This window comes from Myotis myotis, unplaced genomic scaffold (assembly GCF_014108235.1).
Source record: "Myotis myotis isolate mMyoMyo1 unplaced genomic scaffold, mMyoMyo1.p scaffold_m19_p_8, whole genome shotgun sequence".
NCBI classification, from domain to species: Eukaryota; Metazoa; Chordata; class Mammalia; order Chiroptera; family Vespertilionidae; genus Myotis; species Myotis myotis.
The window spans coordinates 93,635,750-94,212,465 of record NW_023416390.1 but is presented as its reverse complement, the minus strand read 5'-3'; the positions used below and the strand labels follow the sequence as shown (position 1 = coordinate 94,212,465).

The 576,716-nt window shown below is 46.0% G+C and overlaps 4 protein-coding genes, 1 non-coding gene and 4 pseudogenes across 21 annotated transcripts; 5 read left to right on the top strand and 4 right to left on the bottom strand.

The window, feature by feature from the left end:
* The first annotated feature begins 153,055 nt into the window (after nt 1-153,055).
* Nucleotides 153,056-184,873, top strand: HS6ST1 (heparan sulfate 6-O-sulfotransferase 1). Its single transcript, XM_036318745.1, has 2 exons — nt 153,056-153,816; nt 182,139-184,873. The coding sequence occupies exons 1-2, from the start codon at nt 153,299-153,301 to the stop codon at nt 182,842-182,844; spliced, it is 1,224 nt and encodes a 407-aa protein (XP_036174638.1). The 5' UTR covers nt 153,056-153,298; the 3' UTR covers nt 182,845-184,873.
* Nucleotides 184,874-189,079: 4,206 nt separating this feature from the next.
* Nucleotides 189,080-200,257, top strand: LOC118661134 (annotated as a pseudogene).
* A 2,541-nt stretch (nt 200,258-202,798) lies between these two features.
* On the bottom strand, nt 202,799-393,133 carry UGGT1 (UDP-glucose glycoprotein glucosyltransferase 1). Of its 11 annotated transcripts, none has more exons than XM_036318734.1 (42): nt 392,953-393,063; nt 389,801-389,897; nt 387,987-388,122; nt 376,394-376,476; nt 373,784-373,914; nt 360,436-360,548; nt 358,034-358,208; nt 356,844-356,940; nt 355,558-355,636; nt 345,603-345,703; nt 342,761-342,860; nt 341,097-341,157; nt 337,854-337,945; nt 336,433-336,583; nt 333,859-333,978; nt 330,093-330,178; nt 327,995-328,130; nt 323,531-323,662; nt 299,526-299,690; nt 295,576-295,696; nt 292,664-292,762; nt 291,924-291,947; nt 291,334-291,428; nt 284,298-284,504; nt 283,463-283,594; nt 282,606-282,736; nt 271,145-271,240; nt 265,924-266,026; nt 265,122-265,201; nt 261,773-261,962; nt 256,626-256,784; nt 255,401-255,486; nt 251,935-252,019; nt 250,145-250,233; nt 249,532-249,636; nt 247,633-247,717; nt 246,217-246,399; nt 245,494-245,654; nt 243,722-243,836; nt 208,560-208,676; nt 208,126-208,279; nt 202,799-206,810 (listed from the first exon to the last, which is right to left on the bottom strand). In XM_036318734.1, exons 3-42 carry the CDS (start codon nt 388,106-388,108, stop codon nt 206,785-206,787), a joined length of 4,587 nt encoding a protein of 1,528 aa, XP_036174627.1. In that variant the 5' UTR covers nt 388,109-388,122; nt 389,801-389,897; nt 392,953-393,063; the 3' UTR covers nt 202,799-206,784. The 11 variants fall into 11 exon arrangements, with proteins under 11 accessions (XP_036174627.1, XP_036174628.1, XP_036174633.1 ...); XM_036318735.1 differs by having other exon boundaries at nt 389,827-389,897; XM_036318740.1 differs by lacking the exon at nt 389,801-389,897 and having other exon boundaries at nt 392,953-393,133.
* On the bottom strand, nt 230,401-234,116 carry LOC118661132 (annotated as a pseudogene).
* On the bottom strand, nt 363,226-365,403 carry LOC118661137 (annotated as a pseudogene).
* Nucleotides 368,045-370,477, bottom strand: LOC118661136 (annotated as a pseudogene).
* LOC118662398 lies at nt 381,160-381,266 on the top strand. Its single transcript, XR_004969753.1, has one exon. It is a non-coding gene; the product is annotated as a U6 spliceosomal RNA (small nuclear RNA).
* Nucleotides 393,134-459,005: 65,872 nt separating the features above from the next.
* On the top strand, nt 459,006-459,332 carry LOC118661044 (glutaredoxin-1-like). The gene has a single exon (XM_036318560.1). The coding sequence runs from the start codon at nt 459,006-459,008 to the stop codon at nt 459,303-459,305; it is 300 nt and encodes a 99-aa protein (XP_036174453.1). The 3' UTR covers nt 459,306-459,332.
* Nucleotides 459,333-466,121: 6,789 nt separating this feature from the next.
* SAP130 (Sin3A associated protein 130) lies at nt 466,122-561,693 on the top strand. Of its 7 annotated transcripts, none has more exons than XM_036319359.1 (21): nt 466,122-466,288; nt 467,794-467,911; nt 476,418-476,653; nt 478,313-478,471; nt 480,294-480,405; nt 481,446-481,570; nt 483,525-483,649; nt 494,250-494,397; nt 494,560-494,650; nt 494,825-494,929; nt 499,609-499,750; nt 509,641-509,762; nt 516,584-516,886; nt 517,588-517,765; nt 518,588-518,692; nt 537,813-538,168; nt 542,393-542,641; nt 543,181-543,306; nt 558,177-558,280; nt 559,688-559,801; nt 560,027-560,185. In XM_036319359.1, exons 2-21 carry the CDS (start codon nt 467,800-467,802, stop codon nt 560,183-560,185), a joined length of 3,171 nt encoding a protein of 1,056 aa, XP_036175252.1. In that variant the 5' UTR covers nt 466,122-466,288; nt 467,794-467,799. The 7 variants fall into 7 exon arrangements, with proteins under 7 accessions (XP_036175252.1, XP_036175247.1, XP_036175251.1 ...); XM_036319354.1 differs by having other exon boundaries at nt 466,151-466,288; nt 467,745-467,911; XM_036319356.1 differs by lacking the exon at nt 466,122-466,288 and adding an exon at nt 466,898-467,076.
* Nucleotides 561,694-576,716: the final 15,023 nt, after the last annotated feature.

The window sequence follows — 576,716 nt, the reverse complement described above, 5'->3', positions numbered from 1 at the left end:
CAGGTTCTTGGCATTCATCACTTTGAATATTTCTTGCCACTCCCTTCTGGCCTGCATGGTTTCTGTTGAGAAATCAGCTGACAGTCGTATGGGTACTCCCATGTAGGTAACTGACTGTCTTTCTCTTGCTGCTTTTAAGATTCTCTCTTTATCTTTTGCTCTTGGCATTTTAATTCTGATGTGTCTTGGTGTGGTCCTCTTTGGATTCCTTTTGTTTGGGGTTCTCTGCGCTTCTTGGACTTGTAAGTCCATTTCTTTCACCAGGTAGGGGAAGTTTTCTGTCATTATTTCTTCAAAAAGGTTTTCAATATCTTGCCCTCTCTCTCCTTCTGGTACCCCTATAATTCTGATGTTGGTACGCTTGAAGTTGTCCCAGAGGTTCCTTACACTATCTTCATATTTTTGGAATCTCTTTTCTTTTTTCTTTTTCGGTTGGGTATTTTTTGTTTCTTTGTATTTCAAATCTTTGACTTGATTCTTGGGATCCTCTTGTCTGCTGCTGGATCTCTGTAAATTATTCTTTATTTCAGTCAGTGTATGCTTAATTTCTAGTTGGTCCTTTTTCATGTCCTCCATGGTCTCACTATACTTATTGAGGGATTCATTAAATTTATCGGCGGTTTCCATAAAATTCTTGAAAAACCTTATAAACGTGGCCTTGAACTCTATATCCAATCGTTTGCTTTCCTCCATTTCTGCCATTTGTGACCTGTTTCTTTGTCTCCACATTTTGGCAGCTTCCCTGTGTTGATAGAGTGGCCCTGCGCGCCAGGTGTCCTGTAGGGCCCAGTAGCTCAGCCTCCCCAGTTACCTGGGGTGGACACTCTTGGTGCACTCTTGGTGCCTTGGTTGTTGTAGGATCACTGGGAGGAATTGACCTCCAGGCCAATTGGCTGTGAGAATCAGCTGTGTCTAAAGTGGGAGAACTTCTGTGCTGAAGACACCCTTCTGGGGCAAGACTTGCTTCAGTGGGGCTTTGGTGCTCACTGAGTCTGCTCCCTGAGTGTGTCCCTTATGGATCTGAGGAGTTGCAATCTGGATGGTCCCCCTCTGACCACTGGGTACAGTGGCTCCTGGAATTAAGGAGGTGCTAATTCAGCCTCTGCCTGAGGCCACACAGCAGGAGCCACGAAGAGGCTCAGCTGTGAAGCAATGCAAGCGGCTGCGGGGCCTTGGGCCTTCTCTTGGAAGTTCCGGGTCTGCCTGGCTCGGCTGCAGTTAGGTACATTCACATGCAAAAGCCTCTGCCGCAGCCTGGGTGGGGCGGGGTCTCAGGGAATCCAAGGGCGGATCAAGGAGCTATGGCTGATTCTCCGCCCGGAGTCGCGGGTCTCAGTGACCCGCTAATTGCTGCAAGCACCTCTGAGGGAAAGCCGCCTTCAAGTTCGCCCGCTGCCGGACAGACCAGCTTCTCCCCGTATGAGTCCTGGGTCCCCAGAGACTTCCCGGAACCGGAGTTCAGAGCAGTCGGGAGCTTGTGATTCAAAAAGACAGCCGCGTCCTCAGGTGCCACCCCCTTTCCTCGCGCGCGAGCCGCCGTACCTCTGCACTTGTACCTCTGCAGCTCCTCTGGCTCTCAGCATGCTTTTCTTTCCTTCTAGTTGTAGAATTTACACTCAGCCAGCCTTCCTGTTGTTCTGGATGATGTTTGCTCTGTCCTTTGCGGTAATTTTCAATTGTTGTGAGAGGCGGCCATTTCCCGGTGTTTACCTATGCCGCCATCTTAGTTTCTCCTCTTCTTTTTACTTTTATTCATCTTTATTTTCACTGCTCTGTGTCAAAGCGCCATTTCTATTAGAAGGAGTTTACTGGAAAATTTTTCTGCCTGTTCCCTAATGAGTGAAATATTTTTGTAAGTGTTTCGTGGGCACTGGAAAGAACACGGGTTCTCAGTCTGCAGGACACAGTTTGATTGATCAGCCTCGTCATCCCACTGATTATATCACTAAATCTTCCTATCGTTATTGATGCACCCAGCCCTATACTTTTTCACCATGATTGTGTTTCTTTCACATTTCCTTCTGTTCATGGATACAGTTGGAGGTTGCTGATGTCCACCTAGAGGCTGAAGTTACTCTGGAATTCTGTTGTTTACAAAGAAATACAACTGGAAAAGTTCACTAAGCAAAGGAGAGGCAGCACCTCCAGGACAGTGGCAGGAGCCCCCCTAGACTGAACTGCCCCCAAGGAGAGTGACACCAGGGGGGACCTGCTGCTCACAGCATATCCTTAGCCGCTGTGCTCTGGCTCAGGCACGGCCAGCGCTGGGAGACTTCCTGCCCCGTGCTTCGGGCAGCCAGTCTCCAGGAAGGGCTGGGAGGTCTGCAGCAGTGTGACCCCATGTTAAGGGAACTGAATTATGCTACCAGCCCCTATTTAAAGCCATACCATCTCCACCAATTCTGCCCCTTCATAGTCTTAGCCTCTTTGTCTCTTACAAGCAGAACTAAGGAAGTAAAACAGGAAGCTTCCAGGGGCACTTCCAAGGGCCTTTGATAATTCTTCTATTCACATGGACAAGGCCCCAGAGGTCACTCGGGCTGCAGGGAGCGATGGGAACCAGGTGTGTGTTTACTCCCACGCCTCCCGCCTCCTTGCCCCAGTTTTTATTGATCTTTGGAACTTTAGAGTGTTTCTTTTTGTCTTTATTACAGCTAATATCTTTTAAGGACATATTGAAACAGTAATACATACATCAGAAATAAATTAGAAAAGCACAATTAGAGCACATTTGAATGCCTACTAATTGGCAAGCATGAACAGTCTGGCAGTATCAAGTGTCAGCAAGCAGTGGCCCACAGCTCAGCTGCTGCCAATTGGGGGGGGGGGGGGGGAGCGTGAACCGGTGCAGCCACTTTGTACAGCAGTTTGGCCTTATTTAATAAAATTGAAAATATGCTCATCTTCTAACCTAGAGATTTCAAGTCCAGATCGATAGGCCACACAAGTGTGGGCATATGTGCTCCAGTGTATACATATACTGCAAAAATATCCATGTTAGTCACATACTAAACACGATCCGCAGGACCACCTGAAGTAGATTGGGTAAATGAACTGAGGTATGTTCCTAAAATAGTATGCTATACAGCAAAATAAATAAACTGGCACATGCAACAACACCAGTAACTCACAAACATAAAGTGGAAGCAGTAAGGACACAAACAGAACTGTACACAATCTCCACTCAAATCCCCACCACCCCACCTGCAGCCCCCATGCCCCACCCTTTCCGCTTGCATCTCAGACTCACTAGGCACAGTCAGATTCCTGACCCTTCCCTCAAAGCCAGCCCGCATCACTGTGGTTAATGCAATTGCATCTTCCCAGGGCTCAGGCCAAATACCTTGAAGTCGGCCCTGCCTCCTTCCTCCTCTCATGCTTAAAGCTAACACCTCCTGGCTTTACTTCAAATTCTATTCAGAATTTGGCCACCAACTTGCCTGGCGGACACTGGTGGGAGCCACCGTCACCGCTCCCTGCATCACTGCCATGTGCCTTTGGATCTCCGCCTCCCCAGCCCCACGAACATGGTCGGGCTCTCGTGCTGCTGTGCTGCTCCCCCCACCTGCTCCTGCCCCTCTGGCTTCCCTCCTAGGCCTGGGGCAAGCCAGCGCGGTCCTGTCGGGGCCCCTGCCCCTCTGTTTCCACACCTGCCTGTCACATACTTCAGGTCTGTGTTCATATGTCAGCCTAGTGTTGAGGCCTGCTTGGACCACCTGGGCTCAATATAAAATAGCTCCCCTCCTATCGCTTGGCATTCCCAACCCTGGGCCCCACTTTAGCTCTCTCATAACACTCACAGCTTTCTGACCGTGTCTGTAACTCACTGATTTGTTTATTGCCTAAAGTGCTACCTTTATAAGGACAGATGTCTTTCTGCTGTGCGCTTGCTGGGTCCCCAGTGCCCAGAGCCACACCTGTCATGTAGTGCGCATGTGCTTTAGCACAGGTTCCCCAGAAACCAGAGCTGCGGTCAAATCCATGGGCCAGTTCCCCAAGGAGCAAGAGTGAGGAGACAGGGACATGTCCCAGGAAGGAGGGAACGCAAAGCTTGCAACCCAGAGCCCCATGGAGCACAGAGCACAGAGCAGCCGGGGTAGGAGGTGGGGGGGAAGACCCGGGGGGGGGGGGGGGCGTGGGCAGGAGCAGGAGGTTGTCTGACTGCTCCTCTCACCAGTCAACCTGCCCTCACTCCCCTGCCTCTCCAAGCAGCCCCTGCGAGTCCACTGGGTCAGGTGTGGGCACAGAGTGGGATTCGAAGGCTCAGCCCAGATGGTGTGAGGGGCAGGTCCTCACAGAGGCTCTATGCCTCACGTGGTGGCTGTATACCCACAGAGTCCAAGAGCCACCACGAGGACCACTGCAGCCAGGAAGCAAGGCCAACGGCACGGCCAGGCAGATCCAGCCAACGTGGGCATAAACCTGGGCAGATGTAGTGCTAAATATATTTGCTGGTTTTGAATCCACATTTCAAGCCCAATTTGAAATACAACTTTAGCATGTAATAAATTGTTTAAGTTACTTATTTTAAATTATTATTTTGCATTATTTATTTTGTTTAATTTTTAGAGACATTTTATTCTGTTTTGTGCATTTATTTATAACAGTTAAGATAACTTATTATATGCTTTAATGATTTAATAAAGCCAGGCTTGATTGCTTCCTGCTAGCACATTCGTAGCATGGCTTCCCTGTTCTATCTGTACATTCCTCCTTGAACGACGGGCAGTCTGATATTGCACCAAAAACCAGCTGAGTGCTTCTCCTTGTGTCACGGGACGGGGACCGGCCGGCGCAGGTCTGCTTCAGGCCACCGGCAGTGGGTGGGTCCTTGACGTCCTGCAGGAAAGATGTCACAGCAGCATCCCTGGTGACTTTGAGCTCATGTTTATGAAAGCCGGGGACAGTGGAGTGAAGGAAGGGCTTAGGGTGGCAGAAGCAGCAGGAGAGAGCCCAGGCCGGCTGCTTAGCTCCCTAGAAACGCCCCGGGAAGCAGCACCAGGGCGGCTGCTGTCAGCTCACGGGGAGTCAGAGCAAAAGGGCCTTGGGAAGCAGCCGCCTGCTGCCCCAGCTGCCAGGCTCATTGGGGACCCTCACGTTTAAGAAGAAGGAACAAGTTCGTGCCCAAGAAGGGGCATGGTGTGCTCTGGAATGAACCCACCTTGTTTTGGGGTTTTATCTCTCCTGTAGGTGTGAGTCTTAGAGGAGGGTTTCAGCAGAATCGTCATCAGCTTTCAGGTGCGTTACTAAGATGCTGATGCATCAAAATGAGCGAAGTGGAGCCTGGGATTATTCTTTGGTGTGCTTTACTGTTTTACTTTTATCGGGGGTCTGTCTGGGGTTTGTTATTTGTTCCCCTGACTGCATCTGTCCTTGGGTCTGGCTGGCACTAATGGCGTTCACTGGGACTCTGTCCTCTCTCTCCCAGGCCAGGCGTTAAGCTGTGTTCTCTGTCAGGGAGGAGGGTATAAACCAATTGCCCTCAAGTCTCCTTGGTGAGGGGAGAGGCCTTGTGCTTCACTAGCTGCTGCAAGCTGTCCAAACTGGCCTTGTTTAATTATCTTGTCTCAGTTTCCCCATTCCACTTGCCTAGGAATTTTCCTAGCTTCTTCCTATCCTGCCTCACTTGGATCCTCTCACTTTGCATGCTGATCTCTGTACAGCCTTCCTCTTAAATTTCACGTGGCAGCTATATGACCTGGCTGCCTGGGAAGAGGGAGCAGGGCTGGGACAGGAAAAGCCAGAACGGGCTTCCTCTCTCTCTGCCCTTCCTCGGCCTTGATCCTAGCAGCTAGCAGCTGGGCAGGTGTGCACTGGGACCATCACTGCCCCTGGGGCCACTCCAGGGGCCTCTACACCTGGCCTCAGGGCTTCCCACCGCCACAGGGGCCAGGGGTCGGGGTGTTCAGTAGTGCGACTGTGGGTTTGCAGGAGCACAACAAGCTACACTTAACTCTTAGGGGCAGCAGGTAAATAATGCCTCAGGCAAGGTAGAAGGTAGTGAGTAACTCAGAGCATGGTGAGTACCTTTGTTTGTAGCACAACTGAATTACCTATAAGGTCATACGGCTTAGTTGTGTTTACCCACTTACAAAGCCGCCAAAGTGTAACCACGGGCTCTGGGTCAGGGAGCCCACGCCACAGCTGCCCAGCTCAGAAGGGGAGCGGCTGCTGCGAGGGAGGAGTGGCAGCGGGGCTTTCCGAAGCAGCCAGGAGCGGCCGCAGGAGCTGTGTTTGCCCGGCCAGTCTCAGCTGCAGTGAGGCGAGGGGCCGGCTGGTGGGCTGGGTGCGCTCGGAGGCCTGCGGTGGGGGCGGGGCCTGCGGGGCGGGGCCTGCGGTGGGGGCGGGGCCTGCGGGGCGGGAGCAGCGGCCACGTGCTGTCTGGGGAGGGAAGGCGCGGCCTCTCCCTGGTGCAGGACGCTGTGCTCCGGGCGCAGTTGGCCGTCCTCAGTTCCTGAGCGACGTGGACGAGCAGGGTCGGTGTGTCTGCGTGTGTCAGGGAGATGCTGGCCTGCGGGCCGGGCTGCGAGCCTTTCGGGACCAGCCCTAGCGGCAGAGGCCGGGCAGGCAGCGCCCCCGGAGCCCGGGGCAGGCAGGGGGTCGCGGGGCACGGGGGGGCGGGGGGGGGACTTGCCACTGTCGGGTGGGAGGTCGGGGCCCTGAGGAGGTGAGGAGCCGCAGGGGTCGTGACCCGCAGAGGACGAGGAGCACAGCGAGGAAGGGGCAGCGGGCGAGGGCCAGGGCCAGGACCAGGGCGGGCCCAGTGGGAGGCGCAGTGGTGCCGCCACCCCAGCGCGGCTGCCAGCCACGCACAGACACAGCCCCGAGGCGGAGGGCGGGATGGGTGGCATGAGGCGCTGACCAGCGATGGGAACCCGTGGGAAATGGGGGACAGGATCCGGGCCCAGTGTGCCCCCTCCAAAGCTCCCTGCCACACGTGCCAACCAGAGCTTCTGAGACCAAAACTCAGGTTTCCAGGTGGGGAGACATGGAGGCTGGGACGGGAGAAGGTCCCAGCGCAGGGCAGGAGGACGGGAGTGGATGCAGCCGCTGGCTTGCTTTCCCGACTTACACGCACACACTGTGGCTGGAAGAGAGGCGCGCTCCTCCAGGCGCGATGCCTGCATGACCGAGCTCCTGCCAAACATCTCATCGGGTGCAGCCAAGACCCGGGCCTCTGTGGCCAGCTGACCAGCCAGGCTTGTCGGAGCCTGGGCACATCTGCTCCTGGAGAAGCTCCTCCCTTCCCACTCCCTCCCTGGCCCCAACACACGGGACACGTCCACTGTGGACACACCTGCCGGCAGTGTCTCCAGCCGCTGGGGCCTGACAGCTCTGTCTGCACAGAGCTCAGCTCTCAACCTGAAGAAATGACACTGGCCCCAAATCATCTGCTCACCTGCATCACTCCCTACTGTGCTGTCTTCCTTCCTTCTTTTATTTTTAAAATAAGTTGGCTTTGCTCTGTGGGAAGCCACCCATTGTCTTCACTAGCAGAATAGTGCAAACAAGGATCCCGGAATGCTGGTGAACCTTGAGCCCTGGCAAGGGCCAGAGCTATGCACCGATTGTCTAGTCCTGACAATGGGGGCTCAAGCAATTTCCTGACCAAATAAGAGTAAATCCTTATTTGTAAATAAGAGTCTCAGAGTAAATCCTTCTAATATTTACTGACCTTTAAGATAGTCTGTCTGTTACTGCAATTACCTGCCTGACTAAGGGCTTTATGTGTAACCAAAGTTGAATAAAAGGCTGGCGAGGCCTGGGCACGAGTGGAAGTCCTTCTCCTCGTGTTGGGCTTCCCGCCTGGCCCCAATATTTCCAAATTATTATGTTTTGTCTGGTCTCTGTCATTTGCGCACGGCCCCTTCTCCAATCACATTGCTCCAAAAAGAAGTTGCTGCAAAGCCCCATGTATAGCACAAACGAATGCTAAGCTAAAAAGGAACTGCTGTGCTTTGCGGAGTATGAAAGGCAAGAGGCCCCACCCAGTGTGGGCAGCACATCACCTCTGCACAAACAGTTGCTCACTCAGCTCCTGCCATGTGCCTGGCGTCTGCCAGGGCCTGGGGTGCCTGGGAAGGGTGGGCCCAGACCCAGCCTTTCACTGACCTGGCAGGTGAGGGCAGCTGCCTGAGGCTGGTGCTGTGCAGGGAGGGTGAGGCAGGAGCAAGGTCGGCAGGTCTGCAGTGAGAGCCATAGGGCACACACAGACACAGCGGACACGGGGGGTGACCACACCGGCCCACCAGCTCCGGGAGGAGAGAGTGTTCCTGGGTGAAACCAGCTCCCACGACGCGGCACAGAAATGAGGGTGCCGGAGCCCAGAACCAGGCAGAAGGGGCCCTGGGGAGGGGGCAGGGCAGGTTGGGGCTTGGGGCAGGAGTGTGCACTCCGTCCTGGGCGGTGGTCTGCAGGCCCCACTCTGCCCTTCTGTACACTTCCCCTGCCCCGTGACTCCGCTTCCAGTTTGTCTTTACAGAACCAGACCCAGTCTTGCAAACAGGGACAGGAAGGGCATTTATTCCACCCATTCTGTACTCCTGAGCCTGCCAACTTCCAGCACAGCACCCACCTTGAGGTGGGAGGAGGCTGCATGCTTGCATGGCCTCTCTTGGGCAGCCAACCAGCCTGGACCTCTGCAGCCGGATGCCACCCGCAGAGGCTGGCTGGCACCTGAGCTCCACCCCCACCTACCCTCCTACTAATAGGATGTGGGCCCCACGAAGGAATTTATCTGCTGAGGTGAAGTCTCCATGGTCCACAGAGGGCCCACAGTTTATGAATAATAAGGGTCTAGCTTCTCACACCTGGGAAGAACCTCAGACTGAACCCTCTGCTCTGTTTACACCTTCTGAGTCAAACACTTCAGGGAAACCCTGGTTTCATCTTTCTACCAATGGATTGAGACCTGTCCCATCCAATCAGACCTGCACAATTTGGTGCCTCGTTTACATAAAACAGACCTAACTGGGAACCTTGGCAGGAACTTTCACTATAAGAGGGGGTCTCCCCTTTGTCTTGGTGGAACACAATTCAGGTTGCTACCTCAATCTGTACTCCAGGCTACAGATACTCTTGTTCAAATAAGTGCTTTTTATTATTTATTACAGTTGGAAAATTGCTTTATAAGGACAGCCCTACTTCCCTCTCCTTCTTTCTAAGCACCTTCTAGGGCAGTGATGGCGAACCTTTTGAGCTCGGCATGTCAAAATTTTGAAAAACCCTAACTTAACTCTGGTGCCGTGTCACACATAGAAATATTCATAATTTTTTTTTATATTTGCAACCATAGTAAAAAAAAAAGATTTATATTTTTGATATTTATTTTATAATTTAAATGCCATTTAACAAAGAAAAATAAACCAAAAAATATGTATAAAATGAACAAAAACAGAAAAACAATGTACATTTAGGAAAAAAGAATAATAAAAACAATGATAATCAAATGGTACAAAAACTAGAAATTAGTGACTTTTTTGGTGCTGAAGTTTGTCTGCTAATTCTTCAATTGCAGGTTCATACTTGGTGCACTTCAAGGCCAAGCAAGCGCCACTAACTTCATCTGTTAGCCGGTTTCTTTTGTTCGTTTTAGTATTTAATGCTGAGAACAAAGTCTCACAAAAATATGTTGATGAAAAATTGTTAGCAAAGCTATCGCTAGATTTTTTATGTTGCTAAAAGTGTCCGGTACTCTGTTCCAAGCACTCAAAATTTCTTGTTCGTAGCTGCACTCTTCTTCATTATTCAAATGACTTCGTTCCAGATTTTCAAGTTTTGACCTTAAGTCGACAAACACATGAGTCCAAATGCTACCTTGAAAATCTGCAAGTTGCATCTCTAAGTTGTCCATTTGCATCCATTGGAAATCCTTTAATTCCAAAGTACTGTAAACAACTACATCCGGATACTTAATTATTTTAATGGTCTGTTCTAGGCTTCTAAATTGGTCGAATCTTTTGCTGAGCTGTTCAAATAACGAGTTTACTATATTCTGGTACATAAGTATGGACTCCATTACACTCATTGTAGTGGCCTTCTCATAATACTTTTTTATCCGAGGAAAATATACGTTTTAGTTTCAATATCTCGCTTGAAAATTTTAAGTTTACTTTCAAAAGATTTGATGTATCCAAACATAATGTCAATACTTTTGCCAAAACCTTGTAATTTTAAGTTCGGTTCATTCATATGAACAGAGAGATCTGTAAAAAACATCAAATTGCTGACCCTCTTATGATCATTGATCTGAGGAAAGTTTGTCAGACCCTTCTTCTCAATAAATACCGTAATTTCTTCAAAGCACTCCACAAATCGCTCAAGTACTTTACCCTCCACTCCTGTCTCCTAACGAACGTGGTGATCAAGTGCGTCCGTTTGTCGAATGCACCCGAACGCACGGGAAGCTTACCCAGGCACATGTTGACAATAACGAGGCCGTTTCCAGAATTGGGCATTTTGTCACTCGAGTAAAAATAAAATGTCATGAGTAAAGATTAATCTCTTTATAGTGCAATTCTTAACCTTTTTATATTAATGTCAATATTGGAACAATGTATCTTGGATGTTTTCACTGTGTATCTTTGCTACGCAACCCCGATGTACATGTTTTCATCCGGTTTCAGAATTGCATTATTGATCATGAGTAACGTGAGTATTAATATTACTTGAGTGATGCCCAACTCTGGCCGTTGCGAGAGACAGATATTTGAATTATGCAATTTTTTGTCTCTGTCGATGCGTGTCACCCAAAATGATTTCGCGTGTCACCTCTGACATGCGAGTCATAGGTTCGCCATCACTGGCCTAGGGACTTAGACTCCAAGCTGCACTAGCTCCACCCTCTGTTGATCTCTGCTGCGGCTGTGCGTCTGGGCCCAGGTCAGCAGGCTCAGAGCAGCCTCACCGCACCCTGTACCTCAGCCTCCATGAGGCCTACAGGCCTGAGCACAGCTGCACCCCCGGCCCTGTAGGCCCCAGTGCAGCCTGCAGACCACCTGTCCTGGAGCTTCCTGTGGAATCTGCCAGCGAGAGGCCCTTGCAGACCAGGCTGGTGACCTTGGCTCTCTCTCTGCCAGACCACAGTGAGCAGGGCTGTGGCCTCCATCTGTAGGCAAGGCCCTGGGAGCAGCGTTTCCTGCAGCCAGGGCTGCCTCCAGGGTCTGGCTGCCCCACATCAGCTCAGGGCATCCCCTGCACTTGCTGCCTCTCCAGACCACTGTCTTCTCCGGTCACCCAGGCTGATGCCATTCCTGGCTGGGACCCCTGGAGAGTACATGCTTCGCATTCCAGGATGCCTCAGGGAGAGAGACGCACAAGCCGCCCTAAGCCACGTGTTGGGGTTCCCAGGACCACCCTCAGGCTTGATGATCCGCTAGGAGGATTCACAGGACTCAAGCAAGGCTGACTCCCCATAGGGACAGTGACTACAGTGAAAGGACACAGAGAAAGCCCTGCAGGGGACAGGCACCTGGAAGGGGCCGGGAGAAACCAGGGACACCTTCCAGGTGCCCCTCCCAGTGGAATGCACAAGGACACAATTTCCCCTCAACGACGTGGAAACAAACATCCCCAACCAGGAAGCTGACTGGGGCTGGGGTCGGGTTTATGGGATGAGGCATGTAAGCCTGTGGCACCTGTGTGTCTGGCTTTGGCTACTCTGACTCCAGCCCTCCCAGAGGAAGCACAGGCGTTTCCCGTAAGTCGTGCTACCTGTAAACTTACATGATCAAACGGTGCAGTGCAGCCAGGCCTCAGGCTACAAAACCACTCTGCCCCGCAGAATCCTATCTAATAATAGACAAAGATTGAAGTTAACCGTACCTCCACTACGCTTCCCATTGGCTAATCAGCGAGATATGCAAATTAACCACCAACAAAGATGGCGGCCGGAAGCCACGCAGCTGAAGCGAGCAGAAGGCTTGCTTGCTCCAGTGATGGAGGAAGCCAAGCTTCCTCCCTGCTGCAGCCAGGCTCTGAGCTCCACTCTAAGCAACAAAGTTGCAATTATAGAAGCTAAACAAACCCCAGATACTTGCTTTCAGCAGGCCGTGGCCTTGGAGCTGGAGCGGCAACAAAGTTTCAATTATAGAAGGTAAATAAATCCCAGAATAAAAAAAGAAAAAAAGGAGAGGCTGGGAGCTTCAGTCGCCGGCGGGCTTGGCCAGCCTGGAAACCCTCAGCCCCTCACCCAGGCTGGCCAGGCACCCCAGTGGGGACCCCCACCCTGAAGGGGGTGTGACCAGCTGCAAACAGCCATCAGCCCCTCATCCAGGCTGGCCAGGCACCCAAGCGGGACCCCCACCCTGATCTGGGATACCCTTCAGGGCAAACCAGCCGGCCCCCACCGGTGCACCCGGCCTCTATCCTATGTAGTAAAAGGGTAATATGCAAACTGACCTTAACAACAGAACGACTGGGAATGACTGGTCACTATGACACACACTGACCACCAGGGGGCAGACACTCAATACAGGAGCTGCCCCCTGGTGGTCAGTGCGTTCCCACAGGGGGAGCTCTGCTCAGCCACAAGCCAGGCTGACGGCTGCCAGTACAGCGGTGGTGGTGGGAGCCTCTCCTGCCTCCTCAGCAGCACTAAGGATGTCCGACTGCAGCTTAGGCCTGCTCCCCGCTGGCAAGTGGACATCCCCCGAGGGCTGCCAGAGGGATGTCTGACTGCCAGCTTAGGCCCAATCTCCTGGGGAGCAGGCCTAAGCCAGAAGGTGAACATCCCCCGAGGGGTCCCAGACTGCAAGATGGCACAAGCCGGGCTGAGGGACCTCCCCCCGCCCCACGAGTGCACAAATTTTTGTGCACTGGGCCTCTAGCAGTCTAAGATTTCCGAGGACAGGCCTTCTATGTGGAATGTGCAGGGCTTGGGCAATGCGGGCTGCTGGTTAACCCTTTCCTGCCTGGCCACAGAGAAGAGTAAGGACATAGTTCTTCCAGAGCTCCAGGCAGGGCTGACAGCCTCCAGAACAGCAAGGAAGCTCCCTCTTCCCAGCCTGGCCTCTCATTCTTGCTTCCACCTGCCTATTTTTTTGTCTTGCCTTCTCTCTCTCTCTCTCTCTCTCTCTCTCTCTCTCTCTCTCCCTCTCTCTCTCTCTGTCTCATTCCCCTTCCTTCCCATCACTCTCCTCTTCTATAAGCAAATGGCCCAAAGCAGCTTCCCCAAGCCACATGCCCTACATATTCTCTTGGTTCAGGTGCAATCACAGTTGTCTGGGTTCAATTCCAAATGAGTGAGGGAGATGACCTGATTTGCCCAACTTGGGTCAGGTGCTCACACCAAAAGAGGTGGTGTGGGCTGAGGAGACTCCCCAAACTGCATCTACACCACAGGCACAGTGTTCAACACCCATAATGACAGGTAAGACACATTGGCTAACAGAGCTGGTGAGGAGAAACTGCGCACATGGGATAAGGATCTGGGGAGGCCATACTGTCCATTTACACCAAGTGCCATCAACACAGTATCCTGAAAATGACCTCCTTTTTCAGAAAAACCTAAAACAGTCTAAAACAATCTCAGTCTAAAATGATCTGGCCTCATTGCCAGATGAGGGACATTTTGGCCTGATGCTGCACTTATTCACCTACCAGTGGTCGGCAAACTGCGGCTCGGCAAACCACGGCTCACGAGCCACATGCGGCTCTTTGGCCCCTTGAGTGTGGCTCTTCCACAAAATACCGGCTCTTCCACAAAATACTGACTTCTGCGCATGGGCCACAAAGTTTCAATCGCACTGTACATGCACGCCTGCACGTGGTATTTTGTGGAAGAGCCACACTCAAGGGGCCAAAGAGCCGCATGTGGCTCGCGAGCCGCGGTTTGATGACCACAGTCCTAGGTGGATATAGCTGGTCTCCGGAAAGGGCCAGGAGCCGAGATGCACCTGAATGGAGGGAACAGGGTTGCAGTCTTCTGCTCCCACATTGTTAGGGCCCCTGTGATGGACTTGGAGGCCCTGAGTTCCACAGAAGAACAAGGACACCAGTGATGTAGGAAATGGCCTCTGAGACCCATCTCCAGCACGGTCGGCTTCTGATGGAAACAGCTGCTGAATCTCCCCAGAGCAAACAGAATGTAGGGAAGAGGGAACAGGATGTAAGAACAAAGAACAGTGGACATGGGCCAGCATCATGGTGGAAACCCCCGAGGTATCTGCCTCAACTAGATAGGGGGAAGTGGAGGCAACTAGAAAAGGCTTCAGCTCAATTTTTTAAATGGCCCAATGGGAGACAGCAAGACCTAGGTGATGTATGAGGAAATGGGTGACCCCATAGTACTCAGCCAATGAGGAACTGGAGGAGGGACGGAATAAAGAGGCTGTGTTCACTGCCCAAGGTGTGCCTGTACAACTGGACAGAAACCTGCTCTCAAGAACATATTAAAAGTCTCATTTTCTCCATATTTCTGTCTCCATTATTTTAATTCAGACAGGTGAGCATTTCTCACTATTTGGAGGCTCGTCCAGGATCTTTGTGCATGTGGAGAAGGGGGTCTGGTTGAAGGAGAGACGTGTCCTACCCGATTTTGGATGGCCTCTTTGTCTGAGTCCCATCTCTTCGTGGACACCATAGAACAGGCCTGAGACTATTTTTCTTCAAAAGATGGCAAAAATGTCATGGGCAGGGTGGGAGGTGTGAGGGGGAGGGGGGCACTCAGGGGGAACAGGGACACAATGCTGCAATCTGGCAAACCTCATGCATGGGCCAAGGTGGGAAATTGGGCATAAGTACTACCTTGGTGATTGGGTATTCTCAGAGGTTGAGTGTATATGACTGGGATGTGTCCTAGACATGAAGAGAGTGTGGAGTTCTGATTTGCAGTTCCGTTCTCCCAAGAGGAAAATGGCCAGAGGGACACAGCGGATCCTGGGAAGTGCAAGAAATCTCTAGGAGGGGGATTGAGCACATAGGACACATAGAATAGCCATAAGGAACGGTCTGGGGATGGGAAACACAAGCTCTAGGCCTAGAAAAGACGTTCACCTGGAGCCGCGACCTGCACTGCGAGGTTTAGGACCTGAAGGAAGGGCTGACGAACAAATGAAAATGCTAGACAAAAATATGAATTATTGCCCTAGCTGGTTTGGCTCGGTGGATAGGCAGGGGTGGGCAAACTTTTTGACTCGAGGGCCACAATGGGTTCTTAAACTGGACCGGAGGGCTGGAACAAAAGCATGGATGGAGTGTTTGTGTGAACTAATATAAATTATAAATTCAAAGTAAACATCATTACATAAAAGGGTACGGTCTTTTTTTTCAATAGTTTTATTCATTTCAAATGGGCTGGATCTGGCCCGCGGGCCGTAGTTTGCCCACGGCTAGGATAGAGTGTCGGCCTTCGGACTGAAGGGCCCCAGGTTCGATTCTGGTCAAGAGCACATGCCTGGGTTGCAGGCTCAATCCCTAGTAAGGGTTTTGTAGGAGGCAGCCAATCAATGATTCTCTCTCATCATTGATGTTTCTATCTCTCCCTCCCTCTCCCTTTCTCTCTGAAATCAATAAAAATATACTTTTAAAAAAATATGAACTATTAAGGGGTGGGGGCCAGGTGGAGCCTCTTTCTTGAAGAGACACACTGAGTCCTGGCCTAGTCCACTGTTGTTCAGTTTTAGACACACATCTTGCCCTCAGTAAAACATGGCAGGAACGTAGCAGACAGACAGTCTCAAAGGTCAGTAAAGATCAGTAAGGTCCAGTAAACATTTACCTGGAGGCTATCAGATCAGGAAATTGCTTCGAGTCACCATGATCTCAATATGAGCTTAAGTCCTGCTAATGCTCAAGGCCCATTGGCCTCCTGCGTTCATGATAGTGTTGGCATGCAGTGGCTTCCTGCACCCTGGATAGTCCATTGGGGAGAATGCTGAGGTTCTGAGAGGGTAGGGGGGAGGGGGGATTGGCGGGGGAGGGGAAGGACAGTCACTGAACTGGGACAGGAGACATTGCTCTGCTTTTGTGGGGTTTTTTATGCAGGGCATTTTGTGATGTCTGTGGCTGGACAAAGAGCATGGTGTGAAGCTTTTACCTGTGGGTGGTGGGTGCCTTATAAATATTGTATGTAAGAGTGTTTCTGTTGATGTTTTGTGTCTCTGTTGTTTGATTTAATTTGTTTAAAGATGGGGCACATCCCGCTTTGAGGGGCCTAGATATTTGTGGCAGGCTGAACACATAGCAGAGATTGCAGGAACGTCCCAGCAGCTGCTGAGAATTCTTAATCTTGGGCACTCTTCCTGCTCTCTCTCTCTCTCAGGGTGCCAGATATTAGGAATCTTAGCTAGTGAGAGTTGTCTATGTGTCTGTAATGTAACTTTGGTTACTGATTGATCTTCACTGGTTTATGAGCATCGGGAATCCTCTGGGTCTGCTCTGTGTGGGCTTTTTGTGCCACTCAGAGCCAAAGGCCATTTTGCTGTGCTGAGTTAGTGTGAGATAAGATTCTCAGGCTAGAGGATGTGGCGCACGTGGAGAGGGCTGACGGCTGAGGACGTGGCTGTCTTTTTCAATCCGGAGGGAGTCTCAAGCTCCCAACTGCTCTGAACTCCAGTTCCGGGTGAGTCTCTGGGGACCCAGACGCATACGGGAAGAAACTGGACTGTCTGGCATTGGGCAGAACTCAAGGGCGGCTTTCTCTCAGAGGTGCTTGCAGTGATTACCAGGACACTGTGACGCAGGGCCTCTTAGGGTAGGACTGGGGAGCAGCCATAGCTGTTTGCTCTGCCCTATTGATCCCCTGAGACCCCGCCCCACCCAAGCTGTGCACAGAGGCTTTTGCTTATGAAAGGCCTGGCCCTTTGCAACCTGAAAATTACCTAACAAACTGCAGCTGAAACAGAGAGACCCAGAACTTCCAAAAGAAGATCCAAAGCCCCACAGCAGCTTGCATTGCTTCACAGCTGGGCCTCATCTGGCACCTCCAAACCCCAAACAAAGAAGAGGAATCTGCAGATCTCTCTGTAGTTCCTGCTGGGTAGCCTAGGAAGAGGCCAAATTAGCACCTCCTTAGAGATCCAAGAGCCAGTGTACCCAGTGGTCAGAGTAGGACCATCCAGATTACAACTCCTCAGATCCATAAGGGACACACTTAGGGAGCAGACTCAGTGAGCACCAAAGCCCCATTGAAGCAAGTCTTGCCCCAGAAGAGTGTCTTCAGCTCAGACGTTCTCCCACTACAGACACAGCTGATTCTCACAGCCAATTCGCCTAGAGGTCAATTCCTCCCAGTGATACCTACAACAATCAAGGCTTAACTACAACAAGACTGTGCACAAAGCCCACAAAGGGGTGCACCAAGAGTGTCCACCTCAGGTAATTGGGGAGGCTGAGCCACTGGGCCCTATAGGACACCTAGTACAGAAAACCACTCTATCAACACAGGGAAGCATAAAAAATGCAGAGACAAAGGAACAGGTCACAAATGACAGAAATGGAGGAAAGCAAACTACTGGATATAGAGTTCAAAACCACAGTTACAAGGTTTTTCAAGAATTTTCTAGAAACCGCCGATAAATTTAGTGAGACCCTCAAGAAATCTAGTGAGACCCTCGAGGTTATGAAAAAGGACCAACTAGAAATTAAGCATACACTGACTGAAATAAAGGATATTAGGCAGAGTTCCAACAGCAGACTAGAGGATCACAAGAATCAAGTCAAAGATTTGAAATACGAAGAAGCAAAAATCACCCAACTGGAAAAGCAAAAAGAAAAAAGAATCCAAAAATATGAAGATAGTGTAAGGAGCCTCTGGGACAACTTCAAGCATACCAACATCCGAGTTATGCGGGTGGCAGAAGAAGAGAGAGAGCAAGATATTGAAAACCTATTTGAAGATATAATGACAGAAAACTTCCCCTACCTGGTGAAAGAAATGGACTTACAAGTCCAGGAAGCACAGAGAACCCCAAACAAAAGGAATCCAAAGAGGACCACACCAAGACACACCAGAATTAAAATGCCAAGAGCAAAAGACAAAGAAAGAATCTTAAAAGCAGCAAGAGAAAGACAGTCAGTTACCTACAAGGGAGTACCCATACGACTGTCAGCAGATTTCTCAACAGAAACTATGCAGGCCAGAAGGGAGTGGCAAGAAATATTCAGTGATGAATAGCAAGAACCTACAACCAAGATTAGTTTATCCAACAAAGCTATCATTCAGAATTGAAGGTCAGATAAAGAGCTTCACAGATAAGGAAAAGCTAAAGGAATTCATCACCACCAAACCAGTATCATATGAAATGCTGAAAGGTATCCTTTAAGAAGAGGAAGAAGAAGAAAAAGGTAAAGATACAAATTATGAACAACAAATACACATCTATCAACAAGTGAATCTAAGAATCAAGTGAATAAATAATCTGATGAACAGAATAAACTGGTGAATATAATAGAATCAGGGGCATAGAAAGGGAGTGGACTGACTATTCTCAGGGGGGAAAGGGGTGTGGGGGGTGCGGGAAGAGACTGGACAAAAATTGTACACCTATGGATGAGGACAGTGGGTGGCGGGGGTAAGGGCAGAGGGTGGGGTGGGAACCGGGTAGAGGGTAGCTATGGGGGAAAAAAGAGGAACAAATGTAATAATAATCTGAACGATAAAGATTTAATTTAAAAAAAGATTCTAAGGCTAATGTCCCTGTCCATCCTTTTTAGAGTGTTCATATATTTACTGTAGGGGTGTTTCTTTCTTTCTTTCTTTCTTTCTTTCTTTCTTTCTTTCTTTCTTTCTTCTTTCTTTCTTTCTTTCTTTTTTAAAGATCTCTTCTTATATGCAGGATTTCATGTTGTTACAGTCTACTCAGAAAGAAAAATGTGGGAAATAAAACCTTTTGCTTAGTGGATAGAGCATGGGCCCTAGGACTGAAGGGTCCTGGGTTCAATTCAGGTCAAGGGCATGTACCTCAGTTGCAGACTCAATCTCAGCCCTGGTCAGCCCTGTGTGGGAACTTCAAAGCCACCACCAGGCGAACGCCGTGCTGCATGTGCCCGGGCCTAGCCAGTGGGAATGAGGGGAGGCCATTCCTGAAGGCCAGCTTCCCAGGCTCCTGCCTTGGACACAGCAATGCCACAGGTGGGAGTGGTGCTCGCTGCTGGGAAGCCATGACACAGCGAGTCCTCTTTCCACATTTGAGTCCAATCCCTTTCCCCACGATTGCCACAGCCAGGATCCATGCACAGCCTGGGAGGGAGGAGGGAAAGGATGCAGGAGAGCTGACTCCCAGGGGTCTTGAATGACAACCTCAGGCCCTAATCATCAGAAGCCCAAGCAACCTGGGAATAATGCCCAGTAACTGGCTGAGGGGTGGTGCTAACAACTACGAGGTCCACAGGCGCCCCTCTCATCAACGCACTCCCTCTGGCTTCTTCTGAGAGAGCCTGGAAGGCCTGGGGTTGGGGTGGGGGCAGCTGCCCAGAGCAGAGCCCTCACTGCACACAGACCAGAGGCAGTGCGGGAGAAAGGTTTGGGGAGCCACCCTCATCTATATGCTAATTAGCCCAACAAGAATGAGAGGGTTGACTGAACTTTCTCCGCCCTCCTGCGTTATCTGCCCTGACACCTGGGCACCAAGAGGAAATCCAGCCTCAGATCAAATTAGCTGCCTCCCAGGGGCTGGGCCTCCCTCCCCGAGGCTTGGCCCCCTCCCAGGGTTGGGCCTCCATGGGCTGCAGGAACCGGTTCCCTAGCCAACCAGGCTTATTCACAGGCAGCAGGGACTTTGAAACAATCAGGAATCAAACCCAGGAGCAACCAACCCCTGACCCTGCAGCTCTCAACTTCCTCTATGCAAAGGGGTGTTTTATCTCTGTGTCCAGGCCACGTGCTCCCTGTCGGAGTGGGATGTCCGGTTAGTGGGTGGTAACTGTCAAGGCTGAGGCTGGTGGGGGTGAGCGTCACACTGTCAGGTTTCATGTTCTGCCTGCTGTGCCAGCCCTGGTCAGTGACCTGAATTCTCTGAGCTTGGGTTTTTATTTATTAAAGGGGACTCGGCTCCACCTGGCAGCGCGAGACCAAAGCCTGTGGGCAGCATAAATGCCTGTGTAGCAGGCATCAAGGCAGAATGGGTGTCATTCCATTTCCTTCCTTCCATGTATCCCCTTGCACCCAGCCTTGAGATCCTGTCACTCCACCCTCCACAGTGGAGCTCAAACCTCCACCGTAGCACAGTGTAAGCTCAGCGTGGCCTGGCAGGCTGGGGCGTGTCAGCAGCTACGCACTGAATGCAGGAGCTGCCAGGGCGCAGAGGTCAGTCAGTAGATGACACAAGGGCCCATCGAGTGTCCTTGAGAGACCCCAGTCCCCTCCCCCTCCCTGCCGGGCCAAGGCCAGCCTCGAAGCTGACCGTTGTGGCTGCTCACTCACTGGCGCGAGAGGCAGCCAGTAAGTGGCAGCAATGAGCGTGGACAAGGCTACCTGAACGCCTCACACCCCAGCTGAGCTCAGCGGCGTCCACCTCCCTCCCTGCTTAGCGTGCAGCTGTAAGGAGCCGAGGATCCTGACTCAGGGCAAATGGTGGACAGATTTCTCACATGGCTTCCAAGAGTCCTACACCCAGGTGTACCCACCCGTGACTATGGTGAGTGTTATTTCCTGATCAGGCTTTGTTTCGCAGCTCAGCTGACCTGGAGATTGGGCGACTGCCCAGGTGGCCTGACTCAATCGCACAAGCCCTTTAAAAGCAGAGCTTTCTCCAGCTGCCAGCGGAGGAAGAAGTCGGAGATCCCAAGCGTGAGAAACATGTAATGCCCCTTTGCCGGCTTGACCATGGACGGACAGTGTGGCTCCTAGAGCAGCCCCATGACACCAGCAAGGAGGGGCTTCACCACAGGAACCCAGTTCTACCAACAAAAGTAAAGGCCCTAAAGAGACCTTCTCAAAGGAAGAAATTCAAATGGTCAACAGGTATGTGAACAGGTGTGCAGCCTCACTGATCACAGACTGGCAAATCCACACCTCAGACCTGTTAGAACAGTCGTTCCCGATTAGGAAGCTCCGTGCAGGCGAGGCTGGGGAAGGGCCTGTGCACGTGGGAGGGAGGTACATCAGCACAGACATTATGGAGAAACGTTATGGAGAACATGACTCACCCCATGCCCAGAGCTCCCTCTTCTCAGGAAAAAAATTAAGATCAGATTCCAAAGAGATATTTACACTCCCTGTTTATAGTAGCATAATCCACAGCAGCCAACGCGTGGAAGCAACCCAACATCCTTCCACACATAAATGGATAAAGAAAAGGTGATATATATACACAAAGGAATATTATTCAGCCTTAAACAAAAAAAAGGAAATGCTCCCTGGCCAGTTAGAGTGTCATCCCAATACACCAAGGTTTTAAAAGGTTTTGGGTTCAATCCCCCATCAGGGCACATACAAGAATCAACCAATGAATGTGCAAATAGGTGGAACAACAAATCTCTCTCCCTCCCTCTCTCTCAAATAAATTTTAGAGAGGATGTCCTGCCCTTTGCTACGACATGGATGAAGCTGGAGAACATTATGTTAAGCAAAATAAGTGAGATGTGCAAAGGCAAATACTGCATGATCCCACTCATATGTGCAATCTAAAAGTCACACTTACAGGAGCCGAGAGTGGGATGGGGTTGCCAGGGGCTGGGGTGGGTGAGATGGGAGACGGGGCCCATGGACACAGTTGCAGTGATGCGGGATGAGGGAGTTCTGGGATCGTTGCACAGCATGGCGACTAGTTAACTACTGTGCTGCACACCTGGAAGCTGCTGAGAGAATAGATGTCAGATTAAACTTAAATGCGCGCGCACACACACACACACACACACACACACACCGCACACTAGTGTGTGAGGTGATGGGTGTGTTAACTTGAGTTTGGTGACCATTTCCACAGTGTATACGAGTCATCACGTGTACATCTCAAATATGTACAATTGTTATATGTGGGGGTTTAAAAAAAATATTGAGCAAGAAAGGAAATTTTTGCCCTAACCAATCTGGCTCAGTGGATAGAGCATCAGCCTGCGGACTCAAGGGTCCCGGGTTTGATTCTGGTCAAGGGCGTGTACCTTGGTTGTGGGCACATCCCCAGTAGGGGGTGTGCAGGAGGCAGCTAATCAATGTTTCTCTCATCGATGTTTTTAACTCTCTATCCTTCTCCCTTCCTCTCTGTAAAAAATCAATAAAATATATTTAAAAAAAAAAAAAAGAAAGAAAGAAAGAAAGGAAATTTTTCTCCAGAGCCTCTGGCAGAAAACTCAGCCTGGCCAAAGCTTTAATTTCATTTTTGTGATTGAGAACTTGTGAGCTAATAAGTCTATAAAGTTTGTGGCCATCGGTTGTGGGGAAGATGTGCAACAACGCTCAGGGCACCCGTTCCAGCGGTTCTCAACCTTCCTAATGCTGTGGCCCTTTCATACAGTTCCTCATGTGGTGGTGACCCCCAACCATAAAATTATTTTCGTTGCTACTTCATAACTGCCATTTTGCTACTGTTATGAATCGCAATGTAAATATCTGATATGCAGGATGTATTTCATTGTTCGCGACCCACAGGTTGAGAACCGCTGCAACGAAGCCACATTTGTTCGAGGGGTCGGCAAAGCTCTGCCCTGAGTTGAATTAGACACGGGAGAGGCGCGCTCTTCCATAATGTATGCAGATCTTCCCAATGGAAGGAAGTCATGCCTCAGGAGCTGTGACAGGCCCGCCAAGGCTGCTGGAGAAGTTCCTACAGAGACAAGGTGGCCCCTGCCTACCAGGGGCTGGCGGGGAGGAGAGGGGCAGGCTTGCCTTCTTCACAACCTCTTTGCACTTTCTCTGCATCTTCTCCTGTACACGCCTCGAATGTCCTACTGCAGAAGCGCCTGTTAAGCCTCACGTCTTCCTCCTTGTCTGGCCTCTGTGGCCATCGATGCCCAGGAGGCTCTTCAGTCACCACCCAGTGCTTCTGCCCTGGCACCCACTGCCCAAGACCGACCACTCCAACAGTGCACAAGCCACAGCCCACGTTGGCAGGAACTTGCCAACCGTCTCGCCCAACACCAGCCTAGGGCCAGGCACTGCGAGGCACTGATAAACACCACATGCACTGGAAATGCCTAGAGAGCCAGCAAACCATGCGATAATCAGGGAGTGACCTCTGAGTGTCCCATAACTTTGTGCTTACCAGGTTGTGTGGGGTAGTGCACCAGGCCCCGCACCTACTCCAGGCTTGTGGTGAACGTGGGAGATGGTCACACCTGTCACCCACTCTCCCCACAATGCTCCACTTCAATCACATCAAAGAGCCTTTCAAGGGCCCCTCAGAGTGTGTCAGAGTGCTGTGCCGGCATCCTGAATAGCTGCCCACAGAAAACCAGCTGTGCATCTTAAGCGCCAGGGGCCCTCAGAGTGCATCAGAGCTCTATGCCAGCAAACTCACTGCCACAGTCACGCATTTCCAACGAGCAGGCACCCAGAGCCCATCTATCTACAGGGTGCTCCTGGGAGCTGCTGCGAGCCCTGGCTTGGTGTGATCTTGGACAAACAGGACACACTCCCCCCTGCAGTAGAAATTCTGAATTCAATCACCCTGGATACCTGCCCACAGAGGCCTCAATTACGTGGCTTCAGTGCCAGGGCCCTTCAGAGTGCTTCAGTACGCCACGCTGGAAAACGCACTGCTGGTGCCCCTGTGAGCCGCCACTGGGAGCGTGTGCCTATCCACCACAGGTGCAGCAGCAAACACTGAATCTGGCCCTAACTGGTTTATCTCAGTGGATAGAGCATCGGCCTGCAGACTGAAAGGTCCCAGGTTCGATTCCAATCAAGGGCATGTACGTTGGTTGCAGGCACATCCCCAGTGGGAGGTGTGCAGGAGGCAGCTGATCGTTGTTTCTCTCTCATCGATGTTTATAACTCTCTATCCCTCTCCCTTCCTCTCTGTAAAAAAAATCAATAAAATATATTTTTTAAAAACCTGAATCTGCCCAGCCCACAGCTGCAGAACTCTGGACACTACAGTTGCATGCTTTTCCAGTGCCACTGTGAGTCCCCACTGGGCATGCACAACTTCAACCAAGGTTGTAAGTAGCAAAAATTGGTACACTCCCCTCCACGGCTGCTGCGGACTTCTAGACACCACAGTTGCGCATTTCCAGCTCACAGGCCTACATTAAGAGAACCCAAATAGCTCAAGTAGGGAGTTACGCTAGGTTACCAAGCCCAGGAGACCTGAGAGATCACACCAGTAGCACCATCCCCAAAAGAACCTGGGTAGCAAAGCAATCGGATCTACAATTAAAACATTATAGCAAAACATGGGAAGGAAAAAAAGCAATCCCAAAAGGAAAGAAAAAGACTCACTAGAAAGGGAGTTAAATGAAACTGAGGCTAGCAACATATCAGAGAAAGAATTCAGAGTAATGGTTATAAGGATGCTCAAACGGCTGGATAACAAGTACACACAACTAAATGAGAATTATAAGGAGTTGAATGAGAATGACACCAATGTGAAAAGAACCAAGCAGATGGGGGAGAACCAAGATGGCGGCATAGGTAAACACCTGAAATTGCTGCCTCACACAACCACTTCAAAAATACAACTAAAAGACAAAACAGACATCATCCAAACCACAGGAAGGCTGGCTGAGTGGAAATTCTACAACTAGAAGGAAGGAGAAAAGCACACTGAGACTCAGAGGAGGTGCGGAAGTAAAGTGCAGAGGTACGGAGGTGCATGTGGAAAGGGCTGGCAACTGAGGACGCGGTTGTCTTTTTCAATCGGGAGGGAGAAACAAGCTCCCAAATGCTCTGAACTCCAGTTCGGGTGAGTCTCTGGGAACCCAGACTCATACAGATGAAACTGGACTGTCTGACATCGGGTAGAACTCGAGGGTGGCTTTCCCTCAGAGGTGCTTGCAATGATTACTGTGGGACACTGAGACGCAGGGCCACTTAGGGCAGGGTTGAGGATCAGCCATAGCTGTTTGCTCCACCTTGTTGATTCCCTGAGACCCTGCCCCACCCAAGCTGTGCACAGAGGCTTTTGCTTATGAAAGGCCTGGCCCTTTGCAATCTAAAATTACCTAACAAACTGCAACTGAGTCAGAGGGACCCAGAACTTCCAAAAGAAAGCCCAAGGCCCTACAGCAGCTTGCATTGCTTCACAGTTGGGCCTCATCTGGGTACCTCCAAACCCCAAACAAAGAAGAGGAATCTGCAGATCTCTCCGTAGTTCCTGCTGGGTAGCCTCAGGAAGAGTCTAAATTAGCACCTCCTTAGAGATCCAAGAGCCAGTGTACTCAGTGGTCAGAGTAGGACCATCCAGATTACAACTCCTCAGATCCATAAGGGACACACTTAGGGAGCAGACTCAGTGAGCACCAAAGCCCCACTGAAGCAAGTCTTGCCCCAGAAGGGTGTCTCCAGCAGAGCATTTCTCCCACTGTAGACACAGCTGATTCTCACAGCCAACTGGCATAGAGGTCAATTCCTCCCAGTGATACCTACAACAATCAAGGCTTAACTACAACAAGACTGTGCACAAAGCCCACAAAGGGGTGCACCAAGAGTGTCCACCTCAGGTAATTGGGGAGGCTGAGCCACTGGGCCCTATAGGACACCTAGCACAGAAAGCCACTCTATCAACACAAGGAAGCAAAAAATGTGGAGACAAAGAAACAGGACACAAATGACAGAAATGGAGGAAAGCAAACTACTGGATATAGAGTTCAAAACCACAGTTATAAGGTTTTTCAAGAACTTTCTAGAAACCGCCGATAAATTTAGTGAGACCCTCAAGGATATGAAAAAGAACCAAATAAAAATTAAGCATACACTGACTGAAATAAAGAATATTATACAGAGATCCAACAGGAGACTAGAGGATCATAAGAACCAAGTCAAAGATTTTAAATACAAAGAAGCAAAAAACACCCAACTGGAAAAGCAAAAAGCAAAAAGAATCCAAAAATATGAAGATGGTGTAAGGAGCCTCTGGGACAACTTCAAGCATACCAACATCCGAATTATGGGGTGCCAGAAGGAGAGAGAAAAAGATATTGAAAACCTATTTGAAGATATAATGACAGAAAACTTCCCCTACCTGGTGAAAGAAATAGACTTACAAGTCCAGGAAGTGCAGAGAACCCCAAACAAAAGGAATCCAAAGAGGACCACACCAAGACACATCATAATTAAAATGCCAAGAGCAAAGGACAAAGAGAGAATCTTAAAAGCAGCAAGAGAAAAACAATCAGTTACCTACAAGGGAGTACCCATATAACTGTCAGCTGATTTCTCAATAGAAACTATGCAGGCCAGAAGGAAGTGGCAAGAAATATTCAAAGTGATGAATAGCAAGAACCTACAACCAAGATTACTTTACCCAGCAAAGCTATCATTCAGAATTGAAGGTCAGATAAAAAGCTTCACAGATAAGGAAAAGCTAAAAGAGTTCATCACCACCAAACCAGTATTATATGAAATGCTAAAGGTATCCTTTAAGAAGAGGAAGAAGAAGAAAAAGGTAAAGATAAAAATTATGAACAACAAATACATATCTATCAACAAGTGAATCTAAAAATCAAGAGAATAAATAATCTGATGAACAGAATAAACTGGTGAATAGAATAGAATCAGGGGCATAGAAAGGGAGTGGACTGACAATTCTCAGGGGAAATGGGTGTGGAGGGGTGCGAGAAGAGACTGTACAAAAACCGTACACCTATGGATGAGGACAGTGAGGGGGATAAGGGCAGAGGGAGGGGTTGGAACTGGGTGAAGGGGAGCTATAGGAGGAAAAAGAGGAACAACTGTAATGATCTGAACAATAAAGATTTAATTTCAAAAAGAAAGAACCAAGAGAAGATAAAGAATGACATAGTTGCAATAAAGAACACAATGGAAGGCTTAAACAGTAGACTACAAGAGGCTGAGGACTGCATCAGCGAGTTAGAAGACAACGTAGGAAAATACACACAAACACAGCAGCAACTGGAAAGAAGATTTAAAAAGCAAGAGGTGAGCCTAAGGGAGCTTTGGGACAACACAAAACAAAACATATAATAGGAGTATAATAGGAGTACCAGAAGGAGAGGAAGAGAAGCAAGGAATAGCAAACCTGTTTGAAGGAATAATGACAGAAAACTTCCCTGATATTGTCAAGAAAAAAACTATGCAAGTCCAAGAAGCACATAGAGTCCCAAACAAGATGAACCCTAAAAGACCAACACCATGACACATCATAATTAAATTGGCAAACACCAATGACAAAGTAAGAATCTTAAAGGCTGCCAGCGAGAGACAGAAAGTTACTTACAAGGGAGCTCCTGTTAGATTATCAACTGATTTTTCAACAGAAACACATCAGGCCAGAAGAGAATGGAGTGAAATATACAAAGTGATGCAAAGCAAGGGACTGAATCCAAGAATACTAAACCCAGCAAGGCTATCATTCAAAACTGAAGGTGTAATCAGGAGCTTCACAGACAAAACAGGGCTAAGAGAGTTTATTACTACCAAGCCAGCAATGCAAGAAATGCTAAAGGGAATGCTATAAAAAGAAGAAACAGAAAGGCTAGAAGAAACACAAACATTAAGAATAAAAATTGCCAAAACCGGTTTGGCTCAGTGGATGGAGCGTCGGCCTGCGGACTGAAGGGTCCCGGGTTCGATTCCAGTCGGGGGCATGTGCCTTGGTTGCAGGCATATCCCCGGTGGGGGATGTGCAGGAGGCAGCTGATCGATGTTTCTCTCCCATCGATGTTTCTGGCTCTCTATCTCTCTCCCTTCCTCTCTTTGAAAATCAATAAAATATAAAAAAAAGAATAAAAATGACAACAAACAAGGTCTTATAAATAATAACATTAAACGTAAATGGATTAAATGCACCGATCAAAAGACATAGGGTAGCTGAATGAATAAGAAAACATGACCCATATATTTGCTCTCTGCAAGAAGCCCACCTCAGAATAAAGGATTCACACAGACTGAGAGTGAAGGGATGGAAAAAAATTTTTCAGGAAAATAGAAATGAGAAAAAAACTGGGGTTGCAATACTTATATCTGACAAAATAGACCTCAAAGTAAAGGCCATAACAAGAGATAAGGAAGGCCACTACATAATACTAAAAGGAGCAATTCAACAAGAAGATATAACTCTGGTAAACATATATGCACCTAATACAGGAGCACCCAAATACATAAAACAACTTCTGGAAGATATCAAGGGAGAGATCCATAGCAATACAGTCATAGTAGGGGACTTTAATACCCCACTGACACCACTGGATAAATCTTCTAAACAAAAAATCAGCAAAGAAATAGCAATCCTAAATGACTCACTAGATCAGATGGACTTAATTGACATCTTCAGAATATTTCACCCCAAAGCTACAGAATACACATTTTTCTCCAGTGCACATAGGACATTTTCAAAGGCAGACCACATATTAGGACACAGGCAAAGTCTCTTTAAATTCAAGAGGATAGAAATCATAACAAGCATCTTCTCAGATCACAATGGCATAAAACTAGAAATCAACTACAATAAAAACAATGAAAAAAATCAAACACTTGGAGGCCAAATAGCATGGTATTAAACAATGACTGGGTTACCAAAGAGATCAAAGAAGAAATAAAAAGCATCCTGGAAACAAATGACAATGAAAACACAGCAATCCAAAAATCTATGGGACACAATGAAAGCAGTCCTGAGATGGAAGTTCATAGCTCTACAGGCCTACCTCAAAAAAAAACACAAGAAAAACTGGTAATAAATTATATAACCTTGCAACTGAAAGAGTTAGAAAGAGAGCAACAAGAAAAGCCCACAGTATCCAGAAGGAAGGAGATAATAAAGATAAGAGCAGAAATAAATGACATAGAGACAAAAAAAAAAACAATACAAAAGATGAATGAAACCAAGAGCTGGTTCTTTGAAAGGATAAACAAGATTGATGAACCTCTCACCAGGCTCACCAAGAAACAAAGAGAGAGGACCCAAATAAACAAAATCAGAAATGAAAGAGGTGAAGTAACAACTGACCCTACAGATATACAAAGGGTTGTAAAGAAAAAAAAATACTACTAACAACTCTACTCCAAAAAACTGGACAACCTCAATGAAATGGACACATTCCTAGAAAAATAAAAGCTTCCAAAACTCAATCAGGAAGAATCAAAAAACCTGAATAGGCCGATAACTACTGATGAAATTGAAACAAGTAATCAAAACACTTCCAGCAAACAAAAGACCTGGACCACATGGCTTCACAGGGGAGTTTTACCAAACATTCAAAGAAGAACTAAAACCAATCCTTCTCAGACTATTCCAAAAAATTCAAGAGGTAGGCACACTTCCAAGCTCTTTCTATGAAGCCAGCATTACCCTAATCCCAAAACCAGATAAAGACACCACAAAGAAAGAGAATTACAGGCCAATATCCCTGATGAACATAGATGCTAAAATCCTCAACAAAATTCTAACAAATCGGATCCAGCATTACATTAGAAAAATTGGGGAGAAACCAAGATGGCGGCATAGGTTAACGCCGGAGATTGCTGCCTCAAACAACCACTTCAAAAAACAACTAAACGACGGAACGGACATCATCCAGACCACAGGAAGGCTGGCTGAGTGGAAATTCTACAACTAGGAGGAAAGATAATATCATACCCAGACTCAGAGGAGGCGCAGTGCTGAAGTGAAATACTCAGGTGCGGAGTGCACGCGGAGCGGGCTGGCGGAGGAGGGCGCGGTTGTTGTTTTCAATCGGGAGGGAGTTTCAGACTCTGAGCTCCAGATCCGGGAGAGTCTCTAGGGACCCAGACTCAAATGGGAGAAGCGGGACTGTCTGGCTTCGGTCGGAACTTGAAGGCAGCTTTCTCTCCGAGGTTTGCAGCGGTTGCTGGGACTCTGTGAGGCAGAGCCCCTAGGGACGGAACTGAGAGCAGCCATAACTGCTCGCTCCGGCCCACCCTGTAGATCCCAGGGGACCCGCCCCGCCCAAGCCCTGCCCAGAGCCATTTGCCGGATAGCCCCAGGCAAATGCTAGATTAGCACCGCCCTAGAGATCCAGAACAGAAGCTCTCCCACTGAAGACACAGCGGACTCTCATAGCCAGTTAGCCTGGAGGTCAAATCACCCCTGGTACTGCCGACAACAATCAAGGCTTAACTACAACAAGACTGTGCACAAAGACCACAAGGGGGTGCACCAAGAAAGCATAAAAAATGCGGAGACAAAGAAACAGGACAAAACTGTCAATGGAGGATATTGAGTTCAGAACCACACTTTTAAACAGAAGAACTGTCTAGAAGCCGCCGATAAATGTAGTGAGATCCTCAAGAAATCTAATGAGACCCTCGATGTTATGATAAAGAACCAACTAGAAATTAAGCATACACGGACTGAAATAACGAATACTACACAGACTCCCAACAGCAGACCAGAGGAGCGCAAGAATCAAGGCAAAGATTTGAAATGCGAAGAAGCAAAAAACACCCAACCAGAAAAGCAAAATGAAAAAAGAATCCGAAAATATGAAGATAGTGTAAGGAGCCTCTGGGTCAGCTTCAAGCGTACCAACATCCAAATAATAGGGGTGCCAGAAGATGAGAGAGAGCAAGATATTGAAAACCTATTTGAAGAAATAATGACAGAAAACTTCCCCCACCTGGTGAAAGAAATAGACTTACAGGTCCAGGAAGCGCAGAGAACCCCAAACAAAAGGAATCCAAAGAGGACCACACCAAGACACATCATAATTAAAATGCCAAGAGCAAAGGACAAAGAGAGAATCTTAAAAGCAGCAAGAGAAAGAAACTCAGTTACCTACAAGGGAGTACCCATACGACTGTCAGCTGATTTCTCAACAGAAACTTTGCAGGCCAGAAGGGAATGGCAAGAAATATTCAAAGTGATGAATACCAAGAACCTACAACTAAGATTACTTTATGCAGCAAAGCTATCATTCAGAATTGAAGGTCAGATAAAGAGCTTCACAGATAAGGAAAAGCTAAAGGAGTTCATCACCACCAAACCAGTATTATATGAAATGCTGAAAGGTATCCTTTAAGAAGAGGAAGAAGAAGAAAAAGGTAAAGATACAAATTATGAACAACAAACATGCATCTATCAACAAGTGAATCTAAGAATCAAGTGAATAAATAATCTGGTGATCATAATAGAATCAGGGACATGGAAAGGGAATGGACTGACTATTCTTGGGGGGGAAAGGGGTGTGGGAGATGCGGGAAGAGACTGGACAAGGATCGTGCACCTATGGATGAGGACAGTGGGTGGGGAGTGAGGGCGGAGGGTGTGGCGGGAACTGGGAGGAGGGGAGTTATGGGGGGAAAATAGAGGAACAAATGTAATAATCTGAACAATAAAGATTTAATTTAAAAAAAAGAAAAAGAAAAACTATACACCATGACCAAGTGGGATTTATTCCTGGGATGCAAGGCTGGTTCAATATCTGCAAATCAATAACCGTGATACATCACATAAACAAATTGAGAGACAAAAGTCACATAATCATATCGATTGATGCAGAAAAGGCATTTGACAAAGTCCAGCATCCTTTTCTGATAAAAACTCTCAGCAAAGTGGGAACAGAAGGATCATACCTCAACATAATAAAAGCCTTATATGACAAACCTACAGTCAACATCATACTCAATGGGCAAAAACTAAAACCATTTCCCTTAAGAACAGGAACAAGATAGGGATGCCTACTTTCACCACTCCTGTTCAACATAGTATTAGAAGTACTAGCCATAGTGATCAGATAATAAGAAGAAATAAAAGGCATCCAAATGGAAAAAGAAGTAAAATTGTCATTATTTGCAGATGACATGATACTGTACATAGAAAACCCTAAAGACTCTATCAAAAAATTATTAGACTTAATAAACGAATTTGGCAATTTAGCAGGATACAAAATTAGTGCCAAGAAATCTATGGCATTTTTATACACCAATAGTGAACTTACAGAAAGAGAAATTACAAAAAGAATCCCATTTACCATTGCACACAAAAAATTAAGGTACCTAGGGATAAACTTAACTAAGGAGGTAAAAGACCTGTACTCAGAAAACTACAACACGTTGAAAAAAGAGATAGAGGAAGACATAAACAGATGGAAGAACATACCGTGTTCATGGATGGGTAGAATCAACATCATTAAAATGTCCATACTACCCAAAGCAATCTATAAATTCAACGCACCCCCCATTAAAATACCAACAGCATACTTCACAGACCTAGAACAAACTCTCCAAAAATTCATCTGGAATAAAAAAAAAGACCCCGAATAGCAGCTGTGATCCTGAGAAAGAACAAAGTAGGTGGGATCTCAATGCCAGATATCAAGCTGTATTACAAAGCCACTGTTCTCAAAACTGCCTGGTACTGGCACAAGAACAGACATATAGATCAATGGAATAGAATAGAGAACCCAGAAATTAACCCAAGCCATTATGCTCAATTAATATTCGACAAAGGAGGCAAGAGCATACAATGGAGTCAAGACAGTCTCTTCAATAAATGGTGCTGGGAAACTTGGTCAGACACATGCAAAATTATGAAACTAGACCACCAACTTACACCATACACAAAAATAAACTCAAAATGGATAAAGGACTTAAATGTAAACCATAAAAATATTAGAGGAATTCACAGGCAGCAAGATCTCAGATATATGCTGAAGCAATATCTTCACCAACACAGCTGCTAGGGGCAATGGAAACTAAAGAGAAAATAAACAAATGGGACTACATCAAAATAAAAAGCTTCTGCACAGCAAAAGAAACCATCAACAAAACAACAAGAAAGCCCACTGCATGGGAGAACATATGCCAATGTTATCACCAATGAGGGTTTAATCTCCAACATTTACAGGGAACTCATGCAACTTAACAAAAGGAAGACAAACTACCCAATCAAAAAATGGGCAACAAATCTAAATAGATACTTTTCAAAAGAAGACATAAAGAAGGCCAAGAAACATATGAAAACATGCTCAAAGTCACTAATCATCTGAAAGATGCAAATCAAAAGAACAATGAGATACCACCTCACACCTGTCAGAATGGCTATCATCAACAAATCAACAAATGACAAGTGCTGGCGAGGATTCGGAAAAAAAGGAACAGTCACTCGTGCACTGCTGGTGGGAATGCAGACTGGTGCAGTCACTGTGGAGAACAGTATGAAGACATACTGTTCAAAAAACTAAAAATGGAACTTCCATTTGACCCAGTGACCCCACGTCTAGGAATATATCCCAAGAAACCAGAAACACCAATCAGAAAGGATATATGCACCCCTATGTTCATAGCAGCACAATTTACAATAGCTAAGATTTGGAATCAGCCTAAGTGCCCATCAGCAGATGAATGAATTAAAATACTTTGGCACATCTATGCAATGGAATACTATGCCGCAGTAAAAAGGAAGGCACTCCTACCATTTGCAACAGCCTGGATGGAGCTGGAGAGCATTATGCTAAGTGAAATAAGCCAGTCAGAGAAAGATAAATATCACATGATCTCACTCATTTATGGACTATAATGAACAACATAAACCGATGAACAAAAACAGATTCAGAGACAGAGAAGCATCGATCAGATGCTCAAACCTCAGAGGGAAGGTAGGGGAGGGTGGGGGTCAGGGGGAGAGATCAACCAAAGGACTTGTATGTATGCATATAAGCATAAGTGATGGACAAAAATAACAGAGGATGAGTGTGAGGGCAAGACTGGGGGGATGAGGGAACAATGGGGGATAAAGACACATTTGTAATACTTTATCAATAAAAAGTTAAAAATAAATAGATAAATAAATAAAAATAAAGACTAAAAAAATAAAATTGTACCCTTACTGAAACAAAAAAATAAAATAAAAAATAAATGGGTCACTTGTTATTAAAGGGTCAGTGTGACCTCATGTATGATCCAGTAATAGAATGAAAAAGGAGAGGAAATTATCAATGAAATGATACTAAAAATTTCCTAAAATTGTAAAAATATGCTACGTGTCTGGTTTTCTGGTCGTCCAATCAAAGCGTAATATGCTAAGGTCGCTCAACTGCTCACTAACACGTGCACTGACCACCAGGGGGCAGACGCTCTGACTGGTAGGTGAGCTTGCTGCTGGGGTCCAGCTGATCAGGACTGAGGGAGATGGGCTGGACATGCCCTGGAGCCCTCCCGCGGTCCCTCCCCGGCTGGCCAGCCTCCCGTGTCCCTCCCCGGCCCCAATCATGCACCGGTGGGGTCCTTCGGCCTGGTCTGCACCCTCTCCCAATCCAGGACCCCTCAGGGGATGTCGGAGAGCCGGTTGCAGCCTGATCCCGCAGGTCAGGCCGAGGGACCCCACTGGTGCACGAATTCATGCACCGGGCCTCTAGTTCTATTCATAAAGCCTGGTGAATAGAACTTTCTCACAATTAGGATCCTGGATGTAAATAAGGTTCTTCCTTAGGTGGAGGCGAGTTCCATGCAACTTCTAGCAGTCATGGTTAAGAAGCATTTATTTTTCTTTAGTAGGTTCCCAGATTTCTCCTTAATGCTTCCTTTGTGTGACACCATGCAGGGCAGTGATGGAGCTGGTATGCTAGTATTTCTATGTGATTCAGAGCCTCATTCAAAGAACGGAGAGTCTATCCTCTGGCTTCCAGGGGTCCCGAGGCTGCTGCCATGGTAGGAGAGGTCACATCCAGGCTGCCAGACTTCGAGGGGTGCCCTGTTTCTGAGGGAACAGCTCCCTGATGGGCAGTTCTATAATTTTCTGAAAATCACTTCAAGAGGACCTGCCAAGGAGTTACTTCTTTAGCCCTGCAGCAATTGTGTGAACACCTATTGTAATTAATATTTCCTACATATTAATATTTACAGGCCACACATGTATATATTTCTAAAACTTAACAGTAAATACAACAAACAATCCAATTAGAAAATGGGCATCACACCGTTTGGAAACATTTCACAGAACAGGAAATGCAGAGTCAGCCTGGGAAGGATGCCAGGGTCACTAACCTCTGGGCAGTGCAACTCGCTGGGCAGTGTGACCCCCTGGGGCAGTGCGACCCCCTGGGGCAGTGCGACCCCCTGGGCAGTGTGACCCCCTGGGCAGTGTGACCCCCTGGGCAGTGCGACCCCTGGGCAGTGTGACTCCCTGTGCAGTGCTATGCCCTGGGCAGTGTGACCCTTTGGGGCAGTGTGACCCCCTGTGCAGTGCGAGGCCCTGTGCAGTGCGACCCCCTGTGCAGTGCTACGCCCTGGGCAGTGTGACCCCCTGGGCAGTGCGACCCCCTGTGCAGTGTGACCCCCTGTGCAGTGTGGCCCCCTGGGGCAGTGTGACCCCCTGGGCAGTGCGACCCTCTGGGCAGTGTGACTCCCTGTGCAGTGCTACGCCCTGGGCAGTGCGACCCTCTGGGCAGTGTGACCCCCTGTGCAGTGCTACGCCCTGGGCAGTGTGACCCCCTGGGCAGTGCGACCCCCTGAGCAGTGCTACGCCCTGGGGAGTGTGGCCCCCTGTGCAGTGCTAAGCCCTGGGCAGTGTGACACCCAGTGCAGTGCGAGCCCGTGGGCAGTGCTACGCCCTGGGCAGTGTGACCCCTGGGCAGTGCGACCCCCTGGGCAGTGCGACCCCCTGTGCAGTGCGACGCCCAGTGCAGTGCGACCCCGTGAGCAGTGCTACGCCCTGGGCAGTGCGACCCCCTGGGCAGTGCGACCCCCTGTGCAGTGCGACCCCCTGTGCAGTGCTACGCCCTTGGCAGTGCGACCCCCTGTGCAGTGCGACCCCCTGTGCAGTGCTACGCCCTGGGCAGTGTGACCCCCTGGGCAGTGCGACCCCCTGTGCAGTGCTATGCTTGGGCAGTGTGACCCTCTGGGGCAGTGTGACCCCCTGGGGCAGTGTGACCCCCTGGGCAGTGCGACCCCCTGTGCAGTGCTACGCCCTGTGCAGTGCGACCCTCTGGGCAGTGTGACCCCCGGGGCAGTGCGACCGCCTGGGCAGTGCGACCCTCTGGGCAGTGTGACCCCCTGGGCAGTGCGACCCCCTGTGCAGTGCTACGCCCTGGGCAGTGTGACCCCCTGGGCAGTGCGACCCCCTGTGCAGTGCTACGCCCTGGGCAGTGCGACCCTCTGGGCAGTGTGACCCCCTGTGCAGTGCTACGCCCTGTGCAGTGAGACCCCCTGGGCAGTGCGACCCCCTGTGCAGTGCTACGCCCTGGGCAGTGTGGCCCCCTGTGCAGTGCTAAGCCCTGGGCAGTGTGACGCCCAGTGCTGTGCGACCCCGTGGGCAGTGCTACGCCCTGGGCAGTGTGACCCCCTGGGCAGTGTGACCCCCTGTGCAGTGCGACGCCCTGTGCAGTGCGACCCCGTGGGCAGTGCTACGCCCTGGGCAGTGCGACCCCCTGGGCAGTGCGACCCCCTGTGCAGTGCGACCCCTGGGCAGTGCGACCCCCTGTGCAGTGCTACGCCCTGGGCAGTGCGACCCCCTGTGCAGTGCTACGCCCTGGGCAGTGCGACCCTCTGGGCAGTGTGACTCCCTGTGCAGTGCTACGCCCTGGGCAGTGCGACCCTCTGGGCAGTGTGACCCCCTGTGCAGTGCGAGGCCCTGTGCAGTGCGACCCCCTGTGCAGTGCTACCCCCTGTGCAGTACTACGCCCTGGGCAGTGTGACCCCCTGGGCAGTGCGACCCCCTGTGCAGTGTGACCCCCTGTGCTGTGTGACCCCCTGTGCAGTGCTATGCCCTGGGCAGTGCGACCCTCTGGGCAGTGTGACTCCCTGTGCAGTGCTACGCCCTGGGCAGTGCGACCCCCTGGGCAGTGTGACCCCCTGTGCAGTGCTACGCCCTGGGCAGTGTGACTCCCTGTGCAGTGCTACGCCCTGGGCAGTGTGATCCCCTGGGCAGTGTTACCCCCTGGGCAGTGTGACCCTCTGGGCAGTGTGACTCCCTGGGATGTGCTATGCCCTGGGCAGTGCAACCCCCTGGGCAGTGTCCCAGTTGCGGTGCCCGCTTCCTGGAAGCAGGGGGTGGAGAGGAAGAGCCTCCATGGCATCACACTGGGCGGGAGGGGCGGCAGCCGGCAGGCTGCTTGGGTTGTGCACCTTGCGCACTTACTGGGTGGTGAGGACTTGGCAGCCTCCTGTCCTGGCCAGCACACCTTAGAGCAGCAGTTCTCAACCTGTGGGTCCCGACCTCTTTGGCGGTTGAACGACCCTTTCACAGGGGTCGCCTAAGACCATCCTGCATATCAGATAGTTACATGACAATTCATAACAGTAGCAACATTACAGTTATGAAGTAGCAACGAAAATAATTTTATGGTTGGGTCACAACATGAGGAACTGTATTTAAAGGGCCAGGAGGTTGAGAACCACTGCCTTAGAGCATCCCTCTTCTTTCCTTATGACGGTTTGTTAAGCAAATGGATAACCCGGCCAGGAAAGGGCCGATGCGTGTCAAGTGCCCAACATTCAGTCATAGGAATGCCTGGCAGAAGCGGCATTGCCAGGGAGAAATGGGCCCAACTCACCCAGATGTGCAAGCCTCTGGGGTCAGCAGCCTGGCCCGCAGGGCACAGGGAGGGTGGAGTGGGGAGTGGCTGGGGTGAGAGGGCCAACCTGGTGGGAGAAGCAGGAGCACGTGTAGAGGGACATCTCCGTTCAGATCCTGCAGACCCTCCCAAGACAGCGATAACAGACCCCATAGTGCCGCCGCCCAGCCTTCAGCTGCACCAGACAGCCTGGGGCGTGGGGCCTCCCGGGTGACACCCCCTGGAGCTGCACGTCTGTTCTTCCATTCAGTGGCATCTGTCAGGCACGGAGGCGCCCTCTCTGTCTGGAACTTTAACCCACGGTTTTAGAGCTGAGGGTGCAGAGGCCAGAGCTGGAGGACAGGCTGGGCCTCCCCTCCCCCCCAGGCCTGCTCAGGGTCCTGGCCTGGAGGCAAAGCGAGGAGGTGGACAGCTGGGGCCCCAGGGTCCCACTGACGACAGCACCTGTGGCCCTACAGGAACACTTGACAACTCCCATCCTGAGAAAGCCCCAACTTTAGAACATTCAAAAGATGAAAATATGCACTTTCCGAACCAAGATGGCAGCATAGGTTAACGCCGGAGTTTGCTGCTTTGAACAACTACTTCAAAAGTGAAACCAAAAAACGGAAGGGACAGCACCCAGAACCACAGGAACGCCGGCTGAGTGGAAGTCCTACAACTAGGAGGAAAGAGAAACGCATACGGACACTCAGAGGAGGCGCAGTGCTGAAGTCAAATTCTGAGGTGCGGAGTGCGCGCAGCGGGCTGGCGGCGGAGGGCGCGGTTGGCGTTTTCAATCGGGAGGGAGTCGCAGACTCTGAGCTCCAGATCCGGGCGAGTCTTTAGGGACCCAGACTCAAACGGGAGAAGCGGGACTGTCTGGCTTCGGTCAGAGCGAGTGCAGCTTTCTCTCTGAGCTTTGCAGCGGGTGCTGGGACTCAGAGAGGCAGAGCCCCTGGGGACAGGACTGAGAGCCGCCATAACTGCTCTCTCCGGCCCACCCTGTTGATCCTGTGCGACCCGCCCCGCCCAAGCCCTGCACACAGGCATTTGCCGGATAGCCTCAGGCAAAGGCTAGATTAGCACCTCCCTAGAGGACAGAAGTTCTCTCACTGCTGACACAGCTGATTCTCATAGCCACTTGGCCTGGAGGTCAAACCCTCCCTGGAATTAGCTACAACAATCAAGATTTAACTATAAGACTTCGAACAAAGACCACTAGGGGGTGCACCAAGGAAGCATAACAAAATGCGGAGACAAAGAAACAGGACAAAATTGTCAATGGAAGATATAGAGTTCAGAACCACACTTTTAAGGTCTCTCAAGAACTGTTTAGAAGCCGCCGATAAACTTAATGAGATCTACAAGAAAACTAATGAGACCCTCGATCTTATATTGGGGAACCAACTAGAAATTAAGCATACACGGACTGAAATAACGAATATTATACAGACTCCCGACAGCAGACCAGAGGAGCGCAAGAATCAAGTCAATGATTTGAAATGCGAGGAAGCAAAGAACACCCAACCGGAAAAGCAAAATGAAAAAAGAATCCAAAAATGCGAGGATAGTGTAAGGAGCCTCTGGGACAGCTTCAAGCGTACCAACATCAGAATTATAGGGGTGCCAGAAGATGAGAGAGAGCAAGATATTGAAAACCTATTTGAAGAAATAATGACAGAAAACTTCCCCCACCTGGTGAAAGAAATGGACTTACAGGTCCAAGAAGCGCGGAGAACCCCAAACAAAAGGAATCCAAAGAGGACCACACCAAGACACATCATAATTAAAATGCCAAGAGCAAAAGATAAAGAGAGAATCTTAAAAACAGCAAGAGAAAGAAACCCAGTTACCTACAAGGGAATACCCATACGACTGTCAGCTGATTTCTCAACAGAAACTTTGCAGGCCAGAAGGGAGTGGCAAGAAATATTCAAAGTGATGAATGCCAAGAACCTACAACCAAGATTACTTTATCCAGCAAAGCTATCATTCAGAATTGAAGGTCAGATAAAGAGCTTCACAGATAAGGAAAAGCTAAAGGAGTTCATCACCACCAAACCAGGATTATATGAAATGCTGAAAGGTATCCTTTAAGAAGAGGAAGAGGAAGAAAAAGGTAAAGATACAAATTATGAACAACAAATATGCATCTATCAACAAGTGAATCTAAGAATCAAGTGAATAAATAATCTGATGAACAGAATGAACTGTTGATTATAATAGAATCAGGGACATAGAAAGGGAATGGACTGACTATTCCTGGGGGGGAAAGGGGTGTGGGAGATTCGGGAAGAGACTGGACAAAAATTGTGCACCTATAGATGAGGACAGTGGGTGGGGAGTGAGGGCGGAGGGTGGGGCGGGAACTGGGAGGAGGGGAGTTATGGGGGGGAAAAAAGAGGAACAAATGTAATAATCTGAACAATAAAGATTTAATTAAAAAAAAAAACAAAAACAAAACAAAAACAAAACAAAAAAAAGAAAATATGCACTTTCCAAACAAAACATTTAAGGAAATAATCACTAGCAGTGTAGAAAGACTTTTTGGAACAAAGTTTCTCCTCTAATGCACTTAAATGTTGAGCCAGTGTCCTAAATTCTTATTTTTTTACATAATATATTTTTATTGATTTCAGAGAGGAAGGGAGAGGGAGAGAGAGATAGAAACACCCATGATGAGAGAGAATCATTGGTCGGCTGCCTCCTGCATGCCCCTCACTGGGGATTGAGCCCGCACTTGGGCATGTGCCCTCACGGGGAATCTAATCGTGATCTCCTGGTTCATAGGTCGATGCTCAACCACTGAGCCACACCAGCCAGGCCTAAATTCTTATTTTCATGCAAACTTCTCCAAAGGTGTGAATCAAGGTTATAGGCCCCACACCAATGTCTGTCCCCCACCTCCACCCCCCAGCTCCCGTATGGGCGACTCCTGTGGGGACTGGAGGCTGTACTGGCGTTGCCTGCAGGTCAGGTGCCATGGGCAGAGCATCTTCTGGAGCCGGTACCCACACTGGGCTCCCGGCAGAGGGAGCAAGTGATCACTCACTCTCTCCAGTAATTGAAATACAGCCCAGTGAACCTTGGGTACATCTACAATGGACATTAAGCAGCTTAAACATCTTTCTGACATAGAAGAACAATCTCTCAGGGCGAGGACCGCTGGCACCAGAGAAAAGCCCAACACAACCAAAGACCGTTTGTCATCTCACTCTCATTGAAAGTGTTACCGTTCCAAAAGCTTCTCAAATTAAATCAGATTCCTTTATAGTATGTTAATTTTGTTGATACTATAAACAGCACCTCCCCCTCCAAATAAAGAACTCTTACCCAGAAATTGACCCAAGCCATTAAATTCAATTAATATTTGAAAAAGGAGGCAAGAGCATACAATGGAGACAAGGCAGCCTCTTCAATAAATGGTGCTGGGAAACTTGGTCAGACACATGAAAAAAAATAAAACTAGACCAACTTACACCATACACAAAAATAAACTCAAAATGGATAAAAGACTAAACATGAGATGGGAAGCCATAAAAATCTTAGAAGAATCCATAGGCAGCAAAATAGCAGACATATGTCATAGCAATGATACAGCTCCTAGGGCAATGGAAACTGCAGAGAAAATAAACAAATGGGACTACATCAAAATAAAAAGCTTCTGCACAGCAAAAGAAACCATCCACAAAACAACAAGAAAGCCCCCTGCATGGGAGAACATATTTGCCAATGTTATCACCAATGAGGGTTTAATCTCCAACATTTACAGGGAACTCATACAACTTAATAAAAGGAAGATAATCCAATCAAAAAATTGGCAAAGAACCTAAATAGACACTTTTCAAAAGAGGACATAAAGAAGGCCAAGAGACATGAAAACATGCTCAAAGTCACTAATCATCCGAGAGATGCAAATCAAAACGACAATGAGGTACCATCTCACACCTGTCAGAATTGTTATCAACAAATCAACAAATGACGAGTGCTGGCGAGGATGTGGAGAAAAAGGAACCCTTGTGCACTGCTGGTGGGAATGCAGACTGGTGCAGCCACTGTGGAAGACAGTATGGAGTTTCCTCAAAAAACTAAAAATGGAACTGCCTTATGACCCAGTAATCGCACTTCTAGGAATATATCCCAAGAAAATAGAAACACCAATCAGAAAGGATATATGCACCCCTATGTTCATAGCAGCACAATTCACCATAGCTAAGATTTGGAAACAGCCTAAGTGCCCATGAGCAGATGAATGGATTAAGAAACTGTGGTACATCTACACGATGGAATACTATGCTGCTGTAAAAAAGAAGGAACTCTTACCATTTGCAACAGCATGGATGGATCTGGAGAGCATTATACTAAGTGAAATAAGCCAGTCAGAGAAAGATAAATATCATATGATTTCACTCATTTGTGGAATATAATGAACAAGGGAAGCTAGTGAACAAAAATAGACCCAGAGACAGAGAAGCATCAAAGCATCAAACAGACCGTCAAACCTACAAGGGAAGGCAGGGGGGTGGGGGAGGGTAAGAGAGCAACCGAAGGACTTGTATGCATGCACAAGGGCATAACCCATGGACACAGGCAGCAGGGCATGTGCTGGGGGGTGAGTGGCTGGGGGGAATGAGACATATGTAATACTTTAAACAATAAAGAACTTTTTAAAAAAAGAACTCTTTCATGTGTGCTATCTTTTTTTTCTTTTTTTTTTTTAAATATTTTATTGATTTTTTTACAGAGTGGAAGGGAGAGGGATAGAGAGTTAGAAACATCGATGAGAGAGAAACATCGATCAGCTGCCTCCTGCACACTCCCCACTGGGGATGTGCCCGCAACCAAGGTACATGCCCTTGACCGGAATCGAACCCGGGACCCTTGAGTCCGAAGGCCGAGGCTCTATCCACTGAGCCAAACTGGTTAGGGCTCATGTGTGCTATCTTATTTGACTCCACAACAACCCTGCAAGGCAAGTACTAGGAAGCCTCCCAGACAGGAGAGCACCAAGGCTCTGCAAGGTGAAGGGGCAGGTCCAAGGTCGCACCGCTCAGCACAGCCCAGGACTAGCCGCCGCCTCCGTTGGGCACTGTCCTGTGTCACAGGCCTGTCACGCACGGTCCTTACCAGGCTGCCCTCGGCACAGCTGGTTGCTTTCTGAGGGGGCAACTGCCTGGCCAACATTTCACTTCAGTTATAACAGGTAATGGAGGCCTAACTGCCACAGAGAGAACAAAAATAAAAACTAAACTAAATTAGCATTGGGTTCCAGGCTCCCGAATTCTTCTGGATTCAATAGGGCAAAGGAGAGACTCATGTCCAATAATAGGATGGCCTGCCTTTTCACTGAAGTGGATTTCTGATTAATTAGCAAGTCTCTATGGCTTTTTTTTTTTTTAATATATTTTATTGATTTTTTACAGAGAGGAAGGGAGAGAGATAGAGAGTTAGAAACATCGATGAGAGAGAAACATCGATCAGCTGCCTCCTGCACATCTCCTACTGGGGATATGCCTGCAACCCAGGTACATGCCCTTGACCGGAATCGAACCCGGGACCTTTCAGTCTGCAGGCCGACGCTCTATCCACTGAGCCAAACCGGTTTCGGCAAGTCTCTATGGCTTTATGGCCGCCCTAACACCAACAATGGAATAATGTTATGAAAGGCACATCAGCAAACCTAGAAAGGGGATAGACCAAATTTTGAGGTTCCTTCCAAATCTATGAACCAAAAAAAAAAAAAAAAGAGAGAGAGAGAGAGAGAGAGAGAGAGAGCAAGAACCAGAGAAAGTCACACCTTTGAAGTAGAGAGAGACGCATGGTCTTGTAACAGGGAATAAAACTTTACTGGTACACTGCTCTGACTCACCATGAAGCGGAATTAGAATAAAATGAACTAACAAGCTGATAAAAGGAACTCACACACTGACAGTTTCTTATCAGCATCTTGCAGGCCTCAGCAGCTCCAGTTCCTGCTTTTATAAGAAACGGCCTTGACCATCACTTCGCTGACACGGATCACCCAACTGCAGGAGCTTGGCTAGCCCTGACCACTGCCAGTGTGCTGACCTTAGCATCCACATCAGGTCCAGCAAGGGCACGGCCTGCCCTCCACTGACCCTCCTGTGACCTCTTTGTCCTGCTTTCCCTCTCCCTCCCTATAACCCTGCCTGCACCGAGATGCTAAGAGGGGCTGTGGACAAGAGTCCCCCATCTTCTCGATATGCCGGCACTCAAAACCTCTTTCCTTTTCACCAGCAACTGTCTCACGAGTTTGGTTTTCATGACACAGGCAGCCAAACCTTTGTTCTAGTTACAGTCTGCCCAAAATGTCCCCTGTCTTGTTGCTCCTGTTAAGATGTGAAAAGAGAATGAACTTGGGAATTACTTCAGAGGCAAAGGGAGGAGAAAGCTGAAAGCCTGATACTCTCAAAGTTGGGGGTTCATCCACATATTTGCAGAAGCCAGCAAAACAGGTATGCAACTTTGACCTCCAAAACAGTAGGTACTTAACACACATGGACATAATGAAACTGGATTGCATTCGAAATATGGACATGAAGCTGTGCCCCGAGGAAGCGGGAAGAGGATGGAGCAAGTGAACACGCCGGTGAGGACAGACGGCCACCTAGTGAGGGGCTCCAATCAAACCCAGAAAGGGCTGCCAATCCCGAGGAGAACACGGGAAGCCCTCCCTGGCCCAGGGCAATGGCACACGCTTGCTGTTCCTCCCGGTCTCTGAGTATCTGACACATAAGCCTGAAACTCATGTATTTCATATTTTAAAAATTAGTGTACACTCATTCTCCATAAACCACCAAGATAAGAAACTAACATAAAGAAATTAACAAATTATAGGCCAGTGGTACTTGGGACACCTGGAAAAGCAAAAGATAAATTTTGCAGGACATGACCTCCACGAAGTTCCTAAGAGATTCTCGTAGACAGAGCTACTCTAAAGGTAAGTTCACAATGAAAATCCTTTTAAAGGAGAACCAAGATGGTGGCGTAAGATACAGACTTGTGCGTGATGCCTCCCACAACAACATCGAGACTACCAACTATAAAACAAACAGCCATCATTCAGAACCATGGGAAAGCTGGCCCAGTGGAAGCTCTACAACTGGAAGGAAAGAAAGAAGAGCATTGAAACTGAGTAGGTTGTGCAGAGGCTCCAAGAACGGAGGTACGGAGTCGCGCACCAGGTGGATTGCAACTGGATGCATGTTTTTTTTCAATCAGAAGGGAATGCAGACTCTCGAGTCCACTGAGCTTGTTTGAGGCAGAATTCTGAGGCCCCAGACCCCTACGGGGAGAGGCAGGACGGCCTTGCAATGGGCCGGAGAGCGAGAGTGGCTGTCTCGCTGAGCTGCTCGCCGGCACTAGGGGACGCAAGACGCGGAGTCGTGGAGAGGCGAGGAGCCACAGAGAAGCCATTGCCCCTTGCTCTACCCTGGTGATTCCCGGGGACCCCGCCCTACTCAATTTACATCCCCACCCAAGCTGTGCTAGTGGCACAAAGAGAACCACCGGCGCTTTTGCAACCCAGCCCAGCAGAATGCAGATTTCAACTCCTCGCATACATAAGGGAGACACTCAAGAAGCAGAATCAGGTTCGGAGGAAGCCAGAACCGGACCCGGCTGGGCCAGCGACGTGGAACCGCTATACCAGCAAACGCACAGGCAGGTCCACCAGATCCAGTCTCACATGGGATGCTGGGAGACGGCAGACAGGCAGTCTGTGCACTTGGTAGAAAATGAAATCCAAGCAAGCATACCAGATATTCAGCCACCAGGAACACCTGGAGATTTTGTCCAGCAAGGAGCTGCCCAACAAATGACAGAATGCCAAACTTCATGTTGCTGAGACGGCTCCTATGAGTCCGAGGCGGTCCCTGTAGGGCCAAAGCAGCCCCCGTGGGGCTGGGATGGCCCCCGAGAGGCTGGGATGGCCCCCGTAAGGCTGAGACGGCCCCGGTGAGGCTGGGATGGCCCCGGTGAGGCTGAAACAGCCCCTGTGAGGCTGAAACGGCCCTGGTGAAGTTGAGACGGCCTCTGTGAGGTTGAGACGGCCCCTGTGGGGTTGGGATGGCCCCTGTGTGGCTGGGACAGCCTCTGTGAGGCTGAGATGGCCCTTGTGAGACTGAGACAGCCCCTGGGAAGCTGAGACAAATACCACATGAACTCACTCATTTATGGATAATAAGGACCATTATAGACCGATGAACAAAAATGAATACAGAGGCAGAGCAGCATTGAGCAGAATGTCAAACTACAGTGGGAACCCTGGGAGGGTGGGGGGATGGGTAGGAGATCAACCGAAGGACTTATATGCATGTATATGAGAATAACTAATGGACACAAGACACTGGGGGGTGGGGGAAGCCAGGGGAATGTCGGGGGGTGGGGGGAGACATGTGTAATACTCTTTGTAATACTTTAAGAAATAAAAAAATAAAAAATAAAAACCTTTCAATAGAAAAAAAGAAAAAGAAAACCCTTTTAAAGAAGGAAATTATTCCAAAGAAGGAATATGTTTCACTATTTAGATTCACTCACTCAGTGTGGCCTTCTATTCTCACCTACTTGTTCACTTTAGCATAAGTGAGAGTCAGCAAACATCATAGATTAGAGTATTAACCCAAGAGGTACAGATGATAGAATAAGCAGGTTGTGACTGCAAAATAAATTTAAAAGTATTAAAGAAGGAACAATTCAAACAAAAAAAAGAAAAACACTATTTTTAAAATAATGGATCAATAGGAAAAAAGATTAGAAATAGAATATCTAGCCCTAACCTGTTTGGCTCAGTGGATAGAGCGTTGGCCTGCGGACTGAAGGGTCCCAGGTTCGATTCCAGTCAAGGGCATATACCTTGGTTGAGGGCACATCCTCAGTAGGGGGCATGCAGGCGGCAGCTGATCAATGTTTCTAACTCTCTATCCCTCTCCCTTCCGCTCTGTAAAAAACCAATAAAATATATTTAAAAAAAAGAGAAAGAAATAGAATATCTACAAATAAGAAGCAAAAACACTAAAATTGAAAACTTAATGAATGGCTTAAACAATAGATTTAAAACAGTTGATAGGCGAATTTACTTATTTTTTTGTCTTATTTTTGTCTTTTCAGAGAGAGTGGAAGGGAGGGGGAGAGAAAGATCCATTGGTTGCCTCCCACACATGCCCCAACCAGGGCCGGGGATTGAGCCTGCAACCAAGGTCCCTGGCCTTGCCTGGAGTTGAGCCAAGGACGCTTCAGTCCGCAGGCTGGTGCTCTATCCACTGAGCAAAACCGGCCAGGGTGACAGGAGAATTTATTGACTAGGAGTTAGTTCTGAAGAAATTAAGCCAGAAGAAGCAAAGAGAAATAAAGAGAAACTATAATAGAGAAGAAACGTGATATGAAGGAGAAAATTCAATAACTTATAGGAACTACAGAGACAGAACATAGAGAAAATTGGAAGATTTAATGAGTGAAAACTTCTAAAATTATATTAATCCATCTATTTGTCCGTCAGTGTCCCAAGCAGGATAAATAAAAATAAATTTCTGTAGGTTCATAAAGTAGAATTGCAGAATCAAAAGACAAAATAAGATACTAAAAGAAACCAGGGAGGTAAGACAGATTACAAAGTCAGACAAGCAGCTGACTCCACACCCCACGCCGGAAACAACAGGGACCAGAGGATAACTGGATGTTTTCAAAGTGTCAAGAGAAATAGCTATCAACTTACAATCGATTGAAAGAGTTTATTACTCACACTCTCATTGAAAAAACACTAAAGATGTAACTTTAAGAAGAAAATTGAAACCCAAAGAAGCAATGGTAAAAAAGAAGTAAAGAAGCTCTCAAACCTATTCAAGCATTATCTAAATAATACATTGATTATATCAATCTGTAGAGTAAAATTGACTTGGAAGTATTAAAAATGTGAAACTAAAATACCATGTAAACCCTGCCAGGGTGGCACAGTGGTTGAGTGTTGACCTATGAACCAGGAGGTCACAGTTGGAGTCCTGGTCAGGGCACATGCCTGGGTTGCAGGCTGGACGATCTCCAGTGTGGGGTGTGCAGGAGGTAGCCTGTCAATGATTCTCTCTCATCACCGATGTTTCTCTCTCTCCTCCCTTCCACTCTCTGAAATCAATTTTTTTTAATTTTTAAAAGCAAAAAATAATTAAAATAAAATACCATGTAAGATGAAGGGCTATCGGGTGTCAGTATTGCCCAGGAGCCATAGGAGAGGCAGCCGCCCAGCTCCGCAGCCTTCCGGGCAGCGCGTGCTGCCTGCACACAGGGAGGCGCGCGCTCATGAATCCCGACCCTGCTGTCGGTTCTAGTGTGGGTTTCAGCTGCTAAAAAGTAATACATGTGCCTGGGAAAGGTGAGGGGCAGCTAGCTGGTAGATCAAAAAGCCAGCACCGGTTTATTCTAATTATAGGCATCATAACTCATAGATAATAACCATAGCATTAAAATATATTGCAAGAAACCCTTAATGGTGGGCTACATACATTATGTTATTTCATTTTACACTAAACCTGCAGGTGGATATATTGTGACTCAGACGAGAGAGAACCTGACCAGGTCCCGGTGCGAGTTGACAAGGGGCTGCTCTTTCCCGCAGGCCATCTGCCTCCATCCCTGCAGAGGCTCGCTCTCTCTGCAAACCTAGCTTGCAAAGCGGCATGATCGTCCGAAGGATCCCTCTGGTGGACCCTTTTTGCTAATAGCTGACCTGGTGGGTGCCAGAGTGGGAGCCTCGCAGGCCTCCTTTCCAAGGCCGACCAGGTCGGATAAAGAAAGAGGCAGAGACTGACGCAGAGCCCTCGCCCCGGGCGCCCCCCTCTTCCAGGCCGCCGGGAAGAGGGGGGCGGGACGGGGGTGGGAGAAGCCATCTCCCCGGGAACCGACTGGAAAGCCGCCTGGTCAGCCTCACCTGCTGTTCAGTTTAAAGTGTGGGGCCTCTGAGATCGCTTAGGTCCTTGGAAAGGGGCGTCCCTGTGAGCTCCTCACCGACACAAATGCGGCCGCCCGAGCGCAGAGTCATCTCAGCGCCACCAACAACCGGGGGCACAGCCAGGCGCAGAATGTCTGCGTGAGGCAGGTGGGCGGGCCTTTCCCACGAGAGGGAGCCTTCCGGTGAGCGCACAGCCCCTGCCGAGGCCAGGCCTGGCGAGAGCTGCCAGGGAGAGCAGGAGCCCAGGTGGGCGCCCTGGCTGCTGGCCGGCGGGGGGAGGGGCCATCCACAGGCTTCCCCAGAGGCCCTTCTTACTTTTCTTTTATTTTCATAGTCTAGGAAAGAAAATATTTTTCTTTTTAATTTATGCTCAAATCATTAAAAACATCTTTTGTAAGAATTTCGATTTAACACCCACAAAGCACTTTTTTTAACCTGTTGTAATTTAGTACTCTTTTCTGAAGAAAGGGGAAAATGCATTTTCGCCAAGAATACACTCCTCACTTTAATTTCAGTTTGGCTTTAACCCCAGGTTCATAAACTCCAGGGGCAAGGATGGGCCAGGGCATAAGCTGTGCCCTCTAGAAATTATAGAAAAGATGTTTTTAAAAGAGGTTAGCTAATGACACAGCTACGATAGAAACCACACAGGTCTCCGAATAATATCCCAAGATTGCATGCAGCATGGTTACCACATGCACACACACACACACACACACCCCAAACAGAACTGAGCATGGAGCCTGGGGAGGCCTCTTCACGCTTGGTCTATCATTTAGGAACACAAGTCAGAATGTGTTTCCACCAGGAAGGCAGCCTGAATGGCATGGCACAGGCAAGCCTTCTGTGAAATGCCACAGCGGTGCCCAGCTGAGCCGGAAGGTCCCAGGCCTGAGGCCTGCTCTGGGGCCGCGGTGTGCAGGCTGCCCTGGCCCCAGCCCCTGCTTCCCATGTGCCTGGGGTTCAGGTGCGTGGATAATGGGCGGCTCCAGAGAGATGGCCTCTGCCACGGGCTTGGGCCTCCTGTGACCTAGACTCTATGGACACGAATGAACGTCACTACAAACTGCCATTCAGCCCAGGAGCCGCCCCAAGACAAACATGTGCAGCCTCAAAGATGCGGAAAATGGCATGGAACCACATGTAGACACGTGGGAATAGAGCACGGACAGCTTGGCAGGGGGGACACTAGCTGGAAGCAAGAATGAGCAGCCGGGCCTGTGCCCAGGGAGCACCCCAGGAGCGCCTCCACCATGCAAAGTGGAAACTGGGCAGCACACAGCTCTCGGCACCCTGACACTGAGCAACTTTTCTGGGTCAGGAAGAATCTGAGCCAGTCATCAGGGGCCCAAGTACACAGGGCCCCCGGGGGTGGGGGAGGATCAGGGCAACACGCTTACCCACAGCCCTTCCCCAGCCCTGTCTCACCTGACAGCTGCACCTGCCTGCACACGGTGTTCGCTCCCCACCCCACCCCCATTGTCCATCCAAGCCCTCCATCTGGCCTCCACTGTCCCAGCCACCCCCCCCCCCCTTGTGTCCTTGGGGCTCCAGACACTGGGCCTTCCCAGATCTTCCCCCACAACGAGCTGCCTGCTCTGCCGCTGGCCATCAGGACTCACAGAGGCCTCCTGGGTCATGAGGTGCCCTGCTACACTGCCCGGGGCCTGTCCTTTCTCCCATAGTCCTCCTGGCCACCCAGCACCTCCATGCTGCCTGGCCTACAACACATGCTCAATAAACACCCACAAGGGAACAGGCAAGCTGCTTCCCAGAACCCAGTATGTTCCTGGCTGACAGCACACACTTCCCACAGGAACACTTCCCACTGGGAATGCTGCCTGCAGGGGGTGGGGGGTCCCCTCCCTCAGCTCTCCAAGGGAAGGGCATGCACCAAAGCTGTAGGAAGGCGTCCTCAGTGGGGGGCTGTGAGCGGGTGGAGTGGGTGACAGACAGGGGGAGGGTCCAGGAGGAGGGAACAGGAGGGGAAGAGCCCCAGGACAGCCCGGCCAGGATGGCTCCCACTGGGGCCCAAGGGGGCTGGGCGCAAGGTTGCGGTCTTAGGCAAACCTTAGTGATAAAACCAGTGGTTTATTGATGCTAATTGTTGAATACTTGGGAATTTTAAACCACTGGTAGCTTGAAGTCAGTCATGGTTGGATTCGGAAATTCTAAGAGCTACAAGTGCAGGAACAGCAGCCGTCTCACTGCCGCTCCCCAGGCCTTTGCTCCTCCAGGAAGTTAACAGGAGAAAACAGGCATTATCAACATTTCGTCCCAATGAAAATACGAACTTTGGAAATGTAGGCATGTGGTAGGTCAGAAATGAATCATAAAACCCAAATTCCGACCGATGAGTCCTCCCTCAAGGAGTCCAGAGGCGAAGCTTCCTTCCAAAGCCAGCGGCTTTATTTTTATTTTATTTTTTTAATATATTTTTATTGATTTCAGAGAGGAAGGGAGTGGGAGAGAGAGAACCATCAATGATGAGAGAGAATCATTGATTGGCTGTCCTGCACGCCCCACACTGGGGATTGAGCCCACAACCTGGGCATGTGCCCTTGACTAGAATCGAACCAGAGACACTTCAGTCTGTAGACCGACACTCTATCCACTTAGCCACACCAGCCAGGGCAAAGCTGGCGGCTTTAGACAGTCAGTAACTTCTCTGGATGTTCACATTTGGGACCGGTTGTGCTTTTCAAAGATGGCTGCAACACCTTGTCCAATCCTATATGCTCGTCCTGCCCTGGGACCTTGACATTCCTCGCATCAGACTATGGTGGGCCCCAGTGCCCGCCCATGCGCCCCGGGGACCTTCGGATTGCCTTGAGCGGCCCCAGCGCACCCAGCAGGAGAGACTCCTGGCTTCATGCTGAGGTGCCAGCACTGGCACTGCCTGCGCTCCTAGCTCCTTCCTGTGGAACCAGCCACCGTGCCAGGAGGAAGAACAAGCCCCCATGGAAAGGGCACATGACAAGGAGCAGGGCCACCAAACCTCAACCAAGCCGAGCTCCCAGCCAAGAGCCAGCCAATGGGGCAGGGGCCGGTGGGCGGGGGAGCTGAAAGTAGGCCTAAGTGGAACCACTCAGATGAAGCCACACTGAGCAGCGATGAACCAGCCCCACCTGAGCCTTGCCCAAATGCAGATTCCTGAGCAAAATCTGTGGTAGCTTTGTTTCAGCCACTAAGTTTGACATAGTTTACTCAGCAGCAACACAGAACTAGAATAATATTCCTCATCAGAAAACGGGGGAGAAATTCTAACATCCTCTCCGTAGGGTTTGCGACATCCGGTGAGAGCAGGGGATAAGTGCCGGCCAGCTCCTGGCCAGCGCATAGCAAGCATGGGTCACCCTCTCAGCCTCCCTCCACTCTCCACCCACTGTGTTTCAGGCCTGACCAAGGCAGATTTTGTCTTGGGACAAGATTTAGACTGTCCTGCTCTATCTGGTTAACAATAAACCCTTGCCTTTCAGAGACAGACACATCCCGATGGCCATGCAGGTCTACAGACCAACTGCCTCATAATATGGAAGTCCCTGCCCAGGCACCCAACACAGAACCACACAGGGTCCATGAGCCTGTATTGGCCACAGGGTTTCCCCCACCCCCGGTCTGTGTTTCTTTTTTTTTTTTTTAATTAAATCTTTATTGTTCAGATTATTACAGTTGTTCCTCTTTTTTCCCCCCATAACTCCCCTCCTCCCAGTTCCCGCCCCACCCTCCGCCCTCACTCCCCACCCACTGTCCTCATCCATAGGTGTACGATTTTTGTCCAGTCTCTTCCCGCATCTCCCACACCCCTTTCCCCCCCAGGAATAGTCAGTCCATTCCCTTTCTATGTCCCTGATTCTATTATAATCACCAGTTCATTCTGTTCATCAGATTATTTATTCACCTGATTCTTAGATTCACTTGTTGATAGATGCATATTTGTTGTTCATAATTTGTATCTTCACCTTTTTCTTCTTCTTCCTCTTCTTAAAGGATACCTTTCAGCATTTCATATAATACTGCTTTGGTGGTGATGAACTCCTTTAGCTTTTCTTTATCTGTGAAGCTCTTTATCTGACCTTCAATTCTGAATGATAGCTTTGCTGAATAAAGTAATCTTGGTTGTAGGTTCTTGGTATTCATCACTTTGAATATTTCTTGCCACTCCCTTCTGGCTTGCAAAGTTTCTGTTGAGAAATCAGCTGACAGTCGTATGGGTACTCCCTTGTAGGTAACTGACTGTTTTTCTCTTGCTGCTTTTAAGATTCTCTCTTTGTCCTTTGCTCTTGGCATTTTACTTATGATGTGTCTTGGTGTGGCCCTCTTTGGATTCCTTTGTTTTGGGGTTCTCTGCGCTTCCTGGACCTGTAAGTCTATTTCTTTCACCAGGTGGGGGAAATTTTCTGTCATTATTTCTTCAAATAGGTTTTCAATATCTTGCTCTCTCTCTTCTTTTGGCACCCCCATAATTCAGATGGCTCCCTACACTATCTTCGTATTTTTGGATTCTTTTTTCATTTTGCTTTTCCGGTTGGGTGTTTTTTTCTTCTTCATATTTCAAATCTTTGCCTTGATTCTTACGCTCCTCTGATCTGCTGTTGGGAGTCTGTATAATATTCTTTATTTCAGTCAGTGTATGCTTACTTTCTAGTTGGTTCTTTATCACAACATCGAGGGTCTCATTAGATTTCTTAAGGATCTCACTATATTTATTGGCGGTCTCACCAGTCTTTTCGAGGGCCTTACTAAGTTTATCGGCGGCTTCTAGACAGTTCTTGAGAGACCTTAAAAGTGTGGTTTTGAACTCTATATCCTCCATTTCTGTCAATTGTGCCCTGTTTCTTTGTCTCCGCATTTTTTATGCTTTCTTGGTGCACCCCCTTGTGGTCTTTGTGCGCAGTCTTGTTGTAGTTAAGCCTTGATTGTTGTAGGTAATACTGGGGGGGATTTGACCTTCAGGCCAACTGGCTGTGAGAATCAGCTGTGTCTGCAGTGGGAGAACTTCTGTCCTCTAGGGAGGTGCTAATCTAGCCTTTGCCTAAGGCTATCCCACAAATGCCTTTGTGCAAGGCTTGGGTAGGGCGGGTCCCAGGGGATCAACAGGGCGGGTGGAGCGAGCAGTTATGGCTGCTCTCAGTCCTGTCCCCAGAGGCTCTGCCTCTCAGAGTCCCAGCAACCGCTGCAAACCTCGGAGAGAAAGCTGCCCTCGAGTTCCAAGCGATACCAGACAGTCCCGCTTCTCCCGTTTGAGTCTGGGTCCCCAGAGGCTCGCCCAGAACTGGAGCTCAGAGCCTGAGACTCCCTCCGGATTGAAACAGACAACCACGCCCTCAGCCGCCAGCCCACTCCACACGCACCTCCTCACCTTTGTATTTTCTGCACTGCGCCTCCTCTGAGTCCCGGTATGCTTTTCTCTTTCCTTCTAGTTGTAGAATTTCCCCTCAGCCAGCCTTCCTGTGGTTCTGGGTGATGTCTGTTCCATCTTTTAGTTGTATTTTTGAAGTGGTTGTGCGAGGCAGCAATCTCCGGTGTTTACCTACGCCGCCATCTTGGTTTCTCCTCCCCGCTCTGTGATTCTGACATGCCCTCTCCCAATCTACCCTCCACCAAAAACCACGTGGTCTCAGCCAAACCGAAATTCCACTGCACTCTGTAGTATAACTTGATATCCAGTATTGTGATTTCTCCAACTTTGTTCTTTCTCAAGATTGCTACAGCTATCTGAGGTCTTTTTTGGTTCCATATAAAATTTTGGAGTATTTTTTCTAGATCTGTAAAATATACTGTTGGAATTTTAATAGAGATTGCATGAATCTGTAGACTGCTTTGGGTAGTATGGACATTTTAATGATTTTAGTTCTACCAATCCATGAACACAATATACTCATCCACTTGTTTATATCTTCTATCTCTTTTTTCAATGTCCTGTAGTTTTTGGAGTACAGGTCTTTTACCTCCTTGTTTAAGTTTATTCCTAAGTATCTTAAGTTTGTTTGTTTTTTTGCTATGGTAAATGGGATTGGTTTTTTAGTTTCTCTTTCTGAGAAATCATCATTGGTGTATAGAAATGCCATTGATTTCTGGGTGTTATTTTTGCATCCTGCTACATTGCCAAATTCATTTATTAAATCTAGTAGTTTTGTAATGGAGTCTTTAGGGTTTTCTATGTACAATATCATGTCATCTGCAAATAATGAGAGTTTTACTTCCTCCTTTCTAATTTGGATGCCCTTTATTTCTTCTTATCTGATTGCTGTGGCTACATCTTCCAGTACTATGTTAACGAGAAGTGCTGAAAGTGGACATCCCTGTTTTTTTCTTCATCTTAAAGGAAACACTTTTAGTTTTTTCACATTGAGTAAGATGTTAGCTGTGGTTTGTTTCTTTATTCCCACTTTGCTGAGAATTTTTATCACGAATGGGCTCTGGATTTGTCAAATGCTTTTTCTGCCTCTATTGATATGCTCATATGATTTTTTATTCTTCTTTTTGTTTAAGTGATATATTATATTAAATGATTTGCAGATATTGTATTAACCTTGCATTCCAGGAATAAATTTCATTTGATCATAGTGTATGATCTTTTTAATGCATTGTTAGATTCAATTTGCTAATCTATTATTGAGAACTAGAGGCCCGATGCATGAAATTCGTGCACAGAGAGGGGGGCGTTCCCTCAGCCCATCCCTCAGCCTCTCCAATTTGGGACCCCTTGGGAAATGTCCGACTGCCGGAAGTCAGACATCCCTCTCGCAACCCGGGACCACTGGCTCCTAACCACTTGCCTGCCTGCCTGATCACCCCTAACTGCCTCTACATGCCTGCCTGCCTGATCGCTCCTAAGCACCTCTGCCTGGTAGCCTGATTGCCCCCTAACTGCTCTCTCCTGCCAGCCTGATTGCCCCCTAACTGCTCTCCCTGGCCGGCCTGATCACCACAAACTGCTCTCCACTGCTGGCCTGATCGCCCTTAACCATCTCTGCCTGGGCCCCCGCCACTATGGCTTTGTCTGGAAGTACATCTGGATGATGTCTGGTCTAATTAACATATTTCCCTTTTACTTGTATAGATTTTTGCATCTATGTCCATCAGGGTTATGAGCCAGATGTAGTATCTTCATCTGGTTTTGGAATCAGGAAAATGTTGGCCTTGTAAAATGAACTTAGGAGTCTTCCCCACATCTTGAATTTTTTGGAATAGTTTGAGAATATAGATGATAATTCTTTGAATGTTTGGTATATAATTCAACTGTGAAGCATTTGGTCCAGGGTTTTGTTTGTTGGGAGGTTTTTTATTACTGTTTCGATTTTGTTGGTTATAATCAGTCTGCTTAGACTTTCTCTTTCTTCTTTATTGTATAAGTATTACATACGTCCTTTTTCCCCCCATTGACCCCTTCTAGCCCACCCCTGCCACCATCCTAGGTTTTCACCACTCTTGTCTGTGTCCATGGGTTATGCATGTATGCACAGAAGTTCTTTGTTTGATCTGTTCCCACCCACCCCTGCTTCCCTCTGAGATTCGAAAATCTATACCTTGTCTCTGGATCTATTTTGTTCATAAGTTTATTTTGTTCATTAGGTTCCACATATAAGAGAGGTCATGTGATACTTGTCTTTCTCTGACTAGCTGTTTCAGGTTTCTTAGGATATATTCCTTTGTGGGATCACTGGGTCAAATGGGAGTTCCATTTTTAATTTTTTGAGGAAATTTCATACTGTTTTCCACAATGGCTGCACCAGTCTGCATTCCCACCAGCAGTGCATGAGGGCTCCCTTTTCTCCACATCCTTGCCAGCATTTGTTGTTTGTTGATTTGTTGATGATAGCCATTCTGACAGGTGTGAGGTGATACCTCATTGTCGTTTTAATTTGCATCTCGGATGATCAGTGACTTTGAGCATCTTTTCATATGTCTCTTGGCCATCTGTAAGTCCACTTTGGAGAAGTGTCTATGTAGGTCCTTTGCCCATTTTTTAATTGAATTGTTAGTCTTCCTTTTGTTAATTGTATGAGTTCCTTATATATTTTGGGTATTAACCTTTTATCAAATGTATCATTGCCAAATATGTTCTCCCATGCAGTGGGCTCCATTTTCATTTTGTTGATGGTTTATTTTGCTGTGCAGAAGCTTTTTATATTGATGTAGTCCCATTTGTTCATTTTATCCTCAGTTTCCTTTACCTAGGAGCTGTATCCATAAAGCTACTGCTAGGACATACATCTGAGATTTTGCTGCCTATGGTTTCTTCTAGGATTTTTATGGTTTCACAACTTACATTTAAATCTCTTATCCATTTTGAGTTTATTTTTGTGTATGGTGTAAGTTGGTGGTCTGTTTCGTTGTTGATTTTTTTGTATGGACGGTCGACCCAGTGAAGTCAGTGGGATGTGAAAGTCCACTACTATGACTGTACTGTTGTTGGTCTCTCCCTTAAAGTCCTCTAGAAGTTTTTTTTTTTTATATATTTATGTGTTCTTATATTGGGTGCATATATGTTTATCGGGGTTATACCATCTTGTGGGATTGATCTCTTTAGTAATATGTAGTGGCCTTTGTTGTCTCTCATGATGGCCTTCATTTTGAAGTCTATTTTGTTGGATATGAGTATTGCTATCCCGGATTTTTTTCATTTCCATTTGCATGAAATGTGTTTTTCCATCCCTTCACTCTCATCCTGTTCTGAGATGGGTCCTTGTAGACTGCATATATTTGGGTCATGTTTTGTATCCATTTGGCTACCCTATGTCTTTTGATTAGAGCATTTATTTCATTTACATGTAAGGTTATTATTGATAGGTACATATTTATTGCCATTTTAACTCTATGCTTGTGTTTGTCTTTTTCTTCCTATCTCCTCTTCTAATTATAGTAGACCTTTTAGCATTTCTTGCAGTGCTGGTTTGGTGGTAATAAAGTCCGTTATACTTTTTTGTCTAGGAATCTCTTTGTTTCACCATCTATTTTGGGGTAGCCTTGCTGGATATAGTAATCTTGGTTTCAGATTCTTGCTTTTCATTATCTTGAGCACTTCATGCCATTCCCTTCTGGCCTGTAGAGTTTCTGATGAGAAATCAAATGGCAGCCTTATGGGAGCTCCTTTGAAGGTAACAAATTGCCCTTCTGTTGCTGTCTTTAAGATTATCCCTTTGTGTTTGATTTTGGGCATTTTAATTATGATGTGTCTGGGCATGGGCCTGTTTGGGTTCTTCTTGCTTGCAACTCTCTGTGCCTCCTGAACTTGTGTGACTTTTTCCTTCACCAGGTTAGGGAAGTTTTCTGCCATGATTTCTTTAAATAGGTTGTGTATCCCTTGCTCACTTTCTTCCCCTTCTGGTGCTCCTGTGATACGAATATTGTTATGTTTCATGTTGTCTCACAGCTTCCTTAAGCTGTCTTCCTGTTTTTTTAAATTTTTTCTTTCTTTTGGTCTTCTAATTTACTGATCTTATCATCAGCTTCCCCTAATCTGCTGTGTATTCCTTCCAAGGTATTTTCTATTAGTGTTACATCATTCTTCATTTCTGACTGGTGTTTTTTCATAGTTACTATATCTTTTCTCATGCTATTGATCTTCTTGTAACAATTATTCTGAACTCTATATCTGATAAATTTCTTATCTCCATTTCATTAGCTCTTCATCTAGAGAACTTTCTTGCTCTTTCATTTGGGTTTTATATTTTTGTCTTCCCATTTTGGCTGCCTGTTTGTGTTTGTGTCTATGTATCAGGTAGGTGTGCTACAACTCCAAGTCTCTTGTGTGGGACAATGTGAGACGCTGTTTGTGACTGGTCCTGAGTACCCTGTTTGGAGCTATGAGCAATCCACAGCTTGTGGCTCCCTCTGGGTGCCTTTAGAAATGATCCAGATGTGCAGCAGAGTCTACTTTTCTGAGCCTTGGGCCCAGAAGGAGATCAGGCAAAGACTCAAAGCCTCCAGAGATCTGCCTCTACCTGCAGTCTGATTTTAATTCATTCTTGATTAGCCTCAGCAAGGCATAGACTCCACAAGGTGTGGCCACAGTTTTCCTACAGGGTGGAGCAATTGATTCCCCTCCTCAGGCAAAAACTTCCTAGATGGTAAATGTGTGCCTGTGAAAGATGTCCTCTGCAGTATGAGAGAATGACTCAGCACAGGAAACCAGGATGGTTACCTCCCGAGCTCTAACCCCAGAGCCACAAATGCTGGATTCTCCTCACACAGTTCTAGTCTACACTTCCCTCACTCTGCTGGAGCCCAAAGTGAGTGGCTGTACATGAAATTTTGTGTGTTGGCCTTTTAAGAGGGTGCCTATATTTCCAGCCATCTCTATCCGGCAAATAGTAACCCTGCTGCTTTTCACAGCCAAATGTTATATGGGCAACTTTCTCAGTTCTGGTGCTCTCTGCTGGGGGGATCAGCTTGGGGATTAGACACAGAGGTCTCAGTGGAAACTCCCACAGCTGAGATATCCCTCTGGAATTTCAGCTGCTGTCTGTGGGAACCGGGCCACCCCTTCCACGCCGCCACATTTCCTACCAGTCTCTATGGGATCTCCACTTTCCATCTTCAGGGTTCTCTCCAGCTAGTCCTCAGTTGATTATTTGGGATGGTTTTTCTGTATTTTAGTTGTATTTCCAGTTTGGTCTTGGAAGAGTGTCAGTTTAGTTTCCACATACTCCACTGCCATTTTCTAACCCTTCTTCTTGATTAATTCTTGGGAGATTGTATGTTTTAGAAAATGATCTATTTATTCCAGATTATATAATTTATTTGCATAGTGTTGTTCATAATATTTTTAATAATCCTTTGTATTTCTGTGGTGTCTGTTGTTACTTCCCATCTTTCATTTCTATTTTATTTATTTTGGTCCTCTCTCTCACTCTTTCCCTCCCTCTGTGTGTGTGTGTTTTCTTTTCGAATGAGTCTAGTTAAATGTTTGTCAATATTGTTTACCTTTTCAAAAGCCAGCCCTTGGTTTCATTTATCTTTCGTATTGAGATTTTAGACTATATTTTGTTTTATTTCCATTCTGATCTTGACAATTCCCTTCCTTTTACTCACTTTTGGGCTTTACTTCTTGTTTTTTTCTAGTTCCTTTAGTTGTAAGGTTGGATTGTTTATTTGAGATTTTTTTTTCTTGCTTCTTTTTTTAAATCATTTTTTACTTTTCAATTACAGTCGACATACAATATTATATTAGTTTCAGGTGTACACCCTGGTGATTAGTCATTACATAACTTTCTAAGTGATCATCCTTATATATCCAATACTCATCTGACACCATACATAGTTATTAAAATATTATTACTAGAAGGAAAGAAAATGGTGGTCAAATAGGCAGACATGTTTTGCATCTCCTTCCAGGGCCAGACTGGAAAATCAACTAACTCAGAGAACATCCACCTGGCATTAACAAATTAGACACAGCTGAGGAGGCAATTTTCACTAAGGAAGGGCAGAGGATGCCTTGAGGCTGGTAAGAGCAGGGATCTGGGCTGGGGAGGGATGCCTAGCCTCCGGGCCCAGAGGTGAAGTGGAGGCTGCATTGCAATAAAGCCGCAACCCTTGGCAACAGGCGTACTACCCAACTGTGAAATACCGCAGGGCTGCTGACGCCTGGGAAGTCTAGACCTGGAAGCAAAGCTGCAGGAGGGGTGCACCCCAAAATATGGCCTGAAAAGTAGCCTGAGCGGCATGATGCCAGGGGGAGAGAAACCCACAGTTTCGCGGTTGTTTTGGTTTTGATTTGTCTTTGTTTTTATTTGCTAAATAAAGGACTTTTCAGTTGCAAAAATTCACCTGAGGCTCTGGTGCAGGGAGAGGCAGAGATTTTTGGAACCTGAGGACAGGCTGGGGAAGGAGGCAGGACAGCAAGGTGGCCAGACATAACCCTCCAAACCCAAACAGCCATTTCTCCCCAGATGAGCTAGCCCCCCCCCCCCCCCCCCCCCCCCCCCCGCTGGGCTCAAGGCAGGTAATACAGCCTGTCACACCCTGCCTGAATTCTGAGCTATACAAAGGAAACAAAGTCTCTGAATAGCCCCAAAGAGCCTTCAGTGATTGGGTTGGAAGAGGGGGGCGGATCTGCCCCACTATTCTAGGAACCAGACTGATAAAAATTCCAGTTTGCCAGCCAACCCCACTGGTCTCTATACAAGGATCTCTGACCAACTAAGACCAGAGTAATATTTTGGGCCACTCAAGGAAGAGTTGCTCTGGATCAGGGAAAATAGATCGATCTGATCCCAGGATAGCAAAACAGCACCAGCCCCACCTAAAGACCTGACAGAAACAGACACTTGAGTGATTAAGATTGACAGCTGGCAGACAGGCAAAGAAGGCAGATTGATTATGTCTGCTTGCAGCCAAGGCCTGTGGAGACAGACACAAGCAGAGGAGCAGTGGGCTCCGTGGAGCTACAATATAGTGCTGAACATCAAACTCAGTGCCTGACAGTGGTCACAGAATTGGCAGACAGAACAGAAGAGTGGGGTCCTAAAGCAGTCCACATGGGGCATTAAAATGCAGCTGAAGCAAATGACACTTCACTTTTTTATTAAATTTTTCAGTATTATATTCATTTTATTTATTGTTATTTTATTTTTTCCACCTTTTTCTTCCTCGTTTCTCCCTTTTCCATCTTGTTTTTCTTCTCCTTTCCCTACTTTCCCTTTTTACTTTTCTTTCTTTTTTTTTTTTTTTTTTTTAATATATTTTATTGATTTTTTACAGAGAGGAAGGGAGAGAGATAGAGAGTCAGAAACATCGATGAGAGAGAAACATCGATCAGCCACCTCCTGCACATCCCCCACCGGGGATGTGCCTGCAACCCAGGTACATGCCCTTGACCGGAATCGAACCCGGGACCCTTCAGTCCGCAGGCCGACGCTCTATCCACTGAGCCAAACCGGTTTCGGCTACTTTTCTTTCTTTATACCCCTTGTTACAAAGCGATCTGCTTTGTCAGCGTTACTGATGTTATTACTATTGTCGTCTCTGTTGCCTTACTCATGGATCTAATGTCACCGTCCCTGCTTCGACTCCAGGGAAACCCTGCTCTTCTCAGTCTTTACTACGCCGTTTTTTCCTCTCCTCTCTTGCTCTTTTCTTCTCCTAATTTTTAAAATTAGTTTCACTTCCTAAATTCAGGACTGTCTGCTCTCTCCTCTATTCTCCTTCTCAAAATAAACAAATAAACACACTAACAATTTTTTTTTTTATTCCTATCCACTCATTCTCTTTCTCCCTCCTCTGTACTATCCATGGTCCTTCCCCTATTTATTCAATTCCTTAACCTAATTTTCTGTATTTAAGCTCTTCCTCTACAGATTCTGTCCCCACCTGACCCCCATTCTTCTGGGTCTTTTTTGTTTGGGCTTTTTGTTTGTTTCATTGTGTTGTCTCCTCATATTCTTTCTTTTTTCCTTCTCTTTCTTTTCTCACTGTAAGTTTTGCTCTCTTTTCTCCGTTGGGAGCTGCCCTTTGTCTTCACTAGCAGAGAGGTGTGGAAAAGGAGCACAGAACTCTGGTGAACCTTGAGCCCTGGCAAAGGTCAGGGCTATGCACCAACTATTAAGTCGAGACAATGGTAGCTGAAGCAATTTCCTGACCAGATAGTCATGTAAATCCTTACTGATAAGATGGTCTGTCTGTTACTGGAATTGCCTGCCTAAGGGCTATAGGTGTATCACAAACTGAATAAAAGGATGGCAAGGCCTGAGCACAAGTGGAGTCCTTCCTCTTGCTTTGGGCTCCTGCCTGGCCCCCCAATTTCCAAATTATTATTTCTTGTCTCATCTCTGTCATTTGCGCGTGGCCCTTCTCCAGAGCCCAAACCCTGAACCACGTGGGACATGGGACATCACATCTGGCGCCTCGACGGGGGACCCCTGGAGGAGAAGATTTCACCTAGGCAGGGGTGGGCAAACTTTTTGACTCAAGGGCCACAATGGGTTCTTAAACTGGACCGGAGGGCCGGAACAAAAGCACGGATGGAGTGTTTGTGTGAACTAATATAAATTCAAAGTAAACATCATTACATAAAAGGGTACGGTCTTTTCTTTTTTTAGTTTTATTCATTTCAAACGGCCGGATCCGGCCTGCGGGCCGTAGTTTGCCCACGGCTGACCTAGAGCAAAGAATGCAGTTTCACCAGCAAGGTGGGGAAGATTTCACTGGATAGGTGGGGAAGGATTCACCATACAGGTGGGGAAATTCACCGTGTGTAAAGCCCACGGCCAGCTGCAGAAGTTGTGATCTGTAAGTAGGATGGGAACATCTTTTTTAGCCAGGCTAATGGGACAGAATTCAGTTAAAAAACTTTATTGTTGCCGAAACCGGTTTGGCTCAGTGGATAGAGCGTCGGCTTGCGGACTGAGGGGTCCCAGGTTCGATTCCGGTCAAGGGCATGTACCTGGGTAGCGGGCACATCCCCAGTAGGAGATGTCCAGGAGGCAGCTGATCGATGTTTCTCTCTCATCGGTGTTTCTAACTCTCTATCTCTCTCCCTTCCTCTCTGTAAAAAATCAATAAAATATGTTTTATAAAAAAAAAACAAAAAACTTTATTGTAGACTTTTGGTTTGCATGCTTAAGAATAAAGGAATCAAAGTGTCAGTTCTCTTACAGTTTTTGCATGTTATTATAGAACATAACCTTTGGTTTCCTGAAGAAGGTACATTAGATATTGAATGTTGGCAAAGAGAGGGTCAAACTTTGAAAAAAGCTCAGCAGCAAGGGAAAAACTTGCTTCCAAACTGTTTCTCCTTGTGGCACATGATATTGCATTTGCTAGAGCCTTTTAAAGAGGCCAAGGAGGGTAAACCTCCTCCCCTTGCACCCTCCGCTCCTAAAGAGGAGCAAAAGGAAAAATGGGAGGAATGGCCTTCATGGCCCCCTCCACCTCCATGTCCTAATCCTGAAACATTTAATTCGCAAAATACGAAAATGTTAATCACCTATGCAGAGAGCCATCAGAGAAGCATTGAAGGACATGTCGGTGGAAGAAAGACTTGCTTTTCCTATTATACAGGTAGCTGACCCACAGCTCCTGAATCAGATAATAAGACACCATGAAAAATTTGGCTTTAAAATGATAAAGGCCTTACGAGAAAGCGTACTTCAGAACGGCTAATGGCTCCTTTTACAGGAGAAATTAGCAATAACATTTCTGGAGCATTCTTAGCTCCTTATGATCGGTATCTCTGGCTCGTGCAACTCTGGATGGAGGAGATCCTTTACTGTGGAAGGGAGGACTTTTGGAGAACTGTCAGGAGCGAGCCCACGCAAACCGCAGACGGAATGACCAAATAACCTGTGAAATGTTAGCGGAGCCGGGACGGTATAATGACGAGCAAACTCAGCTAAATGATGTGCAACAGGCATATGAGCACAGTAGGCTTGGGGACGAACAGGACATTTTAAAAAGGATGTAGGCAGCCAAGAAGGACACCAGGTGGCGCCCCAGGGAAAGGCGCGAGCATCCCGCCTCCAGATCCAGTCAATGCAGATTGAACCCTTTTCTGTCCTAGACATTAAAAAAGAAGCTATTGGGCACTTTTCTATTAATTACTCTCTTATCTGTCTTTGTTGTTTACTGCTAGTTTATTAAGCATAACTTTAATTTAATTAAATGAAAAGAAATGATAGATGGCCAGGCCATTGCTGAGTTTCCCCAGAACAAACAGAATGTGGGAATGGGGAGAGGAAGAATATGAGTGGTACACGTGGCTGATAACACAGGTTCTAAGAAAATTCCTTCGACAGAAAGAAGTAACTAAAAAAGGCCCCAGCCCATTGACTAGTCTTTTGGTCGTTCTATAAGATGGATGCCCACTCCCGAGAATGCTATTTTAAAAAGTCTCATCTTACCAAACCGGTGTGGCTCAGTGGATAGAGCGTCAGCCTGCCCACTGAAGGGTCCCAGGTTCCATTCTGGTCAAGGGCATGTACCTTGGTTGCAGGCACATCCCCAGTAGGAGGTGTGCAATAGGCAGCTGGTCGATGTTTCTCGCTCATTGATGTTTCTAACTCTCTATCCCTCTCCCTTCCTCTCTGTAAAAAATCAATAAAATACATATATTTTTAAAAAGCCATGTTTTTCCCCGGTTTGTAATTTAAAAGTTTTACAAAATATAGGAATGTGTTTGGGATATCTGTGCTTGTGAAGAGAGAAAGCTAGCGTAAAACAAATGCACGCACCACCCGATTTCAGATTTTAGATAGTTTTGAGCTAAACTTAATCTCTTTACGATGCTACAGAATAAAACCCAAAGACTGCTTTTTTTCAAAAGAAAGATAGCGGAGATGACCCAAAGATTTCCATATTAAAGGGTAATTTTTGTATAATAATGTACTGCATTCCAAGGTTGCCTCCCAAATCTTGGGGGCACTCCTGTTTTTATAAAATAAAATAAAGTAATAATTTAGCATTGACGCCACTGAATGTCAGTAAATTGTCTCTGTTACAAAATTTACCAAAGAAAATACCTTCGATAATTATAATTGGATTTAAAATCTCAAAATTGTTAAAACATAAATAAATAATATTTAGGTGGGGAGAAACTAGCTTCGCTCTTTGACATTTAAATGGACCAGGTTAGACCAAACTTGTTTCGCCAGCCGAAAACAGCATTTCCCATGGCTGCAATCTCTTAAAGAAAAAATGTGATCATTTTAAAATTCCCACCTGCAAGCAACCTGGCAAGAAACAATGTAGCTAATTTGCATTTGAATGGCTACAGGCCTGCTTCCAATCACTGGCAACTTAAAACTTTGGAAGTTTGCTGAATTAAAAAATAAAGTTAAATGTCTAGGTATTTTGAAATGACAAAATACTAAAATGTTATTCTAAATTTGCCTCATGAAAAATCTAGAGGATAGAATTGAATTTGTTAATTATGTCTTGTATTTTTTTAAATATAAAGTTACTATTAATTTGAATATTTAACTTGCCACCATAAAATTTAAGACTTCTAAAAATTTAAAATTCAACTTAAATTGGGAGAAATCATATAGTTGTGGTAAAATTTCAGCCTACTCTAGTTAAAAAAAAGAGGATTAATTCTGTGATCTGAACCAAATTTTTAATACAAAAACCAGTTTAAATTTAATTGATATCTTTTAAGATAATTATAAAACATATATAATCTTTAAATCATATATATATATATATATATATATATATATATATATATATATATATATATATTATGGTCTTTCCAAGTGAAATTTCAAGACTTTGACCAAGAGGTAACTTTGGAGCATTTCACGTGCCCTGAAATGTTTTCAAAGGTTTGTTCTTTCTTCTTAAAGGAAATATTTTAAATTTAACTGATCTAATATACTTGAAATCACATGGAAAGCTTTATCAAATAAAAATTATTAACTATATTTTATTTATATACATATATTTTAAATGTTATAAAAGTTTGGGGCCCTTAGAAGGGCAAAATAAAGTAGCAAAATATTTCTTAAATAAAGCCTGTTATGCCCAGATTTCAGGATCCCCAAGAGACCACACCAGGGAGCCAGCCGTGTCCGATGCAAAAGCATAAGAATCTTTATTCAAGCCAAAACCGGTTTGGCTCAGTGGATAGAGCGTCGGCCTGTGGACTGAAGGGTCCCAGGTTCGATTCCGGTCAAGGGCATGTACCTGGGTTGCGGGCACATCCCCAGTGGGAGATGTGCAGGAGGCAGCTGATCGATGTTTCTCTCTCATCGATGTTTCTAACTCTCTCTCTCCCTTCCTCTCTGTAAAAAATCAATAAAATATATTTAAAAAAAAAAAAAAGAATTTTTATTCAAGCCTGGGCTTGAGCTCCCCCAACACTCGCCGACACAGCGGCAAGCGGCAGAGGGAGCGAGCTTTGTGGGCAGAGGGGTTTTATAGGGGGTTGGAGTAAGGGGAGGAGAGAGGACTGTGGGCCCTGCTGATTGGCAGGGCGCAAGTCGGAGTCTTGTTACACAGGACGTGGTCGTATCTCTGGCGAGCACTTCCCTTGATTGTCATTGGTTAGTTTAAAGAAATCCTAGGCGTGGCCAGCAGAGGCTTGGGCTTCCGGGAAGAAGCTCCTTGCTGAGCACATGGCTGCCCAAAAATGGAGGATTGGGGCGAGATGGAGGGCGTAGCCCTCGCCCTTTCAAAGCCAAATTTTTCAACAACAATGGAATTTTAAGACGAAATTTTAAAAACAAAAACCCTAGAGGCCTGTAATTTTAAATAGGCTGGAGGTGGGGCAACATTTGTGACTCCTGAATCAAAACGTATTAAGTTTACTAAATTTGCTTACTTTACTTTTTCTATAAAGTTATCTACTTTAATTATTTAATAAATTAGCTTTTTAAAATATAATCAAGGTCTCATACTCAAACTGGTGGGCGGGGTATGAAGTAACCTGCAGCCCAGAAATACCTGAGTGACTAACCAGGTACCTTGTATGGACTATACATTGGACCACCAATCCACACCTGCCAAATACCCTAAGCCCTTGTTCTATATGGACAATGCAGTAAGCCACCAATCAGTATGCGCCGAGTACACTAAGCCCCCCACCCCTTCCCATTCCGCCCCTCAAAAGGCGTGCCCACCCCTGTACGTGCTGCTGTCCTCCCCTTGTGAGGCAGCCCGGCAGGTCCTTCTCCTCTAATAAAGCCTGTAGTCCTGGTTTTCGGCCTCTGTCTGATTTTTCATAAGTTAAGTTATATGAGAAGCCAATATTTTTATAAGCAATTGGATCCTAGTAAAGTCTTCTAAGAAAATTACTGAAACCTCCCATAATCCTTCTGCATATGCAAATAAGCCAAAGGGGATACTCTTTAAAAGTAAAATTCTAAGCTTAATAAAAAGGAGAAATTTTAAAATTTTGAAATCTCTTCCACTAATATTTACAAGGTAAACTAAAGATTATTGTTAAAGTACTAAACCTGACCACAATTAAAGTCACCATAATTGAAAAATCACTTGAAATATATGGCTTTGCAGCAGTATGTGTAAAAGTCATATAAAACAACAATGTTTGTTTGTTACATTGGTTGCATTGGTGTAAAAAAGACAAAGGTTTGTCAGAGAAACTCCCTAAGGGTGGCCTAGAAGTTACCTGGAAAGAAATAAAGAGAGGTTTCCTTTAAATACCTGAAAAACTATAGTTAGAAATCAATGTATTAGGCCTCAAAAAGAAAAGTAATTTGTGTTTTTGTATCCCTAAACAAAGCTTATGTAAAACTACTCAAAGACTAATAGCAGAAATTTAATTAGTGTCATTTATTGTCCACAGCCAAAGATAAGTAAAATTAAAAAATAAGCCTTATTTCAGACTAATTTAAATTCGCCAATTTAAATAAATAAATATTCATGAAATTTAGTTGTACTAGGCAGGAAACTATTCTTAAGCATTAATTTTTTATTGATGGTTCATCTCATAGTAAACTTGCTTAACATGCAATGAATCCAAACCAGTCATATTTCTGTGCATAAAATTAAAAATTAAAAGCTATCAATTCTGCATTGCAGGATTTCCAAAAGCCTCTTAATACTATTTAAATCCAAAAAAAAGAAGGGGGATAGTGGGATAATCCCCTGTGAATAAATTACATCAAGAAAATTTTTTACTTTGAAAATCATGAAAACATACATGGTGTCAAAATAAGCCAAACGAAAATAGTTTGGGCACAATGAAAAGAAAAAAATCCCAAGTCTAGTTTATAGAAAAGATTCCTTTATTAACCTTTGGTCGATAATATGCTTGTATGTTTCCAGAAAACTCTGCCAAGCCTGTGTGGTTCCCCACAAAAAATATTAAACTTCGACATGGATCGGAGGGAGGAGCCAGCCAGGTTAATGAGGACCCTACACCTGAAGCCACACCTTGTAGCTACAGACAATCGACTACCTCAGCCGCAGATAACAGCAGCCCCAAGCAACCCTCTGAAGATAAGAAGTGGGAGGAGGACAAGGCAGATGAGGCAGATGGTGAACAGCCCAGAGATCACCGGGGGCATGGTGAAGAAGTCAGTCCAGAAAGCTGAGCGAATTTGTGAGGAGACCAGAAACCCAAGAAGGCCTGAGGAGGTCTTTCTTGCCATGCTAGCAGTAATCAGCCGTGTGTCTGCAGATGCAGAATGAAGAATCTTAAAAGGACTTGAGCCCTTTAGGTGACATTCACTTTTCAAGAATTATTAAGGAAAAGAAAAGGGGGAGATGTTGGAAGCTGCCCATTGTCTTCACTAGCAGAGAGGTGTGGAAAAGGAGCACAGAACTCTGGTGAACCTTGAGCCCTGGCAAAGGTCAGGGCTATGCACCAACTGTTTAGTTGAGATAATGGTAGCTGAAGCCATTTCCCAATGAGATAGTCATGTAAATCCTTACTGATAAGATTGTCTGTTACTGGAATTGCCTGCCTAAGGGCTGTAGGTGTATCACAAACTGAATAAAAGGATGGCAAGGCCTGAGCACAAGTGGAGTCCTTCCTCTTGCTTTGGGCTCCTGCCTGGCCCCCCAATTTCCAAATTATTATTTCTTGTCTCATCTCTGTCATTTGCACATGGCCCTTCTCCAAAGCCTGAACCCTGAACAACGCAGGATGTGGGACATCACATTCTCTCTCCTAATTCTCTTTTCTCTGGTGGTCACTTCTAGGCGTCTTGTGTACATTCGTATTCTGTTCCTTTTGTGTTGTATGTTGTATTGTATTTTGTGCTGTTCAGTCAGCACCTCCACAACGGTTGGCATGACATGGTAGAGAACAAGCCACATAACCAGATACCCTGAGAGAAGACTCCATCCACAAATGGGACAGTAACACTCAAGACCCAACTACATCAAGATAACCCAAACAGGGGGCATCCCTAGAATACCCAGCATAGAAGACCTGAGAGACTGAACCACTGGTCCCCACAAAACAACTATGACATAAGAAAAATTTCAAAAATCTGGGTGGCACCCTAACCAGTTTGGCTCAGTGGATAGAGCGTCAGCCTGTGGACTCAAGGGTCCCAGGTTCGATTCCAGTCAAGGGCATGTACCTTGGTTGTGGGCACATCCCCAGTAAGGGGTGTGCAGGAGGCAGCTGATAAATGTTTCTCTCTCATCAATGTTTCTAACTCTTTATCCCTCTCTGTTGGGGGCCAGATGTAAGCTGGCAAGGTCCTTGCACCTGAAGGGGCTGGCAAGGCTGGGACCCTTACCCACACAGTTTTCCCAGACTTGTTTGGATGGCGATTATCAGTAGAATGGGAGTAACATTTGTAGAATGAGAACAGCCTTTCATAGCTTGCCCAGAAGTCTGTAACTATTTACTGAGATATGCTGTACTGAGAACTTGTCCTTCTGCTATGTCTCTCCCTTAGAGATTAAGAGGAACAAAGAATACATTCCTCTTGACAGACCTCCTATTCAGTGTGTTGTGTATAAATAGGATTGTATAGCTAATAAACTCACTTCAGTTCATCAAGAGAACTGGGGTCCTCCCGACCCCGCTTTCCTGTCTTTCTTTCTTTTCTCAATTCCCACCTCCCTGCCTCAGCCCGGCTCAACCCTGTCAGGCTGGCCCTGACAGATCTGGCGCCCGAGCTAAGGGACTGAGGAACTGGGAAAAAGACGGTGAGGAACTCCGCCGGGCTTGGAGAGATGACGTGAGGATCTCCTCCGGATAAAGAGTGCACTCGTTAAGGTAACGGAGGAGCAATTTTTTGACAATCGGGAGTAAAGCATGGGGCAATTAGAATCTAGAGAAAATGCCCTTTATGAGCAAATGTTAAAGTTTATGTTCAATAGTAGAGGAACTAAGGTTAATGACAAGCAAGTAGACAATTTTTAAAAATTCATTCAGGAGGTCTGCATTTCCTTATCGAATTTAATACGGGATTATTTAGATCCCAGGCATGACCATAATCAACGGTCTCTTAAGCCAGAAAAAAAGGAGAAGCAGCATGATAGCACAAAACAGGAGTCTAAAAAAGACAGTGTATTAAAAAGAAATAATGTAACTTTTAAAGACAACTTAACGCCTCAAAATGAGGATTTTGAGGAAGTCGCTGCTCTATGTCATGATGATAATACAGGTGTTGTTCAGGCAGAAGAGGAGGAAGAATGTTTTTCTGCTGGAACTGAAGAGGGCAGTGATATAGAGGATGTGTTGGAATCCTTTTTAGAAACATTAAAGCTTCTTGGCAAGAAAAAGGGAAGCCGCGGGGCCGTTCCCGCCGCTCTCCGCTGCCTTGTGCGGCACCAGTTCCAAGGAAAAGTCAAACACACAAGTGTTACTTGTGGAGGAACAGGACACATAGCAAAACAGTGTCCTTCTAATAAAGGGGTTAATAAAGGAAATGGCAGAGGTCCCAAACAACCTGGACTATGCCCTAAATGTAAAAAAGGAAAACATTGGGCAAATGAGTGTAAATCTAAGACAGATATCCAGGGAAATTCTTTGCCTCAACACCAGTCGGGAAACTACCAAAAGGGACCAGCCCAGCCACGGCAAATGACAGGGGCATTGTCTATTTACCCTCCTGTCCCTGTGCCGTCTCAAGGCCAGCAGGCTGCACAGCACCCAGCCCGCCCCAGAGAGCAAAATAGATACAAGAGCTATTCCGAGCAGCCCCCGGGAGTGCCGGGCTGGACCTTGGATCCATAGAAATAAGACATTCTGTCTGCCCTGGGTGCTGCCCTGCCTACTGAAATAAACAAAATATCATTAGATTTAAAACCTCCCACATAGAAAAGAAATGATGATTTCCTTGCATTTCTGATATAGCTACAGCAAATGCCACCGGATCTGAAATTTAAAAATACGTCTGGGATTTCTGTACACGTGTAAAGAGAAAACTGGCTTGGAACTAAGGCGCGCAACATCTGATTTTGGACATTTAGATAGAGTTTCAAGCTGAAATCTCTTTACAAATATACAAAATAAAACCCAAGACTGATTATTTCCTAATAAAAATAGCAAAATTTAACCCAAAGGAAAAAAAAAAAAAAGATGCTGGCTAGATTCTAGCAGCAGGATTGGCATTTCCATAATAAAGAACAGTTTTTAAATACTAATAAAGAATATTAAAAGGTTAATTTCAAGGCCAAAAAGGAAAGTCAGTAAAATTATCTCTGTTAAAAGAATTTACTAAAGAATATGCCTTAAAATAATAAATTGGATTTAAATCTCAAGAATTATTAAAATATATTAATTATAAAAATCTAAGTAGCCCAGGTAAAAGACGGCTACGCCCTTTAATTAAGGCTGGCTTCCCAAAGCAATTTCTAATAGAGGAAGGGCTCTATTAGAAACAGAGCAGGTAGGCCAAAAATTTCCTGCCAGTGACAACTTTTAAAGAGAGGCTTGCTTCCCAGTTTCCCATCCTTGGTAGAAAGAATGTAACTAATTTGCATTTTAATGGTTACCTGTTTTCAGTGAATGGCACCCCAAGGCTTAGGAGTTTACTAAATTAAATTAGATATTCTGAAATAACAAAATGCTAAAATATTAATCTAAATGTCCCTCACGAAAAATCTAGAGGACAGAATTAAATCTATTGATTATGTCATGTATTTTTGAAGTTTATTCTTAAAAATGTTACTGATTAAGAAATACTAAATATTTAACTTGCCAGCTAAGAGTTTAAAGTTCTGGTTACATAAATTGGGAGAAATCATATAATTATAATAAAATTTCAACATTTACCTAATTAAAAAAGAGAATAAATTCTATCATCCCAACCAAAATTTTTAAATACAAAGATCAGTTTTAATTTAATTGATATCTCTTAATAATTATAAAAGGTATATAATCTTTAAATTATATATACACATATATATTTAATAGTTTTTTTTTTAAATATATTTTATTGATTTTCTACAGAGAGGAAAGGAGAGAGACAGAGTCAGAAACATCGATGAGAGAGAAACATCGATCAGCCGCCTCCCGCACATCTCCCACTGGGGATATGCCCGCAACCCAGGCACATGCCCCCGACCGGAATCGAACCCGGGACCCTTCAGTCCGCAGGCCGACGCTCTATCCACTGAGCCAAACCGGTTTCGGCATATTTAATAGTTTTTTAAGTTAGATTTCAAAACTATAATCAAGGAATGACTTTAGGACATTTCATGGGCCCTGAAATGTTTTCAAAAGTTTATTCTCTTTTCTTGAAGGATTTTTTAATAAAGCTAATTTAATATTCTTGAAATCACATAGAAAGATTTATCAGATAAATATTAATAAATATATATTTTAAGTTTTTGCCTCTAAGAAAGGGCAAAACAAGTTATCTTATTTAATATTTCTTAAAATACAGCAGTAGAATTTTAAGATATAATTTAAAATAACAAAAGCTCATTAATAATTTTTAATATTTTACAACAGCATATTAACATTTATTCCAAACAAGCTTACAAACTAATTGTTTGGCAGGAATTTAATAAGAACATAAAAGGATTTTATCCCTTCCACTGTGTGGAAGGCCCCCTGGGAAGGCACTTAAGCATTCTATATTGACCTCTCTTGACCCTTTTTACCAAAAGGGGTCTCTCTTCCAATTGCCCACAGCTGTTACCTAAGCTCTCTGTTCATACTGAGGTTGAAGCCTCATGGTGGCTAGTACCATGGATCTGTCTCTTGCCCAATGGCATAAGCTGGGCCCACTCTAGAGAAGAAATCTGGGTTCCCCATGATCAATGCCGGGGCCCCGCCAGCAGGTGAGGGGATCCAAAGGCAGTTACTGGGCATGGAGGCCACAGGGGCATACGCTATCAAGGAGACTGAACTAAACCTCACATCACCCTGCTTGGCCCCGGAGGATGGCTGGTTAGTCAACGACGGGTAAGACTCCTCTGGGAGGGGCAACCTAAGACAGGCACAGTCGCAGGGGGCCTCAGGGGAGAACTTGGGGGTCAACAGAGGTGGGGCAGAGATCCTCACCCCCCCAGCTATGCAGGGGCTTGAACACTCGCCCCTTCTGAGGGAGGTCTCCTGCCCCCATGGCTGCTGCACTTCCCATGCCCAGCTCAGATCGGGACCCAGATAACAGAAAGAGACTTAGGCCAGCCGAAATTGATACCCAGATAACAGAGACTTAGCTAACAGCAGCTACCCTATATATAAATCTAGCTTAACACCAGGAATGCTCAGGGCCTTCTCAAGGATGCAAAATAATCCTTTCCATTTATATTTACAGTGTAAACTAAGATTGTTATTAGATTATTAAATTTAACAGTAAAATAGTAGTCAAGTTTTCAGATTAATTAAATTTTACTAATTAATATAAGTAATTATTCATAAAGTATTAGCCAAAATTTTCATTTCATGGACAAATTGCTTAACATACTATAAACCTAAAGCAGTCATATTTTTATACAAAAATTAAAATTTAAAGTTATCTAGACTGCATTACATAATTTCCAAAAACCTCCTAATATTAAAAAATAAAAAAGGAGGGATAGTGGAATAATAACCTGTTAAGTAAATGATAACCTGTTAAGTAAATGCCTTAATTGCTTTAATATTTTTACTTGAAAATTAATTTTTTCATTTATAATGCTAATAGCAAGACACTCATGAAAAACATACATGGTGTCAAAATAAGCCAAAGGAAAATCGTTTGGACAAAAATTAAAAGAATCCCAAGTCTAAATTATAGATATAATTCTTTTATTAACCTTTGGTCGAGAATACATTTGTATATTTTCAGAAAACAACTCCAAGATCATGTGGAGTCCTGCAACAGAGAGGAATTATCAGGACTGCTCCAGCCACAGAATAGCAGTGGCCTCATGAGACAACGAGAAGAGAAGCAGTCCAGAAATAAAGATGGTGAAGACGCCTTATCAGGCTAGCAGTCAGCAGCTGGGCATCACTGCAGGTTGTCCAGGACCAAACCAGAGAGGGTCGAACCTACATTGCCACCATTTGTCCACCATCGAGAACTGAAATATTACTGCTGACATGTACACATAAAAAACTGTCAGACACTGAATCATAAACATCGCCTAAAAAACAAAGAAGGGGGATCTGTTGGGGGCCAGATGTAAGCTGGCAAGGTCCTTGCACCTGAAGGGGCTGGCAAGGCTGGGACCCTTACTCACACAGTTTTCCCAGACTTGTTTGGATGGCGATTATCAGTAGAATGGGAGTAACATTTGTAGAATGAGAACAGCCTTTCATAGCTTGCCCAGAAGTCTGTAACTATTTACTGAGATATGCTGTACTGAGAACTTGTCCTTCTGCTATGTCTCTCCCTTAGAGATTAAGAGGAACAAAGAATACATTCCTCTTGACAGACCTCCTATTCAGTGTGTTGTATATAAATAGGATTGTATAGCTAATAAATTCGCTTCAGTTCATCAAGAGAACTGGGGTCCCCCCGACCCCGCTTTCCTGTCTTTCTTTCTTTTCTCAATTCCCACCTCCCTGCCTCAGCCCGGCTCAACCCTGTCAGGCTGGCCCTGACACCTCTCCCTTCCTCTCTGTAAAAAATCAGTAAAATATATTTTTTACAAAATCTGGGTGGCATAGCATTTGATCTAATACATAGGAACAATCACAAAGAAACAGCTAAGATGGAGAGACAGAGAAAGAACTCCCATATGAAAGAAAAGGAGGAGCCGAGACTGGTTTGGCTCAGTGGATAGAGCGTCGGCCTGCGGACTGAGGGGTCCCGGGTTCGATTCCGGTCAAGGGCATGTACCTGGGTTGCGGGCATATCCCCAGTGGGGGATGTGCAGGAGGCAGCTGGTCAATGTTTCTCTCTCATCGATGTTTCTGGCTCTCTATCTCTCTCCCTTCCTCTCTAAAAAATCAATAAAATATATTTAAAAAAATAAATAAATAAATAAAAAAGAAAGAAAAGGAGGAATTACCAGAAAAGAAAATAAATGCAATGGAGGCAAGCACTATGTCAGAGAAAGAATTCAACATAATGGTTATAGAGATGCTGAAAAGCTGGGTGAGAAATTCATGAAAATGTGTAAGAATCCAGAGGAAATGAAGAATGACATAGCTGCAATAAAGAACACAATGGATGGTTTCAACAGTAGACTAAGAGGACCAAATCAGTGACTTAGAAGGCAAGGAAAGAAAAAAACAAACAAACACCTAAACGGAGCAGCAACTGGAAAAAAAAAAAAAAACTGAGCAAGGAATAGAAAACCTGTTTGAAGAAATAATTACAGAAAACTTCCCTGACTTTGGGAAGAAAAAAGTCACACAAGTCCAAGAAGCACACCGAGTCCCAAACAAGATGAACCCAAAAAGACCGACACCAAGACACATCATCATTAAACTGGCAAACAACAATGACAAAGTAAGAATCTTAAAGGTTGCCAGAAAGAGACAGAAAGTTACCATCAAGGGATCTCCCATTGGACTATCAACTGATTTCTTAACATAAACACATCAGGTCAGAAGGGAATTGAATGAAGTATACAAAGGACTGAAGTATACAAAGCAAAGGACTGAATCCAAGAATACTCTTTTCTTTTTGTCTTTAAAAATTATTTTTAATTAAATTAAATCTTTATTGTTCAGATTATTACAGTTGTTCCTCTTTTTCCCCCCCATAGCTCCCCTCCATCTGGTTCCCCTCCCACCCTCTGCCCTCACCCCACCCCCACTGTCCTCCTTCATAGGTGCATGATTTTTGTTCAGTCTCTTCCCCCATCCCCTACACCCCTTTCCCCCCCAAGAATAGTCAGTCCACTCCCTTTCAACGCCCCTGATTCTATTATAATCACCAGTTTATTCTGTTCATCAGATTATTTATTCACTTGATTTTTAGATTCGCTTGTTGATAGATGTGTATTTGTTGTTCATAATTTGTATCTTTACCTTTTTCTTCTTCTTCCTCTTCTTAAAGGATACCTTTCAGCATTTCATATAATACTGGTTTAGTGGTGATAAACCCCTTTAGCTTTTCCTTATCTGTGAAGCTCTTTATCTGACCTTCAATTCTGAATGATAGCTTTGCTGCATAAAGTAATCTTGGTTGTAGGTTCTTGGTATTCATCACTTTGAATATTTCTTGCCACTCCCTTCTGGCTTGCAAAGTTTCTGTTGAGAAATCAGCTGACAGTCATATGGGTATTCCCTTGTAGGTAACTGAGTTTCTTTCTCTTGCGGCTTTTAAGATTCTCTCTTTGTCTTTTGCTCTTGGCATTTTAATTATGATGTGTCTTGGTGTGGTCCTCTTGGGATTCTCTGTGCTTCCTGGACTTGTAAGTCTATTTCTTTCACCAGGTAGGGGAAGTTTTCTGTCATTATTTCTTCAAATAGGTTTTCAATATCTTGCTCTCTCTCTTCTTTTGGCACCCCCATAATTCAGATGGCTCCCTACACTATCTTCGTATTTTTGGATTCTTTTTTCATTTTGCTTTTCCAGTTGGGTGTTTTTTTCTTCTTCATATTTCAAATCTTTGACTTGATTCTTGCGCTCCTCTGGTCTGCTGTTGGGAGTCTGTATAATATTCTTTATTTTAGTAAGTGTATGCTTAATTTCTAGTTGGTCCTTTATCACTACATCGAGGGTCTCACTAGATTTCTTGAGGGTCTCATTAAGTTTATTGGCGGTTTCTAGAAAATTCTTGAAAAACCTTAAAAGTGTGGTTTTGAACTCTATATCCAGTAGTTCTCTTTCCTCCATTTCTGTCATTTGTGTCCTGTTTCTTTGTCTTGGCATTTTTTATGCTTTGCTGTGTCGATAGAGTGGCTTTCTGTGCCATGTGTACTATATGGCCTCCCCAATTACCTGAGGTAAACACTCTTGGTGCACCCCCTTGTGGGCTTTGTGCACAGTCTTGTTGTAGTTAAGCCTTGATTGTTGTAGGTAACACTGGGAGAGATTGACCTCCAGGCCAATTGGCTGTGAGAATCAGCTGTTTCTGAAGTGAGAGAACTGGCTCCTGGATCTCTAAGGAGGTGCTAATCTAGCCTCTGCCTGAGGCTACTCAGCAGAAGCCAGCTGTGAAGCAATGCAAGTTGCCTTGGGGCCTTGGGCCATCTGCAAAAGCCTCAGTGGGCTTGGGTGGGGCGGGGTCCCAGGAGATCAACAGGGCAGAGCGAGCAGTTATGGCTGCTCTCAGTCTGCCCTCAGAGGCCCCAGCAATCAATCGCTGCGAGCACCTCTGAGAGAAAGCTGCCCTCAAGTTCCAACTGATGCCAGACAGTTCCGTTTCTCCCATAGGAGTCTGGGTCCCCAGAGACTCACCCGGAACTGGAGTTCAGAGCTTGAGACTCCCTCCTGATTGAAAAAAACAACCGTGTCCTCAGCCACCAGCCCTCTCTGTATGCACCTCCGCACCTTTGTATTTTCCTTCCGCACTGCACCTCCTCTGAGTCTCGGTATGCTTTTCTCTTTCCTTCTAGTTGTAGAATTTCCACTCAGCCAGCCTTCCTGTGGTTCTGGATGATGTCCGTTCCATCTTTTAGTTGTATTTTTGAATTTGTTATGGGAGGCAGCAATTTCCAGTGTTTACCTTTGCCGCCATCTTGGTTTCTCCTGAATCCAAGAATACTCTTGAATAATAGCCTTATCATTCAAAATTGAAGGTGAAATCAGGAGATTCTCAGACAAAAAAAAAGACTAAGGGAGTTTATTACCACCAAGCTAGCACTACAAGAAATGCTAAAGGGACTCCTGTAAAAAGAAGAAATAGAAAGGGAACAAGGAACACAGGCATAAAGAAAACAAATGGCAATGAACAAGTACCTATCTACTTATATAAAAACCATGGGTGGTGTTCGTCACATACAGCAACTGAGCGGAAGGAAGTCAGTCCTACAGGAGTTGTCTTTGCAATGGCTGCGCCCTCCCCCAAGCTGTTTCCCAGAGCTGCTTCCTGTAAGGGCGGAGTTTGAGGCAGGAACCTGCCCTGGGAGTGTGGAGGTAGATCTTTCTAAAGTGTACCACATCACCAAGGGGTGAACCTGAGTGGGGGCGATGAAAGGCTTAGAAAAGACAGACAAGAGAATGAAAGCCGGGTCTCAGTGGGACGCTGCTTCTCTGAGAGACAGCGACCATGCCCACAGCCATGCCTTTATTTTATAGCAGATGCTACGAGGCAAAGTAAGGGCATGACCAAAATGTTTACAAACACTCTCCTGGCTTTCAATCCTACTCAACTACATGCACCTGAACTCTATCAAGCCCACATCACTCAGGCATGTGGGGCCACATGTTTGGACCATAGGTTTAAGCTTACAGCTATAGCTATTTGCTATAATTGTGCTGGGAGGGCCCTGCCCTCCAAGCTGGGACTTGCACCTGGCAATGAGAGGAATGTGCCCTCTCATCAGACCAAGGCTTAAAACTGTCCAAAACACTGTAGCAACTCCCCACAATAAAGTTGTAATTCTGTTTCTTTGTTACTGATGTTGTGGCCCCACCCCATAACAAAGAAACAAAGGAAAATTTCCCCATCGAATTTCTGAATAGTATTACTCCTTCGGGAATGCCATGTCATAAATTAAAATTGAAAGTGGGTGCAATCATCATGCTATTGAGATTTCTTTGTAATTGAGATTTCTTTGTAATGGTACCAGATTTATTATCAAAAGATTACGACCTAACATTATCAAAGCTGAAGTATTAACAGGATCTGCAGAGGGAGAGGTTGTTCTGATTCCAATAATTAATTTGTCCCCATCTGACACTGGCCTCCCATTTAACTTGATTCGATGACAGTTTCCCATGATGTGATGACTATTAATAAATCACAAGGACAAACTCTAGACAGAGTAGGCATGTTCCTACCTGAACCTATTTTTGCACATGGTCAGTTATATGTTGCTTTCTCTCGAGTTTGAAGAGCATGTGATGTTACAGTTAAAGTTCTAAGTACTTCATCAGAAGGGAAATTAGTCAAGCACTCTGAAAGTGTTATCACTCTTAATGTGGTGTACAGGGAGATATTAGAATAAGTTTAATCACTTTATCAGTCATTGTTTGCATCACTGTTGTTTTTATATCATGTTTTTGTTGTTTTCATATCATGTTTTTGTCGTTTTTATATCATGCCTCTGTTGTTGTTATATCCTTTTGTTACTGTTTATTTATTAATAAATTTATATATGATTTTCATATACATTTTACTAATTTCCTTTCCTCTCTCACACTTCTATTATAGAGAAAGGGCAAATAGTAATATTAAAATATCTCTGCTAATTAATTCCCTTTTTAAAAAAATATATGTTATTGATTTTTTACACAGAGGAAGGGAGGGGGATAGAGAGTTAGAAACATCGATGAGAGAGAAACATCAATCAGCTGCCTCCTGCACACCCCCCACTGGGGATGTGCCCCCAACCAAGGTGCATTCCCTTGACAAGAATCAAACCTGGGACCCTTGAGTCTGCAGGCCGATGCTCTTTCCACTGAGCCAAACCAGTTAGGGCAATTAATTCCCTTTTAATATGCACGAATTTCATGCACCGGGCTACTAGTCAATAATAACCTTAAATGTAAATGGAGTAAATGCTCCAATCAAAAGACATATGGTAGCTGAATGGGTAAGAAAATATGACCCATATATATGCTATCTACAAGAGACCCACCTCAGAACAAGGGACTCACACAGACTAATAATGAAGGAATGGGAAAAAAGTTTTTAGGCAAATGGAAATGAAAAAAAAGCTGAGGTAGCAATACTTATAGCTGACGAAACTGACCTCAAAGTGAAGGCCATAACAAGAGATAGGAAGGCCACTTCATAATACTAAAGGGATTGATACAGGAAGAGGATATAACCTCGGTAAACATATATGCACCCAATACAGGAGCACCCAAATACATTAAAAAAATACTTCGGGAAAACATCAAGGGAGAGATTAACAGCAATATAATCATAGTAGGGGACTTTAATACCCCATTGACACCACTGGATAAATCCTCTAAACAAAAAATCAGCAAAGAAACAGTAATCCTAAACAACTCACTAGATCACATGGAATTAATTGACATATTCAGATCAACTTACCCCAAAACGAAGGAATATACATTCTTCTCAAGTGCACATAGGACATTTTCAAAGATAAACCACATATTAGGACACAGGCTAAGTCTCTACAAATTCAAGAAGATTGGAATCATATCACTTATGTTCTCAGGTCAAAATGGCATAAAATTAGAAATAAACTACAATAAAAATAATAAAAAGCAATCAAACACATGGGGGCTAAATAGCATGCTATTGAACAATGAATGGGTTACCACAGAGATCAAAGGAGAAATAAAACATCCTGGAAATAATTGAAAATGAAAACACAGTGATCCAAAATCTATGGGACACAATGAAAGCAATCTGAGATGGATGTTCATAACACTACAGGCCTACCTCAAAAAACAAGAAAAAAATGGTAATAAGTTATATAACCTTACAACGTAAAGAACTAGGAAGAGAGCAACAAGAAAAGCCCAGAGTATATAGAAGAAAGGAAAAAATAAAGGTCAGAGCAGAAAGAAATGACATAGAGACCCAAAAAAGAAAAAAATACAAAGGATCAATAGAACCAAAACTTGGTTCTTTGAAAGGACAAACAAAATTGATGTACCTGTAGCCAGGCTCACCAAGAAACAAAAAGAGAGGACCCAAATAAACAAAATCAGAAATGAACAAGGTGAAGTAACAACCAACCCCACAGAAATACAAAGGATTGTAAAAAATACTGCAGACAACTGTATTCCAATAAATTGAACAACCTAGAGTAAATAGACATATCCCTAGAAAAATACAATCTTCCAAAACTCAATCAGTAAGAATAAAAATATCTGAATAGCCAGGGGTGGGCAAACTTTTTGACTCGAGGGCCACAATGGGTTCTTAAACTGGACCGGAGGGCCGGAACAAAAGCATGGATGGAGTGTTTGTGTGAACTAATATAAATTCAAAGTAAACATCATTACATAAAAGGGTACGGTCTCTTTTTTTTTAGTTTTATTCATTTCAAACAGGCTGGATCCAGCCCGCGGGCCGTAGTTTGCCCACGGCTGGAATAGACTGATAACTACCGATGAAATTGAAGCAGTAATCAAAAAACTTGGGAAACAAAAGCCCTGGTCCAGATGGCTTCCCAGGGGAGTTGTACCAAACATTCAAAGGAGAACTAACACCTATCCTCCTCAGACTATTCCAAAAAATTCAAGAGGAAGGACACTTCCAAGCTCTTTTTATGAAGCCAGCATCACCCTAATCCCAAAACCAGATAAAGACACTACAAAGAAAGAAAGAGAATTACAGGCCAATATCCCTGATGAACATAGATGTTAAAATCCTCAACAAAATACTAGCAAATCAGATTCAGCGTTACATTAGAAGGTTCCTACCATGACCAAGTGGTATTTATTCTGGGGATGCAAGGGTGGTACAATATCTGCAAATCAATAAACGTGATACATCACCTAAACAAATTGAAAGACAAAAACCACATGATCATATCAATTGATGCGGAAAAAGCTCTTCACAAAATCCAACAACATTTTTTAATAAAAACTCTCAGCAAATGGGAATGAAGGGATCATAACTTAACATAATAAAAGCCTTATATGACAACCCTACAGCCAACATCATACTCAATGGGCAAAAACTAAAACCATTTCCCCTAAGAACAGGAAGAAGACAGGGATGTTCCCTTTCACAACTCTTATTTAATGTAGTACTGGAAGTCCTAGCCTTAGTGAACATACAAGAAGAAGAAAAAAAAGGTATTCAAATTGGAAAAGAAGAGGTAAAACTGTCATTATTCTCAGATGATATATTTTACATAGAAAACCCCAAAGACGCCATCAAAAAACTATTAGATTTTAATAAATGAATTAGGCAATGTAGCAGGATACAAAATAAACACCCAGAAATCTATGGCATTTTTATACACCAATAATAAACTCACAGAAAGGGAAACTTTAAAAAATCCCACTTACCATTGCAACAAAAAAATTAAGATATGTAGGAATAAATTTAAGGAGGTAAAAGACCTGTATGTGGAAAACTACAGGACATTGAAAAAAGAGATAGAGGAAGACATAAACAAATGGAAGAATATACCATGTTCATGGATTGGTAGAATCAACATCAATAAAATGTCCATACTACCCAAAGCAATCTACAGATTCAATGCAATCCCTATTGATATACCAATGGCATAGCCCTAGTTGGTTTGGCTCAGTGGATAGAGTGTCAGCCTGCAGACTGGAGGGTCTTGGGTTTGATTCTGGTCAAGGGCACATGCCGGGTTGCAGGCTCGATCCCCAGTAGGGGGTGTGCAGGAGACAGCCAGTCAATTATTCCCTCTCATCATTGATGTTTCTCTCTCTCTCTCCCTCTCCCATTCTCTCTGAAATAAATAAAAATATTTTTAATATCAACAGCATATTTCACAGACCTAGAACAAACTTTCTAAAAATTTATATAGAAAAAGAAAAGACCCCGAATAGATGCAGAAATCCTGAGAAAGAAGAACAAAGTTGGAGGGATCACAATGCCAGATATCAAGCTATATTTCCAAGCCACGGTTCTCAAAACTGCCTGGTACTGGCACAAGAACAGACATATAGACCAATGGAACAGAACAGAGAGCCCAGAAATCGACCCAAACCATTATGCTCAATTAATATTCGACAAGGGAGGCAACAGCATGCAATGGAAACAAGACAGTCTCTTCAATAAATGGTGCTGGGAAAAGTGGACAAATACATGCAAAAAAACTGAAAATAGATCACAAACTTACACCATCCACAAAAATAAATTCAAAATGCATAAAAGACTTAAACATAAGATGGGACACCATAAAAATCTTGCAAGAATCTATAGGCAGCAAAATATCAGACATATGTCATAGCAGTATCTTTACCAATATATCTCCTAGAGCAATGGAAATTACCATTAGGAGAAAATAAATAAATGGAACCACAACAAAATATAAAGTTTCTGCACAGCAAAAGAAATCTTAAACAAAACAACAAGAAAGCCCACTGCATGGAAGAACATATTTGCCAAATTTACATCTGATAAGGTTTAATCTCCAGAATTTATAGGGAACTCATACAACTTAACAAAAGGAAGATAAACAATCCAATCAAAAAATGGGCAAAGGACCTAAATAGACACTTCTCAAAAGAGGACATACAAAGGCCAAGAGCCATATGAAAACATGCTCAAAGTCACTAATCATCCGAGAGATGCAAATCAAAATGACAATGCGGTACCATCTCACACCTGTCAGACTGGCCATCATCAACAAATCAACAAACGACAAGTGCTGGCAAGGATGTGAAGAAAATGTAACAATCGTGCACTGCTGGTGGGAATGCAGACTGGTGTAGCCACTGTGGAAAACAAGTATGGAGTTTCCTCAAAAAAATTAAAAATGGAACTCCCATTTGACCCAGTGATCCCACTTCTAGGAATATATCTAAGAAACCGGAAACACCAATCAGAAAGAATATATGCACCCTAAGTGCCCTTCCACAGGTGAGTGGATTAAAAAACTGTGGTACATCTACACAATGGAATACTACGCTGCTATAAAAACAAAGGAACTCCTACCATTTGCAACAGCATGGATGGACCTGGGGAGCATTATGCTAAGTGAAATAGTCAGTCAGAAAAAGATAAATATCACATGATCTCACTCATTTGTGGAATATAATGAACAAGGCAAACTGATGAATAAAAACAGATTCAGAGACAGAGAAGCATCTATCAGACCATCAAACCTCAGAGGGAAGGTAGGGGAGGGTGGGGATATGGGAGAGAGATCAACCAAAGGACTTGTATGCATGCATATAAGCCTGACCAATGAGCACAGACACCAGCAGGGTGAGGGCATGAGTGGGGGTGGGGGGAGCAAGGGGGGATAAAGACACATATGTAATACCTTAATCAATAAAGAAAATTTAAAAAATTTTATTTAAAAAAACTGTGGTACCTCTACACAATGGAATACTACGCTGCTGTAAAAAAGAAGGAATTCTTACCATTTGCAACAGCATGGATGGACCTGGAGAGCATTATGCTAAGCGAAATAAGCCAGTCAGAGAAAGATAAATATCACATGATCTCACTCATTTGTGGAATATAATGAACAAGGCAAATTGGTGAACAAAAATAGAGCCAGAGACATAGAAGCATCACACAAACTGTCAAACCTCAGAGGGAAGACAGGGGAGGGTGGGGGGAGGTAAGAGAACAACCAAAGGACTTTTATGCATGCATATAAGCATAACCAATGAACACAGACAGTAGGGGGTTGAGGGCATGTGCTGGGGGTGGAGAGAGGTCAATAGGGGGAAAGAGAGACTAATGTAAAACTTTCAAGAATAAAGAATATATATATATTAGAGGCCCGGTGCACAAAAATTTGTGCACTCGGGGAGGTTCCTCAGCCCGGCCTGTGCCCTCTCGCAGTCTGGGACCCCTCAGGGGATGTCCACCTGCTGGCTTAGGCCCACTCCTTGGGGGATTGGGCCTAAGCTGGCAGTCAGACATCCCTCTGGCAGCCCGGGAGCCCTCAGGGGATGTCTACCTACCAGCGGGGAGCAGGCCTAAGCTGCAGTCGGACATCCTTAGTGCTGCTGAGGAGATGGGAGAGGCTCCCACCACCACCACTATACTGGCAGAAGTCATCCTGGCTTGTGGCTGAGTAGAGCTCCCCCTGTGGGAGCGCCCTGATCACCAGGAGGCAGCTCCTGCATTGAGTGTCTGCCCCCTGGTGGTCAGTGTGCCTCATAGTGACCAGTCATTCCTAGTTGTTCTGCTGTTAGGGTCAATTTGCATATTACCCTTTTATTATATAGGATTTATACATTTTATATATATATATATATATATTTATTTATTTATTGTTGAAAGTTTTACATAAGTCTCTCTTTCCTCCCATATATATATTGTCTGTGTCCATTGGTCATGCTTATATGCAAGGATTATATAGGATATATGTATTATATATCCTATATAATAAAAGCCTAATATGCTAAGTATCCAGTCATCCAGTTGGCCATTCAACCAATCAAAGCATAATATGCTAATGATATACTAAGGTCGTTCAACTGCTTGCTATGACCTGCACTGACCATCAGGGGGCAGATGCTCCGACTGGTAGGTTAGCTTGCTGCTGGGGTCTGGCCGATCAGAACTGAGCAAGATGGGCCAGACACATCCTGGAGCCCTCCCGTGGTCCCTCCCCAGCTGGCCAACTTTCCATATCCCTCCCCCAGCCCTGATTGTGCACCGGTGGCGTCCCTCAGCCTAGCCTGTGCCCTCTCGCAATCTGGGACCCCTCTGGGGATGTCAGAGAGCCAGTTTTGGCCCTACAGCAGAATGACTGGTTGTTACATGCACTGACCACCAGGGGGCAGACACTCAATGCAGGAATGGCCCCTTGGTGGTCAGTGCACTCCCATAGGGGGAGCACCCCTCAACCAGAAGCTGGACTCATGACTGGCAAGCGCAGCGGTGGTGGCGGGAGCCTCTCCTGCCTCTCCTGCAGCACTAAGGATGTCCAACTGATGGCTTAGGCCCACTCCCAGCTCGAGAGTGGGCCTAAGCCATCAGTTGGACATCCCCTGAGGGCTCCCAGACTGCAGGATGGTACAGACCGGGCTGAGGGCCTGTGCATAAATTTCATGCACTGGGCCTCTAATATATATATATATATATAATTATTATTATTATTATTATTATTTTTAATATATATTCTCTGTGCTGCACTTACATTCCCGTACTATTCTGTAACAACAAGTCTGTGTTTCTTTTTGTTTTGTTATTGTTGTTGTTGTTGTTGTTAATTCTCACTCGAGGATATTTTTCCATTGATTTTTAGGGAGAGTGGAGGAGAAAGGGAAAGACAGAAAGAAACATTGATGTGAGAGAAACACATCGATTGGTTGCCTCCTGCACAAGCCCAGACTGGGGAGAAGACTGCAACCAAGGTACGTGCCCTTGACCAGAATCAAACCTGGGACCCTTTGGTCTGCAGGCCAATGCTCTATCCACTGAGCCAAACTGGCCAGGGCAAGTCTGTGTTTCTTAATCCCTTCATCTTTTTCACCCATCCCTTTGACCACCCTCCCGTCTGGCAAACATCACAATGCTCTCTGAATCTATGAGTCTGTTTCTGTTCTGCTTGCTCATTTTTGTTTTTTAGATTCTATTGTTGATACATGTATATTTATTGCCATTTTAGTGTTCATATTTTTCCTTTTTTTTTTCTTCTTCTTAAAAGGACCCTTTATTTATTTATTTTTTATTATTATTAGTTAAGGTATTACAAATGTGTCCTCATCCCCCCCATTAACCCCCAACCTCCCCCCCACACACAAACTCATGCTCCCATTCCCCTGTTGTCCATGTCCATTGGTTTGGCTTATATACATGTATACAAGTCCTTCAGTTGATCTCTTCCCCTTACCCCCGTCCTCCCCTACATTCCTTCTGGGGATTAATAGCCTGATCACTGTTTCTCAGTCTTTGCGTCTGTCCCTTTTCATCAGTCTATGTTGTTCTCTATAATCCACAAATGAGTGAGATCATGTGGTATTTATCTTTCTCTGACTGGCTTATTTCACTTAGCATAATACTCTCCAGTTCCATCCATGCTGTTGCAAAAGGCAAGAGTTCCCTTTTTTTTACCGCAGCATAGTATTCCATTGTGTAGATGTACCACAGTTTTCTAATCCACTCATCTGCTGATGGGCACTGAGGCTGTTTCCAAATCTTAGCTATGGTGAATTGTGCTGCTATGAACATAGGGGTGCATATATCCTTTCTGACTGGCGTTTCTGGTTTCTTGGGATATATTCCTAGTAGTGGGATCACTGGGTCAAATGGGAGTTCCATTTTTAGTCTTCTGAGGTAGCTCCATACTGTTCTCCACAGTGGCTGCACCAGTCAGCATTCCCACCAGCAGTGCAGAAGGGTTCCTTTTTCTCCATATCCTCTCCAACACTTGTTGTTTGTTGATTTGTTGATGATAGCCATTCTGACAGGTATGAGATGATAACGCATTGTCGTTTTGATTTGCATCTCTCGTATAATTAGTGACTTTGAGCAGGTTTTCATATGTCTTTCGGCCTTCTGTATGTCCTCTTTCGAAAAGTGTCTATCTAGGTCCATTGCCCATTTTTTTATTGGATTGTTTATCTTCCTTTTGTTAAGTTTCATGAGATCCCTGTCAATGTTGGAAATTAAACCCTTATCGGTGGTATCATTGGAAAATATGTTCTCCCATGTAGTGGGTCTTCTTGTTGTTTTGTTGATGGTTTCCTTTGCTGTGCAAAAGCTTTTTATTTTGATGTAGTCCCATTTGTTTATTTTCTCTTTAGTTTCCATTGCCCTAGGAGCATTATCAGAGAAGAAATTTCTTCGGCATATGTTTGCGATTTCGCTGCCTGTGGATTCCTCTAGTATTTTTATGGTTTCCCGTCTTACGTTTAAGTCTTTTATCCATTTTGAGTTTATTTTTGTGTATGGTGTGAGTTGGTGATCTAGTTTCATCCTTTTGCATGTATCTGTCCAATTTTCCCAACACCATTTATTGAAAAGACTGTTTTGACTCCATTGTATGCTCTTGCCTCCTTTGTCGAATATTAATTGGGCATAGTGGTTTGGGTCGATTTCTGGGGTCTCTATTCTATTCCATTGATCTATATGTCTGTTCTTGTGCCAGTACCAAGCTGTTTTAAGAACAGTGGTTTTGTAATACAGTTTGATATCTGGTATTGAGATCCCACCTACTTTGTTCTTTCTCAGGATTGCTGCAGCTATTCGGGGTCTTTTTTTATTCCAGATGAATTTTTGGAACATTCGTTCTAGATTTGTGAAATATGCCGTTGGTAATTTAATGGGGATTGCATTGAATCTATAAATTGCTTTGGGTAGTATGGACATTTTGATGATGTTGATTCTACCAATCCATGAACGGTATATTCTTCCATCTGTTTATGTCTTCCTCTATCTCTTTTTTCAGTGTCCTGTAGTTTTCAGCATATAAGTCTTTTACCTCCTTAGTTAAGTTTATTCCTAGGTATTTTAATTTTTTTGGTGCAATGGTAAATGGGATTGCTTCTGTAGTTTCACTTTCTGTAAGTTCACTATTGGTGTAAAGAAATGCAATGGATTTCTTAGCATTAATTTTGTATCCTGCTACATTGCCGAATTCATTTATTAAGTCTAATAATTTTTTGATGGAGTCTTTAGGGTTCTGTATGTACAGTATCATGTCATCTGAAAATAAGGACAGTTTTACTTCTTCTTTTCCAATCTGGATGCTTTTTATTTCTTCTTAGTGTCTGATCCCAACGGCTAGTACTTCCAGTACTATGTTGAACAGGAGTGGTGAGAGGGGGCATCCCTATCTTGTTCCTGTTTTTAGGGGGAATGGTTTTAGTTTTTGCCCATTGATTATGATGTTGGCTGTGGGTTTGTCATATATGGCTTTTATTATGTTGAGGTATGATCCCTCAATTCCTATCTTGCTGAGAGTTTTTATCAAGAAAGGGTGTTGGATTTTGTCAAATGCTTTTTCCGCATCAATTGATATGACTATGTGGTTTTTTTCTCTCAATTTGTTTATGTGATGTATCATGTTTATTGATTTGCGGATATTGTACCATCCTTGCATCCCTGGGATAAATCCTACTTGGTCATGGTGTATGATCTTTTTGATGTACTGCTGGATCCGATTTGCTAGGATTTTGTTGAGGATTTTGGCATCTATGTTCATGAGGGATATTGGCCTATAATTCTCTTTCATTGTATTATCTTTATCTGGTTTTGGGATTAGGGTGATGTTGGCTTCATAGAATGAGCTGGGAAGTGTTCCTTCCTCTTGGATCTTTTGACATAGTCTGAGGAGGATAGGTTTTAGGTCTTCCTTGAATGTTTGGTAAAACTCCCCTGTGAAGCCATCTGGCCCCGGGCTTTTGTTTGCTGGAAGCTTTTTGATGACTGCTTCGATTTCCTCCATAGTTATTGGCCTATTGAGATTTTTAGATTCTTCCTGGTTAAGTTCTGGAAGGTTGTATTTTTCTAGGAATATGTCCATTTCCTCCAGGTTGTCTAGTGTGTTGGAGTAGAGTTATTCATAGTATTTTCTAACAATCCTTTGTATTTCTATGGGGTCTGTTGTTATTTCTCCTCTTTCATTTCTGATTTTGTTTATTTGGGTCCTCTCTCTTTGTTTCTTGGTGAGCCTGGCTAGAGGTTCATCAATCTTGTTTATCCTTTCAAAGAACCAGCTCTTGGTTTTGTTGATCTTTTGTATTGTTTTTTTGGTCTCTATGTCATTTATCTCCGCTCTGATCTTTGTTATTTCCTTCCTTCTGCTTACAGTGGGCTTTTTTTGTTGCTCTCTTTCTAACTCTTCGAGTTGTAGAGTTAGGTCATTTATTCTCATTGTTTCTTGTTTCTTGCAGTAAGCTTGTAGAGCTATGAACTTCCCTCTTAAGACTGCTTTTGCTGTGTCCCATAGGTTTTGGATTATTGTGTTTTCATTGTCATTTGTTGCCATAATGTTTTTTATTTCTTCTTTGATCTCTCTGGTAACCCAGTCATTGTTTAATAGCATGCTATTTAGTCTCCATGTGTTTGATTTTTTTGGATTGTTTTTGTTGTAGTTGATTTCCAGTTTTATGCCTTTGTGGTCTGAGAAGATGCTTGATATGATTTCAATTTTCTTGAATTTGAAGAGACTTTGTCTGTGACCCAATATATGGTCTATCTTTGAAGATGACAAATGTGCACCTGAGGAGAATGTATATTCTGTGGCTTTAGGGTGAAATGTTCTGAAGATGTCAATTAATTCCATCTGATCTAGTGAGTCATTTAGGATTGATGTTTCTTTGCTGAGTTTCTGTTTAGAGGATTTGTCCAGTGGAGATAATGGGGTGTTAAGGTCCCCTACTATGATTGTATTGCTGTCAATCTCTCCCTTGATCTCCTCCAGAAGATTTCTTACGTATTTGGGTGCTCCTATATTGGGTGCATATATATTTACCAGAGTTATTTCTTCTTGTTGGACTGCTCCCTTTAGTATTATGAAGTGACCTTCTTGATCTCTTTTTATGTCCTTCACTTTGAGATCTAATTTGTCAGATATAAGTATTGCTACCCCGGCTTTTTTTTTCACTTCCATTGGCCTGAAAAACCTTTTTCCATCCCTTCACCATCAGTCTGTGTGCGTCTTTTTTTCTGAGGTGGGTTTCCTGTAGACAGCAGATATATGGGTCATGTTTTCTTATCCTCTCATTTACCCTATGCCTTTTGACTGGGGAATTTAATCCATTTACATTTAAAGTTATTATTGATAGAAACTTGTTAGTCGTCATTTTTGTTCTTTACCGCTGCGTTCCTTCTTTGTTTCCTGTTTTTTCTATTTACAGCAGACCCTTTAGCATTTCTTGCATTGCTGGTTTGGTTGTAATAAACTCCCGTAGACCGTTTTTGTCTGTGAAGCTCCCGATTTGACCCTCAATTTAGATTGATAGCCTCGCTGGGTACAGTATTCTTGGATTCAGACCCTTCCTTTGCATGACTTTGTATATTTCATTCCATTCCCTTCTTGCCTGATGTGTTTCTGTTGAGAAATCGGTCGCTAGTCTGATGGGGGATCCTTTGTAGGTAACTTTCTGTCTCTCTCTGGCTGCTTTTAAGATTCTTGCTTTGTCGTTGGTGTTTGCCAATTTAATTATTATGTGCCTTGGTGTAGGTCTTTTCGGGTTCATTTTGTTTGGACTCTGTGAGCTTCTTGGGTTTGTGTGAGTTTTTTCCTCCCTATATCAGGGAAATTTTCTGTTACTATTTTTTCAAACAGGTTTTCTATTCCTTGCTCAGTTTCCTCTCCTTCTGGCACCCCTATTATTCGGATGTTGTTTCATTTAGCATTGTCCCAGAGTTCTCTTAGGCTCTCCTCCTGCTTTTTAATTTTTTTTTCTAGGAGCTGTTCTGTTTGGGTATTTTTTTCTACCTTGTCTTCTAGCTCGCTGATGTGGTCCTCTGCTTCTTTTAGTCTACTGTTGATGCTTTCTATTGAGTTCTTTATGGCAGTGATGTCATTTTTCATTTCTTCTTGGTTTCTCTTCATTTCCTCTTGGTTCTTCTTCATTTCCTCTTGGTTCCTACACATATTGTTGAATTGGTCTTCCATTTTTTTCATCCACCTTATGACCATTACTCTGAATTCTTTCTCTGACAGTTGCTTGCCTCCATTGCCTCCATTTCGTTTACTTCCTTTTCTGATGATGCCTGTTTTTCTTTCATATTTGGGTTGTTTCTTTGTTTCACCATGATTTCTCTTCTCAAGGTGTTTGGTTATGTAGTTCTCTCTCTGCTGCGCTTTCCATGAGAAGAAGCAGTGCTCGTCTGAGTTCACGCAGTCACGCTGCTTGCGATCCCTTGTTTCCAGGTTAGTAGCTGGTCTCTGGATGCCGGCAACAACCACCCAAGATGGCGCAGTCTCCGCTGCTTAGCTGGTGCACCATGAGAGGTTTCAGCCGCAGTCTCCAACCGTCCTTTTTTTCCTGGGGGTTCTCGGTCTTTCCTAGCTGCAGACAGTCTCTCAGCTGAAAATCCTCTGCCTATTCGGGCTGTATGTTACCCGTTTCAGCTGCTCACCCTTATCTGCTCCAGGACAAGGCATAGGACACGTCCGTTTATACCACCGCCATTTTCCCTCCCTAAAAGGACCCTATAACATTTAATGTAATACTGGTTTGGTGGTGATGAACTCCTTTAGTTTTTATTTTCTGGGAAGCTCTTTACATGTCCTTCAATTCTAAATAACAGCTTTGCTGGGTAGAGTATTCTCAGTTGTAGGTCCTTGCTTTCCATCACTTTGAATATTTCTTGCCTATTCCTTCTGGCTCACAAAGTTTCTGTTCAGAAATCAGCTTACAGTCTTATGGTAGTTCCCTTATAGGTAACTAACTGCTTTTTGGGGTTAGGCCTATATTGCTATGCATTTTCCTTTTAGGACTATTTTTACTGTATCCCAAGATTTTGGGTTGTTTTGTTTGATTTTAATTTTTCTCAAGGTATCTTTGGATTACTTCTTTGGTCTCATTTTTAACCCATTCATTGTTTAGTAACATGTTATTTTGCCTCCATGTGTTTGCATGTTTTTCAGGAGGTTTTTTTTTTCTCCTTGTAATTGATTTCTATTTTCATATCATTGTGGCCAGAGAAAACACTTAATATAATCCCAATCTTCTTAAATTTATTTAGCCTAATATATGAGCTACCATGGAAATTTTTTCATGTATATTCTGCTGCATTGAGATGAAATGTTCTAAAAATATTAATTAAATCCATTTGGTCCAATGCATCCTTTAAGGTGGCCGTTTCTTTATTGATTTTTTGTCTGGATGATCATTCATTGGTGTCAATGAGAGCTAAAGTCCCCACTATGACTGTATTACTGTTGATCTATCCCTTTATGCCCATCAAGATTTGCTTTATATATTTACGTGCTCCTATGCTGGGTGTATAAATGTTTACAAGGTTATATCCTCTTTGTTGATTTGATACCTTTATCATCATATCATGTCCTTCTTTGTTTCTTATTATAGCCTTTGTTTAAAGTCTATTTTGTGTGATGTACTAGTAAGTATTGGTACCTGTTGGGGACATAGTTCCTCCTTTATCCTGTTTGCTGCACCATTATTGGAGTACTTACTCCTCGAACCCTAGGTCCTTTATCCTGCCTGACTATGGCAACTGTTGGGTCTGAGACCCTCTGTCAGGGACTGGACCCCCTTAGACACCAGGTATTCAACAGAGAAGCCATGAGAAGTTGTGGGTATATGAGAGAGTCTTTATTGTAGCCCAAGTATCCATTGCTATGACAGAAGCTACTAACTAGACAAAGCAGTTCTTCAAAGTAAAGTCCATGCAGTAGCAGTACACCAGCTAGGTAACAATACATCTTTCCTACAAAGTAGCAGTAGCCTCCAACATAGGAGCTATACAAAAGCCTCACTCAGCAGCCATTGTTAGAACCCCAGCCTCCCCAAGTGGCTGTACACCAGCTAATCAGTAACAAACTTTATACTACTTAGACAAAAGAGGCTTCTTTCCAAATAGTGACCTCAGTGTTTGGGCTAAAGACAGGGATGCCTGCACAGTGTATGGCTTGCTGTGTCCTTGCTTTTGCATCTGCGTATAGTAAATTAGCCTTGATTAGGAACCCCGATTAGGATTCCCATGCTCAGAGTGGCCTTGAACATCTGGCATACTCTGACAGGGTTCTCACACTACCCCAGTTATTTTTTTTTCATTTCCTTTTGCATAAAATATCTGTTATCTTTTTACTATCTCTTTTTTTTTCTATCTGAAGTGGGTCTCTTAGAGAAAGCATATATATGGGCCTGTTTTCTTATTCATTCAGCAACCCTGTGTCTTTTCATTGAAGCATTTAATCCATTTACATTTAAAGCAATTATTGGTAGGTACATATTTATTGCCATTTTATTATACATATTTATGTTTCTTTTTTTTTCTTTCTTCTTTTTAAAGTTCCTTTAGCATTTCTTGTAATATTGATTTGGTGATGATGAACTTCTTTTATTTTTTCTTTCTTGGAAGCTCTATATTTCTTCTTTAATTTTAAGTGATAGCCTTGCTGGGTAGAGTAGTCTTAGTTGTAGACCTTTGTTTTTCATCACTTTGAATATTTTGTGCCAATCTCTTCTGGCTTGAAATGTTTCTATTGAGAAATATGCTGACAGTTTTATAGGAGCTCTCTTGTAGGTAACTAATTTTTGTTGTTGCTACTTTTAAGGTTCTCTCTTTCTCTTTAACCTTTGCCATTTTAATTGTGAAGTGTCTTGGTGTAGGCTTCTTTGGGTTCATCTTATTTGGAACTCTGTGCTTCCTGAACTTCTGTATCTTTTTCCTTCACTGGGTAGGGGAAGTTTTCAGTCATCAGTTTTTCAAACAGGCTCTTTCTCTCTTCTGCTTCTGGTACCCCTATGATGTGGATGTTGTTACTTTTGAGTTGTCCCAAAGGTCACTTAAACTATCTTCATTTTTTAAAATTCTTTTTGCTGTTCTGATTGGGTATTTTCTGTTACCTTCTCTTCCAAATTGCTGATCTAATCTAATCTGCTGTGGATTCTTTCTAGTGTATTTTTCATTTTATATATTATAGTCTTCATTTATTACTGGTTCTTCTTTATGGTTTCTATGTCCTTTCTTATGCTTGCTATCTTTTTGTTGAAGTTCTCACTAAGTTCATTTGTTCTTCTCCTAAGTTTCTTGAGCATTTCTATAACCATTGTTTTGAACTCTGCACCTTGTAGATGGCTTGCCTCCATTTACTTTTTGTTCTTTTTCTGGACCTTATCCTTTTCTTTCCCCTTGGAACATATTTCATTGTCTTCACATTTTGTCTGTCTCTCTTAAGCAGAATTTTTTAAACAATAAGAAAAATTATCATTTGAGAGAATTGTATAATACATTGTTCAGTAAAGCAAGTCAAAAAAATTTTTAATTAAATAAAAAGGCATGACCAAAGAGAAGGTTTACCCACATCATCCTTCCTGGACCATCTCTGGGAGAGCACTCCCAGCACCACAATCTCCTGCACCTAACCTCTACATGTGGCCAGAACTCACAGATCACACCTGTGCTAATGTGTTTTTCCTCACCTGTTTGTTCAACTCAAACCACTAGGGCTCTATCTGTACATTCAAGAGACCTTTGGTTGATAGAAAAAATATCATTAGATTCTGGGGCTAAAGGGTACATATAAGTATGGCTAACAATATTAACATCTAAACAAACTAAGCACTTTCTGGGCACACTTTTAGGTCATCTTGTGAGCACTTTACATGTATTAACTCGTGTTATTCTACCAATCCCCAAATCCCTGATGGAGTAAACTGAGGCACAAAAAAGTTAAACCATGCATCTAAGAGCATACACCTAGTGAGAGGCTGGGTTCAGCTCCAAATCCTGGCCCAGCCCAGGACCTGTACTGTGCAGGTGGCCAGTCAGTGGTCAGCATTGTAATAACAAATGAGTTAATATGTTGACAGACTTATAGGAGCTCCCTTGTGGTAACTAACTTCTTTTGTTTTGCTGCTTTTAAAGTTCTCTTTATCTTTAACCTTTGCCATTTAATTTGCATAAGTTAATAAAATATGAGGTGGACGTGCTCCCAGGGCTCCAGAATCTCACCATGAAATGAGTGACCTGGTTGACAATGAGCTCTGTTTCTATCTCATCCTTACCTTTGAGTAACTGTGCAGCCCTGGGCAGGTTACTCAACCTATCTGAACTTCAGTTCCCTCATCCATGAAATGAGGAGAATAACAGCTACCTGGTCCAATTGTTATGGGAACTAAAGCAAACAAGGTTATGCATGAAATGTGTCAGCATAGGACTGGCACACAGCAGATGTTTGATGATACAGGGTAGGTTAGTGTGATCCTTACTGATTTCCTACAGAAGCTATTCTCTGTGTCTAAGAGGTTTCCACTCCCACCCAGAGGGGCCCATGTGCTCAGAGCTTCGGGGAACCTCAGGCTTAGCCATTAGGCAGCTCAACCTCAATAGGACAGGGCAGCAACAATATAAGAACTCTGAGTACCAGGCAGAGAGAGAGAAATGGGGGGCCTGCCAAAGACCCAGCAAATCCCTGTAGGAAGGGGCGGGGGGCACTCCCACACCTGTCCCTGTGGTTTAATTCTCCTCACAAATCTGTGCATGCCCATCCTACGTGACAGAGGAGGAGCTGAGCTACCGCGGGCACGGAGCCAGAGCTGGAAGGTCTGTCCAACAGGGACTCCCAGGACCGGTGGTATTGGTACGGAGTCCAGGACACCAGGGCTCATGGTCCGTTCCTTCCCTTCTCCTGGCTCATGGGCTCTGTGGAGCTGGAATCCTGACGCCTGTGCAGACACTGCCCCCCCCCTCCCCCCCAGGCCCAGGCCCTGGACACTGGGAAAGATCAACAGGCCACCTGCAGAAGCGTTCTGGGTGGGCCCTGGGGGAGAGCATCCCCAATCTCAGGAGTCAGTCCAGGCCTGTGACATCATCCCCTGCTCCAAGCCTGGAAGTCTGACGTCCACCCTGTTCCGTTGATCCTGGCCCCATCCCAGGCTCACTCCCCGGGCTTGTGCAAGGATTCCTCCCTGCTGCAGACAGCACCGTCCCATGGAGCGCACCTCAGGCTCGGCAGGGACACACTCCAGGGCCACGGTTGGCTTCATGTGCCAGGGCCCAGGGGATCTCATCCCCTGCCAGGGTGCTTCAGGGTGCCCGGCCCACAGGTGGGTGCTTGGGTCCTCACACATATTTGGGACAACACCCACATGAGGCGCCTTGTGAGCTGGAGGAGAAGGGAGAAGGCAGCAGGGGCTACTGGCTTCTCCCTCCAGAGCCCACAGAAGAGATACACTGCATTGTGCCTGGGGAGGGGTGCAAGCACAGAATGAGAGGTGAGGCTGCATTTTCAAGCGACACCCCCACCCAAGGAAGAGGTTTCCTCTTGCATACTCATCCTGATATGTCAGCAGCCAGCTGGGGTCCAGACTCTGAAGATGTCAGAACCCTGTGAGGTCAGAAAGGACCCCTGCCTCAGACTATTCTAGAGAGAAGGCAGGAGCAGGGCCAGGCTGGGCAGCCAGCCATTATTTCTCCACCGACAGGCAGGGTCCCTGCATCTGTGATGCCATCCAGGCTGGAGATGTCAGTTGTCATGGCATTGGGGCCACAGATGCCCTCCGGGGCTGCTGCCTCATGGAGGACCCATGTGGCTCTCCTCTGTGACAGGGCGGGTGGAGGGACATCCAGGGGTAGGATTTTCTGATGATCATTTGTATTGTGGGGCTCATGGCCCACAGCACAGCCTGTGCCAACAGCAATGGGGGTGGGGGTGGGGGAGGAGGGGGGAGGAACTGCACACGTGCAAAGCAGCCCGAAGGGGCTTCCATGCTGTGAGGGTGCAAAAGGGGCTGGGACGCTGAGGGCAGGTCCCGGCAGCCACAGTGAAGGTGTGGAGGGCAAGCCGCAACCGGTGCTGTGGGGGCACGTCGAGGGATCCTGCCTGAAGTCAGGACTAGACTTTCAGGCACTAACGCAACCGAACTCCAGCTCTGGGGGTGGCTCAGTGCACTGTGTCCCATCACTGGGGGAATGTTATGCTGCCTTTAAAATATGACTTAATAAATTTTTAATGACACAGACCAAATGCTCCCTTCTCACGCTGCAATCCCTGTCCCCCAACAACGGCTGCTAGCTGTTCCATGACAAGACTCGAGCAGCACCGAGGAGCCGGAGGAGCTGGGTGAACCTCCCGTCTCCAGCCAGGCCCTGCCTTCCACTGGAAGGGGGGCCCCAGCAGCCCGAGCAGCCCAGGGAGACCTTGTGAAGGAAGAAGATTCCTGGCTCCATGCAGCCCTCGTGGCAGCTGCTGGAGTCAGACACTGACCCTGACGCACTGCGGGCTCCCGCCCTGTAGGCCCTCCACAGCCTGAAGGCAGGCTTGGAACCAGCCAGGAGCAAGGCCTCGTCAGCCACCAGCCCTTCCAGCCTGCGGGAAGGGTTTTCTGCTTATTCCAACCACATGGCAAATTAAGTTCTATTTAGCCTCTTGTAAAAGTATTTTCCTCTCTTAGTTTAATAAAAGCTGGAGCCATGCCCTTGTTCAGACGGGATGGGTCCCAGCCCCGTGTAGGGAGAGCAAGCAGCCTGCGCCCACCGCCCGAGCCACGCAGGACGCAGACTGCTCTCCCGATGGCCTCTCACAGCTGCGGAGGAGCTGAGGCCAAGGTGTCCTTGGGCTCGTTCTTCTCCTCCTCCCCCTTCTGGGAATGTGTTGGGTGGAGAAAGGAGCACAGAGACGGAAGGAAAGAATGCCCTGTCCGCGGACACCCAAGCGTAAGGCCCCACACAACACACAGCACAGCGCCCACCACAGCCGCGTCTCCACTGGCCAGGCTGCTTTTCCCAGCGCGTGGATGGACCCTCCACACCCCAGGGGGACAAGCCTTGGCTTCTCTCCCCTTGGCCCGGGCCCACCATTCCTGCACAAGAGACAGTGTCCTGTCACATCTCACTTGGTCTTCAGCAACAACAACCTCGATGGGCCCCTCCTCCCTCGGGAAGCTGCCCTCCTGGGCCCTGGGGAACAGATCTCCTCAGAGCGCCCAGCCAGCGGCTGGGACGATGGGCTCAGAGCTGCTGGCCGTGCTGAACCGCCCCAGCCCTCGAGAGCACCTCACCCAACCTGCACCCCTGGTAGGGCTGGCCTGCACCGGCAACAGCCTGTTAGGGCTCAGCCCCTGGCCTCCATCGGGGACAGCTCCCTGACTGAGGGCCAGCCTCGCCCCAGGCCACTCACAGGATGGCTAAGGCCTCACTTTCAGCCATGTTGCCAGCCAGTACCTTCCTCTGCCAGGCTCTGCCTCCAATTCCCCTGCAGATGTGTTTCCTGAAATCATGCAATAACCATCCATCACCCAACCCTCCGGTTCAGAATCTGTTCCTGGAGAACCCAACCTAAGACAGATGTTGGCAGAGCCAGCCCAGGAGACAGACTCCAGGGTGCTGGGAGCTGGTTCTCTCATCCCCGTAGTGCAGCCAGCACCGCAGGACATGGGAGCAGAGGCCTGCTCCTGCCCTGGCCTGAGTGATGAGCATGCGTGGTGAGCACACGTGGTGAGTACGTGCGGTGAGCATGCAGTGGTGAGCACGTGTGGTGAACACACATGGGGAGCATGCAGTGGTGGATGCACATGGTGAGTATCCAGTGGTGAACACGCATGGTGAGCACATGTGGTAAGCACACTTGCTGAACATACAGTGGTGAGCACACACAGACCCTGAGGGACAGATGAATGATGACTCCGACACACGTTTCTGTGAATGAGAGGCCAAGGGCCCACCTGGCTGTAGGAACCAAGCAGCCCCATTTGCCTGCCTCCTTAGGCTTTTATTGTAGCAACAGCTTGAACTAAAATTAACCTCTAGACACAATCAGCAGGGTGAGCATCCTTGAGAAAGCACATGCTTCTAAAGACTAACCACAGAGATTCCAGCAAAACACCTGGGGGCTCCAACTTGTTTGGAAAAGTCAATGCAGGGGCTGCTGCCTTCGGCAAGGTCCCCATAAGAGGCCTCTGACCTTTCAGAGAATCCTCCTTACAGACTTTCCAACCAAGTCCTGTGCTTCCCCATAAGCATGCAGTGGTGAACATGTGTGGTGAGCACACAGTGGTGAGCATGCGGTGGTGAGCATGCGGTGGTGAACACGTGTGGTGAGCATGTGTGGTGAGCATGCAGTGGTGAACTTGTGTGGTGAGCATGCAGTGGTGAACATGTGTGTTGAGCATGAAGTGGTGAACATGTGTGGTGAGCATGCAGTGGTAAACACGTGTGGTGAGCATGCAGTGGTGAACACGTGTGGTGAGCATGCCGTGAACACGTATGGTGAGCATGTGTGGTGAGCATGTGTGGTGAGCATGCAGTGGTGAACATGTGTGGTGAGCATGCAGTGGTGAACACGTGTGGTGAGCATGCTGTGAACATGTGTGGTGAGCATGCGTGGTGAGCATGCAGTGGTGAACACGTGTGGTGAGCATGCGTGGTGAGCATGTGTGGTGAGCATGCAGTGGTGAGCATGTGTGGTGAGCATGTGTGGTGAGCATGCAGTGGTGAACATGTGTGGTGAGCATGCAGTGGTGAACACGTGTGGTGAGCATGCAGTGGTGAAATGTGTGGTGAGCATGCAGTGGTGAACATGTGTGGTGAGCATGCAGTGGTGAACACATGTGGTGAGCATGCAGTGGTGAACAAGTGTGGTGAGCATGCGGTGGTGAACATGTGTGATGAGCATGTGGTGGTGAACACATGTGGTGAGCATGCGGTGGTGAACATGTGTGGTGAGCATGCAGTGGTGAACACGTGTGGTGAGCATGCAGTGGTGAGCATGCGTGGTGAGCAGGGACAGGCGTTCTGGAGCAAAGGACAGGTTGACAGCATCCCTAATGCCAAGGGGTTGAGAGAAGAGGTGAGGATGAGGACTAGAGAGTAGGTGGCACTTGCTAAGGCCACTGATTCATTAGAGAAAGAAAATGACAGGCTTGGGTGATTAATTACCAACTCAAGGCAAAATGTGAGGCTACAGGTGTCTCACCGCTGCTTTGAAGGGAACTCCAATCTCCTGCAATGAAGAAGAGAGAGCGGAGCTCATGCTCAGGACTGGCTAGGAGTGTGGGGCTTCGAGGCCCTGGCAAAGCACAGGACCTGAGCCTCAGGGTGGGGACACTGGTGGAACACCTCTCCGGTCCCTGGACCTGCTGAGGAGCCGACAGAGTAGCCTACTCCCCTCCAACAGGTGGTGGCCCTCATGGCGCAGGCCCTGAAGCAGCTCAAACAAGATGGGAGTCATACAAGGTAAAGCCTTGCCCCTGAGCCCATGCCCTCCTGGCCACCAACCCAAGCACTAGAATCCCACACAGCTCAGCGGGGAAGGCACTGGGCCTGTGAAAGGAAGAAAAAGATGGCGTCCCCAGTGAGTGGCAGGAGCAGGGAGTAGGTACTGTGCTGCAACACAGGACAGAGAGTCTGGAGAAGAGAAGAAGCACTAATACAGGGGTGTCCTGTGAGGTGGGGCTGACACTCTGCAGGAGCCAGGAGAGCAGGGCTCGCACACGTGGCCACACTCAGTGCAGCGAGTGCCAGAGTCGCTGCAGCAGAGCACAGAGCACGGGGGATGGCCTGTTAGAGTGAGCAGACTGTGTAGAAGGAACACACCAAGTACGCTTGCAGCGCTCACTCCGGACAGCCCTCCGTCATCACTCGGCATCTCCTCACCACGCCAGGCATCTCAGAGGCACCATGTTCCAAACTCTTCCTTCCCCACCCAGGCCATGTGCACCTAGCCACTACCCACTGTTTACCTCACCCCAGTCCACCTGCCTCTGAGCCAGGGTCCTCTGGCCAGGACAACCACCAAGCCTTTCTGCTTTCACACAGGCTCCTCCACCCCAACAGGCACACACCACAGCCAGAGCACCACTCTCAAGCACAGGTCAGATCTCATCTTTCCCTGGGCCCCAGGCACATGAATGAGAGGCAAAGGCAGGGTGTGCCTGGCACAATCCCTGCCTGGCTCCCTAGCCAGGAAGTGTGAGTGTTCAATACAGACTCTGTAGACTGCCCTTGACTTCCACATTCTGTTATCAGAGAAATGTGTGCATGGTCTCTCTCCATTGCTAGAGGGAGTGGGGTTCTTAGGGTATCTCTGGAATAAGTATTTCCAGAGGCCCCCATGGGCGCATGAGATGTGATAGAAAACTTTATTGTGTGGAATTACATCCTTGGGTTTCCTAAGTCCCACTTCTCTTAATTCAGTCCTGGAAGATATGCAGGCGGGGATTCAGCAAAACTGAAAGCAAAGCCAGTGTCCAGAGTTCCCATCCCATGGTGGAGCCGGGTCCAGTCCAGCATCAGGCTAGTTGCGTCCACCAGTCCACTGTGTGTAGGTCCACCTCACTGGGGGCCACACGGCCAAATGCAGGAGCATGAGAGCCACTGAGAAGCCAGGAGCATAAGAGGCAAGAGAAGGAACTTCTTTGTTTAGGATATTAAGTCTCTCATATCTTCCCACTCTTGCAACGTCCACGCCTACTCTGTCCAATGGCCTGTCCCAGGTGTGACTGACAGGAAAGTACTTTCCCTGCGTCACCTGGACTCTATTGGCGATGGCGTCTATTCTTCCCCTGTCTAGTCCTTTCCCCCAGCAATCTTTGGGGAACAGACCAGTGGCCTTCTTTTTGCTCCTTTTCTGTTAATTAATAACCAGGCTAGTTACAATGGTATCATCTGGACAGCCACCTCCCTTCTGCTTTCCTCCTCTCCTTCTCAAGAACCACAGCTTCCAAAGCCAACCTCTCTGTCTCTGAGAGAAGCTATGAAGGTGTGGGCAGTGGTAGTCTCATCCCCTGCATTATGAAAGCCACATAAGACTCTGGTCAGGTAGCTCAGTTGGTTAGAGCATCGTCCTGATATGCCAAGGTTGCAGGTTTAATTACAAGTCAGGACACATCAACCAATGGATGCATCAATAAGTGGAACAACAAAATCTCTCTCTCTCTCTCTCTCTCTCTCTCTCTCTCTCTCTCTCTCTCTCACACACACACACACACACACACACACACACACTCTGCCCCTCCCATTCCTTTCTCTCTCTCAAATCGATAAAAAATAAAATAAAAAGACAAATAGGGAAGGCAACACTCAACTCTCAAGAGGAGAACCAAGATGGTATGTAGATAAATGCCATCTCCCACAGCCACATCAAAATTACAACTAAAATACAGAACAACCATCATTCAGAACTGCCTGAAATCTGGCTGAATGAAAGTCCTACAACCAGGCAATGGGATCCAAGATGGCAGCCGACAGGAGGGCAGTGAGCAAGATACTGTGAGTGAGTGAGAGCGCGAAGGAGAGTGCATGGACATGTAGCTCAAGTGTATAATTGTGCGTGAGGGACAGTTATATTCCACAGGACTGGTGGGGGCTGGCGGACCAGGCTCCCCTGGCTGGGCAGCCTCTACTACTGCTGAAATCTCTCCTGGAGCAGCCGGCTCTACCGCAGAGACCGCGCCATCTTGAAGGAGAGAGTGGCTGTGACTGGGAGCCCAGCCTCACCTCCACCTGGGGAGACCTCGGATACCTCCCGGGACCCTACAGCCAAACACCCAGGGACCGGCTGCCTCAGCTGCGAACCCACGATCACCGAGACCCCAGCCTCCCTGGCCGCAGGCTCCTAAAAAGTTTGTCCAGGGGGAGATAAAGTGGGTCCTGCACCTTCTCACAGAGCAGACAGAAGAAAAAGCTGAATCGAATAACATCCACCTGGAATTGGCGAATTAAACACAGCTGGTGAGACAATCTATGAACGGAAAGGACAGAGGTCACCTGGCGAGAGGTGGGCTCGGGGATCTGGGCTGGAGGGAGAAACTCGCAGCCAGGACTAGAGTCTCAGAGGGAGACTGCGCTGCACCAAATCCGCGGCCCTTGGGGTCAGAGTAGCCCTCAAATGTGGAAGAGAGTCCACAGGGCAGAGGGGGACTCTAGATCTAAGCCCACAGCCATGGGAGGCTGCGCCCAGAAAGGCCGCCTGAAGTTCTACACCAGCCGCGCAGTGCCAGGAGAAAGACACGAGGCAGCATGGTTACTCTGTCTTTATAACTTCCTTGCTTTTACTCGCTAAACCCAATGCATAGGATCTTTCAATTAAAAACACTCACCAAGACTGCAGGGGAAGGTGGTTTTTGTGGAAACTGGGGAGCAGAATAGGAAGAGATGATCAGGAAGCCAGCTCTGGGACAGTCCGTCACTCCAACCTTGAACGGCCATTTTCCTCCTGAAGACTAGGCCCCTTCTAGCAGCACAGCCACACCCAGCCTTGAGCTCGGCAGGGAAACAAAGATTCTAAATACCCCCAGGGAGCCCTTGGGGACTGGGTTGAGGGGCCATTTGGTCCTGGAAACTAATACAGAAACACCACCACTCCGTCTATTTCAGAAATAGACTCTTGTGTAAATAGGACTGAAAGCAGGCGGAAAAACAAAGCTGGCAGATTGGTCCCACCTGGTTGACACCAAGGCTGTGGAGACAGACAGAGGAGTAGTGGGATCGCTGGGGATTTCAACACAGTGCTGACTACCTGACAGGAAACTGAGACATGGCAGACAAAACAGTAGAGAGGGGTCTTAAACCAGCCCCCATGGGTCATTGAAGCTCCGCTAAAGTGAACGAACTTCACTACTTCACTTTTTTATTGTTTATCTTTTACTTAAGAAACTAAAATTTTTTTCTCACTTTATTTTATTTTATTTTTTTACTTTTTAAAGTTTTTTTGTATTAGTGTTCTACATTCTATTTTTGTTTTTATTTTTTATCATTATTTTACTCTATCTCAATTTTTCCTTTATGCCTACCTTTTCTTCCTCATTTTTCCCTTTTTCATCCTGTTTCTCTTCCCCTGTTCCTGATTTAGTTTTCCTCTCCTTTTGGACTCCTTGTTAACAATTGATCTTCTTTATCTGCTCTATTGACACATTACTATTAAAGTAGTTTCTGTTGGCTTACTCGTATATCTAATTTCCTCTCCAATGCTCCAAGTCCATGCACATTTCTCTTTTCTCTTTCTTCACTAGCCAATTTTTTCCCTTTTTTTCTTTATTTCTTTCTTGGTTTTGTTGTTTGTTTGCTTGTTTGTTTGTTAGTTTGTTTTTTTCTGTTTTTGTTTTTGTTTCTTTTTATTTTATGCTTTTGTTTTTCCTCTCCTCGCTTGTTCTCTTCTACTAATAGCTTAATTAGTATTAATCACCAGCTCAGGCCTATCTGCTTCCTATTCTCGTTTTCTAAAAAATAGACAAATACATAGATAGATAGATTAAGGGAAAAATTGTGCATATATATATTATTATTATATATATACTTTTTAATATATATATTTTTTCAATTATTATTTTCTACTTTTTTTTCTTTTTAAGTATTTTGTTTTTTACTTTTCTCCTTATACACTCATTCTCTTTCTACCTCCTCTATACTGAATCATGGCCATTCCCCCATTCATTCAATTCCTTTACCGTACCTTCTGGAAATAAGCTCTGCCTCTTCAGATTTAGCTCCCCTCCTTTTCTGGGTGTTCATTGTTTGCATATTTTGGATTAGTTCTTGGTTTTTTGGAGTTTTCTCCCCATATACATATATTTTTCCCCCTTCATTTTTCTTCTCTTTCTTTCCTCTCTTACCGTTTTTCCTTTTATCCATACCATTTTTGCACTCTTTTCTCTCCCCTAAGTCTCTTTTCTCTGGTGGTCACTTTTATTAGGGGTTATTGGTATTATGAATACATTTGTGTTTGCTACCCTCTGTGTTGTGTCTTGTCGAGTCCTATTTTGTGCCTTTAAGTCAATGCAGTAGAGAGTGAGCTACATAACCAGACACCGTGAGAGGAGCAAAAATGGAGAGACAAAGTAACAGTCACCATATGAAAGAAAAAGAGGAATTGCCAGAAAAGGAAGTAAATGAAATGAAGGCAAGCAATTTGTCAGAGAAAGAATTCAGAGCAATGGTCATAAGGACGCTGAAAAGGATGGAAGACAAATTCAATAACACGTGTAAGAACCAAGAGGAAATGAAGAAGAGCCAAGAAGACCTGAAGAATGACATCACTGCAATAAAGGACACAATAGAATGCATCAACAGTAGACTAGAAGAAGTGGAGGAATGCATCAGTGAGCTAGAAGAGAAGGTAGGAAAAAATACCCAAGAAGAGGAGCAACTGGGGGAAAAAAAACAACCTTAAAAAATAGGAGGAGAGCCTAAGGGAGCTTTGGGACAACATGAAACGTAACAACATCCACATAATACAAGTGCCAGAGGGAGAGGAAACTGAGCAAGGAATAGAAATCCTATTTAAAGAAATAATGACAGAAAACTTCCCTGACTTTGGGAAGAAAAAACTCGCACAAGTCCAAGAAGCACACGGAGTCCCAAACAAGATGAACCCAAAAAGACTGACACCAAGACACATCATCATTAAATTGGCAAACATCAACGACAAAGTAAGACTCTTAAAGGCTGCCAGAGAGAGACAGAAAGTTACCTACAAGGGATCTCCCATCAGACTATCAAGTGATTTTTCAACAGAAACACATCAGGCCAGAAGGGAATGGAATGAAATATACAAAGTCATGCAAAACAAGGGACTGAATACAAGATTACTATACCAAGCAAGGCTAACATTTAAAATTGAAGGTGAAATCAGGAGCTTCACAGACAAAAAAAGGACTAAGGTAGTTTATTACCACCAAACCAGCAATGCAAGAAATGCTAAAGGAACTGCTATAAAAAGACAAAATAGGCAGGGAAGAAGGAACACAGGCATAAAAAATAAAAATGGCAATGAACAAGTACCTATCAATAATAACTTTAAATGTAAATTGATTAAATACCCCAATCAAAAGACATAGGGTAGCTGAATGGATAAGAAAACATGACCCATATATCTGCTGTCTACAGGAGACCCACCTCAGAACAAAGGACTCACACAGACTGATAGTGAAGGGATGGGAAAAATTTTTTCAGGCAAATGGAAATGAAGAAAAAGCTGGGGTAGCAATACTTATATCTGACAAATTAGACCTCAAAGTGAAGGCCATAACAAGAGATAAGGCGGGCAACTTCATATTACTAAAGGGATCGATACAGCAAGAGGATATAACCTTGGTAAACATATATGTACCAAATACAGGAGCACCCAAATACATTAAAAAACTTCTGGAAGATATCAAGGGAGAGATTGACAGCAATACAGTCATAGTGGGGGACTTTAATACCCCACTAACACCACTGGATAAATCCTCTAAACAAAAAAATCAGAAATCAGAATCAGAAAAAATCAATTCCAAATGACTCACTAGATCAACAGAATTAATCAACATCTTCAGAACATTTCACCCCAAAGCCACAGAATATACATTCTTCTCAAGTGCACACAGGTCATTTTCAAAAATAGACCACATATAGGGACATAGGCCAAGTCTCTTCAAATTCAAGAAGATAATAATCATATCAAGCATTTTCTCAGATCACAATGGCATAAAATTAGAAATCAACTACAATAAAAAAAATCAAACATTTGGAGGCTAAATAGCATGCTATTAAATAATGACTGGGTCACCAAAGAGATCAAAGAAGAAATAAAAATCATCCTGGAAACAAATGACAATGAAAACACAACAATCCAAAATCTATGGGGCACAGCGAAAGCAGTCCTGAGAGGGAAGTTCATAACTCTACAGACCTACCTCAAAAAACAAGAAAAAATGGTAATAAATTACCTAACCCTACAACTCAAAGAGTTAAAAAGGGAGCAACAAGAAAACCCCAGCATAAGCAGAAGGAAGGAGATAATAAAGATCAGAGCAGAAATAAATGACATAGAGACCAAAAAAGTAATACAAAAGATCAGCAAAATCAAGAGCTGGATCTTTGAAAGGATAAACAAGATTGATGAACCTCTAGCCAGGCTCACCAAGAAGCAAAGAGAGAGGACCCAAATTTGAAAAATCAGAAATGAAAGAGGTGAAGTAACAACTGACCCCACAGACATACAAAGTATTATGAAGAAAAAAAAATACTTTGAACTATTCCAACAAACAGGACAACCTACAGGAACTGGACATATTCTTAGAAATATACAAGCTCCAAAAACTCAATCAGGAAAAATCAAAAAACCTGAATAGGCCGATAACTACTGAAGAAATTGAAGTAGCAATCAAAAATCTTCCAGCAAACAAAAGCCCTGGTATAGACAGCTTTACAGGGGAGTTCTACCAAGCATTCAAAGAAGAGCTAAAGCCTATCCTCTTCAGACTATTCCAAAAAATTCAAGAGGAAGAAACACTTCCAAGGTCTTTCTATGAAGCCAGCATTACCCTAATTCCAAAACCAGATAAAGACACCACAAAAAAAAGAGAACTATAGGCCAATATCCTTGATGAACATAGATGCTAAAATCCTCAACAAAATTCTAGCAAATCGGATCCAGCAATACATTAGGAAGATCGTACACCATGACCAAGTGGGATTTATTCCGGAGATGCAAGGATGGTACAATATCCGCAAATCCATAAATGTGATACATCACATAAACAAATTGAGACAAAAATCACATAATCTTATTAATCGATGCAGAACAAGCATTTGACAAAATCCAACACCCTTTCTTGATAAAGACTCTCAGCAAAGTGGGAATAGAGGGGTAATACCTCAACATAATAAAAGCCATTTATGACAAGCCTACATCCAACATCAGACTCTATGGGCAAAACCTAAATCCATTTCCCCTAAGAACAAGAACAAGACAGGGATGCCCACTTTCACCACTCCTGTTTGATATAGTAATGGAAGTACTAGCCATAGCAATCAGACAAGAAGAAGAAAAAAAGGCATCCAAATTGGAAAAGAAGTAAAACTGCCCTTATTCTCAGATGACATGATACTGTACATAGAAACCAAAAAAAACTACTAAACTTAATAAATGAATTTGACAATGTAGCAGGATACAAAATTAACACCCAGAAATCTATGGCCTTTTTATACACCAATAATGAATTCACAGAAAGAGAAACTAAAAAAACAATCCCATTTACCATTGCACCAAAAAAAATTAAGATATCTAGGGAAAAAAGTAACTAAGGAGGTAAAAGATCTGTACTCAGAAAACTACAGGACATTGAAAAAAGAGATAGAGGAAGACATAAACAAATGGAAGAACATACATGATCATGGATTAGTAGAATCAACATCATTAAAATGTCCATACTACCACAGCATTCTACAGATTCAATGCAATCCCCATTAATATACCAACAGCATATTTCAAAGACCTAGAACAAACTTTCCAAAAATTCATCTGGAATAAAAAAGACTCCAAATAGCCACAGCAATTCTGAGGAAGAAGAACAAAGTTGGAGGGATCACAATACCAGATATCAAGCTATATTACCAAGCTACGGTTCTCAAAATTGCCTGGTACTGGCACAAGAACAGGCATATAGACCAGTGGAACAGACCAGAAAACCCAGAAATTGACACAAGCCATTATGCTCAATGACAAAGGAGGCAAGAGCATACAATGGAGTCAAGACAGTCTCTTCAATAAATGGTGCTGGGAAATTTGGTCAGATACATGCAAAAAAAAATGAAACTAGATCACCAACTTACACCATACACAAAAACAATCTCAAAATGGCTAAAGGACTTAAATATAGGACGGGAAACGATAAAAATCTTAGAAAAATATCAGACATGTGTCGTAGCAATATCTTTACTGATATAGCTCCTAGGGTAATGGAAATTAAGGAGAAAATAAACAAATAGGACTACATCAAAATAAAAAGCTTCTGCACAGCTCTGGCCAGTTTGGCTCAGTGGATAGAGTGTCAACCTGAGGACTGAAGGGTCCTGGGTTCGATTCCGGCCAGGGGTATATGCCCGTGTTGTGGGCTTGATCCCCAGTGTGGGGCATGCAGGAGGCAGTTGATCAATGGTTCTCTCTCATAAATGATGTTTCTGTCTCTCTCTTTCTCTCCCTTTCTCTCTGAAATCAACAAAGATGTATTTTTTAAAAAATAAAATAAAATAATAAAATAATAATAAAAAAAATAAAGCTTCTGCACAGCAAAGAAACCATTAACAAAACAACAAGAAAGCCCACTGCATGGGAGAACATATTTGCCAATGCTATTTCAAATAAGGTTTTAATCTCAAAAATTTACAGAGAACTCATACAACTTAACAAAAGGAAGATAAACAATCCAATCAAAAAATAGGCAAAGGACCTAAACAGACACTGTTCAAAAGAGGACATACAGAAGGCCAAGAGATATATGAAAACATGCTCAAAGTCACTAATCCATCCGAGAGATGCAAATCAAAATGGCAATGCGGTACCATCTCATACCTGTCAGAGTGGCTATCATCAACAAATCAACAAACGACAAATGCTGGCGAGGATGTGTAGAAAAGGAACCTCCTGCACTTCTGGTGGGAATGCAGACTGGTGCAGCCACTGTAGAAAACAGCATAGAGTTTTCTCAAAAATTAAAAATGGAACTCCCATTTGACCCAGTAATCCCACTTCTAGGACTATATCCCAAGAAAACAGAAACTCCAATCAGAAAGGATACAAGCACCCCTATGTTCATAGCAGCACAATTTATAATAGCTAAGATTTGGAATCAGCCTAAGTGCCCATCAGTAGATGAGTGGATTAAAAAACTGTGGTACATCTACACAATGGAATACTACGCCACTATAAAGGAACTTTTACTATTTGCAACAGCATGGATGGAACTGGAGATCATCATGGTAAGTGAAATAAGCCAGTCAGAGAAAGATAAATATCACATGATCGCACTCATATGTGGGATATAATGATCAACATAAACTGATGAACAAAAATAGATCTAGAAACAAATGGCAGGGGCGGGGGAGGGCAGAGAGTTAGAGATCAACCAAAGGACTTGTATGCATGCATATTAGCATAACCAATGGACACAGACACTGGGGCGGTGGGGGCTTGCCCTTGGGGGTAGGAGTTTTGGGGGGGGGGTTAATCAGGGAAAAAGAAGATATATGTAAAGCTTTAAACAATAAAAAAAAGGCAAAAAAAAGAGAGAGAGAGAGAAAGTCCTACAACTAGAGAAGCAAAGAAGAAAGCACATAGAGACTGGTAGGAGGAGCAGAGGCACAGACCAGGCTGGTCTAACACCCACATGTGCCATTTTTTTAATCAGAAGGGAGATCATCCCTGCTGAGGCTGCCCGTGAGGAACAAGGGGTCCCAGCCCTACACCAGACCTCCAGCCCAGGGTTCCAGAGCTGGGAGGAGAAGTCCCCATAACTTCGGGCTATAAAAATCAGCGGGGAATGTGGCTGAGTGGCACAGAGGCTGCTGGGGCCCCAGGTGTTTCTTTTAAAGGGACAGCACATGAAATTACTTGAACTTGATCCCTCTTAGCTCCAATGCTGGGCAGCTTTGGGGAACCTAGACACATATGGGGAGGAACTGGATTGTCTGGCATTAGGGCAGGAACTCAGGGGCAGCTTTCTCCCGAGAGGGGTGCTCACAAGGATCATTGTTCCTGTGCTGGGACCTCCCCTGTCACAGGGCTGACTGGCAGCCATATCTGAGTTTCTATCAGCCTGACTCACATTGTTCGCTCCACCCTGGTGATTCCCTGAAACGCCACCCCATTCAACTTGCCTCTCTACCCAATCTGTTTGCAGCTGCTTTTTCATATGAATGGTCTGTTGGTCTGTCCTGGCTCAGGATCCAGACTTTGCTAAAATATCTCAAACAACCTGAAGCTGGTGTCAGCATGCTCCAAACTTATCAATAAAAGGCCCAAACCTGGCACTAGCACCAGCCTGCCTTGCTTCATAGATGGGCCTCATCTGGTCACTTTCAAGCCCATTATAAGTAGCAGCCACCTGCAGATCCCTCTGTAGCTCCTGACAGGTGGCCCCACGCAGTGGCTGACTTTGTACCTCCCAGGAGGCACCAGAGCCATTGTACCCAGTGAACAACTTCAGACCACAGCAGATTACAACTCTACACATCCACAAGTGACACACTCAAGGGGCAGACTCAGTGAGCACCAAAGCCCCACTGAAGCAAGTCCTGCTCCATAGGGTGTCTCCTGAACAGCAGCTCTCCTCTGTAGTCCCAGCTGGTCCTCACAGCCAACTGGCCTGGAGATCAATTCTTCCCAGGCAAATCAACATCAATCAAGGCTCAAGTACAAGACTGTGCACACAGCCCACACAGGGGCGCACCTAGAGTGCCCAGCCCAAGTGACTGGGGAAGCTGAGCCACTGGGCCTACAGGACACTTACTACACAAAGCTACCAATTCCAGGAGACATGGCAGCTCTACTAACACATAGAAACAAACATAGAGAAGCAGCCAAAATGCAGAGACAAAGAAACATGTCACAATGAAATAAATGGAAGCAAGAACTACTGGATACAGAGTTCAAAACAATGGTTATAAGTATGCTCAAGTATCTTAATGAGACTTTCAAAGATCTTAGTGAAAATATTAAAGACATGAAAAAGGGCCAGTCAGAAATTAAGCATAAACTACCTGAAATAAAGAATAATTTACAGATTAGAAGATTCCAAGAATCAAATCAAAATTTGGAATATGAAGAAGCAAAAAACACTCAATCAGAAGAGCAAAAGGAAAAAGGAATCCAAAAATATGAAGATAGTGTAAGGAGCCTCTGGGACAACTTCAAGCATACTAACATTCGCATCATGGGGGTGCCAGAAGGAGAAGAGAGAGAGCAAGATATTGAAAACCTATTTGAAGAAACAATGACAGAAAACTTCCCCTACCTGGTGAAAGAAATAGACTTATAAGTCCAGGAAGCACAGAGAGTCCCAAACAAGAGGAACCCAAAGAGAACCACACCAAGACACATCATAATTAAAATGCCAAGAGCAAAAGACAAAGAGAGAATCTTAAAAGCAGCAAGAGAAAGAAAGTCAGTTACCTACAAGGGAGTACCCATATGACTTTCAGCTGATTTCTGAACAGAAAATTTGCAGGCCAGAAGAGAGTGCCAAGAAATACTCAAAGTGATGAATACCAAGAACCTACAACCAAGATTACTTTATCCAGCAAAGCTATCATTCAGAATTGAAGGTCAGGTAAAGAGCTTCACAGACAAGAAAAAGCTAAAGGAGTTCATCACCACCAAACCAGTATTACATGAAATGTTGAAGGGTATTCTTTAAGAAGAGGAAGAGGAACAACAACAACAAAAATATGAACAATAAAATGGCAATAAATACATATCTATCAACAATTGAATCTAAAAATAAAAATAAATGAACAAAATAAATTGGTGAATAAAATAGAACCAGGGGCATGGAAGCATGGAACAGACTGATGAATCTCAGAGGGAAGGGGGTGGGGGGCGGGAAGAGATTAACCAAAGATCTTACTTATGGCCACAGACAATAAGGTGGTGAAGGTCTGGGGCAGGGTGGGAACTGGGTAGAGAAGGGGCAATGGTGGTGGTGGGGGGGGGGGAGGGACATCTGTAATACTCTCAACAATAAAGATTTAAAGGAGGAGGTGGAGGGGGAGGTGGAGGGGGAGGGGGAGGGGGAGGAGGAGGAGGTGGAAGAGGAGGAGGAGGAGGAGAAACACTTTAGTCCAAGAAAAGACTTTCTAGTGGTGTGGTTTCTGCCAAAAAGGCAGGGCCATGAGCAGCCAGGTGCTGTTGGCAAATAATTGCTTCCATATTTCTTCAATGGGCACCAAACCAATGTTCGTTAAAAATAAAATAAAACAGAAACAACCCCACCTTACGCTCCCTCAGACTCGAAGCCCATCTCTAGTAGCAGGTTATTTAAGTATCTCCCCGGCTACCTTCTGTGTTCCCATCCCTAAACTGTGAGTTCCCGAGGGCAGGGGTATGACCAGTTATTCTCGGAATCTTTCACCTGCACCTGGGCACGGGGCAATGCCCAGGGCTAGGAGGGCCAGAGGCCTGGGGCGGGCCTCTGCGGCTAGTTCAGCCCCGGGCAGAGGCGGGGACCGCAGGGTGGACGCAGCCCACGCCTCTCCCGGCGCCGGAGGCTGGAGCGCTCCTGGGGCGGGCTGCCAGCCTCACCCCCGGGCCCCACAGGGGCAGGTGCGGTCCCGCTCCCACGGTGAGCAAGGAATGCCTCCCACCTGAGACTGCAACTTGAAAATATATTTAGCAACTGACTAGAACCTAGTCCGAGCGCACCCACCCTCCCAGTTTCATTTGTTAACTTCAGTTAATGCTATTTCAGTCGCCGTTTCACTTAACTCTAAAACCCTGGCCCTGCGGCAGGGGTGGGCAAACTTTTTGACTCGAGGGCCACAATGGGTTCTTAAACTGGACTCAGAAGAAGGAGCTGCGGCCGTGTTCCCGACGTTGCCATGTTAACACTGCTGCTGGTGAAGGAGCGGAGGGGAGAGCAAGAGAACCCTCCGCTCTTTCGGCTCCGCGGGCGGATAGAACAGCCGGACAGGCCGGATCCGGCCCGCAGTTTGCCCACGGCTGCGCCTGCAGCGTAGTCAGACCTCTCAGTGCTCCTCCAGGACTCCGCCTCCAGCGCCCTCAGGGCGCCTGCTTGGGCCTCCCCGGTGCGCCCTGCCGTGCGCGGGGCGGGGGGAGCGGGGGTGGGGGGCGTGGGGGGGGGGGTGTGGGGGGGTGGGGGGGCGTGGGGGGCGTGGGGGGGGTAAGGTCTGAATGAAGATGAGAACCCACACGCAGGGGGCGGTGGGGTCAGCGCGGCGGGAAGTGAACGCTCGCCCCCTGCTTACTCCCCGGCCCTCTGGGACCCCAGGCCGTCACTCGGAGCCCTTCCCGCCGCCCCCTCCACGTGTGAGCCGGGGGCTTGGACACCTCCCCGTGCCCCCGCCAGGGTCAGCATTTCCTCCCGCCCCCGCCTCCCCGTCACCGCACCCAGCACCCAGCACGCAGGCAGCACGGCCCCGGAGCCCAGGGCGCCTGGCCCGGTGTGAGGAGCGCAGGCGGGGGAGGGAGGCCGCGGAGTCAGGAGCCCGAGGCCAGTGTTCCCAGCCCCTTCCCCGCTCCGCCCGTCGGGGGCCCCACTCTGCCCACTCGGTCCCCCGCGGCTGCGGAGACCCCAGCCTGCTCTTCCCCGACACAGGTGTCTCGCAGGCCCGCTCCACCCGCGTGCCCAGCGCGGCCACAGCGCACGGTGCCGGCACTTCTCACTGGTGGCCATCCGCCGGACCGTCCTGGCCGGTGGCAAAGCCGGACGCCGCTCACAGCGGGAAGCAGGCGAGAGGAGCCGGCGCGGGGCGGGCGGTGTGGGCCCGGGGCCAGGACAGTCCGCGCTGTGCCGCGAGGTCTGCCATGGGGGGAGGGGGGGACGAGGGGCGTCCCGCAGCGCGCAGGGTGCCGCGAGGGCCAGCTGCCCAGCCCCCAGGAGCCCCAGAGACGCCACAGGGCCTCCCTGCTGAGGCCGTCCAGGCTGGAGACAGGGCGCCCACAGGCTGGGCTCCCGGGGCAGAGCAGCCAGAGGTCCTCGGTGGCAGCCTGCGAGCCGGCGCCCAACTCCCGGGCGACCTGGTGCCGCGGTGCCCGTCCCGGAGCCCACACAGGTCAAGAGCCCATTCTTCGGGCAAGACGTCCCCAAAGGGTCCAACAGTCAGAATCAGAGCTGGAAGTGGGCAATGAAGGCTCTCAGGACACAAGCCTCACGGACACCTGAAGCTCTTTGCCCATTTTTCAGCAAGGGCACACTGAGGCCGGCGCTCTGGCCCTTCCAAGGCCATGCGGGTGGTGAGTAGTGGATGTCCGTTTCAAGTCCACAGCTGACAGCTTCACACCCACGTTCTTCCCCCCTGCTCTCCGCCCAGACATCAGGGGCTGGGCAGGTGGAGGTGCTCAGGTTCATTTCATGGTCATGCCCTCCATTCTCCCGCAGGCCCAACTGTATGACTTTAAGAGACGATGAAGCAAAGGCTCAGAGCCAATAGGAAGCGGAGCCTTCCTCTCCTTGCTCACCGACTCGGCTGGAGCCTCTCGTGCAGGGTGGGAGCTCCGGAATCCTCCTGCCAGGCTGTGAGCTGTCTGTGGCCTGGCCCCGTGGGCTTGGGGCACTTTCTATGACCCGCACCCTCAGCCCTTCTCAGCCATCCCCAAGGATGGCCACAGCCACCCCCAGGAAGGAGCTCATGCTCAGGAAAGTGGGTGCTGCCAAGATGCAGACTGCCACCATCAGACAAGGTTCCTGCCCCAGGAGCTGTGATCTGCAGAGAGGCTGTGACTCTGACAGCAGGTCGCCTGAGCCCTTCCCCTGTCCGACTGAAAGCACCTTAGAGAGGGAGGGAAGAGGGGGGAAGGGGCCTTAGAAGCAGCAGCGCCCACCCGCCCATCAGGACAGGTGAGGTCTAGGTCACAGAAGTTCCGGACTGAGACAGGGAGGAGGGAGCAGAGAGGACAGTGAGCTTGAACTAAAGCAGCCACCAGGGATGCAACAGTGCGGCCATCCTCAAGCGGGTGGCAGCAGGGCTGGCTGCTGGGACCAGAGCCCGGCAGGCACCGCCTGCACAGGAAGGCAGAGGTGAGAGTGACCCAGGAGGAGGCCGGAGGAGCCTAAGTGGGCAGGCCACGAGCAAGCCTGACCATGGAAGGTGGGTGCCACTCAGCCACTCCAAGGACGGCTTCCTCGGCCGTCCGACGGGGCTGATAATTCCTGTCTGCCGGAGTATTGGTGGGAGGAAGCAAGACCCCGTGTTCACACATGAGACACAGATGATACTGCACCTGCTGGGTACTGAGGCCTTCTCTGATGGCTGCTTGTATAAAGGTGGCACAATAGTCATTCCCATTTCCCAGATGAGATAACTGAGGCTTGGAGAGAGGAGTAACTCGTGTAAACCCACAGGACATGAAAGCAGGTTTCCCCAGGCTCCAGCCACTAAAGCACAAAGCCTATTTACTCAAGTCTTGCCCTGCAGAGATAAGTGGGATCATTTTCAATCTTCAAATTTCCATTCCTTGACATTCTGGGAAATTATTACAAAACTAGAGGCCTGGTGAACAAAAATTTGTGCACTCGGGGGGTCCCTCAGCCTGGCCTGCGCCCTCTCACAGACTGGGACCCCTTGGGGGATGTCCACCTGACGAGTTAGACGCACTCCCTGGGGGATCAGGCCTAAACTGGCAGTCAGACATCCCTCTGGCAGCCCAGGAGCCCTCAGGGGATTTATGACTTCGGCTTAGGGAGCAGGCCTAAGCCAAAGTCGGACATCCTTAGTGCTGCTGAGGAGGCAGGAGAGGCTCCCGCCACCACCGCTGCACTCACAGCTATCAGCCTGGCTTGTGGCTGAGCAGAGCTCCCCCTGTGGGAGTGCACTGACCACCAGGGGACAGCTCCTGCATTGAGCATCTGCCCCCTGGTGGTCAGTGCGTATCATAGCGACCAGTCATTCCCAGTTGTTCTGCTGTTAGGGTCAATTTGCATATTACCCTTTTATTATATAGCAGTGGTTCTCAACCTTCCTAATCCGCAACCCTTTAATACGGTTTCTCATTTTGTGGTGACCCCCAATTTCATTGTTACAAATTGAACATAATTAAAGCATAGTGATTCATCACAAAAACAATATGTAATTATATATGTATTTTCCGATGGTCTTAGGCGACCCCTGTGAAAGGGTCATTCGACTCCCAAAGGGGTCGCGACCCACAGATTGAGAACCGCTGTTATATAGGATGGCAACAGCTGCAAGAGGAGGCCAGAGTGAGGTGTGGCCTCCCTGAGCAGGTGGCAACCTCAGATATCTACAGAGAATCCTTCGTGCCCCCTGACCTCCCCAGGACAGCTGCGAGAAGAACAGCCTTTTGGCAGGTCCAGGACCAGCCCTGACTTCACATGTCACCATGGGGAGTGACCCCAAATCCTCCCCCCCCCAGGAGCGGCATCACTTTTGTGAGACAGTTTCAGAGGCTCCACTGAGCTGTTGGGAGGTACATCACAGGTCCTCCCTCGGGTCCCCACATTCCCCTAGTCTGAGTTCAAGTATGGAGAACAGCACAGGCTGTGGTTCCACCAGGCCTGCCTTTCTGCCCACCTCCCATTGACCAAAACACAACCATATGACCCCAGCCTTACCACCCAGGAAGCTGGGAAATGTAGTCCCCGTGTGCCCAGGATAAAGTACTGGGACAGGGGCATCTGACGGGCTAGTTCACGCAGGCCCCAGGTTAGATGTCCAGGCTCTGGCCCCACACTCCACCACCCACCCTCCCATGGGCCTCCCACACCCGTCTTCTCTGAGTCTGCTTCTGGGACAGGTGCTGAATCAAGACTTCAATCTGAAACCCCTCATGGAAACTTTGCTACAGGATTTTTGGTTAATAATGCGGATTTTTTTCAACAGATGGAGTTACACATATGTTGATATATATGCGATTTGATATTATGCTGTTTTGTTGTATTGACAACAAACTTCAAAACTTCATATGTCAAATTTTCTGAAGGTGTTAACATCACATATATTTTTATGCTTAAAAATGTCGAATTTCGTGCCAAAAAAAGAGCATTTGTGGGAAGTTTTAATTCATTACTTTATTTTGAAGAAAAGTGCTGCTGAAAACTTCAGGAAGCTTATGGTGAACATGCTCCATCTCAAGACACTTGTGAATGCTGGTTTAAACGCGTTAAGAGTGATGATTTCAATGTGAAAGACGAAGAACGTCCAGGTCAACCGAAAAAGTTTGAAAACCAACAATGACAAGCATTATTGGATGAAGATGCGTGCCAAACTCAAAAACAACTTGCAGAAGGATTAAACGTTGCTCAGCAAACAATTTCTGATCGTTTATAGGCAATGGGACAGATCTTAAAGGAAGGAAAATGGGTGCCACATCAACTGAATGAAACAAATGGCCTGGCAGGGCAGAGAGGAAGCAGACATGCTTGGAATTCCAAAAATGCAACTCCGTCTCAGGCCTCCACTTGCTTCCCAGACCTCCTGACTCGACTCGACTCAGAGAGCAGGGCTGGGAGAGCAAACCACCAAACTCCCACCCTCCCAGAGGCATGTGGGAGCCACCCAGCACCAGCCCCACTTGGGCTGCCTCTCTGGGTCCCCAGCAGCCTGTAAGCCAGTGGCCACCCAGGGGATGCCGGGCTGTCCCAAGAACGCAGCCTCGGGGAGCCCACCTCAGGGCTGCCATCTCCAGGAGGGTCCCCCACACCCGCTCTCACCCAGACACAAGGAGCCAGGAGGCAGCTCTAGCCAGTCCCCTCCCACTGACACCTGACCAACCCTGTCTGAACCCATCTCCTCCCTAAAGAAGGCCCATGACATCGGTCACAGGAGTCGGGCGGTGGGAGGAGGGCTCACCCGCCAGGAGACACCTGTCTGTGGTGCAGGGGGAGAGGCCGTCTCTAAGAGCAGGCTCTGCACCTGGGACCCGGCTGCCAACCCCGCAGCGGGCCTGAGCCCGCAGTAGCAGGAGGGAGGCAGACAGAGTGACAGACAGGGAGCAGCGGACAGGAAACGGCAGGCAGGATGTCACGGGGCGGCAGCTGGACACAGCCACCCTCTGCGCCTCCGCTGTGGAGCCCTCGGCACTTTTCGTCTTAGCTGGGGATGTGGGAAGCAAAAAATGTGTGCCGACATCACCTACGAGTCTGATGGCGGTGGTTCCAACTGTAAAGTAAAATAAAATGTGTTTATTTTTCTTCTACTCTCAGCCTCTTTGTCAAATCTCTTTGGCACACAGCTAAGCCTCAAAACCCAGTTACACTGCACCGTGCCCATGGCCACTCACCCCACGGGGCGTGGCCCACCGGGCAGGGCAGGGGAGGAGCGGAGCCCTGCTCCCCAGGCACAGCTCCCCCTGCAGAGGCCAGGCGGCCTCCCATCACCCTTGTGGGCAGCAGCTGCTCCCCCAGAGCCCAGCCCTCCTGGGGGTCCACAGCACTGTCAGGGCCACTGATGGCTAATGAGAGGTACACTGTGTATTTTATGTTTTATAAAACGTTTTTAAAATATTTTTATTGATTTCAGAGAGAAAGGGAGATGGAGAGAGAGAGATAGAAACATCCTATATAATAAAAGGGTAATATACAAATTGACCCTAACAGCAGAACCACTGGGAATGACTGGTCACTATGACACACACTGACCACCAGGGGGCAGACGCTCAATGCAGGAGCTGCCCCCTGGTGGTCAGTGCGCTCCCACAGGGGGAGCTCTGCTCAGCCACAAGCCAGGCTGATAGCTGCCAGTACAGTGGTGGTGGTGGGAGCCTCTCCCGCCTCCTCAGCAGCACTAAGGATGTCCAACTGCAGCTTAGACCTGCTCCCTGCTGGCAAGTGGACATCCCCCGAGGGCTCCCCGGCTGCCAGAGGGATGTCTGACTGCCAGCTTAGGCCCAATCCCCCGGGGAGCGGGCCTAAGTCAGCAGGTGGACATTCCCCAAGGGGTCCCAGACTGCAAGAGGGCACAGGCTGGGCTGAGGGACCCCCTCGAGTGCACAACTTTTTGTGCACCGGGCCTCTAGTCAATGATAAGAGAGAATCATGGATTGGCTGCTTCCTGCTGGCTCCACACTGGAGATCGAGCCCAAAACCCAGGCACATGCCCTTAACCGGAATCAAACCCAGAACCCTTCAGTCCACAGGCCAACGCTCTATCCACTGAGCCAAATGGGCTAGGAATATATATTTCTTAATTTAAAATTGTGAGGTAGTGGACATTGATAAGATATAGTCCTGGTATGCTGGTAAATGTTAAACAACCAGGTCTCCATCAATAAAGCTGAAATGTAGTACTTGCCAATTTCCATGGTGTAAATATTCTCACAATGGCCAGTTTTAAGCTACCAACATCATGTCCTGAACACAGGTCAAACATCACATGGGACATGTGAGACCCTCCTTTATTTTGTAAATATAGACCTCTTGCTACTCCCAGTTCCCTTGTCTTATGGAAATGTAACTTCTGCCTCTCCCAACTTCCCTGTCTTATGGAAATGTACCCTTTTGCAACTCTGTAGCCCTGTGTTTTTTCCATGGATCCCCTTAATTTTAAAAATTCCCTAACCCTGTCTATTTAACCCCCAAAAATTCCTATTTCAGTCCCCCTTTCCGATTAGGAAACCCCAACTGCCATTGGTGACAGGGGATGCTGGGTCTTTCTGGCTGCTTCCTGCTGGCAAAGGGGTTGTAGTTTGGGGGCGGCAGTCAGGGTCCCATTGGAAGTGGGCGGTCTAAGGGTCACGGATGATGGATATGGCGGCCTTCATTTGTGGTTCCATGTGGAGGACTAGTTATAGCTTTCGGGCTTCTAAATGGGAGGCTATGAAACACCACAAAGGTTAAACAGGCAACGGTTAGAGACAAACAGGATAAACCCATGTCTGAGAAGGGGAGCTAGCTCATAGGGATGGCGTTATGTTTCTAATTGTTGCCAGACCTCTGGGGCAAGAGGCTGTGAGGCCTTTTCCTTTGGCCAAGTTACTTGTAGCAAGAAGTGTTCATTATGGCACAGACCTCATCCTGCTCAATTGCCTAACTGCTCACGTGAGTACGGCTCAGAGATTTGAGAAGTGATCCTGATTTGATTGGTGTCAGTGGCAGCATAAACTGTCCTATCGACTACAATTCAGCACATTTTACTCTGAGAGGAATGTGGGAGATATATATATACTAGAGGCCTGGTGAACAAAATTTGTGCATGGGAGGGTCCCTCAGCCCGGCCTGTACCCTCTCCAATCTGGGATCTCTCAGACATCCCTCTCGCAATCTGGGACTGCTGGCTCCTAACTGCTCACCTGCCTGCCTGCCTGATCACCCCTAATTGCTCTCCCTTGCCAGCCTGATCACCCCTAGCTGCCTCTGCCTCAGCCCCCACCACTGTGGCTTTGTCCGGAAGGATGTCCAGAAGATATAGGGTCTAATTAGTATATTACCCTTTTATTAGTATATATATGTGTGTGTGTGTGTGTGTGTGTGTGTGTGTGTGTGTGTGTGTGTGTGTATCTTATATAATAAAGAGGTAATATGCAAATTAACCCTCACACCCTCACAAGATGGCTGCCTACAACCAGGCTGGCAGAGGGGTTAGTGAGGAACGACCAAAAGACTGAACAGAAGGCTGAGTGGGGCGACCAGGCCAGTGGGGGGGGGGCCGTGAGGGGCAACCAAGCCGGCAGGGAAGGGGCAGTTGGGGGCAACCTGCCCAGCAGGGGAGGGCAGTTAAGGGCAATCAGGCCAGCAGGGGAGAGCAGTTAGGGGCAATCAGGTAGGCAGAGTGGTTAGTGGCAATCAGGCAGGCAGGCAGGTGAGCAGTTAGGAGCCAGCAGTCCAGGATTGTGAGAGGGATGTCCGACTGCTGGTTTAGGCCCGGTCCCTGGATTCGGGCCTAAACCGGCAATCAGACATTCCCCAAGGTGTCCCAGATTGGAGAGGGAGCAGGCTGGGCTGAGGAGACCCCCCCACCCCATGCATGAATTTCATGCACCAGACCTCTAATATATACATATCCAATTGAGATTATTTGACCCTGAATTGGGCTGCTTATAACATACTTAGTAGTTAGGGATTTGGGGAGCCAGTATGGCTGAGAAAGTTGCTATGCCAGAGATACAGAAAAGCAGCTCTAAGTAGGAGCATCTTATGGTTTCTGGGTCCCAGCAAGGGCAGAGAAGATCTCCTCCAGGTACCAGTCAAGGGTTCAGGTGACACTTATGAAAAGACAGAATAAGAATTATTAAAAATATGAAAACACGGATTACCAAGAAGTACCAGAGTATGTTACTTATCTGGCACTTATTAACTCTTCAGGATCCCTTCAAAAGAGAAGTTTCACGTCCTCTAGAGGCTCACACAGATAGGAATCCAGTGATTTAGTTGATGGCAATGCAGCTCCATCCTCCTCCTGTTCTGGCATTCAAGGCTCACTCAAGACACAGATCTAGGAGTCGATGTTGCTGACCTGTGGGGAGACTTAAAGCCAGTGCCTGTAAAAGGACTTTTTGAGCTATTTAAAGGGCCTGCCCAAATAAATGAGGGCCATTCCCAAAAATCCTGGGGCAGCACTGTCCATGTTAGCTGATGGTTGTGATTATTGTGATCTTCAAAGGCAAAAAGGAGCTGTGAGTTAGGAGGCAGGGGTATATAGAAAAGGCATCCTTGAGATCTAGTACTGTAAACGACTCTGTGTCCTCCAGAATCTGGACAAGTAAAGCATAAGGGTTGGGGACAATTGGGTGGATAGGAATCACTGTCTTATTTACTACTTATAAGTTCTGAACTAGTCCGCCCCCTCTATTAGGCTCTTGTACCCTAAGATGGGGGTATTGTAATTACTATTACAAGGTTTCAATAAATCTTGGGCTTCTGAAATAGATGGCCTATTAGAATATTGAGTCCCTAGAGCCTCAGGGTTGAAAGGGTAGTGTTTCTGATGTGGATATGAGGCTTTCTGTGGGATCAGGAAGGGTGGGAAAGGAACCACTTACCCCAGCTGCACCCTAAAGGCTGAGAAAAATCCCTTATTGGCTTCCCAGACATGCCTGTAACAGCTACAGGCTCTGCGGACGATTCGCCAGGGCTTGGGAGGAGTACAGAGAAGGTGGCTCCAGCATCGGGGAGGAATTAATTTTCTTACCCAGGACTCCTGGGTAGAGGTGGCAGTCCTCTGAGGAGCCGTGTTGGGAGACCCCGGAGCCCGTCGTCCTATTGGGCCAGCTGGGTCGCTGGCCCACCCCAAGGGGCCTCCGTCTCCAGAGGCAGTCCGACTTCCAATGGTTTGCTTGGCAGACAGGACAGGGCCTGAGGGGCCTAATATGCCTCTTGGGGAAATTCCGGCTCATATGTCCAAGTTGGCCACACTTGAGACAAGTGACCGGGACTGACCATTTGCCTCCAGGCTCTGACGGGCGGCTCCTGCTCTCCCGAAGCGTGGCTACTATGATCTTCTCTATTCCTGTTGCCTTAGCCTGGTCTCTCTTGTTTCTCCTCTTTTCCTCCTGCTGGTCTCTATTAGAGAGCACAGAGCTGGCAGTCTTAGGAGGGTCTCTCAAGTATTCTCAGGACCAATAGCCAAATCATGCCATTTTCTCCTGACATCTGGGACAGCAGCCTGAGTGATAAACTTGTCCTTTAAAATTAGTTGTCCCAATTCTGAATCTGGGGTAATGTTGGTATGCTTGGCCAACGCCTCCCTGAGCCTTTCTAGAAAAGCCGAAGGGTTTTCATCAGCCCCTTGATTAATGGTGGTTAATTTAGAGTAGTTGATAGGCTTTGTTCTACCGTCTGAGGCCTTCTAGAACACAAAACTGGCAGTGCTTTATTTTCCACCTCAGTTGCAGGATTCCATTGAGGGTCTACAGGGGGGAGCTGTCTCTTGTCCTGTTAAGAATCCTCTATTTCCCCAGCATAAGTAAGGAAGTGATCACTCCCAAGTTCTCTTGCTTTTTCTAGTATATTTTGCTTTTCAGTGGCTGAGAAGGTCAGGTGTAATATGAGCATGATGTCTCTATATGAGAGATCAAATACTTGAATGAAGTTTTAGAAGACTTCAATATATTTGTTGGGGTCTTCTGAGAACTTTCCTGAATCACTTTTAATTTGTCTCATGTGCTGGGGTGAGAAGGGGATCTGGGTTAAAGTATGACCAGATCCTTCATCTGTCTCGGGGCAAGCTAAGGTTGGCTCAGCCTGGGAGGGGCAGGGCGCCGCCAATGCTACTTCCTCAGTGCACTTTGGGTTGTTATTGCCAGAAGCGAGGGACTTAGTTCACAGTTCTTGAATAAATCCGGCTTGTTCCTTAGGGTAAAGAAAGTTTGAACATATGGGACTTCTGACCATTTCCTATTTTTCCTACAAAAGGATCTAACTGTAGGACGGCGTTATAATTAAATCTGCCCACTGTGGGCCAGCTTTCACTATTCTCTAGTTGGTATTGAGGCCAAACCTAAGAGCAGAAAAAAATCAGGCATTTCTTTGAGGTTTGTGGGTCAGCTGATCCCAATTCTTGAGGATACATCCTAGGGGGCTGTCTGTATGTGGACAGCACGCTTCCCACCTGAAAGAAAGAAGAAGAAGTGCACAGGATGTTTCCTGTATCCATTGTGCGTACAAAGATGTCCTTGCCAGTGGGGCGTCCCCCACCTGGCCAGGGCTGAAGGGAGTCCCCACTCTCAAACTAGGAGTGAGGGGTTCCTTTGCCAAACAAAGCCGCAGGGTGGATTCACAGCCGCACTCACTCCGCGCCAGGACCTGAGCTCACGCAGGGGCCGCCCTCCTGCCTCCCTGTCTCATGGGGGAGCGTGCACACCCCATGGCTCGCTCTCAGGCCCCCTGTCTGTGGTTAAAAGGGCCCGAGTTGGCCGTAATGTCTTTGAAGTACCCACTGAACTGGGTGGGTCGGAGTGCCTGCTGAACCGAATTACTGAGGGGTCTGCTCTGGGCTGAGGACGAAGAGCACTGACACAGTAGCCTGACCCTGGTTTGGCCAATGTCCCAGGATCTGAGGAAAGCATAACCAGCTCCGGCCCCACCCGTGTAGAGTATGCCCTTGTCATTGAAGGGTTCATCCTCTGCCTGATTTGGGGGGAAAGGATTTAAATTCCCTGCTCACCGGCTTGACACTTAATTTTAACTGCACCTTAAGTTGTGCTGTTTTACTTCCAAACCTTAAAAATGCCCGCCTCCATGGGTGCAGCAGCAGCTTATTCTACAATGTCATTAATAATTTTTGATATTTTACAACAGCATATTATACATTTATCCCAAACAAACTTACAAACTAATTCTTTGAATGTTTGGCAGCAATTTAATAAGGACATGAAAGGATTTAATCCCTTCCACTGTTGTGGAAGGCCCCCTGGGAAGGCACTTGAGCATTCTACATTGACCTCTCTTGCCCTTTTTGCCAAGAGGGTCCCTCTCCTTACAATCCAATTGCCCACAGCTGTTGCCTGCGCTCTGTTCATGCTGAGGTTGAAGCCTCATGGTGGCTGGTACCATGGATCTGTCTCTCACCCAATGGCGTAAGATGGGCCCTCCCTGGAGAAGAAACCTGGGTTCCCCAAGATATGTGATCAATGCCGGGGCCCTGCCAGCAGGCCAGGGGACCCCAAGGCAGTTGCTGGGCGTGGAGGCCACAGGGGCATACGCTACCAAGGAGATAGAACTGAACCTCACATCACCCTGGTTGGCCCCGGAGGATGGCTGGTTAGGCAGAGACAGGTAAGATTCCCCAGGGAAGGAACAACCTAAGACAGGCACAGTCACAGAGGGGCCATCAGGAGAGAACTTGGGGGTCAACAGAGGTGGGGCACAGATCCTCACCGCCCCCCAATTATGCAGGGGCTTGAATATTCGCCCCTTCTGAGGGAGGTCTCCTGCCCCCACGGCTGCTTCCTGCTTCCCATGCCCAGCTCAGATCCAGACCCAGATAACAGAAAGAGACTTGGCCTAGCTGAGACAACAGAGACTTGGCTGACAGCAGCTACCCTATATCTAAATCCAGCCTCACACCAGGAATGCTCAGGGCCTTCTCAAGGATGCAAAATAATCCTTTCCATTAATATTTACAGTGTAAACTAAGATTGTTGTTAGAGTATTAAATTTGATAGTAACGAGTTTAATTGAAATAAGTATTATTAACCAAAATTTTCATTTCATGGTAAAATTGCTTAACCTAAAGCAGTCATATTTTTGTGCAAAACAATTAAAAATTTAAAGTTATCTAGACTACATTATAAAAATTTTCCAAAAGCCTCCAAATAATTAAATCAAAAAGGGGGGGATAGTGGAAAAATACCATGTAAGGAAAAATATCCTGTAACTAAATTACATCTAGAAAAATTTTTTCATTTGTAATGCTAACAGCAAGACACCCATTAAAACATACGTGGTGTCAAAATAAGCCAAAGGAAAATCATTTGGGCAAATATAAAAAGGGCCCCAAGTAAAATTTCCTTTATTAACCTTTGGTCGAGAATACATTTGTATATTTTCAGAAAACAACTCCAAGACCATGTGGATTCCTGCAACAGAGAGGAATTATCAGGAATGCTCCAGCCATGAGGACAAGAGGAAAAACAATCCAGAGATGGAAGGCGCTGACGACGCTTTGCCATGCTAGTAGTTAAGCAGCTGTGCGTCGCTGCAGGTTGCCCAGAATCAAACCAGAGAGGGTCTGACCTGCATTGCCACCATTTGTCCACCATCCAGAACTGAAATATCATTGCTGACATGTACACATAAGGAACTGTCAGACATTGAAACTTGGACTCAGAACTGTTGGACAAAGAAATTGGGACTGAAACATTTTTGTTCTTGATGCTTAAGTTTTACTTTTATTATGGTAGCTTTTTGTTCTTGATGTTTAAGTTTTATTTTCATTGTAGTAGCTTAATAATAAAAAAGGGGGGGAGATGTGGGAAACTGATATAGGGTTAAGCCTCGGACTGACCTGTTGGCAAAGTCACAAACAAGTCCCAGCTTAGAGGGCACAGTCCTCTTAGCATAATTAGGCTTCACCTTATAACACTCCCCAGATCTTATCTGGGAAGCTAATGGGCTGAGGGAAGTGCAGGAAGTGTAACTATGGTCAAAACAGGTGAAACTCACAAGAACTGTGTAACTATGGTGACCACTGCCTTGTTTACCTCTGACTATAAAGGGTTGGTGTGGCCTGAGCACTGGTGGAAGTCCTTCCCCTTGAGTTGGACTTGCCCACCTGGTCCCCCAATATTCCAAAATTATCTCTTGTCTCTTCTCTTTCATTTGTGTGCGGCTCGGCTCCTCTTCCAGATCCTGAACCCTGAACCACGCAGGACGTGGAGGGAAACATTCACAACACTGCCTTCAGGCTCTGTCCTTGGCAGTGGGTGTGGAGGGAGGCACGCAGGGCCTGGTGAGCAGGGCACGTGTGGAGGCTGTGGTCCCACGTGGAGGGCCAGGCTCTGGGGCTGGCTCAAGAGGTGCCCCCGGGAAGGCCATCGGCTCCTCTCACACCAAGGCCCTCAACCATCACAGCCCCATCCTCACAGAAGGCGGCCACAGGACAGCTCCCTGAGGGCGCTCTAGACACCGGCTGTGCATAAGAGCCAGTCACTCCATGGGCCTCGGTGTTCCCCTCTGTAAACTGGGGCAATAGAAGTGTCACCTATAAGGCTGCTCTCAGGATAATATATGTTAATGTGCCTGAGCTTGTCAAGGGCTCAATGTCATTCAAGTTCCCTCTATTCTCTTTCATGGGACCTAAAATAGGTGTATTTCTCTGATTGCCTCCAGACAGCCTTTCTCCAAGGATTCCACAGACCAGAGGGGGGGTGTCACTGGATGTCCCCAACCTGTGAAGAGGATGCGGCCAGCATGAGTGACTGCAACCCCCTTCCGTACAGACGTACACCCCGTGCCAGTGGCCAGGAGAGGGCGACAGGAGCAGCGCCTGGCTGGCCCACGGCTCTGGATTTAATGACCTGATCCACGTTCAAGCTTGCTGGCTGATACTAAAGCAGTTTTTACAAAGAATTAAGGAGGGGGTGGAAGAGGCTATGTAGATGGCTTAGTAAGAGGTTGAACATGCCTGGTAGTGACAGTAAAATGATTGTTGACTTAATTTCATTGTCCAATCAGTGCTTATTGAGCATCCACAGTGTCTGAGGGAGGCCCTGCCCTCAAAGCTGACACGCCCACTGCTGTCTGATATATCAGGCCTAGCAATGGCAAACAAGTCTCCCCACGCTACAGCATGGCGTCTGCAAATGATTGTGTGTGCTGTCAGATAGCTGTGTGGTTTCTACCTGTATTCCTAGAATAAAGCTTATTTTTGTCACGGTGTAGTGTTATTCGATTTAAATGTCTATGTTTCACATTTTTGTGTTTATATTCAACAGTGAACTTTTTGTGTAGCTGTGTGCATGCATCCATGTGTGCACATATGCACACACACGTGTGTAGGTGTTGACTTTATCAAGTTTTGACTTCCAGGAAATTTAAGGGAAATTACTTACCAAAGTTTGATAGACTTTGACTATAAAATTGTTTGGATCAGATAATACAATAGAAAAAGAAGTATTATAGGGGCTTCTGGTCACGTTGGCAGAATAGGTAAATGAGCACTCAGAGCTTCCTGCAACCACATCAAATTACAACTAAACTACAGAACAACCATCATTCGGAATCTAAAACCTAGCTGAACAAAAGCCCTGGAACAAGGACTCAGAGAAGAACCCACATCCAGGCCGGTGGGAGGCAGGGATGCAGCATGGCTGGCCCCACACCCACGTGTGGCAGGTGAAATTGGGAGGGAGATTTCGGCTGCAGAGGTCGCTGCTGAGGAGCAAGGGCTTCCTGCCTGTGACCGAAAACGCAGGCTGGGCTGCCGGCCGGCCGCCACCAAGGCCAACCTGTGAGAAAGGCGTGAGTGCAAAACGGTGTCCTCAGGTGGCGTGACCTGGGAGAACAGCAGACTCCCGTCTCAAAGACCATCCCCCTTCCTGCTCAAGCCCAAGGTTCTTATAAGGATAGAAGGGGAGGGCTTTTTCCTATCCAATTGCCTTGCTACCTTTCGTTGGCTCAGGCTCTATCCATCCCTCCACCTCTTTAGCTCTTGGTGAGCTTGTGTAACAGCCCCACCTGTGCCTTCCTGGCCCATGAGGGAGACTCTCGAGTTATCTGACTGCCTGTGGCAGGGGGAGGATGCTGCGGGGCCTGCCCTCTGGAAGACAGGCGATGGCACAGCCCTCAGTCTGCCTCCCATGCTGGACTGGTGCCTGCACATCTGGGGGAGCCGGATGGTATCTGCACTGGACACCACTGGATCCTGGTGCGCCCACATCCTCTGCACAGGCCTTGCACAGCCCACCCCTCCAAAGTGGCCAGACAGGCCCACTCTAGCTGGTGGCTGCCTACAGGAACAGCCCCACACCAGGCCCTCAGCCCAGGGTTCCGGTGCCAGATAAAGAAGTCCCCATAACTTCTGGGTGTAAAAACCAGCAAGGATTGTGGCTGAGTGAGACAGAGGCTGCTGAAGTCCCAGGCAATTCCTCTTAAAGGGCCCACGCATGGACTAACTCAAACTCACTCTGAGCTCCAACACCTTGAAAGATACCAGGGACATATGAGGAGAAACTGAATTGTTTGGTTTCAGGGCAAGGGCTGGAGGGGCAGCTTTCTCCCAAATGGAAGTACTGGTACAGGCCACTGTTTCTCTGCTGAGCCACCCCCGACAGAGCCTGCAGGCAGATGCCATGTCTGAGTCTCCATCAACCTGGCTCACACTGTTTGCCCCGCCCTGGTGATTCCCTGAGATCCTGCCTCACCCATCCAATTCCAATAACATTTCCATACAAACAGCCTGTCGTGGCTCATGCTGTGGACTTTCTTAAAATCTCTTAAATGCCCACAAACCACAAACAAGCAGCAGCTGACCTCAGCGGGCCCTGTATCCCTTGCTAAGCAGCCTCAAGGTTGGCACTAGCAGCTGGTACTGGTTGCAGCTTGGCCTCTTCTTGGCACCTCCAAGCCCAGCATAGGCAGCAGCCATCTAATCACTTTGTAGCTCATGTCAGGCGGCCCCAGGCAGTCAAGCTGTGGCTGACATTGGCCTGCACCTCCCAGGAGACCTAAGCGCCAACATATATGGTGGCCAGCTTTAGACCACACTGAAGCACCACATAACCACCTCCCTGAATGACATATTCAAGGGGTTGCCTCATCAGGCACCAGAGTCCTGCTAAAGTGAGTCCTGCTCCCCGGGTCAGCCCCTGCACGGCAGCTGCTCCACAGTGGACCAGCCAGTCTTCAAAGATGACTGGCCTTGTGTTAAACACCCCCACCGATGTGCCGGTAGCAAGCACGCCTTAACTACACAGGAGGGTACACACAGCCTACGTGCAGGGCGCACCTGAACCACCAGGCTAGGGTAACCAGAGAGGCCCCCAGAAGCCCCACTACACAAGGCCACTCCACAAGACTGGGAGATATAGCACCTCTATCTAATTCATAGAAACCTAATTCATAGCATTCTAATTCATAGAAACAAACAAGGGAAGCTGCTAAAATGACGAGACAAAAAAGATGTCCCAAATGAAAGAACTAAACAAAACTTCAAAAAATAAGTAAACAGCCCTGGCTGGTTTGGCTCAATGGAAAGAGCGTCAGCCTTCGGACTGAAGGGTCCCAGGTTCAATTCCAGTCAAGGGCATGTACCTTGGTTGCAGGCACATCCCCAGTAGGGTGTGTGTAGGAGGCAGCTGATAGATGTCTCTATCGCTCTCCCTTCCTCTCTGTAAATTTCAATAAAATATATTTTTAGAAAAAGTAAGTAAACAAAATAGAGACAAGCAGCAGCAAAATCTCAGACAACTCTATGTTTGCCAATGCAACTCTTAGGACAAAGGAAACAAAGAATAAAATAAACAAATGGTACTGCATCAAAATAAAAAAAGCTCCTTCACAGCAAAAGAAACCATGAACAAAATGAAAAGGAGACCCACTGCATGGGAGAACATATTTTCCAATGATAAATCTGATAAGGGTTTAATTTCCAAAATATATAAAGAACTCATATAACTTAAACAAAAGGAAGACAAACATTCCAATTTAAAAAATGGAGAAAGGCCCAGCCAGCATGGCTCAGTGGTTGAGCATTGACCTGTGAACCAGGAGGTCATGGTTCGATTCCTGGTCAGGGCACATGCCTGGGTTGCAAGCTCGATCCCTAGTGGGGGTAGGCAGGAGGCAGCCGATTGATGATTCTCTGTCATCATTGGTGTTTCTATCTTTCTCTCCTTCTCCTTTCCTCTCTGAAATCAATAAAAATATATTAAATAATAATAATAATAATAATGACAGAATACTTCCCCTACCTGGTGAAGGAAACAGACATTCAAGTCCAGGAAGCGCAGAATAACAAACAAGATGAACCAAAGAGGTCCACACCAAGATACATCATAATGAAAATGTCAAAGGTTAAAGACAAAGACTCTTAAAACAGTGGTTTTCAACCTTCTGGCCCTTTAAATACAGTTCCTCATGTTGTGACCCAACCATAAAATTATTTTCGTTGCTACTTCATAACTGTAATGATGCTACTGTAATAAATCGTAATGTAAATATCTGATATGCAGGATGGTCTTAGGAGACCCCTGTGAAAGGGTCATTCGACTGCCAAAGGGGTCGCGACCCACAGGTTAAGAACCATTCTCTTAAAAGCTGCAAAAGGAAAGCAGTTATTTACCTAAAGAGAGCTTCCATAAGACTGTCAACTGATTTCTCAACAGAAAATTTGCATGCCAGAAGATATTTGCATAAAATATTCAAAATGATAAAAAGCAACAACCAAGATTACTTGACCCGCAGGCTATCATTTAGAATTGAGGGAGAAATAAAGAGCTTCCCAGACAAGAAAAAGCTAAAGGAGTTCATCACCACAAAGCCAGTATTACAAGAAATGTTAAAGGAACCTCTTTAAGAGGGAAAAAAGAACAAAAATATGAATAATAAAATGGCAATAACTACATATCTATTAATAATTACTTTAAATGTAAGTGGATTAAATGCTCCAATTAAAATACAAAGAGTGATGAATGGATAAGAAAACAAGATCCATACATATGCTGTCTACAAGAAACTCACTTCAGATTGAAAGAAACACACAGACTGAAAGTAGCAGTATGTTCAGTGACATAAGCCAGTCAGAGAAAAATAAGTAATATGATTTCACTCATATGTGGAATCTAATGAACAAACTGAAGTCACCAGCAAAATACAGACTCATAGATAGAGAGCAGGCTGACAGCTATTCAGGGACGGGGGCTTGGAGAAGATGAAGGGATTGAGCAAAAAAGAAAAAAGGAGAAAGAACTCATGGACACAGACAAAAGTGTGTTGATTGTGGGGTGAGAAGAGTGGGGAAATGAAGGTGAAAGAGAGGATAGGGGAGATTAATGGCAATGGAAAATAAATTATATTAAAATAAATTTAAAATATAATTTAAAAAGTTAAGTCCAGAAAAAGCACTGGTCAGTTTGAGATTGTGGAAAGAAATGGAAACATTTTAACTAATTCACTTCAAAAATGGACTCTTTAAGCACTTCAAGGATCTAAAGTTAAAGAGGAACAATGAAATAATTCCTCACATACAACAAAAGATGGAAAGTCAAGGTGACAGGTTTGGCAGAGGTGGCTTAAGAAGTTGCAAGGGAAGTGGATGCTGCACAGACACCCTCCCAGGACTACACTGGAACTACAACTAAAATACAGAAAAACTTCCTGAATAATCAACTGAAGACTCACTGGGGAGAATACTAATCATCAAAGATGGAAAGTGGAAACCACATAGAGACTGGTAGGAAGGACAGAGGCATGAAAGGGCTGGCTGGGCTCCCACAAACAGCAGCTGAGTTCAGAGAGATATCTCAGCTGTGCCGGGGGGGGGGGGGGGCGGCGGGGCGTGTCACTGAGAACTCGGGTCTAATCTGTAAGCTGGGCCCACCAGCAGAGAGCACCAGAACTGAGAAGGGTACCCACATAACATCTGGCTGTGAAAAGCAGCAGGGTTCCTGTCTGCCAGGGAGAGATGGCTGGAAATGCAGGCACCCTCCTAAAGTGCCAACACACAAACTTTGATGTGGAGCCACTCACCTTATGCTCGAGCAGAGGGAGGGCTGAGTGGACTGAAGCTGTGTGACCAGAAGCCAGGGTCAGGGGCTCTGGTATATAGCTCAGAAGACAGAGACCCCTGTTTCCTGTGCTGAGTCAATCCTACACACTGCAGAGGTCACCATTTTCATGCAGACATTTGCTATAGAGGTGGCTTTCCTGGGGGAAGACAGTTGACCCACCCTATTAGAAAACACTTGTTCCACAGTGCAGAGTTTCTGAGGCCTATTGAGAGACTGAGAATAACAATTAGCCTCCAGACAGAAACAATAGCCCCACCCTATTGGAAAAAAAAACAAAAAACACACACCACACCTGTGGAGTATTTCCTGATGGCAATTCAAGATGGAATCCTATCAGTCTGTAGGCAGAGGCAGTCTCTGGTGGCTTTGAGACTTTGCCTGATCTAATTAGTCAGAAACAGCATTTCAAACTGTCATGCACTAGAGATTGAGAGGCATAGCAGATCTACCTAATACAAAGTCACAAACCCAAACAGGCAGCCAAAAGGAGGAGACAAAGAAACAAACCCCAAATGAAAGAACAAGAGAATTCTCCAGAAGAATAAATAAATTAAATGGAGATAAGAAATTTATCTGATACAGAGTTCAGAAAAATGATGGTAAAGATGCTCAACAGCATGAGAAAAGATAGAGTAACTAAGAAAACAGAAATAAAGAATGACATAGCACAAATAAAGAACACATTGGAAGGAATACACAGCAGATTAGGGGAAGCTGGGGATCAAATAAGTGAATTAGAAAACAGGGTTGAAAAAATCACTCAATCAGAGAATCAAAAAGGAAAAAAAATTAAAAAACAGGAGGACAGCTTAAGGGAGCTGTGGGACACCATGAAACATAACAATATTTTAATAGCAGGAGTTTCAAAAGAGGCAGAAAAGGAGGAAGGGATAGAGAACATGGTTGAAGAAGTAATGAAGAAAACTTCACTAATCTGGTTAAGGAAAAAGGCACACAAGTTCAGGAATCACAAAGAGTCCCAAGCAAGAAGAATCCAAACAAACAGGCCCAACCCAGACACATCATAATTAAAATTCCAAAAATTAAAGACAAACAGAGAATCTTAAAGGCAGCAAGAGAAAAGCAAACTATTACCTACAAAGGAACTCCCATAAGGCTGACACCTGATTTCTCATCAGAAACTCTACAGGCCAGCCCTAGCTAGTTTTGTTCAGTGGATAGAGCGACAGACTGCGGACTGAAAGGTTCCAGGTTCGATTCCAGTTGAGAGCACATCCCCAGGTTGTGGGCTTGAGCCCCAGTTAGGGGCATGCAGGAGGCAGTCAGTCAATGATTCTCTCATCATTGATGTTTCTATCTTTCTCTCCCTCTCCCTTCCTCTCTGAAATCAATAAAAATATATTTAAAAAATTGATTTGGTAGTGGATTTCCAGTTGGAAGAAGAAGAAGAAGAAGAAGAGAAGAAGAAGGAGGAGGAGGAGGAGAAGAAGAAGCAGAAGAAGAAAAAAGAAGAAGAAGAAGAAGAAGAAGAAGAAGAAGAAGAAGAAGAAGAAGAAGGAGGAGAAGAAGAACTATACGAGCCAGAAGGGAATGGCATGAAGTACTGAAGGTAATGGAAAGCAAGAATCTGAAACCAATATTACTATATCCAGCAAGGCTATCATTCAAAATAGACGGTCAAATAAAGAGCTTCACGGACAAAAACAGGCTAAAGGAGTACATCACCACTGAGCAGCATTACAAGAAATGCTAAAGGGACTGCTGTAATGAGAAGGAGAAATAGAAAAAGAAACCTAGGCATACAGAATTAAAATGGCAATAAATAAGTACCTATCAATAATAACCTTAAATGTAATTGGATTAAATGCTCCAATCAAAAGAGGTAGGGTAGCTGAATGGATGCAAAACATGACTCAACAATATGCTATCTAAAAGAAATCCACCTCAGAATAAAAGACACACACAGGATGAGAATGAAGGGATGAAAAAATTTTCCATGCTAATGAAAAAGAACAAAAAGCTGGGTAGCAATACTCATATCTGACAAAATCAACTTCAAAATGAAGGCCATCACAAGAGACAATAAAGTTTACTACATAATACTAAATAGATCGATTCCACAAGAGGATATAACCCTGGTAAACATATATGCACCCAACATAGGAGCACCTAAAGATATTTTTAAAAAACTTCTAGAGGACTACAAGGGAGAGATTGACAACAAGTCTTAGTATGGGGCTGTAATACCCTGCTGACTTCACTGGATAGATTGTCTGGACAGAAAAATTAACAAGGAAACAGTGACTCTAAAAGACACACTAGTTCTAATGGATTTAACTGACATTTATAGAACATTTCACCCCAAAGCTGAAGAATATATAATACATTCTTCTCAAGTGCACATGAATGCTTCACAAAGACAGACCACATGTTAGGACACAAAACAAGTCTCTACAAGTTCAAGAAGATTGAAATCATATCAAGCATCTTCTTAGATCACAGTGGAATGAAATTAGAAATCAACTACAGTAAAAACACCCCAAAACAATCAAACATATGGAGGCTAAATAGCATGTTATGAAACAATGAATGGGTTCTCAATAGGATCAAGAAAGAAATCAAAAACTTCCTGGAAACAAATGAAAACGAACATGCAACAACCCAAAATCTCTGGGACACAGTAAAAGCAATCCTGAGAGGAAAGTTCATAGCACTATAGGCCTACCTCAAAAAAAACCAATAAAAATCAACAATAAATTAACCCTAAAACTTAAAGAAATAGAAAGAGAACAATAAGAAAAGCCCAGAGTAAGCATAAAGAAGGAAATAATAAAGATTAAAGCAGAAATAAATGACATAGAGACTAAAAAAAAAATACAAAAGAAATCAATGAAAGCAAGAGCTGGTTCTTTGAAAGGATAAACAAGATTGATAAACCGTTAGCCAGACTCATCAAGAAACAAAGAGAGAGGACTCAAATAAATAAAATCAGAAATGAAAGTGGAGAAGTAACAACTAACACCACAAAATACAAAGGATTGTAATAAAACACTATGAACAATATTTGCCAATAAGCTGGACAATGTGGGTGAAATGGAAAAATTCCTAGAAAAATGCAGTCTCCTAAAACTAAATCAGGAAAAAACAGAAAACCTGAATAGGCCAATAACAACTGATGAAATAAAAGCAGACAAAAGCCTGGGTGTGACAGCCTCACAGGGGAGTTTTACCAAACAATCAAAGAAGAACTAACACCTATCCTCCTCAAACTATTCTAAAAGATCTAAGAGGAAGGACACTTCCAAGTTCTTTTTATGAAGCCAGCATTATTCTAATTCCAAAACCAGATAAAGACACTACAAAGAAAGAGACTTATAGGCCAATATCCCTGATGAACAAAGATGCTAAAATCCTCAACAAAATATTAGCAAATCGCATCCAGCAATATATTAAAAATATCACATCCATGACCAAGTGGGATTTATCCCATGGATGCAAGGCTGGTACAATATTAGCAAATCAATAAACGTGATACATCACATAAACAAATTAAAAGACAAAAATCACATGACCATATCAATAGACACAGAGAAAGCATTTGACAAAATCTAACACCCATTCTTGATAAAAACTCTCAGCAAAGTGGGAATAGAGGGAGCATATCTCAACATGATAAAGGCCATATAGGACAAACCTACAGCCAACATCTACTCAATGGGCAAAAACTAAAACCATTTCCTCTGAGAACAGGAACAAGACAGGAATGTCCACTTTCACCACTCTTATTCAACATAGTCCTGGAAGTCCTAGCCACAGCAATTGGACAAGAAGAAATAAAAGGCATTCAAATTGGAAAGGAGGAAGTAAAACTCTCATTATTCGCAGATGACATGATATTGTACATAGAAAACCCTACAGACTCCACCTAAAAACTACTAGATTTAATAAATGAATTTGGCAGTGTACCAGGATACAAAATCAACACCCAAAAATTTATGGCATTTTTATACACCAATAATGAATTCTCAGAAAGAGAAACTAAACAAACAATCTCATTTACCATTGCAACAACAACAAAAAATTAAGATACTTAGGAATAAACTTAACCAAGGAGGCAAAAGACCTGTACTCAGAAAACTACAGGATGTTGAAAAAAGAGATAGAAGAAGATATAAACAAGTGGAAGAATATACCCTGTTCATGGATTGGTAGATTCAACATCATTAAAATATCTATACTACCCAAGGCAATCTACAAATTCAATTCAATTCAATCCCTATTAAAATACCAATGGTATACAGCAGGAAGGCTGGGGAGGGTGGGAGGGCAGGAGGGGGGTGGGTAAGAGATCAACCAAAGGACTTATATGCATGCATATAAGCATAACCAATGGACATAAGACACTGGGGGGGTAGGGGAGGCCAGGGGATTGTCAAGGGCGGGGGGGGGCGGGGAAAGGAGACATATGTAATACTCTTTGTAATACTTTAAGCAATAAAAATAAATAATAAATAAATAAATAAATATAGAAATATAAAAAATAAAATAAAATACCAATGGTATATTTCACAGAGCTAAAACAAATACTTTAAAAATTTATATAGAATCCAAAAAGACATCAAATAGCTGCAGCAATCTTGAGAAAGAAAAACAAAGTTGGAGGAATCACAATACCATATATCAAGCTATATTACAAAGCCACCGTAATCAAAACAGGCTGGTACTGGCACAAGAACAGGCATATAGATCAATGAAACAGAACAGAGAGCCCATAAATAAACCCACACCAAATATTTATTGTCAATTAATATTTGACAAAGGAGGCAAGAGCATACAATGGAGTCAAGAGAGTCTCTTCCATTCGTGTTGGGAAAATTGGGCAGATACATGCAACAAAGTGAAACTAGACCACCAACTTACACCATGAGTGCATAAAAAAAGTTGTGGTACATTTACACCATGGAGTACTATGCAGCAGTGAAAAAGAAGGATCTTTTACCATTTGAGGCAGCATGGAGGGACCTGGAAAGTATCATGCTAAGTGAAATAAGCCAGTCAGAGAAAGACAAGTCATTCATATGTGAAATCTAAGTAACAAAATAAACTGATGAACTGAGTGGATCCGGAGACATGGAAGCATGGAATAGTGTTTGGAATCTTGGGGTGAAGGCAGGGGTGGGTGGGTGGGAGGTAATAAACCAAAGAGCTTGTATGCATATATGCATGGCCCATGGACACAGACAGTAGGGTGCTGAAGGCCTGGAGGGCGGGCTGGGGGGGTCTATGGGGAGTAAAGGGGGACATATGTAATACTTTCAACAACAGAGAATTTTTTTAAAAAAATTTCCCAAATAGCAGGTCCAATAGGTGATTGCAGCAGGAAATAAAATCTGCAGAGATGAACTCCACTTTTTAAAAAAACATTTCTTTATTTTTTTATATTTCATTTAAACTTTCTAATTTCTTCTTTTATCTTTCAGATCTCTTATTCTTCTCTTTTCTTATTCTTTTTATTCTGTCTATTTTTATTGTTTCCATTTTTCCTTTTCTATTCTACTTTATTCATTATGATTACTTTTTAAAATTATTTTTTCTTTTATTTTTTATTCTTATTATTTTTCTTTTCTCTTCCTTCTTTTCTTTCATATTCTTTTGTCATTTTTTTTTCTCTAATTCATTTGGTCTCTTGCCTTTCAGTATTCTTTATTTAATTCTTTTTGTTGTTTTGTTGTTGTTTTTAGTATTGTTTTCAGTGTGGTCTTGTTTTGTCTTGTTTGGTTATGGCAGCACTTATAAAAAAGTTGGCATGACATAGTGTTGTAGAAGACGGAAGAAACCCACGCGACACTTAGAGAAATGGAGCTACACAACTTGATTACGCCGGTGGTCTCAGAGGAGTCACCTCCAGAACCTGAGCAAATCAATATGGTGGAAGCCCTTCTTTTATCCCCTTTTGGTTTCTTTGTACCCAAATATGGATGGGGACTTCTGGACCTTTCCCGGGCTTTGCAAAAAGCCCCATGGGTTGGGATGGGGGTCTTGAGATCATATCTAAGGGTCTGGCCTGGTGCCAGTGCTGATAACCCCCTCTGGGGGTTATGTGTTATTCATGGTTTATAGCAGTGGTTGGCAAACTGCAGCTCACAAGCCACATGCAGCTCTTTGGCCCCTGAGTGTGGCTCTTCCACAAAATACCAACTTCTGCACATGGGCCATGAAGTTTCAATCACTGTACATGCGCGCCCGCATGTGGGCCAAAGAGCCGCATGTGGCTCGCGAGCCGCAGTTTGCCGATCACTGGTTTATGGCCTCTGTAAAATGTGCGCATTTAGGTCTTGCAAGACCAGATTGTGGAGGAAAGGGTCAGTGACTTAATTATAGGTTATCAAGAATGTACATTAGGGGAGAACCAAGATGGCGGCATAGGTTAACGCCGGAGTTTGCTGCTCTGAACAACTACTTCAAAAGTGAAACCAAAAAACGGAACGGACATCACCCAGAACCACAGGAACACTGGCTGAGTGGAAGTCCTACAACTAGGAGGAAAGAGAAACGCATACGGACACTCAGAGGAGGCACAGTGCTGAAGTCAAATTCTGAGGTGCGGAGTGCGCGGAGCGGGCTGGCGGCGGAGGGCGCGGTTGGCGTTTTCAATCAGGAGGGAGTCGCAGACTCTGAGCTCCTGATCCAGGCGAGTCTTTAGGGACCCAGACTCAAACGGGAGAAGCGGGACTGTCTGGCTTCGGTCAGAGTGAGTGCAGCTTTCTCTCTGAGCTTTGCAGCGGGTGCTGGGACTCAGAGAGGCAGAGCCCCTGGGGACAGGACTGAGAGCCGCCATAACTGCTCTCTCCGGCCCACCCTGTTGATCCTGTGCGACCAGCCCCGCCCAAGCCCTGCACACAGGCATTTGCCGGATAGCCTCAGGCAAACGCCAGATTAGCACCTCCCTAGAGGACAGAAGTTCTCTCACTGCTGACACAGCTGATTCTCATAGCCACTTGGCCTGGAGGTCAAACCCTCCCTGGAATTAACTACAACAATCAAGATTTAACTATAAGACTGCGAACAAAGACCACTAGGGGGTGCACCAAGGAAGCATAACAAAATGCGGAGACAAAGAAACAGGACAAAATTGTCAATGGAAGATATAGAGTTCAGAACCACACTTTTAAGGTCTCTCAAGAACTGTTTAGAAGCCGCCGATAAACTTAATGAGATCTACAAGAAAACTAATAAGACCCTCGATCTTATATTGGGGAACCAACTAGAAATTAAGCATACACGGACTGAAATAACGAATATTATACAGACTCCCGACAGCAGACCAGAGGAGCGCAAGAATCAAGTCAATGATTTGAAATGCGAGGAAGCAAAAAACACCCAACTGGAAAAGCAAAATGAAAAAAGAATCCAAAAATGCGAGCATAGTATAAGGAGCCTCTGGGACAGCTTCAAGCGTACCAACATCAGAATTATAGGGGTGCCAGAAGATGAGAGAGAGCAAGATATTGAAAACCTATTTGAAGAAATAATGACAGAAAACTTCCCCCACCTGGTGAAAGAAATGGACTTACAGGTCCAAGAAGCGCGGAGAACCCCAAACAAAAGGAATCCAAAGAGGACCACACCAAGACACATCATAATTAAAATGCCAAGAGCAAAAGATAAAGAGAGAATCTTAAAAACAGCAAGAGAAAGAAACTCAGTTACCTACAAGGGAATACCCATACGACTGTCAGCTGATTTCTCAACAGAAACTTTGCAGGCCAGAAGGGAGTGGCAAGAAATATTCAAAGTGATGAATACCAAGAACCTACAACCAAGATTACTTTATCCAGCAAAGCTATCATTCAGAATTGAAGGTCAGATAAAGAGCTTCACAGATAAGGAAAAGCTAAAGGAATTCATCACCACCAAACCAGGATTATATGAAATGCTGAAAGGTATCCTTTAAGAAGAGGAAGAGGAAGAAAAAGGTAAAGATACAAATTATGAACAACAAATATGCATCTATCAACAAGTGAATCTAAGAATCAAGTGAATAAATAATCTGATGAACAGAATGAACTGTTGATTACAAATAGAATCAGGGACATAGAAAGGGAATGGACTGACTATTCTTGGGGGGGAAAGGGGTGTGGGAGATGCGGGAAGAGACTGGACAAAAATCGTGCACCTATGGATGAGGACAGTGGGTGGGGAGTGAGGGCGGAGGGTGGGGCGGGAACTGGGAGGAGGGGAGCTATGGGGGGAAAAAAAGAGGAACAAATGTAATAATCTGAACAATAAAGATTTAATTAAAAAAAAAAAAAAAAAGAATGTACATTAGGTTACTGCACAGATCCAGATTGCTAGCTGCTCCCCCCCCACCCCCAAACATCAGGGTTACATTGGAATTAGCCTTTTAGCATTCTCAATAGCATCAGTCAGCCTGCCATGGGCTGAGCACTCCTGCAAATGGGACAAGAGCAATCAAAACCAAATTACAAAGGGAGAGCCCACAATCCACACAAGGGACATTCCTAGAGCTCACAGCTTGGGATATTGAGGAGACTACACCACTGGGTCCCACAGGACACCCACTACAGAAGGCCACCCTACCAAGACTGGGAGTCATAGCAGTCCTATCTAATTCACAGAAACAAACGCCAAGAAACAGCAAAAATGGGGGAACAAAGAAACAGGCCCAAAAAGAAAGAACAGGAGGAATCTCAGGATAAAGAGCTAAGTGAAAGGAAGACAAGCAATTTATGAGAATTCAGAGTAATGGTTATAAGGATGTTCAAGGAACTCAGTGAGAATTACAATGAACTTAGTGGAAAGTACCACAGCATGAAACAAGAAAGAGAAGCCATGAACAAGAACCAGTCTGAAATGAAGAATATCATATCTGACATCAAGAATACACTGGAAGGAAAAAAACAATAGGTTACATAAAGCAGAGGATCAAATCAGTAAAATAAAAGACAAGTAGAAAAAAAATCACTCAATCAGAACAGCAAAGAGAAAAATATAAAAAGCAGAAATGACGGTGAAATATAGCTTCCCAGACCAAAAAATATAAAAATAAAAAGGATAAAGGACTTTCTTACCACCAAACCAGTATTGTGAGAAATGTTAAAGGGACTCCTTTAAGTAGAAGAAGGAGGGGGGAGGAGGGAAGAAGGGAGGAATAGGCAAAAGAATTAAAATGGCAATAAATAAATATCAATAATAACCATAAATAAAAATGGATGGAATGCTCTAATCAAAAAACATAGGATGATTCAATGGATAAGAAAACATGATCCATATATATGCTGTCTACAAGAGACCCATCTAAGAACAAAAGATTCACACCGATGAAAGTGAAGGGATGGAAAAAATATTCTATGCAAATGGAAACAAAAATAAAGCTGGGGTAGCAATACTCATATCTGAGAAAATAGACTCCAAAACAAAGGCCTTAGAGCCTGTTGTGGTGTTGTAGAAGACCGAAGAAACCCAAGCGATGCTTAGAGAAATGGAGTTACACAGCTTTATCATGCCTGTGGCCTCAGAGGAGTCACCTCCAAAATTTGAGCAAAGCAATATGGTGAGAGCTTTTTCTTTATACCCTTTTTGTGTCTTTGTCCCCCAAATATGGATTATACTTCCAGACCTTTCACGGGCTTTGCAAAAAGCTCCAGGTGTTGGGGGTCTTGAGACCATACCTAAGGGCCTGGCCTGGCACCAGCACTGATAACCCCCCTCCAGGGGCTGTGTGCTGTTCATGGTTTATGGACTCAGGTCTTGCAAGACCAGATTCTGGGAAAGGAGCAGTGACTTAATTATAGGTTATCAAGAATGTACATTAGATTGCTGGCACAGATTCAGATTTCTAACCCCCCCCCCCCCCAAACATCAGGGTTACATTGGAATTAGCCTTTTAGCCTTCTCAGTGGAGGAGGAGAAAATGGCAGCCGAGTAGGCAGACCTGCTGTGCTCCTTGTCCCACGGCCAGACTGGAAATACAACTAAATTGGAGAACATGCACCTGGAATTACCCACTGAGGTCCAGCTGAGGAGGAGACTTATACCAAGGAAGGACAGAAACCACCTGGAGACCAGTGGGAAGAACGAGGCTGGGAGAGAAGCTGACCCAGCTCCCAGGGAGGCAGCCCGCAGGCGGCAGGCCGAGAGGGGAGGGACTCCTGCTGCAGAGGGTCTGCTCTCTGAGATTGAGGCCTAGAGCCTGGCTGGCTGCACAGCCTGGAGCACCAGAGCCGAGATCCACAGCCCATGTAAGATCCAGCCATGAAAGGCAGCAGGGCTGCTGGCTACGGCTGAGTCCGGTGCTGGTAGACAGTTGCTGGTCAGAGAGAAAGCCAGTTTCCTTGTTTTGTTTTGTTTCATTTTTTGTGTGTGTTTAAAACCCAGAGCACAAGAGTTTTCATTTGCAGCTACATTTGCAAGGAGGGAGACGCAGACTAGAGATGCCTAAGGAGAGACTGGAGTGAAGTATTGAGGGGAGACGTGGAACAGCAGCAGCCAGCAGTATTAGGTCAAAGATCCCCAAACCGAAACACATTTTTGCTGAGAGGAACTGGCCACTCCCAGTAGCCACAGGACAGGGAAAGGAGAAAACTCGCCCTGGGTGATACAGCCCGCCCCACCCTCAGGAGCCCTGCACGCCACACCCTGCAGGGTGACCTTTCCAGAGGAAACAAAAACAGAGGCCAAGCCTGAGGGTTTGAACAGTCTCAGGAGCATCAGTGCCTGGACTGGGGAAGGGGCTGTCGGCCCCACTGTCCTGGGAACCAGGCTGGTCCTTTCCCCACAGGGTGGAGCTGATAGAAACTCCAGGTCTCCAGCCACCCCACTGGCCCCCATACAGGATCTGCCAGCCCAGGGAGAGTGATAATTGGGCCGCCTGCAGAGGAGTGGCTCTGGGACAGGGAAACACACCTGCCACATTCCCTGAAAGCTAAACAGCACCTCCCCCCGCCTAAGGCCCTTTCAGAAACAGACTTTTGGTGATTAAGATTGACAGCTGGCTAGCAGACAAAGGAGGGCATAGGCAGAGCTCAGGGAACCAGGGGAAGTCTGCTGAGCAGCCCTGGGCCCCATGCTGCTAACAAACCTACCTTACAGGGCATATTGGCCCCTCCTGCTTGCAGCCAAGGCCTGTGACGACAGACACAAACGGTGGATCAGCGGATCTCTGGGAGCTTCATGCAGGTTGCCCAACGCCAAAGGACAGTGCCTGACAGTGGTTAGCACCTAAGTACCTCGCAGGAAGCTCAGAATCGTCAAACAGAAGAGTGGGATCCAAAGCCAGCTCCCATAGGGCACTAAACTCGGCTGAAACAAATGCCTCTTCACTTTTTTCTTCTTCCTTTTTTCTCTTTCATTTCTTTTGTTTGTTTGTTTTAAATTTATCTCCTTTATGTATCTACTTTATTAATTTCTTATTATTCTAGTCACTGTTCTTTCATTCATATATCTAATTTTCCTCTTCCCTTTCCTACTCAAATTTTTTTCCTTTTTTCACTACTCAATTTTTTTGCTTCCTTTCTCCCTTCTTTTTCTTCTGCTTTCCCAACATTTTTCCTTTTCTTATTTTAGGTTTATCTGCTTTGTCCTCTATTATCCTTTTCAACATTTTTCTTCCTTCCTTCCTTTTCTTTTCTTTTCATCCTCCTTCATTTTAAACTGTTTTCCTTCCCTTAATGCCCTAATTCTTTATTTTTATTTTCTTTATTTCAGCTCTGCATTTACATATTCCTCCCCCTATTTTGTTATTCTTTGTTTGTGCTTTCTTTTTGTATGTTTTTTGTTGTTGTTTTATTTTCTCCTCATTTTTTTTTTTCTATCATTCTTGCTCTCTCTTCTCTTTCCTAATGCTCGCTCTCTGGTGGTTGCTTTTGTTGGTGCTGTAGGGGTCTTTTGTAGGTTTTTGTTTTGCTTCTTTGTTTTGCTGCCACACCTTGTTTCATGTTTTGTTGTGTTGTATTTAGTTCTGTTCAATCAGCACCTCCACAACAGCTTTCATGACATGCTTGGAGGTGAGCCACATAGTCAGCCAGAGAGGAGACTCCATCCACGAATGGAAAAATAACATTCAAGACCCAACTACAACAGGAGCACCCAAATAACTCAATTAAGAGGCTTCCCTAGATCACCCAGTTCAGGAGATCTAAGAGACTGCACCACTGGGTCTCACAAAACACCTACTACATAAGACCACCCCACAAAGTGTGGGAGGCATAGAAGTTAGATCTAATACATAGAAACAAAAACAAAGGGACAGAAAAATGGGAAGACAAAGACACAACCCCCAAATGCAAGAGAAGAGGGAATTACCAGAAAAGGAACTAAATGAAATGGAGGCAAGCAATTTGTCAGATAAAAAATTTGGAGTAATGGTAATAAGGGTACTCAAACAATTCAGTGAGACTACAAGCAACCTAATGAGAATTGCAATAAGAATTAAGTTCCTTAATGAGAGCTACACCAACTTGAAAAGAGAGGCTGAAACATTAAATAATAGTCGACTGGAAATGAGGAACATAGAGTTGAAATAAAGAATACCCTGGAAGGACTCAACAGTAGACTAGAGGAAGCTGAGGACTGAATCAATGAATTAGAAGACAAGGTAGAAAAACACCCATTCAGATAAGCAAATGAAAAAAAAAAGGCAGGAGGAGAGTCTAAGGGAGCTTTGGGACAACATGAAATGTAACAACATTCACATTATAGATGTACCAGAAGGAGCAGAATCTGAGAAAGGAACAGAAAACTTGTTTGAAGAAAAAAATGGCAAAAAAATCTTTCTAACCTGGTGAAGGAAAAAGTAACTCAAGATCAGGAAACACAGAGAGTCTCAATCAAAATAAACCCTCAAAAGGCTGCATGCCTGCACCAGTGGTGTTTTTCATTTCACTAACACACTCCCAGTGCATGGATTTCGCTCTTCTCTCCTCAACAACCCTGGCAGCTCCTGCTGGCCAGCGGGCTCTTGGGCCTCGGGGGGTGGGGACAGGAGAAAGAAAGCTAGCTCCCTACAGTGCTGCCGCACTGCCCTCGTGCACCAGGCCTGACCAGGCGCAGCCGGCATGTCACTGTCAGTGGCTCCAACTGTGTTTGCTGTTCACATGGCCAGGACACTCGAGAAGTACATGGACCCTGCAGGGCAGGGCTGGGCGGGGTGTGGGTCAGCTGGACCTCTGTTGTTGCCTTGTCTCAGGAGCTACAAAGATCTCTTTCCCATTTTGAAGCTGCCACACCTCAGCAGCCTCACCCAGGGCCCCAGGTGTCGGGTGTGTCTGGAGGGGCAGCTTGTGCCTTCTTGGTTCTTAGTGGCCCAGGCCTGGCCTGCCTGCGTGTGATGGGTGCACCCCCTGGGGAGAAGCCAGCAGCTCAGTGACTGCTTTGGTAGACTGTGCTCTGGGACCTAAGTGTCTGCTGGTCACCTCAGACACTGGGGGACTGTGGTCCACCTAGTGTTCTTTCTTCATCAGAATCTCAGACTCCTGGTAGGAGGCAGGGCTACAACTCATTTGTCTTTTCCATAAAGTAAGTAACAGGTAATTTGCCAATATAGCCTTCTTTCTGAGGGAAATGAACTTCAATAAATAAATACCTCCTCCCCTCCCCCCCAAAAAACCCCACACCAAGACACATCATAATTAAAATGGCAAACAGCCGAAACCGGTTTGGCTCAGTGGATAGAGCGTCGGCCTGCGGACTGAAAGGTCCCGGGTTCGATTCCGGTCAAGGGCATGTACCAGGGTTGCAGGCACATCCCCAGTGGGAGATGTGCAGGAGGCAGCTGATCGATGTTTCTCTCTCATCGATGTTTCTAACTCTCTATCTCTCTCCCTTCCTCTCTGTAAAAAATCAATAAAATATATTTTTTTTAAAAAATGGCAAACATTAAAGACAAAGAAAGAATCTTAAAGACTGCAAGAGAGAGACAGAAAGTCACCTACAAGGGATCTCCCATTAAACTGTCAGCTGACTTCAGGCCAGAATGGAATGGCATGAAGTATACAAAGTAATTAAAAACAAGGGACTAACCCAGGACTACTCTATGCAGCAAGGCTATCTTTCAAAATTGAACGTGAAATAGCTTCGCAGACAAAAACAACAACAACAACAACAAAAAACAACAACAAAAAAACGCTAAAAGAGTTTATTACCACTGAGCCAGCACTGCAAGAAATGCTAAAGGGACTGTTGTAAGAAGAAATAGAGATAAAGAGAAGAACACAGGCATAAAGAATAAGAATGGCAATAAATAAGTAGCTATCAATAATAATCTTAAAGGTAAATGGCTTAAATGCGCTAATAAAAAGACATAGGGTAGCTGAATGGATAAAAAAAAAAAATGACCCATATATATGTTGTCTACAAAAGACCCACCTTAGAACAAAGGACTCACACAGACTGAAAGTGAAGGGATGGAAAAAAATGTTCCAGGCAAATGTAAATTAAAAAAAAATAAAAAAGCTGGGGTAGCAATACTCATATCTGACAAAATAGACTTCAAAGTGAAGACTATAGCAAGAGATAATGAAGGCCACTCCATAATATTAAAGGATTGATACAAGAGGATATAACTCTGGTAAACATATGTGCACCCAAATACATAAAAAAAAACTTCTGGGAGATTTTAAGAGAGAGATCAACAGCAATGCCATCACAGTAGGGAACTTTAACACCCCACTGACATCACTGGATAGATCTTCTAGGGAAAAAAAAATTAACAAGGAAACAGCAATCCTAAATGACTCACTAGATCAGATGGAATTAATTGGCATTTTCAGAACATTTTACCCCAAAGTTACAGAATATACATTCTTCTCAAGTGCACTTGGGGCATTTTCAAACATAGATTACATGTTAGGACACAAACTAAGTCTCTACAAGTTCAAGAAGATTGAAATTATATCAAGAATCTTTCGGATTACAATGGCATGAAATTAGAAAACTACAATAAAAGCACTGAAAAACATTCAAACACGTGGAGGCAAAATAGCACATTATTAAACAATTAATGGGTTCCAAAGAGATCAAGGAAGAAATAAAAAAAAACATCCTGGAAACAAATGAAAATGAACATACAAAAACCCAAAATCTATGGGGCACTACAAAAACAGTCCTGAGAGGGAAGTTCATAGCACTACAGGCCTACCTCAAAAAAAAAACAAAAACAAAAAAAAACACACACACACACAAGAAAAAGCTCTAATAAACTATTTAACATTACAGCTTAACGAATTAGAAAGAGAAACAAAACAAAACAAAAAAAAATAGCCCAAAGTAGAAGAAAGGAAATAATTAAGATCAGAGAGGTACAAATTAAAACTAAATGAGGGATCACCTCACACCTGTCAGATTGGCTACCATCAACAAATCAACAAATAGCAAGTGCTGGAGAGGATGTGGAGGAAAGGGAGCCCTCCTGCACTGCTGGTGGGAATGCAGACTGGTGCAGCCATTATGGAAAACAGTATGGAGTTTCCTCAAAAAATTAAAAATGGAACTGCCTCTTGATTCAGTCATCCCACTTTGGGGAATATATGCTAAGAATCCTGAATCACCAATCAGAAAGAATGTATGCACCCAAGTGTTCATAGCAGCGTTTTTACAATAGCTAAGATCTGGAAACAGCCCAAGTGTCCATCAGTAGATGAATGGATAAAAAAATTGGTGGTACATTTACACAATGGAATACTATGCAGCTGTAAAAAAAGAACGAACTTATACCGTTCTTATGCTGTTTGCAACAGCGTGGAGGAACCTAGGGGGTATTATGCTAAGTGAAACAAACCAGTCAGAGAAAGACAAATATCACATGATCTCACTTATATGTGGAATCTAATGAACAAAATTAACTGATGAACAAGGTAGGTCCAGAGGCATGAATACATGGAACAGACTGTCAGAGGGGAGGAGGGATTGGATGAAAGAAGGTGTAGGGATTACTGAAAATCATATACACATAACAGGAGACACAGACAACAGTGTGTGATAGCTGGAGGGAAAGGGGTGGGCAGGGGGAGGTGGGCCAGGGGGCAATGGGGGAGAAAGAAACTTTGCTTGAGAGTGGTCTGTGCATGGCGCACTGTGCAGATAATGTTTAATTGAACTGTACACTTGAAGACGGTATGCATTGCAAACCAATGTCATCTCTACAAATTCGATTAATTAAAAAAAGAGTTGAAGCTAACAGGAGGGCAGTTAACCCGCCCCCATCTCTGCAAAGGCATCAGGGTCCCTGGACAGTCCCTTCTCCACGCCTCACCCCTGGACCAGCAGTTTCATGGAGCTGGGCGGGCAGTGGCAGCGCCCGGTCCTGGGGACTCATCTCAGTCTGCTCCATTTAAGCCTTAAAGGGTCACCACGACGCCTGGGAATAGTCCCAAAGTGCCCCCCCCCCCTCTCTGGTGGCTCCTCCCACCCAGCTGGGCTGGGCCTCTCTAGGAAGAAAAAAGGAGATGAAGCTGAGAGGAGGCCCTGCAAGGAGCCAGGCACCCACACCCACAGGTGCCACCCCACCCACCCCCCACTGCCCACAGCCCTCTGCCCACTGCCCTCTGCCCTCTGCCCACTGCCCACGGACCTCTGCCCACTGCCCACAGCCCTCTACCCACAGCCTACTGCCCACGGCCCTCTGCCCACTGCCCACAGCCCTCTGCCCACAGCCCACGGCCCTCTGCCCACTGCCCACTGCCCTCTGCCCTCTGCCCACGGCCCACAGCCCACTGCCCTCTGCCCTCTGCCCACGGCCCACAGCCCACTGCCCTCTGCCCACGGCCCACTGCCCACTGCCCTCTGCCCACTGCCCTCTGCCTACGGCCCACTGCCCACTGCCCTCTGCCCACGGCCCACTGCCCTCTGCCCTCAGCCCACGGCCCAGGGCGCGGTCAGGCCGAGAACGCGAGAGCTGAGCACCCTTCCCCCAGGTCTGGGCCCCTCAAGGTTGGGGCCGGGCGGGCGGCAGGCACCCTGGTGGCCTCTGGGCGCTGGGATCGAACAGCTGCCCGGGGGCCACCCTGCCAGCCCCGGCGGGTGGGGCGGGAGGGCCGGCTGCGCGCAGGTCGGAGGGAGCCGGGAGGGCGCCCTGGAGGACGGGGCCTCTCCTGGAAACGCCCGCAGGAGAACTGGGGGCGAACGCGGGACCCCGGGAGAGGCGGGCCTCCCAGGGAGACCAGAGTGGCCACGAGCCGCCCGCCCCGCCCGCTCCCCACCCGGGTCCTGCAGGCCGCCCGGGGTGGGTCTGCGACTCCAGTGGAAAGCCGGTCCCCAAACCAGCCCTCTGGCGCCCGCGTGGGCAGCAGGGTGGCGGGGGAGGCTGGGGGCAGCCACAGCCGGAGGCCGCGGTTGATCTCCGGTTCCAGACGCTGACAAGCACGTGGGGAGGGAGAGAAAGCCTGCGTCTGGGTTCTGAGGCTGTTTTAGGTTTAAAGCAAATTACCTTTCACTCCTAGAGCCGAAATTTTATCGCGGCTTTTCCTCCTCTCCGGCCCAGAAGTGCAGGGACTAGTTTGTATCTGATCAAGCCTTCCTACCATGAGCCGAGCGCTTTCCTTTTTCTCCGGCATTAAGTGAAAGACTAGACATTAAAGAATTTATCAAGTGAGTATTTAGGCGACAAAGATAGTCACAGAGCAGAAGAGCTGCCACTGCTTTCGCCTGAACTCAGAACGCTCAGGCTGGGCGCTGCAGCCGGCAATGAGGCCTCCTTATAGTCACATACAATCTGGGACCAAGGGGACCCTTGTCCGCTCACCTCGGATCACACCGGTCGGACTGTAATGTGTGTTCCCGCCCGCTTTTCAGGGGGACACTGAGGCTCTGTGGGAGAGGACCGGGGGAGCGCTCCCTCCCCACCCCCAAGGTGTCGCCCGCTGCCGTCTGCCTCTACTCGTTGAAGCAACTTGGGGTAGGATTCGTGATGCGTCTGATCTGACTTTGAGATGAGGAAGCTGCCTGCAGCCTGGGCCACAGTGCTGGGCAGCGCTCGATCAAAGGGGAAATGGGATAAAATTCCACGCCGCGTGGGAAGATTTGCTCCCTCCTAAGAGAACTCCGGAGAGCCACTCCCAGGCACGGAGTCGGGCTAGCTAGCCGCTCCCGGGAGCTGCTTATCTGGGCCCAGCTGCTGGGCTCCCGCGGGGCAGCCGCCCACTGGGGCCTGCGTCGGCCTTCTCCCCACTGGGACAGTGAGATTGTCACAAGGTGGGGCCAGGGGCCGAGCACTGGGTGGCCTTTTGACAGCACTCCGGCCGCCTCATGAGCCCTCTGGCCCACGGTCCTCTGACAGCAGAGGGCTGGCCCCTCTAAAGCCCCTCACAGCCGCCACCCCAGCCTCGGCCCTGCATGGGGAGAAGGGGGCGTGCGGGGGGTGAGGGTCGGGCTCTGGAGCCAGACAACCCCAGATCAGAGTCTCAGCTGTGACTCTCTCACAAGAGAGGAGCTTGGTGCCCTGGCGGACACCTGTGGGCTCCCTGCTGGGCCCAGACACCAGGGCTTGGGGCAGTGGTGCCCACGGGGAAGTGTTTTGCTGGGGTTTATCCACCTGCTCTCCTGGGCCCGAGGGAGACCACCAGCCATGTGACCTTCACCAGGGCCTTCACCCCATCGGAGCTTGTTCCCTTTTCTGCAAAATGGGTACCACAGTGTCCTCCGAAGGCGTGCTGGTGGTCAGGAAGGACACGTCTACAGCAGTTCCGGATGAAGAGCGGCCTCCACTCTGACTTACCATCTGGTAGAGAACTGTCATCCAGGTAAAGACGCGGGGGGCTGGCCAAGGCCCGCTCTGCCTCCAGGCCATGAAGGGAGACTCCCCAGGACTCAGCCCAAAGAGGGTCAAGTGGCTGCAGGTGGAGGTGGGCATCTCCTGGCAGCCGGTGCCAGCCGCCTGTGCACCCCCCACCCCCAGCTCTAAGGCATTCTCATGTGTTCAGGACCCTGCACCCTCTGTCCCCAGCGGCTGTTCAATCAAATGCTCCCTCTTAATGGGTTTTGGGGTGTCAGGGTGATTGTTCCAGTTCTCTGGGTTTGCTTCCAGGAGTTGTGGTGCGATTTAATATGTTTTAACAGTGTCACTGAGGTATAATTGACACAATAAACCCTTTCAAACCTCCTCCCATGCTCTCAGGGGCCCCAACAGAAGGAAACCAAGGACCCCTGGCAGGGGGTGGTGTGGGCACTGGCCACCAGGCCTGGCGGCTGGACTCCCTCCCAGAGGCCACTCCGGCTGGAGTCCAAACACTGTGCCTAGGCCCATCGCTGCTGACCGCGGGGGCCACGCAGCGGCCGGCCGCCAGCCCTCCTCCGGGCAGGGCACCTGGGAGCCCTGCACAGGCCCAGCTGGGCTTCCGGGGACTCTCGCAATTTGTAAATATTGGCTCAACTTTTTACAACTTTTTCATTAGGGTTATAATCATGGAGGACAGACGCACACCACGGAGGAAGTGCGTGGAGCGGCCGAAAGGCCTCGCAGACACTGCAGGTCTCCCCACGAGGGGCGGGCGGGGCGGCCCCAGCGCGGCGGGTCCCGCAAGGGCGCCCCCTCCCCCGCCCCCTCCCTGCGCGAGCTCCACGCCCCGCCCAGAGGGGGAGGCGGCTCCGCCGCGAGACGGGAGGAGGGCGAGGCCGCCGCCGCCCTCCCGCTCGAGGAGCCCCCGCTCCCGCGTCACGTCCTCCAGGCGCCCCCCACGACCCTGCGCGCGGGAAGGGCTCCCCGTGGGCGGCCTCCCGCCTCGGCGAGGCCCGGCGGCCAGAGAAGGTCCCGGCGCGCAGCCTGGGCCGAGCCCCGCGAGCGCGGGAGGCGGGGCCGGGGATCGGCGCGGGCGGCGACGGCAAGAGGCCCCGCGCGGGCGGGGGGCGGGGCGGGCGGGCGCCTGCGGACGCGGCGGCGCGCGGGGCTGCGCAGTCTTCTCGGCGCGCGGGGCGGTGAGGGCCGCGGGCGGGCGGACGCGGCGGGAGCCGAGCCGGGGAGGCCGGGGCCGGACGGGCTGGCGGAGAGCCGTCATGGCGCCGCGCGGGGCCGGGGCCCGAGCCTCCGCGCGCGACCCGGGCGCCGAGTAGCCGGGCGGGGCCGACGCGCGGCGGCGGTGGGAGCAGCGCCCGCGCCCGCCCGCAGGCCGCCCGGCCGGCGATGGTGACACATGCGGCGGCGGCGCGGCGGGACCATGGTTGAGCGCGCCAGCCGGTTCGTGCTGGTGGTGGCGGGCTCGGCGTGCTTCATGCTCATCCTCTACCAGTACGCGGGCCCCGGGCTGGGCCGCGGCGCCCCGGGCCGCGCGCCGCCCGACGACCTGGACCTCTTCCCCACGCCCGACCCGCACTACGAGCGGAAGTACTACTTCCCGACGCGCGAGCTGGAGCGCTCGCTGCGCTTCGACATGAAGGGCGACGACGTGATCGTCTTCCTGCACATCCAGAAGACGGGCGGCACCACCTTCGGCCGCCACCTCGTGCAGAACGTGCGCCTCGAGGTGCCCTGCGACTGCCGGCCCGGCCAGAAGAAGTGCACCTGCTACCGGCCCAACCGCCGCGAGACCTGGCTCTTCTCCCGCTTCTCCACCGGCTGGAGCTGCGGGCTGCACGCCGACTGGACCGAGCTCACCAGCTGCGTGCCCGGCGTGCTGGACCGCCGCGACCCCGCCGCGCTGCGCGCGCCCAGGTGAGCCCACCCCCGCGGCCACGCGGCCCGCCCGCCCGCTGCGAGCGCCACAGGCCGCAGCCATCTGCCCTCGCTCTCCCCTCCTGCCCCAGTCGCTCCCCTTCCCCCTCTCCCACGGGGCGGGTAGTGCCTGGGCCCCCGCCGGGTCCTCGTGGGCCGGTGTGAAACGGGGCCGCCCCACGTGCCAGCCCGCCGGGGAGGACAGTGGATTCTGGGCGTGTGCTCCCAGCTGGTGTGTGCGCTTTCCTGCGCCGCTCTCCTGAGGCGCTCCCACCCAAAGCTCAAGGAGGAATGGAGGGTGCTCCCCCTACCCTGTGGGCCCCCGCCTGCCTCGGGGGCTGGGAAGGCCCTGCCCGCTTGTGTGCGCCGGTGGAACAAAGGCCGAGTGTGGCCTGGGCTGCTGGCTCCCGGAGTTGGGCCCCAACCAAGTGTGAGCTTGCCCTGAAGGAGGAACAAAAGCCAGGTGCGGGGGAGCGGAGCTGGTCAGGGCAGGTGCAGCCAGACACCTTTCCTGGGGACCCCTATCCTGTGGAGGTGGGGGCACCCGCAGGACGGTGCTGGGTTGTGGGTGGTTCCAGCTGGGAATCTTCCTCCTGTTTGGGGTGCTCTGGGGCCTTCTCCCCAGAAGGCGGCCGGGAGGCCCAGGGTGCAGGCTCGTCTGCTGTGGGTCTGCCTCCCGGGTGCCTCAGGACTGTGCGAGCCGGCTGCCTGGGGATCTGGCTGCTGTTGTCTTGCTTGTCGGCAGTCAGGAAGGCGCGGGTCTCGGGGATCTGGGGTGAACGCGGCCGTCTGTCCATGCACTGCTCCCCCTGCTCAACCCTGCAGTCCTTTCCGGGTCTTTCCCAGGCTGTTGGGAATTGGGGCCCTAAAGCTGGTGGGAGTTGGGGGAGGATAGCTACCCCCTTTCCCTTGGCTGTGTTCCTCCCTGCCCCACAAAAAAGCCTCTCTCAGCCTGCGACAGAACATTCCTGGTCTCCAGTAGGCAGGTGCTGACGGACCTGCCTCCAGGGCCCCTGAGCCTTGCTTTCTGCCCACACTTGGCCAGCTCCGCACAGATGCACTCTCCTGGCATAATTCCTCCCAGCCTCCCCCAGCCCTTTCCCCCAGCCTCCCCCACACACACATCCGTGGTTGATCCTCGCTGTACTAGACTGAGCTTGGCCTGGGGGCTTGCAGCTCTCTGCCCACCAGGGCTGTAGGCCCCTGGAACTGGGCACTGCCCAACCCAGGTAGGCCTAGGCAGGCACGTCCCTGTCGGTAGGAGGGGGATGGGGACAGACACCATCCTGTCTGCCAAAGGGAGTTACCCCGAGAGCCCCTTAGGGAGCATGTGCAGAGCTGGCCGGCCGGCTGGCTAGGGCCTGAATCCAGCCAATGGCCTTGGCCCTAGTTTGCAACCAGGTTGTTCTTCCTGTAGCCCTGGGGTCACAGGGTGAAGGTTCCTGGCCTCTTTGTTCTGGAATTTGTCCTGATGAGCAGGAGATCAGGATCCTCACACACAGAAGGGGGAGGGTCAGGTGGAGCTGATTGCTCCCCACCCTACCCCACCCCACCCCACCCCTGTGCCACAGGGCCCACCCAGGGTGGGTATGTAACAACAATGGAAAATAAATGCCCGGCCTGGTCAGCCAGATGCCTGTTGCTGGGGTGGGCTGCCAGCACCTCCCCCACCCCCCAAATTGCTGAGCTCAGCGGCAGCAGCCTGTGGAGGGGGTACTAGGGGTGCTGAAGGCCCTGCTCTGTTGTCCCCTCGGAGCTGTCGGTGCCACCAAGCAGGTGACAGCTTTGCCTTTGCTCTCCCTCCTGTCACTCTGTTCCAGGCACTAGACTAGATAGATTGCTTTTTAATGAGCTTCCTGAGAGGCCGAGTAGCCGGGCCTGTGCGTGTACGTGGGCCTGCCCCGAAGTCGCCTTGCGCCGCCCTGGTGGTGGGCTGGGCTGCCGCTCTCCCCAGTTCAGTGGCCCGGCACCTGTCAGGAAGGAGCGGGCCTGCCCTCCGTGCTCCTGTCCTCCTGCGAGCCAGGGGTTGGTGGTGCCTGGTTTCATGAGTCTCGGATGTCACCCTCACCTCCTTCCAGTAGAGCCAGGTCCCACCCTCCCGTGGACGTGGCACGCCCCCAGCTGGGGTCTGAGGAGGGGTGGCCCTGGCTCCTAGAGCTGTCCTGACACGGCCCTTGGGGGTCGGGGCCCCGGTGAGGACCCTTTCCTTCTCTCAGGCCGGCACACTGCAGGACCTGGGCAGGTGCCTTTCTGTCACGAGGGGCACTTGGAGAATTTCTCCGCCAAGAATTTCTCTCCCAGCTTCTGAGGCCAGGTCTTCTTGTGCAGGAAATGAGGTGCTCCTCGCCCTGATCTCCTGGGTCAGGCCGGGCATTCTGAGGCCTGTGCTGAGGAGACGCATGGAGGTGGCAGGTGTCCTCCTCCTTGGGATGTGCTCCCCGGCCTAGAAGAGAGTAACAGGTGTGTGAGTGAGGCCTGTGTCTGTAGGGGGGAAGGGAGGGGGAGCTGCTGCACTTGCTGGCCTCAGCCGGGAGGGCTTGTAAGGGCAGGACTGGCCTTGGAGAGGGGCGGCTGCCCCTGGGCAGCAGGCAGGTGGCTGACTGTTGCCAGGAGCTACTTTGGTGAGTGTCTCAGCACCCCACACCCCTGTGTCGCCTTGTGGGATTGGGTGGTGCCCTCAGGGCCAGAGCCCTCCTTCCTCCTTCCGTCTGCCTGATGGGGCAGGAGCCAATGCCAGGTCTTGCCTGGGTGGCCCTGGAGTCACGTAGGCTTCATTTGGGACCTGAATGTGGCTTCTGGGCCACCTTCATGGGCCCCTGGCTTGGCCCCTGGAGTGTCCTGGCTGCGGTGCTGCCTGCGGAGACAGCGTCCTTGCAGGAGGCGCCGCGCCCAGAAGCTCCTGCGTCAGTAGAGTGTGCCCTCGGCTCTGTGCCTCGTCTCCGGCCCCATGCCCTCCCTCCACCATCCTGAGGTCCTCAGGTTCCAGAAATAGGCCTGTGCTGCCCTCCGCCCAGCTTGCCCTCGTCTCTTCCCACTGCTCGGCAGGCTACCCCTCTCCCGCGGCCCAGCTCTGCTCCCTGCGCCCAGGAAGCCTGCCCTGGCAGCACTCGTGGTGCCCTGCATCCTGTCACGTCCAGAGAACGCTGGCACCACAAGAATCCTCTCACCAGGACCCACAGCCGCCCTGGGAGCTGTGCTCCGCAGGCTTCACCCGGACAGGTCGGGCTCGGCCTTGCGTGCAGTGCCAGCCCCAGAGAGACACAGCAGCTCCCGCCTGGCCTTCCCGTCACTGCTCTGTGCTCAAGGGGACCAGCCCGCCTTTGCCTGCAGCGGGGAGGCGCCACCCGCCGCACAGGGCTGGGCAGTGGACAGGGCCCGCCTGAGGGGCCTGGGTGGGTGTCACAGTGGCCTGAAGCACCGAGAGAGCACTTGGGTTGAGACAAAAAGAACCTGAGGTCAAAATGTTCAGAATTACATTTTCATTTTTTAAGAAAAGGGAAAAAACATGTTTTTCAGCAGCTGCATGAGAACTTCCTTCCGAAGCAACCTTTCAAACGGTTTGTGGATGGTGCTTTTCCATGGGCTCTGGCTTGTGAAGTCACGCGCTAGACCTCGTGTGTCCTACAGCGCCGGGGACCAGGACCTGTGTCCTCAGCGGCACTCCTCTGTGAAGCCGGGGCCGTGCAGTGCCGGACGCGCGTGTGGCCTGGCTCTGGTCCGGCCTTGTCCACCCCTGGCTCAGCTGTCCTGTGGGCCCAGCTCCCAGCCGGGGCCCGGACCGGGGGAGCCAGCAGGCGTTTCTTTCTTGGCGGGAGGCCTGAGAAGCGTGGCGGCTGCGCTGGGGAGAGGTAGGCGGCTGGTGAGGGCGTTTGTTGTCCTGGAGGGCCCTGGTCTTCCTTTCACATCCCTCCTCCTCTGTCGTAAGGGCGGCTGGTGGTAGATCACTGGGAGTCGGGTGTAAAAGAAAAGCCTCCCCTTCTCCAACATCCCCGTTCTCTACCATTGAAACCGTAATAGAACTTCTCTGAATCTCCGTGTCACTGAGCATAGCCGTGCAGGCAGGCCCGCTGGCCCCTGCGTCCTCCGCCAGGCCCCGCCGCGGCTGCAGTGAGCGCCGGTGTGAGTGTTCCGCATGGCTCCGTAGCTCCGTCCGGTTTCCTTTTAAATTCCTGGGAGTGGAACCTCTGAGGGGATGGTGGGGTGGCTAGAGGCTCTTCAGCAAGTCTGTGCCTGTGTGTTGCCTCTGGTGGCTGGGTGCCTGTCTCGGCAGCACCCCGTGGGACTGAAGCGTGCATGGGAGCCTGGCTCTGGCTCCCTCACACTCGGGAGTGCAGGGGAACCTCGCTGCTCAAACCTAAATCGTTCCAGAAGGCGGTTCAAAGGAGAGATTTGTTTGAAAACCGAATCTTTTTTCCCATTAGAAACAATGTAAATTGAATTAATCCATTCCAGATTGCCAAATGATTCCCTGTTTTACCCTTTCTCATATACAGTACATGTCTAATGTGCTGTTTAATCTATAAATTTATGGAACCACCCCCTACTAGCCTTAAACGGATCCCTTTCAGCCCTCAGTCCAGGGATGCAGCATCTTAGCTTGTCCACATATCTCTGCCTCCCAAATGCAGTCACTGGCTAACTGCTATTCCTTTAGCCAAATCAACAAGTTTTCCTACCTCTTCCATTTGCCTGTGAACTTTGTTTTGTGAGCACTTTTACACCCTTAGCCACATGAACACTCTTTTTTTAAAAAATATATTTGTATTGATTTCAGAGAGGAAGGGAGAGGGAGGGAGAGAAACATCAGTGATGAGAGAGAATCGTTGATCGGCTGCCTCCTGCACGCCTCCTATTGGGGACCAAGCCCACAACCTGGGCATGTGCCCTTGACCGGAATCGAACTCGGGACCCTTCAGTCTGTAGGGTCTATCCACTAAGCCACACCAGCTAGGGCAACATGAGCACTCTTGATGGCCTCTTTATGTTTTAAAATTGCGCTGATTTTTCATTGCACCAGCAACAAAAGCAAAAATAGACACAAAAATATTCATGCTTTCCTGAGATGCTAAGGACTTCAGGTTTAGGAATAAACCAGGTTTAGGAGTGAAATCGACTTCTCTCCTGGGTTTGTGGCCTGGGAGAGGCTTTTTGTTGTGGGTTGTATCCACATGAAGGGCTGTCAGGTTGAGAACTGCAGTTCTGTTAGGAAATGGAGACATTTTTCATTTGGCCCCGGCCCCACAAGGCAGGCGTGTGATGTTGGCCCCATTTTCCACAAGAAAGCCAGTCAGGGCCCAGGAAAGCCGGGGAACTTGCGGAGTCCCCGGCCTGGCAAGCCTGCAGCTGGCCCGGTGTCTGTCTGTCCCAAGCCGTGTGCCCGGCCAGCGTTCAGCTGCCGCTGGGAGGCTGCTGGTGGGTGAGAACAGTGGCCAGCCCTGGGGCCGGCCAACTAGGCCCAGCACGGGGGCTCCCGCTGGGCAGCCCTGGGAAGGCTCCGGGGAGGGCTCAGTTTACGGGAACCATCTGCAGCCTCGCTGGACCCTGATCGGGCCACACCCTGGACTCTGGCCGCACCTGTGAGGCCCGCTGGCGGCGGCTTAGACAGTGTGGTGCCCAAGCAAGGCCTTTGGGCAGCAAGGCATGCCTCTCCCGTGGACGGGGCATGGGAAGTTGTGTCATCCAGGCAGGACGTGACTCACCTGGAGAGCACACGAAGCCGCCAGGGGCTGGGCTCTCGCCTGACATTTTCTGAGCATTTCTCCTCACAGGACAAAACCGCACGCAGCCTCTCGCTGCCAGCACTCACAGGTGAGAAGGCATGTTTGTAAGAAGGTTTTTCTCTTTCAAGACTGTTGTTCTTGCCTCTTCCAGAACTCAGTTGGCTCTGTCTTCCTGTGACGTTTTTGCTGTCTGTGTCTTTCTTTCTTGGGGACTGGGGGTCATGGGGGATGTTATTCAGGAAAAAAGTACCAAGCTTGGCTGGGGCCACAGGGGATGAGATGCTGCCCCAGCCACAAAAATAGGCCAGCAAGTGAGTGGTGATGGCAGGAGGTGTGCCCTGGAGTATCTGAGGGTTTTGCAGGATGAATAGGAGTACACAGGAAGTGGTGCTCTGGAACCAGTTAGGTTTCTAGACACACCCTCTGACACACACAGCCACTTGCAGGGACAGGCAGGGCCCAAGAGGCAGTGGGGTGGGGCAGTGAGTAGAGAAGGGCTCTCCCAGAGGGGCAGGCAGAGGCCCCGAATGCAGGCCTGTCTGGCTGTGGGACTGGTGGCCTGACAGTGTCCCCTTCTGGTGTGACATTGTCCCAGACCCCAGCTTACAGGGCCAGGTCTTTGGGAACAGTGTGGGGTACACATATCCGCAGGCCAGTTAGAGAACTGGCTCCAGACCGCCGGCTGCGGTGGACAGTTAGCCGACACCAGGGTCAGCCGCAAGGACGCCCCTAGCTGTGGAGCCCACACACCCTGCCAACCTCGCTGGGGCCTGGGGCCTGTTTCCTTGATGGCAGCCTTTTCATGGCCGCCAGCTGTGCCTGCCCAGTGTGAGGGTGGGTGGCCTTCCCGGCCCGTGGGTGGCCTGGGGGAGCTGTTTCAAACCCCCTCCCCTCAACCTCCCACTGCGGGGGTGGGGGGGGTGTTCACTCAGCCAAGCACCCTGGGTCTGGGGCCCCAGCTCACCAAGGGCTGCTGTCGGGACAGACGTGCCCTGAGTTTCACAAAAACCACTGCAGGGCCTGCGCCCTCGGTATGGACGGGCTCTGAGGCACCAAGCGGGCGGTGTACGTGGGATGTGGCCCCAGAGTTCCATCTGGGCAGCCCAGGCAGCCACTCTGGGCCCCAGCCGGCCCGGGCGGCCTCTCCCCTGTGCTGGAGTCCGAGGTCCGTGGGCAGCACATGGAAACCATCTCTGAGCCCAGGCCCCATCTCTGCAGGGGATGTACAGCTTCTCGTTTGCCTAAGGCACTTGTGGCCTCTCCAGCCCCATGTCTGTCCATGTCTTGTTCTGCAGTCGGCAGCTCACAGGCCTGCTGCCAGGTGTGGAGCCCTGGGCCTCGCCTGTGTGGTGGGTCCTCTGGGGCTTCCCACACCCTTCAGGAGGCTGGCGGGGCGGGGGGGGGGGGGGGGGCGGGGGGCACCCTGGGGAGCACAGCATGGGGCCCTGGGAAGAGGTGGGAGCTCTGACGTTTGAGCAGGTGCAACCGCCCCAGTTTGTTTGTATGGGGAACACGCATCAGCCCAACGCAGGGACCAGCAAATCCGTAATTGTCTGGCATGACGATGACTAGAGAGATTAAAAGTCTGGAGTTAACTGTTTATAAGCCTGTAGAATTGGAGGGGGTCAGACCAGCACCCCTGCAAGGGGCCTCATGCCCTGGGGCTGACAGTTGAACCTCAGCTCTTGAGTCGGAGCTGTCCTGCAGCCCTGGCCCAGCCCTGAGCACGGAGGCCTCGGTGTGAGGTGGGCAATGCTCAGGTGGCCCTGCTCAGCCTGCCCCGGGGCCACATGCAGCGGCTGTGGGAGGACTTGGTGTGCACGCGGTCAGCTCCTGGAACTTCTGCCCGCCTCCACCTGAGTAAGGACTGGTGGTCCAGGGCGGCCTGGCAGCCAGCAAACAGCCCCAGCAGGTGGGAGAGCAAGGCCCTTCCTCAGAGCCAGAAGCCCGTGACCATGGAGGATGGGGGTGGGGTCCCAGCTCTGCCACTCGCAAGCTCTGTGACACACGTGCCTCGGTTTCCCCTCTGTAGGACGGGCGCGCTGTTAGTGCCTGCTCACAGGAGGTGCTGGGATTGTGCCTGGCGTGAGGACTGTTGGACAAGAGGCTGCAGTTCCCTCTGAGAGCACAAGGCATGGGCTCCTGACCCCCTCGGGGTCGTCAGTGCGAGGCCCGCAGCTCCCCCCCAGCAGCTGCTCCTGCGGCGGGGCCCCCTCACCTGTCCGCCCTCACCTGTCTGTGGCAGGGCCCCCTCACCTGTCCGCCCTCACCTGTCTGTGGCAGGGCCCCCTCACCTGTCCGCCCTCACCTGTCTGCGGCGGGGCCCCCCTCACCTGTCTCCGGCGGGGCTGCCCAGCACTTTCCCGGAGGTCCTTCTGGGCCACAGAGCAGCTTTAAGTTGGCAGGGGTCCCTGTGGACCAAGGCACCCAGCTGGGGAGGTGGTCCTTGCTTGGCACAGCAAGGCTGAGCGGCCCTTCCAGCCCCTCTTGCCCATCCTGCACCCCCAGCCTGAGCCCTACGTCTGGTTACTGTCCCTCTGCTGGCCAGGCCAGGGGTGGCCTGAGGTGATGCCCAGCCTGGGGGTGGCAATAGTGCCAGAGCTGCCAGTGGGGTGGTAGCGCAGGTCTCAGAGCACCCCGGCTGGGGGCAGGGTGGCTGGCGCTCCTGCCCCTCCCAGGGGCCGTCCCAGGTCATTGCCGGAGGAATGCTCCTTCAGGTGTGCCTGGGGGTGCTGGCCTGCGCTTCATGTGGGCTCTGGTCACCGGCCTCCCCCAGCCCCCAGCTTTGAGCTATGGCCAGGCAGCTGGCATAGGAGCCTCACCCTGGGGGCCCTTCCATGGCTGTGGCTGTTGAGGTAGCTCAGGAACCCCAGCCTGGTTCTGTCACAGACCCTTTCACGTCTTTAATTTAACAGGTTTCACTGAGCCCTCACTCCATGCAGTCTTGAGAGGGACACTGACATAGGCCCACCCCCACCCCCACCAGGGCTCCCCGCTGTGTCTGAGGGGCAGCTCAGGGTGGGGAAGCCCGGGGGGTCTTGGCACCTCCCTTGGGTTATGCTGGTGGCCCCACTGAGTTCACGGTGCCGGGAGCCGGTCCATCCTTGCTGTTTCAAGGGACCTGGCATATATGGCATACTGTTCTTAATATGTTTGCTCCCCTTAGTGCTATGTGTTTTAACGAAGGTCACCTCTCAGAGAAAGGTTGTTTCCCCAGGTAGGGATTTTTCCCTGAAGTTAGGGAGGGAATAAAACCCCTTAACTAAGTGCCAGGCGGGTAGTTAATCACTTTAACTACAAACAATCATGCTTAAGCTACATAATCTTTACTCCCTGGAATGGAGATAAGAAACGCCCTAACCTTTGAAATAGAGATTGATAGGATTGAATCAACTGGTATAAATACAGATGTAACAAGACAACAGGAGACAGAACTTAGAAGATAGAACCTAGACACAGAACCTACACAGAACCTAGAGACAGAAGAACTTCGCTGGAGAGAACATGGCAAAAGATCCTGGACAGAAACTGGCCAAGGAACCTAGAGACAGAACCTAGAGACAGAACCTGGCTACTGAACCTGGATAGAACATGGCAAGAGAACCTGACTAGCACCTGGTGACCGAACCTGGCTGGGGAACCTGGCTGGAGAACCTAGCAATAGAACATGGACACAGAACCTGGCTGGAGATCCTGGCTAGGCTGCTGATCAACTGAATGCTGTCTCCATGTCATTCCTTCTTCGCCGACTCCGTCCGCACCTTTGGGGACCCCTGGACCTGCTGGGGCAGGACCCCAGCATCACGGGAGCAATAGGAGGCCCCGATACCCTCTGGTGGCATTTCTGCTGTCCATCTGCCAGGCCAGGCGCTGGTTTTCTTCAAGGGATGTAGGTCAGAGTCCCTTCGCGCGCACCTTGCTCTGGCCTCCAGTGGCCACTCAGCCCTGGCCCACTGCCTCAGGGAGGTCTGCAGCCCTGGCTGTGCTGCCCCCCCTGGCGGGGCCGCCTGGCAGCTATCTTCCTGGAACCAGGCCTCAGTGCAGGCAGCGCTCCCAGGCCTCCCGCCCCAGGCCGCATCCTGGGCCCAGTCTGTTGCCCAGAACCAGCCAGTCTCCCTGGGGGCCAGAGGGGGTGCTCAGGGCCATGGACATTCAGGACTAGACTATGCCAAGTGTCGGACAGTCCAGGTAATGACGTCACGTAGCAACGCCGGCTTCTCTCTAGCGACTAGCCTCCTTGCAGTTTCCTCAGCCCAGGAACACAACTTGCTTTGTAGCCAGGTGCAAACATTTTACACTTTAACCAAATGTCCGTGAAGCGTTTTCCTGTGCCTCATCTCATTTGACCCTCACAGAAGTCCTGGAGCAGGTAGATGGGAGACTCAGTGGAATCCCATTTTCTTCTCATTAGCCGGAAAACTGAGATTTAGAAACTTGACCTGACTGAAAAGAAGAAATGGTGGACCTTGAAAATGACTTCAGGTTTTCTCACTGCACAGAATATAGTCAAACACTGCTGCAGTTAAATATTTTACCCTTTGTCTCCCTGTGTGATCTACAATAATGATCTGCTTTGTGTTGATATTTACTGCTGTGCTGCTGACAATTACCTGAAAGAGAAGTTGGGGTGCTTCACTGGGCTGGAAAAAGTTTAGCTAAATCAGAAAGCAGGTCTAATTAAACAAGTTCATTCTACATATATGAAAGGCTAAGTTGACTCGCACATGCACAATACATATAAAGCTCTCGCTGGCGCCAGTCACAGGCGTGTGTTTCCATCTGTCATTGTCGATCGTGAATTTGGTTGACACTTCGATTATAGAGAAAAGGCGAATAGCGATATTAAAATATTTCTTCTAATTAATTTCCTTTCCATGTGCACAAATTCATGCACCTGGCCACTAGTTTTAAACATTTGCCTTAAGTTCCTCCCATAACAGTAGCACCTGTGGTAGCTCAGGAACAGAGGGAATCCTGGCCTGGGCCCAGCACCTCCCTCGCTGCCCCTCTGAGGCGGCTGGAAGCCTTCTCACAGTGGCCACTGCGCCTGAGGGGTCAGGCGGGCTGGGCCCAGCTGATTTCCAGGGGCTGCAGGTTCCTGAGGGGCAGGCTGGCGGCTCAGGCGGGAATGCTTCTATGGGACTTGAGTATTCGTGGAGTGGACCTGGTGGGCACCACGGAAGCTGCCTTCTGCGTGGTCCCGACAGGGGGCCCAGGGCAGTGTGCTGCCTCCAGCTGCTCGTGGCTCCATTCATGTGGCTGGTGGAGGAACAGGCCAACCCTGAGGCTGAGCTCAGCCATGGTTTCCACAGTTGCCGGCCCCACGCTCTGGTGGGTAGAGCCACAGCCTCAAACTTGCACACAACGTCCCCAAGATTGGGACAAGCACCTCCGCCTCTATCCTGTGTGGATTGCCCCCTTGGGGCTCCATGGCTCCCAGCTCCTCCCACCCACACAGCTGTGCGCACCTGGACAGCGGGAGCAGGCCACTGCTGCTGGGGGCGTGGTCGCAGCCTCTCCTGGGCTGGCCATGTGGCCCAGGCTTGTGTCCAGTTTGTGATCTGTGCTCCCTGTCACCACGAAGCAGAGACATCCCGGAGCAGTGATCTTGGGGCGGGGCTGTGGGCTGCACGGCTGGCCAGGCTGCAGAGGCCCCAGTGGTGAGCGGCCTTTCCCCTTACAAGTGGCTGGCACTTTGGGGCGTGCCCTCCTGTTTGAGGTTCCTCCCCACTATCCCCCTTTAGGCACCGAGCAAGTTTGCACCCCATGCGGGGCCGCCCCTGGCCCTGCCCTCAGGGCCAGCCAGGTCATGAGAGAATGTGTCTTCAAGGAAGAGTTTCTGTTGCTGCAGAATTGGCGGGAGGGGGGGGAGAGGCGGGGGGTGGCTGGAGTCTGCCTGTGGCCCCTCGTGTCCCCATCCACACCGAGGTGGGGGCGCTGATGCTGGGCTCTGTGGGAGGCTGTGTGGGTCAGGCACCTCGGGCTCCCTCCTCCTGCCTTCCAGGAGAAGGGGCCTGGCTAATGGCGAGGACAGTGAATCGTCCGCACTCCTGACAGGCCTTATGGGTTGTGGGCGCTCCCTGTGTCTGCGTCACCTCTACCCTCAGCACACCCAGGCCTGGAGGTGGGTCTCCAACAGGCGGTGCTGCTCGGGGCAGAGCTAGCTATGCGGTGGGCGCCTCCACGGGATGCCTCACAGGGCCTGGCGATGCCGGGGCTATTGTGAGGCTCCGAGGCTTGTGCACCGTGCCCCCCGAACAGATGGATTACAAATGGGCCACTGAGAGATGCTGGTGTCAGGAGGCCCCTTTCCCATGGAGGGAAGGGTCTTGGGGACGAAAGCCTGCCACAGGAGTGGCTCAGCAGCTGAGCCCACCCCCACGAGCATGGCACCACCTGACACACCCCACAGACGCCCCCCAGGTAGACACACACCCACCACCCCACAGACACCCCCCAGGTAGACACACACACCACCCCACAGACACCCCCCAGGTAGACACACACACACCACCCCACAGACACCCCCCAGGTAGACACACACACACCACCCCACAGACACGCCCCAGGTAGACACACACACACCACCCCACAGACGCCCCCCAGGTAGACACACACACACCACCCCACAGACACCCCCAGGGAGACACACACACACCACCCCACAGACACCCCCCAGGTAGACACACACACACCACCCCACAGACGCCCCCCAGGTAGACACACACACACCACCCCACAGATGCCCCCCAGGTAGACACACAGACGCCCCCCAGTAGACACACACACACCACCCCACAGACGCCCCCCAGGTAGACACACACCCAGGTAGACACACACACACCACCCCACAGATACCCCCCAGGTAGACACACACCCAGGTAGACACACACCCAGGTTGACACACACACACCACCCCACAGATACCCCCCAGGTAGACACACACCCAGGTAGACACACACACACCACCCCACAGATATCCCCCAGGTAGACACACACCCAGGTAGACACACACACACCACCCCACAGATACCCCCCAGGTAGACACACACCCAGGTAGACACACACCCAGGTTGACACACACACACCACCCCACAGATACCCCCCAGGTAGACACACACCCAGGTAGACACACACACACCACCCCACAGATACCCCCCAGGTAGACACACACCCAGGTAGACACACACACACCACCCCACAGATACCCCCCAGGTAGACACACACCCAGGTAGACACACACACACCACCCCACAGACACCCCCCAGGTAGACACACACCCAGGTAGACACACACACACCACCCCACAGATACCCCCCAGGTAGACACACACCCAGGTAGACACACACACACCACCCCACAGACACCCCCCAGGTAGACACACACCCAGGTAGACACACACACACCACCCCACAGACGCCCCCCAGGTAGACACACACACACCACCCCACAGACACCCCCAGGGAGACACACACACACCACCCCACAGACGCCCCCCAGGTAGACACACACACACCACCCCACAGACGCCCCCAGGTAGACACACACCACCCCACAGACACCCCCCAGGTAGACACACACACACCACCCCAAAGACGCCCCCCAGGTAGACACACACCCAGGTAGACACACACACACCACCCCACAGACGCCCCCAGGCAGACACACACACACCACCCCACTGACGCTCCCCAGGTAGACACACACCCAGGTAGACACACACACACCACCCCACAGATACCCCCCAGGTAGACACACACACACCACCCCACAGACGCCCCCCAGGTAGACACACACACACCACCCCACAGACACCCCCCAGGTAGACACACACCCACCACCCCACAGACACCCCCCAGGTAGACACACACCCACCACCCTACAGACACCCCCCAGGTAGACACACACCCACCACCCCACAGACACCCCCCAGGTAGACACACACCCACCACCCCACAGACACCCCCCAGGTAGACACACACCTACCACCCCACAGACACCCCCCAGGTAGACACACACCCACCACCCCACAGACACCCCCCAGGTAGACACACACACACCACCCCACAGACGCCCCCCAGGTAGACACACACACACCACCCCACAGACGCCCCCCAGGTAGACACACACACACCACCCCACAGACACCCCCCAGGTAGACACACACACACCACCCCACAGACGCCCCCAGGTAGACACACACACACCACCCCACAGACACCCCCCAGGTAGACACACACACACCACCCCACAGACGCCCCCAGGTAGACACACACCACCCCACAGACACCCCCCAGGTAGACACACACACACCACCCCAAAGACGCCCCCCAGGTAGACACACACCCAGGTAGACACACACACACCACCCCACAGACGCCCCCAGGCAGACACACACACACCACCCCACTGACGCTCCCCAGGTAGACACACACCCAGGTAGACACACACACACCATCCCACAGATACCCCCCAGGTAGACACAGACACACCACTCCACAGACGCCCCCCAGGTAGACACACACCCAGGTAGACACACACACACACCACCCCACAGATACCCCCAGGTATACACACACCCAGGTAGACACTCACACCACCCCACAGACGCCCCCCAGGTAGACACACACCCAGGTAGACACACACACACCACCCCACAGACGCCCCCCAGGTAGACACACACACCACACCACAGGTGCCCCCAGGTAGACACACACCCAGGTAGACACTCACACCACCCCACAGACGCCCCCCAGGTAGACACACACACACCACCCCACAGACGCCCCCCAGGTAGACACACACACACCCAAGTCAACACACTGTCAACCAAAGGTTGTTGCCCACAATTACAACACCAACAGGAGCCCCCTCAGGCCTAAGGTGCCAGGCACCCTGTGGGCCCCCCCCTCCCGGGAGTGGCTGCTCCTGACGGGAAAGGCACTACAGGAGGCTGACGGGGTGATGTCCCTTTGTCCAGCACAGCCGTCCTGTGTCCCCCTCCTGTCTACCCACCAGTGCGGTCGGGAGGCCGGGCGGGCGGGCTGTGGGCATGGTGTACACCCAGCTTCACTTGGAGTTGAGCAGCTTGAAGAACTGTCAAGGCTGTTCAGTAACGGGGCCCCTGCCTCCCAGCCCAGGAGACTCGATGCCACTTGGCCTGTACCAGTCCTGCCCTCAGCCCATGCTGGGGTTAGAGACAGGCTGTGATACTGGCTGTGGGAACCTCGGGTCAGAGTGTGTGTGTGTGTGTGTGTGTGTGTGTGTGTGTGTGTGTGAAATTTTGCAGAAGGTATGGAGGAAGGCAGCCCTTCACCTGGTGATGTTGGCAGACTGGCCCAGCCCGCACAAGCAGAGACCAGGCTGGGTGTCGGGTGAGGGTAGGCAGGGCTGGTGTTTCTGCTGCTGCAGACCTTCCTCCACCCCCATCCCCTGCAGGTGGCAGCGAGGGCAGGGCCGCGAGGGTGAGGCCGTGAGTTTTTCTGCACAGCCTGCTTGTCGGCCTCTGCCCCCCAGCAGCTAGGGCCATCCTGGCTCCCCCGTGGGTCCTATGCACTCCTCACCGGTGTGCCTTGGGCACATAGGAGCCCTGCTGCCCCGGCAGTGGTGCCAAGTGGTAGCATCGGCCCCGAACCGAAGGATCGCAGGTTGGATTCCTGGTCAAGGCCGGTCCCTGGGCTGCAGGCTCAGTCCCTGGCCTGATAGGCCTCGTGTGGGAGGCAGCCCATCACTGTCTTTCTCTTTCTCACATTGATGTTTCCCCCTCTCCCCCTCCCTCTAAAACCCAGTGGGAAAAACGTCCTTAGGTGAGGATTAACTGTCTGTGTGTCCATATGACTGTGGGCCTGTTTCTCACCTGCTCAGTGGGGCTGGTGGTGGTCTCTCCGCTCACCTGAGGTGCGGGCCCTGGTCCTGTCTGTCCCGTCCGCCCTCCTGTCATAAGTCTGAGACTCGCGGAGCCCAGGGGCGGCGGTCATTCCCATCACTAGGGCCGGCTCACGGTTTGTCCTCACTTCCTGAAGCTTGTTGAGAGCATTGGGAAGGGCAGGCTGAGGCCCAGGCTGTCTCTACTGGTGACCCTGGGCTGTGGGGAGGTGAGGACTTCATGGGGCTGGGCTCACCAAGTCCAGGTGGGGTGAGGCGTGGTGCAGGGGGGCCCGGAGGGGGCTGCTGCGGAGCTCTGCTCTGTCCAGAAGAACAGATGGGGCTCCCACAGGTCATCCCTGAGTCCTGGGCCATGTCTGAGTACCCTTCTGCCCCGCCCAAGGCCTCCTCTGGTTCCATCGTCCCAGAGCACGCGTGTGGGGCCGGGCAGCCCAGGCTCCACGCCACCCTGCCGTGGGCGTGTCGGGTGGCTGTGCCCAAGGACTTCTTTCCTGAGCGCACGCCGCCAGCCTGGTCTGCCCGCCGCGCTCCGGGGAGAAGCCCTTTTCTAAAGTGTGGCCACATGTGAACAGCATCAAACGCAGTGTGACCGTTCGTAGCGCACAGGTCAGTGGCATTCGGTGCGTGCACATGGTTGGGGCGCGAAACCCCATCTTCTCAAACACTAAGTCCCCTCCTCCCGGCCCTCCGTGGCACTGCCGGCGGTTGGAGGCAGGCAGCGCTTGTGTTGTGTGACTGGCTTATTTCACTGACCCTGGTGGCTTCAAGGTTCACGTACTGCGTCAGGACTTGGCTCCTTGCGTTCTTGGATGGACACCCGGCTGGCTGCCCCTCGCTGTTGTGAATGTGCAGCTGTTAACAGCACACACGGTGCGGCCCTGCTTTCAATTCTCGTGTGTGTGTGTGTGTGTGTGTGTGAGTGAGTGTGTGTGTGTGAGTGAGTGTGAGTGTGTGTGTGTGTGCGTGTGTGAGTGCGTGTGTGTGTGTGAGTGCGTGTGTGTGTGAGTGCATGTGTGTGTGAGTGTGTGAGTATGTGTGAGTGTGCATGTGTGTGTGTGAGAGTGCATGTGTGAGTGTGTGTGTGTGAGAGTGTGTGTGTGTGAGTGAGTGTGTGTGTGTGTGAGTGCGTGCGTGTGTGTGAGAGAGTGTGTGAGTGTGTGCGTGTGTGTGAGAGTGTGAGTGTGTGTGTGTGTGAGAGAGTGTGTGAGTGCGTGTGAGTGCGTGTGTGTGAGAGTGTGAGTGTGTGTGTGTGTGTGTGTGAGTGCGTGTGTGTGTGAGAGAGTGTGTGAGTGTGTGTGCGTGTGTGTGTGAGAGTGAGTGTGTGTGTGTGAGTGAGTGTGTGTGTGAGTGAGTGAGTGTGTGTGCGTGTGAGAGTGTGTGAGTGTGTGTGCGTGTGTGTGAGAGTGAGTGTGTGTGTGAGTGAGTGTGTGTGTGTGAGTGAGTGTGTGTGTGTGAGTGTGCATGTGTGTGTGTGAGTGCGTGTGTGAGTGTGTGTGTGTGTGAGTGAGTGTGTGTGTGTGTGAGTGTGCATGTGTGTGTGTGAGTGCGTGTGTGTGTGTGAGAGTGTGTGAGTGAGTGTGTGTGTGTGTGAGTGTGCATGTGTGTGTGTGAGTGCGTGTGTGTGTGTGAGAGTGTGTGAGTGAGTGTGTGTGTGTGTGAGTGTGCATGTGTGTGTGTGAGAGAGTGTGTGAGTGTGTGTGCGTGCGTGTGTGTGAGAGAGTGTGAGTGTGTGTGTGTGTGAGAGTGTGTGTGTGTGTGAGTGTGTGTGTGAGTGTGTGTGTGTGTGTGAGTGCGTGCGTGTGTGTGAGAGAGTGTGAGTGTGTGTGTGTGTGTGAGTGTGTGTGTGAGTGTGTGTGTGTGTGTGTGTGTGTGTGTGTGTGTGTGAGAAAGTGCACTTGCTGGGTCGTGTGATAACCATGTTTAGTTTTTTGAGGCACCAGCACCCTATTTTACGTTGCCCCCAGGAATGCTTCGGGCTTCAGCTTCTCTATGTCTTCATAGCGTTTCTTACTTCCTGGCTCGGGCCCAAGGGCATTGCATACGGGTGCCGGGCTCCGCAGGCCCCCACGCAGGAGGCAGGTGTCCAGCAGAAGGTCTAGGAGGTCCTGCCGGCTGAGGTGTGGCACCTTCAAGTGCGCCTGTCCCTGCAGTGGTCTCAACGCGGACCCCCAACGGGCCAGGTCCCACCCCTGGGATTTCCCTCGTGGCCACTGCCGCTTCTGCCTGGCTCAGCATGGTCTGAGGCAACTGTGGACTAACTGGGCCCTTGGTGGCCACCAGCCCCTGCCCATAGGGCACTGCCTCCTGAAGCTTGCCACCCCCAGGCTGGGTGGTAATTCCTGCCCCTGGGCCGTCGGGAAGCAGCTGTGTCTGTGCTCAGGTGTGTGACTTGCTTTCCTTCCCTGGCGGCCTGAGGCTCTGCACAAGGGGCCTGGCCTCCCTGCAGCCAGGCAGCGGGGCTGGAGGAGGCTGGGCTAACGGCCAAGCCTGTGCGCCCTCCGATCCCTGCACAGGCCTTCTGTGGCCGCCGCTGCCCTCCCCTCCTCGCCAGGGAGGAGCGTGGCTGCTGGGAAGCCTCCCTGGCTCCGATCGAGGACACGGCCCCAGAGGTGGCCCCCGAAGTCGCCACCACTGACTTGGTCAGTTTCGTTCCAACCCCAAAACCTCAGCTGTGCCAAGCCCGACCCTGGCCCTGGGATGTGGGCAGGTGGACCAGGCTCTGGGAGGCCGGCCAGGGAAGGGGAGAAGCACCGGTGTGCGTGCCGTGCTGGCGTGGGGCCGGGCGTGGGGCCAGCGATGGGAGGAGGTTACCTGAGACAGGACGGGGGGGGGGGGGGGGGGGGGGCGGAGTCCCGCAGCCCGGCCATGGACAAGGAGGTAGAGTGGGGGGCCCTGGGCTGCCTGTCAGTGCACAGCAGGGCTCGGACACAGGAGGGGAGCAGCTCTGCCAGGACCCCAGGACCCATGGGGACAGGAAGCCCAGCTGTGCCCCGCTGAGCGCCAGGCCGCCCCAGGACCGTGTGCGTCAGGAGTGGGGGCCCGGTGGAGGTGAGTGGAGAGGACTGGGCCAGATGGGAGCCCGCCTGGGCAGCAGCTGTGCAGCTCCCCATCGGCGAGCCTGGCTCCTCTGGCAGTGACGTGGGCTGCGCCGACACCGCTGGCCCCGCCTGGGGCCTTGGTCCTGAAAGGGGCTGCGTCTTCAGGTAACGCCGGCCCCCAGGAGCCCTCGGAAGTGTGGTGCCGGGTGGAAGAGGCACCGAAGTGGGGACCCACCTGAGCTCCCAGCAGCTGGGTCCCCAGGAGCCTGAGGCGGCCTCAGCTTGGGCTTTGCCCACCAGACGCCTGGACAGACACACATGTCCAGGGGGAACCTCGACTGACCGAGTGGCTGTCCTGCCTATGGACGCCCTGAGGTGTCTGGGGCTCCCCGGTCGGACCTGCGGGCAGCTGGGCTGGCGCATGGTGTGGAGTCCAGGACCTGGCCAAGCCCTCTTCCCTTGAGCTGCCTCTTAGACGCCCCTGCGTCTCCTGCCCCCGTGAGCCAGCCTCTTTCCATCCGGAGCCTGTCAGCTGATGGCACCCGCCTCCCATGTGCCCAGTGAGTCACTGCCCTCCGCTGTGCCACAGCCGGGGGAGCTCTGACCCCACTGAGCCACGCTGCCCATCCACTCAGGTGTCCCCGCCTCAGCTCGGTGGGTCCCGTGGGCCCAGGCCCGCCTCGCCCTCCCCTGCCTCCCCCACAGCCTGGCACACCTGGCTGAGGACTCTCGGCCTGCTGCTCCGGGAGGCAGGGTCCCTTAAATTTCCCTCTAGTCCAGGCTGACGTGGCGCTGGGCCCACTGCTTCCTCATCTGCACGCGTGGGCGCCTGAGGACGTGGCGGAAGGTGGGCGGGGCCTCTGACCCCGCGACCATCTCAGCAGCCTGTGCGCGCCAGGGTCCCACCGGCACTGGCTCCCAGAACAGGCCCTGAGCTGGGCCTGGGGCAGCACAGGGGCCCGCGCTTCTCTCCCCGCCCCGGCCACCTGCCCTCTCTCCCTCCAGACGGGCCTGGCCTCCGGCAGCAGGTGCCGGCGTCCCGTGCGGCGTGGTCCTGGGCTATTGGGACACGTGTGTCAGGCCCAGGGAACGCTCTTCTGGGGCCTCTACTGACCAGACACGGGAGCTCAGTGCGTGCCCCTTGTGCACCGGGACCTGTGCCTGCGACACGGAGCCCGGGTGGATGTCCTGGGGCAGCCTGGCTGCCCATGTGTCTGTCTGACCTGGGCATTGGGGCAAAGGTGCCTCGTTGGATATTTCTTTCCTGTGATCTAGAAGAGTGTGCGAAGCGGATCATTTGTCCTTTTACAACTCGATAGAAATAGCCTGGCGTTTCCTTTGTAGGAATGTCCCCACACACACTTAGTAAAACGTCAAACCGACAAGTTGAAATAGTAAGAACTTAGGTGACGGGAGGTGGTTTCACTTTGCGTGTGGCACCCAGATCGTGTGTCATGGAAATGTACACCTGAAGCCTATTAACCAGGGTCACCCCGAAAAACGTACTTAAAAACCCTCGGCCCTCTCCCCGGACGCACTGATGGCTCACCTTCTGCCGTGTTGGCGCGTGCCTGTGCGCTAGCTGTTGCTCTGCACATCTGTATGTCTGGGCATAAATGGACTTGTGCCTTTTTTCCTTTTTTGCAGAACTGTTTGAGATTAGGCTGCGGGCATTCCACAATACTTGTAGGAAGATCATGAACTGCTTACCCCTGACTTTTCCTTACGGTTATGGGGCTGCGTATTTGGCAGCTTCTCCCTCTCCCTCTCCCTCTCCCTCTCCCGGTGCCAAGAGCTGGGGAGTCCATTCTGGCTGTTTCCCTTCTCAAGTGGCCTCCTCTCCGCCCCTCATGGCTGGGAGGCAGATGGGTACGGTGCGGTGAGGCCGTGGAAGCCAGAGACGCCCCGGGTTACCGTCAGGCCTTGCGCTCACTAGGGCAGAGCCCAGGCAGGTGGGAGGCCCTGGGGGCACCTGCTCCTCCCCCCCCCCCCCCCCCCCCCGCACAGACCCCTTGTCTGGGGCTGTCAGTGGTGGGCAAACACCAGCATGGATGCCCGAGAGCTGGGGGGTTTCGGCCACGGTACCCCCACCTCAGCGGTGTTAGGAATAAAGCGAGGGAATGCCTGCTGGGCCCCAAACCACATCACACCTGAGCCTCCCTCCTCCCATCCTGACCACAGGAGGCCTGGCAGGAGGGACCGCAGACTCTCCCAGGACCAGGGGTCACTCCCAGCTCATCAGGCAGGTACGCCCGCTCCCCTCAGGAGAAAGTGGGCAGACGCTGCAGTTAGCTGGGCATCAGGCGGCTTCTGTGAAGTGTGCTTTGAGGTCCCTGGGTTTCTGTCTACAGAGGCCACCGTTCCCTGGCCCACCCTGATGCCTGCGCCTGGGAAGGGGCAGGGTGGGCCCCTCCCCCCTGTTCAAAGGCCCCGTGTCCGTGTCCACGTGGGAGAGCCGCATGGGAGAGCTTGGGATTCCGGGAGGAGGGGTGTTGTGAGCTGTGGGGTCACCCCTAGAAGAGCCGGTCACTGGTGGTCTGTGGCCTAGCAGCCTCCCAGCGCCGCGTCTACACCTCCCGTGAGAAAAGCAGATGTGATCACGGCCATCAAGGGCTTTTAATCCTTTTGTGTGTCTGTTTTGTCATGCATCCTGGGTTTTATAAAATGGGGAAAATGCAAAACAATTAAAAGCAGGGCTCCAGAAACAAGCCCCTCTGAAGTCGCGGGGCATGGCTGGGCTTCAGCGCTGGGTCCGTGTGAACGCGAGGTGACATGGTGCTTTGGCTCATGTGCACACATGTGTGTGCTGCTGTGTCATTGCTGTTCCCACCTGGGCTCTGGGGGCAGGGCTTTGCCCGTCGACCAGCACAGGCCTCAGGAAGCAGTGCCCGTGGACAAATGAAGTGACTGCCCCGTGGTCTCAGGGCGGGTGGGGGGGCCTTGGGCTTCTCACAGGCATGGAGCCCACTTCCTGGAAGCGTGCCCTCGGGAGGAAAGGGGGCTCCGGGCCCCTGGCATATACTCCAAGGGCCTGCTGCTGGGGCACCCTTCTGCCACACCAGCCGACCAGGAGCCGTCGGGTGGACCCGTCAGTCGGGGAGGTTCCCACCTCCCCGCAGACCCACAGACACTGTGGAGAGAAGGGCTGGCGAGGTGCTGCTAAGCCTAAACTAGGAACACTTGTTATTTGTGTGTTTTTTCAAAAACTTGAAGTTTTTTTAAAGATTTTTTGTTTTAGTTTTGCTTTTTTTTTAGCGAGAGGGGAAGGGAGCAAGAAAGAAGAAATCTCCGTGTGTGTGTGTGTGTGTGTGTGTGTGTGTGTGTGTGTGTGTGTGAGAGAGAGAGAGAGAGAGAGAGAGAGAGAGAGAGAGAGAGAGAGAAACATCGATCTGCTGGCTCCTGCACGCCCCCTACTGGGGATCGAGCCCACCCAGCATGTGCCCAGACCGGGAACCCAGCCAGCAACCCTGGGGTGCACTCAGCCAGTGAGCCCCACCGACCAGGGCGGTGATTGGAATTTTGAAACAAGGACAGGAGTGCTGTGGCCCATCTGACAGCACTGTCCTCGCTCACGGGGCGAACGCGCCTGCCTCCCACTGAGACGACGTGCAGTCTGCTCTGGCGCCGGCCTTCGTCCGGGTCGGGTGCCCTCCTCTGCTCTCTGCCTGCCTCTCCCTCTCCTTCGACCTGCGCTCAACTGCCACACCTCGGCCTGCCTGGCCTTCCCTCCGGCAGGGCTCTCCCTCGCCTGGCTGCCTGGTCGCACCCCTGCCCTTCCCGGTGCCGCAGGAGGCAGGGCCGTGCCGCGTCTGTGTGGGCGGGAGGCGCAGGTCAGACTGCCGGGCCAGCCCCAGCCCGACAGCCAGGGCGCGGAGTGAGGTCGCTGGCTCTCTCTCTGTACTGCCCGGCCCTGGCCGCTGCTGGCCCCATTGCTCAGCCGCCTCTTACCTGTCGCCCCGGTGCCCACCTCCCCAGGAGGGAGGCAGCTCTGCTGGGCCTGGAGTGGGCAGGGCTCCAGAGGCCCCCCTGGACCTCGGGCTCCCCGACATCAGGGTCGCCACGGCCCGGCAGCGGTGTTTGGACCCACGAACAAAGCACATCCTTGTCCACGAGGACCTGGTTGTGGGCTGCACGGAGCCAGGGCCTAGGATGCAGAACCGCTGAGCCGCAGAGGCTTGCTCACAGCATGCGGGCTCTTTACGCCCCGGGCTTTATCTTCAAGGTCCTTGGTCACGCTGCACCCTGTCCTGACCCAGCCACCCTTGTCTCTCCGTGAAATGAACAAGGCCCTTCTCCATCTGCCCCTGCCGTTGGGGAGCGGTGCCCCTAGCCCTCGCTCCATCACCTCCTGCCCAGGGCCCTGGGGAACCGATCACTGAGCCGTGCCCACCGGGGAGCCCGGCTTGTGCCTTGTTGCCGGGGCGAGGGCCCGGAGGGCAATGCCGTGGACGGCCTTTGCTGACCACTGACAGCGTGCCCTGGGCCGCTGAGTGCCAGGGCTTCTCCTTCCCCAGCCCACTCCCTCCTGGCCATGGGACCGCTGTGGGGCCCGCTTCCTGGAGGCAGAGGGACAGCGCGATGCCCTCCCTGTGCCCAGAGCGGGTCCCAGATGGCTGCACAGCCCATGCGCCCTGGGCCAGCGCTCGCCACCCTGCGGACGCCTGCCCTCCCCCTGCCAGGCGCCACGGGCAGCAGAAGAGCCACCTCAGCAGCCTCCTTGCCTGTGCAGGGCCGTGGGGACGCGGCTCTCCACCCTCAGGGCACTGGGGCTGGGTGCCTAGGCCTGCCTTCTGGAGCAGCCGGTCTGTTGGGGGAGGGGAAACAAAGACCCTGGGGGTGGCACGTGGTGGCGGATGGGCGTGAAGCTGGGAGGGCTCTGCCAGTCCTGCTGCTGCACAGGCTGCCCTGGAGGCCGGCACCATGGCTCCCACTCAGGCTACGCTCACAGAAAGTGGCAGAAGCTCTTCACCCTGAAAGTACACTTTGTCGGCCAAGTCGCTGAGCACCGCCCCAGCCCCGAGCGCCAGGTGGCAGCAGTGGGGGGAGCCCCGGGGAGGCGGCCCTCCAGGGTGGGAGGGAAGCAGCGCCAGCTGATGCCTGGCTCGGGAAGAGCCGTGGTCGCTGCTTGGAGAGGCACTGAGAGCCAGCTGGTGAGCGCATGGTCAGTTCACAGCCACGGGGCCCCCGCAGGCCCAGCAAGCTGGCCACCCTCCCAGTTCCCGAAGATGACGTCCACGGTCCTCACCCTGCGGGGACCCTCCCCTTCAGCCAGGCGGGTGGGAAGGTGGAGGAGTCAGAGGAAGGGCTGAAGGCGGGAGCTGGCAGACACCAGAGGGGAGGGCGGCATTGCAGGCAGAGTGAGCACGGGGCAGAATTCAGGGACCCTTGCGATTTGGGGAACCCTGACTCCTGGTTTGGTACGAAGGCTGGCTGGGGCCCTCATGCTGCCCTGAAGAATCTTGGTTTTGTTTATAAAATTTTTAAAACTTTTCCTTATCAAGAAGTGCTTGGAGCATGTGACAGGACTTGTGTAACGTGCATAAGACACAGCGTGGAACACCTCGCCCTCCCGCCGCCCGAGGGACAGGGGCGTGGTCGGCGATGGCGCCACGGGCGTGCGTGCCCGGCAGCCACACCTTTTCAGAAACCGTCTCGGCGTGTGTGTGCCCCTCTAAGGAGGCTTTCCTTTACTTTTTATTTTTGGAAACTTGATAAACAGTGTCATTGTACTCTGTTAAATTTTCTTGATTTGCTTTTTTCCCCGCAACCTCCTCGTCATCAAGTTTACCCAAGTTGTGTGAGTGGCTGTGGTTGGTTCGTGTTTATTGCTGAGCGACATCCAGGTGGAACCCGCATCGTCACTGCGCACGGGCAGCCTGTCCACGCCGCCCAGCGCACAGCCGGGCTCCCGGGTGGCGTGTCACGGCCCGGGGAAGCCATGTAGCGGGGGGGGGGGGGGGGGGCAGTGGCAGGGACAGGGCCACCTTCGCACGTGCACAGCTGTTTGCCCTGCCCAGGTCCTCTGTCTGAGCTGTGAGCACCCCCAAAGAATGCCGAGCAGGTCTCATCCCGGCCAGAGCCGCCGGGTGTGGGTCCATCCGTGGGGTCTTTCCCACATCACACGTGCCCTCCCCTCACTTCTGGTCAGTGCCTTGCACCCCCTGGTGGCAGGCGATTAGCCAGAACAAACAGCCAGTGTGTCTGGGGACGTGGCTAATGGGCCAAAAAGCCAAGCAAGGGAGATGGACTAGGGCAGTGGTTGGCAAATTGCGGCTCGCGAGCCACATGCGGCTCTTTGGCCCCTTGAGTGTGGCTCTTCCACAAAATACCACGTGCGGGCGCGCACGTACAGTGCGATTGAAACTTCGTGGCCCATGCGCAGAAGTTGGTATTTTGTGGAAGAGCCACACTCAAGGGGCCAAAGAGCCGCATGTGGCTCGCGAGCCGCAATTTGCCGACCACTGGACTAGGGGCCTCTGGGTGGGGGGCAGCCCGGCCCAGGCTGTGGCCACAGTGGCTGCTGTGCGGTGGCAGCAAGTGAGCGAGGGCGGGCAGGCAGGCGAGGTGAGTGGAGGTGGGCAGGTGCCCGAGTCCCCGAGGAGGCCATGGGGGGGAGGTGTGGGTGCCGAGGAGGGCTCCTGAGCCCCTCCCGCAGGACCAGGCGGGACGGGGCTGGCCCACCAGCAGGTTCCAGAGCCCATCTGGCCTCTCCCACAGGCCTGTCTGGCAGAGAAGGTGTGGCACGCCCCATCCCACACCCTTCCTCGTGAGCCAGCCCTGCTCCCCAGACAGGCAGCCACCAGGGGCGCAGTAAGGAGAGGCCACCCACCTCAGCGCTCAGGTGGCAGAGGGGGAGCTGTGGGGTCAGTGAGAGGCTCTGGGACTGCTCACCCCTCGCTCCACCAGGGAAGGCAAACAGGGACCCGAGGCCCATGTGCATCTCCTGCCGCCTGTCGGTACCCAGTGCAGACGGCACCCCGGTGGCTCTCAGCGACTGCATCCGCGGGTCCTCGGGCACCAGACCTCCCGCAGAGCCGGTGGTCTGGCAGCAGGGGCACCTTCTGCGATGGGCTTCGGGCCCGCCAGCAGGGACTCGCCGCCTCACGCTCGGTGTGTGGCAGGCACGTCTTCTGCCGTCTGTGGCTGCGACTAGAGGGACCTGGAAGCAGGGGCCTCCCTCGGGCAGGGAGGCTCCCCCTGTCCTGGCTCTCCAGGCCCAGCTGCAGGCCACTGGGTGCCCTGACCTCAGAGCTGGCCTCTAGGCCTCAGGATGCGGGTAGCAGTGAGGCCTGGGTCCGCGTGTGTCGGGGCAGCGGGGCCCGCCACGCCCCCTCGTGGCGAGACCTTGGGTGAGGTGGCTGCAGAGCTGCCGGGCCCTGCCCTAGAGGTCACCTGGGGAGCCAGGCGGAGCCCATGTGGCCTTAGCTGGGGACGCATGTCTGCCAGGTGACATGCACGTCCTGGATGTGTGGGTCCAGGAAGAACCCCACACTCGTCTGTTGCCTGTGGGTGGGGTTCTGTGTGGCGGCCTCCCTGTGGGGCCTGGGTGGGCAGGGCTGGACGTGGCACCGACACAGAACCTCCCGGGAACGTGCACGCGTGTGTGCTGCGTGAACGCACGTGTGTCTGGGCGTGTCCTGTCTTGGCCTCTTGAGAAGCGGTTGTGGGGTCAGGATTCATCCCAGTCTCACACCTGGTCTCTGGGATGTTGGCCTTTGGTGGACTGACCGCCCTGGTGGCCCCATCTGAGGGCTTTCGCACCAAACCGGAGTCTGCAGGGAAGAGCCGGCCACACGCCGCCCCAGTGCTGGGGCCTCGAGAAGCAGGCCGCTGCCTCGCCTCTCGGGGCGGGTGTCCTCTCCTGGGGCTGGCGGTGTGAGGCCCCTGCCCTGAGCCCCCTTCTGTCTGGGACCCCTCACCCTTCTCAGTCTTGTCCCGGGAGGCACCATGACCTGGCTCAGCGCACACCCAGGAGCCGGCTCCTGCCCATCCACTCCCTGCCCCAGGGTGATGGCAGAGATCAGTGTGCAGTCACGGCTGTGACAGGCCCCAGGGGAAGCTGTGTCTGCAGAGCAAGGCTGCAGGGGGTCTGGCTGAGGCCTAGAGGAGGGGCCAGGCCAGCGATGAAGGAGCGAGGGGAGAGGCCAAGGGGAGTCCCAGGGGCAGGGAGGGACTCGAGGGTGCAGGTGGCCTGCGCTCTTCTCCCAAGGCAGTAAGAGCCACTGAAGCAGGTTCCGCAGGAGCTGGGGGTTCAGGTTTGGGCCACAAGCTACTCCCCCCGGAGGGGCTGGAACAGGAGTTGCCCAGGGCCCTGCCCACGCTGTGTGGAGGCCTCAGCGCGCAGCACCAGCCTGTGGCGGCCGGGGACCGGCTGGAGGCGGCCCGCTGCCCTGGCTGCACACTGCGGGACCCATCTTCCTGCTGCCCCTCCAGCGCGGGCCCTGCTGGGAGGGGAAGGGGTGCCCAGCCCCCTCAGGAAGGTGCTCAAGAACGCTGCCTTTCAGTGTCCTGGGGGTGCCCTCCTGCGGCTGGAATGCCTCCCTTGGTACCCCACCTTGTCCTTGCCACTACTGTGCCTACCCCCTGGGGCCTCTGACCCGTGATCAGACCTGGGCAATGCCAGCAGCACCCCCAAGGCTCTTCCAGACAGCAGTGTGAGGGGTGGCGGATGGGGGGTGCTCTTGTTGGGCCTCAGTGAGGAGGGCAGTGTGGGTGCCGTCTGGCGGGAGTGGTGTGTGGGGCCGAGTTGGCCCCTGCCTCCCACCCCACCGAGTACGTCAGCTCTGCCCACCCTGGGGCCTCTGACAACAGCGGGCGGAGCCCACACCCAGGCCTGTCCTGGGGACACCGGGGCCCCCAGCTCCAGGTGTCCTGCACCTGGGGCCAGCCATTCCTGTTCTGCAGGGACATGGTCACGATTGGCACCTGCCCCGGCGAGGTGGGTGCAGAGCTCCCTGGAGTCATTTCTCCCGTCGCACGGACACGCCCTGTGGACAGGGGTCCCGGCTCTGCGGGGCTGGCACAGTTCTTGGGAAACAGCACAGATTACGGATTGTAGCTCACGCTGGGGCCGCCCCCCGGACTTTCGGGAGCCTGGGCGTGGGTGTGCCCGTGAGGGGCCCCGCTGAGTGCCCTGCTGCGTGGGCCTGGGTGGCGCTGAGCCTGTGCTGTGAACAGCTCTTTAAGCCACTGGTTCTAAGCACACGGGCTCGGGGGACTCGGCGCTCCGGCCCAGCAGGTAAGACCAGGCTGTCCTGGGAGCCGTGGCCAGTGCAGGGCACCAAGGCGAGCGCCGCGTGGCCACACGCGGCCAGGACGGTGGCTGGGGCTCTCGTTTCTGGCCGTTTGGAGGTCTCGGCCTGAGGGTTCACCTCAGAGGTGAAGTCTGGGGCCCACAGTGAGACCCAGCATCAGACAGATCCAGCCCCCCGGGCCCCCCCTCCCCCGGCCCTATGTGCTCTGCACCTCACTGCCCGTCTCCCCTGTGTGCCCTGCGCCTCACTGCCCGTCTCCCCTGTGTGCCCTGCGCCTCACTGCCCGTCTCCCCTGTGTGCCCTGCGCCTCACTGCCCGTCTCCCCTGTGTGCCCTGCGCCTCACTGCCCGTCTCCCCTGTGTGCCCTGCGCCTCACTGCCCGTCTCCCCTGTGTGCCCTGCGCCTCACTGCCCGTCTCGTTGCAGGAAGTTCTACTACATCACGCTGCTGCGCGACCCCGTGTCCCGCTACCTGAGCGAGTGGCGGCACGTGCAGCGCGGGGCCACCTGGAAGACCTCCCTGCACATGTGCGACGGGCGCACGCCCACGCCCGAGGAGCTGCCGCCCTGCTACGAGGGCACGGACTGGTCGGGCTGCACGCTGCAGGAGTTCATGGACTGCCCCTACAACCTGGCCAACAACCGCCAGGTGCGCATGCTGGCCGACCTGAGCCTGGTGGGCTGCTATAACCTGTCCTTCGTCCCCGAGGGCCGGCGGGCCCAGCTGCTGCTGGACAGCGCCAAGAAGAACCTGCGGGGCATGGCCTTCTTCGGCCTGACGGAGTTCCAGCGCAAGACGCAGTACCTGTTCGAGCGGACGTTCAACCTCAAGTTCATCCGGCCCTTCATGCAGTACAACAGCACCCGGGCGGGGGGCGTGGAGGTGGACGCGGACACCGTGCGGCGCATCGAGGAGCTCAACGACCTGGACGTGCAGCTCTACGACTACGCCCGCGACCTGTTCCAGCAGCGCTACCAGTACAAGCGGCAGCTGGAGCGCAGGGAGCAGCGGCTCCGGAGCCGCGAGGAGCGCCTGCTGCACCGCGCCCAGGAGGCGCCGCGGGAGGAGGCGGAGGAGCCGGGCCGCGTGCCCACCGAGGACTACATGAGCCACATCATCGAGAAGTGGTAGCGGCAGCTGGAGGCCCCTGGGGAGGGGATGTCAGAGGGACGGCTCGCGGCTGTCGGCACTCGGGTGAGGGTCCCGGGTCCGCTCCCCGAGGGCAGGTGCGTCCGGAACTAAGACGGGATGGGCAGTGGCCCGGTGGGGCTGGTGCTCCCAGTTCCCAGGCCTGGGTCTGAGGAACCCATCTGTGCCGCCCACAGGCTCAGAGGAGGGCGAGCGGAGGCCAGGGGCCTGCACGGGCCGGGAGGCAGCAGCCCGCTGGGCCCTCACTTCACAGCAGCTGGAGGTTTGAAGATAAGGGACAGACCATGGAGCCGAGAGTGGGGAGTGGCCCTGCAGACCAGGGAGAAGTGGCCCCTGCCCGCTGCGCACGCCCCTCTCTCTGGGGCTGTCCGGCTTGAGCCATCCCACGGCCCTGGGCCTCCAGCCCCTCCTCGGGCCCGTGAGCCCTTGAGGTGTCAGGAGGGGGCGCTACCCTCACCTGTGTTCAGCACGGGCCTCCCCTCTGAAGCCAGGAGGACTCTGGTCCAGCCTGGGAGCCCCCCCCCCCCCCACCTCCTGCTTTGGGTCAGAAGGTTAGACACACCTCCTGCCCCACCCCTTTTCTGTCCTCACCGACAGGAGGCATGGAGAGTGCAGCCAGGAGTGGGAGCGGGAAGGCTGCCCCTGAGCCCGCCGAAGGGTGCCCCCATCAGCCCAGCTCAGTCAGGGGCCGTAACTGAGGGCCCCTGCCCTGTCCTCTGGCCCCTGGTACTTGTGAGGACTGCCTGCCCCGGAGCCCCAGCCCGCTGCTCTCTGCCCCCAATCCCCCCTCCGGCCCATTTATACCCGTCCAGCTCGGGCCAAGGTGGTTCTGGACAGCAGGACAGGAGTGCGGGCTCTCAGGTTCCTGGCTGGTCAGGAGAAACGGCTCCAGACTCCCTGGCACCCACCCTTGGGCCCCCAGCATTGCCCCGCCCCCCTCACCCAAGGCTGGCAGGCCCTGCAAACTGGAACGCCATGCTCTGAGGCACACCCTTCCAAATGAGGCCCCACACCTGGGCTTCGGGAGCTGAGTGAGCCGCACACTGAGGACCCGCGCCCGTTCCAGGAGAGGCAGCGGGTGGGGCACAGGCCGCTCAGAGGGTCCAGCCAGGGCAGCAGCCTCACAGGCAGGTCCCACCCAGGTCCCGGCGGCCCCGCTGCCCAGGAGGGAGGGTGCGAGCAGGAGCCTCTGGTCACAGGACGCCAGTTGGGGTCCGTGAGGCGGCTGTCCACAGGGAAGGGCTTTGTCCTGTGAGCTTCCTGTACTGGCCACTCTGTCTTGTGTCCAAGGCCGAGCAGCCAGCGGGCCGGTGGGCGTTGCCAGTCCAGCCCGGGCCCCGCACCCGGTGACTGACTTCGTGGCCCTGAAAGGGAAGCAGAGGACATGGCGGAGGCGGGGTCTGCACCGACGCGCAGCACAGCTGCAGGCGCAGGAGCTCGGGAGCGGCCGGCTCGGCTCAGCGGCCGGTTCCGGGGTGACCTGAGCCAGGACCTGGCTGCACGCGGGGGAATGTTTCAACCACGGCCTGTGCCCGTTCCCACGGAAACATGGTCCCTCCTCGGTTCCTTGACTGCGTCTGGAAAGCAGTGCTGTCTCGGCCAGCGCCCGGAAGAGGTGGAAGAGGTGCCCGGAGGAGGTGGGGCAGGCCGCTCCCCGCAGCCCCTCGCACGTCCCACACAGGCCGCCTGCTGTACGAGGGTCCCGGGCCTACCGACTGCCGCTGTGCCCGGGGCAGGGCTCCTCCAGGGCACAGGCGGCCCCGCCCAGACTCCTCCTGGGCGGCCAGGCCAGTGTGCCCGAGCCTGAACTCTGAGAACTGGAAGTGTTTAACTTGGACCAAGGAGCATTTAAAGCTTTATTTATTTATAGCTTCTTGTTTAAAAACGAAGTGTTGAGAAGAAATCTGGTTATTCATACAAAAACTGAGTTGATGGGAGACAAGTCATAATCCAATTGTTTTTGTCGAGGACAAGAGCGAATGTTACTGATGAAATAAACCCTGAGAAGGAGCCGGTGTGCGTGTCTGTGGTGGCGGGGCCTGGGGCCTCGGCTGGTTTTCAGATGCCCCTCGGGCCCGGGCCCAGGCCCCCACTGCTGGGCCGCTCCCCTCGCGGCTGCTGCCCCCCAGCCCTGCCTCCCTCTCCGTGCCCTGGTCACACCCAGCACTCGGCTGTGACGAGCAGCGGCAGCTTCCTGGGGGGCCTCCCTGCTTCCTCCCGTGTCCTCACCTCAGACCGTCCAGCAGGCGCTTGTCCTTGTGGGCTGCTCTGGGCCACATCCTCCCCTCTGCCCAGCCCGGTGGCCGGCAAACCCACTAGTCAGCAGAGCCAGATGTCAACAGTACAGCCATTGAAATTTCTTCTGGGAGCTGAATCTTTTAAACTTAAACTATATAGGTAGGTACATTGTTATTAACTGAATCAGGGTCCTCCTAAGCTGGCCTTTGCTAAAAACGTCCTCCGTCTGATTGAGGTACGTTCGCTGAGGTCGGCCCCTTCCAGCCCTCCCACCCACACTCGTCTCCTGCACTGTTTCGTCTACGTATCTCCTTTCTGGAAACCGACTGCTGGGCACGGGCCACGAAGTTTCGATCGCACTGGACGTGCACCCTCACGTGGTATTTTGTGGAAGAGCCACACTCAAGGGGCCAGAGAGCCGCATGTGGCTCGCGAGCCGCGGTTTGCCGACCACTGACCTAGGGGGTCGCCCACCCCGCTCAGCAACAGCCCCCATGCTCGCAGCCCAGGGCACTTAGGGCCTCAGGACGCGGAGGGGGGGTGGGGGGGGCTGGGTGCAGCAGGGTGGGGCCCTCTGCTCGGCGCTGTCCCGGCCCCGGCCCCCCGCCCCAGCCCCTGCCCCAGCGGCCCACTCGGTCCCGCCCGCCTCCTGCCCCCCGAGCAGAGCCCGCCTGCTCCTTTTCTCCCCTCGAAGGACCAGCCAGCGGCTGCGTCCCCAGCCTCCTGCCCACCAGCCTGGCTGCCGGCGGTCAGCGCAGGAGCCTCGGTGGCTGGGCCCCCTCCGCCCCTGGCCTGGGTGCTCGCGCCAGCCTCGGGCTTCGGGGGACCCAGCTCCCGGCTGGCCAGGGGGCTGACCTCACACGGCCCTGCCCAGAGCCTCCCCCAGACACGCCCTTTTTAAAGAAGCTGCTCACATCCTGACTGTTCCCATTTCCTCTCAAGTGGGATTGATTTCCCTTAATTTGTTCGATGTCATAGCCTCCTCGTTAGAGCCAGTGGGTCAGGGTCCCCTGGACTCTGGTGGACCGGCCCAGGGGCACGCCTGTCCCGTGGCGGCCCCCCTCGCCCCTGCCACCTTGTCCGGAAAGCCCCGGGCCTGGCCGCACCCGGCCCGTCCTCAGCGCGACGGTCCGGGCGACAGCCACCGTCGGGCAGTGGTGTCAGCTCCTGGCTTGGGTGAGACCCTGGTCCCCGGGCAGTCTGCCCCGCCAGGCGCTGAGCCCCAGCTCCCTTGGCCCTGCTGCCCCTCCCTCCAGCCCCTCCCCCTGCCAGGGGTGTCCCCCCCTCCCCCGCTGCTCCCCGGACAGGTCCCGCCACCAGCCATGGAGGCCCGGCTCCGAGTGGCCGCAGGGCCATTTCCGTGCCATGTGACTGGTCGGACACTTCCTCTCTGAGCCGTCCACGCCGGTCCAGGCCTGACCCTGCCCAAGGCCATGGCTGCCTCCCCTCCTCTGCCGGCGGCTCCCCCACACAGCGCCCCGCAGCTCTCACCGCCCCCCTAATGGGCTCTCCCGCCCTGCCCTGTGGCTCCTGGAACCGGGTTTCTCCGAAGCGAGCCTGGGGCTGTGGGACACACTGCTCTCTAACGGAGGCCTCTCCCAGGTCCTGGGAGCCGGCCTGGCCTCCGGCAGCCTCGTGGGCCCGGGCCCTGGAGCCGAGGCAGCCTGCCCAGAGCCCGGGAGGGGCCGTGCGGTGCGGGCGCCCGGCTGGAGGGTCCGGCTCCGCGGGCAGGGCTGGCGGGGACCTGGGCTTTGGGCGGGAACGCTCAGGGCTCGGCCCTGCCGGACGGGGCGGGACGGGACGGGGCGGGACGGGGCGGGACGGGGCGGGACAGGACGGGGCGGGACGGGACGGGGCGGGACGGGACGGGGCGGGACGGGGCGGGACGGGACGGGGCGGGACGGGACGGGGCGGGACAGGACGGGGCGGGACGGGGCGGGACGGGGCGGGGCGGGACGGGGCGGGGCGGGGCGGGACGGGACGGGGCGGGGCGGGACGGGACGGGGCGGGACGGGGCGGGACAGGACGGGGCGGGACAGGACGGGACGGGGCGGGGCGGGACGGGACGGGACGGGGCGGGACGGGACAGGACGGGGCGGGGCGGGACAGGACGGGGCGGGACGGGACGGGACGGGGCGGGACGGGGCGGGGCGGGACAGGACGGGGCGGGACAGGACGGGACGGGACGGGGCGGGACGGGACGGGGCGGGACGGGACGGGACGGGGCGGGGCGGGACGGGACGGGACGGGACGGGGCGGGGCGGGGCGGGGCGGGGCGGGGCGGGGCGGGGCGGTGGGCGCTCTGCAGGGCGGGGCCGCGCTCCCACTCCTTCCGGAAGCAGTTTCCTCACTTCCGGGGATTTAAAGCCCGGCGGGAGAGGCGCCTGCTGACTGTGCCCTGGTATTGTCTCCCCGCCTCCCACTCTCAGTGGGGCTCCCGGCGCCGGGAGGGACTGTGGCTCCCCACACGCCCGCGCGGAGCTGGAGGAGGGAGCCTGCAGCCGCCGGGGATCCCGAGGGAAAAGCAGTGGCCCCGCGCTCCCTGCCCGCGCGGCTGGGATGGGGAGGTGGTGGCTGCAGGCCAAGCAACCGCCTGCGCCGTGAAGGAGGAGCCTGTGTGAGGATGGGAGAGCCGCCCACAGGCCCTGCCCGCCTGGGGCGGGTCCTCCAGCCTGGAGATATATTTGTATATTTAATATAGTTTTCAGAAAAGAAGGGAGAGGGAGAGATAGAAACATCAGTGATGAGAGAGAATCACTGACCAGCCGCCTCCTGCACATCCCTACGGGGGGTTGAGCCCCGGAATCCGGTCATGTGCCCCGCCCCCCCCTTTGGGGGTCGAACGACCCTTTCACAGGGGTCACCTAAGACCATCGGAAAACATATATATAATTACATATTGTTTTTGTGATGAATCACTATGCTTTAATTATGTTCAATTTGTAACAATGCAAATACATCCTGCATATCAGATATGTACATGACGATTCATAGCAGTAGCAAAATTACAGTTATGAAGTAGCAACGAAAATAACTTTATGGTTGGGGCCATCACAACATGAGGAGCTGTATTAAGGGTCGTGGCGTTCGGAAGGTTGAGAACCGCTGCTCTAGTCCATAGGCCAATGCTCTATCCACTGAGCCAAACCAGCTACGGCATACTTTATTTCTCTTGGGTAAATGCCAAAATGTAGAACTTCTGGGCCATAGAAAAGTACATTTGCCCTCACCCAGTGGTCGGCAAACCGCGGCTCGCGAGCCACATGAGGCTCTTTGGCCCCTTGAGCGTGGCTCTTCCGCAAAATACCACGTGCGGGCACGCACGTCCAGTGCGATTGAAACTTCGTGGCCCCTGCGCAGAAGTCGGTTTCTGGCCTGGGCGAGTCTATTTTGAAGAAGTGGCGTTAGAAGAAGTTGGGGGTGTCGGTCGGTCAGGCAGCGGGAGACGCAGCGCCGGGGAGGCACGCGTGATTCATGCGCGAGTTGATGAGCCAGTCGGTCAGCAGTCTCGTGCAGTGGTTAGTGCTAGTCACGGCCACAAATTGCACGCGGGTGACAAAAGCACCTACTCGAAGCATAAAGTTACCTGTATTTTTCCAACCAGCTGCAAATCCTACAGGTATTTTTGTCATCAATTTAAGAATTGTAATTATTTTGTGTTGGTGGCTTTATTATTATAAAATGAGGACATTTTTAGCAAAGACCAGCTTAGGAGTACCCTAATTAAGTTAATAACAATGTACTTACCTATATATTTTTAAGTTTAAAAAATTTGGATCTCAAAAGTTTCAATCGTCGTACTGTTGATATTTGGCTCTGTTGACTAATGAGTTTGCCGACCACCGCCCTAACCCCCTAACCGGTTTGGCTCAGTGGATAGAGCGTCGGCCTACAGACTGAAAGGTCCCAGGTTTGGTTCTGGTCAAGGGCATGTACCTTGGTTGTGGGCACATCCCCAGTAGGAGGTGTGCAAGAGGCAGCTGGTCGATGTTTCTCTCTTACCGATGTTTCTAACTCTATCCCTCTCCCTTCCTCTCTGTAAAAAATCAATAAAATAAAAATTAAAAAAGAATTAGTTTTTAAAAAGTACATTTTAACTTTATAACAAACTTCCAGTTTTTCAAAGTGTTTGAACTAATCTACGGGCAATGGATGACAGTCACCATTGCTCCACATTCTTGCCAACCATTGTTAATGTCCGTCTTTTCAGTGCTCGCATTCCAGCAGGCCATCCAGCAGCTCATTTCAGTCATCATCATCTTGGTGAGCGGAAACCGGTTCTTGGCCGGGGCCACCGTGTCTGCCGGGTTTCTCCGGGGACTCCGGTTCCTCCCACCTCCCAGAGACGCCTGTGACGTGACCCGGCGCCTGCCCTGTCCCAGCTGAGAGAGTGTGGGTGTGGGAGGGGGTCCCGCGTGGGAGGTGCCCCATCCCTGAACAGTCACCCTCAACCCTGAACCGGGACATCATCATCTTGTTTTATTACTTTTTCTTTAATGTGTATATAGCACACGTTTAGTTTATGTTTAATATTAGTAGGCTTTTGAGACTTTATTTAGAAGCTTGGTTTTTGTGACCGGAAATATGCCCTAGGAACTTAATCTGTATCACTTAGTCTAGACGTCATTTAGTTTAAAGTCACAGTTTCCAAGAATCTACCAACAACGTTAAGTGAGGTCTTACTGTCTGTCCCGTGGTTGAGACGTAATGGTGAGTGCCTTTCGGGTGCTGCTGAGCAGTTGCATATCTTCTGGGAAAGGTGTGTTCTGCTGACTGTTTGAGAAGTGGGTTGTGTGTCCTTATCACCTGGCAGGAACTCTCCCTGTGTTCTGAATTCCTTCTGCCGATCTTCGGCTTGACCCTCTGTTTTTAAAATATATGTTTTTATTGATGTCAGAGAGGAAGGGAGAGGGAGAGAGAGAGAAACATCAATGATGAGAGAGAAGCATCGATCGGCTGCCTCCTGCACACCCCACACTGGAGATGGAGCCCGAAACCCGGGCCTGTGCCCTGACCGGGAATCGAACCCATGACTCCTGGGTCGCAGTCGACTCTCAACCACGGAGCCACGCCGGCCGGGCTCAGTGACTTCCTTGGTGAGCTCTTTTGATGAAGACAAGTCCTCAATGTTAATAAAGGCTAAGTCACCAGTGTTTTGTTTTGTAGTTCACAGTGTTTTTCTGGACAAACGTTACTGAAGCCTGAAAGGGCAGAGTCTCTTCTTTCTGCCCGGCCGGAGGAGGCACTGGGTGATGGTGGGAATGGAAGCCGCAGATGGAAAGAGCCGGACTCGCCCGCCGACTGTGTACTCCCAGACTTCTGTGAGACAAATAACTTCCATCTTTCTTAGTACTCGGCTCCTCACAGCTGAGCCCAGTCATAACCGACAGGTAAGGAAGGAGCAGGCAGCAGGCGCGCTCCCGGAACTCCCCTGCCGGCTCTCAGCTCTCACTGTCCCTGGGTCACCGCTGAGCTGCTGCGCTGGGGACCGGGCTGGGCTGGCCAGGGCCCCTGGCCCCCTGTCCCTGGGTCACCGCTGAGCTGCTGCGCTGGGGACCGGGCTGGGCTGGCCAGGGCCCCTGGCCCCCTGTCCCTGGGTCACCGCTGAGCTGCTGCGCTGGGGACCGGGCTGGGCTGGCCAGGGCCCCTGGCTCCGAGTCTCCCGGGCTCCTGGCGTCCAGGCTGAGACCCGGTGCTCGGGGTGTGGGCGGAGCGCTGCCCGGGGAGAGGAGCAGCTAGAACAGACCCAGGCGGGAGACAATAGGACTGAACTCCGGCCTGTAACTCACGTGGGTATCAGCTGCCAGCCTGTTTCATCGGGGTGCGCCCCGCGGGAGGTGCACGCACAGGGCTCGGGGACCCCGGGGAACAACCATCCGGGACCATAACTGTGAGCCTCGCTCCTCTGGGCTCCGAGTCTGCGAGCCATGGCGCCTGCCCGGCCCGGCGACTGAGGAGCAGACGCGATCGTGGATTTCGCAGTTCCCGGCAGGTGTCCTGCGTCGGCCCTGGAGGTTGGCCCTGGGCCCCACGCCAAGGCCCAGCCGTCCCTCCCCCGGAGCCGCCGGAGCCGCGTCTTTCGGACCTGGACGCCGCGAGAAGCCAAGTGGAAGCTGCCGACCTCCTCGCCGGAAAAAGAACAGGCGCGGGCACGGCTCTGCGCAACCCAGGGCCCCGCCGCCAGGAAGCCCACCGGACGAAGAGGGCTCTGTCCTCCGCTCGGGGCCGGACCGCAGCCAGCAGCCACGCGCGCCCGGACAGCCTGCTGGCCAGAGGGTGGCAGAGAGCAGCCGGGGAGCGCGCCGTCCTCCCGGCAGCCTGCGCCGGCCCGCCCCTCCCGCCGGACGGAGTGCGCCCCCACCTGTGCCGACCCCCACCCCCGCGTGACTGTATTTGGACCGGGGCCTTAAGGAGGTAACTAAGGTAAATGGGTCGTAACGGTGGGGCCTTCAGTGGCTGGGGTCCCCGTAAGGAGAGGAAGAGCCTTCAGAGAAGCACACAGGAGAGCGGGGGAGCCCCCGGGCCTCCGGCCGCCCGCGGAGCAGGCCCCGCACTGCCAGGCCCAGACCCCGCTGCTCGCTCGCCCGCCGCCCCCAGCACGTGCTCATCTTCCTTGGGAGGTCCAGTTTTGAGGCCATCTCTTCTCTGGTTTTAAAAGGTAGATTTTCTTAATAAATCTCCCCTGGAGGAAAGTGCAGTCCTGTTATGGAAATAAGGAAGAAGCCCAGTGAGAACAGGCTGCCACGGCAAGGGCGTCAGCCACCCGCACGCTGTCTCCGGGACTCAGAGGCAGAGGAGCACAAAGCTTTCTGGCTAAGATCGAGTGAAACTGATACACTTCAAAAATTTAACTCAGTAATGGAAGAACTGAACAAACTGTATGGCAAAACAAATAGCTAAATGGCAGAAGCAAATCATTTTTTTATAATTCTTTTTTAAATATATATTTACTGATTTCAAAGAGGAAGGGAGAGAGAGAGAGAAACATCAATGATGAGAGAGAATCATTGATTGGCTGCCTCCTGCACACCCCCTACTGGGGGTTGAGCCCGCAACCCAGGCATGTGCCTTGATCGGAATCGAACCTGGGACCCTTCAGTCCACAGGCTGATGCTCTATCTACTGAGCCAAACTGGCCTGGGCAGAAGCAAATCATTTTTTAGCAGTATTTACTTTATATGTAAACTAGAGGCCTGGTACACTGGCCTGCGGGGATCGGGCCGAAACCTGCTCTCCAACATGCCCCAAGGGGTCCTGAATTGCAAGAGTGCACAGGCCAGGCCTAGGGACCCCCACCAGTGCACAATCGTGGCGGGAAGGGACTGCAGGAGGGCTCCAGGGCAGGTCCGGCCCATCTCACCCAGTCCTGATCAGCCAGACCCCAGCTAACCTACCGGTCGAGTGTCTGCCCCCTGGTGGTCAGTGCGCATCATAGCAACTGGTCAAAGGGTCTGACGCTTGGTATATTAGGCTTTTATTATATAGAATGGGTTAAACTCTCCTGTTAAAATGCAGAGATTGACAGATCGGGGGAAAAAATAAACCTGATCAATCTATATGTTGTCAACAAGAGATTCACTTCAGATTCAAAGACACAAAGAGGTTGAAAGTGGAAGGACAGAATAAGATATTCCATGCAAATAGTAACCAAAAGAGGGCTGGTGTCACTATACTATTGTCGATTCCTCCTATTTTGTGCTTATTAGCATAAAATTTTAATTATTATTTTAAGTATTTCCCTTTAAATTATATAGGTAAAAAAGAGGTTAAAGAAAGTTAATACTTGGCTTTTATATTTACTGATGTTGTTACCTTGAATGTTTCTTCTTATGGCTTTGAGTTACTGTCTAGTGTTTTTCCTTTCAGCCTGAACTATTTAGCATTCTTTTGTAGGGCAGGTCTACTGGTAATGAACCCCTTCATTTTTTATCTAGGAATATCTTAATTTCTCCTTCATTGTTCAAAAAGAGTTTGTAGATATAGAATTGTTTGTGTTAAGCACATAAAAATGTCATTTCACTATCTTCTGGCTTCTGATGAGAATTTGGCTGTTAATCTTAGGAGGATCCCTTATGTGATAAATTGCTTCTCTACTGCTGCGTTTAAAATTCTGTCTTTGGGTTTCAACAATTCAACTGTTTTGGTGTGAATTTCTTTGAATTTATCTTGTTTTGAGTTCATTAAACTTTTTGGATATGCAGATTCATGTCCTTCAACAGATTTGGGAAGTTTTTCACCGTTATTCTCTCAAATTCTTTTCCTTCACTTTTCTTCTTCTAGGACATCTATGATGCATATGTTGGTACATTGATAGTGCCCCAAGGTTCCATAGACTCTGGACCTCAGAGTGGATAATTTCAACTGTCTGAATTTTCATTTCTCTGATTCTTTTTTCTGCCTACTCAAATCTGCTGTTGAACCCTTCTAGTAAATGCTCATAATAGTGTACTTTTCAGCTCCAGAATTTGTTTGGCTCCTACCTATAATTTCTGTTTCTTGTTTTTTAAATATTTTTATTTTGCTCATATGCTATTTCCTTGATTTACTTTAGTTCTCTGTCCATGACCTCCTTTAGCTCATTGAGCATATTAAATCAGCTGATTCAATGTCTTTGTCCAATAATTCCAATATCTGGGCTGCCTCAGATATAGTTTCTTCCAAATTATGTTTTTCCCTGTGACTGTATGTGTGTTTTTTTTAAACTCTTTGTTGACAAATGGACATTCTGGGTATTATATTGTTAACTCTGGAAATCTGATTCTCCCACTTCTCCGGGATTGGCAATTTTGGCTTGTTGAGGATCTGTGACTTTCCCAAACTAATTTTACAAAGTATGCCTTCCTTGATGTGTGTTCCCTGATGTCTTTTTTTTCTTAAATTAAATCTTTATTATTGAAAGTATTACATATGTCCTCCTATTCCCCCTTGACCCCTTTGAGCCCACTGCCACCACCCACCCCAGGCTTTCACTACCCTATTGTCTGTGTCCATGGGTTATGCGTATATGCATGTAAATTATTTGGTTAATCTCTTCCCACACCCATCTCTTCCCTCTGAAATATATTATTCTGTGGCATGCTTCATTGTCTCTGCTTCTATTTTGTTTGTCACTTTATTTTGTTCTTTAGATTTCACAATAAGTGAGATCATGTGATACTTGTCTTTCTCTGACTTATTTCACTTATAATCCTCTCCAGGTCTCTCCATGCTGTGTCAAAGAATAAGAGATCCCTTTTTTATTGCTGCATAGTATTCTATTGTGTATATGTTACACAGCTTTTTTATCCATTCATGTACTGATGGACACTTGGACAGTTTCCAGATCTTAGCTATTATAAATAATGCTGCTATGAATATAGGGGTGCATATATTCTTTCTGATTGATGTTTCAGGTTTCTTAGGATATATCCCTAGAAGTGAAATCACTGGGTTAAATGGCTGTTCCATATTTAATTTTCTGAGAAAACTCCATACTGTTTTCCATAATGTCTGCACCAGTCTGCATACCCATCAGCAGTGCACTAGGGCTCCCTTTTCTCCACATCCTCCCCAGCACTTGTCATTTGTTGATTTGTTGATGGTAGCCATCCTGACAGGTGTGAGCTGATGCCTCCTTGTCGTTTTAATTTGCATCTCTCTCATTATCAGTGACTTTGAGCATTTTTCCTATGTCTCTTGGACATCTGTATGTCCTCTTTGGAGAAGTGTCTATGTCCTTTGCCCATTATTTAAATTAGATTTTTTTTGTCTTCCTTTTGTTAAGTTTTATGAGTTACTTACATATTTTGGGTATTAATCATTTATCAGATGTATCATTGCCAAATATGTTCTCATGAAGTGGGCTCCCTTTTCATTTTGTTGGTTTCTTTTGCTGTGCAGAAGCTTTTTATTTTGATGTAGTCCCATTTGTTTATTTTCTCCCGAGTTTCCTTTGCCTTAAGAGATGTATCTATAAACATATTGTTATGAGAAATGACTGAGATTTTGTTGCCTGTGGTTTCTTCTAGGATTTTTATGCTTTCCTGACTTTTATGTCATTTATCCATTTTGAGTTTATTCTTGTTATGGTGTAAGTTGGTGGTCTAGTTTCATTTTTTTGCATGGGTCTGTACAATTTTCCCAACACCATTTATTAAAGAGACTGTATACTCTTGCCTCCTTTGTCAAATATTATTGAGCATAATGGCTTGGGTCGATTTCTGGGGTTTCTGTTCTGTTCCATTGATCTATATGCCTGTTTTTGTGCCAATACCATGCTGTTTTGATTATGGTGGCTTTGTAGTATAACTTCATATCTGTTATTGTGATACCTTCAACTTTGTTCTTCTTTCTCAAGATTGCTGCGGCTATTTGGGGTCTTTTTTGGTTCTATATACATTTTTGGAGTATTTCTCCTAGATCTGTGAAATGTACTGTAGGTATTTTAATAGGTATCGCATTAAATCTTTACATTGCTTCGGGTAGTATGGGTATTTTAATGATGTTAATTGTGCCAATCCATGAAAACGGTATATTCTTCCATTTGTTTATATCTTCCTCTAGCTCTTTGTTTTCAGTGCCCTGTAGTTTTCTGATATAGTCTTCTACCTCCTTGGTTAAGTTTGTATTTGTTGTTGTTGTTGTTGTTGCAATGGTAAATGAGGTTGTTTGCTTAGTCTCTCTTTCTGAGAATTCATTATTGGTGTATAAAAATGCCATTGATTTCTGGGTGTTAATTTTGTATCCTGCTACAGTGCTGAATTCATTAAATCTTGTAGTTTTTTGGTGGAATTTATAGGGTTTTCTATGTACAATATCCTGTTATCTGAGAAAAATGACAGTTTTGTTAATTTTTTTTGTCTGGAAGATCTATCCAGTGAAGTCAGTGGGGTGTTAAAGTCTCCTACTATGACTGTATTGTTGTTGAGTTCTCCCTCTCTCCCTTAAGTCCTCTAGAAGTATATATATATATAGGTGCTCCTGTGTTGGGTGCACATGTTTACCAGGGTTATATCCTCTTGTTGGATCCCTTTAATATTATGTAGTGACCTTTGTTGTCTCTTGTGATGGCCTTCATTTTAAAATCTATTTTGTTAGATATGAGTATTGCTACTCCAGCTTTGTTTTTCATTTCCATTTTCCTGTAAACTTTTTTTCCATGATGTAGAGAGCGCCTGGAAGATCACCTGAGCGAGGGCCGTTGGCTGAGTCCAGCGGCATCGGCAAAGCCATCTCCTGGAAAACATACCTTCTCAAAAGGCAAGATGCTGTCGGTCCTAACCTATAGCTCAGGTGCCGGGGGTGGGTGTCATTATCTAAGTTCAGCCAGGCGCCAGGGGCAGATGCGATTATCAGAGTCCAGTTAGGCCTGATGATTACAAAAAGCCACAAGGATGAAGAATTGCAGGCCGGAGAGTCTGACAGCCTTCGTCGGCGCCACCTTGGCCTCCGCTGCTCCCAATGGTTGTCACCATGAATCGGGACCTGCGCTGGGAGCGGCCTCCGCCAGCTTCAACCCCGAGCTGCTCACACACATCCCGGACGGCAGCCCAGAGAACACCTGGTGACGCCGAGATCGAGAACCTGATTCTGAACGACCCAGACTTCAAGCATGAGGACTTGAATTTCCTCACTTGCAGCCAGTGGTACGAGGTGGCTGTTAGGAAGAGTGCCACCTTGGTGAAGAAGATGAGGGAGTTTGGCATCTCAGACCCTGATGAAATTATGTGGTTTAAAAACTTTGTGCACCCAGGGCCTTTGCCTCTGGATCTCCACTTGGGCATGTTCCTGCCCACCTTGCGTCACCAGGCGACTGCGGAGCAGCAGGAGCGCTTCTTCATGCCCGCCTGGAACCTGGTGGTCATTGCACTTATGCCCAGGCAGAGATGGGCCATGGGACTCATCTTTGAGGCTTGGAAACCACAGCCGCATATGACCCTGAAACCCAGGAGTTTATTCTTAATAGTCCTACTGTGACCTCCATCAAGTGGTGGCCTGGTGAACTTGGAAAGACTTCAAATCATGTGATAGTACGAGCCAAGCTCTACACCCAGGGGAAATGCTATGGATTACATGCCTTCATTGTACCTATTCGTGAAATTGGAACCCACAAGCCTTTGCCAGGGATCACCGTTGGCGACATCGGCCCCAAGTCGGCTATGATGAGATGGATAATGGCTACCTGAAGAGGGACCATTATCGTATCCCCAGAGAAAACATGCTGACGATGTACGCCCAGGTGAAGCCTGGTGGCACCCATGTGAAACCCGTGAGTAACAAGCGGACCCACGGGACGATGGTGTCCATCAGGTCCTTCCTCACGGGAGAAGCTGCTTGGAGCCTGGCGAAGGCGTGCACCATTGCCGTCCGATACAGCGCCGTGAGGCACCTGTCGGAAATCAAGCCGGGTGAACCAGAACCACAGATTTTGGATTTTCAAACCCAGCAATAGAAACTCTTCCCACTGCTGGCCACTGCCTATGCCTTCCATTTTGTAGGCGTCTACATGAAGGAGACCTATCATCGCATTAATGAAGACATTGGCCAAGGGGGCCTGAGTGAGCTGCCCGAGCTCCATGCCCTCACCGCCGGGCTGAAGGCTTCCACCTCCTGGTGACTAACACCGCCATTGAAGCCTGTTGGACGGCCGGTGGCACGCACGGCTACTGTCACTGCAGCGGTCTCCCCAACATCTACGTCACCTTCACCCCGACCTGCACCTTCGAGGGAGAAAACGCCGTCACGATGCTGCAGACCGCCCGGTTTCTGATGAAAAGTTGTGACCAGGTGCACTCGGGAAAGCTGGTGTGTGGCATGGTGTCCTACTTGAAGGACCTGCCCAGTCAGCGGCCGCGTGGCCCACCGTGGTGGACATCGACAGCCCCACAGCCTCACCGAAGCCTATCGGCTCCGGGCGGCCAGATTAGTAGAAATTGCTGCCAAAAACCTTCAAACTGGTGAGTCACAGAAAAAGCAAGGAGGTCGTGTGGAACCTGACTTCCGTGGACCTCGTGCGAGCTAGTGAGGCGCACTGCCACTATGTGACAGTGAAGCTCTTTTCAGAGCAGCTCCTCAAAATTCAAGGTAAGTCCATCCAGACCGTCTTGAGGAATTTGTGCCTCTTGTATTCTCTGTACAGGATCAGTCAGAAGGCGGGGGCTTTTCTTCAGGAGAACATCCTGACAGACTCTCAGATCACCCAGGTGCTGCTGACCGTGATCCGCACGGACGCTGTTACGCTCATCGATGCGTTTGATTTCCAGGATGTGTCGCTGGGCTCCGTGCTGGGCTGCTACGATGGCAACGTGTATGAGAACCTGTTCGAGTGGGCCAAGACCTCCCCGCTTAACAAAGCCGAGGTCCATGAATCTTTCTACAAGTACCTGAAGCCACTGCAGTCCAAGCTCTGAAGGTCACGACCTCAGTCCTCCACGCCCCTGCACCTGCCACACAAACCTGCACAGAATCTTGATCCAATGCAGAGAGCTTTGGAGCACATGATAAATTGACCCTTTCCTCGTTATAAATGAAGAAAACAATGACCAGCTTTCAGAGATTAAATGAAAAAACAAATGTTTTAAGTGCAATTAACATTGAAAGAGACCCGCTAAGCATTCAGAAAAGGCTTTAAGAAATGCAGTATGACTTGCCTTTGTAACGCTGCTGATCCCAGGCCAGAACTTTTGATAATTCAGAGTTTAACTACTAAGTAATTAATTTTTCACTCTTAATTGCTAATCCCTGGATAATAGTGTTTTTAAGCAAACATATTTTTGAAGTGGGGTCGCACCCTTCTGAGCTTTCCTGCTGAATGCCCTACCCCTCCCACCATGGGCCCTGGCTTAAAAGCAGTTCCGAAGAAAACGGATGGGAGAAATAATCAGGAAATTCGGTGTGAGTCTGGCTTGACACATTTTCTGTCTGCTTACCCTTGATTGCTGACGTACTTCCTAATTGTTCATAGTAGCATTTGTCCAACACAAGTATTTCTTCGGCACAGGCCCACTGCGAGGTCATGGTCCGGTGCAATTGGGAATGAATCTTCCATTTGCAGGATCGCTAAATTGTCACTGGAGTAGCGCTGCAACTCCCTTTGTCCCCAACATCTTGGAAAGAGGTAGGTAGTGAAGTTATCTCATAGGACCTTTGGCAGTGATGGGACTTCAATCATTGGTGTTTGATCTCCCGCCCTCTTCCCCTAACTTCCTGAAGGTGGTGCTGAAGAAAGGAGAGCATCACCGTTCCTTCCGGGTGGAGTAAGTGTAGGGAGAGCTCTCGGTCACGGTTACTGTGACTTGGTGGCCATATTCACTGGAAAGCCTGGAACAATCCAGATTTCGTATGTGCTGTCATTTTGGCTAAACCATGAACATGCTTGGAGGTTCCAGCACCCAGCACGACACAAGTAAAAGCATCACTCAGGCTGCCTCTTACGCCCCTGGTAGCACAGGAAAAGCCCTTCGTGAACCATGTGTTCTGATTTTGGATCAGAAAATATAACCATTGGAACTATGGCTGAAGGATAAATGGAAGTTGCATAGAGTCTGTTTCTTACTGTACAGTTGTTTTTATTTTCAGTATGTTTCTAGGAGTTTTATCTGAACTGCTAAATTGTTCTTTCAACTGAAATCTAATTTACACAATCATTCTATATGTAAAGGGTAAACATGTATCTCTTAAATGAGTTTTATTCTTAAAATCAATGTAAAACAACACATCACTTGATTTTAATTTTTTTAACCTGCTAATGGTGTCTGTGAAATCAGTTGTTTCTGCCTCAGGAAGCTGGTTGTCCTAGAACTGTCTTGAGGAAGTGCTGTAGTTCATGGAAATTAATTCCTACCTGGGACCTGACATAAAATCTGTCCCAGTAATCGGAGAATTTTGGGCCCAGCAGGAATGCCTGTCTGTCGACACAAGCCTTACTCTCTCCGCCAGGAGGATTAATTGACAATTGTGTTAAGATTGAAGTAAAAAGCACCATGTTCATCTCATTTGAGTATTTCTTGACAGTTCAGATTCTGAGAAATAATATTTAAATTACTGGATATTGACCTGTTAAATACAGAATTGTTTCACAATCAGTGCTTAAGCACCTTATCCACAGGTGAACATCTGTAATCATAATCTGTGTTTGAAATACATGCACCTAATAAAAAACTAAATCTGAAAAAAAAAAGGATGAAGAATTGCAGCTTGATCTTTAAGCATGATTTCGCATAATTTCCTTTGTCTTAAACTCTAGGAAAACTTCCTGGTATCATGCTGTACATAATAAATGTGCTGCAGTAGCTCTGGGTCACTGTCTCTCCATCCGAGAACAGTGTCCCACCTGACCCCAGCTTTACCCACTGTCTCTGTGTCTCTTTCTTTTTCTCAATCCCCAGTCGCCCCTATTCAGGATTCATTTGCTCTCTAGCCGTGCTAGTCATGGCTGGAGTACCCCCATACATTCCTTCACTCTCAGCCATGCCTTTTGATTGGAGCATTTAATACATTTACACTTTAGGTTATTATTGAAGTACTTATTTGCCATTTTAATTCTGTATGCCTGTTTCTCTCTCTATATATGTATGTATATATATCTTCTCATTATCGCAGTCTCTTTAGCATTTCTTGTAGTGTTGACTTGGTGGTAACAAACGCCTTTAGCCTTTGTCTGGGAAGCTCTTAATTTCACCATCTATTTTGAATGATAGCCTTGCTGGATATAGTAATCTTGGTTTCAGATCCTTGCTTTCCATCACCTTGAGTACTTCATGCCATTCCCTTCTGGCCTGTAGTTTCTTATGAGCAATCAGGTGTCAGCCTTATGGGAGCTCCTTTGTAGGTGACAGTTTACTTTTCTCTTACTACCTTTCAGATTCTCTGTCTTTATTTTTAGTCATTTTATGATGTGTCTGGGTGTGGGCCTATTTGTGTTCCTCTTGCTTGGGACTCTCTGTGCCTCCTGAAATTGTGTGACTTTTTCCTTTACCAGGTTTAGGTAGATTTTCTGCCATTATTTCTTCAAACACGTTCTCTATCCCTTGATCACTTTCTTCCCCTTCTGGCATGCCTACTACATGAATATTGTTACATTTCATGTTGTCCCACAGTTCCCTTAAACTGCCCTCCTGTTTTTTCAGTTTTTTTTTCTTTTTGATTCTCTGAAAGAGTGCTTTTTTTCTACCCTGTCTCCTAATACACTAATCTGATTCTAAGATTCCCCTAATCTGCTGTGTATTTCTTCCAGGGTGTTCTTTATTAGTGCTATGCCATTCTTTACTTCCGTGTGTTTTTTTTCATAGTTACTATATCTTTTCTCATGCTGTTGAGCATCTTTACCATCATTATTCTGAACTCTATATCTCTATATTACATAAATTTCATATGTACATTTCATTTATCTCTTTCTCATTTACAGGTTGTTTTTTTGTTTTGTTGTTCTTTTGTCTCTGCATTTTGGCTGCCTGTTTGGGTTTGTGTCTGTGTGTTAGGTGGATCTGTTACAACCCTGTCTCTAGTGTGGGACAATATCAGACGCTGTTTGTGACTGGCCCTGAGTACCCTGTTTGGAGCTGTCAGCAATCCACAGCTTGTGGCTCCCTCTGCGGGGGCTGGGTGCCTTTTGAAAGGACCAAGATATGCATCAAGGTCTGCTTTTCCTAGCCCCAGGCCCGGTAGGAGATCAGGCAAAGACTCAAAGCCTCCACAGAGCCACCTGTGCCTGCTGTCATCAGCAGACTTGATTGGCCTTAGGCTATGTACCACAGGACAGGGCAAGAGGTCTTCCAGCAGGGTGTGGCGACTGCCTTTCCCGCAGGCCCAAACCGTCTGGATGCAAAGGTTCACTGGCGAAAGGTGTCCTCTGCAGCGTGAAGGAATGACTCGGCACAGGAAACTGGGGGGCTGCCCTCCGAGCTCCAACCCCAGAGCCCCCAAGTCTGGCTTCTGGGTGACGGGCACACAAATGTGTTCACTTTGGAAACCTATCAAGGTGCACGTTTATGTACTCGTGTCTACATCTGCTATAAGCCAATTAAAAAATCATTACAAGAAAAAAATTCATGTTGGCACCCAGTTTAAAACCCCTCAGGGGCCCTCTTGTGGCCTGGGATCAGAGTCAGGCCCCTCTCTGGAACTTCTCTCCTTGCCATGGCTCTGGCCACAGAAGTTCACATATGACTCCCTAAATTAGATACAGTAGCTCTTGTTCCCCTCCATCCTCATCTCCCTCCCCCTCCATGGATAACTCCTTCTTATTCTGCAGGTTTCAATTTAAACATCATCTTGCAGACGCGTTTCCTGACCACGAAGCCCCTTTGCCGACACCTTAGGTGCCCTCTGTGTGTTTGCACAGCCACAAGGTCCCCACCCACGACCGCCAGCTCAGCAAGGCACTCACTACACTCTCTTGCAGTGTCCAAGGAGAACCTGCCACAAGGGACCACATCTTCAAACTCCAAACCTGCTGTCCTTTCCCTCATGGTTAGTGCTGCTGGGCAGCTCGCCTGCCAGACCCTGCCCGGGCAGCCTGCAAGGCTGGGCACCTAGCAGAGGCCTGGGTGCCATCCTGACTCGAGAAAACTGCTGCCGCCGGACCCAGCTCGGCCACCAGCCTCGAGGGTCAGCAAAGCTCTCCTGGGGGCTCTGCTGCTTCTGCCAGGCGAAGGCATGGACTTTGAGCTCGGACGCTCTGCCTTCCTGAGTGTAAGAGCTGGATGACCAACCACAGTTCTAAAGAAGAGGCGTTTATTGTGTGAGCAGACCTTACTGTCCTGACAGCAGCAGGAGGTTCATTCACAGTTCACCTCGGGCCCAGGGCGTGTGCCACGCAAGGGCAGCACCAGGACCTACATTGCATTTAGTGGAACAGAATTACAGTAAAATAGAATAGTTTTTATAAAAAGGGTGTGTTTTTTAAGTACATAGTTTTTAAAAAAATTATAACATTTTTTCTCAGTTTTTCTATGTTTACATTGTTATACCAATGATAACTGGTTGGAAAACATAGTACTTGATCATCCTTTTCTCAAATTGTTGACTTTAAGTTAATGTATTCTCATACTTTCATTTTGAAGAGAAATTGTGCCTATTTCTCTGGAAATCTAAATCATAAGTAAGGCATTGCATAGATTACAGATGGGATGAAAGCCTTCGCTCTGACCCTAACTTGTATCGTATGCAATTAAAGCTTCCAGACCCAGCCTGGGTGTTGCTAAGTAACTGGGAGACTCAGGAGATGGCTTCTTGCTGGTGTCATCACCATGGAGGGTCCACTCTGTGCTCGGCTCTGGAGAGCATGCAGCGTGGCTGATCCTGTGGTGGTTTTCAGTCGGCACAGTCCCAGGGGAGGGGCCGAGTGCGGACTCAGGCCACCAGTGTCCCTTCTGTGGTAGCGCAGAGACCAAAGACCAAATGACAAAAGAGAACCTGGTGTCCTGCGGACGCTTTGGAAGATCAATGACGACACGCGTGAGCGAGTCTCATGGGTGTGAGCTCGACCACATGATGACCAGAGTCCTGCCTGAGCCCTTTCCTTCCTGCATGAAGCAGGGAAAACACGACTTCAAATTCAAAATGTTATCCCACCAAACTAGACACATGGCAGCTATATTTAAGTTGATAACTCTAATTATCCCCCACATTTCCCCATAAAATCAAGTATTTAAAAAACTAATCATAAAATCACACGGCAGTGGCCTACGTATTTAGATAACTTTGCACACAATGCGCCCCCATGTGTTACCAGGGAAAAGTGGTACCCTTAGGTGCCTTGACCAAAACATTCCCATTTCCACAAAATCCGATATAGTAATACTTTACTCAGAAAAATGCACTAGATACTGTCCCCTGTAACTCTTGAGTTGAATTCTTTCTTTTCATCATTCATGGCAATTTTAGAAAGGACTGCTTTCAAGTCTGGGGAGGGGCAGGGCGGGGAGGGGAGGGGATGGGATGGAATCGGTACCCCCGTGGCTATGAGGTGGTGTCCATAAAGCAGACTCCCAGCTCCAGGCCACGGGGTTCCTTCCTCCCCAGCACAGGCCAGTCTCGGAGGGAAACTGCTGCCACCCTCAGCGTGCAGCCTCATCCAGGGGCTTAGCCGGCAACCAGACTACAGTGTCCACTCAGGCAGGGCGGCCCTGATGTGAGGCATTATGGGCAGCAGAGCACATTAAGCTCCATTCTCGGAAACCACTTCCTAGTACATGTGAAAGCTTTGGTCTCCCAAGAGCTGAGTGCAGACGCGGCGGGCCTAGGGCGACGCATGCGCGTGGTGGGCAGGCAGACGTGTCTGTTCCCCTGTGAAATGCCATTTTGACAGATCCAACACTTTGTCAATCTTATGGAAAAGGAACATGCCACCATTCAGTGTGAGCACTGAATATAAGCTCAACACGAAACAGAGGCCTGCCCGCAGCAGGCTGTGTGCCTGGGCTCTGAGCTCGGCCCAGTGCCACTGTCCATGGAACAGAAGAGTTACAGGATTTCATATCCTCTGGCACTCGTTCAGAAAGGACATTTCCATCACGGCATCATGAGGGAAACTCCGTCACGGTCAGGTGGTTAGAAACAGGGCGCTGTTTCCAGAGCTCCCCTGCTCCCATCAGTCACCCCTGTGCTCGGCGCCCTCGCACGCCTCCCGGTCACAAGGCGCTCGCCTGTCACACAGCAGTGTCAGCAGACGCAGCTGACCATGACCAGCTGTCAGTGGCGACATCCTTTCCTAGAGTCAGAGGCTGTTTTTGAAAGACGCTTATGCCACGAGTCAAGAATTACTGGCAGAAGGAAAGCCCAGTTGCGTCTTCATATTTAAATTCAAATGTTAACAGGACCTCGTGCAGGGTGTGGCAGCAAGGGGCACTGAGGCCACAGAGAAACAGATTTCACACTGTGCCCCTCACAGGCTACACACGAGACCGGGTAGAAAGGCCCGGAGAAAGGTGGTCTGGCTCAGGGCCCACGGGAACCAGCAGCAAAAAGCACATCCCAGTGACTTTAGTATTTCTGCTCAATCTCCCAGAAAATGAACTGGGGAAATGAAGTTCTGCCCAGGGCCGCAGACAGAAGAGGCAGCGGCGGAAGCCTTGAGCAGCTTAAAGGAATCGAAGATGAAGCTGAAGAAGCGCTTCTTGCTCTCTCCGTGCGCGCGACCTTGAGGAGCTGGGCGGGGCCTGGTGCTGCAGTGACTCCCAGGACACTTCCAGGCTTGGCCTGTCCCCCCCCTTCCCCCCCCCAATGCTTACTGGGATTACAGAGCAAACTCCAAAGCTCCGTCAGAGCTTGAGAGACTCCTAAGCTACCTTTTGCATGTGAATATGGAAATGACAAATTACTTGATATTTGTCATAAGACTTAGATTTTTAAAAAAAGGTTACAAATTAATACTACCTGGCTTAGCTACCCATGTGCACCCCTCCTCTTATTTTTAACGAGCAGGCAAATATGAGCCCGTGGCTGTGCTACTGCTGCTGGGAAGCTGAGGGCGACCTGGAACCGTCCACCACAGACCACCAGCACACCATCAGCCTCTGCGTGGGAGCCTGCCAGCTCCGCCAGCTCCCAGCACAGGCTGCCCAGGCCTCCCAGCTCAGGCTGCCCCAGGCCTCCCAGCTCAGGCCTCCCAGCACAGGCTGCCCCAGGCCTCCCAGCACGGGCCACTCAATGACTAAAGAGTTCATGTGGCTTCAAGATGCCACCATGTGAAGTCAGGGCGGGGAGAGCCAAAGGCTGCCCCAGCGCGGAGCTAGCAGGAATAGGGACAGTGTCTAAAGCACATGAAGTCACAGTCCAAACCTCTCCTGGTCTCAGATGTCAGAGTCTTTAGTAGAGAAAATCGAAGCCAACTTCCCTGTGTCTGAGGGGAAAGTCCTCAGAGGCCGTGAGGGAGATGACAAAGTGTCTCCCGGGGCAGCCCAGACCCCTGGGGCTCACTATGGCTGTTTCCAGTCAACGTTTAGAAAATGGGGAAAAAGCAAATACTTTCACAAATACAAAAACTGTTTACAAAATAATTACCTAAAGTATTCAGTGAAGCTGGGTGGGAACAGAAGGTTTTCATTTCAAATTAGTCACAATGGTTCTGATGGTTTACAAGGGAACAGCCCATTCCCTCTTCTCACTGCCCCGCCACACCCCGAGCCTTCTACTCCTCGTTTTCCTCTCGCCCTAACCCACCCCATCCTGTAGCAATTAACTGGTCCTGAGCCCACCCTGACGACACACTAGCTGGCTGGGTCTCACTCCATGCTGCACGGATGCTGGGAGACAGCAGGGCAGGGCTCAGGCGCAAACCTCGAGGTGCAGGGCGTGGGCACGACCCAGGCTGCAGGGCGGACTTGGCTGCCATCAGCGAGGCAGGCGAGGAGGCAGAGGGGCCTGGCTGCCGGTGCCCAGGGTGGGGCGCACAGGGCTTGTGTCCCCCCCGCCGCCCGCCCCCCACCCCCCAGTGCCTTGGCCGTTTCCCCTTCTGGTTACCAGACTGCTCTTTACAGAGTCCCCGAAGCTCAGCCACTGGTCTTCCTCTGAGGTACAAAGCCACGAGAGTCTTCACTCCAGAGACCCAGAGCCGCCACGCCCAAGGCAAACGCTCCGAATCAAAAGGTGCTGGGCACCTGCCCAGCCAAGTTATCAGCAGTTGTATAGACAGGTCAGAAAAAACGAGCGTTTAGTATAAAAAGTGTTTTTCAAATGGTGCGATTTCCTATCCTTCTCTGCAGATTATAATTCTTCATGAGTCTGAGGTCCTATAGAAAAAGACAATAATTGCAAAGAAAGTTATAAAATACAGACTGGGCATGTTCTAGCACTATGACCTATTATTTGTGCCCACACCTCCATTTTATCTCTTTTTAAATTTTTAGAAACTTTGGCTTGATGTGCTTGAAAGCAAAAACAAAATAAAAAAAGACATTTATATTTTTACAAGGAAACTACCTGCATACCCCTACACAACAGGAACTGTTTTCAAAGCACAGTATTTATTTCCAGTAAAAGGTACTATTTCAGTCAGGACCCTTCCCTTTTCATTTAATAAACATCTTCCTATGTAGCTCCTTCACCATCTCTACTGGCACGCTTGGATGTTTAAGCTGTTTTCAGTACCTTTGGCTTATCAATGTTTGTAAAGTAATTTCTCCATAACTTTTTCTTCTGTTGAATGATTCTTGGAGGTGACTCCGAGAGAGAGGAATTACTGAGGCAGACCCTGGGAGCCACCTGAGGACAGCCTTGCTGCTTTGTGGCAAGGACAGCGAGAGCATGCGGGCCAGGCCCACTGGCTGTGTCGGAATGAACAGCTTCCCTGGTTAGAAAATCTTCCTAAGGTTCCTGTCACCTCCCTACTGTTTCTTCAAATTCACTCATTATGTGCTTCCCTCTTACTTGAACAGGATGTCTACATTCTTTGCCCATCTATGGAAATCCTTAAAGTTTTACCAATGAATTTGAATTATTCTTATCTTAAATATCCAACCTTTTAAGCTGTGATATTCAATATCATGATATAATCTTCAGGATGTTTGGATGAATCGCTCAAGATCCATGTTCTCTAATTGCTTTTTTAAAATTAATTTTGAGCTGTGTAAGTGTTAAGTCCAGAATTCAGCTTAGCAGTTCACAGAAGGCCACACAACTTTTCCTAACGGCCAGGGTTCACAGAGACACATCAGAGCGAGGCCGGCACGCAGACGGCTCTCCACTTGTGGCCTGAGTCACAGACAAGCACATTTGCTGGTCCTGAATGTGCTCACTCACTAGTGCCTGGACGGTGTCATGAGAAACCAAGGGATCTGGCAAGAGATTCCAATCTAATGTCAGGTTTGGCTTCTGTACCACAAAACTCCTGAACCTAAATAACAACAATACAAGGAAAGCACCCTTTCTCAAAAAAAAGGGAAGAAAAGGCAGCGACTGTGTGGGTGGCGACTCCTGTTTGGAGCTGAGACTGAGGGAGCGAGCGACACACTGGACGGCATCAAAACAGAGGCCGCTCTTCTGTCGTCTGCAGCCACCAGGAACCAGAACGGCGACGCAGTCCTTCCCAAAGCCAAGCCGGCCTACCGTCTGCGCGTGGCTCCTTCCCCCGGGCTGCCGCCGCTTTCTCCTCCTGGAAGCGGATCTGCAGCTGCTTGACCTCCTGGTCATAGTCCTGCCACTCGGGGACAATGCGAACAGCTGCCTCCAGCTTGGGCTCTTTGGTCATTGGGTTATTACACTGTGAAAACCAGAAAAATGACATATATGCTTCAGTGGAGGTGGAGAAAGGGAGCATCATTGGGAGCTCAAAGGTGTTTCTGCTCCAGGCCCTCGCTGGACCCAAGGCCTGTCAGCAGAGCAGAGCAGGGCAGGGCCTGGCTGCTGGGACAGCCGCACACACAGGAGGGCTGTGCCCTGCGCTCCCTAAACCTACGCTGCAGAGACAGACTAAGTGAGACTGTGCCCCAGGAACTGTCTGTCACACACCCTGGGACAGGCAGGAGAGGCGGCCAGCTTACCAAGTCAATGGTTTTGGCCCTTTTCTTAGAGGTGTCATCACACCACGTCTCGCACCACAGCCATTCTTGAGGGAGCGATTTAATTGGCACCTGATGGATCATGTTATTGGGCAAATCCTATTTGGTAAAAAAACAACAACAATACAACAATGTAAAGTTCTGGGGGAAATTTAAATAAATGCATAGCAAATAAGTGTTGTTAGCTGCTCATTACATAATACATGCCAGTCACAAATTTTCAGAACTGAAAGGGTGCTTACCAAAAACCTTAGAGAAGCTAAAATACTTATTTATGGTGTTTCCTAAAACCACCAAGTTCAGAGAATCCATAAAACATCTAATAGCCTGCACCTAGACCTTCCACCATGAGGGCAATTCTAAGAAAAAGTACTACTGCCTTTTGAGGGTCAACTGAAAATAGAGTAGGGCTCTCACTATTCAGTTTTGCTTAATGTAAACTCTGAATTCATCTTGTCCTCCTGAGGCCTAATCCCATATGGATGGAGCCCACATGTTTTCTAGCCAACTGTACCTATGCTTTGAAGCTTTTTTCCTCAGGAAACCTTTTGAGTTTGACACAAAAAAATGTTCCATTATGAGCCAGCAATTCCACTCCAGGTATGTACACAAAAGAACGGAAAGCAGGGACTCCAACAGATGCTTGTCTGTCAATGTTCATAGACGCATTACCCACAATAGTCAAAAGATAGAAATAAGCCACATGTCCATCAACAGATGGATAAACACAACATGGTGCATGCAAGCAATGAAATGTCACTCGATCTGGACAGGAAGAAAACTCTGATACATGCTGTCACGTGAATGAACCTTGAACATATGCCAAATGAAATAAGCCAGATACAAAAGGAAAAATATTTTATGACTTCAAAAGTACGTAAATAGGCAAATTCATAGAGACAGAAAACAGACTAGTGGTTACAAGGAGAAAAGGAGGATTATTCTTTTTTAAAAAATATAGTTTTCTTGATTTCAGAGAGGGTGGGAGAGGAAGAAAGAGAGAGAGAAACATCAATGATGAGAGAAAATCACTGATAGGCTGCCTCCTGCACGCCCCCTACTGGGGATTGAGCCCGCAACCAGGCATGTACCTGGGACCCTTCATTCCACAGGCTGACGCTCTATCCACTGAACCAAACTGGCGAGGGTGGGGGATTACTCTTTGCTGCACAGTTTCTGTTTGGGAGGATAAAAAAGTTCTGGAGATGGACAGTTACACAACACTATGAAGATACTTAACGCCACTGAGTTGTACACTTAAAAATGACTAAAATGGTAAATTTTATGCTATGTATATTTTACCACAGTTATTTATTTATTTATTTTTTACTAGTGAACTCACTGTAAGGGGAATTAAAGAATATTCTTCAGGCAGATGAAAAATGACCCTTTATAGAAGCCCAGAAATACAGGGAAGAATGAAGAGTAACCAGAGGGCAACTTTATAATAAAGCTGAATCTAGACCAGCCGTGGGCAAACTACGGCCCGCGGGCCGGATCTGGCCCGTTTGAAATGAATAAAACTAAAAAAAAAAAAAAAAAGACCGCACCCTTTTATGTATGATGTTTACTTTGAATTTATATTAGTTCACACAAACACTCCATCCATGCTTTTGTTCCGGCCCTCCGGTCCAGTTTAAGAACCCATCGTGGCCCTCGAGTCAAAACGTTTGCCCACCCCTGATCTAGACACTGACTGCGCTGATCCAGGACTTCTTCTGAGGATTCAAGTCAGAGAGGTGTCAACACGAGGCAGCAAGATGGTCAGGCTGGGATGAGCTGGGAGCAGGCAGGCTCGCAGCAGGGGAGCTGGAGAGGAAGGTGACTCGCAGGCCCAGCCACTCATTCATGAGCCTCCCGTGCCAACGGGACCCAGGAGTCAGGCTCTGGGAAGTTCTCCAGGTGATTCTTTTGTTCATGCTAAAATCTGACATCAAACTTCCCAATTGTTTTGCACTGTGTGGTAGGTGGGTAAAATATACCAAATAATTAATATTTGGAAAGTCAGACATAATACTATAATTGGTAGAATAGTCATTAAAAGAATTGTAAAAAAGTGTATAGTTTAATCGAGGGAAAATGAAATGAAAACTCTCACTCAATCTGAAAGAAACGGACTAAGGAGAAAAAGGAAACATAGGACACATGTAATAAGGAGGAGTAACACAGAAAAGACAGACTTATGGGCACTTATATAAATGGGCTAAATGTTCCAATTAAATGATTGTCACACCAAACGAAAGAACAGATACAAGCTATTTGTGAAAAAAACAGAACTAAAATATAAGGGTAGAGAAAGACTGAAAATAAAGGATTTAAAAAAAAATACAATGTAACCCTAACTGAAAGGAAGACTAATATTAGAATAAGCACACTTTAAGGCCCAAAAAAGAAAAATTAAAAAGGTATTACCAGAGATAATAAAAAGTTAATTTGTCAAAAATACATATAAGACTTCTAGCCGAAACCGGTTTGGCTCAGTGGATAGAGCGTCGGCCTGCGGACTGAAAGGTCCCAGGTTCGATTCCGGTCAAGGGCATGTACCAGGGTTGCGGGCACATCCCCAATAGGAGATGTGCAGGAGGCAGCTGATCGATGTTTCTCTCTCATCGATGTTTCTAACTCTCTATCTCTCTCCTTTCCTCTCTGTAAAAAATCAATAAAATATATTAAAAAAAAAAAATACTTCTAAGTTTCTAGCCACTCAATAACAGTCTCAAAATACGTAAAGCAAAACTTGACAAAACCAAGAACGAGAAAGATTTCACAGTACAGAAAAAGATCTTAAAACAATTTCTCAGTAACTAATAGAAAAAAAAGACATAAAACACATAACTTACTGCTAAACTGGCCCTGAGCACATATGGAAAATCATTACACCTAACGACTATAGATAAAGCCAGATGAATTGTTTATCCAGACTGACCATATCTGAGTCAAAAAGCAAATCTCAGTCAACTTCAGTGCCCGAAGTCACCGGAATACATGCTCAGATCAGAGAGCAAATGAGCCAGAAATTACGAACAAAACCACAGCGGAAGGCCGCCACCATTTCAATGTTTTGTCAGAGCAAGTGGGTGCGGGGCAGCGCCCGTGGTCGGGGGGCCGCCCCCAGGAAGCCGGCCCGCCCAGGGCAGGGCCCCGCTTGCGAGAGGATGGAAGGAGCTGGAAGGTGGCATCATTAACAACGATGGCCTTGTGCACAGGGGAGGAGGGAGGGCTCAGCGCCCGCACCCCCACAGCTGCAGGGCCGACAGTCATGTGGAGGCCGCTGCAAAGTTGCAGGTGGGCACAGCAGTCCCACCTGGGCCAACCAAGGGCCAGGTGTGAGTATGCGAAGGGGCCCCGGAAGATGGTGCCTCTGCACCCGGAGAGGGCGGCGCTGAGGCTCAGGGGAGCCCTCTTTGGAAATGGCGGAGCCCAGGCTGCGCGCAGCAAGCGGCTGGCTGAGGGCGACGGCATCATCGGGTGGCGACCTAAATGGGGAGCGCTTGGCGCTCAGAGGCTGGGGGCGAGCACACCACCTGGCTGCAGCGAGGGGGCCGGAGGCTTGTGCCTGCGGGCGCAAGAGCCCCTTTCCTCCGAGATGCCCACTCCCGCTGTCTTTGGAGACAGTGGAGCGCGCGGTCGGTTTTCACTCTGAACTCACGGCCCCAGCACAGCGCAGGCGCACTCAGAGACACTGCAGGTTCCCATCCAGACCCCTGAGTAAAGCGAGCACTGCAATAAAAACTATACATATAACGGGAAAATCCCCGTGTATTTGAGGTCACTTTTCCAACTCATGAGTCAAAGAAGAAATCACAATGGAAACTAGAAACATGCTGAATTAAATGATACGGGATTACCACATAGAAACCGTGTGGAATGCAGCCAAAGCCTTGCTGAGGCAAAATTTGAAATTTTCATGCATGTATTAGAAAAGACTAACAATAATGAACTAAACATCTATCTCAATAAATTAGAAAAAATGAAATTAAATAAAAGGTAAATAATAAACAGATGCTGGAAACCAAGATCAACAGTAATTAATATAAATGTGAGGAGTCCAGCAGAAGGCTGGCTGGGACTCCTTTTGATATTCACAGGGTGAATATTTACATTTTATTACCTACTGATGACTCAATGGCTTAAAGCAAACTCCCCCCAAACCTGACAATCTTACTGTTTACTAAACATTACCATTGATATGTCTGTTTGCAATCCTAAAAGGCAACTGTGTATTCTAGCAAATAAAAGCAGACGGAAGGGAGACTCAGCGGAACTTGACTGCTAGGGTTGAGTCTTCCTTGTCTTCCCCCCATAATTTCAAAATTAACATTTCGTCTTGTGTGTCAATTTGTGCGTCAGCTCTTTCTCCAAGCCTTTGAAGGCAAAAGCCACGCTGGCCATGGCCTTTTACAAACAGAAATTAGTGAAACAGAAAAACACTATAGACAAGATGAAAAACATTAAAAGCTAGATCTCTGAAAAGACTAGTAAAACTGATCAATTTTAAGCTGCAATACAGAGAAAGCACAAATAAACAATGCCAAGAATTAAAGAGAGAGAGGGAGAGGGAGGGGGAGAGAGAGAGAGAGGAGAGAGAGAGAGAGAGAGAGAGAGAGAGAGAGAGAGAGAGAGAGAGAGAGAGAGAGAGAGAGAGAGAAGAAATATGTATAGATCCTACAGACTTTAAAAAAGGTAACTGGTATGATGAAAACATTCTGTCTGTTGATATGCATATTTCAATACTTATTAAACAGTATACTTAACCATGTCATTGTATATAAATTATATCTCAATAAGAAAGATGAAAATTTAGTACAAACAACTCAGTGACAATATGCTAGGACATTTAGATACAACTTACACTAGTGAATTCCACCAAACATTTTTTTTTTTAATATATTTTATTGATTTTTTACAGAGAGGAAGGGAGAGAGATAGAGAGTTAGAAACATCGATGAGAGAGAAACATCGATCAGCCGCCTCCTGCACATCTCCCACTGGGGATGTGCCCGCAACCCAGGTACATGCCCTTGACCGGAATCGAACCCGGGACCCTTCAGTCCGCAGGCCGACGCTCCATCCACTGAGCCAAACCGGTTTTGGCCCACCAAACATTTAAGAAATAAATAATCCAATCAATTAAATGAAAAAGAACAAAACATACCTCATTTTATTAAGCCAACATAGATAGGCTTGTTATGAAAACCTGACAGGGATGTTACAAGCCAATGTCACACAAAAACATAAATGCAAATTTCTTAAACTAACACCAGCACAAAGAGTTCAGGAACATATACAGAAGAGTAGTAAATCATGACCACAGTGTAATATATTTCAGAAATTATATTGAGTAAATAACTACATTACAGGATAAAAGAAAAATATAATTAAAAACATGCAAAATTTAACGTAAGAGATTTTTTTAAAAAGAGCAACAAACTAGGAATACAAGGAACTTTTTTTTTTTTTTTAAAGACTCAAGGTTTTTTTTTTGTTTTTGTTTTTGTTTTTAATATATTTTATTGATTTTTACAGAGAGGAAGGGAGAGAGATAGAGAGTTAGAAACATCGATGAGAGAGAAACATCGATCAGCTGCCTCCTGCACATCTCCTACTGGGGATGTGCCCGCAACCCAGGTACATGCCCTTGACCGGAATCGAACCTGGGACCCCTCAGTCCGCAAGCCGACGCTCTATCCACTGAGCCAAACCGGTTTCGGCGAGGAACTTTTTTTTTTTTTTTACAAATATTCAATTTTTTAATAAACAAAAATGTTTTCCTGCCTCACATGTGAACATCCAATAAGGAACTTTCTTAATCTGAATGAGAGGTACCTACAGAACAAGTACAGCAAACACAATGCTTAGTGCTGAAATACTGAAAACTTTCCTTTTGATTCAAGAATGTCCATTATCAACATTTCTATTCAACAATATTGAAGTCCTAGCAAATAGAAAAAGCATGAAAAAAAATCTTTAAATGTAAGATTGAAAAAAAGGGTAAAATTATCATTTGTAGATAATATTATGTAAATAAAAAACACAAAAGTATATACAGATGGGCAAGATAACTGACTACACCAATGAACAAAAATCAAAGATACTAGCAACAAACAAAAAAATAAGTTGTATTTTTAAAAAATATATTTTATTGATTTTTTACAGAGAGGAAGGGAGAGAGATAGAGAGTTAGAAACATCGATGAGAGAGAAACATCAATCAGCTGCCTCCTGCACATCCCCCACTGGGGAAGTGCCCGCAACCCAGGTACATGCCCTTGACCGGAATCGAACCCGGGACCTTTCAGTCCGCAGGCCGACGCTCTATCCACTGAGCCAAACTGGTTTCGGCCAAAAAAATAAGTTTTAAAAAATAACTCTAACAAGATGTACAAGATCTCTATGAAGAAAACTTACTGAGTGAAATTAAACACAACCCAAATATAAATCCTAGTAAATGTTTTTTTCCCTCCTGAACCTGACAATTTAATTCTCAAATATATGTAGGAAAACAAAAGACAAAGAATACTGTAAGACTTTCTTGAAAAAGAATGAGGCAGGAGTATCTGAATTACTAGAAATCAAGGCTCATTATAAAGCTACAGGAATTGGAATATTTTTAGTATCAGTATGAGATAGACAAACAGACCAATGGAATAAAGTAGAGAGCCAAGAACCAAATCCATGAGTACCTTGTATCTGACAAAGATGGCACTGCTGAACAGCATGTTTCATTAAAGAAGAAAATCATGCTGTGCGCACATAAAGAATGAGAGCTGAACTCTTATCTCACACCACACAAAAAACAAATTTCTACTGGAATAAAGATCTAAATATAAGAGAAAAATAAGGCACATATAAAAAACATCTACATGGCCTGCTTGGTGTGGCTCAGTGATTGTATGTCGACCTATGAACCAGGAAGTCACTGATTTGATTCCCAATCAGGGCACATACCAGGGTTGCAGGCTCGATCCCTAGTAGAAGGTGTCCATGAAGCAGTCAATCAATGATTCTCTCTCATCACTGATGTTTTTATCTCTCTCTCCTTTTCCCTTCCTCTTTGACATCAATAATATATATATAACCTACATGACCTTAACAAGAGTTAAAAAGCATTAACCAAAAAGGAAAATACTGACCAGTGAGACTACAAAAGATCCCTTTAAGAGAGTCAAAGAAGGAAATTTTGCAACATAGTTAACAAAGAATCCTTATAATAAAAGGTCAAAGGCTAATATGCAAATTGTCCCCTCAACTGGGAGTTCAACCAGGAGTTCGACCAGGGGTTGGGGCCAGCCGGCCAACTGCCTGCAGCCCCCCCCACAGCTGACCCGGCCCGACTGGGCTTCTAGCAAGCATACTAGCTATCTATCTACCCTATCTAATAATAGAGAAACATGGTAATTAACCGTAATTTTGGTACCCTTCCCATTGGCTAATCAGGGCGATATGCAAATTAACTGCCAGCCAAGATGGAGGTTAACCGCCAACAAAGATGGCGGTTAATTTGCATACATAGCCGCAATGCTGGGAGGCAAAAGGGATTAGAAACCCAGGCGGCAGGCAAGAGGTGGGGGGCGAGCAAAGGCGGCCGGTGATCGGTGATTGCATTGTGGATTGGAGGCAGAGAGAGCTGTGGCGCAGGCCAGCTGGCACCCCAGGGCCGGGGGTGCTGGCTGGCCTGCTTCACCGTGATCGCCATGGCACCCCCAGCACCTCAGCACCTGAGATGCAAAGGTTGGGGATGAAATGACTTTTCCCAACCACACCTGCAAATATCCTGGTGAAGGCATAATGAAGAGTTCACAACAACTGTCTTACTTGGCAAGGAAGAAAACAGTTGGCAACGGAAGCAATCCCTTACATCAAAGTTAAGGTCCCTCTGAGTAAAAAAGAATATTTCCAAACTAAAGGTCAATCCCAGCAACAACACAGAGCGCGTAACTATTAAGGAACCAGCTCTGGATAGTTGACCTCTCCAAATCAGTTTTAAATGCGATAGAGAAGCCGTATAGCCTCAGAGGCCAACCCCAGAACACTGCCACCCAGAGGCTGAGCCACAAACTGACTCTTTGCTAAACACAAAATAAGGCAGTCTGGGAAACAAATAAGACCTGCTTTAAAATAAGGACTGTGGTTTACAACACAGAGGAACAGTGTATCGCAGGGAAACTCAACACTCTCCTGAATACCTGGCAGGACTAAAGGCGAGCCAGACTGAAGAAGAGAAGAACCAAAGGACCTTCACTACTGCAATTTTTTTTTCTTTTTTCACCTTTTAACTAAGAAACCAATTTTTTTTCTTTTTTCTTTTTTCTTCTTTTTCCATCACCTGATTTTACCCTTTTAATTACTACCTTCTTATTTTTAACCAGTATTATTACTGCTACCATTTTACCATTTTTTAAAGTGCCATTTTATTTTTTCTTTATTTTATTTTGGGATTAGTGTTCTCCATTCTATTTTCATCGTTATATTATTAGTTGTTTCTAGTTTGCATCCATCTCCAGGGAGCTGTTGCTGGAATTTGTTGGGATTAGTGGCGGTTCTATAGGAGTATTCTCCTCATATAAAAAGTCTCTTCCCCTCTTCCACTTCATTCTCTCTTTTCGCTCTTTTTTTTTCTTTTCTTTTCTTTCTTTTTTTTCTCTTTCCTTCCCCTTCCCCTTCCCCTTCCCCTTCCCCTTCCCCTTCCCCTCCCCCTCCCCCTCCCTTTCCTTTCCTTTTCTTTTCTTTTCTTTTCTTTCTTTTCTTTTCTTTTCTCGCTTTTATTTCCCCCCCCTCCTTTTTCCCAATTTCATTTTTGCACTCCTTTTTTTTGGTCCCTACTTTTCTTTTCTTTTTTCTCTTTTATCTTTTTCTCTTCCTTCTTCCTTATCCCCTAATTCTCTTAATTCGGGTGGTCACCTTTATTTGGGGTTATTAATATCCTGAATATATTTGTGTTTAGTGCCTGATACGTGGTGCCTTGTTGTGTTGTATTTTGTGCCTTTAAATCAACGCAGCAGATCCAAGCAACAGTAGCCTCCTGAGCACCACACCCTCTGCTGAGGAACAGTACCTGTACATGAAGCCTCCCCCCACCAGCCAGAAGAGCCACCACAGCTGTGAACAGCACCCACCAGAGGAGCTGCTGCCAACTGAGGAGTAGCTGCTACCGCAACCGCCCGAAGAACAACCACAGACCAAGGAGTCACTGCCACCCAGGGAGCAGCCACTGAATGACTCAACATCTAGATATGTCAGTGAGATCAAACATGGGTAGACAAAGAAACCCCCAAAGGAAAGAGAAGGAGGACTCTCCAGAAAAGCAGCTAAGTAATACAGAGGCATGCAACATGACAGAAAAAGAATTCAGAATAAGGGTCCTAGAGTGCATAAACCGGATGGAGGAAAAAATCAACTTCTACAAGAAGCAAGAAGAAACAGATGAAAAAGTCAACTACCTATGCAAGAAGCAAGAAGAAACAGATGAAAAAAATCAATAACATATGGAAGAAGCTAGAAGAAACAGATGAAAAAATCAACAACTTAAGTAAGACCCAAGAAGAAATGAAGAGCGATATAGCTGCAATGAAAAACACCATTGAAAGTATCAACAGTAGACTAGGAGAAGCGGAGGACCGAATTAGTGAATTAGAAGACAAGGAAGCAAAACACACCCAAAATGTATTGCAATTGGAGAAAAAAATTAAAAGACAGGAGGAGAGCCTAAGGGAGCTTTGGGACAACATGAAACGAAACAACATACGAATAATAGGGGTGCCAGAACAACAGAAAGAGGAACAAGGATTAGAAAACCTATTCGAAGAAATAATATCAGAAAACTTCCCTGAGGTGGGGAAGAAAAAAGTCACACAAGCCCAGAGAGTCCCAAACAAGGTGAACCCGAAAAGACCCACACCAAGACACATCATAATTACCATGGCAAATGTTCAGGACAAAGAGAGAATCTTACAGGCTGCAAGAGAGAGACGGAAAGTTACATACAAGGGATCTCCCATTAGATTATCAAATGATTTCTCAACAGAAACACATCAGGCCAGAAAAGAATGGACGGAAATTTACAAAGTGATGCAAAGCAAAGGACTGAATCCAAGAATACTCTCTCCAGCAAGGCTATCATTCAAACTTGAAGGGGAAATAAGAAGCTTCACAGACAAAAAAAGGCTAAGGGAGTTTATCACCACCAAGCCAGCAATGCAAGGAATGCTAAAGGGACTGGTACAAACTAAAGGAGGGAGCAGGCAAAAATAATAGGTTGTCATGACTTCCACTGAAATTGAGCATATGATAGAGTCAAAACGAACATACAAATTAAAACAGACAGTGGACATTCAAATGACCTGAATCAACTGTCACTGTTTGTTCCAATAGCAGCAATGCTTATGTGATAATATAGTTTAACATACAAACAAAACAAGTCACATGATAAGGAGGTTCAGCTTCTAAAGTAAATTGAATATGTCAGTGGTTCCCAAACTTATTTGGCCTACCGCCCCCTTTCCAGAAAAAATATTACTCAGCGCCCCCTGGAAATTAATTTTTTAAAAATTTTAATAGCAATTAAACAGAAAGATATACGTATTAATGTTTCTACCTTTTTCGTAAAATATAGTAAAGAAAGGTGTAAATTAGAAACATTGAAGTTTGAAATTATGAAACTATTTATTGAACTCAGAATAGAAAGGTAATACAAAAAAAGTTAAAACAAATGCACCTGTGGCCATCACTGCCCCCTGGATCGCTGCAGCGCCCACCAGGGGGCGGTAGCGCCCACTTTGGGAATCACTGGAGTATGTTCTTTAAAAATTCTCATGTCCTCCCCTCTGACTATAATTCTTAATTTTCCAATCAGAAAATTACCCCAGGTGATCCAGTAACATGTAGAACTTTAGTAACCTAACTTATTTAAAAACAAACAAACATCCCAACCATTTTTAAAATATTTAAATCAACATTTTAGGTTTTAAATTATAGCAGATATTTAGATCCAAATATATTTTCTGAATAGAAAATATTTCAGTTTTTGATTTAAAAAAAAAATAAACATAAAAAAATATATAAGTGACACATTTTCCCAAGGAACTCTGAATTAGTACCTTTCCCCCTAACTTTCTTCAAATTAAGAGAATCTACGGAGTTCCCTATACTGCACAAGTTTTAATGAAAGAAAATAAGACTTTCTAAGAGCATCAAATACATGTTTTGTTATTTACAAACATACACACTTCTCTCTCTCTCTCTCTCTCTCTCTCTCATATATTCTCACTGATTCAGAGAGGGAGGGAGAGGGAGAGAGATAGAAACATCAATGATGAGCCCTGGCCGGTTTGGCTCAGTGGATGGAGCGTCGGCCTGCGGACTGAAGGGTCCCAGGTTTGATTCTGGTCAAGGGCATGTACCTTGGTTGCGGGCACATCCCCAGTAGGAGGCATACAGGAGGCAGCTGATTGATGTTTCTCTCTCATCGATGTTTCTAACTCTCTATTCCTCTCCCTTTCTCTCTGTAAAAAAACAATAAAATATATTTAAAAAAAAGAAAAATAAAGAAACATCAATGATGAGAGAGAATCATTAATCGGCTGCCTCCAACACGTCCCGTACTGGGGATCAAGCCTACAATCCGGGCATGTGGCCTGACCTGGAATCAAACTGTGACTTCCTGGTTCATAGGTCAATGCTAAACCACTGAGTCACACTGGCCGGGCTCAATTCTAATTTATAAATTCATTCCAAGGACATATACAGCTTGAAAAGCTTTGGAAGTAGTTTCAAAAAAACTAGCTTTTAAGTAACAAGAAAACAGTTATAGAAGAAAGTTTAAATTAAAAGAAAAAATTGTTTTGATTTATTCAAGAGTGGGAACATCCTCCATGAAAATGTGTACCTTGACTGTTGATGGCCGGGAGGCCTTATCACACCTTAGGAATTCAAATGCTTTTTACAATGAAAAGAAAGAGAGTTTCATCTCATTTCTCTACCAGGGTAGATGTCTGTCAATAGAAGGTGGACATCAATAAAAGGAGGGGCTTGCCCAAGCAATCCAGAAAGTCAGCAATCTACGAATAATCCAGAACCGAGTATTTATCTCCTCTGCCTCACACCCTCCCTCCCAGCCAGTGAGCAAGATAATTACTCTCAAGTCAAGCTAAGTGCCCCCCAGTCACAGTGGCCCAATGCTGACATACAAAGCATACAAATAATTCTCACTCTGGCATAAAAGTGACAACTTTCTTGGAAGAAAAGCAGATACTGTAAATTTCTCAAAGTCTTCCTGAGACATTTTTTTAAGTAATTTTCACTTCTTTAGAAAAAATGCCATGGGAAACCATCTGTAATCAAATGCCCATTCTATAAAACAATTCATCTATACTAATAAAAGGGTAATATGCTAATTAGCCTGGGAGACCTTCCAGATGTTCTTCTGGACAAAGCCATGGTGGCGGGGCCGAGGTAGAGGCAGCTAGAGGCCAAGAGGGGAGGGCAGTTGTGGGTGATCAGGCTGGTGGGGGGCAGGGCCGTTGGGGGTAAGCAGACCAGCAGGGGGCCAGTTGGGGACAAGCAGGCCATCAGTGGGGATCAGTTGGAGGTGATCAGGACTGCGGGGGAGGGGGGCCAGTTTGGAGTGAGCAGGCCAGCAGGGGGACAGTTGGGGATGAGCAGGCCAGTGGGGAGGGAAAGTAGGGGCGAGCAGGCCAGCAGGGGGGACAGTTTGGGGTGATCAGGCTGGTGGGGGGGCATTTGGGGAAAAGGAGGCCGGCAGCGGGGGGGGGGGGGGGGAAGGTGCAGTTGGGAGCAAGCAGACTGGCAGGCAGAGTGGTTAGAGGCAATCAGGCAGGCAGGCAGGTGAGTGATTAGGAGCCAGCAGTCCTGGATTGCGAGAGGGATGTCCGACTGCCGGTTTAGGCCCGATCCCTGTAAACTGGCAGTAGGACATCCTTCGAGGGGTCCCAAATTGGAAAGGATGCAGGCCAGGCTGAGGAACATACTCCCCCCTGTGCACGAATTTCATGCACTGGGCCACTAGTCCTATCTAATAATAGAGAAACATGGTAATTAACCGTAACTTCACTACCCTTCCCATAGGCTAATCAGCGAGATATGCAAATTAATCGCCAGCCAAGATGGTGGCTACTTTGCATATGTCAGCCCCAAGCCACAGACTGAGGCTTTAGGCTGGGGCCTGGGCAGAGCCAGCAAGCGATCCTTGATGGTGGCTGCAGCAGGGAACCTGGGCGGAGCCAGCCAGAAATCGGCCGCGGGGAACTGGGGGTGCCCCGGCCCAGGCCTAACGCCTCGGCCAGAGGCTTTAGGCTTAGGCCGGGGAGGAGACAGCCAGCGATCATGAGCCAGTGATCGTTGATGGCCACGGCGGGGAGCTGGGGGTGGCCCGGCCCAGGGCTAATGACTCACCAGAGGCTTTAGGCTTGGGCCGGGGAGGAGCCAGCCAGCGATTGTTGATGGTGGCAGCGATGGGGAACCGGGGCGGAGCCAGTCAGCGATCCTTGATGGCGGCGGCGGCAGGGAGCAGGGGGTGCCCTGGCCCAGGCCTAACACCTCGGCCTGAGGCTTTAGTTTTGGGCCGGGGAGGAGCCAGCCAGCGATCGTTGATGGCGGCAGCGGCGGGGAGCTGGGGGTGCCCCGGCTCAGGGCTAATGACTCGCCAAAGGCGTTAGGCCTGGGCAGGGGCCAAACCGGCAATTAGTGTGAGCTACAGAGGAAACAACTTTTCTGACTGCTGATTGGCTAAGCTCCCTGTATGCCACTGGTAATATTCTTAGTAACTTGGGTAATGAGAGTCCAAATAGGTGATCTAGGGTTTTTTTTTACCACACTCCTGGAGAAAAAAAGGAAGTTCTGCTGCTGGAAGGTTAAGAAATGTCATATCCTGCCCTAGCTGGTTTGGCTCAGTGGGTAATGCTTTGGCCTGCCCCACGCAGATTCTGGGTTCAATTCTGACCAAGGGCATGTACCTAGGTTGCAGGGCTCATGCAGCAGGCAACCAATCAAAGTGTTCCTCTCACTTTGATGTTTCTCTCTGTCTTTCCCTTTCTCTTCAACATTCTCTAAAAATCAATGGAAACATATCCTCAGGTGAGAGAAAAAGAAGAAAGAAGAGAAAGGAAAGAAAGGAAAGAAAGGAAGAAAGGAAGAAAGGAAGAAAGGAAGGTCATATCCTATGAAAGACACTTCTTGAAAATGCCTAAAGAAAGTTGTCATTTTTTCATGGTGAAGGGACTGGAGTCCGTGTTGATGAAAACACCTGGTGGCTGCCGTGACTGGCAGTGGCTGCAACAGTGCGGTGACGGGGCTGCTGCCTTCCCCTGATCAGACCGGTCGACTCCCACAAAGGGAGGCCAGACTGTGGCTTAGGCCCACTCCCCAAGGGGAGCAGAGAGCAGGTAGTAGGACATCCCCTAGGGCTCCCAGTATGTGATAGGGGGCAAGCTGGGCTGAGGGACCCACCCCTCCAGTGCACAAATTTTTGTGCACCGGGCCTCTAGTATATATATAAAAGCCTAAGCCGCTGTTACAACTGTAATGACCGGTCGCTATGACATGCACTGACCACCAGGGAGCAGACACTCAACACAGGAGCTGCCCCCTGGTGGTCAGTGTGCTTCCACAGTGGGAGCATTGCTCAGCTGACAGACCTGACCCAGTGGCCCACAGGCCTGGCGGCAGCCACTCCCTCCATCAGTAGTCCTGCAGGTCCAATCTCCAGAGAACACGCCAGGCACAGACGGACCAGTGCTGCCAGCAAGACCCTGACAGTGCCGCCAGACTTGGAAGTCAGCCTCAGGCACCATGGCCACTTCCTCTCCCTAGATGCTTCCCAAGGAAGAAAGAATATAAAAGTGGCTGCAGAGCCCTAACCAGTTTGGCTCAGTGGATAGAGTGTCGGCCTGCTGACTGAAGGTCCCAGGATCGATTCGGGTCAAGGGCATGTACCTTGGTTACAGGCACATCCCCAGTAGGAGGTGTGCAGGAGGCAGCTGATCGATGTTTCTCTCTCATTTATATTTCTAACTTTCTATCCCTCTCCCTTCCTCTCTGTAAAAACAATCAATAAAATATATTAAAAAAAAATAAAATAAATAAAAGTGGCTGAAGGTGGCTCCTGAAAACTGACACGAACATCAGTGGGATGGATCTGGATCCCGGGCCGAGAAGGAAGTCCCACCGGCCCCTCCACCCCAACCCCTTGGGACTTCATCCATGCAGGAATTCATGCACCAGGCCTCCAGTAAGTATATATAAAGAATGTTCATAAATCAAAAAGGAAAACACCAAACAACCCAAATACTTAAATAAGCACATCACAAAAGAGAATATCGGAAGAGCTGAAAACATACAAAGTGGTACTCCACTTAATTATTAATTATGGAAATGTAAAATAAAATCGTGATGTATCGGAGCAACGTCAGCAAAATGCCAGAGTAAGGAGCTATGAAAGTTAACCTCTCCGTAAAAGCAACACCAAAATCAGCAAAAACAGAGTAATTTTTTCAGAAGTCTGGAAATTAACCAAAGGCTTGCAGCAACCCAAGGAGCATCTAAAAGCCAACCAACATGGTTGCATATCGATAAGAAGTGTGGTTTTGTGGAATTTTAACTTTTACCCTACTCCCATTCACCTCCTCCAAGTTCAAAAATCAATAGCCTGCTTTACCATACTAGAGGAAGAAGGATGGAGGACTTTCAAAGCATCGTTCACAAAGCAGTCATTATTTGACCTACTGGAAGACTGCACCATCAAAGCCTCTCTCTATTGAACTTGCCCAGTGCTTAAAATCTTCTCCTTGGAAGTACTTCTTGAATGTATTAAGCTTCCTGAGGCTGCCTGAAGTAGAGCAAAAAACAGAATAAACAAAAATCTTTGAAAGAGAAGCTAACCAATGAGATGTCCATAGGAGACTTTGAAAAGAAAAGACATATTCCTGGGAATACAGAAGACCACGCACATGTGTAATGCCCTGCATATGCTTAGGGCTGTGTGCATAATCAAGAAAGACTTAGGATGGCTCTAAGCTTTCACCTCTGGCTGACCTTGAGGCTCCATACAAGGAGCAAGTGATGGCTAAGGTAGAGTTCTAAGGTGATTGATTGGCTGTTGAGGATGTGCCCCAACAGGCAACTGCAGGCCCTTGCCAAAAACTGGGGGGTTTTGGTGGTTCTGAGCACTTAAGGAAATCTCTGTTCCATTTTAGCTAACCTCCAAAAGCAAATCAGGGAGACAAACAATGCAGACTTCACAGAACTAGCTTAGAAGGCACAAAACAGACAACTAGTACAACAAGCAGCAACAACAAACCCTGGAGAAGGGGGTAATCTCATATCCAGAGTTGGCATACTATATAATTTCAAATGTTTAGTTTACAATGAAAATGAAGAGACATGCAAGTCAAAAATAGACAAAAAGCAAGAAAGTATTCCCTTATCATTGATGTTTCTTGATTTTAAAATAAAAGTTCCACTTCCTTTACTTTCTGAAGAAGTTATATAACAAAAGCTAGCATAATGTAAAAATATTAAAATTTATTTAAAATGTATTCAGGAGATTAAAAAGTATATATGAGAACGTTTTGTGAGCAATGTCCAAACAGTAAGATAAAGTTCACTCACATATATAACCCGTTTATATGTCTCACAGATCCTCATGATTCTGAATCCTCCCTTCACCCTTAACCTCTGCTAACTCTAGTACCTATTGGAAATTATTTTTAATCTCCAATGGATTATTCACTATTTGAATTATTCATGACCTATTTTTAATCCGAGCCACTGCATTGATGTTCAGAATATTTTTGAGCTGCCCTTTATGGAATACTAGTGACCCAATGCGTGAAATCGTGCGAGACCCAGACCTGCGGAAAGCCGCGCAAGGCCTGGTACCCCAGACCCCGCCGCGACCCGCAACTCCCCCCCCCCGAGTCCCACCACGCCGTGAGTCCCAGAGTCAAGTCCCAGAGTCTAATCCCCGCCCACCCGTGTGTGCCTCGCTGCGCACATAGCCCTGCCCATCCATACGTGCCTTACTACGCACACAGCCTCCTGATGAGCAGTCTTTGGTCATTATGGTTTTAGGACCACTGGATTTTTATAATATACTCTAGAGGCCCAGTGCACGAAATTCATGCATGAGGTGGGGTCCCCTCCGCCCAGCCTGCACCCTCTCAAATCTGGGACCCCTCAGACATGCCTCTCACAATCCAGTACTGCTGGCTCCCAACTGCTCACCTGCCTGCCTGCCTGATTGCCCCTTACTGGCACCCCTGCCGGCCTGATCACCCGTAACTGCCTCTGCCTGCCAACAGGTCACCCCCAACTGCTCCCCTGCTGGCCTGGTCGCCCCCAATTGCCCCACCTGCCAGCCTGGTCACCTCTCACTGCACCCCTCTGCCAACCTGGTCGCCCCAAACTGCTCCCCGCTGCTGACCTGGTCGCCCCTCACTGCCCCCCTCCCCCCCGCCGGCCTGGTTATCCCCAACTGCCCCCTCCTGCTGGCCTGGTCACCCCCAACTGTGCCCCCCTGCCAGCTTGGTTGCCCCTCACTGCCCCGCCCCCACCAACTGGGTCGTCCCACTCAGCCTGGTGTTCAGTTGTTTGGTTGTCCCTCACTAACCCCCCTGCCGCCCTTATCGCACCACACAGCCTGTTTGGTCGTCCGTTCAGTTGTTTCGGATGTGACGGCCCCGAGATCGATATATATATATATATATATATATATATATATATATATTTTTTTTTTTTAAAATTTACAAAGAAAAATTATATGGTATTTTCATTAGTAAAACACAGGCCAAAAAATGTAGAAAAATAAGATTTTTCACAATGCATTAAAATTTGGTGATGATTTATTATTTAACCAGCTCACTACTTCTCTCATTTAGTAAAGTCTAAGAATGCACTTACTTATCATGTACTATGAAATTTATAGATACACTGAAGCTCCAGCTACTTAAACTAACTTGCGTAGATCTCAGCATTTGTCTCAGACCTCTCCCACAATTCATTCATACTATAGTCTTGTAATGCCATTATGTATGTATTTTAAAATATTTTCCCCTCCTTTGGCTCTATTTTTGTTCACCAGTTTATGTTGTTCATTAGATTCCACAAATGAGTGAGATAGTGTGATATTTATCTTTCTGCGACTGGCTTATTTCGCTTAGCATAATGCTCTCCAGGTCCATCCATGCTGTTGCAAATGGTGAGTTCCTTCTTTTTTACAGTAGTGTAGTATTCCATTGTGTAGATGTACCACAGTTTTTTAATCCACTCATCTGCTGATGGGCACTTAGGCTGTTTCCAGATCTTAGCTATTGTAAATTGTGCTGCTATGAACATAGGGGTGCATATATCCTTTCTGACTGCTATTTCTTATTTATTGGGGTATATTCCTAGAAGTGGGATTATTGGGTCAAATGGGAGTTGCATTTTTAATTTACGCCATACTGTTTTCACAGTGGCTGCACCAGTCTGCATTCCCACCAGCAGTGCACGAGGGTTCCTTTTCTCCACATCCTCTCCAGCACTTGTCATCTGTTGATTTGTTGATAATAATTCTGACAGGTGTGAGATGGTACCTAATTGTTGTTTTGATTTCATCTCTTGGATGATTAGTGACTTTGAGCATGTTTTCATATATCTCTTGGCCTTCTTTATGTCCTCTTTTGTAAAGTTCTAGGTCCTTTGCCCATTTTTTGATTGGATTGTTTGTCTTCCTTTTTTTAAGTTGTATGGGTTCCTTTTAAATTTTGGAGATTAAAATCTTATCAGAGATAACATTAGCAAATATATTCTCCAATACATGGGCTTTCTTGTTGTTTTGTTGGTTTCTTTTGCTGTGCAGAAGCATTTTATTTTGATGTAGTTCCATTTGTTTGTTTTCTCATTAGTTTCCATTACCTTAGGACAGTGGTTCTCAACCTGTGGGCCGCGACCCCTTTAGGGGTCGAACAACCCTTCACAGGGGTTGCCTAAGACCATCGGAAAACACATATATAATTACATAGTGTTTTTGTGATTAATCACTATGCTTTATGTTCAATTTGTAACAATGAAAATACATCCTGCATATCAGATATTTACATTACGATTCATAACAGTAGCAAAATTACAGTTATGAAGTAGCAATGAAAATAATTTTATGGTTGGGGATCACAACATGAGGAACTGTATTAAAGGGTCGTGGCATTAGGTAGGTTGAGAACCACTGCCTTAGGAGATATTGCTTTGACATATGTCTAATATTGTGCTGCCTATGGATTCTTGTAAGATTTTTATGTTTTCCCATCTTATGTTTAAGTCCTTTATCCATTTTGAGTTTATTTTTACATATGGTGTAAGTTGGTAATCTAGTTTTTCTTTTGCATATATATGTCCAATTTTCCCATCATTTATTGAAGAGGCTGTCTTGACTCCATTGTGTATTCTTGCCTCCTTTGTCAAATACTGAACATAATGGCTTGTGTCGATTTCTGGGTTCTCTGTTCTGTTTCATTGGTCTATATGTCTGTTTTTGTGCCAGTACAAGGCAGTTTTGAGAAGAGTGGCTTTGTAGTAAAGCTCGATATCTGGCATTGTGATCCCTCCAACTTTGTTCTTCTTTCTCAAGATTGCTGCAGTTATTTGGGGTCTTTTTTTATTCCATATGAATTTTAGGAGAGTTTGTTCTAGGTCTGTGAAATATTCCATTGATATATTAATAGGGATTGCACTGAATCTATAGATTGCTTTGGGTAGTATGGACATTTTAATGATGTTGATTCTATCAATCCATGAACATGGTATATTCTTCCATTTGTTTATGCCTTCTTTTATCTCCTTTTTCAATGTCCTGTAGTTTTCCGAATACAGGTCTTTTACCTCCTTAGCTAAGTTTATTCCTAGGTATCCAAACATTTTTGGTGCAATGGTAAATGGGATTTTTTTTTTAAGTTTCTCTTTCTGTTAGTTCATTATTGGTGTATAAAAAATCCATAGGTTTCTGGATGTTAATTTTATATCCTCCTACATTGCTAAATTCATTTATTAAGTGTAGCAGTTTTTTGATGGAGTCTATGTACAATATCATGTCAATATCATGTACAGTTTCTATGTACAATATCATGTCATCTGTGAATAATGAGAGTTTTACTTCTTTTCCAAATTGGATGCCTTTTATTTCTTCTTCTTGTCTAATCACTATGGCTAGGACTTCCAGTACTATGTCAAACAGGAGTGGTGAAAGTGGGCATCCCTGTCTTGTTCCTGTTCTTAGGGGAAATGGTTTGTTTTTTCCCATTGAGTATGATGTTGGCTATAGGTTTGTCATACATGGCCTTTATCATGTTGAGATATGCTCCCTCTATTCCAACTTTGCTGAGAGTTATAAAAAAAATGGGTGTTGGATCTTGTCGAACACTTTTTCTGCGTCTATTGATATGATCATGTGATTTTTGTCTTCTAATTTATGTGATGTATCACATCTTTTGATTTGTGAATATTGTACCAGCCTTGCATCCCTAGAATAAATCCCACTTGGTCATGGGTGTGATCTTTTTAATATATTGCTGGATGCAATTTGCTAATATTTTTTGAGGATTTTAGCATCCATGTTTATCAGGGATATTGGCCTGTAATTCTCTTTCTTTGTAGTGTCTTTATCTGGTTTTGGAATTAGGATAATACTGGGCTCATAAAAAGAGTTTGGAAGTGTTCCTTCCTCTTGGGTTTTCTGAAATAGTTTGAGAAGTATAGGTGTTTTTCTTTGAATGTTTTGGAAAAATTCCCCTGTGAAGCCATCTGAACCTGAGCTTTTGTTTGTTGAGTTTTTATTATTACTGCTTCTATTTCATTGGTTGTTATTGGCCTATTCAGGTTTTTTGATTCTTCCTGATTCAGTTTTGAAAGATTGTATTTTTCTGGGAATTTCATCCACATTGTCCAGCTTGTTGGCATATAGTTGTTCATAGTATTTCCTTACAATCCTTTGTATTTCTCTGGTGTCCGTGGTTACTTCTTGATTTTCATTTCTGATTTACTTGGATCCTCCCTCTGTTTCTTGATGAGTCTGGCTAATGGTTTATCAATTTTGTTTATCCTTTCAAAGAACTAGCTCTTGGTCTCATTGACTTTTTTTTTTTCTGAGTCTCTATGTTATTCCTGCTCTAATCTTATTATTTCCTCCCTTTTCTTATCCTGGGCTTTTCTTGTTGTTCTCTTTCTAGTTCTTTAAGTTGTACAGTTAAATAGTTTATTGATGATTTTCTTTCTTTCTCTTCTCTTTTCTTTTTTGAGGTATGCCTGTAGTGCTATGAACTTCCCTCTCAGGACTGCCTTTGCTGTGTCCCAGAGATTTTGGGTTGTTGGGTGTTCATTTTCATTTGTTTCCAGGAAGTTTTTTTAAAATTTCTTTCTTGATCTTGCTGATAACCCATTCATTGTTTAATAATGTGCTATTTGGCCTCCATGTGTTTGAATGTTTTTGGGTGTTTTTACTCTAGTTGATTTCTAATTTCATTCCACTGTGATCTGAGAAGATGCTTGATATGATTTCAATCTTCTTAAACGTGTAAAGACTTGTTTTGTGTCCTAACCTGTGGTATATCTTTGTGAATGATCCAAGTGCACTTGAGAAGAATGTATATTTTGCTGCATTGGGGTGAAATGTTCTATAAATGTCTATTAAATCCATCTGATCCGGTGTGTCCTTTAGAGTCTCTGATTCCTTGTTAAGTTTTTGTCTGGAAGATCTGTCAAGTGAAGTCAGAGGGGTGTTAAAGTCCCCTACTATGATTGTATTGTTGTTGATCTCTCCATTAAAGACCTCTACAAATTTTTTTTATACATTTAGGTGCACCTATCCATTGGGTGCATATATGTTTACCCAGGTTATATCCTCTTGTTGGATCGATCCCTTTAGTATTATATAGTTGTCTATATAATACTTTGTTATCTCTTATGATGGCCTTCAATTTAAAGTCTATCTTGTCAGATATGAGTATTGCTATTCTACCTTTTTTTTCTTTTCCATTTGCATGGAAAAATTTTTTCCATCCCTTCACTTTCATCATGTGTTTCTTTCTTTCTTTTTTCTTTTTTAATAACATCTGGGAATTTATTCAATTTTTAGGGATCCAATATTATAAAAGTTCCAGTAATGTCATTAAAAAATGAACATATACCTATTAAGAAATGTAGTGAAAATTGTTTAATCATTTTAGCAGTCAAAATACAACGTTAATATTGGTGTTTTGATGTCTGAAACAGCAATAATTTTGCCATATGCATCTTAATCTTTTATATCATTCATTTTAAGTTGATGGTTAATTCAAAAACTGAGTTTTAATCAAAGCTGTTTTCAAACATTGTCATAATGTCACGCTGAAGAGTCATATCAATGGTACCAGCCGTTGCTTCTCTCCTCCTCCGCTCTTGCTCTCTCTCCCTTGCTAAATTACGGTCTTTGAGAAGCCCACGGCTACTCTTCTCTTGAGCTTCCAGTGACTGCTGATGTTCTTTTTGCTTGTCTCCAAGGCACTTGTTTGGCATCTTATTTGAAAAGGATTCTAGAGTGGAGCCAGGGTGCCTTTGATTTTCTTGAAATACTTTGGGTTCCATTGTATTCTTTTCCAGATGTTTCCGTATTAGTTCCTGTGTTCGAGCTTTTACTTCCTTCTCTACTGCTGCTTTTCTAAACTGGTTGAAGAGCTCATCTGAGGATTTCCGTACACCTGAAGTTTTAACTGGTTTGCCTAAACTTTTCCAACAGTCAGCATTCTTGATTTTTATATCCTTCTGCACAGAAACTTGACATTCAGACTCGACCGCCATTGTGTCATCCCCAAACTGATGCATCACAGTTAGGCCATTCAAGTGCTTTTCAGAACCACCTGAGAAAGGCAGGATTTGTAAAGGTGAAATGTTTTTCACCCTCGGTTTATGTTCTAATTCTTGATGATTAATTGCTAACTGGTGGTGATCTGGTGCGGTTCCACTTGAATGTGTAGTCTGATGAAAAAGGGCAATAGTACTAGAGGTTGTATCTTGCATATAAGATTGTATCGTTACTTTCTCTTTAGAAGGAGATCCATTCTGTTTCACTTCAGTAAATTTAGGTAACATTTCTGATTCGGAATCACTGCTGTCTGAAGTAACTGAATCACCGCTACTACTTGCAGACGCTGACGAACTGCTGCTGCTGTCTCTCAACCAGGAACCAATTCCAACAACAGCTGTGGATGATGGCGTTTTCTCAGATTTTGTTTGGCATTTTCTGGAATTTACTGATTATTGACATCTACTAATTGCTTTTCCAACTCCTGTTTTTACTGTGCATGAAGTTCTTCATTTGACTTCATAATTTTCTTACCACGAGGTTTTAGTGGTCTTTTTCTTAGACATGCGGCAACATATTTTTCTAGCTCTCTCAGTTTTGTTGTTTTCAGTGTTTTAGTCTATTTCTATCTCCTCATGGTTGGAATTTCTCAGTGAAGGTTCTCTTGATTGTATTATATGAACGATTTTTCCAAGTTTATCTCCAGGGAGTTTGGTTATATCCAAACTTAACCGCCTTTTCTCATCATGGCTCATAGGTTTAGCATTATCTTTATCCTCAGATTTCAGAGCCAACACTGGTTGCTGCCTCTTCTTTGGCTCATTGCTCTTAGATTTCTCCTTTAATTTCATTTGCTTAACCTTCTTTCTTGGATTTTCATCTATGTTATTAACCTTTCTTTTTTTCTTTTCCTATTTAGATCTGTCATTTTTTTAGCTTATGGAGTAGTACTTGGGATAGAACAGTTGCTGATGAACAGCTTTAAGCTGCTTCTGAAGCCTTGCAATACACTGAACTTGGTCATCTTCAGAATCACCAGAAGAGTTATCTTCAGAGGAAGTTTCAGTACTGCTTTCTCTACCAAGGGACTTTGTGATATCTGTTTTGATATTATATACAGGCTTACTCTCAACAGGTTCATCTGGGATCTTTGCAAAATGCATTTCAAAAACATCCTGGAGCATTCTTGCAATTGTCACTACTTCATGATCTGGAGGACTGTATCTGTAGCAATTCATGAACATTAATCTAACATCTGCAGCAAATTCATATACATCCTTATATTCTTGGTTGTCCATTTTTCTCTTGATAGTTCCAAGATCCATTGGATTTTTCACAATGTCATAGTAGTTATGGAGTCCCAATGCATTAACATCAACAGGATTATAAAAAGGCCATGCATATGAAAAGTGCTTCTTTGCAAACAGTTCTTTCAGAATCTCACTACAGTGCCTTAATGGTTCAGTTACTTTAACTTTATATTGTTGCTGAGAATTCTTCCGCCCACTTTCTTTTATGGGTGGCATTTTTGCTGGGTTTTTTTTCTGTAAGTGCTGGGGAAGGTTCACCACTTGCTTTAACTGCTGAAGTTGTAGGAGTTGTTGTATCTGCTTTCCTCTTTATACCCTTTGTAACCTGGGCCACTGTTTGTGAGGTAGAGTTGGGTGGAGCACCTTGTGCCATATTTAAAGGAGAAGTAGATGTTTCAGGAAATACAGAGGGACTCACTTGCGGCTTAAATACTTTTTCTGATCCTTTAGGAGACTGTTTTTCTTTAACAGAAGAAACTACTACATTCTGTTGAGTGCCTTTCTTTATTCTTTCCTTACCACCCACAACTTGCTCTATTTTTGGCATCTGTAATAATTTCTGTTTAAATAAATTCTCTAGAGCTTGTACCATAAGAACAATGTCATCTTCAGGCTTATTGTATAAATAACAACTCGAGAACATTGTTCTGAAGTCTTCTATGCATTCTGAAGCCTTCACATAATACTTATTTTCCAAGCGCTTCTTAATTGTACTTAAATCCATTGGGTTTTTGATAATGGTGTAATAATCAAGCAACTCTAGTTTCACGGCATCCACAGGCTGCTGAAAAGGCCAGGAAAAACTATGCTTTCATAAAGCCTTCGAGACAACTTTTCGTAGATACTGCAGTTGATTTGTCAATCTCCCATTTTCCTTAGTATTTATATTCTCTGGTGGTGGAGAGGTTAATAATAGCTATTTGTCTACTTGGCAGAGACATTCTTAATTGCTTCAAATTCTGATATTCTAATGTCTACAAATACATGTCCTTTTTCTATATAAGTACTAGAAGTTGTTTAGTTTTAGATGATTTAGGTTATTTCAATCTTTCACAGTATTTCTGTTTTTCTAAGACACAAATTGACGTCTTAGCAGGAAAAGTCTGTAAGTTTCTCGATTACAGGATCCTCCCCAGCTCAGGGCTCGTCAATGTGTTTCTTTCACATCAATACTTCTCTTTCTCTCTCTGTCTTATAAGAAGGATCTTGTCTGATCACCCCCTGGAGCTTGCACAGGATAAAATGGTGCAGGCAGCGGTTCTCCACAGTTCTCCACCAACCATCGCCGCCAGCTCTCGCCCCGATGGCGGCTCCATGTGTGTTTCTTTTGTTCTGAAGTGGGTCTCTTGTAGACAGCATATAATTGGGTCATGTTTTTGTTTCCATCCCACTACCCTATGTCTTTTGATTGGAGCATTTAATCCATTTAAATTTAGGGTTATAATTGAGAGGTACTTATTTATAGCCATTTTAATTCTGTATGGCTAGATTTCTCTGTTTCTTCTTCTTAGCAATCCCTCACAGCAGTCCCTTTAGCATTTCTTATAATGCTGGCTTGGTGATGATGTACTCTTTTAGCCTTTTTTTTTGGTCTGGGAAGCTCTTTATTTGACCGTCTATTTTGAATGATAGCCTTGCTGGATATAATAATCTTGGTCTCAGATCCTTGCTTTTCATTACCTTGAGTTCTTCATGCCATTCCCTTAGGGCCTGTAGAATTTCTGATGAGAAATCAGGTGTGAGCCTTATGGAAACTCCTTTGTAGTAACAGTTTGCTTTTCTCTTGTTGCCTTTAAGATTCTCTGTCTTTAATAATTAGCATTTTAATTATGATGTGTCCAGGCGTGTAACTGTTTGGGTTCTTCTTATTTGGGGTTCTCTGTGCCTCCTGAACTTGTGTGACTTTTTCCTTTACCAGGTTAGGGAAGTTTTCTGCCATTATTTCTTCAAACTCCTTCTCCTTCCTCCCTTTCTGCCTCTTCAGGCACACCTGCTATTCTAATACTGTTATATTTCGCGGTGTCCCACAGGTGCCTTAAGCTGTCCTCTTGTTTTTTAATTGTTTTTTTCTTTTTGGTTCTCTGATATTTTCAACTCTGTCTTCTAATTCACTGATTCAATCCTCAGGTTCTCTTAATCTGCTATGTATTTTTTCTAATGTGTCTTTTACTTGTGTTATGTCATTCTTCATCTCAGACTATTCTTTTTTCATAGTTAATATATATATTTTTCATACTGTTGAGCATTTTTACCATCATTACTCTGAACTCTTGTTTTAGATAAATTTCTTATCTCTGCTTCATTTATCTCTTCTGGAGAATTTGCTATTTTTTTCATTTGGGGGTTGTTTCTTTGTCTCCTCATTTTGGTTGTCTGTTTGGGTTTGTGACTATGTTTTAGGTATATCCTCTACACCTCTCAATCTCCAGTGCAGGACAGTGTTAAAAGGCTGTTTCTGACTCACTGGATCAAGCAAATACTCAAAGCCTCCAGAGACAGCCTAGGTATACAGACTAAGGATTCCGACTTAAATTGCCCCCAGGCAATTGTCCTCAGTCTTAGGGAGAGTTTTTTTTTCCCAACAGGGTGGGACAGTTGCTTCTGCCTAGAAGCTAATTATTACTTTTAATCTCTTAAGTCGCCTCAGAGAAAGGTGTTTTCCAATAGGGTGTGTCAACTGTCTTCCCCCCAGGCAAGGCAGATGTCTATGTGGGAAAGATGTCCTCCGTTGTATGAGGGAATAACTCGGCCCAGGAAACTTGGGGTGTCTGCCTTCTGAGCTCTATAACCCAAGTCCCCAGTCCTGGATTCTGCTCTCACAGGTCCAGTCCACATCACACTCCCTCTGCCAGAGCACAAGGTGGGTGACTCCACAGTGAATTTTTGTGCACTGCCTCCTCAAGAGGGTGCCCGACCTTTCAGCTGCCACACCCTGGCAGATAGCACCCCACTGCTTTTCACAGCTAGACGTTATGTGGGTACCCTCCTCAGATTTGGTGCTCTCTGTTGGGGAACCCAGCTTGGGGATTAGATCCCAGAGCTCTCAGTGCCCCACCCACCACAGCTGAGATATCTCTCTGGGACTTCAGTTGCCGTCTGTGGGTGCCCAGCCAGCCCTTTCATGCCTCCACCCCTCCTATCAGTCTTTATGCAGTCTCCACCTTTGGTCCTTGAGTATTAGGGTTCTCTATTGTGAGTTTTCCATTGATTATTCAGAAAGCCTTTCTGTATTTCAGTTGTAATTCCAGCTTGTTCCTGGGAGCTTGTCTGTACAGCATCCACCTACTCGGCTGCCACTTATAATTCTTTACTCATTATCTTAATTCACCATTGATGTTTCTATCTCTTGCCCTCTCCCTCTTTGAAATCAATAAAATTTATTTAGGAGTCAAGATGGCGGCTGACAGGACGGCAGTGAGAGAGCGTGAGTAAGTGAGGGAGCGAAAGGGGAGTGTGTGGACATGTGTGGGGGGTGTGTGTGTGTGTGTGTGTGTGTGTGAGTGAGGGACAGTTAGATCCTGCAGGACTTTTGGGGACTGACGGAGAGGACCCTCTTAGACAGGGAGCCCCTGTTACTGCTGCAAGCACTTCCGGGCAGCCACCATTGCCATATAAATCACACCATCTTGAAAGGGAGAGCTGCTGTGACTACAGCCCAGCCTCACCACCACCCAGAGTGGCCTCAGACACCACCCGGGACCTTACAGCCACTACGAAGAAAGACCCGCCACCACAGATGTAGACCCACAGACATCGGGACTCTAGCTTCCTCGGCCACAGGCTCCTGTGAGTCTCAGAGTGCACAACCTTCCCCGCGACCCGCCGCTGTGGCACAGGCCCTGCACATCCTGGCAACTGGGCTCTCCAGTGACTACTGAGGCGCGCAATGCTCCTGCCGACCCACCACTGTGAACAAAGGCCCCATGTGTCCTGGAGCCTGGGCTCTCTGGTGACTCTCAGGACACACACCCTCCCGCCAAGCCCTCTGCTTCAGTCACAGGCCCCACGTGACACAGCGCCTGGACCCTTTGGTGATAGCAAAAATGGGGAGACAAAGGAAAACCCCAAAGAAAAGAAAAGGAGGTATCACCAGAAGAGGAACTAAATAAAACAAAGGCATTCAATATGTCAGAAAAAGAATTCAGAGTAAAGGTCATACAGTTCATAAACAAAATGGATGAGAAAAATCAACAACCTATGTAAGAACCTAGAGGAAATAAAAAATGATATAGCTACAATAAAAAGCACAATGTAAGGTTTCAACAGTAGACTAGAAGAAGTGGAAGACTGAATAAGTGAGTTAGAAGATAGGGCAGGGAAATATACCCAATCTGAACAGTAACTGGAGAAAAAAAATTAGAAAGCAGGAGTAGAGCTTAAGGGAGCTTTGGGACAACGTGAAATGAAGTAACATACATATAAGAGGGGTGCCAGAAGGACAACAAGAGGAACAAGTATTAGAAAACATATTTGAAGAAATAATCAGAGAAAACCTCCCTGATTTGGGAAAGAAAGATCACACAAGCACAGAGTCTCAAACAAGATGAACCCCAAAAGATCCACACCAAGACATGTTGTACTTACAATGGCAAATATTAATCACAAAAAGAGAATCTTAAAGGCTGCAAGAGAGAGACATAGAGTTACCTACAAAGGATCTCCTATTAGGTTATCAAATGATTTCTCAACAGAAACATAACAGGCCAGAAGGGAATGGAATGAAGTATACAAAGTGATACAAAGTAAGGGACTGAATCTAGGAATACTCTATCCAACAAGGCTATCATTCAAAATTCAAGGGGAAATCAGGACCTTCGCAGACAAAAAAAAGTCTAAGGAAGTTTATCACTACCAAGCCAGCAATGCAAGAAATGTTAAAGGGACTGTTGTAAAAAGAAGAAAAAAGGAACACAGGCATAAAGAATGAAAATAGCTACAAACAAGTACCTATCAATAATAACCTTAAACGTAAATGTACTAAATACTCCCATCAAAAGAAATAGAGTGGCTGAATGCATAAGAAAACACGACCCATATATAAACTGTCTACAAAAGACCCACCTCAGAACAAGGGACTCACACAGACTGAAAGCAAAGGAATGGAAAATTTTTTCAGGCAAAAGAAAAAAAAAAGCTGGGATACCAATACTTATATCTGACAAAATAGACTTCAAAGTGAAGGCCATAACAAGAGATAAGAAAGGCCACTTCAAAATACTAAAGTGATCGATACAACAAGAGGATTTAACTCTGTGCACCCAATGCAGGAGCACCCAAATACATAAAAAAGCTTCTACAATAAGATATCAAGGGAGAGATCGACAGCAATACAATCATAGTAGGAGACTTTAATACCCCATTGACATCACTGGATAAATCCTCTAGACAAAAAAATCGGCAAAGAAACAGCAATTCTAAACAACCCACTAGATCACATGGAAATAATCGACTACTTCAGAACATTTCACCCCAAAGGTACAGAATATACATTCTTTTCAAGTGCACATTTTCAAAGACAGACCACATATTGGGACACAGGCAAAGTCTCTTCAAATTCAAGAAGACTGAAATCATATCAAGCATCTTCTCAGATCACAATGGCATAATATCTACACTAATAAAAGAGAAAAATGCAAATTAACCATCACTCCATCACTCCACCACACCCACCAGCCAATCAGAGCGACTATGCAAATTAGCCCAATAATCCAACAAGATGGCGGTTAATTTGCTTATGCAGGTGCCGAGCGAAGACTAAAGACAACTGAAGATAGCAGCGGCCACGGAGCTGAAGCGAGCAGGAGGCTTGGGTTGCTCCCAGTGACAGAGGAAGCCAAGCTTCCCGCCGGCCCTATACTCCGCTCAAGGTGGGGCTGGGGGCTTGGGTCGCAGCCCGCACCCTGGGCTCCGCTCAAGGGTCGTCAGGGGCGACCCAGGCTTCCAGCCAGCCCTGGCCTCCACTCGAGGAGCTGGAAAAAAAAAAAAAGGAGGGGCTGAGAGCAGCCAGAGCAGAGAAGCCAAGCCTCGCTGCTATGGCTGGACCAAAGGCCTGTGTCAGGAAGGCCTTATTGCGCAAATCTTCGTGCAACGGGCCACTAGTTAGAAATAAACTACAATAAAAACAACCACAAAAATATGTAGAAGGAAGGAAAAAATAAAGGTCAGAGAGGAAGTAAATGACATAGAGACCAAAAAACAATACAAAAAAATCAATGGAACCAAGAGCTGGTTCTTTGAAAAGATAAACAAAGAGTGATGAAACTCTAGCCAGGCTCACCAAGAAGCAAAGAGAGAGGCCCCCAAATAAACAAAGTCAGAAATATGAAGGATTATGAAAAAATACTATAAACAACTCTATTCCAAAAAACTGCTCAACCTAGAAGAAATGGACATTTTCCTAGAAAAACAGGATCTTCCAAAACTCAATCAGGAAGAATAAAAAAATCTGAATAGGCCTATAACTATGGAGGAAATTAAAGCAGTCATCAAAAAATTTCCAGCAAACAAAAGCCCTGGGCTGGCTTCACAGGGGAGTTTTACCAACATTCAAAGAACTAAAACGTGTCTATCCAAAAAAATTCAAGAGGAAGGCACACTTCCAAGCTCATTCTATGAAGCCAGCATTACCCTAATCCCCAAACCAGATAAAGACACCACACTACAAAGAAAGAAGATTACAGGCCAATGTCCTTGATGAACATAGATGCTAAAATCCTCAACAAGATTCTAGCAAATCGGATCCAGCAGTACATCAAAAAGATCATACACCATGACCAAGTGGGATTTATTCCAGGGATGCAAGGATGGTATAACATCCACAAATCAATAAACGTAATACATCACATAAACAAATTGAGATAAAAATCACATAATTATATCAATTGATGCAGAAAAAGCATTTGACAAAATACAACACCCTTTCTTGATAAAAACTCTCATCAAGGTGGGAATAGAAGGATCATACTTCAACATAATAAAAGTCTTAGATGACAAACCTACAGCCAACATCAGACTCAATGGGCAAAAACTAAAACTATTTCCCCTAAGAACAGGAACAAGACAGGGATGCCCACTCTTTCCACTCCTGTTCGACATAGTAATGGAAGTGCTAGCCATAGCGATCAGACAAGAAGAAGAAATAAAAGGCATCCAAATTGGAAAAGAAGAAGTAAAAACTCTCATTATTTGCAGATGACATGATATTGTACATAGAAAACCCTAAAGACTCCATCAAAAAACTACTAGATTTAATAAGTAATTCGGCAATGTAGCAGGATACAAAATTAACACCCAGAAATCTATTGCTTTTTTATACACCAATAGTGAACACACAGGAAGAGAAACAAAAAAAGAACAAAACAATCCCATTTACATTGCACTAAAAAAATTAAGATACCTAGGAATAAACTTAACTATGGAGGTAAAAGACCTATACTTGGAAAACGTATACATTGAAAAAAGAGAGGAAGACATAAACAAATGGAAGAATATACTGTGTTCATGGACCGGTAGAATCAACATCATTAAAATGTCCATACTACCCAAAGCAATCTATAGATTCAATGCAATTCCCATTAAGATACCAATGGCATATTTCACAGGCCAAGATCCAAACTCTCCAAAAATTCATCTGGATTAAAAAAAAAAGACCCTGAATAGCCATAGCAATCTTGAGAAAAAACAAAGTTGGAGGGATCACAATACCAGATATCAAGTTTTACTACAAAGCCACTGTTCTCAAAACGGCCTGATCCTGGCACAAAAACAGACATATAGACCAATGAAACAGAACAGAGAACCTAGAAATCGACCCAAGCCATTATGTTCAATTAATATTTGACAAAGGAGGAAAGAGCAAATAATGGAGTCAAGACAATCTCTTCAATAAATGGTGCTGGGAAAATTGGACAGATACATGCAAAAAATGAAACTAGACCACCAACTTACACCATACTCAAAAATAACTCAAAATGGATAAAGGACTTAAACATAAGATGGGAAACCATAAAAATCTTAGAAGAACCCATAGGCAGCAAAATATCAGACATATGTCACAGCAATGATACAGCTCCTAGGGCAATGGAAACTGCGGAGAAAATAAACAAATGGGACTACATCAAAATAAAAAGCTTCTGCACAGCAAAAGAAACCATCCACAAAACAACAAGAAAGCCCACTGCATGGGAGAACATATTTGCCAATGTTATATCCGATAAGGGTTTAATCTCCAAAATTTATAGGGAACTCATACATCTTAACAAAAGGAAGATAAACAATCCAATAAAAAAATAGGCAAAGACTGAAGGGTCCCGGGTTCGATTCCGGTCAAGGGCATGTGCCTGGGTTGCGGGCACTTTCCCAGTGGGGGATGTGCAGGAGGCAGCTGATCGATGTTTCTCTCTCATTGATGTTTCTAACTCTCTATCTCTCTCCCTTCTCTCTGTAAAAAATCAATAAAATATATTTAAAAAAAAAAATAGGCCAAGGACTTAAACTGACATTTTTTGAAAGAGGTATACAGAAGGCCAAGAGACTTCATATGAAAACATGCTCAAAGTCACTAATCATCCAAGAGAAGCAAATCAAAATGGCTATCATCAACAAATCAACAAACTACAAATGCTGGCGAGGATGTGGAGAAAAAGGAACCCTCCTGCACTGCTGGTGGGAATGCGGACTGGTGCAGCCATTGTGGAGAACAGTATGGAGTTTCCTCAAATAATTAAATATTGAACTGCCATTTGACCCAGTGATCCCACTTCTAGGGATCAGAAACACCAATCAGAAAGGATATATGCACCCCTATGTTCATAGCAGCACAATTCACCATAGCTAAGATCTGAAAACAGCCTAAAAATATCTCTCAGCAGGTGAGTGGATTAGAAAACTGTGGTACACCTACACAATGGAATACTATGCTACTGTAAAAAAGAAGGAACTCTTACCATTTGCAACAGCATGGATGGACCTGGAGAGCATTATGCTAAGCGAAATAAGCCAGTCAGAGAAAGATAAATATCACATGTTCTCACTCCTTTGTGGAATATAATGAACAAGGTAAATGATAAACAAACAAACAAACAAACAAAAAATCCAGAGACAGAGAAGCAGCGAACAGACCATCAAACTTCAAAGGGAAGTCAGAGGAGGGTGGGTGCTGGTGGTGGTGAGGTGGGGGGTAAGAGAACAACCAAAGGACTTATATGCATGCATATAAGCATAACCAATGGACACAGACACTAGAGGAGTGAGGGGATGTGTTGGGGAGTGTGGGTTGGCCGGGGAGAGCTCAATGGGGGAAAAAGGAGACATATGTAATACTGTATGTAATACTTTAAACAATAAAGAATTTAAAAATTTGAAAAAATAAAATAAAAATAAAATATATTTAGAAAACAAATAACTAAACAACTACAAAAAGCCATAATTATATATCTGTATTGATGGGCATATAATGTGTAAACATGTAAACTATATGACAGTAACAGTATGGGGGTACAAAGCTTTTGTATACTACTAAAGTTTAGCTGTTATTAATCCAAACTAGATTGTCATAAATTAAACTGTTAATGATAATCATCAAGACACCACTAAGAAAATAACTCAAAAGTATATAGCAAAAGAAACAAAGGAATTAAAATATCTAACCTAAAAGGCAATGATGTAGGACTTGAGGAACACAAAAAACAGAGGACATATAGGATAAAATAGGAAATGGCAGATGTAAATCCCATTTCACTGATAATTACATTAAGTGTAGAAGCATTAAACTCTTCAATTGAAAGCTACATGGGATGTCAGCTCACACCTACCAAATTAATATACTGATAACAAATATTGGTCAAAACATGAATTGACAGGAATTCTTATATAGCTGATGAGAGTATACTTTAAAACTACTTTGGAAAACTGCTTGGAATTATCTAGTAAAGATAAAAATACACAAGCCTGATGACCAAGCAATTCTATTTGTACATGCACCTGAAAACTGTATACATATGCACCAAGACACGTGCACGAGTGATCACAGCAGCATTACCCATGGAAGATAGAAATGGCAAACAACCCAAATGTAGAATAAACAAAACATAATGCACTACATTCACACAACATGGATGAATCTCACAGACATAATGCTGAACAGAAGAGTTCATCTTGTATGATGCCATAGAGATAGAAAGGGAAAAAAACAGGTGAAGCTAAAGTTTAGTTTATTAGAAAACATGTTTAATATATGCTTCTGTATAGTAATTCTATAGAAAAGCAGTGAGATGATTACCACAGAAGTCAGGATGCTGGATACTTTTGTTAGAGAAGGGTGGCTTCTGGGATGCTAGGAATGTTCTATTTCTTAAACTAGGTGGTGGTATATAGCTTTGGCTTTGTGGTGATTTATTAATGCACGTGAATATGTGAATATTTTTTGTTTTGTACACTTTTCTTTATGGGTGCTATACATCACAAAAAGGCTAAAGTGTGTTTAAGGCAGACTTTTAAGTAAAACAAATTAAGTGAAACTATATACAACATCTAAACTATAATTTCACCTCTGAAAATTGTTTGGCACTAATGAACAGTTTTTAGCTCAGCGAAACTTCTTAAAAAATACCATGGTTTCTGACATAGAAAAAGGAGTATTGTGATATTGTATTCTACACTGTGACTTTGAGCTAGTTAGTTCCTAAAGAAAAGGAATAGACTGACCCTAGCAGGCAGAGAAAGAAATGTATCCAAGAAGCTTGGGTACAAACTGAAAAGATAGTTATGTTCAGGGGGGCAGCGCCTCCTCCCATCCCCTTCCAAGCAACACTGAGCCCACGACATTTTCCTTGTGTGTGTCTTCTGGGGAGAACAGATGAAAATGTCACGCACACACACATAATTCCTCCCCGTGAAGAAACAAAGCACTGTCACTGTCCCAACAGAGGAGAGAACTGAGAAGCAAATACTTCTTTTTCTGACACAACATTGTATACCCAGCACTGGAAGTGTTCCCCAAAACAATACACTTACCTGGTCAAGATTGGAAAGACTGTTAGGGTCCTGACTCAGACCTTGGTACTGTCCCCTGAGTCTGTCACCAGCCGCTATTTTCCTAAACTTCTTCAGGTCAACGACATACAGTGCACTGGACAGAGAAGACCCATTTGTTACAACCATGGATTATGGCAGGAATGTGCCTCTACTGAACAATGGGACAGGTCACTAGGCAAACGTTCTGGCTTTTCTTTGAAAGGTAAGCTGAGGCCCGAGAGTGGACCTTGGGATCAGTATATGCTACTTCAAAGATGGCTAAGAAAATGATCACAAAACCCACATTCTGCCACCACAAGTACAGTTTGTCATTGTTCTTATTTAATTGCCTTCCAAAAGAAATATTTTAATCTCTGACAAGAGATTTCTAGCAAGTGTCAGCAGGTTAGGTAATAAAAGCTATAGTAACTACTAAATAACCATTAGTCCAAGATGTCTTGCTGATGTATTAAATGTTGCAGGTGGAAAAAAACAAGTGTTACCATTGTTCTGGACCAAAAACAACGTTGAGCACTAAAATCATCATCCCCCTTGCTGCTCCCTGCAGCCCTCCCCCCTCATCCCTGTGCTGCTCCCTGTAACCCTCCCCCCTCATCCCTGTGCTGCTCCCTGCAGCCCTCCCCCCTCATCCCTGTGCTGCCCCCTGTAACCCTCCCCCTCATCCCTGTGCTGCTCCCTGTAACCCTCCCCCTAGTCCCTGTGCTGCCCCCTGTAACCCTACCCCTCATCCCTGTGCTGCCCCCTGTAACCCTCCCTCATCCCTGTGCTGCTCCCTGTAACCCTCCCCTCATCCCTGTGCTGCTCCCTGTAACCCCCCCCCCATCCCTGTGCTGCCCCCTGTAACCCTCCCTCATCCCTGTGCTGCTCCCTGTAACCCTCCCCTCATCCCTGTGCTGCTCCCTGTAACCCTCCCTCATCCCTGTGCTGCTCCCTGTAACCCTCCCCCTCATCCCTGTGCTGCTCCCTGTAACCCTCCCCCTAGTCCCTGTGCTGCTCCCTGTAAAAATATGATATATTTTTATTGATTTCAGACAGGAAGGAAGAGGGAGAGAGATAGAAACATCAATGATGAGAGAGAAACACTGATTGGCCGCCTTCTGCACGTCCCCCGCTGGGGACCGAACCCACAACCTGGGCACGTGCCCATGACCGGAACCGAACCCGGGACCCTTCAGTCCCCAGGCCGACACTCTATCCACTGAGCCAAACCAGCCAGGGCAGGGATGGTATATTTTGTGTAAAAGAAAATTCATATTTTGTGCAAAAAGAAGCCAGAGTTGTTCATGTAAGAATTAAGAAATTCCGCCTGGCCGGGTGGCTCAGCGGTTGAGTGTAGACCAGGAGGTCACAGTTCGATTCCCGGTCAGGGCACATGCCCCAGTTGCAGGCTTGATCCCCAGTGTGGGTGTGCAGGAGGCAGCCGATCAGTGATTCTCTCTCATCATTGATGTTCTATCTCTCTCTCCCTCTCCTTTCCTCTCTGAAATCAATAAAAAAAGTAAAAATAAATTTAAAAAAAGGAATTACGAAATTCCATTGGACATATAGTAAATTAACAGGAGGTTATCTGCTATGGAATGAAAATCAGGTGGAATAGAGACAGGATTGAGAAGATGTTTTTCACTGTATACTTTTTATAATTCTTATTTATGAACCATATTAGTGTATTAGCAATTCAGTATTAAATATACAAAATTAATTTAAAGAAAACAAAAAAAAAACAAGTGTTAGGAGTGGCCCATTTTCAGTACCTGATGTGATACTTGCGCCCAGCTAGGTGACTGGCCCAGTACCCTGATTTCCAGAACCTGTAGCCATCCATCTCTTTCCGGCTGTCACAGAAAGGAGTGTAGCCGTAAGGGGCGCCGTCCAAACTGAAATCTCTTAGCTCTTTCAGGTCTGCCCGCACGATCTGGGGAAAGGCCACAAGCCATTTGTTAGACAGCCTTGCAGACAGCACTTCCTGGCACCCGGAGACATACCGCAGGCTCCCGCTGCAGCGGGAGTGCCGGCCACCTCTGCCTCTTCCACTGACCGGCTGACCACCTCCCTCACTGTGTACTGCTTGGCACACAGAGAGGAGAAATAAACAAATTTATATTGCTTAGACTCTCTGTGACTCAGTTGCCTCATCTGTAAAATGGGAAACTCACAAGACTGCTGGGAGGTTTATGTGAATTAATATGCAAACAAATGTGAAACAATGCCTATTTTTAGTTTGTATGTAAAATGAATTAAGATAAAAATAATGATGTAATGAAAACTATGTAACAAAGACATAGAAGAAAATATAAAAAGGACACATCAAATGCAAATGTTAAAAGTGATCACATCTAGGCGATACTTTTCCATATATTCTAAATAATATAAAATAAACATGTATTTTTCATAACTGGAAAAATAAAATAATTCAAAAAGGAAAAGGAAGGCTAGCGCCTTTAGACAGACTGTTGACGCTGCCTCTAGGAGCTCACCTGATCAGCATCCACAAAGAGGACCTTGTCCACAACCAGGGGGAAGAGCACGTCCAGGAAAAGGATCTTGTAGCCCCAGATGGTGCGCTGCTTCTCAGTTTGCTGGTGGAGCCACCGGGGCCACTTGTACTGCACAAGCTCGTAGTGGAAACTGTACTTGTCTGCCATGTAAGGTATAAATTCCTGTTTTCAGACACAGGAACAACCATCATTTACTGTAAGAAAGCTGACTTCATGATGCAAGACAGCCGTCACAATGATGGCACAAGTAAAACACATTTAGTAACAAGTAACAACGGTCTAAGAAAAACTCTGGCCTGGCCCCTGGTGAGGACATAAAAGAATACATATAAACGTTTGCCAAATCCCCATTTCTTTATGACTTTCGAGCACTACATGAAATGACAGACATCTGTAAGTAAAGGCTTTTAGACAACTAATTCACATTTTGTGTGGGTGTGTTGAAGAGAAATGAACTTCATTTGTCTAAACTCGATCAGTAAAGCGTTTTTTTGAGCTGGCCTTTTTTATTGTTGGCACTGTTACAGATGCCCCCCATTTCCCTGCCACCACCCAGGCCTGCACCCCTCTACTGTCTGTGTCCATGGGCTATACAAGCTCTTTAGCTCATCTCTTCCAATCTCCCCAGTCTGTCAGCCTGTTCCGTGCACCCAGGCTCTGGACCTGTTCTGTTTGTCAGTGTACTGTGTTCACTAGAGCCCACATGTCAGTGAGGTCATGTGGCATTTGTCTCTGAGGGGCTTGTTTCATCTCCGCTAGGTCTAACCCAGGCAATGGTGTGGCAACCAAACACTCTGGACAAATGGGTTGCCATTAAGCCTTTCATATTCTAAACACAAGAACCTTCAGGGGACCAGCAATGAATACTCATCTAAAAGAGAAATTACTGAACGCCTTAAAAGTTATTTGGTAAATTCCACAGAATAGCAACAAAAAAGATGCAAATAAGTCCATTTAGAGGGCAAATGCTAACTGACATAAACAAAGCATAGAGTCTTCCCAGTGTGTTTCTGCTGGACGCCAATGAGGCGCTACTTGGTGGGCGCTGGGGAGCCGCTCAGGAGAGAGCCATCGTTCCGACTGGAAACCAGCCGTGTTCTGTCATCAGACCACGGCAGGAGAGAACGTTACCTCATCAAACAAATGACATGGGCTCTCTTCCTAGGCTATCCAAGCTTCCGACAAGACATGACTTTGTGTTCAGTGTTATAACAACTCTTCCCCCAAAAACAGATCAGTCTGGAAGAGTAATCACCATAGAAATAGGCAACTGAATCAGGGTAAGTCAATAAAAGGAAAAATTTTAAATTATACAGATAACAAGTAGTAAAAAGTATATTATACTATACATAGCTCCTTAATAAGAATGTTTTTTCTTTTTTCTGAGGAACAAACCTTAAATGTAGGGGACAAATAATTCTTCAAAAACCAAAATTTCACAGGAGTCTTGGTGTTCTTCAGTACTGATAACATCATTATGCTGCCAAAGAAAAGAAATAATAGTAATGATCTTCCAATGCTTTTTAATCTCAGCAAAATCAAGTAGTTAATGACGCGATCACTAAGTGTTCTTCACAGCAGAGCTCGCTGATGGCCCGTGAGGCTCAGAGGGACCCTCACAATGGAGAACGGCACTTGTTCCTCGGCGTGAACCATCACTGAGTGAGGAGGCGCATCTCTCACCCACAAACATACACCAACCATAAAGGCAAAGGCGTTGGTCCTGCTGCCTCCTAAAGAGCCTGCTCCGTGACCTGCTCTGTCAGTGATGACACAACTGAAAGCGGAGGCCGTGCTGACGGACTGCGCCCCCCAAAGCCCTGGCTGCCTCCAAGCCTGTGGGGCTGCGAGGAGAAGGAATGGCAGACGGCTACAGTCCCAGGATTCCCTACTTTGAAAACAAACAAAAGTACATTTTGAGCCCTGGCTGGTTTGGCTCAGTGGATAGAACAGGGGTCCTCAAACATTTTAAACAGGGGGCCAGTTCACTGTCCCTCAGACCGTTGGAGGGCCAGACTGTAGTTTAAAAAAAAACTATGAACAAATTCCTATGCACACTGCACATATCTTATTTTGAAGTAAAAAAACAAAACGGGAACAAATACAATATTTGTATTTGCATGTGGCCCGCGAGCCGTAGTTTAAGGACCCCTGGGATAGAGCATCGGCCTGTAGACTGAAGGTCCCGGGTTCAATTCCGGTCAAGGGCACATGCCCCGGTATGGACTCCATCAGGGGGCATGCAGGAGACAGCCAAACAATGATTCTCTCTCATCACTAATGTTTCTATCTATCTCTCCCTCTCCCTTCCTCTCTGAAATCAATAAAAATATATTTTAAAAAAATACACTTTGAGTCAAGGAATTTAATTAAATTTAGCTGTTACTAACATCTAGCCTTACTGTTTTGGTCAGATATTATTTCTTGGAAACAGGAGGTCTAAGACATGAGTAAAATGACATTTTGAACATTTTTTTAAAAATATATTTTATAGATTTTTTTACAGAGAGGAAGGGAGAGAGATAGAGAGTTAGAAACATTGATGAGAGAGAAACATCGATCAGCTGCCTCCTGCACATCTCCACCGGGGGATGTGCCTGCAACCCAGGCACATGCCCTTGACCGGAACCGAACCTGGGACCTTTCAGTCCGCAGGCCGACACTCTATCCACTGAGCCAAACCGGTTCCGGCATAAAATGACATTTTGATTACTTGCTACACTAGGTCTGTAGTGGAACATTAAAGCAACAAGAACCTGGAATTCAGAAAGTTCCTCTCAGGCAGGGCACTCCCGAGGACTTCCCCCTGGCAACCCCGGGGCAAGCAGCCCAAGCCAGGGCCTCTCCTTGGCTCTGGCTGTGACCTCAGGCAGGCCCCTTCACCCCGAGTCTCCAGCTGTCTATAAAACAGGTCTCACTGCAGCTCTCAAACCCTACGAATCTATAGAAGGCAGGCCCATGGTCCTATCCCACTTCTGTTCTCTATGTTAACCTCTTAATTGATGGATTAAGCAATGCTTGGTGGCCAGTTAAACACCATCTATAATATGTGCACAATGATATTAAAGGTTTATAGCCTTGTAACAGCCACACCGATGCTTTTACTATAGAGCTTGAGTCCATGCTGCTAGCCAGATCAAAACAAGCACAATTATATGGACATCTTTCACAACCCTCAGAGTGCTTCAGATACGCAGAGGTGCGATGGGCAGGAGCGCACAGAACACTTCCTTTCTACATAAGAACACGGTGACAAATTCATTCATACATACGGAAACAACCAGCAGGACTAACCGAAGAAATCTTTCATAGAGATGACCAGATGCAACAGAGAAAATATTAATTATGTCGTCTTTTTCTTGTTTCACTTCTTCGGTCTTCTGTCCTCCCGTGAAGCCCCTATAATAATAAAGGTGAGAGTAAGCACAAAAGGGGAAATGCTCAGACAGACACCGGCCGTGAAGGGAGCGGCAGAGATGGTCCTGCCCAGTCCTGCTCCTTCCCTAGCAAGTGGTGCAGCGGGACCAGGAGCAGGGCCCCTCTGCCCGGGGACTCAGGGCCAGGACACCACCCGGGGAGGGCAGCTAACAGGCCTCGCAGCTGCAGGAAAAGACAGAACACAGGCGGCAGCAGGCTCAGTGGAAGGAACCTGAGCGATGCTCCGCCAGCCCTGCAACGAGCAGCACAGCCCACAGAGTCAAAAGCAGGAGAGAGGAGCCCCTTCCCAGGGACAGGGCGTTTCGTTACCGTGGAGACACTCCTGCCCACGGAAGGGAAGGGCTGTTTCTGGCTGCACAGGACAGCATGTGGAAGGTCCAAGACAGAACGAATACGCTCCAAAGAAGAGAGGGAGGATGCTTATGTCTGTTTTTCCTAAAAAAGCACTCTTTTTGTCATGCCAATTTACCATCTGAAGGAATCCCAGAATCCAGATTCATTCTCGTTGGTTCCATCACTCAGCAAATCTTCATTCACCATGTCTGCCTTCTTCTGAACCTGCGATCACAGGCGATGGGCTTAGTCCTCCTGTTGTTTTAACGGGCACTAACTGGCGTTCACTGTGGGTACTGCCAACCACAGGGCATTAATTCTCCCATAAGCAGTACAGCCCACTCAGAGGCTAGACGTCCTCAACAGAAATATCTTAATCACATCACACAAAACCTGAAGTGAAAAGACAGCAACCTCTTTTCATTAGACAATAGCTGTTTTCAGTTTGAAAAATGGGCAAAAAAATCCTCAAACAATTGTGTGGGAAACATAGTCTGAGTGAAATTGCAAGTGTAATTCACCACCCGAGAGCCAGCTCTCAGGGGAGGCGCAGCTGCGTGCGTCCTGGCAGGAGGCACTGTGTGCGTAGCCTCTGTCCGGATTCACTGGCCGAGCCAGCAGGGCTCCTGGACAGCACAGGGAGGGCTGCCTCCCGCCATGATGTGAGGCTGCGATAGGCTTTCCCGGGTGTGAGAACTGGGTTCAGTTCCTGACCAGCACAGTAAAGTGAGTAGCTGTCAACAAAGTGAGTCGTAATCTTTTTGCTGGTGGAGGGTCTTGCCTTCAATTTGTAAAAAACACAAAATCTGTGAAGCACAACGAAGCAAACAAAAGTACAATAAAACGAGGCATGCCTGTATTTACTCCATAAGGACCTCTGAGTTTAAGGCACTAAGAACCTTAACATTCTGAGTAGAAAGAAGTGAAAAGAAGTTAAATGAGCTACCATTTATAATTGTTGAAATTTTCATTGGCATTATCACCAATTTTCTGAGAATATAGTTATGAATAATCATGTAAATTATGGCGGTATCTGCACCACAATGTCTATGAAAACATTTTATGTGAAATGAGACTTATATTGCTCACTGAGATTACCCAAAAGGTGCCCTCTCAGCTGAAGCAAACCACAAATGCATATTTAGAAGACATTTTGTAATTAAAGCTGCATTCCTATAAACACTACAGTGAAATTCCAATGAAAAATTAGTCTTGGGTTTCTTTTTCTTCCCCCCTCAGCTTTACTGAGATATAATTGACAAATAACACTGTATAAACTTAAGGTATACAATGTGATAACTTTGTATACATACATACTGTGAAATGATTACCACAATAATAGCATTATTATTAGAGTTAACACATCCATTAACTCACAAAGTTTGATGCTGGTTTCAAGATATGTATTTTTATTTTTTCAGTGTAAAAATGTTTTATTTTAAATTTTATATCTTTATTGTTGAAAGTATTACAGATGCCTCCCTTCTTTCCCCCTGCTTCACCCCCTCCCCCAGGCCTTCACCTGTGTCCATGGGTTATGCTTATAAATTCTTTGGTTAATTTCTCCCCACCCCCACCTTCCTTCTGAGATTCTGAGATTCTAAGACTGATACATATTTTTATTTAACATGTTTTATTAATAAACAGATTTCAGAGAGGAAGGGAGAGGGAGAAATAGAAACATCAATGATGAGAGAGAATCATCAATTGGCTGCCTCCTGTATGCCCCACACTGGGGATGGAGCCTGCAACCCAGGCTGTGCCCTGACCAGGAATCGAACCAGGACCTCCTGGTTCACGGGTTGATTTTCAACCACCGAGACACACCAGCTGGCGCGATACATGTTTTAGATAACACCTACCGAATGCCGGAGCCCTGCCCTTTTTAACGACGAAAGAGCGGCTGCCTGCATGCACCAGACTCACCTTCACTTTAATGATTCTGCTCTTGAAGTTGTTGAGGACGACGACAACCTCACCAGCATCGGGCGGAGAGTCTGTGCCGTCATGGCTGAGAGAGAAGGAGCAATAAGATGGACGCTACAAATACAGCTCTCACACGCAGGAAATGCTGACATCAATCACCTTATATGTCCATCACTTTATCATAAAGGAGTTTTTCAGAACAAATTTATTTTTCACGACCTGCAGGAAGCCCCTTTAAGGTCCACAGAAGCACTTGCCAAAATCTCTACCTTTAAACCCCATGCATCCCCGTCAGTCACAGCCCAAACTTCCTTCCCGAGTCACTGAAATGACCTTTCAGCGTGAGAGCTGCCAGGGCCGCCCACTGTGTGCCCGACACCCACCACCATCTGTGCTCCCAAGGCCTGAGCCCCGCCCAGCACCTTCCATAGGGAGTGCGGAGAGCCAGATGACTATGAACCCACTGGGTTCACTGTCACGCAGAGAGAGTTCTCAGGCAAAGGGGTGCCCGAGATGCTCCGGAGGCTGGGACTTGGGAATGCCCACTGGGAGGCTCGGAGGCAGGAAGAGGAAGGCAGGGGGCGGGGGTTAGGGGAGTGGCCAGAGAAAGGACACGTGGAGGAACCGTGGTTTAGAAAAACAGATAAATGTCTTACGACAGATTACAATTCTGTAAAATCCTATTTGGGGAAAACATCATTTGGAGAAAACTGCTGTTGATAATGAAGATGTTGTTCTAATACAAGAGCCTTCATGTCTTGGGTAAGAAATGCACAGTCAGGTCCGGTCCGTCCCAGGGAGCACAGGTGCGGACACAGCAAGAGGCCGTGCAAACAAACGCTGACGGAAGCCATTTCCTATAGATAAACTGAGAGGACGCCTTTTTGCACAGTTTAACACCAACTTCAACTGTGTTAGCAGAATTCAGACCACACCTTTTTAGAGGCAGTGTAATTTTTAAGACGAATAGTCATTTGTTGCAAACCTTAAAGCCAAATCCCTGCTGCTGACGAAATGCCCTGAGGCCTTGCTCCCAGCCCACCGCAGGCCAGGGCCACGTGAGCACCAGGACCCACGCTGAAACTCACAGGGACTGCTCACCTGTAACTCAGGGTCAGGAAACAGGCTATCTGTTCTATATTTCCTTTCTCCCTTCTTGAAATGACTGCATTTCTCATAGCCCCTGGTTCCATCACAGTGATATGATTGACTGTGGGGTGCTGGTAGCAGAAAGAAAATGGGACCTAAAGGCCCATCTCTTCCTCCCCCGCCCAGCGCGCACCAGGTGCCCCGGAGGGTCGTGTGGAGTGGCGCTGTGAGAGCTGGCAGTCACCGTGGCAATGTGGGAGCTGGCAGAGGTCGAATGGGGAGTGCGGTGACTTCAGGAGGGGGACCTGCCGAATGCTGGGCTTCTTTCTGAAGCAGCTGTGCAGAATGACCCCAAGCACATGGAAGCCTGGTAGAATCTGGGTAACACCCAGGCAGAGAACGCACAAGAACTAGTGCCCTCAGTGCACTGCAGAAGGGCGCTGCTGCCAGGGCGCTGCCCACCCCAAGCGGGGCCTGTGAAACCCTGCGATGGGCCCCCTCAGGGCTCCCTGCACAGCAGCCGTGCCTGGGGAGGAAGGGGCCAGAGGCGCAGGGCGGGCCCAGCAAGAGCATCCTGGGATCTCTGTGGGCTGACTCCCTGTCTCCTGAAGTGAAAGGCTCTTGCCGGCAGCAGTGTGCCTGGACCCTGCACCCACTGACCCTACTGTGCAGCCAGAGTGGGGAGGAAGGCAAGATGGTGGCTGTTTCACAGCTGCCTGCAGCGTCCCTCCAAGGACTATCAGTGTGGGATGAATGAGGGCTACCCTGACCCAAGAAAACCAGAGTGAAGGAGCCGCTGCCCACGGGCCTGCAGCCACAGCCCGTTCTACACGGTCCCGCTACACAGCCTGGGCATCAGCGGCACCAACCCTGGGCTTGCCGGGAGGCTGTGGAACTTTCTGGAGGGCTTGGACATGCAAAGGAAAGGCCTTCAGGGGGAGGGGTGCCAGGCCCGAGGACATCTGGGGCACCCTGTGGATGGCACTGTCTACGTTAGGCCAGAGTGATGCCTATAGGGTTGCTGATGCCCGGGATCTGCTACCCTCTTAGCTATGTTCCGCCTGCCCCAGTGACAGTGGGATGGGCTGCCCTGTGAGTGTCCACTTAGAGGGGACCCACTCTGGCTATGATTCCCTCTCCTGTACGGGCCGACTAAGGGTGGGCTGATGACCATAAGCGTCACGGCCTCCAGGAGCAGCCTGGATGCCAGGTGGGTGCCTACCTTCCCGCCACGCTGTCTCTGAGTCCCTTGGTAAATTCAAGGGCTGCACATCCAACTACAGATCTCTGCTCACCATGCCCTTTGCTGCTGCTTTCTGGGCAGGCCCAGAGGCATGGGTGCCTGTGGGCATCAGCTGCCATTTCTCATAGGGCCGCGTCTCATAGGACCTCAGACCACATCTGTGAGGTCTGTTCCTTCCCCCTCACTGGGAATCGGGGGCCTTCTGCTGTGGCCTCTGTGATGACCACATCCAGGTGGGATGTGTCAGGAGTCGGCCTGTTTGGTTTAAATGCTGGCTCAGCTCAGCAGGGCTGAGTTGTGGCAGGTGCTCCGAGGTCTGTTATTCTTGGGCCTCTCCTGGCTGTCACTCAGCTTCCCTGGGTACCAGGCTGCGTGAGTGATGCTGGCACCACTCCCTGCGGATCCACGAGCGCTGCTGGGGTCACCTGATACAAGTATCGGGGGGAGCAGGAAGGCTCATCTGTGGACTTAGCCTCTAAGGGCCAGGTGGGCTCCGAGCACGGGTGCTGCCCTGTGGCCTCTACTGGGAGGAGAGAGCAGGGAAGGGCATGCTGAGCCCCTCCTCTGGGAAAACCAGTGAGGAGGAGTAAACCAGCTCTTTTGAAGCTGGTTCAGCACGGCGCCTCTCCAGGTCCCTAGCAGAGGGAGTGAGTGCTACCTGAGGCCTCTCCTGCGTTTCCTGCGCGTTTCGGGGGCGATGAAGACCTACCCCCCGAGGACCTCTGCAAGGGGGTACCAAGTCACGTGCCCTTCAGCACTACAATTTATGATGGAGCTGACCCCCAGAAACGGCTGCTGAGCCTCTTGCCTCGTCTTTAGTAGCTAATGGTCAGAAACTTTTTTTTAACAACCATGGTCCCAATGATTTAAAAATAAAACTGTAAAAATGTTTGTAAAACTGACACGGATCTAAAAACGTGACAACTTGACCATACTTATTAGTACTGGGAAGTACTACCATCCAATTCCACACTGACAGTTCTTCCATGTTTAATTTCCTGGGAAAGCACTGTTCATCACAGTACGATTATAAATTAAACTCTGATACCCTGGCTAACTGCCAATGCAGTATTCAATTTGAGCTGATTTTCAGAGCAAGCTCTGAAAAGATGTACTAGCATCACTTAATCCTACCTGTAGATCCTGTAAATATCTTCGGAACGGCCTTTCCTCAGTCTGAGAATCCAAGCTCCTGGGTTGGCTTTTAACTGGAAGTAACCCTAGGATAAGAAGAAAAGACAAATTTTAGTAGGAGTCCAAGAACAGAGTTAATCTCTTGAAAATGCACATATTTATACCCTAAATCTGCTTCTTAAGAACATTTTGGAAAACATAAGAAATATGCGTACACATTTCATTAGCTGTCAGAGCAATGACATCGTCACACATGGAGCCTCTGAAAAACTCCACTGTATGTTTGTAAGAGTGAGGGTGCAAAGCAAGTATGTCTTAACTATTATTATGAAAGTAATTTTGACCTCAGAGACCCATTGAAAGCATCTGTGAAGGGTTCCCAAACCACACTTTGAGAACTGCTAACCTAGGGGAATGTGTGTTCTGTGGCATATTCTGCAGCTGTTAAAACAATGAGGCAGATCTGTATGCACTGTCATATAACAGGATGCAGAACAATGGAACACACAAAACAAATTTACATATTTTATACTTACATATGTGCATGCAAATACATAGGAAATTCTAGAAGAATTGTGGTTAATTTTAGGAAGAGGAACTGGTGGCTTAATAATGGAGAATGTTTGCTTTATCTGTATTTGAAAAAATGATCACAAGGAGGTTGTATACATGTATTGCTGGTGTCATGAAAATAAATAATTTCTCTTTATCTTTAAAAAAAAAGACAAATTTTAGTTCTCTTTCAAACATCAATATCCTGGTTCTGAGGAACAGTCATTTCTTTTTTGAAATAATAGTCAACTATATTTAAAATAAGATAGCTATAAACAAATCAGTGCAACTCAAAAAAAATCTACATATTAGAAACACTAGAAAAATACAGGCCAGTCAAGCCAAGAAGCCTGCCCTTGAGCTGCCCTTCAGTGAAGAATCAATGTGTAATGGAGGAAGCTGCACGCCTCCAACGAAAAGAGAAACGCTATCGGCTCAGAAGCAATGTATTTTCAGGCTCCAATTTGGTTTAGAATAGACAATTCCAGCATGTTTTCTTCTAAAGCGACATATAATTACAACCTATAATTTAAACAGGGTTTTTATATTGACCAAATGTAGTTAATCATGAATTTTAATCTCACTCATGTCAGAATGCTAACGGCTCCATCATAAATTGTAGTGCTGAAGGGCACATGACTTGGTACCCCCGCCTCGATGTACTGATCATTACCAGGTTGGCCATCACAATGGTGTCCATGACGACGGGGCTGGCTGAAGTTCCCAACGTGAACTGCAGGCCTCGCGGAGGCTGCCCGGTGGTGATGTCATAGCAGTGACCTTCTAGGAGGAGGTACTCCAGCTCGTACTCAGCAGCCACTACGCTGTCCACCTGCAACACCACAATGCCATCACTTAAAGACTACTTGGCAATAAAGAGAAACAAACTACATGTAACCACATGGATGAAGCTAAAATGCGTGATGCAAAGTGAACGCAGCCTTTATATTTAAGGGTGACATATCGTATGACACATTTATAAGAAATTCAAAGAAAGTACAACTTCAGTGACAGAAAGCACATCAGCAGTTGCCTGGGCCAAGAGTGGGAAGGGCACTGCCTGCAAGGGGCACAGGGAAGCTTTCAGGGGGAATGACTTCTCTGTAACTTCACTGGCTTATGGCTGCAGACAGTATACACTTTTAAAAACTAAGGGGGGTTGAAAAGAGATAAAAAAAATACATAAAAAACAGTAAGGATGGGAAGATTCTAACTAGAAAGGTAGTACAGGGCAAGCATTGAACATAAACTGCCAAACAAATGAACAGATCTAAAAGCTAACTAATGGAGAAGATAGAAAAGACAATCCTACAAGGATTCGTTTACATAAGATAACATGGAAACAATGAGAAAAATCCAAGAAACATCAGAAATGCAAATTCATCTTGACCTTCAGAATACAGCTGAAAATACTGCTATTCTAAATGCAAATGTTCAAAATGTTCTAATAGCTCCATAATGGCATAGAATCATCCGTGTTCTACACCAACTGGCAAAGTTATCACTGATTCCTTGCAGAAAACATAGCTGCAGTGTCTTGGGGCAGCTTGGATTTCGCTTATTAAAGAGTTTCTGTCCCAGGCTTGGCTTTGCAACCCGAGCCAATGCTACTGATACACTCTTGGAGCTACTGTGTATTAACACTGCAATGCTAACCTAAATTCCAGAAGTGTAGTAACAAGAGCTAAGAGGTAAGCCTCCAGGACCACACCAAGACACATCATCATTAAAATGCCAAGAGCAAAAGACAAAGAGAGAAGCTGAAAAGCAGCAAGAGAAAGACAGTTACCTACAAGGGAGTACCCATATGACTGTCAGCTGATTTCTCAACAGAAACTTTGCAGGCCAGAAGGGAGTGGCAAGAAACATTCAAAGTGATGAATAGCAAGAACCTACAACCAAGATTACTTTATCCAGCAAAGCTATCATTCAGAACTGAAGGTCAGATAAAGAGCTTCACAGATAAGGAAAAGCTAAAGGAGTTCATCACCACCAAACCAGCATTATATGAAATGCTGAAAGGTATCCTTTAAGAAGAGGAAGAAGAAAAAGGTAAAGATACAAATTATGAACAACAAATACACATCAACAAGTGAATCTAAAAATCAAGTGGATAAATAATCTGATGAACAGAATAAACTGCTGATTATAACAGAATCAGGGACATAGAAAGGGAGTGGACTGACTATTCTTGGGGGGGAAAGCGGTGTGGGGGATGCAGGAAGAGACTAGACCAAAATTGTGCACCTATGGATGAGAATAGTGGGGGGGGGGGGGGGGGGTTAGGGCGGAGGGTGGGGTGGGAACTGGGAGGAGGGGAGCTGTGGGGGGGAAAAGAGGAACAACTGTAATAATCTGAACAATAAAGATTTATTAAAAAAATATATTAAAAAAAGAAAAGGAGGTAAGCCTCCACCTGCTCACCAAGTCTAGGCCCTGAATGTGCAGTGCAATGCAGAGAAACAAGAGAAAGCCTTGGGGGTGTGTGTGGGAGGGATCAACCGAAGAACTTATGTGCATACATGCATAATCCATGGACACAGACATAGTGCAGTGAAGGCCTGGGTCGGGGCGACATGTATGGGATGGAGCAGGTTAACGGGGAAAAGGAGGGGACATCTGTAATACTTTCAACAATAAAGATAAATTTTAAAAATATAATAAAAAAGTGTAATATGCTAATTAGACCAGACAGCCAAATGACCTTCAGATGTCCTTCTGGATGACCTCCTGGACGAAGCCAGGGCTGCGAGGGCCAAGCCCCTTGCACGAATTTCGTGCATCAGGCCTCTAGTCTATATATATATAAAAGCCTAAGTGACCATTCGACCATTACCTATGATGCGCACTGACCACCAGGGGGCAGATGCTCAACACAAAGGCATGGAAACATGGAACAGACTGTTGAATCTCAGAGGGAAGGGGGATGGGGAAGGGCGGGAAGAGATTAACCAAAAATCTTATATGCATACTAGAGCCGAAACCAGCCGTTTGACATCCCCTGAAGGGTCCCCGATTGCGAGAGGGTGCAGTCCAGGCCGAGGGACCCCGCCAGCGCATGAATTTCTGCACCAGGCCTCTAGTAATAATAGAAAAGAGCACAAAAGCTCTGAAGATATGGAAGAAACCTTGTTTTGCATCTCATTCTCTACCTCCTTGTACTGCTCTTTAGTGGTTCTTATGGCTATTTCATAGCCTCTTCAACAAAAGCTGGTTCCTCGGGAGCAAGACTATATTTCCTATTTCTTAAAAATATGGTGGATAGGCCCTAACTGGTTTGGCTCAGTGGATAGAGCATCAGCCTGCGGACTGAAGAGTCCCAGGTTCGGTTCCAGTCAAGGGCATGTACCTTGATTGCGGGCACATTCCCAGTAGGTGGTGTGCAGGAGGCAGCTGATCGATGTTTCTAACTCTCTATCCCTCTCCCTTCCTCTCTGTAAAAAAAAAATCAATAAAATATATTTAAAAAAAAATATGGTGGACAGGATTGGGGTGGGGAATAAGGTAAGTGTGCACACACAAACACTCTTCCCTAACTCAGTACCTAAAGGACCCTTCTTAAAGAAACTAGACTTATTTAACCTCATGAAAAAAAGACTGAAATCCTTTGGTGGCTATTTTTAAGTTACTGATCTCCCAATTCCCAAGAAAACAGAGAAAAATCAGTGAAGCCAAAAGCTGGTTCTTCAAAAATATCAACAAATTGACAAACTTTTAGCTAGAATGACCAGGACAAAAAAAGAGAGTAGAGCCAATTTACTGAAATTAGCAAGGAAACAGGAGACATTGCTACTAAAACTAAAAGGCTGTATTTGCCCAGGGTGGGAATGACTGGGGGGGTGGGGGGAGTATCAATTGGGAAAAAGGAGACATATGTAAAACTGTAGACAATCAAAAGAATAAAAATAAAATAATAAAATAAAAAATAAAAAGGGAAAAGAAAAGGCTATATGAAAATGTTATGAATAACTGTATGCCAACAAATTAGATAACCTGGTAGAAAGATAAATTCCTAAGATATAAAAACTCTGAAAACTGACAAGCTAAAACAGAAAATCTAAATAGGCCCATAACAAGAGATTGAATTAGTAATTTTTAAATTTCCCAATTAGGCAAGAAAATTAAAGAAATCCAGTTTGGAAAGAAAGAAGTAAAATTACACCTATTTGAAGGTGACATGATCTTGCACAGGCTTGTATATACTAAAACTACAAAACGTTATTGAAAGAAATTAGAGACTTAAATAAATGGAAAAACAGCCATATTCATAGATCAGAACACAGTATTGTTAAATGGCAAATCTCCAAATCTAGGGATTTAATGTAATACCTATCAAAATCCCACAGCCTTTTCTGCAGATATTAACAAGCTGATTCCAAAAGGCAAAAAAGCCAAAATAAACTTGAAAAAGAAACAAAATGAGAAAACTCACACATACCCATTTCAAAACTCATTACAAAGCCATGTGGTATTAACATGTGGTACTGGCCTAAGGATAGACACAGATCAATGGAATGGAACTGAGAGTCTAGAATTAAATCTTCACATTTAGGATTAATTCATCTTCAACAAAGGCACCAAGACCATTCAGCTGGGGAAAGAATAGTCTTTTCAATAAATGATGCAACTGAAAATCCACTGAGAGAATAAAGCTGACACCCTCATACTATACACAAAAATAACTCAAAATGAATCAAAGACCTAAATATAAGAGTTTAAAATTTTGGAAGTCTTAGAAGAAAACATAGGAGCAAATCTTTGCGACCTGGTATTAAGCAATGGTTTCTCAAGTAGAACACCAAAAGCAAATACAACAAAAGAAATAAATAGGTAAATCAGACTTTATCAAATTTAAAACATCTGTGCTTCACAGGACATTATCCAGAAAGTGAAAATACAACCCATGGAATGAAAAAAACTTATTTGCCAATAATATATTTGATAAGGAACAGTATCCAGGCTATATAAAGAACTCTTACAATTTGACAAAGACAAGCAATTTTTAAAAATTGGCAAAATATTTGAATACAGATTGCTTCAAAGATGGTATACAGATGACCCACAAACACATTAAAAAATGCCGATCATCATTTGTCATTGGGTCAGGAATGGAAAATGGTATAGTCACTTCGGAAAACAGCTCAGCCATCCTTCAAAAGGTCAAACATAGAATTATCATACAATCTAGCAATTCCACTTCTAAGTATATACCCAAGGGAAATAAAAGCATATCTATAAAAATTTGTGTACGAATGTTCATAGAAGCATTAATCATAATAGCCAAAAAGTAGAAGCAACCCAAATGTCTATCAATGAGTGAATAATTGACATATGGTCTCTCCATACTATGGAATATAATCTGGCAGTAAATTATCTGGCAATGTGCTAATATATGCTACAACAAGGATGAATTTTGAAAATAAGTTAGGTGAAAGAAGGCAGTCCTAAAAATATGATTCCATTTAGATGAAATGTCAGAACAGGCAAATCCACAGAGACACAGTAGTGGTGGCCAGAAGGAATGAGAGTGACTGCGAACGGTTATGGAGTGTCCTTAAGGGGGACAGAAACATCCTGTAATCAGGTAGTGATGCTGGTTACAGGACTCTCTGAGTATATGAAAACTACTCAACTGTACATTTTAAAAGTGTGAATTTTATGGTATGGGAATCAGATCTCAATGAAGCTATTATTTTAAAGAATATAATTGTGCCTGAATATTGACATCTCAAAGGCCTGCCTAGACGGTGATCCAGTCTATTCAGTCAGGGACTATCACCACTACACATGATTAACACTTGGACGCAGTAACATTCTTACCTCTTCTAAGTAAATGTTATCCAGGTCATATGGCGTTCTGACAGACTCTACCATCCAACTCTCAGGTGTGTTCAAATTCAGAGTGAACAGAGGAGACTGTGGCATATCCAAAAATTTGGCTATTGGACCCTTAGCAAAACTATTGTCTGAAGTGAAAGAAATCTCTGGTTCTAAGACATAACGGTAAAAGCTGAAATTAAAAAGAAAAGTGTTAATTTTTTAAAAAAATACAACCACAGCCCTTGAGATTACAGGTCTCCATAAAGGTAAACTGGCTTATAACAAACAGATTTGGAAGGTTTCCTTCCAGATTGGGAAAGTGTTTCCAAAACTGTTTCTTGACCTAACTAGCCACCTATGGTTGTTGAAGATGCAAAGAAGAGCCAGAGGAATAGGACCGAGAGGGAGGCCACCCCTTCCTGTACTGCTGTGGGGGCTGCTCGTGGGGTTGCAGGCATTTCCTGATTGTTTCCTCTCTTCAGTGAGAAAAACTCATTTTTACCTTACAAAGTCCTAAATGGTGACTGGGTTGTCAGATGCACCCTGAAGACACTGTATGTAATAATTTAAACATTTCTCCTGAACAAGGGCAATGGTGGGAGCTAGGAACTCATTTGTCTCTTTCAAACAGTTTAAATTCACTTAGAATCAGCCCTAGCCAGTTTGGCTCAGTGGATAGGGTGTCAGCCTGTGGACCAAAGGGTCCTGGGTTTGACTCTGGTCAAGGGCATGTTACCCCAGTTGCAGGCTCCTCCCTGGCCCAGGCCCTGGTCCGGGCTCATGCAGGAGGCAAGCAATCAATGTGTCTCTCGACTGGGAAACCAACCAGTCAACCTCCTGCATCCCCTCCCCCCAGCCGGCCCGTGATCGGGGCGGGCTGGCCGGCCCCCACCGTGCACTGGTAAATAAACAAACTCACTTAGAATCTAACCTATAGAACACAGCATATTTGTAAATTGGAAATTTCCCATAGCCCCAACATGTGTCCTACTATTACTATTAACTGCTTTTTGTCTCTTTTTTCCTAAGGACCATTTCAAAGCTCAGAGGAAGCATGCCTCCTTCTGAAGATGCACACAAAGGACCCTCCGTAGGTTCCTCGGACACACACACTCCAACGTGATATAACTGCTCTTATCTACACTAATAAAAGAGAAACATGGTAATTGGCATACGACCGCTACCCGTCCCATTGGCCAATCAGGGAGATATGCAAATTAACTGTCAGCCAAGATGGCGGCCGGCAGCCAGGCAGCTTGAAACTAACATGAGGCTTGCTTGCCTCAGTGACGGAGGATCGTTGGAGGAAACCAACGTTCCCCGTTCCCTGCCTGAGGCTGCAGGCCTCTGAGCGGGCAGTTTAAGAAACATTGTAACAAATATCGCCGGACTTCAGCCAGCAGATTCACAACATTGTAAGCAAAGGCCAGAAACCTACTTTCAGCACCAGAGGGAGGCCTAAGAGCTGGAGCCAAGCCTCAAGCTAAAGCTGGCCCAGAATAAAAAAAAAAAAAAGGAGCGTTTGGGAGTTCAGTCACCCCCAGCCTGAAAACAGCCCTCAGCCCCTCACCCAGACTGGCCAGGCACCCCAGTGGGGACCCCCACCCTGAAGGGTGTGTGACCAGCTGCAAACAGCCATCATCCCCTCACCCAGGCTGGCCAGGCACCCCAGTAGGGACCCCCACCCTGAAGGGTGAGTGACCAGCTGCAAACAGCCATCATCCCCTCATCCAGACTGGCCAGGGACCCCAGTGGAGACCCCCAACCTGATCCAGGACACCCTTCAGGGCAAACCAGCCGGCCCCCACCTGTGCACCAGGCCTCTATCCTATATAGTAAAAGGGTAATATGCCTCCCAGCACCAGGATCAGCATGACAGGGGGCAGTGCCCAAACACCCTGATCGGCCCTGCTCTGTGTGTGACAGGGTGCGGCACCCCAACACCCCCTCCCCCCAGGCCCTGCTTTGTGTGTGACGGGGTAGAGCCATAACCTCCCCATCAGCCCTGCCCTGAGTGTGACAGTGGCAGCGCCCCAACCCCCTGATTGGCCCTGCTCTGTGGGTGATAGAGGGCGGTGCCCCAACCCACTGATCCGCCCTGCTCTGTGTGTGACAGGGGACGGTGCCCCAACTCCCCTATCAGACCTACTCTGTGAGTAACAGGGGGGAGCTCCTCAACCCCCTGTAGGGCCCTGCTCTGTGCATGACAGGGTACGGAGCCCCAACCCCCCTGATGGGCCCTGCTCTGTGTGTGACAGGGGGCAGTGCCCCAACCCCCGGATTGGCCCTGCTCTGTGCGTGACAGGGGGTCGCGCCGCAACCTCCCCATCGACCCTGCCTTGAGTGTGACCGGGGGTGGTGCCCCAACCCTCCAATCGGCCCTGCTCTGAGCCCGACCAGGTGTTGGGGGCCAGATGTAAGCTGGCAAGGTCCTTGCACCTGTAGGGGCTAGCAAGGCTGGGACCCTTACCCACACAGTTTTCCCAGACTTGTTTGGATAGCGATTATCAGTAGAATGGGAGTAACATTTGTAGAATGAGAACAGCCTTTCATAGCTTGCCCAGAAGTCTGTAACTATTTACTGAGATATGCTGTACTGAGAACTTGTCCTTCTGCTATGTCTCTCCCTTAGAGATTAAGAGGAACAAAGAATACATTCCTCTTGACAGACCTCCTATTCAGTGTGTTGTGTATAAATAGGATTGTATAGCTAATAAATTCGCTTCAGTTCATCAAGAGAACTGGGGTCCTCCCGACCCCGCTTTCCTGTCTTTCTTTCTTTTCTCAATTCCCACCTCCCTGCCTCAGCCCGGCTCAACCCTGTCAGGCTGGCCCTGACAACCAGGGGCTGCACCTAGGGATTGGGCCTGCCCTCTGCCACCCGGGAGCAGGCCTAAGCCAGCAGGTCGTTATCTCCCAAGGGGTCCCAGACTGCTAGAGGGCACAGGCCGGGCTGAGGGACCCCCCTTCCCCCCGAGTGCACAAATTTTTGTGCACTGGGCCTCTAGTTCTAAGATAAAAAAGCACGAACCGGTCTTTTCTCACCACGGCACAGAGAGGTAAACTTAATAGCTACACTGATCACATGTTCTAAAATTAGAGAACTGTATAATTCTGACCAATGAGAGAGACAGAGATGGGGGGGGGGGAGAACAGCGCAGGGAGTGTGGCTAGTGCCACAGAAGTGCCCCCCCACCCACACCCAGAGAGTTCCTACAACTGCTGATTAGAGCGGGGAGTTAGCAAACCTAAGCATTCAGTAAGTGATCTTTTCAAATATGACAATCCATCTATAAACCCAGCTTTTAGATGTTTGTCAATTGTTGATTTCTTAAAGAGCTTGCTTTACCTTTTTAAAGGCATGTCAGAAAGTTTAGATTGGCAGTTCATAAATACTCTTAGATTCATGTTGATCAGCTGAGTTAACACCTAAAAGAGCAAACCAGATGACAAAACATAAATTTATCTCTTGATACTAAAAGACAGAACATGTCTTAATATCACAAGAAAAGAGACACACTCCAGCGTACAATCTCACTCACACACACACATGCCATGGCCACTGCCAGCCGCCCCCACGCAGGCATGAAGCAGCAGCATGTTGAAAGACCCTCAGTGCAGCTTAGATACTACAGCATGAAAACACATGCACACTAATACCCACAACAGAAGGTCAGTTCATTACACTTCATTAAAACTTTATCTTTAAAGAAGAAAACCACAACATAAAACAAGTTGAAGCAACTGTCTTCTAGGCAGAGCTCTTTTAAATGTTCTCAAAATGGTCATACCTTATACATATCTAAAAGACATGCTAGTTATAAAAGGGAAAATGATAAAGCAAACCTTTTTAGCTCTTCACCATAAATTACAGTACGGCATAATCAATTTAATTCAAAGACATTTTGCTCTAAGTAAGGATAATTTTTTTCTTCATTACAGGAGCCAACCAATCAAACCTGTACCAGCTAAGGTTACGAAGCTGTTTGCAGAGCCGTTGCCACTCTGCATGAAGACATTAGCTCGCCCAAGATGCCTTACGGGGTTTCCAATGCCCTCTGAGGATAACTAAGGGACACTGACGGCCTCAGAGTAACAGGGCATGGGGTCGCCTCACAGAAGGATATGTACCGCCTCTGCGCTGTCCATACCAAGAGCAACGGGGCCAGTCTCTGTGACTCTCTGGTGACAGGGTCAAGGATGGCCACGACATCAAAGTACGTCACTCCTTCTTTTGGCCTGAGTTTAATTGCACTACAGAGATCAAAAGATAAAGCATTAATCTAGAGGAAAACAAGAAACAAAGTTAATTTGTTTTTGCCACAGGGGTTTGGAGGGGCATGGGGTAGGGCAGAGTCCAATATAATTTATCAGTCCTCTTAGCATTTCAAAAAAACCTTAGCTCTAGAACAAGGCCACCTGGTGGTGAGTAGAGCAAACATCAAAGAACGCAGGTGTTCACCAATCTTGATGTACACAGGAGTCACCTGGGGGACCTCATTTCAGTGGATATGCTGTCAGAAGTCTAGGCTGGGGCCAGAGAACGCATTGCCCACCCTCTCCCCAACAATGCGCGCCACTGGTCCAGGGACACACTTTAGGGCAAGGATGCACATACCCATAATTCAGACCTCCATTCTTGAAAAAATAAGTAACTTCTGATATAAAGCAAATACTAATACAAACCCAATAAAAAGAATTTCTCTAATTATAATTTGTATTGTAACAAAATCTGCAATTAGGGCATTTTAATTGTATAAGACTCATGGAGAAAGGGGTGTTCTAGATCAGCGGTCACCAACCGGTCGTCCGCGAGGTCCAAAAGGTTGGTGACTACTGTTCTAGAGAGAGTTCTTGCTCCGGATTCCCCATCTCGGCCATGGAAGGGTCAGCCAGGAAACATGCTTTCTGTGGCAGTGACTAGGTCAGAGTTATTTCCTCAAAGTACGGAGTGATAAGAAGATGGATGCCAATGGGAAAATCCAACCAGGGTCTGAGCAAGGAGACAGACGTTTCACCCACTGGCAACGTAAGAATTCAGAAGGCACACAAGTGAGGAAGGAGAAGGCCTCATTCTAGTCTGGAATCCTCAGTCTGCTCACACCTGATCTCCCCAGGGCTGGGTGAGCCAGCACAGGTCAGCCACACCACTCTGCTCAGGCAGGTGTGTCAGGCCCTGGAGGGCAGGGCTGGCTCTCTACCTGAAGCTTCCCTGCTGCATCTAAGGGGCGATGAGGATGTACACACGCCCACTCAGGCAAAGGCCACGTACACCAATTTAGGGGCTCCTCCTAAAGACACGTTACTATTAAATCTCACGAGGAGGAAACAAACCAGACTGTGAAACATTCCACACGACCACTGGTCTGCACTCTTTAAAAAGTCAGTCATAAAAGACAAAAAGAAAACAAGAAGGAGCAGGTAACTATTTTAGATTAAAGGAGACTGATCAATACGAAGTAATGAAATAGCTGTAAATGTCATTACTAGCGCGATGGAGAGATTTGAGCTGTGCATTATTTAATGAGACTGTATCAGGATTAAGTTGCTGGGGCATGCTAAGAAGGCCTGTGGAAAGACTGGTACTTGGGTGAGACATGCTGAAGAATTTAGGCATGATGTGTAAGGATGTCTGAAACATGGTTTCAAGTAATTCAGAAAATACGTGGGCGCACATGTTTGTATGCAAACACACAAATATAGTTTAGATGTACTATACACACGCACAGATGAGAGAAAAATGTGGCATTTGTTAACAATCGGTGAATCTAGTGCTCTGGGGCCGACCGCTGGCGTTCGGCTGCAAGGAGACACCGTCCTGCGGAGCCGGTCCTTCTCCGAACTGCCCGCTGGGCGTGTGGCGGAGGGGCAATGAACCCAAACACCTGGGCAATGGACAGCCAGGGATGTGGCTGACACATGCATGAGGCGTTGGCTTGCTTCATATTGTCTTACTCAGTATTCCCTTCTTCAGTGTTCTGCGGCATGGCCTGAACACATGTTATGTGTAAGCTGGGGTGTATGTGTTTTTGCACGCTGTAAAAGGAACACATTTTGAAACTCCTGGCCAGGGTAAAGCAAGGCTCCTAACTCCTTGGGAACAACCAGACTATGGAGTACAGTTTACATCTTCGCGCAAGTTTTTCACAATTTCTCCAATAATTCTGTATTTTCTGGCAAGTTGCTATATGAAGTATGCTCTAGCTCACTTCATGCTGAACACAGCTTCTCTCCTGAGTGTGCCAGTTCCCAAAGTGCCACAGCTACATGTGTTTGGATTTTGGAATTAACAAGTATTGAAAGGCTTTGAAACTGAAGGAAAGCGTTTACAGCTGCTGAGTCGCCTGTAAGGAAGGAGTGGGTAGTGAACTGCACTGCTCCCATGATAGTGTGAAATGAGAGGTATTTACGTTGGAGAGCCTAGTGCTGGTTCTTCATATGCTGTGTGAAGTGCCGATTCTTACGGGAGGTTGCCTGTGCTTAATGCACCTGGTACCTTTCTCAAGAGAGGCTTCAGAGGGAGGCTGGGCAGGCCCAGCTTGTAAGTTAAATGGCTATAAAATGAGGGTGTAGCAGATAAATCCAAGGAAATTAAGATTTATAAGAAACTAAGACCAGCTCAGTTTATAATGAATGGGCATTATGTCAGGAGAAGAAACTTTCCAATCATTCCGTCATGGTCAGTTTAAGCCAACTTACATGTACACCAAAATCATCTCTTACAAGTCTAACGTAGATTGTTTTTATTGCCATGCATATTCCTCTTGTGCTGTATAAGAGGGTATATGCTCTCTTGTTTTATATAAGCCAATTCCTACCTTGTGAGTGTACTTTTTTTTCTCTCATTTTGCTGGCTCAACACTGTGTGTTGAGGGATGAGATCATTTTCACACTGACTAAGTTAGTGAGTTCACAAAGGTCCATGTTCAAGACTGACTGGCGATAGAAGATAGTTAGGCATCTTACTAACAGCCTCTTGAGTCAGCCTTCTAATTTTGAAACAAAATTGGGTTTGCTTCCTTTGCAGACCCAAGGCTGCTAAACCAATTAAGAAAATAATTTATTTCACAGTTCAAGTATATTGTAACTCAAAAGTCTCTGCTCATTTTATTGAGCAACCTAATTACTTAGGTCTGCCATTCTTTAGAGAAGGAAATACAAAATGGACAGTTATATAGCCAACTTGTGGATTGGCAGCAACTGCTTCTCTAGCACTAGTACCAAAGTTATTAGTGGAGTCTTTTCCAGCAGGTCTGCAGTTAAAGATAATACCATCTTTCCTTCGTCCTCCTGCTCTCAGTCCTCATACTGCCCCCAATATTTGGACTTTGAGTACATGAGTCTTCACATAGGTAACCCAATATGGTAACTGTTTCCAAAGCAGCAGCCATACGGAATTCTTGTGACTAGAGAAGCTCCCTATAGTTGCTGACATTAATTGCAAGAAGTAACTATATACAACTTTGAGAAGTAAATATTTCCAAAAAACAAAGTTCTGACATGGGATGAAACTGAGAAACCTAGTAATATTTGTAAACAAAATTGAATGAAAAATTATAGACCAACTTAAAATCAATTTTTTTCAATAAACTGACTTTTGGGGAAAACGATCGTTTTATATTTCAAAAGTACTGACTTTAGAAATCAGCTGTGTGACAATGCCTTTGTCTGTCTTTTCCCATGTATTTTTTCCCCGTATATTTTTAAATACTTCAATAACATTTTTCTTTGGTGTAGGAAAAAGAAATTGGTAAATCTAGGTTAAATATATTTGGGTGTTCACTGTAATAGTCTTTCAACTATTCTCTTGGTTTGAAACTTTTCCAAATAAAAAACTGGGGGGAAAAGGAAAGGACATCCTCATAATGCTAAACGCATTTTTATTTTATGGAAAACAAAACAGTTTTCAACAAAAGATGAACAAGGAAAGTGTTCTAACAAACTCTGTTTCTTTTTGAATATCAGAAAATTACAATTGATCCATGTAATTAAATGCTTTCTGTTTTCTGAAAGGGTGCAGTCAGAACTATTTCAGATGGATTTAGAAATAAATGTCAACTTTTAGACAACTGAGATCTATATATATAAGTTTTACATATGAATATGAGTACATATGAAAACCATATGCCAGACAAATTTTCCAGTCATGTAAGAACTTCTACACAGACTTTATATGAAAAATAGATGGGTCTGAGGCAGTGGTCGGCAAACAGCGGCTCGTGAGTCACATGTGGCTCTTTGGCCCCTTGAGTGTGGCTCTTCCACAAAATACCGACTTCTGCGCATGGGCCACGAAGTTTTAATCGCACTGTACATGCGCGCCCGCACGTGGTATTTTGTGGAAGAGCCACACTCAAGGGGCCAAAGAGCCGCATGTGGCTCGCGAGCGCAGTTTGCCGACCGCTGGTCTGAGGGAAAGGCAACCTAAGACTTCCGTGCTCGCGAGGTGCTGCCCGTGGCTGCGGCTGCGCACTGCCTTGGGCCCAGCTGCTCTCAGGCATAAACTCACAGAGAAATGGGCCCAAGTGACAGAAATGGTTCTGCAACAGTGGGAGTCAGCATTTGCTCAGGAAGCTTTGGGAGACATTGTTTACTATTGTTAGCCTAACGCTGGAGCAAAGCGAACACGAGTGTGGTGCTTTGGAAAGAGTGAAAGCTGCCCATGAACTTGACTCGCCCTGTCGAGAAGCAAGTGAAAGCAATGAAGCTCCTGCAGAGGATCCAGGATTGTCAGCAGATCTTGTGAAGACGGAACCAGTGAGTGAAGAAGCAGGAGAAACAGACAGTCTACTGGCAAGGAAAATGGAGCCCCCGAATAGAGCAGATGCGACACCATAACTAGCATCTTAAGTTCGTGGAGGACAGGACGTAGCCCATTTAGTAACACCCATGGGAAAAGAAACTACTTACAGCAACGCTCCTGGGAGAAAATGCCCTGGACTTTCTAATGACTGCAGATACCACAACATGCATCTTTCTCTCAACGCCCTATGATTTTCAGGTGAGGCTACAGTTATAACATTCAGAATTCCTGAAATTTCTGTGGTAAAATCTAGTTATAAAAATCATGTAATTCAAGGATAACATTGTAATCTTAAGCCTTATATAACACTGTAACTTTCAAAATATGTAGTGATCTTTCCATTGGATATAACCAGCAGTGGAGAAAAGTTTTGTTAGTTGTACAGTGTCTGATGACAAACAAAACTATGTTAATTTTACAATATACTGTATTTGCTGGTGCTATTTTTATACAGAAAAGCAATAGCCTTGTAGGAAAACAAGAAACAGTTTAGTAATAAAACATTCAAGTTCATTTAAAAAAGAGTTTAATATTCAAGGATACACACAAATTCAATGTTAGTCCCATACCTGTGTCTGTCTTCAAAAAACTGGTACTCGATTCTCGTGTCTCCTTTTGGTTGAGCAGACAGGAGAGCATCCACCTTCATGACCAAGTCACTTGCCCTGAAAGATGTGGTTGGTAAAGATTCAACATCTCTTTAGGCTGAAAGTTTTTCCAATTATTGCTGAACATAGTATAATCAGCCAGAGTAGTGAGCCCAACAAGATGGCTTGAAGAAAGTATGAACTTTGTACCAACAGGCATGAGAAAAGTACTGATTTTGAGAATGGTTAGTTTTATAACTCTGGGGAAGGTACTGATTTTTCCTTATGTGAATGGAGATGATATTTTGCAAGTGGTTGTACGTCGATCTATGAACCAGGAGGTCACGGTTCGATTCCCAGCCAGGGCACATGCCTGGCTTGTGAGCTCGATCCCCAGTGTGGGGCATGCAGGAGGCAGCTGATCCATGATTTTCTCTGATCATTGATGTTTCTATCTCTCTCTTCCTCTCTCTGAAATCAATAAAAATATACTAAAAAAAAAAGGAAACTTCATAAAGGCTCAGAGGGCACCACGATCAAACAGCCCGCAGCTGAGCTTCCAAAAGCTGAGAACAGTCTCGTGCCTGCAGGCCTGGTCACACATGAAAGCTGTGGCTGTGATGAGGGAAGGGTGCGCTCCAAGGTGGAGCAGCATGGGCATCAGTGAAAAGACCTAGGCGGGCACGGTAATGCTAACAGTGTTAGAACCCATCATTTGGCAGCCCCATAACTACCTTATCTCCCTAAATTCACCCAGGACAGGCTCAGCGCCATCTCTGGTTAATGAAAGGCAAGGCTTCCGGGCAATTCTACACTACTCCACAAAGACTCCAAGGGGCTACCCCCTAAGCCCCCGCAGAAAGAGGGAGGGACCCATGAGCACACACCATACCAAGCCCCTGCCTATGCCCATGACAGGGTGCCTCAAGTCATGGGCACCTCCTGGCCTGCATTAGTGAACTGCTCAGGGCGTCACTTCAGAGCCACGGAGGTAAAAGGGTACCTCTTGATCTGTAAGGAAAAAAAGATCCCTTGCCATATCACCCAAGACTTGGCAAAGAGACTATTTGGCAACTACTGAAGCCAACACCTCGCTAAGACATGCATCTTGAATTCTACAGCATGATGGTATTATGAAAAAGATGAATAAAGCTCCAGAACTTTTAAATTTTATATCCTCCACTACACAACAAAGAACAATATCAAAAGAGTGAAAGGGCAACCCATGCAGTGGGAGAAACTACCTGCATATCATATATATGTGAAGTGTTGCTACAAGAATATAAAGAACTCCTACAAATCAACAACAATCAAACAAAATGAGCAAAGATATACAAATGGCCAATGAGCACATGAAAAGATGTTCAATATCACTAATCCTTAGTAAATACCAAACCACAAAGGGATACCACTTCATACCCATTAGAATGGGTATTATGAAAACAACAACACAAAATAACAAGTGTTGGTGAGGATGTGGAGAACTTGGAATCCTTAGCATTCCTGGTGATAAGTAAAATGGTACAGCCTCTATGACAGCCCTGATAGGAGGGCTGGAAACATGGAAAAGACTGGCCCCACATCCATGTATGCCACTTAAGAATTAAATAGGTTACCTTGGGCCCTAGCTGGTTTGACTCAGTGGATAGAGAGTCAGCCTGCAGACCGAAGGGTCCTGGGTTCAATACTGGCCAAGGGCACGTACCTCAGTTGCAGGTTCCTCCCTGGCCTGGTCAGGGAGCGTGCAGGAGGCAACCAATCAAAATATCACAGTGATATTTCTCTCTGTCTTTCCCTCTCTCTTCCACTCGCTCTAAAAATCAATGGAAAAATATCCTTGGGTGAGGATTAAAAAAAAGAAAGAAAGGGATACCTCGTCTTCAGAAGTGCCCCTGAGATGCCAGGGGTCCCAGCCCCACACCAAGCCCCCTACCAGGGTTCCAGTGCCAGAAAGAGAAGTCCCCATAAGTTCTGGGTGTAAAACCAGCAGGGATTGTGGCTGAGTGACACAGGCTGCTGGAGTCCCAGGTGTTCCTCTTAAAGGGCCAGCACATGAACTTACTCAAACTCACTCATTCTGAGCTCCAGTGCTGGGGCAGTGGCTCAAAAGGCACATCAGGGACATTCAGGGAGGAACTGAAGTGTCTGGCACCAGAGTGGGAGCTGAAGAGCTAGCCTTCTCCCAGAAAGAAGTGCTGGCAGAGGCCACTGCTCCTCTGCTGAGCCACCACTACACCACAGAGCCAGCAGGCGGGAGCCCGATCTGAGTCTCTGTCAACCTGGCCAACACTGTCTGCCCCATCTTGATGACTCCCTGAGACCCTGCCCCATCCAACTTACACACCCACCTAAGCCACTTCCATCCTAAAATCTCTTAAAGGTTCACAAACCCCACACAAGCGGCATCTGGTCAAGGCATGCCATATACTTTTTGCTAAGTGGCTCCAAGCTGGGGACTAGCAGCAACTGGCCACAGTACATAGTCTGATCTTTCTTAGGCTCCTCCAAGCCCACCACAAGTAGCAGCCATCTGCAGATTGTTTTGTAGGTCATGCTGGGTAGCCCTGGCAGGGTACAGGTGGCAGCTGATTTTGGCCTGCCCCTCCAGGTAGGCCCCAGAGCCAGCACAACTGGTGGTCAGCTTCAGACCATGCAAGTTCACCACCCAAATACTACCCCGAGTGACACATTCAAGGGGTGAACTCTTCGGGCATCAGGGCTCTGGTGAAGTGATGAGTATTGCTCCATCAGGTCAGTCCCTGCACAACAGCTCCCCATTGTGGTTGCAACTAATCCTTGCAGCCAATCAGCCTGGGGATAAATTCCTTCCACTGACCTGTCCAAAGCAATCACGGTTCCATTATAACAAGAGGGGGCACACAACCCACACAGGGGGCGCACCAGTGCAGTGATCAAGGAGGCTCCTTCCTCTACTGGGCCCTCCAGGATTACTAATACAATAGGCCACTCTACCCAGACCAGGATATACAGCAGCTCTACCGAATACAAAGAAACAAAACACATCAATGCATCCAAAATGATGAGACAAAGAAACACGTCCCAAATGAAACAACAGAACAATACTCCAGAAAAAGAACTAAAAAAATGGAGAGAAGCCATCTACCAGATGCAGAGTTCAAAACACAGGTTATAAGCATGCTCAGTGAGAACTTCAACAAAAAGATAGGAAACATAAAAATGGAGGTAGGAATCATAAAAAAATAACCAATCAGAAATGAAGACTAAAAGAACTGAAATGAGAAATACACTACAGGGAATCAACAGCAGAGTAGATAAAGCAGAGGGTCAAATTAGCAATTAGAGAGAAAAGGAAGCAGAAAACACTCAATCTGAATGGAAAAAAAGAATTTAAAAAAGGTGATAGTTTAAGGGACCACTGGGTAGCATGACAACATTCACATCATAGGGGTACCAGAAGGAAAAAAGAGGAAGCAAGGAAATGAAAACCTAGTTGAAGAAATAATGACAGAAAGCTTCCCTAACCTGAAGGAAAAAGACACGCAAGTCCAGGAAGCACAGACTCCCAAACAAGATGAACCCAAAGAGGCCACACCAAAACACATCATGATTAAAATGCCAAAAGTTAAAGGCAAAGAGATAATCTTAAAAGCAGCAAGAGAAAAGCATAAGCTTCCATGAGACTATCAGCTCATTTCTCAACAGAAACTTTGCAGGTCGAAAGGACTGGCACAAAATATTTAAAGTTATGAAAAGCAGGGACCTACAAACAAGACTACTCTACCCAGCAAAACTATCGTTTCTAATCAAAGGACAGTTAAAGAGCTTCCCAGCTAAGAAAAAGCTAAAGGAGTCTCTATGACAACACTGATCACCACCAAACCAGAATTATAAGAAATATTAAAATGACTTTTAAGAGGAAATAAAGAACACATAAATATAATAAAATGAAAATAACTATATACCTATCAATAATCACTTTAATATAAATGAAATAAATGTTCCAATCAAAAGACAGAGGGTGACTGAATGGATTAGAAAACAAGACCCATATATATATGCCGTATATAAGAGACCCACCTCAGGTCAAAAGATACTGAAAGTGATAATAAAATATAGTTCATGTAAATGGAAATTTTAAAAAGCTGGGGCAGCAATATGTGTATCAGACAAAATAGACTTTAACACAAAAGCTATAGTAAAAGGCAAACAAATACACTACATAATGATAAAGGGAGTAACTCAACAAGAGGATATAACTCTTGTAAACATTTATGCACCCAACAGAGGAGCACCTAAATATATAAAGCATATCTTATCCTATATAATAAAAGAGAAACATGCAAATTAGCCGCCCCTCTGCTACGCTAAAGCCACACCCACAAGCCAATCTGAATAACTATGCAAATTATCCAACAAAGATGGCAGTTAATTTGCATACCCAGGTGTCAAGTGCCCCAGGAGGCGACGGCAGCTGTGCCCACGGGCTCCCGGGACTTTCGCCGGTTGGGGAGGCACGGCCGCCCACGCCTAGCCACGCCCGCAGGCTCCCGGGACCTTGCTGGCGGAGAGTGGGAGGTTTGGAGGACTTGGCAGACCAGGAGGCCTCTGGACATAGAGCAGAGCAAGAGAGGGCGCGGCTCCCTGTCACCCCAGCTTCCTCATCACAGCTGTGGAAACTGACAGCAGAGAGGAGGAAGTCCCACCCCCATAGAATCAGCTAGAATCAGCCATTGGTCAGATAGCTCTCAGCAGCCTGACAGCCAGGACTCTCATTCACCTGCATCTCAGACCGTGACAGTAGAGAGGTGGGACACAACGTAGCTCTGCAGCCAAAAGATGCCAGCGTTATCGACAGAAAGTGTCTACAGAGCAGCATGCGTCTGATCTTGAAAGAAGGCGGCACCTGCGACAGGATGTATCTGAACACCAGCTACTGGAAAAACGTCGCTCTGATGCCAAAAAACACTGGTGTCATCGACAGAAAATGTAAGACCAACGTGCCTTGAAAGTTGAAAGAAGGCGGTGGCGACGACAGAATATGTCGAGAGAACAGTCATCAACAAGTACTACCAATACCGGTAGGAACTGCCTTCTCAGCGAAAATGGAGTACATGAGGATGCAATCCTCAAACATAGATGTGGTGGAATGACTGTTCGATGTGAATTTTGCCTATCACTGAATTTCTCTGTTGAAAAACCATCTGATGGGAAATTTACTCGCTGTTGTAGCAAAGGGAAAGTCTGTCCAAATGATATACATTTTCCAGATTACCCGGCATATTTAAAAAGATTAATGACAAACGAAGATTCTGACAGTAAAAATTTCATGGAAAATATTCGTTCCATAAATAGTTCTTTTGCTTTTGCTTCCATGGGTGCATCGCCATCAGGATATGGGCCCTACTGTTTTAGAATACATGGACAAGTTTATCACCATACTGGAACTTTACATTCTTCGGATGGTGTTTCTCAGAAGTTTGCTCAACTGTATATTTTGAATACAGCCAAAGCCAAAAGTAAAAGATTAGCAATGCCAGAAAACCAGGGCTGCTCAGAAAGACTCATGATCAACATCAACAACCTCATGCATGAAATCAATGAATTAACAAAATCGTACAAGATGCTACATGAGGTAGAAAAGGAAGCCCAATCTGAAGCAGCAGCAAAAGGTATTCCTCCCACAGAGGTAACAATGGCGATTTAATACAATCGTAACAGCGATCCGGGTAGATATAATTCTCCCCGTGTAACTGAGGTTGCTGTCATATTCAGAAACGAAGATGGAGAACCTCCTTTTGAAAGAGACTTGCTCATTCATTGTAAAACAGATCCCAATAATCCAAATGCCACTAAAATGAAACAAATCAATATCCTGCTTCCTACATTAGATGCAATGACATATCCTATTCTTTTTCCACATGGTGAACAAGGCTGGGGAACAGATACTGCATTAAGACTCAGAGACAACAGTGTAATAGACAATAATACTAGACAAAATGTAAGGGCACGAGTCACACAAATGCAGTAGTATGGATTTCATCTCTCTGTGTGGGACACGTTCAATCCTATTTTATTTATTATTTTATTTTATTTTATTTTTTTAAAGTGTTTCCTTAGTTTTCCTTTTCTTTTTTTAAATATATATTTTATTGATTTTTTACAGAGAGGAAGGGAGAGGGATAGAGAGTTAGATCAATCGATGAGAGAGAAACATCTATCAGCTGCCTCCTGCATACCTCCTACTAGGGATGTACCCGCAACCAAGGTACATGCCCTTGACCAGAATCGAACCTGGGACCTTTCAGTCCGCAGGCCGACGCTCTATCCACTGAGCCAAACCGGTTAGGGCATCAATCCTATTTCAAATGCAGGAAAACTGACTCAACAGTTTATTGTGGATTCGTATTCAAAAGTGGAAGCCAATCGGATAAACTTCATCAAAGCAAACCAATCTAAGTTGAGAGTTGAAAAATATAGTGGTTTGATGGATTATCTCACATCTAGATCTGAAAATGACAATGTGCTGATTGGTAAAACGATAATACTTTCATCATCTTTTGAGGGTAGTCCCAGAAATATGTGATATCAGGATGCTATGGCAATTGTAATGAGGTATAGCAAGCCTGATTTATTCATAACCATGACATGCAACCCCAAATGGGCAGATATTGCAAACAATTTACAACGCTGGCAAAAAGTTGCAAACAGACCTGACTTGGTAGCCAAGTTTTTAATATTAAGCTGAATGCTCTTTTAAATACTTGTAAATTCCATTTATTTGGCAAAGTAATAGCTAAAATTCTTGTCATTGAATTTCAGAAACGTGGACTACCTCATGCTCACATATTATTGATATTAGATAGTGAGTCCAAATTATGTTCCTCTAATTAATTCCCTTTCAATGTGCATGAATTTCATGCACCGGGCTACTAGTTGGACATAGAGAGAGAGAGAGAATGACAGTAGTACTGTCACTATAGGGGATTTACACCCCATTGACATCAATGGATAGATCTTCCAGACAGAACATCAACAAATAAACCGGCTTATCTATATATATAAAAGCCTAAGTGACCATTCGACCAGCACCTATGACGTGCACTGACCACCAGGGGGAAGACGCTCAACACACAGGCAGGGAAACATGGAATAGACTGATGAATCTCAGAGGGAAGGGGAGAGGGGAGAGGGCAGGAAGGGATTAACCAAAGATCTTATATGCATACTAGAGGCCCAGGGTCCCTTGGCCTGGCCTGCGGGGATTGGGTCATATCCCTGCACCGGACCTCCGACATCCCCCGAGGGGTCCCAGATTGCAAGAGGGCACAGGCCAGGCCAAGGGACCCCACCGGTGCGTGGATTCATGCACCTGGCCTCTAGTCTATATATATATATATATATAAAAGGCTAAGTGATCATCCGTCCAACTGCCCGACGGCCCAACTGGCTGGTACATATGATGTGCACTGGCAATTTAAAAATAAACGTTGACGCGCGCATGTGCGATACATATAAAGCTCTCGTAGTCACCAGTCACACATGTGTGTTTTGATCTGTCATTGTCGATTATGAATTTGGTTGGCACTTCTATTATAGAGAAAGGGCAAATAGCGATATTAAAATATTTCTTCTAGCCCTGGCCGGTTTGGCTCAGTGGAGAGAGCGTCGGCCTGCGGACTCAAGGGTCCCAAGTTCGATTCCGGTCAAGGGCATGTACCTTGGTTGCGGGCACATCCCCAGTGGGGAGTGTGCAGGAGGCAGCTGATCAATGTTTCTCTCTCATCGATGTTTCTAACTCTCTATCCCTCTCCCTTCCTCTCTGTAAAAAAATCAATAAAAAAAATATATTAAAAAAAATATTCCTTCTAATTAATTTCCTTTCAATGTGCACGAATCCATGCACCAAGCCACTAGTACAGCGGTGGGCAAACTTTTTGATTCGAGGGCCACAATGGGTTCTTAAACTGGACCGGAGGGCCGGAACAAAAGCATGGATGGAGTGTTTGTGTGAACTAATATAAATTCAAAGTAAACATCATTACATAAAAGGGTACGGTCTTTTTTTTTTTAGTTTTATTCATTTCAAACGGGACGGATCCGGCCCGCAGGCCGTAGTTTGCCCACGGCTGCACTAGTATGACATATTAGCCTAAATGGATTTAATGGATGTTTATAAAGCATTTCATACCAAAGCAGCAGAATGCACATTCTTTTCAAGTACACATGGCACATTTTCTAGGATGAATCACATATTAGACCACAATATAAGTCTCAAAAAAATTTTAAAGAGACTGAAATTATATCAAGCATCTCTGACGAAAATGGTATGAAATTAGAAATCAACTAAAAGAAAAAAACTAAACGTACAAACACATGGAGATTAAATAACATGCCACTTAACAATGAATGGGCCAACAATGAGATCAAAGAAGAAATCAAAAGCTATCTTGAGGCAAATGAAAATAAAAACACAACTACTCAAAAACTATGGGACAGAGCAGCCAGAGCAGCGCCTTCCCACCTGCCTTAGCACAGAGGAGGGGAAACTGGGGACATGGGAAAGCCCAAGGGCTCGCAAGGGCAGACCTTTCCCCGCCCTCACCTCCCACTCTCCCGCCGAGCATCAGGCCTCAGCTCCAGCCGAGCGGTGTTGCTAGAGTGTCCGTGCCCAGGGCTGGGCCTTCTGGCGCCTGCGCTGCCGCTGCCGTGGCGCTCCGCTCACTGCTTGCCCTTGCCCGTGAGGCACTGGACCTCCCGCCACCCCTCCGCGGGCCTTCCGCATGGTGGTAATAGCAACATTCAGCGGGAAAGGCTAGCGGACTCGGCGCCCAATCCTGCGGGCACGGAGGCTGGGTAGGCGGGTGGGACTGCGCGCACCTTGCACCCCAGAGTGCAGTGGACAGGCAGCTGATGCGCTCAGTCCTGGGCCCCGTCCCGACCACTGCGGGGCAGCCCCCAGCCTGCGGGCAAGAACTCGCCCCTCAGGCTCCTACCAGGGGAAAGGACGGACCCAGCGCTTCAGAGGGACCTGCCTCACTACTCGTATGTGGCAAAATTTCTCGCAAGCTCCTGGGCTGCATGTTGCCGAGCAAGGGCACCTCTCCCATGTTTGAGTCCAAGAGTCACTCCCAAGATGGCCTGAAATCAAACACGAAGCAAAAGGTCACAAGCCACGCTGTAGTCTCCAGTTCTTCTGGACATGAATATGTCTGACACCTTTCCCAAAGACCACCATTTTCAGCACACTGGGCAGTGAGAAGTCCTTATCTGAATGCAAAAAGGAACACCAATGGAAAACTTCGATGTACATAGGCATAACTTCAGTCTGCTTTATAAACCCTCTGATTGAGAAGCCAATTGCCAAAATTCTTCAGCAATCCTGGAGACACAATTACTCTTGCTTTTTTCAAGAGTATTATAGGAGGCGCAAGCAGCCTGCCCCCGTCTGAGGAGCAGTAGCTACGTGAGGAACCTGACCCCATCTGAGGAGCAGCAGCCGGGTGAGCAGCCCGCCCCCGTCCAAGGACATCAGCTGCAGGAGCAGCCTGCCCCCACCAGCCAGAGGAGCCACCACTGCTGTGAGCAGGAATAAACTTAACTAAGGAGGTAAAAGACCTGTACTCGGAAAACTACAGGACACTGAAAGAAGAAATAGAGGAAGACATACACAGATGAAAGAACATACCATATTCATGGATTGGTAAAATCAACATCATTAAAATGTCCATACTACACAAAGCAATCTATAGATTCAATGCACTCCCCATTAAAATACTAACGGCATATTTTACAGACCTAGAACAAACTCTCCAAAAATTCATCTGGAATAAAAAAAGACCCCGAATAGTTGCAGCAGTCCTGAGAAAGAAGAACAAAGTAGGTGGGATCTCAATACCAGATATCAAGCTGTATTACAAAACCACTGTTCTCAAAACAGCCTGGTACTGGCAGAAGAACAGACATATAGATCAATGGAACAGAACAGAGAACCCAGAAATCGACCCAAACCACTATGCTCAATTAATATTTGACAAAGGAGGCATGAACATACAATGGAGTCAAGACAGTCTCTTCAATAAATGGTGTTGGGAAAACTGGACAGATACATGCAAAAAAATGAAACTAGACCACCAACTTACACCATACACAAAAGTAAACTCAAAATGGATAAAAGACTTAAACTAAGATGGGAAACCATAAAAATACTAGAGGAATCCAAAGGCAGCAAAATCTCAGACATATGCCGAAGCAATTTCTTCACAGATACTGCTCCTAGAGCAATGGAAACTAAGGAGGAAATAAACAAATGGGACTGCATCAAAATAAAAGGCTTCTGCACAGCAAAAGAAACCATCAACAAAACAACAAGAAGACCCACTACATGGGAGAACATATTTGCCAATGATATCACCGATAAGGGTTTAATCTCCAACATTTACAGGGAACTCACACAACTTAACAAAAGGAAGATAAACAATCCAATCAAAAAATGGGCAAAGGACCTAAATAGATACTTTTCAAAAGAGGACATTCAGAAAGCCAAGAGACATATGAAAACATGCTCAAAGTCACTAATCATCCGAGAGACGCAAATAAAAACAACAATGAGGTACCATCACACACCTGTCAGACTGGCTATCATCAACAAATCAACAAACGACAAGCGCTGGAGAGGATGTGGAGAAAAAGGAACACTCGTGCACTGCTGGTGGGAATGCTGACTGACTGGTGCAGCCACTGTGGAGAACAGTATGGAGCTTCCTCAAAAAACTAAAAATGGAACTCCCATTTGACCCAGTGATCCCACTCCCAGGAATATATCCCAAGAAACTAGAAATACCAATCAGAAAGAATATACGCACCCCTATGTTCATAGCAGCACAATTCACCATAGCTAAGATCTGGAAACAGCCTAAGTAACCATCAGCAGATGAGTGGATTAAAACTCATTAAAACTGTGGTACATCTACACAATGGAATACTACGCTGCGGTAAAAATGAAGGAATTCTTACCATTTGCAACAGCATGGATGGAATTGGAGAGCATTATGCTAAGCGAAATAAGCCAGCCAGAGAAAGGTAAGTATCTCATGATCTCACTCATTTATGGAATAAAATGAACAACATAAACTGATGAACAAAAACAGATCCAGAGAGAAGCAGCAATCAGACCGTCAAAACTCAGAGGGAAGGTAGGGGAGGGTGGGGGTAAGGGGGAGAGTTCAACCAAAGGACTTGTATGCATACATATAAGCCTAACCAATGGACACAGACAACAGCGGGGTGGAGGTATGAGTGGGGAGGTGTGTGTGTGTGGGGGGGGTAATGGCGGGAAAAGAACACATATGTAATACTTTAATCAATAAAGAAAACACACACACACACAAATTAAATTTTAAAAATAGATGAAAAACATATATAGCCCCTACGACATAATAAATTTCTTCTATGTAGAACTTACACATCTTCTTCTACCCGAAGCTGTTGAATGTGAGATTTAATTTTCTGTCCTGAAGTTTTTAAGATGATGTTTTCTAGGAGGTGGAAATCATCCTGATTAAAGAGTTCATTATCCTCCAGTGGCCCAATGATCTGTGAAGGAGAACAGAGTGGCCAGTGTGGAAACCTGCAAGCTGTAAAGCAGGGCTTGGTTGTCCTCAGGGTGCCTAACGAACCAAACCACGTTAAAGACCCAAGACATGCTTACGTCAGAATAAAGTCAATGAAAATGTAAAAGCAACATCCCCATGAACTCACACTGTTATTTACTTATCAATACCTCAACTGCACAGAGTGTAGACTTGTATACTTTGCAATATTTTTATAGTAAGCAAACTCTGAAGTAAAAGAATACAGTTTTCATTAATTCTCACCAAATATAAATAATAAAGCCACAACAGAGATGTAGCAGTTGATATAGAAGGTTTGCCCTACATGCTAAGACTTTAAAGTGTGGTTTGCCCACCGCGGCCTACACTCTCATCTCAGTGTTGTGAGGCTGAATGAACGAGTGTCAGCCCAACCCAGCTGCATGCACACAGGCTGCCAAGCTGAGGCACGTCCCCACGGGCTGAGTGGTTCCTGGGTCAGGTCTCATGGACTTGTGTTCTGAGAGCCACCGCATCTCACGGCCTTGACCATGGCAGGACAAAAGTCAACACAGGACACATGTCAAAATGAGCAGAAACCATCGCCAGCATTGCATCAGCCCTCCTCCCCTTTGGAAAAGAGCGGCTCTGTCTGAAGAGCTTCTACCTTCCAAGGAGAATGCGGCCAAGACTGGTCACTGATCTACTGTGAAGTCAAGCTTGTCCTCACCCTTCCATTGCTGATCACTGCCCTCTGTCCCTTCTTCAGCTTCAGGACATCCCTGCAGTACATGGCATGAGACAAAATGAAATCCATTTTGGAAGACTCAAAGACCTCTTTAAAAAGACTGAAATCCATGCCCTAGGAAAGTAATTGTTATTAAGGAAAAGTAATAGTTATTAAACCATAAAAATGAATAGCATAATGAATACATCATAAAAACGCTCTATTAGTGAAGTAACAACTAATTTCAATAATTAGCATTATGATGTTTCCACTCTCCCTCCCATTTTCCCCACCCTCCTACCTATCAAGTATTGCTCATTTCTTTTATGTAATTGTTCAAGTGGCAAACTAGTGTTCATGATACCTTTATTCTGCATTGTAAAATCTAATTTCAAGTGAGAGACTTTCTTTTAATTGAAAAATGAAGTATACTTATCATTTTATAATAAGTTTTTAGACTGAAAAACAGTAAAAGGCGTTTTACATATAACTGAATAAACATGGGCTTATATTGGAAACACATCAAACACATTAGCTTCTAGCTCATTAAGTAGCTTAAATCTCAGTTCTTTTGCTCTGACAAAATATTGTCTATCTTTTAAAAACTATAAAAACAAATGGCCTGTGCTTAAAACATACATCTTAAAATCTAGCAAGTTTAAAAGCAATAAAGGGAATGTGGCAGAATGGTTATTTCTTAAAAGATTCCTCCAACAACAAAAAGAGAAATCCTGAGACTCAAAACTAAAATCACCATTCTGCTCAGACACTGCAGCCCCGAGGAGCAGACTTCTGTGGTAAATAACAGAGAGGTGGTCTCAGCAGTGCAGATACTCACCCCAACGGCGAACTCCCCAACATCAGCCCCCGCGGCCAGGGCCTCCGCAGTCCCCTCCTTGGCCATTTTTGTGATGAAGTTCTTGGCAGTGCTGGAGGTTTGTGTTTGGAGAGCTGCCCAGATTGCTCGGGAGATCCGAGTGTTCTCATAATTGATATCTTCCTTAGGATTATTGATCATGCTTATTCTCACATTGTTACTAGATTTCTATTTATAAAACAGGAAATAAGGATTAAATGGTAGATGTTTGCAACTTAAAAAGTGGCATTTTCAGCCATATTCTATAAAAAGGAAGTAATATCTCTCTTAAAAGTTGTGGATAGTCCCTCTCTGTATACAGAACAAGGTTAAAATGCTACAACCAGGCTTGTGATCCCTTGTATGAACTGGCCTCTACCCTACCTTTCCACCTTCATTTTTACCACCCTGTAAAGACAGCATACAGTACAAACCATCAGAGTCCTATATTCCCCCCCCACACACACACACATTTTGTATTCTTCTAATACACATCATGCCTCACATTGGCATGGGAACCCCAAGTACACCCATCTTTGCTTCCTTAGGTCCCAAGCATTCTTCAGGGCTCTGCTCCACCCTCCTTAGTTCACATGGCCTTTTCAGATTTCTAGTAAGATTTACCTATCCCTGAGTAGAGAGACAAGAATCCATGTGAGAGAAGATATCTGGGACCCTTAAAACCAAAAAAGGGCTCGTATCAAGAACATAAGCAACAGAAATTCATAATTCTGTATATCAAAAGACATGTATAAGAATATCCATGGCAGCATTCTTCAGAATACCCCAACCTAGAAACAACCCAAATATCTACCAAATATACTAAATAAACAAAACTCTGATATATTACATGATACAAAATGACACAAGGAAAAAGAACTAACATTACTCATAATTTCATGAATCTCAAAAATACTGAGGACAGAAAACACAAATATGTATTATAAGATTCCATTAAAAGAAAGTAATAGGTAAACTTATTCTATGATGAGAGAAGAGGGAAAGGCTGGGGCCCTAGTGTGGCCACAGCAGGGAGGGCTCTCAGGAATGTGACACTTCTCTTTCCCAGGAATGGTCACATGCGTGTGCTCACTTTGAGACACTGTATAGCCTATGATTTGTGCACTTCTTTTGAAGCTATATTTTTACTTCATTTAAAATATTCAACTCTCAGAACCAAGATGGCAGCATAGGTAAACACCTATACTTGCTGCCTCTCACAACCACATCAAAACTACAACTAAAAGACAAAACAAATATCATCCAGAACCATGGGAAAGCTGGCTGAGTGGAATTTCTAGAACTAGAAGGAAAGAAAAAAGTGCATTGAGACTGGTAGGAGGTGCGGAGGGTGCACACAAAATGGATTGGCACCTGAGTGCGATGTTGTTTTTTTAAATTGGGAGGGAGATACAAGCGCCTGATTGCTCTGAACTCCAGTTCCGGGCAAGACTCTGGGGACCCAGACTCATATGGGGAGAATCTGGCTTGTCTGGCATCGGGCCAGAACATGAGGGTGGCTTTCTCTCAGAGGTACTCGCAGCGTTCATTGTTCCTGCACAGGACCACAGGGCACAGAGACCCGGGGACCTCTCTGGGGCAGGGCTGACTGGCAGCCATTGCTGTTTGCTCCGCCCTGGTGACTCCCTGAGACCCCGCCCCACCCAATTTATAACCCCACCCAAGCTGTGCACTGCAGCTTTTGCATATGAATAACCTGTCCTTTTGCAACCTAAAACCTAACAAACTGCTGCTGGGTCAGAGAGCTCCAAAGCTTCCGAAAGAAGGCCTAAGGCTCGGCAGAAGCAGCCTGCATTGCTTCACAGCTGCGCCTCATCTGGGCACTTCCAAACCCAAAACAAAGAGGAAAAATCTGCAGATCTCTCTGTAGCTCCTGCTGGGTGGCCTCAGGCAGTGGCTGACTTTGCATCTCCTTGGAGATCCAAGAGCCACTGTACCCAATGGTCAGAGTGAGACCACGCCAGATTACAACTCTTCACATCCATAAGAGACACACTCAAGGGGCAGACTCAGTGAGCATCAAAGCCCCACTGAAGCAAGTCCTGCCCCATAAGCGTGTCTCCAGCACAGCAGTTCTCCCATTGTAGACATAACTGGTCCTCACAGCCAATTGGCCTGGAGGTCAATTCCCCCCAGTGCTTACAACAGCAATCAAGGCTTAACTACAACAAGACTGTGCACACAGCACACGAAGGGGTGCACCAAGAGTGTCCGCCTCAGGTAATTGGGGAGGCTGAGCCACTGGGCCGTATAGGACACCTAGCACACAAAGCCACTCTATCAACACAGGGAAGCAGCCAAAATGTGGAGACAAAGAAACAGGTCACAAATGAAAGAAATGGAGGAAAACAAACTAATGGATATAGAGTTCAAAACCACGGTTATAAGGTTACTCAAGAATCTTCTAGAAACCTCTGAGAAATTTAGTGAGAACCTCAAGAATATAAAAAAGGACCAATCAGAAATTAAGCATACACTGACTGAAATAAAGAATATTATACAGAGATCCAACAGTAGACTAGAGGATCGCAAGAATCAAGTCAAAGATTTGAAATACGAAGAAGCAAAAAACACCCAACCGGTAAAGCAAAAGGAAAAAAGAACCCCAAAATATGAAGAGAGCGTAAGGAGCCTCTGAGATAACTTCAAGCGTATCAACATCCGAATTATAGGGGTGCCAGAAGAAGAGAGAGAGCAAGATATTGAAAAACTATTTGAAGAAATAGTGACAGAAAACTTCCCCTACCTGGTGAAAGAAATAGACTTACAAGTCCAGGAAGCGCAGAGAACCCCAAACAAAAGGAATCCAAAGAGGACTACACCAAGACACATCATAATTAAAATGCCAAGAGCAAAAGACAAAGAGAGAATCTTAAAAGCAACAAGAAAAAAACAGTCAGTTACCTACAAGAAAGTACCCATATGACTGTCAGCTCATTTTTCTTTTTTTTTTTTTTTTTATTAGTTAAGGTATTACAAATGTGTCCTCATCTCCCCCATTAACCCCCAACCTCCCCCCCACACACAAACTCATGCTCCCATCCCCCTGTTGTCCATGTCCATTGGTTTGGCTTATATACATGTATACAAGTCCTTCGGTTGATCTCTTCCCCTTACCCCCGCCCTCCCCTACTTTCCTTCTGGGGATTGATAGCCTGATTGCTGTTTCTCAGTCTTTGGGTCTGTCCCTTTTCATCAGTCTATGTTGTTCTCTATAATCCACAAATGAGTGAGATCATGTGGTATTTATCTTTCTCTGACTGGCTTATTTCACTTAGCATAATGCTCTCCAGTTCCATCCATGCTGTTGCAAAAGGCAAGAGTTCCTTTTTTTTTTACCGCAGCATAGTATTCCATTGTGTATATGTACCACAGTTTTCTAATCCACTCATCTGCTGATGGGCACTTAGGCTATTTCCAAATCTTAGCTATGGTGAATTGTGCTGCTATGAACATAGGGGTGCATATATCCTTTCTGATTGGTGTTTCTGGTTTCTAGGGATATATTCCTAGTAGTGGGATCACTGGGTCAAATGGGAGTTCCATTTTTAGTCTTCTGAGGTAGCTCCATACTGTTCTCCACAGTGGCTGCACCAGTCTGCATTCCCACCAGCAGTGCAGAAGGGTTCCTTTTTCTCCACATCCTCTCCAACACTTGTTGTTTGTTGATTTGTTGATGATAGCCATTCTGACAGGTGTGAGATGATAACGCATTGTCGTTTTGATTTGCATCTCTCGTATAATTAGTGACTTTGAGCAGGTTTTCATATGTCTTTGGGCCTTCTGTATGTCCTCTTTCGAAAAGTGTCTATCTAGGTCCATTGCCCATTTTTTTATTGGATTGTTTATCTTCCTTTTGTTAAGTTTCATGAGATCCCTGTAAATGTTGGAAATTAAACCCTTATCGGTGGTATCATTGGAAAATATGTTCTCCCATGTAGTGGGTCTTCTTGTTGTTTTGTTGATGGTTTCCTTTGCTGTGCAAAAGCTTTTTATTTTGATGTAGTCCCATTTGTTTATTTTCTCCTTAGCTTCCATTGCCCTAGGAGCATTATCAGAGAAGAAATTTCTTCGGCATATGTTTGCGATTTCGCTGCCTGTGGATTCCTCTAGTATTTTTATGGTTTCCCGTTTTACATTTAAGTCTTTTATCCATTTTGAGTTTATTTTTGTGTATGGTGTGAGTTGGTGATCTAGTTTCATCCTTTTGCATGTATCTGTCCAATTTTCCCAACACCATTTATTGAAAAGACTGTCTTGACTCCATTGTATGCTCTTGCCTCCTTTGTCGAATATTAATTGGGCATAGTGGTTTGGGTTGATTTCTGGGGTCTCTATTCTATTCCATTGATCTATATGTCTGTTCTTGTGCCAATACCAAGCTGTTTTAAGAACAGTGGCTTTGTAATACAGTTTGATATCTGGTATTGAGATCCCACCTACTTTGTTCTTTCTCAGGATTGCTGCAGCTATTCGGGGTCTTTTTTTATTCCAGATGAATTTTTGGAACGTTCGTTCTAGATCTGTCAAATATGCTGTTGGTAATTTAATGGGGATTGCATTGAATCTATAAATTGCTTTGGGTAGTATGGACATTTTGATGATGTTGATTCTACCAATCCATGAACACGGTATATTCTTCCATCTGTTTATGTCTTCCTCTATCTCTTTTTTCAGTGTCCTGTAGTTTTCAGCATATAAGTCTTTTACCTCCTTAGTTAAGTTTATTCCTAGGTATTTTAATTTTTTTGGTGCAATGGTAAATGGGATTGCTTCTGTAGTTTCACTTTCTGTAAGTTCATTATTGGTGTAAAGAAATGCCATGGATTTCTTAGCATTAATTTTGTATCCTGCTACATTGCCGAATTCATTTATTAAGTCTAATAATTTTTTGATGGAGTCTTTAGGGTTCTGTATGTACAGTATCATGTCATCTGAAAATAAGGACAGTTTTACTTCTTCTTTTCCAATCTGGATGCCTTTTATTTCTTCTTCGTGTCTGATCGCAATGGCTAGTACTTCCAGTACTATGTTGAACAGGAGTGGTGAGAGGGGGCATCCCTGTCTTGTTCCTGTTTTTAGGGGGAATGGTTTTAGTTTTTGCCCATTGATTATGATGTTGGCTGTGGGTTTGTCATATATGGCTTTTATTATGTTGAGGTATGATCCCTCAATTCCTATCTTGCTGAGAGTTTTTATCAAGAAAGGGTGTTGGATTTTGTCAAATGCTTTTTCCGCATCAATTGATATGACTATGTGGTTTTTCTCTCTCAATTTGTTTATGTGATGTATCACATTTATCGATTTGCGGATATTGTACCATCCTTGCATCCCTGGGATAAATCCTACTTGGTCATGGTGTATGATCTTTTTGATGTACTGCTGGATCCGATTTGCTAGGATTTTGTTGAGGATTTTGGCATCTATGTTCATGAGGGATATTGGCCTATAATTCTCTTTCATTGTATTGTCTTTATCTGGTTTTGGGATTAGGGTGATGTTGGCTTCTGTCAGCTCATTTTTCAACAGAAACTATGCAGGCCAGAAGGAAGTGTCAAGAAATATTCAAAGTGATGAATAGCAAGAACCTACAACCAAGATTACTCTACCCAGCAAAGCTATCATTTAGAATTGAAGGTCAGAGAAAGAGCTTCACAGATAAGAAAAATCTAAAGGACTTCATCACAGCCAAACCAGTATTATATGAAATACTGAAGGGTATTCTTTAAGAAGAGGAAGAAGAAGAAAAAGGTAAAGATAAAAATTATGAACAACAAAGTGATAACAAATACATATCTATCAACAAGTGAATCTAAAAATCAAGTGAAAAAAAATCTGATAAACAGAATAAGTTGGTGAATATAATAGAATCAGGGGCATAGAAAGGGAGTGGACTGACAATTTTTGGAGGGAAGGGGGTGTGGGGGGTGCAGGAAGATATTGGACAAAAATCTTACACCTATGGACGAGGACAGTGGCGGGGGGGGGGGGGGAGGTTAAGGGCATGGGGTGGGGTGGGAACCGGGTGGAGGGGAGCTATGGGGGGGAAAAAGAGGAACAACTGTAATAATCCGAACAATAAAGATTTATTAAAAAAAGATATTCAACTCTCCCTTCCTGCTCCCATTCTACCACCACTTGCACGTCTATCACTCAGAGTTAGGGCACCTTACATACATGTCAGTCTGAGTTAGGGCACCTTACACGCGTGTCAGTCTGAGTTAGGGCACCTTACACACGTCAGTCTGAGTTAGGTCACCTTACACACGTCAGTCTGAGTTAGGGCACCTTACACATGTATCTGACACGCGTGTCGGTCTGAGTTAGGCACCTCGCACATGTATTGATCGTCCTTCACTAGGACTGCTCCTGATTCAACTCTGAATTAACCACAGCAACTCATCTGTTTCCTCTTAGAACAGAAGGGAACTCCGCTCCTCAGTGAGGCTGCAGCCGCCTAGATGTGTGAGTGTGTTAGTAAGCCTCCAAGACACAGGTGCCAGGGGACCCAGGGGGTGTGACACTGGACTGAAGATTCAGTGTGAAGCTGCCCAAGAAAAGGAGATGTAACACCTCAGACAATGACACTCTCCAGAAGTCGGTTTCTTCTCCACGAGCCCACTGCCATTCACTCAGGCCTACGACGCTTGGGCACTCTGCTCGCCGGGCCTGCTTCTGTATCACTCACTCACCTCCAGGCTCTCAGCATAGGAACCTGCCCACCCACACAATGCACCCCACAATCTCTGCAGCTTCCTGGCAACAAGACCGTGCGCAGCCACACAATAAAAGCTTGTCTACGATGATCTCATTCTTTCTCCTCTAAAAGAGCATACCCCTTAACTAAGTAGAATACGCCATCTTCTCTGTTCTCCTACTGGCTGGTGGACCTGTGAAGCAGCAGCGCTCTGCTCCCTCAAACTCTGACCTTCCCACCAGAATAGCAATATCAGCACACAGATGCTCATGAGGACAAAATTAAGTTGTAGACACTTGCCTGATGTTTTATAGCATCGTACAACAACTGCCTTCCAGACGGGCTATCAAAATCTCCAACAATCCAAAAAGTGACTGGCCTGATAAAAGAATCATCTGTAGAAAAACAAAACAATAGACTGAGATGGAGAGAAGAAAGGACATTCTGTTTCAATATGGTTATTAAGTAAAATAATTTCTGAAAATCATGCAAAAAAATTAGAAGATTACAAGTTTAATAAAGATACAAAGCAAAAGTAGTGAAACTGATAGTAGAATGAAAGCAGGGTACCTTCCATATGGCTTAATTATAAACTAGGGACATGCAATTATTAATTCTACTAAGGTTTGGGCATCTGTTAGCACATAAAATGAAAAAGACCTTTGAACGTGTGGGTAACATATAGTCTTTAATCATATTAATTTGTAACTTTCTGAAATATACTTCTTTGCAAACATTTATACAAACTTTATCTAAATGGATAAATTATCTACTGTTACCCACAGGTTCCATAAACATCTCAACAAAAGGTCAATAAATTCTGAAATATAACAGTACCTGAAATATGATAATTAAGAAAAGAAACAGAACATTCTAAAGTTTAAAGTTACCATAGATTTCCTTGGAGGACATCCCTGGGCAAAGGTAAAGGAAAAAAAAAAAGTCATTTCTAGGGTTATTGCCTATTATCAGAGTCAAATTTTAAATAACGCCTAACACGACCTATGCTTCGTTCTGTTCCTTAGTCCCACTCGTGCTGAGCATTGTCCAGTGCTCCTCAGAACCAGTTTCCTGAAGAATCAAATGGAGCAATGACTGCACTTACATAGGCCTAGGCACTAGACCTGTTCTCTAGAGATTGCAGTGGGATGCAAACAGCTGACTTAAAGGACAGTCAGTGTGACCACAGGGGAAGTGCCTCTGTCTGCCATCAAAAGGATATCATTTCACACAGTCTTAACCTAGATAAATAACTACATAAAATCAGTTTTAAAACTTACACAAGTATTTCTAGAACCAAGTTTACCTTTAAAAAATCAACCCAATGCTGTCACTGAAGAGGCAAGACAAAACAATTTCCAATCCATTAACCCTTTAAAACATCATAAATGTTTTTCCATTCTGAGCCATGAATTTTTTTTCCTTTTTCCTTTAATATCTAATTTAAAAATTACAAGGACAACATTTAAATTTTCAGAACTATATAATTAAATTTTAAATAGATATTTTCTATGCTCAAATCATAATAATTAATAAATTATGACATCTCTCTCCCAACAGATACTAATGATTAAATTTTTTTGCAAATACTAAAACAAATGTTGAATCCAAGATAAGCCTAGAATATTACCTTTCTTTGTTAGATAGTTCATACTATTGGCTATAGCAGCAGTCTTGCCTTGAGAATCTAAGGCAGTAAATCTAGCATAATCATCCACAAAAAAGTTATCTGAAAAAAAATTGAAATAGATTCATAATTAATATGACTAAATTCCATCTAATGTTAATTTCAACTGATAATCTGACATGACCATAAGTTTTATAAGAATGCATGAATGAGATATATTGCTTCATATTTATTAAACAACTTTATAATCCCAGACCCCTATTCCAGTAATAACATTTTAATACACAAAGTTAATAAAAATGAACACATCTCACATGACTCTCATGTATGTATGTGTCATTTCAATGGTTTGAATTTATTCTAGTCCCACTTCTATCACTTCACAGCCTGAGAATATTTCCTAAAGATCCCCCTTAGCGTCATCTCTCCCTTCCACTGTCCATCCACCATAATAAGCTCCTCCTTATCCTTATTTGGGGGGAGGAGGGGGGGTTTGTGTGTGCAAAAATAGGAAAGAAAATACAAAAATTCTCATTTTAATGTTTTCATGGATCAGAAAATAGTATATCCTTAGCCCAAACAGAAATAAAAGGTCAATTTCCGATACATAGCTTCTCTGATTAGTGCCCATGGACATGCTCTCAATAATCGTTTCCCGCCATGACCAGTTTGGCTCAGTGGATAGAAGGGTCCTGGGTTCGATTCCGGTCAAGGGCATGTACCTTGGTTGCGGGCACATTCCCAGTAGGGGGTGTGCAGGAGGCAGCTGATTGATGTTTCTCTCTCATCGATGTTTCTAACTCTCCCTCTCCCTTCCTCTCGTAAAAAATCAATAAAATATATTTTAAAAAAATCATTTCCCCCTCAGATTACTCTTGCCAAAATTCCAGTTTCAGCACGTCATTCCCTTGCTCTAATCTACCCAGTAATTTCTTCCTACCTACAAAACGGTCCCCAGCCTGGTATCATAAACCCTCTATCTCTAGCAACCTCCCCAAGCTTATGCATTATCTCACCCCAACACAGATGCCACCCTTCTCTCACTGTCCTCCAAGCACGTCTTGCACATCCTCCCATCTACCTGTCTGCTCACCCACTCACCCACCTGTACTTTCATTCCACAAAACACACTAACCCTTTCCATCAGGACTCCAGACAGGAAAGCTGGTAAGCTAGACAGAAAGCAGTGCCCGCCACGACTGAAAGAGAGCAGCAACAGTGGCAGAGCCAGGGCTGGGGCAGAAGGCGGCCAGCTGTGCCTTCCCTGACAGGCCCACAGCTCGCCCCGCAGACTGCACTGCTCCCGGAACCAGCAGCGTTTCTCAGCTCGTTACCAGGGCGCCCACAGAGAAAGGACCTCTTCATTCACGCACACCCCAAAGGTAACTACTGACAGTTAAAGTGATGAAAACAACAAAAGCTCAGGATAAAGATTCACAGCACTGTTCGCCTTGCTCTATTAAAACTTCCGGCGCCCTGGCTGGTGTGGCTCAGTGGTTGCACTGAAGGGTCGCAGGTTCAAGTCCTGGTCAAGGGAATGTACCTGGGTTACAGGTTCGATCCCCAGGCCTGGGACACGTGTGGGAGGCAACCAATGGATGTTGTCTCTCTCACATGGCCTTTTCTCTCTCTTTCACCCCTCCCCCCCTCCTTCCACTCTCTAAAAATCAATGAAAACTAAAATCCTTGGTGAGGATTAACAAAAAGAAACAAAAAATTTCTGGTGAAAAGCAAAAACCTAATGTAAAGAAACAATGCAGTTCACATTCTGACTATTTTCTTTTCAAATATAAGCATTTATGTGCATTTTCCTCTACTGAAAAGTTATTCGGCTCAAGTTAGATTAGGAGATGGTTGCCATAAAGTAACAGCCATAAGTAGATCTACACATTCATCATTCACCATGACAACAGACACACTTGGCTCTGACTTCGCTAGTCCCCGTCTTTCCCCGCAGTGAGACTTCTCGGACAGGGATGACATTTCCCTTCTTCCCAGCTGGTTGCTAACGTGGCCGTCAGATCTCACAGGAAGGCCTAAGGAGCAAACTACACCTGGGCGTAGTACATCTGCCTCGTGGAAGGTATTCTTGTGGAAACAACCCAAACACTCATCAACTGAGGAATAATAAGCAACACGTGAGCTACTTATACTATGGATATTAATCAGCCATAAAAAGGAATGAAGTACTACTGACATATGCTACAACATGGATGAACCTGAAAAACATTGGAAGTCAGTCACAAAAACGTCACATTATATGAATATCCAGAATAGAAACATACATAGAAACAGAAACTAGATTAGTGGTTGCTGGAGGATAAAAGAAAAAAATGGAAAGTGACTATTAATGGGCACATCAATTCTTTTGGGAGTGATAATGTTCTAAAATTAGATAGTGGTAATGATCACACAACTTTGAAAATATACTAAAATTTGTACAATTTGAAATTGTGCACTTTCAAGGATTTAGTTTTATGGCATGACACTATTTCTCAATGAAGCTTTATTTTTTAGAAAGGCATTATGTTCTCAAAGAAAAGCTACCTAAAATATCTGTTGACATTATTGCTGATTCTAGAATAATGATGAAGAAAAGATAGTGCTTGAGAGTTTTATAACTAAGAAAGTGAATGATACAGGTCCCTTTTATCACCTAAGCTTGTTTAGTTGGTAAAAGGCACTGAATATTTTCCAAAGTTTACAAGGATTTATCCAGGAAGAATTTCTCTCCTTTTGGAAGACACTTTTGTAAATTTAGAAGCTTGTATTATAAATTCAAGGTGCAATGAATTTAAACATAAAATTGTGTCACAATCTTGGGTCATCTTCTGAACACTGACATCTCATAAATGCAAAGATTCTGAAAAACTAATCAAAAACAGCCCGAAAGTAGTTCCTGAAATGCTTCTTACTGGTTGCTGTTAAATCCAGGTATTCTCGCTCAGCTGTCAAAATCCTAGAATTGATTCGTGGAACAACATTCGGCTGATTCATAATATACTCTACCACATCCTGATCATGAGACAATTCACCCTAAAGAAAAAAAGAAAAACAGGGTATGGGTGGAATGAGCGTTAAAACACATCTGATCAAAATAATTTATTAGAAACTAATAAATCATTAACTTTATATTATCTTCTTATGTACCAGTAATTGCTAAAAACAGGCGCTATCACATCACAGGTCCCTGTTATTGCCGAGCATAGCTTGGTGTATTATGCACAGTATAATGTTAACTCCTTCAACAATGTGAGGCAGATATTACTGATGTCCCTTTTAAAGATGAGGCACCTATGGCACAGAAGGTTAAATAGCTAACTCATGATCACAGAGCTAATGAGAAGTGAATATAAAATGCAAATCCAGGTTTATTTTATCTCTCCACATACCACTGTGCTTCCCCAGAAATAGGCAAGTTCCTCAAATTAGTTAAGAGTTAATGTCACCAGTTCCCAACTCATAAGCTGTATTTTACAACGTTACATGTATCACACCACAACACGGTCACAAGCTGCAACAAAACCAAAGGAGAAAGGAGAACTGAGGTAGAAAACGTACCCTTGGGAACCAGGAGAAAGTGGCATTGATTTCAAATGCAGATTTTGGACAAAGTCAGTCCTTTACCAAAAATTATACTGAAGACACTTTTCCTACGATACCACCAGAGTTAGAAGAAACTATTAGAGATGAAAAAATAAGGAGACTTAAGCAGATGCCGAGAGAGAAAGAAGCAGCCCTTGAAGAAATGTGTAAGAAGATGCACCAAAAATAATAAAATGTTGCCATACTTTAAAATATAAATAAAATAAAATAAAGCGTCAATACAAGCATGCCCTGGCCAGTTATTCAGTGGTTAGAGCATTGGCCTACACACCAAAGAGTCATGGGTTTGATTCCTAGTCAAGGGCATGTACCTGATCGTGGGTTCGATCCCCGCCCCTGGTCAGGGCGTGTGCAGGAGGTAACCACAAACAATGTTGTGTGTCTCTCTCACATGGGTGTTTTTCTCTGTCTCTCCCTTTCCCTTCTACTCTCTCTAAAAATCAATGAAAAAAATATCCTCAGGTGAGGATTAACAACAACAACAAAAGTTAACACAAGCAGAAAAACATTCTGAGATCTGCTCATTGTTGGTTTCTCTTAAAGAAGAAAGCCATATAAATTCTCTCAAGCAATTAATATACTTTGTAATAAAAACTGCCCCAAGCCTTTTCACTTTCAGGCATCCAAGTAACCACATATTTCCAGAATCACAATTACAGTGGGGAGAAGAAAAATAATTTATTTTTCTTCCCTTTTACGCTTCTCATGTTATAGAAATACCTGTACAGCTGATCCTTGAAAAATACTATTTGAAGTACACGGGTCTGCAAGGGTCCACTGATAACACAGATTTTTTTTCAATAAATGTTGTAAATGTATTTTCTCTTCCTTATGATTTTCTTAACATTTTTTCTCTAGTTTACTTCATTATAAGAATACAGTATATAATATATAACATACAAAATGTGTGTTTATCAACTTTTTATGTTAACAGTAAGGCTTCCGGTCACCAACAATAGGCTTAGTAGGTAAATTTTAGGGAGTCAAAAGTTATATGCAAATTTTTAACTGCAGGGGCATTGGCACCCTAACCCCTAAATTGTTCAAGGATTAACTGTAGCTTATTGTTAAAAAACAAACAAACGGAAGTTGAGAAAGAAATGTAATGTACTTCAAATGGGAAAAACTCCAAGTCCCACACCTACACCTAATGATGAAATGTCACAGGTGGAAGGGGGTCCTGAAAGGTCCTAAAACCAACTAAAGAGAGGATCCTGAAAACAGGGAGAGAACAACTCATCACATAGACCCAGTCCTGAGTCTGACTCACAGCTGATTTCTCAAGAGAAATCAGAGATCAAAAGGCAATGGAATTACATATTCAAAGTGCTGAAAAGAAAAGGCAGTCAACCAAGAATTCCATATTCAAGTAAATTATCACTTTTAAATGAAGGGCAAATAAACACATTCCCAGATAAAGAAAAACAAAGAGGATTTTTCACTGGGAGACCTAACTGAAAATGGATCCAAAAATTAAATGTTAAGAGAAAAACTATAAAATGCTCAGGAGGAAAGAAACATAGGTATAAATCTTTGTGACCTAGAATTAAACAATAGTTTATTATATATGATTCAAATAGCATGAGCAACAAAAGAAAAAATAGTAAATTGGACTTAATCAAAATTAAAAACATTTGAGCTTTAAAGGATACCACCCAATAGTGAAAAGGCAAATCAGCCCTGGACAATTTGCTCAGTGGTTAGAGCGCCAGCCCACAGACTGAAGGGCTGTGGGTTCGATTTTAGGCAAGGACACGTACCTCAGTTACAGGCTCAATTCCCAGCCTTGGTTGTGACACGTTTGGGAGGCAACCAATCTATATGTCTCTCTCACATTGACATTTCTTTCTCTGTGTCTCTCTCAGTCCCTGCTACTCTCTAAAAATCAATGGGAAAGAAAAATATCCTTGGGTGAAGATTAACAAACAAAACAATAAAAGAAAAGGCAAATCATAAAATGGAGAAAATGTGTGAAAATAATACATATAAGTGATTAGTATCCAGAATACATAAAAAAATTCTTACAACTCAAAAATAACAAAACAACCCAATTAAACATGGGCAAATAATCTGAATAGACATTTCTGCAAAGAAAATATAGGCTACACTTAAAGAGACGGATAATACCAAGTGTTGGCTACAATGTGGAGAAAGTCAAACCTGGATACACAGCTTACACGAATGTTCATGCAGCTGCTTTGGAACATAATCTGTTAAAATAGCAGGCAATCCCACTACTAGATCTATGCCCAGGACAGCGTGTATACAGCTGTTCACAGCAGCACTATCCATAGCAGCCAAAGTGGAAACAGCCCAAGTACCATCAGCTGCTGAGGAGATAAATGTGCTGCATCCACCTAAGGAACTACATTTGTCCACGGAAGAGAATGAGACACTAACACAGACTCTAACAAGGATAAACCTGAAAGCATTATGCTAAGTGAAAGAAATCAGGCACAAAAGACCACATATTGTATGAATCCATTTAAATCCAATGTCTGAAAGAGGCAAATCCACCGAGAAACAGATTCATGGTTGGCAGGGGCCGGATAAGGGAAATGGAGAGTAACTGCTACTGGGTGTTGGTATATGTTAGGGGTGATGATAATGTTCTGAAACTAGACAGAGGTAATAGTTTCGTAACTGTGTTTACTCTAAAAACCAATGAACAGTCCACTTTAAAAGGTTGAGTTTTATGGCATATGAGTTATATTTCAACAATAACTATATATGTGAAATATTTTAACTTTTTTTAGGTCAAAATTCCTTACAAGTAGAACAAATATCTCCCAGAATGACTATCTTAAGAATTTTTAAAATAAAATTTAATCCTGAAACGAATAAAATTAGCTATTATAAAAACAATGTATGGAAAGTCTCATGAATATTTCATTACAGCTTGGCCAGTGTGGCTAAATGGTTGAGCGTCAACCCACACACCAAAAGGCTGCAGGTTCGGTTCTTGGTCAGGGCACAGGCCTGGGTTGCCAGCTTGATCACACGGAGGAGGTGTGCAGGAGGCAGCAGATCAATGATTCTCATTGATATTTCTATCTCTCTCTCCCTACCCCCTCCACTCTCTCTGAAATCAATAAAAACATATTTTTAAAAAATATTTTCATTATTGCAGAACTTGCTAGAAATCTGCAAATCACGTACAGTAGTGTATAGAAAATAGTGATACTTAAAGTAGTTTACTGCCTACGACAAAAATGAAAGCAACCATTCTCTTTCAAAACCAGCCTGCAGGTCAGCTCACCAAGTACACTGCGCGCTGGAAGAAGCTGGTGGTCTCCAGGATCTTGTGCATGGTGATGGTTTCCAGCTCATCAGGGTCCAGCTGTGCCTTTTCCAAGGGCATCCCATTGAACAGAACGACAGGCAGCAGACCAACCCCAGTCTGCTCGTAGTAGCCTCTTGCTTCCTAAAACACAAGGGACCACAAACAGCGTATTTTTGTCCTTCATAAGACAAATGGAACAAAGAATATTTTTCATACATGCAAATTCTACCCAAAAAACTCAACAGAAATATTGTCACCAAGAAGTAACTACAGAAATTTCATTTTAAAAAAAATCACAGGTGATATCATAGTTAATATCCTACTGGGTAAATCTGAGATTAAATTACAGATACTTTATAAAAACACAAAACCTTGTAAATTAGGAAGTAGTATGGGGCTAGGGGTAATTTTAAGTAGATCAAGCTACCAAAACTATACAACAGATCTTTTGGCAATGATGGAGATATTCTATTTTTGCTCTTCAATGCAGCAGCCACTAACCACACCACTTGAAAGCTAGAGGCTACTATAATGGGCAACACAACAACAGACTGACATAAATTATTAGTGTTCTTGGACATATAGTCTAAGAAGAAATATTTACACCCAATTCTATGTGAAAAAGGGTCCATGTCACTAAAAAAGAAATTACACATGTAGAAAACTACACAAAGTTGATGTGAAAACAGTGTTCAAAAATTGCTCTACAACCTTCTGGCCCTTTAAATACAGTTCCTCATGTTGTGGCCCAACCATAACATTATTTTCGTTGCTACTTCATAACTGTAATGTTGCTACTGTTATGAATCGTCATGTAAATATCTGATATGCAGGATGGTCCTAGGTGACCCCTGTGAAAGGGTTGTTCGGCCGCCACAGGGGCCACACCCACAGGCTGAGAACCGCTGCTCTACACTATACTGAGCTCAAGCTTTGTCCTCTCCAGGACAAAAGAGTTTTCTTGGCGGGGAAATGTCAGGCTGACAAACTGGCAGCTATAAACGGCAGATAAATATATTTTTTCCTGACTGCCATTTTTCCCTGTCAAAATAGGTACATTCCCCAGATAACCACCACAGACCCCAGAATTAAAACTTCCTTATGAAATATAACTGATATTTTTCTGAAAACAGAACTTTTTCACCTGCAAACCGTTTCAGTGGTTGCCAACCTTTCGGACCTCGTGGACCACCAGTCGTCCGTGGACCACCGGTTGGCAACTGCTGGTCAGAGAGCACAGAGATTGGGTAACTAGCACAAGCATCAGCCAGGGACTGCTTAGTTTCCACCCAGATCGGCCAAAGTAGTACCTGACCGCGAGACCTCTGTGAGGACTGGAGATGGCTCAGGACAAAAGGCCTTTTCTCCACAGCAATGTTCAAAACTGTAAGCATGTAAATTCTGTTCTGTGATAGCTCAGCTTTTTCAAAGATGTCTATAAAAACTCAATTTTAATATACTTTGAGCTTTGAAAATGATTTCCCTAACAAAACAAAACCCACATTTTAAATCTAAGTGACAATGAAAAGTAAGTTAAGTAATGTCGGTGGTCTTTGGGAATGACGACAAAGTGAAAGGCAGGAGTGGGAAGAAGACGTTTTGACTATATAGCTTCCATCTTTACAACTTATAAAGGGTTTACCACACCAAGTAACAAAATGCAGCCCAATTACCAAAGAGCCACGTTTAAAAATTACATGTGAGAATTTCTATCAACTGATCACCAAAAATGTTAATTATAAATAATGTTAAAACATTAATCACTGGAAAAGTCTTATGAATGAGCCACTTACAAGTGACAACTAAGATTAATAAAGACCCAGAATTGCCGAAACTGGTTTGGCTCAGTGGATAGAGCGTCGGCCTGTGGACTGAAAGGTCCCAGGTTCGATTCCGGTCAAGGGCATGTGCCTGGGTTGCGGGCACATCCCCAGTGGGAGATGTGCAGGAGGCAGCTGATCGATGTTTCTCTCTCATCGATGTTTCTAACTCTCTATCTCTCTCCCTTCCTCTCTGTAAAAAATCAATAAAATATATATTTAAAAAAATAAAAATAAAAATAAAGACCCAGAATTAATATGCCAAATGCAAAATGTTTGCATGTGTAAGTTAGAACTTTTTTATCTACCATTATCTTACTGGCTTTGAAAGATACACACCTATCAGATGATAGTCTCTTCAGTTTAAAAGTTCTACTTTAATTGTACTGCCCAATTTTAGAAATAATTGCTTCCTTCCAGTATCAGAGATAGAATATTCCACAGCTTCAGATTTATAACAAAAGTTAGATATTTATAAGTATAAAAACATTTGCTGAATGCACTCATTCCTCCTTTTCAAAAGAATCTATTTTCTTGGGCTTTTTTTGTGTGAGGGTACAGCTCCCACAAGTTTAAAAATCTTACTAAATCATTAGATTCTTAGAACCTATAGGAATCTCACAACATCCTTCTCTTAAGAGTATACCCAGCCTCCTCCCACTCCCAGGCATGCAGCTCACGATTTAGTGCTCTGGGTTAGTGAGACTCTCACTGGACATCCATATCAATATTACTTTATTCAAAAACCATAAAAGGTAAGTGACTCAAATAGTTAGAGAATGAAGTAGTATATACAAGTAATATGATCTCTTATATATGGGAAGAGCTACTAATCAGTACCGATGAGGAAAATGGTCAAGTCTGGAAATTCCTGAGGAGCTAGGTCTGATACACCCATTTGATTCTTTAGCAAAACAAAGATTTAAACACATAAAAGACAACATGTAAAAATACCCTTTCCCCAAACTTGTCTACTGCATACTTTTCAAGCAAATACTTTTGTTTTTAAATATATTTTATTGATTTTTTTACAGAGAGGAAGGGAGAGAGATAGAGAGTTAGAAACATCGATGAGAGAGAAACATCGATCAGCTGCCTCCTGCGCATCTCCCACTGGGGATGTGCCCGCAACCCAGGTACATGCCCTTGACCGGAATCGAACCTGGGACCTTTCAGTCCGCAGGCCGACGCTCTATCCACTGAGCCAAACCGGTTTCGGCCAAGCAAATACTTTTGATATAACAATCACCCACAATAAAAAGGCAACATGAATTTTTTCAATAGAATAAATTAGAATTAAACATTTTCTAAACGTGAAATAGATAAAATTCCATTCACTCCCTCAAATCTTTGGTATTCCCAAAGTGGTCTTTCTTGTATTTCATCTGTTCTTTTTCTACAGCCTACTATTCTTGCTGTTTGAAAACATGAAAAGAAAGTACTAGGCCCAGGCAGTGTGGCTTAGTTGGTTCAATCCTGTGCACCAAAGGCTGCTGGACTGATTCTGTCAGGGCACCTACCCGGGTTTCAGGTTCGATTCCTGGGTCAGGTCACATATGGGAGGCAACCAATCGATGTTTCTCTCTCACATCGATGTTTATGTTTCCCTTTCTCTCTCTCTCTCCCCCCCCCTTCTTCTCCCTCTCCCATTCTCTAAAAATAGTATATGTATATGTATATGTATATGTATATGTATATGTATATGTATAATATGTATACGTATATTTAAAATAGGTTGCTGGTTCAATTCCTGGTCAGGGCACATGCCTGGGTTACAGGCTTGATCCCCAGTAGCGGGGGGTGCAGGAGGCAGCCAATTGATGCTGCTCTCTCTTTGATGTTTCTCTCTCTCCTCCCTTCCTCTAAAAATTTTTGATAAAAACATATTAAAATTTTAATTAAAAAATCACTGGGTGTCCATATCAATATTACCTTATTCAAAAAAATCATAAAAGGTAAGTGACTGAGCAGAATGCTGCAATATCATAATGGATCCATCTCCAGTGTAAACTGAAGAGATCTCATGCCCAGCTTCAGCTCCATACCCACCTTGATATATCACAGCACAAGGAGACCTCACACTAGGGCAGGATGACATCAGCATCACGGCTGAAGGAGACGCCCCTCCCACCAAAATATGGCATCCACCGCGGACTCAAGTGCCCTTGTGAGGGGCTGGTTATCCGGCACCATCTGCCCCGTGGCCCGGGCAGAGTCCGCCCCCTGGTGCATCAGGGGATGGGCACAGAGACTCCAGCCCCACCCCCTGGTGCATCAGGGGACGGGCACAGAGACTCCAACCCTGCCCCCTGGTGCATCAGGGGATGGGCACAGAGACTCCAACCCTGCCCCCTGGTGCATCAGGGGATGGGCACAGAGACTACAGCCCTGCCTATGGACCTGCTTGGTCCATGAACTGGCTCTAGAGCCTCTTGGACACAGCCTGGGAACCCCTGGAAAAAATGTCTTACAAAATCATCCATGGACAAGAGAGCCTTTGTGGAAGTCCAGGCTTCTAGCAGAGAAGCTCCAGTACACCACTGGAGAAAAGAACTACAAGTTTGGACATAGTAAACAGGGAAAGAGCAAGTCTGTCTTTACACTACCACCCCTCCCGAAGGCAGTGCAAGCTCATGGCCTAGAGGTATCCTGGTGCCTATGACTTCTCCTGCAGGGGAAAGTGAGAGCAAGTGAGCATGCCCCTGGCTTCCCCACTATCTAGGACGCTGCCACAGGGGCTCATTTCTCTCTCATCCATCCTAAAGCACTGACTTGGGAGCTGCATGCCTGGGAGTGGGGGAGGCTGGGAACACAGACGCTGCTCTCAGAGGCGTCTAATGGAGGCAGATCATACTGCTTTCATCAAGATGTACAGCCACGAGCCACCCAGACACCTCCTCCACGGATTTCCCCAAAGGGCTCACGGGTACCAGTGCTCACCCGTCACACTCCCACCCTGTGGTGGCTCCCTGTGTACACTCCTGACAGTGGCAGCAGACAGAGTTTTGCCAGATGGCCAGTGAGCACGTACAGAAAGTCAGCCCAAATCTGTGGGCCAGAAAGAGCCAAAAAACTTGAGCTTTAGGGCCATCTTGGGGAAAACAAAAGGGGGGCAGGTCAGTGTCCAATACTGGGCATTGTAGAATCAAGAGAGTCTATACAAGCTTCTGAATTCTGTCCCACAGAGAACAAAGAGCATGGAGCAGGTGTATCCACAGACAGTCAGAATGCCTCAGAATTCCTAGCAGCCTGAAGAAAGGTATTTCTCACCCAAAGGCAGTTACAAAAGATTCGAGAAAGTGACTGCTACTTCAAATGCAAAGAAAGCAATGCAAAACTGCAAGAAACATGAAAAATAAAGAAAGTATTACATCACCAAAGAATCACAATCATCTTCTACTAGCTGATCCCAAAGACACGGAGACCTGTGATTTACCCAATGAAGAAATCTAAAATAGCTATTTTAGGGAAATGCAATAAGCTACAAAAGAAAAAAAAAAAAAAAGGAAAGAGAATTCAACAAAATCAGGAAAACAATACCTAAACAAAATGAAAAGTTTAACAAAAACAGAGAAATCATAATAAAAGAACCAAGCAGAAATTCTAGAGCTAAGAAATCAATGAATGAAATGAAAACAGCCTTAACATCAAATCAATCAATCAGAAGAAATAAATCTTTGAGTTAGAAGAGAGGAACTTTGAAATTATACAGCCAGAGGAGAACAAAGAAAAACGCGTGAAAGAAAGAAATGGTATATGGTTAAATCACTGGAGTCCCAGGAGACGAGACGGAGAAGAGGCAGAAAGCTTATTTTAAGAAATGGCTGAGAACGTTCCAATCTGGGGAGAGATTCTGATGTCCAAGGTCATGAAGTCATCAAACCAAAGGAGATCCTGAGCAACAGACATGACCATGAAACTGTCGAAAGTCAAAGTCAAAGAGAGAATATTAAAAGCAGAAGAGAGAAGAACCTTGCTGCTTTAAAGGAAGGCTGTCAGCAGATTTCTCAGCAGAAACTCGTAGGCAAGGAGAACGACCTGGTGTGTTCAAAGTGCTGAAAGAAAAAACTGCCCACCGAAAATACTCTCCTGGGCAAAGGCAGCCTTTGGAAATGAAGTAAAGACTTTCCCAGACAAACAAAAGTTAGGAGTTCATCACTACTAAACCTGCCCTACAAAAAATGCCAAAAGGAGTTCTTTAAGCTGAAGTGAAAGGATTCTAATCATTAATATAAAAACATACAACACACTGGTAAGGGTAAGTATACAGTCAAATTCAGAATATTCTAATATTGTAATGTGGTGGTTTGTTGAACACTTAACACTAGTATTTAGGGACAAGACTATTAAAAATAACCATACCTGTAATTTGTTCATGAATACACACTATGAAGAGGTAAGCTGTGACATCAAAAACATGGAGTAAAAGGGTAGAGTTCTGTATGTGATAAAAGTTTTTACCAATGTAAAGCAGACTATAAAAGATGTTATACGTAATCCTCACAGTAAGCGCAAAGCCAGAATCTACAGATTCACAAAAGGTAAAGGAACCAAAGCACACCACAGAAAATCATCACTTCACCAAAGAAGACAGAAAGAAAGGGACAAAGGAACTACAAAACAGCCATAAAATAACTAATAAGACGGCATTAATACATCCCTTACATAACAATAATTACTCTAAATGTAACTGTATTAAATACTCCAAACAAAAGGCAAAGAATGACAAGAAGGATAAAAAAGAACAACAACAAAGCCCAAAGTTGGCAGAAATAAAGATCAGAAAATCATCAGGAAATAAAGATCACAGAAAAAAATAAAATACACAGAGACCAGAAAAACAACAAAAAAGAGCAACAAAACTAGGAACTGGTTTTTTGAAAAGATAAACAAAATTGACAAACCTTTAGCTAGATTTAACTAACAAAAAAACCCTCAAATAATAACATAAAAAAATGAAAGAAAAGACATATAACTAATACCACAGAAACACAAAAGATCGTAAGAGACTACTATAAAAAATTTATAGACCAACAAATTGGAAAACCTAGAAGACATGGAGAAATTCCTAGAAACATACAACTTACCAAGATTGAATCATGAAGAAATAGAAAATCTGAATAGACCAATGAGTAAGGAGTCTGAATCAGTAATCAAAGACGCCCCAACAAAGAAAAGGACTACATGGTTTCCCTGGAGAATTCTACCAAACATTTAAAGAAGAATTAGAACTAATCTTTATCAAACTCATCCCAAAAACTGAAAAATAAACATTCCCAAAAACAATTTACGAGACCAGCATTACCAGGTACCAAAGACAGATAAGGATACTAAAGAAAATGACAAGTTGATGAACATAGATGCAAACATTCTCAACAAAATATTAGCAAACCATACTCGAAAGCACATTAGAAGGATCACACATTATGATCAAGTGGAATTTAATCCTAGGATGCAAGGATGATTCAACATGTGCAAATCAATAAATGTGATATACCACATTAATAGAATGAAAAATAAAAATCATATGATCATCTCAATAGATACAGAAAAAAGCATTTGACAAAAAAAAAAAAAATGAAAAACTGAGCACAGAAGGAACCTATCCAACATAATAAAGGCTATATGTAATAGGCCCACAGGTAACATCATTCTCACAGGTAAAAGACTAAAAGCTTTTCCTCTAAGATCAAGAAGAACTCAAAACTCCTACTCTCACCATTCCTATTCAACATAGTGCTAGAAGTCCTAGCAAAAGCAATCAGGTAAGAAAAAGAAAGAAAAGGCATCCATACTGGAAAGAAAGAAGTAAAACTACTTTTGTTTGCAGGTGATATGATCTTATATGTAGAATATCCTAAAGACTCCACCAAAAAACTATTAGGAATAATCAACAAATTCAATAAACTTGCAGCAAACAAATCAAAATTCAGAAATCATTTTCCTTTCCATACACCAACAACAAACTATCTGGGGGCTGGGAGGAACCCACTCATAATAACATGAAAAACAATAAGATACTTAGGAATAAATTTGACCAAGAGGGTAAAAATTTCTTCACTGAAAACTATAAGACTTTGATGAAGAAAAATGAAAATCTCTCTCTCCCTCCCTCTCTCTCTCTCTCTCTCTCTCTCTCTCTCTCTCTCTCTCTCTCTCTCACACACACACACACACACACACACAGATATCCCATCCCATGTACATGATCCCATGTCCATCTTACCCAAAGCCATCTATAGATTCAATGCAATCCCTGTAAAAATTCCAATGGCACATTTCACAGAAATAAAGAAAAAACATTCCTAAAATTGGTATGGAACTAAAAAAGATCCCAAATAGCCAGGGCAATCCTGAGAAAGAACAAAGCTGGAGACATCACACTTCCTGATTTCAAACTATCCTATCTAATAAAAGAGAAACATGGTAATTAGCGTACAACCGCTACCCTTCCCATTGGCTAATCAGGGCAATATGCAAATTAACTGCCAGCCAAGATGGCGGCCGGCAGCCAGGCAGCTTGAAACTAACATGAGGCTTGCTTGCTTCAGTGATGGAGGACTCCAACATTCCTTGCCTGCCGCTGCAGGCCTCTGAGCTGCAACTCTATGTAACAAATATAGAAGCTAAACAAAACCCCAGAAACCTCCTTTAGTCCGCTGGGCTTCAGCCAGCAGGATCGCAACATTGTAAGCAAAGGCCAGAAACCTACTTTCAGCAGCGGAGGCCTAAGAGCTGGAGCCAAGCCTCAGAGCTAAAGCTGGCCCAGAATTAAAAAAAAAAAAGAAAAAAAGGAACGGTTGGGAGCTTCAGTCACCCCCAGCCTGAAAACAGCCTTCAGCCCCTCACCCAGACTGGCCAGGCACCCCAGTGGGGACCCCCACCCTGATCCAGGACACCCTTCAGGGCAAACCAGCCGGCACCCACCCGTGCACCAGGCCTCTATCCTATATAGTAAAACGGTAATATGCCTCCCAGTACTGGGATCAGCATGACAGGGGGCAGCACCCAAACCCCCTGATCGCCCTGTGGCTCTGTGTGTGACAGGGGGCGGGGCCACAACCTCCCTATCGGCCCTGCTCTGTTCCTGACAGGGGAAGGCGCCCCAACCCCCTGATCGGCCCTGCTCTGTGCCCCATAGGGTGGAGCTCCCCAACCCGCTGATCGCCCTGCGGCTCTGTGTGACAGGGTGCGGCGCCCCAACCCCCCTCCCCCGCCATGGGCCCTGCTCTGTGTGTGACGGGGTGGAGCCATAACCTCCCCATCGGCCCTGCCCTGAGTGTGAGAGTGGCGGTGCCTCAACCCCCTGATCAGCCCTGCTCTGTGTGTGACAGGGGGTGGTGCCCCGACTCCCCTATCGGCCCTACTCTGTGAGTGACAGGGGGGAGCTCCTCAACCCCCTGATGGGCCCTGCTCTGTGCGTGACAGGGGGGAGCTCCTCAACCCCCTGATGGGCCCTGCTCTGTGCATGACGGGGTGGCACCGCAACCTCCCCATCAACCCTGCCTTGAGTGTGACAGGGGGCGGTGCCCCAACCCCCCAATCGGCCCTACCCTGAGCGTGACTGAGGGTGGCATCCCAACCTCCCAATCCGCCCTGCTCTGTGCATGACAGGGGAAGGCGTCCCAACTCCCCAATCGGCCCTGCTCTGAGCCTGACCAGGGGCTGCACCTAGGGATTAGGCCTCCCCTCTGCCACCAGGAGCAGGCCTAAGCCAGCAGGTCGTTACCTCCCAAGGGGTCCCAGACTGCGAGATGGCACAGGCCGGGCTGAGGGACCACCCCCCCCCGAGTGCACAAATTTTTGTGCACTGGGCCTCTAGTCCTATCTAATAAAAGAGAAACATGCAAATTGACCATAACCCCGACACCCTTCCCACTGGCTAACCCCCGAACGCCTCCCATTGGCTAATCAGCAGGATATGCAAATTAACTGCCAACCAAGATGGCGGCCGGCAGCCAGGCAGCTTGCTCGCTCCAGTGACGGAGGAAGCCAACGTTCCCGGCCTGCGGCAGCCCAACTCTGAGCTCTGTTTGCAACAATGTTGCAATTATAGAAGCTAAAGAAACCCCAGATTCCTGCTTTGAGCTGGCAGCAGGCTCAGAGCTTAGAGCGCCAGTGATGGCAACAGAGTTTCAATTACAGAAACTAAACAAAGCCTAGATAACCTGCTTTCAGCAGCCGAGGCCTCAAGCTGGAGCCGGCCTCAGAGCTAAAGCCGGCTCTCAGCTCCAGTGACAGCCGTAGAAGGTAAATAAATCCCAGAATAAAAAAAAAGAAAAAAAAGAAAAAAGGATGGGTTGGGAGCTTCAGTTACCCGCCAGCCTGAAAACGGCCCTCAGCCCCTCATCCAGACTGGCCAGGCACACCAGTGGGGACCCCCACACTAAAGGGGGTCCGGGCAGCCTAAAAACAGCCATCAGGACCTCACCCAGACTGGCCAGGCCCCCCAGTGGGGACCCCCACCCTAAAGGCGGTGCAGGTAGCCTAAAAACAGCCATCAGCCACTCACCCAGACTGGCCAGGCACCCCAGTGGGGACCCCCACCTTAAAGGGGGTGTGGCCATCCTGAAAACAGCCCTCAGCCTCTCACCCAGACTGGCGAGGCACCCCAGTGGGGACCGCCCCCAGAAGCCCCAGCAGCCGGTCTTGCCTTGCGGCCTGGAAACTGCCCATCAGCGGGTCTGCGCTGCAAGGCAAGGCCCGCTCCCAGCAGCGGGTCTTGCCTTGGGGCCTGGGAACCGCCCATCAGCGGGTCCAGGCTGCAAAGCAAGGCCTTCCCCCAGAAGCCCCAGCTACTTTAAAAATGGAAGGATCTCCTTTTGAACCAATCTGTTTAGATTCATGATTAGTAAAACAGTATGGAACTAATGAAATACAGTGATAGGAATTAGGAAGTGTGACACTGATGGTTCTGGGCATGTGAAGGGTATACATGGCCTTCCCTTCAGTTCTGCTGGAGAGATGAGCTCTGAGGGCCGGAGCTGCTCCATGCCCAGAGGAGGTGGGTGTGGTCAGTGGCTCTGTTTCAGAACTTCTTGCCAAGCAGAGACCTTGCCCGACCCACAGGAACCTTTTTACTCCAGAAAACAGAAACAGCCAGTTCCCAATGGGCATGGGGAAACCAGTGTCCCCTCCTGTGCACAGTGTCCTGATGGGGTGATGGGGAGGTGGGCGAGGGGAGCAATGCAGAGTTGTTAGGCAGCTGGAGTGGGAGTGGAAAGGCCATGAAATGTCCACAGTCCTGGCTGTGCCCATGGCCTGGGCGGCTCCTCCAGGCCCTGGCTGAGGGATTAGGGCTGATTCTCTCGGGAAGGGAATATTCCATGGGTGGGAGATTTGCAGGCTCAGGGTGGGCCGTGTGTTAGTTTGGGGCAAATCCCTCAGCATTCCTGCTGCCAAGCCCTCAAAGGAATGAGGCAGAGGCACCCCTCACCCCCAAGACCCCTTCGTGGACATTTTAGCATCTACATGATTTTTAATCCCTTCAGGGAGACTTTCTATCTTGCCGTCCCATCCCACCCCACTGTTGCTGTTTGTCTGCCAGCTGGGTTGAGCATCAAGGGGAAAGGGGGTTAATACTCACTGAAAGACTACTGATCCTACCGGGAAACCAACCTATTTACTGTACTGTTGTAAATATCGTACCCTTTATATCCTGTATATTGGCTTCTTTTAAATAAATTGAAATGTCTTAGAAAAAAGAAAAGAAAAAAAGGCAAGGCAGGGAGGGACCCAGAAGACCCAGAAGCCGCCTGATATGGTAGTAGCTCTATCAATAAGCACTCTGAAAGTCAGTGGCATAAATGCACCAATTAAAGGACAGATTATGAGGGTGAATCAAAAACAAAACCCACTTTAAATATAAAGACACATATAGATTAAAAGTAAATGAACCAAGCTGCAGCCTGTTTTGCTCAGTGGATAGAGCATTAGCCCGTGGACTGAAGGGTCCGAGGTTCGATTCCAGTCAAGGGCATGTACCTCAGTTGCTGGCTTGATCCCCAGTCCCTATCAGAGCATGTACAGGAGGCAACCAACCAATGTGTCTCCCTTTCCCTTCACTCTCTCTAAAATTCAATGGAAAAATATCCTTGGGTGAAGATTAACAAAAACAAAATGAATGGATTAAGTAACATTAAAGAGATTATAAGAAAAATATATTCCAAATTCTGTTAGTTGTATAATGGTTGTGTTTAAATTATTAACACCTAAGAAATTGGGTGAAGTGTATATATAATATGCTGTAGTATTTTATAGTTTATTTAGATGTATATTATTTCAAATTAAAATATTTAAAAATTTAAAAATTAATAAAATATTAATTGAAATGTATCTGCATCACATGAAAAATCTCCTAACTGCTTCTAGCATAATTTATTAAATTGCGCTTAAATTTACAAGGGTTCAATTAAAAAAACCTTAATTCTAAATGATATAATACAAAATATATAATAGTGCAGTTATAAGCACTTATCTGAAAATACAAATTTAAAGAAGTGAATATAAAGAAGGGATCAGCCAAAGAAAATATATGCACAACCCATGGACACAGACAACAATATGGTGATGGCCAGAGAGAAGTGGGGGGCAAGAGCTGGGTAGAGGGGGCAAAAGGGGGGAAATAGGGACATCCTATATCCTATCTAATAAAAGGGAAACATGGTAATTAGCCGTACATCCGCTACCCTTCCCATTGGATAATCAGGGTGATATGCAAATTAACTGCCAGCCAAGATGGCGGTTAACCACCAACAAAGATGGCGGTTAATTTGCATATGTAGCCGCAATGCTGGGAGGTGAAAGGGGAAGGACTGAAGAATGGTGATCGGCAACCCAGGCGGCAGGCGAGAGCTGGGGGGTGGGCAAAGGCCGCCTTCAGCCGGTGATCGCCATCGGAAAGCCAGTTGGGGTTGCCGGCTGGCCTGCGTGGAGCGATTGCCATGGTGATTGAAGGGCGGAAGGGCCTGCGCCCGCAATCGGAGGGCGGGAGGGCCCGGGAGCAGGCCAGGCGGCAACCCCGACCCCCCAGAAGCCGCCTGCCCTTGCCCGTGTGCAGCCACAGAAACCGCCTGCCCGCGCCTGTGTGCGGCAGCAGAGGCCGACAACCTGAGCTCGTGTGCAGCCTCTGAAGCCGCCTGCCCACAGCATGTGCAGCCACAGAAGCCGCCTGCTCACACCTGTGTACAGCAACAAAAGCCGCCTGCCACCTCCTGTGACCTGATCCCGTCCCGGGTTGCAGGCCCGTGCCCGTGTGCGGCTGAAGAAGCCACCAGCCCGCGCCCGTGTGCGGCTGCACAAGCCACCAGCCCGTGTCTGTGTGTAGCCGCAGAAGCCGCCTGCCTGCCGCATCCCACTATTATCCACTGAGTTATGAAGCCAGAGAGCAAGGAGAACTTCCACCCCTGAATCAAAGTGGGGAGCGGAGGACACGGCCTCCCCTCCTAAAGTTGCCAAAGGACAGGATCTAACCTAAGCCACATCCTCTGAGACAGCCGGGCAGGCACCACTGACCCTCTCTGCAGGCCGGGTCCCCCTCCCTCTTCCCCTGTCCCTGCACAGCTCCCATAGCTCCCCACTGGCTGAGTCAGGCACAACAGGTTTGCAGCCACAGGGGCGATTTAGCAGCTAATGAAAAATGAGAGAACAAACAAATGAAGCAGCTACTGCAGTGGGGAAAAGGCATTCATCAAATTCGTTGTCTCTGAGAAACTGAGGCAGCCAGCACAGGCCCCTGCACAGGATGAGGCTTCTGCTTCTAAAGAAACATCCTGGGGTTAGAGGTGAGGGGGTGCTGCCTTTCCCATCTCAGAGCTCGAGGAGGAGTCTGTGCTCCCCCTCCTGGTATTCTTAACACCCAGAGACCCCTCCCCAGTCCAGGCAGGAATGTTCCACGCTGACCGCCTCCAGAAAGAGAACAAAGAGGCACTTCTTGACTTCAAGCCTCTAAGCCAGTGGTTCTCAACCTTGGCTGCACATTAGAATCACCTGGGAATCTTTTTAAAATCCTGATTTCTGGGCCTCATCCTCTGGAAATTCTGTTTCTTTGTTATGGGGTAGAGCCACAACATTAGTAACAAAGAAACAGAATGTCTGGAGGATGAGGCCCAGAAATCAGGATTTTGAAAAGATTCCCAGGTGATTCCAATGTGCAGCCAAGGTTGAGAACCACTGCTCTAAACAGACTTGACCACTGCGGGCAAAGACCTGCAGCTGAGAGGGGGCAGGTTCTGGGTGTCGCGGTCCAGAGCGTGGAAGACCTCCTAGGGGAGCAGGGGATCTGGAAGCCTGTGTGCTGGGTCAGAGACACGCCTGCCTCCCACCCTCCCCTGCCCTGCACATAGACGTGCCTGGAAGGGGGTGAGGAGGAGAAGGAGAACTAGAGGGAAGGAACACTGCGTGTTTGTTGGCGGCCACGTAGAAAGGACTGTGACCCGCCCCTCCCACTGCGTCACTCCCTAAGGCAGCAGGAGACGGAGGGTCTGAGAGCAGCCACACAGCTTTGTGGCCGTGACCAAGGCACCAAGATGGTGTCCATGCAACGGGACTGAGGAGGTGTCAGAGGACCTCACCCCAGAAAGCCCAATAGCTCTTTGTGTGAGAGAGAGAAGGTGGCAGGGAGGGAGGGAGAGAGCAAATTGGACTCAAGAGGCCTCAAGGCCCAGATGAGGAGAATATACCAGGGATCGGCATGGACTTGAGCTCTGAGGTGAGGGTCAAGGGCAGCTGGGTGGGGTCCAGCCCAGACAGAAGACTGAGGTCCAGATGTTCTTGACCCTGCTCGGTTCTTTGGCACCTCTGCCTGAGATATAAACTGTCTGACATGGAAGTACAACTCCAGAGAAGGGGGTGGGGAACCTAAGTTAAATAATATTTTGTTTTTGTTTTTTCACTTGGCAGAATGGGGGCTGAAGTTGAAATTAGGTTTGGTTACTAAACAATAAAGAAAGCAACATTTCTCGCACACCAGACTGTGTGGTCTGAGTTTGCTGCTGCCTATAAACCAAGAAAAAGTTGTAAAATGAAGTACTAATCCCTAGGGTTTAGGTCAGACCGAGGAGTAGTGCCACTCAGCCAGAAGCTGGCTCATGGCTGGCCAGTGCAGTGATGGTGGCAGGAGCTTCTCCCACCTCCGCGGCAGCACTAAGAATGTCCAACTAACGGTTTAGACCTGATCCCTTGGGGGTCTAAGCCTTTAGTCGGACATCCCCAAGAGCTCCCTGGCTGCTAGAAGGATGTCTGACTGCAAGCTTAGGCCTGATCCCCTGGGGAGTGGGCCTAAGTCAACAGGTGGACATCCCCAAGGGGTCCTGGACTGTGAATGGGTGCAGGCTGGGCTGAGGGACCTGCCCCCCCGCCCGAGTGCACAAATTTTGGTGCACTGGGCCTCTAGTCCTATATAATAAAACCCTAATATGATAAGTGTCTGGTCATCTGGTCTGCCATTCAACCAATCAAAGCGTAATATGCTAATAATATGCTAAGGCTGCTCAACCACTTGCTATAATGTGCACTGACCACCAGGAGGCAGACAGTCAACTGGTTGATCAGTCACTATGACATGCACTGACCACTAGGAGGCAGACACTCTATCTGGTAGGTTAGCTTGCTGCTGGGGTCTGGCCAATTGGACTGAGCAAGACGGACCGGACACACCCTGGAGCCCTCCTGCGGTCCCTCCCCGGCTGGCCAACCTCCCACATCCCTCCCCAGTCCCGATCATGCACCAGTGGGGTCCCCTGGCCTGGCCTGTGCCCTCTCACAATCTGGGACCCCTTGGAGGATGTCGAAGAGCCGGTTTCAGCCCAATCCCGCAAGCAAGGCCAAGAGACTCCACTGGTGCATGAATTTGTGCACCGGGCCTCTAGTCCTATAAAATAAAAGGGTAATATGCAAAGTGACCCTAACAGCAGAATGACTGGTTGCTATGATGCGCACTGACCACCAGGGGGCAGACGCTCAAGCAGGAGCTGTTCCCTGGTGGTCAGTGCGCTCCCACAGGGGGAGCTCCGCAAAGCAACAAGCTGAGCGATGGCTGTGAGCGTAGTGGTGGCAGCAGAGCCTCTCCTGCCTCCTCAGCAGACTAAGCCACAGTCAGACAACACCTCCCAGGGCTCCCAGGCTGCCAGCTTAGACCCGATCCCCCAGGGAGTGGGCCTAAGTCAGAAGGTGGACATACCCCAAGGGGTCCCGGACTGCGAAAGGGCGCAGGCCAGGCTGAGGGACCCCAGAGTGCATGAATTTTCGTGCACCGGGCCTCTAGTATTATAAGGATATAGTAATTAAAACAGCATGGTACTGCATAAAAATAAACACACAACCAGAGAATCAAGAACTCAGAAATAAATCTATGCATATATAGTCAACTAATGTTAGACAAGGAAGCCAAGAATACTCAATGGGGAAAGGATAGTTTCTTTGATAAATGGTGCTGAGAAAACTGGATAAACACATGCAGAAGAATGAAATTGGACCATATCTTACACTACTCACAAAAATTAACTAGAAATGGATGAAAGACTAAAACACAGGCCTGAAAACATAAAACCCCTAGAAGAAAACAGATGGAAAAAGCTCCTTGACATCAGTCATGGCAATGACTTTTTTTAGATAAAAAAAAAGCATAAGCAAAAATAAACTAATGGGACTACATGAAAATTAAAAGCTTCTATATAGTAAAAGAAGCAAACAACAACATAAAGAAGATATCTATTGAATATACACAAATCATATATATATGATAAGGGGTTAATATCCAAAATATGTAAGAAAAAAATGTCTGACTACTAAGGGGTAGAAGAACTGAAAGATATTTTGCCAAAGTCATAGAGATGACTGACAAGTACATGAAAAAGTGTCAAATGTCGCTAATCATCATAGAAATGTGAATAAAAACTAAGATGAGTTATCTTATACCTGTTAAAGGCCATCATCAAAAAGTCAAGAGATAACAAATGTTCATGAAGGTATGAAGAAAAGGGAACCCTCATGCAGTTGATGGGAATATAAGATGGTGCAGCCACCATAGAAAAATGTATGAAGGTTCCTCAGAAATTATAAACTATGATATGATCCAGCAATCTCACTTCTGGAGATAGAGCTAAAGGGAATGGAGACAGGGTCTCAGATATCTGCATTCCCATGTTATCACTGCAGCATGACTTACAAGACCCAAGATATGGAATCAACCTAAGTGTCTGTCAGCAGTTGAATGGATATGGAAGATATCCTATATAATAAAGAGGTAATATGCAAAAGGTTGTTACTCCGTGACGGTAATGACCAATCACCAGGAGGGCGGGGCAGCGAGCTACAAGTGGCAGAGACTACAGGAGGGCAGGGCAACAGGTTACAAGTGGCGGAGAGCTACAGGAGGGTGGGGAAGTGAGCTACAGCGCAGTGGAGAGCTATGAGTGGTGGTGGGTGGGGCGGCCAGCTGAGGCAAGCAGTAGCAAGCTACTAACACATGGATTTGTGCACAGGGCCACTAGTGCATGCATGTGCGTGTGTGTGTGTGTGTGTGTGTGTGTGTGTGTGTGTGTGTATGTATATATGATGAAACTAGAGACCCGGTGCACAAAATTTGTGCACGGGTAGGGTCCCTAGGACTGGCCGATAATCAGGGCCGATCAGGGCCTTCTGGTTGCCGGCCGGGGCCTTCCTTCTGGCTGGTGCACAAAAATTTGTGCACTCGAAGGGGTCCCTCAGCCCGGCCTGTGCCCTCTTGCAGTCTGGGACCCCTTGGGGGATGTCCACCTGCTGGCTTAGGCCCGCTCCCCGGGGGGAACAGACCTAAGCTGGCAGTCAGACATCCCTCTGGCAACCCGGGAGCCCTCAGGGGATGTCCACTTGCCAGCGAGGAGCAAGCCTAAGCTGCAGTCGGACATCCTTAGCGCTGCTGAGGAGGCGGAAGAGGCTCCTGCCACCACCACTGTGCTGGCAGCCGTCAGCCTGGCTTGTGGCTGAGCAGAGCTCCCCCTGTGGGAGTGCACTGACTACCAGGGGGAAGCTCCTGGATTAAGCACCTGCCCCCTTGTGGTCAGTGTGTGTCATAGTGACCAGTCATTCTGCTGATAGGGTCAATTTGCATATTACCCTTTTATTATATAGGATAGAGGCCTGGTGCATGGGTGGGGGCTGGCTGGTTTGCCCTGAAGAGTGTCCCAGATCAGGGTGCGGGTCCCGCTGGGGTGCCTGGCCAGCCTGAGTGAGGGGCTGAGGGCCGTTTTCAGGCTGGCCACATCCCCTTCAGGGTGGGGGTCCCCACTGGGGTGCCTGGCCAGCCTGGGTGAGGGGCTGATGGTTGTTTGCAGACTGGCCAAGCCCCCAGCGGGGACCCTCACCCCATGGGGTGTGGCCAGCCTGGATGAGGGGCTAAGGACCGTTTTCAGGCTGCCCACAGCCCCTTCAGGGTGAGGGAGTCCTGCTGGGGCGCCTGGCCAGCCTGGGTGAGGGGCTGATGGCCGTTTTCAGGCTGGCCATGCCCCCCGGCGACCCAAGCTCCCAGCATCTCCTTTTTTTCTTTTCTTTTTTTTTCTTTCTGGGATTATTTATCTTCTATAATTGAAACTTGTAGCATTGAGCAGAGCCCAGGACCAGCCAGGGCAGGTGGGAAGCTTGGCTTCCTCCATCGCCAGGGGCAACCCAAGTCTCCTGCTCACTCTAGCTCTGTGGCCATCTTAGTTGGGTTAATTTGCATACTTGCTCCTGATTGGCTTGTGGGCGTGGCTTGAGCATAGCAGAGGGATGGTTAATTTGCATGTTTCTCTTTTATTATATAGGATAGGATAGAAGATATTATTCAGCCATGAGAAATAAATAAGTCCTGCCATTTGCAATAACATGGATCTAAACAAATCAGAAAGAGACAGACAAGTACTTATATGTGGAATCTAAAAGAGCTGAACTCATAGAAACAGTAGAATGGTGGCTGTCTGGAGCTGGGTATGGTGTAAATGGGGAGATATTATATAAACTTCCAGTTATAAGTTCTGGGTATCTAGTGTACAGCATGATGATTACACTTAAAAATACTGTATTATAAACTTGAAAATTACTAAGAGAGTAGATCTTAAACAGTCTCACCACAAAAAAGAAATAGTAATTATGTGAGGTGATAGAGGTGTTAACATTACTGAATAATCATGTACCAAATCAACAAACTGTACACCTCAAACTTAAACAATATTATAAGCCAATTATCTATATATATATATAAAACCCTAATATGCAAATAGACCGAACGGCAGAACAACTGAACAACCAGTTGCTATGACGTGCGCTGACCACCAGGGGGCACGTGTGGAACATGGCAGGCGTCAGCAGCAGGCAGCAGAGTGCAGAACATGGTGGGTGTTGGCCACGGCAGGATGGCGGAGCAGGTGAGCAGGGGCACCAGACCAAGGCAGAAAGCCAGTCGCTGTCATCAGGGCGAGCCTCTGGTGGTTACTGAAAAGTCTTTTCTCCTCTGTGCCGCGGTCCCACCCAGCGCTCCCACCTGCTGCCGGCACCAGGGCCACCGCTCACAACCGCTGCTGGCACCCGGTGCCAGTACCGATCACTCGGCGCCATCAGCAAGTGCGAGTGGTGGTTGCCAGCCCCAATCACCCCTGAGGACTTCTCCACAATCCCCTACAGCTGAGGGGCGACTGGGGCAGCAGCCACTGTTCGCACCCGCTGACAGCGTCAGCCCTGCTTGCACCTGATGCTGGAGCCAGCCCCAATCCCTCCGCACCGTCAGCGGGTGTGAGCAGACTCAGCGCCATCAGCCCATGAGAGCGGTGGAGGCAGAAGCAGGGCTGCCGGAAGAGAGGGGGCCAGGGCCCACGGCGGGAGAGGGGGGGAGGTTGGGTGGGGGCACAGAAGATAGGCTGAGACCCACACCTGTGCCCATGGCAGACTCGTGGCCCACAGTAACTTTCAAGGTGCACGAATTCACGCACTGGGCCCCAAGTACCTCAATAAAGCTGCAAGAAAATATTTTTCAGGAGAAACCAAGATGGTGGCATAGGTAAACACTGGAGATTGCTGCCTCGCACAACCACTTCAAAAATCCACCTAAAAGACGGAACGGACATCATCCAGAACCACAGGAAGGCTGGCTGAGTGGAAATTCTACAACTAGAAGGAAAGAGAAAAGCATACCGAGACTCAGAGGAGGTGCGGAAGTAAAATGCAGAGGTACAGAGGCGCATGCGGAGAGGGTTGGCGGCTGAGGACACGGTTGTCTTTTTCAATAGGGAGGGAGTCTCAAGCTCTGAGCTCCAGTTCCGGGAGAGTCTCTGGGGACCCTGACTCATACGGGAGAAACTGGGCTCTCTGGCATCGGTCGGAACTCGAGGGAAGCTTTCTCTCGGGGGTGCTTGTAGCAATTGCTGGGACACTGAGAAGCAGGGCCACTGAGGGCAGGACTGAGAGCAGACATAACTTCTCGCTCCGCCCTGTTGATCCCCTGGGACCCGGCCTCGCACAAGCCACAAGGCTTTTGCATATGAAAGGCCTGGCCCTTTGCAATCTGATAATTACCTAACAAACTGCAGCTGTCCCAAGGCCCCAGGGCAACTTGCACTGCGTCACAGCTGACTCCGGCTGGGTAGCCTCAGGCAGAGGCTAGATTAGCACCTCCTTAGAGATCCAGGAGCCAGTGTGCCCGGGGGTCAGAGTGGGACCATCCAGATTGCAGCTCCTCGGATCCATAAAGGACACACTCAGGGGGCAGACTCACTGAGCACCAAAGCCCCATTGAAGCAAGTCTTGCCTCGGAGGGGTGTCTCCAGCACAGAAGTTCTCCCACTGCAGACACAGCTGATTCTCACAGCCAATTGGCCTGGAGGTCAATCCCTCCCAGAGTTACCTACAACAATCAAGGCTTAACTACAACAAGACTGTGCACAAAGCCCACAAGGGGGTGCACCAAGAGTGTCTACCTCAGGTAATTGGGGAGGCTGAGCCACTGGGCCCTATAGGACACCTAGCACAGAAAGCCACTCTATTGACACAGCGAAGCATAAAAAAATGCAGAGACAAAGAAACAGGACACAAATGACAGAAATGGAGGAAAGCAAACTACTGGATATAGAGTTTAAAACCACACTTTTGAGGTTTTTCAAGAATTTTCTAGGAATCGCCGATAAACTTAATGAGACCCTCAAGAAATCTAATGAGACCCTTGAGGTTGTGATGAAGGACCAACTAGAAATTAAGCATACACTGACTGAAATAAAGAATATTATACAGACCCCCAACAGCAGACGAGAGGATCGCAAGAATCAAGTCAAAGATTTGAAATACGAAGAAGCAAAAAACACCCAACCGGAAAAGCAAAAGGAAAAAAGAATCCAAAAATATGAAGATAGTGTAAGGAGCCTTTGGGACAGCTTCAAGCGTACCAACATCCGAATTATAGGGGTGCCAGAAGAAGAGAGAGAGCAAGATATTGAAAACCTATTTGAAGAAATAATGACAGAAAACTTCCCCTACCTGGTGAAAGAAATAGACTTACAAGTCCAGGAAGTGCAGAGAACCCCAAACAAAAGGAATCCAAAGAGGACCACACCAAGACACATCATAATTAAAATGCCAAGAGCAAAAGACAAAGAGAGAATCTTAAAAGCAGCAAGAGAAAAACAGTCAGTTACCTACAAGGGAGTACCCATACGACTATCAGCTGATTTCTCAACAGAAACTTTGCAGGCCAGAAGGGAGTGGCAAGTAATATTCAAAGCGATGAATAGTAAGAACCAACAACCAAGATTACTTTATCCAGCAAAGCTATCATTCAGAATTGAAGGTCAGATAAAGAGCTTCACAGATAAGGAAAAGCTAAAGGAGTTCATCACCACCAAACCAGTATTATATGAAATGCTGAAAGGTATCCTTTAAGAAGAGGAAGAAGTAGAAAATGGTAAAAATACAAACTATGAACAAATACACATCTATCAACAAGTAAATCTAAAAATCAAGTGAATAAATAATCTGATGAACAGAATAAACTGGTGATTATAATAGAATCAGAGGCATAGAAAGGGAGTGGACTGACTATTCTTGGGGGGGAAAGCGGTGTGGGGGATGCAGGAAGAGACTGAACAAAAATTGTGCACCTATGGATGATGATAGTGGGGGGGAGGGAGTGAGGGCGGAGGGTGGGGTGAGAAACGGGTGGAAGGGAGTTATGGGGGAAAAAGAGGAACAACTGTAATAATCTGAACAATAAAGATTTATTGAAACAAAAATTTTTCATTGGCTGTAAACCCAACAATACTAAAGCACATAATACAAATAGTAAAGAGGAGAAATAGTAAAGAGGAAAAACAAGCTGTCATCCTCATAGACCCTCTAAGTCCTGGTATGAATTTACCTTTTCAAACCAATTGGTAGAGAGCCAGTATTTTCATTAGTTTTGTACTCAATATCAATGTACACATATAGTAAACCTATGGGTTTGTGTTTTGTTTTGTTTTCACTTATCCCTCTAAAAACTTTCATTCCCAGGGTAGACAAGTGTCACCACCTCTCTAGGAAGCTTTCATCAATCACTGCCCCAAACTGGCAGAGCTGCCCACTGTAAGCCACCCACCTACAACATGCAAACATTAACATCACAACCACCAAACTGAATGCTCTTCCTGTGTGTCACTCCCCAACAGGCTGTGTGACGCCCCCACAATAGGCACCACCTCTTGTTCCACTTTCTATGATATAGGGCTGACACAGTACTACCAGGTATGTTTAAAAGTCAAACATTATTCCTTATTTCAAAGTATTTCAGAAACGCCTCTAGTTGTTACGTTTTGTTCTTACTGAACAGTATTTTGTTGAATCTCTAAAATGTGGAACATTTTTTTTAAATATTTTATTGATTTTTTACAGTGAGGAAGGGAGAAGGAAAGAGTTAGAAACATCGATGAGAGAGAAACATCGATCAGCTGCCTCCTGCACACCCCCTACTGGGGATGTGCCCACAACCAAGGTACATGCCCTTGACTGGAATCGAACCTGGGACCCTTCAGTCCACAGGCTCTATCCACTGAGCCAAACCGGTTAGGGCACGAGGAACATTTATAGCAGCAGACCTGTGAACCAATATAAGGTAACACAACAATGACCTGATGTAGAGCATGCTCAGCCTCACACTGGTGAGCCGCTCTCTAGAAGGCACACATATTTGCTCTCCTCATCTGAGCTGTTTGTTTACCAAAAATCAGTTGTGTCTGTTTCCAAACCAACTATTTTCCTTAGTGAATGAAAAAAACATAATTTAATATTATACAGCAAATAAAATATGACTGCCAAAAGAAAAAGTTGGTCTCCCCAAGAAAAAAAAAATGAATGAGTAGCAAAATTCAAAAAGGAGAAAAACTAAAAACAGCTGATGCTGAATTAGATGTGGGTAAGAAAACTAAAAAAGGGGAGAGGAAGATTATAAAAATCTCAAAGGATTTCGTACTCAGATGAAAGAGAAATAAACAATCATGAGTATGACCTCTAAAGGAATGCTAGCTCAGATTTCCAAACAGAAGAACCAAAGGCCTTGTTCTTCATTTGAGAAAAAGAAAGCAGTTTGTAAACAAATATCCTTTTATAGTTTTAAATGAAAATGTTCTGGAAATGTATTTTGATTCATTGCCACAACATTTGTTTTCAAAAAACTGAACACCTCATTCCTGCTTGCAATAGGTAAGAGCTTTACTGTACTTAATATTGCCCTAAGGAACATACGAGCTTCAAATAAAATTTTAAAATATTTCTCTATATTTTTATTACCACATTTTGCCATACTGTTTATTACATTTCTTAAGACATTTCCATCTTTAGCCTGAATAACTATAAATGATACACACTGTCATACCTCATATCCTGGCTATCAGTCATACATCATACTTACAATAGATTTTATACAGAATATATATCATACAAGTACTATCATTGCATTGTGAAAACGAAAAGGCTTTTCAATTTAACATGCCGGCTAAAAAATCATTATCTTCACAAAACTGAAATATAAACTACATTTGCAAGCTCAGAGATGTCATCTGGTTTCTAAATTTTTAAATGCTAGTACCTAATACTTTAACCAGCACCACTACAAACAACAACATCAAAAGAGGGAGGTAAGAAAAGTACCGTGTTGTAGTCAAATGAGAAATGCCGAAGAATCCTTACCTTCCGATTCTGATCATAGGCAGAATCAATCCCCAAAATGCTGTTCACTTCTACATACGGGTATTTCTTCTCCAGAACACTGACCACATGTTCAACTTTCACCTTTTCTCCAGTCCTTACTTTGTTATATATCTGGAAAAAAATAACTGGTTAACCAACTACACTTTTAAATTTCAGAGTGTTTATTACAAAAGATTAATGAATGTGGAGGAAAACATGACTATTTTTCTTAAAAGGTCAAATGGGGTCAATAGGGAATAGCAACTCTCTTTTCCATATATCTCAATATGCCTTCTTTTTTAAAATTAAATGTATTAACAGGTTTCTAGTGTGCCACCATCCAAAGTCAAATCATCTTCAGTCACCAAACACTAGGCCCCGTTAGTCCCCCCCCTCCCACCTGTTCCCTCTGGTAATCACCATCCTGTTCTCTGTATCTAAGTTTCAGTTTATAATCCACATTAGCGATAGCATAGGGTTCTTAGCTTCTTCTGACTTATTTCACTTAGCATAATATTCTCAAGGTTCATCCATGTTACTGCAAATGGTAGTATTTCATCCTTTCTTATGGCTGAGTAGTATTCCATAATATATACTGTATATACTATATCTTCTTTATCCCATCCTCAATCGAAGGACACTTTGGTTGTCTCCATGTCTTGGCCAAAATGAATAATGCTTCAATGGACACAGATGCGCATATATCTTTGCAAATAAACGTTTTTGCGTTTATTTCAGGTAGATACCCAGGAGAGGGATTGCTGGGTCACATGGTAACCCTATTCTTAATTTTTTTGAGGAAAGCCAGACTGTTTTCCACAGTGGTTGTACAATCTACATTCCCACCAACAGTGAATGAGGGTTTCCTTCTCTACACAACCTCTCCAACATGTTACTACTTGTCTTGTTGGTAACAGCCATTCTAACAGGTGTGAGGTGGTATCTCATTGTAGTTTTGATTTGCATTTTCCTATTACCTACTAAGGTTGGGCATATTTTCATATATATCCATTGGGCACTTATCTTTTTAGAGAAGTGCACATTTTTTTATTGGATTGTTAGCTTGGTGGTGAATTGTGTGAGTTTTTATAGATTTTGGATATTAAACCTTTGGGAGCTGTCGTTTGCAAATATCATCTCCCATCTGGTCGGTTGCCTTTTTGTTTTATTGGCAGTTTCTTTTGCTGCACAGAAGCCTTTTAGTTTGATAAAGTCCATTCATTTATTTTTGCCTTTACTTCCCTTGCCTTTGAGGTCAAATTCATAAAATGTTTGCTAAGATCAAGGTCCAGTCCATTAAGTTCAGTTCCTATGTTTTCTTCTATGTACTTTATTGTTTCAGATCTTATATTTAGGTTTTTTATGCATTCTGAATTAATTTTTGTACATGGGGACAAAAATGCAATCTAGTTTCATTCATTTGCATGTGGCTTTCCAATTCTCCCAACACCATTTATTGGAGAAGCTTTCTTTTCTACATTGTGTGTTTTTGTTTCCTTTTGTCAAGAATTATATGCCCATTTACATGTGGTTTTATTTCTGGGCTCTCAATTCTGTTCCATTGATCTGTGTTTTTCTGCCAGTACTATGCTGTTCTGATTATCATACCTCTGTAGTATAATTGGAAGTCAGGTAGTGTGATACCTCTGGCTTTGTTCTTTTTCTCAGGATTGCTTTGGCTATTCGGGGTCTTTTGTGATTCTATACAAATCCAATTATTTTTTCCCTCTATTTCATTAAAAAATGACATTGGGATTTTGATGGGGATTGTATTAAATCTGTATATTGTTTTGGGTAATAGGGCCATTTTAACAATGTTGATCTTCCAATCCACAAACAGACTATCTTTCCATTGTGTTGTGTCTTTTTCATCTCTTAATTATGCTTTGTAGTTTTCGGTATATAGCTCCTTTACATCCTTTGTTAAGTTTATTCCTAGGTATCTTATTCTTCTGGTGACAATTGAAAAAGAAATTTTTTTTCCCATTTCTTTTCTTTTTTTAATTTTTATTGATTTTTTTATAGAGAGGAAGGGAGAGGGATAGAGAGTTAGAAACATCAATAAGAGAGAAACATCGATCAGCTGCCTCCTGCACACCCCTACTGGGGATGTGCCGGCAACCAAGGTACATGCCCTTGACCAGAATCGAACCTGGAACCCTTCAGTCTGCAGGCCGACACTCTATCCACTGAGCCAAAGCAGTTAGGGCTCCATTTCTTTTCTGAAGTTGTATCTTATCAAATGCTCTTTCTGCATCTATTAATAAAATCATACGATTTTTATCCTTTGTTTTGTTAATGTGGTGTATTGTATTGATTGATTTGTGTGTGTTAAACCATCCTGTGCCCCTGGAATGAACCCCACTCTATCATGATATATTATTTTTTTAATGTATTGTTGTATTCGATTTGCTAGTATTTTCAAGATGCCTTCTTAGAAACTATATATTGCTAAAATGACCAATCTGTTCATACTTACATTAAGCCCCAAATGTAAAACTATGTTAAATTTTTCAAAATCTGAACATTTATAAGTAACTAGTGACCTGCACCCTCTCCAATCTGGGACATCCCTCTCACAATCTGGAACCACTGGTCCCTAAATGCTTTTGCCTGCCAGCCCGATCGCCCCCTAGCTGTTCCCCTGCTGGCCTGACCACCCACAACTGCCCTCCCCTGCTGTGACCCACCTCCTCCAAGAGGCCCCGCCTCCACTGTGCATCAGCCATCTTGTGGCGGCCATCTTGTGATGACATTGTGCGGAGGACCACCTAGGCTTTTATTAGCATAGATCCTGGAAATAAGAACTCATGTCCATGATGTTTAGAGGAAATAAATTGCAAAATATATATGGCAAAAATCCCTGTTTTTATAAAGGAGACACAAAACAGATGTCTATACATGTGCGGTTAAACATCTAGAAGGATACAAGGCAATCTTTTAATGGTGGTTAACTTTAAGGAGCAGGATTAGAGGGTGGAGACAGCTAAATTTTAAATTCACACTTTAATATTATTTGGAGAAAACATTTACAATGAAATTTTTTTTACTTTTGCAATTAAGAATAAACAAAAATAAATGAAAACTCCTACTAGCCTTTCCTTCACATCGCTATGGGGGGGAATCTTTGAAAAGCAGACTTCACACACCATCCTCTGGATTTCCTTGTTCTCCCAGCCCTGCTAACTCCCGCCACCCTCACTGCGCTGAGAAACAGCAACAGCTCGCGCGGCATCCCTGCCACTCTCCTGACCTTCATCAGATCCATCTCCACATGTGATCAGAATGGCGTTTTTAATAGCTTAACTCTGGGATCTGGACGCCTGTGCACTCCCTGGCTTCAATAACCAGGTTCTCCTCTCCACTCGGCCCTCACAATACTCTACTCACCTCCCATTAACAACTTAGAATCGCTACCTCCGATTTGCAGCCATTGTTCAAACTACTCCGGTTGTTCTTCCTATGCTCAGCTGGGACAGTGTCCCCTCCCTAACAATGCCCACAGCCACTCTGTGTGGTCTGAGGCCCTAGTGTAGCCATAGTCAGCTATGCTTCCCACAGTTTGGAGGTGTCTCCACTAGACTCTAAGTTCTCTGAGGACACAGGTGACTTCCTACCCCCTTTCTTTATCCCTCACAGCTAATACAAGGTCTGGTAAAAGGGCCTTTGGTAACTGTTAGCCAAATAAACATGAATTTTAACTAATTAAAAAGCACCCCTGACTGAATCCTATATAATAAAAGCCTAATATACAAATCGGTTGAATGGCAGAACGGCCAGTTGCTATGACAGGCACTGACCAACAGGGGGCAGATGCTCAACACAGGAGTGGTCAGTGCGCTCCTTCAGAGGGCGGGTCCACGACCACTCTGCTGACCAGGACGAGTGGCGCTCCCACAGTAGGCCAATCCCCAGGCCACGCCCCCCACCAGTGCACGAATCCCGTGCACGGGGCCTTTAGTCTCCAAATAATAAGCATAATAGACAGCAGACTGACTCCATGTTTCCAAGTAAAATAAAAGTGGTGAGAATCAATTGCTTCAGATGGTTTTCAATGATTACCACTAATCTGGAAACAGAGTAATTGGAACTTCTTCTGAATATAATAATTTTTTAAATTTATTGAATATGAAGTTTTTTATATTTGAACTTGAGCAAGAATTTTAAGTATATGTAAAATTAGGGCATTTAAAAGTTTCCAGTTAATATGAAGAAAGCAGACATTAAGAATTTTATGACTTGAATAATAAACTGAGTCCTAATGAAAATATCATGATGGTCTTAAAGAGGGGAAAAAGCAAACATTTTTTAAAAACAAGTAGACAACATTACATTTACCAAAAGAAACTAACTAGTGATTTCTTACCTTTTCTCTTTACAGATATAACAAATTCTCTTACCACATACTGTTTCTTAGAGTAAGTTAGATTTAAAAATTCTTCAATATTTTGAATGAAAACATACCTGTGTCAGGGTTTGGAAGGCGTGATAATGATCCACTTCTTGGGCAGCATAATTATATGCTCTCATAATAGCCACTCCAGCATCTTGCATCCCATCCACATCTTCAGAATCATTAACCACGAAGATTAAACCAAGTCTGAGTGCAAGAAAGAAGGGGCGGGGGGACTTATCGTAAAGACTACAACTGGCTAATGAACCCCTATATTCAATGCAGCATTATTTACAATAGCCAAGATATGGAACAACCCAAGTGCCCATCAACAGACACACACACAAAAATGAATTATTATTTGTGACAGCATGGATGGACATAGAGGGTATTAAGCTAAGTGAAATAAGACAAATACCATGTGATTTCATTTACATGTGGAATCTAAAGAACAAAATGAATGAATAAACAAAACTGAAACAGACTCATAGAAACAAAGAACAGACTAATGGTTGCCAGAGAGGAATATGGTTGAGGTGAAAAAGGTGAAGGAATTAATAAGTACAAGTTGGTAGTTACACAATAGTCATCTATACTAATAAAAGGGTAATGTGCTAATTAGACCGGTCAACCAGCCATCTTCCGAACTTCCAACTTCCTTCCGGACAAAGCCATGGTAGTGGGGGCCGAGGCAGAGGCAGTTAGGGGTGATCAGGCCGGCAGGGGAGAGAACTTAGGGGCAAGATCAGGCCGGCAGGGGAGAGCAGTTAGGGGCAAGATCAGGCCGGCAGAGGAGGTTAGTTGGGGGCGACTAAGCCAGCAGGGGAGGGCCATTGGAGGCGACCAGGCCAGCAGGGGAGGGCAGTTGGGGCGACCAGGCTGGCAGGGGAGGGCAGTTGCGGGCATTAGACAGGCAGGCAGGTGAGTGGTTAGGAGCCAGTGGTCCTGGATTGTGAGAGGGATGTCTTACTGCCGGTTTAGGCCCAATCCAGAGGGATCGGGCCTAAACCGGCAGTAAGACATCCCCCGAGGGGTCCCAGATTGGAGAGGGTGCAGGCCAGGCTGAGGGACCCACCCTTCCTGTGCACGAATTTCATGCACCAGGCCTCTAGTGGGAATATAAAGTACAGCATAGGGAATATTGTCAATAATATTGTAATAACTATGTATGGTGCCAGGTGGGTACTGGAAATATAAAGGGCAACACTTTGTAAAGTATATGATTGTCTACCCACTATGCTGTACACCTGAAACTAATACAAAATAATACTGAATGTAAACTGTGATTGGAAAAAAAAAGCAACTGGTTAAAAGGAATGTACCCCACACAAACACTATAGCTAATAGAAGAAAACTATTCGTTATTGAAAAACACAGTTCACATCCTACTCTAATATGGTCGGCAAAGGCATTCATCACTTGCAGAATAAAAAAGCAGGTTCCCAAAGGAGGCTGGGACTTTCAACTGTCAAAGCAAACTGTTTCCACCTGGCTGGTGTGGCTCAGTGGTTGAGCATTAACCCTGGAACCAGGAGGTCACCGGTTCAATTCCTGGTCAGGGCACATGCCCAGGTTGCAGGCTCGATCCCCAGTGTGGGTCGTGCAGGAGGCAGCTGATCAATGATTCTCTCATCATTCATGTTTCTATCTCTCCCTCTCCCTCTCCCTTCCTCTCTGAAATCAATAAAAGTATATTGTAAAAAAGAAAAAAAAATTGTTCTTTAAAGGCAAAGTGGAATGCTAGCCATTCAACAACCCTGTTGGTATATTACGCAACATAAGTGATTTAAGTGGGTCTGTGTGCACCTAAACAATGACTGTCCTATACATGCAGTCCCCGACAGTCTAACAAAAGCTGCTGACAAGACTCTGTCTGCACTGAAAGGGAAGAGGCTTGTGACACAGACACACACTCAGTAAAACTCTCTCCCTGGCAAGCAAACTCAGACCACAAATTCCTTGTGTACACACCACTGATTAATAATTCAGTGGTGGTAAGCTTCTATTCCTTGAGAATCAAATTCTTTATCCCAAAAGATGCTGGCTTCATGTTGCTATTAATGATCCCCACTATTAATTATCCTACAATTCAATAGCACCAGACTTCCACTTAAGAATGACAAACAAAATCCAGTTTAATTAGAATCCTCAAACCAACACCAGTGTTACCTCAGTGGTATATGGTTACTGAGGAACATCTCAGCTATGCTCATCAGCTCTGCTGTGGTCTCATGCGCAGGATCGACCATGAAAACCTGTGGGCAGAGGGAAAGGAATGCATGAAATGACATTCACTAAGATGTTCCTGGGCCTACAAAAATGCCCACAGTCTTTTCACCTAAAGGCCATCTTTTTCCAACTACTCACGAACCACATAAGACAGGAGTCACACAAATAGCAATTACCCTCCCTTTATGTTCAAAAACATGGCACTGAAAGGATACCGGGTTTTCTCAGGGTCAATTTCTCAGTTGAGAGATGAGACTTCAATATAAACTCTTTTGTATGCTAACATGGGGTACAGTCCAGATTGCTAACACCTTCTCTTTTACTACACCTTAAAAACCGTAGTTTTATTAACTATCCCACCTTAGAAAATTCAGATTAAATTTCTAAGGATTTCAAAATTCAGCATTCAACTTTGATACAATAAAAGCTATCATCATTTAGTTTTCACATGCTTTAAAAGTATTTCATTTAATAAGTCAGACATATGGTTAAAAAGAAACATTGACATTTTGACAGGGAAGGAAATAAGTGGTTTTGAGAATGAGGGAAGTACAGAGGACAGTGCTCCTTGAAGTGCTGAGGGAGCCAGCTTTGCCACCCACCTGCCTCTGACCTCTTTAGGAGCCAATAAGGGGAGAGAAGGAAATGGGAGGGAAAAGAGGGTGAATTAAGAACCCTCTTCCACTATCTACCTGAAGCACTGAAATATGGAATAGCCAACAGGACAGAGGACTTAGTTAAGGAAATAAGCTGATCTATTAAAGTTTAGGGATTAAGATATTTAAGAAAAACAAGTAGCAACATATGCATCTTTTTGTAAAAAAGAGCTGTCTTAAAAATAAAATAACATAGTCTAATCTTCAGGTTATTGAGAAGCATTTCCTAATACACTGACATCTCACAGCCCTACAAATGATCAATACATTTCAAAACACTTTTCGTGTGAATATGGAGCTGGACCAAGAGTACATTGGCAGTGCAGTGTTGGGCAACAGCAGCTAGTAAGGAGAGAAGTGACATTCTAGATGTGACAAAAGGTAGGAGAACAGGCAAGGCAGAAACAGAGTTCACATCAGACAATAAAAATTTGGGGAGAAACCAAGATGGCGGCATAGGTAAACACCGGAAATTACTGCCTCGCACAACCACTTCAAAAATATAACTAAAAGACAAAATGGACATCATCCAGAACCACAGGAAGGCTGGCAGAGTGGAAATTCTACAACTAGAAGGAAAGAGAAAAGCATACCGAGACTCAGAGGAGGTGCAGAAGTAAAGTGCAGAGGTACAGAGGCGCACGTGGAAAGGGCTGGCAACTGAGGACACAGTTGTCTTTTTCAATCAGGAGGGATTCTCAAGCTCCCGACTGCTCTGAAATCCAGTTCCAGGCGAGTCTCTGGGGACCCAGACTCATACGGAGAGAAACTGGACTGTCTGGCATCGGTCAGAACTCGAGGGCGGCTTTCTCTCAGAGGTGCTTGCAGCGATTACCGGGACACTGAGACGCGGGGCCTCTTAGGGTAGGACTGAGGAGCAGCCGCAGCTGCTTGCTCCGCCCTGTTGATCCCGAGAGGTCGGACCACCCAAGCTGTGCCCAGAGGCTTTTGCATATGAAACGCCTGGCCCTTTGCAATCTGAAAATTACCTAACAAACTGTAGCTGGGTCACAGAGACCCAGAACTTCCAAAAGAAGGCCCAAGGCCCCACTGCAGTTTGCATTGCTTCACAGCTGGGCCTCATATGGGCACCTCCAAACCCCAAACAAAGAAGAGGAATCTGCAGATCTCTCCGTAGCTCCTGCTGGGTAGCCTCAGGCAGAGGCTACATTAGCACCTCCTTAGAGATCCAAGAGTCAGTGGACCCAGTGGTCAGAGTGAGAACATCCAGATTGTAACTCCTCAGATCCATAAGGGACACACTCAGGGGGCAGACTCAGTGAGCACCAAAGCCCCACTGAAGCAAGTCTTGCCCCAGAGGGGTGTCTCTAGCACAGAAGTTCTCCCACCTTAGACACAGCTGATTCTCACAGCCAATTGGCCTGGAGGTCAATTCCTCCCAGTGATACCTACAACAATCAAGGCTTAACTACAACAAGACTGTGCACACACCCCACAAAGGGGTGCACCAAGAGTGTCCACCTCAGGTAATTGGGGAGGCTGAGCCACTGGGCCCTATAGGACACCTAGCACAGAAAGCCACTCTATCGACACAGGGAAGCATAAAAAATGCGGAGACAAAGAAACAGCTCACAAATGACAGAAATGGAGGAAAGCAAACTACTGGATATAGAGTTCAAAAGCACGGTTATAAGGTTTTTCAAGAATTTTCTAGAAACCACCGATAAATTTAGTGAGACCCTCAAGAAATCTAGTGAGACCCTTGAGGATATGAAAAAGGACCAGCTAGAAATTAAGCATACACTGACTGATATAAAGAATATTATATAGAGTTCCAACAGCAGACTAGAGGATCGCAAGAATCAAGTCAAAGATCTGAAATACGAAGAAGCAAAAAACACCCAACTGGAAAAACAAAAAGAAAAAAGAATCCAAAAATATGAAGATAGTGTAAGGAGCCTCTGGGACAACTTCAAGCATACCAACATCCGAATTATGGGGGTGCCAGAAGAAGAGAGAGAGCAAGATATTGAAAACCTATTTGAAGAAACATTGACAGAAAACTTCCCCTACCTGGTGAAAGAAATAGACTTACAAGTCCAGGAAGTGCAGAGAACCCCAAACAAGAAGAATCCAAAGAGGATCACACCAAGACACATCATAATTAAAATGCCAAGAGCAAAAGACAAAGAGAGAATCTTAAAAGCAGCAAGAGAAAAACAGTCAGTAACCTACAAGGGAGTACCCATACGAGTGTCAGCTCATTTCTCAAGAGAAACTATGCAGGCCAGAAGGGAGTGGCAAGTAATATTCAAAGCGATGAATAGTAAGAACCAACAACCAAGATTACTTTATCCAGCAAAGCTATCATTCAGAATTGAAGGTCAGATAAAGAGCTTCACAGATAAGGAAAAGCTAAAGGAGTTCATCACCACCAAACCAGTATTATATGAAATGCTGAAAGGTATCCTTTAAGAAGAGGAAGAAGCCAAAACCGGTTTGGCTCAGTGGATAGAGCGTCGGCCTGCGGACTGAAGGGTCCCGGGTTCGATTCCGGTCGGGGGCATGTACCTGGGTTGCGGGCATATCCCCAGTGGGAGATGTGCAGGAGGCAGCTGATCGATGTTTCTCTCTCGTCGATGTTTCTAACTCTCTATCTCTCTCCCTTCCTCTCTGTAAAAAATCAATAAAATATATTAAAAAAAAAAAAAAAAAAGAGGAAGAAGAAGAAAAAGGTCAAGATACAAATTGTGAACAACAAATACACATTTATCAACAAGTGAATCTAAAAATCAAGTGAATAAATAATCTGATGAACAGAATAAACTGGTGAATATAATAGAATCAGGAGTATAGAAAGTAAGTGGACTGACTATTCTCGGGGGGGGAAAGGAGTGTGGGAGATGTGGGAAGAGACTGGACAAAAATCGTGCACCTATGGATGAGGACAATGTGAGTGGGGGGGGGGGGATGTTAAGGGCAGAGGATGGGGTGGGAACCGGGTGGAGGGGAGGTATGGGGGGAAAAAACAGGAACAACTGTAATAATCTGAACAATAAAGATTTAATTAAAAAAAATTTTTTACCTACCATGTTATGTAAGTTTTTCCTGATCTGCCGGATAACACCAGGAAAGGTGGGTCGAAGCAACTCTTGTAGACTAGAAGGCCATGAATTATATCTGGCATCCACCTCCAGGTTGTTAATCCACTAGAAAAAAAAATACAACATGGTACATATACTTTAGTCAACATTAATGAAATTTGCAGAAAAAATAGTAAGACTTTATTTTTTTTTTATATATTTTATTGACTTTTTACAGAGAGGAAGGGAGAGAGATAGAGAGTTAGAAACATCGATGAGAGAGAAACATCGATCAGCTGCCTCCTGCACACCTCCCACTGGGGATGTGCCCGCAACCCAGGTACATGCCCTTGACCGGAATCGAACCCGGAACCCCTCAGTCCGCAGGCCGACACTCTATCCACTGAGCCAAACCGGTTTCGGCAAAAATAGTAAGACTTTAAATTGTTTTAAGAATTACACAGGAAAACACCATTTTCAAAAATATAAAGATCAAGTAAAAAATGAGTGGCTAGCCGAAACCGGTTTGGCTCAGTGGATAGAGCGTCGGCCTGTGGACTGAAAGGTCCCAGGTTCAATTCCGGTCAAGGGCATGTACCTGGGTTGCGGGCACATCCCCAGTAGGAGATGTGCAGGAGGCAGCTGATCGATGTTTCTCTCTCATCAATATTTCTAACTTTCTATCTCTCTCCCTTCCTCTCTGTGAAAAATCAATAAAATATATTAAAAAAAAAAATGAGTGGCTAAAACATAAGCCAAGAATAGAAGATACCTGCAACCTACAAAAGCAATAAAGGACTAGTGTCGAGAATATGTATAGTAGAAGATGAAGAGAAGATAAATGGTGATAGATGGAGACTTGAGTTGGGTGGTAAACACACAATATATATATATTCAGATGATGTACTGTAGAATTGTATACCTGAAAACTATAATTTTATTAACCAATGTTACCCCAATAAATTCAATTAAAGAATGAATATGTATTAAAATCTAACATATCAATAAAAGGCAAACAATATATGAGAAACAGAAATTAGTAAAAAACATGAATGAGAAATTTATATTAAAAACTCATGTGAGCAATTAACATAAGGAAAGAGGTACATTGACACTGGTCATCTGAGAAATATGAACTGAAAGCACAATAAAATTTCAAACTTCTTAAACTGAAAAAAATGTAAAAGTTTGTCAAGATCTAAAAGTGGGCAAGGACACAAAGCACTGAGAATTCTCATGTATGTTGGTATCTGGAACAGTCACTTTAAACAGAGTATTTCTGAAAGGATACACAAAAATTGGTAATACCTGTTGTTTGTGGGAAGAAAAACTGAAGAGTTGAGAGATGAGACTTCAATATAAACTCTTTTGTATGTCTTAAATGTTAAACTTTGTGTAAAAAAATTTTTAAATCAGTAAAAGATAAAACCTCATATGCAAAAACTGACTGATACATGTCAACCTATATAAGTCTAGAAAAAATTGTTGAATAAGAAGGAAACTCGTGAAGGACACTGATATAGCATTTATCAAACTTTTAAAACATACAGTATGGAATAATATGATAAAACAGGGACAGAAAGGATGCACAACAACTGCAGAAGAGGAATTACATACAGGAGGGGAACAGCGAGAGATAATAGATCTGACACAAAATTAATGCTAACATTTAGTAAGTATAGTGGTGGGTCACACAGTTGTTAATTATGTTACTCTCTTTACTCTTTTTAACTAAAAACATTTTTAATAGAAAAGTAAATAACAGCAATATTCACCAAAATAGCACCAAGTGACAATTCAAATAATGACCATCTAAGTTCTATATTATTTTCTTTTTAAAAACTGTCCCTAAAGCCCTGGCCAGTGTGGTTCAGTAGGTTGGAGCATTGTCCAATGTCCTATACACCAAAAGGTTTCTGATTCAATTTCCGGGTCAGGGCACATACCTAGGTTTTGGGTTTGATCCCTGGTTGGGACACATATGGCAGGCAACCGATCAATTTCAATTTCTCTCTCTCCCCCGCCCCCCGCCCCTTTCTTTTTCCCTGCCCTCTCTCTAAACATCAATAAAAACATATTCCCTAAAATAAATGCAGTACAAAATCAAGAAACAAAGGACTAGAGTGGCATGGGTGAGCTAGACATATCTCCAACACTGATCTCACTTCACCTTGACTGCTCAAGATAGCTCAACTCCCTCCACTCTCTCTTACGGATGTGAAGACAAAGGCCCAGAGGCATCATACAGCAGATATTAATCTACATGAATCCTTCACATATAAAAAGGTCAAATATGCAACAGAGCAAATACAAACTAAACACTCTTTCCCAAGACATGCTCCGCTGAATCACACGGTGATACAAAAGTGGAAAAATCACTGTCTTAACCATATTAAGTATAACTCAACTTTTTAGAGCATTTAAGTGCTGATATTACATGCATAGAATCCCATATAAGCAGCTGTGGTAAATCTTTGTTTGATGCCAACAAAAGAGCTGGCAGAAATAACTTACCTCTCATAAAAAAAAAATGTAACAAAATAGCTGGCCAGGTGTCCCTGGGCCTGATAGAACACCTACCGCAATTGCAGGACTCCTGATGTCCACGGCATAGTCAGCCTCGGAGGGCTGGGTGTTCAGTTTTAAAACATTGTGCAGAGAAAGACCTTCGATTCCCAGTCTGTGTAGACCCTCCATGACCCGAGCTTCATTCCTCAATACATCAAACAAACTGAAAAAAAAATAGGTATTTAGAAGAAAAAGCTTTTAAAAACACCCTTGCCATAAAAAACTGTATCAGTTCAAACTCAATTCCCTATCGAATTAGTTGAGAAATCAAAAAAGGGTGATCTTCCCTTTGTTTCCTCTGGTCAAGTATGTAGAAAAAAGCAAGTAGGACTTACTTCTTGGTTCATGCTTACTTATACTTATCAACATATACATTGCATATAGGAATGATCTAATATAAACATACAATTTCAGAGCAAAATAATCCTAAATCTGGAATTTACATTGCACACCTTAAAAAATGCTACAGTAATCTCTGTGTTATTTCTTACAACTGCACATGAATCTATTATCTCAAAACAAAGAGTTTATTAAAAAAACACCAAAAAAAGAAATACTAGGTTACATATGTTTAACATGTTTTAATATCAGTAGCAATTTACACAGGCACACAACATATGACCACAGCTGGAGAGGTTTGCTAGGGGAGAGGAAATAAGAGGACAGGATAAAGACTTTACTCTTTAGTTCTCTGATATAGATGAATTACTTAAAAGTTACTATGAGCAAGTACCCAGTCTGTAATACTATGAAAATTAAAGACATATATTTTTAATTAAAAAGACAAATATGGGCAATCTTGTAGTGCCTTATTAACTTTCACTAGCTCTGTAGAGTAGCGTGTGAACATACAGCTCAGTCAGTGTGGAAACACCACACTGGGGAAAGTGCTTCTTCTGAAGCATTAGCAACAGCTTTTGTTTCTGCTGCTATGAAACCATGGTGTCGCCTGTCAATTTTAATTCAAAGGATAAATTGGGAAGTCCACCTGACTGTCCACCAACCTGCTCCAAAAATTCATGAGGGCAATTTAGAACAATTTAGTCCTAAATCACATTTTTCAGAACAGAAAGGGAGGTGTTCTGGACACCAGAAGCAGCACATTGAATAACCTCCTTCACTCTATTCCCAGAGCAAAAGCCGCTCTTTTCTGCTTTCCTAGTTAATAGGAACACTTAGCTTCTAAAAGGGCATTCTCAAAAGACAGTTGGGCCTTACGTGTCCAAGGCCTTAAATGGACATTATGATTAAGGAAAAAAGGCAAAGTGTCATCGTACCCTCCCAGTCAGAACACAGACCCTCCCGAGTGCTCTCCCTGAGCCTGGTGAGCCATCAGGCTTGCTAACATGCCACCACCATGGCAACAATGTGAATGCACAGCAAGGAACTGCACATGATCAAGACTTTCAGAGCATGGGAAATATTATCCATACCTGAATATATCCTGCGTATCTAAATCTATATGAAGTCCATTGATGAACAGTGCTGAGTCTCCGGGCTGTAACCCTAAAGTTCCTTTGAAATACTGAAATATTTAAAAAAAATTATTGAGCAAGAAGAGAATGTTCAACAGAAACGTCCACGTTTCTAGCTTTATTATGTGTACTAATGCTGCCATCCTCTTAAAGTCCCACAGGAAACCCCAAGGCTAGGGGAAGATTTCCTTTTACAGACGTCCATTTGGCGTTTACTACCCTATCTGGTCAAACTGCTGGCTTATGAGGCCTACTCCTCTCCTCCCACCCCCTCCCCCGCTCCTTCCCACTATTGCCTATAATGGAGGGAGGGGGGTTCAAATTAGCCAAGTGCTGAGGGCCACTTTTCATAAAAGAGGACTTCTGTTACTTTCCCCTGTTGGTGATGCCAACCAAGATGGTGACAGCAGTCAATAACAGCTGGGCCTTCTTGATAAAGTCCAGGGAATTAATCTAGAAGGGCTTCAAAACCTCATACCTCCCTTCAACTTCCAAACTAAGGCACACAAAGAAACTCTGAATTTCTGTGCTAAGGACTGCACCTACATGCAACCTAGCTCTCTGGCGTCCCTGGGGAAAGGGGGCGCCTTCAGCTGCTGCTCCCTGAGACCGTGGCCACCCAGATGCTCCCACTGCTGGGGAAGGACAGGGACTTGGAGCTCCTTCCTGCTCCCGTGGCCAGTTGACTAAGAGAAATAATCTTTAAGATCTAGCGCTGCATGGGAAAAACACAAACAAAACAATGAGGAAGCCAAGGCTTTGCTTCTGTACTCTTTCAGGATTAAATGGCAAGTAAGATTAAGGGTTGTATCAGTGAAAGATGTTGTATCGATGAAAATTAAATTTTCTTATGCAGGAGAGAAAAACGCACGTCCACTCCCTCCCAGGCAGCAAGCACAGTGCCCTCTGACTATAAGAAAGACACAGCTCACATCTACTTGTAGATCTGGATGCTGATAACATAGTTGGCGTCGCTTACTGAAAATCCATCACACTAAAATTCCATGCATGTTTTTGTATGTGTTTTATATTTTTGGTTTTTATACTTTAATAAAATATTTTACTCAAAAAAATGAAAAATTCAGGATGTATAACCTTTATTTTCCTGGGGGAGACCTAAAATTAAGGTAATATTTGATGCTGTTATCCTGGAAATTAAAAATTAAGTAAATAAAAACTGTCAAGTTTCTTCAAATTAGCAAATATTTGATATATTTGGTTTACTTATTCCTCAGGTCTATTTAAGTAACTAATCTACATAAAGATTTAGAAAAATCTGGTGTACAGGTAGTAGATTGAACACAAGCATTTTTTCCATCTTTTGAAACATTCTGGAAATGTCAGTTTTTAAAAAAATGACTCTCTTAAAGTTATAAATCCACAACAAAAAAGAGAACAGAAAAGAAACTAATTTGGGAAGCTAGAGAGAGGCGTGAGCAGTAGTGTCTAGTCATCCTGAGAAAGCTGAATGCTAGGCTAACAGTGGAAGAGGCAACAGTTACACCAGGAAGTGAGAGCACAAAGAATACATGTGTGAGGGGCAATTATTAGGCTAAAAATGAGTTCTGATTGAAAGCCTTTTGAAGATAGCCCCAGGCTCCCCTAATTTAACACAGCAGGTGAGTGTTGTCATGATTCACTCCAAAAAACTGGAGGCTCATCCTTGGAAAGAGTAAGACAGAGAATCTGGAACTATGGGAAATGAAGCACAATTGAGGGTGGAAAGCCCTCACTGAAAACAGGGTACTGAGTGGAAGTTCCTGACTGTTCTTCTCTACTGGGCCTCTTCCACGTGGGCAGCCAACTTCACCCTCCAGGCAGAAGACTATAGAAGATCCTTTTCTTGAGACTCAACAGCTCAAGGGGGAAGGTTGAAAGACACTGTCACTGGGGTTCCCTAGACAGTCAAAAAGCCTCACCCTTAGGGCTTCCAATCAGCTTCTGACTGCCTCATTCTTCCTTATCACAGACACCAGCCATCCTGGAAAGCCTCTAACACTAAAGACAAGAGACCACGACAAATAAACCTTAACCAAGGAGTGGAAAATCCTTCCCAGAAAGTTTAATAGTAAAAGACAAAATAATTGAAAAATAGAAAAGGTGGTTGTTGTTTTAAATTAGGCCAAGGACGTGCAAAATCTTAAAATACGTAGTTCTAGGAAAACAGAAAATCAAGCCAATGGAAGAAGTGCAAATAAATAATTCAAAAACTTTCCCCAAACTAGAGAAAATAATTTTCAGAATTAAAAGGCCTATCAATCACCCAACAGTACAGATTTTTCTAAATGACATGTCATTGTGAAATTTCAGATTTTTAGGGTCAAAGAAAAGATCCTAGATGATTCTAGAAAGAAAAGCCAGATCTCAAAGACTTCAGACTTTTCAATAGCCACAATGGAAATCAAAATTAAAAGCAGTAATGCCTTCAAACTTCTAAATGATTTCCAATCTAAAATTCTATACCCAGCCAAACTATCAATAAAACCAAAAATAGAAAATTGATTTCTCAGAGTCTGAAATTTACCTTGCATGCAACTTTTCTCATGAAGAATGATTTGCTGCACTAAAATAAGGGAATAACCAAAAACAAAGACCTGGAATTCAAGGAACAGCACATCCAACAAAAGAGGTTAAAGGAAGGTCCCAGGACAAGTGCTATGCACTAGACATGAAAAACCTGTCCATAGTGGAGATCAAAAATGGATAAAATCATGACAGAAAAATACAGGGAAAGTGAAGAGATGGGGAAAGTGCCAATATGGAGTCATGGTAGACAAGGGTGGGAGGGGATAGTGAAAGAAAGTTACACCTCATCCTTGTAATAAGAGGTCAATAAATAAGGTCTGAAATTCAAAAATAAAGTACCAATTTAAGCTTGTTACAAGTCTGGAGACAGATATCAAAATAATCAGCTAAGGGCTGGAAGCAGATGTTTCTGGGAAAAGGGACCCACAGGGAGTGAGACATGTTGAGGGGGTGCTATTTTCGTTAATAAACAGGTGGCATCATTTGGTGCTTTAAATTATATTCAACTTTGATTAAAAACTAAAAATATAAAAGATTACAGAAATGAATTAAAATACCACTATCTTTGATCAAACAAGATTAAAACTATTAATGTCACAGATTTAACTCAGATTTCCTCAACTTTATAACTATAATAAAAAAACAGAAAGGCCACTATTTTCCATTGGTTATTACCTTCTGATTCTCTTCCACTTCAGTTCTAAGTTCTGAACTCACAGCAGTTTTTGTTATTGCTCTAAGGAAATAAAACATTAACAGTACTTGGTTTAATATTTATATAAATACCTTCAACTTCCCTATATTTACATATGAAACAACAAATTGCTTGATAAAATACAAAAACCTAATGGAAAAAATCTTAAACCTTTACAATTGATAAACATATTTCTCCTCTCAGATGTGTACATATTTTTTCATTATTAAAAGATACAATATCATGGAAAAGTAGCAGTAATGGCAGCATTTTAATGCAAGTACAATTATTTCCAAGATCTTAGTTAACTATATGTAACTCTATTCATGTATATGATCTCTATAGTTAACAGGCTAAAGGATAATGTTAAATAAATTAAGGCGACAGACTGCTCATCCTATTTAAGCACTTGTGGGTGAAGATGGAATCCTACATGTACATCTTCAATAGTATGCTTGACTAAAGGAGAACATACTATATGATTTATAAGTCCTAAGAAATATTTTCAAGACTAATAAAACCTCTCATATCAGAATTCAAAATACCTCATTCAGTGACTTAAGAAAAACTGCCACTTAAGTCATTAGTTTATAACAATTTGGCTTTTAAAACAACTTTGCCATGCATTTATGAGATGTGGAGAGCTACACTATTCAATTGAAAGCAATACCAGATGTGGGAACCATGCCACAGTATGCCAGATGCCCAAGGCCACTCTGAGTGTGGGAATCTTAAAAAGAATGTTTAAGGCTAAGATACCCAGGTGCAAGAATACAGCAATCTAGACTGCATAAGCATGAGCTTCTATAACCCAAATGACTGATGTCACTCTTGGCAGAAAGCCTCTTTTATCTAAGTAGTATTAACATACTGAAGCTACTTCAGTAACATACTGAAGCTACTGAGGCCGTGAGTTCAGATGTGGCTACTAGGTGAGGCTGCTGCTGCTATGTGGAAAGATGTATTGTTATCTAGCTGGTGTGTGGCTACCTGCTATGCGGATCTTTGCTTAAAGAACTGTTTTATCTAGTGGCTCTTTGTTAGCTGTGGCACATAGCCACTGTCTCCTACAATGAACACTCCCTTATCTACCCATGACTTCTCATGGCTTCTTCATCAAATACCCAGGGTCCCAGAAGGTCCAGCCCCTGGCAGAGGGGCTTGGACCCGACACTGGAAAAGCTGCATTCAGAATCTTACTCTGTCACTAGGAACCGTCAGCCTCTATAACTCATTTTCTTCATCAAGATTAAATAAGATGATATATATGAAACTCTTCAGAAAGAAAAATACTATCATCCGTGTGAGACCCTCGATTGGTTATGTTTGCTTAGGTTAGATTGTTAATTCATCCAATCCTGAAAGGCAGCTATTTCACTGCTGAAGAAAGTTTATTTACAAAGGTCATACAGCCAGGAAGTGCAATGCCAGGAATACAACCAATATGGGTCTCTTCAACCAAACAATGCAGTCTTGCCTCTGCTCAGAAAGAGAGCACCATTAGCAGAATGGTGTTGCTAGCAAGAGAACTTTCATTTTCTAAGCATTTACGTATTTTAATTGCTTCAAATTACATATAAATGTGAAGATAATTAGGTATATGTTCAGGAGATGAATGCCTCAAAGCCTTAATCCCCTATATTACCTGGCTTTCGTAGGAAAATTTTGACTAAGATCCTTCATAACAACCAAAGCTAATTCAACAGGAGCAGCCAAGATTCGGGCAGCAGTCTGGAAACTTAGATCTGCAACAATGTAAAATATAACATAAAGTGTATTAATCTGATGCAATGAAAACTAGGAAAGAAAACACATTTATTTCCCACTATTTTCTTGGTAATTAAGAATGCCTTAGAATACAACCATCCATGAGAGTGCCTACCATTTAACTTCAGATTTTATTGACTTCCTAGGTCCCTACGGTATCTATTATAAATGTTTCTTCATCTACCTGCATGAAACAATAGGGCATATACTAATTCACTAAGCAGAAGATAAATCCATCCCAAATACATTTCCTTCTTCTGAATTTACAACAAATCTCAAATTATAACATAAGACTTTAGTAAATTATCTTGGAGAAAAAATTAATGAATAGTTTTTTGGACCAGAAAAGTATACATACACTCTCCCATACTGACATACCTCTGACATTTGATAGATATACTATTTAATAAATGTATACACAGAGACACACAGAGACCAAGGCAGATATGTTTCTACTAGAGGCCTGATGCACGAAATTCATGCAAGAGTAGAACTTCCTTCCCCCGGCTGCCGGCAATGGCTTCCTTCTGGCACCCAGAACCCAGGCTTCCCTCTAGCCACCAGCAGGCACCCAGGACCTGGGCTTCCCTCACAACCCCAGCTTTATCCTGAATAATTAGCATATTATACTTTTATTATTACAAACTACAGGCCTGGTGCACGAAATTCATGCATGGGGGGGTGGGGGGGGGGTCCCTCAACCCGGCCTGCACCCTCTCCAATCTGAAACCCCTTAGGGGATGTCTGACTGCCAGTTTAGGCCTGATCTCTGTGGGCCTAAACTGGCAGTCAGACATCCCTCTCGCAATCCAGGATAGCTGGCTCCTAACCAATCACCTGCCTCCCTGCCTGATCGCCCCTAACCCCCTCTGCTTGCCAGCCTGATAGCCCCCTAACCACTCCCCTGCTGGTCTGATCGCCCCCAACTACCCTCCCCTGACGGCATGATCGCCCACAACTGCCCTCCCTGTGCCAGCCTGATCACCCGCAACTGCCATGCCCTGCCGGCCTGATCGCCCCCTAACTGTTTGCTTCCCTGTGCCGACCTGATCGGGCCCCTAACTGCTTGCTCCCCTACCAGCCTGATCACCCCTAACCACCTCTGCCTCAGTCCTTGGCACCATGGCTTTGTTCGGAAGGAAGTTGGACGTCTGGGACATGTCTGGTCGATATGGTCTAATTAGCATATTACTCTTTTATTAGTATAGACTAGTGACCCGGTTCACGAAATTTGTGGACATTAAAAGAATTAATTAGAGGAAATATTTTAATATTGCTATTTGCCTTTCTCTATAATAGAAGTGTCAGAGATGAAAGAAAATTAGTAAAATATATATGAAAATCTTCCTCCTGTCGGAATCTGGGGCACGCCACAAGACCCAGAGTCAAGTCCCCACCCACCTGCACGCACCTCAAAATCGCACAAGACCCAGACCCACCCAGACCCACCCCCACTGAGCGAGACCCAGACCTGGCCAGCCCCACCCCTGTCAAGCCCCGCCGGACTGGGAATGCAGCCTCAGGTCCCCCAGCCCCTGCACCAGAGCAGGGGGCGTGGCCTCAGGTCCCTTGGCCCCGAGGTGGGGGACGCGGCCTCAGGTCCCTGCGGATCGGTCATTATGGCATGACAGTGTGATGACCATTTGCATATTAGCCTTTTATTATGAGGACTAGTGGTCCAGTGCACAAAATGTGTGCACATTAAAAGGGAATTAATTAGAGGAAATATTTTAATATTGCTATTTGCTTTCTCTATAATAGAAGTGTCAGAGATGAAAGAAAATTAGTAAAATGTATATGAAAATCTTCCTCCTGTCGGAGTCTGGGGCACACCGCAGGGCCCAGAGTCAAGACCCCACCCACCTGCGTGCACCTAAAAATCATGCGAGACCCAGACCCAGTTGGCCCCAACCCCATTGGGCGAGATCCAGACCAGGCCAGACCCACCTCCATCAAGCCCGACCAGGCAGGGGGCACAGCCTCAGGTCCCTCATCAAACCCTGCAGAGCAGGGGGGTGCGGCCTGAGGTACCCTGTCAATACCTGCCAGGCGGGGGGCGTTGCCTTAAGTTCCCTGTCAAGCCCCACCAGGTGGGGGGTTCAGCTTCAGGTCCCCCACCCTGGCCCGGCACTACGCAGCCTCAGGTTCCTGCCTCCGCTGTGGGCACAACCATCTTGTGTTACAGGAACCCTGCCTCCGCTATGGATGCAGCTATCTTGTAATGGCATGATAGAGTGAGGGTCAATTTGCATATTAATTCTTTATTATATAGGATACTACAAACTTATGCATCTGGTCACACAATGAAAGATCTGGCACTCATTTACATACATTACTTCTGAATAGCGTTATCTGTCTACAAAAGGACTGTCTTGTCTGATTAATCATAATTAATGACTATCTTTAAAATAAGTGGTACCTTTACAATCATATGAATGAATACAATTGCATTCAAATTCTACCTTTTTGTAGTATCACAAAATAGAGTCAAAAAGTAGGCCGGCCGAAACCGTTTTGGCTCAGTGGATAGAGCGTTGGCCTGCAGACTGAAAGGTCGCAGGTTCGATTCCGGTCAAGGGCATGTACCTGGGCTGCGGGCACATCCCCAGTAGGAGATATGCAGGAGGCGGCTGATCGATGTTTCTCTCCCATCAAAAATCAATAAAATATATTATAAAAAAAAAAAAAAGTAGGTCAGTGATTGTGTATGTTTTTATTACCTTGCAATTGCCAGACTTTTAAAGGTGCCATTTCATTGGTGCTCTCCACAAGATGCTTTCTAAGTTCTTTCAACTGTCCCTTCAGGTCAGGGTGCAGGTCTCTGAAAGAAACATAAAATCAGTCCTTGTCATGTGTCTTCTCTTTCTCAAAGCACACTCAAAGGTTGGCTCCACTTTTATTTCATGATTTTCACCTTGTTTCTCTTTGCTTAAGTAAAAGCACATGTATGTTGGGGGTGGGGGACTTGATAAATAATTCTTTGGTACAGAAAAGCAAGTATGATAGCAACAATCAATATTAGGCGGTAAGTACAATACATGGGTATGTTATAATATTTCCCATACTTTTGTGAGTCTATAATTTCTCAAAATAAAACTGAATCCATATTGCTACTAATCCCCAAATGAGTTTCTTTCCACAAATGCTCATAAATCCTTTGGTCACATGAATACAATGCAAGCTAACAAAGAGTATTGGGTTCTGTTTAGTTTTCTCTTGAAATATAGTACATTCTTTTAAAGCTAGTTACAACAAAAGATAGAAGCAGAGATATATCATTTAGACAGACAGACAAATGGCTGATAGAGTCCTTCTGCTCTTTTAAATGCTAGAAACTCAAAATTTCTTGTTTGTAATTTTTAACTTTTTTCAACCAGTTTACATTCAATATTATTCTACACCAGTTTCAGATGTAGAGCATAAACATTTCTTAAATACAACATGCATAAAGTTAAATATTTACTCACACCTTTTACCTTCCAAAGAATCCACTTCTAATCAGTCATTATAAACTTTTTCATGATAAAAATATCAAAAAATGGTCTAATTATTGTAGATAGCTAAATAACTATTCTGAATGTCCAAAAAGAAAAAATGTATTCAATACTCAAAAAAATACATTCTGCTGTAAATACATGAAATCCTAATGCTATTCAAAAACAAACATAGTGTGCCTGGTATGGCTCAGTGCATTAAGTGCCATGTCAGTCACCGGTGACTAACACTATACTTTCCGTCTGGACCGGTCAGTCACTGGTGCTGCCAGCATATCAGTGAAATCGGATAGTGGGCTAAGCAGTAAGGAAGACAAAACAGGATTGGCGCTTAACGTGTTAAAGCAGAAACAAATGACACAGAGACTAAAAAGACAACACAAAAAATCAATGAAACCAAGAGCTGGTTCTTTGAAAGGATAAACAATATTGATGAACTGTTAGCAAGACTTATCAAGAAAAAAGAGAGAGGAATCAAATAAAATCAGAAACGAAAACTGAGAAGTAACCATTGACACCACAGAAAATACTACGAACAACTGTATGCCACCAAGATGAACAATGTGTATGAAATGGACAAATTCCTAGAAAAATACAACCTCCCAAAACTGAATCAAAAAGAATCAGAAAACCTGAATAGGCCAGTAACAACAGATGAAACAGAAGCAGTAATAAAAAAATAAAAAAAACTGCCAGCAAACAAAAGCCTGGGTCCAGATGGCTTCATAGGGGAGTTTTACCAAACATTCGAAGAACTAACACCTACACTCCTCAAACTATTTCAGAAAATTGAAGAGGAAGGACACTTCCAAACTCTTTTTATGAGGCCAGTATTAGCCTAATTCCAAAATCAGATAAAGACACTATAAAGAAAGAAATTTGAAAAAGACAAAACGGACATCATCCAGAACCACAGGAAGGCTGGCTGAGTGGAAATTCTACAACTAGAAGGAAAGAGAAAAGCACACTGAGACTCAAAGGAGGTGTGGAAGTGAAGTGCAAAGGTACGGAGGCGCATGTGGAAAGGGCTGACAGCTGAGGACGCGATTGTCTTTTTCAATCGGGAGGGAGTCTCAAGCTCCCGACTGCTCTGAACTCCAGTTCCGGGAGAGGCTCTACAGACCCAGACTCATACGGGGAGAAACTGGATTGTCTGGCATCGGTCAGAACTCGAGGGCGGCTTTCTCTCAAAGGTGCTTGCAGTGATTACCGGGACGCTGAGAAGCGGAGCCTCTTAGTGTAGGACTAAGGAGCAGCCATAGCTGTTTGCTCCGCCCTGTTGATCCACTGAGACCCCGCCCCACCCAAGCTGTGCCCAGAGGCTTTTGCATATGAAAGGCCTGGCCCTTTGCATCTGAAAATTACCTAACAAACTGCAGCTGGGTCACAGAGACCCAGAACTTCCAAAAGAAGGCCCAAGGCCCCACAGCAGCTTGCACTGCTTCACAGCTAGGCTCCTGCTGGGTAGCCTCAGGCAGAGGCTACATTAGCACCTCCTTGGAAATCCAAGAGCCAGTGTACCCAGTGGTTAGAGTGGGACCATCCAGATTACAACTCCTCCGATGCATAAGGGACACACTCATGGGACAGACTCAGTGAGCACCAAAGCCCCACTGAAGCAAGTCTTGCCCCAGAGGGGTGTCTCCAGCACAGAAGTTCTCCCACCTTAGACACAGCTGATTCTCACAGCCAATTGGCCTGGAGGTCAATTCCTCCCAGTGATACCTACAACAATCAAGGCTTAACTACAACAAGACTGTGCACACAGCCCACAAAGGGGTGCACCAAGAGTGTCCACCTCAGGTAATTGGGAAGGCTGAACCACTTGGCCCTATAGGACACCTAGCACAGAAAGCCACTCTATCAACACAGGGAAGCATAAAAAATGCGGAGACAAAGAAACAGGTCACAAATGACAGAAATGGAGGAAAGCAAACTACTGGATATAGAGTTCAAAACCACACTTTTAAGGTTTTTCAAGAATTTTCTAGGAACCGCCGATAAATTTAGTAAGACCCTCAATAAGTCTAGTGAGACCGCCGATAAATTTAGTGAGACCCTCAAGAAATCTAGTGAGACCCTCGAGGATATGAAAAAGGACCAACTAGAAATTAAGCATACACTGACTGAAATATAGACTATTATACAGAGTTCCAAAAGCAGACTAGAGGATCACAAGAATCAAGTAAGAGATTTGAAATACAAAGAAGCAAAAAAGACCCAACCTGAAAAGCAAAAAGAAAAAAGAATCCAAAAATATGAAGATAGTGTAAGGAGCCTCTGGGACAGCTTCAAGCATACCAACATCCGAATTATAGGGGTGCCAGAACAAAAGAGAGAGCAAGATATTGAAAACCTATTTTAAGAAACAATGACAGAAAACTTCCCCTACCTGGTGAAAGAAATAGACTTACAAGTCCAGGAAGCACAGAGAACCCCAAACAAAAGGAATCCAAAGAGGACCACACCAAGACACATCATAATTAAAATACCAAGAGCAAAAGACAAAGAGAGAATCTTAAAAGCAGCAAGAGGAAAACAGCCAGTTACCTACAAGGGAGTACCCATACGAGTGTCAGCTCATTTCTCAACAGAAACTTTGCAGGCCAGAAGGGAGTGGCAAGAAATATTCAAAGTAATGAATACCAAGAACCTACAACCAAGATTAGTCTACCTAGCAAAGCTATCATTCAGAATTGAAGGTCAGATAAAGAGCTTCACAGATAAGGAAAAGCTAAAGGAGTTTATCACCACCAAACCAGAATTATATGAAATGCTGAAAGGTATCCCTAAGAAGAAGAGGAAGAAGAAGAAAAATGTCAAGAAACAAATTATGAACAACAAATACCCATCTATCAACAAGTAAATCTAAAAATCAAGTGAATAAATAATCTGATGAACAGAATAAACTGGTGAATAGAATAGAATCAGGGGCATAGAAAGGGCATGGACTGACTATTCTCGGGGGGAAAATGGGTGTGGGGGGTGTGGGAAGAGACTGGACAAAAATCGTGCACCTATGGATGAGGACAGTGGGGGGGGGAAGGGCAGAGGGGGGTGGGATCTGGGTGGAAGGGAGCTATGGGGGGAAAAAAGAGGAACAACTGTAATAACCTGAACAATAAAGATTTAATAATAAAAACAAAAAAAAATAATTGAGCGCCCTAGCAGGTTTGGCTGAGTCAATGGAGCGTTGGCCTGCAGACTGAAGGGTCCTAAGTTGGATTCCGGTACATAGTACATGCCTGGGTTGCTGGCTCGATCCCCAGTAGGGGGCATGCAGCAGACAGCTGGTCAATGATTCTCCCTCATCACTGATGTTTCTATCTCTCTCTCCCTTTCCTTCCCTCTCTGAAATCAATACGGGGGGGGGGGGGGGGGAGGGAAGGGAGGGAAGGAAGGAAGGAAGGAAGGAAGGAAGGAAGGAAGGAAGGAGGAGGGAGGGAGGGAGGGAGGGAGGGAGGGAGGGAGGGAGGGAGGGAGGGAAGGAAGGTAGGTAAATAGATTTACAGGCCAGTATCCCTGATGAACACAGATGCTAAAATCCTCAACAAAATATTAGCAAATCGCATCCAGCAATATATTAAAAAGATTACACCCATGACCAAGTGGGATTTATTCCTGGGATGCAAGGCTAGTACAATATTAGCAAATCAATAAACGTGATACATCACATAAACAAATTAAAAGACAAAAGTAACACGATCAGCCCTAACCGTTTTGGCTCAGTGGATAGAGCTTCGGCCTGCGTACTGAAGGGTCCCAGGTTCGATTCTGGTCAAGGGCATATACCTTGGTTGCAGGCACATCCCCAGTAGGGGGTGTGCAGGAGGTAGCTGATCAATGTTTCTCTCTCATTGATGTTTCTAACTCTCTATCCTTCTCCCTCCTCTCTGTAAAAAATCAATAAAATATATTTTTAAAAAATAATAAAACAACACGATCATATCGACACAGAAAAAGCATTCGACAAAATCCAGCACCCATTTTTTATTAAAACTCTCACCAAAATGGGAATAGAGGGAGCATATCTCAAAATGATAAAGGCCATATATGACAAACCTACAGCCAACATCATACTCAATGGGCAAAAACTAAAACATTTCCCCTAAGAACAGGAACAAGACAAGGATGTCGGTTTTCACCACTCTTATTCAACACTAGAGGCCCGATGCACGAAATCTGTGCAAGAGCAGCCCAAGCTGGCTCAGCCCTCGCAGCCCTGGCTGCCTCGGCCCTCACAGCCCCGGCTTAGTTCGGAAGGTTGTCCACACAGTCGTTCCGCTTTTCAGTCAATTTGCATATTATGCTTTTATTATTATAGATAGCATTGGAAGTCCTAGCCACAGCAATCGGACAAGAAGAAATAAAAGGCATCCAAATTGGAAATGAGGAAATAAAACTCTCATTATTAGCAGATGACATGATATTGTACATAGCAAGCCCTAAAGACTCCAACAAAAAACTACTAGACTTAATAAATGAATTTGGCAATGTAGCAGGCTACAAAATCAACACCCAAAAATCGATGAGGCCAGTAATGAATTCTCAGAAAAATAAACTAAACAAAAAACCCATTTACCATTGCAACAAAAAAAATTAAGATACTTTGAAATAAACTTAACCAAGAAGGTAAGACTTTTATTTAGAAAACTAAAGGACGTTGAAAAAAGAGACAGAAGAAGATATGAACAAGTGAAAGAATATATTGTGTTTATGGATTGGTAGGATTAACATCATTAAAATGTCCATACTACCCAAGGCAATCTACAAATTTAATGCAATCCCTATTAAAATACCAACAGCATCCGGCTGGTGTGGCTCAGTGATTGACCATCAGCCTAAGAACCAGGAGCTTACAGTTCGATTCCCAGTGAGGACACATGCCCAGGTTGTGGGCTCCAACCCCAGTGTGGGGTGTACGGGAGGCAGCCAATCAATGATTCTCTCTCATCATTGATGTTTCTGTCTCTCTTTCTTTCTACCTTCCTCTCTAAAATCAATAAAATATATATTTTTTTAAATTAAAAAAAATAAAATACCAACAGCATATTTCACAGATCTGAAACAAATACTCCAGTAATTTATAGGAAACAAAAAAGAACCTGAATAGCTGCAGCAATCTTGAGAAAGAAGAACAAAGTAGGAGGGATTTTCAATATCAGCTTACAAGATATACTACAGAGCCACTGTAATCAAAACAGCATGGTACTGCATAAGAACATGCATATAGATCAATGGAGCATAGCAGAGACCCCAGAAATCAATCCAGGCAATTATGCTCAATTAATATTTGACAAAGGAGGCAAGAACATATGATGGAGTCGAGGCAGTCTCTTCAATAAATGGTGTTGGGAAAATTGGATAGATATATGCAATAAAATGAAACTAGACCTCCAACTTACACCATACACAAGAATAAACTCAAAATGGATAAAAGACCTAAATGCAAGTTGGGAAACCATAAAAATCCTACAAAAAACCTTAGGCAGCAAAATCTCAGACAGCTGTCATAGCAATATGTTTATGGATACATCTACGAGGACAAAGAAAACTAAGTAGAAAATAAATAAATGCGACATAAAAAGCTTCTTTACAGCAAAAGAAATTATCAACAAATCGAAAAGGGAGCCCACTGCATGGGAGAACATATTTGGCAATGATACATCTGATAAAGGGTTAATATCCAAACTATATAAGCAACTCATATAACTTAACAAAAAGAAGACAGACAATCCAATTTAAAAATGGGCAAAGGACGTAAATTGACATTTCTTCAAAAAGGACATACAGATGGCCAAGAGACAGATAAAAAAATGTTCAGCCAGAACCGGTTTGGCTCAGTGGATAGAGCGTCGGCCTGCAGACTCAGGGGTCCCGGGTTAGATTCCGGTCAAGGGCATGTACCTTGGTTGCGGGCACATCCCCAGTGGGGGGCGTGCAGGAGGCAGCTGATCAATGTTTCTCTCTCATTGATGTTTCTGGCTCTCTATCCCTCTCCCTTCCTCTCTGTAAAAAATCAATAAAATATATTAAAAAATAAAAAGTTCAAAGTCACTGATCATCTGAGAGATGCAAATCAAAATGACATTGAGGTATCACCTCACGCCTGTCAGAATGGCTACCATCAACAAATCAACAAATGACAAGAGCTGGTGAAGATGTGGAGAAAAGGGAACCCTAGTACACTGCAGATGGGAATGCAGACTGGTGCAGCCATTATGGAAAATAGTACAAAGTTTCATCAAAATATTAAAAATAGAACTGCCATTTGACCCAGTGATCCCACTTCCAGGAATATAACCTAAGAAACCCAAAATAGCACTCAGAAAGAATGTATACATTTCTATGTTCATAGCAGCACAATTTATAATAGCTAAGATCTGGAAACAGCCCAAGTGCCCATCAGTATATGAGTGGATAAAAAAGCTGTGGTACATTTACACCATGGAGTACTATGGTAAAAAAGAAGAATCTCTTACCCTTCGAGACAGCACAGAGCAACCCTAGAGAGCATCATGCTAAGTGAAATAAGTCAGTCTGAGAAAGACAAGTATCACATGATCTCACTTATATGTGGAATCTAAGTAACAAAATAAACTGATGAATGGATCCAGGAGTGGATCCAGGGACATGGAAGCATGGAACACAGTGTGGAATCTTGGAGGGAAGACGGGGGAGGGTAGGTTGGTGAGGGGTAAACCACCAAAGACCTTGTATGGACATATGCATAATCCATGGCTGCAGACAGTGAGGTGGTGAGGGCCTGGGACAGGGAGTGGGGCAAGCTGGAGGGAGTTGATGCAGGTGAAAGGGGGACATATGTAAGACTTTCAACAATGAAGAATTATTTCTTTAACAATTTATCAGCAAAAAAAATAATCCTATCTAATAAGACAAACATGGTAATTAGCGTACGACCGCTACCCTTCCCATTGGCTAATCAGAGCAATATGCAAATTAACTGCCAGCCAAGATGGCGGCCGGCAGCCAGGCAGCTGGAAGCGAACATGAGGCTTGCTTGCTTCAGTGACGGAGGACTCCAACGTTCCCCGCCTGCCTTGCCGGCCTCTGAGCTTGCAGTTTAAGAAACATTGTAACAAATATAGAAGCTAAACAAAACCCCAGAAACCTGCTTTCAGCCAGCCAGGATCTCAGAGCTGGAGCTATACATTGTTTCGATTATAGAACCCAAACAAACCAGATACCTGCTTTCAGCAGCAGAGGACTCAGAGCTGGAGCCAGAGCTAAAGCTGGCCCAGAATAAAGAAAAAAAAAAGAAAAAAAGGAGCAGTTGGGAGCTTCAGTCACCCGCCAGCCTGAAAACAGCCGTCAACCCCTCACCCAGACTGGCCAGGCACCCCAGTGGGGACCCCAACCCTGCGGGGTGTGTGACCAGCTGCAAACAGCCATCATCCCCTCACCCAGGCTGGCCAGGCACCCCAGTGGGGACCCCCACCCTGATCCAGGACACCCTTCAGGGCAAACCAGCCAGCCCCACCCATGGACCAGGCCTCTAGCCTATATAGTAAAAGGATAATATGCCTCCCAGCACCGGGATCAGCGGAGCCATGAGGCCTCCCAGCACTGGGATCAGCGTGAGAGGGGGCAGTGCCCAAACTCCCTGATCGCCCTGCGGCTCTGTGTGTGACAGGGGGCGAGGCCACAACCTCCCTATCCGCCCTGCTGTGTTCGTGACAGGGGAAGGCACCCCAACCCCCTGATCAGCCCTACTCTGTGCCTGATAGGGGGGAGCTCCCCAACCCCCTGATCGCCCTGCGGCTCTGTGTGTGACAGGGTGCGGCGCCTCAACCCCCTGATCGGCCCTGCTCTGTGTGTGACAGGGTGCAGCGCCCCAACCCCACCCCCCCACGGGCCCTGCTCTGTGTGTGACGGGGTAGAGCCATAACCTCCCCATCGGCCCTGCCCTGAGTGTGACAGTGGCAGCGCCCCAACCTCCTGATTGGCCCTGCTCTGTGGGTGATAGAGGGCGGCGCCCCAACCCCCTGATCAGCCCTGCCCTGAGTGTGACGGGGGCAATGCCCCAACTCCCCTATCGGCCCTACTCTGTGAGTGACAGGGGAGAGCTCCTCAACCCCCTGATCTGCCCTGCTCTTGCATGACAGGGGGGAGCTCCCCAACCCCCTGATTGACCCTGCTCTGTGCGTGACAGGGTACGGAGCCCCAACCCCCCTGATGGGCCTGCTCTGTGCGTGACAGGGTACGGAGCCCCAACCCCCCTGATGGCCCTGCTCTGTGCGTTACAGGGGGTGGCGCCGCAACCTCCCCATCTACCCTGCCTTGAGTGACAGGGCGGTGCCACAACCCTCCAATCGGCCCTACCCTGAGCGTGACTGAGGGTGGCATCCCAACCTCCCAATCTGCCCTGCTCTGTGCGTGACAGGGGAAGGCGCCCCAACTCCCCAGTCGGCCCTGCTCTAAGCCCAACCAGGGGCTGCACCTAGGGATTGGGCCTGCCCTCTGCCACCTGGGAGCAGGCCTAAGCCAGCAGGGCGTTATCTCCCGAGGGGTCCGAGACTGCGAGAGGGCACAGGCCGGGCTGAAGGACCACCCCCCCCCCCCGAGTGCACAAATTTTTGTGCACCGGGCCTCTAGTAAAATGAATAAAAAAAGAGCTAAGAAGACTGTTTTCGGCTATAAAATCCTTTGATACTTCATAGGATGACTATGAAATTTTCTTCAAAAGAAAACCATATTCTATTCTCTTTCACATAGAGCAAATACTAATGTATTTTGACTGAACATGTATAAAATCTACTACACATCCTGCTACACCTCTTTTGCATTTTTTGCAGACTACGTTTAGCATGAGTAAATAGCTATTACCTCGCTAACTTAAAATACATTTTAATTTCTTGGGAAAATATTGACTGAAACAATTATATTTCTCCTACTATGTGAATAAAAAAATGACATGCAATTTTATGCCATCGATCACAAAGCCCAGAAAAGGAACTCAATGTAAATCATACGTGCTCAGAATGACTAGAGATCATAAACTGTCCTATAATTAAGTCGTCATCTCTTCCTATGAGATGACACACATGAAATACTGTTGGGAGTTCTGTAACTCAGACAGCAATATGGAAGATGGTGTAAAGTGTGAGGAAGCCTGGAGGTTTAAATAGAGTAAGACCCTTTCCCAAAAGAATATACATACCTTAATTTTCCAAAGAGAAATCCTTGAACTTCATCAATAGGATCATTTTCACCAATCACTGTGGTGTTTACTTCAGTTCCTGTAAAGGTACAGCAAAGTCATGTCTAATCACTCAGATTAGAAATAAAAATACTATAACCTCATACGTCTGAGTAATATAAAAAAAAAACCAGAACACCCAATATTATGATACCATTTAAAATGTTCATACCTAATTTTGCAATGGTAACAAACAAACAGAGAAAATTAATTTGTTTTTAATATGGCCTATGCTCCTGGATAAAGTATGAATATATTTTTTTCCTTAAAATTTGGAAAATTACATATTAAAATTTTCTAAATTAATACCTTTAAAATTACAAACAATGGAATTTTCAATATCAAAATTCTAAAGAATATGCAACCAGCAACTTAACCCTAAATAGATTATTGAGAACAGAATGATGAGTTACTAGGCTATCTTCCATGTACCAAGCCAATCCTTTTTAACTTTAAAATGAGCTCAAAAGAAAGAGAACCACAATCAACTTAATAACTAAACATTTAAAAAAAAATTTAAAGGTTAAAACAAAAGAAATAAAGGAGACTGTACATAAAACTTGTGGTTGAGTCCAGCCAGTATGGCTGAGCATTGACCTATAAACCAGGAGGTCACAGTTCGAATCCTGGTCAGGACAAACGCCCAGGTTGTGGGCTCAATCCACAGTAGGGGGCATACAGGAGGCAGCCAAGCAATGATTCTCTCATCATTGATGTTTCCAACTCTCCTTCTCCCTTTCTCTCTGAAATAAATAGAAACATATTTGAAAAAATAAAAATAAAACTTGTGGTTGAATTAATAAATTAAAAACTCTAGAGTATGACAAGAAGTATCCATAGTAAACTGTTCCAAGTACCGAAAATAATATAAACCATTAAAACGTTTGTTAATTATAGGAGAATTTAAGATTTCACATTGGGCCACAAATTAATGGCTATTTGTGAACTGCATGTCATCAATAACAATAGCTACTACTTATTGAATATTTTTGTGCAAAAAACTGTGTTAATTTCTTACTTATACATCTTATTTTCTCCACACAAATACTTTAAGAAGCATATATCATTATCTGTACACAGGAAAAAATTAGGACATAGGAATTTGCTTAATGTCACCAAACTCACATGGGACAGAAGACTCAGGTTCATCATATTCCTAAATCTATTCTTTATCATTAGGAAAAAGGTTCTCCTTTAACTCATTATTTTTAAAAAAGAAAACACATTGGTCTAATTTACAAATTCACCTTTCACCTGGGTATCATCCTTGGCCTTGTACTCGGTGCTCTTAATGGCCAGCTCCACGCCGTAGCCAGAGAGATACACAGGCTCTCTCCTGGGGCGCTGCAAGTAGAGCAAGAATTCCACCATCACCACTGAGCTCTTCAAATGTCACAATGTACAGAACGTGACTGTGTCAATGCCGTGTAGCTAACACCTCGGGTTATGCACTCAGAATACACTTAAACTGCAAAGGAAATCCTAGCCTCCTTTAGGTTCATATCCTGCCACATGTATGAAAATGGGGGTTCCAGGAGGAAGCCAAACCAGGGAAGGGAACAGTTGAAAAGGCAAGGAAAAGGAACCAAACCATGTGAAGAAATGGAGAAAGAGGAGGAGTTTCACAACCTGTGCAGCAGGGCTGGGAACAGTGAGGGAGACTTCCGCCCAGCAGTGCAGTGTTGGGGCCGTGTGTACATGGAGGCACGTTTACATTGATGGAATTCAAATGTCTTCAGTCAGGGTTTGGGCTGACCCAATGTCACAGGCTTACCACCACCCTGAATAAGGATGGGCCTGTAGACATTTTAATCTTTAAGACCAACAACAGAGTATGGGGGCAGAGGGAAGGAGTGCAGTTGTCAAAAATTAAATATTAATTTGAATGTTTCTCCTCATACAAATTTTCATTCAAAATTTTTTACTTGCATGGACTTAGCATCCAATATTTATTGAGTTTATTAGAACATAGAAACTTTAAGGCTAACAAGCTGTACACATAAATAATTTAAAGCTAAATGCTATACAAGGAATCAAAACCTTCATTTTCAATCGATTCTGCCTGGTTTTTACCTCCAGAAATCCTTCCTTTTCCATCTTATGAAAAGATTTTTTAAAAAAGAAGTTTAGAAAGGAAATTAATTAAAGAATTAGTTCCATAGTATGCAAGCATATTAAATCTGGGCCAAATTAAATATAATTTACGTGGTTCATTTTGAAATAGAATATGAACTTTATTACGCTATTTTTAAGCATAACTGTTTTAAACTTTAGAAAAGTAAGCAAAGTATCTCCTATGTGCAAAAAGCATTTTATGAAAGTACTTAACTTTTCAAAAAAGTAAAATTTTATAAACGGAAAAATTATTAGCTTATGTGATAAAATCATGCGGGGCAAATTAATATTTAGAAGAGTTGTAAAGTAAGTCAATACTTACAGATACATAATGTCTGAATATGTAATTGATTTTGCCTGCATTGCTTTTTGATACAAGTTGGCGGTGGAAATTATAAAATGCCTCATAACCAATCTCAGAGTAGAAAATCACCACTGGACTCTCAGGACTGGATGAGGGGTATCTGTGATCACCTTTGAACAATAAGGGCTTGGGTCTGAAAATAAATAGCAAAAGCTTAAAATTATAAACTTTAAAAAGTTTTGAAAGAAAATATAGCTGCAACAATAATTTAAGTAAAGATTGTGAGCATCTTAATATAAAAGTATCGAAATGTTAAATAGTTTTCAGGAAGAATACTGTCAGGTATGAGTCTTACTTCATCATCATTAAAAATAATAATAGTACATTACATAAAATATTAGCTATAAAATGCAGACTTTGATTAGTAATTGTTACCAATTCCTAGAAAAAGGGGGAAAGCCAGAAGATATATATATCTAGATCTCATAGTACTAAAACTTTAATAAATGACTCTAGACCTGACCGGTTTGGCTCAGTGGAGAGAGCATCAGCCTGCGGACTCAAGGGTCCCAAGTTCGATTCCGGTCAAGTGCATATACCTTGGTTGCGGGCACATCCCCAGTAGGGGGTGTGCAGGAAGGCAGCTGATCGATGTTTCTCTCTCATCGATGTTTCTAACTCTCTATCCCTCTCCCTTCCTCTCTGTAAAAAAAAAAAAATCAATAAAATATATTTTAAGAATAATAAATAAATGACTCTACCATAAATAGAATATAATTATCCTTTTATCTGAAAACGTAAGTACAAATAAAGCAAAAAGCAGAGGAATGCTTCAAGCATATAACTTGCCAATTAGAGCATCTCCTTCCTCTATCATCTTGACTATGATCTTCCTAACTTATGTTTTCCTTAAATTTTAAAACTTACCCTCCAAAAACACTTCTTTAAAAATAACATCAGGACACCAATAGAAATTACTGCATAGACTTTATGACCTACCAATTTCTCTTAATGAGATACACTTACGTGTACTAAAGAAAGATGACTCCAGTAAAAACAAACCTACCTCCTGTACAAATGCATAACCACAGAAAAAAGTCTAAAAGGATACAAGCCAAACCATTAAAAATAGTAACACCTCTCAAAAGAGGATACACTGTCACTCTTTTCCTTACAAAGTATGCATTATTGTTATAACAAATTTAAAAAAAGTTAATCTGTTTTGTTTTCCCCAAAGGAGCACCACTTTACCACACAGCCACCTTGGCCCGCTGGGTTTTAGTTGTCACCTGAGTGAGAAGCACTCATGTCATCTGCTGGGCAGAGAGCAAGTGCTGGGCAGATAACCTCAGGAAAGAACTACCCCCACTGACAACACCCTCAGCACTTCTGATCCAGCAGAGCAACACCACAAAAAATGGGCATTGCTATCCAGTTCATCAGGCCAGTGGAAGGGTGCACACCTACTGCCCTAGCCCCTTGGTCAGCAAACTGTGGCTCGCGAGCCACATGCGGCTCTTTGGTCCCTTGAGTGTGGCTCTTCCTAAGCCTTAGGAGTACCCTAATTAAGTTAATAACAATGTACCTACCTATATAGTTTAAGTTTAAAAAATTTGGCTCTCAAAAGAAATTTCAATCGTTGTACTGTTGATATTTGGCTCTGTTGACTAATGAGTTTGCCGACCACCGCCCTAGCCCAATAGCAAGAGGTATTATTACGTTTGTCCACCACAGGAAACCAACCTTTAAGCAGAAGCTAGCCCACTGAATACCAATTTAATATTCAAATTAAATAGTTTTCTTTGTCTGAAACTAATCCTACCCTGAGAGTTCATTATCATGACTATAGTTATTTCAGGCTCTGGCTCTAGTGCACAGAGCATTCCTCACTGAGCTGATGACAAAGCACATGTAATTTCTCAGATACAGTCACTACTCAATAATAACAGTAATATTAAGTACTCTTTTTGCTTTTTAAATATATTTATTGATTTTTTACAGAGAGGAAGGGAGAGGGATAGAGAGTTAGAAACATCGATGAGAGAGAAACATCGATCAGCTGCCTCCTGCACACCTCCTACTGGGGATGTGCCCGCAACCAAGGTACATGCCCTTGACCGGAATCAAACCTGGGACCTTTCAGTCTGCAGGCCAACGCTCTATCCACTGAGCCAAACCGGTTACGGCAAGTACTCTTATTATCTCCATTTTAAAATGAGATGAGAAAGAAAGGTTAAGTGATCTGCCTGCGTTCACAAAACATTTTAAGCCACAGAGCTGGAAGCCAAATCTAATCAGCCTGGTTCCAGATTCCATACTCGAGACTACAAAGCTCATGAAAAACTAGAAGTCATCTTGATGTTTACGAAAAAGGAGCACAATGAACGCATGACATTTACAGAGAGAAACACACAAGCTACCTTTCAGGTGCTGTCAGCAGAAGAGTCTCAAGGGCATCGACATCACAGGCCTTCCTTCCGTGCACTGAGAAAAATGAACTACATCCTTCCGGTGGAGGCTCATCTGCCGCTATCTGTCATTTTAAGACAAGTCTTTTTAAAAATAACTTCTAACCAAAGACAAGCTAAAGAAATGCATAATCTAAATAGATAATAAAATAACAAAACATCAGTAAAAGCAAAAATTATCATCTATTGAACACCCGTTATGTGACAGGAAGAGCTTTACATGTAGCTGCTTTCTTTTTTTTTCACTCAAATTTGAGTCGTTTACTTGGATGTAACTGTAATTTAAAAAAAGAAACAGACAAGGACCTTTTAGATTAGCATGAGCTATGTATGCATATTTCAGATTACTGAAAGAAACTTAACATTTATCAAGCCCTCTTGTTCCAAATACTTACGTTTAAATTAATTAAAAACCTATAAAGTTATATAATCCTATCTAATAAAAGAGAAACATGGTAATGGCGTATGACCGCTACCCTTCCCATTGGCTAATCAGGGCGTTATGCAAATTAACTGCCAGCCAAGATGGCGGCCGGCAGCCAGGCAGCTTGAAACTAACATGAGGTTTGCTTACTTCAGTGACGGAGGACTCCAACGTTCCCCGCCTGCCGCTGCCGGCCTCTGAGCTGCAACTCTAAGCAACTATGTTACAAATATAGAAGCTAAACCAAACCCCAGAAACCTACTTTAGTCCACCGGGATTCAGCCAGCAGGATCGCAACATTGTTTCAAATACAGAAGGTAAACAAAGGCCAGAAACCTGCTTTCAGCAGTGGAGGCCTAAGAGCTGGAGCCAAGCCTCAAAGCTAAAACTGGCCCAGAATAAAAAAAAAAAAAAAAAAAAAAAAAAGGAGCGGTTGGAAGCTTCAGTCACCTGCCAGCCTGAAAACAGCCCTCAGCCCCTCACCCAGACTGGCCAGGCACCCCAGTGGGGACCCCCACCCTGATCCAGGACACCCTTCAGGGCAAATCAGCTGACACCCATCGTGTACCAGGCCTCTATCCTATATAGTAAAAGGGTAATAAGCCTCCCAGCACCAGGATCAGTGGAACCACGAGGCCTCCTGCCACCGGGATCAGCGTGACCCCTGATCGCCCTGCGGCTCTGTGTGTGACTGGGGGCAGGGCCACAACCTCCCTATTCGCCCTGCTCTGTTCATAACAGGGGAAGGCGCCCCAACCCCCTGATCAGCCCTGCTCTGTACCTGATAGGGGGGAGCTCCCCAACCCCCTGATCGGCCCTGCTCTGTGTGTGACAGGGTACGGTCCTTCAACCCCCCCATGGGCCCTGCTCTGTGACAGGGTGGGGCCGCAACCCCCCCCCATCGGCCCTGCCCTGAGTGTGACAGGGGGGAGTGCCCCAACCCCCTGATCGGCCCTGCTCTGTAGGTGATAGGGCAGTGCCCCAACCGCCCCATCGACCATGCCTTGAGTGTGACAGGGGGCGGCGCCCCAACCCCCCAATTGGCCCTATCCTGAGTGTGACTGAGGGCGGCATCACAACCTCCTGATCGGCCCTGCTCTGTGCATGACAGGGGAGAGCTCCCCAACCCCCTGATAGGCCCTGCCTTGTGTGTGACAGGGTACGGAGCCCCAACCCCCCTGATGGGCCCTGCTCTGTGTGTGACAGGGTGCGGAGCCCCAACCCCCCTGATGGGCCCTGCTCTGTGTGTGACACGGTGCGGAGCCCCAAACCCCCTGATGGGCCCTGCTCTGTGTGTGACAGGGGGCAGCGCCCCAACCCCCTGATCGGCCAGCTCTGTATGTGACAGGGGTGGCACCACAACCCCCTGATCCGCCCTGCTCTGTGCGTGACAGGGGGTGGTGCTGCAACCTCCCCATCGACCCTGCCTTAAGTGTGATGGGGGCGATGCCCCAACCCCCCAATCGGCCCTACCCTGAGCGTGACTGAGGGTGGCATCCCAACCTCCTGATCCGCCCTGCTCTGTGCATGACAGGGGAAGGCACCCCAACTCCCCAATCGGCCCTGCTCTGAGCCCGACCAGGGGCTGCACCTAGCGATTGGGCCTGCCCTCTGCCACCCGGGAGTGGGCCTAAGCCAGCAGGTCGTTATCTCCCAAGGGGTCCCAGACTGTGAGAGGGCACAGGCCGGGCTGAGGGACACCCCCCTCCCCCGCCAGTGCACAAATTTTTGTGCACCGGGCCTCTAGTTAATTTATAAATGAGAAAACTGAAGCTCAGACGTTGACCCTAACCAGTTATTATTTGGTAGAATTGAAATTAAAATCAAAGACTTCCCCTACTATATATACTGTTTCTTCTCAGTACAGAATAGTACATAATGGTTCAAATTTATCTAAATCTCTAAAAAGCAGTTTATAATGGATACAGGCAGTCCTCGGGTTACGTTGGACTAAACGTATGTTGTTTCATGGTTACACTGCCATCTCCCATTTATTTATAAAAAAAAAAAGTTCCATCATTTCGACGTATGTACATATGTGCTTTATGTTTTTTATTATTTATTTACCACAAGTAAAGGTCAGGAATTGTTATCTTTTAAATTTTTTTTCTGTTTCACTTCATTACTGCTGTGTACGTGCTCCATGTGAGTGACGTAGGTGCTTATGTAGGTGGGTTCCGACTTACGGCGAAAATCACATTACGTCGCACGGTAGGAACGGATCAGACGTAACCCAAGGACCTACTGTAAATAGTTTTCATGACCCTCACAAACTGTGTCTATAAGGAGTTTACTAAAATGACAACTTCCTTTAATCATTCGTTAAAACACACACACACTTTACTTCAAATGGTACTAGGTACTAAGTGAAACGCAATTCAGTCTTAACATGTTCTAAAGTTAACTTTAAGCAAAAACAATGATGATAAATGCTTCTCATTCATTTAGATGTTTAAGCTCTCGCACTAAATTTTACAAGCTGATGAACACTGACAAATTATTTTTCCCACAAAACTATAACCACACATTCCCAAACAGTATAAATATATGGTTGAACTAACATCAATACACACCACCATTTTATCAAACTATATATATAAAAGCCTAAGCAACTGAATGATCGAACAACCAGTCGACTGGTAGCTATAAGGTGCACTGACCACCAGGGGGCAGAAGCTCAATGCAGGAGCTGCCCTCTGATGGTCAGTGCGCTCCCACAGCCAACCTCCCAAAGTCCCTCCCCCCGGCCAGAAGGCCCCATCTCCTCCGATGGGGCGGCAGGCCAACCTCCCATGGCCCCTTCCCCCAGCCGGCCAGCCTCGATGGCACTGATCAGAACCTCCTTTGGCCCCTCCCCACAGCCAGCCAACCTCCCGTGGTCCCTCCCCCCGCCAGCCAACCGGCCAGGCGGAGGGACACCACCTGTGCACAAATTCGTGCACTGGGCCTCTAGTATATTGATAAGATTCTGGCATGGGAATAGATTTAAAGACATAACTCAATACTGCATAATTTCAGGAAAAGTGAATTGGTACAAATGATAAGCACATTTTAAATGCTGAACAGTAAGAATCTTTTGCTAAGTGTCAAAATAGGTTGATCAGAACCCAAACACAGACATTGCAATTCTGTCAAGCTTATGGCCTGGTAAAACTGCTTTTCAACACTCCTATGAAAGCCTCATTAGACTTATGCACCATGTCAACATGTCGGCTCAGATGTAAGACAAATTAGGTCCCATCTCAAGTTCCACTTCCAAGACAATGGCATCAGGCCCCATTTTACTGAATGCAACAGTGGTTTCTATGACCATCAGAGTCTTTGAAGCACAGCCGCACACATTTTAGGACGGAACTTCTCCAAATACAGAAGTTGTTTGCGGCTACAAGCTCCACACCGCTTTGTCTTAGGAACTGCACTGCCTCTTCCTATCGCACTCCACCTTCGACTAATGCTAAGGCAGCAAACACCGGAGCTCCTCCAAGGCCTGCAACACAATGAGCAGCAATATAACACTCAGCTCTTAATGAAACTTAATTGTTACAAGATTTAACCAGTCATCAACAATCTGGTTGGATGGTGGTGCACCATCATTGAAGGCCACTCAAGAACACGGAGTCTTCTTTCCCCCAACAGGAGTGCCAGAAATTGCTCCACACATGCTCACTACTGTGGTAACACCATACTTCTAAGTTCCGCTATGAGTTTGCTTAAGGTCGCATTGGTTGGATTGTGTGTAATAAGAAATCTCATGTTCTTGTATGTGACTTCCACAGGAGCAGGCGATTCATGCGAGCTATGATAATTTAGTTAAAAAACACTCAATAGGGTGATGAAAGAATTTAAAAATTGAATGCAGAAGTGATGCAAAGAAACTGAGTCTACTTCAGGGTACTCCACTGGACACTCTCAGTGCTGCGAGTGACGTTGGGAGTAATGGGAAATGAAGCAGCAATTCTTCAACCCAGTCATACTGAGGCGATAGCAAGGAAGTGCACTGAGGGCAACCCCATCCAGGTTAGAACTCTTACAAAATGCTCTGCAGCTTTCAACACTTCTGTGTCCAGGTTAACCACTCACATGGGGGCTTCTTGGTGGAGCAGTAATGAATTTCTACAGTTCACTCGTCTGCACAGAGGTCGTGCTGTGCCTGGCAATAATCTCCACTGTTCTTCAGAAACTCCATAAATGTGTGACCAAGGACACCACAGAATTGAAGAATATGTCTACTCCTTAAAGACTGTAGCCTAATCTACAGCCGGTCCCGAGGTGGAGGTGGAGGCAGCAGCAGGGCTGGGGGCGCACCACGCTCTACCATGCAGTGAACTGCTCGGGGAGAGCATGCAGCCAAGCTGGTCCACAGTTCATGGGGCCAACACGCACACCAAGGCCATAGCTGCTTTCTTTGTATAATTTCCTCTAGTTCCTCCCAATATCGTCCCATGAGGAAGCTGTTATTATTACTCCCAAAACAGAACTTTAAAAATCTATCTCAGAAGATATAAAAAGGTATCCAGGGAAGGCAGTATGTAGTTTGTAGAAAACTAAGCTTGCAAATGTCTATTTTAAGTGCCAAAGTATAAGGATGCAGTCTTAATTAAGTATAATATGCAAATTAACATGAAGCCCCTCACCAAAATAAGAGGAATAACCCAGATCCAGGAAAACAGAGCTTAAAAAAATTGTAGATGTGGAAAGATAAAATGAAAGATAAAAGTAAGATAATCAAGGGAAAGGCTGAACACTAGGTGATTATGCTTAGAGTGAAATGCATTAATGCCAGTGCAGAATGAGACCAGTCAATCTACAACTTTCCTGAGAGGCACACTGAGAAGAGTGAGTATGATAATAAGAGAAAAGGAAAGGATAAAATGACAAGCACTGGCGTACGCACTGATCCCACTAATGTAACATATTAAGACACCTTCTTCTATATAATTTCCTTTCAATGAGCATGAATTCGTGCACCAGGCCACTAGTATTCAATAATTATCAACTCATGGCCAATCTATTCCATTTACCTTTCTAGGACACATCACTGAATCATTACAACATAAATTCTAAATAACATTTCATTTCATTTGTACTGTTTTAGTATGTCGCAATAAGAGTTTTTTAAAATAACACACTACCATTATCGTTAAAAAGTAATAAAATTCTGGCCCTAGCTGGTTTGGCTCAGTGGATAGATTATCAATCTGTGGATTGAAGGATCCTGGGTTCGATTCTAGTCACAGGCACATGCCCAGGTCGATCCCCAGTAGGGGATATGCAGGAAGCAGCCGATAAATGATTCTGTCTCATCATTGCTGTTTCTATTTCTCTCTCCCCTCTCCCTTCCTCTCTGAAATAAATAAAAAAATATATTTTTAAAAAAGTAATAAAATTCTGCACAAATGGCAACTGACAGCATAATTTTTCAATTTTCCCAAGTTCCCCACAAAAACAAAGCAACTAGATAACAAAAAGCAAAAACCAATGGACACGTTTATGAAAAAACTAGATGGAAAGAAATCCCCATGATACAAAACCCAAACAAGATCCAACTTATCAGGAGGCCATGGAAAAGGACACAGAGGTAAACAAGAGATTCAGATGACCCACAATGGCCAAGAGATTTCACTGGAAAGTGGTAGGTCAACGGGTTTTGTTCAATCTAGTATCAGGGGAGCCCAAGGGGCTCATGGTAAAGTTTAAAGAGGTTAGGGCAGGTAAGCCACTCAGAACTCTCAAACTCACAAGCAGGACTCCCTTCTAGGGCCCCATTCTAAGGAAAAACTGCTGAGGGTGAAATAAAACTTCAGTTAGACAAAGAGATAGAGGCAATGAGAAAGTCCAAGTAAAAGCGCATGTGAGGAACAAAGTCAGAAAATTTCAAAAAGCAAGCCACTATTTTTTTTAAACCACCATTATTTTTTAAAACTTACATAAAATCAACAGAAAGGGGAGCCTTGTCATTTCTAAAAGTTAAGTAAAACTAATTTCACATCAAAATGAGCAGAAAAGCCTCAATGTCAAATCCCATACAAAGCTACTGTAAGAAAAGGGGTGGAGAGATAACAGAAATACACCTTTCTTTTATTTTTACAGAAACATTTCTTAGTTTTTAATGAACTTGTAAATCAATAAGCTCCGTTTCAAAATAAAAATAAAATTCATGACTATAATATAAGTGCTTACAGTGTTTATCTAAACAACATACATACATTTTCAGTTTTAAGATGTTAACTAAATTTCTGTGACAAACACGCTTTTAATTTATTGATTTCAGAGAGAATGAGAGAAAATGAGAAAGACAAAGAGAGAAAGAAATATTGATTTGTTGTTCCACTTATTTATGCATTCACTGGTTAATTCACGTATGTGCCCTGACCCAGGATGGAACCAAAACCTTGGCGTATAGGGACAACACTCTAACCAACTGAGCTACCAGGCCAGGACTGCTTTTTTTATTATTAACCAGAGGCCCAGTGCACAAATTCGTGCATGGATGGGGTCCAGCTGGCCTGGCCCCAATCGGGGTGGATCGGGGCTGGGCCTGTCAGGAGGAGATGGCAGGAGGTTGGCCGGCCAGCCCAACCAGGACTGGGACCCCATCAGGGCCCCGGATCAGGGCCGGCCGGCTGGGGAAAGGGGCTGCGGGCTATTGGCCGGTGGGCCCCAACCCCAATTGGGGTTGGGGGGCCGATTGGGGGCAGGGACAGCCATGGAGAGGGGCTGTGGGCGGTGGGCCAGAAGGCCCCACCCCCAAATGGGGTAGGTGGGGGGTTCCAATAGAGGGCCAGCAGCCTGGGGAAGGGGCCGTGGGTGGTTGGCCAGCTGGCTCTGCCCCCTATTGGGATGGGGGGGGGGGGCGGTCAGGGGTGGGGCTGGCCGGGGGAAGGGGCTGTGGACCTATTGTGGTGGGGCAGGCTGATCGGGAGCGCGGCTGGCAGGTGGGTGGGGGGAGAAAGTTGGGGATGTTTGGCCAGGAGGTCCAGCTCTTGATCGGTGTGGGAGAGTGGGATCAGAGGCAGGCCAGCAGTGGGGAGGGGCCTCAAGGTTGGCCGTCGGCCCCACCCCGATCGGGCCAGTTTGCTGGCCACAGTGGATGTCATAGCGACCAGCTGTTAGGTAGCTGCCTTTTTATATATATAGATACCAATAACATTATAGAGTTAATGCAGAATCCTAAGGATAATCTAGTGGTCACTAAACTGTTGAGTCCTTGCTTTGAATGCTGTTGTGTCTAGCACAGGTAAGCAGGCAGTCTTTCATATGCTCAAACACAGAATCTTTGGCTGCTACCAAATCAGCTGGCTTGCAACAAGAAGCCACCACATTAAGACTGTTTTAGGTGAACAACTTGCAAATCCCACAGCATGGATAAACTCTAAGAACGCACAATTGTGCACATTTACAACCAAAACAGGTATGGCTGAAGGTTGTTCATGCTGTTCTTCTGAAATGAGATCTCAAAGCAGTATAGTTCAAAGTATACTAAAAGTATAGTGAAAGATTTTAACAACAAAAAAAATGGCATAAGCACAACTTCTTCACCAATTTGTGTGAAGCAACCATTTAGTTAACTTTTCCACTTGAAAAAAATGCTTCACTTTGTGTTAAGATTCACAATTAGAGTGTCTACAGCCCAGGACAGAGCATCACCAGTGCTGCCCTGACTCAGTTTATACTGAAATTAAGTTCTTTACACCAAGTAAATGGTTCCTCATAACCACTGGCTAGTGTACATAAGAACTAAAACTTCTACATTTGGGGAGAAACAAATACTTCTCCGATCACAACACAGCTGCTTCTGTTCATCGATTCATGCTCAGAAACCTGTGGGGGATGGGCCTGCTGATCCTGCCCACCTGAAGCTGCCTCATGTGCTGCTTTCTGCTTTAACATTGTCCAAACGTGCAGTCCTATTGATGACTCAGGGTCCTAAAAGTGGCTGCCTCAGATACACGTGATCCAGGGCATCCTCAAACACAGCCCCAACAATAGTTTAAGCATGACAAATTCTGCAGGAAACCCCTTACATTAAACTTCTTTTCACTAATCTTCTCACATGTTTTTTTAATATCTTTGTTGCAGCCTTTAGTCCTTGCCATGGCAGACTGATTCCATTAAAATACATCAAAACAGATCCTATTGATTCCATGTCATCTCAGCACCTCTGTTCAATACAAAGATGTGCATTGATGCTAGCGTATCAGCAGTGCCAGTAAGATTTTTATCCATGGTATAAAAATCGTGTTGCCAACACGATCCATGGTATGTGTTGCCTCATCCTGTTGACTCTGTACTTATGGCCAAACCGAAATGAATAAGGAATAACTTATTACAGTGATGCCCAATACCCATTAGGAAGTTATCTGATATAATGTCTCTGTATATAACATTCTTTATGTGCACATATTCAATTCTACTGATCATCGGGTCAACTAACATCAGTACAGTTTTCATTACGGACCTCCTTGAACAGACACTGAGGAGGTGTCCAGGCTGGGCCCATACGATTCATGTCTTCCAGGCTGGGCCCAGCACAATCCATGACTAGCACACTGAAGTCTTTTTACTGACCGTACCTCCTTATGTAGGGCATGCCAACCACACCTTGAAGAATCTTATAGAGTTTGCTCTCCTGCAGCACAGGCATGCCACTTCCTCACCATTGGTGATGTCGATAACCAGATAAATGTCCCCGAAGGAGCCAGACCCAATTTTCGTACAATTTATATTTCCCTCCAACATGAATTTTGCCTTGGAGCCGGTGGATGAAGAGAGAGGCTGGGGCCACGCAACTACACCTCTGAGAGGAGGACGGAGGCCCCTGGCTGGTCCCAGGGCAAGACTGCAGAGGAGGGCGGGTCCAGAATGGGCCATGGGGAACCTGATAACTGTAGCTCAGTCGAGTTTCACCAGGCCGCAGTTTGTGAGGGGTCCTTGCAGTTCCCAGGCAGGGCACGGGTTGGACACAGGGAGTGGTGCATTAGGGTGGGGATACCACTGCCACCACTGACGCCAGCTCCCGCCCAGAGGGAACCTATCACTCTGCACTTACAGATGAGCGTTACACAAGGGAAAGTTCTATGGTGACGGAAATCTTCTACACTAGCACTGCCTGATATCCAGCTGAAGAGCTACACTTTTAAAAAATATATATTTTTATTGATTTCAGAGAGGAAGGGAGAAAGGAAAAGAGCTAGAAACACCAATGATGAGAGAATCATTAATCGGGCTGCCTTCTGCATGCCCCACACTGGGGATTGAGCCTGCAACCTGGGCATGTGCCGGTAAAGAAAATTCAACATATAGATAATAAACAATTTCAAAACACGGTACAGAACAAATTTAAGTTTTGAAGGAAACTTTCTGGAAATAAAAAATGATTAGAAACTCTACATTAAAAGAACATACTATATACCTAAAAAAACTGGCCCAGAACAATCACTGCTATATTACATTCTAGTAAACTATGACTTTAAAGAAATCCATTGGGCTTCTAGACAAAAAACCAAGAGACTCTTAAGGGAAAAAAATATACTATCATTTTTCTACAAGAAAGACATACACTAAAAGTAAATAAATATACTTAAGATAGTCAAGAAAGAAAAATATAAACCAACTATTTTATATACAGACTGTTATATAAACATGCAAAAACTCAAATACCATTTCCGTGAGCCCTTCCGGAGAAACCTACCAACAAGCAGCATCCGGAAAGCCAACTGACTAGAGACAGTTGGCAAAAGGAATGGTGGTGAACATTAAAGATATTATTATTTACATAAGCACAACTAAATGAGGATTAAAGGGAGATAGTATATGAAATGAAACATCTATGTTCTAGGTAGAATATACTCATTTTGTAGAATGGGGGGATGGAGAATAGGGATCACTAGGCCAAAAGAAAATTCTTTTATTGTATTCAGTAAATGTAATTGTGGCAATAGTATGACTCTTATTGTTAATGCTATTGTGTATGTAACATAGACAAACAAGTAATATTGAGACAGTCTAATTCTATCATCCCTTATATCTTTCAGAACTAAGATTCTCAATGTGGAAGAAAAGAAACATACATGTAACAAAGTAATCCTTAATTTAAATTGAAAATATCAGTATGAACTCATGATTTCATCTTTACATAGCTTTATATATTTTCTTAGTTTCCTTTGCCCTAGGCGATGTATCTGTAAACATATCACTCTGAGATTTTGCTGCCTATGGTTTCTTCTAGGATTTTTATGGTTTCACAACTTACATTTAAGTCTTTTTATACATTTTGAGTTTACTCTTGTGTATGGTGTAAGTTGGTGGTCTAGTTTCACTTTTTTGCATGTATCTATCCAAGTCTCCCAACACCATTTATTGAAGAAACTGTCTTTACTATGCAGCGGTAAAAAAGAAGTATCCCTTACGCTTTGAGACAGCATGGAGGGACCTGGAGAGTATCATCCTAAGCAAGAAAGACAAACATCACATAATCTCACTCATAGGTGGAATCTAATGAACAAAATAAACTGATGAACCAAATAGATCCAGATACATGGAAACATGGAACAGAGTGCAGAATCTCAGAGGGAAGGTGGGGTAGGGTGGGTGGGAGGTGATCAGTCAATGACCTTGTATGCATATATGAATAACCCATGGACACAGACAATAGGGTAGTGAAGGCCTGGGGCGGTGGGCGGGGGCAGGCTGGAGGGGCGCAATGGGGGGGAAAAGGGGACATATGTAATAGTTTTAAAAATAAAGAACTATTTTAAAATATTAAAAAATAAATAAAACCACAATGAGGTATCACTTCACACCTGTCAGAATGGCTAACATAAAAAACTCAACAAACAACAAGTGCTGGCAAGGATGTAGAGAAAAGAGAATACTAGTTCACTGCTGGTGGGAATGCAGATTGGTACAACTATTATGAAAAACAGTATGGATTTCCTTAAAAATTTAAAAATGGAACTCCTGTTTTATCCAGTTATTCCACTTCTAGGAATATATCCTAAAAACCTGAATCACCAATCAGAAAGAGTATATGCACCCCTATGTTCATAGCAGTGCTTACAATAGCTAAGATTTGGAAACAGCCCAAGTGCCCACCAGTAGATGAGTGGATAAAAAAGCTGTCAAACATTTACACCATGGAGCACATGCAACTGTAAGAAAGTAGGGTCTTTTACCCTTTGTGACATCATGGATGAATCTGAAGACTATTATGCTATGTGAAATAAGCCAATCTGAGAAAGATAAATATCACATGATTTCACTTATTTGTGGAATCTAATGAACAAAAATGAATTAACCAACAAAAGAAGACCGGAAGCAGGGAGGCATGGAACAGACTGATATACCTCAATGTGGGGGTGGGGTTTGAGAAGAAATAAACCAAAGAACTTATATACTTATATGCACAGCACATGGACACAGGCAGTAGGGTAGTGAAGACCTGGGCTCAGAGGAGCGGAGTAAAAGAGGAGAAATGGGAGATATCTGTAATACTATCTATATATATAAATGGCTAAGTAACCGACCGACCGTCCATCCGTTCGTCCGAATGACTGACCAGGGCCAGTACATATGACACACACTGGCAATTTAAAAATAAATGTTGACTCGCGTATGTGCGATACATATAAAGCTCTCGCAGGCAGCAATCACATGCATGTTTCAATCTGTCATTGTCGTTCGTGAATTTGATTGTTTTTGTTGACATAAGTCAAGCACCCTGAAAGTGTTTTTACTCTTAATGTGGTATACAAGGAGATATTAGAATGAGTTTAATCACTTCATCAGTCATTGTTTTTATCAATGTTGTTTTTATAACATGTTTTGTTGTTTTTATATCATGTTTTTGTTTTTATATAATGTCTTTGTTGTCATGTTGTTTATTTACTAATCAATTTATATGTTATTTTTATATACATTTTACTAATTTTCTTTCATCTGACACTTCTATTATAGAGAAAGAGCAAATAGTGATATTAAAATATTTCTTCTAATTAATTTCCTTTCAATGTGCACAAATTCATGCACCAGGCCACTAGTCAATAATAAAAATATATTTTTAGAAAAATCGAACAAGATCTGCAAATTGCATTAAGTTGACACATGTTTAATCTCTTTTGAAGTGTCTCCTTCCCACTTTCCCTTTCCATTTAACTTATTTGTTGAAGATATCAAATCATGTTACCCTAAAGTCTCCCGCATGCTCGATTTTCCTGACTGTACCACCCTGTGATACTGCCTCACATTTCACATTTCCCTATTTCCTGTGAACTGCTTTGAGATCTATAGGCTGTGATCAGAGTCAAGGTCCACTGGATTAGCAAGACCCTACCTCCTGCCCTGGTGAGTGTTCTAAGTGGTGAGAGCATCAGCCCACACACAGAAGGGTCTCAGGTTCAATTCCCAGTCAAAGGGCATGCACCTGGGTTCCGGGTTCGCTTCCCAACCCTGGGCAATCAAGGTTCATGCAGGAGGCAACCAGTCGATGTGTCTCTTTCACATCAATGTTTCTCTCTCTCTTTCTCTTCCCCCTTTCCCTTCCTTCCATACTCTGGAAAAGCAATAAAAAAAAATATCCTTAGCGATGATTAACAAAACAAAGACTACCTCCTAGGCTCTGTTGTACAAATGAAGTCTCGTAGTCTCTTTTTTTGTGTACATACTCTTTTTTTCATTCTTAAATAAAAATAAGTGCAATTATATTTCTTATAATATGTGGTTTGAAGATTTAACAACTTTGCTTATTTACAAACAAATCATAAATCCTAGAAAATTTTAGGCAGAAAAGTTACAGCTTTGCAATGCAACTACAATATATCCAATTATCATGCTATACAACCCTTAACAAATACTGTTATGTGTAAGCACTGAACTCACCTGTTGGAAGGCTTGAATTGTAGCAGAGTAGGAATGGAGAGACAGAGAAAATTTCAGCAAATTCTGCTGCAGAGGTGACAGAAACGGAAATGCAGCTCCCAATATTGCATGATAATAGGAGTAATCAGTGCCTGCCAAGGAAAAATATGAACCAAAATAATCATATGACTAGAGATATCCAAGTAAGATAGTTTGTAAGGTATAGAGGTATGGGATACAAAGACATATGAAAGCAGCATTTTACCAATATACTGTCTTGAACTATTGTCAGATGCTTCGAATTCCCTGGAGTACACAACGCAAGTGGACTTTCCCTCCCTTCTACCTTTTGTTCAGTCTTCCTTCCCCATGGGATTGCTAGTTACCTACTCCAAAAAGACACCCCCAATACCACCCATGCTTCACTGGACCACATACATCTTTTCTTTACTCTCATATTTCTTTGCTTACCACTTTCATTCACATTATTTACTAAATTATTCACTATCTACCCCACCCCATATAGTCTGAGTCCCCACAAGCAGAAACTATGACTTATTTGTCTTCGTATCCCTAGTGCCTGCTACATGTTATCTACTCAAATAACCCAACACTCCTGAGCCAGGTGATGAGGAAGTACAAGGTATTAAAAGATACTGATAAAACTACAGTTTGAGATAAAGCATTTAAACAAACAATTGGAACAAATTATCTAGGAAGAAAAAAGTACATGAACCAATATGAAAAAATCCCAAGGATATGTTGCTAAATGAAAAGCGCAACATATAAAGCAATCTATACCATAAGCTATCATTTTTCTAAGAAAGAATGAGAAATAAGAATACATATGTATTTGTTGCAAAAAAATTAAAGGCTAAACAAATTAAATTAAATGGTTATAAAAAATGGAAGAGAGGCCTAACTGGTTTGGCTCAGTGGATAGAGTGTCAGCCTGCGGACTGGAGGGTCCCAGGTTCGATTCCAATCACGGGCACGTACCTTGGTTGCGGGCACATCCCCAGTAGGGGGTGTGCAGGAGGCAGCTAATCGATGTTTCTCTCTCATCAATATTTCTAACTTTCTATCCCTCTCCCGTCCTCTCTGTAAAAAAATCAATAAAATATATATTTTTTAAAAATGGAAGAGAAACAAAAAGAGGGAGGCAACAAGATTTTTCTGTGTAAGTATAACCTTTCTCATAGCTTTTCTTTAGAAAATATTAACATTTTAAAAATCAAAATATAAAAGGTCATTCTGCATTAGCATCTAAGTAGAAAAAGAGATCACAAAGGACTATCTCAAAGTTGTGTCAGAATGTTAATGATGAATATCTTTGGGTGGTAGACTACAGATAATAATTCAAATAAAAAGTTTAACATACTTTTATGATCACTTCCAAGAATTCATACTCACATAATTCTAACCAAGAACACTACCATTTATATTGAAGACATGTCATTTATATGTCAAGAGTTCAAATTCATTATAAAGCCCACTTTATAATTTGTTTCATGAAATTATAAAATGTAAAATGATTTTTCTGATAACTCAAACAATTCTAGTTGACTCTGAATTACATAACTTAAACTTACAGATGCTTGTTCAAAATTGTTCTGTATTTATACCACAAAAAATTCAGACATAACTTTTTTAATACATATTGTTTGAATAAAAATCGAAGTTAAAATCAATTTAGTTTACTGTTAGCAGCGGCAGCAGTCACGAAATTTTTACATATTTTCTCTTAAAAAAAGGCGTATGTGCCTGTCAATGTAATACCAAGGTTTTAGCTACTCATATATGTCTTTAACTATTAATGTTTATACTCTATATAGCTTATATTGAATTAGAAAATGTATATAAAAGCACATCATAATCTGTAAACAAATGAGAAAATTTACACTGCAATTACTTGATACCTTGACACTCAAGCTGTGAGTGTCTGGCAGACATAACAGAAAACATTTTTGGTGGCACTAACTTAGTAATAACAAACTTGCCCTGGCCAGTGTTGTGCAGAGGTTAGAGCATCGGCCCACGCACTGAAGGGTCTCGGGTTCAATTCCCAGTCAAGGGCGTATATCTGGGTTGCAGACTGGATCCCAAGCCCAAGTTGGGGTACATGTGGGAGGCAACCAATTGATGTGTCCCTCTCACATTGATATTTTTCTCTCTGTGTCCCCCTCCCTCTCTTCCTTCCACTCTCTCTAACAATTAATGGAAAAAGTATCCTGAGGATTAACCAATAAATAAACAAACAAATAAATAAAAAAGTTAGACTTAACAGATAATAGATTGGTTATGTAATTGGTTCATAACAAAAAAAGTGAGTCAAATCTGATGGGTATTAACTTAATACTAAATGATTGTGACTTCCACAAAATAGTCACACATTTTTAATAAAACAAGACAAAAAGAAGAAGGTGAAAGTCAAGGATAGTGCTTAAAACCAAAGTTATAAACTTCAAAAATAATTATTAGTCTGTGTTGGCTCTGCTGGCTGCCATCATAACTCTAGTCATTAAGTTAAAAGTGGGTCCTAGTAACTGCCATGCCACACGTGCTCTGAAAGAGCGTTTTTCCAATATTTTCCCAGACAACGAAGTCAAAGCAGCATTGGCTTCAATTTACCGTGATGATCTGATGATCCAATATTTTGACTGGCTTCTACAAAATTCCAAAACTTCTCTTGACTGTCTTCTGCTAAAAACTCACTGCGAGAAAAATAAAATAACTTTAAAATAAAAATCTTTGAATATAAGCTCTATTACTAAAGAAAGGAAATTAAGTTTTTATGAGTTTCCAAATGTTCAGTTTATCTTTTAATTTATAATACAGACTAGAAGCTCGGAGCACGAAATTCGTGCATGGGTATGGTGCCTAGGCCTGGCCTCAATCAGAGCCATATTCCCTGGCTACCAGCAGCCTGCCCCACTCCCTGCCGCCACCCATCCCCAGTTCCTTGTTCGCCATCAGGCGATCTGAGCCTGCTGGATTGGGGGAGGGACCAAGAGGTTGGCCGGCTGGGGGCAGCTCCTGCATTGAGCGTCTGCCCCCTGGTGGTCAGTGCACGTCATAGTGACAGGTCATTTTGCCGTTCGTCGATTTGCATATTACCCTTTGATTATATAGGGTTATGTAAACATACATAATATACATATACATTTAATGATAAGCAAATATTACTAGCTAACTAGCTATTAATAATTTAATAGTTTAATGGATATTCCTTAGAAAAAAACTAGAATAAAATGAAACAGAGAAACAATAAAGAAGGCTAATGTGAACATGCTATCAGCGGTAGAAACAGAGTTAGAAGCTGGTAATTCATCCTGACCGGGTGGCTCACTTGACTGGAACGTCTTCATGTGCACCAAAGCCTTCTATTCCCAATCATGGCACACACCCAGGAGGCGGGTTTGATCCCAGATCTGGGAAAGAGCCGGAGGCAACCAATTGATGTTTCTCTCTTTCTCTCTCTCACTTCCTCTCTCTAAAATCAATTTTAAAATATTTTAAAGAAATAAATTTCTTTTTCTAGCACTAGTTCTGCTCACTTATTTTCTCGAAGACCTTACAAAGAACAAAAAAAATACGTTTTATCTAAGGATCTCCCAAGAAAAACATAAACCTCAGAAATTTTTCTAGAACTAAAGGCAGCATTTTATAATCCTATCTAATAAAAGAGAAACATGGTAATTAGCCGTACCTCCGCTACCCTTCCCATTGGCTAATCAATGCGATATGCAAATTAACTGCCACCAAGATGGCGGCCAGCAGCCAGGCAGCTTGAAGCGAACATGAGGCTTGCTTGCTTCAGTAACGGAGGACTCCAACGTTCCCCGCCTGCCGCTGCCGGCCTCTGAGCTTGCAGTTTGAAACATTATTGCAAATATAGAAGCTAAACAAAACCCCAGAAACCTGCTTTCAGCCAGCCGGGACCTCAGAGCTGGAGTTGAAACACTGTTTCGATTATAGAACCCAAACAAACCAGATACCTGTTTTCAGCAGCCGAGGCCTAAGAGCTGGAGCCAAGCCTCAGAGCTAAAGCTGGCCCAAAATAAAAAAAAAGAAAAAAAGGAGCAGTTGGGAGCTTCAGTCACCCGCCAGCCTGAAAACAGCCCTAAGCCCCTCACCCAGACTGGCCAGGCACCCCAGTGGGGACCCCAACCCTGAAGGGGGTGTGACCAGCTGCAAACAGCCATCATCCCCTCACCCAGGCTGGCCAGGCACCCCAGTGGGGACCCCCACCCTGATCCAGGACAACCTTCAGGGCAAACCAGCCGGCCCCCACACGTGCACCAGGCCTCTATCCTATATAGTAAAAGGGTAATATGCCTCCCAGCACCGGGATCAGCGGAGCCGCGAGGCCTCCCGGCACTGAGATCAGCGTGACAGGGGGCAGCGCCCAAATCCCCTGATCGCCCTGCGGCTCTGTGTGTGACAGGGGGCGGGGCCACAACCTCCCTATCCGCACTGCTCTGTTCGTGACCGGGGAAGGCGCCCCAACCCCCTGATCAGCCCTGCTCTGTGCCTGATAGGGGGGAGCTCCCCAACCCCCTGATCGCCCTGCGGCTCTGTGTGTGACAGGGTGCGACGCCGCAACACCCCCCCCCCCAACAGGACCTGCTCTGTGTGTGACGGGGTAGAGCCATAACCTCCCCATCGGCCCTGCCCTGAGTACAACAGTGGCGGCGCCCCAACCCCCTGATCCGCCCTGCTCTGTGTGTGACAGGGGGTGGAGCCCCAACTCCCCTATCGGCCCTACTCTGTGAGTGACAGGGGGGAGCTCCTCAACCCCCTGATCGGCCCTGCTCTGTGTGTGACAGGGTAAGGAGCCCCAACCCCCCTGATGGGCCCTGCTCTGTGAGTGACAGGGGGCAGCACCTCAACCCCCTTATCGGCCCTGCTCTGTGCGTGACAGGGGGTGGTGCCGCAACCTCCCTATCGACCCTGCCTTGAGTGTGACAGGGGGCGGTGCCCCAACACCCCAATCGGCCCTACCCTGAGAGTGACTGAGGGTGGCATCGCAACCACCCAATCTGCCCTGCTCTGTGTATGACAGGGGGCAGTGCCCCAACTCCCCAATTGGCCCTGCTCTGAGCCCGACCAGGGGCTGCACCCAGGGATTGGGCCTGCCCTCTGCCAGCCGGGAGCAGGCCTAAGCCAGCAGGTCGTTATCTCCCGTGGGGTCCCAGACTGCGAGAGGGCACAGGCCAGGCTGAGGGACCCCTCTCCACCCCGAGTGCACAAATTTTTGTGCACTGGGCCTCTAGTCCTATATAATAAAAGAGAAACATGCAAATTAACCGTCCATCCGCTACGTTCAAGCCATGCCCACAAGCCACACCCACCAGCCAATCAGGAGCAAATATGCAAATTAACCCAAGTAAGATGGCGGCAACAGAGCTGGAGCGAGCAGGAGGCTTCGTTTGCCCATGGTGATGAAGCCAAGCTTCCCGCCTGCCCGCATGCCCGCCTGCCTGGGGCCGGCCCTCAGCTCCTACCAAGGCTACAAAGTTTCAAGTATAGAAGATAAATAAATCCCAGGAAAAAAAGGAGAGGCTGGGAGCTTGGGTTGCTGGGGGACATGGCCAGCCTGAAAACAGCCATCAGCCCCTCACGCAGGCGTGCCAGGCACCCCAGCAGGACTCCCCCACCCTGAAGGGGTTGTGGGCAGCCTGAAAACGGTCCTCAGCCCCTCACCCAGGCTGGCCACACCCCCATGGGGTGAGGGTCCCCACTGGGGGGCTTGACCAGCCTGAAAACGGCCCTCTGCCCCTCACTCAGGCTGGCCAGGCACACCAGCAGGACCCCCACCCTGATCTGGGACACCCTTCAGGGCAAACCAGCTGGCCCCCACCCATGCACCAGGCCTCTATCCTATATAATAAAAGGGTAATATGCAAATTGACCCTAACAACAGAACGACTGGGAATGACTGGTCACTATGACACACACTGACCACGAAGGGACAGACGCTCAATGCAGGAGCTGCCCCCTGGTGGTCAGTGCGCTCCTACAGGGGAAGCTCTGCTCAGCCACAAGCCAGGCTGATGGCTGCCAGCACAGCGGTGGTGGCAGGAGCCTCTCCCACCTCCTCAACAGCACTAAGGATGTCCGACTGCAACTTAGGCCTGCTCCCCGCTGGCAAGTGGACATCCCTCGAGGGCTCCCGGGCTGCCAGAGGGATGTCTGACTGCCAGCTTAGGCCTGATCTCCCCGGGGAGTGGGCCTAAGCCAGCAGGTGGACATCTGTTGAGGGGTCCCAGACTGCGAGAGGGCACAGGCCAAGGTGAGGGACCGTCCCCCCCCCCCCCAAGTGCACAAATTTCTGTGCACCGGGCCTCTAGTCTTTTAATAGCCACAAATCCACATTCTTAAAATCACCAAATTTTAGTTTAAAGATAACACTGACCTAATGAAATCAGGTCTTAGAACTCAATGCCATTTTAATTTTCTTTTTTCTTTTTTTTTTCTTTACTTAACACTATTGATCTAAAATAATGACATTAAATTTTCATTCATTCAAGAGTCATTTATCCCTAAAAGAAAATGCATGTATTAAGTGAAAGATTCACATAAACTGGTTCTCTTCTCCTCCAGGGGTGATCTTTCATTGTCTGTAGGTGAGCGACAGTGGAGCTCAGCTTACCTAGCCAAAGGAAGACTTTCCCATTACTTGTCACACTCAGGTGTACAACTCTCACCCTACTTCACAGTTCAATACAGGTATATGGGGGAAATAGGAAACATTTCCTGGTAATGCACAGCTGCTCTAAAAACAGGTTTCTGAAAATAGCAGGATCATTATGTATAGAAGTATTTGGTGCCTCCCTAAGTGTGGCATTTTTCTAGGCTTTCTAGTAACTGACAAAGACTTCATACCAACCTGACAGTGGCTTACAGTGAAGAAGGCAGACACTAAGACAGATAGATTATGATATGCAGACAAATACCAAGTTCCTAAATTAAAGCTTCACTCACAAATGAGTGAGCAGAAGGGGGAAGGAATACACTGATCAACTGTATGATGAGAACAAGGATTCAGTGAGGCTAAGGCCCCCCTATAAAGGCTTACTGTAAGTAAATATATGCTTTTCAGGTAATTACAGGAAAACTTCTTAAACCATATATTCTTTTTCATCCCATTGCATCTAAATTTGTCTTAAGAAAAATAATTACTAGATCCACTGAACTAACTCAGGAAAGATAAGAACACAAGATACTATTAAAAGGCATGCTGACATTTGTTTACAGTACACTTAAGTTTGTTTGCTTTTTGTTTTAAATCGTTTGTTAGCTTCTTATATCTATTCCACTGAGTAAAAAAAAATATATATAGTTTTACAGATAAAATTATATGCTGTTTGGGATTTGCTTTAAAACATTATAGTGTGCTCGCTTCGGCAGCACATATACTAAAATTGGAACGATACAGAGAAGATTAGCATGGCCCCTGCGCAAGGATGACACGCAAATTCGAGAAGCGTTCCAAAAAAAATAAAAATAAAATAAAGCATTATAGCAGGGCTCAGTGGTTGAGTGTCGACCTAGCAACCAAGAGGTCTTGGTTCGATTCCTGGTCAGAGCACCTGCCCGGGTTGTGGGCTCAATCCCCAGCGGGGGTTGTGCAGGAGGCAGCCGATCGATGATGTTTCTATCTCATCGATGTTTCTATCAGTCTGTCCCTCTTCCTTTCTCTCTAAAAATCAACAGAAACATAAAAAAATAAAAATAAAAATAAAATTCCATCGGGGGAAGGGAGGAGAATGGTGCTAATCATGGTTATTGGACTTGAGTTGATAATTGTAAAAACCTGATGATAAGCAGAGGAAGGGAGGGGCAGGAGGATGGCTGCAAGACAGTGTGAGAGTGAGAGAACGAAAGGAGAGTGTGTGGACATACCGAGAGTGTAAATTTGTGGGTGAGCGATACCTATACTCCAGGGGACTGTGGGAGACTGCCAGATCGGGCTCCCCTAACCGGGCAGCCTCCACTGCTGCTGAAATCTCTCCCGAAGCGACCAGCTCATCCGCGGAGACAGTGCCATCATGAATGGCTGATATCGGAAGCGTATACATCCAGAGACCCTGCAACCATGGCACCCAGGGACCAGCTACAAACCCAGAAACACCGGATCTCAAGCAGCACGAATACGTGGACTCAGGCAAGCCCTGCTCCTCCTCACGGAAAGGCCAGATTTTGCCGAGATAAAGGTGTGGTTTGTAATTCAGGTTGGAGAGAGCAACGCGTGTGGGGGAAGTCTGTGTCCCACAAAGTACGCGGCCGTTGGGTCCAGCGTAATCCGCGAGTGTGGAAGGGGTCCCGCAGGGCTGCTAGCAGAAGGGAACTCTAAAAATCAGCCCATAGCTGGACTGGGTGCAAAAAGGCAGCTTCGGATTTTGCCAGTGTGCCGGCTGATTAGTGCCAGGGGAGAGAGGACACGTGGAAGAGACTTTGGGAGAATTGCGCACAGAGCTGGACGGTGGAGGGTTGCATGCTCGTGCTCTTACTCTGGTTTTTTTTTTTTCTCCTTAAATCTTTGCTTGATTATTAAACCCAATACATAGGATCGTCAAATTGGGGTCACTCACAGAGACTGCAGGGGAAAGTTGTTTTTGTGGAACCTGGGAATCAGAGCGGGCAGTAACAATCAAGGAACCAGCTCAGGTTGAGGATGTTTTTAGCAAAGGCCAGCTTAGGAGTACCCTAATTAAGTTAATAACAATGTACCTACCTATATAGTTAAAGTGTAAAAAATTTGGCTCTCAAAAAAAATTTCAATCGTTGTACTGTTGATATTTGGCTCTGTTGACTAATGAGTTTGCCGACCACTGACATAGGGTAACTGAGTGGATAAGAAAACATGACCCATATATCTGCTGTCTACAGGAAACCCACCTCAGAAAAAAAGACGCACACAGACTAATGGTGAAGGGATGGAAAAAGATTTTTCAGGCGAATGGAAATGAAAAAAAAAGCTGGGGTAGCAATACTTATATCTGACAAATAAGATCTCAAAGTGAAGGACATAAAAAGAGATAAGGAAGGCCACTACATAATACTAAAGGGAACAATCCAACAAGAAGAAATAACTCTGGTAAACATATACGCACCCAAGATAGCAGCACCCAAATACATAAACAAACTTCTGGAGGAGATCACGGGAGAGATTCACAGCAATACAATCATAGTAGGTGACTTTAATACCCCACTATCACCAATGGACAAATCCTCTAAAAAAAATCAGCAAAGAAACATCAATCCTAAAAGACTGACTAGATCAGGTGGAATTAATTGACATCTTCAGAACATTTCACCCCAAAGCCACAGAATATACATTCTTCTCAAGTGCACACAGGTCATTTTCAAAGATAGACCATATATTGGGTCACAGGCAAAGTCTCTTCAAATTCAAGAAGATAGAAATCATATCAAGCACCTCCTCAGATCACAATGGCATAAAAATGGAAATCAACTACAATAAAAACCATCCAAAAAAATCAATCACATGGAGACTAAATAGCATGCTATTAAACAATGACTGGGTTACCAGAGAGATCAAAGAAGAAATAAAAAACATCATGGCAACAAACGACAATAAAAACACAACAATCCAAAACCTATGGGACACAGCAAAAGCAGTCTTGAGAGGGAAGTTCATAGCTCTACAAGCCAAATGCAAAAAACAAGAAACAATGATAATAAATGACCTAACCCTACAACTCAAAAAGTTAGAAAGAGAGCAACAAGAAAAGCCCAGTGTAAGCAGAAGGAAGGAAATAATAAAGATCAGAGCGGAGATAAACAACATAGAGACCAAAAAAACAATACAAAAGATCAACAAAACCAAGAGCTGGTTCTTTGAAAGGATAAACAAGATAGATGAACCTCTAGCCAGGCTCACCAAGAAGCAAAGAGAAAGGACCCAAATAAACAAAATCTGAAATGAAAGAGGAGAAATAACAACAGACCCCATAGAAATACAAATAATTGTTAAAAAAAAAAATACTATGAACAACTCTGCTCCAACAATCTAGACAACCTGGAGGAAATGGACAAATTCCTAGAAAAATACAACCTTCCAAAACTCAATCAGGAAGAATCTAAAAATCTCAATAGGCCAATAACTATGGAAGAAATTGAAGCAGTCATCAAAAAGCTTCCAGCAAACAAAAGCCTGGGGCCAGACAGCTTCACAGGGGAGTTTTACCAAACATTCAAGGAAGAACTAAAACCTATCCTCCTCAGACTATTCCAAAAAATTCAAGAGGAAGGCACACTTCCAAGTTCACTCTATGAAGCCAGCATCACCCTAATACCAAAACCAGATAAAGACAACACAATGAAAGAGAATTACAGGCCAATATCCCTCATAAACATAGATGCCAAAATCCTCAACAAAATCCTAGCAAATCGGATCCAGCAGTACATCAGAAAGATCATGCACCATGACCAAGTAGGATTTATCCCAGGGATGCAAGGATGGTACAATATCCGCAAATCAATAAATGTAATACATCACATAAACAAATTGAGAGATAAAAACCACATAGTCATATCAATTGATGCAGAAAAAGCATGACAAAATCCAACACCCATTTTTGATAAAAACTCTCAGCAAAGTGGGAATAGAAGGATCGTACCTCAACATAATAAAAGCCATATATGACAAACCCACAGCCAACATCATTCATACTCAGTGGGCAAAAACTAAAACCATTTACCCTAAGAACAGGAACAAGACAGGGATGCCCACTCTTTCCACTCCTGTTCGACATAGTACTGGAAGTATTAGCCATTGCGATTAGACAAGAAGAAGAAATAAAAGGCATCCAAATTGGAAACGAAGAAGCAAAACTGTCCTTATTCTCAGATTACATGATATTGTACATGAAAAACCCTAAAGACTCCATCAAAAAACTATTAATAAATGAATTCGGCAATATAGCAGGATACAAAATTAATGCCAAGAAATCTATGGCATTTCTATACACCAAAATGAACTTACAGAAAGAGAGACTAAAAAAGCAATCCCATTTACTATCACACCAAAAAAATTAAGATCCCTAGGAATAAACTTAACTAAAGAGGTAAAAGACCTCTACTCAGAAAACTACAGGACGTTGAAAAAAGAGATTGAGAAAGACATAAACAGATGGAAGAACATACCGTGTTCATGGATTGGTAGAATCAACATCATTAAAATGTCCATACTACCCAAAGCAATCTATAAATTCAACACACTTCCCATTAAAATACCAAGGACATATTTCACAGACCTAGAACGAACTCTCCAAAAATTCATCTGGAATAAAAAAAGACCCCGAATTCGATCCTGAGAAAGAAGAACAAAGTAGCTGGGATCTCAATACCAGATATCAAGCTGTATTACAAAGCCACTGTTCTCAAAACTGCCTGGTACTGTCACAAGCACAGACATATAGATCAATGGAATAGAATAGAGAACCCAGAAATCGACCCAAACCAATATACTCAATTAATATTTGACAAAGGAGGCAAGAACATACAATGGAGTCAAGACAGTCTCTTCAATAAATGGTGCTGGGAAAATAGGACAGATACATGCAAAAAAAAATGGAAACTAGACCACCAACTTACACCATACACAAAAATAAACTCAAAATGGATAAAGGACTTAAATGTAAGACGGGAAACCATAAAAATACTAGAGGAATCCAAAGGCAACAAAATCTCAGACATATGCTGAAGCAATTTCTTCACCGATACATCTCCTAGGGCATTGGAAACTAAAGAGAAAATAAACAAATGGGACTACATCAAAATAAAAAGCTTCTGCACAGCAAAAGAAACCATCAACAAAACAACAAGAAAGCCCACTGCATGGGAGAACATATTTGCCAATGTTATCACCGATAAGGGTTTAATCTCCAACATTTATAGGGAACTCATACAACTTAACAAAAGGAAGATAAACAATCCAATCAAAAAATGGGCAAAGGACCTAAATAGACACTTTTCAAAAGAGGACATTCAGAAAGCCAAGAGACATATGAAAACATGCTCAAAGTCACTAATCATCCGAGAGATGCAAATAAAAACAACAATGAGGTACCATCTCACACCTGTCAGACTGGCTATCATCAACAAATCAAAAAAACAACAAGTGCTAGAGAGGATGCAGAGAAAAAGGAACACTTGTGCACTGCTGATGGGAATGCAGACTGGTGCAGCCACTGTGGAAAACAGTATGGAGTTTCCTCAAAAAATTAAAAATGGAACTCCCATTTCACCCATTGATCCCACTGCTAGGAATATATCCCAAGAAACCAGAAACACCAATCAGAAGGATATATGCATCCCTATGTTCATAGCAGCACAAGTTACCATACCTAGGATCTGGAAACAGCCTAAGTGCCCATCAGTAGATGAATGGATTAGAAAACTGTGGTACATCTACACGATGGAATACTATGCTGCTGTAAAAAAGAAGGAATTCTTACCATTTGCAACAGCATGGATGGAACTGGAGAGCATTATGCTAAGTGAAATAAGCCAGTCAGTGAAAGAAAAATACCACATGATCTCACTCATATATGGATAATAAAGACCATTATAAACTGATGAACAAAAATAGATACAGAGGCAGAGCAGCATTAAACAGACTGTGAAACTACAGCAGGAAGGCTGAGGAGGATGGGGGGGGGGGGGGGCGTGGTAAGAGATCAACCAAAGGACTTGTATGCATGCATATAAGCATAACCAATGGACACAAGATATTGGACAGTAGGGGAGGCTGAGGGAAGGTCAATGGGGGGGGCGGGGGGGGGGGGACAAATGTACTACTCTTTGTAATATTTTAAGCAAAAATAAAAATTAAAAAATAAACAGGAAAAAAAAAAGTAGAGGAAGGGCACATTATACCATTCTCTCCTATTTTAATAGTTTTTGGAATGCCATTAATAAGATGATTTTAATCTTTGGCAAAAGAAAACAAAAAACTAGAAAAAACCAAATGTCTACCAATCAGCCTAAGTCTGGTAATAAACTTGTTTTCTTCGATTTCTAAAGTTATTGTGGGAGATCAGAGTAGGACTCTCTTTGATACAGAGCTAGAAAGGAAAGGGAAATGAGTATTTAAGTGGTTCTACTGTGTGACAGACACTATGCTCAGCATATTTATCCACGTCTCCAAATCCTAACAGCAACCCTACAATTCAGAAAGGTTACTGAATTGCTTAAAGGCACAGAGTTAGTAAATGGAAAATCTGGAATGTAAGTTCCAATACCCTTGATTTATATCTCCATCATGCTGTATTCTTGACCATTATACTATCTAGCATTCAATAAATGATTATGTTTTCATTTTCAACAGCACTTCATTTACATAATATTTGTTAGTAACTATAGCTGTTCAAAACATATCCAGTGTTTGACTTCAGTTAAATATATACCACTTCACGGATAACTACAAAGCATCAGTCCCAATCTTAATATATACCTGGGAATAGCTTTTGTCCATAAGGCCAGACGTAGAGAGCCTGTATGTGTGTAGAGAGAGTCTGTCCCCTCCCCCTGCCACTGATGATTTTGGGGGCAATGTTCAAATGTCAAACAAGCATATCTTAGAATAGATAAAGCGTGGCCATTTCCTCAGCTTCCCCCTGCACTGTCTTATTTTGTCTTCTCCCAAGTTCTTAGAGGAGCATGTATTATTTTCCCAATCTTGCCAAGCTCTCTTCTCTTCCTTTTAAATAAATAAATAGAAAATTTCCTTTAAGTATGATTCTCTCTTCCCTTATTACCACATACACTCTTCCTGGAAGATAGCATAATAATCTAACCAACTCAACATATTTGTCTAAAGAAGTCTCTAAGTAGCCGTGGGCAAACTACCGGCCCGCTTGAAATGAATAAAACTAAAAAAAAAAAAAAAAAAAACCGTACCCTTTTATGTAATGACGTTTACTTTGAATTTATATTAGTTCACACAAACACTCCATCCATGCTTTTGTTCCGGCCCTCTGGTCCAGTTTAAGAACCCATCGTGGCCCTCGAGTCAAAACGTTTGCCCGCCCCTGGAGTAGACAGATTCTGCGTTCTAACAGCACAGCGCACAGGGAAAGAGGCTTTCAATAAATGCATTTGATGATAACCTCACTTCCTAAAAAGCTCATGAAAATTCACTAGTAGAGGCTGTACTTTGCTCAAACATGTGAAAGGGAAAAATGTCTCTTACCTGGCTTCTAACAACAATGGAGCAGAAAACCATTTTGTCGTAAGAGAGGTTGTAATGGCTTTTGAATCTGCCTTTACTAAGGAAAACAGCCACAGTCCAGTGAATACAATCAGAAGTCCCATTTTACAGCAAATCCCTAAAAGAGAAAAAAAATGTTTTGCTACAAGGAACTGTTTAAACCTCAATCTTAATACTTAGAGACATAAAATAACATGAATATTACAGAAATAGAAATGCTTCCTAAATATAATGGCCCTACTATCTACATCAAGCATGTCAAACTCGTGAGGTGTGTGGCCTGTCAGCCGCAAGTCTGACATGCTTGATGTACATAGTTCAACAGATATTTGCTGAGTAACGGACACAACATGACTACCCACCATAAACTGCTTTCAGCTAAAGAGTTTTTATTTCAGACTATCTTTTGTGGTTATTTTAGGTCACTTGAGTTTGTAAAGCCGCCGTGCAGACCTTCCCTGAGCTTGTCAGGTGTAGTATATGGCCCCTTTTCTTCCACAATTATAACTTCTAGCCTCCAAAACTGTAAGACAATAAATTGTTGTTGTTCTAAGCTACCTGGTTGTGGTATTTTGTTATGGGAGCCCTAGGAAGCTAATATGATGGGTCTCAAAGTAAACTCACAGGTAGGTTCTGAAACAAGGAAATGTAAGAACTCAACCACAAAATAAAGAAGCTGAGGTCACTGGTAAATTGGCACAGCCATAAAATGCAGGCCACTTGGACTCTCAGCAGCAGCCTCCGCCAGCACACCGAGAGCCTCAGAGAAAGGTCTCCAGCTTCAGACTTCTTTGATCTGATTTTTCATTCCTAATCAGACTTCCGTCTGAGCTCTCTCTAAGTCAACATCCAAGTTCCACCTGTATCCTGAAGGGAATGAGTGTGGGAAACACTAAACCAAACTTGTGCTTCTGAGCATTAACATCTGGAAAGGCTGGTCCCAAATCCTCAATACTGGCGGTAAAATCTATTGTTGGAGGCCCTAGCCTGCTTGGCTCAGTGGATAGAGCTAGAACATCGGCCTGTGGACCAAAGGGTGGGTCCGCAGGTTCGATTCTGGTCGAGGGCATGTATCTTGGTTGCAGGCTCCTCCCAGCCTGGCCCAGGCTACAAGCAGGAGGCAACCAATGATGTGTTTCTCTCACATCAATGTTTCTCTCTCTGTCTTTTCCTCTCTCTAAAAGATCAATGGGAAAGTATCCTCGGGTGAGGATTAACAAAAAACAAAACAACAATAAAGTCTATTGTTGGGGAAGACAGTCCCTATTGCAGGCCACCAGTTAGTATCTTTCTTTTAGAAAAAGCATTATCACTTATGACATCATTCTGTTCATATAACACACAATATCGCTAAAGGGCAAAGGTCAAAAGCAAAATAAATTCTACCAAATAGAAAAGTTGCTTTTACGTGGGTTTTAAGTTCAGGCTCTGCCAGCTTCTTTGGAAACAAAAAATATGAACATCCCATTTATAAATCAGTATTTTTAAGCAATCAGTATTTTCAGACTAGCGCTAACCAAACTAGACTTTTGACAATGAAACCTACTAGCAGTGTGGGGGAGGGAGCTGCTGGAGGGAGGTTGCAGAGAGGGTAGCGTAGGGCCCTTTCTGAATCTGGCAGAAGCTACCAACATTTCCCACAGAAGTGCAAAGGAGGACACCAACTTTCACAATTTCAGGCCACCCCAACTCAGGGTATTAATAGACACCCTCCCCCACAAGCCTGCCTCATAGAAAAAAACAACATCAGGGAAAAGAGAAAACATTTTAGATCAATTCCTGAGTTTGCTACTTACTAGCAGTTTAACCACAAGCATGTTACCTAATAACTTCTTTGGCCCTTAGTCTCCCAGTCGCTAAAATAGGAGTAACAGTATCTGCCACACCAGGTCCCTGTGAAAATGAAAAGGCAACATGAAAATCACTGCATAAAGTGCCAAGTACTATGCCAGACTGTACTAATAAAATACATCATCATGGAAAAAAACTAAAAACTATCTTTAAATTACAGAAAAATATATCACCATTATTACATGGCCTCAAAAATATGCCTTGAAAACCTAAACTCTGTGGCTAGGGAAAAAATAAAAATAAATCCTCCCCAAAGTCACTAAATTTATAAACTGGCAAGAGCATCTGAACTACTGAACAATGGTACATGATGCCCACATGTATGGCTTTTCCGGAAGGGGTCCAGATGTGTCATCTCCCAAAGGCAGGTGATTCCAGATGAGGAGCTGGACAACACTGCACAGTGGCGTTACAGGAACTGAGGAAGCATCAGCCTTTAATGAGCAAGCGCTCAGGGTGGAGCAGGGCAGGTGCTTTGCAAACACTGCAGCTCCTTGAGGGTGGGAGCAGCCATGTCTACCCTGTTCACCACAGCAACAGCGCCTGGCAAACAGCAGATACGCCATGAATATGCTGCATCCGCACTACCATTCCGGCTTAAAAATAAGAAAACGGAAGCTCAGAGAGGCTGAGTAATCTACAGCAATGCTTTGAACCCACATCTGCCAACTTTTACAAGTTCTCTACCATGCTCTCTCTCCTGGTTCTCTGTTTTATAAGGGGTAAGAATTCAAACTGTGCAAAGCCAGACTGAGCAAGGTGCTTTCTTGTGAGACCAAGGGCAAGCACAAGGATTTTCTAGGGAAAGAGGTCTTGGGACACAGGAGGCTGAGAGAGGAGCAGTTTTAACTGAAACCAAGGGCGTGGGTCTGAAGTTGGGACCAAAGTAAACCATCCAACCAGCCTAACAGACCCGTCCTGAGGCTGGGCCCCTCGACAGCTGGCAGCATTGCCTATCACTGTCATATGCCCAGCTGACTGCTCAGAACACGGGGAACTATCAAAACAAACTAAATAAATGCAGACTTCATTATTAAGGGTTAAATGAAAGAAACTGGAACGAAAGAAGAGTGGCACAAAGAGCAAAGACAAAAAAATTTTTTTTTAATAAAAAAGAGCAACAGAAGTTCTTGGGCAACGTATACACCCTTATAGATGAGAAAGGGAGGAAAGGTACTCATTGAAGAGCCTTCCAACTTTGGCCCCACTTCCTTGGTTCCACAGAATACCAGAGGAAACGGCTGTCTAGCAGCAGTCACCAACCTTTCGGACCTTGTGGACCAGTGGTCCGCGGATCACCGGTTGGCGACCGCTGGTCTAGAGAAGCAAAGGCAAGAACCTCACTGAAGTGGACTTTTGTTTGAGGATGCCTTCATTTTACAAGATCCCTTATCACTCTGACCTTATTGGTCTTTAAATGTTGTTTATAAAGATGAATAGTCTGAGAAACAACAGCTGTCAGCAGCTGCAATGTGGCATGATGGGTAAATAAAAAAAACTCTTTAGAAAGTCCTAGGCCCAACCCTGGCCGGTGCTCAGTCGGCTGGAGCGCTGTTCTGTACACCAGAGGTTACAGGTTCGATCCCCATTTGGGGTGTGTTCAGGGGACAACTGATTCTCTCTCTCCCCTCGATTCTCTCTCATCAATAGAAATATCAGGTGAGGATTAAAAGAAAAAGTTCTAGGTCCGCCCTACCTGATTTGGCTCAGTGGATAGAGCGTTGGCCTGTGGACTGAAGGGTCCCAGGTTCGATTCTGGTCAAGGGCACATGCCTGGGTTGTGGGCTTGATCCCCAGTAGGGGGCATGCAGCCGAACAATGATTCTCTCTCATCACTGATGTTTCTCTCTCTCCCCCTCTCCCTTCCTCTCTGAAATCAATAAAGAAAAAAAATTTTTTTAAAGTTCTAGGTCCAAATGTATCATCTGTAAAATCTACTCTGTGGCCTGTTTTTCTCAGTTTAAATTAAAGACACTATCTCTGGATCTACAGTAAGATATTGGAAACATTAAGATTTATAATATGGGAATGCTTTTCACTTTTTGGAAAACAAGAAAGGCATAAAATTATAAGTCATTGCCAACTTTTTCTTCTTCCATTGTTAAACTGAAATAATAGCTAATAAACTCTTAAACAACTCACACCCTGCAAGTGTAGAGATGGCCATCTGTGTTTCAACATATATCCTAATAGGAAAAATATTAGGAGGTACCCTTCCCTAAAAATAACTTGACTTCTCAAATAATTAAACTTAATATACGTGTATACCTATTTCAAACCATTTATTGTGAACCATATAAATCTATCCATCTGATATGAAAATGATCACAGGTAGCTGCAGAAAAGAAGTCTAATAGAATTTTCTCGAGTTCCATTTATTCCCCTGATGTTAAATGTGCACTGTAAAGGTGACATGCTACTGCACAACGCAATGTTCATTTCCTTTAATAAAAAATGAGTTTCAGCTAAGTTTATCAAAAGCAAGCTAAAAAGAAAGGTTACAATCATCCCAAATTTTGTAATGTTGCTAAGTCGCTTTTTAAAATGCCTTCAAACCCCGCACTAAAACTAGCCAGCAAGTGCATGACGGATGTTGCCAAAATAGTGTAGCACAAAATATGCTAGTTCCCCAATCTGGCAAGAAATGCAAAGCAATCTAGAGTCTGGCCAAGGACCAAGAACAGGTCACATCCTCCACCTGCGGCCCTAGCACAGGCCTGGTGTCCCCGCGGCTCACGCACTAGGAGTGGGACCGACCACCCAGTCTCCAGCCGAGACAGCCGCCGACGCGCATCGCCCGCCAGCAGCGGCGGCAGACCAGGCGCCCTCCGCTCGGGCCCGCGCGCTGCTGCCGCTCGGCCGGGCGGGCGCGGGGCGCTTCTGCCGGGCACGTGGGTCTCGGGGCCGCGGCCGCGCGCGCAGGACGGACGGCACAGAAGCCCGCGACGGTGGGGCACCCGCAAAGGGTCAGCGCTGGGACACGGAGGGGAAACTGAGTCGGGGGAGAGGGAGAGGCGGAAGCTCGGCTGACAGGGCAGAGGGGACCCTCGCCCCACACCCCTCCCGTCCGCGAGACCGCCCGCGCCAGCCCGGGTACCTGTCACTGCCGCGCCGCCGCGACACCACACAGCTCGCGTGCCCTTCCGGCCAGGCGGGGACCGCGCTCCGTCCGCGGCGGCACGGGGACGGCGCCGGGGCGGGGCTGGGGGCGGGGACGGCGCCGGCGCCAGTGAGCGCCCGACACGCGCCTTCCCGCGGTTCCGCTCGCCGGCCGGCCTCGCTGAGCCCGAGCCCGACAGCCGACTGCCCTTTACTTCCGCTTCCGATTGGCGAGACCCACAGGACTTCCGGCTACCGAGACGTGGTGGGGAGGCCCAGAGCGTCGCGTGGCCGCCATCTTGTCCCGAGGCGGCCCCGCCTTCCTCCGGGCTCCACGAAGGGAAGGGGTGGACGCGGAGAACCGAGACTCGGCCGGTGAGGCCCATAGAAATGAGGTCAGCGCTCTTTCCTCATAGACTCCGGGCGGTGCCGAGTCCCCTCCGCAGACCTTCTGTGTAGAGAGAGACGGTCTTTGTGAGAGAGAGACGGTCTTTGTGAGAGAGAGACGGTCTGTGTGAGAGAGAGACGGTCTGTGTGAGAGAGAGACGGTCTGTGTGAGAGAGAGACCGTCTGTGTGAGAGACAGAGACCGTCTGTGTGAGAGAGAGAGACCGTCTGTGTGAGAGAGAGACCGTCTGTGTGAGAGAGAGACGGTCTTTGTGAGAGAGAGACCGTCTGTGTGAGAGAGAGACCGTCTGTGTGAGAGAGAGAGACCGTCTGTGTGAGAGAGAGAGGGTTTATGTGAGAGAGAGACCGTCTGTGTGAGAGAGAGACCGTCTGTGTGAGAGAGAGACCGTCTGTGTGAGAGAGAGAAACCGTCTGTGTGAGAGAGAGAGGGTCTATGTGAGAGAGAGACCGTCTGTGTGAGAGAGAGAGGGTCTATGTGAGAGAGAGACCGTCTGTGTGAGAGAGAGACCGTCTGTGTGAGAGAGAGAGACCGTCTGTGTGAGAGAGAGAGACCGTCTGTGTGAGAGAGAGAGGGTCTATGTGAGAGAGAGACCGTCTGTGTGAGAGAGAGACGGTCTTTGTGAGAGAGAGACCGTCTGTGTGAGAGAGAGACCGTCTGTGTGAGAGAGAGAGACCGTCTGTGTGAGAGAGAGACGGTCTGTGTGAGAGAGAGACCGTCTGTGTGAGAGAGAGAGACCGTCTGTGTGAGAGAGAGAGACCGTCTGTGTGAGAGAGAGAGGGTCTATGTGAGAGAGAGACCGTCTGTGTGAGAGAGAGAGACCGTCTGTGTGAGAGAGAGAGACCGTCTGTGTGAGAGAGAGAGGGTCTATGTGAGAGAGAGACCGTCTGTGTGAGAGAGAGAGACCGTCTGTGTGAGAGAGAGAGGGTCTATGTGAGAGAGAGACCGTCTGTGTGAGAGAGAGAGACCGTCTGTGTGAGAGAGAGACCGTGCTGTGTGAGAGAGAGAGAACCGTCTGTGTGAGAGAGAGAGGGTCCATGTGAGAGAGAGACCGTCTGTGTGAGAGAGAGACGGTCTTTGTGAGAGAGAGACCGTCTGTGTGAGAGAGAGAGACCGGCTGTGTGAGAGAGAGAGACCGTCTGTGTGAGAGAGAGAGGGTCTATGTGAGAGAGAGACCGTCTGTGTGAGAGAGAGAGGGTCTTTGTGAGAGAGAGACCGTCTGTGTGAGAGAGAGACCGTCTGTGTGAGAGAGAGACCGTCTGTGTGAGAGAGAGAGACCGTCTGTGTGAGAGAGAGAGACCGTCTGTGTGAGAGAGAGAGACCGTCTGTGTGAGAGAGAGACCGTCTGTGTGAGAGAGAGAGACCGACTGTGTGAGAGAGAGAGAGCGTCTGTGTGAGAGAGAGACCGTCTGTGTGAGAGAGAGAGACCGTCTTTGTGAGAGAGAGACCGTCTGTGTGAGAGAGAGAGACCGTCTGTGTGAGAGAGAGAGACCGTCTGTGTGAGAGAGAGAGGGTCTATGTGAGAGAGAGACCGTCTGTGTGAGAGAGAGAGACCGTCTGTGTGAGAGAGAGAGACCGTCTGTGTGAGAGAGAGAGGGTCTATGTGAGAGAGAGACCGTCTGTGTGAGAGAGAGAGACCGTCTGTGTGTGAGAGAGAGACCGTCTGTGTGAGAGAGAGAGGGTCTCTGTGAGAGAGAGACCGTCTGTGTGAGAGAGAGAGACCGTCTGTGTGAGAGAGAGACCGTCTGTGTGAGAGAGAGAGACCGTCTGTGTGAGAGAGAGAGACAGTCTGTGTGAGAGAGAGACCGTCTGTGTGAGAGAGAGAGACCGTCTGTGAGAGAGAGAGACCGTCTGTGTGAGAGAGAGACCGTCTGTGTGAGAGAGAGAGACCGTCTGTGTGAGAGAGAGACCGTCTGTGTGAGAGAGAGAGACCGTCTGTGTGAGAGAGAGACCGTCTGTGTGAGAGAGAGACCGTCTGTGTGAGAGAGAGAGACCGTCTGTGTGAGAGAGAGAGACCGTCTGTGTGAGAGAGAGAGACCGTCTGTGTGAGAGAGAGAGGGTCTATGTGAGAGAGAGACCGTCTGTGTGAGAGAGAGAGACCGTCTGTGTGAGAGAGAGAGACCGTCTGTGTGAGAGAGAGACCGTCTGTGTGAGAGAGAGACCGTCTGTGTGAGAGAGAGAGACCGTCTGTGTGAGAGAGAGACCGTCTGTGTGAGAGAGAGACCGTCTGTGTGAGAGAGAGAGACCGTCTGTGTGAGAGAGAGACCGTCTGTGTGAGAGAGAGACCGTCTGTGTGAGAGAGAGAGACCGTCTGAATGAGAGAGAGAGACCGTCTGTGTGAGAGAGAGACCGTCTGTGTGAGAGAGAGACCGTCTGTGTGAGAGAGAGAGACCGTCTGTGTGAGAGAGAGACCGTCTGTGTGAGAGAGAGACCGTCTGTGTGAGAGAGAGAGACCGTCTGTGTGAGAGAGAGAGACCGTCTGTGTGAGAGAGAGAGGGTCTATGTGAGAGAGAGACCGTCTGTGTGAGAGAGAGAGACCGTCTGTGTGAGAGAGAGAGACCGTCTGTGTGAGAGAGAGAGACCGTCTGTGTGAGAGAGAGAGGGTCTATGTGAGAGAGAGACCGTCTGTGGTGAGAGAGAGAGACCGTCTGTGTGAGAGAGAGACCGTCTGTGTGAGAGAGAGAGACCGTCTGTGTGAGAGAGAGACGGTCTATGTGAGAGAGAGACCGTCTGTGTGAGAGAGAGAGACCGTCTGTGTGAGAGAGAGAGACCGTCTGTGTGAGAGAGAGAGGGTCTATGTGAGAGAGAGACCGTCTGAATGAGAGAGAGAGACCGTCTGTGTGAGAGAGAGACGGTCTTTGTGAGAGAGAGACCGTCTGTGTGAGAGAGAGACCGTCTGTGTGAGAGAGAGACCGTCTGTGTGAGAGAGAGAGACCGTCCTGTGTGAGAGAGAGAGACCGTCTGTGTGAGAGAGAGACCGTCTGTGTGAGAGAGAGACCGTCTGTGTGAGAGAGAGAGACCGTCTGTGTGAGAGAGAGAGACCGTCTGTGTGAGAGAGAGACCGGCTGTGTGAGAGAGAGAGACCGTCTGTGTGAGAGAGAGAGACCGTCTGGTGAGAGAGAGACCGTCTGTGTGAGAGAGAGAGACCGTCTGTGTGAGAGAGAGAGAGAGGACGTCTGTGTGAGAGAGAGAGGGTCTATGTGAGAGAAGACCGTCTGTGTGAGAGAGAGAGACCGTCTGTGTGAGAGAGAGAGACCGTCTGTGTGAGAGAGAGAGGGTCTATGTGAGAGAGAGACCGTCTGTGTGAGAGAGAGAGACCGTCTGTGTGAGAGAGAGAGACCGTCTGTGTGAGAGAGAGAGGGTCTATGTGAGAGAGAGACCGTCTGTGTGAGAGAGAGAGACCGTCTGTGTGAGAGAGAGACCGTCTGTGTGAGAGAGAGAGACCGTCTGTGTGAGAGAGAGAGACCGTCTGTGTGAGAGAGAGACCGTCTGTGTGAGAGAGAGAGACCGTCTGTGAGAGAGAGAGACCGTCTGTGTGAGAGAGAGACCGTCTGTGTGAGAGAGAGAGACCGTCTGTGTGAGAGAGAGACCGTCTGTGGGAGAGAGAGAGACCGTCTGTGTGAGAGAGAGACCGTCTGTGTGAGAGAGAGACCGTCTGTGTGAGAGAGAGAGACCGTCTGTGTGAGAGAGAGAGACCGTCTGTGTGAGAGAGAGAGACCGTCTGTGTGAGAGAGAGAGGGTCTATGTGAGAGAGAGACCGTCTGTGTGAGAGAGAGAGACAGTCTGTGTGAGAGAGAGAGACCGTCTGTGTGAGAGAGAGACCGTCTGTGTGAGAGAGAGACCGTCTGTGTGAGAGAGAGAGACCGTCTGTGTGAGAGAGAGACCGTCTGTGTGAGAGAGAGACCGTCTGTGTGAGAGAGAGAGACCGTCTGTGTGAGAGAGAGACCGTCTGTGTGAGAGAGAGACCGTCTGTGTGAGAGAGAGAGACCGTCTGAATGAGAGAGAGAGACCGTCTGTGTGAGAGAGAGACCGTCTGTGTGAGAGAGAGACCGTCTGTGTGAGAGAGAGAGACCGTCTGTGTGAGAGAGAGAGACCGTCTGTGTGAGAGAGAGAGGGTCTATGTGAGAGAGAGACCGTCTGTGTGAGAGAGAGACGGTCTTTGTGAGAGAGAAACCGTCTGTGTGAGAGAGAGACCGTCTGTGTGAGAGAGAGACCGTCTGTGTGAGAGAGAGACCGTCTGTGTGAGAGAGAGACCGTCTGTGTGAGAGAGAGAGACCGTCTGTGTGAGATAGAGAGGGTCTATGTGAGAGAGAGACCGTCTGTGTGAGAGAGAGAGAGGGTCTCTGTGAGAGAGAGACCGTCTGTGTGAAAGAGAGACCGTCTGTGTGAGAGAGAGAGACCGTCTGTGTGAGAGAGAGAGTGTCTGTGTGAGAGAGAGAGACCGTCTGTGTGAGAGAGAGAGGGTCTATGTGAGAGAGAGACCGTCTGTGTGAGAGAGAGAGGGTCTATGTGAGAGAGAGACCGTCTGTGTGAGAGAGAGAGAGACCGTCTGTGTGAGAGAGAGACCGTCTGTGTGAGAGAGAGACCGTCTGTGTGAGAGAGAGAGACCGTCTGTGTGAGAGAGAGACCGCCTGTGTGAGAGAGAGACCGCCTGTGTGAGAGAGAGACCGTCTGTGTGAGAGAGAGACCGTCTGTGTGAGAGAGAGAGACCGTCTGTGTGAGAGAGAGAGGGTCTATGTGAGAGAGAGACCGTCTGTGTGAGAGAGAGACGGTCTTTGTGAGAGAGAGACCGTCTGTGTGAGAGAGAGACCGTCTGTGTGAGAGAGAGACCGTCTGTGTGAGAGAGAGAGACCCTCTGTGTGAGAGAGAGAGACCGTCTGTGTGAGAGAGAGAGACCGTCTGTGTGAGAGAGAGAGACCGTCTGTGTGAGAGAGAGAGACCGTCTGTGTGAGAGAGAGACCGTCTGTGTGAGAGAGAGACCGTCTGTGTGAGAGAGAGAGACCGTCTGTGTGAGAGAGAGACCGTCTGTGTGAGAGAGAGACCGTCTTTGTGAGAGAGAGACCGTCTGTGTGAGAGAGAGACGGTCTGTGTGAGAGAGAGAGACCGTCTGTGTGAGAGAGAGACCGTCTGTGTGAGAGAGAGACGGTCTTTGTGAGAGAGAGACCGTCTGTGTGAGAGAGAGACCGTCTGTGTGAGAGAGAGAGGGTCTCTGTGAGAGAGAGAGGGTCTCTGTGAGAGAGAGACCGTCTGTGTGAGAGAGAGAGACCGTCTGTGTGAGAGAGAGACCGTCTGTGTGAGAGAGAGAGGGTCTATGTGAGAGAGAGACCGTCTGTGTGAGAGAGAGAGACCGTCTGTGTGAGAGAGAGAGGGTCTATGTGAGAGAGAGACCGTCTGTGTGAGAGAGAGAGGGTCTGTGTGAGAGAGAGACCGTCTGTGTGAGAGAGAGAGACCGTCTGTGTGAGAGAGAGACCGTCCGTGTGGAGAGAGAAAGAGAGAGACCGTCTGTGTGGAGAGGAAGACCGTGTGTGTGAGAGAGAGACCGTCTGTGTGGAGAGGGAGACCATCTCTGTGGATAGAGACAGTCTGTGGGAAGCACCTCTGCCCACCCTGTGTTCGGGGTGGTGGTCGCCTGCAGGCGCTTTGGCCGATCGCCCGGCCTCTGCACAGACCTAGGGATGGTTCCATCCCAGCCCTGCGGGAGGCAGTCGCACAGGGTTTTTCTAAAGCCATATCCTCTAGTGAGGATTAAAAGCAAATTTTTTAAAATCACAATGAAGGAAACAATGATAATATTTCAGACTATCTTAGGCTTTATTTGAAACCACAAATTTTGGTAGCTCCCGTTTCAGGGAAAGGAAGACTTCTTAAGTTTTATGGAGAATTTTATAAAATTTAATTTTATGCTGGCAGTAGCAACTTCATCCACAGGGATTACTTTGTCCTTTGAATTATTTATTTATTTGACAGTATAAATCACTATGTAAAGTTGTTTTCAAATATGTGAAACTGGGCAGATCATTTTACCCACCCAATAATAAATGTCTTTAGAGGGTATATTTTTAACTATTAAGTGAAAGTGAACTAAAAACCAAAATTAGATTTAAAAGTTCTTAAAAGGTGCCTGGCCGGCGGCTCAGTGGTTAGAGCTTTGCCCGCACACGCAGGGTCCCAGGTTGGGTTCCTGGTTGGGGCACCAGCCTGGGTTGCAGGTACATGGTTGAGGGGTAAGGGGGCCCGGTCCTCCATCTCTCACACCAACGTCTGTCTCTCCCCCCTCCTCCCCTCCCTCCCACTCTCTCAAAATCATCCTGTGCGATTAACAAAGAAAAGTACCAAAAGGTGAGACAACCCTTCCCCTGAGAATGCCGGATGAGCAGGAGCACTTGCTTCACCCGACAGGTGTGTGTCTGGACTGTTTAAGAACCTAAGGGCTGGCTATTGGTTTTTCTGTGCTTTGCTAGGACAAAGGAGGTAAAAATGATTTTAAGGAATGAAAATGAGTGTTGTAAAATTCTTGAGTGAAACTTATTGTTAGTAGCTGTCTGTTGGGTGTTTTTGCTGCTCTTTAAATTCCTTCAGGTGATGCTTCCAATAAAAACAAAACAAAAAAAACAACAACAGTTTTTTAATTCACATTACAGAGCTGATTTTTTTACTTATTTTTTTTATTTGAGTTTGTCTTCTCTATGATTCATAAACACCACTCTTGACCCCAAGAAAGAATGTACCTGGTTGTGGTTGGCCGGGCCCAAAACCATAACCAGAGCCTAGCAGCCACTGTTTATGAGGGGCTGCATTTTCAGGGAAAGCCCCCAGGCCAGGCGGCCACCTCCTGCACTGTGCTCCTGCTTGGAGCTGATCCTTATAAAGGAGTTCCTGGGATACTATTTCGGCCAATGGGGCTGAGTGGTGCCTCCTCCAATTGGAGCTGTAGAGCTTTGGCCTCATTTGCACCTTTACTGACCAATCAGAACAGCTCCACAATGACCACTCAGAATACGTGGAGCTGGCCAATCAAGGCAGTGCCATTTGGATCAATCTGTGTGCCTTTGGAGTCCTTTGCATAGAAATAGACCAATCAGGGCCTGGGGGCAGTAACTTCTCTCTAAATAAGCCAGCCTTCCCTTTGTATCAGTAGAGCACATGTTCTGCTGAGTTGCCCCAGTTTCTGCTGTATCATCAGAGCAGCAACACTAGCTGCAGCATTTGAGCTGCTTAAAGTCTCCCCCTTCACTAAACCCCACAATGGGAACTCCTGATGGCATTGAATAGGTGGCAGAGACTGTTAGTTGACATCACCAATGTTTGCTTAGTTATTAGATACAACTACTAGTAAGTGGGAGCTCTGAAGAAAGTTGGGTTTCCTTTTTTCTAAACCTCAAACAATTCAGTGCTATTTTCTTTGTATGAAGACATTTATTTTTTTAAACTTTTTATTTTGAAACTAGAGGCCCAGTGCACAAAATTTGTGCACTGGGGGGAGGAGGCTCCTCAGCCCAAGCTGCGCCCTCTCACAGTCCAGGAGCCCTCGGGGGATGTCTGACAGACATCCTTGCTGCTGCCACAGAGGCAAGAGAGGTGCCTGCCACTGCCACTGTGCTCACCATGAGCCCGGCTCAGGGCTTCTGGCTGAGCGGCACTCCCACTGTGGGAGCCCACTGACCACCAGGGGGCAACTCCTGCATTGAGCATCTGCCCTGTGGTGGTCAGTGCACATCATTCCGCCATTCGGTCAATTTGCATAGTAGCCTTTTATTATATAAGATAGGATAATCAAATTACAAGAAGATGTAAACAAAGTACAGAAAGTACCTCCAGTGTTTTCCCCTAATGTTTTCCCCTAAATTGTACATCAAAATCTGAAAATTGAAATTAGTATAATGTGTGTGTATAGTTCTGTCATTATATCACATGTATAGATTTGTGTAGCCACCACCAAAATCCAGATACAGAACTGTTTCAGCACCACAAAGATCTCTGATTGGTTAGGGGAAAAATAGACAAGTAAGGGGAGCACAGAGGAATTTTAGGGTAGTGAAATATCTAGTCTATGATATTCTAGTACTGGATACATTATACATTTGTTGAACCTATAGAACCATAGGGTCCAGGAGTGAACCCTAATGTAAACTATGGACTTTGAGTGATGATGTGTCAATGTAGGTTCATCAGTTGTAACAAATCTACCACTCTGTTGCAGGTTGTTAGTGGGGGAAGCCATGAAAGGCAGGATGTAGAAGAACTCTGCACTTTTGCTCATTTTATTATGAATCTAAAACTGCTCTAAAAAGTAAAGTATAGATATATTTTTGAAATGGAATACTTCATTAATTTGTGTCATTTTTGCTCAGGGAACATACTAATCTCTGCAGCATTCCAATTTTTAGTATACGGTAAAAGTGAGCAGTACAGTACATTTAAAATAGAGAAATCATAAATTTTAAACATGGAAAATATATAAAAAGATAACCTAACTCCTTGTGCTCATTGTAAAATGAGGATGAAGGACACTCAGACTTTAAAAATAAGTAATATGCTTAATTTTTTAGTACAGTTTTAATTTTACAGAATTGAACAAATAATTCATATGGTTCCATATGCCCACCCACCCCAACACCCAGTCCAGAGTTTCTGATATTTTTACCATCTTGCATCATTGTGGCACATAAGAATTACATAAATACAATGGAGTATTGGAAATTATTTTCAAGTGGAATAATTTCCAAACCACATATCTAAAATATATAAACGACAAATCTGAGAGAGACAACCAAGATGGCACCATAGGTAAACACCTGAACTTGCTGCCGTGCACAACCCCATTAAAAGTACAACTAAAAGATAAAATTAATATCATCCAGAACCACGGGAAGGCTGGCTGAGTGGAAATTCTACAACTAGAAGGAAAGAGAAAAGCGCATTGAGTCCAGTAGGAGGTGCAGAGGTGTGGAAGTGTGGAGGTACGGAGGCATGAAAACGGGGCTGGCAACTGGGTCCACTGTGGTCTTTTTCAATCAGGAGGGAGATACAAGCTCCCGATTGCTCTGAACTTCAGTTCCAGGCGAGAATCTGGGGACTCAGATCCATATGGAGAGAAACTGGATGGTCTGGCATCCGGCCGGAACATGAGGGTGGCTTTCTCACAGAGGTGCTTGCAGCGGTCATTGTTCCTGCACAGGGCCACAGGACACAGAGACCCAGGGACCTATCCAGGGCAGGGCCAAAGGGCAACCATTGCTGTTTGCTCCACCCTGGTGATTCCCTGAAACCACACCCCACCCAATTTACAACCCCACCCAAGCTAAACTCAGAGGCTTTTGCATATGAATGGCCTGGCCTTTCTCCACCTAAAAACCTGTCAAACTGCAGCTGGGTCAGAGAACCCCAGAGCTTCCAAAAGAAGGCCTAAGGCTCATCAGCAGCCTGCATTGCTTCACAGCTGCACCTCATCTGGGCACCTCCAAACCCCAAACAAAGAGGAGGAATCTGTAGATCTCTCTGTAGCTCCTGCTGGGTGGCCTCAGGCAATGGCTGACTTTGCAACTTCTTGGAGATACAAGAGCCAGTATACCCAGTGATCAGAGTGAGACCATACCAGATTACAACTCTTCACATCCATAAGAGACACACTCAGGGGGCAGACTCAGAGAGCGACAAAGCCCCACTGAAGCAAGTCCTGCCCCATAAGGGTGTTTCCAGCACAGCAGTTCTTCCAGTGTAGACACAACTGATCCTCACAGCCAATTGGCCTGGAGGTCAATTCCTCCCAGTGATACCAACAGCAATCAAGGCCTAACTACAACAAGACTGTGCACCCAGCCCACAAAGGAGTGCACCAAGAGAGTCCACCTCAGGTAATTAGGGAGGCTGAGTCACTGGGCCCTATACACTGAGTGGCCAGATTATTATGACCACCTGACATTCGTAGACAAATTAGCTATAATTTCGGGCTGAAGTTGCTAGAGGGCCAGACCATTATAAACATCTGAATAGCACAACATACCTAAGTATTGTTGCTGATCAAGTTCATCCTATCATGTTGATGGCGTATCCCAATAGAGATGGCTTCTTCCAACAACATAATGTGCCATGCCACAGTGCCCTTATTGTGCAGGAGTGGTTTCAAGAACATGAGGGAGACTTTACCTTGCTTAGGTGGCCCCCATAATCACCAGATCTCAATCCAATTGAGCATTTGTGGGACAAAGTTAAAAGAGCCATCAGGCAGCTGGTTCCACTGAAAGGGCAAGGACTGCGCCCTCCATCTTGCTCCGTACTCTCCATGTTGGGGCAGCCGCCATGTGCTCAGGAGGGTACCTCCTTCCCGGAAGCCCCAGCCTCTGCTGGCCATGCCCGGGATTTCTTTAAACTAACCAATGACAATCAAGGGACATGCGTGCCATAGAGATGACCACATCCTGTGTAACAAGGCCCGACTTGGGCCTGGCCAATCGGCAGGGCCCACGGTCAGCTCCCTTCGCTCCACCCCCCCTATAAAACTCCTCATCCCATCGGGCTTCGCTCTCTCGGTCTCTGGGCTTACCGTTGCATTGATGAGTGTGGTTGGGGAGCCGAACTAGTTTAAAATGAAGGACTCTTTGCTTTTGCATTGGACTTGCTGGCTCCCTGTGGGTTCTTGGGAATCTTGAAATCTGGGCACAACACCACAACCATCAAATCTCACAGAACTGGACAGTGCTATTCATCAGGCATGGTGTCAGATTCCTTGCATCACCTTTCAACATCTCGTGGAGTCAATGCCAAGAAGAATCACTGCAATATTGAAGGCAAAAGGTGGCCCAATGAAGTACTGATGGGGTGGTCATAATAATCTGGCCACTCAGTGTAGGTCACTTAGCACACAAAGCCACTCTATCAACATAGGGAAGTATCCAAAATGTGGAGACAAAGAAACAGGTCACAAGATAAAGAAATGGAGGAAAGCAAACTAATGGATATAGAGTTCAAAACTACGGTTATAAGGTTACTGAAGAATCTTCTAGAAACCTCTGAGAAATTTAGTGAGAACCTCAAGGACATAAAAAAGGACCAATTAGAAATTAAGCATACACTTACTGAAATAAAGAATAATATACAGAGATCCAACAGCAGACTAGAGGATCCCAGGAATCAAGTCAAAGATTTGAAATACGAAGAAGCGAAAAACACCAAACCATCAAAGCAAAAGGAAAAAAGAATCCAAAAATATGAAGATAGTGTAAGGAGCCTCTGGGACAACTTCAAGCGTACCAACATCCAAATTATGGGGGTGCCAGAAGAAGAGAGAGAGCAAGATATTGAAAACCTATTTGAAGAAACAATGACAGAAAACTTCCCCTACCTGGTGAAAGAAATAGACTTACAAGTCCAGGAAGCGCAGAGAACCCCAAACGAGGAATCAAAGAGGACCACACCAAGACACATCATAATTAAAATGCCAAGGGCAAAAGACAAAGAGAGAATTTAAAAAGCAGCAAGAGAAAGAAAGTCAGTTACCTACAAGGGAGTACCCATACGAATGTCAACTGATTTCTCAACAGAAACTTTGCAGGCCAGAAGGGAGTGGCAATAAATATTCAAAGTGATGAATAGCAAGAACCTACAACCACGATTAGTCTACCCAGCAAAGTTATCATTTAGAATTGAAGGTCAGATAAAGAGCTTCACAGATAAGAAAAAGCTAAAGGAGTTCATCACCGCCAAACCAGTATTATATGAAATGCTGAAAGGTATTCTTTAGGAAGAGGAAGAAGAAGAAGAAAAAGGTAAAGATAAAAATTTGTTGTCACCAAAGTGACAACAAATACATATCTATCAACAAGTGAATCTAAAAAGTGAATAAAAAAATCTGATGAACTGAATAAACTGGTAAATAGAATAGAATCGGGCATATAAAGGGAGTGGACTGACAATTTTCAGGGGGAAGAGGGTGTGGGGGTGCAGGAAGAGACTGGACAAAAATGATACACCTATGGACGAGGACAGTGTGGGGAGAGGTAAGGGCATGGGGTGGGGTGGGAACCAGGTGGAGGGGAGCTATGGGGGGAAAAAGAGGAACAATTGTAATAATATGAACAATAAAAATTTATTTAAAAAATAATAAATAGCCCTAACTGGTTTGGCTCAGTGAATAGAGCGTCAGCCTGCGGACTCAAGGGTCCCAGGTTCAGTTCCAGTCAAGGGCATGTACCTTGGTTGCGGGCACATCCCCAGTAGGAAGTGTGCAGGAGGCAGCTGATCGATGTTTCTCTCTCATCGATGTTTCTGGCTCTCTATCCCTCTCCCTTCCTCTCTGTAAAAGATCAATAAAATATATTTTAAAAATAATAATAATAAAATAAAATATATAAAGGACCCTCAAAATTCAATATTATAGAAATAATGTTTTTACTATTAATTTAACTTCATAGTTTACATCAATGTATACTCTTAGCATTGCAGTTTTATGGATTTTCACAAATGTATAAAAACATGCATCCACCATACAGATTTATACAGAATAGTTTCACCACTCTTAAAAACTCTGTGCTTCACCAATTTGCCTCCCCCCAAATCCCTGGCAACGACTGGCCTTTTTACCATCTATATAGACTGAATGTTTGTGTCCCTCCCCAAAATTCATATGTGAAACCTAATCCCCAAAGTGATGATATTTGGAGGCAGGATCTTTGGGAGGCACCTTAGGTCATGAGAGTAAAGCCCTTGTGAATGGGATTAAGTGTCCGTATTTTAAAAACTCCAGAGAGTTCCCTAGCCCTTCTACCATATGAGGACATAGGGAGAAGATAGCCAACTCACTATAAAGCAGGAAGTGGGCCCTCAGCAGACACCAAATCTATCAGAGACTTGATCTTAGACTTTCCAGCCTCCAGAACTCTGACAAATAAGTTTATTTTGTCTATAAACTACCCAGATTCTGCTATTCTTTCGAGCAGCCAGAAAGGACTAAGAAATCTGTATAGTTTTGCATTTTCCAAAATGTCACATAGCTGAAATTAAAAAGTATGTAGCCTTCAGATTGGACTGTTTCATTTAGCATATTCATTTAAGTTTTCTTCGTTTCTTTTGCAGTGTGAGTACTCATTTATCTTTATTTCTGAATAATATTTTATTGTATGGATCTACCACAGTTTATCCTTGTTTATTCTTTCATGTTTGTATGATTCCTTGTTCACTATGTTTGCTCTCTGTTTTGTTTTTTTATAATCATTCCCTCTTTTCTGCCATCTCTTTTTTTTAAATCCTCATCCAAGGATATTTTTATTGATTTTAGAAAGAGAAGAAGGGCGGAAGAGAGAGAGAGAGTAACATTGATGCAAGAAAGAAACATTACTTGGTTGCCTCCCATGCGCCTCTGACCAGGGATTAAACATGCAACATAGATGTGTACCTTGACCAGGAATCAAATCTGATACCTTTTTGTATAGGGTGATGCTCCAACCAACTGAGCCATCCAGGCCAGGGCTGCCATCTCTTTTGTGAATTGAGCATTTAATATAATTTCATTTTATGTCCTCTCATATCATGATTCTTTTTTATTATTTAAAGTTTTTCTATTGATTTTTTGAGAGCAATGAAGGGAGAGAGAGAGAGAGAGATCATTGTGGGAGAGAAAAATCAATTGGTTGCCTCCCTTATGCACCCAAAAAAGCATGTCTGTGGTACAACTGTATTTCTGGATCAGTAATTGAGGGGTTAAGACCAACTGCCAATAAAGACAGATTTTTCCCTTAATTGTCAGATAGCAGTTTGATATTCTATATTAAATTAAAATAATATTAGTGAATAAGAGTAGGTCTTATTCTTTTTTTTCTTTCTTTTTTTTTTTTTGAGTAGGTCTTATTCTTTTCCTGTATCCTCTATAGCACCTACTAAAGATTTGTGGGGGTAAGTACCATTTAGTGGGTGATAATCTGGCTCAGAGAAAACACATCCATCACATGGCACTTCAATTCTAATAATACAATTTACAAAATCACTAACTTTTATTTATTTATTTTTTAATTTTAATTAAATCTTTATTGTTCAGATTATTACATTTGTTCCTCTTTTTTCCCCCCCATAACTCCCCTCCTCCCGGTTCCCACCCCACCCTCCGCCCTCACTCCCCACCCACTGTCCTCATCCATAGGTGCACGATTTTTGTCCAGTCTCTTTCCGCATCTCCCACACCCCTTTCCCCCCCAAGAATAGTCAGTCCATTCCCTTTCTATGTCCCTGATTCTATTATAATCACCAGTTCATTCTGTTCATCAGATTATTTATTCACTTGATTCTTAGATTCACTTGTTGATAGATGCATATTTGTTGTTCATAATTTGTATCTTTACCTTTTTCTTCCTCTTCCTCTTCTTAAAGGATACCTTTCAGCATTTCATATAATCCTGGTTTGGTGGTGATGAACTCCTTTAGCTTTTCCTTATCTGTGAAGCTCTTTATCTGACCTTCAATTCTGAATGATAGCTTTGCTGGATAAAGTAATCTTGGTTGTAGGTTCTTGGTATTCATCACTTTGAATATTTCTTGCCACTCCCTTCTGGCCTGCAAAGTTTCTGTTGAGAAATCAGCTGACAGTCGTATGGGTATTCCCTTGTAGGTAACTGAGTTTCTTTCTCTTGCTGTTTTTAAGAGTCTCTCTTTATCTTTTGCTCTTGGCATTTTAATTATGATGTGTCTTGGTGTGGTCCGCTTTGGATTCCTTTTGTTTGGGGTTCTCCGCGCTTCTTGGACCTGTAAGTCCATTTCTTTCACCAGGTGGGGGAAGTTTTCTGTCATTATTTCTTCAAATAGGTTTCCAATATCTTGCTCTCTCTCATCTTCTGGCACCCCTATAATTCTGATGTTGGTATGCTTGAAGCTGTCCCAGAGGCTCCTTACACTATTCTCGCATTTTTGGATTCTTTTTTCATTTTGCTTTTCCAGTTGGGTGTTTTTTGCTTCTTCGCATTTCAAATCATTGACTTGATTCTTGCGCTCCTCTGGCCTGCTGTCGGGAGTCTGTATAATATTCTTTATTTCAGTCAGTGTATGCTTAATTTCTAGTTGGTTCCCCAATATAACATCGAAGGTCTCATTAGTTTTCTTGTAGATCTCATTAAGTTTATCGGCGGCTTCTAAACAGTTCTTGAGAGACCTTAAAAGTGTGGTTCTGAACTCTATATCTTCCATTGACAATTTTGTCCTGTTTCTTTGTCTCCGCATTTTGTTATGCTTCCTTGGCGCACCCCCTAGTGGTCTTTGTTCGCAGTCTTATAGTTAAACCTTGTTGTAGCTAATACCAGGGAGGGTTTGACCTCCAGGCCAATTGGCTATGAGAATCAGCTGTGTCAGCAGTGAGAGAACTTCTGTCCTCTAGGGAGGTGCTAATCTAGCCTTTGCCTGAGGCTATCCGGCAAATGCGTCTGTGCAGGGCTTGGGCGGGGCGAGTCGCACAGGATCAACAGGGTGGGCCGGAGAGAGCAGTTATGGAGGCTCTCAGTCCTGTCCCCAGGGGCTCCGCCTCTCTGAGTCCCAGCACCCGCTGCAAAGTTCGGAGAGAAAGCTGCACTCGCTCTGACCGAAGCCAGACAGTCCCGCTTCTCCCGTTTGAGTCTGGGTCCCTAGAGACTCGCCCGTATCTGGAGCTCAGAGTCTGCGACTCCCTCCCGATTGAAAACGCCAACCGCGCCCTCCGCCGCCAGCCCGCTCCGCACACTCCGCACCTCAGAATCTGACTTCAGCACTGCGCCTCCTCTGAGTGTCCGTATGCGTTTCTCTTTCCTCCTAGTTGTAGGACTTCCACTCAGCCAGCGTTCCTGTGGTTCTTGGTGATGTCCGTTCTGTCTTTTAGTTTCACTTTTGAAGTGGTTGTTCAAAGCAGCAAACTCCGGCGTTAACCTATGCCGCCATCTTGGTTCTCAAAATCACTAACTTTTAAAATTATGTTGTATTTACCTCCTTTCAGGACTAAATAAAAATCACAACGAAATTATACACCATCACCCTAGCCAGGTTGGCTCCAGTGGATAAAGCATTGGCTTGTGGAATGAAAGATCCTGGTTTCCATTCCAGTCAAGGGCACACACCTCGGGTACATCCTGGCTCTGGCCGGGGCACATGTGAGAGGCAGCCAATTGATGTGTCTCTCTCACATGGATGTTTCTCTCTGTCTCTCCCCCTCCCTTCCATTCTCTCTAAAAGCCAAGAAAAATATCCTTGGGTGAGGATTATACAACAATCAACCAGGTCAACCATCTGAAGACTAGTTTAACAGATCTTATAACTAAGGATGCACAGAAGTCACACCAAGACTGGTAGGAAAGGCAGAAATGTGAAAGGAGATGGCCCTGAACCCATGTGCTTCAGTTGAGAATCCATCTCAACTATCTCAGCTGGAGAGGTACCCCTAAAAAGAAAGGGTCTCAACACCATGCTTGGCTTTCCAGCCCAGAGCACCAGTGCCAGGAAGAGGCACCCACCTAACATCTGGCTATGAACATCAGTGAGGATTCAGTCTGCCAGGGTGAGATGGATGGAAGACTGCTAAAAACCCTGGCACCCTCTGAAAGAGACAACACACAAAATTTTCTTTGTGCCACTCACTCTCAATTCCAGTAGAAAATGGCACCTCAGAGCACAGTGGAGTCATACAGGGAGAGATTGGGTTATTTGGCTTCAGGGAAAGAGTTGAAGAAACAGCTGTCAAGGTTCCTGTGCTGAGTCCCTCTCCCACACCTCCCACAGGCACCATCTTTCCTGGGTCAAGCATACCCGTTATATGGCATTAACTTGGGGAGATACACTAGACATACTTCCTGACTTCTGTGGTCCCCCCTGTCAAGCTCTTGCCCTGTGGAGGAATTAGCTGGCTGTAGCTTGCAGACCTTGGCAGGGTCTCGAGGAGATCGGGCAGACTCAGGAGGTTTCAAAGACAAGGGCAGACTGAGTGAAGCGGCTTCAGGGCGAGTGCCAATGTCCCTGTGCTCCTGACGGATGTCACCCCTACAGCGTGGTTCCCAGCCTTCTATTGGCCACGCCCACCTGAGCATCTCTAAACTCCGGATGCCCCCCTGTGACACACAATACTTATCATTCAAAAAGTGACTCCTATTCACGGGGAGGAAGCCTAAAAGGCCATTAACTTGGACTAAACAAGCTTCCAAAGAACATGGCATCCAGGAATGAGAAAAATAAGAATGAAAGGACAGTTGAAGTACTGAGGAAGAAATCACTAAGAAATTGTTTTAAAAAATAATATGAAGTGATATGAAAATATAGCAAATAAAGATTCAAAACATAATAGAGAACTGAAATGCATAAATATGTCACACTATATATTTATTTACTGTATATGAGGCCCCTAGAATCATAAGAAATGCAAAAAAAATTCACTGTTAATAACTCATTCTCGAATTGCCAACATTAAAAATAAAATTACCTCCCTGTGGGCACTACACATTGGGAACCACTGCTCTACAGCATGGGTGTGAAGAGATGCACTAGACTAGCCTCACACTGCCAGCTCACTGTGGCCTCGCCCTGCCCTGCTCATGCCTGCAGAAAAGTTGGCTGGCTGCCACAAGCCTAGACTTGCACTGCAGTCTTTTTGGAAGGCTTTCCAGGAGGTACCGGCAGACTTGGGTTGTCAGAGATGCACAGGGAGAGACTGAATTGTGTGGCTTTGATACAAAAGCCATTTTTTCTGAGTGCCCCAACATGTCAACATTCCTCTATACAGCCTTTATTCAAATGGCCAAACTTTAATATGCTTTAGCCTGATTGCCGGGGTTCTTGTCCCAGCATCTAGAAGGATTCAGCAATCTGGAGAAGGCTGTGCGTAGATTAAATAAGAGTCCAGAGATGAAGCATAATTTTGAAAGGCATTTGGAGGTCAGAGGAGCCTAGTTTGAAGGAAACTAAGATCTAAGTTCCAAGGCAGGGGTCCTCAAACTACGGCCTGCTGGCCACATGCAAATACAAATATTGTATTTGTTCCTGCTTTGTTTTTTTTACTTCAAAATAGGATATGTGCAGTGTGCATAGGAATTTGTTCATAGTTTGTTTTGTTTGTTTTTTAATATATATTTTATTGATTTTTTACAGAGAGGAAGGGAGAGAGATAGAGAGTTAGAAACATCGATGAGAGAGAAACATCAATCAGCTGCCTCCTGCACACCCCCCACTGGGGATGTGCCCGCAACCCAGGTACATGCCCTTGACCGGAATCGAACCTGGGACCTTTCACTCCGCAGGCCAACGCTCTATCCACTGAGCCAAACCGGTTTCGGCCATAGTTTGTTTTTTTAAACTATAGTCTGGCCCTCCAACGGTCTGAGGGACAGTGAACTGGCCCCCTGTTTAAAAAGTTTGAGGACCCCTGTTCTGCCGAAACCGGTTTGGCTCAGTGGATAGAGTGTCGGCCTGCGGACTGAAATTTCCCAGGTTCGATTCTGGTCAAGGGCATGTACCTGGGCTGCGGGCATATCCCCAGTGGGAGATGTGCAGGAGGCAGCTGATGGATGTTTCTCTCTCATCGATGTTTCTAACTCTCTATCTCTCTCCCTTCCTCTCTGTAAAAAATCAATAAAATATATTTTAAAAATAAATAAATAAAAAATAAAAATAAAAAGTTTGAGGACCCCTGTTCTAAGGTTTCAGGTCTCCTCATCTCAGGACACCATGCTTTTTACTAACACAATTTGTCCTGAGGCGAGGTGGAGATACACACTTCAAAGGTCAGGGTTTCATACAGAGTCCATTGTCAGAATGGGGGAATTAGCCTATGGCTGTTCAGGTGTTTGGCCAGTAGGAGGCAATAACATGTAGATTAAGATGCCCTTTAGCTGTCTGGCAGCCAAGAATCAATTTAATGTATCCTATTCAGGTTTGGGGAAATGCCTTTAGCCATTCCAACAGGTGACTACATGTGTGACTCAACCCTGTTGAGTCCCCAAGTTCCATCAACCTTTTGATGAAACTCTTGAAATTATGACATGCTGGAATTGGCTTCTGGCAACTGATGAACTCAACTGGCTCCTGATGACTCCCTGAGACCCCACCCCAGTGAAAAAGAATCTACAGACCCATGGCTGGTAGTGGCTGGCCTTGGTGTAGCCTGAGGCTTTTATTGAGTGGCCTCAGACCCAGCACTGGTGCAGAGTTTAAATCTGTATCAACCAGGTAAACAACACTTACACTTACCTTGTGACTCAGAAAATGCCTCATGCAACTCTCGTACCACCAGAGGATCTTTCCGTGGCCGAGCCTAAGAAGCAGCAGGCAGGTGGAGGTGGCTCTTGAGGTGCCTTGGGCTTCTTGCTGGCCTTCCCCAAGCTCAGTACTGGTGAAAGCCAGCCTCAGTACACAGGTTCAGCAAAGGAAGCCAAAAAATGTGGATTGCCTTGTAGCATCTAACAGGTAGCCAAGGGCCAATCACTGGCAGTGTCAGATTGAGATGCATTGGAGTCCCTTTCAACATGCTCCAGCATGAACACACCCATTGTCTGGCTTCAAACCATCATAGCATGACCCAATTAGCTCCACAAGCAGCATGCCCAAAAAGAGAACAGCAGGCACCAGACCCTGTTGGAGTGAATTCCAGTAGCTGGGGTCAGCCCACACACAGCAGCTCATACACTGTGGCCAAAGTCAGTTCTTAGTCAACCTATGGGTCAACCCCAGCCATTGCTGGGCCAACAGAATTCAAGACTGAACTATAACGGGAGAGAGAGCATAATCCACGGAAGAAACATTCCTGGAGCACCTAGCTTGGATGAACAAGGAAGCTACACCATTGAGCCCACTGAACACGTACTATATAAAGCCACCGTACCAAGACTGGGAGACATAGCAGATCTACCTAATAAACAGAAATAAATACTGAGAGGCAACCAAATGGGGAGACAAAGATTTAATGCCCCAAATGAAAGAACATGAGAAAACCCCCCTCCCTAAAAATAACAAACTAAATAGGAGCAAGCAATCTACCAGATACAGAGTTCAAAATGATTATTAAAATGTTCAGTGAGCTTAGTACTTCAATAGAAAGACAGCAAGAATTGAAAAAAATAAAATAAAATAAAATAAAAACAAAACAGAAAAGGGCCCTAGCTGGTTTGGCTCAGTGGATAGAGCGTCGGCCTGCGGACTGAAGGGTCCCAGGTTCGATTCCGGCCAAGAGCACATGCCTGAGTTGTGGGCTCGATCCCCAGTAGGGGACGTGCAGGAGGCAGCCAATCGATGATTCTCTCTTATCATTGATGTTTTTATCTCTCTCTCCCTCTTCCTTCCTCTCTGAAATCAATAAAGAAATATATTTTAAAAAAAAACAAAAACAGAAAAGGACCAGTCAAATAAAATACGCTAGTCTGAAATGAAGAATACTCTAGAACAGTGGTTCTCAACCTTCTGGCCCTTTAAATACAGTTCCTCATGTTGTGACCCAACCATAAAATTATTTTCGTTGCTACTTCATAACTGTAATGTTGCTACTGTTATGAATCGTAATGTAAATATCTGATATGCAGGATGGTCTTAGGCGACCCCTGTGAAAGGGTAGTTCAACCGCCAAAGGGGCCGCGACCCACAGGTTGAGAACCGCTGCTCTAGAAGAAATCAATATTTTTATTGATTTCAGAGAGGAAGGCTGAATAAAACAAAGGATTAAATAAATGATGTAGAAGACAATGTAGCAGAAAACACCAAAGCAGAGCAATTAAAAAAAAAAAAGGAATCTTAAACTATAAGAATAGCCCTAGCTGATCTGGCTCAGTGGATAGAGCCTCAGCCTGCAGACCGAAGGGTCCCAGGTTTGATTCCAGTCAAGGGCATGTGCTTGGGTTGCGGGCTTAACACCCAGTGGGGAGTGTGCAGAAGGCGTCCGATCAATGGTTCTCTCTGAGCATTGATGTTTCTATCTCCCTCTCTCTCTCTCCCCCTTCCTCTCTGAAATCAATAAAAATATTTTTTTTAAATAAACTATGAGAATAGTTTAGGGGATCTCTGGCCTCTGTGACAACATCCTATATAATAAAAACCTAATATGCAAATCGACTGAACAGCAGAACGACTGGTAGAACAACCAGTTGCTATGACATGAACTGACTACCAGGGGGAATACACTCAACACAGGAGCTGCCCACAGGCCCCAGACCAGCCAAGGCCAGTGCCAGTGGGAGGTCCCTCCATTTGCCCTGCTGGTCGCCCTGCAGAGGGAGGTGGTGGTGGTGGCAGGGAGTGGGGCCAGCGAGTGGGCGGTGTCAGGTCAGCCAAAGCAGGTGCCAGCAGGGGCCCCCAGTCGCCCTGCTGGTTGCCCCACATATCAGCCCTGATCGCTGGTCATGCCTAGGGACCCTACCCATGCACGAATTTCATGTACTAGGCCTCTAGTCAAGTATAACATCTGCATCATATAAGTACCAGAAGGAAAATAGAACAAAAATAATGACTGAAAGTGTTCCTAATATGGTGAAAAAAAAATACACAAAAGTTCATACAGCACAGAGAATCTCAAACAAGATGAACCCAGAGTAGCCCACACCACAAGTAAAGTTAAAGACAAAAGGAGAGTCTTAAAAGCATCAAAAGAAACACAGTTACCTACAAAAAGCTCCTACAAGACTGTCAACTGATTTCTCAACAATTCTTTCTTAATAACTAATTATTTCCCCCTTAATAGTGTGTAAAATTATTGGAATGTTAGTTTTTATTGCATAGAGTCAGGAGCATGCTGAATAGTGCTGTTTCCTGCCATAGGAGCTTTAAAAAGGAAGTTTTGTAAAATCAACAGTAAAGTTGGGGATGATTAAGAAATTGCTATTAGGAATAACTATGGGATTATTGGTTTTACCAGAGATAGAGGCATACATAAGATGGCAATCAAGCATTCAGACAGGTTCCCTGTGAAGGCTTAAGTTTGAAAGCATCCCATATAATAAAAGGGTAATATGCAAATAGACCAAATAGCGGAACAACCGAACAACCTAAGTGTAATCTATACTAATTATAGAGGAATATGCAAATTGCCCAGGACGCCATTACATAACGACCAATCAGAACGGGGGCGGAACTGTGGCGGAGAGGTCTCAGAACGCCTGCACCGGGGGTCTAAAGGGCACGGAGAGGAAGGGAGAGCAGAGAGGCAGTTAGGGGGATCAGGCCAGGAGGGGAGGGCAGTTAGGCAGTTAGGGGGATCAGGCCAGGAGGGGAGGGCAGTTAGGGGGATCAGGCCAGCAGGGGGGAGCAGTTAGGCAGTTAGAGTGATCAGGCCAGGAGGGGAGATAAGTTAGGAGGATAGGCCACCAGGGGAGAGCAGTTTGGGCCATCAGGAAGGCAGGTAAGTGAGCGGTTAGGAGCCAGTGGTTCTGGATTGCAAAAGGGATCCCAGATTGGAGAGGGTGCAGGCTGGACTGAAGGATTCCCCTGACCCTGTGCATGAATTTTGTGCACCGGGCCTCTAGTATGCTAATGATATGCTAAGGCTGCTCAACCGCTTGCTATGACATGCACTGACCACCAGAGGGCAGAAGCTCCGACCAGTAGGTTAGCTTGCTGTTGGGGTCCAGCCGATCAGGACTTAGCAAGATGGGCCAGACACACCCTGGAGCCCTCCCGTGGTCCCTCCCTGGCCAGACCGTGCACCAGTGGTGTCCCTCAGCCTGTTCTGCACCCTCTTGCAATCTGGGACCCCTCAGGGGATTTCAGAGAGCCAGTTTCAGCCTGATCCCACAGGCCACTCCCCTTGGGAGGGCGCCAGACACAGGGCTCGCAAGCCCAAGGCAGGCACAGTGGGGCTGGGATGAGCAGGAGCAGCAGGTAGGAGTTGCAGGCGGCATTGGACTGCGGGTTTTGGCCCAATCCCTGCAGGTCACCCAGAGGGACACCACGAATTCGTGCACCGGGCCTCTAGTTTTATCATATTATTTGAATGTCAAGGTTTCCCATTTACAAGGTTTGAAACAGAAAAAATCAGTAAGTACTATATAGCCAAGGCATGAAATAACTAGAACACACGAACATAGGAGAGGTGACCATCTTGTCACAGGAGATTTGAGGTCATTAATTTGCCCAGGAATAAAAACATTATGACAATAATGAAATACACATGAGGATTATGCATTGCAGAAGCTGACTACTGGCTGGCCCCCGATCGTGGGAAAGTCAGTCTGCTTCTAGTTCTATCTCCTTTTTGTCTGAGTCGTTGTCTCAGACAAAGGGGTAATTTTATTTGAATTTTCCTATAGGCTGTTATGTCTAATCAGGTAAATGGGTTGCAAGTGCAGGAGCTTTTTAAATGAGAATCATAAATCCCTGAGTTAATACCTTTTAACTTTGTGGTGCAAGGCTTAGTTAACTACCCTGTGTGGTCCCTGCAGCAAGGCTGGAGGGAGTCCTTGAAGAGGTGTCTTTTTCAACAGACCACATCTCCAGGTTATAGGTTATGGTGTTCCATGTCTTTGTGTCCCAGGAGCATACTGTGAAAAGATTACTCTGCAAGCTTGTCTTAATTTCAAGAGTTTCTATAAATTCTTTACAATAAGCCAAACAGTCTGCTTAATAAGACAGGTTAATACATTCCTGATCTGAACTCAAAGGTCTTCTAGTGCCAAACCGGTTTGGCTCAGTGGATAGAGCGTGGCCTGCGGACTGAAGGGTCCCAGGTTCGATTCCGGTCAAGGGCATGTACCTGGGTTGCGGGCACATCCCCAGTGGGGGGTGTGCAGGAGGCAGCTGATGGATGTTTCTCTCTCATCGATGTTTCTAACTCTCTATCCCTCTCCCTTCTTCTCTGTAAAAAAATCAATAAAAAATATATATATATTTTTAAAGGTCTTCTAGTAATGACTTTTTATAGGGGACAATCAATGTTTACCAAAGGGAGTGGGTCTTTGATTAAGTAATATCAAGGGAAGGGCTTTAAACAAAGGCAGATTCAATAAGGGGGTCAGTGGGGGCGGAGAGGTGGGACAATCTGTAATACTTTCAACAATAAAGATAATTCTTCTACAAGGAAGGAAGGAAGGAAGGAAGGAAGGAAGGAAGGAAGGAAGGAAGGAAGGAAGGAAAGGAGGGAGGGAGGGAGGGAGAGAGGGAGGGAGGAAAGGAGGGAGGAAGGGAGGGAGAAAGGAAAGAGAAAAAGCCCTGCTGGTGTGGCTCAGTATAGAGCATTGACCTATGAACCAGGAGGTCACAGTTCAGTTCCTGGTCAGGGAACATACCCGGGTTTTGGGCTCAATTACCAATAGGGGGCGTGCAGGAGGCAGCTGATTAATGATTCTCTCTCATCATTGATGTTTCTATCTCTCTCTCTCTCTCTTCCTGTCTGAAATCAATAAAATGTTTGTTTTGTTTTGTTTTGTTTTGTTTTGTTTTGTTTTGTTTTGTTTTGTTTTGTAAGAAGAGGAAAAGATACCAGGAGTGCACACACACAGGCCATGGTGAGGAGGCAGGGGAAGGCAGCAGTCGGCGAGTCATGGGTAGAGATCTCAGAGAAACCCACTCTGCTAACACCTTGTTCTTGAACTTCCAGCCTCCAGAACTGTGAGAAAATTAATTTCTGTTGGTTAAAATAATAAAAAATAAGAATCAATAAGTGCTCTGGCTCATATGGCTCATAGAGTCATCCTGTGCACAAAAGGTCGCCAGTGTGATTCCTGGTTGGGGCACATACCCAGGCTGTGAGTCCAATCCCCGGTCGATATGGGTATGGGAGGCAGCCGACTGACATTTCTCTCTTACATTGATGTTTCTCCCCCACTCCCTTGCTCTCACTCTAAAGTCAGTACACACACAAAAAAAAGATTCAACAAATTTTGACAATTTGATTCTTATTACTTCATCAGTTTGTCCACAATACCAGAGGTCTAGAGATGATAATTGCAATGGTAATGCTGCAGTACTGGCCAAATTTCACAAAACTCTCATAAAATGTATAGGTAATGTGGACTTCCCAGTTACTGTTGCCCTTCTAGAAGTATTTGAGTAACTGCTGCAGCTGTAGCCCTTTGACATGGGAATGCCTTTACCTATGAGAGTACATGAAAATTATCACTAATATATGTTTATTCTTAAGAAGTGGGTAATTCGATTAAAATCCGTTTTGCAAGCCTCAAAATTCTAACATATCAATATGTTATGGGTTGACTCAGCGAGATAGACCACCAACTCCAAATTTAAATTTAAGAGCCTTTATTAAGCTGGCCAGCTGACCACAGTCACAGCACCCTGCCGAAGCAGAGGCTGAACTGCAGCGCTGACTACTACAGGAGTTACATTTTATTATTAAATTTTGTGGAGACCCAGAGAAAAATGTGTCTTTCAAATTCTGGGCCCCCCAATATGGAGGAAACTCTCTTTATTTATACTTTTTCCAGTCTTTTGTCTCCCAAATTTGGAATGAGACTTCCGGGCCTTCTGAGAAAGGCCTGCGTGCTGGGAAGGGGCCATGAGACCATATCTCAAGGCCTGGCCTGATGTCAGTACCTTCCTATCTGTGTGTTTTAGGGACAGACAGCACAGCATGACCCGTCTGGCCGAAGTGCCAGATATGCAGCCTAGCACATTCCCCACTGGTTTTATGTACATGAGTCAAATCATTGACTCTTTTGGGTCATTGTTGGGGAGGGAGTTATATTGACCCCTGAGGACTATAAGCTTGATAGAATTAATTCTTTGCAGAGTAATGTCAGTGGGCCTGTTTATAAGATAAGGGCCAGGAGTAATCTTCAGAGGGTCCGAAGAGTCCTGGACTCTCTATTTTGCCTGGGCTGTCTTAAGCCGGGGTGTGATGAAGCCATGTCGGGATCCCGTCAACCTTGACTGCCATGGGGGTAGTCCTTTCCAGGCAGGAGTCAGTCCTTGGGTGGCAAATTTCTTTACCCAAACAGAGTCACCAGGTTGGAAGGGATGAACCGGATACAGGCAGAGCATCTCGGACGTGCTTCTGGTCTGCTTTCTGGGTAGACTGTAAAGCCTGAAAGAAATTGAGCAAACTGGTGAGATGAGTAGTTCAGGGTCTGGAAGAGTCACTAGAATCTGTAAAGGCCCCACTGGTTTTAGGGCAGCCTCACGGGCTGCTTCGTCTGCAGCCTAGTTCGCTCTTGCTTCTGGGGAGTCAGTGCCAGTTGGCCCATCGTCCTTGCTCTGCTCATGTCTGTCTAACTGCTTACTATATTACCTCAAGGATCCTGGCTCTGAATTCTTTCAGGGAAAATGGGCGTTGAATTTTCTTCTGTAACTGCTTCATGCTGAGGAGGGTCAGAAGTTTCTCTCAGAGCCAAGAGATCCTTGCTGTCTGTCAGAGGGACGATGAGGCCTGGGCATAGAAGGAGGTGGGCTTGTGACCTGGCAGAGACAAACTGTAACAAACGGTCTGGTGGGAGGGAAAGAAAACATTTCAGTTTTAATAACCTCCATTGAAATAGTGTTTTTCTCCTTAAAATTATCCCTCTGTTTATTAAAATACTACTTTATTTACTGTATTCAATTTGGCCTGATTGTTTGCATAAACACAAAAGAATGGTAACCAACTACCTTTGCTGGAATCTCATGATTGAATCTTAATGTGCCCCATAGGGCCAGGAAGCCAAGCCATCCAGCTGCCATCAGACCTGTCTGCAGTATCTGCTGCCCATTGTCCTTGCTTCAAGGCCCTTCTCAGCAGCCCTCCTGCTCATCGTGGCCCAGAGTGCATGGGGGTTCCGTGCTCCCCTTCTACGCTGACCAACCGCCAGTGATGGTAGGGCATGGGCCTGACGCTCCAGCGCCAGCTATTTTCAGGGCTCCCAAGCAAGATACCAGGCTTTCTCCGTGGCACTCTTATTGGCTTCAAGTCTTTAGAGCTCAGACAGGGCTCTTTAAAACATGATACTCCAGTCAAAGTTTTCATTCAATAAAACCACTATTGGAAACCGGTCTTATTGAATTTATGCAAAGAAATGTATTGCCATGATTTATTAAGCATTGCCAAATTTCGGAGGAATTACATAAGGAGAAAAAGCCACTGACCTGCCTTAAGATATTCTGAGTTTCCTTGCCAGTCCTTTTTAAGAACTTTCCAGAGTTATAACAAAACAGTAACTGTTGGATTTCTTTTATCAGTCCCCCCTAAGTACTTTGGCATAACTATTTACCCTCTGTTTAGGAGGCAGGATATAAATTATTTACTCTTTCTGACTTACTGGCCTGTACCATTTGATTAATTTCCTTTCAACATTTCTCTTCTCCTTCTTAGCACATACACAACCTTTCTAAATTTCATACTTTCAAATTAGCCTTTAAACCTTCTTTCTATGTCCTTTAAAAATGCATAACCATGCCTCAGACCTTCTACTCAGTAATTCCTTATTCTTAGAAACCTCAATCCTTTAATGATTACTATAAAGTAAACAGCCAGTATTTCTTAGATTACTAAGAGCAGGTGCTTCCTTCCCTATGCAATTTCAAGTATTGGAGGGGTTAAAGAAAACAAAACGGGGCAGAGAAAAAACTTACTGTGCTTAGCAGCTTGCGGCCTTGAGTCCAACAGATAAGTAAAAATCAACAAAAAACTATCTCTCCCTGCTCTCCTCGTTGTTGTCAGTTCAGCCAGGCGGGCGGGTGGACAGACACTCTCTTTGACTCTCCAAGCAGCACCCCCTCGAGGCCCTCAGATTCCCTGCATGACCCCACCTGCCCTACCTGCCCTGGGAGCTGAGGAGGGTGGAGGATGGGAAGGCATCCACGGCTCACCCGGGAGGGGCCGTGGGAGGGAGAGGGAAGGGCAGAGCTGGGAGCACCACAGACCCCCGGTGGGAGTTAGAGGCCCTGACCTGGAAGCTGACCGCCTGTCCCAGCATCTCAGGAGCGTTTCTTCCTCTGGAAACACCGAAAGCATTGCCCTCGGCCCGGAGCTTGGGCTGGTCTCGGCAGCTCCGTTCTGCGTGCGGGATCCTCTCTGTCCGGGAACTGGAGTCGGACGCCCTGGCCAAGCCCCTTGCATTGGACCCTGAGCCCTTTTGTGTCATGCGTGACCCGGGTTCTAGGCACAGCTGATCTGTGTGTCCACAGGGGGCTTCATTTTCCTAGTTTTCAACGTTTGCTTTAAATAATACTGTACTTTCTGTTTTGTTGTTTTTTGTACCAAAAATAAAACCATTTGCTTGTTTCCAATAAGTACTTGTCACCACTGAAGAGAGCTTGTGGGGGGCGTGGAGGGATGAGGGCCTCCGCCGGCAATACCCACTGCCTGGACCTCAGGGTGGGAGGCCGGTCGTGAACACTCAACGTCCCTCGCGTGGAGTCACACTAAGGGCTGGGTTTACAGGGGGAGCGGACATGGGGCCTCCTCCCCCCGCGCCCCACATTGTCCCTCCGGCTCTGGCTTCCCTCCAGCGCACCCCAGAGCCGCCACCTCGGCTCCCACCGTTTCCACGGTCTCCGCATCGCCCGGGGGGTGCTGTCGCCTCCTGCTGTCTCCCCGATTCCTCTGCCCCTCAGTCTGCTCCTGACACAGGAGCCAGCGGGCCCTCGCCTACAGCCCCGGCGTCTCCCCCTGCAGTCGGGGGACACCAGGGTCTCACGGGCCCTCCATCCCTGCAGGATGTGCCCCGGCCCAGCCTCGACCCCCTTCCACTCGGCCTCTTGCTCGTCCCGCTGCCCCTCTGAACGCTGACCCTCCGCCCGATGCCCTTCTCCAGGAGACCGCCTGCTCTCCTCCCTCTGCCACTTCCCCTCAGCGAGCCTCCCTGCGCCCCACCCTCCGGAGCCCCTGCTAAGCCCAGATTTTAGGATCCCCAATAGACCACCAGGGAGCCAGCTGAGTCTGATGCAAAAGCAGAAAGAGTCTTTATTCGGGCTAGCTCGGGCTCCCCAACCACTCTCGCCGACGCAACGGCAGAGAGACAGAGCCCTGTGGGAAGAGGGGTTTTATGGGGGGTTGGAGTAAGGGGAGGAGAGAGGACTGTGGGCCCTGCCGATTGGCCAGGTGCAAGTCGGGGTCTTGTTACCCAGGATGTGGTTATGTCTATGGCACGCACTTCCCTTGATTGTCATTGGTTAGTTTAAAGAGCAGAGGCTTGGGTTTCCTGGAAGAAGCTCCTTGCCGAGCACATGGCTAATGGCTGCTGCCCAAAAATGGAGGATTCGGGGCAAGATGGAGGGCGTAGCCCTCGCCCTTTCACCCCTATGTGGCTTCATTCCCATGTGTTCATGGTGTCCGATCCTCTGACAGCTGCACCTCACGTCTGTCTGAGGCTGTTTCTTCCCCACACCCCGTCCTCTCCTGGCGGAACGCACGCTCTGTAGGACAGGGAGGCCGGCTCCCTCCTGCTCTGCGAGCAGCGGGCACCGCCCGGGACAGGCAGGGCTCAGCAGTGAGACGGTTGGGTGTGAAGGCCATGGGAAGGCAGACTCACTGGGGGCCCAGGGCCCTCAGCTCTGGGCCAGCGCTCGGGGTGGGGCATGGGAGCCAGGTGTTTGTTTTCTCACGAGAAGGCAGGACGAAGAGAATGGAAAAGGAACAGTGTGTGTTTTCCTTCAACTGCTTAAAAGCTGACGATCTCCTTCCATTCTGAAAGCTGTGAATAGAAACCTTTAGATCAACCCTGTGAGGCGGGTTCTGGGATTAGCTGAGGTTCCGTGGAGAGCGGGTGGCGTTCTCTGCCACAAGGACGGTGCTTAGTAACCGCCAGCCCTTAGTGCTGTTTTCCCACACTGGTGGATGGCCTGCGGGGCTCCCCACCGAGGAGTGCTCCCACTGTGGGAGCACACTGACCACCAGGGAGCAGCTGCTGCATTAAGGGTCTGCCCCTGGTGGTCAGTGCATGTCATAGCGACTAGTCAACTGGTCGTCCTGGTCATTCCACCGTTTGGTTGCTAGGCTTTTATTATATAGGATAGGATAGTATTGAGAGTTCTAGCCAAAGAAATTAGGCAAAGAAAAAGCATCCAAATTAGAAAGGAAAAAGTCAGCCCAGTGGTGTGGCTCAGTGGTTGAGCATCGCCCTATGAAACAGGAGGTCACAGTTCAATTCCCAGTCAGGACATATGCCCAGGTTGTGGGCTTGATCCCCAATGTGGAGAGTGCAGGAGTCAGCCAATCAATGATTCTTTCTCATCATTAATGTTTTGATCTCTCTCTCTCCCTCTCCCTTCTTCTCTGAAATCAATAAAAAAAAATGTTTTTAAAGGCACTTAAGATAGCCAGTTGGCCTGGAGGTCAAATCACCCCCAGTATTGCCAACAACAATCAAGGCTTAACTACAACAAGACTGCACACAAAGACCACAAGGGGGTTCACCAAGAAAAGATAAAAAAAAAATGCGGAGACAAAGAAACAGGACAAAACTGTCAATGGAGGATATTGAGTTCAGAACCACACTTTTAAGGTCTCTCAAGAACTGTCTAGAAGCCGCCAATAAATGTAGTGAGATCCCCAAGAAATCTAATGAGACCCTCGATGTTATGATAAAGAACCAACTAGAAATTAAGCATACACTGACTGAAATAAAGAATATTATACAGACACCTAACAGCAGACCAGAGGACCGCAAGAATCAAGTCAAAGATTCGAAATGCGAAGAAGCAAAAAACACCCAACTGGAAAAGCAAAATGAAAAAAGAATCCAAAAATGCGAGAATAGTGTAAGGAGCCTCTGGGACAGCTTCAAGCGTACCAACATCAGAATTATAGGGGTGCCAGAAGATGAGAGAGAGCAAGATATTGAAAACCTATTTGAAGAAATAATGACAGAAAACTTCCCCCACCTGGTGAAAGAAATAGACTTACAGGTCCAGGAAGCGCAGAGAACCCCAAACAAAAGGAATCCAAAGCAGACCACACCAAGACACATCATAATTAAAATGCCAAGAGCAAAAGACAAAGAGAGAATCTTAAAAGCAGCAAGAGAAAGAAAGTCAGTTACCTACAAGGGAGTACCCATACGACTGTCAGCTGATTTCTCAACAGAAACTTTGCAGGCCAGAAGGGAGTGGCAAGAAATATTCAAAGTGATGAATGCCAAGAACCTACAACCAAGATTACTTTATCCAGCAAAGCTATCATTCAGAATTGAAGGTCAGATAAAGAGCTTCACAGATAAGAAAAAGCTAAAGGAGTTCATCACCACCAAACCAGTATTATATGAAATGCTGAAAGGTATCCTTTAAGAAGAGGAAGAAGAAGAAAAAGGTAAAGATACAAATTATGAACAACAAACATGCATCTATCAACAAGTGAATCTAAGAATCAAGTGAATAAATAATCTGGTGATCATAATAGAATCAGGGACATAGAAAGGGAATGGACTGACTATTCTTGGGGGGGAAAGGGGTGTGGGAGATGCGGGAAGAGATTGGACAGAAATCGTGCACCTATGGATGAGGACAGTGGGTGGGGAGCGAGGGCAGAGGGTGGGGTGGGAACTGGGAGGAGGGGAGTTATGGAGGGGGGGGGAGGAACAAATGTAATAATCTGAACAATAAAGATTTAATTAAAAAAACACCAAAAAAATAAAAATAAAAATCAATAAAGAGAAAACATATTTAAAAGTAAAATAAAAATAAAAATAAAGGCACTTTAACATATTTTGTAAAACTTGTAACAAAATCCTTTAGTTTTTTCTTTTCAGGAAGCCTCTTTATTTCTCCTTCAATTTTAAATGAAAGCTTTGCTGGGTAAAGTAATCTTGGTTGTAGGTCCTTGCTTTTCATCACTTTGAGTATTTCATGCCAATCCCTTCTGGCCTGAAATGTTTCTATTGGAAAACCAGCTTACAGTCTTATGAGAGCTCCTTTGTTGTTAACTGTCTTTCTCTTACTGCTTTAAGATTTTCTGTTTGTCTTTAAGCTTTGCCATTTTAATTATGATTTGTCTTAGTGTGGATCTCTTTGGGGTCATCTTGTTTGGGACTCTCTGAGCTTCCTGGACTTGTGTGTTTATTTCCTTCACTAGGTTATGGAAGTTTTCAACCATTATATCTTCAAATATGTTGCCAATTCTTTGCTCTCTCTTTCTCTTCTCCTTTTGGTACCCCTATGATGTGAGTGTTTCTTTGCTTCATGTTGTCCCAAAGGTCCCATAAAACATCCTTTTTATAAATTCGTTTTTCATTTTGCTGCTCTGATTGGGTATTTTTTCTACTTTGTCTTCCAAATTGCTGATTCAGTCCTCTGCTCTATTCAGACTACTATTTATTCCTTCCAGTGTATTCTCCATTTTAGACATTGTATTCTTCATTTATGACTAGTTGGGTTGTTTTATGGTTTCTATGTCCTCTTTCATGGTGCTGAGAATCCTTGAACTTTCACTTTATATCTGATAAATTGCTTGCCTCCCTTTCACTTAGCTTATTTTCTGGAGATTTCTCCTGTTCTTTCATTTGTGGCTTGTTTCTTTGTCTCCCCATTTTGACTGCCTCTTTGTGTTCATTTCTATTTATTAGATACTGGAGGCCCAGTGAACGAAATTCATGCACTTTGCGGGGGGCAGGGAAGGGTAAGGATCCCTCAGCTCAGCCTGTACCCTCACACAGTCCTTGGGGGATGTCCAACTGATGGCTTAGGCCTGCTGCCCATGGGGAGTGGGCCTAAGCTGGCAGTCAGACATCCTTAGCGCTGCTGTGGAGGCGGCAGAGGCTCCTGCCACCGCTGCTGAGCTTGCCAGCTGTGAGCCCAGCTTCTGGCTGAGTGGCATTCCCCCTGTGGGAGTGCACTGACCACCAGGGGGCAGACACTCAACACAGGAGCTGTCCACTGGTGGTCAATGCATGTCATAGCGACCAGTCGTTCTGACGTCAGGCTGAAACTGGCTCTCCAACGTCCCCCGAGGGGTCCCAGATTGTGAGAGGGCACAGGCCAGGCCAAGGGACCCCATTGGTGCATGATCGGGGCTGGGGAGGGACGCAGGAGGGCTTCAGGGCATGTCTGGCCCTTCTTGCTCAGTTCTGATCGGCTGGACCCCAGCAGCAAGCTAACCTACTGGTTGAAGCATCTGCCCCCTGGTGGTCAGTGCATGTCATAGCGAATGGTTGAGCATCCTTAGCATATCATTAGCACATTATGCTTTGATTTGTTGAACAGCCAACTAGATGACTGGACACTTAGTATATTAGGCTTTTATTATATAGAATATCTGCTATGACTCCCAGGCATGGTAGGGTAGTCTTATGTAATAGATATTCTGTGGTTTCGGGTGGTGCAGACTCCTTAATCCCTGGAGCTAGGTGCTCCAGCAATGCCCCTTGTGTGGGTTATGTGGGCCCTCCTGTTTTAATTGAGAACTGATTGCTATTGTCCCATTTGCACATGGGATCAACCCTCAGGCTTGCTGACTATAAGGCTCAACTCTGAACATGGCATTCAGGCTGCTGTGCAGGTCCTGACCACATGAGGTAGAATTTGCCTCTCCATGGTCTGGTGCTTGCCGAGATCTCTTGTGAAGTGTATGATCCTGCTCTGATGTTGTCTGAAGCTGGCCACTGGGTCTGTTGGCTCTGGGCCTCTTGGAAGGATTCTGATGCAGGCCATGGGCAACCAATTTGGAGCTATCAGTGATCCACAATGTGTGGTTTCCTTGCTGGGCCTGTTTCTACACAGGAAGGACTAAGATGTGTACCAAGGCTGGCCTTTACCAGCACTGGGCCCAGGGCAGGTTAGAAAAAGTCCCAAGGGACCCTGAGATCTGCCTCCACCTGCCTTTGACTGCCAGCTGCCTGTTAGGCTCAGTCACAGAAAGAGCTTCTCCAGTACTTGAGTTGCATGAGTTAGGTTCTCGGTGAGTCACCAGGTACAGGTGATCGATTTTCACCAGATAGATACAGGTTCAAACTAAATGTCAGTGCCACTCAACAAATATCCCAGGTATAACTAGTCTTGCTGCTGCCCATTGCATGCTCTCACACCTTTTTGGGGAGTGGGGGGTCCCAGGGAGTCTGGATGAGGGCAGCAGAGTTTATCAGGCCCAAACAGACCAAGATTTGGCCATGTAAAGGGAGGGCTCTGCCCCAGTCCTAGAATCACTCAAATCAGGCTGCCTGATTCTGCTAAAAGGAAATGGAGCTCAACAGGGTGGGGCCCCTGGGAGTTGGGAGGTTGAGGCTAGTGAATCTCCCATGTGAGGGAGGTGCCAGTCAGGCTTTGGGAAAGGTAGGGGTGTGGCCTCCCCTTTGCCCAAGAGCCACACAACTTGGTCTGTCCCAAATTTTGCTCCAACCTTGGCAGGGTGCAGCCACTGCCAGTCGAGTGGGGGAGTCCACCAGAAGCCCAGAGGGTGGGGCTAGCGGATCTCCACTGAGGGGAACATGCCAGTCAAGTTCACTGGAAATTGGGGAAATAGTACTCATACCAAAGGCACACAACTCAGTCACTGACACCCTCTGAGTCTTCCCAGAACTCTACATCTTGGCTAAGGCAGCTGACTTCCCAGCAAGGTGTAAGCTTTCGGGGGGTAGGGGAGGCGCGGTGGAGGGAAAGGAGTCCAGAGGTGGGGCTATAGCTTTCCCCTGGGCTTATGCTGCACAAAAGGAGTGCTTCACCCCCCAAAATGGTGTCTGTGGTATGGAAGATTGGGATCCTGGTGGCTGTTCCTTCAGCCCTCTCCCAGAGTCACAAACCCCAGACTCTCCTCACATGACTCCAGTCCACTCTGCCCTCCTGATGGGGCCCAGGGAAAGTGGCTGAGAATGAAATTGTGTGTGTTAGCCGTTTAAGAGTGAAACTGTATCTCTAGCAGACTCCTGTCTCTCCCTGGCAGGCAAAAACCCCACTGTTTTTTACAGTCAGTTGTCATATGGGTGACTCTTTCCAGCTCTGGCGGTCTGGGTTGGGGAGCCCGGCTTTGGAGTGGAGGCCACTTGCTTCTCAGGGGGAACCCCCCACAGCTCAGATATACTTCCAGAGCCTAAACCAGCACGTGTGAATGTGGGACAATCTTTTTGCATCCCCATCCTTCCTAAAGTATCGATGAGGCTTCTATAAATCCTTCTTCAGTTGGCTATTCAGCATGATTGTTCTATAATTTGGTGGAAATTCCAGTTCGGTCCTGGAAGAAGGTGAATGTTGAGAAATGTCTTTTGGCTGAAGCCTTCTCCACATTTGTTGCATATGTACACTGGTTTCCAATATGAGTCCACAGGTACCATGAGATTTCCCTTCTGGATGAAGTCTCTCCCACATTCACTGTATATAAAGGGTTTCTCTCCTGCATTATATTCTGATGTATTTTTTATTTTCATTTACAGTTGACATTTAATGTTATATTTGTTTCAGGCATACAACCTAGTGGTTAGACATTTATATATCTTATAAAGTGACCACCTCCCTCCATAAATCTAGTATCAATCTGACACCATACATATATATTACAATAGTATTCACTATATTCCCTAGGGCAGTGGACGGCAAACCGCAGCTCGCAAGTCACATGCAGCTCTTTGGCCCCTTGAGTGTGGCTCTTCCACAAAATACCACGTGCGGGCGTGCACGTACAGTGCGATTGAAACTTCATGGCCCATGCACAGAAGTCAGTTTTTGGCCTGGGTGAGTCTATTTTGAAGAAGTGGCGTTAGAAGAAGTGGGGGGTGGATGTATAGAGAGGATGAACGAAAGGAGATAGACGAAACAAGTATACAAGACGAGTGTGGATGGGAGAGTTGGAAGGGGTTGACCTCAGCGAACATACCTCAATCAGATTGAGGACATTTTAGCGAAGGCCAGCTTAGGAGTACCCTAATTAAGTTAATAACAATGTACCTACCTATATAGTTTAAGTTTAAAAATTTGGCTCTCAAAAGAAATTTCAATCGTTGTACTGTTTATATTTGGCTCTGCTGAGTAATGAGTTTGCCGACCACTGCCCTAGGCTGTACTTGACATACTCATGACTATCTTTTCCGTCCCCAGGGGATTGGGCCTAAGCTGGCAGTCAGACATCCCTCTGGAAGCCCAGGAGCCCTCGGGCGATGTCCCCAAGGGAATAGGGAGCAGGCCTAAGCCACAGTCGGACATCCTTAGTTCTGCTGAGGAGGTGGGAGAGGCTCCTGCCACTGCCGCTGCACTTGCAGACATCAGCCCGGCTTGTGGCTGAGCAGAGCTCCCCCTGTGGGAGCACACTGACCACCATGGGGCAGCTCCTGCATTGAATGTCTGCCCCCTGGTGCTCAGTGCATGTGATAGCAACCTATCATTCCCAGTGTTCCTCAGTTAAGGTCAATTTGTATATTACCCTTTTATTATATAGGATTTATTTTATAAAATTAAATCTTTATTGTTGAAAGTATTACATATGTCCCCCTTTCTCCTCCATTGACCCCTTCTAGCCTACCACTTCCCCACCCGCATCCCAGGCCTTCACCAACCTATTGTCTGTGTCTATGGGTTATGCATATATGCATACAAGTTCTTTGATCTCTACCCACCCACAGTGGGAGTGCCGCTCAGCTGACGGGTGCCAGACATCGGGCTCACGGCTGGCAAGCACCACTATGGTGGCACAAGCCGCTCATGATCAGGACTGACTGTGCACGAGCCCGCGGCAGGCACAGAGGGCTGGGATGAGTGGGAGCAGCGCGACGCCAAGCCTGGGCTTGGGCTCCTCCCTAGCCACTTGCCGCTTTGAGCACGACTATATCCCCCGAGGGGTTCCGGATTGCGAGAGGGTGCAAAGAAGGTCACTAAATAATACTAAAAGGATAGATCCAACAAGAAAATATAACCCTTATAAACATATACAAACCCAGCATAGGGGCAGCTAAATATATGTTTTAAACTTTTGGAGGATTTTAGGGGAGAGATCAATAACAACACAGTCATATTAAGGGACTTCGACACCCCATTGTCATAACTGGATAGATCTTCCAGACAAATATTCAAGGAAACAGTGACCTTAAATGACACACTAGATCAGATGGATTTGATTGATATTTACAGAACATTTCATAACAAAATGGCAACATATACATTCTTCTCAAGTATACATGGAACATTCTCAAAGATAGATCATATGTTAGGACACAAAATAAGTATCAACAAATTCAAGAACATTAAAATCATATCAAGCATCCTTTCAGATCACAATGGCATGAAACTAGAAATCAACTACAATAAAAATAATCTTAAAAACATTCAGAGAAACCAAGATAGCAGCCTAGGTAAACACCTGAAATTGCTGCCTCGCACAACCACTTCAAAAATACAACTAAAAGATGGAACAGACATCATCCAGAACCACAGCAAGGCTGGCTGAGTGGAAATTCTACAACTAGAAGGAAAGAGAAAAGCATACCGAGACTCAGAGGAGGTGCGGTGTGGACGTAAAGTACAGAGGTACGGAGGCGCACGCGGAGAGGGCTGGCGGCTGAGGATATGGTTGTCTTTTTCAATCGGGAGGGAGTCTCAAGCTCTGAGCTCCAGTTCTGGGCAAGTCTGGGGACCCAGACTCATATGGGATAAACTGGACTGTCTGGCATCGGTTGGAACTCGAGGGCAGCTTTCTCTCGGGGGTGCTTGGAGCGATTGTTGGGACACTGAGAATCAGGGCCACTGAGGGCTGGACTGAGAGCAGACATAACTGCTGGCTTGCTCGGCCCTGTTGATCACCTGGGACCCTGCCCTGCCCAAGCTGTGCATGAAGGCTTTTGCATATGAAAGGCCTGGCCCTTTACAATCTGATAATTACCTAATAAACTGCAGCTGGCCCAAGGCCCAGGGCAACTTGCATTGCATCACAGCTGGCTTCTGCTGGATAGCCTCAGGCAGAGGCTAGATTAGCACCTCCTTTGAGATCCAGGAGCCAGTGTGCCCGGTGGTCAGAGTGGGACCAACCAGATTGCAGTTCCTCGGACCCATAAAGGACACACTCAGGGGGCAGACTCACTGAGCACCAAAGCCCCACTGAAGCAAGTCTTGCCCGGAAGGGGAGTCTCCAGCACAGAAGTCCTCCCACTGCAGACACAGCTGATTTTCACAGCCAATTGGCCTGGAGGTCAATCCCTCCCAGAGTTACCTACAACAATCAAGGCTTAACTACAACAAGACTGTGCACAAAGCCCAAAAGGGTGTGCACCAAGAGTGTCTACCTCAGGTAATTGAGGAGGCTGAGCCACTGGGCCCTATAGGACACCTAGCACAGAAAGCCACTCTATCAACACAGGGAAGTGTAAAAAATGCGGAGACAAAGGAACAGATCACAAATGACAGAAATGGAGGAAAGCAAACTACTGGATATAGAGTTCAAAACCACACTTTTAAGGTTTTTCAAGAATTTTCTAGAAACTGCTGATAAACTTAATGAGACCCTCAAGAAATCTAATGAGACCCTCGAGGTTGTGATAAAGGACCAACTAGAAATTAAGCATACACTGACTGAAATAAAGAATATTATACAGACCCCCAACAGCAGACAAGAGGATCACAAGAATCAAGTCAACAATTTGAAATACGAAGAAGCAAAAAACACCCAACTGGAAAAGCAAAATGAAAAAAGAATCCAAAAATACGAAGATAGTGTCTTGAGAAAGAAAAACAAAGTTGGAGGGACCACAATACCAGATTTCAATTTATACTACAAAGCCATTGTAAACAAGATAGCCTGGAATTGGCACAAGAACAGGCATATAGATCAATGGAACAGAACAGAGAACCCAGAAATCGACCCAAGCCATTATGCTCAATTAATATTTGACAAAGGAGGCAAGAGCATACAAAGGAGTAAAGACAGTCTCTTCAGTAAATGGTGTTGTGCCTAGCCAGTTTGGTTCAGTGGACAGAGTGTCCGCCTGCAGACTGAAGGGTCCCAGGTTCGATTCTGGTCAAGGGCACATACCTCAGTTGCAGTCTACCAGCCCTGGTTGGGGGCATGTGGGAGGAAACCAATCGATGTGTCTCTCACATCGGTGTTTCTCTCTGTGTCTCTCTCTCCCTTCCACTCTCTCTAAAAATCAATGGAAAAAGATATCTTTGGGTGAAAATTAAAAAAATAATAAAAAAATAAAAGTCTTTTAAAAAATAAAAATTAAATGGTGGTGTGAAAATTGGACAGGTACATGCAAAAAAAATGAAAGTAGACCACCAATTGACACCATACACAATAATAAAAGATTTAAATGTAACTCACAAAACCATAAAAATCCTATAAGAAACTATAGGCAGTAAAATATCAGACATCTCATGTAGCAGTATATTCATCAATACATTTCATAGGGCAAGAGGAACAAAGGAACAATAAACAAATGGAACGACATCCAACTCAAAACTTCTGCACAGTGAAGGAAACCACCACCAACAACAAAAAGATGGGAGCCCACTGTATAGGAGAACATATTCGCTAATGATACATTTGGTGAATGGTAATTTCCAAAATATACAAAGAACTCATACAACTCAGCATTAGGAAGACAAACAACCCAATTGAAAAATGGGTAAAGGGCCCTATCCGGCTTGGCTCAGTGGATAGAGCGTCAGCCTGCGAATTGAAGGGTCCCAGGTTTGATTCCGGCCAAGGGCACATGCCTGGTTGCGGGCTCAATCCTCAATAGGGGGTGTGTGCAGGAGGCTGCTGATCAATGATTCTCTCTCATCATTGATGTTTCTATCTCTCTCTCCTTCTCCCTTCCTCTCTGAAATCAATAAAGAAATATATTTTTTAAAAAAATAAAAAATGGGTAAAGGGCCTGAATAGACACTTTCCAAAGAGGACACACAGAAGGCCAAGAGACATGGAAAAATGCTCAAAGTCACCAATCATCAGAGAGATGCAAATTAAAACGACAAGGAGGTATCAGCGAACACCTGTCAGAATGGCTACTGGCAACAAATCAACAAACAAGTACTGGTGAGGATGTGGAGAAAAGGGAACCTTAGTACACTGTTGGTGGGAATGCAGACTGGTGCAGCCACTGTGGAAACAGTATAGAGTTTTGTCAAAACCTTAAAATTTGCGCAGCCAGTGTTGTTCAGTGGTTGAGCATTGACCCATGAACCAGGAGGTCACAGTTTGATTACCTCGTCAGGGCACATGATGGGTTTCAGGCTCAATCCCCAGTAGGGGGATAGGTGGAGGCAGGTGACTGATGACTCTTTCTCATCATTGATGTTTCTTTCTCTATTTCCCACTCTCTTCCTCTCCCTGAAATTACAACAACAACAACAACAAACAACTTAAAAATGAACTGCCGTTTGTCCCACTTCTGGGAATATATCCTAGGAATCCTGTAATACCAATCAGAAAGAATATACACACCTCTATGTTCAAAGCAGAGTTGCTTACAATAGCTAAGATCTGGAAACACCCAAGTGCCCATCAGCAGATGAGTGGATAAAAAATTGGTGATACATTTACACAATGGAATATTATCTATATATATAAAAGCCTAAGCGGCCATTGGACCAGTCGACTGGTCAACTGGTCAACCAGTCACTATGATGCACATTGACCACCAGGGGGAAGACGCTCAATGCAGGAGTATGCTTTTGACCAGTGTGCTCCCACAGCAGAAACGCCGCTCAGCTGACCAATGGGTGCCAGACACAGGGCTCACGGCTGGCCGCCTTAGCCTGGGGACCACAGCGGAGAGGCAATGAGCCTACCGAGCAGCGGTGGCAGCTGGCACAGCGGGGCCAGGATGAGCAGGAATGGCAGGCGGCGTTGGGCTGCTGGGTTCGGCCCGATCCCCACAGGCCACACCAAGGGACGCTACCAGTGCACAAATCCATGCACCAGGCATTTTATATTTAATAAATATTTGAATTGATGAACTCAATCACTTCTAAAAATCCCCAAGACCACTAATGAAATACTTTGTTTGCTTAAGACTAAGTCCTGCCCTAGCTGGCTTGGCTCAGTAGATAGAGTGTCGGCCTGCAGACTGAATGGTCCCGAGTTCGATTCTGGCCAAGGGCACATGCCTGAGTTGCAGGCTCGATCCCCAGTGGGGGATGTGCAGGAGGCAGCCAATCAATGATTCTCTCTCATCCTTGATGTTTCTATCTCTCTCGCTCCTTCTCCCTTTCTCTCTGAAATCAATAAAGGAATATATATTTTTTTAAAAAAAGACTAAGTCCTACTGACTTGCATGTAAAAATATATTCCAGACTGGCCAGTGTGGCTCAGTGGTTGAGTGTTGACCCATGCACCAAGAGGTCAACAGTTTGATTCCTGATCAGGGCACATACCCAGGTTTTGGGCTTGATCCCCAGCAGAAAGGCATGTACAAGAGGCAGCTAATCAATGTTGATGTCCCTCATCAATGTTTCTCTCTCTCTTTCTCTCTCTCTGGCTCTCCGACATCCCCCCACATACCTCTTTCTGAAATCAATAAAAACATATTAAATATATATAGATATGTTTTTTCATTACAAAGAATCAACATAATTTCTGACAGTAACTCTCCTTTTATCTTTCCACATAAAAACATAAGATAAAATTGACACAACTGCTAATAGTCTAATAAAGCTGTTTCCTTACATTTATATGTATTATAAAATGATTGTGTATTTATGCATAAAGATGCAAAAAACAGACACTACAAAACCGAAGAAGTGAAGAGCAGTATCTTACTAAGAAACGAAATTAAGCCCCATCTCCCCAGATATTTAGGCCTAGAAGAAGATTATATTGCATCTATAACAGTGATGTTCCCAAATCTTTTAAAATATAAAAATTAACCCCTTTTTATTTCTTATTACAAACTAGAGGTCAGTGCACTGATTCGTGCACGGTGGGGTCCCTTGGCCTGGCCTGCACCCTATCACAATCTGGGACCCCTCAGGGGATGTCAGAGAGCCAGTTTTGGCCCTATCCCCACAGGCCAGGCCAAAGGACCCAAATCCGTGCACCAGGCCTCTAGTGCAGCTATAAAAAAGAAGGATCGCTTACCCTTTGCAACAGCATAGACAGACCAGGAGATTATTATGCTAAGTGAAATAAGCCAGTCAGAGAAAGGCAAGTATCACATGGTCTCACTCATATGTAGAATCTGATGAATGAAATAAGCTGAGGAACAAAAAAGATCTGGAGACATTGAAGCATGGAACATACTGACTTTTTTCAGAGGAAAGGGGGAGGGGTGGAAAGAGATTAACCAATCTACACTAATAAAAGAAACATGCAAATTGATGTCACACTGCTATGCCCACCAGCCAATCAGATGAGTATGCAAATTAACCCAACAAAGATGGCAGTTAATTTGCATACAGAGGCGTGGATCTAAGACTGAAGACAACTAGAAGGAAGCCCAGCGCTGCAGAAGGGAGCGAAGCTGCGAAGAAGCAAGCGGGCGGGGGAGGCAGGAGGGAAGCTTCGCTCCGGCCACAGGAAGCCCTATTCTTGCAGGAATCTTCCTGCAACAAGCCTCTAGTGGACTTATAAGCGTATATGCATAACCCATGGACATAGACAATAGTGCATGGAAAGGGTCCATGGAGGGACAAAAGGGACATCTATAATACTTTCAATGATAAAGATAGATTTTAAAAAAGAAAAATATCATATGATCTCACTTACATGTGGACTCTAATGAACAAAGTAAACTGACAAATGAAATAGGACCAGAAGCATGGAAACATGGAAGAGACTGACGAAGCTCAGAGGGAGGGGGGTGGTGAAGGGAAGAGACTAAACAAGGACATATATTCATGTATGTGTAGCCCGTGAACAAGACAGCAGTGGGAAAGGTCTGGGCGAGTTGGGGCTGTGTGGAGGGGAGAAAAGAGGTGGCACCCGGGGACGCCTGTAACACTGTCAGCAATAATCTTTTTGTTAATCTCCACCCGAGGATATTTTTCCATTGGTTTTTAGAGAGAGTGGAAGGGAGAGGGAGAGACAGAAAGAGAGAAACATGGATGTGAGAGAGACACGATTGGTTGCCTCCCACATGCATGCGCCCGGACCAGAGCTGGGGATCCAGCCCGCCACCGAGGTCCAGGCCCTTGACCAGAATCGAACTTGGGACCCTTCAGTCCACGGGGCGGCGCTCTTGTCACCGAGCCACAGCAGCTCGAGCAACAACACATTTTTAAAAATTTGTTTACTGCAGTAAGCTCTGCAGGGTTCTTTATCTTATAGATTGTGCTCTGGCTAAGTAAAGTTACATCTGATTTTATACCTTTTCTCTGTGCAAACGTCATGATTTTGCCATAACAGAAAATGCGTTTTGCCTTGATGGACAGAATGTTAAAATGTGTTACGTTCACGACGTTGTTCTAGTCTGTTCCCCATGCTTTCATTTTGCACGTCTTTAGCGGATGCTCCACCTTTTCATTCCCCGCGGGCTGGACCGCGGACTCCTCTTCCGCTGCGCCTGTAACCCCGTCCGTCCGCGCGGGCAGGGCGACTGGGTGGCTGGCTGCTGGCCCGGCGGCCGCGAGCGCGGACAGCACGCACCCGAGACCACGGGCCGGGCGGTCAGCGGCGGGAGGGCACCGGCCGCCCGCCCGCGGCATCAGCGCGAAGGCCTCCCGGCCCCGGCCGAGCCCGCCCTCCTCGCCTCTGAACAGCGGCCGAGGCAGAGCGTCTGCTATCAATTTCTGTTCAGAAACCTCAGGCGCCTGGGCGGATGCGCTGCGGCCCCAGATGCGGGAGAGGCCACCCGGCGCCGTCGAAAACGCTTCGGCTTCTACGCCCCGCTCACCGCCCGCCATTGACTTCAGAGCTCATTTTGCCATTTGGGCTGGGACTGTGCCCTGGTGCCGGCCGGCCATCGCGCCCCCCCACTCCCGCCCCCCGCCTAGCTCCCACGGTTAGCCTTCCTGGAGGGGCTGCGTGATTGCTGTGAAAGGGCCAGGCCAGCAGCTCAGGAAAAAACTGCCATTGACAAGATAGTTGGTTTCTCAGTGACCAGGAGGCCGGTCGGAGACACAGGACCGAGCAAGGGCTCAGGAGGGAGACCAGGCAAGAGACGGGATTGTGACCTCCAGGGTGAGGCAGGAAGAGAGGCTGCGGGAACCAGCCAGGTCTCCGGGTAGTCAAGGCTGGTGGGGAGCACAGAGGTCTTGTTATCAACACACCAGAATGGCCACAGGACGAGCAGGGAGGAGCCTAATTGGAATGTCCAAGGACGCTGAGCCTGGGAATCCTCAACAGGCCAACATACCAGGAGCAAATGCAAGGACACATGGTACACTGTGCCCTTCAGCGGCCAGTGTGATTGATGTCACTGATGGCACAAAGACTTCTTTGTATAAATGGTGTAAAAGTAGGTTACTGGCCAGCTAGTTGGCTGGAGTAGGTTGGAGGGAGAAGTCTGCTGGACAGAGCAGCTGGGATGGAGGGAGAAGAAGTCTGCTGGACAGGCAGCTGGGATGGGGTGAGAAGAAGTCTGCTGGAGAGAGCAGCTGGGATGGGGTGAGAAGAAGTCTGCTGGACAGGCAGCTGGGATGGAGGGAGAAGAAGTCTGCTGGACAGGCCTCTGGGATAGAGGGAGAAGAAGTCTGCTGGACAGGCAGCTGGGTTGGGGTGAGAAGAAGTCTGCTGGACAGAGCAGCTGGAATTGAAGGTGAAGAAGTCTACTGGACAGAGCAGCTGGGATGGAGAGAGAAGAAGTCTGCTGGACAGAGTAGCTGGGATGGAGGGAGAAGAAGTCTACTGGACAGAGCAGCTGGGATGGAGGGAGAAGAAGTCTGCTGGACAGGCAGCTGGGATAGAGGGAGAAGAAGTCTGCTGGACAGGCAGCTGGGATGGGGTGAGAAGAAGTCTGCTGGACAGAGCAGCTGGAATTGAAGGTGAAGAAGTCTACTGGACAGAGTAGCTAGGATGGAGCGAGAAGAAGTCTGCTGGAGAGAGCAGCTGGGATGGAGGGAGAAGAAGTCTGCTAGAGAGCAGCTGGGATGGAGGTAGAAGAAGTCTGCTGGAGAAAGCAGTTGGGATGGAGGGAGAAGTCTGCTGGAGAGAGCAGCTGGGATGGGGGGAGAAGTCTGCTGGAGAGAGCAGCTGGGATGGGGGGAGAAGAAGTCTGCTAGAGACAGCAGCTGGATTGGAGGGAGAAGAAGTCTGCTGGAGAGAGCAGCTGGGATGGAGGGAGAAGAAGTCTGCTGGAGAGAGCAGCTGAGATGGAGGGAGAAGAAGTATGCTGGAGAGAGCAGCTGGGATGGGGGGAGAAGAAGTCTGCTGGAGAGAACAGCTGGGATGGAGGGAGAAGAAGTCTGCTGGAGAGAGCAGCTGGGATGGGGGTAGAAGTCTGCTGGAGAGAGCAGCTGGGATGGAGGGAGAAGAAGTCTGCTGGAGAGAGTAGCTGGGATGGAGGGAGAAGAAGTCTGCTGGAGAGAGCAGCTGGGATGGAGGGAGAAGTCTGCTGGATAGAGCAGCTGGGATGGGGGGAGAAGAAGTCTGCTGGAGACAGCAGCTGGGATGGAGGGAGAAGAAGTCTGCTGGAGAGAGCAGCTGGGATGGAGGGAGAAGTCTGCTGGAGAGAGCAGCTGGAATGGAGGGAGAAGAATTCTGCTGGAGAGAGCAGCTGGGATGGAGGGAGAAGAAGTCTGCTGGAGAGAGCAGCTGGGATGGAGGGAGAAGAAGTCTGCTGGAGAGAGCAGCTGGGATGGGGGGAGAAGTCTGCTGGAGAGAGCAGCTGGGATGGGGGGAGAAGAAGTCTGCTGGAGGGAGCAGCTGGGATGGGGGGTGAAGAAGTCTGCTGGAGGGAGCAGCTGGGATGGAGGGAGAAGAAGTCTGCTGGAGAGAGCAGCTGGGATGGAGGGAGAAGTAGTCTGCTGGAGAGAGCAGCTGGGATGCGGGAGAAGAAGTCTGCTGGAGAGAGCAGCTGGGATGGAGGGAGAAGAAGTCTGCTGGAGAGAGCAGCTGGGATGGAGGGAGAAGTCTGCTGGAGAGAGCAGCTGGGATGGTGGGAGAAGTCTGCTGGAGAGAGCAGCTGGGATGGAGGGAGAAGTCTGCTGGAGAGAGCAGCTGGGATGGAGGGAGAAGTCTGCTGGAGAGAGCAGCTGGGATGGGGGAGAAGTCTGCTGGAGAGAGCAGGTGGAATGGGGGGAGAAGTCTGCTGGAGAGAGCAGCTGGGATGGAGGGAGAAGAAGTCTGCTGGAGAGAGCAGCTGGGATGGAGGGAGAAGAAGTCTGCTGGAGAGAGCAGCTGGGATGGAGGGAGAAGAAGTCTGCTGGAGAGAGCAGCAGGATGGGGGGAGAAGAAGTCTGCTGGAGAGAGCGGCTGGGATGGGGGGAGAAGAAGTCTGCTGGAGAGAGCAGCTGGGATGGAGGGAGAAGAAGTCTGCTGGAGAGAGCAGCTGGGATGGAGAGAGAAGAAGTCTGCTGGAGAGAGCAGCTGGGATGGAGGGAGAAGAAGTCTCCTGGAGAGAGCAGCTGGGATGGAGGGAGAAGAAGTCTGCTGGAGAGAGCAGCTGGGATGGAGGGAGAAGAAGTCTCCTGGAGAGAGCAGCTGGGATGGGGGGAGAAGAAGTCTGCTGGAGAGAGCAGCTGGGATGGAGGGAGACGAATTCTGCTGGAGAGAGCAGCTGGGATGGAGGGAGAAGAAGTCTGCTGGAGAGAGCAGCTGGGATGGAGGGAGAAGAAGTCTGCTGGAGAGAGCAGCTGGGATGGGGGGAGAAGAAGTCTGCTGGAGAGAGCAGCCGGGATGGAGGGAGAAGAAGTCTGCTGGAGAGAGCAGCCGGGATGGAGGGAGAAGAAGTCTGCTGGAGAGAGCAGCTGGGATGGAGGGAGAAGAAGTCTGCTGGGGAGAGCAGCTGGGATGGAGGGAGAAGAAGTCTGCTGGAGAGAGCAGCTGGGATGGAGGGAGAAGAAGTCTCCTGGAGAGAGCAGCTGGGATGGGGGGAGAAGAAGTCTGCTGGAGAGAGCAGCTGGGATGGAGGGAGACGAATTCTGCTGGAGAGAGCAGCTGGGATGGAGGGAGAAGAAGTCTGCTGGAGAGAGCAGCTGGGATGGAGGGAGAAGAAGTCTGCTGGAGAGAGCAGCTGGGATGGGGGGAGAAGAAGTCTGCTGGAGAGAGCAGCCGGGATGGAGGGAGAAGAAGTCTGCTGGAGAGAGCAGCCGGGATGGAGGGAGAAGAAGTCTGCTGGAGAGAGCAGCTGGGATGGAGGGAGAAGAAGTCTGCTGGAGAGAGCAGCTGGGATGGAGGGAGAAGAAGTCTGCTGGAGAGACCAGCTGAGATGGAGGGAGAAGAAGTCTGCTGGAGAGAGCAGCTGGGATGGAGGGAGAAGAAGTCTGCTGGAGAGAGCAGCTGGGATGGAGGGAGAAGAAGTCTCCTGGAGAGAGCAGCTGGGATGGAGGGAGAAGAAGTCTGCTGGAGAGAGCAGCTGGGATGGAGGGAGAAGAAGTCTCCTGGAGAGAGCAGCTGGGATGGAGGGAGAAGAAGTCTCCTGGAGAGAGCAGCTGGGATGGGGGGAGAAGAAGTCTGCTGGAGAGAGCAGCTGGGATGGGGGGAGACGAATTCTGCTGGAGAGAGCAGCAGGGATGGAGGGAGAAGAAGTCTGCTGGAGAGAGCAGCTGGGATGGAGGGAGAAGAAGTCTGCTGGAGAGAGCAGCTGGGATGGGGGGAGAAGAAGTCTGCTGGAGAGAGCAGCCGGGATGGAGGGAGAAGAAGTCTGCTGGAGAGAGCAGCCGGGATGGAGGGAGAAGAAGTCTGCTGGAGAGAGCAGCTGGGATGGAGGGAGAAGAAGTCTGCTGGAGAGAGAAGCTGGGATGGAGGGAGAAGAAGTCTGCTGGAGAGACCAGCTGAGATGGAGGGAGAAGAAGTCTGCTGGAGAGAGCAGCTGGGATGGAGGGAGAAGAAGTCTGCTGGAGAGAGCAGCTGGGATGGGGGGAGAAGTCTGCTGGAGAGAGCAGCTGGGATGGAGGGAGAAGAAGTCTGCTGGAGAGAGCAGCTGGGATGGGGGGAGAAGTCTGCTGGAGAGAGCAGCTGGGATGGAGGGAGACGAATTCTGCTGGAGAGAGCAGCTGGGATGGAGGGGAGAAGAAGTCTGCTGGAGAGAGCAGCTGGGATGGAGGGAGAAGAAGTCTGCAGGAGAGAGCAGCTGGGATGGGGGGAGAAGTCTGCTGGAGAGAGCAGCTGGGATGGAGGGAGAAGAAGTCTGCTGGAGGGAGCAGCTGGGATGTGGGGAGAAGTCTGCTGGAGAGAGCAGCTGGGATGGTGGGAGAAGAAGTATGCTGGAGAGAGCAGCTGGGATGGAGGGAGAAGAAGTCTGCTGGAGAGAGTAGCTGGGATGGGGGAGAAGTCTGCTGGAGAGAGCAGCTGGGATTGAGGGAAAAGAAGTCTGCTGGAGAGAGTGGCTGGGATGTGGGGAGAAGTCTGCTGGAGAGAGCAGCTGGGATGGAGGGAGAAGAAGTCTGCTGGACAGGCAGCTGGGATAGAGGGAGAAGAAGTCTGCTGGACAGGCAGCTGGGATGGGGTGAGAAGAAGTCTGCTGGACAGAGCAGCTGGAATTGAAGGTTAAGAAGTCTACTGGACAGAGTAGCTGGGATGGAGGGAGAAGAAGTCTGCTGGACAGAGCAGCTGGAATTGAAGGTCAAGAAGTCTCCTGTACAGAGTAGCTGGGATGGAGCGAGAAGAAGTCTGCTGGACAGAGCAGCTGGGGTGGAGGGAAAGAATTCTGCTGGAGAGAGCAGCTGGGATGGAGGGAGAAGAAGTCTGCTGGAGAGAGCAGCTGGGATGGAGGGAGAAGAAGTCTGCTGGAGAGAGCAGCTGGGATGGAGGGAGAAGAAGTCTGCTGGAGAGAGCAGCTGGGATGGAGGGAGAAGAAGTCTGCTGGAGAGAGCAGCTGGGATGGAGGGAGAAGAAGTCTGCTGGAGAGAGCAGCTGGGATGGGGGGAGAAGTCTGCTGGAGAGAGCAGCTGGGATGGAGGGAGAAGAAGTCTGCTGGAGAGAGCAGCTGGGATGGAGGGAGAAGAAGTCTGCTGGAGAGAGCAGCTGGGATGGAGGGAGAAGAAGTCTGCTGGAGAGAGCAGCTGGGATGGGGGGAGAAGTCTGCTGGAGAGAGCAGCTGGGATGGAGGGAGAAGAAGTCTGCTGTAGTGAGCAGCTGGGATGGGCGGAGAAGTCTCCTGGAGAGAGCAGCTGGGATGGTGGGAGAAGAAGTCTGCTGGAGAGAGCAGCTGGGATGGAGGGAGAAGAAGTCTGCTGGAGAGAGCAGCTGGGATGGGGGGAGAAGTCGGCTTGAGAGAGCATCTGGGATGGAGGGAGAAGAAGTCTGCTGGAGAGAGCGGCTGGGACGTGGGGAGAAGTCTGCTGGAGAGAGCAGCTGGGATGGAGGGAGAAGAAGTCTGCTGGACAGGCAGCTGGGATAGAGGGAGAAGAAGTCTGCTGGACAGGCAGCTGGGATGGGGTGAGAAGAAGTCTGCTGGACAGAGCAGCTGGAATTGAACGTTAAGAAGTCTACTGGACAGAGCAGCTGGGATGGAGGGAGAAGAAGTCTGCTGGACAGAGTAGCTGGGATGGAGGGATAAGAAGTCTGCTGGAGAGAGCAGCTGGGATGGAGGGAAAAGAAGTCTGCTGGAGAGAGCAGCTGGTTTGGAGGGAAAAGAAGTCCGCTGGAGAGAGCAGCTGGGATGGATGGAGAAGAAGTCTGCTGGAGAGAGCAGCTGGGATGGGGGGAGAAGTCTGCTGGAGAGAGCAGCTGGGATGGGGGGAGAAGAAGTCTGCTGGAGAGAGCAGCTGGGATGGAGGGAGAAGAAGTCTGCTGGAGAGAGCAGCAGGATGGGGGGAGAAGAAGTCTGCTGGTGAGAGCAGCTGGGATGGGGGGGAGAAGAAGTCTGCTGGAGAGAGCAGCTGGGATGGAGGGAGAAGAAGTCTGCTGGAGAGAGCAGCTGGGATGGAGGGAGAAGAAGTCTGCTGGAGAGAGCAGCTGGGATGGGGGGAGAAGTCTGCTGGAGAGATCAGCTGGGATGGAGGGAGAAGAAGTCTGCTGGAGAGAGCAGCTGGGAAGTGGGGAGAAGTCTGCTGGAGAGAGCAGCTGGGATGGAGGGAGAAGAAGTCTGCTGGAGACAGCAGCTGGGATGGGGGGAGATGTCAGCTGGAGAAAGCAGCTGGGATGGAGGGAGAAGAAGTCTACTGGACAGAGCAGCTGGAATGGAGGGAGAAGAAGTCTGCGGGACAGGCAGCTGGGATTGAGGGAGAAGAAGTCTGCTGGACAGGCAGCTGGGATGGGGTGAGAAGAAGTCTGCTGGACAGAGAGGCTGGAATTGAAGGTGAAGAAGTCCCTGGACAGAGTAGCTGGGATGGAGCGAGAAGAAGTCTGCTGGAGAGAGCAGCTGGATGGTGGAGAAGTCTGCTGGAGAGAGCAGCTGGGATGGAGGGAGAAGAAGTCTGCTGGTGGGAGCAGCTGGGATGGGGGGAGAAGAAGTCTGCTGGAGAGAGCAGCTGGGTTGGAGGGAGAAGAAGTCTGCTGGAGAGAGCAGCTGGGATGGAGGGAGAAGAAGTCTGCTGGAGAGAGCAGCTGGATGGGGGGAGAAGTCTGCTGGAGAGATCAGCTGGGATGGAGGGAGAAGAAGTCTGCTGGAGAGAGCAGCTGGGAAGTGGGGAGAAGTCTGCTGGAGAGAGCAGCTGGGATGGAGGGAGAAGAAGTCTGCTGGAGACAGCAGCTGGGATGGGGGGAGATGTCAGCTGGAGAAAGCAGCTGGGATGGAGGGAGAAGAAGTCTACTGGACAGAGCAGCTGGAATGGAGGGAGAAGAAGTCTGCGGGCCAGGCAGCTGGGATTGAGGGAGAAGAAGTCTGCTGGACAGGCAGCTGGGATGGGGTGAGAAGAAGTCTGCTGGACAGAGAGGCTGGAATTGAAGGTGAAGAAGTCCCTGGACAGAGTAGCTGGGATGGAGCGAGAAGAAGTCTGCTGGAGAGAGCAGCTGGGATGGGTGGAGAAGTCTGCTGGAGAGAGCAGCTGGGATGGAGGGAGAAGAAGTCTACTGGACAGAGCAGCTGGAATGGAGGGAAAAGAAGTCTGCGGGACAGGCAGCTGGGATAGAGGGAGAAGAAGTCTGCTGGACAGGCAGCTGGAATGGGGTGAGAAGAAATCTGCTGGACAGAGCAGCTGGAATTGAAGGTGAAGAAGTCTCCTGGACAGAGTAGCTGGGATGGAGCGCGAAGAAGTCTGCTGGACAGAGCAGCTGTGGTGGAGGGAAAGAATTCTGCTGGAGAGAGCAGCTGGGATGGAGGGAGAAGAAGTCTGCTGGAGAGAGCAGCTGGGATGGGGGGAGAAGAAGTCTGCTGGAGAGAGCAGCTGGGATGGGGGGAGAAGTCTGCTGGAGAAAGCAGCTGGGATGGAGGGAGAAGAAGTCTACTGGACAGAGCAGCTGGAATGGAGGGAGAAGAAGTCTGCGGGACAGGCAGCTGGGATAGAGGGAGAAGAAGTCTGCTGGACAGGCAGCTGGGATGGGGTGAGAAGAAATATGCTGGACAGAGCAGCTGGAATTGAAGGTGAAGAAGTCTCCTGGACAGAGTAGCTGGGATGGAGCGAGAAGAAGTCTGCTGGACAGAGCAGCTGTGGTGGAGGGAAAGAATTCTGCTGGAGAGAGCAGCTGGGATGGTGGGAGAAGAAGTCTGCTGGACAGAGCAGCTGGGATGGAGGGAGAAGAAGTCTGCTGGAGAGAGCAGCTGGGATGGAGGGAGAAGTCTGCTGGAGAGAGCAGCTTGGAAGGGGGGAGAAGAAGTCTGCTGGAGAGAGCAGCTGGGATGGAGGGAGAAGAAGTCTGCTGGAGAGAGCAGCTGGGATTGAGGGAGACGAATTCTGCTGGAGAGAGCAGGTGGGATGGAGGGAGAAGAAGTCTGCTGGAGAGAGCAGCTGGATGGAGGGAGAAGAAGTCTGCTGGAGAGAGCAGCCGGGATGGGGGGAGAAGTCTGCTGGAGAGAGCAGCTGGGATGGGGGGAGAAGAAGTCTGCTGGAGAGAGCAGCTGGGATGCGGGAGAAGAAGTCTGCTGGAGAGAGCAGCTGGGATGGAGGGAGAAGAAGTCTGCTGGAGAGAGCAGCTGGGATGGGGGGAGAAGTCTGCTGGAGAGAGCAGCTGGGATGGAGGGAGAAGAAGTCTGCTGGAGAGAGCAGCTGGGGTAGAGAGAGAAGTCTGCTGGAGAGAGCAGCTGGGATGGTGGGAGAAGTCTGCTGGAGAGGGCAGCTGGGATGGAGGGAGAAGTCTGCTGGAGAGAGCAGCTGGGATGGGGGGATAAGTCTGCTGGAGAGAGCAGCTGGGATGGGGGGAGAAGTCTGCTGGAGAGAGCAGGTGGGATGGGGGAGAAGTCTGCTGGAGAGAGCAGCTGGGATGGAGGGAGAAGAAGTCTGCTGGAAAGAGCAGCTGGGATGGAGGGAGAAGAAGTCTGCTGGAGAGAGCAGCTGGGATGGAGGGAGAAGAAGTCTGCTGGAGAGACCAGCTGGGATGGGGGGAGAAGTCTGCTTGAGAGAGCAGCAGGATGGGGGGAGAAGAAGTCTGCTGGAGAGAGCAGCGGGGATGGGGGGAGAATAAGTCTGCTGGAGAGAGCAGCTGGGATGGGGGGAGAAGTCTGCTGGAGAGAACAGCTGGGATGGAGGGAGAAGAAGACTGCTGGAGAGAGCAGCTGGGATGGAGGGAGATGAAATCTCCTGGAGAGAGCAGTTGGGATGGAGGGAGAAGAAGTGTGCTGGAGAGAGCAGCTGGGATGGGGGGAGAAGTCTGCTGGAGAGAGCAGCTGGGATGGGGGGAGAAGTCTGCTGGAGAGAGCAGCTGGGATTGGGGGAGAAGTCTCCTGGAGAGAGCAGCTGGGATGGAGGGAGAAGAAGTCTGCTGGACAGGCAGCTGGTATAGAGGGAGAAGAAGTCTGCTGGACAGGCAGCTGGGATGGGGTGAGAAGAAGTCTTCTGGACAGAGCAGCTGGAATTGAAGGTGAAGTAGTCTACTGGACAGAGTAGCTGGGATGGAGCGAGAAGAAGTCTGCTGGACAGAGCAGCTGGGATGGATTGAGAAGTCTGCTGGAGCGAGCAGCTGGGATGGAGGGAGAAGAAATCTGCTGGAGAGAGCAGCTGGAATGGAGGGAGAAGAAGTCTGCTGGAGAGAGCAGCTGGGATGGAGGGAGAAGTCTGCTGGAGAGAGCAGCTGGGAAGGGGGGAGAAGAAGTCTGCTGGAGAGAGCAGCTGGGATGGAGGGAGAAGAAGTCTGCTGGAGAGAGCAGCTGGGATGGGGGGAGAAGTCTGCTGGAGAGATCAGCTGGGATGGAGGGAGCAGAAGTCTGCTGGAGAGAGCAGCTGGGAAGTGGGGAGAAGTCTGCTGGAGAGAGCAGCTGGGATGGAGGGAGAAGAAGTCTGCTGGAGACAGCAGCTGGGATGGGGGGAGATGTCAGCTGGAGAAAGCAGCTGGGATGGAGGGAGAAGAAGTCTTCTGGACAGAGCAGCTGGAATGGAGGGAGAAGAAGTCTGCGGGACAGGCAGCTGGGATTGAGGGAGAAGAAGTCTGCTGGACAGGCAGCTGGGATGGGGCGAGAAGAAGTCTGCTGGACAGAGAGGCTGGAATTGAAGGTGAAGAAGTCCCTGGACAGAGTAGCTGGGATGGAGCGAGAAGAAGTCTGCTGGAGAGAGCAGCTGGGATGGGTGTAGAAGTCTGCTGGAGAGAGCAGCTGGGATGGAGGGAGAAGAAGTCTACTGGACAGAGCAGCTGGAATGGAGGGAAAAGAAGTCTGCGGGACAGGCAGCTGGGATAGAGGGAGAAGAAGTCTGCTGGACAGGCAGCTGGAATGGGGTGAGAAGAAATCTGCTGGACAGAGCAGCTGGAATTGAAGGTGAAGAAGTCTCCTGGACAGAGAAGCTGGGATGGAGCGAGAAGAAGTCTGCTGGACAGAGCAGCTGTGGTGGAGGGAAAGAATTCTGCTGGAGAGAGCAGCTGGGATGGAGGGAGAAGAAGTCTGCTGGAGAGAGCAGCTGGGATGGGGGGAGAAGAAGTCTGCTGGAGAGAGCAGCTGGGATGGGGGGAGAAGTCTGCTGGAGAAAGCAGCTGGGATGGAGGGAGAAGAAGTCTACTGGACAGAGCAGCTGGAATGGAGGGAGAAGAAGTCTGCGGGACAGGCAGCTGGGATAGAGGGAGAAGAAGTCTGCTGGACAGGCAGCTGGGATGGGGTGAGAAGAAATCTGCTGGACAGAGCAGCTGGAATTGAAGGTGAAGAAGTCTCCTGGACAGAGTAGCTGGGATGGAGCGAGAAGAAGTCTGCTGGACAGAGCAGCTGTGGTGGAGGGAAAGAATTCTGCTGGAGAGAGCAGCTGGGATGGAGGGAGAAGAAGTCTGCTGGACAGAGCAGCTGGGATGGAGGGAGAAGAAGTCTGCTGGAGAGAGCAGCTGGGATGGAGGGAGAAGTCTGCTGGAGAGAGCAGCTTGGAAGGGGGGAGAAGAAGTCTGCTGGAGAGAGCAGCTGGGATGGAGGGAGAAGAAGTCTGCTGGAGAGAGCAGCTGGGATTGAGGGAGACGAATTCTGCTTGAGAGAGCAGGTGGGATGGAGGGAGAAGAAGTCTGCTGGAGAGAGCAGCTGGGATGGAGGGAGAAGAAGTCTGCTGGAGAGAGCAGCCGGGATGGGGGTAGAAGTCTGCTGGAGAGAGCAGCTGGGATGGGGGGAGAAGAAGTCTGCTGGAGAGAGCAGCTGGGATGCGGGAGAAGAAGTCTGCTGGAGAGAGCAGCTGGGATGGAGGGAGAAGAAGTCTGCTGGAGAGAGCAGCTGGGATGGGGGGAGAAGTCTGCTGGAGAGAGCAGCTGGGATGGAGGGAGATGAAATCTCCTGGAGAGAGCAGATGGGATGGAGAGAGAAGTCTGCTGGAGAGAGCAGCTGGGATGGAGGGAGAAGTCTGCTGGAGAGAGCAGCTGGGATGGAGGGAGAAGTCTGCTGGAGAGAGCAGCTGGGATGGGGGGATAAGTCTGCTGGAGAGAGCAGCTGGGATGGGGGGAGAAGTCTGCTGGAGAGAGCAGGTGGGATGGGGGAGAAGTCTGCTGGAGAGAGCAGCTGGGATGGAGGGAGAAGAAGTCTGCTGGAGAGAGCAGCTGGGATGGAGGGAGAAGAAGTCTGCTGGAGAGAGCAGCTGGGATGGAGGGAGAAGAAGTCTGCTGGAGAGACCAGCTGGGATGGGGGGAGAAGTCTGCTTGAGAGAGCAGCAGGATGGGGGGAGAAGAAGTCTGCTGGAGAGAGCAGCGGGGATGGGGGGAGAATAAGTCTGCTGGAGAGAGCAGCTGGGATGGAGGGAGAAGTCTGCTGGAGAGAACAGCTGGGATGGAGGGAGAAGAAGACTGCTGGAGAGAGCAGCTGGGATGGAGGGAGATGAAATCTCCTGGAGAGAGCAGTTGGGATGGAGGGAGAAGAAGTGTGCTGGAGAGAGCAGCTGGGATGGGGGGAGAAGTCTGCTGGAGAGAGCAGCTGGGATGGGGGGAGAAGTCTGCTGGAGAGAGCAGCTGGGATTGGGGGAGAAGTCTCCTGGAGAGAGCAGCTGGGATGGAGGGAGAAGAAGTCTGCTGGACAGGCAGCTGGTATAGAGGGAGAAGAAGTCTGCTGGACAGGCAGCTGGGATGGGGTGAGAAGAAGTCTTCTGGACAGAGCAGCTGGAATTGAAGGTGAAGTAGTCTACTGGACAGAGTAGCTGGGATGGAGCGAGAAGAAGTCTGCTGGACAGAGCAGCTGGGATGGATTGAGAAGTCTGCTGGAGCGAGCAGCTGGGATGGAGGGAGAAGAAGTCTGCTGGAGAGAGCAGCTGGAATGGAGGGAGAAGAAGTCTGCTGGAGAGAGCAGCTGGGATGGAGGGAGAAGTCTGCTGGAGAGAGCAGCTGGGAAGGGGGGAGAAGAAGTCTGCTGGAGAGAGCAGCTGGGATGGAGGGAGAAGAAGTCTGCTGGAGAGAGCAGCTGAGATGGAGGGAGAAGAAGTCTGCTGGAGAGAGCAGCTGGGAAGGGGGGAGACGAATTCTGCTGGAGAGAGCAGCTGGGATGGAGGGAGAAGAAGTCTGCTGGAGAGAGCAGCTGGGATGGAGGGAGAAGAAGTCTGCTGGAGAGAGCATCTGGGATGGAGGGAGAAGAAGTCTGCTGGAGAGAGCAGCTGGGATGGCGGGAGAAGTCTGCTGGAGAGAGCAGCTGGGATGGAGAGATGGGAGAATCTGCTGAGCTGGAGCTCAGGTGCCGCTACGACGTTGGTGGTGAGTCTAGGAGGCAGCATGTGGCTGCTCAGCTGAAGCTGTGGATATGGGAAGGATGGTGCTTCATGGGCAAGAGAAATGCTCACCAGCCGGTGTCCGCTGCCTGCCTGCATGGACTTGGCTGTGGGGACTGTTCTGTCTGAGGGCTGTTTGGCCACTGGCTCCTGCAATAAGGACTCATCCTTATACACCCACAGCCTCTCGTGGCTTCTCTGACTAAGACCCAGCATCCTAGGAAGTCCAGCCCCAGGCAGAAGGCCTCAGACCCGACACCTGTGACTGTGAGCAGAGGACAGAGCAGGAACTGGCTCTTGGACTAAGTTCCCACAGCCAGCACAGTGGGCCAGTTGGAGCAGGACCTGCCCTGGAACAGTCGGATGGGAGGGTTTGGGAGGATCCGTGGACGCATCGCCACTCGGACCAGGCAGCCCGGCTGGGCGGTGCTCTTGCTACTGGCCCTGACAGAGGCTAAGCAGGCTAAGGATTGGGAAATGGAAATAATTTCAGCAGATGAAGGTGCAGGGGCCACCTACTACTTTTTGGATGTTAAGTTACATATTAGAGTGCTGGGAGCAGGCCGCGGCGCTGCCAGATGAGTTGGGAATATGTTGGTCTTTCATGGTAGACAGAGTGGGCAGTTCATGGCAGGAGTCTCTGGAGAAACCCTTTGCAAGAGCAGAGGTGCCCTCAGGAAACACCCGTTTCTGTAGCCACCAGACTGTTTCCTAAAGAAAAGGAACCTTCTAGCCCTTGGATATAAAGCTGGCGATCAAAGCTTGGTTACAGCAGAGCAGTTTGAATGTAAGCATCAGTTTCAAATATAAGATTTTGCTTATATTTTAGTTCTATACTTAAAGTATTGATGGAAATCGGTGAAAAACCATGTGTATAATGTGCTAGTAATTCTGTAACGGCAGTTTCTCACCTTGCTTTATACATTACAATCAAAAGAGGAGACGTAAGTGGGTTACATGAACTCCATTGGTGACAGATTAGGGAGGTGGGAGAAAGCAAAGAGGGTGAGAACCTCTGGGATTGGATAAAAAGTAAAATGATGGACACATACTTCCTTTACATGAGTGGATGCAGGATAGTTAACAGCCAGCAATGAACTCACTAACCATGAGGGGGGTTGTGGTGTCCACAGAGCAGTGCCTGTGCTTTGAGGGGTCTGGGAAAAGGAAAATCATGTTGACATTCCAACTATTAGTATATGTTATGGTAGATGCAAAAGGACAATAGACAGGCTCAGTTAAGGTAAAGGTTGACCTTGTCAGGGAAGATACTGGCCTAGGACATGACTACCCACCATAAACTGCTTTTTAGTTTAAAAAGTTTTCATTTCAGACCATCCTTTGTTGTTACTTTAGGTCTCTGAGTTTGCAAGGCTGCCACGCAGGCCACCCCTGAGCTTGTCAGGTTAGCATGTGGCCCCTTTTGTACACACACTGTACATCCTATTCAAAAGAACAATATTTAAAACATAAAATGAAAGGACTGGTGGTTATTGTGCCAGGAAGCCCAAACCCTGAATGTCAGGCTTTGTCACCACCATCAGAAATCGGCCCCGCTGAGCCACAGAAGGCAGGCCCAGCATCTGGTCCTTGGGAACAGCCTGCAGGAGCAGCCTCGCACCTGGCCTGCCGCTGTTGCCGCAGCTGAGAAGGCCAGCTCCCCACTTCACAGCAGAGGCCGAGGGACTTTGGGGACATAGAGCAAATCAGAGCAATGGTTATGGATTGAAATTTTATAGGAGGAAGTTCTTGTTCTCAGGGGACACACACTGAAGTGTTTTAGGACGAAGCATCTTGATGCCTGAACTTACTTTCCAATGGTCCAGGGAGAAAATGGGTGTACACAAACACAATCACACACATAGGAGGGCTGTGTGAGGGCACAAAGAACACAGTGTTAAAATGTGTTAAGTCTAGGTGGTGAGCTATAGCTGTTCATTGCACAACGCTTCCAAATCTTGGGGAAGATTAAATATTTCTAAATTAAAAGTTGAGAAAAGTGCCGAAACCAGTTTGGCTCAGTAGATAGAGCATCGGCCTGCGGACTGAAGGGCCCCAGGTTCGATTCCAGTCGGGGGCATGTGCCTGGGCTGCGGGCACATCCCCAATAGGAGATGTGCAGGAGGCGGCTGATCGATGTTTCTCTCTCATCGATGTTTCTAACTCTCTATCTCTCTCCCTTACTCTCTGTAAAAAATCAATAAGATATATTTTTTTTAAAAGTTGAGAAAAGAAATAATATATTAAAGTGTTTCTAGCCCTAGCCAGTTTGGCTCAGTGGATAGAGCATCAGCCTGTGGACTGAAGGGTCCCAGGTTTGATTCTGGTCAAGGGCTCAATCCCCAGTAGGGGGCTTGCAGGAGGCAGCCAATCAATGATTCTCTCACCCTCTCCCTTCTTTTATAAAAGCAATAAAAATATATAAAAGATAAAATAAAAAGATAAAGTGTTTCTAAAAAATCAGCTTAAAGAAAAAAAAATTCTGTAGAGCCTTGTTTATTCCCAGATAGTAGCCTACGTGCTATAAATACATACATTTGTCCTAGACTGGTAGCTTTCTAGATGTACCCACTGCACCTGATGCCAAAGACTGAAGTGCCTATTAAGAGAGTACTTGGGGAGAAACCAAGATGGCGGCATAGGTAAACACTGGAAATTGCTGCCTCCAACAACAACTTCAAAAATACAACTAAAAGACAAAACAGACATCATCCAGAACCACAGGAAGGCTGGCTGAGTGGAAATTCTACAACTAGAAGGAAAGAGAAAAGCACACTGAGACTCAGAGGAGCTGCGGAAGTAAAGTGCAGAGGTATGGAGGTGCACGGCAAGGGCTGGCAACTGAGGATGCGGCTGTCTTTTTGAATCGGGAGGGAGTCACAAACCCCCGACTGCTCTGAACTCCAGTTCTGGGTGAGTCTCTGGGGACCCAGACTCATTTGGGGAGAAACTGGACTGTCTGGCATCGGTCGGAACTCCAGGGTGGCTTTCTTTCAGAGGTGCTTGCAGCGATTACCGGGACACTGAGACACGGGGCCTCTTAGGGCAGGACTGAGGATCAGCCATAGCTGCTTGCTCCGCCCTGTTGATACCCTGAGACCCCGCCCCACCCAAGCTGTGACAGAGGCTTTTGCATATGAATGCCCTGGCCCTTTGCAATCTGAAAATTACCTAACAAACTACAGCTGGGCCAGACAGACCGAGAACTTCCAAGAGAAGGCCCAAGGCCCCACAGCAGCTTGCATTGCTTCACAGCTGGGCCTCTTCTGGGCACCTCAAAACCGCAAACAAGGAAGGGGAATCTGCAGATCTCTTCGTAGCTCCTGCTGGGTAGCCTCAGGCAGAGGCCACATTAGCACCTCCTTAGATCCAAGAGCCAGTGTACCCAGTAGTCAGAGTGGGACCATCCAGATTACAACTCCTCAGATCCATAAGGGACACACTCAGGGGGCAGACTCAGTGAGCACCAAAGCCTCACTGAAGCAAGTCTTGCCCCATAAGGGTGTCTTCAGCACAGAAGTTCTCCCACCTTAGACACAGCTGATTCTCACAGCCAATTGGCCTGGAGGTCAATTTCTCCCAATGATACCTACAATAATCAAGGTTTAACTACAAAAAGACTGTGCACAAAGCCCACAAAGGGGTGCACCAAGAGTGTCCACCTCAGGTAATTGGGTAGGCTGAGCCACTGGGCCCTATAGGACACCTAGCACACAAAGCCACTCTACCAACACAGGGAAGCATAAAAAATGCGGAGACAAAGAAACAGGTCACAAATGACAGAAATGAAGGAAAGCAAACTACTGGATATAGAGTTCAAAAGCACGGTTATAAGGTTTTTCAAGAATTTTCTAGAAGCCACCGATAAATTTAGTGAGACCCTGGAGGATATGAAAAAAAGACCAACTAGAAATTAAGCATACACTGACTGAAATAAAGAATAATATACAGAGATCCAACAGCAGACAAGAGGATCCCAAGAATCAAGTCAAAGATTTGAAATACGAAGAAGCAAAAAATACCCAACCGGAAAAGCAAAAAGCAAAAAGAATCCAAAAATATGAAGATAGTGTAAGGAGCCTCTGGGACAACTTCAAGCCCACCAACATCCAAATTATAGGGGTGCCAGAAGAAGAGAGAGAGCAAGATATTGAAAACCTATTTGAAGAAATAATGACAGGAAACTTCCCCTACCTGGTGAAAGAAATAGACTTACAAGTCCAGGATGCACAGAGAACCCCAAACAAAAGGAATCCAAAGAGGACCACACCAAGACACATCATAATTAAAAGGCCAAGAGCAAAAGACAAAGAGAGAATCTTAAAAGCAGCAAGAGAAAAACAGTCAGTTACCTACAAGGGAGTACCCATACGACTGTCAGCTGATTTCTCAACAGAAACTTTGCAGGCAGAAGGGAGTGGCAAGAAATATTCAAAGTGATGAATAGCAAGAACCTACAACCAAGATTATTTTATCAAGCAAAGCTATCATTCAGAATTGAAGGTCAGATAAAGAGCTTCACAGATAAGAAAAAGCTAAAGGAGTTCATCACCACCAAATCAGTATTATATAAAATGCTGAAAGGTATTCTTTAAGAAGAGGAAGAAGAAAAAGGTAAAGATACTAATTATGAACAACAAATACATATCTATCAACAAGCGAATCTAAAAATCAAGTGAATAAAAAATCTGATGAACAGAATAAACTGGGGAATATAATAGAACCAGGGGCATAGAAAGGGAGTGGACTGACAATTCTTGGGGGAACAGGGGTTTGAGGGTGCAGGAAGAGACTGGACAAAAATCGTACACTTATGTATGAGGACAGTGGGAGGGGTAAGGGCAGAGGGTGGGGTGGGACCTGGGTGGAGGAGAGCTATGGGGGGAAAAAAGAGGAACAACTGTAATAATCTGAACAATAAAGATTTAATTTTTTAAAAAAAAGAAAAAAAGAAACAAAAGACTCATGAAGAATCTTTGACCTTTCCCCCTTACCTGCCCAAAGGAATTTAGATAGAAAAACCTGCTTGAAGGAAGGGGCTACCACCTTAGCATCATAATATAAGCTAAATATAGCAGACAGGGAGAGATCTAGCACAGGCTCTTTCTGGAGCTGCCCTCTCTGTCCTGTTGTTCTGGGCGGCTCAGCGTGTTGTTTACCGAATTTGCTGTGTCTTGTCTACCTGTGTATTGCCTGCTTTCCCTTTGAAATCTCAGACCCCTGCCTTTCTTCTCCTTCGTCCAAAATAGCATAGAAGCCTCAATTGTCCAAAGTGTCTTTGGGTCTCATATTCTCATGGCACCCCCACATGTACGTCTGATACCAGAGAGCTACCTGTGTCGGAGGGACTCTCCCCTGCTCAGTTCCTTTTTTCAACGCTGATTTCATGCTTTATTTTCTGGAACCATTTTATGTCTTCCAAGTTCAGAAATAAAAATAATATATTTATCCCTTAACCCTCCTGGGTTCTTGACACGCTCATGAGAAAGAATCCAGACAAGGACAGAAAGCAGTATTGAATCAAATCAAGCAAATTTATTAAGAATGCACGTGGCATAAGCACAGGCAGGCAACAGCTAGTCTGAGCGACCCAGTAGGCGGGGATTTACCCTGATAGGTTTCAAGGATCCCCTGCTGGATATCTTGGGCAACAGACTAGATTTCAAGGTTCCCCTTTTACATTGTTGTGGCTTTTCCCAGAGTTTATGAGGACATCTGGTGATTTTATCTTGGTGAGGATTAAAAGAAAAAGTTCTAGGTCCGCCCTACCTGATTTGGCTCAGTGGATAGAGTGTCGGCCTGGGAACTGAAAGGTCCCAGGTTTGATTCCAGTCAAGGGCATGTACCTTGGTTGCGGGCACATCCCCAGTGGGAGGTGTGCAGGAAACAGGTGATCGATGTTTCTCTCTCATTGATGTTTCTAGCTCTCTATCTCTCTCCCTCTCCCTTACCCTCTGTAAAAAATCAATTATATATATAATATATACTCAGTATATATTATATATATATATATAAATTATATATATAATATATATTTTATAATATATATATTTTCATAATATATATATTTTTATAATATATATATTTTTATAATATATATATTTTTATAATATATATATAAATTATATATATATAATTTATATATATATAAATTTCTGACCTAGAGTCAGACAGCTGACTAGAAGCAAAGTTGGGACAGAAATCAGATCCCCTGGCCCCAGGCATTAATCAGATGTAGTTCAACAGCTTAACACAGATGACCTCAACCTAATCCCCGGACTTAACATGGAAAAAGGAATTTGTTGATGTAATTAAGGTTATGAACCTTCAGTAGATTATTCTGGATTATCCTAAAAGCAGAGAAGTTTTCCCAGGTTGGTCAGAGAGATGAGGTAGAAGGAGGAGAGGAGATTTGAAATATGAGAGGGACTTAACTTGCATTGGTGGCTTTAAAGGTGGAGAAAGGGGACAAGACCAAGAAATGTGGGTGGCCTCTAGAAGCTAGAAACAACTCTCAGCTGAGATCAGCAGGAAAACACACATCTCAGTCCTACAACCACAAGGAACTGAATTCTGCCAATAGCCCAAATAAGCAAGGAAATGGGTGCTCCCCTAGACTCTCCGGAAAAGAAAGCAGCTGACTTGATACCTGGTAAGTTTCACTGTTGTAATGTACCCCGCAAATCACAGAAGGATGCCTCAAGAAGTCGAATTAAGGAGTCATATTTATTGCAATCCAGGACTATGAGGGGTCATTCCCAAATCTCATAGTAATAAGATGGTCGCAACTCCAGGGTTATATAGGCAAAGATCACAAAGGTATTAATTACATCCCAGGTTTGGAATGAGGAACTTGGTTTGCAAAAAAGCAGTTTACAGAAGCAGAATTAAGCATGTTAATTACAGTTTGGGGTCTCCGGATCACTGAAACACATTATCTGGGACCACTGGGTTGACAGGAACACATTATCTAGAGCCATCGAGGCAATTTAGAGTAATTGTGCTGTCCTGGTCTTGGGACCACTGAGTTGACAGGGAAACATTATCTGGAACCCTCAGGTCTTGGGATAATTGTGCTGTCCTGTTTCCCAGGTACAGAGGAATTTGCTTTCTAAAACCAGTAAGATCACAATCAATGGGATATTCACATCACAGTCAATAAGGCATTCAATCAAATGGGATGATTTATACAATTCAGAAAATGAAAATAACTTTTCTATTGTTAAACAAAGCAAATAGGTACAGAAGCCAAACATCAGGGTTAAATTTAAACTATAGTTTCTACCTGAGATGATTGCTACCACACTTCATCACATCAGATGGATACCTGCAGAACAGTAAGATAATAATTGTGGGTTTTGCCGGTGTGGCTCCATGTTTGAGCATTGGCCTATGAACCAGGAGGTCACGGTTGGATTCCCGGTCAGGGCACATGCCCAGGTTATGGGCTTAATCCCCAGTGGGAGGACATGTGGGAGGCAGCCAATCAATGATTTTCACTCATCATTGATGTTTCTTTCTCTCTCCCTTTCCCTTCATTTCTGAAATCAATTTTTAAAAGTTTGTGGGGTCCCCCCCCCCCAGATATATACTAGAGAACACACAGAACCAAAGGCAGAGCTGAAGGGGCAGATCTCAGAAGGGCAGGAGCCCAGGGGTTATCAGAACTCCGAGGGACTGTCTGTCACAGTGACGGGGCTGCATGCACCGCGTGTCTCCGCATGTCTCCATACAAGTGTCCAGTTCATGGGAGAGGATTCACCTTCCAGTGGGGCCCACACCCAACCTGTGGTCAGGGGAGAGGCCTTGGGATGGTCATCATTTCAGAGGGTTGGGAAGATACGGATTTCCTAAAAGGAAGGACATTTGCTCACTACAATGTTCAATCGTGGTTCTCCTATTAAAAACATTTGAACAACTGTTCTTAAATGAGACTTCCATCGCCACATAGGCCTCACCGTAAAAATATTGTCATAATAATGGGAGCAAATTATTAGTCCTTCGACTCTGCCTCCACTCCTCTGTAGGGAAGTCTTATTGTATTTACATAATACTCCCTGCATGCTTAGCCTCTGTAGAGTGCCTGTCACTCAGTCTACTGTTGAAGTGAGTAGTCCATTCCTCCTGTTGGCTCCATAGGATGTGCGCCATTGTCTTCTCTGGCTATGCTGCCAAACTAAAGAATTTTGTTCACCTGCACTCATCAGAGCCCAATCAAATGAGAATGGGAGTTTGCAGCAAAGAAAGTAAAGGTTTCTTTTTAAGAAAATGATGCCTTGCATATAAGCATAACCAATGGACATAAGACACTGGGGGGTAGGGAGGCCAGGGGATTGTCAAGGGCAGGGGGGAAAAAAGGGAGACATATGTAATACTCTTTGTAATACTTTAAGCAATAAAAATAAATAAATAAATAAATAAATAAATAAATAAATAAAAAGAAAATGATGTCAAACCTGGGGTCACAGATGAGTTGTTGCTCTAAGACCTGGCTCCCTATGGCTTCCAGGGGATGGGCTATATAGGGGGAATCATTAATCACGGTGACTGAGGGAGTTAGGCTCATGGTCTCTATTGATTGGTTGGTGCTAGGGTGGGAGGTCCTGATATCAGCCAAGGCAATGCTCTGTTGGGTTTCACATGGGTGTGGTCAGTGAGGCCAGTCTGCTTTTCTGGGTCTGGAGCTGAAACACAACCATTGCCTACATATTATATTTAACTTGACTAAAACTCAATTTCTGTGGTCAACAGATCTGAGGTTTTGTTCAGAAGATTATTTGATACTGACCAAAACCTTATTGTCCTGAAGTCTTGATGACTAAGGGACTGGTTGTGCAAGGGAGAGGGAAGTGGCTGAGGATGGACAAGGGCAGTTTGAACCAAAAGGAAAGAAGGAGAAAATTTCAAATGGAAGAAATGAAGTTTCTGTGCAGTGTTTCTGCACAGTTACAGCTGTGGGATGATCGTTCCTGTCTCTGCTGATCCCACAGACAGACAGGAAGCTCTGATGTGGGCGCGCTCAGCTCTGCTGCTGGCGGCAACAGCCAGACCCCAGGAGCTCAGGACACAACCCTGGCATTTGTTATCTTGGAAACTGCTCACAACTGTGTTATTGGTTCCTTGAATTTCAACTTTCCAAAGAGGCTGAAGTGAAAGAACTTTCTACCTTTTGTGTTTCTCTTTATCCTTTGCATGAGTTCTGTTCAAATACCATTCATTGTTACTGAATAGCCAGGCTTCCCTTCTTTCTTAAAAATTGTCTCTTCAATTTTTAGCTAGATACATTGCCACATTGCTTTCAAGGTAAACAAAACTACATTTCCAGCCTCCCTTGCAGCACAGCTCTGTTCTGGTCATTGAGCTGTAAGTGAGATACCCCATGCAGCTTCCAGTAAGTGTCTTTAAGGAGACAGAACAGGGCCTTCTTTGCCGCTTGCTCCTGACAAGATGAAGGAGTAAAGGTGTGGTGTAGTAAATAATTTGTCTAGTCTTTGGGCTGGGTTCCTGGCATCCAGCTTCAGGAACTTCCTGGCTGATAGGTCCATCTTTGTTGTGCTAGCAAGGTAACTCCTTGCGGTTCTTACTCCTGAGGGATACCTGCCGTGGAGGCTCCCCGCCAGGATGCAGCCCACCTGCCCAGCCCAGGAGTCTGTGGACAGCCACCTCAAGCCTGGGAGGATGGTGGTGTTCGTGCAGCCCACCTGCCCCTTCAAAAAAGAGTCGTTGGTATTTGTGGATATCACAGTCACCAGGAACACAGAGAGGGTTCAAGATTATTTGCAACACCTCACAGAAGCCAGAACAGTACCTCGAATCTTTATCAGTAAAGAGTGTATAGGTGGATACAGTGGTCTAGTAGAGATGGATAGACGTGGGGAACTGATGGTGCGGCTAATAGAAATGGGAGCTCTACAGCCGTAATTACAGACCCAGGCTGATGTCTCCCTTGAGAGCACTGGACGGTGGCAACACTTCTGGTGGATGGATCTGGGGCGACCTTTACCCAGCAACTGATTACTTAATCTTCTGAAATATCTAAACCAAAAAAATGGGAGCATTCTCAGCAAAAACAGGCTTTTCTTCTTTCAACGCTATTGAAAGTGGAGCCACTTGCCACAAACCACAGGTCTGAGATGGTGGATGGACATCTTGGGTTTCTTCCGGATTGGCCCTTGGGTTTCAATAGACCAGCGGTTCTCAACCTGTGGGTCGCGACCCCTTTGGCGGTCGAATGACCCTTTCACAGGGGTCGCCTAAGACCATGCTGTATATCAGATATTTACATGACGATTCATAACAGTAGCAACATTACAGTTATGAAGTAGCAACGAAAATAATGTTATGGTTGGGCCACTACATGAGGAGCTGTATTTAAAGGGCCAGAAGGTGGAGAACCACTGCCATAGACCGTGACAAGTAACGGCTCAGGGTTCCCTCATTGACCCACAAAAGTTCTTTCTCTTTTGCACATGGCTCTTACTATTGTTCGTGTGCCAGGACTCCTCCCGCTAAGCCAGTGTTTCCCAACCAGATTATCCCAGGCTCCCTAGGATGAATTGCTAGTTAATTTTATTCTACTGCCCAAAAATTATTTTGTGGAGTTTGAATTTATAGTTTGTATTTTGAAATCAATAGGTATTTTGAATGTGCTTTTCCAAACTCCATGTGTCTCCCCCATCCTATCTTAATCACTGCTCTGAACTTGTGTTCTTAACCTTGACAACTCACGGAGGTCATAGGAAATGCTCACCAATTCTGGGAAGGGTCTGAGGGCCGATGTGAGAAGGGCCACATGAAATGTTAAGCAAAGTGGGTCTTTACTTGGTCTGCAGGGCTCAGAGGTACATGTGCAGATGCTGTGATCATGTGGCAACCTCCCCTCCCAAGAATGTCTGTGAAAGTAGCTCTATTTGAGAAACACTGTCTTACGTGATTTTATCACCTTTTATTCCACACTCTATGAAAACTTTAGAATCCCTCATTATGAAGTTTGTTCTAGAATTACAAGATTAACTTAACTTCCTTTTGCAGTCTCTAGGGTGAAAGGTTAATATATTTTGGTAATAAAAAGCAGTCATAGATGACTTGACTTTTTTTGTCCAATTCTCTTCTATGTTCTCAAGTCCTTAAGGAATGATATTAGTGTGAACACATCAAGTTGAAGCTTTATTCATGTTTGTCCCCTGCCATTATAAATAAAGGTACATGCTATTCACTGAAGGGGGGGAAAAAGGTAACTCCTTGTGAGCCTCTAAATAGCTTTATTTTAGTGTGGAGGTGGAGCGTAGGGACCTTTAGATGGGGGAATGAAAAGGGGGCTGGAAGTGGGGCTGGAGATTGAGCTCAATTGTGTGGCCAATGATTTACTTTATCATGCCTACATAGTTAAACCCCAATAAAGATTCGGACATTGGAGTTCAGAGGAGTTTCCTAGTTGGTGAACATACTGATATGCTGGTAGGGTGACCTGCCCCAATTCTATGAGGAAGGCATGAAAGCTCTGTGGTCCCTCTCAGACCTCACCCTGTGTGTATCCTTTGTAATAAAACTGTAATCATAAGTAGAGTGCTTTCTGAGTTCTGAGTCATCCTAGTTAATTATTGAACAAATCTGTGCGAGCCCCCACATTTATAGCAGACAGAAGTGCAAGCGGCCGGGGGATCACCTGAGACTTATGGCTGGCGTCTGAAGTAAGAGCAGCTTTGTGAGAAACTCTGCCCTCAACCTGTGGACCCTGTGCTGAATGGGTGGTTAGTGTCAGAGTTGAATTGTAGTTCACTCAGTGTTAGACCAGATGGTTAGAGCTGTTGCTGCCAACTTGGATCATGAGCCAGAGAATGAAATCTGGCAATGCAGAAGGTAGTCATCTGGACCCTTCTAGGTTGTGCAGCCACCTTACCAACTCTGCACTCTCTACCTTCAGATGCTACGCTTTAACGTCTCAGCTTTTGGCCACCACAATCAGACTCACTCAGGTTAATGTGAATTTATCAAAGAATTATGCATGGCTTTAAAAATGGGTGCTTGTTCTGTCATAAGGAGCAGGCCGTAGGTTAAGACCCATGAGGTTCCTGATAAGTTTAGAGACTGAGTAGCTGGTCAGTCTGGCTTAAGAGGTGTTTGTTCATCTCCCACCCACTGCCTATTGAATCGGTCCCTCCACGTTTCCAGCTTCTACAGCTGTCCCCGATTGCTTACTGTCCCTGGGTACTCCGTGCTACACTTTTCTGTCATGGCTTCAGCTTATTCTTGGTTCAGCTTTCTCGTGGCTGTCATGGGGCTCAGGCTTGTTAGCCTTCTAATCTCGCTACATTACTTTCACATTCTGGAGAGAAGTGAGGTTGGTTAGCTGTATTCTTTTTAGTGTGCACAGACGTTTCCTTTCCGTCAGACTATAGAATAGCTGCCCTAGCATCAGACGGCATCCCACACTTGGTGTATCTGTTAGCTATTGCTGTGTAACAATAACCACAAAATTAGCATCTTAAAACCACACACATTTCTTTTTCTTTTTTTAAATATATACTTCTTTATTGGTTTCAGAGAGGAAAGGAGAAGGAGAGAGAGATAGAAACATCAATAATGAGAGAGAATCGTTGATCGGCTGCCTCCTGCACACCCCCACTGGGGATTGAGCCCGCAACCCAGGCATGTGCCCTTAGCCGGAATCGAACCTGGAACCCTTCAGTCCGCAGGCCGACGCTCTATCCACTGAACCAAGCTGGCTAGGGCAACACACATACTTCTTATCTCACAATATCTGTGTTCAGGAGTTCAGGCGTATCTTAACTCAGTCCTCTGCTCAGGTATCACAGGCTGTAGTTAAGGTGTCAGCTAGACTAGGTTTTCCTCTGGAAGTTCAACTATGAAAGAATCAGCTTCCAAGTTCACTCAGATTGTTGGCAGAATTCATTTCCTTGGTGTGTAAAACTTAGGGTCCAGCCACTCTAACTCGTGGAGGTTTCTTGTAGTTCCTACAGGCCACCTGCAGTCCTTGCCATGTGAGCCATACAGCTGCTTCGTCAGGCCAAGCAGGAGCGTCTCTAGTCTGGCAGCAAGACCGTCTTATGTAATATAACATGGTCCAGGCAGTGACAGCCCATCATTTTTGCCACCGTCTATTGGTTAGATAAAATCACAGGTCCTGCCTATATTCAAGGAAAAGGAATTATACAAAGGCAGGAACACCAGGAGAGGAATCATGGGAGGTCATCCTAGGGTCTGTTGCCACAACTATCATATGTACATTTGGGATAGGGACAGTGGGACAGAATGTGGTGCTTGGAGGAGACAGATGCTGAGTTTGTCCTGGGTAATAAACAGATGAAGGTTATAAACACAGCAGATGTAAGCAAGTTCAAAAGTTTCATATCCTTTATATGTGTCGCTCATTTAACCGATACAATCAAATTGAGGTAAGTAACGGTATTCTCATTTTATGAATAAGTGATCAGGAAGAGACTAGTATTTCCCTGGCTAGGGAGTTGGCCAAGGGGGGTGTCTGGACTTAAAAAAACCACAAAAGTTATTTGCTTTTCTCTAGGGAACCAACCAGATATGGTGCCTTTGCTCAATACATCCAAACTATCTTGTGTGAACATCATTTTCTTCAAAAATCCAAAATACTAATAAGCCCCTGAAACTTGCTGGAAACTTGAATACTTGAAAAGCAAGAAAGGTTCAGCATGGCTAGGACACAAGGAGGCTGTCTTCAGAAAACCAAGTTCAATGGATGGGAATTCTAAATCCTAGCAACACAACCGTGGATGAAACATCGATCTTCCTGCAAGTGGGAGGGCCTGAGACTTGGGTGAATACAGCAGCAGAGGCTGTCTCCAGTAACTGAGGTAAACTCAGATTTTGTCCATGTACTAGGATGTGCTTGTCATCATACTCAGTAACTTAGTGAATCCTTCCTGTTGATGGGAGATATAAACAGAGTAATGGTGTAACATACTGAAGAAGTTCCATGGAAGTATCCTGCAGGTTGTGGAAAGGAATTCAAGGAAGCTTTCTTAGAAAATATAATTTTCTTTTGTGGACCCTGAGAAAGAGGATACCTACTAAGAAGGGCTCTTGGTGGCAAACTAGGCTCAAATTAAAAAAAAAAAAAAAAGGCCAGCCATTCCCACACTGGGCCTGTCAGGCACACTGCACTTCCAGGAAAAGCCTGCACTGAAGGGACCATCTGCTTCTGTGCTCAGCTGCCTGTCTGCCACCTGAGCCTATAAAGGGCTTTCTGTAGTCCTATTTCAACCAATAGGACTGAGGCTTTTCCCACCCAATTGGAGCTACATCACTGACCAATCAAAGCAGCTCATTTCTAACCAACCATACAGTGCTTTTTGGATCAACCGGTTAGGATTTGGAATCCTCACTTGCATGAGGATGGACCAATCAGGGGCCAGGGGCAGAGACTCTGTCTCTATAATTTGGTCCCTCTGACCTCTCCAAACATTGGATCTCTAAGCCGGCTCCCCTCTGGCTCAGAGCGTACACTATTCTTTTTCACTGAAGACTATGACTCCCTGACTTGGTGAGGCAAACCAGCCCCAAGGAGAGCAGACCAGACAGCACTGAGCAGGCTGGCACAGAGCAGAGCTCTCTAACTGGAGAGGGGTCTGGCCCCAGGGTGGCCTCACAGCTGTGCTGTATCACATTGACCTGTTTTGCACCAGTTTCCTTCTTCACTGCACCCCAAATTAGGGATTCCTTTTGGCATGGAATTGGCGCTAACAACCATTGCTTGACACTTTCTAGGTAGGCATTGTGGAATTGGAAGCACTCTACCAAGTGACTGCTGAAGGCTGAGGTCTAGAAAAGGCACTTCAGGCTTGGGCAAAACCCTGGAGCCAAACTGTGGAGAATTGGTGGAACTATTGTTGAGATCCAATGTTTGGAGAGGTCAGAGAAACTAAATTGTTAAGCTTTTGAATACTGGGATTCAAAATTTGGAATATATTCTAAATTAGAGTATCGTGGATGAAAAGGAGTCAGATTAATGCTTTAGAAAAAACTCTGTGGAGAGCAGACTGTGGGTAGGAAGAGAGTGAGTAGAGGCAGCACTCCTGTAATCCACACAAGCAGTAACGAAAGCGTGACCCAAGCCCTAGCTGGTGTGGCTCAGTGGATAGAGTGTCGACCTGCAGACCAAAGGGTCCCAGGTTCGATTCAGGTCAAGGGCACATGCCTGGGGTTGCGGCTTGATCCCCAGCAGGGGGTGTGCAGGAGGTAGTCGATCAATGATTCTCTCTCATCATTGATGTTTCTATCTCTCTTTTCCTCTCCCTTCCTCTCTGAAATCAATAAAAGAATATTTTTTAAAAAAACAAAAAAGAAAAGAAAGTGTGACCCAAGGCTTATGGAAGGGATGGAAAGCGGGTAAAGAGGTACATATGGTGACTCTGGAAGATGAAAGAGTAGAAACAAGATAAAACTAAAGGCAGAAAGAATGGTGATGCCATTAACCAAATCCAGAAATCACGAGGAGTAGGGATGAAGCAAATTAATAAAGGTGATTGATATGTTAAATTTCAGGAGCTTGTAAGACACATGTATTGATTGGTGCAGCAGGTGGAACTGTAGGTGTAAAACTCACTACCATGTAGGTAAAATTTTGAATTATTTTCAAGAACAATATTTGGAACCGAGAGTGCATTTAACCAGCTAGGAAGATAGTCCAGCATTGTAAAGAGGGCTGGGAATGCTACAGTTTTTGTGAAGAAGGTATAGTGGAGATGGACAGGGATAAGAGGAGAACCAGGAAAAGGGTGGCTACAGAGGCCGGGGGGAGAAGGTTTTAAGCAGGATTATCCTAAGCTGGACAATGAGAAGTCGAGCAAGGCACCTGCGAGTTTGGGGCGCATTTAAAGAAGGGTGGAGCCTGCCTAAGGAGAGGAGGCTAAAGTGTGTTACAGCAGTTATTTCAGAAGAAACGTGATAAGGGAAGAAGGTGCGAGCGGGGGAAAGGCCTGAGGAAGGAGGCGGGACGCTGAGACTCATCCGGGCGGCGCGTGCGGGTGGGAAGCGGGCACAAAGCTCCAGCCTCCACTTCCACCCGGGAAGGCGGGCCGTCCTGGTTATTGCCAGCCCCCGGCTGTGCCCCGGCAGCTCGGGCGCAGACCTTCCCACGGGATAAACGCCCACCTGCACCCCCTCACCGCCCCACAAAACAGTGCTATCCCCCTGCGCTTCCCCGGAATCGGGAAAGACAGCAGGCGCAGCGCCGAGCCGGTGCCGGAAGCGCTGTCGGAGCCGGCGGCTTCAACCCGGCAGTGTGCCCCGATCGGCGCTGCCGTCCGTGGCCTCCGGTGGCGGCGTCCAGTGCCACTGTCAGCGCGGGGAAGGCAGCCTCTTCGGGAATCCCCCCGCCCCCCCCGGCCCCTTCTCCGCTGCGGCAGGCCTCCCTCACCCGGTTCCCGCGCCGCTCTCCCCTGGGGAACGTGAAAGCTAGCGCCCTCGGCAGAAGCAAAAGGGCGGGACCCACTCTTCTTAACGCGCAAAGGGAAGGGCCAGAACCACCCTGAACATCGAGGAGGGCCTTTTGCCTCAGCCGAACCGCCGGGAGGCCCCGCCCAAGCCCGCCTCCCAGCGCCGGGGACTACATTTCCCGCCGGTCTTCGCGGCCCCGAGGGGCAGACCCGCCCTCTCTCCCGTTCACACTGGCGGTGACTGGCTCCCCGGAGGAGGGCGGGGCCTGCCCCAGCCAATAGATGAGGGGCTCGTTACGGCGGCGGAAGCAGCGGCGCTGGGCTAAGTGGTGGGGGACAGAGTGCTTGCGCCCCGGCGGCGGCGGGGGCGGCGGCTGCAGCGGAGGGTCCGGAGCCGAGGACGTGGGCCCCCGAGCTGCGAGCGCACGGGAACGAGCTCGAGGCGGCGTGGCGACCACTCGGTGCAGCGCCCAAGTAATGGCGGGACGGGCGCCCGGGAATGGAGGGGCGAAGAGGGGAGGAGACGAGGGGGCGGGGCGGTCGAGTCGGTCTGCAACGTCCGTCCCGCTGCGCGTCCCCGGGGAAGGGCAGCGGTGCCGTGTCCCCAGTGGCTCGGACCCAGGCTGTGTGGCGAGCTGGGCTCAGCGGGCGGACCCGGCGTCCTGCAGCCAGAAGGGGAGAGGCGCTGCGTTGCTTCGGGTGGGCCTGGGCTTTGGCGGGGAAGCGAGCGGCTGGCGGGCGGGCAGGCAGCCTGGGAGTTTGGCTCCCGGAGCAGTTTAAAGTGACTCTCCACATCCGGGCCCTGCGCCCGCCGCTTTTAGACCCCGGCGGAGGCGAGGCCTCCGGCTCTCCGCCTCCCGCTCCGGAGCGCCCGTCTTCCCCTGTCATTGGCTCCGCCTCGCAGGGCTGGGACGGCCACGGCCAGGCTCGCGCCGGATTGGCTGGCAGTCGGCGGGAGGGCGGGAGGGACCGGAACGCGCAGGGCGCGGCGGATTGGTGCCAGCCTCGGTGACGCGCCGTCGGGGGCCAATGGACGGGCAGGGGTGTTGGGGGCGGCTTCGGGGAGAGGGCTGGAACCCGGGCGGCCCGGGGCGGCCCGGCGCCGGGCTGAGCGAGCGGAGGGGCTGGACGTCGTCGGGGCCGAAGCGCACTCCGTGGAGTCCGGTCCGCGGCTCGGAGCTTAGCGCGGCCGCCGAGATGGGCCCTCTGCGGCCCCCCCAGCCCGGCGAGATGCAGGCGGGGGCGGCGGGCGGCGGCCGCAGGTAGAGACCCACGGCTGTCCTGGGGCTCCCGGACGCCCGCTCCCGCTCCACGTAGCCTCGGAGGCCCTCGGGGTCTGGAAACTGTTCTCCCGTCTCAGCGGGGGGGGGGGGGGGGGGGGGGGGCTTGGAGCTGGGAGTGGGCTGAGGGCGAACAGGGGTGTCCGTAGAGCTGGGCTTGGAGGAAAAGGGGGTGCATTTTAGAGAAGGCGTGAAGGCCTCCGGTCCCTCTGGCTCTGAGGGGTCTGTGAAAGCGAGCAGAGGCAATCCGGCCGGGGAGCCGGTGCAGAAGAAAGCTGGTGGGAATTCCTCTCGGATCAGGTCCTCCTGCGAGGCTTCTGGTTCTTAGGACAGGGCATCTCCCCTCCGACTCCTGCGGCTCCCCTCGCTTGTGAGGGTTACAGATGCACACCTGCTGTGTTAACGTGTTGTGGCTGTTGTGCAGGATTCAGTGTTGATGTTTTAGTGTGGCAACCCTCAAAAATATTTGTGGAGGGCCAGTATCCCCCAACACCATATTAAACTTACGTACATCCAAAATTACAGAATTTAGTTCATTTCCGCACTGTATGTATATTGATCACAAGTAGTTGTTATAGATGAATAATGCTGCAGTAATTGTTTCTGAGGGGAGATATAGATACTAAAGGTACTTTAATTTTTCATTATAGATTCTAATCTCAGAATCCAGTAATAACCATATGACTGTATGCACTGCAGGTGGAAATGAGTTCTCAACAGTTTCCTCGGTTAGGAACTCCTTCCACTGGGCTAAGCCAGGCTCCTTCGCAGATCGCCAGCAGTGGTTCTGCAGGACTGATAAACCCAGCAGCTACAGGTGAGACCTGTGATATTCTATATTGCTTCTGTTTTAAGAATATTGCCAGTTTTCTCATTAAAAATTAGCAATTTTCTTCTGGGATTTTAGTAAAGACTAGGTTATCAAATTTAAAGAAAGGATATGTTACAATTCTAATTTAAATTTAAGCAAGTCTTTTTTTTCCTGTTTTAATCACATCATTCATGTACGAGTGCAGTGGTGGGCAAACTTTTTGACTCGAGGGCCACAATGGGTTCTTAAACTGGACCGGAGGCCGGAACAAAAGCATGCATGGAGTGTTTGTGTGAACTAATATAAATTCAAAGTAAACATCATTACATAAAAGGGTACCGTCTTTTTTTTTTTTTTTTTTTTTTTTTTTTAGTTTTATTCATTTCAAACGGGCCGGATCCGGCCCGCGGGCCATAGTTTGCCCACGGCTGTTAACTAGTGTATACATGAAAGTTATAGTAAAGCATGCCTGCAAGAACTATTTTTATAGATGTATTGATGCCTTCTCATTTTCCTAAGGCCCAGAGATGTGGTAATAGGAGCCCAAAGGTGGATCGGGCATAGGCCTTGTTTTAGAGGTCAGAGATGCTGCTAAACATTCTACAATATGCAGGACAGTCCCCCACAGCAAAGAATTCAGTTGACTTAACAGTGCTGAAGATGAAGAACTCCAAATAGTCTAGTTCTCTTTAGATATCAAGTAAAAAGATGGTGCTGCAAAGGGAAATGAAGCACTTTTTCTGTTTATTTTTCTTTGCTACCTGATTGCTATGTTCTTTTTCATGGTAAATGGTACCACTGTCTACTCATTGCTCAAACCAGGAACTCAGGCATCATCTTTAATTGCTCTGTCTTTGTCTCTTGCCTATGAGCTCTGGCCTTTTGTCTAATGTTTCAGCCTCCTTTTCCATTGCTTGACTTCCCTCTGCCAACTTAGTTTTTGTTACAAATTTATTTTAGTTCTGTTTATTCTTGAAGTAACTCAGAACAACTCTATGCCTCCTGCATAATGGTATCTATCACATTTTCTGAACTCATGATAACAAATTCTAGGCTTTCTTGACCTTGAGAATTTGAACATTCTGTTCCTTTTGCCACAATCTTGCTTCTTCCTTTCCACCCTTATTTGTCTGGCTTATTCCTGTTCTTAAGGTTTTGAGTCAGATGTCACTTTCTCTAGGAAGCCTTTGCTGACTCCCATGATCCACAACAATTGATTTAGGACCATGTCTGTCTCCTGCATTTTTGCTAACCAGTCTAGGGCACACAGTAGTAGTCAGCAAGTTATTGTAGAGCAACTGAAAAGTGCTTTACTCCTTCAATATTTTTACACTATTTTGTCTTTGGTATAAGTTCAAACAGAATAATTTAAAAGAGCATAGCTAAGAATATTTTTGAACATCTCTTCTTTACATGGAATAATATTGCTCATTTTAAAAGCTGTCAGCAATAATTGCACTCAGATTTTGTTGAGAAGGAAATCATTGACTCAGACCAAAGTTGTCTATAATTTCAAAGTTCAGACGTATAGATTACAACAATTCTCTATTGCTTCAAGATTCTTTTCTGGTAAAAAATAAACTGAAATTGAGAACTCCAGATGTCTGGAAGGAAATGATAAATGGTTCCAAAAAGAGCTTAATGGTAGATGGTCAGTACATTATATCTTTTTAAAAATATATATTTTTATTGATTTCAGAGAGGGAGGGAGAGATGGAAACATCAATGATGAGAGAGAATCATTGATCAGCTGCCTCCTGTATGCTCCACACTAGGGATCGAACCCATAGTCTGGGAATATGCCCCCCAACCTGAAATCAAACCGTGACCTCCTGGTTCATAGGTCGATGCTCAACCATCGGGCCACGCTGGCCAGGTAGTACATTATATCTTAATGAAATTGTCAGTAATCAAAGTCTTCCTGAACAAATAGATTTGGGAGAAAGTTATGAAATTGTCCATTTTCCATAAAATTTTAATTAGGGGAAAAAATCTGTCTAGACAGTGGGGAAGGTTAAAAATTGATAATGAGAGACAGAAGTAAAACTGCTTTTATTCACAAACAACATGATCGTGTATGCAAAAAATCCTAAAAAATGTTTGTAACAAGCTGTTAGAACTAATAAATGAAATTAGTAATGGTTTCAGTATAAATGTTTAATATACAAAAAGCAATTCTATTTACTAGCAATGAACAATGAAATTTTTTAAACGTCAGTTACAGTGGTATAAAAAAAAAAAAAGGCCACAGAAAAGTTAGGGACATGCTAACAAAATATGTGTAAGACCTAAGATTAGAAAGATACGTAAAACATTGCTGAGAGAAATTAAAGATCTAGATAAATGTAAAGATCTGTCATGTTCGTGGATTGGAAAACTCAGTATTTTTTTTAATAGTATGTTTTGGGGGGGAGGGGGGGCGGGGAGAGAAACATCAATTGGAGGCTGTCTCCTACAATGTCCGTCCCTCCCGCCCCCAAGATCAAGCTAGCAACCTTTCAGTGCATGGGACAACCAACTGAGCCACACCAGCAAGGGTGGAAAACTCAGGATTTTATTTTTTTTGTTAATCCTCACCCGAGGATATTTTTTTCATTGATTTTTAGAGAGAGTGGAAAGGAGCGGGAGAGACAGAAACATCTATGTGAGAGAGACACTTCCGATTGGTTGCCTCCCACAGGTGCCCTGACCAGGGCCGGGAATCAAGCTGCAACCGGTAAGTGCCCTTGACTGGAATTGAACCCAGGACCCTTCAGTCTGGCTAGGGCAGAAAACTCAGTATTTCTAAGGGATCACTTCTATAGATTTAAAGAAATTCTAATCAAAATTTCATCAGGCTCAGTGTGAAAATTGACAGCCTAACTGTAAAATTTGTGTGGAAACCTAAGGACCTAAAATAAAATAGGCAAAGCAGTTTTGACTAAAAAGAGAAATTTGGAGGATTCTGCTACCTTACAAAGACTTGTTATAGCTACACTAATCAAGACAGTGTAGTTTTGGCATAAAGATAGAAATATGTATCATTGGAACAAAGTAGAAATAAATCCACACATAATGGTCACTTGATTTTTAACAAAAGTACATAGGTAATTCAAGAGGGAAGTGATAAAAAAAAAAAATAGGGAAGTGATAGTTTTTTTCAACAAAATAATGCCAGAACACCAAAATACACATGGAAAAAAATGAACTTTGACCTTTACCTTCACCATACACAAAAGATAACACCAAATGTGTCATCATGAATCTAATATAAAACTTAAATTTTCTAAAACAAAACATTAGAGAAACTTTGCAACCTTAGAGTAAGCAAAAATGGCCCTACATCACAAAAAAAAACACTGTATAAAGAAGGAACTAATACATTACAAATGACTGCTTGTCAAGACACTGTTAATAAAATAAAAAGGTAAGCCACAGATTGAGAGAAAATTTGCAATAAATGTATCTACAAAGGACTTATATTCTAAATTCATAAAGAACTCTTGTAACTCAGTAGTAAAAAGACAAACATCCTGATTGTTTGTTTTTTGTTGTTGTGTTTTTTTGCAGGGCCCACATTTCACATTTTATTGCACTTTTTCCACAATCACTGAATCCTGCTGGGCTGTGCCCAGGGCTCTGCTGATTGTTTTTTAATGGGCAAATATTTGAATAAAAACTTTACCAAAGGCTCTTTTTTAATGTCAAATAAGCATATAAAAGATACTCAACAGAATTAACCCTCAGGGCAGTGCAAATTAAAACCCCAGTGAGAAACACAATCATCCACTGAAGTCACTAAAAAGACCACCAATACCAAGCTTTCATGTGTCTACTGAGCAAGTAGAACTCATACATTGTTGGTAGAAATGCAAAATAATGTAGCCACTTTAGGAAACAGTTTGTATCTTATAAAATTACATAAACACACATTTACTATACAACCCAGCAGTCCCATTCATAGGTATTTACCCAAGACAAGTGAAAACATATACATACATACAAAGACTTACCCTTCAATATTTAACAAAACATTATTCATAACTAGAGGCCTAGTGCAGGGATTCATGCACTGGGGGGGTCCCTTGGCCTGGCCTGCAGGGATCGGGCTGACACCAGCCCCATGCATGGGTTTGTCCAGGGCGTGTCCGGCTCGTGTCCAGCCTGTCTCGCCCAGTCCCAGTCAGGGCCAGCGGGCCGGGGAGGGACTGCAGGAGGTTGGCTGACTGGGAAGAGACTGGGAGGGCTCCAGGGTGTGTCCAACCTGTCTTTCCCAGTCCCAATCTGCCAGACCCCAGTAGTGAGCTAATCTACGGGTTGGAGCTCCTGCCCCCTGGTGGTCAGTGCACGTCACAGCGACTGGTTGACCGATCAGACACTTAGCATATTAGGCTTTTATTATATGGGATAGCCAAAAACTGGAAACAACCCAAATTTTCTCACCTGGTGACTAGATAAGCAAAGTTTGCTTTACCCATTTAATGGAATACTAAGCAATAAAAATAAATAAACTTACTGGTATATACAACATGAATGAGCCTCAAAAACATAATAGAAAATCTAGACACAAGGGACCATGTGTTGTATGATTTCTGTTTATATGAAATTCCAGAAAAGACAAAGCTGTAGTGATAGAAAACACATCAGTGGTTTTTAACCCTTTGAGTGCCAACCAATATCCTAGGAACTATGCTAAAATTGCCAAGGCATTTTTGCTGATTTTATAGCAGTTTCGGAAAAAAATTATGAATTGCAAGTAAATGAAGTTACATATTCAATATCTTCTACAAAATCGTCATCTTCACAGCAAGAATTGACATTTAGCAATATCATCATCACTAATAAAAGCAGACTTTGAACACTGCAGGAGGAGCGCGATAGTGCTCTTGGCGAAAGACAGGAGGAGTGCGATCACACTCCCTGGCACTCTAGGGGTTAAGGAATAAATGGGAGGAAGAGAATTCCCTGCAAAGGGCCATGGTTGAACTTGTTAGAATGGTGGGAAATGTTCTATATCATGATTATGGTGTGTTCCAGTAATGTGTACTCTTGTAAAAATGTACCTAATTTTAAACAAAGAATTAGTGGATTTTATGTGTAAGTTGTACTTCAGTAAGGCTGATTTAAAAAATGGGGGGAAAGTCTGGCTGGTGTGGCTCAGTGATTGAGTGTCAACCCATGAACCAAGAAGTCGCTGGTTCTATTCCTGGTCAGGGCACATGCCCAGGTTGCAGGCTTGATCCCCTATAGGGGGCATGCAGGAGGCAGCCAATTGATGATGTTTCTGTCTATCCCTCTCCCTCTCCCTCTCTCAAAAAATCAATAAAAACATTAAACAATTGAAAAAAGATAAAAGCATATCCTTGACAAAGGAAGATATATATGAATGGCCTATGATCACATAAAAATTCAACATTACTAATCGCCATAGAAATGCTCCAAAACCACAGTGAAATACCCACTGCATGTCCAGTAAAATGTCTATATCAAGAATTGGTAAGGATGAGAGCACACTGCTGGTGGGAACAAAATAGCAACTGGTCAACCAGTAGACTTTCTGCCCCCTGGCGGTCAGTGCACGTCATAGCGAGCGGTTGAGCAGCCTTAGCATATCATTAGCATATTATGCTTTGATTGGTTGAATGGACGACTGGACACAGCGTATTAGGCTTTTATTATATAGGATAGGATTGCACTTTAGTAAAGTTCTAAAAATCAAAATTTAGAAAAATCTGAATGATCTGGGGAAAAAGTCAATATATGGCAAAATATTAAATATATATCCATCTTTTCATCTAACACTTGTACTTTTGGAAAATTTTTCCCAAAATGATTGAATAAGGACTCAAAGTACATATGTAGCCCAGCCAGTGTGGCTCAGCGGTTGAGCATCCACCCATGAACCAAGAGTTCTATTCCCGGTCAGTACACAAACCTGGTTGCGGGCTAGATCCCCAGTGTGGGTGTGCAAAGAGGCAGCCAGTCAATGATTTTCTCTCATCATTGATGTTTGTATCTCCCTTTCCCTCTCCGTTCCTCTCTGAAATCAATAAAAATATATTTTTAAAAGTACATATGTATATTCATCCCAGAGATTTGTTAACGGCAAAAATTTGGAAATAACACAAAAACCCATCATTGATATAATGGTTAAAAAAGCTATAGAAAATGTATATAATGAAATTCCATTTAGCATTTTAAAAATGATGCAGAGCCCTGGCTGGCTGGCTGGCTCTGTTGGTTGGAGCATTGTCCAGTACACCAAAAGGTTGAAGGTTTGATTCCTGGTCAGGGCACATACCTAGGTTTCAGGTTTGATCCCCTGGTGTGTGTATATGAGGCAACCAATTGATGTTTCTCTTTCACGTCAATGTTTCTCCCTTTTCCTCTCCTAAAACCAATAAACATATCCTCAGGTGAGGATAAAATAACAATAACAATAATAATAAAATAAGATGATGCAGAATATTTTTTTCTATCACTCAGCAGTTTCATTCCTAGGTATATATCCAATAGAAATGGATCACATGTTCACCAAAAGACATGCAGGAATATAACTAACACTATTATTCACAATAGCGGAAACAAATCTAGCTAAATGCCTATTACCAGTAAAATGGGTAATTTTTGTTTAGTCATGCAATGGCACACTACACTGAGTTTGAAAGATCTATAACTATGTGAAATAACGCGGGTGACTCTCATACCTGTGAGCGAAAGGAGCGAGACACCGCAGTGGGATAGCGTAGGTTCTGATTCTATGTAAAGTCCAGAAACAGACAGTATTAATCCATTGTGTTAGAAGTTGATGAATATACTTGGAGGAATAAGAACTGGAATTCGGCTGGATATAGGGGTTCTGGGAAACCAGGAATGCTTTGCTTTTTAAAAATCGTATATAATAAAACCCTAATTTGCAAATCAACCAAAAAGTGGACTGACTGGTCGCTACGATGCACACTGACCACCAGGGGGCAGATGCTCAATACAGGAGCTGCCCCTGGTGGTCAGTGTGCTCCCACAGCAGGGAGTACCGCTCAGCCAGAAGCCTCCAAGGCATTGCTAAGGAGCAGCGAGCCCAGCTTTAGGCTGGCGAGTGCAGCCAGGGTGGTGGGAGACGCTCCCGCCTCCATCTTTGCTGCAGGTAGGCAGTAAGGAGTGACGGGTCCTGGACTGCAAGAGGGCGCAGGCAGGGCTGAGGGGGGACCTCTAGCACATACATATTTATTATATTTATGAAAATTTCATGCACCAGGGCCTCTAGTATTTATTAGTTTCAGAGAGGAAGGGAGAGGGAAAGGGATATAGAAACATCAGTGATGAGAGAGAATCATTGATCAGTTGCATCCTATATGCCCCACACTGGACAGATCCCACAACCCAGGCATGTGCCCTAACTGGGAACCGAACCGTGACCTCCTGGTTCATAGGTTGACGCTCAACCACTGAGCCACTCTGGCTGGGCTGTTGTGTTTCTTGATTTGGGGTGCTGGTTACTCAGGTGTATTCAGTTTGTGAAAGTTCATTGAGCTGTACAATTAACATTTGTGCACAAGTCTTTATGAGGGTTTTACTTCAGTTAAAAAGTTAAATAGCCCTGGCCAATTTGGCTCAGTGGATAAAGCATCGGCCTGCAGACTGAAGGGTCTTGGGTTCGATTCCAGTCAAGGGCATGTATCTCGGTTGCAGGCTCCATCCCTGGCCCCAGTCGGGGTTTATGCAGGAGGCAACCAATCAATGTGTCTCTCTCACATCTATGTTTCTCTTTCTATCCATCTCGTAAGATCAATGAAAACATATCCTTTGGTGAGGATTAAAAGAAAAAGAAGCTGAGTGGGGAAAAAAAAGCCTTCATTAAAAAACAAAACAGAGTAATAATAATTTGCCCCAGACCAGGGATCAAACCCACAACCTAGGTTTGTGCCTGACCGGGATTGAACCCTCGACCCTTCAGTGTCTAGGACAGGGGTAGGCAAACTTTTTGACTCGAGGGCCACAATGGGTTCTTAAACTGGACCGGAGGGCCGGAACAAAAGCATGGATGGAGTGTTTGTGTGAACTAATATAAATTTTTAGTTTTATTCATTTCAAACGGGCCGGATCTGGCCCACGGGCCGTAGTTTGCCCACGGCTGGTCTAGGACAATGCTCCAACCAATTGAGCCACACTGGCCAGGGCTTAGATTATCTTTTTAATGTTAGTTTTTATAATACTTTAAATAAATATTTCAAATGAAATTATATCATGTATTGCACTTTCAATAAGTTGAGCTCATTTTAGTAGTTGTCAAGTCCTTTGTTCATAGGAAAGGGAAAGCCACAGGAACCAAAATAAGTCCTGTGTCTCCCAGGTGTGACTTTTGGTTTGCTCTCCATCAGGGGAACTTAAGGCCCAAATTCTCTTAAGAAAACCTTGCAAGGAAATTGTCAGTTTATCAACTGAAATTAACTGCAAGTTCCAGTCTTGCATATGCTGTTAAGTTAACTACTATTGGAAAGGTGTGACATGCTGTGTTACCTTATGTCTTTACTAGTCAACGATGAATCTACTCGAGATGCTGAAGTCACTGCCAGGGAGCACGTGGGTTCCAGCAGCTCCCTCCAGGCCCGTGAAGAGAAGCAAGAGCCCGTTGTGGTGAGGCCCTACCCACAGGTGCAGATGCTGTCGACACACCATGCTGTCGCATCGGGCACCCCTGTCACTGTGACAGCCCCGCCAGCACATTTGACGCCTGCAGTGCCACTCTCATTTTCGGAGGGACTCATGAAGGTAATGGAGAGGTTTAAAATTTCACGTTGAACCACAGTTAAAGACTGGCTGTAATATTGCTGACAGTTTTTACAAAGTTTTAGGCTGTATCCTAGTATCATAGTTTGTTTTGACCTGTCAGTTCAGCTCTTCTCTGAAACTCCGAGTTCTGCTGTTCTGCAGTGTCTAGTCTTGTGCGGCTGAGCAGTTGGCATCACAGGAACTTTTTTTTTTTTTTTTTAATATATTTTATTGAGTTTTTACAGAAAGGAAAGGAGAGAGATAGAGAGTTAGAAACATCGATGAGAGAGAAACATCGACCAGCTGCCTCCTGCACACTCCCCACTGGGGACGTGCCCGCAACCAAGGCACATGCCCTTGACCGGAATTGAACCCGGGACCTTTCAGTCCGCAGGCCGACGCTCTATCCACTGAGCCAAACCGGTCTCGGCCTCACAGGAACTTTTCCAGTGCTCATTTGACATTGATTTTATTCAAGTTACTGACATGCTGACTCAGTTTTTATCTTGGAGTGGCACTCTTCTCCAAGGCTTGGTTTGGTTTTATTCTTCACCCAAGGATATGGTTACTGATCTTTTTTAGAGAAAGAGAGAGAGAAACATCCATGTGAGAGGGAACATCAGTTGGTTGCCTTCCATACATGTCCTGACAGGGTATTAAACCCACAGCCTAGTTGTGCGTTCTGATGGAGAATTGGATCCACACCCTTTCAGTGGACGGGAGGGTGCTCCAAGCCAACTGAGCCACCTGCTAGGACCAAGGTTTTATTTTTTGTGTGTGAGGGTTTTTTTGTTTGTTTTTTAAAATATATTTTTATTGATTTCAGAGGGGGGGGGGGGACAGAGAGAGAAACATCAGTGATGAGAGAGAATTATTGACCAGCTGCCTTCTTCACGCCCCACACTGGGGATCGAGCCCACAACTCGGGCATGTGCCCTTGACTGGAATCAACCCTGGGACCCCTCAGTTCGCAGGCCGATGCTCTATTTGCTGAGCCAGATCAGCTAGGGCCTAAGGTTTTATTTTATTTTATTTTTTTAATATATATTTTATTGATTTTTTGGAGAGAGATAGAGAGTTAGAAACATCAATGAGAGAGAATCATCGATCAGCTGCCTCCTGCACATCTCCTACTGGGGATATGCCCGCAACCCAGGTACATGCCCTTGACCGGAATCGAACCTGGGACCTCTCAGTCCACAGGCCGACGCTCTATCCACTGAGCCAAACTGGTTTCGGCCTAAGGTTTTATTTTAATAGCTTGCTAATTTGGAGATATAGGAGAATATTGCCTTGTAGTTATGTTTCAGTTACTGTGAGTTTTGTTTACTTCTGCTCAACCTTGCGGGAGGCAGCATTGTATAGAAGAATGTAGGCTGTGAGCCATACAGATCTGGGCTTTATTCCCCGTTCCAGTTGTTGCTCTGTGTGTGGCTTTGAGCAAATGACTTAGACTTGTTTTGCATGTTTCCTCATCTGTACAGTGGAAATGCTAATACTCCAATGGAAACGCTATGATGATGCGAGAGAAAACATATAAGGCTTCTGGCATCTTTCCTGGCACTCTCCAGGGTGGACTTGTGTACTTTGAACTTGAGAAGGAAACACATTGCTAGTCAAATGTCACTGATCATGTTTCGTGTGCTTTTCTGTTGGCAGCCGCCTCCGAAGCCCACGATGCCGAGCCGCCCCATTGCACCTGCTCCACCTTCTACCTTGTCACTGCCCCCCAAGGCCCCAGGGCAGGTCACGGTTACCATGGAGAGCAGCCTCCCGCAGGCCTCAGCCATTCCCGTGGCAACAATCAGTGGACAACAGGTTTTTTCCTTCTTAATCTACTGATTTTCAAACTGAGATGCCCAACTGTTTATCATTATTTATTGAATGCCAGCAGTATATTAGGCACTGTACTAAGTAAAAAATAAAGTCATTTATATCTGCAAGAGGAAGACGGTAGATTTGAGAGAGAAGTAGCTACAGTGAATAAAACCAATATGCACAGTGGTCTTTGTCATTTAGCCAGTAGATATTGAGATCTGCTGTGTGTGAAGCACTACCTTCCCTGAGGTACAGATCTAGATAAGACAGCCCATGTCCTTGTGCTCCGAGCCCCTTGTGCTTGGTTGTAGCTCAGAATCTGGGTGGGTTGAGAACTCCCACAGCAGTTGTGCTTTTCTGGGTTTTGCTCTGAGGACAGCAAATGTGTATCTCTTGAGTGACTGGCGGGTTTTGCAAGGAGCCCACCAATCACGAACAGTTATTTATTTTTAACCCTTTGAGTGCCAACCAATATCCTAGGAACTATGCTAAAATTGCCAAGGCATTTTTGCTGATTTTATAGCAGTTTAGGAAAAAAATTATGAATCGCAAGCAAATGAAGTTACATATTGAAAAACTTAAGGAAACCTTTACTACATTGACATATTTAGCAATATCATCATCACTAATAAAGGCAGACTTAGAACTGGATGCCTTTTCGAAGCTTTGATAGCGCTCCCAGCACTTTTGGCGGAAGACAGGAGGAGCAGGGATCACGCTCCCCGGCACTCGAGGGGTTAAGTCTTGTGGGGGGTTTTTGGTATGTGTGTGTTTTTGGTTTTTTTTAATCCTCACCCAAGGATATTTTTCCATTGATTTTAGAGAGCATGGAAGAGAGAGGGAAAGACAGAGAGAAATATTGATGTGAGAGAAACACATCGATTTGTTGCCTCCTGCATGTGCCCTGACCAGGGCCTGGGCCAGGGAGGATCCTGCAACCCAGGTACATGCCCTTGACTGGAATCGAACCTGGGACCCTTTGGTCTGCAGGTGAACTCTCTATCCACTGAGCCAAACTGGCCAGGGCTTGAAATCTTGTGTTTTAACTTAAATTTTTTTTTGAAAAGGTAATCCTTATACATAATATATACAGTATTTGATTTACTTAAATATTTTAAATTGCCAATGGAGAAAAACTAAATCTCAAAACTATCCCTTTAAGTTTTTAAGAAACAAAATTGGTATTCCAAAAAGATGCATTGTGTTCTACTTTTGTCCCATTGCTGAGTACTCCCAGAACCCAGAAGTTACCCCTTCCACCCCCTGCACAGCCCTCCCCCCGTCGCGCGCACACACACACACACACACACACACACACACACACACTCCTGAAAAGCACTGGCATTGGGTGGGAGGATTTGAGGAAGGGGTGTTTGAGGGTGAGCTGGAGAACTGGTAGGGAAGTGCTTGCTTAATGCTAATTGACATTTACTTAGAAACAGAGCATAAAGAATGGATGACTACAGTGGCATGCGAAGGATATGGTGAGAACAGGAAAAATAAGCTTTTGGCCAAGACAGAAAACAAGCCTGAAAGACTAATACTGAAGATGAGAGTGTCCAAAAGTGGCCAGTCTATTGTGTCATCTGTCCCAGGGTCTAGCTAGTGGGTGTGTTCTTGCAGTCACTCACCATGCCTGCCAGCACAGGCCACCGTGCAGTGTGCTCTGGGGAAGAGCTCACTGTCCTTTCCCTGGGCGATACCCTATCTGAAAGGAGCAACCTGGTCCACATTTGGAGACAGCTGACTTCCCAGAAGCAACGTCTAAGCAACAGGTGCTACGACTAAGCAGGTAGATGACATTGCAGCCTGTCCGTTGCAGGGCCATCCCAGTAACCTGCATCACATCATGACCACCAATGTGCAGATGTCCATTATCCGCAGCAGTGCTCCTGGGCCCCCTCTACACATTGGAGCTTCTCATTTACCTCGAGGTAAAGTCTGCACATTTTGTTCAAATTCTCGAAATACAATATACGTTTGGTAGGAGACACAAAACATATCCGGAATCAGTTTAATCGCATTACAAGACAGCAGAAATTAGTGCAGTACGTGTTTTTAGCATCGTCCAGTATGTGCATGTTATAGATACAACAAGTATGTGTACGTGTGTGTAAACTTAAAGCAATTTAGATTTTTAATGTCTAAAAAATGTCCTTTTTGATGAACTCCTCAAGGCTATGATAGCCTAAATATGTTCTTATTTTTAATAAATTGCAAATACAAATACTGATTAGTTGCAAATACTAATTCCTATATGTTTAAAGTTTAGTGATAACAGTTAACCAAAATTTTCTACTCCCTTAGCAGTAAGATGAATTTATTCTTACAGTTAAGTTCAATTCGGTGATGAGTTACTAAATTTAATGAGTTTTCTCAACTACTTGGTCAAAAATTATTACCTTCTAATGGAGTGTATAAAATCATTGTTTGCAAAATTAGATTAACAAATACAAAATCAGGTTTACTCTGTCTTAACGTAACTTAGTAAGTCACAGGGTGAGGCTCACAGATGGCAAGGCATCTGTGTAAGATGGAAGCTGTTTTCATGAATATACTAAGACATTGTCCGCCTTGTCACAGTGTTGGCATTTGCACTGATGGTGCAAAGGCAGTGGTGGACCCAGTGAACTCTCCCTGTCGGTCTGGTGCTTAAACTGTTGGAGCGTTGGCCTGCATCAGCAGTGGCACCAACCAGGCTACCCACTGCTTCATTGCTACATACTTGCAGCTAAAAAATAACAAAAAAGCAGCCAATTTCATTTAAGAATGTCTTTCAAGAAGCAATACAGATCAATAAACTTCTTAAATCTCAGCCCTTGAGTGCACATTTTCTTAGTTTTCTATGTGATAAAATAGGAAGAATTTCCACTGAATACTGACATTGAGTTTTAGAAATTCTGATTATGTTCCCAAGGAATATAATGAGAACTATTTAAATTTTGAGTCTACTAATGAAAAAAACTTTCTCCAGGTGCAGCAGCTGCTGCTGTGATGTCTAGTTCTAAAGTAACCACAGTCCTGAGGCCGACTTCCCAGTTGCCAAATGCTGCAGCAGCTCCATCAGCAGTCCAGCACATCATTCACCAGCCAATCCAGGTGCGTGGAGGGTGTGGGGAGTCAGCCAGGAAGTGTGAGTGCCTCCTCAGAGTCACTCCTTCTGCTTGGCACAGTGAGCGTCCTCGGACCTTAGTGACTTTCAGTCTACTTGGGAGGATGTAGGGGAGGTTGAATTGTAGACAGTGTCTGATCCTCTGTAAGAATTTAGAAGAGGTAGTAAAGAAAATTCGCTTTTTTTAAAAAAATCATCCCCCAAGGATTTATGTTTTTATTGATTTTAGAGAAAGGAAGGGAGAAAGAGAAACATCAGTGTGAGAGAGACATGCATCAGTTGCCTCCCGTATATGCCTGACCAGGATCAAACCTGAAACCTTTTGGTGCACGAGATGACACTCCAACCAGCTGAGCCACACTGGCCAGGGCAAGGCTTTCTGTTAGGATGAGTGTGGTCATGGGGATTCAGAGAAGTGAGGGGGCAATACAATGAACAGTGGCAGGGAAGACAGGGAAGATTATCGACAATGCTTATTAGTAAAGGCAGTTAGAACTGAGTGGCTCTCATTTGAACCCCTGAATGTTTTATGCACATATGTGTACTTTTTTAGGAAAACAGTCTATGTATGCTTTTCAGCTTCTTTTCAAGGAAATTTGCAGTCTCAGTACTACTGCAGTATAATGCATGATTAAGTGATGTCTCAAATCAGAACTCTTAAGATATGGAGTGAAAACTTGATTTCGTACGCTGCAGAGTGCTACTTAAGTTTTTTGAATAGAGTAATGTATGGTTAGACAAGTATCTGTGAAAGATTAACATAGCTGAATTACATGTAGGAGGTAGAAATTGAAATTCTTTTGGGGACCAGATTGGTAATATGTATCAAAACAGGTTTAAAACAATAAGGAAAAGTGCTGATTAGGACACTGGGTAGTACATGTCCAGCCTAGAGCTTTCTAATTAAAACAAATAAAAGACCTTGCTGGTTAACAAAGCATTTGGAAACTGATTAGGCCCCCCAGGAGGATATGTGGCATAGAGGGAGGATTGGAGAAGGAGGAGAACCAAATGGGGAAGACAGTGAAGCAGCTCTCGTGTAAGACAAGCTGTAACCATAGGCACATAGGTAAGAGGTTGGAAGGTGAAGCACAGAGATCAAGAATGGGCAGAGTTTGCCTGGCTGTGCGGCTCAGTGGTTGAGCATTGACCCATGAGCCAGGAGGTCACAGTTCGATCCCGGTCACAGGTACATGCCTGGGTTGCAGGCTCAAACTCCAGGAGGTGGCATGCAGGAGGCAGCCGATCAATGATTCTCTCTCATCATGATGGGCAGAGTTTTCAGATTTTAGTATATGTAACAAGGTCAAAAAAGAGGTAACGCCGAGAGGAGCTCAGATGAATGGAAGAATTGACAGTGGACAAGCAGGGGAAGCCCGTGTGGAGCTCAGTTGTCAGATGGAAGGTCTTACACAGACGTAGCGGTAAGGGGAGTGTGTCCATGTGAACGCCTCCAGAGAGGATCTGGGCACTGAATTTGGCCAGCAAGAATGCCGCCACTGTATGTTTGCCTTTAGTACGCTGACGTGGATGCCCTGAGGGTCAGCCGCTCTGTCCAGTGGCTGAGGAGGCCCTCTGGACAGCACTGGTTGCATGGTCGTGTAAAATGTCTGCACCAGGGCCAACAGCAGACCTGTGGGAAATCTGGATCTGAAAGGTTCAGTCCAATTTGTACTGACACTGATAGTAGGACAGAATTTTTAATCTAGTTGTACTTAGAAAGAAGGGACTTGTGTTTTATCCAACCAAAATTGGATTTGTTTTTTATAATTCTGACTCTTGTATAACAGCGTATCCAAAAAGAGAATTCCTTAATAAGAATGGGACATAAACATACTTACTTGAAGGCCCAAGTTTCAAAGTGTACTTTTAGTGTTTGGCTTACTATATTTTATTTTGATTTTTGTTTTAAGTGAAATATTTTTTTCTCTACCTTGGTAGTCTCGTCCACCTGTGACGACTTCTAATACCATCCCTCCTGCTGTGGTAGCAACTGTCTCCGCCACCAGAGCTCAGTCTCCAGTCATTACTACAACAGCAGCACATGCTACTGATTCAGCGCTTAGGTATGTTTGGGGGTTTGATGATCCAGCCATTCTTCCTTCTCCTTCTCTCCGCTTTTCCTTTCCATCCTTAATGCCTTTTTCTGACTCCATACTTATTGAGTCCTTTTTAAAATGAGCTATTTGGTGCTCTAATTACTGAGGATAATACAAATTCCTGCCTCAGAGTTTCTCTTTGTAGGGTTTGGAGACACAATAAATATATACATGCGTATACTTCTTTAGATGATGAAAAACGTTTTTGGGGAAAATTAGGTAGGGTGAATGACATTAGGAGTGGTAGAGTAAGCACTACGGGGGCTTAATTTTTCATAAGGTGACCAGGGAGGGCTTTGTTGAATACATTTGAGAAGATGTGATGAAGTAAACCATATGGCTGTTGGGCTGAGAGCATTCTATGGTGGGGCTCTGAGACAGGATATGTTTGCCCATAAAAGGAGCAGCAGGAGATTGTTTTAGTAGTTTACAGGGTTCCCAAACCACGTAGGGCATTATGGCCCACACTGCAATTTGGACTTTGCTGGGCGTCAGTGGAGAGCCTTAGTGGAGTGTGATCTGAAGTTTTAGTAGGATCAGCCTGGTTGCTGGATAGAGGAGGCTTTAGAGAGGCAAAGTTGGAAACAGGAATTGTTTAGAAGGGCATGGCAGAAATCCAAGAGATGATTGTTGGGGGTAAAAAGGCATGGTTTAGATTCTGAATAGAATTTTTTAAGATAGTCAAGAGGATTTTGGAGGAATTGCATAGAGAACTGTGGAAGAAAGAAAAGAGTTAGGATTATGCCAGCACTAGTTGGGCTTGCGGCTAGGAGGGTGGAGTTGCATTAACTTCAAGTGGAGAACAGTGGGGGGATAAGTTTTGGGGAGGAAGTCCAGACTTTGGTTCTGGGTATTTTAAGGTTGTACTGACTTCTGAGCATCCAAGTGGAGATACTGAGATAGGATAATATACGACTTTGGAGCCAGGGAGGAGTTCTGGAGTAGAAAATTTAGGGTGACAATATAGTTTGGCAAGAGGTTTATGAGGGAAAAATAGCTCCCAGTTGAGAGAGCTGTAGGGGAAGAAGTGTTCACAGGAGAACCAAGATTCATTAGAGCAGGAAGGTAAGGCTATATATTCAGAGATGAGGTCTCCACCATACATGTGATTTTACTAAAGATGAAGTTCCGGTGGTCTTTCTTGATTTGTCATTGCTTCTGTGGGTGCCAGGGAAAACCTTTGGCAGTAGAAACACAAAGTGATTCACTAAAGGAAAGGAGCAGTAGGTATGAGGAATAGAGCTGTCAAAAACTAGAGACTCTCCATAAAACTCCATTACCAGGTGGAGGCAGGAGAGACTAGAACAGCGGGGAGTCTGGGACTCTGCTTGAATTTCTTCTTGCCGGACCAAGTACATTGAGAGGAAACAAGGACAAGAAAGCACATTTAGAAAGAAGGTTGTATTTTAGGTTACTGGGTTTCTCGGGGACTATCAAATGGCTATGGTGAACAGGTGGTTGAAGAGAGAATGGATTTGGAAGTCATTGACCTACAATTAAATGTGTGAGGTATCTGAGTCTATTCAGGAGAAATCAATAGAGTGATAGGGTCTAGAACCAAACTGAAGAAAATAACATTTAAATGCAGAATAGTGCCTAGAACTCAGCCAGTAAATGATAGTGCCTATTAGCTCTATCATTTACTAGCTGTGTGACATAAGGCAAGCTTCTCAGTTTCCCTCATTTTTAGTCCCCTCTTCAATAAAATGAGGACACGTTACTTCTTTAGTAATTTAATATATTGCCTGAAGTACAAAGAGACACAACTACCCAACGTAAAATAGACTCTGTGTAATCATTTTAACTTTATATTACCTTTAAAAAGTTAATAGATTCAGATGGTATGTTGAAACTCAAAGGCATAAATGTGTATACAATGAAAACTAGGGCTAAAGTGGGGGTTTTTCCCCGTGTTATTGGAGCATCTATTTTTTCTAGTATATTGAGTTTTTAATAAAAAATGGACATTGAATTTTGTCAGATTGTTTCAGCATTCATTCATACAACAAATATTTGTGTACCAGTCAGTGCTCTAGACACTGGAAATACATTAGTGAAACAGACAAAAACCCTAATGATCAGATGATTTTTCTACTTACATAAATGTGATAAATTTCTAGTATCTAACTTCCTTTGAATTCTGGAGATAGAAAATTTAAGCAGACCATTTTCCATAGACTGAATAGAATAAAATTTTGAAGTACTATCTCCCAGGAAAGCAACAGGCCCAGATTATTTCACTGAATTCTACCAAATTCCCAAAGAGCAGATAAGCCAATGATGATTAAACTGATTCAAGACAGAAAAAGAAGGAAAGTTAAAATAAAAATTTAATTAGTAGGTGGCTGTTAAATGATTCAATCTTTTCTATCAGTATTCGATTATTTTGTTGTTTTTCATTATTTGGTGGAATGAAATTCTCTTACTTTCTTCGAGAAGGGCTTATGGGCATGGAATAGAGTGCGTCATCTCAGAGGGAAGGTGGGAAGGGCGGAGAGGGGAGGTAATCAACCAAGGACCTTGTTTGCATATATGTATGGCCCATGGACACAGACAATGGGCCTGTGAGGGCCGGGGGCAGGCAAGAGGGGACCAGTGGGGGAAAACGGGATATATATATATATATATATAATACTTTCAACAATAGTTGGGTTTTTTTTAAAAAAAAGAGGAGTTGAACAGGGACAGCTACAGCTAATTTGGAGCAGGTTGGGGTTCCTGTTCTACCCTGCCTGGGGGGCAAAAGCTGGTTCCAGACTGACCTTTTGGTGTGTGAAATTTTTCTTCAGCATCTGCATGGGAAGGCGGTGGTTGAGGGGGTAAGAGATCAACCAAAGGATCAATTTCTGGGTTTTCTGTTGTGTTCCATTGGTCTATATGTCTGTTCTTGTGCCAGTACCAGGCAGTTTTGAGAACAGTGGCTTTATATTATAGCTTGATATCTGGTATTGTGATCCCTCCAACTTTGTCCTTTCCCAAGATTGCTGTGGCTATTCGGGGTCTTTTTTATTCCATATAAATTTTTGGAGAATTTGTTCTAAGTCTTTGAAGTATGCCGTTGGTATTTTAATGGGGATTGCATTGAACCTATAGATTGCTTTGGGTAGTATGGACATTTTAATGATGTTGATTCTGCCAATCCATGAACATGGTATATTCTTCCATTTGTTCATGTCTTCCCCATCTCTTTTTTCAGTGTCCTGTAATTTTCTGAGTACAGGTCCTTTACCTCCTTGGTTAAATTTATTCCTAGGTATCTTAATTTTTTTGTCGCAATGGTAAATGGGATTGTTTTTTTAGTTTCTCTTTATGTAAAGTTCATTATTGATGTATAAAAAAGCCATAGGTTCTGGGTGTTAATTTTGTATCTTGTTACATTGCCGAATTCATTTATAGTAGTTTTTTGATGGAGTCTTTAGAGTTTTCTATGTGCAATATCATGTCATCTGTGGATAATGACAATTTTACTTCTTTTTCAATTTGGATGTCTTTTATTTCTTCTTCTTGTCTGATTGCTCTGGCTAGCACTTCAGTACTATGTCGAACAGGAGTGGTGAGAGGGGGCGTCCCTGTCTTGTTCCTGTTCTTAGGGGAAATGGTTTTAGTTTTTGCCCACTAAGTATGATGTTGGCTGAAGGTTTGTCATATGAGGTTTTTATTATGTTGAGGTATGATCCCTCTATTCACATTTTGCTGAGAGTATCAGGAAAGGGTGTTGAATTTTGTCAAATGCCTTTTCTGCATCAATTGATATGATTATGTGATTTTTGTCTCTCAGTTAGTTTATGTGATTTATCACATTTATTGTTTTGCAGATATTGTACCAGCCTTGCATCCCTGGAATAAATCCCACTTGGTCATGGTGTATGATCTTTCTAATATAATGCTGGATCCCATTTGCTAGAATTTTGTTGAGGATTTTAGGATCTATGTTCATCGGAGGGATTGGCCTGTAATTCTCTTTCTTTGTAGTGTCTATCTGGTTTGGGGATTAGGGTAATGCTGGCTTCATAGAAAGAGCTTGGAAGTATGCCTTCCTCTTGAATTTTTTGGAATAGTCTAAGGAGAATAGGTTTTAGTTCCTCTTTGAATGTTTGGTAAAACTCCCCTGTGAAGCCCTCTGGCCCCGGAGTTTTGTTTGCTGGGAGCTTTTTGATGACTGCTTTGATTTCCTCTTTATCTGCCTATTGAGATTTTTCTATTCTTCTTCATTGAGTTTTGGAAGGTTGTATTTTTCTAGGAAAATTTCCTCTAGGTTGTTTAGTTTGTTGGAGTAGAGTTGTTCATAGTATTTTTTTTTTATAATCCTTTGTATTTCTGTTGGGTGTGTTGTTATTTCACCTCTTTCATTTCTGATTTTGTTTATTTGGGGCCTCTCTCTATGTTTCTTGGTGAGCCTGGCTAGAGGTTCATCAATCTTGTTTATCCTTTCAAAGAACCAGCTCTTGGTTTCATTGATTTTATGTATTTTTTTTGGTCTCTATGTCATTTGTTTCTGCTCTAATCTTTATTATCTCCTTCCTTCTGCTCACTCTGGGGTTTTCTTGTTGCTCTCTTTCTAATTCTTTAAGTTGTAGGGTTAGATAATTTATTACCATTTTTTCTTGTTTTTTGAGGTAGGCCTGTAATGCTGTTGAACTTCCCTCTCAGGACTGCTTTCACTGTGTCCCATAGGTTTTGGATTGTTGTGTTTTCGTTGTCATTCGTTTCCAGGATGTTTTTAATTTCTTCTTTGTTCTCTTTGGTAACCCAATCATTGTTTAATAGCATGTTAGTGTTTGAATCTTTGTGGTTGTTTTTTTTTTGTAGTTGATTTCTAATATTATGCCACTGTGATCTGAGAAGATGCTTGATATGATTTCAGTCTTCCAGAATTTGGAGAGTCTTTGCCTGTGACCCAATATGTGGTCTATCTTTGAAATTGTCCCATGTGCACTCGAGAAAAATGTATATTCTGTAGCTTTGGGATGAAATGTTCTGAAGATGTCAATTAAGTCCATCTGATCTAGTGAGTCATTTGGGATTGCTGTTTCTTTACTTTTTTTCTTTTTTTTTTTGTCTAGAGGATTTATCTAGTGATGTCAGTGGGGTGTTAAAGTCCCGTACTATGACTGTATTACTGTTGATCTCTCCCTTGATATCTTCCAGAAGTTTTATATATTTGGGTGCTCCTGCATTAGGTGCATATATGTTTACCAGGGTTATATCCTCTTGTTGTATCGATCCCTTTAGTATTATGAAGTGCCCTTCTTTATCTGTTGTTATGGCCTTCACTTTGAGGTCTACTTTATCAAATATAAGTATTGCTACCCCTGCTTTGTTTTCATTTCCATTTGCCTGAAATATAGTTTTGCATCTCTTCACTTTCAGTCTGTGTGAGTCTCTTGTTCTGAGGTGGGTCTCTTGTAGACAGCATATATATGGGTCATGTTTTTTTATCCATTCAGCCACTCTGTGCCTTTAGATTGGAGCATTTAGTCCGTTTATATTTAAAGTTAATATTGATAGGTATTTGTTTGTAGCCATTTTTATTTTTTGTTCTTTCTCCTTTTTTCCTTCTATTTACAACAGTCCCTCTAGCATTTCTTGTATTGCTGGCTTGGTAGTGATAAATTCCCTTAGCCTTTTTTTGTCTGTGAAGCTCCTTATTTCTCCTTCAATTTTGAATGATAGCCTTGCTGGATAAAGTATTTTGTAGTCAGTCCCTTGTGTTGCATCACTTTGTATACTTCCTTTCATTCCTTTGTGGCCTGATGTGTTTCTGTTGCGAAATCATTTGATAATCTAATGAGAGATCCCTTGTATGTAACTTTCTGTCTTTCTCTTGCAGCCTTTAAGATTCTCTCTTTATCATTAACGTTGGCCATTGTAATTACGTGTCTTGATGTGGGTCTTTTGGGGTTTATGTTGTTTGGGACTCTGCACTTGTACAATTTTTTTCTTCCCCACATCAGGGAAGTTTTCTGACATTATTTCTTCAAATAGGTTTTCTAACCCTTGTTCCTCTTCCCGTCGGTCTGGCACTCCTATTGTACATCTGTTGATTTGTTTCATGTTGTCCCAAAGCTCCCTCAGGCTCTCCTGTCTTTTGATTTTTTTCTCCAATTTCAGTTCAGATTGGGAGGATTTTGCTTCCCTGTCTTCTAATTTGCTAATTCTCCCCTCTGCTTCTCCTAGTCTACTGTTGAATGCTTCCATGGAGGTTTTTATTGTAGCTATATCATTCTTTATTTCTTCCTGGTTCTTGCATAGGTTGTTGATTTTCTCATCCATCTGGTTCATGAATTATATGACCTTTACCTGAATTCTTTTTCTGATATATTGGCATGCCTCTGTTTCATTTAGTATTTTTCTGGCAATTTCTCCTTTTCTTTCCTTTGGGTGTGTTTGTTTTTTTGTCTCCCCATTTTTACTCTCTCTTTCTGCTGACTTTGGTATCCTGTTAAGTGTTCTTGCTGTTGTTGAGTTTCAGTCACTTGTTGCCAGTTAATTTGACATTTGCATTGGTAATCTTTTAAATCATTAGACAGTCACAAATAATTTTTTATCATTTGGTAAGAAATGGTGTAAAATTGTGGGGCAGGGGTTTCAGTACTTCAGGTGTCACAGGTTAAGCTGCTCTGAATCAAGGTTGTCTGTAATTTTCCCTGATAACAGTGAAAACCTTGGTGTGTATCTTTAGCTTTCTCCATAGAGCACAGTGTGTTTATCACAGTAACTTGTGGCCCGGTGCACGAATTTGTGCACATTGAAAGGAAATTAATTAGAAGAAATATTTTAATATCGCTCTTGACCCTTTCTCTATAATCAAAGTGTCAACCAAATTCACAATTGACAATGACAGATGGAAACACACGCATGCAATTGATGCCAGCGAGAGCTTTAACCCTTTGCGGTCGTTTGTCTACTCTCAGCCACCAAAGCTTTTTTACCGTTCCGGTCGTATGTCTGCTGTCAGCCACCACAGCAAGGAACTGTACGAATCTTAACTCTATTCATTCATGTATCAGTTCATAATTTCTCTGAAAGCTTTTAAGTGTCTAAGTGACCTTGTCGCGAACCAAAACATTGCCCTGACAAATCGGAGATATCGAAACTCAATATAAACAAACGCGGTCGCCGAGACCGGTTTGGCTCAGTGGATAGAGCGTCGGCCTGCGGACTGAAAGGTCCCAGGTTCGATTCCGGTCAAGGGCATGTACCTGGGTTGCAGGCATATTCCCAGTAGGAGATGTGCAGAAGGCAACTGATCGATGTTTCTACCTCTCTATCTCTCTCCCTTCCTCTCTGTAAAAAATCAATAAAATATATAAAAAATAAAATAAAAAATAAAAAATAAATAAACAAACGCGGTCGTTCCACACTCGTCATGCAAAACACCATGGCGAGTCAGTCGCCTTTTGAGAGTGAAGAAATCGACAAGCTTCAGAGATACCTCGCAGAATCTAATCTAATAAAAGAGAAACATGGTAATTGGCATACGACCGCTACCCTTCCCATTGGCTAATCAGGGAGATATGCAAATTAACTGTCAGCCAAGATGGCGGCCGGCAGCCAGGCAGCTTGAAACTAACATGAGGCTTGCTTGCTTCAGTGACGGAGGACTCCAACATTCCCCGCCTGCCACTGCAGGCCTCTGAGCCTGCAGTTTGAAACATTGTAACATATAGAAGCTAAAAAAAAAAACACCCAGAAACCAGCTTTCAGCGAGCTGGGATCTCAGAGCTGGAGTCAGAGCTGGAGTTATACATTGTTTCGATTACCTACTTTCAGCAGCGGAGGCCTAAGAGCTGGAGCCTCAGAGCTAAAGCTGGCCCAGAATTAAAAAAAGAAAAAAAAAGGAGCGGTTGGGAACTTCCGTCACCCGCCAGCCTGAAAACAGCCCTCAGCCCCTCACCCAGGCTGGCCAGGCACCCCAGTGGGGACCCCCACCCTGAAGGATGTGTGACCAGCTGCAAACAGCCATCATCCCCTCACCCAGGCTGGCCAGGCACCCCAGTGGGGACCCCCACCCTGATCCAGGACACCCTTCAGGGCAAACCAGCCGGTACCCACCCATGCACCAGGCCTCTACCCTATATAGCAAAAGGGTAATATGCCTCCCAGCACCGAGATCAGCGGAGCTGCGAGGCCTCCCGGCACCGGGATCAGCGTGACAGGGGGCAGCTCCCAAACCCCCTGATCGCCCTGCGGCTCTGTGTGTGACAGGGTGCAACGACCCAACCCCCTGATCGACCCTGCTCTGTGTGTGACAGGGTGCGGCGCCCCAACCCCCCTCCCCCCCAGGCCCTGCTCTGTGTGTGACGGGGTAGAGCCATAACCTCCCCATCGGCCCTGCCCTGAGTGTGAGAGTGGCGGCACCCCAACCCCCTGATCGGCCCTGCTCCGTGGGTGATAGAGGGCGGTTCCCCAACCCCCTGATGGGCCCTGCTCTGTGCGTGACAGGGGGAAATGCCCCAACCACCTGATTGGCCCTGCTCTGTGCATGACAGGGGGTGGCGCCGCAACCTCCCCATCGAACCTGCCTTGAGTGTGACGGGATGGTGCCCCAACCCCCCAATCGGCCCTACCCTGAACGTGACTGAGGGTGGGATCACAACCTCCCGATCGCCCTGCTCTGTGTATGACAGGGGGTGGCGCCCCAACTCCCCAATTGGCCCTGGTGAGCCCGACCAGGGGCTGCACCTAGGGATTGGGCCTGCCCTCTGCCACCCAGGAGTAGGCCTAAGCCAGCAGGTCGTTATCTCCTGAGGGGTCCCAGACTGCTAGAGGGCACAGGCCAGGCTGAGGGACCCCCCTCCCCCCGCAAGTGCACAAATTTTTGTGCACCGGGCCTCTAGTTTCAAATAAAGCTTTACAAATCACGTTTAACTGTAATTAGGCATTCTCGCTTGTTATTTCAAAATAATACTCCAAAATGGCAAAAATAAAGTTACCGAAAGAAGTGTACTGCGAATCTGAAAGTAATGATGAAGAGTTTTATTTTGGCACCTTGAATACTGACTCTGATGTAGAAAGTGATAACGTTTGTAGTGATTCTACTAGTAGTGACGTAGTTCCAAAAAAGAATTAATAAATCTTGTTTATCCTTCATAATCTTGCATGTTATGTATCACTGCTCTTTCAATGGAAATTAATTCCGACCAGTACGACACCCATGTCCAAGTTTAATACGACCGCAAAGGGTTATATGTATTGTGCATGTGCGATTTAGCTTAGCCTTTTATAGATATAGAACGAACTTGCTTAATTAGACCTGCTTTCTGATGTAGCTAAACTTCTTCCAGCCCAGTGAAGCACCCCAACTTCTCTTTCAGGTAGTTGTCAGCAGCACAGCAGTAAATATCAACATGAAGCAGATTATTATTGTAGATCACGCAGGGAGTACAAAGGGTAAAATATTTAACTGCAACAATGTTTGACTATAATCTGCGCAGAGAGAAAACCTGAAGTCATTTTCAAGGTCCACCATTTCTTTTCAGTCAGGTCAAGTTCCTAAGCTTTCTAAATCTCTGTTTTCCGGCTAATGAAAAGAAAATAAGATTCTGCCGAGTCTCCTATCTACCTGCTCCAGGACTTCTGTGAGGATCAAATGAGATGAGGCACGGGAAAACACTTCACAGACATTTGGTTACAGTGTAAAATGTTTGCACCTGGCTACAAAGCAAGTCGTGTTCCTGGGCTGAAGAAACTGCAAGGTGGCTAATTGCTAGGGAGAGGAAGCCGGCGTTGCTACGTGGGGCCCAGAGTGACCGTTTCCGGGCTGGGCTGCGCTGTGGGCCACAATCTGTGGGTCTCGGCAGCATCGGCTGTGATTTGGTGGGTTTCACTCCAAGGTGGTGGCTTGGCCTGTGTCCTACTTAGAGGAAACCAAGTGTTGCTTTGTCAGAGCCAGGTCCACACTGCCGTTTCTGTAAATGGCAAGTGCGTGTCACGGCAGCTCCTGTGTTGAGTGTCTGCCCCTGGTGTTGGTGTGCGCCAAAGCAACCGGTCGGACGGGTGGAGGGACACAGCATATTAGCCTATTAAATATATAGATGCTTCCTTGAGATTGTCATAGAGCTTTGATTTAACTATATGGAGGGTGCTGAGAATGACCTAGGTTTAACTTCTTCAGGTCATGTTACATATTGATTGCTTTTGAAATGGGGCTCACAGTTTCAGAAGAGAAACTTGATGGGCCATTTACTTTACTGGTTCGACAATGGACCTCACAGACTTCTGAAAAAATACAACTCTCCCTGGCTAGTGTTTGAGTGGTTAGAGCATTGGCCCACCGTCCAAAAGGTCATGGGTTTGATTCCCTGTCAAGGATGCACACCTGGGTTGCAGGTTCAATCCCCAGCCCTGGTCGTGACACAACATGGGGGGCTAACAGTCCATGTGTCTCTTGGGTCGATGTTTGTCTCTCTCTCTCTTTCTCCCCCCCCGCCGCCCTTTTTCCTTCCTCCCCCTTCCTTTCCACTCTCTCTAAAATTCAAGGGAGTAAGTACCAGGGAGTAAGTGGCATCAGTGCCTGAGCTGTGTCTGGAGACAAGTTAAAGATCATGTCTGTCTGTCTTTTCAGTCGGCCAGCGTTGTCTATCCAGCACCCACCATCTGCAGCCATCAGCATTCAGCGCCCGCCCCAGTCACGGGATGCAGCAACAAGAATCACACTGCCCTCACACCCTGCCTTAGGGACACCAAAGCAGCAGCTTCACACCATGGCTCAGGTAAACCAGAGGGGAGAACCGTCTGCGTGCTTCTGCTATGGTTCAAGTGAGGACTGTGCAAAAGTCGCGAAGCACATGCAATACTGAAGGCAGTGGTTGCTTCTGAACTAGATGGAGTGGCAGATGCTCGTCTGTAACTCTGTGTTCTGGGTCTCCCCACAGAAAACAATCTTCAGCACGGGCACCCCAGTGGCTGCGGCTACAGTGGCACCTATTTTGGCGACCAACACAATCTCTTCAGCGACCACAGCTGGTGAGTCAGCAGCCCTGCTGTTGCTTTCTGCCCAGTTCATTTTCACTCCTCGCTGAAAGAGTAGGCTATGAAAATTATCTTAACTTTTCCCAAGAGCTTGTCTCAGGTTTTTGAGAATCTATAATGTTCAGAGAGACAATTGTTGAAGAATTTTCCTTTTTTCTCCCTTTTTAGGATCTGTGTCACACACACAAGCCCCCACGAGTACAATTGTTACCATGACAGTGCCCTCCCATTCATCCCATGCTACTGCTGTGACCACCTCAAACATCCCAGTTGGTAAGTGTGGTATACCCTTTAGACAAGAGTTTCAAAGGGATTTTTCAGCCCCTCTGACCAACTCTTCTTATAGATGGATAGTATTGATTTTGTTGTTGTTGTTGATTTTCAAAGTAGCAGTGAATTTAACTTTTAACATTATTTGTTGTACAGATTTGGCATGACGGTAGGGAGAAAGGAATAATAATCTTTGAGAGCTCAAAGTAAACTTTAACTCTACTTTTAACTTTCTTGTGCATCAAACTACTCTTTTTATGTGTACCTTTTAAAGAAATAAATTAAATTTACTGACACGAAAACAACAGGAAAAGCCAGCAAGAAGCAGAGATCTGAAATAAGAACTGATGGATTGTTCAGGAGAAATCTTTGGGTGACAGTAGTGGGAAGACAGCTAAACGTAGGCTTTCGTTGAAGTGCTGCCTCAAAACACTTGATACCTGTCTTAAAGTTTCTTCTAGGCTTCATTATTCCCCCTTTTAAATATTGTATACTTTGAATATTTTAAACATCTTTGAAAGGTTTCTGGCAGCAGACGTTGGTCACTAGGAGCAGGGCCTGGCCAGCGTCCCGTATAGCAGGGCCAGATAGTAGATGCAGGCCTCCTAGGTCTCCGCCCCAGCCACTCGCCAGTGGCCAGTGTGCACAGGGGCTTTCTGGACATGGACATTTGCATTTCATATAATTTTTAAGTGTCACAAAATGCTTCTTCTCCCTCAGCCACTTCAATCCGTATGCCTTGCTTAGCGCAGGCCTCACGGAAGCAGGCAGCAGGCAGCATTTGGCTCTTGGGCCGCAGGTTGCCAGCCTCTATCCTAGGGGCTGCTCTCACTCTCACGGGCTCCCAGACAGACTGTGGCCTGTGAGGCTGCTCTCGCTAGTCCTCTGGCTGCAGGTTTTAGCTGTAGTGTTAGCTTCACCTCCGGCCAGCATGATGAGCATGCCATCGCGTGCCGCCGCGCCCCACCCCCCCCAAAGTAAGACGGCATGCTCTATCAGATGGCATGCTCACAAGCTGAGCACTGAGGCCTTGGGGTCTAGTGGCCAGACCAGAGATGTGGCTGCCCACCCATATATATATAATAACCTGGCTGCTCTTCTCCTTGCTTGCTTTTTGCACATGCGAGACAGACTGCAGCTGCACGGTCCTCCTACCAAACTTTGAGGACACTTTTCAGAATAATGGTAACCCAGGAAACCCTCACTCCTCTTTCAGGTAACTGGGCTGTGCCCACCCTAAATTGATACTAAGCACCCCCCCCACCTCCCAAGACAGGTAACTGAGAGGACACTGCTGCTGGCTCTTTCTCCTATCGCTGCTCACTCCAGCCTACCACCACACTTCTCTCATTTCCCTCTGGAGTTCACTTCTCTTCTGTGAAAAGAAGTTTGTTATGTGTGTCTGGTTTCAGCAATAATGCACTGTTATTGAAAAGATCATTGATAATTCCATATTTTCGTGTCAAACCAATGTCTGGCTATACTTGCCATTGTCGGCAGTTATCCTCAGCTGTAACATCAGAGCCCAGCCCGTTCTTTTCATGTTTTCAGTCCAGAGTCTCACGAGGGAATCTGCAGCTGTGAAGAAAATCAGACCAGTAAAGAGGGGACAGTGTATCTTATAGGGGTGCTTTGGTTTTCTCTTGATCCCTCTGAAAAATTATTTTGTGATTAGTTCTTGTTAATGTCACTGTATCTTCCTAAGAAATCACAGTGGAAGTCACCTCATAAATGTACCAGGAGATGGTCTGGTATCTCAGTGGTTAGAGCATTGTCCCAATACACCAAGGTTGTGGGTTCGATCCCTGGTCATAGCATATACAAGAACCAACCAATGAATGCACGAGTAAGTGGAACAACAAAATTGATGTTTCTCTCTCTCTTTCTCTATCTCCCTTCCACCCTTTCTCTCTTCGCCCTTCCTTCCCACACTCTCTCAAATCAGTAAATAAAAATTTTAAGTAAAAGTACCAGGAGACAGAACTATGATCATACATTTTTGCTAGAACTAGCAACTTTACACCTGTCCTAAGTTACTGTATTACTATATTCTATATCTACCCAGCTCATTTATTTTTTAATTTTAACCATTTACTGAATTCTAGATATGAAAATCATTTGACAGAAATACCAGAACATTTAACATCTGCCACCTTAATGTGATTGGTTTCATCTAAGTTCAATTGGGTTTATGCTCTAGTTTTGTTTTCCTCTTTTATAGTAACCCAAATACTTTTTTGTTACATCATAATAGGATCCCTGAACAAAGGTTGAGAAGGAAAACTTGACATTAAACCTAGAGCATTGATCTTCAAGTTTAGGTCTAGGGGATACATTAAATCACCTAAGTGGTTTTTTCCAGGTGAGATTAAATATTGAATTCAGCCATTGTTTCTAATAAGTATATATTGGGTCAGAAATAAAAATGATTAACACTGAACATAGGGTTTTCTCCTCTAATGAATGCTCATCTCCAGTAGATGACCATACTGGTTTTCTCCTTCTCTGGCCCACACATGCCAGTGTCTTCGAATATACAAAGCAGAGTCGGTCACAGCATTCAGAAAATGAAATTATCTTTGGAGGTAGCAGTATGGCCAAGTTATGATTTCTGCATTATATTTTTCCTTAAATTTTATTTATTTTTAATAATAGAGAATATGGCTTTTTTAATTAGAAAAAAGTAAAGATTTAAAATTTGGGATGTGTTTACGTTTATGAACCACTGTTTAGTTATCCTACAAATGATAACTGCATTCTTTGGAAGTATTATTTTTCCTGCATTTTATGGGAAGAGTGAAAAACAAGGCTTCGTTGCTTTCCACTCAATATTCTATCTCCAACTGATGGAGAATGTGCCATTACAGTGCCTCTCTGCCTTAGTCAGCAGATGCCATCATCAGTGCTCCAATTGGGCACCCAGGGCATCCTGCAGAAACTTCTCTGGCTGTCTCCCTCAGGAAACGGCTGGGCATCCATGGTGGTTTGTGCTGCTTACCTTTGGTGTTCGATGCATTGCACTGTGGGTAATGTGAGGCATCATCCTAGTCTCTAGTGGTTATGTGCCTGTCACTGGTGTAACTTGCGTCTTTACACAGATGGAACCTTTGTCCCTCTAAAGCGGGTGGGGAACGTCCTGCCCGTGGGCCATAAAGGCCTGAGAAAGCATTTGGTCTGGCCCTACCAAACCATTAGGGGTGAGTTTATGTTTGACCAAGTATAGCAGACTAATTTTTTAAGTATATTTTTATTGATTTCAGAGAAGAAGGGAAAGGGAGATAGAGATAAATTATTGATCAACTGCCTCCTGTACACCCCACCCACTGGGGATCAAATCGCGACCTCCTGGTTCATAGGTCAATGCTCAACCCCTGAGCCATACCAGCCAGCCTAGCAGGCTGATTTTTAAGTTAATAATTTTGTATGGCCTGAGAATGATGTTATAACTATCCAAATGGCCCTTGGCAGAGAAAAGGTTCCCCACCCCTGCTCTATATCTCTGAGGTCACAGCTTTTATAAGTACCATAAAGTATGTCCCAGTTCAGCTATACCTTCGGAACAAAATTTGATTGTAAATTGTAGAGGAGAGCAAATTTTGAGCCTGATACTGAATTTGAAAACTCTGTTGTTTATTTTGACTTTGCTGTAAGGTTTTAGATAAAGTCATAGGATATTCAAAATTAAATGATTATCTAGAGGAAGCTGGGACTTAGAAATTAAAATGATCTACTCAGTACTAATTAGCCACATTGCTACTTCCTTATGGACCCAATTACTTATGGAGTAAAATCTAAGGTCTTTGTCATTTCTATAGCTATATTTTCATTTGTTTATGGTTTGATTTTTTTAATAAAAAGTTTTCTCCTCAAAAAAAGGATATCGAAGAAACCAGTTCAGGGGAATGGGGCCTGGTTGCTGATATTTTTGTTAAAGGAATAATGCTGAACCCTGCTTTGACAGTGTGAATATATTATAATAGTGGGCTAGAGGCCTGTTGCATGAATTCGTGCACGCGTGGGGTCCTTCTGCCTGGACTGCGAACGGGGCCATCTCGCCCAGTCCTGATTGGGGCCAGCCGGCCAGGGGGAGGGGTCATAGGAGGTTGGCTGGCTGTGGGAGCACACTGACCACCAGGGGGCAGCTCCTGCATTGACATCTGCCCTCTGGTGGTCAGTGCGCATCATAGCAACCATCTGGTTTTACCGGTCACTTAGGCTTAGATGAGATATATATTTATCTCATCTAAATTGCCAAAATTTGTGCACAGGGGCAGGGTCCCTCAGCCCGGCCTGTACCCTCTCACAATCTGGGACCCCTTCGGGGATGCAGTCGGACATCCCTCTCACAATTCGGGGCTGCTGGCCTGCCTGCCTGCCTCATCACCCCTAACCGCCTCTGCCTTGGCCCCCGCTGCCGCAGCTTTGTCTGGAAGAATGTCCGGGATGATGTTTGGAAGGTTGTTCAGCTATCTGGTCTAATAAGCATATTACGCTTTTATTATTATAGATTAGATTGAAATAATTTAGTTGAACCTTGTGTACTCATCTTTCATTTTTTATTTTGATTAAAACTAAAATCCAGACTTCTTATTACTATTTGCATTAAGATTGTTGTGCAAGAATGATTTGTCTTGACAGTGAAAGCATATGAATAGTGATGTCATTGGTTTTCCTTTTTGTAGCTAAGGTGGTGCCTCAGCAGATCACACACACTTCTCCTAGGATCCAGCCTGATTACCCCACGGAGAGGAGCAGCCTGATTCCCATCTCAGGACATCGGGCCTCTCCAAATCCTGTGGCCATGGAGACTCGCAGTGACAATAGGTAGGAGGCAACGTGCCAGTTACACTGCCTCAGTGTGTCATTCATTGTTTTGATTTTTCAATATTATATAATGTCCCACAAATATGGCATGCATGTACTTATTCTTATTTTTAAACTAGAGGCCCGGTGCACGGATTCATGCACCAGTGGGGTCCCTCGGCTGGCCTGTGCCCTCTCACAATCTGGGACCCTTCAGGGGATGTGGGACTGCCAGTTTCGACGCAATCCCCGCAGGCCAGGCCGAGGAACCCACCAGTGCACAAATATGTGCACTGGGCCTCTAGTATGCGTAGAAGATCTTTGGTTAATCTCTTCCTGCCCTCCTCCCTTCCCTCTTAGATTCATCAGTCTGTTCCATGTTTCCATGCCTGTGCATTGAGTATCTGCTCCATGGTGGTCAGTGCACATCATAGGTACCAGTCCAACAGTCAGATACTTAGCATATTAGCCTTTTATTTATATAGGTTTTCTCCCTGAAAATAATACATTGTATTATTTCTCTTTTAGTTTTATGAAAATGTCTGTATTCAGCCATTCTCCTTTTGATGGCTAATCTCTTAGGATCCATTGTTTTGTTTTGTGTGTTTCTCTGTATAATTTATTTTAAGAGTAAAGGTTGCAGTATTATGACTCTAAATATTTCCATTTTCATCGCTGAAGAACAAAGGCATTCTTACTTAATCTTGAAAGTATAGTTACCCCTGAAACAATTTTTTAGCTTTCTATTCTCTTTCATACATTGACATTTTTTAAGGATATGGATAGACCAGTTTTTGTAGAATACTCAGTTTGGGCTTATCAGATTGTTTTCTCATAGTTAGATTCAAGCCATGCATTTTTGGAGTGAATACCACTTGGTTGATGTGCTCTTATCACTACTATTACATTAGAGAGCTCATGCTATTTTTTTGTCTCATTATTAGTTAGGTCAACATTAGTTATTTAGTGAAGATGTGATGTTTGCCAGATTTTCCTACTATAAAGGGATGTTTTTCTTTTAATTAAGTAATCTGTGTGGAAATACTTTGAGGCTATAAATATCCTTTCCCCCAATAAACTTTCACGCAATAGTTTGTTTACCGATGATTCTTGGCTAAATCAGTTGAGGTTTGTTGAAATATGTTGGTTGCAAAATAGTGACTTTTTCTAACTATTGTTTCACATTTATCAGTTGACATTTTGATATAAAGATATTGTCTCATTTTCTCCCATTTATTTATTTTCTGTTTTTTTTTTTGTTGTTTTTTTTTAGAAACAGAATAGGCTCATAGATTTGGTTTTATTCATTACTACAGTCTCAGTATCATCTATTTTGATGTTCAAATTCTCTCTGGGTTGGTCCATGGGAGCCCCTTCAGACTAGTTCCTGTGGTTTTGCCATGGCCTGGTCATTCCAGCCCTTCCCACCACCATAAGATTATCAGGCCCCTCCTGAACTTTGTCAGCATCTTGGAGTCCACCATTTCTCCAAGGAGCCTGGTTCCTTTCATCATTTAGAAACCAAGATGTAGGCATTAGCTGTTTATTGTCGTTTTCTCTAGGCTCTTTCAGCAGGCAAGAAGTATGTAACATTTTAAAAACACTTTACTTAGCACATGGTTATACGTCTAATTCCACCCCATCCCCTCCCCCATTGCGTATTTGCACAGGAACTCACTTTAGCATCGGATCACTTTTCAGTTGTCCTGTCCCATCATGGTGCATAGGGGAGCAGGGGAGCTCCTAGCTTTTCCTGTATCCCGTGTCCATCCTTTCTGCTGAGCATGACTGTTAGTTCTGAAAGGTTGGAAGTTCTTTTGGATTTCCTATTTAGATGTTTATCTCATCTACAAATAAGGACAGGTTTTTGAGGGATGAGGGAGTTTTTTTCATTTCTATTTTGTATACTTATGTTTGTCTTGTTGGCTAAACATCCAGTGTGATGTTGAATGTAGCAGAGATAGTGAGCATCCTTCTCTTGTTCCTGACCTAAATGGGAAGTCTCTGAAATTTCATAATCAATTTTTGTAGATATTGTTTTTAGTTTGAGGAACAAAGTTTTGTTTCTGTCCCACTTTCTTAGACATTTATGTCATAAATAAGTATTGAATGCTAATATAATAGCAATTTTTATATCTTTTGCAAAGTTTCAAGTATTGTTCTTTTGTACATTTTTAATATGATCTAAAACATTAATAGAAATTCTGATATTGAATCATTCCTACTTTCCTGTGATAAATCTTATTTGATCATGATGTATTTAATTTTATATAATAACTAGTGACCCAGTGCACGGATTCCTGCACATTGAAAGGAAATTAATTAGAAGTTGGCCACAGGGCGGGACTGGGTGAGACGGGCCAGACACGCCCTGGAGCCAACCTCTCACCGTCCCTCCCCGGCCGGCCACACCAGAGGTGGTGCTCTGACTCAAAGGGCTTCTGTGGAATGAGTGGGTCCCCCTGCCAGGTGGGGTCCCTCAGCCTGGCCTGCAGGGATCTGGCCGAAACCAGCTCTCCAACATCCACCAAGGAGTCCCCGAGTGTGAGAGGGCACTCTGCAAAGTTGCTGTCCTACAGGGTGTGCAACACAAACGCAAGTGTGCAGTAAACCAGATTCGGGGCTGGCAGTGCCCCAGCAACAACATAACCCATGGCCGAAGGTGGAATCACCTGGCCCCATGAGGAATCGGGCTCCCTCCTTTCTGGTTCCAGGGTGCATCACCCAAGAACCACCACTGCCAAGTCATTGCAGCTGGTCAGTTTATGCATTGAGCATCTTCCCCCTGGTGGTCAGTGCTTGTCATACCTACCGGTCAGATGGGAACTTAGCCTTTTATATATATACTAGAGGCCCGGTGCACAAAAATTTCTGCACTTGGTGGGGGTCCCTCAGCCCGGCCTGTGCCCTCCCGCAGTCTAGGACCCTTCAGGGGATGACCACCTGCTGGCTTAGGCCCACTCCCTGGGGGGCGGGCCTAGGCTGGCAATCAGACATCCCTCTGGCAGCCCGGGAGCCCTCAGGGGATGTCCACTTGCCAGCGGGGAGCAGGCCTAAGCTGCAGTCTGACATGCTGAGTGCTCCTGAGGAGGTGGGAGAGGCTCCCACCATCACCGCTGTACTGGCAGCCGTCAGCCTGCCTTGTGGCTGAGCAGAGCTCCTCCTGTGGGAGTGCACTGATCACCAGGGGGCAGCTCCTGCGTTGAGCGTCTGCCCCCTGGTGGTCAGTGTGTGTCATAGTGACCAGTCATTCCCAGTCTTTCTGCTATTAGGGTCAGTTTGCATATTACCCTTCTATTATATAGGATAGAGGCCTGGTGCTCAGGTGGGAGCCAGCTGGTTTGCCCTGAAGGGTGTCCCGGATCAGGGTGGGGCTCCCGCTTGGGTGCCTGGCCAGCCTGGGTGAGGGGCTGATGGCTGTTTGCAGCTCTTCACACCCCCTTCAGGGTGGGGGTCCCCACTGGGGTGCCTGGCCAGCCTGGGTGAGGAGCTGATGGCTGTTTGCTGGCTGGTCAAGCCCCCTACACACAGTGGGAACCCTCACCCCATGGAGGTTTGGCCAGCCTGGGTGAGGGGCTGATGGCTATTTTCAGGCTGGCCACACCCCCTTTAGGGTGGTGGGTCCCCACTAGGGTGCCTCGCCAGTCTGGGTGAGGGGCTTAGGGCCGTTTTCGGGTTGGCCAAGCCCCCCGGCGACAGAAGCTCCCAGCCTCTCCTTATTTTCTCTTTTTTGGTTCTAGGATTTATTTACCTTCTATAATTGAAAGTTTGTTGCCTTTAGTGGAGCTCAGAGCCAGCCAGGACGGGCGGGAGGGAAGCATGGCTTCCTCCATCACTGGAGCAACCAAGACTCCTGCTCGCTCCAGCTCTGTGGCTCCTAACCACCATCTTGGTTGGGTCAATTTGCATATAGTCGCTCTGATTGGCTGGTGGGCGTGGCTTAAGGTGTAGCGAAGATATGGTCAAATTGCATGTTTATCTTTTTTTTTTTTAATTAAATCTTTATTGTTCAGATTATTACATTTGTTCCTCTTTCCCCCCCCCCATAACTCCCCTCCTCCCAGTTCCCACCCCACCCTCCGCCCTCACTCCCCACCCACTGTCCTCATCCATAGGTGCACGATTTTTGTCCAGTCTCTTCCCGAATCTCCCACACCCCTTTCCCCCCCAAGAATAGTCAGTCCATTCCCTTTCTATGTCCCTGATTCTATTATAATCACCAGTTCATTCTGTTCATCAGATTATTTATTCACTTGATTCTTAGATTCACTTGATTCTTAGATTCACTTGTTGATAGATGCATATTTGTTGTTCATAATTTGTATCTTTACCTTTTTCTTCCTCTTCCTCTTCTTAAAGGATACCTTTCAGCATTTCATATAATCCTGGTTTGGTGGTGATGAACTCCTTTAGCTTTTCCTTATCTGTGAAGCTCTTTATCTGACCTTCAATTCTGAATGATAGCTTTGCTGGATAAAGTAATCTTGGTTGTAGGTTCTTGGTATTTATCACTTTGAATATTTCTTGCCACTCCCTTCTGCCTGCAAAGTTTCTGTTGAGAAATCAGCTGACAGTCGTATGGGTATTCCCTTGTAGGTAACTGAGTTTCTTTCTCTTGCTGTTTTTAAGATTCTCTCTTTGTCTTTTGCCCTTGGCCTTTTAATTATGATGTGTCTTGGTGTGGTCCTCTTTGGATTCCTTTTGTTTGGGGTTCTCCGCGCTTCTTGGACCTGTAAGTCCATTTCTTGCACCAGGTGGGGGAAGTTTTCTGTCATTATTTCTTCAAATAGGTTACCAATATCTTGCTCTCTCTCATCTTCTGGCACCCCTATAATTCTGATGTTGGTACGCTTGAAGCTGTCCCAGAGGCTCCTTACACTATCCTCGCATTTTCGGATTCTTTTTTCATTTTGCTTTTCTGGTTGGGTGTTTTTTGCTTCCTCGCATTTCAAATCATTGACTTGATTCTTGCGCTCCTCTGGTCTGCTGTCGGGAGTCTGTATAATATTCGTTATTTCAGTCCGTGTATGCTTAATTTCTAGTTGGTTCCCCAATATAACATCGAAGGTCTCATTAGTTTTCTTGTAGATCTCATTAAGTTTATCGGCGGCTTCTAAACAGTTCTTGAGAGACCTTAAAAGTGTGGTTCTGAACTCTATATCTTCCATTGACAATTTTGTCCTGTTTCTTTGTCTCCGCATTTTGTTATGCTTCCTTGGTGCATCCCCTAGTAGTCTTTGTGCACAGTCTTATAGTTAAACCTTGATTGTTGTAGCTAATACCAGGGAGGGTTTGACCTCCAGGCCAAGTGGCTATGAGAATCAGCTGTGTCTGCAGTGAGAGAACTTCTGTCCTCTAGGGAGGTGCTAATCTAGCCTTTGCCTGAGGCTATCCGGCAAATGCCTCCGTGCAGGGCTTGGGCGGGGCGAGTCGCACAGGATCAACAGGGTGTGCCAGAGAGAGCAGTTATGGTGGCTCTCAGTCCCGTCCCCAGGGGCTCTGCCCCTCCGAGTCCCAGCACCCGCTGCAAACCTCAGAGAGAAAGCTGCACTTGCTCTGACCAAAGCCAGACAGTCCTGCTTCTCCAGTTTGAGTCTGAGTCCCTAAAGACTCCCCTGTATCTGGAGCTCAGAGTCTGCGACTCCCTCCCAATTGAAAACGCCAACCGCGCCCTCCGCCGCCAGCCCGCTCCGCACACTCCGCACCTCAGAATTTGACTTCAGCACTGCGCCTCCTCTGAGTGTCTGTATGCGTTTCTCTTTCCTCCTAGTTGTAGGACTTCCACTCAGCCAGTGTTCCTGTGGTTCTGGGTGATGTCCGTTCCGTTTTTTAGTTTCACTTTTGAAGTAGTTGTTCAAGGCAGCAAACTCCGGCGTTAACCTAGGCCGCCATCTTGGTTCTCCAGCTGCATGTTTATCTTTTATTAGATTAGACTAGTAGCCCGGTGCACAAAGTTCGTGCGCATTGAAAGGGAATTAATTAGAGGAACGTAATTTGGACTCACTATCTAATATCAATAATATGTGATCATGAGGCAGTCCACATTTCTGAAATTCAATGACATGAATTTTAGCTATTACTTTGCCAAAGAAATGGAATTTACATATATCATTTAAAAGAGCATTCAGCTTAATATTAAAAACTCTGGCTACCAAGTCAGGTCTGTTTGCAACTTTTTGCCAGCGTTGTAAATTGTTTGCAACATCTGCCCATTCGGGGTTGCATGTCCTGGTTATGAATAAATCAGGCTTGCCATACTTTGTTACAATTGCCATAGCATCCTGATATCACTGCTGCATATTTCTGGGACTACCCTCCGAAGATGATGGAAGTATTATCATTTTACCAATCGGCACATTGTCATTTTCAGATCTAGATTTTAGATAATCCATCAAACCACTATATTTTTCAGTTCTCAACTTAGATTGGTTTGCTTTGATGAAGTTTATCCAATTGGCCTCCATTTTTTAATATGAATCCATGATAAACTGTTACGTTAATTTTTCTGCGTTTAAAATAGGGTTGAGTGTGTCCCGCACAGAGAGATGAAATCCATAATACTGCTTTGTGTGACTCGTATCCTTACATTTTGTCTAGTATTATTGTTGATTACACTGTTGTCTCTGAGTCTTAATGCAATATCTGTTCCCCAGCCTTTTTCACCATGTGGAAAAAGAATAGGATATGTCATTGCATCTAATGTAGGAAACAGGATATTGATTTGTTTCATTTTAGTGGCATTTGGATTATTGGGATCTGGTTTACAATGAATGAACAAGTCCCTTTCAAAAGGAGGTTCTCCATCTTCGTTTCTGAATATGACAGCAACCTCGGTTACATGGGGAGAATTATATCTACCTGGGTCACTGTTACGCTCGTATTTAATCGCCATTGTTACCTCTGTGGGAGCAATACCTTTTGCTGCTGCTTCAGATTGGGCTTCTCTTTCCACCTCATGTAGCATCTTGTACGATTTTGTTAATTCATTTATTTCATGCATGAGGTTGTTGATGTTGATCATGAGTCTTTCTGAGCAGCCCTGGTTTTCTGGCATTGCTAATCTTTTACTTTTGGCTTTGGCTGTATCCAGAATATAGAGTTAAGCAAACTTCCGAGAAACACCATCCAAAGGATGTAAAGTTCCAGTATGGTGATAAACTTGTCTGTGTATTCTAAAGCAGTAGGGCCCATATCCTGATGGCGATGCAATATTTGCACCCATGGAAACAAAAGCAAAAGAACTAATTATGGAATGAATATTTTCCATGAAATTTTTACTGTCAGAATCTTCGTTTGTCATTAATCTTTTTAAATATGCCGGGTAATCTGGAAAATGTATATCATTTGGACAGACTTTCCCTTTGCTACAACAGTGAGTAAATTTCCCATCGGATGGTTTTTCAACAGAGAAATTCAGTGATAGGCAAAATTCACATCGAACAGTCATTCCACCACAACTACGTTTCGCTGAGAAGGCAGTTCCTACCGGTATTGGTAGTACTTGTTGATGACTGTTCTCTCGACATATTCTGTCGTCGCCACCGCCTTCTTTCAGCTTCAAAGGCACGTTGGTCTTACATTTTCTGTTGATGACGCCAGTGTTTTTTTGGCATCAGAGCGACGTTTTTCCAGTAGCTGGTGTTCAGATATATCCTGTCGCAGGTGCCGCCTTCTTTCAAGATCAGACACACGCTGCTCTGCGGACACTTTCTGTCGATAACGCCGGCATCTTTTGGCTGCAGAGCTACGTTGTGTCAACAGGTGTTCTTTAGACATAGTCCTACCTCTCTACTGTCACGGTCTGAGATGCAGGTGAATGAGAGTTCTGGCTATCAGGCTGCTGAGAGCCTGACCAATGGCTGATTCTGGCTCATTCTGTGGGGGGTGGGACTTCCTCCTCCCTGCTGTCAGTTTCCACAGCTGTGATGAGGAAGCTGGGGTGACAGAGGGAGCCACGCCCTCTCTCGCTCTGCTCTATGTCCAGCGGTCTCCTGCTCTGCCAAGTCCTCCAAACCTCCCAACCTCCCGCTCTCTGCCGGCAAGGTCCTGGGAGCCTGCGGGCGTGGCTAGGCACAGCAGGCCTCACCTCCTGGGCCGGCAGTGGTCCCGGGAGCCCACAGCTGCGGCCACTGTCACCTCCTGGGGCGCTTGACACCTGCGTATGCAAATTAACTGCCATCTTTTTTTGTTTTTCTGTGTTTTTTTGAAATTTTGTTTTATTGCTTAAAGTATTACAGAGAGTATTACATATGTCTCCTTTCCCTCCCTCCCCCCACCCCTTGACATGCCCCCGGTGTCCCTTACCACCCAGTGTCTTATGTCCATTGGTTATTCTTATAAATGAGTGAGATGATGTGGTATTTTTCTTTCATTGACTGGCTTATTTCACTTAGCATAATTCTCTCCAATTCCATCTTTTTCGGGTTAATTTGCATAGTCAGTCTGGCTGGTGGGTGTGGTTTGTGGGCGTCACTTGAGTGTAGCAGAGGGATGGTTGATTTGCATGTTTCTATTTTATTATATAGGACTAGAAGCTCGGTGCACAAAATTCATGCACTTGGGGATTCCCTCAGCCTGTCTTGCACCCTCTCTCAGTCCAGCAGCCTTCGGGGGATGTCCAACTGCCTTGGAAGTGGGAGAGGCTCCCACCATCGCTGCTGTGCTCACCAACTGTGAGCTCAGCTCAGGGCTTCTGGCTTAGCGGCGCTCCCCCTGTGGGAGCTCACTGACCACCAGGAGGCAGCTCCTGTGTTGAGCTTCTGGCCCCTGCTGGTCAATGCACGTCATAACGACCGGTCTTCTGCTGTTCAGTTGATTTGCATATTAGCCTTTTACTATATAGGACTATGTAGGATAGATTGGTTCAGTTTTGTTTAGGAACTTTTGTGTCAGTGTAGAGAGTGAGATTTGTTTATAATCCTTTCTCATACTGTCCCTGTCCAGTTTTGATATCAAGGCTATCTTAATCTCAAAAAGTAAGCTAAGGCCCTAACCGGTTTGGCTTAGTGGATAGAACTTCGGCCTGTGGACTAAAGGGTCCCAGGTTCGATTCTGGTCAAGGGCATGTACTGTGGTTGCGGGCACATCTCCAGTGGAGGGTGTGCAGGAGGCAGCTGATTGATGTTTCTCTCTCATCGATGTTTCAAACTCTCTGTCCCTCTCCTTCCTCTCTGTAAAAAATCAATAAAATATATTTAAGGAAAAAAAAAAGTAAGCTAAGGTCACTTTTCTTCTCTTTCTGGTCTCTGAATCAGTTTGTATAAGTTTGGATTATCTGTTTTACGTATATTTGAGAAAATTTGCCAGTAAAAACAGTATGAGCTTAGGGTCTTTCAAGTGGAATTGAACAGGGAAGACCTTTTATTAATGCGGGCTTTTTAGTCAGTTTTGCTGAGTATTATTCCATGTATATTTATATTTATTGATACAGTTATTTATAATATTCATTTATTTTAAAAATAGAGGCCTAAAACAAATTCATGCAAAGATGGGATCCCTCAGCCTGGCCTGCGATTGAGGCCTATTGTGGAGGCCATACGACCAGGATGAGAAACCCCAGGAGGTTTGCCAGCCTGCCCCTGATCAGGGCTGATGGGGGGCCGGCCAGCCAGGAGGTTGGCCCCAGCCGGCCCAGCCCCAATCAGGACTATGCGAGACGCCCTAATAAGCCCTGATCACTGGCCAGCCCTAGGGACCGAACTCATGCATGAATTTCGTGCACCAGGCCTCTGGTGCAAGAAATATAGATACTACTCCTTAGTTCTGTGTCCTTTGATCTGACTGTTGGAGACCCAGTGGGAGATGTGGGTATGGCAGTAAGGGTGTGAAGAGGGCCTGGGGGACAGGCTCATTTGTAGGTAAAGAAGACAATAGACCGCTTTGGTTCATTATTATTTGTGTTCCACCCATAGACCGTCTGTTCCTGTCCAGTTCCAGTACTTTTTGCCAACATACCCACCTTCTGCATACCCACTGACGGCACACACATACACCCCAATCACCAGCTCTGTGTCCACCATCCGACAGTATCCAGGTATGATTCCCACTGTGAAGATGACTTAACATTTTCATTTTTTCAAGCAATGAGATAGAAACTGATCACTGGGTATTTACTATGGCTTTAACTACTCTATCTTCTATGTTCAACTTCATTTCAGGCTAAAATGTGAAGCTTTAATGTTTTAAATTACCATCTCTGTTCAATAAAAAGTTGTTAGTATTGTTAGTGACATTTGCATGATTTTTGTCCCACCTGAGGAGAATTATGTTAACAATTTTTGTTACACCTTAAAATGGTAGTGCAGTTAAGACGAATAAAGCTGCACTCTTACAGGGCTTCTTTCTTTTTATGGGGTGTTTGTTGTGTTTTTAATGTTAGTCCAATTATGCTCAACACTCACTATTCTTTCTTGTAAATAGCATGTTTTCTTTATCCAGAAAACAATTCTTAGACGTCAGTGTTTGTATAATATGTTCCTTGGGACTCAGCTCACTTTAGGTATGAGAAAGCCAGGTTGTCTCGCTGTGGACATTGCCTTCTGCTGTGCCAACGAGGCCTGCAGCCAGGGCCACAGGTGGCCATTGAGCATTTGAAGGGGGAGGTGGGGGACTCAGCGCAGATGAAGAACTGAATTTTTTGTTTTACTTAATTAAAACTAGACAAACTTCAAATATGTTTGGAAAAACTTACTGATATGAAACTACTTTCTCAAAATGTAGATTTTATGGAATCAAAATACAAATCCAATATTTCTAATAAAAATTTTTTATCTGAATTGAGAATGTGCTGTAATAGCAAAATATGCCCTGAATTTTGAAGACATACTATAGAAATAAGATGTAAAATAACTTAATAAAAATTTTATAGTGATAACATTTTGAAATGATAATATTTTGGATACATTAGGTTAAACAAAATATATCTTTTTTTAAAAAAACAAAATATATCTTAAACATATACTAATATTAATCTGGCCTGCGTCTCTTTACTTTATGAATTTGGCTACAGAAAATGTTTAAATTGCATGTATGGTATATTTCAATTGGAATGCTGGTCTAAAACTTTGAGAACATGGTATTTAAATCTCTTTAAAAACCGGTTCCTTCATCTCTGCACTGGTTTTTGTATATTGGTTTGTTTTATTTTTAATAAAAATTCCTCCACATTTTATTCTAATTTTTATCTCTAATGTGAAAAAGTAGCTGAATTTTCCTGAATATTCTGTCATTTTTTGCTGTTCATCAAATTAATATCTTTTTAAAGGACAGTCATAACCATGTTCTTTATTAACAATCTTACAGAGATAAAGTCATGCTTAATTGCTGCCAGAAGTATTAAGCTTATTGATGCAAAGTCTTAAGTCTTTTTCTCAGTGGCAGCACTTACCTCCTCCTACCACCTTGGCCCTCTCTCACAGTGCAGTCATTGTGCCTGTCTCCAGAAGGTAGCATGTGAGCGACATGTATTTCCCTGATAGTAGCCAACTGGAAAGGATGTGCAGAGTATCTCTTAAGCTGACATTGTCATTGTATATAAATAAATATTTATTGTCAAAACCCGTGATACTAGCACTGTCAGTAGTGTTGCGCATCCTGCCAGTCACCTGTATTTCTACATTATTATTCCAAGTATCTTCTCTTACCACTACAGCAGACCTGAAAACGAGTAGCACAAGCCACAGGGCTTCTTCCCATCCCAGTCTGTGCACCAGTGTGCTGCAGACGAGAGGGAGGGGTATGTCTTTCTCTGACATCATAGCAAGCAGTCGAACTCCCATTCGGTCAAACTCCCGAGGGGACAATTTGCATATTAGCCTTTTATTATATAGGATTGTTCAAGGTCTCCAGTTGCTTATAAAGATGGAATCTTGTTGGGCCAATAGATATTAGTAGAATATTTATATGACTATATAATTATAAATATATATACATAATCTATATAGTTTGTAAGTGATTGATCCCTCTCAAATTGTTCCTGAAATTTCACTTGTTTCAGAGGTGTATTTCATTCATTTATTTATTTGTTCATGCATTTATTAATTCCACAAATATTTATTGACACTCTATATGTAAGGTCCTATGCCAGGCTTTCTTTTTAAAGCTGACTTTTTTTGTTTAAAGAAATTTTATTTATTTTTTAAAAATATATTTTTATTGATTTCAGAGAGGAAGGGCGAGGGAGAGAGTTAGAAATATCAATGATGAGAGAGAATCATTTATCAGCTGCCTCTTGCACGCCCCCTGCTGGGGATCAAGCCCACAACCTGGGCATGTACCCTTAATCAGAATTGAACCCAGGACCCTTCAGTTCACAGACCTACGTAAAGCTGACTCTTAAACAGATCTTGCTGTCAGCGAGCTTAGAGTCTAGTAAGAAGAATAGGACTTAAAGAGGTAGTACAATAGACAAACGTATGGGGTCCCAGAAGAGAGGCTTGAGCAAAACCATGCTGCTTCTGCCGTTCAAGATGTGATTTCTACATGAGACAGTAGGGCTGGAAGTCAGGAATGACCTTCCTCGGGGAAGTATTATGTGGAAAGCATCGCTCAGAATGGAGAGGACAGAGGCATGGCAGTTCAGTATTGGCTGAGCACAGTGAGTGACCTTGAGAGGAACGGTGACTAATTGCATGCTCTCCAGGCAGACAACCCAACTACCACTGAACAGAGACAACAAAGCTCACTTCTCAGAGACACGGATAATGCTCTGTGGGTTATTTATTTTACAGCAGGGAAGAATGACATATAGCAATGGCTGGAAATTCACACGTGTACTAACTTCACTATACTTTTCTCATTCATAATAAAAATTTATCTTTTTTTCTCTGGTTTATAAAACTTTTAATTATATCTTTTTTTAAATTGAGGTGTAATTGACATATGACATTAGTGTCAGGTGTACAATATAATGATTTGATAATTTCTGTGATAGCTTTTAAAATATATTTTTATTGATTTCAGAGAGAGGAAGAGAGATGAAACATCAATGATGAGAGAGAATCATTGATTGGCTGCCTCCTGCACGCCCCACACGGGATCGAGCCCGAAACCCGGGCATATGCCCTGACCGGCAATGAAACTGTGGCCTCCAGGTTCCTAAGTCAACGCTCAACCACTGAGCTATGCCAGCTGGGCAGTAACTTTTAAGATCTCTCTTAACAGCTTTCAAATATGCAATTCAGTCACCATGCTATATGTTACATCCCTATGACTTATTTTGTAACTGGAAGTTTGTACCTTTTGACCCCTTCATCCATTTTACCTACCCCTTCCAGCCTTCCTACTTCCCCCAGCCCAGCCTCTGGCAACAGTTAATCTGTTGTCTGTGTCTGTGAAGTTGGTGTGCTGGTATTTTTTTTTTCTATATGCCACAGATAGGTAAGTTCATCCATTATCTGTCTTTCTCTTCCTGGATTACTCACGTAGCATAATACCCCAAGATCTGTCCATGTTGCAGATGGCAAGATTCCCTTCCTCTTTATGGCTGAGTAGTATTCATGTGTGTGTCCCGTTTTCTTTATCCACTTACCTGTCAGCAGACACTGAGGTTGTTTCTATATCCCAGCTGTTGTAAAGGATGAGGGTGTAGATACCTTCTTCTGGGTTTTTTTTGATAACTGGGAGAAAAGTTGTGTTTGTTTTCTTTCCACAAGTAGTGAGAAAGTTTTTTTTGTTGTTGTTGCTTCCTGGGAGTGCTTTTATTTTCAGTTTTGTTGTTTTTGAGTTTTTTTTTTATGTACAATAGATGATGTGTTTGCCTGATAGGAAAAAGGAAACTTGCTTGTTCTCTCTTTTTAATGGATATATGGAACTTAAAATTCATAATTATTTTATTACAGAAATGCCTATATAGTGATTCTATAAATTAAAACAAAAATTATTGACTTGGGAGATTTGGGTGTGTCTCAGAAGTTTTAGATTACTTATTTAGCACAATTGCCTGGCTCACATTGGAGTTTAATAGAGTGCTTTTTTGCTTTTTTTAATGCTATTTCTATTAATCTGCAAAAAAATCATATCAAATTGGTAGGAAGTGAGTGGAGAAGAACACCTTAACGCGTTAAGTGCCATGTCAGTCACCAGTGACTGACACTATACTTTCCATCCAGACCTCATCAGTTACTGGTTCAGGCCGGTCAGTCACTGTTGACTGATGATATACAATTTAAAAAATTATATTCTTCTATTCATAAATTTTAAATAACTTGAAGATCATAAAAGAATGTACCTAAATATTACTTGTTACCAAAAAAAAATTTTTTTTTTAAATATATTTTAATTGATTTTTCACAGAGAGGAAGGGAAAGAGATAGAGTTAGAAACATCGATGAGAGAGAAACATCGATCAGCTGCCTCTTGCACATCCCCAACCGGGGATGTGCCCGCAACCCAGGTACATGCCCTTGACCGGAATTGAGCCCGGGACCTCTCAGTCCGCAGGCCGACGCTCTATCCACTGAGCCAAACCGGTTTCGGCACCAAAAAAAATTTTTAATGAATATTATTAAAACACAGTCTACATAGAAATGGTTGTCCTGTGCAGGTTTCACAGACTGTTATAACTTGTTTTGTGAACTTTATGGCAATAGCTCATCCAAATCGTGCTGCATTATCTTTGTAGCATTTTTTACAATATCTTTGAACTTTAGCCACTCTTCTAGTTTTTTGTTGCAGTTTGTGACGAGATATTTGAGGTATATTTACAGCACTGCCACTTGGAATTTCTTCATCCCGACAATTTGTTAGATGGACAGCTAATTTTTTCTGAAATTCTGTGATACTCATATTCTTCTTGCTAATATTTTTAAATAAAATATGAGCATTGAGAACAGCAGTATTTAGTAGGAGCTCAAAGGCTAGCTTTTATACCATTTCATGGGTTTCCATAACGGATTATTATAGGCACTCATTTGATCAGATATGTCAGCTGCTTTTCCTGCATTATAATCCACTATAATTTTTAGTTTCAAGTAGTGACCTGATCTATTTTCAACAATCACCATCTCTGACGTATGTTTTGTTGAAAGAAGTAAGATGTCCCGCTTATCTTTCCATTTTAAAATGGTTATCCCTTTTTTGTTCTCTTTTACTATCATTTCTCCCCGTTTTAATTTCTTTGACGTTACATCATGAGGATTTCCCCATCAATTTGAATGTAATGTTCCTACTAAATGAGTATTATTATCAAGTAATTTATATGCTAAATCTAAACTCGTGTACCAGTTGTGTGTACGTGTGTCCCTTATTGAATACATCTCTACAAAGAGACATTACAACATTAGTTGGTGTCATATTTTCTTTTTCTAAACTTTTCCCTGCATATACACAAAAAGCATACGTGTACCCAGATCCTCAGCACAACTTAAGTAATTTAATACCATATTTGTGGTGTTTTTGTTTTAAATATTGCCTAAATATTATGTGGCCACGAAATAGTATCAAAGATTCATCGATACATACAGCTTCAGATGGATAATATTTTTTGACATTTCATGTTATCTATTAGTTGTATTTTGCATAAACGATTGGAAACATCTGTCTCCCCCTTGTCTGAAAAATTCAGCATTTGTAATATTTCAGATCTATTTCTTGACATTTTTTTCGGGAAGGTTTGCATTTATGCAGGATCATGGGACCAGTATAAACGTAAAGATGGTAGTCTAACTAGTCCCATCCATAGCATCAACCAAAAAATCATTTCATTTCATTTCTGTTTGTCACAGTCCACCTGCACAAATGCTGCGAGTTTTCAGCCCCTAATTTTTGCGATGCATGTAAGTTCGTTTGGCAATATCCTCAAACAATTCATTAGGCACAAATAGTTCATAAGAATTCTCTACTGTTGCACATGACTTTACATTCAAGTCTTCAATCCTAAAGCCAGACGGATAGGTGAAGGGCATCGTCCTTGGTTAATGACCTCTCGGATCATGCCATTCTTCAAAATCCTCATCCTCATCCTCTGATGAAGAAAAAGGAACGACTTTACGACATTACTTAGAAAAACTAATTTCACTTGAATCGCTTTCACGTGCTTCTTCTACTGACATTGTCACTGTTACGGGTAAAGAAAAATTTTTAAACTGCACTGGAACACGAACCACAGACAACTGACCGAAGAGAAAGCATTTCTAAAAGAATACAGAGTACAGATTGCGATAAATACACAGAAATATATCTGAAGATGTACATGCAGTCTTATCGCAACCTTACACAGATCTCCAGCTGCCAGCGTATCGGTGAAATCGGATATCGCGGGCTAAACGGAAAGGAAGACAAAACAGGCCTGGCACTTAACGTGTTAATATATGGTTTTATGTAGTGATTTTTGTTGTTGTTTATTTGTTAATCCTCACTCAAGGATTTTTAGAGAGAGTGGAAGGGAGGGAAAGGGGGAAAGAGAAAACATCCATTTAGTTGCTTCCCACATGGGCCCTGACTGGGGCCTAGTCGGGATTGAATCTGCAACCCAGGTGTGTGCCCTTGACTGAGAATTGGACCAGATGCTCTAACCACTAAGCACACCAGCTGAGGCTATAGTTATTTTTATTTTTTTCAGAGAGTAAGGGAGAGGGAGAGAAAGATAGAAACATCAGTGATGAGAGAGTCACTCATCAGCTGCCTCCTGCACAACCCACACTGGAGACAGAGCCCAAAATCCCACATGTGCCCTGACTGGGAATCAAACCATGACCTCCTGGTTCATAGGTCAAAGCTCAACTGGCCGGGCTTTTTTTTTTTTTTTTTTTTTGAGGATTTAGATATTGTGCAGTTTTCACTTATTAATAATTTCTTCTTATGTGGACTGTGTCTAATCAAAGCTGCTATTGTAGTCAGTTTTTGCATCATTTTCAGTTTCAGCTCAGGCTCCAAACTCTGCCATAACAGCTCCGACTGGTGTTGGGGTGGCATCTACAGTTCACCTAAACCCCATGCAGTTGATGACAGTGGATGCATCTCATGCTCGACATATTCAGGGGATCCAGCCTGCACCCATCAGTACACAGGGGATCCAGCCAGCCCCCATTGGGACCCCAGGAATACAGCCAGCACCAATTGGCACACAGAGCATTCACTCAGCAACCCCACTCAGCACCCAAGGACTTCAGCCTGCAGCAGTGGGGACTCAGCAGCCTCCGCCTGAAGGCAAAACTTCAGGTAATTGTCATGTTGGGCGTAAACTTTGGTGTGGAGAAAAGAGAGACCCTGGGTTTCAATTCTGATCTGCCACTTGCTGGCTTGTGGTCTCATCATTTCTCTAAGCTTTCGTTTTCACTTTGTAACATGAGATGCTTAGAACCTATCTGTCAGGGTCATTGTGGCTTTAGAAATGCATGAGCAGCCTTATAGCTAGCTGTTGGCACAGGTGAGGAGCACTCCGTGGAAAGAGTTCTAAGTTGAGAGAACAGATTCACCTTGTAATAGGAGGACTCTCATTCCTTGCAGGAGTTTTTTTAGGAGAGTTTATGTAACGCTGTAAAATTAAGATAGACTGGAATGTTTGGCACCATTTTTAGGATTGAACGTGGTTGTATTTTACCAAAACTGGGAGAAGATTTCCTGAAATATACTATACAATTCTGTATTTTTCTCATTTTATTAATAATTACGATTGTAAGCCAATGAAAATGGTTATTGGTCATGCATCAGTAGGTGAGTAACCTACTTGCCTTCTGCTTTTAGGCGCATGAGCATGATGTTCCTATTTCTTATCGTCTTGAAATTGGATGGTCAGAACATGGAGACACTAAGTCTGGTGGTCTGATTGTTTCTACTTATCTTATGTGATACTTTAGTAATGTTATTTCATTTCCCTCTCCTCATTGTTCTTGTCTGCCCCGCCCCTGCCTGTCTCCCAGCAATGGTGTTGGCAGATGGAGCCACAATCGTAGCCAATCCTATTAGCAGCCCATTCAGTGCTACTCCAGCAGCAACCACTGTGGTGCAGACCCACAGCCAGAGCGCCAGCACCAGCGCCCCTGCCCAGGGCTCCTCCCCCCGGCCGAGCATCCTTCGGAAGAAGCCTGCCACAGATGGGTGAGTGAACCCAGTAGTGCAGTAACCCCTCTGGTTCTGGTGTCACTTACATAATTGGTGTGATTGGGGTGTAGGCTGTGCTTGTGTTCAGCTCTAGTAGATCATGCCAATAGTGTTTTCAAGTGTTTATATCCACTTACACCCTCACCAGCTGTGCGAGTCACTGCGTTCATCGCTACCAGGAGACACGTGCTTGTGGGTTTGAAGTGTTAGCTGTCTTGAGGACCAGCGTCTGGATGATTATTAGGCGGCGTAACACGAGACACTCTGGTTGTCTCCACCTTCTCTCAGATCCACTCTTGTCTAACATTTGCTCCCACTCTGCGAAACTGAACGTGTCGAGCTCCCTCTGGACTCCACATTGTTAAATCCAGTGGTTAGTTCTCAGTCTGGAAAGTATTGGTCTTTGATCACCTTGATCCATGTATGTTACTTGTCTTCCAGGAACTTGCTAGGTCAGCACAGATACACAGACACAATAATGATCATAAATACTTACCATGGATTTAAATTATAGTGTGAAGTAGAAAGGAGATAAGGCGTGCTAGAAAAACAGCTAGAAGAGTCACGGTGCCTGCTTCCTAGAGCATGCTGGGTTAGAAGTGAGGAGGGCAGGGAAGGGACTTGCTGTATTCTGTCTTGTAGTACTATTTGACTATTCTCATAATATCATGCCTGTATTACTTTGATAAAATTCTTTAAAATCCATGAAAAATACTTAGCCAATGCAGTGCTTTTATTTTGCTGTCCGTAGCCTAGGCAATGTGCCTGGTACGTCTTGTAATTCCTTGAACTGCTGTTTTTTGTGTTTGTCTCTTTCAGAATTGCAGTTCGGAAAACCCTCATTCCTCCTCAGCCTCCTGAAGTAGCCAGTCCTCGAGTGGAGGGCTCCGTGCGGAGCACATCCGGGTCCCCGAGGCCTGCAGGGTGAGCACGTTACTCAGGCCTCCAACTTCCACTCGGGCCTCCAACAGCACATACAGTGGGGCCTTGACTTACGAGTTTAATTCGTTCCGTGACAGAGCTCGTAACTCAGATTACTCGTATGTCAAATCAGTTTTCACCATTACAATGAATTGAAGTGCTGGGCTGATGTTGTGGCGTTCACTGTGACGTTCGCTGCGCCAGCTAGCGGTGGGGTATCTGAAGCTGGCTCGTAACCCGAATTTTAGCTCGCAGCTCAAAGCAAAAAATCGGCTGAGAGACGGCTCGTATCTCAAAAAACTCGTTAGTCGGGACACTCGTAAGTCAAGGCCCCACTGTAATTGGGAAGCAAAGAGTCTCACACATGTGACAAATTTCACTTCATTTGCTTGTGTGCGTTGTTTCTGTACTATTTCTAGCTGTATGGCCGGCACACAGTTTTCAACCTCCCTAACCCTCATTTGCTTCGCTTATGAAATGGGCATCTATATATAACATTGAGCTCATCAGATACTTATCTTTTTATTTTTTGTAATGAGTTTTTTTAAAATATATTTTTATTGATTTCAGAGAGGCAGGAAGAGGGAGAGAAAGATAAAAATATCAGTGATGAGAGATAATCATTGATTGGCTGCCTCCTGTGCGCCCCCCTAACTGGGGATCGAGCCTGCAACCCGGGCCTGTGCCCTTGACTAGAATCAGTCCGCAGGCCGACACTCTATCCACAGAGCCAAACCAGCTAGGGGGATACTTAACTTTTTAAATAAAATGACTCATTGAAAGTACTTAGAACCTGTGTCATAGTAAACACCCAGTTATTTCTGCTATTATCAATGGCATTATGACAATAGTTCATTCACCCTTTTTTCTTTATTTTTTGTCACCTTAGTTCCAGAAGTGAAATTATTTTGGATAAAAATGAGACAATATAAAGACATTTAAAGTATAAAGTCAAAATCACTGTTTTATTCTTCACCCACCTTGTCCATCCCATTCCTCAGAATATTATTGATTGGTTATAGTTTTGTTAAGTATCTTTCCATGTCTTTTTCTACATACACATATAGATAGATTGGCGGATCCTTCCTCAAAAACAAGATCTTCATGATTGATTTTTCTGTATCTTACTTTTTTCTGCTTATCGCTAGTAGCTTACCATGTTAATATTTTAAGATCTACTTCATTCCAAATAATTATGAATGCCTAGTATGTGCCAAGTGCCGTTTTAAAATCTGGAATTATATAAGAGTGACTAAAATTACTTTCTAGTGAGTGTAAAGAAATAATAAAAAGAAAATGTAAAGTGAACATAAACTGATGGAGGAAGAGATGCTGTCTTACAGAAAGGCCCATCTCACCAGACGCTAAAGAGCGTGAAGGAGTCAGCCATATGCTCCCTGGTCTTTGACTGTCGGGCAGAGGAAAGAGCGGGGATCAAGGTTTTGGGGCCGTAACTTTGCACACTAATGCAGGAATGTTAAAAAGTAAAATGCAAACTGAAACTGCAAAGTGGTCTTAATCAGTGGGGCAAAATAAAATCATTATATGAGCTTTAAAAACATTTGTGAAAATATTAACAGCTATCAGTTACAATAGATAGGAAATGACAACATAGTGAAACTAATATTTACTTAGTATGCTCTAATTCAGAACATTAGAAATATTGAGAATTCCAATGTTTTCTTTCTTAAAATGATTCAAAAATATTGGGAACATGCTGACCTTCACATTGTGTGACTTGAATGCAGGACAGGAGTTTGTCTGCCCTGATGACCTGCATCGCCCCTCTGAGTTTGGTCTGCTCTGCCACTTCATTAGCACAGTTGGCATACAATCTTATACAGTCAAGCCTCGGCCTTGATTAGCTCCCATCTTCAACAGTTTGGTTCCCGACCAAGTTGTTCACAGAAAAAATGTCTCAGTTGTTGAGCAAAACTTCGGTTCTCAACCCAACACTTCCCTTTCATGCTGATACCTGTAGGAGCAGCCACACTTCTCTCAGGCATCCAACGAAGGAGAGAGGGTGCGAGTGTGAGTCAGTCACCCCTAAACCTCACAATAACGTCTCAGGAAATTGTGCTGTGAATATTTTGGTGGGTTTCTTTTTTCTGGTTTTGTTGCTGCTGCTTATTATTAAATACATACAGTAAGTCACCATGGGTCCTAAGAAGGTTAGTCGTAGCAGCAAAGTGAAAAGGAAAGTTGTGAGAACAACAATAGAGCTTAGACATGTAGTGTATATAAAAAAGGTTAAAACGGAATCATTTGGGGGTTTGGAATGGATTAATTCAATTTAAATTAATTCTAAAGGGAAATAATGATTCGGTTTTTGTACAGATCGCTTCTTGAATTGCCTTCTGGAACAAATTAGGTTTGAGAACCAAGATTCCACTGTAGTAGTTTTAGGTGTAAAACGATGATTAGACGTTTATATATCTTACAGTGTGTTTTCCCCATATTCTTTACTGTATACCCTTCAACTTTTCCTCCCAGCCTCAGCCCCTCCTCTCTGGCAACCATCATTTGTTTCTGTAAGTCTTTTTGTTTGGGTTTTTTTTTTTAATGCTACATATAACTGAAATTACTCAGTATTTGTCTTTCTCTGATTTATTTCACTTAGCATAGAACCCTTTAGGTTCATTTATGTTGTCACAAATAGGATTTAATTCTTTTTATTTCTGAGTAATATTCCATTATATATATGTGCCACATCTTCCTTATCCATTCAACTATCGGTGGATACCTAAGTTACTTCCATCTTGGCTATTTTAGATAATGCTGAAATGAACATTTTTAAAAAATAGTTCACCTAAGTGCCGTGACAGTTGTATGGCATAGGCTGGTAAAGAGCCCACCAACAAGGTCATCTGGCCAGAGGAGGGCAGAACGGGCAAGAACCCCAGGCAGCCCTGGTGCTGGCCGGCCATGCCGAGTGCTGCAGCACCCAGCTCTTGCTGTGGCAGCAGGAGGACCTGGTGGTGCAAGCCCTGCTGGCAGGAGGCAGGGATCTGGAAAACGGGTGTTTTTCATTTCCTTCTAATAAAAACCTAGAAATGGAATTGCTGGGTCATCTGGTAGATGTACTTTATTGTTTTGAGGAATCTCTGTATTGTTTTCCACAGTGGTTATACCAGGTTACACTTCTGCCAACAGTGCCCGCGGGTTCCTTCTCTCCACATCCTCGCCCACACTGACTGTGCATTGCCTTTTCTCAGAGCCATTCTGGCAGGTGTGAGGTGGTCTCCTGGTTTTGCACTGCATTTCCCTGATGATTACTAATGTTGAGCAAGTTTTCATACGTCTGTTGGCCATCTCTATGTCTTTGAAGAAATGTCTCTTCCCTCTTAGAACTGTTTTTGCTGCATCCCATAAATTTTGGAAATTTGTGTTTTGTTTCAAGGTATTTTTGGATTTTCTGTTTGATTGTCTGTTTGATCCATGGGTATGTAGTAGCATGTTATTTAATCTCCACATGTTTGTGTTTTTTCTAGTTTTCTTGCTGTAGTTGATTTCTATTTTTATGCCAGTTTGGGCAGAAAATATATTTGATATAATTTCAATCTTGAATTCTTTGAGGCTTGTTTAATGCCCTAACATGGTCTATCCTGGAAAATGGTCCATGTGCATGTGAGAAAAATGTGTACCTGCAGTTTGGGGATGAAATAGTCTATAAATGTTTGTTAAGTAATCTGCTCTAATATGACATTGAAGCCATTGTTTCCTTATTAACTGCCTTGTGTAGGTGATCTATGCATTGTGGTAAGTAAGGTATTAGGTCCCCAATTGCTAATGTATTAACAGTTAACTTCTGCCTTTGTGTCCATTAATATTTGCTTTATGTTCTTTGGTGCTCCTCTGTGGGGTACACGTGTATTTAGAGTTGTATCCTCTTCTTGGCTGGACCCCTTTATCATTATGTAATGTCCTTTGTCTCTTCACAGTCTCTTTTGTCTGAGTGTTGCTACCACAGCTTTCTTTTTGTTTCTATCTGCACAAAATTTTTTTTCCATCCCTTCACCTTCTGTCTGTGTGTCTTTTATCTAAATTGAGTCTCTCATAGGCAACATATACAGTGGGGCCTTGACTTACAAGTTTAATTCATTCCGTGACGGAGCTCGTAACTCAGATTACTCATATGTCAAATCAATTTTCACCATTACAATGAATTGAAATGCCATTAATCCATTCCGGACACCCAAAAAACACCGCAATTGTTTTGTTAAATGTTTTTAAATAAGAAAAATGTATTTAAAAATAACGAATATTGTATAAAAACACAATACTGAACAATAGAATGTAGTGCAATAAACTTGTTTTATTAAGTTTAATGTACAGCATTTACCTTGGAGATCAAACAAGTTAAAGATGCTGATGGAGTTGGAGGAGAAAGGCTGAACTGAATAACTGAGTAACTGAATCTTATTTGCTGATTTTTGCCCTTTTCGCCACGCTTTCATCACTTTCATCTACAGGAGTTTTCGATAAAAATCTGTCCAATGAGACCTGTTCCATCCTCCCTTTCAGAATATTTCTGAAATGAGTTAGGCCAGTGTCATTAAATAGCTCCATCGCACGCCCAGCTGCAATTTTTTCTGGGTGTTTCTTCTGAATCAAGTCTGAAAGTTTCTCCCACATTCCCAACATTTCCTTTATCTCACTTATAGCGATAACCTCCTCCTCCTCCTCCTCCTCCTCCTTCTCCTCCACCACCCCCCCCCCCCCCCTGCAAAACCTCCGTGTGCTGCTGCGTCTGGAGCTCCTTTAGCTCCTGCGCTGCCAGTTCCTCGGAGTGCTCCTCGATGAGCTCGTTGGTGTCACCTTCCTTTACATCCGCGCTCGCTGCCTCACCGTGTCTGACAACGGAGTGAGTGCCGGTCCTCTTTTTAAAATTTTCGAACCAGCCTGACTGGCTCTACACGGCTCACCCGATGCCTCGTCCATTGAAGTGCCTGGGGTCCGCTGCAGCAAATCAGCGTAAATAGCTCGTGCCTTCTCGCAGGTTATAGCCTTCGTCACTGGATCTCCTGCCGCGAGCTGCTTCTCCGTTAACCACACCATTAGCAGCTTCTCCATATTTTCATGGATAGATGTCCGCTGTTTAGAAATTATTTTAACGCCCTTGGCTGGAGTTGTAGCCTGTATCAACTCCTCCTGCTTCAGTATGGTGCAGATCGCAGAAGTGCTACGCTCGTACTGCTTCGCCAAGTCGATTACACGCACACCTTGGTCATATTTCTCGATAATTTCTTTCTTTAATTCAATGCACATCATCCGCTTCTTCTTCTCAGCACTGTCCTTCACAGTTACTTTCTTCAGATCCATGGTTGAAAAGACGAAGTTTTGCAAAATAACTGCAAGCACAAATGCAAGCACAACCGCTTAAAGTGAACGAGTGAGACACGTGATGCTGGGCTGATGTGGCGTTCACGGTGACGTTTGCTGTGCCAACTAGCGGTGGGGTATCTGAAGCTGGCTCGGAACCCGAATTTTAGCTCGCAACTCAAAGCAAAAAATTGGCCGAGCGACGGCTCATATCTCAAAAAACTCGTTAGTCGGGACACTCGTAAGTCAAGGCCCCACTGTAGGTGGATCTTACTGTTTTATCCATTAAGCCAGTGGTCGCCAACTGATGGTCCGCGGACAACTGGTGATCCGTGAGGTCTGGAAGGTTGGCAACCACTGCCTTATGCCACCCTATCTTTTATTGGAACATTTAGTTCATCTACAATTAAAATACTTATCGATTGCCATTTTATTCATCATTTTTTGGTTGTTTTTGTTATTCTTCTCTGTTCCTTATTCTGTTGCTCTCTTTTGATTTGCTGGTTTTCTTCAGTGATGTCCTTGGGTTCCTTTCTCTTTCTTTTTATGTATTTCTTGTAAGTTTTTGTAGGATTGTGGTTACCATGAGGTTCATGTATATCTACCCATATCTATAGAAGTCTGTTTAAAGCTAATTGGCATCTAAATTCAAACACATTCTAAAATTAGTACATTTTTTCTACCTGGCCATTAAGAGTGGGTTCCGGGTGGAACAGCCTGGGGCACAGCGGTCGGTGGCGTTCTGTTCTGGCTGTCCATGGCGGAATGGAGTTGGGCCTGATGCATGTGACCTTCCTTGCTCTTCTGATTCAAGTGGAGCTTTCTGGTGTCCCTGAATTTTGGGGTTTTCTGTTTGATTTTCTCTTTGTCTATTGTCCAAATTAGGTCTGAGTGGGGCTGCCCTGAGTGTGCGTGTTGCAGCCCCCCACATGCTCCCCACTTTCTACAGGTGGAGCAGCCCTGTGTGCTCCCACACTGTACCCCACTAGTTTCACATTTGCACTGGGTGGGGCTGCCCTGCATATGCTTGCAGCAGCCCCCTCTAGTTCTGCACTTTCTCTGGAAGACACAGCCCCACATGTGCGTGCAGAAGCTCCCCACTATCTCTGCAGTTTCTCCTGGCAAGGCAGCCCTACGTGCAGACGTCATACATAACGCTTTGCTGGCTCCTCACTCTCCCGGCAAGGGAGCCACATGCACGTGCATCCCAGTGGCTGTGCCAAGGGCACCCTGGTTAATATTGGATGTGGAGACCCCATGCCTGTCACTCTCTCGCTTCCCTGTTCTTCCTGGAGGATCTCCAGGGAGAGTGGCCTGCAGGTCAGCCTGAGCACCTGGGTGGCCTCACACAGCTCAAGTGTGGTGACAGCCAGCACGCTCCCCAGCTCCTGTGGTCCTGAGCGTTCCCTCTGCTCCCAAAGAGCTTTTGCGGTTTGCCAGCCTTCTCTATGCGGTCTCTCTCTTTTGTTTGTTGTGCAGAAGCTGTTCAATGGCCATCAGTTGTCTCTTGGGAGAAATTGCTCCAAATATGGCATACATTCCTTCAGTGTGCTCTTCGCAGGAGGCAGCTCGCCATCCTGCCCCACCAGCTCGCACCGCCTTTGGCCTGCCATGTCACCCTTTGGCTTTGGGGGTGAAATGTCTTCAAGAGTTTCTTTCACAGGGAGTGTTTGCCAGCATCATTTCTAGAAATAACGTCATCCTTTTTTTTCAAAACCATCAGCCTTAACTAATCACGGAACCTAAGTGCACATTTCACAGCAGCTGCTTTACCTGAGCTAGCAGCTTGGGCAGGCAGGCTTTTGCAACAATAAAAGTAGCCTTCATCGTTAGCAAAAGGTTCTTTTTGTTCCTTGTAATTGCCATTTTCTTTCAATGTGGCAGCTACGTTCAACACTTTGGCTCGTATTATCAGGATTTTTTTTATAGTACTCAATACAACGTAGAAGTGAATACTTCATTTCACCATGGTGACTTTGTGTTCCTACAGCAGTTTAAACTAAAGGGTGATATGAAGTACGTTGCCTTCCTTCTTCATGTTCATTGGGCTTTCTCAGTTTGTCCATTCCATAGCTTCGTACGAGGCTAGGTCTCTTCCTGTCTTCTCTTTGCTGTTGCCGTTTTCAGTCTTCTAATCAGGCCCAATTTTATTTCCAGAAGTAACACTTTTTTTCCAGCATTTTTTTTTTTTTTTTTGCCTGTTCTCTCTTCCAATCATCCATTTCTGTAAAATTTCACATGGGCTTATCACTGGGAAACAAAAGATAGCACAACTACACGCTTTGCTGTCTGCATGAACTAAGTAACAGACATGCAGTGACCAGTGAGTGACATACTCCAGAAGAAGTGATGTGATTGGCACAGATCATGATATGTGGTACATTGGCTACATGGTGATCTGTAGGCTGCAGAGCAAAGCTAGCAGTAAGGTTTGCCGTCTATGCAGAGCGATTAATATACTGTTACAACTGAACTATGAATAGCGTTGGTGGGGGACTGATATGGTTTTGTGTATATGTAAGCATGTATGTATGTATTTGGTGTGTGTGTAATTCACACATATCAGCATCATGTGAGGTAAGGACTTAGTGTTGAGAATATGCAAGGGAGCCTGTCCTAAAACATGGAGAGCGTGTACAATATGGTTCAGAGATGTCATTGAGGGCTGGATTACTTAGTGCTAGTGCCATTCAGAATTCTTTGGACTTTATTGTGGGTGAAATGGAGAGCCATCAGAGGGCAAACACAGGAGTGGTGTGATTTGGCTTCTTTTAAAAAGGAGTTACTCTGGCTCCTAATGAAAGTGGACTTCAAGTAGGCGAGAGTGGAGGAGGTAGGCCAGTGGGCGATGATGGAAACGCAGGCTGTCTCCATGTCCTGCACCAGCATGGAGGGAGAAACGCCTCAGGAAGAGCGTGGCGCTGGGCACCGTGGAAGGTGCAGCTGACAGACGCTCTGAGGGAGCGGAGGAAGGAGTGAGGGCAGCTACCGCCGCGGCCTGGTTCTTTCTAAATGAGGGCGGCTGTAGTCATCGTGGGGCAGGGGAATCAAGAGTTTGGTTTTAAACATTTGTGGTTGGACATACCCAAGTGGAGGTGTCGGTTGCATTGGTGGATGTAAAATTCTGATGTATATACAGTCTTAGACTTGAAGATAAAGGTCCATGCTGGTGATTAAGATTTGGGAGTACAAGCAGACAAATCTTGAACACCATGAGCGTCTACGAGAACCCATTGAAAATGCACGTGAGTAGGAAATAGAGGTGGTGCGAGAACCGCATGTAGGACATGCCATCTTTAGAGGTCAGGCCACGGAAACCAGGAAAGGAGACTGTTCCTGTACGGTGTGATTTTCCCAGATGTGCTGGTGCCATAATTAGCCCCCAATTAATGAACAATTAAGTTATTGCCGTCGTGATCAGTGTTGCCATGAATCTCTTTGTCCTTGGGCCTCTTGGCAGGCATTTCTCTGGGGTCTGTCTCCGGAAGTCTCATTGCTGGGGCAAAGGGAACGCGCCCTGTGAGTTCTGATTTCCAGTCGCTACGCCTGTTTACATCCTCATGAATTAGTTCTCCAAAATTCTTCAGATTTTATTCTAGGTGAAATTTCTCCACATTTTTGCCAACACTAGGTATTAAATTTTATAAATGGTAAATACTAGTTTTCATTGTTTAAAATACTTTTTTTTTTAAGTAGCATATGGAGCCTGACTGGTGTGGCTCAGTGGTTGCATGTTGACCCATGAACCAGGAGGTCACAGTTCAATTCCCAGTCAGGGCACATGCCTGGGTTGTGGACTCAATTTCCAGTAAGGAATGAAATCTATAGCAGAATATTTGACTGAATTTATAGTATTATCTAATGAAATAACCACAACCCCATGAAGGAAAATGCAAAGATGAAATGCAGAGACTTCCAAGAGTAGATGATAAAGTGTAAAGAGATGACACATGAGTTGACAAAACTCATTAAAGATCTGGAAGAAACTATCACAGAATAAGCCAGAATTAAAAAGTAAGATAGCCCTGCCTGGTTTGGCGCAGTGGTTAGAGTGTCAGTCCCTAGACCAAAGGGTCTTGTGTTTGATTCCAGTTGGGGCAGATGTGGGAGGCAGCCAGTCAATGTGTCTCACATCAGTGTTCTCTCTCTTTCCCCCTTCTTCCCTCCCTTCTAGTCTCTCTCTAAAAATCAATGGGAAAAATACCCTCAGGTGAGGATTAAAAAAAATAAAGTAAAATAATGTAGACATAGAGGATAGAAATGAAAAAGGTGAGTAAAATTTTTAAAAGGAAGATAAAAACCATAAGATAAAAGATCAACATACAAACATCAACATCTCTAAAATCAATATGTGATTTAAAATTGATAGCATGTTAATATCCTGTCATTAATTAATGTATCCTTACGTAATACACAAAATATTTGTGTGTTCTATAATTGTTGGCAACTACGATTCAATGAAATAAGGAAATAGTGGTATTATGTGATGGTAGTAGATGGGTTTAGGGAGTGAGGGAGATCTCTATTTTTGAAATCTGAAAATAATACTAATTTAAAACAAACAAACTAAAGTGTTTTAAAATAGAAGACTAAAATTTTAAAAAGTAAATCCAAAAGCTGTAAAAATAAAATTGAAAATTACATTCATTTTTTTTTTTTAATCCTCACCTACATACATGCTTAGAGAGAGAGAGATGGATTTAAGAGAGAAACATCAGTCAGTTGCCTTTCATGGGATTGGCTCGCAACCCAGGTATGTGCCCTGACTGGGAATTGAACCAGCAACCTGCTGGTGCACAAGATGACACTCCAGCCAACTGAGCCACTCTGGTAGGGCGAAAGCTGAATTTCAACCAGTTAACTGCCATGATATTTTGAATTCAATTATAAAAGGTCCGCCGCTTGCATCTATAGGCGCTTATGGCGTACAAATGGTTAAAAGCAGTCACAAGGCTACTACTAATGTTTGCTAAGTTTTCCCTGCCAATCACTAATGACTCCTCAAACTCCACCAAACCTATAGAGCTGAATACAGGCAGATGTTACCAGATCTCTGTGGGTTCCATTTTTCCTGGGTGAGATCCTTGAAGCCTGGCCTCCTCCTCCGCAGGCTGCATGGTTTGCTTCCTGGCCCTGATGCCGTCATTCCTGTGGCCTTCCTCCATGCTGCTCTCCTTCCCCTGCGGCTCACCACTGAGCCTACACGCTTCCTTCTTCTCGGTTTACTTTCTTCAATGTGAGAGCACCGTTTGTAGCAGAGGAAGTACAGAAGATGCCAAATTTTGACACTTCTCATATCAGAAAAAATGTGTTTATTCTGCCTTCGCTCTTCATTCTGTTTTCTCTTGTTGCGGTTAGTAAATTATCCTGCTCTATCTTCAGAGGACTGATCATGGCCTCTCTCATCTCTACTACTGAGAATATTCCGGGAGCTTATTTGTTCCATTATAATATTTCTCAGTTCTATAATGTTCATCATTTTTTTTCACAACTTTGATTTCTTTACTGATATTTTTCTGTTTTTTGTTTGTTGATGTCTGCATTAGTGTCCAGCCAGCTGATTGCTACATCATCTCTCTATGTGTGGTTTTCCTGACTTGAGTAGATAGTGGTTTTCTGTGTGTACCTGGGCATCGTAGGCATTCTGAGACCTACACTCACATAACAGCTTTTGTTTCAGCAGCCCCCGGGGGTGGGGGGCACAGAGAGCAGGGCCTCAAGGCCAGTTGAGGCGTGAAGTCCAGGCTCCCTACATGGCATCTCCTCACAGCACTGTATAGTACTGGGGGGGAGACAGCACGGAGGGCCGCATGGCACCTGGCAGGCTCCACTAGAGGGCAGCCACGCTGCAGTTCTAATGCCTGTGTCACTGGGGTAGAGCAGTCACTGTCTAAAACTTTCTCATCTTGCTAAGCTGCCCTTCTTGGCTCCTTGGCTCTTTGGCTCTAGAGAACAGACTTGTTGGGACATCCTTTGTCAGTGCCCTTTGACATTTCTTGCTGGCCAGCTCACTAGCCCTCAGTCGGGACACGAGGCCAATGGAAACCCCAGGAATTGGCTGCAGGGGCATTCCGCGGGCCCTGCCACGTCTGTCTGCTCTTCACCTTTCAGCAGCCTGTTTTATATATAAACCGTGACTTTTAGCTGTATTTAGCAGGAGTATAGGAAGATGTGTATATGCCATTTTCCTGTAATCATAAGTCCTAAGTCCTGCCAGTGCTCTTAAATGATAGAATGGCTAGGCAAATTTTAAATTGAAAATCCTATTCTTTTTACATATCTTCAACTTTTTTTACAGCACTCTCTTTTTTTAAGTTGTTTTTTTTCTTTTTTAAATTAAATCTTTATTATTCAGATTATTACAATTGTTCCTCTTTTTTTTCCCCATAGCTCCCCTCCACCCAGTTCCCACCCCACCTTCTGCCCTTACCCCCCCCCCAACTGTCCTCATCCATAGGTGTATGTTTTTTGTCCAGTCTCTTCCCGAACCCCCCCACACCCCTTACCCCCTGAGAATTATTAGTCCACTCCCTTTCTATGCCCCTGATTCTATTATATTCACCAGTTTATTCTGTTCATCAAATTATCTTCTTAAAGGATACCTTTCAGCATTTCATATAATACTGGTTTGGTGGTGATGAACTCCTTTAGCTTTTCCTTATCTGTGAAGCTCTTTATCTGACCTTCAATTCTGAATGATAGCTTTGCTGGATAAAGTAATCTTGGTTGTAGGTTCTTGGCATTCATCACTTTGAATATTTCTTGCCACTCCCTTCTGGCCTGCAAAGTTTCTGTTGAGAAATCAGCTGACAGTCGTATGGGTACTCCCTTGTAGGTAACTGACTGTTTTTCTCTTGCTGCTTTTAAGATTCTCTCTTTGTCTTTTGCCCTTGGCATTTTAATTATGATGTGTCTTGGTGTGGTCCTCTTTGGATTCCTTTTGTTTGGGGTTCTCTGCGCATCCTGGACTTGTAAGTCTATTTCTTTCACCAGGTATGGGAAGTTTTCTGTCATTATTTCTTCAAATAGGTTTTCAATATCTTGCTCTCTCTCTTCTTCTGGCATCCCCATAATTTGGATGTTGGTACGCTTGAAGTTGTCCCAGAGGCTCCTTACACTATCTTCATGTTTTTGGATTCTTTTTTCTTTCTTTTTTTCCAGTTGGGCGTTTTTTGCTTCTTGGTATCTCAAATCTGTGACTTGATTCTTGGGATCCTCTAGTCTGCTGTTGGGTCTCTGTATAATACTTTTTATTTCAGTCAGTGTATGATTTTTTTCTAGTTGGTCTTTTTTCATATCCTCAAGGGTCTCACTAAATTTATCAGCAGTTTCTAGAAAATTCTTGAAAAACCTTATAACCGTGGTTCTGAACTCTATATCCAGTAGTTTGCTTTCCTCCATTTCTGTCATTTGTGACCTGTTTGACTCCACATTTTGGCTGCTTCCCTGTGTTGGTAGGGTGGCTTTGTGTGCTAGGTGTCCTATAGGGCCCAGTGGCTCAGCCTCCCCAATTACCTGAGGTGGACACTCTTGGTACACCCCTTAAAGTTGTTAATATGAAAATCTATAAATGTAGAGGAAAATATTCAACTGGATTTAACTTGTAACAATTTACCATATATTATCTTTTTTGGTACAATTAAGTTACAGAATTTCACTTTTAAATACTTCCTTGTGCATTTTGACAATTTAATTATGATGTGTCTAGTTGTGGGTTTCTTTTCATGTATTCTACTTAGAGATTGTTGAACTTTGAGGTGTATAGACTAATGGTTCCATCACATTTAGGGAGTCATTGGCCATTATTTCTGTAGATATTCTTGCCCCTTCCTCTCCTTGCCTCCCACGGGGCGCACATTGCTGTCCCGAAGGTCTCGGGGCTCTGTTTCTTTTTCTCCCGTTTTGTTTTCTGTTCAGACTGGGAGTCTCAATTGACCTGTCTTCGTGTGTGTGGATCTTTTCCTTGTGCCTGTTAAGCAATGCTTTTGAGCCTTCCGTTGACTTCTTTCCTTTCGGCTTTTATATTTTTCAATTTTATCTATTTTATAATTTCTCTGTATTGACATTCTCAATTTGCTGAGACATCATTTTCGTGATCTTTTTTTTTTTTTTTTCATGATGTTCTTTAGCCATAATCTTCTTTAGTTCTTTGAAGTTATTTAAAATAGCTCATTTTGCCCAGTAGCTCAGTGATTTAGCATCGACCGATGAATCAGGAGGTCACTGTTTGATTTCTGGTCTGTGCGTATGCCCAGGTTGTGGGCTCGATCCCACGTAGGGGGCGTGCAGGAGGCAGCCAGTCAATGGTTCTCGCTCATCATTGATGTTTCTATTTCTTCCTCTCCCTTCCTCTCTGAAATCATTAAAAATATATATTTTTTTAAAGTTTTCAGAATCTCGTAATTATTCTATGTGTATTGCATACATTATGTATATTGGATACAATAATCTAATGATACTGGCTTATATCCACTCAACATTTTCTTTAGAGATCCACTCAAGTTGCAGCTTGTATCAGTAGTTCTCTTTTGAGTGGGTAGTGTTGCATCATAGGAATGTATGGAATTTGTTTACTTGCTTATTGAAATATATTGAGGTTGTTGCTAGTTGGGGACTATTACAAATGAAGCTTCTGTGGACATTCCTGTATTGTTTTCTTGGTAGAAACACGTTTTCCTTTCTCTAGGATAAATCCAAAGAATGCACAAGCTGAGTTGCATATATTTGTAATTTTATAAAAAACTTCCCAACTATTTTTCCAGAGTGGCTCTACCATTTTAAATTCTTACCTGCAACATATGAGATTCTTTTATCCTACAACCTTGCTAAATAAATTCAGTTGTTTGGCCCTGGTAGGTGTCCCAGTGGTTAGAGCATTAGCCCGTGCTCCGGGTCGAGGGTTCGATTTCCAGGCAAGGCATGTACCTGGGTTGCAGGGCCCATCCCTGGCCCTGATCTGAGTACCTGTGGGAAGCAACCAATCAATGTGTGTGTCTCACATCTATGTTTCTCTCTCCCCCTCTATTTTTAGCACAAAAATAGGAAAACAAGCAAAGGAAACGTTTTCCATTTTAATGAAGCTCCGTTTATCAGTTTTTTCTTTCATGGGTTGTGCTTTGGTGTCATGTCTAAGAACTTCACCGAAGTCTAGGTTTTCTTTTGTATTTTCTTAAATACATTTTGCATTGAGTTTTGCACCATGTAGACTTCATTTTTGTATATGGTCTGGGGTTTATAGGCCGATGTTGAATTTTTTGCCTATGGAAGCCCATTTGGTTTTGGTTTGAACTTAGGTATCGTTTTGTGTTGTTTTTTATATCCTGAATTTTCAGCAATCTATATATATAAAGCTTAAGCAACCAAATGACTGTTTGACCAGTCGCTATGACACATGCCGACCACCAGGGGGCAGACGCTCAACGCAGGAGCTGCCCCCTGGTGGTCAGTGCACTCCCACAATGGGAGCACCACTCGGCTGACTGACGGGTGCCAGATGCCAGGCTCACAGCTGGTGAGCGCAGCTGCAGTGGCGCAAGCCTCCTGCCTCTGTGGCAGCACTATTGAGTGGCGGGGGCAGTAGACACAGTGGGGCCGGGATGAGCGGGAGCAGTGTGGCGCCCAGCCCGGGCTCAGGGCTCTTCCCTAGCCACCTGCTGCTTCGCACACTACATCCCTCGGTTGATGTCAGACTGCCAGTCAGACTGCAGGCTGGCCTGCAGGGATTGGTCCAAAACCAGCAATCCGACATCCCCCGATGGGTCCTGGATTGGAAGAGGGTGCAGGCCAGTCTAAGGGACCCTACTAGTGCACAAATCCGTGAACTTGGGCCTCTAGTAGTAATATAAGTGGGTAAATCTTTGCAGCTATTAAGTAAAATATTTTACTTAAAAATAATGTTTAAGAGAGAAACCAAGATGGCGGCATAGGTAAACACCGGAGTTTGCTGCCTCGAACAACCACTTCAAGAATACAACTAAAAGACTGAACAGACAGCATCCAGAACCACAGGAAAGCTGGCTGAGTGGAAATTCTACAACTAGAAGGAAAGAGAAAAGCATACCGAGACTCGGAGGAGGCGCAGTGCGGAAGTAAAATACTAAGATGCAGGGGTGGGTGCGGAGCGGGCTGGCGGCTGAGGGCGCGGTTGTTGTTTTCAATCGGGTGGGAGTCTCAGGCTCTGAGCTCCAGTTCCGGGCGAGTCTCTTAGGGACCCAGACGAATACGGGAGAAGCGGGACTGTCTGGCATCGGTCGGAACTCGAGGGCAGCTTTCTCTCCGAGGGGCTTGCAACGATTTCCGGGACACTGAGAAGCAGAGCCTCTGAGGGCTGGACTGAGCCCAGCCATAACTGCTACTTCCGCCCTGTTGATCCCGTGGGACCCGCCCCGCCCAAGCCCTGCAGGGAGGCTTTTGTTGGATAGCCTCAGGCAAAGGCTAGATTAGCACCTCCCTAGAAATCCAGGAGCCAGGAAACCCAGAGGTCAGAGTGGGACCATCCAGTTTGCAGCTCCTCGGACCCATAAAGGACACACTCAGGGGGCAGACTCACTGAGCACCAAAGCCCCATTGAAGCAAGTCTTGCACCAGAGGGGTGTCTCCAGCACAGAAGTTCTCCCATTGCAGACACAGTTGATTCTCACAGCCAATTGGCCTGGAGGTCAATTCCTCCCAGTGATAACCACAACAATCAAGGCTTAACTACAGCAAGACTGTGCACAAAGACCATAAGGGGGTGCACCAAGAGTGTCCTCAGGTAATTGGGGAGGCTGAACCACTGGGCCCTAGAGGACACTCAGCACAGAAAACCACTTTATCAACACAGGGAAGCAGCCAAAATGTGGAGAAAAAGAAACAGGTCACAAATGACAGAAATGGAGGAAAGTAAACTACTGGATATAGAGTTCAAAACCACACTTTTAAGGTTTTTCAAGAATTTTCTAGAAACTGCTGATAAACTTAATGAGATCTACAAGAAATCTAATGAGACCCTCAATGTTGTGATAAAAGACCAACTAGAAATTAAGCATACATTGACTGAAATAAAGAATATTATTCAGACTCCCAACAGCAGACTAGAGGATCGCAAGAATCAAGTCAATGAGTTGAAATATGAAGAAGCAAAAAACACCCAACCGGAAAAGCAAAATGAAAAAAGAATCCAAAAATATGAAGATAGTGTAAGGAGCCTCTGGGACAGCTTCAGGCGTACCAACCTCCGAATTATAGGGGTGCCAGAAGAAGAGAAAAAGCAAGATATTGAAAACCTATTTGAAGAAATAATGACAGAAAACTTCCCATACCTGGTGAAAGAAATAGACTTACAAGTTCAGGAAGCACAGAGAACCCCAAACAAAAGGAATCCAAAGAGGACCACTCCAAGACACATCATAATTAAAATGCCAAGAGCAAAAGACAAAGAGAGAATCTTAAAAGCAGCAAGAGAAGGAAAGTCAGTTACCTACAAGGGAGAACCCATACGACTGTCAGCTGATTTCTCAACAGAAACTTTGCAGGCCAGAAGGGAGTGGCAAGAAATATTCAAAGTGATGAATGCCCAGAACCTACAACCAAGATTACTTTATCCAGCAAAGCTATCATTCAGAATTGTAGGTCAGATAAAGAGCTTCACAGATAAGGAAAAGCTAAAGGAGTTCATCACCACCAAACCAGTATTATATGAAATGCTGAAAGGTATCCTTTAAGAAGAGGAAGAAGAAGAAAAAGGTCAAGATACAAATTATGAACACCAAATACACATCTATCAACAAGTGAATCTGAAAATCAAGTGAATAATCTGATGAACAGAATGAACTGGTGATTATAATAGAATCACGGACATACAAAGGGAGTGGACTGGCTATTCTTGGGGGGGAAAGGGGTTAGGGGGATGCGGGAAGAGACTGGACAAAAATCGTGCACCTGTGGATGAGGACAGTGGATGGGGAGTGAGGGAGGAGGGTGGGGTGGGAACTGGGTGGAGGGGAGTTATGGGGGGAAAGAAAAGGAACAACTGTAATAATATGAACAATAAAGATTTAATTAATAAAAAAATAATAATGTTTAAGAGGTTGTAATGACATGTATGCGTTGTTCTTATAAACCTGAGAAAACAGGCTCTGGCTGTGGGCTGGGTGGCGCCCATGCACTGGGAGGTGCTGGTTCAGTTCTCACGCAGTCAGCTGGGCAGCGTCCCATGCACCGAAAGGTTGCTGGTTTAGTTCTGGGTCAGGATACAGGCCTGGGTTGTGGGCTCGATCCCCAGTAGATGACATGCAGGAGACAGCGGATCAATGTTTCCCTCTTACATTGATGTTTCTTTTTGTCTCTCCCTCTCCCTTCCTCTCTCTCTGAAAATAAAAATATTTTTTAAAAAATTGAAAAAATAGCCCTCGTTCGTTTGGCTCAGTGGATAAAGCGTCGGCCTGCACACTGAATTGTCCCAGATTTGATACGGGTCAAGGGCACAGGCCCGGGTTGCAGGCTTGATCCACAGTAGGGGTCGTGCAGGAGGCAGCCGATCAGTGATTCTCTCATCATTGATGTTTCTCTCTCCCTCTCCCTTCCTCTGTGAAATCAGTAAAAATGTATTTTTAAAAACTGATAAAATAGGATGTACATTTTTAAACACTGTATTTGTAGCTACTTTAGATGTCTGAAGTATCTCTGGTAACATATACAGTCAAGCCTCGTTTCTCCAATGTCTCCCACTCCGAACAGTCATGTTGTGCACAAAAAAAAGGTCTTGGTTGTCGACCAAAACTTCCGTTCTGGACCTGAGAACCCTTTTATGCTGATACCTCAGTGTGACAAAAAGTGTCTCTCAGGCAACAAACAAAGGAGAGATGCTTCTGTTATTGCTAACTATGATTAGCACAATGTTAAAACATAAAGAGGCTGACCAGAGTGCCAGTGTTGCTAAGGGTATGAAGTGCTCACAAAACAACAACCACGGGCACTTAAGAGGTAGGAAAACTGCTGTTAATTGGATAAATGAAAAGCAGTTAGCTGGTGATAGCATTTCTGAGGCAGTGACATATGAAAAATTTAAGACTAGTAGGAGGGTGCGTCGATAAATTTAAGAAAGGAGTTTGCTTATAGATGAAACAGTACATGTACTGTTTCATAAGAATGAAACAGTACATGTACTGTTTCATAAGAAAAGTTAAAACATTTATTTTGGGGGTCTGGAACACATTAATTCAATTTACATTATTTCTAAGGGGAAGAAATGATGCGTTTTTAAAACAAATTGGTTCTCGAACAGCCTTCCATAGTGAATTAAGTTCGAGAACTGAGGTTTCACTGTACTGGTGCCTCTGAGTAGAGGTCTGCATGTTTGAAGTGGAGGGAAATTACTTTTAATTTGTATTCTTTCCTATCTTTGCCATGTGCATGAGTTTCCTCTTTTAAAAGAGAAACCACATATGAAGTATGAATACAATTGTAATCAGTCAAAAGACCTCCTAAAACAGCATATGCATTAAGGAATTCTGGGAGGAAAATGCACAACATAATGAAAATTGGTTGTTTTTGATGACATAACTTTGATTTCTTTACAATGGACTTGGTTTTCTAAATTAATTTTATTACTGCTTATAAAAACATGTTGGGTGGCGCAAGGAGGTGTATTTTTAAAACTGCAATTCCCTTTCAAACTTAAAAGTTCAACTATTAGAATTAAGAAATATTTTAGTTTTGCTGTGTTTTACAAAACGAATTGGATAAATACCATCCTCTAAGATGTTGCAGGTTAAGGAAATTTTCTGTTGTTTGCTACATTATCTTTGCTTTTGTATTTCAGTGCCAAACCTAAGTCAGAAATCCACGTATCAATGGCCACTCCAGTCACTGTGTCCATGGACACTGTGTCCAATCAGAGTAATGATCAACCCACCATTGCAGTCCCTCCCACTGCTCAGCAGCCTCCACCAGCCATTCCAGCCATGATTGCAGCTAGTCCCCCGTCACAGCCTGCGGCTGCCCTCTCCACCATGCCTGGAGCCGTTCCCATTACTCCACCTATCACCACCATCGCAGCTGCCCCCCTGCCTGCAGCATCTGTAGGTGGCAATCCCTCCTCGATTTTGGGCCCTCCTGTACCTGAGATAAAAGTTAAAGAAGAAGTGGAACCAATGGATATCATGAGACCAGTTTCTGGTAAGTTCATTCAAAGAATACAGTGTTGGCAGTTGCTTCTTCCCCTTTTCCTGATTTTCCTCAGAGTCCCAACTTGTGTTACCCTTAGCTAGGAATGCTGACCCTTCCATTCTCATTTTAAATTTGCACTTTATTACTTTTTAAAAAATGGAAGCTCCTTTTGAAAACTAAACCATTTTGCTGGTTTTATCTTTAATTTTGTTTCTTAACCAAAATTAAGAAAAAGATTAATATTTCCCCAAAGATATTTACATATTCTTCATGATAGCTTTGTATCCTATCTAATAAAAGCCTAATATGCTAAGTGTCTGGTTGTCTGTTCAACCAATCAAAGTGTAATATACTAATGATATGCTAAGGCGGCTCAACTGCTCGCTATGATGTGCACTGACCACCAGGAGGCAGACGCTCAGACCAGTAGGTTAGCTTGCTGCTGGGGTCTGGCCGATCGGGGACTAAGCGAGACACGCCACACATGCCCTAGAGCCCTCCCGTGGTCCTTCCCTGGCTGGCCAACCTCCCCAGCCCCGAACGTGCACCGGTGGAGTCCCTCGGCCTGGCCTGTGCCCTCTCGCAATCTGGGCTGAGGGACCAACCTCAAGTGCATGAATTTCTTGCACCACGCCTCTAGTTCATTAATAAAATACTGCCCCAAAAAAGAATTAAAAATCGCCATGTAAGAGTATACAATCGTCGCTAAGTCCTGCTATTTACAATTTATTACCTGCCCATTTTTGTTACACAGTAAAGTAAGATTTATGTTGTTGAAAATACTCTCTTGTTAAACTTAATATGTGTTTAGTAAAATCTTAAAACTATACATTACCCCTTTTTTCCTCTTCTCGTCTATAAACTCTCTGTAAAAGGCAGATGACTGGAAGTTTTCTTTCTGTTTGATTTTGTTTTTTAATAATTTTTTGTGGATCTTGTTTTTCATAACTACAAAAGTAATATTCATTGTTAAGAAATTTATAAAAAACAGACAAAGCCCAAGTGAAAAAAGCACAACTCTGTCATCTAGCAAATGCGACAAACAGGCAGGGACAAAATATAAGGGAAAGTTAGGGCTGGAGCTGTGATATTTAAAGACTTAAAGGAAGGCTTCCTGAGAAAGTATCTTTGAGTAGAGACATTAGAGAGGTGGGGGCCTGGGACAGCAACAAGCCGTGGCAGGGAGCAGAGGCACACAGGTAGAGCCTCCTGCCGAGGAAGTGGTCAAAGGGCAGGTCAGAGGACCGGGGCGAGACTGAGGGCTGTGGACCATTGTGAGGACGGGAGGGCTGTGAGAGGGTTTAGAGCGGAGGAGGGACTGCAGGTCCCTTGCATTTCTTACAGACTGCTCTGGCTGCCGTGTACAGAAAAGACGGGAGCAAGGATGGAATCTAGGAGCTCTGTTCAGAGGTTATTGCATAAATTGCAGGGAACAATGAAGGCTTCAACCAAGGTAGTAGCAACAGAAGTGGTATGAAATGATTGGATTAGGTTTATTGTTAAATTAGAGCTGAGGATTTCTTTCAAGATTGGATGTTGAGTGTGGGAGAACAGCATCAAGGTCAGGTCTCAGTAACTGGGAGCACAGAGTTGCCAACAGCTGAGAGCGGGAAGGTTGCAGGAGGAGCACATTCTATAGCAGGGGTGGGCAAACTTTTTGACTCGAGGGCCACAATGGGTTCTTAAACTGGACTCAGAAGAAGGAGCTGTGGCCGTGTTTCCCGACGTTGCCATGTTAACACTGCTGCTGGTGAAGGAGCGGAGGGGAGAGCAAGAGAACCCTCCGCTCTTTCGGCTCCGCAGGCGGATAGAACGGCCAAACGGGCCGGATCCGGCCCCTGGGCCGTAGTTTGCCCACGGCTGTTGTATAGGGAGGGACTGAGGTTTTGATTTGGTAAGTTTGAGGTATCTGCTAGACCTGCCTCCAGACAGACACATCAGGTAGGCGTTTGGGCCTGTGAACCTGGCTTTTGGAATAGAGAGTGAATTGCAGGCATGGACTGGGAGCTGTCGTGTATAAAATGTGTTTAAAGCCATGAGTCTGGATAAAATCCCTTAAGGAATGAGTGCAAATAAAAAGAGAGGCCGCTGTGCACTGAGCTCCTCCAGGCCACTGCCCGTTCTGTGGAGGAAGAAGAAGCAGAGCAAATAGGAGACTGAGTGAAGGGGCCAGAGTGGAGAGAATCAACTTGGGGTACGTGATGTCCTGGAAGCAGGGCAGAAATATTTCAGGGAAAGTGGAGTCATCAGCTGGGTCACACGCTCTTGAAAGCTCAATTAGGTTAAGGACTCCTGAATGAACCTCAGGGGTATTATGCTAACTGAAAGCAGTCAGTCAGAGAGAGACAAATGCCATATGACTTCACTTATATGTGGAAACTAAAGAACAAGAGAAAAGAACAAAACAGAAACATGCATAGGTGCAGAGAACAGTCGGATGGTTGCCAGAGAGGAGGGGGATTGGAGGACTGTGTGGAAAAGGTGAAGGGACTGAGAAGGACAGATGGGTAGTTACAGAATAGTCGCGGGGGCGCCAAGTGCAGCCTAGGAATAGTGTCCGCAGGATTGCAGTGACTGTGTATGGTGCCAGGTAGAAGTATCAGTGGGAACACTTGGTGAAGTATTTGATTGTCTAACCACTGTGCTGTACTAATACAAAGTAATTATGAAAATAAACTGTAATTGAAAAAATTTTTAATAAAACATACATTTTTCAAAAACGTAAGGACTGAGCTGCGACCATTGGATTTAACAGCATGTGGAGATCTTGAGAAGAGCTGTTTGCATGTAATGATATTAGTCCAGGATGATTGGCTGTGGGTTCAAGAGAAAACTGGAGAGGAGCATTGGAGCCAATGAGTGTGAACAGTCCTTGAGCAGTTTGGTAGAAAAGGGTAGAAAAGGGAAGGGCAGTAGCTGAAGGGAAGTAATGCCAAGAAGAGTGGCTTTTAAGCGGGGGCATTACAAGTCCGTGTGGGAATGATCCTGTCCAAGGAAAGAGTTGATGGTGTGGAGAAAGATGAGGATTCCTGGAGCAGTGTCAGGGCAGGACACACCAAGATAAGGAAATACGTGGTCCCGGTGCAAGGAAGACGGTATACGTGGTGGGGGAATTTATGAGCATTTTCTGATTGTTCCTTTTATTGTATGTATGTATGTATGTATGTATGTATGTATGTATTTATTTGCAGTAAGATTGAAAGCAAGGTAATCAGCTAAGAGCAGGGCTGGAAAAGGAGGTGCTGGAGGTGTAAGGAAGGAAAAGGGTGAAATGGCCATGTGGAGAGAGTGGACTTAGCAGATACCCTAGGATTGCCCCGAAGCAGGAAAGTAATAGGAGAGGGATAAGCAATAGCAAAAAAAAAAAGATAGGATTAATGGATAATAGTTCCTAGTTCCTATTAATGGATAATAGCTCCTCAACTAGAGGTTGTTGGAGACTGGTTGCTAAGAGGAGTGACCTGGAAAAATAGTTGGTTTTGGCTGGAGAATCAGATGCTAGAAATTAAGATGTGATGACAGTGTTCAGGGTGTGCCTGTTGGGACTGGGCGCCGAGGTAGGGTGGGGGCAGGGACGTAGGGATATGGTAGATGGGATAAAAGGTGGAGGCGAGCTTTTGTCCTGATTTGTAAGGCCCCAGGTGTATGATTCACGCACGCCCAGGCAAGTGCTTCCCCTCCCGGTGGAGGCTGCTTGATAGGAGGCCGTGTGCCGTGGGTGCCAGAGCTTGAGCTCAGCCCGGCTCTGCGCCGCCCCTGCGCTTGCCGTGACCTGTGCCTTGTTTTCTCATCTTTAAATTGGGAGTAATAAAATATGCCCACTACTTCAGATTATCTTAAGAGTATGTGACTAAATAGGTTAACTTCTAAGAATTCATGCTCAAAAACTTGAAATAGTGGCTTGACCGTGTGGTTTCTTGTTCCCCTTGGACAAGAAGCCCAGAGGCAGGCAGACGCTCAGAGGTGGTATGTGGGCCCCAGAAAGCCCTCAGGGTCAGCCCTGCCACCCCAGGGGCTTGACACCGGTGCTTTTGTCACTCCTGCGTCTTCCTGCAAGGATAGTGGAGGTGTGAGGTGTTAGGAAGCAACTGGCCGCCTCTGCACAACTGGTGCTTACCCAGTGCCGGGCACACAAGGGTTTCTCTGTTCTACTTATTTTCACTGGTGGACATCTGGTGACGCTGTCCGTATGCTCAGGTTCTCATGCACGTGTGCACTCTCTCTCCCATGCAGCAGTTCCTCCACTAGCTGCCAGCACCATGTCGCCATCTCTTGCATTGCTGGCTAACAACCTGTCCCTGCCCACAAGTGACCTACCGCCTGGTGCCTCCCCGAGGAAAAAGCCTCGGAAGCAACAGCATGTGATTTCCACAGAAGAGGGGGACATGATGGAGACAAACAGCACTGACGACGAGAAGTCCACAGCCAAGAGTCTCCTGGTGAAGGCAGAGAAGCGCAAGTCTCCTCCCAAGGAGTACATTGGTAATGGAATCTGCTGTCGTGTGATGCTTTCCCACTTGAATCAGGACCAATCCCAAAGCTGTTTACATAGTCCAGTCTCACTAGGGCTCACTTACTGGAATTGTACCTTGAGGATTGTGGCAAATCCTATATAGTAAAAGGCTAATATGCAAATCGACTGAACAGCAGAATGACCAGTCACTATGACACACACTGACCACCAGGGGGCAGACGCTCAATGCAGGAGCTGACCCCTGGTGGTCAGTGCACTCTCACAGGGGGAGTGCTGCTCAGCCAGAAGCCAGGCTCACGTCTGGCGAGCGCAGCGGCAGTGGCGGGAGCCTCTCCCGCCTCCTCAGCAGCACTAAGGATGTCCGACTGCCAGCTTAGGTGCAGGGAGCGGGCCTAAGCCGGCAGTGGGACACCCCTAAGGTCTCTTGGACTGTGAGAGAGTGCAGGCCAGGCTGAGGGCCCCCACCCCCGAGTGCATGGATTTCATGCACTAGGCCTCTAGTATGTAATAAGCTACTTAGCATCTTCTTTTTGTTCCCTTTAAACAGATGAAGAAGGAGTGAGATATGTCCCCGTGCGTCCAAGACCTCCCATTACTTTGCTCCGTCACTATCGGAACCCCTGGAAAGCTGCTTACCACCACTTTCAGCGATACAGTGATGTCCGGGTTAAAGGTTAGCTTCCCCCAGGAACTTCAGTGTTAATGCATGAAATTGTGATTACATTACTATGATTACAATCACAGTAGAACAGACAGGTTTACAAGTTTTCACTTTCTAAAAAAACCGTAAGTTTTTGTTATAAAATCTGAAGACTTTAATGTTTAACTTAGACAGAATGTACATTTGGGCATAAAATTTGGAAAATTACTCTTTGCCTGAGAAAGCTATGTCTACTTTATTGGAAACTCAGTCTAATAAATAAGTGACAACATTGTTCTTAGTAAATTTCATGTATTCCCAGCTCAAGTGGCGGTAGATGACTCCTCCGCCCCACAGAGCTGTGGAAGGAGCTATACTGGGTGTTTGGCATAGTCCATCTGAGTTCCTTCGTAAATATTTGTGCTGATAGACTTTAAGTGTCCTTAATCTCAGATATAGTCATTGCACAAAGAAGTATAAGTTAGCAGAGGGTTGGTCATTTTTCCCATTTCCTTATAGGAAGTCTACTTGGGCACTTCTCTGAGGGCTTCCTTGTGGCCTCAAGGTGAGCCGAGCTGGACTGGACTGACTAATCTCTGAGCAGGCATCAGGATCCTGGCAGTTCAGTCTCTAAAGCAAGCGTGTCAAACTCAAAGGCTTACGGGACAAATAAACAAGGTGTACGTGTACGTGGCCATAAACAACAAAAGCTTCAATTTTCCTAGAAACATAGGTTTATTTCGATAGAGCAATGCTGAATACAAAGGGCTGAAATAAATGAGTCATCGTTAACATAAAATAATAGAACATTTTAATAAAAATTAATATTTTTTCTTGAACATTAACTTACCAGACACTGAATAACTTCACAAATTAATAAGCGTAATGGAAATAAACCTATTTTTCTTATTCTCCAAAAGCAAAATATTTCCTGTTGTGCACACCAAACAAATCAGTGCAAGATTAATGACATGGCCATCAGCTGCTAAAATATTCACTGCTGGTATTAGTGGAGAGAAATGGTGCGCCTGCACAGAAGGCACATAAGGGAAATGAATGCAACACGATTCTAGTAATCAGTCACTAGTGAACGGTGTAGTTCGTTATTAATAATTATGTATAACAGGATATTGTAAAAATTAAGTTACGAATTTTTATTAAAACATTTCTTACATACTGTTATATTGGCCGGGCTGCAAAAATATTTGTTGTGAACTGCATACGGCCTGGGGGCCACAAGTTTGACATGCTTGCTCTAAATGGAAGTATAGAAGTGGCAACACATTCCAGGTTTTCTTCCTCACAAGTGTTCCCTGAGGTTTGAAGAACAGGTAAGATTTCCAAAGGTAGAGAATGTTGGCCTGTGATAGAAGCAGGGTATGGACCACTAAACCTCTCCTCATGCCAGAATTCCACAGCCTAGAAGTTAACATTTAAAGGGTTCCCTAGTAACATTTTAAGGCATACTAAAAGTCTTATTGCTTCTTGGGACTCGCTATAACTGTATCAAGAAAGGTAATTTGATGACTGAAAATGTTCATGATTCCTACATCTTCTGTTTGAACATGTCCATATTCATCACCTTTGCGCCAAGTCTCTTGACTATTAAACTAGTTGAACTGTTTTGCCTAAGTTTTAAAATCATATCCTTAAAATAAATCAATATTAAATGTTAAAAACTGGTCAGGTCATTTACAGGAAGGAAAGAAAAGAAATAGAGGATCAAGAAGCCCAATAAATTCCCTGGCCCTTTGGCTAACTGGTTAGAGTGTCAGCCCAGGGACCGAAAGGTCATGGGTTCAATTTCCAGTCAAGGGCACATACCTCAGTTGCAAGCTTGTGCAGGAGGCAACCAATCACTGTATCTCTCTCACATCAGTGTTTCTCTCGCTTTCGTTTTCCTCCCTCCCTTCCACTGTCTCTAAAAAAAAAAATTGGTGGAAAAAATACCCTTCGGTAAGAATTTAAAAAATAGAAGCAGCACAGGAAAGCAATAATAACATGGCAGATTTAACCTTACATATCAATAATTACCTTAAATCTGAATAGTCTGAATATACCAATTAAAACACAGAATGACAGAATGGATGGGAAAAAGATCCACCTATATTCTGTCTATAAGAAACTCACTTCAAGTACATTGACATAGGTAGATTGACAGATGGAAAATATATGCAATGGAAAAATTTTAAAAAGCAAAAGTAGCTATATTAATATCAAATAAAAGTAGGCCAGAGGAACGAAAATTACTGGAAACAAAGAAGGGCATTGTGTGCTATTAAAAAATGTAGAGGCAACAAAAACCAAGAGCCTCAGAATACTTGAAGCAAAACGCTGGAGCTGGAGGAGAGATTGGCAGGTGTGTGGTGACGTGAGAGCTTTAGCGCCTTGGTCTCAGCGACTGGTAGGAGCGCTTGACAGAGTCAGCGAGGATGTAGAACTGAGCACCATACACCAGCATCTAAGAAACGTTCATACACACTTGAACAGCGGCAGAAAATACACATTCTCTCAAGTGCACACAGAGCATGTAAAGACAGGCAGTGTCCTGGACCAGAAAGCAAATCTTAGCAGATTTAACAGAATTGAAATTATATAGATTATCTTCATTTCCTATAATGGAATCACATTGGAAACCAAAAACGATGAGAACCAAAAACCTCCAAACCATGGAAATTACACAACACACTTCTAAGCAATTGGTCAAAGAGGAAGTGTCGAAATTTTTTAAAATACATAAACTGAACGGAAATAAAATGAAGGGTAATCAAAATATGTGGGAGGCAACTAAAGCAGTGCCAACAGGGAAATTTATAGCACGAAATGCTACATTAGACAAGAGGGAGCATCACAAAGTTCCTACAACAAAAACAGTAAAAAGAGCAACATAAACTCAAAGCAAATACAAGGAAGAAAATAGTAAAGACAGCAGAAATCAGTGAAATTGAAAAGAGGAAATTAAGCCCTGGCCGGTGTGGCTCGGTTGAGGGTTGTCCCATACACCAAAAGGTCACTGGTTCCGTTCAGGGGACATGCCCGGGTTCAGGCTCAGTCCCCACTAGGGGACATGCAGGAGGTAGCTGATTTATGTTTCTCATCAATGTTTTTCTCTCTTTCCATTCCTTGCTCTCTAAAATCAATAAAAGTAACATTTTTTTTTAAAGAGGAAATTAATAAAATCAATAAAACAGAAACTGGTTCTTTGGAAAAAGATCAATAAAATCAAATCTCTAGCAAAACTGAAAAAGATAAAGGAAAACAGGCAAATTGGGATTATCAGGAGTGAAACAGGATATTACTACATATTGTGCAGCCATTAAAAGCATCCTATATAATAAAAGCTTAATATGCTAAGTGTTTGGTTGGCTATTCAACCAGTCAAAGCATAATATGCTAAGGCCGCTCAACCGCTTGCTATGACGTGCACTGACCACCAGGGGCAGATGCTCCGACCAGTAGGTTAGCTTGCTGCTGGTGTCTGGCCAATCAGGACTGAGTAAGACGGGCCGGACATGCCCTGGAGCCCTCCTGTGGTCCCTCCCCAGCCCCAATCGTGCACTGGTGGGGTCCCTCAGCCTGGCCGGCACCCTCTCACAATCCAGGCTGAGGGACTTCCCCCCCACCTCCAGCCCACCCCACCACTCCTCCCGTGCCCGAGTGTACCAATTTCGTGCACCAGGCCTCTAGTAAGAAAATACTACGCAGTCCCTCCCTGGCTGGCCAACCTCCCGTGTCCTTCCCCAGCCCCAATTGGGTACCAGTGGGGTCCCTTGACCTGGCCTGCACCCTCTTGCAATCTGGGACCCCACAGGCCAGGCCGAGGGACCCCACTGGTGCACGAATTCGTGCACCAGTCCTCTAACGTCTTAGATAAAATGAACCGATAACTTCAAAACCATAAATTACCAAAACGCCACCATAAATAGACAAATCTTAGTAGTCCTATAACCATTAAATAAGTTGAATCCGTAATTCAAAAGCTTCCAAATAGAATCCCTAGGCTCAGCTACTTTTTTTTTTTTTTTTTAAATATATTTTATTGATTTTTTACAGAGAGGAAGGGAGAGAGATAGAGAGTTAGAAACATCGATCAGCTGCCTCCTGCACATCTCCTACTGGGGATATGCCCGCAACCCAGGTACATGCCCTTGACCGGAATCGAACCTGGGACCTTTCAGTCCGCAGGCCGACGCTCTATCCACTGAGCCAAACCGGTTTTGGCTACTTTTTTTTTTTTTTTTTTTTTATAATATATTTTTTATTGATTTCAGAGAGGAAGGGAGAGGGATAGAGAGAGAGTCATCGATTGGCTGCCTCCTGCATGCCCCCAACTGGGGACTGAGCCCATAACCCGGGCATGTGTTCTTAACCAAAATCAAACCTGGGACCCAGGCCAATGGTCTATCCACTGAGTCAAACCGGATAGGACAGCTCAGCTACTTTTACTGGGAAACTCTTCAAATGTTTAAATGAACAATCAACATAATTTTTTACAATCTCTTCCAAAATACAGGATGGAACAGTTTCAAATTCATTTTTTTAAGTCATTATTTCCCTTATAGAAAAACCAAAAAGGGTATCAATACAGAAAACTACAGATTGCTATTTCTCATGAATATGGAAGCAAAAATACTTAAACTGTTAGTAAATTACAATCCAGCAATATATAAATAGAATTTTACACGTTTATCAAATGAGATTTGTTACAGCTATGCAAAACTTCTTTAATATTTGAAAATCATAAAGTACCACAAACGAGAGAGCTTAAAATAAGACATTTATCTCATAGCTCTGGAGTCCAGAAGTCCAAAATGAAGGCATCAGCAGGACCAGCCTCTCTGAAGGCTGCAGAAGACCATTCTCCTTGCCTGTCTAGCTTCTGGCCAGCAAGCATTCGATAACACTGGGCGTGCAGCTGCTGCCCTCCGGTTTCCGCCTCCAGAACCACAAGTGTTCTTCCCTGGGTATATGACTTTTCTCTTCAGAAAGACATTCATCATTGGATTTAGGGTCCATCTTAGCTCAGTATAACTGCGTTACATCTGCAAAGACCATCAAGTTTTAGGTACCAAGGCTTAAGACTTTAACATGTCTTTCCGGGGGAACACAATTCATCCCACAACAGAAGCTACAAAAGAAAAATTACATGATTATATTAATTGATGCTGAAAATTATTTGACAAAATTCAACACTTATAAAAACTCAAAAATTGGAAAAGAGAAAGACTTCCCTCAACTGAGTAAAATATCTTCAACAGGGGTGGGAAACTTTTCTGCCAAAGGCCATTTGGATATTTATAACATCATTCATGGGCCATACAGAATTACCGACTTAAACATTAGCCTTACCTGAGATGAGCAAAATGACAATGCTGTTCTGTCCCACTACTCCACAGAGAACTGGAAGTTCTAGCCACACTTCAAGACAAGAAAAAGAATAAACAGCTATACAGGTTCGAGAGAAATAAATGAACCCTATTTGCAGATGACATCATCTGCGTAGAAAATCTCAAAGGATTCTTTGCAAAAACTCCTGGACCTAAGTCAATGAGTTCAGCAAAATCACAGGGTCCAATATCCACACACAACGATTTTAGATACTTGTAATGAACTTATGAGAATTTTGAGAGGACATACAATGTTCATGGGTTAAAAAGCTCTATAAAGATGTCAGTTCTCCCTAGGTTGATCAATAGGTTTAATATAGTTCCTATCAAAATCACACAAAGGCTTTTGTAGACATAATAAAGGATATTTTAAACTTGACATTGAAAAGCATAGGAGGTAGAATAGCTAAAAGAATCTTGAAGCCCTGACCGGTTTTGCTCAGTGGATAGAGCGTCAGCCTGTGGACTGAAAGGTCCCAGGTTTGATTCCGGTCAGGGGTTGCAGGCACATCCCCAGTAGGGGGTGTGCAGGAGGCAGCTGATCAACGTTTCTCTCTCAGTGATGTTTCTAACTCTCTATCCCTCTCCCTTCCTCTCTGTAAAAAATCAATAAAATATATTTCAAAAAATAATAATATCTTGGGGGAAAAAGCCTATAATTTAGCTACAGTAATTGTAGCAGTGGCATTAGCGGAGGGCTAGACATATAGATGCTGTACTGGCATAGAAAACAGAAATAAGTCCACACAGATATGCTCAGCTGTTTTGTTTTCACTGAAGTGCAATACCAATTCAGTGGAGGAAGTAAAGTCTTTTTAACAGACAGTCCTAGACATTCATAAGCTAAAAAACACAACCTCAACCTAATTTATACAAGAGTTTACTCAAAATGGATTTAACATTGAAATGTAAAACTTTTAGAAGAATACCTGGTAGACATTCTTTTGCACCTAGGGTGTGGTGAACACTTCTTAGGACCGACTGATGCACATCCCTGTGAACATTTTAGATATGCTACCTTCAGCCTCTATTGTAAAAACACCATCCTACATAGTAAAAGCCTAATATGCAAATTGACTGAACAGCAGAACGACCAGTCGCTATGATGCACACTGACCACCAGGGGGCAGATGCTCAACGCAGGAGCTGCCCACAGGCTCCAACCCGTGGCGGCGGCAGTAGGGGACAGGCCGGCGAGCAGCAGTGCTAGGCCGCCAGCCAAGGCGGGTGCCAGCGGAAGCTTCCCCCCCCCCCCCCCCCAATCGCCCCACCGGTCATCCCACAGATTGTCCCTGATCGCCATTCAGGCCTAGGGACCCTACCTGTGCAGGAATTTTATGCACCGGGCCTCTAGTGTATTAAGAAAACTGAAGAAATTGAGCTTCATAAGAACTTGTTATCTGTGAAGACCCGTTAGGAAGATGAAAAGACAAGCCATAAGCTGGGAGGGAATGTTAACAAACCTTGTAAAGAACACAAGCGTGAAGATACATTTCCCCAAAGAGAATCCAGCACAGGAGATGGTGAAGGTCCTTAAGTGTTGGCTGTGTGGACTTCCCCAGGGTGCTGTGCCAGGGAAGGGGGATTGGATAAGGTCACAGACCTCCACAGGGTGCTGTGCCCACGGGGAGGGGGTAAAGTCACAGGCTTCCCCAGGGTGCTGTGCCGGGGAGTGGGTGGGGGTTGGGTAAGGTCACAGACCTCCACGGGGTGCAGTGGGGGGGCGGGTGGCTTCACAGAGAAGGAACCTGCCAAACACCCCTCAATGAGGTGGCCAAGGCCGTGGCAACATGACTGAGTCAGGGTAATAGTATGTTCTCTATAGACTGTGACGGCCCCTCAGATTCCCAGAACCCCGTCTAGCCTGTGAGCCAGGCCTGTTGGCAGGGAAGGGCACCCTGCAGCTCTGGCCAGAATCGGCATCCTGGGATCATGGGGAGCAGGAGCCATCAGCCAGGAGGCGTCTAGGGAGACATGAGTGAGTGGAATGTGGTATCCTGATTAGATCCTGGAACAGAAAACAACTATTTTTTTAAATGTTCAATCACTAGCCATTAGTGAAATGTACATTGAGATGTCACTACACACCCTTCAGAACAGCTGACGTGGGAGTCGTGGGGTACTAAGTGCGGGGAGCCGAGGACCTGTCCCCCCTGCGCTGCGTGGCCTGCTGCCTGTTGCCTGGGCCGTGGCTTTGACCTGACGGATTGTCTGGAGAATGGCACCTCGTTTTTCTCTTGCTACTTTGAAGATTTTCTAAACTTTGACTTTTAATGTTTTTCCTGCAATGTGCCTGTTGGTGGTGTTCCTTGAGCTTCCTGGGCATAGAGGGGTTTTGTGGGTTTGATGTGTTTTTCCCAGGAAGCTTTCAGCCATCTTTTCCTTGGCGCCTTCCTCCTCCTCCTCCTCCTCCCCTTCCCTTGTGCCTCCTTACACAGACCTTCTCCAAGGCTGTGCTCACTCTTCTTTTTTCTCTCAATAACGTGGATACTCTCTTTTGGTCTGATTCTCTGTTGTACAGTTCAGATCTACTGTTGCTCCCACTAGTGGATTTTAAAATGTTCATTTTTTGTACTTTTCAACTCCAGGATTTTATCTTGTTTCTTTTCTCTTTTAATTTCTTTCTCTCTGACGTGATCATCAGACCGTCCTGCTTGACTCGTGCTCTTCTTTCAGTCTGTGGGCTTACGTGTAATCGCTGCTCTGGAATCTCTTTCTGGTCAGTGACACTGGTCATTCTCAAAAAGCAGTTTGCTGCCTCCCCCCGCTCCCATGATAGGTCACACGCTCCCGTTTCTTTTGCGTGACTCATCGTTCCTTGTGGAAAAGTGGGCTTTTAGATGCTATCTCGCAGCGCCTGGGGCACTGCATCCCCACCCGTGTTACTGCTGTTGGCTCCTTCATCTGTTTGGTGGCTGGTTATTCTCGTGACCTCTAACTGCGGCCCCTACCCCACCACCGCTGCCCAGAGTCGAGCCTCCGCTGCTGCTCCTCAGGGAGGCGCTGCTCTGGGGTGCCCATGCTCCTGGGAGAGCAGCGCTGCTAGGGCTCTCTGCTCTTCCTGATGACACCAGCTGGTAAGCCCACGTCGCCTGCCTTTGCTCTGCTAGGACACAGGGCATGCTGGAATTTGTCCTGCAGCACAAGGTCCATTCCTCTGCAAACAAATCCAGTGAACTTGCAGCTTCATGTCAGAATCGCGTCTGAGGTCAGTGTTGGCTGTCACTGTCTCTCCTGCCCACAGTGAGCCCACGGTCTCGGCTGCGTCTCCCTTAGACCTACAGGGGTTCTCTCCCTGCCCTTCCCTACACCCCCTTCTGGGGCACCTTTATGTCAGAACTTATCCCTTTACAAATGGAGTCAGTTCCTTTGGGAAGAGAGTAGCAGCTCCCTGCTTTAGAGACTTTTTCTCCTGAGGGCTGGGGGCGGGGGGGGGGGGCACCCTGAGGAACACCTGCTTTCTGGGGGGGTGCTCTGTGGGGGGAAGGCCCGAGCAGCTGGAGGTCCTCGGCTCACCTCACCTCACAGGACCACACGCACGCGGGGAGGGGCCCCTCCCGCTGTCCTCAGCACGTCGTTCCCAGGCACAGTCCGTTCCACGGTGGGGTTGAGCCCAAGGAAGCCCCAAAGCTCAGTTCTCACCTGTGACTTAACCTCCGCAACAGGTGCAGGGCAGGCAGGGAAGTGCTGGTGCCCTGCCCAGGGTGGGGCCTGCTTGTGGCAGCGAGGGGGGCGGGGGTGTCGTTCGGAGGCTGCAGACCTGCTCTTCCTGCCACATTGGCAGGACCTTTTCCAGAGGGTTCAATGGTTATTTTAACACGTTTTGCCAGTCTCACTCGGGAGCAGATTAGCAGAGCACACTTGTACATGCTGAGCTGCTCTGAAAATAAATGAGCAATTTCATAAACATGAAATAAACACTTGTATGACCCAACAGTTGCACTTCTAAGCATTTACCCCAGAAGAATGAAAACCTATATCCACACAAAAATCTGTGCCCAGATATTCATAGCAACTGTTTTGTAATAACCAAAAACTAGAGACAAGGCGGACGATGTCCGTGGGCAGTGGTCACACAAGCTGTGGCTTATTAGATAGATAGGAATGAAAAGGGAAGACTCAGTCGTGCCGATTTTAAAGGGACACATGTGGTGTGACGTGTGGAAGGGACTCCTATCTATGTCACCTTCTCAAAGTGACAGTCGTGCAGACAGTGTTTGCAGTCGGGGGGGCAGGGGGGTGACCTCACGGTGCGGCAGGAGGGGCTCTCTGTTTGGAGTCTTGGGGAGGGGCGGGCACCACGGGAGTCGCCGGCCTGTGAAGCGGCAGGTGCACTCTTTCCGTCCACGGTGATTTCCTGGGTTTAATACTGTTCTCTGGTGACGTCACATGCAACCAGTGGGGTGAACTTGACCTCTTTACTATTTTTCATTAGCTTTATTGAGATATAATTCACATATTAAAATGGACAATTTAGTGATTTTTCATATATCCACAAAGTTGTGCCTCCATCACTACAGTTAGTCTTTAAACATTTTCTTTACGCCAGTAAGAGATGCCATGCTTGCCCTAACCAGTTTGGCTCAGTGGATAGAGCATCGGCCTGCGGACTGAAGGGTCCCAGGTTCGATTCCGGTCGAGGGCATGTACCTTGGTTGCGGGCACATCCCCAGTAGAGGGCGTGCTGGAGGCAGCTGAACAATGTTTCTCTCTCATCGATGTTTCTAACTCTATCCCTCTCCCTTCCTCTCTGTAAAAAATCAATAAAATATTTTTTTTTAAATATATTTTATTGAGGTTTTTTTTTTTTTACAGAGAGGAAAGGAGAGAGATAGAGAGTTAGAAACATCGATGAGAGAGAAACATCGATCAGCTGCCTCCTGCACATCTCCTACTGGGGATATGCCCGCAACCCAGGTACATGCCCTCGACCGGAATCGAACCTGGGACCTTTCAGTCCGCAGGCCGACACTCTATCCACTGAGCCAAACCGGTTTTGGCAATAAAATATATTTTAAAAAAAAGATGCCATGCCATTGGCTCGCCATCACCCCCAGTCCTGCCATCTTCACTCCCTACCCCTCCGCCAAGGCCACCTCTGATCTACTTTCCGCCTCTATAGGTTTCCCAATGCTGCACATGTCAGATGCATGGAATCATACAATATGCCATCTTCCGTCATCCATGTAGCATGTATCAGTACTTCATTCCTTATGTACCATGTTTTATCCATCATCACTTGATGGGCATTTGGGCTGTTTCCACTGTTTATTATGAAAATGATGCTATGAACATTGGTCCAATTTGTGGGGTATCCTTTCATTTTGCATGGATATATAATTAGGAATAGAATTCCTGGGTTGTTTAGTAACTTTGTATTTAACATTCTAACTGCTAGACTGTTTTCCAAAGTGAATACACTTTATTTTTCCATCAGATATGTGTGAGCCCTTCTGATTTCTCCATATCCTTATCATAACTTACTGACTTCTTTATTGCAGCATGCTGGTGGGTGGGCACTGGGGCTTCTTGGTTTTGATTTTGTGTGTTTTTTAATCCTCGCCCAAGGATATATTTTTATCGCTTAGAGAAACATTGATGTGAGAAGCATCAATCGGTTGCCTCCCACATGTGCCTTGACTGGGGATTGGACTCAAAACCTTCTGGTGTGCACCACAACATTCCAGTGACTACGCCCGGCCAGGGCCCCTCAGGGTGGTTCCGATTGCTATTTCCCTAATGACGTTGAACATCATATAGTTATTGACCGTTTGTGTTCTTCTGGAGAGATGTCCTTTTGGATGTTTTTGCCCTTTTTATTTTTTTTTTAATTAAGTCTTTATTGTTCAGATTATTACAGTTGTTCCTCTTTTTAACCCCCATAGCTCCCCTCCACCCGGTTCCCACCCAACCCACCACCCTCCCCCCCACCCCACTGTCCTCATCCATAGGTGCACGATTTTTGTCCAGTCTCTTTCCGCATCCCCCTCACCCCTTTCCCCCTCAAGAATAGTCAGTCCTCTCCCTTTCTATGCCCCTGATTCTATTATAATCACCAGTTTATTCTGTTCATCAGATTATTTATTCACTTGATTTTTAGATTCACTTGTTGATAGATGTGTATTTGTTGTTCATAATTTGTATCTTTACCTTTTTCTTCCTCTTCTTAAAGGATACCTTTCAGCATTTCATATAATACTGATTTGGTGGTGATGAACTCCTTTAGCTTTTCCTTATCTGTGAAGCTCTTTATCTGACCTTCAATTCTGAATGATAGCTTTGCTGGATAAAGTAATCTTGGTTGTAGGTTCTTGGCATTCATCACTTTGAATATTTCTTGCCACTCCCTTCTGGCCTGCAAAGTTTCTGTTGAGAAATCAGCTGACAGTCGTATGGGTACTCCCTTGTAGGTAACTGACTTTCTTTCTCTTGCTGCTTTTAAGATTCTCTCTTTGTCTTTTGCTCTTGGCATTTTAATTATGATGTGTCTTGGAGTGGTCCTCTTTGGATTCCTTTTGTTTGGGGTTCTCTGCGCTTCCTGGACTTGTAAGTCTATTTCTTTCACCAGGTATGGGAAGTTTTCTGTCATTATTTCTTTAAATAGGTTTTCAATATCTTGCTCTCTCTCTTCTTTTGGCACCCCTGTAATTCGGATGTTGGTACGCTTAAAGCTGTCCCAGAGGCTCCTTACACTATCTTCATATTTTTGGATTCTTTTTTCATTTTGCCTTTCTGGTTGGGTGTTTTTTGCTTCTTGGTATTTCAAATCTTTGACTTGATTCTTGCGATCCTCTAGTCTGCTGTTGGAACTCTGCATAATATCCTTTATTTCAATCAGTGTATGCTTAATTTCTAGTTGGTCCTTTTTCATAACCTTGAGGGTCTCACTAGATTTCTTGAGGGTCTCACTACATTTATCGGCGGTCTCACCAGACTTTCTGAGGGTCTTACTAAATTTATTGGCGGCTTCAAGAAAGTTCTTGAAAAACCTTAAAAGTGTGGTTTTGAACTCTATATCCAGTAGTTCGCTTTCCTCCATTTCTGTCATTTGTGACCTGTTTCTTTGTCTCTGCATTTTTTATGCTTCCCTGTGTTGATAGAGTGGCTTTCTGTGCTAGGTGTCCTATAGGGCCCAGTGGCTCCGCCTCCACAATTACCTGAGGTGGACACTCTTGGTGCACCCCTTTGTGGGCTTTGTGCACAGTCTTGTTGTAGTTAAGCCTTGATTGTTGTAGTTATCACTGGGAGGAATTGACCTCCAGGCCAATTGGCTGTGAGAATCAACTGTGTCTGCAGTGGGAGAACTTCTGTGCTGGAGACACCCCTCCGGGACAAGATTTGCTTCAATGGGGCTTTGGTGCTCACTGAGTCTGCCCCCTGAGTGTGTCCTTTATGGGTCCGAGGAGCTGCAATCTGGATGGTCCCACTCTGACCACTGGGCACACTGGCTCCTGGATCTCTAAGGAGGTGCTAATCTAGCCTCTGCCTGAAGCTACCCAGCAGGAGCTCAGCTATGAAGCAGTGCAAGTTGCCCTGGGGCCTTGGGCCAGCTGCAAGTTTGTTAGGTAATTTTCAGATTGCAAAGGGCCAGGCCTTTCATATGCAAAAGCTGGCGTACAGCTTGGGTGGGGCGGGGGTCCCAGGGGATCCACAGGGCGGGTCAAGGAGCTATGGCTGCCCTCAGAGGCCCCGCTTCTCAGTGTCCCGGCAATGGCTGCAAGCACCTCCGAGAGAAAGCTGCCCTCGAGTTCCGACCAGTGCCAGGCAGTCCAGTTTCTCCCGTATGAGTCTGGGTCCCCAGAGACTCGCCCGGATCTGGAGCTCAGAGCTTGAGACTCCCTACCGGTTTAAAAAGACAACCGTGTCCTCAGCCACCAGCCCTCTCCGCGTGCGCCTCCGTACCTCTGTACTTTACTTCCGCACCGCACCGCCTCTGAGTCTCGGTATGCTTTTCTCTTTCCTTCTAGTTGTAGAATTTCCACTCAGCCAGCCTTCCTGTGGTTCTGGATGATGTCCATTCCGTCTTTTAGTTGTATTCTTGAAGTGGTTGTGCGAGGCAGTAATCTCCGGTGTTTTCCTATGCCACCATCTTGGTTTTTCTCTTCTGTTTTTGCCCTTTTTAATTGGTTTGTCATTTTATTGCTGAATTGTAATTCTTCATGTGTTCTACATAAAAGTCCCTTATCAAATATATCTCTACTGTCTTTGCAATTTCCTGTGAATCTTCATTTCAAACTGAAAATGTATTTAAACGCTTAACAGTGGGATCCATAAACACATCTCAAATGTGGTGCCTATGGGTCAGTTCTGTGTCAGCGTTATAGTTGTGATGTACAAACCTGCAGCACAGTATTCTTTTGAGTAATTCCGAAGCATTGGGGAAAACTGGGTGAGACGACACAGTATCTCTGTTACTCCGTACAGCTGCATGTGAATCTACAATTACCTCAAAAAGTTTAAAAATTGTTTAATCATATTCATGCTAATATTTGCCTGCTACATAGGGTTTTGGGTTTTTTTTAATTGACGAACTTTCTAGAGCAGTTTTAGGTTCACAACAAAAACAGAAAGTGCAGAGATTTCCCATGCACCCATTCCCCCACGCAGAGCCTCCCACTAGCAGCCCCACCGTGGGCACCGTTGTCACCACAGCTCACCAGGCGGGCCTGCACTGGCACCATCGTCAGCTCGCCAGACGGCCTGCATCAGCACCATTGTCAGCTCGCCGGAGGGGCCTGCATGGCACCGTCGTCACCACAGCTCACTGTGTGCATCGGGGCTCAGTGCTCGTGGTGTGCATCCTTTGGGTTTTGACAAACACATAGTGGGTGTTTGGGTTTTTTTAGGAATTATTTAAATAATTTTTTAAATAAATTTTAAATTTTTTAAAAATACTTTTTGTCATACTACACAATTCTGATTACTGGACTTTTCTACTCAAATTTAAGTGTCATACAGATTTGATTCCTGTGATTTCTCCAAGACCTGGTAGCACCGTGGAGCCTCTGAGGACGTCTTGCCCAGCTCCCCACCTGCTTGCGAGCATCACACATGAGCGAGGCTTCTGCCCACTGAGGACCATTTCCCTCTTTTAAGAAAGTAGAATAATCACTTGCCGTCTTTTGAACTCACTAGATCAGCAGAGCCTGTCTTTCAAGCATTCTTAGTGATGGACAAAGAGCTCTTACTCATGTTGTGACCTCTATTCCTAATGGCTTAAATGCAAAGGATTTATATTTAAAGACATTTAAGTAAAGGAATCATTTTGTTTCTTATTGTCTAAAGTTTTACATATGTCTTTTTTTTTCTTCCCATTGACCGCCTCCCCCAGCCGCTCCCATCCGGAGGGCAAGCCCCCCCCACCCAGTGTCTGTGTCCTTTGGTTCTGCTAGTTGCACGCATACAAGTCCTTTGGGTGATCTCTAACCCTCCCCCGAGGAAATTCTTGATAAAATAGCTGCACTTAAGGATTTTACTTTCTGGAAATTGATTGTGCTCTGTTTTTTCATGTTCCAGAGGAGAAGAAAGCCATGCTGCAGGAAATCGCCAGCCAAAAGGGAGTGTCCTGTCGTGCCCAAGGCTGGAAAGTCCACCTCTGTGCTGCCCAGTTGCTACAGCTGGTAGGTGGGGGTGGGGCTGGGCCTTCGAGGAGGGTGTGGTGCTGCAGGTGCGTGTTCCCGCCGAGGTTCTCCTGAGCGATCCGAAGCGTCTCCAATCGCATGGCGCTGAGATAATTGGTAGGGCGTGCCCATTCCTGTGTCTGCTTCATACGTGTAATTATGATATAACTATATCTTAGTTCTGGTTCGCAGAACCAAAGCCTATGCGCACCTCTGGTGTGAGACCTGCAGTGCAGCTCAGTGACCTGAAACGGCCTCAGACAGCCCACTGTGCACCCTCCCCGCGCTGCTCTTCCCCTGCCACCAGGCACGGTCCCCCTGCTCACTGCCCTGTGGGAGCCCTAGCTCCCTAGCCTTCTGACACTACAGAGCCTGCCTGCTGCAGCCGCTGCGTGCACACTGGGTCCTGAGGACAACCCTCCTGGCCCTGCGGCCCCGCGAGGCACAGTGCCCTCCCCCCTGAGCTGGGAGTGTATTGGCTAGTAAACTGCTCTTGATCCCATCTGTCCGGTGTTGGTGAGGGTCGCGGTTTCAGCCATTTCCAGAACCCTGGGGCGGGGGTCTCCTCTTCACCAGCAAGGGAAGGGCGCAGGGAAGCAACCGCCTCAGGCAGGAGTCTCTCCATCGCTGGAGTAGCTGGGACCCGACTGTGGTTTTGTGTGTAAATGGGGCGGGGCTAGTTCTGTACTTCACAGAGAAGCATGTGTCTGTGCACCATGTGGACTTGTTTCCCAGAGTTTATCCAGGGCAGTGTGCATTCCTTGCCGGCCCACAAGGCTCAGTGGGTGAGCGGTGACCTACAAACCAGGAGGTCACAGTTTGATTCCCAGTCAGGGTGCATGCCCGGGTTTGGGGCTCGATCCCCCATGGGGGGCGTGCAGGAGGCAGCCAATCAATGATTCTCTCTTATTGATGTTTCTATCTCTTTCTCCTTCTCTGAAATCAATAAAAATATATTTTTTTTTTTAAGTTATCCTTACCCTAGCCAGTTTGGTTCAGTGGATAGAGCATGAGCCTTTGGACTGAAGGGTCCCGGGTTCGATTTGGGTCAATGGCACGTACCTCTGTTGCAGGCTTGATCCCTGTGCAGAGGAAACCAATCCATGTGTCTCTCACATCAGTGTTTCTCTCTCTGTCTCTCCTCCTCCCTTCCACACTCTCTCAAAAAATCAATGGGGAAAGTATCCCTGGGCGAGGATTAACCAAAAAAAATTACCCTTGAATATGAACTCGAATTATAGCAGATTGTATTGTAAGTTGTTACTGATCACTTTCGCCATTGAGAGAACAGCTCACACCAGTTTAAAAAGGTGGTTCAAGGTGGTTTATTTGCCTTGGTGGTGTTCCTTGAGCTTTTCAGACAAAAGCATTTCTGAGGTCGCACTATCACCGCCTTGTGTGTTACAGACGAATCTAGAGCACGATGTTTATGAAAGGCTCACCACCCTCCAGGAAGGGATCATCCCCAAGAAGAAAGCGGCGACTGACGACGACCTGCACCGCATCAACGAACTCATCCAGGTTGGAGCGAGCTCTTCCTTCCTCCTCACCCGCTTGCTTCTTCCTTCTCTCCTCCAGCCACTCCTTAGTTTATCAAAAGCTTATTCACTTCAGCCTGCATTACCAAGAAACACTCCCATTTTCTGTGTGAAAGCCTCAAAGTGCCTCAGTCCACAGATGGAGACGTGCTTTAAAGTCGAGGCACCTCACGATGACTGACTGACAGTGGCCTGTCTTTTGTTCCAGGGGAACATGCAGAGGTGTAAGCTGGTGATGGATCAGATCAGCGAGGCCAGAGACTCCATGCTGAAGGTTCTAGATCATAAAGACCGTGTCCTGAAGCTTCTCAACAAGAATGGGACTGTCAAGAAGGTATCGAAACTGAAGCGAAAGGAAAAAGTCTAGACCCAGGAGTCAGGGCTGCGGAGACGGAGTTGGTGAAGAAAGGTGCAGGGCGGCGGAGGGTTTGGCTATCTCCAGGTGGAGCATTGAGATGAAGGCAGCGTTCCTAATGCCCACGCGCAGGCAGAGGGCCCGGCGTCGGTGTCACAAAGGCTCAGAGCTGAGCTGACTCCTCAGTGCACTGTCATCAGGGACTCCTGGGCCCAGGGCTGCCCACTGGAATCAGTGGACGGTGATGGCTGGATTTGTCAGCTTTCCGGTTTAAAACTGTTTACCTGATGAGTCCTGTCGGCCTGTGCTGAGCCTGGGCTGGGAGTAGCCCCTGGACCGCTGTTCTCATCCACACAGAAGCCCCCCTCCCACTGTCTTGATTCTGTCCACCTTTCTCAGCTGCGCCATGGCACTGAGAACGGCACATCTCACACTCAAAGGGGTTTGAACTATCAATTATTGTCATTTTTAAGAACCATTTCAAAGTGAAACTATTCTATTCTGTCCTGCGTGTGTCCATTGGGTTTTGTGGAGGCTCGGAGCAAGCAGCACCATGAATGGCCCTGAGGTCCCCGTTCTGAAGTGGCTCTTGGTTGTCTGTGCTGCTGCGGCCGGTGTGACGCCATCAGCTGTATGTACCACACATCTCCCAAGGTCAATAAAGGACTCGCGGGGTTTTGTACATGAGCATCTGAGTGGTTTTAGAGTCAGTGCTGCGCTGAACGCCACTGGCATGCTGACCCCCTGGTCTTGTGGTCATAGTTACCTGCTTCCTGGTAACTAGCTCGATGGGTGCGGTAGCCCAGGCCTCCCTGGGCACCAGCACCCTGTCTCCCGCCCAGCCTGGTTTCTGCTGGCTACACCTGTAGTCCCAGTTGCCACCTTGGGGCTGGCACTCCTCCCTTTGCCCTGATCTCAGCAGACTTGAGACCACGGGTGCCGATGCTGACAGGCCTCCCGGAGCAGCCTTCCTAGACCTGGAGCCGGAAGGTCTCACCTGGGGAGGGCTGAAAGAGAGGCTTTTGGCTTCTGGTTCGGACACAGGCCTGCACGACCTTGGGGAGAAGTCCTTGGAGCAGGCGAGCTGCCCCCCCTGGGGCTCCGTGGGGCATGGAGCCCACGTGGAAAACACTGCTGCTTGTTACGGCACCGGCTGGTGTGCCTGCTGAGGAGCGCTCCCCGGCTCGGCTCGGCTCCATGCACTGCCCTGTGGCTGGTGGGGGTGCTGGCCAGTGAAGGGCAGTCTTGGGCATTAGGGACCCTGCTTCACAAGCCTGTCCTCCAAAGGATCAGCCCCTTCGTTTAAACAAGACTTGGGTCACCTGTCAAAGGACGCCCGGCAGCGCAGGCCTCGCTGTCAGCGCAGGTAGAACAAGTGTCCATTCGCCTCCACCTTTTGAGGGAGCACAGTCAGAAGCTGGGAGAGCAGGGGTGCGTCTTGCCTTTGTGCACAACGTTATTAAACAGTTTTGTTGAAAACTAACTGGTATACAATAAACTAAACATTTTAAGCTATGAAATTCGGTTTGATATTTGTTTATACCCATGAAAGCACCAAAAGCAAAATAGTCAACGTGTGTATGAGACCCATAAGTTTCCTTGTACCTGTGACTCCTCTCGCCCTTACCTGCCTCCCCAATTTCGGCTAATGTGCTTTCTGTCGCTCTGGTGTGCATTTTCTGGGATGTATGAATGGGATCATCCAGTATATTATTTTTTATGGGAAGTAGTCTGGCTTTTTTTACACAGTGTAATGGAAAGCTATACTGAGTTATATTCATGTTGCTAGTTTCAAGAGCTCATTGCTTTTTTTAATTAAATTTATTGAGGTGACGTTGTTCATTGCTTTTTATTGCTGATTAGCGAGCATTCCATCGTATGGCTGTCCCACAGCTTGGTTCCCCGTCACCAGTGAAAGGCCCTCTTGTGGCGGTGGTGGTCACTGCAGATTCAGCCGTCCACGCGTTCTGCTCTGTTTTAACCTTCACCCGAGGTTATTTTCCTATTGACTTTTAGAGAAAGTGGAAGGGAGGGAGGAGGAAGGGAGAGAGAGAAACATCTAGGAGAGACACATCAATTGGTTACCTTCCACATGCACCCAGACCTAGGCCAAGGATCAAGCCATTAACGGGAATATGTGCCCTTAACCAAGAATCGAACCTACAACCCTTTGGTCTGAGGGCTGTCGATCTAACTGCTGAGCCAAACCAGGTAGGACTTGCATATAGCCTTTTTTTTCCTTAACTGATTTTAATAGTATGACTTAAAACCCCTACACTTGATATAATCATTATGCAAAATACACAGATGAATAGTCTTAAAATATAAAATAAATAAGCAAGACATGAAAATAGGCAGGTTTCCATTAAAATAAATGAAAATTTTTTACAAAAGAAAATTTTGCCTTCGTATCCTTTGAAGAAGAGAAATCATTTAAACAATATTCAAGTTTGTTAAGCAAGTTTTTTAAGTATTATAAAATATTTAACTTTTTTTAAAATATATTTTTATTGATTTTTTACAGAGAGGAAGGGAGAGAGACAGAGAGCCAGAAACATCGATGAGAGAGAAACATCGATCAGCTGCCTCCTGCACACCTCCCACTGGGGGTGTGCCCGTAAACCAGGTACATGCCCTTGACCGGAATCGAACCCAGGAACCTTCAGTCCACAGGCTGACGCTCTATCCACCGAGCCAAACCGGTTTCGGCAACATTTAACTTTTTATATGTATTTATTTTTTAATTGATTTCAGAGAGGGAGAGATTGAAACATCAATAATGGGAATCATTGATCAGCTGCCTCCTGCACACCCCCTATTGGGGATTGAGCCCGCAACACTGGGCATGTGCCCTGACAGGATTGAACCGTAACCTGGTTCATAGGTCAACCTTCAACCCCTGAGCCACACCAGCCAGGCAAAATGTTTAACTTTCATCAGCTGCAAGGTCTATGTTGTTCCCCAAATTTTTCATATAAACTGAACTTTTAGAACTGCAACACCCGCTGAGCTGGGTTCTAAGGCGTCAGGTTCTTGAACATTTTCTTTGCATCTTCTAACATTTCTTGTGCTTCTTTTGGAGAATGGCTGTGAAGCCACCAATGTGGTAAGATGGCATTGAGCATTGCAGGATGTCCTCACAAGCACCTTCCACGTTTGGGGTTGTATCTTTTTTGCATCTATTTCTCCCTTCAGCTCTGATTCCGTTTGTATTCTGTGCAGACTTGTTTACCTTTTGTTGATCTTCAAAAGTAACATCGACATCCTCTGCAGCTTCCTTCATGGTAGCCACCAGCTAAGCTTTTAGTTGGTGATTCTGTTAGTTGTGCTCTCCAGGAATTTATGACCAGGAGGTAGTGCTGAGAAGTCCAGATATTAAGGGCTGTTGGTCCAGAAAACTACCACTCATATACTTATTTGAAGATTAGAAAGAATTGGAAATGTATTTGAGATAAGACTTGATTTGGCATCTGTTTATAGTGAAAAAGAAAAATAAACCTGGAAAAAAGTGTTAATCCATCTGCTTGGATTAGAAAATTATATTTTTTTTAAACCTAGAAATTTCAGAAGCTCATTTTTAAAATGCTATTTCATTTTCAGCTACTTTGTCAGAGTAATGTAGACACCACTTAGAGTTTAAAAGTTATTTAGAGGCTATCTGACCCAGCCGAGCCCGGGGTGAAATTGACACCTTTGAAAGGCATTTTCTGTACTTTTTTGTCATATAGCACAGATCCACAAAACTAAATGAAACAAATGTATAGCTTCATAAATTCTTAAAAGAACAATTTTGGAATTACTCCCCAACGTAAGACAGAACTTTGCTGGTGTCCATGGAAAGCCACCGTTGCGGATGCAGTACTGAGGAGCCCCCGGTTTGGGGGTGGTGATTGGAGACTCCAGTGAAAATGGCTTAACTGTGGATTAGCACACTGTTTAGTAGCAGGGCTGTGGGGCAGCTCAGGGGAGCAGCCTGGCCAGGGGCCCAAGGTTGGGGAGGGTCACAGTTTAGCTCCAGTGAGCCAGCCCCGCCCACGCAGGTGGGGCAGCTCCAGCACCCAGGGGCATGCCCAGCTCAGCCAGAACTGGAAGTGTGCTCTGCTGAGACCCAGCTGAAACTGACTTACCTAGCACAGCGTGCCTGCTCCCATCCCTGATTGGCCCACTTCTATGCAAATGAGGACTCCAAGTCTTCACAGCTTGATTCATCCAAATAGCACTGTCCTGATTGGTAGGAATGGAACTGCTCTGATTGGATGGTGAAGATGCAAATAAGGATATAGCTGTGCAGCACCAATTGGACAGGACAGACCAAGTTCTATTGGTCAAATTCTATCCTAGGAACTGCTTTCTAAGGGTCAACTCCTAGCACAGGAGCACATGCAGGCGGCCAGGAGGCTGGCAGCCCAGGCTGGGTTTTCCCTGGAATGCAGCCTGAGCAAGGGACCGCTGTAAACAATGGCTGCCAGATCTGGCTACAAATTTGAGCCCAATTAACCACAGGTGTCTTTTCGCAGCCAACATTAGTCACCTCAGAAGCCCTGAAACTGCTCTACCCCAATCACAACCCCTATGACCCTCCAAAATAGCCAGTATCTTGACATTTTTAAGTAACCAATTTTCCTGTGGTATAATATTGCATGAAGGAAAATACCTAAGTCTTAAGTATACCATTTTATGTATTTTGACAAATATATATACCCATAGCCAACATCTGCGTGAAGACCCATGGCATCACCAAAACTCCAGGAAGTGCCCCTTTGTAGTCAGTACACCTCTGCCCCACCCAAGGGCAACACTGGTCTCTCACGGGTTTGTCTGTCCTTGCACTTCATGTAAATGGAATTATCCCATCCATACTTATTTGTGTCTGGCTTTTATACTCAACATAACCTGAGATTCAAGCATTTGTTTTATGTATTATAATTTCCGTTTACTGCTGAGTGAGACTATGCAACCATTTGTTTATTCATTTCCCTATTAAAGGACCTACTGTTTCCAGGTATCGACTATTATGAATAAAGCTGATATAAACATTTGCATGCAGGTTCTTGTGTGGAAATAAATTTTCAAGTCAGTTGGGTAAAAACTGGACTGTGGGTCATAGGTGAAAAGAAACTGCCTTCCAAAGTGACGGCCCCATTTTGCTTTCCCACCAGCAGTAAGGAGTTTCTGTTGCTCACATTGGCCATTGTTTAGTGTTGTCCTTGATTTGTAGCTCATCCATTTTAAAGGTGTGTAGTGGCATCTCAATGATTCTATTTGTAGTTCCCTAATGATATATGATGTTAAACATTTTATATGTTCCTTGGCCATTTTTATATTGTTTCTTTATATATTGTTTGTTTTCTGATTGTGTTTGAAGAGAGTACTTTATATATTTTGGATATCAGTCCTCCTTCAGATGCGTTTTGCAAATATTTGCTCACTGTCTGTGGCTTATCTTCTGAAGAGCATAAGTTTTTTATTTTAATAAATTACAACATCAGGTTTTTTCTTTCATGGGTTGTGCTTTTGAGTTACACCTAATGACTCATCACCAAACCCAAGATGATCAGCTGTGTTTTGTTAAAGGCTTTGTTGTTGTTAGTCCTCACCCGAGGACACTTTTCCATTGCTTTTCAGAGAGAGTGAGGAGAGACGGAGAGAGGGAGGGAGAGAGAGAGAGAGAGAAGAGAGAGAAACATCAATGTGAGAGAGACACACAATGACTGGTTGCCTCCTGCATGCTCCCAGGAGCAAACCCGCAACCCAGGTACATGTCCTTGAACAGAAATGGAATCCGTGACCCTTCCGTGCACTGGACGGTGCTCTAACCATTGAGCACACCAGCCAGGGCTTATAGGCTTTTTTATAGTTTTGTGATTTACAAAATGGATCATCACTTTGAGGTAATTTTTGTTAAAGGATAAGTCTGTGTTAAGATTTATTTATTTTTTTGCTATGAGAATCTGTTGGAAAGTCTTTTTTCTGCAGTAAATTGTCCCAGCAATCTATTTATGTGAAAGCTTGTGTCTGGACTCTCAATTATATTCCACTCATCTATGTCTAGCCTTCCACTACCACACACTACCGTATCTACTGAAACTTTTAAGTTAGTTGTGAAACTGGAAGTGTGAGTCCTCCATTTTGTTACTTTTTAAAAGATGGTTCTGTTCTGCATTCCTTAGATTTCCAGGCAAATTTTAGGATCTGCCTGTCAATTTCTGCAAAAATGTCATTGAAAATTCTGAAGATATATTGAGTCTATAAATTTTGGAAATTTTTCCGCCTTATTATAGTCTTCTGGCCATGATCATAGCTTGTTTTTCTACTAATTTAGTACTAATTTAATTCCTTTCAATAGGGTTCTGTAGTATTCAGAGTAAAAGCTTTTTGTTCAACTCATTCCTAAATTTTATTATTTTTTTATTGATTGATTTTTAGAAACAGAGGAAGGGAGAGAGAGAGAAACATCGATTTGTTTTTCTCCCTAATCATGCCTTCATTGGTTGCTGGTTGTGTGTGTCCTGACCGGGGTCACTCCATAATCTTGATGTTTGGACGACGCCGTCATCAGCTGAGCCCGGCCAGGGCCTCACTTTATTATTTTGATGCTGGTGTAACTGAAATTGTTTCCTTAATTTCATTTTTGTTTACTCATTACTACTGTACACATACAATTGATTTTTTAATACTGTATTTTTTATTTATTTGAAACAGTTTGAAATATAATTTACAACCAATACAATTCACCTATTTAAAGTATATAATTCAATGTTTTTTATATATTAAATTATTAATTTTGAAATTGTAAAAAATATGTAACACAAAATTTGCCATTTTAACCACGTTAAGTATACAATTTTGTGGCATTAATTACATTATGCAAACATCACCAGTATCTATATCCAAAGTGTTTTTATTGCCCCTATGTAATCATTGAGCAACAATTCCTCATTCTCCCTAACCCAACCCCTGATAATCTCTAAACTATTTCCTGTCTCTATGTATTTGCCTAATTTAGGTAACTTATAGAGGTAGATTCATGCGGTATTTGTCCATTTATGTCTGGATTATTTCCTTTTGCATAAGATTTTATTAGGTTTATCCAGGTTGTAACATGAATCAGAACTTTATTCCCTTTTCTGTCTTAATAAATTCCTTATATGCATGTATGTATCACTTTTTATTTTATCCATTTATCAATTCATAGACACTTTGATTGTTTTTACCTTTTGGCTATTGTATACTGTATACTGACATCACTGAATAGATCTTCTAGACCAGTGGTCGGCAAACTCATTAGTCAGCAGAGCCAAATATCAACAGTACAACGATTGAAATTTCTTTTGAGAGCCAAATTTTTTAAACTTAAACTATATAGGTAGGTACACTGTTATTAACTTAATTAGGGTACTCCTAAACTGGCCTTTGCTAAAAACATCCTCAAGCCCTGGCCAGTTTGGCTCAGTGGATAGAGCGTCGGCCTGCAGACTCAGGGGTCCCAGGTTCGAGTCTGGTCAGGGGCATGTGCCTTGGTTGCGGGCACATCCCCAGTGGGGGGTGTACAGGGGGCAGCTGATCGATGTTTCTCTCTCTTTGATGTTTCTGGCTCTCTATCCCTCTCCCTTCCTCTCTGTAAAAAATAAAATATATATTTAATAAAAAATAAAACATCCTCAATCTGATTGAGGTACGTTCGCTGAGGTCAACCCCTTCCAACTCTCCCATCCACACTCATCTTGTATACTTGTTTCGTCTATCTCTTGTCACCCGCGCGATTTGCGGATGCGACTAGCACTAACCACTGCACAATGCGACTGCTGACTGACTGGCTCACTCAACTTGTGCATGAATCACGCCCCTCCCCCGCGCTGCATATCCCGCGGCCGCCTGCACCGCGTTGCCCAACCGACCGACACCCCCCACTTCTTCTAACGCCACTTCAAAATAGACTTGCCCAGGCCAAAAACCAACCTCTGCACATGGGCCACGAAGTTTCAATCACACTGTATGTGCGCGCCCCCACATGGTATTTTGTGGAAGAGCCACACTCAAGGGGCCAAAGAGCCGCATGTGGCTCACAAGCCGCGGTTTGCTGACCACTGTTCTAGACAAAAAAAGCAAACAGGAAACAACCCTAAATGACACACTATATCTCCTGGATTTAATTGACATGTACAGAACATTTCAACCCAAAGCTACAGAATATACATTCTTCTCTCAAGTGCACAGGGGACATTCTCAAAGATACAACACATGTTAGGATACAAATTAAGTCTCTACAAGTTCAAGAGCATTCAAATTATATCCAGCATCTTCTCAGATCACAGTGGCATGAAACTAGAAATCAACTACAATAAAAACACCCCAAAACACTTAAACACATGAAGGTTAAATAGCATGTTATTACATAACTAGGGGCCCGGTGCACGAAATTCGTGCACTGGGTGTGTGTGGGGGGGGGAGAGTGTCCCTCAGCCCAGCCTGCCCCCTCTCACATACTGGGAGCCCTCAGGCGTTGACCCCCATCACCCTCCAATCGCCAGAGGTGTCAGGCTTGGACAGGGGACCCCCATCTCCCCCCGATCACTGGCTCTGGCCCCCGCCCAGGCCTGAGGGCTCTGGCCCAGGAATCATGCCTGGGCAGGGGACCCCCATCACCCTCTGATCGCTTGCTCCACCCCCCGCCCAAGCCTGACGCCTCTGACCCAGGCTTCAGGCCTGGGCAAGGGGACCATCATATCCCCCCAATCCCCGGCTCCGCCCCCCACCCAGGCCTGATGCCTCGGCCAGAGGAGTTGACCCTCATCACCCTCCGATCACCAATCACCGGATCGGCCCCTTGACCAGGCCTGAGGCCTCCGGCACAGGTGTCAGGCCTGGGAAGGGGACCCCCAGCTCCCCGCGGTTGCAGGCTCCGCCCCTGCCCAGGCCTAACGCCTCTGGCCTGGGCGTCCGGCCCGGGCAGCGGGGACCCGCAGCTGCAGCAGCCCCACGATCGTGGGCTTCGCTTTAGGCCCAGGCAAGGGACCCCTAGCTCCCGGGACTGCCAGCTTCCACCGTGCCCAGCTCCCATCGCTGGCTCCACCCCTACTTCCTGCTATCACTGGCCAGGGCGGCAAAGGCGCCTGATTCTCCGATCATGGCTGGGAGGCAAGGCAAAGGCGGCCCCAGGGCCGCCTTTGCCCTGCCCCCCAGCTCTTAGCTTCCCCCTGGGTTTCCGATCACTGTCAGTGGCAGGGGGCTTCTTCCTGCTTTCCCTTTCGCCTCCCTGCATTGTGCCTACATATGCAAATTAGCCGCCATCTTGTTGGCAGTTAACTGCCAATCTTAGTTGGCAGTTAACTGCCAATCTTAGTTGGCAGTTAATTTGCATATAGCCCTGATTAGCCAATGAAAACGGTATCGCCGTACGCCAATTACCATTTTTCTCTTTTATTAGTGTAGATGAGTGGGTTACCAATGAGATCAAGAAAGAAATAGATAGGCAATGCTGGGAGGCCAAAGGGATCAGAAACCCAGGAGAAAAAAATGGCAGAGGTTTGGACGGACATGTCGGTGCCTTGTCCCGGAGCAGATAAGAGCGAGCAGTTGAAACGGGTAACATACAACCCGAATAAGCAGAGGAGATTCAGCTGAGAGACAGTCTGCAGCCAAGAAAGACAGAGAACTCCTAGAAAAAGGGAACGGTTAGAGACTGAGGCTGAAACCTCTCCCGGTGCGCCGGCTCAGCCACAGAGACCGCACCATCTTGAATGGCTGTTACCGGCATCCAGAGATCGGCTACTAACCTGGAAACAACGGCTCTCAAGCAGTGCGACTACGTGAACTCAGAGGAGCCCTGCTTCTCCCCACAGAAAGGTTAGACTTCCCCCAAAGGTGCGGTTTGCAATTCAGGTTGGAGAGTGGAACGCGCGCGGGGGGGAACTCTGTGCCCCAAAAAGTCCGTGGCCTTTGGGGCCAGCGTGACCCACGAGTGTGGAAGGGCTCCCCCAGGGCTGCTGGCAGAAGGGAACGCTATAAATAAGCCCACAGTTGGACTGGATGCAAACGGGCAGCCTCAGATTTTGCCAGTCTGCCGGCTACTTGGTGCCAGAGGCCAGAGCGCACGCAGAGACTCCACGCAGATCTGGAAGGTGGATCCCTGCGAGTTCCCACAGCTTCCCAGGCTCTTGTTTTTACACTTCCTCTTAAATGTGTGTGTTTGATTGTTGAACCCAGTGCGTGGGATTACCCAGTTGGGGTCACTCGCAGAGCCTGTAAGGGAAGGTTGTTTTGGGGGAGGCTGGGAAACAGAGCGGGGAGTGACGACTGGGGAAACAGCTCTGGGCGGAGGACTTTCCCAAGCCAGTTTCAGGTACAATAGCGAACACCTGGTCAGAGAGGACTTATAGCCTCAGAGGTCAATCCCGACACACTGCCACCCAGAGGCAGAGCCACGAACTGACTCTTCTGTAAATACAGATAAAGGCTGTCTGGGAAACCAATACGGCTTTCCTTAAAATCAGGACTGTGGCTTACAACACGGAGTAACAGTGTATCAGAGGGAAATTCAACATTCTCCTGAATCCCTGGTGTGCCAAAAAGAAGAGTAGAAGATCTGAAGCACCTTCATTACTGCACATTTTTAATTATTATTTTTATTATTTTTTCACCTTTTAACTAAGAAACCATTTTTTTTTCTTTTTTCATTACCTGATTTTACCCTTTTAATTACTACATTTTTATTTTTATTTTATTTTTTTTTATAAATTTTATTGATTTTTTACAGAGAGGAAGGGAGAGAGATAGAGAGTCAGAAACATCGATGAGAGAGAAACATCGACCAGCCGCCTCCTGCACATCCCCCACTGGGGATGTGCCCGCAACCCAGGTACATGCCCTTGACCGGAATCGAACCTGGGACCTTTCAGTCCGCAGGCCGACGCTCTATCCACTGAGCCAAACCGGTTTTGGCTACATTTTTATTTTTAACCAGTATTATTACTGCTACCATTTTACCATTTTTTAAAGTGTCATTTTATTTTCTCTTTATTTTATTTTGGGACTAGTGATCTCCATTCTATTTTCATCATTCCTTTAGCATCATTTTTCTCTACCTCAATTTGCCTCTGTGCTAAAACCCTCTTCCCCACTTTTCCCCTTTTGCTGTCCTGTTTCTCTTACCCTATTCCTGCTTTAGATTTTCCCTATTCTTTTTACCCCCTGTCTAAATTTCACCCTATTTATATATCCTATTTCCAATCACCTGCTCTAAATCCTTATACACCTCTCCCTTATCTTTCTTCACTATCCAAATTTTTTTTTCTTCTTTTCTCTATTGTTTTGTTGTTGTTCGCTTGATTGTTGAGTATATTGGGGGTTTTTTAAAGGATTGTTTGTGAGGTTGTTCTCCTTTTTCTTTTTCTTTTTCTGTTTCCCACCCCCACCCCCTGGTTATTTTTGTGCTTCTGTTTTCCCTTGCCTCACTTGATATTATTGGTTGTTTGTAGTTTGTATTCATCTCCAGGGATCCATTGCTGGAATTTGTTGGGATTAGTGGAGGTTCTATCGGAGTTTTCGCCTCATATGAATAGTCTCCTCCCCTCTTCTACTTCATTCTCTTTTCTCTCTTACTTTTTTTTTCTGTTTTCTTTTTCTCTTCTTTCTTCCTTATTCCCCAACTCTCTTAGCTCGGGTGGCCACCTTTATTTGGGGTTATTAATACTGTAAATACATTTGTGTTCAGTGCCTGGTACGTTGTGCCTTGTTGTGTTGTATTTTGTGCCTTTAAATCAACGCAGCAGATCCAAGCAACAGCGGCCTCCTGATCGCCACATGCTCTGTCTGAGGGACAGTTGCTGTGTTTGAAGCTCCCCCCACCAGCCAGAAGAGCCACCACAGCTGTGAACAGCACCCATCAGAGGACCTGCTACCAACGGAGGAGCAGCTGCTAACACAACCGCCCAAGGAGCAGCCACAACCCGAGGAGCCACTGCCACCCAGGGAGCAGCCACTGAATGACTCAATATCTATATATGTCGGTGAGATCAAACATGGGTAGACAAAGAAACCCCCAAAAGAAAGAAAAGGAGGACTCGCCAGAAAAGCAGCTAAGTGATACAGAGGCATGCAACATGACAGAAAAAGAATTCAGAATAAGGGTCCTACAGTGCATAAACCGGATGGAAGAAAAAATCAACAACATATACAAGAAGCAAGAAGAAACAGATGAAAAAATCAACAACTTAAGTAAGATCCAAGAAGAAATGAAGAGCGATATAGCTGCAATAAAAAACACCATTGAAAGTATCAACAGTAGACTAGGAGAAGCGGAGGACCGAATTAGTGAATTAGAAGACAAGGAAGCAAAACACACCCAAACTATACTGCAATTGGAGTAAAAAATTAAAAGACAGGAGGAGAGTCTAAGGGAGCTTCGGGACAACATGAAACGAAACAACATACGAATAATAGGGGTGCCAGAACAACAGAAAGAGGAACAAGGATTAGAAAACCTATTTGAAGAAACAATATCAGAAAAATTCCCTGAGGGGGGGAAGAAAAAAGTCACACAAGCCCAGAGAGTCCCAAACAAGGCGAACCCGAAAAGACCCACACCAAGACACATCATAATTACCATGGCAAATGTTCAGGACAAAGAGAGAATCTTACAGGCTGAAAGAGAGAGACAGAAAGTTACATACAAGGGATCTCCCATTAGATTATCAAATGATTTCTCAACAGAAACACATCAGGCCAGAAAAGAATGGACGGAAATTTACAAACTGATGCAAAGCAAAGGACTGAATCCAAGAACACTCTATCCAGCCAGGCTAGCATTCAAAATTGAAGGGGAAATAAGAAGCTTCACAGACAAAAAAAGACTAAGGGAGTTTATCACCACCAAGCCAGCAATGCAAGAAATGCTAAAGGGACTGGTGTAAAAAGAAGAAATAAAAAGCTCATAAAGAAAACAGCCACACACAAAAAGAAATGGCTACAAACAAGTACCTTTCAATAATAACTTTAAATGTAAACGGACTAAATGCTCCAACCAAAAGACATCGAGTGGCTGAATGGATAAAAAATCATGACCCATACATTTGCTGTCTACAAGAGACCCACCTCATTAGAAGGGACTCACACAGACTGAAAGTGAAGGGATGGAAAAATATCTTTCAGGCAAATGGAAATGAAAAGAAGGCTGGGGTAGCAATACTTATATCGGACAAAATAGACCTCAAAGTGAAGGCCATAACAAGAGATAAGGAAGGCCACTTCATAATATTAAAGGGATCAATACAACAAGAAGATATAACCCTGGTAAACATATGTGCACCCAATGCAGGAGCACCCAAATACATACAAAAACTCCTGGAAGATATCAAAGGAGATATCGACAACAATACAATCATAGTAGGGGACTTTAATACACCATTGACATCACTGGATAAATCTTCTAGACAAACAATCAGCAAAGAAACAGCAATCCCAAATGACTCACTAGATCAGATGGACTTAATTGACATCTTCAGAACACTTCACCCCAAAGCCACGGAATATACATTCCACTCAGATGCTCATGGGACATATTCAAAAATAGACCACATATTGGGCCACAAGGAAAGTCTCCCCAAATTCAAGAAGATTAAAATCATACCAAGCATCTTCTCAGACCACGATGGCATAATATTAGAAATAAACTACAATAAAAACAACCCAAAATACTCAAACACTTGGAAGCTGAATAGCATGTTATTAAATATTGATTGGGTTAACAATGAGATCAAAGAAGAAATTAAAAACATCCTGGAAACTAATGACAAAGAAAACACAACAATCCAAAACCTATGGGACACAGTGAAAGCAGTCCTGAGAGGGAAGTTTATAGCTCTACAGGCCTATCTCAAAAAACAAGAAAAAATGGTAGTAAATCATCTAACTCTACAACTCAAAGAATTAGAAAGAGAGCAACAAGAAAACCCCAGAGTGAGCAGAAGGAAGGAGATAATAAAGACTAGAGCAGAAATAAATGACATAGAGACCAAAAAAACAATACAGAAAATCAATGAAACCAAGAGCTGGTTCTTCGAAAGGATAAACAAGATTGACAAACCTCTAGCCAAGCTCACCAAGAAGCAAAGAGAGAGGACCCAAATAAACAAAATCAGAAACAATAGAGGCAAAATAACAACAGACCCCACGGAAATACAAATGATTGTTAAAAAATATTATGGACACCTCTACTCCAACAAACTAGACAACTTGGAGGAAATGGACAAATTCCTAGAAAAATACAACATTCCAAAACTCAATCAGGAAGAATCTAAAAATCTCAATAGGCCAATAACTATGGAAGAAATTGAAGCAGTCATCAAAAAGCTTCCAGCAAACAAAAGCCCAGGACCAGACGGCTTCACAGGGGAGTTTTACCAAACATTCAAGGAATAACTAAAACCTATCCTCCTCAGACTACAACAAAAAATTCAAGAGGAAGGCACACTTCCAAGCTCATTCTATGAAGCCAGCATCACCCTAATACCAAAACCAGGTAAAGACAACACAATGAAAGAGAATTACAGGCCAATATCCCTCATGAACATAGATGCCAAAATCCTCAACAAAATCTTAGCAAATCGGATCCAGCAGTACATCAGAAAGATCATACACCATGACCAAGTAGGATTTATCCCAGGGATGCAAGGATGGTACAATATCCGCAAATCAATAAACGTGATACATCACATAAACAAATTGAAAGAAAAAAAAACACATGGTCATATCAATTGATGCAGAAAAAGCATTTGACAAAATCCAACACCCATTTCTGATAAAAACTCTCAGCAAGGTGGGAGTAGAAGGATCATACCTCAACATGATAAAAGCCATAAATGACAGGCCCACCGCCAACATCATACTCAATGGAGAAAAACTAACACCATTTCCCCTAAGAACAGGAACAAGACAAGGATGCCCACTCTCACCACTCCTGTTAAACATAGTACTGGAAGTGTTAGCCATTGCAATTCGGCAAGAAGAAGAAATAAAAGGCATCCAAATTGGAAAAGAGGAAGTAAAACTGTCCTTATTTGCAGACGACATGATATTATACATACAAAACCCTAGAGACTCCATCAAAAAACTACTAGACTTAATACATGAATTTGGCAATGTAGCAGGATACAAAATTAACCCCAAGAAATCTATGGCATTTCTATACACCAATAGTGAACTTTCAGAAAGAGAGATTATAAAAACAATCCCGTTTACCATCACACCAAAAAAATTAAGCTACCTAGGAATAAACTTAACTAAAGAGGTAAAAGACCTCTACTCAGAAAACTACAGGACGTTGAAAAAATAGATAGAGGAAGACAGAAACAAATGGAAGAACATACCGTGTTCATGGATTGGTAGAATCAACATCATTAAAATGTCCATACTACCCAAAGCAATCTATAAATTCAACACACTTCCCATTAAAATACCAACGGCATACTTCACAGATTTAGAACGAACTCTCCAAAAATTCATCTGGAATAAAAAAAGACCCCGAATAGCTTCAGCGATCCTGAGAAAGAACAAAGTAGGTGGGATCTCAATACCAGATATCAAGCTGTATTACAAAGCCACTGTTCTCAAAACTGCCTGGTACTGGCACAAGAACAGACATATAGATCAATGGAATAAAATAGAGAGCCCAGGAATCAGCCCGAACCAATATGCTCAATTAATATTTGACAAAGGAGGCAAGAACATACAATGGAGCCAAGATTGTCTCTTCAATAAATGGTGTTGGGAAAATTGGACAGATATATGCAAGAAAATGAAACTAGACCACCAACTTACACCATACACAAAAATAAACTCAAAATGGATAAAGGACTTAAATGTACGACGGGAAAACGTAAAAATTCTAGAAGAATCCAAAGGCAACAAAATCTCAGACATATGCTGAAGCAATTTCTTCACTGATACAGCTCCTAGGGCACTTGGAACTAAAGAGAAAATGAACAAATGGGACTACATCAAAATAAGCTTCTGCACAGCAAAAGAAACCATCAACAAAACAACAAGAAAGCCCACTGCGTGGGAAAACGTATTTGCCAACATCATATCTGATAAGGGCCTAATCTCCAAAATTTATAGGGAACTCATACAACTTAACAGAAAGAAGATAAACAATCCAATCAAAAAATGGGCAAAGGATCTAAATAGACACCTCTCAAAAGAGGACATTCAGAAAGCCAAGAGACATATGAAAACATGCTCAAAGTCACTAATCATCCAAGAGATGCAAATCAAAACAACAATGAGGTACCATCTCACACCTGTCAGACTGGCTATCATCAACAAATCAACAAAGACAAGTGCTGGAGAGGATGTGGAGAAAAAGGAACACTCGTGCACTGCTGGTGGGAATGCAGACTGGTGCAGCCACTATGGAAGACAGTATGGAGTTTCCTCAAAAAACTACAAATGGAACTCCCATTTGACCCTGTGATCCCGCTTCTAGGAATATATCCCAAGAAACCAGAAACACCAATCAGAAAGGATATATGCACCCCTATGTTCA

What these genes read in the sequence shown, in the direction of transcription:
- HS6ST1 (XM_036318745.1), top strand. Translation starts at nt 153,299, where the DNA reads ATGCGGCGGCGGCGCGGCGGGACCATGGTTGAGCGCGCCAGCCGGTTC. An exon ending in GCCGCGCTGCGCGCGCCCAG is followed by an intron (nt 153,817 to 182,138) that starts GTGAGCCCACCC and finishes GTCTCGTTGCAG; the next exon opens with GAAGTTCTACTACATCACGC.
- SAP130 (XM_036319357.1), top strand. Translation starts at nt 467,800, where the DNA reads ATGAGTTCTCAACAGTTTCCTCGGTTAGGAACTCCTTCCACTGGGCTA. An exon ending in AAGAAGCCTGCCACAGATGG is followed by an intron (nt 517,766 to 518,587) that starts GTGAGTGAACCC and finishes TGTCTCTTTCAG; the next exon opens with AATTGCAGTTCGGAAAACCC. An exon ending in CTGCCCAGTTGCTACAGCTG is followed by an intron (nt 558,281 to 559,687) that starts GTAGGTGGGGGT and finishes TGTGTGTTACAG; the next exon opens with ACGAATCTAGAGCACGATGT.
- LOC118661044 (XM_036318560.1), top strand. Translation starts at nt 459,006, where the DNA reads ATGCAGCCCACCTGCCCAGCCCAGGAGTCTGTGGACAGCCACCTCAAG.
- UGGT1 (XM_036318740.1), bottom strand. Translation starts at nt 388,108, where the DNA reads ATGGGACTTCTGATTGTATTCACTGGACTGTGGCTGTTTTCCTTAGTA. An exon ending in GGATGATACCCAGGTGAAAG is followed by an intron (nt 355,637 to 356,843) that starts GTGAATTTGTAA and finishes GTACCTTTACAG; the next exon opens with GAACTGAAGTAAACACCACA. An exon ending in AAAAGTCTGGCAATTGCAAG is followed by an intron (nt 342,861 to 345,602) that starts GTAATAAAAACA and finishes ACATTGTTGCAG; the next exon opens with ATCTAAGTTTCCAGACTGCT.